Source organism: Lathamus discolor, chromosome 2, assembly GCF_037157495.1.
Source record: "Lathamus discolor isolate bLatDis1 chromosome 2, bLatDis1.hap1, whole genome shotgun sequence".
Taxonomy (NCBI): Eukaryota; Metazoa; Chordata; class Aves; order Psittaciformes; family Psittacidae; genus Lathamus; species Lathamus discolor.
Window position 1 is genome coordinate 49012992 of NC_088885.1, and position 576716 is coordinate 49589707.

Below are 576716 nucleotides of genomic sequence, written 5' to 3' on the forward strand. Positions count from 1 at the left end.
TAAGGCACATGAAAAACAACAAGGTGCTTGGTGACAGCCAGCATGGCTTCACTAAGGGCAAATCCTCTGGACCAATTTGGTGGCCTTCTATGATGGGGCTGCGGAACTGACGGACAGGGGTAGAGCAGTTGATGTCATCTACCTGGATTTGTGCAAAGCGCTTGACACTGTCCCACACAACATCCTTGTCTCTAAATTGGAGAGACATCAATTTGATGGATGGACCACTTGGTGGATAAAGAACTAGCTGGATGGCCGCACACAAAGAGTTGTGGCCAATGGCTCAGTGTCCACCTGGAGACCAGTAACGAGTGGTGTCCCTCAGGGATCGGTGTTGGGACCGGTCTTGTTTAACATCTTCATCGCTGACATGGACAGTGGGATTGAGTGCACCCTCAACAAGTTTGCCAGTGACACCAAGCTGTGTGGTCCGGTTGATATGCTGGAAGGAAGGGATGCCATCCAGAGGGACCTTGACACGCTTGTGAGGTGGGCTGATGCCAACCTCATGAAGTTCAACCATGCCAAGTGCAAGGTCCTACACCTGGGTCGGAGCAATCCCAGGCACAGCTACAGACTGGGCAAAGAAGAGATTCAGAGCGGCCCTGCAGAGAAGGACTTGGGGGTGTTGGCTGATGAGAGAACGAACATGAGCCGGCTTCAGTGTGCACTCACAGCCCAGAAAGCCAACCGTATCCTGGGCTGCATCAAAAGGAGAGTGACCAGCAGGTCGAAAGAGGTGATCCTACCCCTCTACTCTGCTCTTGTGAGACCTCACCTGGAATATTTTGTGCAGTTCTGGTGTCCTCAACATAAAAAGGACATGGAACTGCTGGAACAAGTCCAGAGGAGGGCCACGAGGATGATCAGGGGACTGGAGCACCTCCCATATGAAGATAGGCTGAGAAAGTTGGGGCTGTTCAGCCTGGAGAAGAGAAGGCTGTGTGGAGACCTCATAGCAGCCTTCCAGTATCTGAAGGGGGCCTATAGGGATGCTGGGGAGGGACTCTTCATTAGGGACTGTAGTGACAGGACAAGGGGTAACGGGTTCAAACTTAAACAGGGGAAGTTTAGATTGGATATAAGGAGGAAGTTCTTTCCTGTTAGGGTGGTGAGACACTGGAATGGGTTGCCCAAGGAGGTTGTGAATGCTCCTTCCCTGGCAGTGTTCAAGGCCAGGTTGGACAAAGCCTTGGGTGAGATGGTTTAGTGTGAGGTGTCCCTGCCTATGGCAGGGGGGTTGGAACTGGATGATCTTGAGGTCCTTTCCAACCCTAACTATTCTATGATTCTATGATTCTATCTTAAGGTCCTTTCCAACCCAAACCATTCTGCGATTCTATGGGGCTCACCCAGCTTCTCGTGACTTTCCATACCTCCAAGCAGTATCCAGCCTGCCTTTAGCTGATGCGTTGACATGGTTTTGCATACTGTTAGAATATATTTAACTATAAGGTAAGCTGCTGGAAAGGAACAGTATTTATGCAGGGCTCAGCACCTCTCAGACTTTCTCATTGTTTACATTGTGTTTATATTGCTCAGTGGTGCCAATCAGGGTAAGTATTTATTGCTGCAGGGTGTTTACTGCTTTATATCTGAATATAGCTTCTGCCCTGAAGAGCTTACAATTTAATTAGAAAACATGATGCCAAGAGTTTAAAAGAAATAAAGTTGATGAGCAAAAGAGGTACCAGTACTAGTCACAAAGGCAGGAGAAAAAAAAATATTTTTTATCCCACTCTGTTTATTTTTTAGAATTGCATGTTTTTCAATTAAAACCAAAACAAAACAACAAAACAAATCCTGCATGCTTCGTCTTTTTGCCCTTCCTGGCTCCCAATGCAATTTGTATTTCTCAGTAGAAAGATTGCATTTTAAATAATTTTAACTATCTTCTTAATCCTATTTAAGATTCTTTTTAATAGTTTGTAACTTCCATCTGCTTACATACCATTGGTTCAGGTCTGCCTATGACAAGATTGGGGCTGGATTATCAGCAGGGACATACACGGCCTTTCTTTCCCTGATGGTCTACAAAGCGAGGGAGGTCAAATTCATCCATTTTGCCTCATTCTCTTGGTTTATTTGCCTGCCTGCGATCCAGCCTCCAGGACAGACCACGTACCAACATGCAGGTTTCCTACTGGCCTCTCAGCAAGACTTTATCTGGATTTCCTGGGATCATCTGCTGTGTTGTCTTGGGACATCACCCACCATTATCCCACACACTCCTTCCCAGTGAGATGTAGCTCACCTTTATCTGCCACCCAACTCACTTCATAGGATCCAAGGACACACTTTCTCATACACAGATCACTTTTACCATTCATTTTAAAAGACAGTTTGTGTATTTCTGCAAGATAAACCCACTTACTACTACATGAAAATCAGAAACACGTGACCAAAATACTAGCCATATTACAGCAGACACCAAAATGTGCTACTACTGTGCAACATGTAGAAGAGGTGCTAGAAATGCAAAAGGCATTAAAGAGAGCATTAAGCTGTTTTAAAAATCACCATGTACTGAAAACCAGGGTTTAGTTGTATACTACATGCATCTGCACAGTTCATGTCCTGTTCAAATTTCACAGCCATACTCTCAGAGCTCTTCTCTCTCCAGGCACAGAGGAGGCATGGAAGGCTGGAGGGAAACACTTCGCTCCTGTGCCAGAAAACCACTTGTGAAGAAAACGTCTCTCAGATGTGTAGGTCATATAGCATTTATTTCACCTGGACTCACGTTTTCACTACCAGGCACTGGCCATGGCCAGCCAGCGTGGCAGTAAGGCAGAATATTTTCTGATGCACGTATTTGTCCAGTAAACACTGAACCACGTGCACATTTCACAGAAGCCACTAGATAAGCTGCCAGCCCCACAGACCTAACTCAGAACTGCCTTAACCGAGAGGAAAAACAGCATAAACATGTATTTTTCACTACTGGGTAGTTCTCATGGTGAGTTTATCCACCTTTAGTAATACCGAAAAGGATGTATAATCCGAGCTTTGGTTACAGTCAGTGGAGTCTAGAGATCTGCTTACCTCACCCTGAAGCAGACCTCTCAGCACACGAAACAGCTGTTAAGCATAGATGTCTAGTGCCAGCTTGGCCTGTGATACCCAAGGCATTTACACAGAATTGCCAAATACTAAACACGACCTTCCTCCTTCTGATGTGGGAGTTGAAAGTTGGGGCTTATTACTGGACATCAGAGTAGCTTCAGCTCCGAAGTTAGTCCATTACCACCAAGTGGCTGGCCCTGCTCAACCTGTGGATGATTTAATGGAGTTGGTGTCGATGCTGCTGGAGTTGGTGTCGAAGACAAGAGAATAAACTAACCCCCTGCCTCCTTAGAGATAGTTACTTTAGCAAGAGTTCTCTGAGTCTTGGAGCAGCCAGCAGCTTGAGCTGATCTTCAACTTCCCTGTTGTAGATGGGGAAACAGATGAGTCAGAAATTTTTATGAGAGCAACAGCAATTTATATCAGTAAATGCTTCCTCTGAAAAATATCCTGAGGATCAAGGACCTTTGGTTAGGAACACGTTTCAGATGCCAGGAACACCACCTGAAGCTTAAACTGAGAAGAAAGCATTGTGACTTCTCAAGTAAGATTTAACTGCATATCTTTCTGAGCATTAGAAAACAACTGGTGTGGAAACCTTCCCTCTTACTGGAATCTTTCTGAGGCTGAAAACCAGAAATGAATCTCCAGGTCATGGAAAAGGGCTCTGCAACAGGGAAGAGAGGTCATAAGACTGTACTGAATAAATCATCTTGACAATTTCTCGTATTCAGCAGCATGAAGTGATTTTTTTACAGGCCTCCAGAGAGTCATCGTCTTCTCTGACTGAGGGGGAAGAGGTGTAAAGAACAATCAGACAGGACTTTACAAAGTTTCAACAGCTAACGGTCTTTTCTTGTGGAATCATTGCTTCTTTATCTGAGGGCCTGGTTGCTTTTGCAGAGCATAAGTCAGAGAACCCAATTAGTTAGAGTGTGTATATGTTATACTGTATCTATAAATTATTGACATAAAATATCTGAAGACCAAGAAGCAGAGGTTTCTTTTAAATAGATAAACCCTAAGTAACTATGATGTATGGCAATTTAGAAGTATTTACAAGTAAAACTAGCCAAGTGCAAGACATAAAGCCACTCTGCCCCTCCACCCTGGTGACAAGCGTAGAGATCCTCTTAAGAAGGAGCTCAGAGACAACCGGCTCTGCTCTGACCCTCTTTTCCCCTCCTCTCCTTAGGATTACAGGGAACTTGGAGCTGGTTTGTCAGAGACCAAGCAGAGCCTAGTGAGCATTTCTGGACAAAAGAAGAAAACACCCCATAACATCTATCTCAAAATACATGTGCAAGTGCAGGTAAAACTTATAGTAAAATTATTTAATATAATTAATTAAAAATATTCATGCATGATCTGTAGATTTTTAGGACTGGATGTTATCGATTCCTACCAACTACAGACCCTGTTTTCATGTGATTAATTTTTGTGATGCATAAATTGCCATTATCTGTTCTTATTTACATAGCAGAGTACAGGTGATCTACAACAGAATTAGCTTTTAGACATTTCAGCATGTGAAGAATTACACTTTTTTTTTACTTATCTAATAATCACCTTCATCTCTGCAGCTTCAGGAGCAATAAGCCTATAATTCAAAAGGATGTGTGAAATGAAATAAACCAAAAAGACTTCAAGTCGTGACTGATGAATACAACAAATTGGGTTCGCCTGCCACCTTTCCTGCTATCCTCCATAATCACCTCTTCTAGCTCAAGTACTTTGCATCATTAAGAAAGATGTCACCTCATAATTCAGCCATAAGGTGTAAAGCTCTCAGAAGAATCCCTTTTGTTGGATATAATTAATTATAAGCAGTACAGTGGATCATTTCTTGAAGTTGTAAAAAAAACCCAAGGCCAGGAACAACCACTTTAGGCTGAAATGAAGCGTCAGACACTGTACACCCAGTACTTTGAGAAAGGATACATGGTCTTCTTGCTCAGACTGAGCAGTTTGAGTGTATCTGAGGAAGAGTGAAGCACAGTTGCCTGAAGCCAGCTCTTCTTGGCATGGTCTGAGTAGTCCCTTCCCAACTACACCAGCTACCAATGGTCTCAAAGGACTGTGACAGGAGCTGGGAATCACCAGCACTGAAAGGGTGTCTGGATACACCCCTTTCCATCCAGCGATGCAATGACCCTAGAAAGGACTAGTGTTAAACAGATTACTGCAACCCACTCTGCCCCTAGGAACAAGCTCCTGGTGTAAAAGACTATCCAGCATGCTGACACTAAAGCATCTCTCAGACCCTACAACTAGACCACAGCATTTCAAAGTAATTTTTAAACTTGTAATAGTCACTGGTTTATGACATTTGAAATACTAACCTGTGTCTGAATTTCTTGTATATTTACCACAATCTCCATCAAGTGCTCTTTATTATAAATCTGACACTTTTAGCCACATAATTATAGATGACTTGTCTTGTATCCAATGCACGTGTAACATAGCAGTCTGCAGCAGTCTTCTTCTACGGTGTTAAGAGTAAATTTACACCCTCAGTACCCCACTGTTGTAGGTATTTGGTGGAGAAGGAGATGAAGGAGAAACCCAAAGGTGCCTAGTCGAACGAACATCAATTGCACCATGCAGGTTACACATGAAATCATGACTGAAAAGCAAAGGACAACATACTTCTTCCCTTCCTCTGTCCATACAGTCTTGCCTTTCTGGTCACAAACCAGGCTGCACTGTCATCACGCTGCAAGTACAATCTCTTGAAGTCCAATCCGCACAGCTCTGTTACACAAATCACAATATCCCAGCCTCATAATCCATCCATAGCCCAATTTGATAGGGAAAAAAAATAAAAATCTCCTTCTCCCCTGTACTAATTCAGACACTTGTGTGTAAATACATGTATGAGTAGGACACCCACCCATCACAGATTAACGACACACCTATCATCTGAAAACATCCATTTCTGTAAAAGATAAGGTGAGGACTCCAATCTCCCTGTCCTTTAACACTGCACAGCCATTTACACCATGAGAATGGAGTAGCTCTGTAGCCAAGCAGCAATAGAGTTTCCAAGTTCAAATGAACATTCAAGGGAAGCGAGCAGAGAATCTGCTAATTCTTCATTACTAAGCTTTACCATTTCCAGATGTGCTGCTTTGCTTTATCCACCAAGGAATATACACCCATGAATAAGAGCTAAAGGATCTTCACTATTGCTATAATTGAACAAATACACTTCTGATTGTCTTTAGAACCATCTGCATTGCTGTGTCACAGACAGATATTTGATGCAGAGTTAAAGCAGCTTCTCCAAGTAAATAGAAAATTTAGGAGAGCTCTGTGATTTAAATTGTGTTCTATGTTAATAACACTGCATAATATTTAGTGATATGACTAATGCTAGATTCGGGGAAAAGCGTTGTTTTAGAACCACATTTTTTGTAATGAATGTTTCATTTGGCCTGAATAAACTTAAAAAAGGGACACTTCCTGAATTCTACATTTGGTCTTTTTGTACATCATAATCTGCTGTGACAGGCCATTACAAAGCCTGTCTGATGATAAATTGACTAATGGCCAAATAAAGTGTTGATTTCAGTCAAGGACTACATTTTTCTTGAATAATTGGAAAAAAAGGTGCCACACATATTTCTATAGAGGCTATTTGCTTATGTTTCAAATCTTAAATATTTGTTATTATCTTTCATCTTTTTAACCCAGCTCACTATTGTGCCTTACACAATCTATGCACATCTATGTACAACTAGAAACATTTGATACTGCTATCTTTGCAAATCACTCATCTAGTAGCCTGAAAACTTCCATGCAATTTTCCTCACAGATCTCCAACATATTTGAGAATGAGAGAATCAAAACTGCATCCAAAAGCAAAAACTGGAAACAGAAAATCTTTTTACAATCTATGAGAACAAGAGCAGGAAATACAATCAAAGATACTTGTGGTTGATATGGGAAGCTTGGGGAATTAAAATATATGCATATATATATATTCCACACTGACTCTTAGCATAGGGCTCAAGAGGACAGAAATACAAAATTATTAGAGCATACACAACTTTTGCTCTGTTATAACACCGAGCTCAAACATCTTCATACCTTAGTTTGCTACCTGATAATTGGGCATAAATACATCTATATTTCACACGGTGATTACACTGAGTTGGTTTCAGCTCCCTTCGGAAAATTCTTATTCAGCCACAAAATTTATATAAATTATATGATTCCCATTAATGCCTAGTTAAGATCTTAAAGATGGGTTCATGCTACAGAAACAAATATTCTCACAGACAAACAATAACTAAATTGAAGACAGCATATTGTACAGACCCAGAACATGAAAGATCTGTTTTCAAGTCCTGGCTCTGCTACAGACCTGCTACATACAGACAAAGTAAGGCCTCTATACTAGTGTCCTGGTTTCAGCTGTAACAGTTATTTTGTCCGTTTGATGATAGTGTAAAGTGCATGAAATAGAATGGTTATTTCCAGAGTTGTGATTATGCCCAATTAACAGTAATTATTACTGTTAAACCATCTCCTCAAAGTTTGTAATCAGCTGCAGTTAACAGTGGCTTTAATATTTACAGTACCATCTTCAGCTTAGACTTTCTTACCCCATGTTAATGAAAACCAAGATTTCACAAGGGTTGGCACTCATGCCACAGCTTTATTTTAAAATGGTCCCTATGTCTTAAAGAAATCTGACTAACCTGCTGAAGGAACAAGGCTGGAAGGAACAATCTAGTCCTGTTTCAGTGGAATTTTTATTATGTCACCCAAGTGCTTCACAAACTTTCATGAATTGTTCTCTATGCTCTTTTGAGGAAGGAAATATTATCCTTTGCATTATACTTAAAGGAAATCATAAAGACTGTAAAGTCCAAGCATTGCAATGTATTTAGTGACTTCTAAGGGTCTGAGTTTCTGACTGCTCAATTCTAGGTTTAGCTTCCAGGAATACTGTATTTTTTGCAGTTCCTCTTTGTAAGGAGTCATCTTCTTAAGTATACCAAATACCTCATTCTTTGTTGCTGAACTAGGACTCCCCACTGAAGAAAAAAAAAAACCCAACTTATAAATCACTAATATATTGAGAAGTAACTTACAGACTCTCTTCTACATCTGTTTGACCACAGATCAGGAAAGAACCAACTACATCTTAGTCTCATCTCGCCTGATGTTTATGGACTCACAATCCAGTTGTTCACACACATTGTTCCTTCAGAGACACATTCTCTCTGCAGACTGCTGAGTTTGAGCTGTAGAAGAAACAGGAGTAGTTTGTATTACCACACAGCATCCATTGCTAATTTGTAATCTTTTACTCATATCTGTGCACACATTCCTCAGCTAGCAGCGTACCAAGGAAAATTGTCAAATCTCTTTGATCTCAGCAGCGTGCCTTTAAAAATTGGAAGCATTCAGTGATTAAGTTCTACATCCCCCACACTGAGAAGGGAATTAGAAGTGGCCCAGGCAAGTAGAAAATTTCCATTACTTTCTGGAAAAAGTGCATTATTTTCACTGTTACTCAACCACAACAAAACTTAACAATAGGAAATAAAAATCATAGAAACATTGATACATATTGACATGTTTATCAATATGTAACACCTTTATAACATCGGGCTTTTAAAAAATTTAGTCTCAAGGTATTCCTTTCCTTTAATAACACAGATAAGCTGCTTTGGGGAAAAAATCCAAAACAAACAACAAACTCTGTCCATTAAATAAAACTCTCTCGTACCATTGTGCTGGTCTTTGTACCATTGTGCTCCCTCCATGTGCTGGTCTTTGATGGGAATCCATCATTTTCTCTCTCACACACTCCTTCTGTTACAGAAAGGGAGAAGATGAGCTCTGCAGTCATAAACCCTGAGACAGCAGAGAGAATGATACAGTGCTGTGTTATTAGTCTGAGGGACTTGGTTTTCTGTCCAAGTGTTGCATGGGAGTATGGCTTGGGGGAGAGGTGAAGACTGTATGTCTAAAGGGTATCAGGAACTTGGAGGCTCCTCTAAAACAAGGATACAATGGGACTCATGATGTTTGGCAGCTTAAAATTAGATGTTTCTTCTTCTTTCCAAGGAAAGAACTGTAGTCTGCTGAAAAGCAGTCGGGCATCAAAGAATAAAATCCCTATGCTCAAAGCTAAGTTTCCTCATTCCTCTTCCTCATCAGGCTCTATGCTAGCCATCTTCCTTTGCTCAGCATTTCTTCCTCCAAAACAACTTACTATGGAAAAAAACTCACCACCTGTGTTTGAAGCACTTACTTCCTGAGGCACACTTCCCTCAGATGAATGGTAAAGCTTCATGTCTGATGAGACCTGATTTCATTTCAGGTACTATGGCATACTTTATTTCCTCTGCTAGCTAGGGATTTGGAACAATACAGTAACCTCAAAAACCATTCCAAAGGATACTTGGGTGTGCTTAGAATAGGTCTCCTAAGTTAACTGCAGTATTGTCTCCATGGGGATTTCTAGCACGCAGAACTATGATTCCTTATCAGTAAGGATTAAAAACAGGGTCCAGAAGGCCCCATCTGGATTGATTTCTGAGATGCAAAGATGGGCAGCAACGCATGGTACAGGTAATTATTATTGTAAGGTGATGTAGCTTTGCCATGTTTGAGGTAAAAGGCAAGCTGAGGACTGTGAGTAATCCTGGAAGATGATTCTTTCTAGTGTTTTTGTTCATTTGGGGTTTTTTAAGTCCTTAGTAGAAACCGCATGTTTTCCATTTGCCTAATTAACTGTAGTTATAAACAAATTATGATTTATAATAAATAACTAGAACTGTTTGACAAGAGTTGTCTGTTCTTTGCTCAAACAAAAGAACTCTTGAATTTCTTGGAATTCACCAGTTAATGATAATTAATGATAATTAATTCAATGGTGAATTCAATTAATTCACCAGTTAATGATAATTAATGATAACCAGTTAATGATAACTGATGATATGCTTCAGTGCTCGGTAAAGAGGCTGGTAAGTTAGAAGAGCCCTGCTGACACAATGGTCTCCCACCTGAAACAGAAGGTTCTTCCATGAAACACTCTTCTCGTAAAACCCGTTTACCACTGCCTTTTGAAGCCGCAGCTACTCAGCCTCACTGCACAGACGCTGCTATATTCAGAACTAGGATACTCCGTGGTAGCATACACGATTTTGGACAGACATCTGGATCCTCCCACTGCTGTTGCGACAGCGCTTCAGAAGGCGACAACGCGCCCTGTGTCGGCGCAAAGTCCCGGCACCCTCCCGGGACTCGCGGCCGCGCTGATGGCGAGCACGGCCCAGGCGCGCTGCCTGCCAGCAGGGCGGGCCCACAGGGCCGGTACCGTCCCGCGCGGGAGATCTGTCAGGGCTGCGGGGAACCGCACGGTGCCCGCAGCCGTCACCGGGGAAGCGACAGGCGCGACAGGAGCTATAGGCGCGACAGGAGCTATAGGCGCGACAGGAGCTATAGGCGCGACAGGAGCTATAGGCGCGACAGGCGCGATAGGGCGGGGGGGAGGGGCCCGGGATGAGGCCGGCGCGCGCCCCGCGGCTGGCGCGAGGCGGTAAAACGCCCCAGGGCAGGCGGGCGGCGCCGGCCGGCCTCCGCGCGCTCATTCAGTGGGGGTGACGTCACGCGCGTCACGTGCGGCCGCGCGTCAAGCCGCTCGCGGGCCTCCGCTCCGCCAATCCGCGGTCGCTGGTGCCGGCCGAGAGCGTCGCTCGGCGCGGCGCCGCCGACCAATCCTCTCCCGCCGGGCGGAGGAGGGACTTCCGCCGGGAGCCGGAAGCGGGTCTCTCATGCGAGCGGGTGGTTGAGTCTCGGCTCGGAGACGTTTCGGGCCCCGGAGCCGCCGCCGCCGCCTCCTCCTCCTCCGCGACCCCCCCTCCCCGCTCTGCTGCCGCCGCCCGCTCCTCCTCCCGGCCCCCGTCCCCCTCTCCGCTCTCCTTCTCCTGGCATCCGGCGGCGGCGAGGCCCCGGCGGCGGCGGCGGCGGCGCAGCGAGAGGCCCCGGCGCTAGCGGAAAGCCCGGCAGGAGCGAGAGGCCCCGGCACCAGTGGATACTTCCCCCCCGGCCCGTGCCCGTTTGTCTGCTTCCCGTCGAGGTCCGTCCCGAGAGCGGCGGCTGCTGCTGGTGACAGGTGAGTGCGACGGGCCTCCCGGGGCCCGCGCCCTCCCGGCGGCGGCGCCCGCCTGGGCCTTTCCTCCGCCTTTCCACCTTCATCTCCCTGTATGAGGGGGCATGGCGGGGCTAGACGGGGAGAGACACCCCACCCGTTCCGCCACCCCCCTCTCACCGGGGAGGCGGCCGGAGCCGCCATCTTCCCACCCGAGGCGGTTCCCGGGGGAGCGGTAGGAGGGAGGAGGAGGGATCCCGGCTCGGGGCCTCCATGGTGGCGGGGGGCAGGGCAGGTTGCCTGGCTGGGCCGCCGGGGCCGCTTCCGCAGCGTGGCCTCACCGAGCAGTGCTCGCTGCTCCGGCCCCGATCGGTGCCCGGGGAGGGGCCGAGTGAGCTTTGCCGCCCCGAGCCGGTTTGGTGTTGCCGCGGATCCCCGTGGGCAGGGGCTGCGGCCGCCTTGGTGGCAGCAGGGAAGGCACACGAGGGATGTGAGGGCAGAGCTGGAACACCGGCTGTACAGTGCTTGCCGGGGCGGGGAGCCGCGACCCCTTCGCCGATCGCTCCGGGCAGATGGGGAGCAGCGCTTACTTCCTCTGAGAGCCGTGTCCCGAGTCGGTGAATAGGGTGTGCAGGCGCTAGCGGGCCAGCTGGTTAGGAAGCAAGACTTGGAAAAGCAGCCACCACGCGAATGGTGTTTTGCCCCTAGGATTTTGTTGTTGTTTGGCCTTCGCTGGCTGCTTCAGCCAGTTGTTGTCACTATCAGTTTCAGTTTGTGCAGATGCTCAAAATTACTACGTAGCTTTGTCCACAGTTTAAACAGATGTGCACTTGCCAGGCAATGTTGTACAAGATTCCTGTGTGGCAGATAAGTATAATTATTTTTATTCTGCAGGTAAGGGAATTGAGGCAAAGTGGTTAAGACTTGCCTGTGGCCACAGAGAGAGAGCTGGTTTCAAAACCACTGTTTAAACTTGAGTCACGGTTGGGGTAAAACCATGGGAATTTTGGCTTCCGATCCTGCGTGTTGTCTCTGGCCTAGTTTTGTTGGCCTCAGTCTGAAACCTTAGTAAAATGGGAGTAGGAACCATTCTGAAATACTGCCCCAGGATCGCTACTGAAAAGCTTTAACCTTTCATGTCGTATAAGTTTCCTGTTAAACTTGACCGTTTTTTACAGATTTAATAAATTTTCAAAGGTCAAAGCATGCTGTGTTCTTTTCTTAAACTTCCTGGGATTTCACAACTCCAGGGTTTTGATTCCGATCTGGTAACGATCTGTTTTTATCAGTTGAACTTTCGCTTGTTTCCTGCTAACTTGTAAGCATTTCTTCAAGTTAATTCCTGAGATAGGAAGCTAATCAGCTTAATCACTCTGCCTAGTAGAAGAAAACTGATATTTTCTAATTTTTTTATTACTTTCTATGGAAAATGAAAAGGAGGAGAAAAGTAGTTGTGAGGCCTGATAGCGCACATACAGAAAGCGGTATGTATTTTGTATGCCTATAGGAGATTTTTATTCTTCTAGATGTGTTGTCATTTATATGTGCATGCTATTTATATGGAAGTTACTGCATAAAAATTACTCTTATGTTTTATTGGATTTACTTTCTTTTGGTGAAAAAAAAAGAAAACCAGGACAACAAAACCCAAACCAAAAGCAACTTACTCAAACAGATTTGCATAAATGAATTAATAGAAAACATCTGACCTCTTGAATGTTCCTAAATAAGTGATTGTATGTTTTCATGGTATATAATTGGGTCCTTAGGTGCACACAATGTTCTGGGTTAGATTGATTTGTTTCCCTTGTAATTATTTCTATTTTTTCAAGTGTTTACACACAAATGCCTTAAGGGAGTAAAGGTGTTAGCTCAAGTGTGTTCTGCCTTAGTTGCTTTTTATGCTTGCTCTAATACAAATAAACACATAGAAGGTATGGATGACTGACAGGTGTATACATACATTGTTTAGATGTGTGACTAGAATTTCAGTCTGCTTCCGTACAAAGATAGAAGATCTAGAACTGGAGGCAGTTGTGAGAGCTTTGGGATTTTGGTGGGGTGTTTTTTTAGTTTCTTTTTGAGACATGCAGTAACTGTGTAGGCACTTTCTGGCTCTGATGTTTCACTTGAGTAGTTTGAAATTAACTACTTGGTGTATTTTACTGAAATGTAAACTGCATATAGTCAGGTTTGCCTAATCTACATGTTCTGTGGAGGTCTGCTGTGCCTCTCAAGTCTCATATCTAGCAGTGGCTTTGGCTTTAAATCAGTTGTGAGCTTAATTGACATGGTAATATAAACTCTTTGTTAAATATTTATTACATTACCTCACAAAATGTACAGAACAGACACAGAAAAGGCATGTTTGTGGTCACAGTGCGTGACAAATCTAAAGTGACAGCTGAAAGGTAGCAAGAAAGGGGTTATAAAGAACAAAGTAATGAGGTGTAGATGTGTTTTATCAGTTTATTTTTTTTAAACTAGGTGGTTTTTTGTCCCTTCAGCACTATTAATGTTTAATTCTATGGTGCCTGTAGATATTCATCAGAGATTCATGTTCTTGTAAATTAACAGGTAAGGTAAATGAATAAGTATGTGGAGCACTTGACTTGTCTTTTCTTGTGCCTGTGTTGGACGGAGCAGGTTGTCAGGGGCAGCAGCTTTATTGATTCTCTTCAAGAAGAGCATTCTTGTCTTGAAGATGTTCTGTGAAGGAAGGTGCAAAGGTGGCTGTAGAGCAAGCTAACAAATATGTCATCAAGAGGGCTGTTGCTGGCACAGAGAAAAAGGCAGAAGAGACCAGATGAAGAAAGCATAAAGAGACATAGTTGTAATACTGAAGAATATCAAGCTTTAGGAGTGTGATTTCCACCCCCCATGTGCGTGCACATGTGTACACACACATGTGAGGAGCTGTTATGTGCATTAAGCCATTGTCAGAAATGTGGTTTACATAGTGTTGTGTTCCTTGAAGCATTTATTAGCAAAATAAATTTTTATTCAGCAAGTTTTCATGACTCCTCGGAATAACTATAGAAAATAAGCTTTGGCTGCATTTATTCTTGTAGGCAATAAATGATACTAATCTAACAGGAATATTTCAAGTGTCTTGTATTTGCATTCAGAATGGGCACACAGGTATGAGTAGGAAAGGAAGGATGTTACAAAACAGGACGTTGTAAGGAAGAAAATTAACCCCTCCCCTGCAGTTTTGAAAGAGGCAATAGTCTGTGGAGAACTGAATAGAAGCAGAGAGTAAAAGCTACTGTTGTAGTAAAGTCCCTGGAAAGGTATTTGAGCAACATTGTTCCCAAAGCAAGGGATAGGTATATTGAAACTAATACAGTTGGTTTAGTCCATATAAAACATGATCTAGACAGGTGGATTTTGCCATGTAACCCAGTTATTAAATTAGGGAGGGGAAAGTGATGTAAAAATTAAAGTTTGAAATAATGCGGCTTTTATGTGATACCTTTAAAAAAAGACAAAACACTCACGCATGCACCCTCTTCCCCCCCTGAACTAGTAATACACTTTTTACAACATTTTCAGCTGGTACCTTTGATACACAGTTGTAAACTAATGTTTTGAAGAAGTTCTGTTTTCTTTTCCTATGCATTAATTCCTCTCTGCTAAACTCAAGGCAGGGTAGTGTGTTACAACAGTCAAACACAAAACCAAGAATACTTCTGAAGCACTTTCGCTGAATATAAAAGCTCTGTGATATTTCACTTGGTCAGTAAAAGTAATTTGGTGATGTAAATACTGGATAATTGAAGAAGTGCTATTCTAACAATCTGTTTCTTTCTCTTTAATTGTATGCTGGCTTAGACTGTTGTGTGATAAAAGTGTTATCTAAAACCAGCAAGTTTGAGGAACTTGTTAGAAATGGGAGACGAAAAGCTGATTTCTGTACTACCCATTCATTTAACGCAGCCAAGTTCCACAAAGCAGTGCAAGAGAGAAACAAGTTCTGTTAATTAGTTCATAACTGATATTTCTTAAATTTTGGTCATGCGATGGAGCCAAGGTTTTATAATCCTTTCTTTCATTGGACTTTCATGTTTGTGTGTTCTGTGTGTGTGTTGCTGTTACATACACTTTCTAAATGGGGTGTTACCCTCTCTATTAAGAAGCAGGCTACAGAGTCATACCTACAGACAACAGAGGTACTTCGGAGTACTTAAATTAGGTGTGACTGTAATACAGCCTAATTGTGCCATTAGGATAGCCGTGACAGTGGTCGTTCTGTGATGTGTGCTGCTGCAGATATTTTGTGTCTGGGTATGTGTTTCAGGAACAGCAATTAACTCCAAAATTGGAAGCCTGACAGGGGTTACTAATATGTGGCTAGTTACTTGGCCTAGAACATTGCAGGGAATGGGGGAAACACTGTTTTGACGCCCTGATGAATCACCAATTTCTTTGAGCCTTAATCTTTTCTAACGCTCATTTACCATGGAGGGCTGGGCTATGCATATTCTGGATCCTGTCAGTCCAGCTCCTTAATGGGTAGTTGAATGATGTAATACAAAAGGAATCAGTTGTTCATAAGCTGAATGAATTGCCACCTCTGCACTTCTAGCAGCTCTGTTGTTATTCACAAAAGGCTGTTGGCATGTAAGGAGCTGGTGTCCCCGAGAGTATATCCTACAGTAAAGGTTTATTCTGGATTGTCTTTCTGGCCATCTAGAGTTCATGGGTATTTTGAGTTCAGTGTACATGCATTTAAGGAAGTAACTATACACAGCTTTTAGTTCGGGACTGTTGCACATACAGATAGATAGGAACATAGAAACATACAGACATCTGTCTGCCATGGTAGTTTGTAGTGAATTAGGTCCAGATTTGATTTATCTGTTTGGGATTCCTTCCTAAAATGACTATAATTTTCACTATTAACAATAGCAAACACTGGCAATACAGACTGTGTTTTCTAGTACAAGTTGCACAAGTATAAGAACAGGTATCTGCTTAGATTCTTCCTCATACTGGCCTTTCTCTGCTACCTTCTGGAAATAAATAACAGTGATGAATATTAACACTTTATTGATAGTATTCATAAGGCAGACTTCCGTCTGTCTTGGTAATGGAGTTAGAAACTGCAAAAAAAAAAAAAAAAATTGTAGGTTTCTGTTACTCTACTAAAACGTTTCTGTGTATTTCTAGGAAGACCTAATGTTCTGCAGTCTATTTCCAAGTATTTTATAATTGCAGAATGCCAGTGATCTGACAGAGAACCTTGAGAAACAAAATATTAGTTAAATAGTAATTAAGTTGAGGGAAAACTATTTAACCATTTGATAATTTTTACTTGTCAGAAAGTGAATGAAACGCTTGTGAAGCTCCACAGGGATGTCTTCTGGCAGCTTTATGGTTTCGATTTTGGTCAGTATTGGTATCCATAAGAATATTTTTACAGATTGTGGTGCTGTTGCAGGTTGCTGCACAACCATGTCTGACTCTGACTGTTCAAACAAGGAACTGGTGAAACAACAGGCCAATGTCCAAAGTAGTTTGATTTGCTACCCTGGTGCTGAAGGCTTACGCTCAAATATTTTGATGTATCCTACTGATTTCTGATTCTTGTTCTAGGAATTAGAAAAATAGAGCAAAAGTGAAGAATGCATCAGAGCACAGTTACTTTAAGTGCTGAGCTACCTTTATGGGTGGAATTTGCGATCTTATCTTGGAATTTCAGTCCCATTCAATGTTGTTGCTGCCCGACAGGGACAGAGAATAGTCAACATGTTGCTGTTTAAAGCAGCAAGGCAAACAATTTGGGCAAAATATTGCCTGCACTGGCGTGTCTCCAAGATCTTGGGTTTGTGTCCCTGTTCCTGTTTAAAGCTTGTTGTCTGATTCTTTATAGTAGATGTCTTAAGAGATTTGTATTACAAAGAAGGGAGTGAAATAATTTAATTTGTTACTGAAGACGTTGCAGCTTAGTTTATAATCTGCTTTGTTAGAATTATAACTTTCTGTTTCTTAATTAACGTGTATTTTAACTGCCTGGATTCGAGAAATTTTGTGAAATTTTTAGGAGGGTCTCTGCCCAGTTATTTTTACTTGCAGGGAAGAATTATTGTCATTGAATCCAAGCTGAAATATTGGAACAGTCCATCCTTTAGCAGTGAGTCAAAACCTGAATTACCAGTAGTTTTGATTACAGTGATACTCTGAAAAGGTGGGGTGCTCTAACTGTGAGCAAATGTACACTCAGTAGGTGATAGCCTTTCATACAGTGCTTTAGAAGCAAGCAAGAGTTGCTTCTGATTTCAGTGAAGCTTGTAATGGAGGATGGTGGCTTTTTTCAAAAGAGGAAGTAGTACTAAAATGACTGGATCATTTGGGTTAAATTCTGTTTTTGGCAAAGAAGCTAATGAAATAATCATTGGCAAAAACATTAGCTTCCTTTTTTGTATTACAAAACTTTAAAGTTGAATGATGTTTCTTCTGTAAGTAGTTTAATTTCACTTTAAGTTTTGAAACATGTTCAGGACCAAATCTTAACAAAGAAATTTTAGGTAAATGAATGCCTTTAAAGTAATCTGGGGGGGGGGGAACCCACAACGAAAAAAAACCCACCAAAAAACCCTAAACCCCAAAGCCCGAGGGGAGTTCATCCTAGGCTGTTTGCTTTTCAAACGTCTTGCCTTTGCTGTTTATTACAGTAGTCTTGTCATAGTCCAGAATTATGGTATATGTTTGTGTTGGAAGAAAACTCTTTTTTGTACATTTTTATTTACCATTGTAATTATCAACATCTTACTTGGTTCCATGTATGTCTCTCACCTGGACTTTACATCGCCGTAGACCTTTTTCTCTCTCATTTTCTTTGGACCTGTTCTGACAGAAAATATATTCTTGCAGCACTCCAACAGCTGTCCCATCTGTCTGCATGCAGTAGAATTCTGGAGAAGGTTTCTGCATGCATTTGATTTTGAGATCCTTGGTTTTAAGATTTCTGCTTCACTGCATTAGGAATTTATTATGTGGTTTGAGAATGTGACCATGAAGAACTTAGCAGATCAGCTTTGAAGCTATGTGTGTGTCTTTAGGAGTAGGTCAAAGCACTAAAAATATTAAAATGTCCTAGAAGTTCCTAGTACAGTTTTTGACCTCCTCTTGCTTAAGCACAGCACTGATTGCAGACTTGAAACATGGCATCCAAACAGTAGTAATATTCTAAGATGATAAGCCTATTAAGACTTGTTAAAGAATGTCAGACTTCTAACCTCACCCTTGGAAGTGCCCTAAATATTAACCTTACAGATTCAAGTGTTGTTTTTAGTCTTTATCTTTCATGGTAAAATACTGCATTCTCTTCTGCCAGCTCCTGAATTTTTCTGAAGGCGGTGGTCTCCATAAAATCCTGCCCAGTAGAGCTGGGTTAGTTATTTTCTTTACCGTTGTGAACTGTACTGCCTAGAGTCACAGGCAGCATTGTGAGTGGGCACTGGCCACTTGCTGGTCAGCAGCATAGTAAAGTATGCGGAAAACATAAAGATGGTGTTGGCAAGTTGGGAGGAGGAACGTTCAGTAATTGAAACAAGGAAGTTTGTTGTTCCCAGCACTACTAAATTGACACTCATCATGTACAGTATTTAACTTCTCTCTAAGCAAGTGCTAAAGCTGCTGGTACTTTGTCACCTGTTGTATCTTTGAAGAATTAGTGTTTCTTTGAAGAATTAGGAAAGGCCAAATAGACCATCAGTTGCTGCATCTTAGCTTTAAAAATTCAAAGCCACAGTAAAGTACTGTAGAGCTTGCAATTGTTTTGTGAAAGAAACAGAATTTATAAAATGACAGATCTATTTACTGCGACACCAGCACACTGAGATGCAGTTGAGTCCATTGGCCAGCAAAACTAAGTATCTTTTCTAGTTTTCATTCCCAGTCAGGAATAGGTTTCAGTCTTAGAATGAAAACTCACTCTCATGATCAAAGTGCAACAGTTTCTATCAACTTTACTGCTGTGTGTGAACTTCTAGAATACTTAATTATTGCTTCCTTCAGCAGTGGAAGATGAATCTCTGACTTCCCTTAAATATATAAAGAAAAGCATACCCCAAAAACCCCTTGGTTAAGTGAAAGCAAGACAGCTATGTGGGGAGGGAAGGGAAACAAAACAAGGAAAATATATTGCTATGCAAGATATTTTCTTTGTGTAATAATTCCTCATGTGTGCAGGAGTTCCAAGAAGATATGATAAAACAAGGCAGACTTAGCATCCAGAGTGCCAAAGTAAACTCACCTGCTAGAAATAAGACATGTTAAAATGAAGAATAGGAAGAAATATCTGAGAACTCTTTCACATGTCTTTTCCGATAGCCATGTTAATCTCTTCATGTGGTGTCTTGGTTGGCTATGGGAAGGGAATAATACAGGCTGAAGTTTTCAAAAAGTTACCTTTATTTAAAATATATCAGAGTACAACAGTTCAAGTTGATGGATTAGGTGAGATTTTGCATTTGATGGTGATAAACTTTGGAACCAGATTTCTGTGAGGCTTTCCTAATGTTGCCTTAAGTGAAAAAAACATAATTTCCACATCACTGAACAGTACTTGACATTAAATACTGGTATTACACTGAAAGCCTGAAATAGTCCTCCAGCTAATCTGTAGGTATGAAGATATCTGAAGTTATTGAGGAGCTTTGTCTTTCAGAGTAAAACGCAATTATCCTATCAAAGATCACACCAAAGCGTCTAGAGTTAATATTTGTGTAGTAGGTGAACAATTTTAGCAGTTAAAATGATATATGTTAGTAAAAATACCAACACTTTTGTTTGCATTACCTCAGCTGTGATTTGTATTTGCAGATCGGAATCCCACTGCACTGGACATTGTGCAAGCATAGGCTGTTACCTCATAGCTTAGTCAAGCATAATAGGTAAATGCAGGTGGATTAGAGTGTTACAAGAAATTAATGTGAGCAGTGGGTTAACATAATACATGATGCTTGTACTCCGAAAACCTCGTCAGTTTTTAGAATTTGTTAAAAAAAAAAAAAAACAAAAAAAAACAAAACTGGTGGAAGGAGGGAGCTTCCATCACATTGTACAGTTACTGTTAACCCACATTAGGCATAAACTTGTCTGTTTTTGTACTTGGACATTATTTAGGCTGGTTAGTTTTAGAAGATTATGTGGCAAGTTAGTCTTCCTCTCTGATTAGGCTTATTTGACAAATATGTTTTCTATTATACTGCTTGGAAGCAGAGACAGGTGTGAAATACTGTGTAGTGTGTGTGGTATGGAGCTTTAAGCTTGTCCTTCTATAGGTACTTTGAAGCATTGTTGCCCTGTGTTCAGGCTTAGTTGGTTTTCTGTTTCTTTCAGTGCAGAAGAACAGTGGCTTCCATTGACCTGTTCTTTCACTCTTTAATTCAGTGCAGGAATTCTGCTGGGATTTCTCTTGTGAAAGTCCTGCAGGTATGTTACTGTGTCTTCCCCCCCACCCTGTGGTGCTTTGTAGGCAAGAGCAATAGCAGCAGCAGCAGGGTGATGTGGACTTGACCTATTAAGTTTCACTCAGAACTGCAGTACTTGGTTTGCAGTGCTCTGCTGCTGCTGGATTCCTAGTGAACAGGAAAGGAGGATTTTTGGCATTAGTTGTTCACCTTGGGTCTTCTCTACTGTTGTGGGAGGCCTAGGAGTAAAGCATGTGTGTAAGCAACTACTGTGTATTTTTCTGTTTAGCTGTTTATAGGAAAGGGGGATTGTTCAAATTTATTAAAATTCTGTCCTTGCTGGTCATGTTTTCTGTCCTGAAAAAGTAAGAAGAGACACCAGAGCTGGAAGATAGGGAGGAGGTCAGATGCTCATGAACCTGTTGGAGGGCAAGTGATAGAGTATTTTAGTGGAAAATCATCATATGTTGAGATACTTGCCTAATGCACTTGAGTGGTAAATTCCTGATACCTCTGCTGAGGAAAATCAAAAACCTTTTTGCTCCAGTGTGAGATGTTTTATGCTTTTTGCGTAGGCCTTGGTAATGAATGTAAAATTTGTGATTGTACAGTCAACTAGATAGAACAACTTTTCAAGTTGGAAATTACGGAGAATTATGATCACAGATGCTTTGTATTAAAGTAGCATCCCACCTTTCATTTTAGAACTGTCATGGTTTGGGTGCATGACTAGAATAACTGCCATTTGAGGGGTAGACTGACATAATGCACAAAGGGGAGAGTGAAGGGTTGATTTTAATTAATAGTTTGTTACTTTTTGAAATCATCTGGTAAAAGAATCTTATCTGATATGGTACTTATATAGAAATTAAATATGCATCTTTATGGATAACCTGCCGGGTGGTGGTTGCTATTAGTCCACTTACAGTGAGGGCAACAAGCTTGTGGCTTTGTGATGGATGTGCTACACGAAGCAACCCCTGTTAATGAGCTGGGTTTCTTCATGTTATGTGCTTCAGCTTGCAGTCAGGAGAGTGCTCTTTAGACTTGAAAACTGAGAACAAGCCATAAGCAATTTGAAAACTGCTCATGACACAATCACGCTTGTCTTCAAGGCACTTCATACTCTTACTAGGCACAAAAATTTCTTCCCAATTCCTGCCTTGGTAGGCACTCCTAGTGTTCTTAAATGGTAATGTTTGGGGGTTTTGGTGGTTTTTCTTGTTTGTTTCTTTTTGCTTTCTGTTTGGGTTCTTTTGCAGGAAAGGCTAGATACAAGGAAAATAATCAGGGTTATTTGTTGGTAGAGGTCATTCCATTATCTTCTATGTACTATCAAGATCTTTATTATTGTTGCTTGAGATTAGATGAGTGAATAAGACTATAACTCTTAACAGCTTCCCATTTTTCTTGCTCTTGACTGAAAGAGTTTTTTTGCATACCTCTGTGTAGAGTCCTTATCGCTTACCACTATCATGTTTCTTTGGTATTTTATCACCTTTGTTTAGTAAATTATTGCTTGGTATCTCTTGGACAGCTAATTACTGTAACAGTCTCAATTTCTAGACTTGCAGCATGATTGGTTCTGGTGTGTAGTTCCATCGCACAGGTTTGTGCGTGAGTTAGAAAGCTCAGTAAATGATGGGAGTTGTGAAGCCCAGCGCAGAAATGTTTCATAAATCTTTAAATAAGGAAATGCAGTGTTCCCTTTAAATAGCAAGGTGTACTGTTTCTCTTGAAATCTCAGCCATTCTTAGAGGAGAGACTACATTTGAAGAGACAACTAATAGAACTGCAGAACAGTTTTGAAGGCTATCAACCTTATGAAGAGCAGAAGTTTTTTCAAAACTGTTGTGAACTAGATGCAGCAGCAGCTCAAAACCATTTGGGCTGGTGGGGTTTTATTGTGAAATGTTAAAAACATACTGGATAAAGGTTTAAATGGTCTTCTGACACAATGTATTTCTTGCTAAGACTCAGTTGCCACCTGTGTTTTAAAATGACTTGCACCCATCAAGGGTCCTGTCCTGAGTACTCTCTGGGTGCTTATGTCCATGTTCCTCTTCAGTAACCAAAAAGTTGCAGTTCTGGGTGCTGCCTGGTGGGTGCCTGGGCATGAGTCAGTTTGGTTTTTTTGCAGGAAGGAAAACTGAAACAAATCAGATGGTACTCCTATGCAGTTACTTGAAATCTAACTTTCCAGCCACCATGCTGGCATATGCGTTGGGTGCATGGGCATTTTGAAATCATCATCTGGCACGCTTTGAAAGTCTGGGTTGCATTAAGCTTCAGAGGTGAAATTTTCAACTCTTCCCCCAACTGTTTTGCTAGTTAGCAGTTAAATTCAGAGCCTTGTGGTGATTTTTAACATAGTAGTGTATTCAGTGTTAACTTCTATAGACACCTGGTATGGCTAAATATTTGTCATGTCAGCTTTTTAACTGCTGCTGTGCAATACAGAGTTTACAACTGATGGTAGGTACAGTGGTGATTGCAGAGATTGCCACCAAATAATGTACTTTTTGGTGTTGCTAGTTGTTTTTTTTCTGTTCACAGCTAATTTGTTCACTGTGATAATGTAAACTTCACAGTATATTTTCTTTTAAATAATGCCATCCTTTGAATGATAGATTGCTTGCCACATCTGCTCTGTAAAGAAACTGATTTCATGCTTTGAAAGGAAAATGGAAACCCCTGAGTTCTGTTACAGGCTTTCTGTATCGGAAAGATACAGTTTCATAGGGTTATTCATCTACAGAATGGTAACATATGTCTCATACAGTGGGATGATATTTCAATTCTTACATGAAATCTTTCCTTGAAAAGCTTCTAAAACAGCTGTCTGATTAAAATTACAAGCTCTAGTTTGTAGCAGTGTTCATAATGCTAAACTGAAGGGAAACTTGCAGGCTTTCAGGATTAGGGTTTGTCAGGTTTCCTTGATGATGCTCTATAAGCTTAACTATCCTATGTCTGAGTTAGCAGCTTTACCTGGGCTGAGAGCATGATTAACTCTTGACATATTACATGTTTTGGCTATTCAAAACACTTGTAAAGCTAATGAAGGTAGGTAAACTTTGTTTAAACCGGAGTTAATGTGTGGAATTAATAACATACTTCTGGAAGAGGCATCTGTGATTTCTCATATCAACTATGTAATGTTCTCAGCAGGTGCTAAAACTCTTTTCAAAGTTGAGGTCAGTGGTAGCTCTGATTTCTTCTGCTGAGGTGTAATAATCCTTGTGGATACCAAATGGTGTGAAAGATGGTGAGAAAGTATGTTATCTCTGATAGTAGAAAGGGAGTTGATGGCCTGCAACTGGAAGTTTGTTATGAGGTTTAAGTTAAGCAGTGAGTGCATCCCTGTTTTCAAAACATTTTAGGCTTTCTGATGTTGCTGGAGGTGTATCTCTGTGTTAGCCTTGTGAAAAGTTCATCTTAGTCTGTGTTTAAAGTTTCTAAAATGTTTGCTAGGAAGAGTTCTGCACAAAGCCAAACTCAGATCTATTTTTGTTTGTGCTTACTGGAAGAGCAGTGAAAAGATCTTTTATTCTATGAGCTTTTTTGTTTTATGGTGTTGCTGTTTGCAGCGTGAAAGTTAGTTGTCAGCACTCACATTTGTAAATCTCTTTTTAAGGGCTGATTACTCTGGGCTGAAAGTTGGCAGGCAAGATTTCAGCCCTAGAGCACTGTTTGGGGTTTTGCATGTTTTTAAATAACAGATCTATCTGACTGGCTTGATTGAGAGGAAGCACGCTGCTACTCATATTCTTGTAACTCTAGACAGCAAAACAGACTGCATAAAAGCAAGCTCTGAATATGAATTAGGAAAAATAGAGACTAGTAATAAGTGTAGACCCTGATCCCCCTGCTTTCAAGGGAGGTTTTGGGAGTGTTGATGGGAGCAGTAGTGGTTTTGTTGGCTATATAATATTCTATATAATAGAATGTTGGCTATATATTCTATAGTAGAATGTTGGCTATATAATAATCTAGTAGATATCTCTTCCAAGCTTTTGGATGGGAGTGATCCCAGTTCTGCCTGGCTTGGCACCCAGGTAGAAGTGACCATATGGTTATGTGTACTCTTATCTGTATAGTCTATACAGTATATGCTGTGGAGTATTGCTAGTCTGTATCTGGTATCTTCTAAAATGATGAAATTCTCATAACAAGCTGGATTTGAAAATATTTGCTAGTAAAGAAACATGGTGGTAACTAAAAAAAACCTCAGCAACAAAGACCAAACAGGCAAAACAAAACAAAAAAACCCCATCCACAAACCAGCTTCTTATTTGTGAAAGCGGCTGTGGATATTGCAGAGGGAAACCAGTAGGCTGAAATATGTGTTACCTGTGCTTGGCCAGATGGTCTCGGTCCCTCCTGAGGATAATTCTTGTAACTCCTCAGATTTACCACTGCTGAGTAGGTACACACAGGGACAGATCTGTACAAGTAGAGTACTGTACCTGTTGTCGTACTGAGAAAACAACTGTATTAAGGTGTTGTTCTCCTTCCTGTTGCAATTACCGATCGGTGTATTTCAATTTTTGGGACATTAAGGACTTCATGTTTAAAAGTTGCGTGCTTTCTAAAGAAACAAGTTTTTTACCTGTATTCTAAATTTCTGGGGGATAAGAGTCTTGCCTTCTTGTCAAAAGCAGTTCAAACTTGGTTTCTAAACTTCAGGAAAATCCATGTGATTTCTCTGGGATTAGGTAGTTGTGGAAATAAGTATTTGCATGTCTTGAAAGTAACTTTGCTCTTGACATAATACACCTGAAGTTGACGAACTTGACTAATTACAGTGTGAAGACCAAATGGCAAGCCAGAAGGAAAAATAAAGTTTTACCATATGTGTTTACAGAATTGAAATTATACATAATATTACAAAACTCTGATTGCGGCCTTCTCAATCAGTTCATAAAAGCAGACCATTCTGTAGACTGTGACTAGACATAATTAGTGGAGGATACTGATTTATCAATTTTTTTTCTTCATTACTGTTTGCTGTTGAGTAGAAATACCCTTTAAAAGCATATTTAGGAGATTGTCTGCCCCTGAAGTTTTTTTCTTGGGGGTTTATTTCTTTTTTATAACTTGAATGAAAAAAAATTGCAGTCAACTTCTGACAGCTCAGTGTTCTGCTGTAGGTATTGCTACCTCTGTCCCAAATAGGTCTGCTGACTTGTGTTTTTCCCTTCAATGTCTCCTACTTACTGCAGCAGTGTATGTTTATGCAAAGATAGGGTTTACCAGTCAGCAGTTCAGTGCGTCTTTTAAAATGGTGGGCAAGTTAACTCTTCAGTGGGATGATAATCTTTATTGCTGCTGCATTCAAATGCCACGTTTAACTTGATTGCTAATTTGACTATTAAACTAGCATCAAAAGAGGATAAGCAATCTTCCAAACTATCACTCCTGATCTGTAGCTTCTAGTACTACCACATATTGGTTGTGGTTTCTGTAAACCTGAGTACGGAGATGCATACTAATGAAAAACATGCTAAAACACATCCTGTGAAGAGCCTGTAACACTTAATGATTTTTATTGTTTCTCTCCTTGAAGTAACACTGCCTTTTCAACAAACACTGTGTTCTCTGACATGATAGTTGTGGAAACCTGCAGTCATATAAGTTTTATGCTTTAAAAGACTGGTAAGTGGCAACTGGTAAGTGGAAAAGTTGATGGCACTAACTTTCCAGAACAGCCCTGCACATGAAGTGCTTTGAAGTGCATCACAGCAGATGGGATTTTGCAGCAGAGCACTTGATGTCCTGGAGACTTGGAGCAGTGTGATACACTAAGAGAAGAAAATTACGAAGGAAACTCCTTCTGTGTTTGGGGTCTTCCCATATGGCTTACTCATTGGCAGAAAAGCAATAGTTGATCATTGTTAAAAGAATGGGACTTAGAAGGCAAGTTGAATATCCTTTCAAGCAGATTATTACAGTATCATCTCACTTGTTTTGAGAGCCATTTTGATCCTTAGTGATCAAAATGCAACTTAAAAATATGGGTTTGGCATTGTAGTCATTGGAAATAATTTGTTCACAAGGTAAGTGGCTTTAGTGTGGTGTGTATCACAACAAATCTGTGTAATGAGAATGATTATTAATCTGAGTAATCCAAACAGATTTATCTAGAGCTTTTATCTAGACCTAGCCTGTGATAAGTTTCTTGTATAATCTCATCTAAAGGACTTTGAAAAGCAGTAGGATGATGTGCTATTATTGCTGGTGGCTTGCCTAAGTAATCTGAAGTTGCAATGTGCACATTGCAGTTGTGCATTGTCTGTCAAGTTGTCTAACAACTTGTCTACCCTCAGCTGAAATGAATGATTTAGCTGAATATTTTGTGATTGATGGCCAGTCAGCAAATACTTTAAAGTACGTATGTGCAGTGGAACTTCAGTTTGTTAGACTCACATGATCTTAGCTGTTTGCCTTCCACAATCCATAGATTTACAAAGTACTGGTGCTAATGCTACATAGCAGAGGATGGAAGAGATTGCAGCATGACTGGGGATGATCCTAGGAGGGAATGGGAATGTGTGAAAGAGAAGCAGGCAACAGAAGGATGCAAATAAGTATCTTGGCATTGATTTGAGGATAAAAATGCTGAGTAGGTAACATAATTGCTGATAGAAACATGTTTGTCTTTCTGTAAATTAGGTTTAGCTTGTGAATCTGGGCAAATGTGCATGATCAAATTTAGTATGAACAGCAGTGGAGATTATATACAGCAAAGACAAAGTTTAAGAAGTCTTTTGCTCTTCTTAGTAAAATATTAATCCAGAATTTAAAAGGATAAACCCAATGTCTTTTACAGGATATTAACAGAAGCATTCTCCAAGAAGCTTAGACACCTTCTACAGTGTTAATGTGCATAGAGCGTGGGTTTGAGGAACACAGAGTCTAGCTACGTAGTACTTGCTTTCACCCTGAACATGATTTTCTTATTTTATAAAATACAAACATCCTGAATGAATTCCAGACTTTCTGCCATGTAGACTGTGCATCTGTTCATGTGTGCGTAAGATTGTATGTGAAGGACAGTGTAGTTTCTTTATTGCCTTTTTTTTCATGTAGTGTTTTTTGTCTGTGCCATTATCCCTTGCTTAAATATTTTCTATTCCAAGATGAGAGGCAGGGTGTTAGGAAAAAATACTTCTGGGAACGTAACAGTGATACACAGTGCATGTGTTGCCTTCAAAAATATATTTTTCATCCCGTTCATCTAATCTGAGTATTTTGTCCTGTTGGGAAGGTCTGTATACTGGTTCCTTCAACTGTGCGTGCGAAACATCTTGTCTTCTGCCTATTCCCATAATAGGTGCTTGAATTGGTTTATAAGTGAATGTCATAATTTTATGTGAAAGTTTTGGAATGTATTCCATCCAGTCATTTGGAGCTCAAGTTCTCTAGAAGGAGCTTATCTCCTAAATAATGGAATCATCCATCTGCTCCAAATATTTACCTTTTATTTATTTATTTTGAAAGGAGATTGTAGAGAATCTCACCCTGAAGTTGTCACTGAGTTGAAGGCAATACATTTCTCTTGCATGTTGTTACAGATGTCGTACTGGAACTTCTATGTGAAGAAGTAACTCAAAAAGCATATTAAAACTTGCTCATATTCCTTTTAGAAAAGAAAAATGTAAAAATTACACTGATTTTTAAACCCCAGTGTTTTCTTTGAGACTTCATGCTTCAAATGGGCTTTTCCTGGGTATGTGATTTTTTTTTTGTTGTTGTTGTTTTGCTTTGTTTTATAAGAACGGTTTTTTTTTAATAATAGCATCAAATTTCGAAGTGAAGTCAGTCAGACTTTCAACTCTACTCAGTTTTCTGCTTGTCTAATCAAATAGAATAACATTCAGCGAGACCTGGACAGGCTGGAGAGTTGGGCGGGGAGAAACTTGATGAAATTTAACAAGGGCAAGTGTAGAGTCTTGCATCTGGGGAAGAACAACCCCATGTACCAGTACAGGTTGGGGGTTGACCTGCTGGAAAATAGTGAAGGGGAAAGGGACCTGGGGGTCCTGGTGGATAGGAGGATGACCATGAGCCAGCAATGTGCTCTTGTGGCCAAGAAGGCAAATGGCATCTTAGGGTGCATTAGAAAGGGAGTGGTTAGTAGGTCAAGAGAGGTTCTCCTCCCCCTCTACTCAGCCTTGGTGAGGCCGCATCTGGAATACTGTGTCCAGTTCTGGGCCCCTCAATTCAAGAAGGACAGGGAATTGCTTGAAGGAGTCCAGCGCAGAGCCACAAAGATGATTAAGGGAGTGGAACATCTCCCTTATGAGGAGAGGCTGAGGGAGCTGGGTCTCTTTAGCTTGCAAAAGAGGAGACTGAGGGGTGACCTCATCAATGTTTACAAATATGTAAAGGGTAGGTGTCAGGATGATGGAGCTAGGCTTTTTTCAGTGATATCCAGTGATAGGACAAGGGGCAATGGGTGTAAACTGGAGCATAGGAAGTTCCACGTTAACATCAGGAAGAACTTCTTTACTGTAAGAGTGACAGAGCACTGGAACAGGTTGCCCAGGGGGGTTGTGGAGTCTCCTACACTGGAGATATTCAAGGCCCGCCTGGACAAGTTCCTGTGTGATGTACTGTAGGTTACCCTGCTCTTGCAGGGGGGTTGGACTAGATGATCTTTTTAGGTCCCTTCCAACCCTTGGGATTCTGTGGATTCTGTGGATTCTTTAGGATGATGGAGCAGAAAACTTGCTGAGTGTTACTAATCTAGCAGAACTGTTGTAACATGCTTGAAATTTGCAATGATTAAGTGACTGTGAGAGTATTTGAAGACCAAGGTTGGTTTGTGACTAAATGCTCCTTAATAACTGATGTAAATCTACCAGGTGGTGTGAAGAAGCCATGGTTTGAAAACCAATCTGAATAATTAAGGTGAGAATCAAGTGAAATTTTCCTAGTGGATTTCCCTGCCCATTGCTGTGGCAAGTGTTTGTCTGCACTCCCAAGGCAGCCAGTGACTGAGAACTGAGTATATCTGAGAGATCACTTTATCCTTTTGCCATAACATTTTCTCTGAACACATAATCCTGACTGTGTTGCATGGAAGTTCTTTGGACCTTTGGTCTGAATCAGCACGACAGGTCTGGAATAGCTGTGAGTTCTCAGGAATTTCAACAACCACTTACAGAATCTTTTGTTTTTCTATTTCCGCAGCTTACAAAGGTGACCGGTAAAGTTCTCTCTGAGCAGCCAAAAAGCAGACAGCTCATGACTTCTGATCAGGACACTAAAGTTGTGGCTGAACCGCAGGTGCAGCAAGTACAAGAAGTTAAAGACGGTTCTCATCTAGTAAGTATTTTAATTACATATTCCCCTGGTATAAGTGTTGAATGAAACAGGGTTTTTTTACTATGTCTTAGTCAAAATTGTATCTCAGAACGTTTTAGAGGACAGTTGGCTGATAGCATTACAACATAAAATGCTGGAACAGAGCTGTTGAAGGTGGCTAATTCCCCACACTGAGTAGGAGCCTGGAGTTAAGTTTTCTTTAATCCTGTGGAGGATTAAAATAAACTGCAAGTTACAACAGTTTACAGTTATTTAAGGTACAAGGCTTTTTAAGCTATGCAGGAGTTCTGAGTTAGGTTGTAGCTCACACATTACCATGTGACAAAAATGCAGGAAATGCACTTGGCATGGATCTGTAAGTTGGAAAAAGTACAAACCCGTACAGATAGGAAATTGCATTCTGTAACAGGAATTTTGCTCAGTTAGTTCTGCCAAATGGCACGTGCTGCTGCTTCTGTGCTACTCTGCAGGATCCAGGAAGTTGCTTTATGGGGTGTTTTTGGCGGATCACACGGCAGATAGTACTGTGTGTTTATATGTTGCAGTAAATGTTTTGAAGAAGATTGGATACATAATTCGTATGCTCTACTCATAACACTGTATTTTCATCTTTGAGAGTTAACTGCATATTGGGAGGAATGTTTTCTCTTGGGACATCTTGAAGGGTTTGGTTTTGGTGTGTTCTGCTAGGCACTTAGCCTGTACTATGCTAAGTGGCAGATGCTTATTACTTCAACTTAACCTTGCAGCAGCAGAAAACGCCTGCTGCTTCAACTTACCTTGCAGCATGTACTAAGGAGCATTTTGAAAATGCTCCAAACTTGTGCTCTCCTTTGCTAAGCAAGGTGGTGGGGTTTTTATTTATTTGTTTCTGTGCCCCCCCCCCCTTTTTTTTGTGTGTGTGTTTGTGTGGGGGGGATCTCTTCTGCTCTGTGGTACCTTCTTACATGTGAATTTTGTCTATTTGATAGTAGAGAAAAAATTGAACCTACTTCCGTAGTTTTGTGCCATAGTTTTGTGATTCCCCCCTCCCCACCCCAGTACTTGGGGCACTGTCAAGAAACCAGTGTGTAAGCTTGAGTAAGAGACTTGCAGATCTGCTTCAGAAATCAGCCCAGTTTCAACAGGTGCATTAGCATTAAAGGTGGTTTGATGGGTCTTCACATGGCTAGTTCTTCTAATTTAGCATACTAAAATTTTTGTAAAACTACATGTAAACTTGGACCGAAATCTTAATTTCTGTTCTTTCCTGGGAGAAGGAGAGTAACAGTTTCTTTCAATTTCAGAAAACTTGTCTGCTCTTCTCTTTAGTAGAGAAGACTTACGTCAATTTAGGTATCTTGGAATGTTTCCATAGTGCTATAATGGAGCATTTCAAGTAACTAATTCTTACAAGATTAAAGCTTTTCCTTTGCAGAATATTTTATTCCAAATAGATGAGACCCGTAGCTTATTAAGCTTTTTTTCAGTTACACCATTATCATACTCTGTATGCACAGCATCAAAAGGTCGTTCTGTTGTATGAATCATTACCGATATACTCTATTGAAAATGGTGTTTTCAAGATTGTCCCTGTTCCATAATGGCACACTTGCATGAGTAAATTTTTCCAGTGCTTCATGTCTTCACTTACAAGTTTTGGGTACAAGTCTGTAGTTTGAGAAATCATCATGGACTATAGGAAAAAGTTAGCAAACTAAGATCATTAAGACACTTTCATCTTTCCCAAAACATGATAGGAATGAGAAAAATTGAGATCCTGACTCAATTGCCTTTAGCAAGTACATGCTTCAGACTAACTGAAAATCACCTGCTCTTTCTTGTGTGTCTTCATTATTTTGAGATCAGAGGACTAGACTGCATAAAGGAATGGATTCATGCTTGTGGTATTCCCTGCTTCAGAGTATATTTGATATGGGGCCGTACTGCCATGGTATCTAGTTGGGTTTCTAGGAGTACTTTTTTATAGACTTAAAAAAAGATTGCTGAATTACATTCCCTAGTTCTTTTGGCTATACTGTTCTACTGGGATCTGGTGATACCTATTATGAGTGCTTTTGTGGCAATTAAGGAAGAAAGTTGTGGAATTTCTACTGTAAATTTTAATACACCCCTGTAGATCCTGAAAAAATAATTCCCTCTATGCTAGTCTTAATTCTAAAGATTATATAAAGTATTATTTGTTATGTCTTCAAACATTAACACTATTAAAAAAATTGACAATAATTAGATTTTCCTAGCTGTGTCTTTAGTTTTGTCAGTTTTCTTTGGCAGGAACAAAACTTAACACACGCTCTGCTGCTGGAGATGTTGAATAGATAATAGTGAGTGAATTAAAAGTTTTGATGCTGTGATGGAAAGCCACAGAAATCACTTTCCAGGGTTGTGTATGTTAATGATACTGTGGTCACTTGTTTACTAACAAGTTTTCAAAGGCTTAACCTCATGGTGAGGGAGGCAAAGTAATTTCTTCTGCCTTGAAGTAGCTATGAAATTATATGCTGTTTAATGCCTAATTGTAGATTGATCACAAGCCTAGTATGGTTCATTTCCAACAACAACTCTGCTTGAATGTGGATGATTTCTGGTAGTATTTAACAGCAGAGTTTCAGTAGTTTGCATGCCAGTCTATAGAGGAAAGTTGACAGGTTGAGGATCCTCATAAATATCTCATTAATAGTAGCATACACTTGCAAGTTGGAGGTAGATGATTTCGAGGATATTAGCAAATTCTTAGCATTGATAAATTTGGGAGTGAAATGTACCGGTATTTCTGGCTCTCTAAGCTAGAGGTGGGCTTTGTCCCTTCAGAACACTTTGTCACCTTGTCATTGAGGCTGGTTTGGTATTTTTTGTGTCCTGATTGACAGTTACTCTTTCTGAGAAAGTCCTGGTCAGACTAGACCCAGTCTAGTTTAGTTCCCTAAACATAGGGAAGTCAGTGTTTAAGAAATGCTTCACTCCCTTTTGACTCACTTCTCTGTTCCCTTTTTTATGAGTGATCCTTCACTGCTAGAAATTTGAGGTTACTCTCTGAGGAAGACACCAAGACCCAAATCCCATGGTGGAGAACTTAATTGTACTTCCTAAAATGTTTTTCATAGGACGTAATATGGAAGGATGTCTCAAGCTTAAAGCTGTTAGGTTATGTTACTTAAAAGTCCTTTTGCAACACATTCAAGAATAAGCCTTGTAGAAGGGACTGAGGAAGTAGACTTTACTAGTTTAATATAGGCTCCAGTGAAAATTCAGTGTTTCTATAATCCTGAGATCATTTGACAATACACAATATTACATACAGTATGTGCTAACTAATAGTTAAGTAGCAGTTTGTATAACAGGAGATGACATTTAATAATTCAAGAAATCCTGAATAGATTTAAACAAGAGGTGGGAGCCTTAGGCCTTAAACTGAACATACATGGTGTCAGTGTCATGAAAGATCAGTACTGCTCATTGTTTGTTCTTTCTGTCATGTTATCGTGGGGTTAGACTGTAAGAAAAGTGCTGAATAGTTCTGCACCTGTAGTTGACTTCTAATCCAATGTTTGATTGCTTTAATGTGTAAAATGTGTATTTAAACTCTTAACAGTCCATTTAACCTTGATATATTGGAGGGAAAGTTAAACAATCTGACCAGCTGTTCAAAAAAACCTGCAGTAGTGACATTGTTAAGTCTTTTGTGATGATGTTCTTCTATTTTGCCTTAACTGGAGGTGGGCATGACATCAGGTATGGCCTAGGAGGGCAGGAATATCACTGTTTTGTCAGGACTAGGTACAGCTGCATGACTTTATTGTAGAAAAAGGGTAATTGAAGTTAGATGTCAGAAGATTGGAAGGACTAGTTTCGACTTGTGCTATTGTAACTAAAGCTAGACTGTATTTTAAAACTTAGGTCTCTAAGACTGTGTATGAGATAAACACTTATTCCTTGACAAGGAATCGGTACATGTAGAAATGGAAGTAGATGGGTAGGTATACTTCTGTTAGTGGGTCATGTTGACTTCTTGCCTTCTGCCTAGGTGTGTGCAGCACAGAGGACTAAAGAACTTCTTAAAAAAAGTTGCTCAGGTTATGAAAGTGCTGCTTCAGAGCAGTTCTGTTTCATGGAGAGGGAAAAAAACTATTTAGGCTTTGAGTAGGTGAGAAAATATAGCAGAGCCAAAAATATATATTAAAGAAAAAAAGAAAACAAAGCACCAAAATAAGCAGACCCACTCCTCAGCTGAGCTGGGCTCTGAGGTGGCAGAGCACAAGTTCTGTTGAAGTGCTTTTGAAGTCATGTGGTGGTGTTTAGCTTAGCCAGAAGGATTTTAATGAGTCTTGGGAGTTAAGCAACCAAGCTCAGGTGATGTAGCATAACACCAGTGTCATTTTCTGCTTAAATTTGTTACCCCCACCCCTTTTTTTATGGTTATCCCACAGTAAACAGCATTGAGAAATGTGACTTAATGGGCAATATAGGTGCTTAAAAATAGAAAGCGTCCCTGGAACCCTTAGATAAAACTAAAGGAACAAGTACAAAATGTGCCTTTGCACATCAGGAGAAGGTATGGGAAAACTGGAAGAAGGGTCTGCTTGCCTGAACTGCTTCACTCATTTTCTCCCCATTACTTGATAGGAGAAGTGCTTGTTAAGGCACTAGGAAAGTGGACTTTGACCTGGTCTGTCTTTTAAAGGCACTTAGATCCTCTCTAGAAAGCACGTAGGTAGTAATAGTTAAATCACAGAGGGAAAAACCCTTGCTATTTGTTTACCTGATGAAAGTATTCTGAGTAGTTGTAAACTTTGTCAATATTGCTGCGACTTTATGCTGACATTAAAGCCAGCTCAGTTGTTTGCTTGCGGCATTTCTTCAAAAAAGCTATTGTAAGTAGCACCTTCCCCCTTTCCGTGTTCTTGGTTCCGGGGAATGCTAAAGAAAGGAGTGGCTTGGCATAGTTTTAGGTCTGGATCCAAGCATGTTGAATAACTTTGTCCCACGGGAGAATTAAAAAAAATGCAGCAGATGGCAGCAATGATGCATCAGAGTTCCCATCCTTAAGAACGGTGTATCTGGAGGCACTTTGAGGCTTCACATATTGGATAAGCTGCGGGGGGCAGGGTAGTGTTCCTCTTCCCTTACTTTGCAATTTCAAAGCAGACTTGCTGAGGAGGGGATGTATTCCCTGGCCTATTCAGCAATCTTTTTTTATGATCAGAGGATTAGTGGTGAATAGGTTTCCCCTGGAAGCTAGCCAATATGTTTCTTTCACATATACAAACCTGAGTCTCCCTGTGCCATGTAATTTTATATGGCATCTGAATATAATGTAATCTGTGTTTAAGAATCTAAATCATGTTGGTTTTTGTGATTCATTTGTCCTATGAGTAGAATATTTGGGGAGAAAAAGCTACATTGACAACTATGTTACAGATTTGCACTTTTTTTTTTTTTGTTAAGAGTATGTATCAAGAGAATTAGGATAAGAAATTACTTTTAATACCTTGCTGAAGATTTGGAGAAGAGAAGCATTTCATGTTTTATAAGGAAGAGCGATTCACCTCTAGTCTGTTATGCTGCTAAATGTGGACTCTACTGTTGTTGCTGCAGGAGCACTTCATAGTGTCTGCCCTGTAGACTGAAGTGAAACATTTGAATTTCTGGAGTGCTTCTGCACGTGTTCTTTACTGCCTTGTATACTTGGAGGTTACTATCATCACATTGTGAACAGTTTGGGATAGCAAGTACTGCCTTGTACACTTGCAAGTTACTATCACATTGTGGACAGTTTGGGATAGCAAAAGCTTCTCTTTTGGTTCATTAGTCTAAGCAGATATGCACTTAGTTTACTGACTAGATGTGAATGACTAAAAGAGGAAGTGATGTGTCATTTATTTCTATGTTGACAGTAGTAAATTAGCTGTCAGAAGTAAAGTAAGCAAAGGAGATGGAAAGGAAAAGGTGACTGTGGGCTTGTCTGGTAAAGATGTTTGGGTGGGTTTGGTTTTATTTTCTCTTGGAATTTTGGAAACAAAACAGAAATCTTGCAGTGTGATGGTGACCATACAGACAACACAGATAAAACTAAATCATGTCTCAAGCCTTGTATAGGCTGTGTGACTTGCTTTGAAGGCAGCTGTTAAAGTATAATGACAATCAAAAGAGAAAGTAATGGTAGTGGGCTATTAGAAAATGGATCTGTGTTTAGGCAGCCTTTATGCTGCAAGCATAGGTTGCAGTAGACATCAAAATAGATCTTTTACTAATTAGTTGAAAGGCAACTACTTTAATTAGCCTTAGTTACCCCTATTTACTGCTATATGAACACAAAGAAGGCGAGTTGCCGGGCTAAAACTAGTTCAAGTACATCTTGATTAAATTCAACATAAGGTGGATAACCAACTGAAAAATAACTGGGTTATGTACAGATGAAAGAACAATTGAAATAGAATTTAAGGGTCTATCTTTTCTTACTTTATTCTGTGTTTTCAGTATTTTAAGTAACAGAATAGCATCATTTTGTGGTGGTACAATCTGCAAGGTCTCTGAAGGATAAGGTCCAAATTTCAAATAGCAACAATGGATTTGAGAGGAGGTCTGAGTGATGTAGGGATATGTAAAGGCAAATGAGAACAACTGTTTAGAGCAGAAAAGATTGCTGGGTGTTGTCATCTTTTTACTGGGTTTTTATTTTTGAAGAAACAAGCACTTTATTTGGCAAGTAAAAGGAAGTGACCGTAGTCGCCGTCTTCCAATATGTAAATACATGTGTATAAATATGTTCTAATTGTTCTGAGGTCAGAAAGAAGTTACTTATGTATAACAAAGAAGTTATACTGGGGACAAACTTTTGGAAGAAGTAGTGTTTAGTCAAACTACCTTTTAAATCCACCTGAGATTTTTTGTGAGTACCCAGTGTTTTTGAAGGTTGGGTATAATGAATCCTGCCACGGTAACGTGAGGTGGCTGATGATCTTAAGGCCCCCCAGGGAGTACATATTCCTTTTTTTTTTTTTTTTGTTTTTTTTGTTTGTGCAGATAAGTTTAAGAAAAAAAAAAGGCTTGGAACAGAATTAGCTTCTGATAACGTACAATGACTGTTCAATGGAGTACATGAGGCCTTATCTATCTTTAGCCTGCTTTTCCTAAAGAAGTAATCTTGGTGTAGGTTCAACTCTGGGGGAAGGGAGGGGAAGGAGAAAATGATCCAAAGTATGTTTGATCTAATAGCTTCCACTAGTTTAGTCTTCCAAATGGATTTAAACATGTGAAGCCAGAATGCATTTATCCTTGTATAGGAAGTGGGAGATGTATTAAATATGAAGGTGAGCATGTTTTTTGGCACACATGGACATTGTGAAAGATCTCATTTAAATATTCCAATTATTTGGATTAAGGAAGCTCTTCAGGAAATTAAACAATGGAAGTTCATAGGACTTGGTAATAGTTGTAAATGGACTGTAATCTCTAGAATTATTTGGCTTGAATATTACAGTGCATATGATGAAATACCAAAACATTGCTCAGCAACTGGGATTTTGACTTTGAGTGGCAATGACATATGAACCCCGGCATGGTTCTAAAGTGTGCTATTTTTGGCAGCTGGGTGTTAGCTTGTCTCCTCAGAAGCAGTAGAAAGTTAGTTTAGCGTATAAAGGAAGGTGGTTTGCCATGAAAAGACTCCTCTGACACAACTTATTAAACATGGGCTGCTGCTTCAGTAAAGAGTTGAGTAACAGCACAAATGAAGAGAAAACCAGCTTGTTACAAAAATCCGTGGAAGAGGAAGCACCAAAGTCAAGGATAAGTAAAACTTTATCTTCGATTTTAAGAAATGTGAAAAGCCAGGATCTGCATACAGGGGGAAGGATGGCTAATGGGGCAGCTGCAGTAGTTGTCATTGAACATATTCATAACGATGATTGTACAGCATCAAATTCTAAATTTGGGGTCTGGGATAGAAAAGCAAAATATCCATCATATAAAAGCATGGAGAATACTCCTTGTGAGAGCTCTAGGAGAATGTATGATGGACCTTTTAGCTTCTTTAATTCTTTTAGTCACCTTCTGAAGGTCTCTGGTACGTATGGAAATCTGCAGAAAACTGAAGAAAGCAAAGATACGGTTATTCAAAAAGGAGCATCTAAAAACTCTAATAGTGCTAAAGGTCAGCATATGAACTATGTAGAAAATATTAATATTAATAATGGAAATGTAGCTGCAGAAGAGCATTGCTTGTTCGATCGTATTTGTACTTCGAATGTACCAGACATGGTAGAAAGAGGTTTACAGGGTGAAATTTCCTTAAATAGAAATTTTTTGGGGGATTACACAGTTACATGTGACTATTCAAGGCACAATGAAACAACAGTTAATGTTAAAGACTGCAAGAGTGACTGCTTACAAAAAGTTTCAGCTTCAGATAGAGAGATGTCTCCAACATTTTCCTATCTTGATGTAGAAAACAGACAAAATACAAAAGATAGGGAATTTTACAGTATTTGTGTTGTAGATGCTGAAGATCTGAAAGGGGCTGAGGAGGTGCCAGCTACTGTGCATGAAGAGACTGCAGCAGGCATAGATAACTCAGCTGTTACTGATGAAGGAATGTGCAGCATGGCACGACCTCTAGACAGTGGGGGAGAATTTCCAATGCAGCAATCAACACATGTGGAAGCTAAGTTTAATTCACAGAAAGAACTGTTTGAGTGTAAAAAATTGGATAGGTCAAGCATACAGGAAAAGGAAGCAAAGGAATATTGTAGCATAGACATCCAATCTTCTTATGATAACTTACTGGCTAACAGGAGTCAGGTACATGGGTTATATACTGACAGTACAGTAAAAGATGGATTAATAGTTGAAGTATGTGATGAAGTCAACCCTGAGAATCGACAGGAGGAGGTATATACAGGAGGTAATGCTGTCAGCTGTAATGAATCTCTCCACAGAGCTTGTGATTCTGTAAAATTCGTAAGTGCTGCTGAAGGGGACCAATGCACCCCTAATTCAGAAAACACGAAACATGGTGATTGTACTTCCAGTGTGTCGTTAAACACTGGAGTATGTAATTCAGGAAAAAATGAAGAAAGTCATGATTCTGAGATGGTACCATTTGGTTTAAGTAGGCATTCCTCAAGTGTTGTAAGGGAAATAAATACTAAAGAGGTGGCAGATAACATGAGGGGTAACTTTAAATTATCATTCGAGTTACATGAAACGGACAAAGATTCTTTTTTGGTGAGTCAACATGTAGAAAAACTTGAAGAAGACTACTTCCTAAAGCCAGAAAGTGAAGTAAACTCCAATGTGGAAAAGAAAACATTTCAAAGAACATTTGGTGATGACCAGATGCTTGCATCTGACTCCAGTGAGCATCACAGTGTTTTGGAAGAATGCTTGAAAGGTAAAGAGAAATGCACAAGTACAGTTTTGCATAGCAGTGAAGCTTTGAGTATGATGGAAATACACGAAAACTTGGAAGGAAGTTCTGATTTTCAAACTCAAATTATGGGTTGCACTGAAAACAGGACATCAACAGAAGCTGCAAACCATAGTGGCATGGATGAAGATGTCTCTGTGAGTATCACTGAGCTAAAAGGCAATGTGCTTGAGGAAGCTGGTAGTTTGAGTGGAGCTCGATCATGGGTAAGTGATGGCACTTTGACATCTTGTGAGTTACATAACACAGGCACAGATGAAATGTTCCTAAAGAAAAACAGCCTAGAATCTCAGATTTCACAAGAGTCACCAGGGAACAAAGGTAAACTGTGCGAATATTCAAATTCAGATAGCAAAACCAGTGTCTCTTCTATGGCTGTGGAACATGAGGGTATGAATAAAATGGACATGAACGGTAGACAAGATGAGCAACAGGATACATATTCCTTCCACACAGTGGAGAATCAATGGAATGTGGGGACTGATTTAGGCAAAATAGTTGGGGATGTAGTAGAATCTATGAAAGAGACAAAATCTGAAGCTCACCTAAATGAGACAATTGATAACAAGGCCAAAAATGTAAACCAGAATTTGGATGCTAGTATTATTGATTGTGATAAAACCATCTTAAATTGCAATAAAGGCTTAACTCATGATGAGGATAATTACTCTAACTCCACTGTACCTTCATCTTTGGACAATTTTATGCACAAGAGTGTAAAATTGATAGATGACACTAAAAATCAAGAAGACGCTGGTAATCTCTTGCATAAAGCCCATAATAGTTTACCTTCATTGTGTCAAAATGCATATTGTCATGTGTGTGATAAACCAGTAGAAGAGGCTGAGTTATGTCACTGTATCAGTCCAGAGCCAGAAGCTGGGAACACCCAAGTTCCTTTTGGACCTTTTACTGAAGTAGAATCAGAAACTCATGAAAAAAGTGTGTGTGATGTAAAGGAATGTAGTCTTCAGCATGGTCAAGTAGAACAGTGTGTCAGCATCCGCTCAAAGGAGGAGAACCGCACTGGTTTTAGTACGTCAACTGGGAATCTGGAAGCTGTTACCACAGGGAATTTAGAGCAGTTAGAACTCAAGACTGCTGAACTGAAAAGCACCAGTTACATAATAAATGCTCAAATGAATGACTTGACCACAAGTTGGGAACAGATGAAGTCAGATCACAAGATTTTCTCAAACAAAGAGCTTGGAGTTTTTGTTGACCCGGAGCAGGTAGACAAATATGCTGCTACTCCTTCCTATGAAATACATAGGGCCTCTCCTGGTGCCTCAGGATTTCAGCGAGGCAATGAGCTGTGTGTATTAGATCTGGTGGAAGATACACCAAGCGACCAAGAGCACTCCTATGAACTGGACAGACAAAATCCCCATGTTGAAATATGGTCACATTTCATCAGTCTTCAGACTGGCAGTGCTGATTGGACAAATCAGCTGTTTTCTGATACCATTGTTGGTGGTAATGGTGAATATCTGATGGGCTTTTTATGCAATAATGCAATTTCTAACAATACCATGAAGAATGACAGACTGTCTATAGTTAATGAAAACTTCCAGAATGAACCTGAAGATTTAAGAGGTGCTTCATATGCAGTAGGAAGATACCCATATCAGCTGCTAGCACCAGAAAATGTTGCTACTTGGGGATGGCAAGATAACAATGAATTTGTAAGTATTCTGCAGAATTAATTTGATGTTTAGTTTAAAGCTGAAGCTAGGAATTTGCATAAGTCAAGACAAACTGTGGTTTCATTATAGTTAAATATAACGTTGTTTTGTTCTGAAGCTGCTCTCTCTTCAGCAAAACTGAATTCCACAAGGAATGTAGTATCTCAAAAAGTTGCTGAGTGTGGACATATTTTTTTCTGTTTAACTCTTTACCTTCTGTGAAAGTTTAAGCATTGGGCAAAGTATTTTGATTGCAGATTCTCAGTTCTAGTTGAACTTGATATTAAAACTTCAGTATACGGAAGGGAAAATTTCTACAGCCTAATAGCGCTCTTCTTACAGGAAGAAATGTTAAAGTCATAATATTTGAACACTTCCATTTTTTTTACAAGTCTTTATCATTCAGTAGATGTATTTGATATTCTTTAAATCTTTTTTACCTTCTGGATGTGCTTTCTGTGCACTATGATAATGAATATTTGAGTGTGTGTGTGTTTCAGAATAATTAAGGCATTGTAGAGTTTTGGAGTGCCTGTCTTAAACTCTGTAATATTCCTAGCATCCTTAAATTCGCAAAACAAATTTTAATAAGCTTTTTTTAATGTGTGTTCTTATGAGCAGTACTCTTTCCAGGTATAATAAATATATTAAAATATACCAAAGATATTCTGGGTATGGAATAACTGAGTGTGCTTTGCTCAAACATTAGCAAAACAAGAGAAAACTGTCTCATGTTACTGTCAAAAAAAGTATTGTAGATCTTGGCAGTGCAGAGAGCAATCTCTCTGAAGGACAAATATAACCATTTGTATAATGGTTATCTATAACCATATATGACCATTAAATGTGTCCATTTCAAATCACGGCCTAAGATGAGTTAAGTGGATCTGGTAATTGATCCTATTTGTCCTGCCTAGGGGAAAACTTACCTAAATGTTTGCTAATGTTTTTTGTCTTGAAGTCATGACAGAAGTTGTCACGCACATCTCATTGCTTCCAGTTTTTTATGATTCTGTAGAACTGTGTTACATGTTTATATAGATCCAGGAAGAAAAACCAAACCCTGTGCTTTTACGTTTTCCTAATTATTTTATGTTATTTCACAGAAACGGATACTGTGATAATATAGTAAATATCACATTAACATATCTGTTGGAGAACTGCCTGAAGTCTGGGGCAAGTACAGGTTGAGTTAGTCTGTCAAAGGCAAAGAATGTTTGTTACAGTTTCCTTGGCTGGCCTTTTCTGGCCAGGTTCTTTATCAGGGAAGTGAATTCTGTGCTGCACAATTAAATTGTGTTTGTACCTGAAACGATTATGGGATGGCAATTCAGTTAATATATTCAGGTGTGGAAAAAACCCATAACAATACAATCTTGAGTTGCACATCTGATGCTGTTGTTTGAAACTGTACATGTATTTACATGTGTGTGCTGTGCATCCACAAAGTGCATAATCAAATTTCTTTCTGTAGGAGTCAACCAAGGTTTCTGAGTTAAACCCCAATGCAAAGGTTTGGGGAAATCATATGTTACACTTGGAAGCGAGTGGTGCCACTGATGGTAGTGTGAGTAAAACGTGGGAAGAAATACCTGACCAACCTCCAGATTCTTGTAAAGAAGGTATGAATAGAAGTTTCTAGCTGTTGCTCAAGCAAAATTCAGATTTAGTTTTAACTATGATGATACTGTGATTAAAAGGAATGCCTCTTGAGTGTGTTTGTCATCTCTGCCACAGAACTGGATGCCAGTGGTGATGGAGACAAAAAGTATCAGAATGCAGTGCTGACAGAGCTGCAGGAGCCATCACCAGTTGTTTCAGTGTCAGACCAGACAGATATGAACCCTTTGGCTCTCGATCATTCCGAGTATGAGTCTATGCATGAAACCACCCAGACAGGTAAGAGAAAGCTAATATTTGCTTGTACTTGGTTTTAAAAAAGCAAATGTTGAGGTGAACAGTGAGCATCCATTCAAGCAAACAAACCAATCAAACACCAACAAACACACAGAAAACCCACCATAAAAAAACCTACACCACTTTAGTTGTTGCTCTGTGAATAGACTCCAGAAAATTGTCTCTTGTTCTCAGGCTGAGACATATTTGGAAACCAGTCTCCTCCTGTTTGAGTATAGGCCGTATGATGTACAGCACAGAATTGATTATAAGTTCTGGATGTAAATGAGTATTGTTTTCTGAAATGTTTATTCTGAATGCATATCCCTAGTGTAGGCACTTACATTTAGGTGTCTAAGTTACGTGCATTCTAGTTGGGTCAGTAACTGAGGTGAAATTCTCGTATCATTTGTGTCTCAAGTGGTAATGTTAATATGTTGAAAGATCAGTCTTGTACTTAAAATGCTAAAATTAGCAACAATTTAGTCTAAATTCTTTGCATTGTTTTAATGAACATTCATTATTTTTCTTCAGTGCAACTGTTAGCAGCTGTAGTTTATACCAGTAAAAATTCATATAATTATGGATTTTTGCCAGGTTTTAGGCAAGGAAGAAAGAGGAGATGAAGGGAAACAGTGGTTAGTACATGAGATGTGTATTTCTCAGGTGTTGGCATTATCTACATCAGAATAGAACCCAGGAAGGACAAAATGGTGGGAGGAAATTAGAAGCTGCTATAGGAAGAAGAAAGGCTAAGGAGAGCTGAAGGATGAAAGTTACTGAAGAAGGGAAGAGTATAGAGCATAGCAGTTGGTGTGAAATACTTACACCCAAACCAAACCACAAAGACAACAAAAAACCAAACCTAACTTACATTTATGTAACATGTTACTAAATGTTTTATAAATCCCTAAAAGCCACTCTAAACTTCTGACCTTCAAACACTTCTCCCACTTAGCTTACCCTCAACTTAACTGCAGTCTACTGAGTCTAAAATAAAATGAACCTGAAATAAGTGTTTTCACGTGATGATTTTGAAACTTCCAGGTATAACAAAAAAGTTCATTATTCCTTCTTAACCAAGAAATTAATTGATCACACATCTGTTGTTAAGTGATTGGGTATGAGCTGGCAGGGTGCACTCGCAGTCCAGAACGCCAACCGTATCCTGGGCCGCACCAAAAGGAGCGTGACCAGCAGGTTGAAGGAGGTGATCCTGCCCCTCTACTCTGCTCTTGTGAGACCTCACTTAGAGTATTTGGTGTCCTCCACGTAAGAAAGACATGGAGCTGTTGGAGCAAGTCCAGAGGAGGACCACAAGGGTGATCAGGGGGCTCGAGCACCTCACGGTTGTGTTGGGAATTTAGAGTGAGGCCAGAAACATGAGGTCCTCCATAACATTGCTTGTGTGCTGTATTGGTCAGCTGTGTAGTTAGGGTTTAGTCAGCTAGAAATGGGTTAATTTCCTAAGACTGGAAGACAGATATAATTAGCTCTGTATTTACTTTGAGATGTTTGTAACTGCTCCTCTAAAACTGCTTCAGATTTTTATGTATTTGGAGAGCAAAAGCTAACAAGTGAGGTCAGACATGGTTTTTTTGTTGAATGACAAGTGTTCCCGTGCAGTTTTAGTGGGTGGTAAACTGATATGCAATGAACATTATGGAATTTGAAAACTTGTTATTGGTTATACAGCCAGTAATAGATATGATGGCTTGATTAAAATACATGATGTGTAATATAGCAGCACTAAATTTAATTATTTTAATTATTAGGTGGAAGTGAACAGTTGCAGCCAGAAGGCCAGGAAGATTTACGAGAATTACTGAAAAAAACACTGGAATTCTGCTTATCTAGGTATGTGCATACCTAAATGTAGCAAACTGGAGGATAAGTAACAAGATCAGTACCTAATTTGGGATGTGTGTTAATAGATTCTCAGTTGTCACTTAAAACTGAGTGGAAAGGATGAGAATTTTGGGGGAAGTAACACATAAGTTCCAGAGTATTGTACGATATACCTTTTAAGTCTTACATGAAATTTCTAGGCCTAAAACCTAAATTAGCAAATACATTGTTCTAAAGTGAGATTACTTACAAGCAGTTACAGATTAAGTGAATTTTTATGACTGCTGATGATGTTTTTTGATGCAAATTAAAGCTGCATCAAACTTAAGCCATTTGGTAAGCTTCTTTTTAAGCTATTAATTTTAGAATTTGCATTGATACAAAAGCAGGATTTTTTTTATGTGCATCTATAGATCCCTTTATATTCTAAGTTAAGGATCAATAAAACAAACAACAAAACAACAACAAACAAAACCACCAAAACTCACAAAAACAATAAGTTAAGGGCTCTGAATCATACACATTCCAGTATAGACTGATGCAAGATCATCAAAGTAGTTTACTTGTACGTAATTATTCTCAGTGCTTGTGTCTTGATAAAAGCATCCTAAACACATGTCTTAATAACCTAGAACAATTTCTAATCTGTGTACTCCTGCACAGCCAGTTACTCAGTGGTCATTTAGAGTAATGAACTTTACCTCCACAAGCATGTAATATTGCTATGTGCTGCCTGAACAGGAAGATGTCTGAAGGAAAAGTAAAGACATTTTCATATTTTATGGGAAGTAAACTATATAGGTAGACTGGGGAGTTGTTGAAAATGCTGAATACAAAATTCAGTGTAGGAATCTGTCTTCTACTATGTGAGGTTTTGTTTCGCGTTCATTGGCAAAAGTTACATCTGTGACTTTTCTTTTTTTTTCTTTCCCAACAGAGAAAATCTTGCCAGTGACATGTATCTTATATCACAGATGGACAGTGATCAATATGTGCCAATAATGACAGTTGCAAACCTTGATCATGTCAAGAAACTCAGTACTGATATGGATTTGATTGTCGAAGTGCTGAGATGTAAGTAAAAAGCAATCCCTTGATGCTAGAAAGCATTTTGGTTATTGCCGTAGGACTGTTAATCTGGATTTTCAATCTCTCTTCCTTTTTTAACGTATTGTGATAAAATGCTTTTCTTTTTCTGTGAAGTATTAAATAGGGCAAACAGCTTCCAGTTTAGACCATCACAATTATAGGACTGCAGGTTTATCAAAGCTACTTCACATTTGAGGTATTGAGTAATGACCTATGTAAATGAGAATAATGTGAATTTAAATTGTGGAACGTGGTGGGACAACTCACACTACTGGAGGATCACAGTGGGTGGCTACAGGCGGTTTCATAAAGACAAGGCAGGGAAGAACAGAAGGAGGGGTTGTGCTCTACGGTAAGGAGAATCCTGAATGTTTAGAAGTCGGCTACAGCAATTATGGAAGCCCTACTGAATGCCTCTAGGTCAAGATCAGAGGAGATCTTGGAGTAGGCATCTGCTACTGACCTCCAAACTGAGATAAGTCCAATGAAGCATTATTTAGGTCACTTAAGCAAGCTTTGGTTCATCAGAACCTGGTTCTTATGGATTACTTCAAATACCCGGACATTTGTTGAAAGAACAGTATAGCAGCTCACATGTCATCCATCAAGTCCCTGGAATGTGCAGAGGACTGCTTCCTCATACAGATGTTAGTTGTGCCAGTCAGGAATGAGGCACTGCTCGACTTGCTACTCACAAATCAAGAAAACCTACTGTGTAATATCTCAGTGATAACATTGGCTGTTGTGATCATAACATTCTGGTGATCTGGCTGAGCACACTGCAGGTTAGGACTAAGACAAAGATTTTTGGGTATTAGAAGAACAAATTTTGGCTTGCTCAGAGCTCAGCTGGGAGAGATTCCATGGGAAGCTTCCACAGAGGATAAAGGAGGTAACAAGCGCTGGGGGTTTTTCAAGACCTTTTTCATGGAAGCATGAAAACTGCTCATGCCCTTTAAAGGTAGGAGAACTAGGTGGAGTGAGAGGCTTTCTTGGCTTAACTGTGAGCTTGTGAGTCAGCTCAAAACCAAACCAGAAGCATACCAGAGATGGAAAAGTGGACAAATACCTGTTGAGAACTACAAGGGAAGGGCATTGCCATGGCATGCAGAGATGCAGTTCGGAAAGCAAAAGCTCACTGAAATTGGCCAGAGATTTCAAAAGCTACAAGAAAGGGTTCTTCAGGTATTTAAACAACAAGCAGAAACATAGGAAAATACTGGCCAGCTGTCACATGAGAGAGGTGAATTAGTCGCCATCAGTGCTGAAAAGGCAGATGTTCTCAAGACTTTCTCTGTCTTTACCAGCACTGCTGAGTCTCAAGCTCTGGGAACAAAAATCCAGGTTGCAAACACAGACCCACCACCAATGAAGGAAGAGTTTGTATATGAACTATTACAAGAGCTTGAGCCCTACAAATCAGTAGGCCCTGACAATATCTGCTGAACATGTTAAGAGAGCTGGTGAGTGTCATTGCAGGGCCATTCTCCCTAAACTTAGAAAGGTAATGGAGATTGGGGGATGCCCCAGAAGACTGGAACAAAGCACACATCACCAAAGACTACAAGAACTTGCATCAACAAGGTCATCAACAGCAGAGATAGGGTTATTATCCCACTCTACTTGGCACCTGACAGGCTACAACTAGAATCCGATGTTCAGTTTTAGTCTCCCCTAAACAAGAGAGATGTGGACAGGCTGCAGATGCGGTCAGAGAAGGGCCACAAAGATAATCAAAGGACTTAGAAGCCTGCCGCATGAGGAAAGGCTGAGAGAACCAGGTTTGTTCTGCCTTGAGAAAAGAAGGCTCAGAGGAGACCTTCTCACTGTGTTCTGGTATTTAAGGAGTGGTACAAAGAAGATGGAGACGCCCTTCTTACAAGGAGTCCCACGAAAAAGATGTGAGGTAGTGGGTACCAGTTAACCTTGGGAAGATTCCAGTTGGACACTAGAGGAAAATTTTTCACCATGAGAACAACCAGACTCTGGAGTAATATCTTAGGGAATCGGTGGATTCTCCAGTGTTGGATACATCTAAGATTCAGCTGGACAGTGCGCTGGGGCATCTTGTGCTTTTGCCAAGGAAGGTTGGACCAGATGATCCTTGAAGTCACTTCTGACCTGATACTCTATTAATAAATTGAGATTAAATTCTCAGGAAAGGCTAATGGACATAACCACTAAGGTAGGAATCAAAAAAGAGCATGACTCAGTGTGTGCCTCGGAATAAAAAGCTAGTAAGTTGGGATTTTCAAGGCTGGAAGAGTAGGAAGAGTGTGAAGGTTTTAAGGAACATGACTACTTAGCTTCATATGTCTGAAAGTATCATCAGCCGTCTTCTACTTGTCTCTGGATGTTCAAATATTTTGAACTTTAGCACAAGAAGCTTTGCGTTGTAAAACTGTTCACAGCATCTTTCAGTGTGCAGAGCTATAATTGCTGATAGCTAAAATACAATTTTGTCTTATCTCTCTTAGCATTGCCTTTAGTCCAAGTGGATGAGAAGGGAGAAAAAGTCAGGCCAAATCAGAATCGCTGTATTGTGATTTTACGTGAAGTACCTGAATCTACCCCTATTGAAGTAAGTATTTAATTGTTTAGTAAAGAATGCTTTTCCCTTAGGATTTGGTAGTTAGATTTCCTCCAGATTTCAATAAACATATCACATTTTCTTAATACATTATTACTTAGTTTCTAACAGCATTTCTGAACCTTGGTTTGGTGCATGTGTGTGGATAATAAATGTATTTGATAGAAGCGTGTTGCTTATAGGAAGACTGTGGTAAAACAGGTAGCTCTGCAGAGGGATTAAAAACTGAATGTTGTCATAGGTAGAGATAATTTTCTTAGACTCTGGTTTATCCATATGCACGTAGTGCACAGCTCCTTGGATAAATGGCAAATGAAGATGAGGGAAGATAAGTCTTAGAATGGAAAATGCTGCTGCTGCACCTTGAAGCTTGTTGGGGTAAAGTAGTTAAAGCTTTGCAAACATTTCCATAATGCTGAGGGTAGAGTTGTCAGCAGATCACTGAGGAGCTCCACTGGCTTGTGGAATAAGAGTGTGAGAGTAGGCAACTTAATTCTTTGAAAGATACCCAGTGCAGACTCAGGTGTAGCTGGGACAACGTCTAACTGAAAGACTGGAAAACAGTGGTTGGGACATAGATTAAATCACCTTGAATTTTCAAAAAGGAGAAAAGGCAAAGATTCTTGATGCTGGGTAGGTATTTTAATTTCCCCTCTTTAATTTTACAAGGAAAAATAAAGGTGCTAAGAGTTGTTTCTCTTGATAGTCTTCATACTAAAATAAAAAGTACTGCAGTTCAAAAACTTACAACAAGGAAGTGGCCTTAATAACCAGGAGTATGAAACCAAATGCTGAAAGGAATCGGAGGGAAGAACTTAGTTATGCTAAACAGATGGCTTAAAGATATCAGTTGCTTTTAGCTTTCTGTATAATATGTAACCTTTCAAACACTGCCTAGCTTTTAATAGTATAGGTATAGTTGTTTTTTTGTCATCAATTTGTCAGGTTGGATACATTAGCACTGGGGGGTCACTCTAAAATGCTTAATAACAGGCAAAGTTCTGAGCAGTCTTTATTTTCAGAAGAGGTGGTCTGAAGTGTTTTATACATTGCATGTATAAATTTGCTAGACTGGAAAATCTAAAATCAACTGGCCACACTTAATGGGAAAAGTTTCTGCTTAAATAAAGCCTGAGCATGCTACACTAGAAAATCTGACTGTAAGACCTCCCAGATTGCATTGTTTTGTGATGCTGCCCGCCTCAACTCTGTGACAAAAATAATGTGCAAACAGATTAAAACAAATGAAAAAGTCCAAGACGTGGGTTGTTTTCTGTAGAACCTAGCTGATTGGTTTTGAGTTAACGTAAGCCCTCTTTCAAATCTATTAATCTGTAGACGCTTGAGTTGAAGTGTGTTTCCAGGTTTCTGCTGAAAGGATGGGGGTGGGGGTGGGGTGTTCTACCCCATCCAGCATGCACAGGTTTTTATGTGGTTTTGGGGACAAGGGAGATAGAAATAGATGGGTTTTGGCACTTGATGCCCAATTCAAGTGTTTCTCTATGGCCAAAATAGATTCTCTCCTCTGATTTAAAGGAACAGGCTACTTCTACTTGCAGCATGGCCTTAGACAACACTTGTTTGAATTTCTTCTAGTTAGTGGGGAGTTTGGAGAGAGCTAACACTACTTAACTGCAGGTGTTCTGAAGTGTTCTCAGTTCTGTTTCGTAAGCCTGAAAGCTTTTTATCTTTCTTACTGGAGTTCCAGTGTTCTGTGCTTTAAATTGATGTTTTCCTCTGCCTATTAATTTATTTTTTTCTTCCCATCCTTTTCTCTCCCTTCTTATCAAAACCACTTTTTTGTAGGAGGTTGAAGCACTTTTCAAAGGAGATAATTTGCCTAGGTTTATCAACTGTGAGTTTGCCTATAATGACAATTGGTTTATCACGTTTGAATCGGAAGCCGATGCACAGCAGGTAACGCTGGTTTTTTTGAAGCGTTTAGAATATGAGTAGACGAGGATGGGATAAGGGTGGGCTGACAAGAAAGAAACTGTATTGTAACCATGTAACAATTTAGAGGAAAAATACCTAAACCTCTAAAACCAGTAGTGCTTCCCCTTAGCTAATATCCAGTTATCAGTACTATTAAACACCCTGTAAGAGTTTTATCTTGTTCGCATGTCCTGGTTTCCTGGCCAAAGCTATAATTTTTTTGTACTAAAGACATTGGTATTTTGGATGACAGATTGAAATGTTTCAATGGTAAGAATTAAGATCTTGTTTTAATGTTACTGAAGCACTTCTGCAATGATAACTTAAATCTTACTGAATGCAGATTATATTTGAGGGGTTTCTATAGTCTTAACATTAGCAAGCACTTCAAGAATTATTGTCGGGATTAGCCTGTCAAAACTTAAGTTTCCTTTGTTTAAATTATACTTGACAAATTTTATAATTTTGTAAAGGCTTACAGATACCTGAGAGAAGAAGTGAAAACTTTCCAAGGAAAACCGATTAAGGTAAATAGAGCTTTATGCTTTCTTGGGGGGCATGCATGTATGTGTTCTAGTTTGGGGGTAGGTGGTCTCCCTGTGTTTAACGTAAATTTATGGTCTGATCTCAGCAGCTGTTTGACCTGGAGATCGGTTTTGAAACATAGCACGTGCCATTATACTACTTTTTCCTCCTTTCTGGCAGCGGTATATCCATCCCTGCATCAGGCCAGCATTCAGCTTTTCATACCTTCCATGAAGGCAAAAGCAGCGACTGACAAGTGTCCAGTAAAAGTTTGAGAGATGCTAGTTTGAACTATTCTGATTTAATTTGAAAGGCTGCTGTAATAAATAATCCAATCTGCTTTGCAGGCAAGGATAAAAGCAAAGGCTATAGCTATAAACACTTTTTTGCCAAAGAATGGATATAGACCTCTGGATATGAACCTGTACACGCAGCAGCGTTACGCAACATCCTTTTACTTACCTCCAGTATACAGTCCACATCAGCAGCTGCCATTGTACAGCTTAATTGGTCCACAGGCCTGGTCAGCTACACACAGCTACCTTGACCCTTCATTGGTAAGTCTCTTGATTATGAAACAGTTGCATTCTTTTGAAAGTTTTCTATTTTCTTGTGTAATTCTGAAGTCTTGAGGCGAAGGGAGTGAATGTATCCTGAAGAGAGGAGTTGAAGATACTGATTCTTCTTGAAAAACAGCACTTCAAAGTTCTTCCCATGGTGTACAAGATTAAGTATTTAAAAATTGTATCTGGTCTTGGACTGCATTTGATTTTTTCTTTTTTCTTTTTTTTTTTTTTTAATTTTTTTTTGACCTTTTAGGTTTTGAAGCAGTTTTTTAGTAAAGATTATTAATGAACCATTACCAGTAGAAATCTTCACTACTTAAAGACTTCTTTAAAAGACTACTAAAAGACTTCTTAAAACACTACTAAAAATCTTCTTTACTAAAAAGCTACTTTTAGTAATGGTTAAAAGCCTCTTTAGGAATTATATCTTCAGAATATGTACATGAATACCAGAAAAAGCAATTCTTGTATGTGCTGTGTAAACTTAATGGTATCTGATGAATAAGGATAGCTTAGTATTTTGATTTTCCAGCAGGAAAATGAGTTCTAGGTTGACATGTTGAATTACCCTTTTTGCCATGTTCTTTAAGTAAAACATTTTCTGTGCAAAAGTAATGTCTCTTTTGGCAGTAAAAAAAAAAAATAAAAATTATGCTTAATTTTAAAAACATTTCTTAAAGGGGCTATTGGTAAGCCTTTAGAGCTCAGGTAAGTTTAGAGCTTACTAGCAGTAAGGATTTATATACTCTAATGGGAGGTCAGCTGCCTCCTGCAGTGCTGCTCCCAACACTGTGATATTCCCATCAGAATTGCCTTGGCCCCTTTTAGTCAGCCTTTGTTACCCTACCAAAAACTCATATGAATATAGTTTTCTATAATGACTGGGAGACTAAGGCTGTCCTGTGTAGAACCTCTTTTTCCCCTCTGTAAATGCCTCTTTCCTTGGGGCTAAAAAACTAGGGTAGCAATGTTCAAAATTAGAAGCTTTTTAGAGGTTTTTTTGGCAGAGGATTAAAGTGTCCTTGAACAAACTTCCTGTGTACTGAACAGCAAGCTAATTAAAAAGTTGGTGTGCTAAACACTTCACACACAGGGAAGGTAGCCAGGGCCTTTTCAGAGGAAGGCTTTTAAGGGGAATGAAGAATGTGGGGGAGACAAGGTTGTGTAGTGAACAATGTTCTTCCAGGAGAAAGCAACCTTATTAAGCAGCAATGAATGTGATTCTTCCTTAGGATAAACAAGACTGACTATTGCACAGTCTTGCTATGGGTTAATAAAGTAGTTGGGTGGCACTGATGTAGGTTAATTGTCCACAGGTTCAAGCACAGCTTAGTGTGTATCTGCCTTACATCATCCTAGAACTTTCTGTATTCCAGAAAGGTTACTAGTCTTGGCCCTTAGGGGAAGACATTACAAGTTAGCCAGCATTAAAGGTCTCATGCCTTTCTCAGTAAAATGAGAAAATTAACTAGCAGAGCTTTGCCTCACACTATTTTGCAGCTTATTGTCATTAGTTAGCTGCATTTTGTGTACATTGATGTAATAGGATATTTCTTGAACCTTTATAGGAGGAGCTATATTTGAATAGAAACTACTTGAGAGGAGAACAGGGTCTATGATGAACAATGACACAGGAATAGTTCTCATGAGACAGGGTTGCACTTTGTATGTATACTTGTGTGCAAAGGTCCAAGCTTTTCTTCTGCTTCGACTTAAACACTAGCTGTGCTATGTCTCATGTTTAATTTGAGATTAAATGCACGCAGTAATGTGGGCATACAGTTTTAGTTCTGAAACTAGAATGTGGTAACACATGTCCTCAGTTCTAAAACCTACCTACTTCATCAAGTACTTAATAGTATTTGAGGAAAGATCTAGTTTGTCCTGCTTGTTTTCCTTTAGTATGTTCAGTGTCTTCTCATAAGGTTCAGGAGTTGCTCACTAGCTTTGAATTTTAGTGCTCAAGTTCAAACTATTAAAGCAGAAAGCAGTATTTGGATGAAACTTTGTTCCTACAAATAGCTGTATTAAACTCCTAATAGCTATTTTTTGGAGCCTGAGGTAGCATTTTTGCTAGGTTAGGCTGTCAGTAGCTTTGCATGACAGCTTTGGTGTTAGATTTTATTTTCTATTGTCTAGTGATTTACTTTTGCTTTTGAAAGAAAGGTTAAACAGGCCTAAATGTACCTTTATAGGAAACAGTCTTAATCCCAGCTGTTTCTCATAATTATATAAGTGTAGAAAGGGTGCTACACAGAAGTCTTACTGTTCTGCATTTTAGTTATTTTTCAGGGGGAGAAGACAAGCAAGCATTTGCTGTTGCTAATAAGAACGTTTTCTGGATGAAACTTATTCATACATTAAAGTGGAGAAAAGTGTGTTAGTGAGGTTGGAGAAACATGTACTATGAACATATTTCAAATTTTGATATACCTTGTTAATACAAGACATAGATATGCACCCACCTCAACATCATTTCCTAATGTTGCTTCTTTGTGCAGCAAGGCACTAATTCACATTTCAAATAAGTTGGCAAGATGTGAAAAGAATCAGATGTCCACTTAACATAGACTTACTCTCTAGGCTTTATTAGGTGTCATGTGGAAGGTAAGTAGAATGAGGAACTAAAACGATGTTTTTTGGATTTAGGGAGGGATTCACATACAAGTTATACTTACAGGCTTTGTAGGTTAGACTCTTTGACAAAGCAGGATCTCTGTACTCTGAAGTCATGCGTGGTATGGTGTGAAGTTGCATTACTTACAGCCATGAGGTTTGGCTCAATGTTTTTCAATCCTTTTAACAAATTATCAGGACTTGAATATATGTAGTGGCCGTTTTCTCAAAATTCAGCATTTTGTCAGTTGGTTACACGGCACTGGACAAATTCTCTATAGCTGTTTGAGCCAGTCTTTTAAATACTGCCCTGCAGAGAATATCATAAAATATGTGGATAAGCAAAAAATAGTACTTTGTTCGTAATTATGAGCATGCCATATATTCTTTAGGTAACACCATTTCCAAATGCTGGATTTATCAATGGGTTCACATCTCCAACCTTCAAGCCTGCTGCTTCTCCGTTGACTACACTCAGACAGTATCCTCCCAGGAACAGGCAAGTTCAACCATTTTTTAATAGTATACACAAGATTTTATTATCTTGCATGTGGGGGTTTAATCTGCTTACTTCAGTAACACGTAAAAATACTTGTGAAATTGAACCTAGTGCGAAGCGAGGCCAAAGGGCAGGTGGAGCTGCTCTTGTTAGTAGATGTATTGTTTCTAAATGTAAATGGACTGTCTGTTCCATGATTTAGGGTATTCAGATTAAATATTCTGAATGATGGCATGTGATCAGCAGGATTATTTGTACAGTATTTTTAATTTCAAGTAGTTTTGAATAAAGCCATAGTTGAGAGTAGGCAGTGAAAAGGTTAATTTAGTTAACTCACATGACCTGTTAAAATGAATATTTATCATTCTTATAAACAAAACTTGCAATCAAGGACTAAAGATCTTACTTCTTCTGAATTCTGTGTATGGACTTAGGCCTCAGGAGATCTCATAGTACGTATGTTGAAATGACTTTTGAATTTGTAGGAATCCTAGCAAGTCTCATATACGACATACAATACCCAGTGCAGAGAGGGGACCTGGGCTTCTAGGCAGTCCTACAATATTCGACTTTTCTGCTGATCGTTTAATCAATGGCGTCAGGAGTCCACAGACGCGGCAGCCAGGACAAAACAGGACACGGATGCAGAATGCCACCACGAGTTATACCAAGAGGGAAGTGGGAACTGGACGGATGGAACAGACCAGCGTTGACTCGTCTCCTGGATTAGGTAGAGGAAGGTGAGTGTACTGTTGTTGTCCTCTGAACAACCTGTATACCTGCTTCTAAACGGCTTCTTCTAGTACAAGAGGTATGGTATTAGTACTGTTCTCATTAGTGTTTTAAACTGAGACTGTCTTTCCTCAAAACTAAGATCTTGGAAAGTACTTCAGAGAGTGCTAAACATAGAACAAATGCAAAGTGGACTTGCATACTTTCATACCAAATGAAAATGATTAAGGGCAACCAATGAGCAGTTTACAGCTGTAAGATCTAATTCTCAGTCCTTTCTTTGTGTTGTAAGAAAGTTTTTGCATGTTGTAAGAAAGTTTTTGCATATTAAACTTTAGTGAAGCAGTTCTGCTCATTCCATTGTTCAGCAGTGTAGATTGTGCTAATAGTGCTCATTTTTAGTTTTTTCAGTTTAAAGATCAGTATTTTTCCCAAATTAGACATTTAGAACAGAGAGGATGGATTGGTATGGAGGGAGGGGAAAAAATTATATGCTATTAAGCAGGCTGCTGTTATGCATTTAAAACAAAAACACAGACACCTAAAAAACCTCCTACAAACCAACACCTCCCTCCCACCAAAAAAACCCAACCTGACAAAACAAAAAAAAAAAAGCAAACAGAGAAACAAAAAAACCCACACCAAGGGAGCTGAAAATTGGTGGCACCTATATTATATGTGAGCATTTAGGAGGCTTATCTTGAGTTTTTTCAATACAGTTCTGATAAGTGCTTTAAAAAGTACTGCGCAGCTTCGAATGATGGTCGTGTTTGTGTCTCCAAGTAAATTACATTCAGTGACTTACTAAATTGGAAGGTATCTTGAGTCTTTTGTAGATTATCTATATTAGACTTGTATTGCATCATTACAAAATTAAGTGGGGAATTTGTGCAAGGATTGCAATACTTCTGTAATCTAATTTGACAAATTGTGTTATAACTGGTGAATAAAAGTATGATTAAGAACATAAGAAACAAGTTTCTTCAAACTATAGCCTACAAAAATGTACAGGAGTAGTAAGAACTTAAATTTATACTCTGAAGTTACAGTATTGAATATATTAATAACATTAATAGTCAAACTTAGAAGATACATTGCAGCCAAGTTAAAATGCATTGGCAAATTTTTGAAATGTAGCTTGGATGTGCTTTATCTCAATTGAAAGTGGTTATCTGTATTTCAAAAGTTACATAGATATATAAAAAAAAAAACCTCACAAAAACCCCAACCCAACAACAAAAAAAAAACTTTGCCCATTGAAGGATTTTGTCTAAACCTTGTATGTAATCTGCACTGAGATGTTTTTAACACAGGAATTGTTTGTAACCATTGTATTCTTATGCTGACTTGTATTAAGATCCACACCTCTTTTTTAATGACAGCTTGCTAGAAATTTTTCCCCAAAACACTTTAATAACCTGCCTAGAGTGAAGATGGATGAAATAACAATGTGAATTAACTTCTTCTATTTTCACCAGCTGCCTTAGATTCATTTATAGGCAAGGTTCTAATAACTGCTTTCTTTCCCTTAGGAAAAACTCATATGGCTACCGAAAGAAAAGGGAGGACAAGTTTACAGTGAGTGTTCATGATCATTTTCATCTATCTTAAAAACAGGGTAACAAGTCAATAGTATGGATATTATGTGGAGTAGCAGGTGAGGTAAGTTATTGCACAAGCAATTGTATGTCACAGTTGACTGAAGACAGCAGCTCATTAAAGTCACATCGGTTTACTGCATTTGGGTATCAGAGAGGGTTGTCCATTAATGCAGAAGTCAGAGGAAAAGTTAAAATTACTCTTTTATAGTAGCAAAAAAATTACATCTTGGTGTTACTTTGTCAGGATGCCAGTGTTTTATGTTTAGGGAGAGTTATACAGCTAAGCTGAAGTTCAAAACACTTGATAGTTACTGTTCTGTAAATGTTGAACATGTTATAGATCCATGTGTCGTAATGTGTAGCTAGAATGTTAGTTAAGGGGTCAGTTCTGTTTCTTAAATGCCTTTCCAAGTACCACTTGGTAAGATTATACTAAGATTATAGTTTTGGTAAACTTAAATTCAAGGTGAATACTTAAATAGCTTTGATACTTGAAAAGGCTGGACTAGGCATTGTGTAGAAGGAAAAAAAATACATAATTTTCTGGTAGGACTTAAAGTTTGGTTTGATAAAACCAGGCGCTTCTCTGCAGTTCATTTTTTCCACACATGGCATGTTGATGAAGTTGAACTGTATTATTTCCCTATTCATGTTCAAATGACTAATTCAAATTAAAATAACCCCACTGCATGAGCCATCATAGCACTTTGAAAAAGGTCTGCAATCATCATGTTGTGATTTTTGTGGCTCATGCTCTCGAGTAGCCTTAGGGGTCTTAGGTAAAGGAGCATCAAGTTTTGGAAAGCATAAAATGACAAGTGGTTCCTTTCCTTTAGCTGCTCTTAGTTCTTGTCAAACTTCTCGGAGCCTGATGAGATCAGATTAGGTGTAGGATTCTCCGTACTGCTTTCTTTTGCCTCTTCAAAGCTACTTGAACTTTTAGGTTGATGTTTTCCTATCAACATCTTTTTCTGTCTTTGGAAGAACAAGGAAGTGGTATAGGTTAGGCAAGTCAGTGGCTAGAGTGAAAGAATTGCCTTGGACACTCTTACTGACCAGACAGGCTCTTCTCACTCATCCTACTGTAAAGACTATTAACTTTGAATATAAAACTGGTAGACCTGAGTTCTTTGCAGACCCACAGTTCCGTTCTCTCAGCAGCAGGCCCTAATTGCAGCCTGTGCAGCCAAGTTCTTTCTAGTCACTTCTGGCTCATGAATCTTTAGCCTGTACTATCCAGTGATGTAACTTGAACAGAGGTGAGAGCTGCTAGGAAGGAGTGTACTCTGAAAGATTTAACATTTCACCCCTCTAGACTGTGGAAATAATTGAATCTAGGATCCTATTTCTTGTGTGATTAATGTACATAGGGCAAAACTACAACCAGTTGTATTTGAAAGGAGTGATGACTTATTTGAGGTGTTTTTTTGTTGTGTGGTTGTTTTTTTTTTTTTTGTATAAAGTAAAAAATTACAGAGAGCGTGCATGCTTGTGTGGAGAGCATGACCCTTTCTGATCAGATTGTATCTGAGGCTATAGACATAAGCCAGTTATTCAGTTATCCACTTCTATGCAGTCGGCAGCTCAAAACCCATTGAACTCCCCCCTAGTTTTACTAATTTAAGGGGTTAATGGTATTTGTCTCTCTGTGTTGCATTTTTCAGACTCATCCATATAACTTAAAATGTTTGTAACATACAAAAGTATTATCTATTGTAGGGCTTTAGTCCTCTTTAAGAAAATGGACTGCTGTGATTTAAAGAATGATGCTGGGAGAGGAAAGAAAAAAGCCCCTAAAAAATCAAAACAAAATCCCACAAAACCAAAAAGTTGTTCCTCTTGCAGTTTGAGCTGGATAAGTGTAGTCTCTCTCTGACCCTTTGACAGGTCACCTGACTTCTGGTTTTGGAGGTTTGCAGTCTCCATTGCTGTAGCACTCTTAAATTGTTTTCAGGGGGGTAATTCTGGATGAGTAGCAGTCCTAGGAGTTGCAGTTGTTCTTGTCTCTCTACTGTTTCCTTACTTCCTTCTCAACAAACACTTCTTATGATGTAAACTGGAGTCTGTGGAGAGACCTCAAGGCTAGTTTTGTAGGTATTGCTCTTCATGAGGAAGAAGGGGGAAAAGGTTAAGTAATGCCACAGCTTTCTGTCCAGAAGCATTCTTTTTGCATTCAGACCATCTTGCTGTATACCCATAAATATTTCCCTTTTCAAAATGGGAATTCTCTCAGACTACTTTGCATTTGGTATTCTGCAGCAGAGATCACTTTAGCACAGGCTTGAGCACAGTCATGATACAGATGAAGTTAACTAGTTAATTCACTTATAGCATATTACAAAAGGGATTTTACTTTTCAGTGTAAATAGAATTCAACTTTACAAATACGTACAAATGCTCCTCACAAGTCATCTTGAACTGTGGTACTGTTAACTCTGGAGCTGCTGTCTGTAGTGCAAAATAATTGCATTTAGCCTATTGATGTTCCGTTTTCTACCTGGGGCATTGTTTTTCTTCTTAGATTTAATTAAGAAAAATTCTTCGTGTTTCAGAAATAGTTTTGCCACACTTTCACAAAGATGACCATAGAAGTTAAAAAGGGAAAATGCTGTTGTCTACACTGCATGCAAGGCATGCTGTCCCCGCATTTCTTAATGTATCTGAATGTGGTCAAGGTTCTTGACTCCTGTCCTTCATTCAGAATGTTACCAACTGCATGTAAATGGGCTTTGTATTTCTGCTATATTGTCATGTCTAAACCAGACCATTTTCCTTTCAATGTCAGTGTAAGATCTGTCCTGAAGGAAGGGCTAGTGAGAAGACTTTTTCTTACTATACCAGTGTCAGTAAAGCTTATGCATGTGATATTTTTAATGATGCTTATGTATTCCCGGTTAAATATTTTAAGGGCAACAGTGGAAAATGAAAGCTTCTGTTCCTTTGTACTGTGTGGTTTTCTTGGGAGGTGGGATGAGGGAGGCCTCTCTAGAGCTTCACAGAAATAAATCAAATGCAAAATACAGTTCAGAGTCCCGTGTCTGTCTTTCCTGTCATCCAGTGCAGTAACCTCAACACATTATTTCTATTCCAGAGAGGCCAAACACAGTCTCCACCACCCCCAAAACCTCCATCTCCTAGCTTTGAATTGGGTTTATCTAGCTTTCCTCCATTACCTGGGGCTGCTGGCAATTTAAAGACCGAAGACCTTTTTGAAAACAGACTGTCCAGTGTGGTAATAGGAACGACAAAAGAAAGAGTGAGTAGCCAGTGTTCACTTTTGTTGGGAAAACACATTTCATACTTCTTGTTTTAGAATTTGGTGGCTTATATGTAGAAAAACATGGGGTTTACATGGGTTATAAGAAATGCTTTTAAAAACAGCTGTCAAATGATGTGCTGCTGCCTTCTTCACTTACATCTGAGAACTTGTTTGGTATTCTCTTTGAAATGGTGTGGAATATGGGCACCACTGTAAATAGCAGAGATTAGAAAACACACTCTTTGCTATTCATAATTACCTTAGGCTTTTTGATCAACTCAGGTGAAAAATGTGCTAAATTTTCCTCCTTTTTGAAATTGACTATTTTGAGTTCTATATAAACCACTTGAAAGTGACTAAATTTTAAGCACTGAAATATAAAGAAGCTGCCTACAAAATCTCAGTACACTAGGTATGATAGCTGGAACAAGAACTGTTCCCAAGACCAGCTGGATCCCAGTGTTGTCTTAGCGCTTGGAAATACATCAGAATGAGTTGGTAACCACTGCTTTCTAGATGTAGTAGAGATACAGCTGAAAATTAATGTTCAGTAGCTGTTCATAGATTTCATTCTTAGAACCGTCTCTACCATGCCATTTGTGAGTGACAGTGCGTTCTCCTCCAGCAAGACTTGTATAACTCCGTGCACTATGGAACAGTTTAGGCTGCGGAAGTCAGTATTGGCTTTTTTTTGCTACCTGTAGTTTAAGTCATGTTTTCCTGGGTGTACAACAACTGAAGAAGTTAACCCCTGGATATAGCAGTGGAAAGCAACCTGTTGAAACACCAAAATATGTCATGTCTCATCTCTACAACTAGTCTATTGCAGAAGTGTTTTCTTTGGTGCTCTTGTATCAGACCTGGGTAGGGAGAGTATTTGTTGCTAAAGGAAAGAGGAAGCAGCAGAGCAGCCTGCACCCAAAGCAGTGTTTGAACAGACAAACTATGTATTCTGTCTCTTGCAAGTGGCTGACAGTACTCCAGATTGTAGTCTGGTTTTGGCTGAGATCTGTTTTTAAGTATTTTACCCCTATTATTTCTGAAGTGTTTTTTGACTATGCTATTCCAGGTTTTAAATATAATTCCAGCACTTGCTAGTGATACTGCAGCTGAAAACCCATTGCTCCTCCCATTACAAATCTAGCACTTGCTTTGCACTGTGATTGTAAAGAACTTCTACTTCTCCCCTGTAGAGGCATTCAGTTGGCCACTGAAGTTTTATGATAGTGCAATGTGCTGTCACATTAAAAACCTTCCTTTGATTTTCCAGTATCTTTTTCTGGCTTGTACAAGTTAGTCTGTACCATTGTGTGCAAGAAGGGGATTGTACCATCTTTCCTTGTTTGTGTTAATAAAAAATAACAGCAAACTGACTCCAAAGAGCGATTGTGTTCTTCTGCAAAGGTGTTTGAGTTAATATTAGAATATTACTAATGGACACAGGCTGGTTCTCACCTTGAAATCACAATATTTCCATGTCACCCAATGTAGAGTTACAAAGTGCTGAAGTAGTTACACATGCTACTCTTGCGTTAGAGACGGGCAAGTCCAATGTATGGAAGCTAAGTGAATTTAAGTTGTCTAATTTCCAACAGTTGCTATCTGAGACTCATATCTTTATGCTCTTCAGTATGTGGTGCTCTTCTAGGTGTAGCTCTGGGCAATGGCAATCATTCCGAGTTTTCCAACTGGGAAAGTGCAGCACTGTTAGGTCAGAGGCTGAGTGTTTTGGCCTAGGAACATCACTTGTATATCTGCTTGACTTGAAGCTATTCACGCTTACCATGTACCTACAAGTTTTCATGGTCTTGGGCTAGAGTACTTGGCAATTTGCAATTACAAGCCTTTTGACACCCTATTAGAGTAAAACCATAGAAGCTGTTCTCTTATTTATAAAAATCCACTTTTTATGGCTTTTACATTGAGTAAAACTAGGCTTAGATCTACTGCAATAATCTATGATGCCTGATTTAAAACAGTGTCACCAAACACTGTTTTAATTTGTAGCAGTGACCACAGGAGTGTTGTGTTTTATGATTGAATGGTAGCTGGGCTGGTGGCAAGGGGTGGCTGGTGGCTCTTTTTCTCCTTCTGTGCTTGTATTCTCTTCCACTGCTGTCTCTTCTGCTTTTCAGTATCTGTCCTGGTTCTGGAGTCGGACAGGTCGAAAGTGATACACTTTTAAAACAAAATATTTATAAATATCAGAAATGTTTTTCAGTATACAGAATTTTTTTTCTCATTTTGCAACCATTTAAATTCATGTGTGCATATTGAACCTATTTGGCCTTTATCTGGAAGCATGATATCACTTGGCACCAGCAGAATCCTTTAAGGGCTGTGGAAAAAGCCTCTTTTGCTTGGTAGGAAATCATGTTATAGAATAAGAAAGGGACTTTTAAGTGGTGGTGATATCCTAGTTAGCAAAACCTTACTTTTTTTAAGCTTAAGGGGTTTTAGCACCAGCTATTGGGATGATGCAGAATTAGAGCTTTGAAGAAGACAGTTCTTAGTGCATAAATCTAGGAGACTTGTCTTAATAGCCTAACTATGGTTATGCAGACAGGCACAAAGCCTGTTTTGTCACTAGCAGGTGCAAAATTCCCAGGTTGAAAGAATTAATTTTTGTCACCCAGATACGTCCCAAAGGGAACTAACTTCAGACTTTCTGGGAAAGAGGCATGATGTGCGAGTCATTTGTCTGTGTTTCTAAGTAATCGTAAAGGAGATAACTTACTATTACAATACATGTATTGGATCCTTCTGTATACATCTCCCTATAGTTACTTTACTTTCATAAATCAACTTGTAAACTGTTCCTGATAATGTTAATTTTCAGGCAAACCATATTAATTGGATACTATGAATGTCCTTCTCTGCCTTTTTCTGTATTCTTCTTCAGAACATTAATGTGGATGCAAGTACAAACACTATTCCATCGGGAATTCCTCGAGAGCCCATGTTGCCAGTTTCTTCTACATTGCCCAGGACGTTTGAAAGGTCTCCTTCGCCACCCCAGTCTTCTGAGTAAGCACTTAATTACATGGCTGTAATTATTCTGCTCTGAATCACATTTGCATTTTCTTTCCTCAGATGGCTAGGTAGAACAGTGTACATAGCTATTAAAATCTTAATCAGTGAATGAAATAATATTGTATATTGTAGTAAAGGCAATAAAGCTTAGTTTCTGAACAATATCCTAACAGTGGTTCAGTTAAATAGTCATGCAGCAGGCAGAAGCTTAGAGTTGTGTTTTAGTCTCTGCAAGTAATTAATGAATACCTTACTGCCTTGTATATAGATAGCTGTGAAGTATAGAGAGCAAACACAATCCTGTGGGTAGTACTGTCGTCTATATACTGAAGAAAGTTTTCAGTAAAACTTTATTTGGAACATGCAAATAAAATTGAGGTGTGTGAGTAATGAAAGCAAGATAATTGAATAACCAAATGGTATCAGAATGTCACAAATAACAGGTAGTGTCAAGTTCCACAAGAATATCTTTTAATATTTGATAGCATTTTTAAATGTAATGCTAGTCACAATTTGCTAGGCAAATTATAGCTATAACTTCTTATAATCATACTTGGATACTGTTTTAGACCCATTATTAGATAATTCATCTGTCCTGAAGTTTCACTTTTCATGAGCCTTGCTTCCTGCTGGATGCTTACAGGGACTGCAAGGTTGTGGATAAACCGCAGAAAGAGACACAGAGTACAGAAAGGCTTTCTTCTTCCACACTCAGTACTGCATGTAAATCGGTACAAGTCAATGGGGCTGCCATAGTAAGTGACCTTATTACTTCACTTTCTCTTAATGATCCAGTTTGATGCATTCAACGGAAAATTGCTTACATTGCTACCCAGTGCTGCTTAATCATGTGAGCCCCAGCATCCTTAAATTTGAGTGTTGGTGGCCTCATGATTATTTTCATGTTACTATTATGAAATTAACAGTGCAAAAATGTTCAAGATAACTTGGTGAATCATAGTTTTTTACCTGCATTCTCTTCTTGGTAGAACGAAGTTAGAAGTATTAATAAACATATTAATATTTCAGAGTATTCATCATCTTTCAGCTTTTTACAGTTTGCTAGAATCAGAAGTGTGTTGCATTATCACAGTATCCCATTTTTCTGGCATACTGTTTTGCATTTTACCTTGAACCTTATTGTCTGCACAGCTTCTGTAAACATTACACTCAAGCCCTCATCTGTGTGTTTTAGTGCAGCGGTCTTTGGGGACAAAGACTTTATTTTTTTTTTTTTGTTCATGAAAGTAAATTACATTTTCTCAGGACACTTTAACTCTGCTATCCTGTTTGCTTTTCATTTCACAGGAACTTCGAAAACCTAGTTATGCAGAAATTTGCCAGAGAACAACTAAGGATCCTCCTACGTTGCAACCCCAGAAAGACCAGAAGCCAAACACTGTAGCATGTGGGAAAGAAGAAAGAAAGCCCACAGAAACAGTAGAGAAAAACAGAGAACCTCCTCCTGCAAAGTCACATCCTGGACAACCCAAAGACCAGAGGAGACAGTCAGGACGCAGATCGTCCCCTCCAGCCGTTGGCAAACGCTTAAACAAAGAACAGAGTACCCCTCCAAAATCTCCTCAGTGAAACTAACACCTGGGGGGATTTGAAAAGAGGTCTGCTTCCCACAAATTAAACCCATGTTCCCACTAAGATACCTGAGAATGAGTTGCTGGTTAGGAGCTTGCAGTGATAGTAGGCATCTAACAATGCCTGCAAGTTATTTTTCTGTGAAATACTTTTTCCCCTCTTGAACAAACATTCTATTTTTCTGGATAGTTCTGGGTAGTTGTTCTGAACCTTACATTTAGGTTGGTGCTTAATTGGAGGTGAAGCTTAGTGTGATTATTTCCTTTCAAGATGTAAAATATTTGTCTTTATGAAAATCAACTTTTTATTAAGCCTCTCTGTGGCTGTGTGAGTGCAAGCTCTGTATAGTAAGTTTTTTCTAAACTGTTAAGCAGAAATGTGCTGCTGCAATATTTTTAATAAACTGGTCTGCAAGTACATATCTAAAGTGTCCAAACGAGTGATAACGGCAGCTAGCGTGTGTAGAGTGCAAGGAAGTAGGTACATTTTACAAACTGGTATGTGACCTTGAAGATTTTTTTTTTAATTGGGCTGCTGTACTAAGTGTCAGCAAATGAACTTGCACTTTTAGGTTCAATGAGAGTTGTTTCTAGCATTTTTAAGAATTGACTCTTTTTTTGATGTTTTGCACACACAAAAATGAATCCTATGGAGCACCATAGCAGTCTTTCTAAAATACTTCCTTTTGTGACTTACTGCAAGCAAGTAACCATCTTCTCACTCCAGAGAAAAACTGATGTTATAATTTGCAAATACAAAGCACATTGTGAATAGAAAGAATTAAGTCTGAGCTTCTACGGTGGTGAAGCCTGTTAGTGGATGTTATCAGGAGAAAGCCCTGTAGCCTTCTTGTGATAACCTTAGCTTCCCTGTGCTTGTAAGGGAGTTAACTGAGTCAGCGCTGTATATTCTGGTTACCCCTGTGCTCTGTGTAGGCTTTTTTTTAAACCTCTGCCCCAAGTGCTCTTTGAAAGAGTTCATATCGTAGTCAGCCTTGTGTTGGCATCTTCCTGTAACTACAAGCATTGGCATACGGATTTAAATTTTTCAAGACGTGAGATAATGGTGTTTGTTTTGTGTGGTGGAGGAAGAGATCCCTGATGTTTACCTCTGGGATGAGGTTTCTCACACTTACTTACTTTAGAAGTGATGCGCTTTCTGAAGGACAAGGATGCACTAAATTAGCAAGTTTCTAATAAAGTTGAATATAAATTATTTTTGTTTTAAAATGCCTAAAGTTTTTCTTTAAGTGTTTAAACTGCAGGAAGTTCAGACAAAACTCATTCCTGCTGACTATGACAGTACAGTTTATTCCACAAAAGTGTTTATTTAAACAACTGATTTTTTTAAAGAATTATTTCCATCCAATATTTAAAGACTTGAATTTTATTTAAACTTGAAAATGACTTTGCCTTAACTTTTGTACAAGACAGCTTAGAGTTAATGAGGTCTGACCCCGTGGAGGGTTAGCGTGAGTGGAATACAGAATTACTCAGTTACAGTATGTATCTATTGTCACTGGTCTTACTGGGTAAACATACTGTAGTACAGGAACTAGCAGCAGTTTTTGTAATATACCTTAAAGATCTTAAACAGTTGATCTTTTTCAGATTGTTGAAAAACCTGTAAATGCAAATAGTCAATACTGTATTAAATATGTGCACTTGGAAGTGTGTGCTTTGCTTGTACAGTTGTAAATAATCAGAACATATAAAAAGGTACCCTAAAGAAAAAATCTGATAAAAATTATTGATATTATAAATGTTGCTGTTGAGCTGGATGTAGATAAACTAAATGTTGTGGTTTGAATATTACTTTAATTTGTTGTTTTTTCTTTTTCTTATTTTATTCTGGTGTGCTGAACTGACTCTGCCTCTTCACTGCAAAAGGGAAATGGAATGAAAGTCTTATTTGAAAGCCCTCAAATGTTTTCCTAAGTCCCTATAGAAACAAGTGATTTAACCAATTGAGAAGTGTTCTGCAATGTAAATAGTAAATTTCAGCAGTCAAAATGTAATTTTTTTGTCATTAATAAAATTGGATTTAATTGGGAAAAAACTTTAGACTGCTAAAAAAGTATACACTGAAGCCTACTTGTCTGCTTTCAAGAGTATCAGTGCTTTCCTTAATGTATGATTCATAGAACTGTAAAGTAACTATAGAAGTTGACTCCTGATAAATTTCCTATTACAAGTATCAATTGGTAACTAGTTGACCTTTAAAATCCAGCCTGTTGTATGCTGCAGAATAGGGCATGTTGGAATCTGTTGATTGTTCTTGTTCAAAAAGAGTCAATGCTATGGGAGGAGATAGGACTCTGACTACATCACCAAAACTGCTCAGCTAGTTCTGTCATTGGATTTTTAACATGCTTCTCCTTTCCCCAGTGGCAGTGAAAGTGGTGGCTAGATTTGTGTATGGTTTAGGCCAGCTGTATGATTCATTTTGTTTGTCTGCTGCAAGTGAAAGGCTTACCAGCTGCAAACAATCACAAGTGGTTCCTTACAGAGACTGTGTACAGCTAGTCATGATACTCAACTGGTACCTACGGTGATATTGGAGACCAGGGGGATGTGTTGTGCTGTTCTAATGTATTCTGCTGCCATTTGTGCTAGGTCAATACACTGTAATTATTGCTTGCCCAGCAACAGTCTGTTGCATTGAAAGTTTAAACCTTCCTCTGATGTGGTTTTTATAGCTTTTTTAAAAGAAAAAAAGTGACACACCAAATAGCTGTATAATATACAACTTATCCGTACTGCATTTTACTTTGAGATTTGGGGTTTTTTTCCACTCAGTGACAAAATGGAGTTTCTGGAGTAGAGTTGTGAAGTTGCATGCAGACTGTTGCTACGATACACAGAGATTAAAATGTGGCTTTTAAAATGAGAAACCTCCCAAAAGCAGTAGCTGAGTTCAAGGTACAGGGATACAGGAATTAAAATTGGCATTTTACCTTGTAGGACTGTGTGGTGATGCTATTTTAGTTTTGAAAACGAGTCAAAATGGGATCTGAGACTCCTCTTCCAGGAATTATAGAACCAAAAAACCAAAGGTTGCTTTTAAAACTTAATGTTTCAGATCAATCCCCCACTGCGACGCTGTTGTTTGCCACTTAGAAAGCTGTGAACGGTGGCAAATTTATGTTGCTGCATTATCCTTCATGGGCTTGAGCAGTTGGCATAGAGAGGCCCTTGTTTGAGCATGGTGCAGCGTATCAGGAGCAACAGCTGACTGTAATGGTGCATACCTATCTCTGTATCTCCTCCAGCTAGCTACAGTTAGGGATTCTTCTGTGCTTTGTAACCTATTACACTAATAGCAGCAGACAATCGAAGACTTCTACGGAGACCTAACAGCTGCCAATTCAAGAAATAGAAGTGTAATATGGGAGCCTTCTTGAGGGTTTTTGTTTTTGTTCTTCTTCCATTAAGACTGGAATCAAGCTTACATGTAAACTATCAGTAATTTAAGTTTCCTTTTGTGTCATAAAATGTAAAACTGTCTAATTTGAAAAAATATGTAGGTTAAGAAAAATAAAGATTTAGGCACTGTTGAATTCCTGATTTTTTTAATTAAACCTTTCTTCAGCAGTATTTTTCACTACCTTTTGTCTTTTGCTCCCATTTTTGGAAATGGTGTATTTCTGATTTTGGGAAAACGAGAATCTTTGCTTGCTTTACTGTTCAGCACAGCTGCTGTAACCATCACCTAAGGCTATGCAGCAGCAACAGGAACACCTGTACTGTAACTCCAAAGGCAGCAATATCTATCTCATAGGTAACTATGGTTAACTTTTTTAAAACAAAAAGCTGGTGTCATGCATCGTTTACTAGAGGCTATAATCTTCGCTAGTATTAGAGAGGGTTTTGGCTTGGCTTTAAATGCGGATTTTAACATTTAGTTAGTGCTTTGGTTGCATGGCTGTTGAATCCAGAGATGTCCTGGGATTATTTTTGGCTTTGGCTGGTTTTGGAGATTATCCTGGTCATGCCTCTAGGAAAGAAGAGCTGCTGGGATATCCTCCCTCTGAGGAGAAGATTTATTGTGGAAATACTTTAAAACGTTTTTCCTTTTTTAGGTTTGTTTCTCATTCAGCTGCAGCTGACCAAGTTTAACCATGGACATAAGCACAAAGTACTAACAGTTACTGGTCTTTATAACCATCTTGGGAAGTATTGCAGTATTATTCTTTAGGTTTCTTCTTCCGTAAGCTTCTGGTCAGGTTACATGCAATTGAGTATCCAGAGATTACTTACTGCCACAGAAACTGACTCATTGCTTTTTGATCTTGAAGCTTCCTTAGAAGAAGATCTTAACAGTTTTAAGTTTTCTAATACGCTTGTATTTCACAAACCTCTGGAAATTCAAACGTGTTGATTTTCATGACCAGGCTTTTATGAGTGCAAGCGCTAAAGTCAGGGAGGTGATTGAATTTCAAATTTTGCTGGTTTATAGGCGTAACATTGCCGCCTTCATCTCTGTTTTTGCGAGAATAAGCTGTGTAGTAGAGCACCCTGGTGCCATCCAGTTGCAGTAGCTCAGTTACGTCCACTTGGATATCCATCTTTCACATAATTCCGTGTTCAACTGAAGCTGATCAGGTAGACGTTTGCTCCTGTTGAGGTGGCACATGGAATGCTGTTGCAGAACTGCTGAGTAAGCACAGAAGTGCGGTGAGGAGGCTGGCCTGAGCTGTGCCGTGTCCCTCCTGTCAGCGCCGTCACCGTCAGGCACCCACTGGCACAGGGCAGAGCTGCTGCGCCATCAGCAAGATGGCGGAAGGGACAGGAGTGTGCAGTCGGTGCCCTGAGGAGACTGGTGTGCTAATGCCTTGGGCTGAAGCTAACTGAGTATTTGTACAACCTAGCGTATGTCAAATGGAAGGTAAAAAAAAACTGGCTTAAATGTAGCTTTGCTTGCTCAGGTGAACATGGCTCAGCTCATCACATCTGATCATTTTCAAGCCTTGTTTTCACTGTGGGGAAAAGGGAGGAGAAAGGGTCTGGGGTTTGCTTTAGTCTTCTTGAGTATTATGTACAAGCTGTAAACGTGCTGAATCTTCGATCTATGGTGATAGATTACTAGAAGTCTGCATGTCTTGTCACAAATGGCTTGGGAGCAGTTCACTGTTTTGCAAAATGGAGGGCAAAACATGTATGTGCTGGGGGAAAGGAGTCTAAGATAAAATCACCCCTAATCTCTCCTGCAGTTTGAGGAGCAAATTGCTCTGTGTGCTTGTGTTACGCACATACGGTATGGAAAGCATCCTGCAGTCTGATAGCTTTACGTCCCATTTACTGTAGGCAGATGGTGTCTGCAAGAGTAGTAAATCTACCATAACTAAGGGTGCTCTGAGGAAGGAGGGATAAGTGGATGAATTTAGAGTTGTAAAACATACCAAAGCTTGACAGATGCATGAAATCTGCATGGGTGGAATTATTGATACCTAATGAAATGTGTCTGATGTCTTCCGAAACTGGAGCCAAAGCCGTCTGTGTGCTGCGCGTGCAGCTTGAGGTGTCAGCCCAGGCACAGAGAGAGCTAGTGAGGTTCAGCAGGTATGGCCTATCCAGCAGTCTCATTTCCCAGGCTGTGAGTGTTCTCCAGGAGCTACAGTTCATAGGCTGTTGCACATATGAGAAACATTCATTGCTCTTGCTTTTTCATCTTTGATTTCAGCTTAAGCTTGAGCTTAGGATGTGCAGCAAAGCAGCTGGGTGTGCTGCAGTGGCTAGGGCTCCCACCAGCCAGCCCTGCTGGTGCAGCTGGGTGGCAGGACCTGCTGTGTGGTGGGAGCAGGGGGTTGGAGATGAGCAGTTAAACAAGCCTTGTGGCGTCTATGGCTAGCCTTGCCTACACAAGTCTCTCACTCCTCTGCAAGGAGTGTGATTTCTGTCTTGTTCCCCTCTAGAAATAGGTGTATAACATTGTTTTTCATTTCCCGTCACTTGTGGAAGATGGCAGCTGTTGATCCCTGCTCCTAAGAATTAATGCTTAGTTTCAGAAATACAACAGGCTCAGCATTTTTAAACATTCCAGTTTGCTGAGGTTTTGGGGGGCTTTTTGTCCCATTTGCTAAAGCAACCCTGGTACTCGGAGGGTTGTCTTGATATGTGTTGGTTCTTAGGCTCTAAGTTCACAAACTATATACAATAAATTCAAAACAGTGAGCTCCTTGGATAGGTACAGCTGTTGCTTGGCTTTATGGGTTTTGATACCAGTTTCTTCTGGTATTTTTCTTCTGGTTTTTGATACCAGCTTCTACATACTGGCAAATGCTATCTCCATCTTCTCTAGTGTGACTGCTGATGTCTGCCTTAAAGCTATGGCAAATAAGCACTGGAGAGACCTGTTCATTTAGGCAGTAGAAACTGAAGTGACCAATTAGCTGGAGAGATTTTTCTCAAGGGATTTGATTTTTTTGTTTGATTTACCTGTTCCCATGAAGACCTAAGCTCTGTGTGTTTCAAAGCCATCAAGAAGTGTATGATGGTGAAATCTTGCAAAGAGCATACCTTCAGATATCTTATTTCAACACATCTAAATTGAATGACCAAATCTGAACAAACCCTTAAATTTCTACAGAAAATGTTAACACTTTCCAGCAATATTTCCTCAAGTTCCATGTAGCTGTTCCACTTGCAGGTCAAAATGGAAGGTGAGTTACTTGAGTAGCTAGTCCAATTCTGACTGTTGGCCATTTTACTACGTTTGCCACCTTTGCCCCTCTAGGAACAAAAGTGGCGCAAAGCAATGCCCTGGGTAGGTAGGGCTGAGGACTAACTCAAGATTCTAGCGGTTTATGACAGCACACGGGACCTGCCGCTGTCACTATTGAGAAAAGAAGTCATAAGAGTCCTGATAGTGCAATGTGATGCTTGCATGCAGTTGGGGATCTCCCTGTGCCTTGCAGGTTCTCCAGGCATGTCCTGGGTCAGGGAAGGTTTATCTGTGGGCCCTCAGGCTGTGGGCATTCTTGGTGATTCAGCGGCAATAGTGGTGTGCTCCACAAGCACCTTCAGGTGTTTGGCAGCATTTCCAGGCACATCCAGATGTTTTCTGGCTGGATTCAGGTTCTGTAAGAACTGGTGGCTTAAAAACAAATAAAAGGTACTGTCTAGTAAACAGAAACCAAGCAGAGTGCAGGGGAAACAATGTGCTTTGCACCAGGAAGAGAATGGCAGGCTTAGCCCATAGGGGCTTTGCAAGCTCTATGGATGACAGGAGCACCGTGAGTGCAAGACCCCTCTCCACTGAGATGCATAAAAAGTTTTGTCACCTCTACTCATTACGCTGTCTTCCCATCCTTTATCCACAACTGCCAAGTCAGACTGACCTCAGCATGGTAAAAACTCCTAGGGAAATGACACTAGAATTGCCTTGTAAGCAGTTAAATGGGAGCTGTTGTCTGCTAATACAGCATAAAAGAACACTGAATGTGTATATAATACACAGAAATTAAGTTATAAACTACAAGGCAGTGGTTGGGACTCAGCTTGCAGATGTACGTAAATTGAATTGTCTGCTTAGTCTGTGGAGACGGGATCAATAGGCAATGGAGCCTGGAGAGCTGCTCATCTGCATCTTGATCGGCTGAATTCTGGCCCTGCATCTTGATCAGCTTGGGTAGCTCTTCAGTTCCACTGAAATATGAGGACATGCATATACACACCTTGGGTAGATACCTATAGCTGGATGTCCTGATCTGTGAGCTCAATTTCATACATGAAAATGGACAAGTGGTACAGTTCTTTATTTATGTGAAAGTAGATAGCGCACTTTCTGTGTTTTTCTTTGGAAGTTGCTGCTATCATAGCATGGTTTTGGATTTGCTGTTAAATCTTTTTCTAGATGCAGATTTGGTAAAAACTTCTGGTCTGAAGGGATCCCATGAGGCCTTTGATCCATTTTTCTCCAAGGAGGATCAGTTGGGTCTTGAAAACCTCCAAGGCTGGAAACAACCTGTCTGGGCAATCAGCTCCAATGTTTGACCGTCCTTACAGGGAAAGAGTTCCTCCTTGAACCTGTCTGCATGTTCACTCTCATCTTTCCTCTGCCCTGCTGTGCAGAGTCCAGTTCTGTTTCCTTGGTGGCTTCCCATAGGTATGGGGGCTGCAGATAAGTTTCCCCAAAGCCATCCCATCTCCAGGCTGACCAAGCCCAGCTCCCTCAGCCCACCTGCCCAGGGTGAGTGCTACAGTCCCAGCCACCTTGGGGATCTCCTCTGAGCTGCTGCCAGTTTGCTAGCACTTTTCTTTTATCAGGGACCTAAAACTGGACCCAGTCCTTCAGCAGCAGTCCACCTTCCAGCACTTTTCCACACCAGGGAGAAGAATTCTAGTTGTCTTTTGCCTTTGCATAACTGGAGACTTAGAAAATTTCCGAAGTCCACTCTTTTAAAGAGGTTATGTAGCACTTGCTGAAGTCTGAAGTGAGTCACAGTGGCTGCTTATAACCCCAGTCACCACCTCTTGGAGTTGAAGAGTACTTGTCTGGGTTTTTTCTTGTAGCCTGTATCTGCTATTATAAGACTAAATTTTTGGAAGTATGGATTGCTGCCTCAGTGTAATAGAGGAAAAAAGGTTAGAAGGGCCCTCAGGAAATTGCTATTGCCTCACTTTTGTTCTCTTCACGGCAGACAGATTATTTGGTACATTTATTGTGTTTCTGCAGTGGAACCTATCTTCCCAAGCAGTCTAGTCCAGTATTGTCCTGTTCTCATCCTGCTCCCAGCCTCCTTTCCAAACCCCCATCAGCCAGCCCCCCTCGCTCTTTTCCCTGCTCCTTTGGGACACAGGAAAGGAGCCTGAACCAGGTGTGAGCAGGGGGACGGGAAAGGCTAGACAGGGAAAAGCTGAAAAAAAATTAGTCTTGAAGAATAAAGCTTTTGCTCCTGTTGCTGTGAGTAGGGTTTCTGTGCTCAGTGACAGAGAGAGGTTGCACAGGCTGGCTGGTGATGCTGACCTGCTGCCCCACCACCCCATCCCTGCCATTGATGTAAATGACAGAGCTGGCTCAAGTGAGATGCTTTGCTGACCTTGATGATCATTCCCTGTTGGAGTTTAAAATTCCGGTCTGTAGAAAATAATGCAGCAGTAGTGCTGGTTTGCATTTCAGCTGCTATTTAATCTGGTCAAAGAGAAGAAGCAGAAAACTTGTGCGAAGTGGTTTATGATGTCTTCAGTGTTTTGGCATTTATTCCAGCTGTATGTGTTAGAAAAACTAAAGACTGTATCTCTTTAACCTTAAGAGTGACTCTTAGCCAAAGACACGTTGCAGTAAACTAATGCTTCAAATGCCTTTCTGGCTGCATTTAAGAATACTTTACTAGATGGAGCAGTTGCTTTCTCAGTGTCGTTCTTCAAGGACTAGGAAATTAGCCCTGTCTTCTAAATACACTTCTAGTGCATTAAACCACTGACAAATGCAGCATAGCCATTCTAAACTGATTTGTTTTAAGTGGGCATTTGATGACTCAATTTATCTGAACTTAGTCACTTGGATGTGGCTCGGCTGCTCTGTTCAAAGGAAATAATCTGAATGCATCTGCTGTTTCTTGCTCTCAACACTGGTCTAGGACTGTAGGAAAGAGGGCTGAGCTAACTCGAATAGCTCATGTTTGATAGAGACAAAGCACACACAGGGTCAGTTACTGCACATTGCCTGTTCCCTGTGGTGACTGAGAGTCTAAGCCCAGAGGTACAGAGAGGGAAAGCAGTATTCTTTAAGGAGAGTGTCTTTCAAGAGACATACCCATCAGTGTTGTTAAATCAATTAAGTCAACAGTCAATCACTACTTTACTTATGTTTGTCCTTAAAGAAAGGAACTTGCCAGAGCTAGTAAATTGCCATGCTCTTTAGAGTATCTTGATTCTTCAAATTACTAAAATATGGTACTAAATACCAAATTATCAAAGTCAATTCTCTTTGACCATGTGCAATGTTTCTTTTTACTAGGCAAGAAACCTGCAGATAGAGATTTGTAGGATCCTTGTATATATTCCACGGTATTTAAGATTGTCTAATTACAAGAACATTCTTGGACATAAATTGCATAGCAGCCTGGCACACCAGCCTTCTCCCATCAGCTTGCAGTGGAGAGCTCTACGTGTTGCTTCTCAATGTTCTTCTCTGTGGGAGGCCCAAGTGAACTATCTGCAAGATGTCAGCTTCTACCCGGAGAGATGCTGAAGCTGTTTGTCTTTAGTGGCACAAAAGGCACTTCACAGAGATGCCTGCAGTATGTTCTCGTGTGTAGATATCCAACCAAACACCATTTATCACACTGTATTTGTTAAAGAGATTTAGCTTGTGCTGAGGAAGCATTAGTGATTATTTTAAAAAGAAAGCACCAATTCTTTGACTAAAAGGCTTTATTTACAATTGCAAGGATAATTAATACTTTCATGCACTTTTAAAATGAGTTTACCTCTATTAGTTTTTCTTGCCCTTTATTCAGGGAGACAAGTGGCTCATTTAATCACCCCCTCCAACCCAACCTCAGGCTTTGGAGTACAGGTTAGACCCGTGCTGCTGGGTTTCAGTTTAGGTGTTTCTGATGCTGAGGGGGGAAGTTCCAGACCTCTCCAGGCTAATGCTACTTTTAGTGATTTGGGCTATAATTGGGCTTTCAAGAAGACTTGCAGCGAGATCTGACTTGAGCTGGTAAGAGCTAGCTTATTGCTGGGGCCAAATACGAGTCTACTGGTCACAGCTGTGGGATGCAGAGACTTTAGTCTTTCCTGCATCCGTCTGGCAGTGTTACTGGAATTCAGGATTAAAATGAAGATATGCAGGACACCTAAGCAGAGGTAGTGCTGGGCGAATACCCCTGTGTTGTCATGTACTCCTTGGCTGTGAACAAGGCATATAGCAGAATTCCATCTAGCTTAAGGTTTTTCAGGTTCTTCAGTCACCTGAGGCTAAGGAATGGTGATATGTTTCCAGGTTAGGTGAGCTGAAATGGCAGCTTTTTGGTGGCTGGGAGCAAAGCTGGATCTGTGCTTGTGAGTGTACAGCTGCTCAGGATCACTAGCTGCAGAGTACTCTCAGGGGTAACCTTAATAATGGGGCTTGAAAGGCTTGTGAGCCATGGGCTGCAGGGCAAGGTGGCATTTGCTCCTGCTGTCATGAGTGGTGCTAGGGCTTCTCCCAGCAGTGTTTGGGCTGGCTTGAATGGGTGGTTTCTGTTACACTGCTTCAGGTTTACACACAGCACCAGCTCCTGGATGTTGTACCTCTCCCTCAGGAGATAAGTGTTGTTATTTGCTGGAATGAGACGTTTAGGAATTTCAACATGTTTTATGGGATTATATACATGATCTATATAGCTTAAAATGCTATATATATATGCTTTAAAATGCTTAAAGTGCACATGTACTGAGCAACTGCTGCTCTCCCAAGACTTCACAGTCTTCACATATGTGGCCATTAAGATCTGCAAACCTTAGCTGTCCTCTCCCTGAAAAGTTATACATTTTGATAGTACAAAGATGATGGACTTGCTGTGGGAACTGCTGCCTGGTTGTCTATGGCATTTATTGTGCAGCTGACCTAGATCATGCTGGTTCATTCTGGCCTTCAGTCTACAAATCTCTGCAGAAACACGCCTTGCCCCACGCTCTCTCAAGCAGATGGTCAGGCAGATGAAGAGCAGAGATGTGCTGCTTCACCAAAAGCCTGGCTGGTGCCAGAGATTTTAAAAAGCAAGTTGGAGGAAGGAAAATGTGTGAGAAAAGTGTAACAGAATGGGCTGGAACGCTCTGCTGGAAGGACATGCAGGATGGGGACTGGGAGGAGCGAGGTCTGTGGATCAGTGACTGGACCCGAACTGAAGGAAAAGTGGGAAAAGTGTGACCATGAGGTGTGAAGGACTGGGGTGGTCTCTGCTGTGTTAAGCATGTTGCTTGTCTGTCCCTGCTATGGGGCTGGGGAGTTTGCACTGCTTCCCTGTGTTAGATGAGGATAACAACATCGCTTGAGTCCCATTAAATACTGTGGCACAAAGGACATATAAACATCTCAGGCAAGTGTGAATTTTTTGTCAGATGGGGAAATTAAAATGACAGAAGGCAGCTGAGAAGAGGGATGGTAGCTGGGATCACAGTGATTTTAGCAATGTCTAGCAGAGAGGAAAGGATAATGACAGGTCAGGGGGAAGATCAGGGATACAGAAAATGGTTCATCAGCTGAGACAGAGGAAAGCCCTCTGTAAGCGCTGTAGCTGTGGGATATGTCATGGATTTGGGAGGACAGTGGCTTACAGCTGGTCCTGGAGCTCTGAGGGGCAGGAAGAGGACATTTTGCACAAGCCACCTTCAGCACTTTAAACCAAAGTCCATTAACAGATACCACAGCATTGAATGCATGCTGCTGTCTATTGGCACAGGGAGAGAAGTGACCTTTATGTCTTCTTCCCCTCTCCCCACAGCCTGACGGGTTCTGATAACCCATTTAGCAGGCATGTGGGTGGTGGGTGATGGCGTCAGAGTGACGGGAGGGAAGCGGCTCCTGCCATATCCTCACTGCTACAGCACACTAAAAATAAGCTGTCTCACGTCGGGAGCCTCTGGCTGTGCCTCGGCTCTCCCCGGCTGTTCCTCTCCCTGGCATGTCTGTCAGTGCTGCACTGCACAGCTGATGCACTCTGCTGCCTCGGAAGCATCTGAGTCACTGGGGACCAGGCTGTGGGGATCGGATGTTTCTGCACAGCAGGGGACGTAGGGGAACCATGGAGCTGTCACCTGCTGCTGCAATTTCAGGGGCTAGGGCACCCTTGGCAAGCAGCTCCTCTGGGTGCTAAGCTGGGAAGCAGCGATTTGGCCTCATCCCAGATCTGCACCATGAACTGTAGGGTGGGTTTAATTCAACGCATCTCGCAGACTGGCAGAGGTCACAGAACTGTGCTGGATGAAGGGAACATCTTAGCTGTGTGCCTACCCCAGCTCTAGCCTGCAGGCTAGCTCAGGCAGGAGGGGGCCCCAGGCAGGGCCCGACCAAGGATAGTACCAGTGGGAGGTGGCTACCTCCATGCTGGGTTCCTGCTGTACTTGCCACTCAATGCTTTCAGCATGTGCTAACACAGGATCTGGCAGTCCAGTCCCTGCTGTGTATCTCTAACTGGCGGCACACTGAAGCACCCCACCGTGGGGTGCAGCAGGGAAGGGCACGACACGGGGCTTGGAGGCATCTGGCAGGAAGCAACACTTGGGTAGGTGATTTATTTACCCATGGTAACTGTAAGGTGGTTCCTGCAAACACAAACATGAGACACAAAAGAGAACAAAACAGAAAATAAAACCCAGGAGCACAATGTTGCTGTAAGTAAAACATATATGCTATCGCTGTAAGAAAAGCATGTGCACCATTGTCTCCCTTTCTCCCTTGCTTTCTTTGCACTTCAGTGACAGATCCAGTGCATCAGTCCCAGTGGCTGTGGGTATTGACTAGGGCAGGCTGGGCTGGGAAGAAGCTGCTTTTGGGCTAAGGTGTTTGTGCGATCAGCGAGACCATCAGCTGTTCGGTGGGACCTGCTGCTGAGATCCTCATCACCCTGCCTATAGAGGTGTTGCTAGCTCTTGATCTATACCTATATGGTTCCTCCTGCATCTTTTCTCCAGGCTGAGGATTTAACTGGTAACAGGTCAGAGATTTTAACACTTTTTCAGGCTAAGATAACATTAGAAATACCAACTTGCCGAGGAAAATGACATCAGCCTCGGTTAGAAAACTACTTCTGGCTGCTACAGCACTTGTTTGGCCGAGCAGATTAATGATGGATGGGAACAGGCGGTTCTGAGCTGTGGTGAGTGTGGGCAGGCTGTCTTGCATATGGATCTGGCACAACACTGGTGGAGTTGGGACCCCATCTCATGGGACAGGGAGCAGGGTGACTTAACCCTCTGCATTGTCCAGTGTGCTCTTGTGCCCATTGCGATTCCTGGCAAAGGCAGCAGCACATTGCCCAAACCACATCTCAAGTGTTCTTGGGTGGGTGCAAGTGTTAAGGAACACACATGTGTGGCTACATGTGTTACTCTATGTGACCTGAGAGTTGTCCAACCACCCTGAGAACTTTTTCCATAAAGAAGATAAAATTGCATTCAGGAGGCTCATTTACTATGATGCTACCCTGTCTATTCACAAAAAGCGTGTAACACTTTCCTGCATTCAGGAGTGACTGAAATGAAGCCAAACTTTGACCTCAGACACCTCTTTTGACAGGCAAAGATGAACCTCAGAAATGTTCTTCCTCAGCTTTTCCACCCAAGCTTGTTTGTACAAGAAGCCTTTTCTATGCCTATTCCATTTTTTCCCCCCATGTTTCACAGTGTTCAGAGAGCCACCGCCTGTACCTTGCCTTTGCTATGCTTTGGGTGAGTTCAGGTCTTGGCATCCTGCTGTGACTACTTCCACGACCTGTTACTGTAACAGAAGGCTGGGGCTTCCCAAGTAGCTGGAAAAAAGGTACAATGAGCATGTACCGTGCTTACAGCACAGCTTGTGGGGGCCAGTATTCAAAGGCATCACTAACTTCCCTGAAATGTACCAGCCTGCAGAAGCAGTTGCCACAGGAAGTCCCCATATTTCACAGTTTCTTCCCACAGAGTGTATGTCAGATTGTAAATCCCAGAGAACTGCAGGGAGCAGAAGAAATAGGGACACAAAATGAGTGTTCTCCTGAAACCCCTATTGATGTTGGAGGAAAGACCCCAGCAGACCCTTGACTAAACTGGTAGTTTGTCCTGGAATCTTTTCTCCGCTAGTAGCATCACACCCAACTCCTCGCATTGTAGCTGGAGCTGCCCTGCAATGTCATCTCCTGCAGATCCCCTCCTGCAGATCCCCTATGGATCACAGTTTTAGTGTGGCTACGGGCACCCTGAAGTGGCAGTGGCTTCCCTGAAGAGCTCCTCTGGCACCTTGCAGTGCCTGTGCCCCATGCAGACAGGAGTTCCTGTTTGTAGGAGGATGCGAGGAACTAACTGAACAAATGAACAGGAGAATTAAACCTGAGCTTCTCGCTGTGTGACACCGAACAGCTCGTCACCTTGCAGGGCTTCGAGTCGAGAGGGTAATGCACTGAAAAATTCATGCCAAGGTTTCAAAACATCCTGATTAGGATACACAGGAGAAATAGATCAAGACCAAGAATAAGCATTTTGAAATTGAAATTGAGTAATTAAGCAAAACGAACATAATCACAGCTCGGTTTTTCAAAGAGAGGATGTGGCTTAAAGCTCTTGTTTTGTCAAGCAACAAAGACAAGAGGGAAGACTTGGTTCTGGTCATTCCTAATTGCTTCCTCTGTGACTGCAAGATGTGCACAGAGGAGGAAAGTGGAGAGAACACAGAACTTTTAGGATGCTGTTGGTGCCCCTGACAATTCTAATGGAGCCACCAGTGGCAGCCAGGCCCCTGGGCTGGATGCCATGAGTCAGGGTCTCATCTTGCCGGTCCAGGTGAAAGGCAAAGCAGTAGGAGGGGAAGAGAGGAGAAAACTATTGGGGTATGGAAGAGAAGCAAGGAGGAACAGTTCACACATCCCAGGGCAGTGCCCTTTTGGAGGGATGAGTGAGCAGATGGTCAGGAACCCCCAAGTGGTGTGTTGCCTCGAGCATCAGAAGGACATTAGAGCTTCAAAACTGCAGCCTGACGTGAGTTGAGGCCAAGATGACACTGCTCTGTGGATCAGGGAGTGCTGGCTGTCCTCCTGCTAGCCTCTTGTCCCTTTGATGGCCAAGCTTGCTCAGCCATTTTAGTCCTCATTGGGCTTGCTTGGCAGTAGCCACCTTGGGACAACTGTTTTCCAGCCCTATGCACTGGCTTACCAGGCCTCAGCATCATCCTTGGGCTGTGTCAGTCAGCCCTGTTGCTGAAACTGAGCCAGTCCTTCATGTCCCTTTCACATCTTTTCCTGTTGATGTTTGTACCTGGGATGTCCGGGAGCTTTCACCTACTTTTGGCAGCTGAATATGCAGGTGGAAGCTCTCCTGTTCTGTAGAAGCTGCTGGAATTATAGCAGTGGGGCTTTTCCCTTACACCTTTGCTGAGCAAGAAGATGTCACGTACGGAAGCACGCAGAAGCAAATGCCAGCACTGGGAGTGCTCCCTCAGCTCAGCTGCTTTTCCCACCGCATTTTAGGAAGAGAGCACAGGGTAACAGGTCTGACTCAGCCTGATGAGGTGGTGTTCGGAGGCAGAGATTAAGAATAAGAACGAATTGAATGAAGTTCAAAGTGTTAAACAGCAGGTGCTTCCCTACTGTAAATATTTTGGCACCAAGCTTTGTGAAGGTTTTAATCTAAAGGAAGCAGAGGGACTGGAACAGACCCATCCTTGAGCTGTTATGGAGATAGATACACTTGTCCCAGCCTGTGGCACAAAGCAGTGAGCTCCTGCCTTGTTTGGAGTCTTCAACGCCTTTGGCAGGCATAGGGTCCAGCTCAAAGGCAGGAGCAATCCCACCATGTCCTGTCCCCAGCCCCTTTGCAGTGGTGCAGCTGGCTCCCAAGCAGCGCCATAAACCCTGTCTGACAGTGGCCCTGTGACTTTACTGTTTCTGGCATGTTTCATCTTAACCGGTATCAAAGCATGCAGCTACAAACAGTGCTTTCTTCCTCCTCTTCTATTTATCTAGTGCACTGAGAGAAGGAAATCGCGTTCTTCATTCTTTACATTTAGTTTTCCTATCTGGCACTAGAGGGCAGAAGGAAGGGCGGTGGAGCCTTGCAACCCAGACCTGTCTCTCCCCAGCAGCTATCCAAGAGCACAGAAATAAATCTGGCTTGAAAGGCTTCTCCCTTTGCCCATTACGAATGCGCATCAAGGGTTTCGTGCCCCAGCCTCTTTAGTGCTATTAAAGTTTAATAGTTCAATGTTGCATTTCAGAGGTAACACAATGCAAAGTAACCCTGCGTGCTTCCTCCTCAGCAGGCACCATGCTGAAGCAGCATCCCTGTTTGCTGTGCATGTAAAGTAGGCATTTGCGGTTTGTGCATTTTGGGAAACGACTTTGTGTGATGGAGAACTTGCTTTCTTCCTTGCGGCAAAGCTGCCTGCCTGCCCTTACCATCCCTTTACTTTGAAAGCCTTGTCCCCTCAGCCCAGTGCCTGTGAAAGGGTGTTTCACAGCTCCACAGCAGGCAGGGGGAAGGTAAGAGGGATGTGCAGGGTGCAGTTTGCCAAGGGTGGAGGTGATGGAGCCACATTATGAGCCAGGAAATACCAGTTCTTCACAGGCTGGAGGGATTCCTCATTAAAAACTATGAAGGTAGGGCATTTTCATGATGCACGCAACTGGTTGCCCCATCACATGTTTCTCCTCTCTGGCAGAGAAACGCAGTCTGGGAGCCACCACGGCTGTGGCATGGAGGATTAAACCCCACTGTGATGGCCCAGACTGCCTTTGTCGGGAGGAGAAAAGAGCACGTGAACAAGGGAAGCTGAGCACCGCGTGCCCTGATCAGGAGGGGTGGCTGCTGGTGTGTAGATACGGAGGGGTCGCTGCAGGAAAGCCACAGCAGGTGTAACACTGGTTCTGCTCCAGGGTGAGGAGAAGTAGAAATCAACCAGACCAGCTCCTTCTGCAAGCCCAGCTGCCTCTATGTGATGGCTGAAGCATGAGGGGCAGATGGCAGCAAATAGAAAGTCACTGGTTTTATGCCCCTGTTGAATTCATTCTATTTTTCTTCTGATTTTGCAACATCTGTACTTAGCACACATGATATAAGTGGTTATTTAATCAACAAATAAGACAGAAAATACTCTTCATTTCTCATTCAGCTTGTCTCTTCAGTGTATCACTGACTAGGATGAAATGATCTGACAGTTGTGGGTAGTGGAGAGAAACTAAATTTCTTAAACTCAAATGAAACTGCACTGAAAAGGGTTTTCACAGTCTGGCGCACTTTTTGAGATTATGAATTTTATTCTCTTTACCACAGAGGAACAGGAATCTTTCATACGCTGATAGTAAAAATGACACTAGAAGAGCTAGTAAATGGTGCACTGGTCAGAACACTTAATTTGTGGAAGAGCTGACGTTGGATTTATTGTCTACTCATTTTGACCTCTAATGCAGTTTTTCACAAAAAGCACTATTTTTTTCAAGCAAAATTTTGGTTCCAACTTCTCAGCATTTCCTGAATGGAGAAAATGACTATTGAAACTTCTGACCACATCCTACCACAGGAGTGCTGAATGCTGAGGGAAGCTGGGACCAAATCCAGCACTCCCTTGTCTCTCCACACACTGCAGCAGTACCCATGAAAGAGTGATGTCCTAGGTCCAGGCTGTGCCAAAGCTTTGTCCAGACCCACCAGTACAGTGGTCTTTTTCTGAATTATCTTGCTGTCTGTCCTGAGCTCAGCAGTAGCAGTCATTTTTCTCCTTCTTAGTAGCTGGTGCAGTGGTTTTGACTTTCGGCCTGGGAACAGCGCTGATAACACCAATGTTTTTAGTTACTGCTCAGTAATGTTTACTCTGACCAAGGACTTTGTGAGTCTCATGCTCTGCCAGGGAGGAGGGGATGCCGGGAGGAAGCAGAGACAGGACACCTGACCCAAACTGACCAAAGAGGTATTCCATACCACAGTACATCATGGCCAGGATGTAAGTGGGAGTTACCCGGAAGTGCTAGGGCACTGCTCAGTCAGGCTGGGTATCAACAGGTGGTATCGTATTCTCTTCCCTTGTTATTTCCCTTATCATTATTATTATTGGTGGTAGCAGCAGTGGTTTGTGTTACACCTTAGTTACTGGGCTGTTCTTATCTCAACCTGTGGGAGTTACATCCTCTCTATTCTCCTCCCCATCCCTCCAGGAGCAGGGGAGTGGGGGTTGGGGGGGGGAAAGAAAGGGTGGGGATGTTGTGTGAAAGGGCTGCGTGGCTGACCGACGGCCTGGGCTTAAGCCACAACAGTGTCAGTATGCTGATATTCGCATCCTGAAACTAATTTAGCAGCTCACTTTTGTGCATGGTCTAACCACAGAATCACAGAATGGTTTAAGTTGGAAGGGACATTGAAGCTCACCCCGTTCCAACCCCCCTGCCATAAGCAGGGACACCTTCCACTAGACCAGGTTTCTCAAAGCCCCATCCAACCTGGCATATGCATAATGCATAGTTCCTGGACTGGAAGGGCCCATGCTGCTGGCTCTCAGGGGCCACTGCAATGTCCAGCTCCTTCTCCTGGCTCAAGGGAGATGAACTGAAAGACAGTATCAGTGAAGAGGTATGTGTTGTACCTGAATAATAATGTTTGGAAAATGTCAGGAATATGTGAACATAAACAAGTAGATGTAGCACAGTAGTTCCATTAACCACCAGGGACCCAATGCCCTGAAGGTTTTGCATGTTCCAGGCATGGAAATCGGAACAAACACTGGGGCCGAAGGAGGCGGCGTTGCCTGCAAACAGCATGTGTGTGCCTGATTCTGGCACCACTGCTGTTTGGTTTCTGTTCATTGCGCTGCCTGCTCAGCACCAAGCTGCTGTTCTGCATGTACAGACACAGGGTAGGAGGGGGAAATGTGCTCCCAAGGAAAAACACAGGACAAACGTGCAAGGAGGAGGGAAATTACAAAATTCAGAATCCAAGCATAGAGGCTTCCTCCTCTGATCGTGCACAGCATGTCATGGGGTTTTTTAAGGAAGTAACTCACAATGGCTTACGAGTATCTTGAGACGCAGCAGTTTCAAGACATAACTTCACTTTTTGCTGTTTATCTGTAGTAGCTACCTGTGGTTTTGTATTTCAAAGAGCCTCTTCCAATGGGAACCACTACCCAGTACAGGAGAGTTTCACTGTGGCTGCAGTGTACAAGCAGAATGTTTCCTCACATCATACATCTAATGTGCATATAAAGGTACCTCTTCTGGAGATGGCCACCTGCATGCAGCCATTTTCTACTGCTCCTGCTCATTTTCTTTTCCCCTACCTACTGAGCTGTGAATTCCCTTATGCACCAGTGGAGTTACTGCTCATTAAAACTAATCAGCTGAGCAGATGCTGAAGAAAATAATGGGCTGAGAATAAAAGAGGATGTTGGTCATACATCGCCAAAAATCCCTGCAACAGGCTTTTGTAGTTCACTGAGTTTTCGTTCTATTCCAAATCAACATGCAAACCAGCTCCACTGGGAGGAGAGCAGTCCAGCGAGGAAAGGGAACTTCAGATTATGAAGGATTGGTTGCCAAATGATACAGGAGGAACCCATCATATAAAATATTCTCCACTGAACAAAGCTTGCAATACAGTAATGGATGTAAACACAAGTCAATCTCATCCTGTTGCCACCACAGCCATAACTGGCAAAATGAAAACTCTGTTCCCATGCCCTGAATATGTACCTGTGATATGGGAAGCTAAGAAGGATGCTCTTGCTTTCAGTAAATTGATACACGTCACAGAGAGGAATGAAGCTCAGAAAATGGCCTACATTAAGTTAATATCTGAGTATACAAACAACTTAGGGCCAAAATTAGCCTTCAGTTGCATTAGTGTAAATGCAGGAGAGCATCACTGGGTAGATGGGACTATCTGGATTGTAAGTGGAGGTAAGATTTGGCCCTTAGAAGACTGTAACAGGAAGAAGGGAGAGTGAATCCCATTATCTGGCTTTGCAGGGGAATTGATAGTGGTTTCCATATGAGCATGCTGCTCCAGATGGCATGCTGATGAAAGCCCTAACACGCAACAAAGGCAGGGCTCAGGTATCAGCCTGCAATGCAGAAGCACACCGATGAGACTGGAAAAAATACAGCAGCAAAAGGTGGGGAGATAAAGCTGTGTTTGCTAAGGTCCTTTTTTCTAATGATTCCAATTTAAAGCCAGCATAACAGTAGGCACACTTTTAGCATGTCAAACATACCCACTGTTTTTCTGGCAGGGATGCAGAAGGGGGCTTCATATTTCATCTGTTTACCTTGGTGGTGCAGCCTGACGCTCTCTCGCATCAGATGCCTGGACAAACACATTTTCACTCCTGACAAATCTTGTTTTTGCTTGATAGCTTTAATTTTTGACAGAAAACATGGAGTCTCTTTTCCTTGGGATTCACATCAGCAGCCGTTTGAAATGTATTTCTGATCAGGATTTGATTTGTTACAGAACAGGAATAATTTTTGGTGAGGTTTTATTTGCATACAGCAAAAGTGTCTGGTGACATTTTTATCAAAGCAGCTCAAACAGCTTCAGGAGTGAATTTCCTTTCTTTCTTTTCTTGGTTCTTTGCTTGTTGCATGTTCCTGATTTTTTTATTTCTCTTTGTTCTTTTTTTTTTTCATATTTAAAGAATCATTTTTAAAGCCAAGAACACAAATGATTCACAATCAGAGCTGTGTAAATAGCAAGTTTTCCACTTTAGTGGCCAAGCTGGAAAATGAAGGGTCAGTGAACTGCGTGCATTTGGAGGTGATTTAAAACACAGTATTTCATCAAGAGCTAATTTTTACCCCCATAAGAAACTAGCTTGTCATCAAAGGAACACAAACATTTCATTTTGCAAGGTTATGAACCTGTGTGTCCAGATAGTTTTTGTCTGTTGCTGTCGGAAACACTTTGCTGTCCTTCATTCCCCAAAACTGCACTCCATGGAGGTGCATGCAAGACTGCTGGGAGGAGAGATGATAATAGCACAGGATAAGGAAGAAGGCGCTTTCTTGGAAAGAGATTTCCTGGGGCTGTAAATTAGAAGTGAGGCCAGACTGGAGGATTAAGGTCTGAATGTCCTCGTGCATTTTGTGAGTTCATCCAGGTTTCCACACTGGGGATCCATCCTTCTGTAATTAATGGGCCTGAAGTTCAAGCCTGAGTGGAAAGCTTGTGAGCAACCATTCCTGGAGCCAAACTTTCATAACCCTGGGGCTCAGCTCGGTCTCAGTGTTGCTAAAAGCAAGTTGTTTGTTTTGTGGAGCTGTCAAGAGGAAGGACTCAGGACTGCTGAGAGAATAGAGTCCCCAGTGCAGTCTTAGAACAAAGACTTTGAATCCCCAAATCCCCTGAATTCCAAGTGTCCTCTCCTTCTCACTTCCCCTCTCTCTCTACATGCTCCTCTCTGTGGTTCTTCTGCTTTCCTTCTTTTGCCCATGAGAAGCTTGGTTTATTCCCTCAGACTCGGTATGGATGGAGCAGCTCCTTCCCTCCTCTGTAGCTAGCAACAGGGGGTGACATGAGCTCCCTTTGTTTTTTATGTGAGTAGTACAAGGGTCATATAGGAACATCTGTTTCCCTAATAATTATTATTCCCAACTAGGCTCAAATGTACAAGGTCTTTTTGCATATGTGCCACAGGTCCTAGTGGCTTCCTGGTGGCTTCTGAAGCAGGCCACATTGAGGTCAAATGGCTGGCACATAGATGGCTGAATAAAAGACGACCTGATCCTCATACCCTGCAGGAGTCATGGACTGATCTCCTTCCCTCATTTATAATATTACACCTGGGCTTTTCTTCACCACCGCATTCACTGTCATACCCTGTGTCTACAGCATGTCTTTCTCCCATCAGCAACTCTTTTTTCTAAGACTATTTCTTTCTGTTTACTTCACTCCATCATCACTGCTTCTCTTTACTTGTTTGGTTTTTTTTTAATGTTTTGCCACCTTTTCTCTGTATTTTCAGTAACCTCAATCTTGGGCTGGGGGAGAAGGAATAAAAATAACAACAAAATCCCTTACTCTTTTCATTTTTTAGATCAAAGATGACTGAGCAACCGAGGGGGAGAATTCAGGGCAGCCTTTGATGCACAATATTGATGTTGGCTTAGCATGAAAATCTCCTTGTGCTATATTTGGGCCAATTACCAGAGGTCCACACAATTAACCTGAGACACACAAGCCTCATGTGAAGCAACGAAATTTAAGGCCTAGGGAGGTTAATTCAAATCTTAGATGTTGCTATGATAGGAGATTAGTTACCCTGCTCCTTTGTGTTTGCTAGGAATCTTTGTGCTGAAGATTTTGATATTCCATCGAAGTTGTGCTCTGGCAGCTTGTCTCTTGCTGTGGTATGTGATTGCCTGCCTGTGCTGCCGGCCTGAGCACTGTAACTGGGTTGTTTCTACACTGAAGGTGCTTTTGCTCTCACACCTTCCACATTCCCATGAGAAATGCTTCCCAGACTTCTGAAATGGCATCAAGCTTCTGCTGCCCTCTTCACAGCAATGAAACACCACCTAACCTCTTCAGCATCCTGGTTCTGTTGCATTTTTGGTTTATCTTCTCTGTACAGACCTTCTGCTGACTAAGTTTTGGTCAAGACAGGATGTTACACTGCTGAGATGGGAATCTGTAAGACCCACATGCAGACTGACACAGCTTTTTCTCTGGTGGGTGCTGGGGTTTTCTGACTCAAGCCACTCCTCAGAAAACTCTGTATTGGCGTTAGCTATGAATATAATTCTTCTGTAAATGGAAATGGCCTTTAATTCTCACCTGCACTGTACCAGTCTTGGCACCGCCAGATCTGTATGAAAGGAAGAGCTTCTGGTTCAAGCAGAACTCCTGACTGAGCTCCAAAGCAGCAAGGGACTGCAAAGGTGAAAACAGGGACAGGCTGACATTACTGGGTTGTGTTTGGGTTGCATTACTGGGAGTACAATTAGCAGGTTGAGGAAGGTGGTTTTCACAAGTGCCCCATGCAGGACTCGTGAAAGCGCGCTGGTGTCCAGTTTGGGGCTCCGCAGTACAAGGCAGCAGCAGGCTGGAGTGGAAAGCTACACAGGCAGTCAGGGAGAGCTTTTTCCCATTATTCTCAGGCCTCAGTGTGTAATTTGATTCGGTAGGACATCATGGCTCGGATCCACAAAATAACGTATCCAGCTGCATGGGTCTCTTTGGGACCATTGATTCAGAGCTGCTGCAAGAAAAGACCCCTCTGGGGTTTGCCTCTTTGGAGCTGGCTGGTGTTTCCACAATATCAGGTATATGAATATCTGGAAGATGGCTCCCGGTCCCTCATGCCATCCTCTCTTGGTGCTTCTTTACAGCAGGCTCTTCTTATGCTCAGAGGCAGGTCAGCCAGCCTCTTGCCTCTCCTTCACCTCGTCCTGCAGATCATTGCTGGTCACATTCATCTGTGCTCTGGCACTGGTTCAGTGTTAAAAGTCAGCCTGAAGTACACTAGCCAGTCTCCAGAGGAATGCTTTGGAGTTACAGTACAGCAAGAATACTTTCCTTTGCAGGTGTCCTGAGACTCCTCCTGGAAGAGCATAGAGAAGGTCTGGACTGCATCAGGGCTACATTCTATACACATTCCCCCTCCAAGGGCTGAAGAAACTCCTTTTATTGCTTGAAGCCTGGCATAGAGCCTGCTAGCACACAACTTTCCTCCTCTTTTGCAGGCTCTGAGGCAACTGGCAATGCTTTTATCTGACAGGTCTATGGTCAGACATCACTGGTTGACTGATGTGGTTTCCTAAAAGGACCACAGGCTTCTCAGGACCCGAAGCTTGTTTCTGAATCAGGTTTCTTCTGCTGGAGAAGGTAACATTCCTCTCAAGCCCCTGGGGCATAATCCCATATATCAGTCATGGACATACCTTTTGTGGACTAGAGGCTCCTTATCTCATATTCTTTTCATATGCTACAAGGCTATGATGAGAGCTTTCTCAGCACTTCCACATGTTGTCCTTTTTTCCCATTTGTAGGGTCGGTTGTTTAAAGGGTGGTGTGATCCCAGCCTGGCTTGAACAGAGCAGCATCCCTGTCCATGGCAGGGGGGTTGGAAAGGACCTTAAGGTCACCCAGTTCAAAACCCCCTACATGAGTTTGGATGGTCATGCTGTTGTGTCAAGCAAATCTTGCACCCTAACAATGCTTTGGGATAAGCATCTGGGTTTTGCAAATAAAACTTAAATTGGAGCTTAATCTATAGTACCACAAATCCTATAAAGTACTGACTGCGAGCCTATTTTCTTACTCCACCATGTGCAGACCCTCTTCACCATGTGTAGTCCCTCTTCATGTGCATTCTGTACAGATTCAAGCTGCCAGCCCCAGTACAAAGCTGTGACCAGTTGCTCTGGAGGGTGAGGAGTTATTATAACACAGGTATGTGGGAAAAGGATAAAAGAGGGAAACCTAAATCATTGCAATAAAGAAAGCATAGGAAAATTTTTACCTCTACTTTCAGTTACATCAGTGAAATAGTCTACAAGGCTGATATATCCTCTACATATGTAGCTGAAAGGTGTTTTTTGTTGTTGTTCATTGATATTAATTTTGAAACAGTTTATAATAAGATGTCACTTGCAGTGGTCTGGTCACTGAGTGTGTTAAGGCTCGTTTATCAGGCAGAAAACAGCAGTAAATCATAGCCAGGTAGTTATTACTGGCAGTACAATGTTATCAATGCAGCTCTGAGTTTTTGGAAATTCAGGACACAAACTAAGATGGACTGTCCCGTGAACAGAACCCATTGATTTTTAATGCATTAAATAATCACAGTTTAATCTGCCTGTCTGCTTTTAGCCATGCATGTCAGGGAAGAGATTTGTTTTAAATATGTCTTGAAGTACTTTTCTTTTTGAGTGTTCAGTTCATTCAGGCTGAAGCAGAGCGTCTTCATCCCTTAGAGTGTCACATAGTAATTTCTATCCACACATAGCTAGAACTCAGGGAACCTGAGTGTATATACTGTAGGTTATATAAGCATATTCATCTTAGTATTAGATCTTCCTGAGTAGCAGAATGCAAGTAGCAGTGAAATGTAAGTTAAGTTTCGCACAAAAGTTATTTGTGTTGTCATCGGTGGTTATTCACTGATGCAGCTCAACTGTGGTTTCGAAAGTACAAAGTACTTACTTAACAGAATTAAAGCCTGCTATTTGGATTGAGCTGATTGCATTGCTGACTTAATTCAAAATTTTCAGAGTTTTAAATCACTTTGATATCGACATATGGTTACTTGGTATTTGATCAATACATATAAAAATATGATCAATTTGGTAAGTGAACACCTCCAGAGGAGGGAAAAAAGTTAGTGAAAGGGCTGGAAGGCATGTCCTATGAGAAGCAGCTGAGGACATGGGGTTTTGTGCATGTTGAAGAGAAGGAGAAAGAACTTCTTCCTTATATCTAACCTGAACTTCCCCTGTTTAAGTTTGAACTTGTTACCCCTTGTTCCTAGCACTACAGTCCCTAATGAATAGTCCCTCCCCAGCACCCCTATAGGTCCCCTTCAGATACTGGAAGGCTGCTATGAGGTCTCCACACAGCCTTCTCTTCTCCAGGCTGAACAGCCCCAACTTTCTCAGCCTATCTTCATACGGGAGGTGCTCCAGTCCCCACATCATCCTCGTGGCCCTCCTCTGGACTTGTTCCAGCAGTTCCATGTTCTTTTTATGTTGAGGACACCAGAACTGCACACAATACTCCAGGTGAGGTCTCACAAGAGCAGAGTAGAGGGGCAGGATCACCTCCTTCGACCTGCTGGTCACACTCCTTTTGATGCAGCCCAGGATATGGTTGGCTTTCGGGGCTGCAAGTGCACAATGAAGCCGGCTCATGTTCATTCTCTCATCAACCAACACCCCCAAGTCCTTCTCCACAGAGCTGCTCTGAACCTCTTCTCTGCCCAACCTGTATCTGTAGCTATGCCTGGGATTGCCCTGACCCAGGTGGCAAGCTCTCAGCAGAACATGTAAAGGATGAGCAAGCATCAGCCCTTCTGCCAGAGGAGAGCTGGGTCTCTGCCTTGTTTCTCACAACACATACCGCTTTCATCACACCTTGCAGCAGGAACACCCGGGGCTGTACAGGCAGGGTGGTAAAGCAAACTCATCCCTCTTGTGGCAAAACCTCCAGGTCAGGACACAAGCAGCCTTGGGAACTGCCTCTAAAAGGAGCTTGGTAAATTTATTGCTTTTTATTCCGCGTCAATTTTGCAGATAAAAAGCAGGCTTGAGTCCCAAAGGCTCCCCATCTGGCATCTTTCATGAACACTAAATAATTCAGTAAAGAAAGTCTTTACATGTTCAGTGCTTCCTTCCTATATCTGACATAGCCCACCCAAAGCCTTCTTGAAAACAAAAAGGGCTGAAAATAATGCTTTTTCAAAGTAGTCTGAGCCCTAAATAGTCTTAGAGTTACTGTCTTCTGACCTTTTGTCACTGTTGTTTATTAATCTATATAGTATTAAAACCAGAATTACACCTGTTGTTATAACCTTATCTTTGTTACTTGCCTATGCAGAAATCTGACTGTCTTAGCAGGTACAGTGAAAGCGCTTGATTTCTTTTTATATTCTGCAACTGTTTTAAACATAGTTGCTAACTGCCATTTTTCTATGCAAAAGGGTTTCTTCTCCCCTCCTCCCCCCATTCCTCATGTTTCTCCAGTATTTTATAGAGGAGGAACAGGCTGCCAGAGTTTCCCATCCTAAACGCTCCCAAAACCAATTGGTGTGCCTGGACAGCCAATCTGAGAACAGTTCAGAGAAACCTGATCTGAAAACTGGGAGTGCCCAGTATTTTCTGGGAAAAAAAATGAAAAAGCCCCGAAAACCAGAAAACAAAAGACACGCCACTGTCAAGGTATTGCAAGTGGGGAATCTGTTGCCACCGGTGTTTCTGGAAGCTTTTATCCACATTCCTTATGTCTTCTACAGACACAAAAGATGCAAAGAAAAATAATAATATGACTGCTACTTTTAAACACTCATACATTTCCAGTGTACTCACAACAATGGTGTTTGGACTGTGGGAAGCCCGAGCTTTAGGGCCTGCCAAGAGGTGGAAGGTCGTTCACCCTGGAAGCCTGAGGACAGTCCATTCTCTGCATAAGGAGGTTGCTGCCAAGGATGGATGTGAAGCCCTGCTGAGAGAGGCCTTCCACGGTGAAGTGGACCTTCTCCCAGATAAAAACATGTCTATAGTCAAGGAAAGGATTCATACAGACTTGTATTGAGTTTGTGTGGAGAAAGGGGCAGCACCGACTGCAGGTGTTCCAAGGAGCCATGTGGAAAACCATTTTTAATGAGCCACAAGATGTATTTTTTAAACCTGGAAGAGCTTGTTATTTCTCTGTCCAAGTTTAATCCAAACGTATTTACTCCAGTCAGAAGCCCTGTTTAGCAGGTCCCCATAGTCCATTGAAGTCCATAGGAGTCGAACACATGCTTCAATTCTTTCAAAGTCATAGTCTTCCTTTTTCTTTTTGTTCCGGTTCCTGTGCTCCTCACACACTGGTCTGTGCATGTACCAAAGAAACACAAAGAAGTCGGCAGAGCTGCCTGCAGATCACAGCACTTCATCCCCCACTTGTTTGAAACCTGTGGCCCGTGCCAACTCAAATCTCACCAAGGTCAAGAGGAAATACGCAGTGCAGTTTGCCTGTGAAAGACACACACAACGGGTCCTCAGAGGTTTGATGGTATGTGAAGCCAGCAGGCACTCACTGGAAGTGAACCTGGGGAAGGTGGCAGGCTAGGGGAACCAGGCAGAAAGAGAGCCATGGGAGCACAGGAAAGGCTTCAAGGGGCCACGTGCCCAATTGGTGTGGCTTTATGCAAGGCTGGTGGGAGCAGTCACCTCGCGTGTCATGTGGTCTGACAAGGTCCATATTTTGACCCTGTCAGCTGCCTGCTCTCCTCACAAGTGCTAACTATTCTTCAGGAATTGTCCCCATCCCCAAGGCAACAATTTTAAGGAGGCATCATTTTGTCCCTCCGTCCATCCATTTCGTGGTTATCTACAGCTTAAAGGTTTGGGTCTCTTGGAAATCATCCATCCAGTCTCCCTGATAGGGAATGGGCTGGGTTAAGTCCTGACATGTCCTACTCTGGGTTAGGACACTTTATCTGTCTGGAGCAGGAACTGCTTCTTAATTGAATTCACTGCCCCACCACCAACACTTCCATTTAGAAACAGAGAAGCATGTACGGTGCTGCGGTCATCAGAGCATAATGTGGGTGAACTAAGCTGCAAAGTGAATAAGAGGTAAATTTATACTGCTCGCTTCCCATGGTTCAAATTGCCTCTTGGAAGGAGAAGCTCCAGCTTTCTGGCACACAGACCATTTCAGAGACATTGCTAGAATATTGCGGGCGTACGGGGAGACACCATGCTCCAAGCCCTTCCCAAGCTCATCAGAGAGCAAATGAAAAGCAACAGTTTCTGGAAATGCAACTTTCGGGAGCCAAGGGCAGTGGAGCAGCATAGGTAAAAGGCAGGAGCTTTGCAGGGGTTTGCAGGAGCCTGGGTAAAAGCTGTGACACCACAAGATGGCCTGAAACAGAAGGCTTTTGTAAATTAATGTAATTTAACATAATTGCACCTTTGATCTTGCCCATATTTATAAAGTAGTGAATGTGAAACTCTGAAGGAATTCAGGGAAGAACCAACTTTATATGAACCCTCTCCATAAACCGAGGTCCATTGTAAATCAGCTTTCTTCAGCTGTCAGCACCTCACCAGAAGGGCTGAACTTGCCCTCAGTGCTCTCAGCCCCATTAATGTCAGCTCTGCAATGAGCTGTGTCAGGCTAGTGCTGGACAGCCTACAGTCTGAAAAATCACAGGAAAAGCAGCATAAAAAGACTACTTAGACTGCATGGGTCTGGGGCAGGGGCTGAGTTTTTCCTGTGCCTCAGCCCTCTACAGTGCCATGATACTAATCCCCAACTACCATCTACCTAGGATCCCAGACGGTGCTGTACTAGCTATTCCTGCAATTATAAGAATTAAGAGAAACCCCCACATCATTCAAGTTTTTAAAAATAAGGCCTTTTAATTTTAACCTTCATTTCACTGAGAGCTGGAAGGCTGTGTGTATGCGTTTGTATAAGCCTCTCACTGCAGTGCAAAATGCTTGTTATCCTGATGTATGCTTTGAGAACACCAGGAGTAGTTTTATTACACAAATAAACAAGCAGAGGAATGAATGGAAATACTGTTCAATCAAGAGCTCCTCATTGATAAAATACCTGTCACATACCTCTGCCTAAAGCACACAGACACACTTGTATAGCAACGTGGCAAGTGGCCCACAAATCATGTTCCAAGTAAGTCCTAAAAAGGAAAATTTCCACAATCTTGAAATCTATAGAGGAGCAGATGGATGATGGTAAACTCTTAAGTGCTTTACTGGCTGCCTGCCTGCCATCCTCTGAACAAGGGCTAATAATAATATCACTTAAAAGAGCCGCTGAAAGGTTAGATAAGTTTCACCGCTGCAATCTGCAAATACTCCAATATCTGAGTTTACTACCTCCTTTGCTATGACCGTGGTCAACTAATTCCTGGGTGTGCTATGTTTACTCACTGATACAAGCATGTGCTTACCTTTCATCAGGAAGAAATCAATAGAGCTGATCTGGTTCCTAGTGAAGTCACTGGCAAAATAAAGACAAAGTTTCACCAGCCACTTCTTTTCACAACGACTCCCCATCTCTTCAGTCAGGGAGCAGGGAGGAAAGCTTGCTCCCACTCACCTTCTGGCTTTTTCTGCAGCTTTTTAAGCCTTTCTTGGTGGGATTTTGGAGCCTTTGGTGTTGCATGTGAATCAGGGAAAGCACAGTCTCACCTTGAAATTCTGGGCAGGCATGTGGGTTAATCCTGGAGTGGTTTGCGCAGCTCTGGCATGGTGAGGGGCTATGGAGACCTGTTTTGCAACCTTCCTTGACACATGTGGCTTGCGGCTCCTTGCTGCCACTGGCCTGATATTCTGCATAGCATGGTCAGTGCACGGCCACTTTCATTCCCAGTGGAAAGTCCTGCTCTGAAGGAGGCAAGTGTGGTGCCAGCACTAAACGCAATGAACTTCTCTCTCATCAGAAACCAAGCTGAGACAGGGCTCGTAAGCGCTACTGAAATGAAATAGCTGGCAAATAGCTCTGGATATGTGGGTTCCCAAATTCAGAGGTAGATTCCCCTCTTTTTTCTCCTCCTTCATTTCTTACATAATAAGGTCTGTGAGTGTTTGAGGTCAGAGCCATGAGCAACCACTTTGCCCTCTCTCCTTCCGATAGTTAATAATCTCAGATTTGTATTTTACTGACTGGGTAAAACACAGAAGACCATGTTTTTACATAAAACTTGTAGAAACAAGTGTAGAAATTTATATAAAAATTGTAGAATTTACATCAGGGAATAAAGTTATCTTGGAATGACATAATGTCATTTTATGGTGGTTTAACCCCAGCCAGCAACTAAGCCCCATACAGCTATTTGCTTACTCAACCCTGGTGGGATGGGAGAGAGAATTGGAAGAGTAAAAGTGAGAAAAACAATGCACTGGTTGACATTAAGACAGGTTAACAGATAAAGACAAAGCCATACACACAGGCAAAGCAAAATAAAGGGATTGTTTCACGACTTCCCATGAGCAGGCAGGTGTTCGACCATCTCCAGGAAAGCAGGGCTCCATCATGCATAATGATGACTTGGGAAAATGAATGCCTTCACTCCAAATGTCCCCTGCTTGCTTCTTCTTCCTCAGCTTTATATGCTGAGCATGACACCGTATGGAATGGGATATCCCTTTGCTCAGTTGGCGTCAACTGTCCCGGCTGTGTCCCCTCCCAATAACTTGTTTACCGTCAGCCTCCTCGCTGGTGGGGTCCAGTGAGAGACAGAAAAGGTCTGGGCTCTGCATAAGCACTGCTCAGCAGTAACTAAACCATTGGTCTGTTATTGACACTGTTTTCAGCACAAATCCAAAACATAGCCCCATGCTAGCTACTATTACCTCTATCCCAGCCAAAACCAGCATCCTTCATTCCAAATATCTTCAGAAAACATCTAAACAAAAGAATAAGGAGGGTTGGCACCTAGAAAAATGACTGTGGTTCTTGGATCTGTTCAAATTGACTAATGTAATACAGAAAATACTTGTTCTGTGTTTCCTGAAGCTGAGAGTTGAATGAGGCTAAATGGCTCATTGTGCTCATTCTGTTTATTTCTTTACTTGTGTTCCTCTCTCTAATCCACTATTTTAAAATTGTTTTATTCATTTCAATTATGAATAAACAGGACCCATTGCAGCTGCACCATCCTTATTGGTTCCCTCTTTGACCTCCTTGGTGAGAGGACCAGGTCTGGTCCGTTTGCCAGGAGGTTGGTCACCTTACAACTTCTACAATCCCCTGGGCAGGACAGGCAGGCCATTATGCTCTCATCACTGAATTCTGTTACCAGCAGGTTTTCAATTCTCTAGATCATCTTACTTTTTGATACCGATATGAAAGCTCTGCCTGTTGCCAAGGGATTCAGACAAGACAGGCAGGGTAGGCATTTGCTGTACAAGGTCTTTCTTATACTATTTAATACCAAATGGAGACAAAATAAATCACAAAAAAAACCCCACTTACTGCACTGACCCACAATTTGCAGAGTCAATGAATATTTTGACAACTCCCCCCCCCACAAACAACAAGAGCTGTCAGCACTCCTTAGGGAAAAGCCTCAGACAGACACACCTCACCGCATTCTGGTTTCCACAGCAGACCAGGCTGATTGATGCACAGGAGACTCACACAGAGCAGCATGCAGGCACCGAGTAACACCCGTGCACACAAAGCGCAAGAAACCCCAGCAATCTCATGTTAACCTAGGGACTGATTATAGCAACATCCAGGCTGGCTCAGAACTGTGTTATTACCACTACTGCCAATACTAACCCATGTATTCTGATAATTTGATACTTTCTGTAACTGAGAGGTTCTGCATTGCTAGTGCTTGCAGCCAGCCTTTGAAACACTGCAGAAGGAATCCCTGAAGCTAAGGAAATGCATTTAATTTTTCCATAAAAATGCATGTAGGTTTTGCCAGGGCCTCCAATTTAGCAGAGGAAGGGTGGGTTGGAGTGGCCTTGGCTGCCAAAGCCTGATGACCAGCTCTGGCTGGAAATGGAAAGAAAGAGAGACCGGGGTCCTGCAATTCTCCCCTCTCCTCCTGTCTCCTGGTGGGCCACCCCTCACCCTGTCAGCAGTACTCTGCTTTGTACAAGCACCACCTGGGGTAGCCAAATGCTGGCAGAGGTGTTAGATGTGACAGCAATGCAGGGTAGTCAGCATGCCCTTTTTAGTAATACTGTATAATGAATGCATACAAGAAAGACATAAAATAATTGAGTTTTTACCTCTTTATTTAAAATTACATAGAAAGTGACACTTAGCAATACATTAAAGGAACTCTATTTAGGCTTCAAAGTCAAGCATTAGAGATGAAGGAAAGGGGTGATTAGTGTGCAACCTCAATTCTGTCCCCTATCTGCATTATGTTATAGAATTTAATTGTCAAACCACTTGTGCCTCAGGGAGAGTCCAAAATGGAAGTTCAAGAGGCAGAATCGAGACAATTTTAACGCAGCATTAATATCACAACTGTGCAGTACATGCTTTTGCATCTTGAGTAGCTTTTTTTGAATAGAATTTATAAGACAAAGCAAAATAAAATAATCTGCAGGAAAGGAAGTGCAATTAGTTACGAGGAAACTGAGATGCGGAGCAATTAAGGAACCTATTCAGCAGCACCACACAAAATAAAATGGCTGTAGAGGGGGAATTGAACCTGGTTTCCCCATAGAGTTTTTGATCTCAGGAAGCTGACTCACAGTGGAATACTGCTGTGTAACTGTTGTTTAAATTAAAGCATCCTAATTTTAAAAAGTTTATGAAACTTTTATTTATAATACCTATATTTTTATAGTATCAGACTGCCACATTCACTTTCTCCTGCACCTAAAGAAATCCAAACTAACATGTCCAAATTCACATGTAATGATGACTAGAGTAATATAGGAACCTCCTTTCTTTATTTTCTAGTCTCTGATTTATTGCCCATCCAGGGTTTTCTCTGCATTCTTTTCCTTTACTGAAAGATGAGTTAAGAAAATGGAAGCACTGTGACAAGGTTTTCCTGCAGGCCACCCTTCCCTCCACACGACCCTCATGATTGTGGGGCTCCTGCGTGTTGTGGAAGGCTGTCTGCATTTCTGGTAAATGATGCTCAGCACCATTTTTCAGGAAAAGAAATTCCCCTTTATTTTTCCAACTTTGCATGTGTGCACACAGAAGAGATTTTGGCAGACATAACCTGGCCTTGGTGAAGAACAAGGTGCTGCAATTCAGCTACTTGCAACCTGTACTAGGATCCCACTGGCCCCCCTGCATGGACATGTCCAACAAAACAAGTATGTCTGGAAAGCTGTTGTGAGGTCTGGTTGCCTCAGAAGTCCTGCTCAGTAAAGAAAGGTTTTTGTGGTCTGCTGGGTGTCTTCACTGAGACCTTTCTGGGGCCAGGAGCTGCTGTGAAGGTGCTCTGATCACTGAGCGAGAAGCCTTGGCCTCGTGCAGGAGGACACTCAATAGTGGGGTCTTAGCAGCTCCAGAAGGAATGTTCTTGTGTCTTCATTCATCTTTGCCCTTCTCCTGTTCATTTGCCCCTTTGGCCAACACAGAGCCTGCAGCCTCTGGGGAAGTACAGGGTAGGAGAGACACCGAAATGTGGCTTTTCTCTCTGCCAGTACTGGAGAGAACGTAAGAGGTGTATTGCTCCCGTCGCTCTTACCGCACCCTGTGTTCGCAGCCCGCAGAGGGAGCACAACTGCTTTTCACTGCAGGCATCTGAGTTCAGGAGTTTTTCTCCTTCCCTCCTTCTGCCAGTGCCCAGCCCTGACCTCTTCATGTACGGCATCACCTGGCTAATCCTATCCCTATAGGCGTCTTATACGTGTTCACCCTCCAGTGATCAGACCCCTCATGAACGTATCTGGGAGCCAGGGCAGGGCAGCACTGAGGGGACCCCCTCCAGCAACAGAAACCTCCCTGCCATTAAATCCAACCTCCTCCAGGATCATGGCTCTGTACTTCCTTCCAGCTTTCTCTAGGCTCTGAGCTTTGGGGGGTTTGCTTCACCCTGGGATACAGCTCTGCAGCCCCTGTTTGTTTGCACAGATTAGTTCTGCTGTTAGCTCTGTGCTCTGCACAAACAGCAGGGAAGCACAGCTGACGGCAGACGCAGAGTCTCCTGGTGCTTGGGCAGGGACACCACGCTGCGCTCACGAGGGCTAACGCCATAAGGGGTTAAGATGTATGCCTGAGCCAGCAGGGATAAATCAAAAAAAATCTCTCTTCAGCCTCTCTTTATCTACATATATGGCCTTCAGCTCTGCCTCCCACCACATTACAAATGTATCCCCACAGCTCCCTGCTAAAGAGCCAGGGCTTGACTGAATCTCTCAGAATACTTTAGGTACAAGATCATCCTCCCCTTAGCCTGAACTCTGAATGAAACCATCCCGATGCTTGGAAAGCGTGGCTTAACCAGTGCTTTTATTTTCTGCATGCCTCAGTTCTGCCACTGGGACACCTGGTACACACAAAAGCCTTAATTTACTACGAGGGATTTATGATGCAGCCAGAAATGGGAGGGAAATCCTACTTAATGCCTTGAGTTCACTTTGCAGCTCCCATCCCACACAACCACCTTGGAAACAGCTGCTTTGTGGCCCCTTTTGCAGGAAAAATCCATCCTTCACAGTCTTTCCAGGTCACTCCTTTCTTCCTCAGCCTCCTTAAGGATGCAGCTGTTTCTCCTTTACATGCACAGATGAGGACTATGCAGAAAGCTGGAGACCCTGTTCAGTACTGTTGGAAAAATGAGGAAAGCTGGGCAATCATTTCATGAAGATCTCTGCTGTGGCACAGGTGTCTTCCTGGTACAGTGCAAGCTCACTGAAGTGATCAGGATGCTTGACAGAGAAAGAGGATCAGCTCTTATATTTACTCCTGGAGTTGTTGTGTCTCCCTTTCGGTGAGGTGCTGACCGTGCCTTTTTCTCCATGATGGCCGGTTGGTTAGAAGTCCAATGCAATCTGCAGTGGGGTACCAGACACAAAGCTTTGAAGTTACCAATACCAATAACAGCCTAATTTAGACATATGTTTTGCCTAAAGGTGGTTTCACTCACCCCAATGTGGCTCCCTTTGGGATGCATGGCTGTATAGACCTAAGCGCCATGGCTGCTGACTTAGACATGAGGCAGATGTGGGTTTCAGCTATCTCTGACACTGCGGATGTATGTCCAGATGTTTTCACACTAAAGCAGTAGTAAAGGCACTAGTGAACTTCCTTGTGTCTTTCATGTTGCTGCCTTTTCATGACCAAATGGAAGTTGGACAGTTTGGTCATAAGCTCCTGGGAATGTGTGGAAATTGATGGCAACTTCCAGCCATTTCATAACATAATTAATGAGTGGTTAATTATCTTGGATGGGATAGCCTAGCTACAGGACTGCAGCATGGAGAGACACTGTGCACTGTAAAAACAGACAAAGATAAAACTGTGATATGCTACTTTTCAATGAAATAGATGATAAATTATTACAAATACCCTGACAGACAAAGCAAAGCTACACACTGAAAAGGAATCAAAAAGAGGTTTTGATGCATCTTCTGGACTCTTCACCAATTTTCTTTCCCCTGCAGCAGGGTGTCTGAGTTGGGCTACAGTCTCTCCAAGATGTAGTGCAGCCAGTGATACAGGCAAAATTAATTCCTCCCCAAGACTGAGCCCAAATAGTGTTTCTTGGTTTTGCAACAGTGTCCCACACCAACTGCAGCAGGACACCAGCACAGCCCTGGGCTGGAAACCCATCATCTGCACAGATGTCTGGTAATGCTTCATCTCCGATAAGAACTTAGGGACATCTCTGCCTTCACCCTGGGACCAAATTCAACCCTTGGGCCAAGTCATCTTGGGATTTTTAATGCAGTGCCTGTGTTGGAGGTTGAAGGTCAGAGGGGGTACCCCAAAGCACAGGGTTACCTCCTTCTGGTCATGCTGCCTTGTGGGCACAGCCTGCTGTTCTAATTGCATAACCCCCACAGTAGGGCCCTCTGTGGTTTGCATGTGTGAAATAGCTGCTGAACTACGTCTTGGTCTAATTGCCTGTCTCCTGGGCCTGCCTCAAGGGCTGGGTGTGGTGGCATTCCCCTGTTATCTAAATTAGACCTAACCTCATCAGATCCTGACTGCTTCCAAGAAAGTGCAGTGTCACGTCTGCTTCCCATGATTTCCTGGGCACATGCCACCAGAAGGATTTCTTCTTACCATGGCTTACAAGATCTGGTTCTCACTGTAGTTTATCCAAGGCATGCTTACCGGTTTGTTTTCTCCTGGCTTTACATGTCTCCTCTCTTTACAGTCTGTATTTATGGCTGGGTCACAGGACTGATTGCTGGGTGCGCCATCGCACATCTGCCTCAACAACTGAGATGCAGGTGGCTTCACTCTTCCCACTATTTCATTGCTAAATCACTAATTCATTATACATTAAAATGTCAGACGAGATTTTGAAAGCCTTGCCCACAAACATGAGCATTTACTCATAAAGAAAGCTTCCTTACGTTAAGGCCGTGCTTCTGTGCTCATTGAACGGACAAAAGAGTACGACCTCTCAATCACGCCATTAGGACACAGATCTAGCTCTAATTTTGGTTCTACCCATTCCTTATGGGTATAAGGCATCCAGAAAGTCATGTCTACAAACGTTTTTTCCTGAGACAGGCTGGAGACACTTAGAAACACAGGCAAGGAGATCAGCACCAAGGTACAAACCTCTTGTGCAATCTTGCCAGCACACACATAAGGAAAAAGGGAACATCACGGGTTCTTGGGCCAAATTTGTCCTTTACATCAGCTACAGGATAGATTCAACCATAACCACTTATCACTTTTAAGTCCCTTGCAGAGCACAATTTATGCTGCTTAACTCTAATTTGGAAAGAGGACATTATCTTTTCTTAGGACTTTGAGAAAGTCTACGGAAACTGAGAATAAGTATAAGGTTAAAAACAGGGACAAAGCAATTATGACTAACTTGCAGTCTCATAATTCTATGGAAGATCAAAGTAACCTAGGTATTCCAGGAAAGACTAATTCCCAGTGTAATGTGTCTTTCCATTCCTACAAATGTTACTCTGTCCTTGATTTAAATTAGTTTTTTCTATGGGAATTATTCTTCCAGCATCTTATATTCACACGCAATTCTACCTCCCAGATGAATACATATATTGATTCCAGCTGCATCAGTCCCATCACTTCATTTTTTGGAAGCTGCTCTTGCTTACACAGAAGTAACTGCACCTTTGGGAAACAGTCTTAACTAGGCAGGTATCTTATTAGGAACACGGTGGGGTTTAATAATCTGAAGAGACATTACTGATAATGAAATCTATTGATTTAATTTCAAGATGATTCTGGAGATTTAAGAAGTGAAGAAGCATCATCTTAGAGTTAAAAATATCAAGATTTTAAAGGGTGCTTGATTAGTTTCAAAGATGTGAGGTGTTTTAGTGTGAGATGTCCCTGCCCATGGCAGGGGGGCTGGAAATAGATGATCTTAAGGTCCTTTCCAGCCCTAACTATTCTATGATTCTATGTGATATGTTACCCACAAGATGAGGAAACCAAGTAACCCAAGTAGACGTGCCTGTCCACCTCAGGTGATCTATGAAACATCCCTCCTCCATAGCCAGACAACCAGTATCTATGCCTAAGGCTGAGATGACACACAGTGAAGCAGTGACTAAAGAAATCTATTTTTTGGAGTACAGATGGTGGCTATGGATCCACAGTGTTGAGGAACAAGTCAGTAACACTCTGTATTTAATATTGATCTTCGTTTATGACCTTAGGTAATTTGCAAAAAGACTAGATTTTATAGCTATGAGCTTCTTGTTTAGATCTTAAGGTCAGAAGAAACTAAACTAAAACTTCTTTAAAGGATTGTTTCAGTCATTAAAAAGACGGTACCTCTTTCCACAGAACCTTTTGTTAGCCATGAATTTTAAATATTGCACCAGCATGTATGTCCTATTCAGACTTACTAGTGAGGGATGCTAAACAAGTTTGCTCTAGGAACTAAGCTGGGAAGTGGGGAGACATCAGCCTTACTGCATTTAAACTCTTAAGTCTGTCACTCCCTCTTTTTCCTATGTTTGAGCAACTCGAAGAACTTTATTTTAAGACAGTTTGCATACACAGCACATATTCACATTGTCATTTTAAGTACAGTTACATTTTGGCAGTACAGCGAATGAGATGTAATAAAAATGAGTCCTTGGTTAGGCTCTAAATAACTGACTAATGCTCAGATTTTACATCCCCGTTTAACTTTCACTTGCTGGAAGTAACAAAGTGGGTCAATTAATCCTCATAACAGGAAGTAATTGAATTGCCGTTCCAATCCAGTCTGCAGAGAAAAAATACCATGCTATTTTCTAAGAAAGCAACTGCTGTACCAAGCCAGGGTCCTGGATAATTTATTTAGTGTCAATTTGTGACAGTCTCCAAGATCTGTGCTGCCACATCTATGCATTTAATGTCATGGACCTGGACATAATTGCTTGTCATGAATGTTGCAAAGTCCATTAAAGACTTTATTCCCTCCAGGAGGGAACCAAACCTGCACCTGTGAGCTGTGTGGCAATGACTTTGTCTACACAGACATGCTGCAGCACATCATTTGTTCTGTGGCCCATCAGATATCACAAGATACTCCTATCAGCTTAAGCAGCTGATAGATTTGTCCTGATGACTTGTGGAGGGGCGTGCTCCTACAGTGTGCAGGTATTTTATGACTCATTATCTGTATAGCAAGAATGGTCTTACGCATTATGTACTGTAAACGGTTTATACTCTGCTCTAAAGATTGTTAGATAGGAAATTTCCTCATTACTATTAGGTTCACCACAGTGGTATCTGAGTTCTATAACTAAATGAGGAGCTGTGAACACACTGAATGTGGTGGTGCCTGCCTTCTAGACAGCTAACAGACTGAAGATGTTTCCTACCCGCAGGTTAAAGCTGAGTAACATCTCAGTACCTTGAACAGGAGGTACCAACACTAAGGTGAGATAAAGGCTCATTTTCTTTGCACTTTCCTTAGATTATTGTGCCGTCTGGTTTTGAGTTCCCTCCAGGAAAAAGTGAGGACTAAGCACTGCAAAAAGAAGATTGTTACATATGCTTTTCTTTTTCCAAAGAGGAGGCAGTTCTCGTTATAGCCAGTAATGCAATGTATGGAGCATTTGCCCAGGATGTAGGTGACAGATTAAATTCCTTTCTCTTACTGTGCAAATGTCCCAGTAATTTCACATATATTCTCAGCTATTCTTTTATCCAGTGAATATGCAGAGACATCAAATTCCGTGTGGTCCTTGCAAATTGCCCACATTTGTGGCTTTACCTCCTTCTTGCCATGTAGACTTTGTATGAGGCCTTGCAGTCTCTGAAAGTATTAATAGCGTCTTTGTCATTCCCTTGATACTGGGAACGAGCCGTAGACCCAAACATAGATCTTGCCAGAATTCATTTAGACAATGGCTTGTTTCATTTTCCGTTCTATAATTTAGAATAGAATAGAATAGAATAGAATAGAATAGAATAGAATAGTTAGGATTGGAAAGGACCTTAAGATCATCCAGCTCCAACACTCCCCGCCATGGGCAGGGACACCCCACACTAAACCACCTCACCCAAGGCTATGTCCAGCCTGGCCTTGAACACTGCCAGGGATGGAGCATTCACAACCCCCCTGGGCAACCCATTCCAGTGCCTCACCACCCTCACAGGAAAGAATTTCTTCCTTATATCCAATCTAAACTTCCCCTGTTTAAGTTTTAACCCGTTACCCCTTGTCCTGTCACTACAGTCCCTGATGAAGAGTCCCTCCCCAGAATCCCTATAGGCCCCCTAAATTTAAATAAGCAACCTTTCACATGTCTGTTACTCTGCATGAAACTTTAGATATGTGGACCTGTGAATAATGCCTCAGCACAATATAAGCCCCTGAGATTTGTTTCCCAGCATCTTTCCCTCTTACAGGCCAGAATAGATAGATGGTCATTGAGCAGCATTAGAGAAAGAAGAGAGGAATTCCCATGACAGCTGCCTGCAGGGAGGAAAGACAGGGCCTGTGGCTGATGTTTTATCGATTGCAATGCAGACATGCACTTTCCTGCGAACTGATGTAGTGTCACTACAGAGCAACACGGGAGACTTTTTCTGCAGGGCTCTGATGCAGGCTCAGAAGGTATGATGCCCATCTATGTGCTAGCATCGAGGATCTCGCTGTAGTGTGTATGCAGCTGTAGGTGTAAAGTTTAGGGGATTACTTTTGAGGTATGGCTTAGGAAGGCTTTCCACAATAAAGGTAACAACACACAGTTGAAGGTGTATTTATCATGCATTCATGTCTAAGTCTGCAGTAGGCCAGATTCACATCCCTCACATATGACTGCAGGGTAGCTCCAGCAAAGTGCATGGGGTTACTGCAGGTTAGGCACAGCCCTCCTTCCACAGATTTACCACTTTCATAAACATTTCACCTACATAAAGAGGATTACGTCCCCTGGCAGGGACAAGAGCTTTTGCTTGATACGTGAAGTAGCAGGGAACAAGGCTGCTCCGGATTTGTCTTCATAAGAAGTCTTGGTTTTGCTGCAAATTCAATAGATCGCCAGTTACATCTAATGCACCACGACAGTTACCAACGCTCAGCCAGATGAGACTGAACTGGGGGAAAGCTGGTGTTTCTAACTCATCATCTGCAACCGTATGAGAGAAGATTCAGATGTCCTTTTATGAATGTGACTGACAAAGTTTAATAATTAATGTCTCTAAAAGAAAAAAAGGGAGTTGGAGAGGCAAACAATACCAGTTTCCTTCAGCAATAAATCAGCCTTTCTGGTATGAGCTAATTCATAATCATCTGCCTTGAATTATAACACAACAAAAAATATTTCTTCCAGTTTGCTATGAAAAAAAAGGAAAAGAAATAATTATCATGGGATGACACAACTGCAAAGGGTGTCTATAGTTGAACCATGGAGTCTGCTACACTAGCCACATGTGGAATTCAATATTTCAGTGAGAAATGAGAGCACTTCCTACGTTTCTCATCATGAAAATGATTCTGCAGCCATTGGTAAATAGGGTTACATAAAGGCCTGACTCATGGGATGCTATGTTAAAAAGAACTAATTGATGGGGAACATCCCATGAAAGGCCTCCGCATTTCCGCATATTGAACAAAATTATCAAGGGATCACAATCACAACTTTTGCTAGAATATTTTCCTCTTAATACTGAATGACAGACTCCCTTAAAGTAGCATAAAAGGAGAAAATAAAAGGGAAAAGAGTCTATTATCTTAAATTGAATCTTAAAGCATGAAACTGTTTAGGAAAAAAAAATATGAGGAGGAAAGCGAAAATTGGACTGCTAGGAAAACAATCTTCTCAATTTCCTAACTAGAAATTGTATGAAGAGTGATACACAATAACCTCTCAGTCCGGCTCTCAAAAATTATATATCCAATTCTCATCAAAAGTGGCTCAGAAGAAAAGACTATATGCAAAGCTGATACTGCTACTTGACAAATCCAGGATCTGAATGGGACACATCATTGCTTTCTGAGTACTATGGAATGAAGAAGAAAAGCTACTGTTGGTGTTCCTGCTTCTTCTATTATTTTTTATAATGAAAGAATGATCTCCTACTCAAATATACTTATTTCAATCACTGGTGAATCAGGAGTCCCTCCCATACTCCCATCAAAGATTCTTGAACATCTGCAGAATCAGAGCTTTGATTTTTAAACAAAATAATCTCTAGTCTTTGTGTTTGAAGAGAAGAAACCACAACTTTCAAGTCTGAACTGAGTGCAAACTGGTGCTATTCTCTGCTATGAGCTGAGAGAGTAAATCAATAGCAGTATGAAAGATGAACTCCCTCCCCATCTCCCACCTTTCATCTCAGGAGGCTGAAGAGTCTGAAGGGTGATTTTAGTGTCAATGTTGATATCAATTTATTTTTCTGACTACGAGGAACATGGAAATAGGACTGAGCAATCCTTCTGGATCACTGAATCGACTCTCCTGCCACGGCAGCACTGCAACATACAACTTTCCCCATTAATATATAGTACTAATTTTTTTTTAATCTTGCTCTGGTTTTTGGTCCCCACTATTCTCATTAAAGGCTTCAGTGCCCTGGGGTAGCAGATACTGTCTTCTAAAAATAAGGCCAAATGTATTCACTACCAGTTTATTCCCACCTGATATGCGCCAGTATCAGTTCAGTGTAAATAGCTCTTCTCCTTTCCTGATGTTAACCCCACAATGTATTTTACAGTAATCACACCCCTCTCAGCTTTCATTTGCCAGACTATCCAAGTGAAGCTCTGCGAGTCCCCTCGAAGCTGGCCCCTAATCCCCTCATCCTACTAGAATTGTACAGGCTATTTCCTAGACTCACCAATATGTTGCTTAAGTGGCAATAATATTTATTTACCTTGGGGTTTTTTGAGGGGAAAAGCCTCCTGAGAGCCTTTCTTTTCCTAATTCTGGAAGGTCTGAGAATAAGAAACCGATGAGAATTACCCAGAGTGATGAGGCTGTTTAAAATACACCTGTGGGCACCCGGCTGATGGAGTGGCAACCCTTTCAACTGCTCAGACAAAACTGGTAAGGCTGAGGTCCCCAGGTGTATCAGCCCACACGCAGTCTGGAAAGAAAAAGGGAAACAAGGAACATTAGTTATTATTTCTTAAGCTTTTTAATGTAATTTTTTAAAAAGCCAAATGTTCTTCTATTCTCATATTCCTTCTCCCTGCCCTGGTGCTTGACACTCTCTGCTTCACAACAGAAACCAGAAAGGAAAACAAGGAACCAGGCAGGGCAACGAGGAAGCTGAGGCACAAATGGACCTGGCAAGCCTGGCATGAGGGAGAGGGAACTGGCAGAGAGAGCTTCATCCTGAGGACACTCCTTGTCCCATTGGGGCCACCACAGAGTGCTCCTGTAAGCCCAGCGCTGTATAGCACCTATCCAAATGGTTGCCTTATGCCATCAATGTTAGTTTCCCTGATGTCCCACCAGGATGGGAACTTTCAGCAAAGACACAATAAAATGCAAATAGCATATTGTCTCTGAAAATGCCCATAGGTGAATGCGCAGCATAATGGTATTAATTCAAACTTCTAAACAACACCATTGCTATTGTTATTGATCTGACACCTATAATTGATATTAGTGGGTTGTATATTCAGTTTAGTTACTCCCTTCTAAAATGCCACCTTGAAATTTTCCGCTGCTAATAGTACACAGCAGTGAGTCCCTTTCCAGAAGAGGTACTTGAAATGTGGCCAGAGACAGAGAAATGAAAATCAGCAGAGGTGGAAACAGAGCAGTCATGGAAGAGTGTCCATAGTAAGAGTGGAGTGAAAAAGCAGAGGAGAAAAATGAACTAGTATGGGCCATTCTATAGATTGGCTATACTCATATACAATGGTCTTATCTCTTGCTGGGGGCCTTTCAGTTACACAAATGTAGGATTATAATTTGCTTTTTCTATCAGCTTGGCCAAGGTGAAGAGTGCTGGCCCTCTCACTAAGGTGAAGTTCCAGTACAAGAAGAGAGAATCAAGCACTCTTGGGCCTTGATTCACGAAGATCTGACCACTATCTTTTGTCAGACTGCGGCAACATAAAGGTCGGGATCTTTCTCAAGTGCTGCACTCCTTGGAGCAGAAAGCCACCACCAGAGAGAGCTATTCCAGATCTTTTGGTCAGAGAATAAAAAGCTTGGATTCAAGTACTGAAGTGAGTACTCAAGACTTGCGATCCATGCAGACCTGCTTAAGGAGTGAATAGTTTAAATATAACTGATGTGTAAGGTATGCCCATTCAGTTGGAGTGTGCTCATGGAGATGCAATTCAAACTCCATTATGGCCAAGTCCATAAAGACACCTTAGTCTGATTTTAAAAGCAATTTTAGAAATCTTCTATCCTTATGTATGAATTCTAGATTAGGCTTAAAACATAAGTTGAGTGGTTTTATCTCTGAGAGCGAGCACTCAGGACCTCTTTCCCAACATTTCAGACTGGTCTAAGGGTAGACAGACATATCAAGCCCTGATCTTGGGGAAATGAATGCTGGAAGCCAAGATTAAGTAAAGAAACAGTTCCATTACGAAATCTTCCTCAGCCTTATGATGAAGCAAATTCACAAGCTTGCTTCCACAGGTTTTCCACATTTGTTTTCCTGCCCTGGAAGGGTATTTATTTTTTCCAGAAGTGTTAGTTTGAAACTATAATTGCAAAGCTTATAGTCTTCCAGTGCCTGTTTTCCATAGCTATTGACCCTATTTCCATAAATATTGATCTTGTCATCCTTGAGGACAAGGGAAACCAAGAGTTTGCTGTCCTCCCAGAAGGTCTGATAGAAACAGAAATCTCTGAAATTTCCTGATCATCTCTAATCTTCGAGGATGCCATATAAACAATAGCCCCTATAACCAGAAATAAATAGGAAAAATGCATGTTATCTGAATGTAGTTCCAGTGTCTTCAGAACTAATTGCTTGAAGTGTTTGAAAGAAATATGGAGTATAATAGCTATTGAGATATTTCCTCGTTGCCCAGCACAGAAACAGGTGCTGCTTTTACTGGGATTTGTGTGTTAATTTAGTGCAGTATTACTGATAATACTCAGAAGCTTCTTGCTGTGTGGATAGAATTAATGCAAGATGGTACTGATGCAAATATAGCTTGCTTGCTCAAAGGGATCTGGAAAACTGTTTCACATGTTCGCTAAGCTGTATCCTGTTAGGTACATCTCAAAATGTGTTCAGAAGTTGATGTTATTTCTGTGCCTAAAGAACATAAATTAGAATCCAGATTTCATAAAGACAGGAAAAGATGTATCTACCAGACCGGGAGACAGTGTAGGATAAAACACAGGATTGAGTTTCCCTGGTTTAATGTCACCACAGACCACTTGAGCCACCGCAGCTAACCATGTACATGCCCTTCACGAGTGGGAAATGTGAAGTAAAACACTGTGAAGAACTGACTTACCAGCTGGCAGGAGTGACCATGTGCTCTGTGACAGTGGCTCAGCTGATGCTGAGTAGTGTCCAACCAGGAGCCACATTCTTCCCAGCAAGGTGGACACTTGCCATTTTTCTGGTTTGGACTCAGTGAAAATAAGCTGCTACCAGCAACCCTCAAGCTCCAGCTCTGTGAAAGAAAGGAGCACCTGGTACCGTTCACTGAAGGGCTGCCAGCCTTCGCAGTGGTAGTTCAGTTGCATGCTTGCAACATGGATCTCCAAAGGTCTTTAAAGGTTGCTTTGATCTCTAGTGGTGCTGAATACAGCATCTTGCTCTGGATTTAACGGGAGCCAGAAGAGCTCAGCACTCCTGGAAAACATTCTGCTTGAATCTATTGACATTAAAATTCAAGGGTCTTTTTCTTGCACTAATTGCTTCAGATGCTGAATCAGCATCTTAGCGTCAGAGATGGTAGACAACCTTTCAAAAGCAGTTCTAGCTCTCTCTGTGCTGAACCAGTCACCCTTTACATGAAGTGATTTGGGTTAAGAATAATCACAGTCTGGATACACTGATGCCACTGTTGCTATCTCACAGATGTTACCTTTTTACTAGACAATACAATGAACCTTGTTCTCCAAAGACAGATGTGTAACTTGATAGCTGGATGCTCCTGTGGATTTGGAAATCCCTTGGAGCACCAGCAACCCAGGGTGCTGAAGAGTGCTTAGGTTTCAGGGCTTCCTCTCTGACCTTTTGCACATTACCGAACATGGTTTGATGCTCGTATGAAAAAAAATCATATTAAATAACAGTCTACATCCATTTCTTGTAAGAAACATGGCCAAGTATCAAGTCAATCTACATATCAAACTCTGTGTTAAGGTTTGTGAGGAGCTCCTTTCCATGTTCTCATTTTAACCATTCTCTTATCCTCATTTCCTGATTCTGCACCTCCTATGCTATCTCTCAACATGAACTGCACTGGCTCTGATTTCGTTTCCACTCATTAAAGACAGAAACCATCTTGTTGCATATCTGAAAGATAGTTCTAAATAAAGAACTACATTCCATCCTTCTCTCTGAAGGCATTTCTACTCAATGTATGTAAGTCTTGAGTATTATATGTACATATCTGATCCAAGAGTAGCATCAAATATTATTTACTATGTCCTTTAACAGTATGATGGGCTACAATATGTCTTTGAATATTCAGTATATTTGGAAAACTTTTTTAATGGTTACAGTTTGGGAACATTTTAAACTGATGAGATGATGATTTTTCCACAAACAAATAGCTTTTACATGTGTCAACCTATTCTGGCATTGGATATCATCTTTTAGCTTCTATAAATGATGCACAAAGAAGAAAAATACCGTTAAAGTCCTTTATGTTCCTGTAGACTTCATTGAAATGGATAGCAGGCAGACCCAAATTACTATCTGTCCTAGAGACAGTGGGTCAAGCCCAGGAGTGCTTAGGTGTAGTGCTCCACTCCTTTATTAGGGTAAGAAGGCAGTGAAAAGGTGTCTCTCTCTCAAGCCCTCCCACAGGGAAAGCCAAATGTAACAATTCTGATGTATATTTACCATATAAAAACAATCAGAAGAAAAAAACATTGCCTATTTTTTGTCTTACATTGAAAGAAAAAGGATATAAATCCAAGCCAAACAAAAATCCCAGTAGTCATTTAGTGATAAAAATCCCTAGTAGTCATCATTCCGATATATATATATGTATACATATATATATATATCCAGTTGAAAAATGTAGGTATTAACTCTGTCTCCGAACAAAAAACTCAGGCCCTTAATATACTACCAATTGCAGTTAGAATTATGTATGGATTATTTTAATGCCTTATTGACATACTAATAAACTAAGTACCTGGTTTATTAGTGTCATTTAAGTCTGTACTAGAAAAACATTATAGAATTTCACTCCTAATAACAATAATAATCTAGATTCTTGAAGGAAGGGCAAAACTATTTCCATGATACAGTGACATGACAAGACACAATCCTAAGAGCATATGAAGTTCTGAGTTAATCATAGAGCTCATAGCAGAGTAATTCAGGAGTTTTTAAATGCCACTTTGTTAAAAGTAGCAATTTACCCTTCATGTGATATCTTTGTAATAACCAATCATATCTGCATTGTACAGATCACTTGTTCTGATGCACGCCTTTCCACAAATTCATCCATTGTACTTGAAACCCAGATACCACGTCTTTCCCTAAATTGCACCGCTTCTGAAGTAGTTTCCAATATATAAATAAATAAACAAACATTATTGTCCATGAGTGGATACACTGTAATGTACAAAAAATGCTGTTTCACTGAAGAGTATCCATTACACAAAATGACAATGATTTGTTTTGCAATATCTCTTTTATGCTTTCAAGCTACACGAAAAGCACTCTTGACCCATGGTAATTAAAACCAAGACAACAGAGACAAGGGTTTTTACTCCCCTTTCTACAGCAGAAGTAAGCCTGAAAGGACAAACACTTGGTTCACTCTTTTACATGCCTGGAAAAGTGACAGCTCAAATAACAGGGTAAGTGGTGAGCCATTCAGGTGTCACTAGCAAAGAGTGAGCAGATGCCACCAGATGCTCTCATTAGTATTATCTGGAAAGGTGAGTAAACAGCAGTTCCTAAGAGCAGCAGTATTTGACTTCCCTTTCTTGGTCTGAGCCTGAGAGCCAGCAGCTCTGTCGGCACAGACCTCCTCACCCACCAGCAGCAGCTACTTCAAAGCCAGTCCTGAGGGACAGGCCCCCTCGAAAGTCTAGGCTATTCAGTTGTCGCAGTTTAGGCTGATCCCTCATTCAGGCTGAGCAGAAAGTGCAAAAAAAGCCCCTGAGGCTGGAGATGTGCCCTGCCCAAGGCTTTGAGTTAAAGAGCAGGGTCTTTTCAGAAACAAAGTCACAAAGACTAAACCCTGCATCAGGGCCCCCAGGGCACAAGGGGGCTGTGGGAAGCAGGGATTATGAGTGTCAGCAAAGATGAAGACATCTGGCTAAAGAACTGACTGAAAAATTAAGTTGGGGATCTGGGAGAAACAAAATGGTCCATGAGCTGTCCCTGGTGTGTTCAAAAACAAAGGATTTTCTAAATGAAAACATTACATAGAAGACTATAAAATTCATATAATCTGTATTTTTATCCTGCAAATGCACTCAACCAAGATACTGACTACTCTGGCCTAAGAGGAGATAACATCCTCTTCCTTTATACGTGTGAAATTGGCGCATCAGGATTTTTTTCAGATGAACTCCCTGAAAGCATTATAAAAAATCTGGAATTACCTCACCTGTGCTGAACCAACACCACAGCTCGGACAGAGGTGAAACCTTGGAAAAACTGTGAATCAGATTCTTCCCTGCAATACTAAGTGGCTATTTTTCAAAGGAATTAGTAAAAGAAACCCAAGGACACAATATACCTCCAACAGGAAGAAATTTTTCTTACCAGTAACAAAAGAAGTGAGGAAGCAACAAACCACCTGTGCAAAGAAGGTCGGGGAGAATGAAGAAATTACCTGAAACTTTCCCCTGGGCAGAATTTCATCTGAATGAATTCTTTCAACAGAGCCTGACACTAAGTCTTCTGTATTAGAGACAGTGACACTGATTAAACTTGTGTAACCATTCTTATTTCGGATTAACAGTACTTTCAGTTCATCTTAGTTTTGATTAGCTCCTAACTGATGCAAGCTAACTGATAGGACTCCAGTTTAATTTGGAATAAAAGTTGTTCAGACAGGTTTTAACTAAAACTGCTTAGATGCAGTCTGTAGTTAGACCTGTGTGACCTGGAGACCTCACATCAAAATAAAGGTGTTCATATACACTCTTGCACCAAAAATATCCAAAGGTTTAAGTTTCAGCCTATCTAATAACTTTCCTTCTCATTATCACCCAGACAAACCTGTGGCTGTGTACTCAGTTACTCTCAGTGGTTCAGCACTACATACATCTGATAACGTTGCAAGTCAAGGCAAGAGTGCTCCTGAAGTGATGCAGGAAAGTTTTTTAAAGGTCAGTAAACAGATCAGGTAAAAATCAGACCAGGAAACAGCAGAAATAAAGCAAGAAAAGAGAATGGAGCAAGATCAAAGAGTGTGACTGAAAGATTACCAGTTCTGGGGATGCAGTGTTGCCCTGTTTGGAGAACACTAAGCTCTCCTGCTTCCTCTGAAAGACAGGGTTTAAATCCTAGAAAGTGAAATGCTGTCCCCTTACTTGTGGTGAGAGGACATTTTTTTAAACTCTCAAGGACATTCTTCTTAAAAATGGAAATACTGGAGGCACTTTAACACAAAGAATTGTCTTAGGTATTAAGCAATATTGCTTTCTTATATTGATAATGAAATGTTTATCATTAGATAAAGATGGTATCTGTGGCATTCACGGCATTTCCTAGAGAACTACACAAGTGCTATTAAATAACTGGTCCTCGCAACACCTGATGAGGTAAGTAAATATAATTCTCTTTCTACAGGGCTAGATATTACCCCATTCTGTGGATGATTTCTCCCAGAGAAAAGAAGTGATTTCACTGTCAGCTCCAATGCCCCTGAAAGTCAACAGAACTTAGACAGGTGCCTGTACTTAAAAGCATTAAGAAGATGAAAATAAAAGTAATTTAAAACTTGGGAACTGAAGTTCTCAGCTGTCAATCTTGACCTGAATTTCCAAGACTATTCAAAACATGAATGTAAAGGCTTGTCACTGGATGTTAAACAGTATAGGAATGATTAATCTGAGCCACTGACATGGGGTTGTAGGCCAGCTATGTTGTGTTTGTGGAGTTTCAGTTCTTTTCTGATAAGAATAGCTCCCAGGGCCAGAGAGAAAAAGGGGGCAGGAAGCACTGTCTACTGTTATTAAAATGGTCCACTGATCTCATGCCTTTAAGGAGGCTCAGACGAACAGACAGTCAAACATTAACCTTTTTAGCTGAGAGAGGAAAGAAAAACATTCAAGCACAATGCAAAGCAGTAATGTGGTGAGCCATCTTCCGCAGCTCTGAGTGGAGCTTCCCAGCTGTTTGGTACCCCTCTGCTGCCAGATGTGACTGCTCACAGCAGCACTCGCCATAGGGTGCATTTACCCACGTCAGGGATACTGAGGGCTGTTTTCTTATTTGAAGGGTACACTTTGATGCATTAATTTGCTGCATAAGTGAGGTGAAGACTAAACCAATGACTTCAGCATTAGCAGAGAGCACACAGAAACCAAAATAACTGCTGGTTAATCTTGTTCCAGCACTGACTTCAACTTCCACATAATCATTAAAGAGCAACAAGAAAGATACATCACAAATAAGAAGTTTCTCTTCTGTGCTGCCCTAAATCACACACCTTAAATAAAAACTGGGGATGTGGCTCCATGTTGGAGTCTTTGCCTGCAAAACCATGGTAGTATTTCACCCTGGGTTTTGAACTCCTAAACCAAGTAAGGAAATGGCATCCAAAGAAGAAAACTTCTGGGCTATGTAAACAGCAAACACTTGCCACTTTAGCCCTGGCAGGATATTTTATGCAAAGGGTCAGTGAGAGTAGTTTTTCCAGGGTAAAGTTTACAAGACAGTAGCAAGCCAGCTCTTTCAGGAAAAGTATTTCTATGGAGAAGCTTTACTATAGTTCCCTGCAAATTTCCTCCTGGATTCCACAAGCCTTAAAGGATTTCAGTAAATAGAGAAGCTAATGCTGCATACTTGAATACAGAGAAGTCATTGCCAGAAGTCATCCTTCAGAGATTCATGGTAACATTGGAAGGAAGAAATGGCTCCTACCAAGACAAAAATAAGAATGGGAGTTTCAGAACAGGATCAAATGAGAATCTTTTCTCAAAAACCCCTGTCAGCTTCCCTATGAAAAGAGCTCAGAGGCGAAGAGCCTGGCCAGAATGGGGCAAGAATCTTGGGACAACTAGGAGTATCATGAGTGTAGACTTCCCAGAGGGCATTCCTGAATCTGAACTACATTTGCTAAAGGCTGACCAAAACATGTGCCTGTGTTTTGAAACTTGCATCTAGATCCTGTTGAGCCAGCACCAAGGTGCACAAACTAAAAAGTGATAAAGAGCTAACAGTGAATCTAAGTATTATTTGTTTCTATTTAGCCAAGTTACGTTCTTACATAGAATCATAGACTCATAGAAGAGTTAGGGTTGGAAAGGACCTTAGAATCATAGAATAGTTAGGGTTGGAAAGGACCTCAAGATCATCCAGTTCTAACCCCCCTGCCATGGGCAGGGACACCTCACACTGAGCCATGCCACGCAAGGCTTTGTCCAACCTGGCCTTGAACACCGCCAGGGATGGAGCACTCACAACCTCCTTGGGCATGGACTGTGAAGATGAAAGTGATGATGACAGCAGTATTTTCTCAAAAGTCAAGTTACTTTCTCAGAAAAGAAAAGGCTTTCTAGCTTCCAGAAAGGGAGAAGAAATTACTTTATGCAGCTTAATAGTGAGATGGGTAATTGTCATACCTTTACTGCCATTTGTGCAAAATTGCTAATGGTAGATGTCAGCCGTAAGATAGCATACAATTGGAGCAGATTGTAAAGATAATTATAACACAGCTCCGCAGAACAAAATCCAAGCATTTCTTTTTTGGTTGCTAAGTAAGAAGAAAATGAAAATGTAAAGATGGTGCCATAGACATTGTGAAAGTATTTCAGAATATTCCCACTATTGTTCAGATGGATCATTTCGATGTGGCAGCAAGGAACTATTTTTTGCTTCCAAGAGTCACTGATAATTCAAATTCTACACCTTGGTGGTACAGATGCTCTAAGTGTTACCAGTGATTAACTAACTCCCATGTCAGCTGGGAAAACAATTCAGGGAAGAGTGTGTTTTTTCTGTAACAACTGACACCTCAAGTCACAGAGTTATTATAGTGTCTTGGTATAAATGCCGGTTACTCTGCAGTAACAGAGTAGTCTTTCATCTTGATTATCTCCAAGAAAGCATGAAACTCTGCTAGACTATCTCGAACCATCAAAAACACTCTAAAGTGTTTTAAAATGCATCATTGGTGCAGATGGTAACCTTAGTCCTAACTTTGGGTGAAAACAATAAAGCTGAAATGAATTTAACCTGTCTCAGATACTGCAAACTGAGCAAAATATTCTTTGGTTATAATATTCTTCTATTTGTAATTAAAAAAATAATAAAATTAGTGGGTTTTTTTTTCCATTTCCCAAATAATTTCATATTTGTAAAGGACATTTCATGTTGTTTGCTGTGAATCCATGAAAATATTGAGGCATGCCTGATAAGGAGTTTATCCATGTTGTAGCAGAAAGAATCTTAAGGTGTTTTCCATGTATTAGAAGTCATTTTTGTACATTAATTGAGCATTGACCTGCTGCTATTTTAATGTTCTTTAGGAAAGGTAAAGATGGGCATCATAGAGAGGCGTATTAAGTGTCAGAGTATTACTGACATTGCTTTCACAATGTGCCAGCAGCTTTGTATGACATCTTCTTAAACAGGATCAACAATCTGATTTTTTGTTGCTAAAAATACATATAGCGCATTAACTGGCAGGCAAGCTATGGAAAATTAGTAGTTCCTTTTCCATACATTATGTTTTACTAAAAATAACCAACAACCCAACGTTATCGAAAAGCAGAAAAATGGAAAAGAATTCACTCCAGGAAATCTGCTCTCAAAGACTCAGTTTCACATTTTAATTTCAGTAGGTTGAAAGAGTCGCTAAATCTACTTTAAGAAGTTACGAAAACCCACTGAGTTTTCAGAGAACTGTAAACATCACTGAAGCTTCAACCTTGATGAAAGGGCAGACAACTATTATTCCTGTAAGATTCATAGTGCAGTGAGAGACAAGTTCTGCGTGTGCATGTGCTGGGATCTTGTGGCAGAATGCTGGGACATTTCCTACCTTCAGATGCCAGTTCCGTCAATTTCTCTGAACTTGGGAAATGCGTTATCAATTCCTACCTCAAATGCAGCAGTGGAGAGGATGTTTTTGGTGTGTAAATGGGCTTTGCCAGACTGCAGGAGCCTAATAAACACTTCTTATGTGAGACTAACTTTCAAACCAGAGTCAATTTAAGCTGTGCCAGGAGAGGCTTTTCATTACATTTTTGTTTTTAATAAAAAGAAAAATGTATGAAAATTATTAAAAAGCACAAAACGCCATTGTAAAAAATACTTTAAAATTTATAGTTATAAAATTGTTCCCCTAAGAACAATGGAAATGCAAAGTGGAGAGAGAAATATCTAATATATTAAGGGAAACTATATTTCCCAAGGTTTCCTTTTCCTTCCTTTTCCTGTGCAGCACCTCACTTCTAGCCAAGAAAGTTCCCTTTTATGCATCTTAGCTCAAATCCAGTTTCATCAGCATGTGAACTAGTATGCCAAACTCTGTGCAGAAGGAGCTCAGGCATGAACTTACGCTCCCTTCTGTCAGCTGTGCTATGAGGCCAGTAAGCTCTGGCACAGGGAGAGGCAAAGAAAGGAACTTCTCCGTTTGCTCACCAGCAAAGCTTATCTATAACAATGTTGAGGAAGAAAATGACCAAAGGTCATAGTTCCTCTCAGCAGTCCAGGGTTTTTCTGTACACTGAGGTAGATCAGTCATCTCCAGGATTCATTTGGCTTCCATTCCATAAACCATGGTGAATTAAGAGAGGGCCATCTATATTATTTTAAAATATTAAGGCAGAGAAACAAATGCCAAGATATGCAACAATTCACATCTGTCACATACCCATGGTAATTAAAGGGATCTAAGGTGTTCAAACAGCTTGGAGAAAGGGAACTTGGTGTTTGTCTGAGTAGCATAACAGAATGAAAATCATATGTGAGAAGTGGTGAGCCACTTTCCCTTCCCCTTTTCCTTTCCCTTTCCTTTCTCCTTTCCTTTCCCTTTCCCTTCTACTTTCCTTTGTCCTTTCTCTTTTCCCTTCTCCTTTCCTTTCTGCTTTCTCCTTTCCTTTCTCCTTTCTCCTTTCTCCTTCCCTTCCCTTCCCGTTTCCTTTCTCTTCCCTTCCTTTCTCTCCTCTCCCCTTCCTTTCCCTGCCCTGCCCCAGGAGAAGAAAGATGAGATATGATTTAATTTTTAAGTGTCAGAAGAAATTAGAACCCAACTTGGAAATAATTGCAGAACCATTTGCATGCCATACGGAGGTAACTTGATTAATGCATCTAATCAATTTTTTTTGCTGTTTGCAGTATGGCAGCAGGTAGCCATCCGGCCACATTTGTGATAGATACTGTAAAAATAATAATACACTTCATGACTTGTGTATGAGACGCAAGCAGACAGATGCAAATAGAGGGGGTGGGAGCGGAGAGGTGAAGGGGAAAAACTAAATTGAGTTTAACAGGGAAAAAAAGAAGCAGTACGTCTTCGCATAAGCAACGCCAGACAAGCATGTTCATCCCATCCCACAGTAGGATTATTTCCTACAGCATATTCATGATTGCTTTGTCTACTCAGGTTTTAATGTTTCAAATTATGAGGATTCCATCATTTCCTTTGAGAGCCTCTTCTCTTCTGCAGTCTAATACCGCTCATCCCTTGGAAGCTTTCCCTGATACGTTTTTCAGCTCCCTTTCATATTTCCATCTGATTATCCAAAATTGTTTCCTCTTCTCCCTGATTTCTTCACACAAACCCCCCCCCCCCCCTTCAACTTCCTTGGTGTTTCCACCTTTCAGATAATCGTGGGCAGCTATCTGGGCCATCCCTTTGCTGTTGCTTAGCAAGCCGAGCAAGCGCTCTTCTAATCTCTCCTCCTAACTCAGTCCCTCCAGGCAGCTGATTATTTTCGTTGTTTTTCTGTGACTGTTTCCTGCTTTTGACTTTGTTTTTTGCTACGCTGGCCAAATCCTGACTCCTCACTCTCACAGACAGAAGAGAAGCTGACCTGTTCATTCGGGGACATGGTCCTCTTGCTTTTACTGTGATGTCCAGAAGACACACACATCATTTTAGGTGCTCTAGGTCAAGGTAACAGTATCTACACAAGTGTTTTTTCTTTTTTCTCAATGTCTTTAGTATCTTACCCCTTTCCTGAAGTCTGATGCTGGGAACGTTTTCTGGTATAGACCCATCTTCGGGCTAAATCTCTGCAAAATTGGACACATATTTCGCTGTGAGAGAGCTAGGAAAGAGAATTTTTATCTAGTCAAGGTCAATTCTATCTGGTTCTTCAGAAGTTTCACTCAGCTATTGACCCCATAAGGTGATCTATACAGAAAATAGCCTCTGACAGGATTTGATCATTACAGTAAGTATTGTTAAAATGAAAATACACTTTTTCTTTCTTCCATGAAGATAGACATGCTCAAGTGGGCCGTTGCATGTAAATAATCCAATAATAACAAAAGTATTTGTGTACAAAGACAGTTGTAAGCTGTGTTGACCAGTTCCACTGTAGAAAAGGCACCACTGACTTATTTCTTCTCCTGAAAGCAGGTGAAGCTGCCATGCCTGTCGAAAAACACGTCTTGATAGAAAAGCATTGTACAAATCCTGATGTTGCCAGTTAACTCCTGCATTCAAAATGCAAATAGTACCCTGCTTTTCTTACAGTCAGGAACAGTTCTACGCCTCATTCCAGGGGATGATTAGGATGCAGCCTCTTATCTATAAATCTGAAAGTATCCATGAATTAAAACCAGCTCAGTGAAGTCTCCTGACTTGCTTCTTTTCCACTGGAATTTCAGTGTTTCATCAAAATCATCATGCAAATTTGTATGCTTGGAGATTCATTCCTGGAGTGTGGGCCCTGATACTTTGCATAAGTAAGAAAGAAATCTCTCCTCTTGCGATCAGCTCTAGAGGAGCAAATGGGCTTTCCAAAGGAAGCTCCCATGTTCCCATGTGCATCCCCGTACTGGTGTTTGGCTGGTGGAGCCCCAGGTCAAGGTTCCCACATCCCCTTCCCCTCTCTGTGCCCAGACCCAGGTGTTGGGTTGGCCCTGCCTGCCCGGGGGGCCCCCAAAGCCCCAAAACCTCCCAGAAGCCTCCATCCAAGCTCCACGGGAGCCACCACCCAGCATACTGTCCTTGCAGAGAGTCTACCAAGTTAAGCCACTTCCATTTCTGCTGGATGAGTACCAACCCCAAGTGATTGTTCTCCCTTTAAAAGTGCCTGGTGCCTGAAACACAGGGCTTGTTATGGAAGCATCAAGAAAATTTCAGGCACAATGATGTGAATGTTAAAGTACTTCTCTTTAGGTTCCCTTATGTAACTCCACAAAGGAAAAAATTGGAAAGCAAGGGTGAACACCACTGGCACAGATTCTGTCATGATCAGATAATGACTACAATAATCAGCTCCTATCAGGACTGGGGAAGTAAAGGTGCAACGCAGAGATAGGTATTAGTGAAGGAAGCTGGATCATCACAGAGCATTCCCTTGCCTCCCTCCTGGCTGCCTCCATCATACTTGAAAAAGCCGCTCCTGCAGAAGGCTGATACCTTCAGCCTATTTCATCGCATGTAACACAACAAACAAACCTCAGATTCTCAGGTAGGAACCCTGGAGCATATTTGGATTTAATTGCTTTTCATTGTTTGCGTCTTGATGTAGTGAACAAGAAAGACCTGGATAATATTTTGTGTGTCTGTATTTGAAATACGCAGTGCTCAACAGAAGGTAAAAATCTCGCCCCTGTGTAGCACAGGGCTGGGAGAGAGGTGTTTGCACAGCCCTAAGTGGTGCGTGTGTCGCCATACTGCTGAAAGTAATGACCCTGGTAAAACAGGCAAACCAGATGGCTCTCATCTGGCAGTGCAGTAAAGAGTAGCCCAGGAGTGGTTACTAGAAATCAACATACATGACAACAAAACAAACAGCAGCACCATAAAATACAGGGACTTTGTGCGTTCAAACCTTGTTTATGGTAGGCAACCTCAGTGAGGTACCCCAACCAGTTCTGCCACTGGTCTGGCTGAAGTGATGCTGGTGTTGGCCATGACTGGGGTGTGAACGGCTCTCTTGTGTCTGGGGCTGGTAACCAGCGAAAACAGGGGAAACCACCAGCCCTGCACACGTTGCAGGGATCGCTCCAGTGTTGATGCCAGTTCAGCACAGCTGGTAATATGATGTAATTTATTTTTGTTCCACAATGTATTAAAAAATTACATTGTTTAGTATAGGTGTAGCCTAAACTTCTTTTGAAGAAACACCTACATCCTCGCTTGTCTTCCACGGACTGAAATGGTAAACTGGTGAGCCAGGGTTGGCTGGGGGATGACTGTGCCTTTTTCTTCTTGCTAATGTCGAGCCCTATGGAGATCTGTTCTGCCACTGGGACTCTCACAGAATATTAAAATCAGAGATACTGTGGTAACTTGCTCCATCCTTCTTGTGAGAGATTAAACAACCCATCAAAACCTAACCCAAACAAAAAACTGGAAGAAAACATGTACAGGGAGAAAAACCCAGACAGGAAGATGCTCCTTGTGAATATGTATTTGTTGATCTGAAAGGGAGTTTTATTGAATGTTTTCAAAACAGTTCCTTCTCATGTTGGAGAGCTGTTATTAAGAGCACAGGCGGGTCCCTTTACCACGTTCTCCAGGTATGGGTTCAGCGTCAACTAGCACATGCCGATGCCGAGCATGGACACAGTGACAAAGTTGTTCTTTATTATATTAAGTTTATGATAACCTCTTATGGAAACGGTTTAGTGACGGACATACCAGAATTGCCACGGCTTGTTTGGAATAAGAGTACAGCAGAGTAGAGTAGGGTAGGGTAGAGTAGGGTAGAGTAGAATAAATTTAGGCTGGAAAAGACCCTTAAGACCACCGAGTCCAACTTCACAGCACATCAGAGCACTGCACAGTCCATCACCGGCTGAACGCAGACAATATAGGTAGAAATAAGGGTATGGTGCTAGCTGTTCAGCAAGTGGGGAAGGAAAACAGGATGCAGGGTATTGGGGAGCCAGTCGTCTTTCTCGTGCCACGTTACTGCCTGCCTTGAGCACATCTCTCCTTCCCCTCTTCCTCGGTAGATCGGGGACCTGAAGTCCTACTTCCAGGGAGCGCTGTAGGGTGAATAAACGGTAGCGCACTCGGCCAGCCTCGCTCCGGACCCACGGCCCACGTGCAAAGCACTGCAGCAAGGTCGCTCCTGTTGCGGAAGGGGAGCCCAGGGGACGGGCGCAGCCAGCGAGGGGGCTTCGGCCGGCTGACAGCGCGGAGCAGGCGGGGCGGGGCGGGGCGGCCCCGCTGCGCGGCCGCGGAGCTTTCCTCCGAGCGCGGCCAGCGCTGCGGCGCCCCCTGTGGGCCGGCGGCGGCGTGGCGGGGCGGCGCGGTCACGTGGATGTGACAGCGGCGCTGCTGTGCCTGGCCAGCAGCAGTCGCGGCAGCGGTACCGCAGCGCCGGGCGCCGCCGCCAGCCCGAGCCGGGCGGGGAGCAGCGGGCCGGGGCCAGGGCGCTGCGAGCAGAGCCGGGAGTCGCCGCCGCGGTGCCAAGCGGCGGGGGGTGGGGGGCGGCCCGGGCCGGGCGCGGCTGGGAGCCGATGCGGAGCGATCGCGGGCGGGCGGCGGGAGCAGCCATGGCGGGGCCCCGCTGAAGGAGGCGGCGAAGGAGGAGGAGGAGGAGAGGGGAGGAGAGGCGAAACCTCCGCATTCCCACCCTCCGCGCCCCGTCCCCCCGCGCGGACCGCCCGCCTCCCCCCCGCTGCATGCCCGGCTGAGACCGCGGGGAGGACTCAGCCACCCGCCGCGGCCCCGCCGCCTTCTCTCTCCCCGTTGAACCGCGGACAAAGGGGGGAGAAGCGGGGGCAGCCAAAGGAGGGGAGAGCCCGTCCCCGCCGCGCGAGCATGGCGGACCGCAGCCTGGAGAGCGTGTCCCTGCCCCTGGAGGTGCGGGCCCGCCTGGCCGAGCTGGAGCTGGAGCTCTCCGAAGGTAAAGGGGCGGCGGGGCGGGCCCGGCCCTCGCGCGGGCGGCGGTTGGGGCGGGCGGCGGTTGGCGCGGGCGCGCGGCAGCGAAGCGGCTCGGGGAGCCCCCGGCCCGCTCCGCTCCCCTCACACGGCAGCCCCGGCCCTGCGGGCCTGTGCGCGACCCGGGCCCGGTGTCGCCCGCGGGGTCCCCTGGCGGATCCCCCCCCCCCCCCCGCCCCGCCGGCGGGCTGGCGGACGGCACCGGCGCGGATGTTTTGTTCTACCTGCGAATTCGCCCTCGGCCGTCGGCGGCGGAGGAGGCGGAGGGGTTCTGGCGGCAGCGCTGGCCGCCCCAGGCTCGCGCGGTGCGGTGCCGGAGGTGCAAAAATGCGTGGTGCTGGCGCGGAGGGGCTGCTGCCCCGCCAGGGAAACGCAGCTTCGCGGAAATGTGCCGTGTACCTGTGTGCAAACCCCCTCTCTTTGACCGCGTCGAGAGCCTCGCCACCAGGTCCGTGCAGCGTGTGTGTGTCGGCTGCAACGCAACACCCCGTGAGAAGGTCGTTTTGGACAATGCTAGTTGGGTCGCTGAGAAGAAACCATTTATTTTTTTCGATTGCGGGACATAAATAGATACGTTTAATGTATAAATGAGATCTCGTGGTGATTTCCTTGGCGTGGTCGCTGTCGATGCTCCGCCGGTGCCCGGTTGGAAAGGCTCTCCTGCAGCCCGCATCCTGCTGCCGCCGTGGCTGGAGGACAAGCCGGAGCCCCAGCCCGCCCTCCGCTCCGCTCTTCGGCCGGGCTCCGGCTCCCCGTTTCTATGTGTGTCAGCGCCGGTTCGGGACCCAGAGGCAGGCAGCCTGTCAGGATCCCTCGCCGAGGGCGGGGGCGTGGACTGAGCGCCCACCATCAGTCTTGGAGACGATTTTCGTGTATCAGATGTAACGTGGTCCTCCCAGAGGAAGAGTGGGGAGTATTTATATATACTGATAGTAGGGTTGGCGCTTCCCTGAAATGCAGATCTGCTGTTAGCCGCCCCCTTTTCTTAATAAACCCCACCAAATACCAGGGTTCATTCACAGAGAGGCTGCAGCACTTAACAGAAGGGGCAAATGACCCATAGTGTCCCAAATTAGTTATTGGAAGTGGTCGATATATTGAGCTGTCTTTCTGTCTTTCTGTAACGGTTTGTAAGGGCTCCAAGCCAGAAACTAAAATGCGCTCGAGCCAGTTTCATCAGCAGGGAGGAGCTGATGTTGACACTTTTAACGCTTTGAGGGTGAAGAGAAGAATGAGCTACTGGAATTGCTTGTGGCTCTCATTTCTGTGCCTCCCCCTCCCCGGGGGTGCCCTGAAAACCTGAAATAAGAGGAGTTAGATACAATACAGCCTTTCTGTGGTGCACTGCCAGTCGATTGGCCCTTATCTGTGGTACTCAGGGTGGGAGGAAGGACTGTTTGTATCACGGTATACGTAACGTTCTTGCTTTATGCAGAAAGCGCTTCTTGATGTGTATCAGATCATTGGCTACACACCAATGAGGTACTAATTAAAGCAGCTGTTAGTAAGTGCTTGCAGAAGACCAAAATCAAACTGGCATAGACCTTCAATGGGAAATACGCTAATTCAGTATACTAAAGTTGTAATACAGTTTTACGGTGCAGTTTCTGTTGCTGTAGCATAATCCAAGAAGGCTCTGAGGAAGTGGGATGTGGTTTGCAATTGGACATCTGTATCTGCACTGCCGTAACTTTCCTGCAGCTAGAGCTGGAATGAATCTAGCCCCCTGACAATATCTTCCCTTCTGTGCCACTGATGTTACACCCAGCAGACGGGATGGCTCGAGTTTTCTGACTGTGGCAGCCTAAATGAAGATGAGTTGGAATTGGGATGTGGGTGGAGAAAGGGTCAGAATCCCAGTTCTAGTGTCTTCCCCCAAGCCACTCTTGGTGTGTTCTTAGTCAAGTACATGACGCTCAGTGCTGGAGAAGATAGAATGATTCACTGCTCCTACCTTTAGGCACCCATGCTGTGATTCCTCGCGTGTTCTCAAAACTAATCCCTGCAGATCGTGGGATCAGTAATTTGTACAGTTTTGTTGTGCTGTAGAAGACTGATCATACTCTGGCCATGCCAGCTCTGAGTTAAATGGTTTCCAAGGCAACTTTGTGCGTATTCACGCCCTGAATGTGCAGCACCTTGTGTATATGCTTAACTTGACTGTAATGAGCTGGTCTGTTGACATTCACTGAGATCCGCATGTACACAACAGCTCACAAGACTGAGGTTTTAACACATGTCAAGCTTGTGATGTGTTAAGGTGTCTCTGCTGCCTTTGTGAAGCCGGAAACTGTTGAAGGCGGGAGACAGACAGCTGCATGCTTAAGCCTGTTTTTGGGTCTCATTGATAACATTGGGAGTTGAGTGACTGCTGTAAGTTGTGCCGCTTTTCTAAAGTGCTTTTCTGAGTTAGACTTGTGAGGAAAATGTTTTTTCAAATGCTGGGTGCCCGAATTGGATTGTTGTGCGGTTTGTGAGTGTGAGTTTTTTAGTTCTGGTACTGCTGTAGGTCTTACAGCTGCCACTTATACCCAAGCAACCAAGTTTTCAGATTCCAAAACCTGATACAGTGCAGCTTTAGGAACAGCTTCTGAAAGGAGGCTGCTGCTTTGTGGAAAAGAGGAACATGGGCAGGATTATTGCGTGATTGTTTCTTGGCTGTGAGCTAAAGCTGTCTCCTTCTTCACTCTTGGAAGTGTCTTGTGTAATAGCACAGGTCCTACCCACGCAGTGCATCTTAAAATTGAACATAAAATAGCTGGTGTCCGTGTGACCAGACCGCTAGTTACTGTGTCACTAGCACAGCAGGCTCTGAGCAGATGCTGTAATTACAGTCCACACTGGTAGTCAGCATACATTTAAATTCGGCCATGGTATTTCCCCCCTCCTCGTAGCCACATTCCGAGTTCCTTGTTCAGCTGTGCACTAGGCATGGCCTCACTCGCGGCAGGGCTGCTGGCAGGGGAACCTCAGGAAGTGGCTGCTGGACAGGTAACACGTGCTCTTTACATGATAGGGCAAACTGCCTTTTTTTTTCACTTTTTTTCTATGAGTGTTTTGGCGGCTCTGCGCTGCTTGTTGGTTGAGAGGGAGGAGCACTTCATCCGGAAGGTGTTTACTTGGTGTTCTGCTAAGCACGTCACTGTGGCACTCCTAACCCCTTGGTTATTGTGGGCAAACTACATGCCTTCTACCTCCCCTTTGTTGTGGTCTGAATGGGTTTTTTATTTTAAACATAGCTATTTAAAAGGTACTGGGGATGCAAATGAGAATACTTTAGGTTTTGTTAGTTTCATTCTTACAATTTAGAAGGTGAAGAGCAGTCAGAATCAGAAATGCTTACCAGTATTCTCTGTGCCTGCATGCTGGTTGCCTGCCCCATGCAAGAAGTGAATGACGGGCAGGTAGCTTAGCACAGTGATGAGTGCCAAGAATAACTTTCACGTTGACGTGTTGTCATGTAATTTTACATTCGGCTTAAGGCATCATTAGCACACTTCTTGATGGTGTTTTCACTTCATTTTGGGAAGGGGAAGTTGTTCCAGTGTTTCTCAGAACATACAGGCACAGTAGCAGTTTAAGTTTTATGAAAATTGGAAGTTATGGAATCATCCTTATCCCAGCACATATTCCGAAGACATTTGTTTTGCTGTGTTTGAGGAAATGTTCCCAATAGTAGCATGTTACATATGTGTTCTTTGACACTAGTGGTTCCAACTGAGTGCACTAAAGCTTACAGTGCTCAAAACTATAGCCCTCCTAGGCTGATGCAATCAACATGTCACTCTGCAGTAGTTGTTCTTCGGGGCTGCTTAGAATTTTATGAGGCTTTAGTTTACTAACGACATATAAAATTGTACTGGGTGGAAATAGATGAATCATCTTGTTTTTTGGAATAGCTCGGGGCTAGTTAACTGAAGACTTTTTTTTTTTTTTTTTTTTTTTATAAATCCAGGAATCCAGAAATGTGCAGTCTTATTAAAAAAAAAAAGTAATTCTACAACCCCTCCATTCTTAAAAACACAGAGTTTTAAAGAAAAAAGCCCCCCCCCCCAATATTTTCTCATTTCCCCCTCAGTTTAAGGCTATAGGTTATATTGCCCTTCCAATTACTTCCTGAGCCAAAATTAATTGGGAAAAGATGCTTTATAGTTCTTCCAGTATTTTATCCAAGTGTCAGATAAAATAGCAGAAACACTTAAAGAACCACAGGCGCCACATGGAAAATGTGAAAACCATCCTGCTCAGAAACTGTTCTCCCTATATTCTATGCTATGCATCCAGTCCTCTTCCATTTTAAACATATGAGACATAGCAGTTTTTTTTTTAACGAAGTCTGAACTTCTCTCCAAAGAATGCTTTCAGAAAAGTGTCAGCAGATCTTTAATGAGTGATTACTTACTCCCAAAGGCACTGGATGTGCACTCAGCTAATTAATTTGGTCCTCAGCTTTCCTTGTAACAACTGGCTCGATTATATTCAGTAATATTGGTTGGGTGGATTGGGTCATTGACTGCTCGGGTTTTGTTTTATTAGGTATAAGTTCTGTCTTTTGTTGTCCACATGTAGTCCCTGGGTTGGGGCCAGAGAACTGTAGTTAGCTCCTCTAGTTATTATTTCTCCATAACATTTGCCAGCTGACTCTTCACCCGTGGGGAGGTTTCAAAGTGTGAAAATTTCAATAACTAGCACACCTCTGTGATTTGGGACATGGAATCATCCTTTTAATTCACTCCTTGAGAGACAGTGCTCTGCTTAACAAGTGGATATCACCTGCACAATGACAGAGTGTTAATATTTTCTGAGTTTAGGTGAGAAATGAACTAAGAAATTCAATACTCACATTTGCTTCTTGTTTTTTTTGAACCATGAGTGTGCAGTTGGTTCATGTTTTCACTTCTTTTTCTGTCAAAAAGAGGACTAATTGACCCAAAACACATAAAGCTGAAACTTTCATGTAAGTTATATACAAGATCTAAGGCTTAAAGAAAATATCATAATTCCCATGGTATTTGGTATAAAATCAAGAGCGCTGGCAACAGATTTTCTTTTGTTGTAAGATGAAGCTTCTCTGATCAGCTGTTTTGTTTCTTAGACGGTGCTCAAGTTAAGAGGAACAGTAGCTCGATAAGGTTAAATTCGCTCATGAGTTAATAACTTTGTGTTTTAAAGCACTGGAATTTGAAAGGGGTTTATTTATTTATTTATTATTTACCTGCCTCACTTTACTGTGCTGTTTGGACCTAAGGGCTTTTAATGGGTGGTGGCGTGTTGAAAGGATTCTCCCTCACTCAGTTGAAGCACATTATAATGCCTTGTAAATAGGCTATGCAAAACTCCAGGATGTTCCCAGAACAGCTGTCCCCAAGGCATGCTGTAAATATACCTTTATTGCCAGCTGATGTTGAGCAGTATTGATGCCCAGGGGTTACACTTAATAGATCATTCAGATGATCTTTACTGTATTACACAACAGACATACTTGAAAAACTCCTCCCAAGGATGTGTGAAAATTGCCAACAGGGTGTCAGTTTTATAGGCAAAACAGGCAGTAAGCAGTGTATTCCTAATGAGAACATGCACTGGAAGGAGCTGCCCTTTGCAGCTTCAGGGTACGTCTGCATGATTTCTTCTGCACAGTGCAGGAGCAGAAGCCAGCCACGCTTCCTCTTGCCAAACCAGCTGCGCGATGTACACCTATGGTTGTGAGTCAACAAGCTGCATTTCTCTGGGAGGGTATTGGCCTGCCTTTGTTTCCCCATTATAAGGGGAATGCTGTCATTTTGATGCAAATAGTCTTCATTCTAGCAAACCAAATATCCTTTGCTATTGAAGGAGTTTAACTTTAGCACACCTCTTTCCATTGTGTTTGATTTTTCTCAGGGAGAAATATTTTTGTGCTGGATAGAAGGCAGATGCAATAAACTAATTTTTGTTGCAGGATTTGGATTGGGAGCAGCAGAAAGATCGATGTTTCTCTGAAGGGACATCAATAGACTCCTTTAGGTTTTCATAGCTCAGGATGGATGTTTGTGGTGTGGTACTGAGAATCCTAAATGTACCATAGCTCTTCTATACTTAAAAATGCATTGACTGCATTTTAATTTTTTAAGAGGCTATTTGTATAACGCGTCAAGCAGGACATATAATTTTTTAAAAATAACTGCTTTAATTCCCCGGCAACTGTCAGACAAGATGACTCACTGCAGTACAAGAATTCACCACAGCACATCACAGATTTGACACAAACTCTTAATCCATGTAAAATTATGCATGTACATTCCCCTGCCTTCCCGGTGGGTGAGCTTCATTTTGCCAAACTCCTGATGATCCCATTCTGCCTTCTCTCCTCCCCCGCCTCCTTTTTTTTCCCCTTTCTTCTTGAGCACCTCCTCAGTCAGTAGCCCCAGCTGCAGGGTCTGGATGCAGCAGTCTTTTTCTGGCTTGCTAAGAGCCTTTTCTGATGGCTAACAACAACAGGACCTGACTCTCTCCTTGACTGTGGTGATGTGGAGGGCATTTCCAAAACATGATTGCTCTCTGCAGGGCTCTTTGTGGTCTTTTCTTGTATTACTTGGGTAAGCATACACTAAAAAACGGGAACCGGTTTCATGTAATTCCACTTGGTGGAATGCATCTGGGAATTGCTCGTTTTAGGCCTGTGTAAATCAATTGAGGTTTTTTTCAGTAATCTTAGCTAGGGCTTCTAATTACTAGCCAGTATTATTTATCACTAGGATTAAGGATAACTTTAAAACACGTATAAAACGTATTTGGGGCATCATGATTTTCTGCAATAAAAAACCAAAGATAGGAATAGGAATACTCAAAGCAATTCAGCTTGAGGTGGATGTTGGGAAGACCACTCCGTGGCTGTGGCTGAAGTCTCTGGCTGCAGAAGAGAAAGCTTCTGCCCTACCCTGTGGAGCCCTACCTAAACATCCTTTGCATGGTTCTCAGGGAATGGACAAACGCATTCTTGTAGTCCCTCTTCTGAGGTTAGAGTCAGTTGCTGGTTCTTGGCAGTGTGATATAGTCTTACTTGACACATAACCTGCAGTCCTTAGAGCAGCATTAAGTGCTGGGGTGTGGATGGTTGTCACATTATTTTAGAGCAGAAGTTAACATGGGAAAGTATATGATGTCTGGTCTCAATGACCTTTTTTGAAGAGTATTCTGTGAAACGGTTGAATGACTACAGAAAGAGTTCTTATAAAGTATCCTGATAATGTGGAAGGGAAGGCATTTCCTATGACTGTTGAAGGGGCTGTTTGATTTCCAAAGACTGAGCTGGACCAATAGGCCATCTTGTAGGATGCTTGAGGGGGTGTTTGCTTTTATGTGTACGACTGGGTCTGCAGAATGGTGACAGTTGTGGGGAAGAACGGATTCTTCAAATGTTGCCAGCTTCTGTGGAAGTAAAAATGGATGTTAGGACCTGTGTTTGGTCTCATTTCTCTCTGGATCCAGAAACCATGCCTCCACACTAACCGTGGCATCTGTAGTCTCTTCATTCGAATTTTAGCTTCATCTGTATGTGAGATTAAAATATAAAGAGAAATCTTGTGAGTCTGGTCTGGTAGGAGCTGTTCAGAAGCCAGAAAAATGTTTCATGATGAGCTCTGTGACAAATACTGAGCTGTAAGAAATGGAGCCTGCATTTTCATTGGTAAGCTGGTGGTTGAGAGTCTGCCTACATTAGCAAAAGTCTAGAGACTTTTGATTGGCTTAGAGACCCAAGTGGAGTGTGTTGGCACTTATTTTCTTGGGGTGTGGATGTCCATGTGTCCATAAACAGCCTGGCAAAATAAAGAGAACCTAGCAACAATCTCTTCACAGAAAGCAGGACTGGACTATTCCCTCTGTGTGGGCCCTCCAGATAGAGTTACGCACTATTAGCAGGATGATTACAGGGCTATTGCATCTATTATCATTCCGTGTGAAAATAGACCAAATTAATCTTTGGGATTGTAGTATCTCATTATGGAATGGTTCTGATATTGTGCAGAAAGTTTTCTTCAGAAATCTGTATACCTGTAACTACAGTCTTATAAAGCTACATGTCTCAAGGTTGTAGCAAATAATGAAACTTCACTTTTTCTGAGGGGATACCCTTAGTCATATTAACTCATATTTTTCATTGTAATACTTGCCAAGAGAATGAGCAAGATCAAGCATTTAGTATGCCATGCTTCTCTTATCCTTGTTGGAAAATATTATCCCATTAAAGTAGTAGGGTAATATTTTCGATGAATTCCTGAAGAAATTGAATGATGGTATTGTGTTGACATGTGAACAGTCTGACTTTGGTAAAGAATCTTAAAATGAAAATGGCAGTTTAGATGCTAGACTTCTTTGACAGATGCCTGAGGATGAACAAACAACAGTTACCTAGTGAAACAGCAGGATGCAGAAACATCCCTATTCTTTCCTGAATGATGACTGTGGCAAACCTCTCTGCCGAATTTGCTGGTAGAGTCCAGTTCATGTGCCGTATTTTAGTCTAAAAAAACCCCAAGAATGCCTTGTTTGGAAGATGGTGTGGCTTTTTCTAACTGTTGTGAAATGGGGGTTAACTTTTCTTATTTTAGGAAAAAGTACCATCGGACTTTTAGTTTGAAGGGGAAGTAACAGATTGTCAATACTTTTAATTGGCTTTACTTTTAATCAGCTCTGTGTTGTAATGGAGAAAGTTGGTTTGTTGTGTTGAACAACAAGAATGGGGCCAGCAGGAATTAAAGATTTTTGGTTTTTTCTTGTTTTTTTTTTCTTGTGTTTTTTTTTAATGATGATTAAAAAGAAGTCTTGCATTTTATGTTTATGAATTTTAGGCTGCTAAAGCATTTGACACATTCCAGTCACAAGGTTTTGTCTACATCTGTTCCAAAGTCTGACTTCAGTCATATGAGTATCCATGCCACAGACTCAGGAGAGTTTGACAGAACAGCTCAGAAGAGATCTTAGAAGGGTGACGAAGAGTAGTGATATGAGCACTGGGGATTAAAGCAGTGCTAATAAACATCATAACCACAAGAAAGATGGGGAGTTTATTTTGATTATTTGCAAACCTTGTGTTGGGGAAGGAGGAATACTTTCTCATAGTGCAAAGTTAGTGCAGTGTTAGCAGTCAAAAACACAAGACAATCCCACTCCTAGGAATGGAAATAGGAAAAATTCAGGTTGGAGAAAAGACAAATATTAATAAGGCTAGACAAACACCTGAAACACTTACATAGGAAAGAAGACTCAACGGCTTTACAAAAAAATGTACCCACTAGTAGACTTGATAGAAGGCTCCTTTCTCAAAAGCACTGGTTATAAGAAGTTTGTGTATGTCGATATCCTCCCTTGACTAGAAATACACTGATTTAAGTGCTATAAGTACTTTTGTAATGGCATTTTATAAATGTTTTAGCCCAATATTATGGTACACTTTTTCCTGGTAACTTCAAAGAAACACTGCAACAGTTGAGAATTTCAGTCTTAGTGTGTTTTCAGTGGTTTACTAGTGATGACTTGACATTTACTTGCAGTAGTAATTTGTTTTAAATCAATATTGAACACTGTAAGGATGTGCATACATTGCAGTTTGAGAGGATATCAAATACAGCCGCTCTGATAATACTTGCTTAAATACTGACTACTCATATATTTGCCTGTAGCTCAGGGGAATTTTGTATAATCATGAAGTGGCAGAACAAAAACATTTTTAAAGGCTCCCTTAAAATTTATTATATGTGGCTTGATAATTGGCTTTTACATAAGGGTATTGTCCTTTTAATAATTTGGATAAAGAGTAAGAAAGCATTCACTTCCTCTGAAGATTAATCCTTCCTACATCTTGTTCTCTGATACTTCAGGGCGGTGAGGTCTATACCCAGCAATGAAATGAGTCTTGGTAAGACAGCAAGTGTATTATTTTTTCTGCTTTAGTTTCGTATTTCTGTTTAGCATTAGACATACATGGTGGTGTATATTTTTAGTGAACAGATCTGTGACTATTATTTCTTTTATTACTGTTTAGTGTTTCTTGCATTTTGTATTAGTATTTGTAATTCTGTATGTGATTAAACACACCTCAAATACAGGCTTTTCCAGCATACTAAGTTGCAGCTGAAGGGAAGGCCCTTTTTTGAAAACAAACCCAGTTTTCATTGAAAGGCTTCGTCAGGATAGCTGCTCTTTGCTCTCATGCCTTTGCTTTTGCCTCACTGGCCAGTCATGGTAACTTGGATTTGCTCTTTGCGTCCTGGTGTTAAGTGAAGGGTATAGGAGCAGTGAAAAGTGTCTCTGTGCTTTCGCTGTCATGGGAAGGTCTGTGGAAACTAGTTTATTGGGAGTTTCATAAAGCTGGTATCTTTGACCTCCAGTGGCAACCACTTCTGGAGCACAGTGAAACAGAGAGAGAACGTGTTCCTTTGTCTGCAGTGGGAGAAGTAAGGTATTTCCTTTTGTTTAGCCCAGGCAGTTTTTCTTCTTGAGCACAATGATGCCTTGGCCAGTATTTTCTGCTGATGGTACTTTTGAGGAAGACGAGGACTCCTGGCAATTCAACATTTTGTTTTTCAGCTTCAGAGGGCAGCCCCCTATGTGTGTTTTGTTTCACAAAGGATGCTGTGCGGCCAGGCGAGGTGACTAGGGTCACCTTGTGCAAAAGTGAAGAAGCTGTGTGTGGAATGCCTTCAGCCAGAAAGAGACAGAGTGATGTCAAATTTCATCTTTTGCTGCCGGACCTTTGAGAGGTATCTGGTAACTTCTGGTAACCTAGTCCGTAATAGTTCTCACTCTGTGGTAAACTTTTAGAACAACAGGTGTAGGAAGCCTGGGCTCTTTCTTGTCAATACTAGTTTCTTCCTTCTGGGAGGAATCTAAGCTAGTTCATGCACCAGCACTTTGTACCATTCAAGAAATATGCTGGGCTTTTTTCTGTCCTGAAGATCATGCAAAGACCACAGCATCTCTAAAACTTAGAGAATTTCAATCTGAAGTCTTTACTGTATAATAGTGTTGGTCATTCCTAGGTGGTGGTCTGGCTTTAGTGACCCGCAAAATGCTTTTCTGTGTATTTTGACAGGAAAATATCACCTGCAGTGTTAGGTCTGTTACACATCATTCAAGATGTCACACTGCATATGTATGTTGCTTCAGAGATGCACTTCCGCTGTTCATGATTGTAATTGGTTACTCCTGGTAAATAATAAATGTAGTTGCAGATTTAACTTCCTTTATGAGTTATTCTGCTTGAGGATATACTAGAAATAACTCCAGACCTCATCTGCCAGTTTGTTCCTCTGTACTTCTATGACTGAAGCAAGCTGCATAGCTAGGACTGTATTAGACTGAAATTGGGAAGCAAGAAGCCAGCTCTTCTTTAGAGTTGGCTTTTTTTAACATGAACAGCTTTGTGATCTGACTTTTACACAGGCTTCGTACTTCTGTTGTAAATCTGCTCTAACTGAGATGCCTGAAGAAGTTGCCCCTGAATTCTTAGATACAAGGTTGTTTTGCTAGTTGGGGGCCTTCTGAAAAGTACCAGTTTGAAAATGGCACCTGATAGATGCTACTGAAATGTCTTATTTAAATAATAATAAAACATGTTATGTATGCTGCTTCATCAAAAATTATTCACATGGGTATGTTAGGGTTAAGAGAGAGAAAAGTGTCTTAAGTAACCATACGCTTCTGAAATACTGTGGCATCTGTTTTTCTCCAGGCTCCTCCTGAAAATACTGCATGACTGTTGTGGTGGACTGGGTCAGTTTCTTCGTTCTGCCTCTGAGCGCAGCAAGAATGATAAACCACACATCCCAGAGCTGGGCCCCTACTGGTGTACAGTAGGAATGACGATAAAGTTACAATTGGAATTACAGTGAAGGGGGTGACTGAAGTCTCCCCAAAATAGAAGTCTGGGGGTACTCTCGATATAAAAGCTGAAGCTTCATTTCCAGGGCTCACATAAGGAGGGAGTATAAATCTTGCCAAAATATATTCTTGTATGTATTTTTTTGCTTGGAGTGAAGTCCAGTTCACCTAAAAATAAATGGCAAAAACTATGTTGGCATCAGGACTTCACTACTGGGTGTACTTCCACTTAAAGCTATGTCTGTGAATAGTCAGAAACAATCTGTGATATTTAAGGATCTGTGCCAGGGTGTATGGTAGAAAAAACCCAGATACCTTTTCTCGTCTTCTTTTCGTGAGAGAACGTTTTGCATTTTGGACAGAGCATTTACATACATGGCTCAACAGGCTAAGATGTGCTCCCAGTGGAAAGAAAGGGACCCCCTTCAGGACTGGGAAGCCAGACCATATTTAGAGACGTTGTTACCAATTTGCTGGAAGCAGCTAGTGATTGCAGAAGCTGGGTAGCATTTCTGGTGTTCTGTGAAAGGTAACATTTGGTTGGTATTACCTTTTCCTGTGTGACACAGAAAGAGAAAGACAGTGTATGTTCCTTTTGCTTTGATTTTTTCCGTCTTCTCACCTCTGTCTCTGTTCCCTCTCCCTCCCCCCCGTTTTTCATTGTTAAACTCAGACCTTTGGGGCTTCTCTCCAAAGGCATCTGCCCCTGGTATGGCAGGCCAGTGCTAGTCTGCCATCATGCCCCACTTATTTCTGTGCCTCACTCATTTGTCTTTCCAGGAGTCCTCTTAAACAGCAGACTTGTGTGCAGGATCACACTGTAGATAATTCGTGTGATGCTTCCTTTTGCAGTAGCTTTTTCCACATGTGGAAGAGTGCTCATGAGAAATGGCAGGGCCAACATGCTGAAAATGGAAATCTTTTATTCTTGTGTTGGTTTAAACCAAATTCTTTTCTTGGAGTAACAAACTTGCTAACTACTGAAACCCAGACTGCAGAGACACTAGCAGAGGTATATGTGTTCTGCTAATCATGCTTGATGTTTCCTTTTTTGGTTATTGCTATTTACTTCTACTTTATCATGTTTGCTTAGAGCTCATTAGAATATTCTCCATTCAGTGTGAGGCATTTATGGAGAAACGTGCTGCATCGTAAAATTTTTGAAATCTGATCTGGAGATAAGTCATGACATTTATTTTCCATCTAAAAATGCATTTATGTTAATAATAACCCCATTCATTGTGTTTTTGTTATTCACATGAAACTCACACTAAACAAAAATACAGCTTATAGAGCCTGAAATTATAAGGACTGCTTGCAGAGAGCTGGCAATGCTGTCTACATGATGAAAGGCATTTAAATTGTCCAGGTATAAAGCATGGATTAGAAACTATATCTTCAAATCATCTTTGCATATTTATGACTACACCTGTTTTATAAGCAGTGGAAAGTGCTGAGATTCCTCCTCCCCTGTGCCATGGTTAGCAGGGTGAAGAAAAACAAGATCATTTGTCAGTTTAAGTCTTTTAAATCCAAAGTGGAGCCTTATCTGCCTAATAGCCTAACACCAGAGAAAGATACTGTTTGTGTGCAGCAGGGCTGTATTCATGTGACTGTCAGTGGCTGAATTACTGCTTTCAGTTCTATATAAAGATTCCTGCTCCCACCCAGCCCCTCCCAGGCACTGTCATTTAGCACAACGTGCTGCATGCAGTACAGCTATAACACATCCCCGAAATACTGAACTGTGTCTCCTTTCTCACTTGTATAGGGAAAAAAAGAAACAAATACGAGGCTGCCTTCTTGGCTTATAAGAACTTCCTATCTCTGTCGGGTTCAGCGCCAGCTGAGGCAGAGTCATATTACTTGCACGTGTTTTCAAGCATGGTCTGTATTCAGGGGAAGAGTCGGGGGGTTGTGTGATTGCTATATCCTGCACCTCTTCTCTGTTCAGTGCAAGTGTTATGCTCAGTTTAGACTTTGGTGTTAATTTGAGTACCCACAAAATACAGCTTCCTGAGGAGCCCCACTTCAAACAACAGTATTGAGGGTGCCACATGATGTGGGATGAAGCTGGTTTTTAATAGTCCTATCCAATATCCCTGCTGCTGTGCTATTGTTTGCATGTGGGTTGTGATTTCAGTGATGCATGGGTTTACAGACAAAAAAAACAAAACAAAAAGAATAAAAAAACCAAGAAGAGGAAGAAAATCTTGTGGGTGTTGTTTTTTTTTTTTGTGTTTTTTTTTTTGTGTCTTTTTAAAGTTGGATCAAATCAGCAGGATGCTACATAGGATAGCTTCAAAAATAACTGCACTTTATGGAGAACAGGGATCTGAACAGCATGAATGGAGGAAAAGATGGATGCATTGGGAAGGGACCTGTGTATAGAAATGTCTCAATCCAGTTTTGCTGCTGAATAATACTTTATATAACTACACTATCTCAATATAAGAAATAATTATTTACTGTGAGGTGCTACCGTAGGTTGCAAAGGGGGATTGTGGACTCTGCCCTTGGAGATTCTCAGGAGCTGTCTGGACATGGTTCTGGGCACCCAGTTCTAGGTAGCCCTGCTTGAGAAGGGGCTTGGACAGGATGTCCTCTAAAAGCTTCTTCAAGCCTCAGCCATTCTGTGATACACCTTTAAATTTCAACCTTTTCACTGATAAGTAATTCTGTGCTTCCCAGTACATTTCTCCTGGATTTCACACTCTACATGGTTCTCGGAATGACGTGCTCAGCCTCTCCTGCAGTATGTTCATACCTGCTGTCAGTGGCTCTCCAGCTGGGATCCTGTGTAACAGCAAGTTTTGAAATTTTGGTTTTAATTATGCCATGTGCACATTAGTGATAGTCAACAAAAATATGCAACATGGGAGACAAAGCACAGTGCATAAAACAGATAACTTGATTTTGAAACCATTCCCCTTAAAATAGTGTTGCTGGTTTTTGTATGCAAAACTTGATTATGGCAGAAAATTTACATCTTATGTAAATGATCTAGAATTGAAGCGTGGTAAGGTTGCTTGTAATGATTTTAATACTGTCATTATGATCATTGCTCAGCTATGTGACTGTCAATTAAAGAATTCATAGCTTTGTTTCTGTATGATAGAAGTATATGCCTGTTTATATCTGTGGAAAAGTAATTGCTTTGGTTCTGTGAAGAGCCGGGAAATGAACAGAATGGAATGGCTTTGAAAATCAGTTTGTTTGATTACTTATTAACACCAATTCTAGATATGAATATAGCTTGAATGTTGATGAGATCTTTTATTATTTTTATTGAAACCTGTTTTGAGAGCAATCGTACGCTTAAATATTGCACTTTTTTTGAAGTTTCATGACAATGATAAAATAATGAATCTCCTGACTGAGCTAGAAAGCAGTCACCAGATACCTTGGCATTGCAGAACCACCCACAGTGAGACCTTATGAAAGCTGTTTGGTGGCTGTGGTCCTCAGTTGAATGTTCGGCCTCATGCTATTAATTCTTTCCCAACCACCAGACTTTCTTTTCCTCTCTATAAAAAAAGAAGCTGGACTGTATTTTTTGGGGTATGAACACTGCTTTTAAATATGGAAGAGCCTCCATATCCACATTGTTTCCTGACTGTTCAGGGAGCAGCTGGACATAGCTTTTGCAAGAGAAAGTTATGTAGAGTATGGTCCCAATTCAGCAAAGCATTTTAAGCATGTGCTTCAGTCTCACTGATATTGCCTGTTTAACTTAAACCAAGTTGTCACGCGAGGACTGAGCATATCTGTCCCCTGCATGGAAAAAACAAATCTTTGACATATTCTTTGTATAAAAAAGAGCGTCAGTGTTAAGGGATCAGCAGTCTTTCTTTCAGATTACTGTGTAAAAGGTTAGGGATCTTAAAAGCAATTCTTTTTAAAAATGATGCTCTGCTATATATTTGCCATTGCCATTGTCAAGTCATTAGATGTGGGTCAGCAGAATTGGCCAGATCTGGTTCTCATTCTGTATACTTCCTCTGTGCTTCATTGAATTGTAGATTTTAAAGAGTTTTGGGTGATGATATTCTTAATTTCTACAGTATGAGGTTGGAGGTCCTCAAACTTAGCTTGCTTCTGTACCACAGCCTCAGAAACAGAATAGTATCACCCACGTTCTGTCTGAAGAAGTGTCTTTGGTTTCCTTCAGGGTAAAGATAGTGATTGCTGGTGCCAGGATGGCAGCATCGGATTCCAAGACCTGAAATCAGGTTGATATAAGTAGGTAGAAGCTCTACGCTGCAGGATACGGTGGTAACCCCAGTTCTCTGATAGGCAGGAAGGTGTGAAGTCTTGTAATATTTGAGAATCTGCTTTAAAAATCAGACTAACCAGATAAGGAGAGAACCCACTTTTATTTCCATAAAATAGTGCTTGTCAGCAGAGGAATTTAATGTAAGTTTTTTGGTAAAGGGTGCATTTGATACGCTTGCAGTGAGTTGTCAGAAGCCGCGTGTCTTCGAAAGGGGCATACATCGAAAGGTCTGCATCCATACAGATGCAAACACCTTAAAAGCCCAAGGCAGGTCCTTGTGTTCGATATGCAAACACCTTAAAAGCCCAAGGCAGGTCCTTGTGTTCGATATGCTTGGTGCCTTTGAATGACAGTGAGAAAAAGGGAATTACAGCAATTGCCTTTCCTCCTAAATACAGGGAGATCTAGGCACCCATTTTCTGGAAAACATTTTGAGTCTGTTTCCCTTTACCTTTTGCTGCAGGGCAGGAAGAGGAAGAAGCAAGGAGGAAAGAGCAAGGCTGGAGCCGTTCCTTTTTTTTAGTATTGCCTTAATAAAAGTGGTTCATAGGCCAGTTACTATTGTCACCAGCCGAAGAAAAAATGCCCATCTTCTGTTTTCCAGGGCTGAGTTTGCAGCTCAGGCATATGGAAAATCTAGATCCAGCTGGGCAGTTTTCCAGAGTCTCTGTTCAAGCCATTCTTTTATGGGGAAAAAGAGGCAGTTGAGGGATGGATGAGAAGATTTCTTTTCTTTTCTTTTCTTTTCTTTTCTTTTCTTTTCTTTTCTTTTCTTTTCTTTTCTTTTCTTTTCTTTTCTTTTCTTTTCTTTTCTTTTCTTTTCTTTTCTTTTCTTTTCTTTTCTTTTCTTTTCTTTTCTTTTCTTTTCTTTTCTTTTCTTTTCTTTTCTTTTCTCTTTTCTCTTTCCTTTCCTTTTCTTTTCTCTTTCCTTTTCTTTTCTTTTCTCTTTCCTTTTCTTTTCTTTTCTTTTCTTTTCTTTTCTTTTCTTTTCTTTTCTTTTCTTTTCTTTTCTTTTCTTTTCTTTTCTTTTCTTTTCTTTTCTTTTCTTTTCTTTTCTTTTCTCTTTTCTTTTCTTTTCTTTTCTTTTCTTTTCTTTTCTTTTCTTTTCTTTTCTTTTCTTTTTTCTTTCCTTTCCTTTTCTTTTCTCTTTCCTTTTCTTTTCTTTTCTTTTCTTTTCTTTTCTTTTCTTTTCTTTTCTTTTCTTTTCTTTTCTTTTCTTTTCTTTTCTTTTCTTTTCTTTTCTTTTCTTTTCTTTTCTTTTCTTTTCTTTTCTTTTCTTTTCTTTTCTTTTTTCTTTTCTTTTCTTTATTTTCTTTATTTTCTTTTTTTCTCTTCTTTTCTTTTCTTTTCTTTTCTTGATTTTCAGAATGTCAAAAAAAGAATGTGAGAGGCCAGGTGATAATTATCTCTTTATTAACATTGTATGGAAAAGGTGTAAATTGTATAGGATTTAGGAATTTGGTTGTGCATCACTGTGATCAAGATGTGAAATGAAAGATTCTGTTCAGGATCATGGAATCCGATTATGATTGTTTTGCATTTCTGTTTTCATCTTCCTTTTCCTATCCATGATGGTGTTTTCCTCAGTGTACCTGGGATCTACTGAACTTGGTCTGAAAGATCACTTTTCCCACATTTTGTTTGCTTCATTAGGCTCTATGAAAACATAGTAGCTGCAAGGAGCTTGATCTATCCTGCATTTATGGTGGTTTGGTCCTCTGTTACTGCATTTCATAAGATTTGAATAATGAAAAACTTCTGATTGTTAGTGCAGTAAAAGGAGCCGTCTGAAAGCCTCGTGCAAAATTCTTGTTTGTACCCTCTGCTGTGGGCTGAGGAGGGTAAGAAGTTATTCTCACTTTGATGGAATAACTGAAATCCAGGCATAAAAACGTATTTGGATAGGACAGGAGTATGTATTCCATTAAAGGCTAAATGTGACACATTAGAGAACCTAAGAATTTAGCTGTGAAAACATCTCTTGAGGCACTGGTTTATTTTTGGTGATACTTAAGGAAGTAGCTTTTTAAATTGTAAAAATCAGTACACAGATGTAATATTTTTTTACATGCAGTGTGTGTGTGTAGGCATATTCAAAGACGTAAAGGAATATACATGCAGAGGAGACTGAGAAGGAAAAACCTCACACACTGACTCCTCAAATCTTCCCACTTAAGGGAATGTTATGGGAGGCAGCAGCTCCCATAAGGATAGGCATGCACAAGTTACCCCCATTCTGAGTCACGGATTTTTCCTCAGCTTTGTGGCTCAGATGTGCAAGCCCCTTCCCCACCACACTCCCAGTTCCTCAAATAACAGCTGAGGTCAGGAAGGACAAGGAATAGATCACTGTCACTAGGAGGCCTTCTAAATCACACTAGGGTATGTGGCGTTTCTTGATGCTCAGTCTCAACTATCTGGTGCAAGAAGATAATTTTAATCCCATTTTATTTATCGCTTCTTAGTAGCATTTTGGCTTTTAAACTGACTCACACTCTTTCTAATGAGTCACCAATGCTTTTGCTGTTAAACAGACTTAACAGATACCTTTATTCCAGTTAGTTTTGTGATACGTATGTTTCTGCTCAGTCACATGAAGTGAATTACACGCTGCTGTTGCTGAATTTACAACAATGTCTTTTGGCTTGGAACAATTAACCGTAATGACCTTTGGTACCTCAGAATACACAGTGAATAAAGTAAAACTGTTTTATGTATCTTGAGACTTACTTTAACACATTGTGCCTTTCCAGTTGCAGTATCTGGCCATCTCTGGCTTCCAAATGAACCAAATTTAAAAATGGAGCAAATTCAGACCCGTATAATTGGTTGAGAAAATAATAAGAGAGGCATACATTAAGTCTTTGGATGGAAGCAAAAGAGCTCTGAAATCCAAAGTTGGTTCAAAGACTTTGCAGAAGAAATAGGTAGAATTAAACCGTAGGAGAGGTAAATGCTGTTTCTGAGCAAGAGCCCTTCCTCTGTCCTTGGGGTGGTGGCTGAACGTACGTGCTCAATCCTCCTCATCAAGAAGCAGTGTTTGCTTCTCAGAGCCTTAGCTTAGGCAGGATAGGCAGCAAAGCTGCAGCGGATTCAGCATCTGAAGCAGTGGCTGCACCACCAGCAGCTCAGTTTGCTGATGTCCAGGACCAGTTCTCTTGAAATGTCTCTAGTAGAGGAACACGTGCCCTTCAAGTTATGTCTCTAACCAACATCTAAGTGGGTGCTTCAGCATATAAATAATAGCATATTAGTAGTTCAAGACATGAACAGTGATACTTCCCCCTCTCTTTTCATTTTTTTTTCCCTGTGGTATTTCGGGGACTCATAAGTTGGTAGCTGTTTTGTTTGAGTTTTTCTTCTTCCAGGTCAGAAGAAATTCATATGTCTGCTGATCACACACACACACAGAAAGGTTCTCCCAGTAATTCCTGCCTTGGGTATAATATCCTGTGGATGAACTACAGTTCTTGTTAGCTGTCTGTCCTTTCCTGTGTTGGGGGAAAAATCGTGCTTTGTTTCCAGCTTGAAGTTCTCCAACAGTGATTCATCCTCAGGTCTTAGAAAAGGCTCTTATGTTTAGGAAACTAATACTGTATATGGCTTCTTAAAAAAGTATTAGCTTTGGACATGAAGTTATGTATTATTGACAAATCTGAGGTTGATACAATTTAGTATACTGAAGTTGGACTCCATTATACTTTTAAGAAATGGAATTGCTACTGTGGGAGCACTGTGCTACCACTTAAATTCAAGAGCAAGTACTTACGTCTTTCTTTATGGTCTATTATAAAAGGCTGTGGGGCATTTTATCGTGGACTGTCCTGTGAAAAACTGACTGGACTGGAAATTGCAATATGACATTCACATAGAAGAAATTTATATCAGAATAGTGTTGTGAAGTTGTGCAACTATGGATTGTAGTATTTGTTTATGGAAGTGTATAGGGTTCACATTGTTAAGGAAGCTGCTGTCTAGGTATGGATTACAGAACTGGAGCTAGAAGAAGAAAGCATCCACAGGGGCACGTACAAAGAAAGGATACCTGGAAAATCCTAAATGAGTTCAACTGGTGATGTAAGCGATTCAGTGTGAGGAAGACCAAGACTATATAAGGCATCTCAGACATTTTGTGAGACTACACTGAATCCAGCATTTTTAGTTCCAGTAGTATTGAAGTGAACACAAAACCTGCAACTGTGATTAAGCACCGTGATCTTTCCAGTATTGACATGGTATTGAGTTCTTCAGCGTCAAAGACTTTCACATCTGGAATAAATTCATCTATATTTTTTAACCATCTAAACAATATTTGACTATAATACTGTAATATTGTAATAATGTATTTTATGGTGTAATGCTAATAGTGTATACGGCAAGAGAAGTCCTAAAGATGGAAATAAGCCTGAAGGTCCTTCAGTTTTAAGTGTTCTCACTTTTAAAGCTGGATAAATAGTATTGTGGATATAGCTGTAACTTTTTTTTAATGCTCTTTTAGTAGGCAGGAACTGCAGTCTTGGAAACACATGGTTTTTCTTATTCCCTCTGGCATGGACAATGAAGGAAAAACAGTGTCCATTGGACGACAGGAAAAATACAATGCTGGAACATTTTAGCAATGAAGCAACAAGCATCTGTTCTTCAGCACCAAGGCTTAGTTTACCTTCAGACTTGTTCTGTTATTCAGATGGGAATCTCTCAGGGTGTCATTGTCCCTGGCTGTTTCACTGTGCAGCTGAGGCGGCTGAGGATATATTCTGGTACGCAACTGCTTAGTTCTGTACATTCATTAATATTGTGATTAATATACTGGACTGTAAATTGAAGGACCTGGTGGAACACATTCACTTCTGCCATGTTTTCTGTGCTTTCATGGCTGCATTCACAGGGAAATGGTGGCAGCTGAATCCCAGCAAGAAATGAGAGCATGTGTCTGCGATTAACTTTACTGAAAAAGATGCAGCAGTATTGGAAGTGTTTAGGTTGGTTTTCCAAGAGACTCATTTTATTCTCCCACTATGTGCTTCAGGGGTTTTAAAGCCCATCTCTAGTTCACATATAATTTTTCGGGGTTATCTTTCACGCTGGGTATAAAACTGAAAGATAGTTGATTTTTCAGTTAATCATAGTAGTTTATCACAACTACGATATCTATATATTATATATTATATATTATATAATATATATTATAGTAGTTTATCGTGGCTCAAAACTGTTTAGTGTTCTTGTAGCTTTTAGGGTTTCTGTTAATAAGAAAAACTCATCTGAGTTTGAAGCATACTGAAGAAGATGATGAAGGGTAGTCCAAACCTCTGGAGGCAGCCAATTCAGATAGAATCTCAGAGCACCCTGTTGTGAATTTTTAAATGAGATGTCCACATCATTCCGCTGTGAAAGATTAGTATCCCAAAATTAGGCAACAAATTTACCCAACCAGCGTTTGGTTTCTGTTCTAAAGCTCAGGTTTGCATGAGCTTCATAAATGCAATGTATGCTTGAGTAAGGCATTCCTTAGACCACTTTCTCCACAATTTCTCATAATTAAGGTTTGATATGTAAAATAAGAGTTCAATCAATGTGTTGTCTTTTCTATGTAGATTATTTATTTTTTTCTTTTTTTGAGTGTGTGTTGTAGAAGTAGCACCTGAAACCCTAAGCCCTCATCTGTCCGTACTAGCATTGAAAATCATCCAGGGCCAGGGCCAGTTCTCTGGTCCTGTAATTGAGTGGCTCAGCCTGGCTCCCGTGTAGATGTCTAAACCTTTTTGCAGCATATGGTCATATCCAAACAGCCTACTGTGAACAGTCTGTGATATGTGCTATTCCCTGAACTGTGTCTGGAATTTCTCTGGGACAGTGCTGGCTGTCATGAGCCAGAACTGTGTCAGTGAGAGCACTAACTACCAAACAGTATGGGTCCATGCTTGACCCTGTGCCCTGGCCCAGTTGTATTTCCTGCGTATTTCAGCCATGAATGAAAGCCTTTGTTTTTAAGATGATAACATAACAACAGCCTCAAAAACTGAAGCTCTTCCCAAAGAAAAGAAAATCAATGGAAGAATGCAAGCCAGCCTGAATACTGTCCCACAGCAGCCCTATTAGGAGGTTTTGCCATCACATGCGCCTTGCTTACCCTCAGGGTAAGTAGAGCACTCACATTTCCTAGAAATTATCTATTTAACAGAGGGATAAGGCAGTATTAAAATAACCTTGCCTTGAGTTGTGGAGGTTTCTGGTGTTGGCATTCACACCTTTTGTTGAAAGAGGGAACATCGCTCAAAGGATTATTGCAGTCTCTGCTGAGTGTTGTGTGGTGCCAATTCATAGTTTATGAGCCTGTAGTTAGTGACTTGGCATGAAGGTGGCTGCTTGGCTTTCTTACGAAGAGAGGTCATTAGTGAGAAGCAGGAAGAAGAAAATGGAACTGACAGAAAAATAGTTTCCTAATTGAAAGCATTTGCTTTTAATCAGAGATGCTAATAAATACTTTCTTTGTAAGGTCTGACATCCTGTATTTTGGTCAAATATTTTTTTTTCCGTGTTTTCTCCATGTGCTGATGTCATCACTGGATCCACTATGCAGTTTCAGAACTATTGCTTTAGATTGCATCATAGTGTTAAAGCTTTCCAGTTTTAACCCAGAATTTCTTGTTTACAACAGTAAGCAGATGACCCATTTTAACTTGTCAGTTTTAAGCAACGTAAACTTTAGAACCAAAAGCAAGCTGGATCAAGCTGTGTGTGACTTCAGTGGGTACTTTTCTTGGAAACTGCAATCTTACGCTTTTATTTAGTCCAAAGGCTTGGGAATAGGAGAGGAAAGAGTGGTGTATGGAAGAGTATTGATTAAAAAATGCCACCTCCTCTTCCTGATTTTTATTTCCCATTTCCTCCCCTAGATACATTTCTGAAGATACATAAAATAAGTCCCTTCGCTCCATATTCTTGCATGTTATTCATGCATTTTTCAATCTGATTAGGATTTAGAATATATTATTAAAACACAAGGACAGCTTATAGTAAGAATTAAGATCCAGCCAAATACTTGTGGGTAGTTTGAAATTATCATAGAATCGTTCAGGTTGGGAAAGACCTTTAACATCATCAATGCCATTTCCTGTTGTCCTGTTGCTTGCTACCTGGGAGAAGAGACTGACCCCTATCTCACTACATCCTCCTTTCAGGGAGTTGCAGAGAATGGTATTGTCTGCTCTGAGCCTCCTTTTCTCCAGGCTAAACAACCCCAGTTCTCTCAGCTGCTCCTCATGAGACTTGTGCTCGAGACCCTTCACCAGCTTTGCTGCCCTTCTTTGGATGCACTCCAGCACTTCAGTGTGTTTTGTGTCCAGTCTTAAATTAGAAGTGAAGTTGGCTGCCACTTCACTTCAGAGTAACAGGTCCCCAATTATAGATGGCAAAGAGAATTTGTAGTACCTGAAACTACTCAAGAGCTAGCATTTTGATTTTTGCTGTATTTTCAGTAAGACCAAAAAAGAAAGCAGCAGTGGCAGCCTTAGAAGTCAAGGTATGTTGGGAGACCTCCTGTGAAAGAGGTTATTGGTATTAGCGTGCACCATTTCTTCTGTCTCTGGACTGTGACATGATTCAAGAAAATACTCCATGCTGAGCTGACATTAACCCATAAGAAGGTCAGTATTTAAGCATGTTGAAAAGTTGTCCTGTATACTAATGCTTTTTCTTAATCAAAACATTTCTGTCACATCAAACACAGCTAGGACTCCGTTCTCTGTAGGTCAGTGTTTGTTAGGGGGCCAGGGTGTTGTGAGGAGCGTGGATAAACAGCACAGAGTTGTTCAGTATTGTTGTTTGTGTTTAGCTTCATAGGTCTCTGTTTTAGAAAACGATTTTTTCTGTCATAGCAAAGAAAAAAAAAAAGCAATAGAAAACTGAGCTTGGTTGCCACTCTTAGCCCAGATTTATGTGAATTTGCTGTGTTAATCTAGCTCTATTTGCTCATATTTGATCTCAACATAGAAGACTCTTTTTGGCTCTCTTGCATCTTCTAAATGGTGCCACTTACTGCAACAATGTGCCTAATGGAGTCTAATTCTGTGTTCTGCAGTTTTGGGGTTTTAGTATTATTAATGTGTGGTTTTGGATATTCTGGATGTTTGTTTTAATGAATTGTTATAGTTTGTTTTGTAAAATGATAAATAAAGTTAATAATTAACCACAATCTGCCAAGAATTCATGTGTTTTATTTTTTGGTTGAGTGACAAACCAAGCAGCCCGTATGTATATCCCCGAATTTTCTTTCAATGTTCCTAGCCCTGGATGGGTGAGGTTGCCTGTCATAACTTTCATGGTATCATGCCACATCTGTGGATATCCTTGTGCTATATATATCTATTTGCATGAACTGGCAAAAATTAAGTTCAGGTGTACAAAACTGATGCAGCATTACAATGTATCTTTGAAGCAGTGGCACCTTTAACTAAACAGTGTGTACCCTGACATTTGTTTGGTGTTTCTCATTAATTCTTACCAGGTTGTGTGTGCCTGTCAACCTGGAATAAAAGTTGCAGGCCTAGCTGGGATGCTGGAAATGCAAGTTAGTTAATTTGTCTTAAAGTCCATAGAAACAGCACGGTCAGATGACATAATTGCAGATCTCATTGTTAAATTGCTAATGTCTTGCAGAGGAATGTTCCTACCACATGTTAACTTTCAGAGGACAGTGTTTCTTTTTGTGTATGAAATAGTACATTGTGTTGCCGAAAACAGTGCTATACAGTGTCAGGCCAGAAATATAGATGGAAGAAAAATCTTGCCAGCATTCATGTTTTCTGTACGTGTCCTGGGCAGCATTATCTTCCACTGGGTTAGCTATATAAAGATCTGATGTGACAAGATTTCATGTTATCACCTTCCTATTTCAGTACATCTTCAAAATCATAATGGTGTTATATATACCTTCTACCTCCTATGTTACTATTTCCCCTTCCTATATAGATTACTGCTTAGGGCATATCCACAAAATAAATTTAGCTGTGTCCTAGCTCTGCTGACAGCCACAGGATTAAATGTCTGTGTTCTAACTGGTGATGTTTTGATGCAGAAAGTATCAAAGATAATCTTGAATTCTTTGGAAGAGCATTCTGCCTGCACCTCCAGCACCAGTGTGAGAATTTCCATACCTGCTGCATCTACTCACGTGTGTTTTAACTGTAAGTTTTAAAGGAAAGATCCTTAAAGATATGGGATTAGCTGGCATTCATTGGAGTTTCCTTCAAATTTATATTAGTCAAAGATGATTGACTTGTGGAAAGTGTGAATCTGCTTGTTTATCAAAAAGCCCCATGTTACTGAAATTTTTAACAGCACACATGTCCGTTTTATCAGTTTAATCTTAAAAAACAACCTAGAAACTTGATGCAATTTGAACATTTTGGATGTAGTGTAGACACTGCAAATGAAATATAGGAGGTCCCTAAGGGTCTTAGAGTCACGTGGTTGAGACAAGTCAGATACCCTGGCTGCATGAGTGCACCTCTGAGCATGCCTAACGACATGAGGATGTCGTGATATTAACTCTAGAACGTTTGTTGTGTATTTCACTTGAGTGTCCTTGTTGTGAAAGCCTGCTGCAATAGAAGCACAACTTGGCCATCCACGGAGGGCAGCTGGGTACAGAGGTGTTGGAACACCTATACTTGTGTGCCATCTTAGTGTGGAGTATTGGAAGGGTCTTCAGAAATGGCTGACTGGGGAGCGAAGGTTTGAGATGGAATATTTACATCAGATACTGTAAACCCCTGTTCTGTTATTGTTCCTTGCATCCTTTTCTCCCAAAGAGATATCTTTCATTTTCATTTTATTTGTTTTTACCTAGGAGACAAATGCCAGGGAATACTGAGGAGTTGTTACTGGAAAATTCTGACTCTTACTGTTGTTTCTTGGAGAATATTTCAAGTACACACTTTTTTTCCTAGTCATACATTCTGTTGCTGACTTGTGGTTTTTATCTTTTTTTTTTTTTGAGTACGTGTTTTAACTGGCTTCACAGATGCTTTGTGTGACAACACTACAAATCATTTAATGCCATCCTCAAAGCAGAGCCAGTCAGTTTCCTGCACAAGGTGTTGGGGACCCATGTTTGACATTGCGCATTAGCAGCAAAGAGCTGCTGTTCTTGAACTTGGATAGTGCCTTGTGGAGTTGTCTGCATCCTAAATAACCACTGCAGTTACTGGTAGTATAGAGGTGCAAAACCCCCGTCATAGTGCAAAGGTAAACTGGCTTAAATTGCTCGGAAATTGCTTACAGTGTGAAATGCTATATTTGTGTCACCTAGGCTAAAGATTTGAGGCTTTTTATGAGGTTGCAATCAGCTTTATATGTGTTATTGATTTTATAAGCCTTCTATGACTATGTTGGCTGAAACTGTTTTGTAAAAAATCTATTTGACCTTCAGATATTCCATCTAGTTCACTTTCTTTGATTTTGCCAGAAGAGTAGAGATGCATGGGGGAATTTTGATTGTATTTTTAGGTTATATTTTTATTTTTAATCCAGTTCTGTTGGACAGTAACAAAGTCATATTGCAGAAAAATGGTAACTTCCTGCATACATTATAGCAGTGATGTGCTTTTTATGCAAACTACTTCTGTGTAGATTGAACATCAATGTCTGTTTTCAGTCTTACTGGAAAAATATTACAGTCTGATGAGCTGAGAAATAGAAACTTAAACGTGATTGTGTCCAATATTGTAAATAGCTCGTATCAAGAAGAAGCTTAAGAAGATGTTGGTTTTGTCCGGTGTGAAACAAAGATAGAGGTACACTTGTCATATTCGTAGGTATACCTCTGGGTAAGTTAGGAGATGGTGGAGATGCTCTTTTCTCATTCTTTGGGTGATAGCTCAGTGTGAAGCTTTCGAAGTTTGTGAAATGGAGACTGAACTATTTTTCTGTCATTACTCTTGTTGGGAGTATCTTGCTTTTGGTGAGTGCAAGGCTCAGTCACTAATAGTATGGAATTATGTATATATATACTCTGCCTCCCTTCCAGTCAAGTGTTACAGACCACATTTTTTCCCCAGCTGAACCTTCTGAGTGAGTCTTGACTTGGTCAAAGTCAAGGCAAAGATTTCATCCATGTCTGTGGAGCCAGGGTTTAATCCCAGTGGTTTGGTGGGGAACAGCAGAGAGCAACTGATGCAAGCCTTGTCAGGTTTACTGCTGCTTGCACAGACGTTTCTCACTAGCAGCCGGGGAGGCGTGCAGGGCAGCGTATGCAACAAAATGTATCCAGCAGAAGTGTGGTTCAAATGCAGAAGCATTTTCTCATGCTAAAACGTGAGTATTACTAACTCTCAACTGAATAGTCTAGAAAAAGTGAATGTTCATTTAACAAAATGTCAAAAATTTTTGACAGTTGGCCACTCAGAGGAAGTTGTTACTTTTCCATTAGCAATTTTTTAATCAACTAAAAAAACAGAATCACAAAAGCATATCAATGTGAGACTATCACTGAATGGATTATTATTCTAGAGATGTTTCTTGTGCTGCCTTATCACACAGACAGAATTATAATGCATTTGTTTTTGAGGACGAATACATTAACACCATTGGTATGTCTCTCTCTGCTTGCTCATTCTGTATTTTTACTCCGGTTTGGACTGCAGGGGAGAGTTAAAGAAGCATTGTTACAGGCATTTTGTAGATCTCAGTCTCTAAGCATCAGTTACAGTAAACATCTGTTACTGAGGTTGAAGACCAAGGCTTGCAAATCCGTTTTTCTTTTGTCACTTAAAATTCCTAGATTTATAATAATCTGCCCATCCCTGGACTGGCTGCCTGGTTGCTGGTGTGGCCCTCTCTGTAAGAGAGGACTGGAGCTCTTATCAGCGGGTAGCTTGTGTCCTGGCTGATAAGCAGCTTAACAACTCCTAACAAGTGGCTATTAGTAGGCAGATTGTCTGATGTGAATGAAATGATGCAGAAAGGTACAATAAAAGCACTTGAAATACATAATACAAGTAGTTAAGCTGTGTGTGTTTGATGATGTTATTTGTCTTAAAAATTCCTGTTATGGTGATTTTGGAAAGTGCTAAATAGGTCTATGTGGAAAACAAAAAAAAAAAAAGGCAAACCAGAACTCCAAAGTAGAAGTTCCAGCTGTTGCTTTTTGTTCTAACATGTTTTTTGGCCAGGTGGAGGTTTGTGATCTTACTGTTTGTTAAATATTATATAGCTCTTCCATTTTATATGGAGTTGGACTACTTTTTTTAATATCGTGGGTTTTTAGCAGTAATCTTTGAAGTGGTGGTGGGTATAATGCGCGTGTGTGCTGCATAAATACATACGGTCGATTAATTACTAGTGTAGAATCTTTTGTAGAGAGAAAGGGAGCATTAAGTAAAATTAAAGGTAAATTTATAATTAACACGCCATAAACTTGTATCTGTTACACTGTTTATTTAGGAGGTACGCTGCTTCAGGATAGTATTGTAGGCTGATAGTATTTTCTATCTATAATTGCAAAAGTAAATGGAAATGCTGTATTGCATAGAGCAGTATTTCACATACAAAATACAACACAATATTGTACGATAAGTATAAACAATATCAAATGAGTCATATTAAGATAATTGGAGCAGAGACCTAATGAAAAAGCAGTCTTGTGGAAATAGGCTCTGCTTGAGACTAAAACTGGATCCACAGTCAAAATGGGAATGAGAAACTACTGTTATTACATTGTGCAAAGTTTCCCTCAACACTGAGGTTGTCATGGGAAACTTAAGATATGTTTATAAGGTAGTTTATAGCTTGTATTGCTTTTAAAAGCAGCAGGGGAGCAAAGAGTTAATGTCTTGAGCAGTTTTTTATGGCCTTTTTTTATTTGTTGGTTTCACATGCAAGAAACAAAGCTTTAAACAAAGAAAAGTTGTTTAAGAAACACTCTGTAACCTTGCTGGTAACAGGGGTCTGCTATTGCCACTTAACAAATCAACTAATCCTAACGTCAGAGCATTCTTGCTCTCTTCTTATTGCTTCATTATTGTTGGTGAACTTGACAAAGACTGATTCCTCATTGCAATGGTAAGGTGTGGAGAGCAGCTGCGATCAGGGTCCTGTTGTGCAAGGGTTGCACAAGTATATAACCCATGCTCCGAAGGCTTCCAGAGCAAATGGGCAGACAACAGAGGAGTGCTGTGGTGAGTAATAGAAACCAAAATCAGCGAATGATTTCCTTGATTGAACCTGGTGCTGGGAGTGTTTGTTGGTTGCCAGTTTCTCTACTGATGCATCACTGCAGCTCACAAGCTCTCTTCCAGGCATCACGCTTTTGGGACGCAAAACCCACCTGGCTCCTTCCGTTGTAGCCATTTTCACAGAATTTGGCTAGCGCTGGTAGTCAGCTAACATCCCTCCTTGGCCCACAGTCCTCTTATTTTCCTCTGGCAGCCTGCAGAGGATCACCATTGGTTAGGTGTTGGGAAGGCTCTTAGCAGCAGACCCAGGCCACAGCTGTGAAGAATGAAAAAACTGGTTAGAAATCTCTCTGGGCATCATTTGGTAAGAAATTAAATGCTGCTTCACGCTTACTGCGTATCCTGGAGGGTTTTTCTTCCCAGCGTGTGCCAGTAAGGGTACCCTTTTTTCTTGACTGACCTTCCACACTGAAGTTAGATGCCTGCATATCTTTCACATCAGCTGTCCTGCCTTCGTTTGATGTTAGTTGGAGATCTCCCCCAGGAGATGAGCAGTAATCTGTGTGAGGGTAGTAGATTGAAAGTGTGGGCAAACTACTTCCATGCCTGTAAGTGAGCAGTCATCAGAAGGAAGATTCTGCAGTATCTGTTAAAGTAGAGGGTTTTCTCCGTTTCAGATTAAAGAGCTAAAATATGATTTTGTTGAGAAAATTGTTCAACTCTCATTGAGAGTACAATATATCAAAAATAATTTTGATAGAGATAACTATTTTTCATTAAGGAAAGCACTTTCTGTGCCCTTATTTCCATATTAACCAGATCAGAGAATGCCCTTTCTAGCTCTTGGATGCTGCAGAAATGCTGAAATTCTGAGAGCAAATTTCCAAGCTTGCAGTCATCTGTCTGTTTAAAGTGGTGATAGTATCTGAAAATTATTTCAAAGGAGAAACTCTCAAACTCCGATGGAGTTTTTGTATTCTGGGGTAGACTGTAGTTGTCTTATAGTGTGCTCTGACTCCATATGGTGTGCTCATTTGTTTCCACTCCTGTTTTGAATGTTTCCCAAAATTAGCTTGATTAGAAGATACCATGAATATGCCATTCTTGAATATATTTAAGCAATATAAATACATAGTAATATATTGAAGAAACTTGCTAAATGTTCAGACCAATTATAAGATACTGTCAGGACAAATGAAGGACTTAGATAAAATCCTTTCAGGTCCTACTTCCTACTCTCCCAATACATTTGACTCTGCAAGCTGCAAACCTGTGACTCTTGAGACCTTATCCTGTTTCCAAAGTCACATGCAGATCTGTTGATCCTTATGGTATACTTCTTCGAAATCTTATCTTGTCCTGTTCAGAAGATCTGTTTGTTTTTCAAAAGATACGCGTTCTGCACAAGGACAGTTTTACCCAGTATTCTCGCAAAGTAAAAAGCGTGTTTTGAAAGGCACTGAAATAGTATGCGTTAATAAGAAGGAACCGTATAGATACGCAGTTTCTAACACAGTGCAACCTCTTTTTCCTTACCAAAGCCTGAATTCTTAGAGGAATGCTTTAGGTCACATCGTAATAACGCCTTTGGTAGCTTCATCAGATAGCAACAAGTGAAGGAATAGTGATCTTTTTGACATTATGAAGTGCCTGCATCCAAAATCTAGCAAGCACAATCACTTGTGCTGGCACTGCTATTATTAGTAGTATTATGACAAGAGTGAAATATTAGAGTGATCACAGTATGGGAAATGCTGTGACAGTGTCTTCTTTGCACTTTTACAGTGATGATGTGTATTTAGTTAATGTTAAAAATATAGTACCCTCGCTGTTAAGTGGCAGCATGAAGTTTTGGACACTGTGCTCAGGTATTCTGAGGTCTTATAACTTCATTTTGTGGGTTGCTTTCAAAATGGGCAAGCATCCTGAAAATACTTCATACTGCATGTGTGGCTTCATAATGGGGATGTACTCTTACAAAGTGGCAAAGTGCCTTTTTTATATTCTGTTGATGTAGCTAGCAAACAGTGGCTTACTGTTTAGAAACCCGTGATACTGTAATGTCAAGTGTGCAGGGAGAATTCCATCTCTGAAAGACTGAAAGGTTTTGTGAGCCTTTAATGATCTTTTTTACTGAAGCAAGGAAACCATAGGCTGGGCCTGAAATGCATGGCTGAAAAATTATCTCTTGGAAACTTTCTCCCACCTTAGCTCCCTGCTCTCCAGAGACATCAATAGAAAAGCCCCCTGAGGCTCTGCTCAGGAGCTAAATTTTCAGTTCCATTTGTTCTCCTTCAGAGTGTCCTTGGCGTTTCGGAAACTTGCAGGATGAGGGGAGAGAGATGCATCGGATAAAAGGCAGTAATTCACGTGACATTTAGCCTCTAGCAAAGAAAATCTGCCCAAATTGGCTCCATACCACCCCCCATCCTTACTGAGTGGTGTAGACAATTTTTGATTAGCACATTCCAAATTTAAACTCAGGCAAGCTACATAAAAAGAGAAAACAAATTGAATGTAAATCCACCAAAGGGAAAAGATCAAACTTGGGAGAAAATTAAGTATTCCCGTGTACTAGGGCACATAGAGAGTGTCACACTATGGAAGTGCACTGCATTTGGTTTCCATGACGTCTTATCCTAGCAACACAATTTTCATGTTTTGTTATTTTCTGATCTGCCTTCCTTTAGCTGCAGAAGGTACAGAATGCAGCGTGTCAGTTGAGGTCTCAGGGTGATACTACTGTAGGAGGATTAGATAATTTTAGCGACAAAATATGTAGCTAGGATGGTACCTTCCACTTTGATGTTTAGACTTCTTTCAAGTGAGAGTGCAACAATGTTACTTATATTAACTCTGAAGATACTGCAGTTTATCCCATAGAATAAATTGAATCTCAGTTAAGTAGAGTATTGGTAGAATTTTCATATGCATTTTAGTGATTTTGGGACAAGATCCTGTGATGTTGCCAGGCATCACTGACTTTTGGGAGACATGAGATTTACACAGCTTCTGTGAAGGTGAACTTTGAAAGCGGAATTAGAGTTGTATGGTGGGAGGTATGAATTTGTCTAAGTGTTTTAGTATTTTGTGCCAAAGTGCCTGAAATGAGATGGCAGTACCCTTTCTGTACTTAGTAATTCCAAGTAAGGATTGCAGAAATACATACTTCTTCAACAAAGGAAAGGTCGAATACTCAGTGTCCTATAGCTTGGATGACTAGTTGCTGGGGCCTGAAGCCATGCTATATAATTGAAGTCCTTTGTAGTTCCTTCTTTCTGCTTTCTTTCCCCTGAGACTGTGGTAGGTGATGAGTAGGCTCAGATGGGATCCTGTGTTACATGAGCTCAATCAAAAGCCTTTGGAAGCATTTCTGAGTCTTTCCACTGATTTCAATGGCAGTTGAAACCAGGGCCTATGTTAATATCAGAAATGTGAATGCAAGCCCACTGCCTTGAGGGTAAAGTTTAATTTAAATGAATAATATAAGTTAACCTTATAGGACAGGGATCTACTCTGTTCAGCATGTTGAATCAGTATGTCATGCATTTTGTGTGTGAATAATGACTACCACACTATGATTCATGGCCTATGCAATTCTTAGCATCGCAGTTTTGTCATTAAGCAGCGTGAACGAGACTGGAGAGGTTATAAAAGCAGCTTCCATAGACTGCAGCCACATATTTGAAAGCACCTACTGGGAGACTGTCAGCTTCCTCTCTCTGGAAGAGGCCTTGCTGGGGTCTGGCCCCATTTCAATTGATGTTATATGTGTGAATAAATAAAGAGTTGTAATGGTTGCAAAGATTCGTACACCTTCAAAATACCTCAGAGCAGGCCGAGGTATTTTTGACACCTTTTGACACCAGGATCTCTTGATTTCTTGCTTTCTTACTCTGCAGCTGTAAATTCTGGTGTAAGAGATGTTGGGCCAGTGCATGTGTTAGGGCAGTGGTATGACTGAGGTCAGGTTTAACCTGGTGGAGTTCTTGCTCCCTCTGTTTGGGATGGAATTTGTATTTTTCTGTGTAACTTCATCAGGAAAAGGCAAATAAAATGAGATTTTGGAATTTCCATCCAGGTCTGATTGGTCCCGTTACTTGCATGTTGTGGCACAGCAGTGATCCGTGGTAGCTTTGCATTTGGGATGTGGGTGTAACCAGTGAAGTTGTAGCTGAGGTCCTGGTCATCCTGTTTCACAAAAGGGGCTTTGCTGTTAGTGTCTGGGATCTCTCCAAACTCTGCCCAAATTCAGCAGCACACCAATTTCGACTCTGATGTTGGTATTGAGGCTTTTTTCTTCCCTCTTGTCCCCAAAAGTAATGTTGTAGTGCCTTACAGGTGAAGGGTTTTATTTATAAAATAAAACCTGCAAAGTTCGTTTCGTTAATAAAGTGCTCTATAATGTATTCTGGGATCACCGTGTGGATTATGCTGTGCAGCAAAGAAGTTTTGTTGGCAGTTTGACTAACCGGTACTACTAGATTTCTAGTTCCTTTATTTTCTGTAAATACGTAGTAACATACCAGTTAATTTTAGCTCCAAGTATTATCAATATAGCTCAAAATATTGAGTAAGACTGTATGATGGCTTCTTAAGTTGGGAATTTTTCAGTAGTTGACTTCTTAATAAGAATTGTTTTAACAATGATTAAATTTTTCTCATCCTTCATCAGTTTATATATGCACAGAAATAAGCAATGATTTGGATATATGCTAGTACAAGTAACACACAAGTAAGCCTATCCAGACTCCATCTACTTTCGCTTAATCTCTTTAATGAAGAAAATGTATGAGTTAAAAGCTTTAAATCTGGTGTTTGAGATGCAACAGTCCAAAATAAGTTCTTGGAGCAGAAATTGAAACTGAAATATCCTGTACATGTCACTGCTGAGCAAATCTTATATAGGCCATGGAGAATGAGGAACTCCTGGTGAGAGCTGCCAGGTGGAGGGTGATGGTCAGGGTAGGAATGCTGGGAGGGTGGGAGAAGGGAGGGGCTAGCCTAAGGCTCCAGTTTGATGGCAGGCGTGTTTCCTGCAGTGATTCCTGCTGCTTCCTTTCCCCAGGCATTTGCTGTTGTGCTATTTCTACCTCTCTGTGCCAGGGAGTTGATCTGGCTTGAAAACTTTGCAGGGATGTTTTGTGTCTGGATGAGGTCTTGATCCAGTTGGCAGTATGGCTCCGCAGAGCGCGTGTCAAAGCAATGAAGGGATAGGGTGAGCTGTAGGAGTGTCTGAGGGGGGAAGTCCTTGCTGAACCGTGACTGGCCGCAAGCGCAGAATCACAAGCTACTGGTGAAACCGGGGGCATGTTAACAGCAAGAGGAAGATTAAGGGAAGATAAACAGAAGCTTACAGAGAGTGCTAGACAGAAGTGAAAAGGCAGGTTACCATCTGGGGGAGGTAAATGGGATCATGGGCTCAGGCTGTGAGGTTAATATATGTGGCCAGTTGGTAAGTGGCTAGTAAAATACTTCGCTCCATCTTCCATCACGTACTGGTCTGTGTTGTGTGTCTGGTTGGAATGGAAGTGTGAGAAACACAGAGCCTTCTATTTGTATGTGAAAGTATCCACAGGAGGTGCACAGGAGGTTTACTTTGTTTCAGGAAGCTTTGTTTTACTCTTTGAATTAAGTAATAAAAACCAGAGCACACAAGCAGTAGAGAAACTGGATGTCGGTGCTGGGTTTGGCCTTCAGTGGAGTACACACACATTGATCTGATTCTAACTTCCAACATGCAAAGGTACTCTAAGGTAAATATTGTGTGTTTCTGAGAGTTGTTCCATTTTTTGTCTGAGACTACAGTCTTTTAAAGTAATTATTTTCTTATCTTTACTTCATGTAATGTTATTTACAAATACGTTTATGAGCATAATTTGCAATCTCCAGCTTTGTATTCTCTTGAATTTTCATAATGCCTTATTGCCCTGTGAAAGAACATAAGCTGTAATAGAGCACATACTATTTAATATTCCAGTTTTCTCAACAAAGGTGATTAAAGTTGTTGAGGTAGACTAGTTAACTCCTGAAATGCATTTGGCAGTTGCTTTGTAAGATTAGTATCACATAGTGCAAGTGCTGATTTCTCCATCCCTTGCTGTATTGTCCTTCTGTTTCTTTGGAGATGCATTTCAGTGGGTGTGGAGAGATCTGAATTCATGCACATGTACGTTGTATTGCATTCCTGCCTTAATTTAGAACCTCTTGGAGACCAGCTGCAGTATATTTAAAACGAGGAGAGGGTGGGTGGTTAGCTATGGAAGTGTCCTGCAGAGTAGGTAGGAATAGTCAGTTTCAGTTGTGAATGGAGGTGCTTGTTATCTTGTCTTGAAACTGTGGTGTGTATTATCTTATTGTTTTTCAAGTTTGAACACTCTTTTGATTTTTTGAAAACTAAAGCTACATTTCTGCAAAATTATAGTAAACAGGAAACCTAAAATGGGATAAAGTAGAGAGAGATGGATGCCAGTCACAAGATTTATTGGAATTTCACAACTCTCTATTAAATCAAATAACCTGTTCAGTAGAAGTAGAGATAGTTGTTAAAACACCAGATGTTAACTACGATGTTTGGCTACTGATTCCATTAGAACTGCTATGCCAATATTTAATATGAAGAAACTGTTTCTGAAGTGTACTTGCCTCGGAGAAGTGGAATTTATAGGATGTATTATTTGTGCACTTTCTTCATGAAAACGGTGGCAGAGGGTTTAATGAGGTTGTGCTGGGAACTTGCTCATCCTTGAAAACAACCGTTTAGTCAAAACATGATAAGCATGTGAGGGCAGAACAACAGCCAGGTCACTGTATTTGCCAGTTTGTTTCGAAACAGCCTTTTTGGTTACAGTAAATGAGCCTGGAGCCCATGACTTCAACTGCCGCTTTTACACTGTGAATTCTCCAACTGGCTTCTAGCGCTTAATGAAACTGCCATGATTTATTTAGACTGTTCATTGTGGTTTGTGCCCATTTTTTTTAACCTTCTCCAGTGTTATCTCTCCTGGTGTGTGACCAACCAGTTTGAGTTCTCCATTATTATGCAGAAATCCTTCTCCCAGCAAGAGCGAAATAGAGTTGGGCTTCAGGACTGAAATTAAGATCTGTTGCCACAGGGATGGAGGTGATTTCACTGACAATCTTCAGGTGGTTTAGACTTTTTTAAAGGTGCAGCCTCCTGTAAGGACGGGCTGCCTCTGCCTCCCTGGGTATGGTGGCTTTCTGCAGGGGTTGCTGGGTGACCTGGCCTGGGGCTGCAGCCTGCTTTCTGCTCAGCCTGCTTGAAACACTGCAGTTGTCAACCTCCTGCCACCCTGCAGTCTAGAACAGTCTTGTTGCTGAAGACTGCCCTAGTGCCAAGCAGATCTTCAGGCAAAGATCAAAATTACAGGCCTGTGTATTTCTGCAGCTGAGGCTGCAAACTGGTAGTTAAAAGTGATTTTCCTATCTTTAAGTAATAGGCTTACTTTGCACCTGTCCTCATCCTCAAACTTGTGGCTTGGGAAAGGGTTCTTGTAAGAACAAGTGAAGGCAAAGGATTCAGACTTCCGCAAATGCAGTAGGTAGTTGGGATGTGTTTGAGGAAGCTGATTAGCTGTAGTATGAAGTGACAACTTAGTTAAAATTACAGCATTTCAGATACACTGTCAGGTTCCATACTGTGGTTTGGCTGTAAGCTGCGGCTTAAAAACAATGATGTAATGTTTGACGTTTAACATTTAAACCTGGTGCTTCAGAATTGGTGTCCTTTATAAGCGTGGCATAACTAAAGGACTGTTTGTTGTATTTGAAGTAGGAAGATGGCATGAGACATGATTTGAAGCTGCCATTTACCTTAAAGATTGATAGTTGTTTTGCTGTAGTCAGATCTGAAGGGCCAGATTGTGGCTGCTGTGTAAAAAGGAGGTGAGGACAGAAGATGGATCCTCTCTGGATGCACTACAAAGAGCCAGACACATTCAGGCTGTAATTATGCATTTTTGTTAAAACAAGCTGGGAGGATTTCAGTCAATAATGAACTCTGATCAGCTCCTGTGGCTAGCGTCTTCCATTTTCTCTGCTTTTCTGTCCATTCACTCATTTTAAGTTCTACTGTCTTCCCTTTACTCCTTTGGTTTCTGTTTAGATAACTTTGTTTTGAATGGTAATTTAGTAATTTGATCTATTTAATCTTAAATGAGGTCTTTTGGTCTACTCTTGTGAGGTTTTCCTTTATCTTGATGACTTACTGGCCTTTAATTAGAACCCCATTTAATTTTTAAGGGCTTTAAGGTGAATAGACAGGTGCTTTTTCGTAGGATTCTGTGATTTTTTTGCTACTACTTTAACAAAGGACCTAGAACAATATTTGCATTCATGTAACAATTTCCATCCTAATTCCCAGGCTGCAAGCCTACTGCTTTGCTGAACTGCAGCCACCTCAGAGGACTGTAGCAGCCAAGGACGACGAGGCAGGAATCTGGTTTTTTTCCAAAAAGCCCCAAGCTAACTTCTTTGTCCAAGGCAGGCACACAGGCTATGGATACTTAAGGTCTCATCTGAAAGATGCAAATGAACAGACTGCCATGAGTTAGAGGTAATTAAAACCACATATTGGGATAATCGGCCAATTCAATCCTTGCTTTGTTGCAGTCTATTTTCTAATCTGAGGGATATGTTTTTATGGTGTTAAATTTTCTGTACGCTCACCAATGCACAAACAAGGTAGCTGCGTGTACCCTGCTTGTGCCAGCAGAAAAGAAATGTGTTTGCAAGCACAAATGACTGGCTATCATTTGTAGGGTGCATGTGTGAAGCTATGTATGAACAAATGGGGAGCATGTGAAGATCTGTTCTCAGATACTTTGTTCCTCGTGAAATATGGAGCAGAGCTGAGTCTGTGGAGTCTTTGGTCACTTAGAAATGTCAGGGAGAAGGTTCTTTATACAGAAATTGTAATACCAACTTGTCTTTCTTATGCCCAAGCAAGTGAATAATTTTCAGTGGCTGGTTGTAATGGGTGTAATTATCTCCTTGAGAGGTGAGATATTAACAACCGCCTCTACCAACGCAAGGAAAGCCATGCAAGGCTATATAAAGCAGTTCCTGCAGTGTGCATATTCTTGTTTCTGTGGTGGTTTTAAACTAGTGTTTCTCAAGGTACCTGAGGACATTTTCGTAGGTAGTGTAGGATAGACTCGTTACAATTTTCATCTCTAAAAATTTTGGCCATTTTTTCCTCTTTGAACCTAGTGGCGACCTTCGCATCCTTCTGCACCATACAGATGTCATGGGCTGTGAGCACCTCTTGCTGGGGAAGGAGGACTTGCTGGGGAAGGAGCAGCAGCTCCAGTCCAAACCTTCTCGGTGCTCAGCCACAGACTCTTCCCTCTGCAGCAGCAGCTGCCCAGCTGCATTTGAGGTGAAGGTAGCAAGCTGTGCTTGGCATTTTCTTACACAACTGCTGCCAGGATGAGTCCTTAGCAGTCGTCTGCTGTGCTCCTATTTTTGAAGCTCCTTCTGTTACTTCATTCACTACAGATGATGTGGTCCAAATGCTGGTCTGTGCTTCATTTGTATCTACCTCATGAATAAGTTCCCTTTTGCTTTGTCTGAACTTATCGAATGAATGGCTGCTTTTAAGAAAGCTGGACCTTAGGTTTGAGAGGAATTAACCCAGAAGCAAGAATAGTAGCAATAACTGATGCCACTGTTAATGGCTTAGCCTGTTGTGGGTAGCACTTCAGTACTCCCTCTTCCAGGGCTGAGGAAATGAAGGCGAAGTGAGTTAGAACAGGGTGATTTCAGTCTTCTGAATAATGAAAGATAATGTGATAGCCACACGCACAGGATTAATTTTTGCTTAGTAAGTTTAATTAATAACTTTCAGGAAGTCAGTTTCTGCCTTTAGTCAAATGCTTGAAGGACAGAAGATCAATTTTCCATCTGCATCTAGTTTCTGGCAGGTTTAGGACTGCAGGGGTCCTTTTTCCCCTTGGTGCTTGCTATGTTTGGAGGCAGCTGCTTCTAAATGTGTATTTGAGCCATAGCGGAGCAACAGGTAGAATTGATACTGTAAAATCTTATTTCTAGTCATTAATCTCAGATAGTATTATGCTAAAGTATCTGTATAAAAGCAATTATCATAACCTTCTTCCTAAATCAGTATGCCATGGCTAATGTTTTGGCCTCCTTCCCTCTGATGCTGTCACGCTCTGGTGCTTCCTATGTTTTCGCTTTGTAAGACTTGATCCCAGAAGAAAGTGCTTGAGGGTATTTTGTCTTCTTTTTATCCTGCCCCCCTTGTCTCCCCTGCCCGATATTTATCTGGGTTAATTGATGTCGACTAGAAAACAAATCTGTCCTGGCAAAGGGGTTGAGTTGCAAACTGATCTGTACATCGGTATTTCATAGAGATCCTAACCCTCAGACACCATGATGCAGGAAACTTTGTGTACTATTGTAACAGGTCTCCTTAACAAAGAGGGATCTTCCATAAATTAGCTTGGGCTGCAAAAGCCTCAGGTTGTGTTTCTGTTGCAGGCAGCTCTGACATCGAGTTCCTTGTGTGCAGAGTGGGAATGAGGTACCCCTCTGACCCTTGGCAGTGTTGTCAGGTGTTTGCAGTGTTGGTGTGACTTGTGCATTGGTAAGAGAGGAAGATCTTGGTATACGGGGATCTTGGATAGGAAATGTGTCAGTTATTCACTGAATGCAAGGGAGTATCTTATCTATTGTGAAGCTTATTTGTCCTCCTAACTCTTTGTGAGTCTCAGCTTTCGTGTCTGTACTGTAAGGAAAAATCAGGCATTGCGATTACTGCTCTGTCCTTTTATTATTGTTGCGCTGAACCTGAGTTACTAGTTTACTCTTTAGCACTTCTTGCAGAGATAACAGTTAATATTTAATATTGACTGATTATCTGACAGAATGAAAGCTCTGGGAGTTACATTTCTATGCTTAGAAGTGTTGTTATTGGTGAAGCCTTCTCCAGGTTTGAGCTGCACGAAAGGGCAAAGGACATAATGTGAATTCTTTTCCTGAGAGGCTGTTCTCTACAAATAAGTGAGACTGGCACTATTTTAGTTAATTTTAAGCTTGCCATAAGAATCCTTCACCTTATATTTAGAAAATATATTGCAATTCCCTATTGCCTCATATTTGTGGCCTTGGGTTTGTGTGTGGTGGTACTGTGGACTGTTGATGAAACTTAACAACTTCAGCAGAATTTATATCTAAAGTTTGAGACCAGTGTCTTGAAGGTACCACCCTACAGCTGTATCGCCCTGTATCGCTGGTGACTGTGAAAGTATACTCAGTTTGTTTAAGCACAACACCTTTTGTCAATAAATCAAGAAATCAGTCAATAAATACCAGGTAGATTCTAGGCTGAATTTAATTTTTGTTTGTGGTGAAAAACCACAAGATGCATTTGTAATTTAAAGATGGTAAAATTACTCTCTTCTTGTGCTCTTCCCATTGCTTTTTGTCCTGTTTTACAAGTTCTTAATTTAGTTAACAGCTTTGCTGCTTGTGCAGTCAAGCTGACAAACGACTACTGTGTGAGTACAAAGAGTATGACACTTGAACATAACAAACCTGGTAACCAGTAGAGTATCTCCTGCAAAATATTGTATAGTATAGTTAAGAAATAAGCACCTGTTTACCTGGCCGACTTCCCATAGCACTGTTACCTGCATGGGACCTTCTGTTGTAGGGAAATGCTGGTGTCTGCTTCCCTGATAGACATCGCCTGATGCACAAATCAAAAGAGAAATGTCTGGAGGTCTGTAAGCCTGACAGCACGTCATTTGTGGGTGTTTGACCCCTGCCGCTGGGTGTAGAACAGCAGCTATTGACCCTCACATGCAACTGGGTCATTTATAAGACAAAGTTGCCTTTACATGTGACCTAAAAAGAAACGCAGAAATCCTATATACTGATTACTTGTGTTTTATCTTACCCCACAGGTAGTGTTCTATATTAATTGAATAATAAATAATGTTTGTTTGTTACTGATTAAACAGAGTAGTGTTTCTGAAATTCCAGCTGGTTTCTGCAGTCGTGGGGACACAAAGATGCCTCACTCCTCCCGTATTAGCATCTTAATTCCCTGCTTGAGTTGTCTGCAGCTCTTACTTCCAAGAGCTGTTTGGTCTGTCTCTCTGAAGGTGTACTATAAAAGTAGCAGGTGGTGATGCTCTGTACCTTCTGCATTCACTTTCCTCCACTCTTCAGCTGGCACTGAAGGATTGCACTGCCTTGATAGTTTTGGAGTTCTGGTCTGTGGCTTGATGAATTCCCAGTCTGCCCTAATGTATTCAGGAGTAAAATACTGCACAATGGGCAATATAGAGAAGGTGGGCATGCTGGAATAAAAAGGGCAAAGAACAGGCTTGCAGAGCAGTTAGTTTGCCTCCTTTTATTAACTTCTTCTGTACATTGCATAGTGATGAATTAGGCTAGTATGCACTTCTAGTTTTCTGCCTCCAAATTATCTTACTTGAAACGTAAGTTTAGACCTTGAATGCACTTGTCTTAAAATAAGCTAACTACGAAGTTTAGTATTCCATCGATATTTTGATTTCATGCAGAACAGGAGGAGAAGGCTTGAGAACATATAGTCTTTTTCCAGATACATATGGTGCTATTAGTATGTGTGTAGAATTTCAGTGCCTGCAGCTCAGTGGTGTTGTCTTACTAAAGTTTACTAATGTCCTTTACTAATGTTGTATTTGAAAATTCAGTCCACTCTCTTCTTATCTGAGTGAATATTAAACCAGGAGAAAAATGTAAAGTCTTAATGTAATTTGGATAGTACTCCTTAGAACTGGTGTAGTCCTGTAATTCCCAGCAACAACAGCTGTGCTAATGTGGGGTCAGTCTCTGGCAGTCTGAGTGTCACCGGAGAAAATGGAAATATTCCAAGCCAAATCTGTACATGTAGCTAATAATAAGGGTGGTATGGCTGTTTCACCAGTCTGCAACTCTGAAATAGTTCCCTTTTCTAAACTAGGAGACTGTAATAATAACTTGGGTCTGTAATCTTTTCTTTTTTTCCCCCTAACATCAGTGAGGAACTGTTGCGTATGCTGTTACCTACCATTTTTGCTGATACAAATGCTACCAAAGGATGGATGTTCAATGCCTTTACCCAAATCATTCGGAAAACGGGATTTCCTTGTAGCATAATGTGTAGTAGTTAGGAAAAACTGTAGGAGCATTATTTATGAATAGGCATTAAAGCCATTACCAGTTGCACGTAGATTCCCAGTTACAGGCTTTCTAAAAGGATAATACAATTCTGTAATGGTTCCAGATAGAACTTTCAGGGATTATTCTGTAAAATGTCCTCAGCCCAATGAGGTGTGCAAATTCTTTCACGTTGTTGCCTTAATTAGTCATTAAATACATGCTACATTTTTTTTCTTGCCTTTTTTTTTTTTCCCTATGGAAAATGTTCATGGCTTCAGCTTCAGAAAGACAAACTGCGCTGTATCTTAGGAACTCTAAAGAGGTCAAAACAGAGGCAGAATGAGCTCTTGGATTTCTCTTGCTGTATCTTACCAAAGCTGCCATTTCTTTCTGAAGATGGCATCCTCACTAAATGTAGAGCATAAACTGGAATCACATATTTCATAGAAGAATTACATTCCTGGAAAGGTACATGGATAGAGAGTCTTCATAAACGTGTTTTCAGTTGTTGCCTGCACCATAGACTTCTTCAGAAGTAGGGCTTGTTTTGTTTGTGGTATTTTTTTCCATTTACTAGCTTGATACAATATTGCAAGTGGAGATTCTACTAATGCCTACTTGGATATTGTAGTGGTAAAAATTGGATAAGTAGCTTGTTGGTTAACTATTTATGATACTTTGTGAAGTTCGTAGCAGAATGCTCTAAGAAATGTTTATTCAGGATCATGGTGCAGTAAGAAACTCTGTATGAAAATCTTAAATTTAAGCTTTATCTGTCAGTGGGAAGATCACAGAATCATAGAATGGTTTGGGTAGATAGGGACACCTTCCACTAGACCAGGTTGCTCAAAGCCTGTCCAACTTGGCCTTGAACACTGCCAGGGATGGGGCATCTACAGCTTCTCCGGGCAACCTGTGCCAGTGCCTCAGCACCCTCAGAGTGAAGAATTTCTTCCTAATATCTAACCTAAATCTACCCTCTTTCAGTTTAAAGCCATTTGCCTTTGTCCTGTCACTACATGTGCATACTTCTTGTCTATACTTCTCAGGTGCTCATATATTCACATCCACATGTTCTAAATGAAGGCAAAGTGATTGAAGTAGGATGTGGGAAACATCAACTGCGCATTTCTTTGTCAGGTTGTTAAGATCTGTATCATGATGTGTGTTACTGTCATAAACCTTTCCAGTTTGCAGAAATCAAAAGCCTGAAAAAGCACAGTTTCCGAATCATATAATCCAAATGGTTGGGTTAATGGAACCAAGGTTATTTCAGTTGCTTTGCCTCTTCTGTAGATACAGTGAGATAGTTTCAGTTACTCTAAATCAGACAGTGCTCACAAAACCTCAAGTATTTCTACTTACTGCCCTTATAAAGCTGTCTGTACTAGTCCAAAAAAGTACTTGACGGTATCTATGCTGTCTGCTTGGTAGCACAAGAGGAATCCCAGATCACCGCTTCGTATCAAAACCACCCTGACAAAAGCATGGTCATCTGCACTGCTGAAAGGACTGTTGTGGTTCAGGTGCATACCCATGTGCACTTGGTTGGTAAACTTGCAGTGCCAATGGGATACTCAAACTAGGCTGATAAAGCATTGGAAGCTCCTTGGGGTTTTGTTGAGAGGACATTCACTGATGTTGTGTATTACTTCTTCCACAAAAAGTGGTAAGGTGATAATGTTTCTTTCTCCTCCTCATTTCATTAGTATTAGCAGCCGTAGCTGGTAGCAAATCTGAAGGCAAATGGGAAGAGCAAATCTGGCAATGATTTTCTTATAAAGCAAGATTGATTTCTGTGGAGAATTGATCATATTGCATTCCTTCACCATTTTTAGAACCTGATTGATTAATTATGTTCCACAGTTGAAGTAATGTTTTTCCTGTTTCATCTTTTTTTTTCTTTTTAGAAATGAAAAGGCTGTATTTTTGTCTCCTTACACCTACACTTCAAATACATTTTGGCAGGATGTATGAAATTGAAATGTGAAGCAAAGTTTTCTGAACTGTGTGGCTAGCTAGTAGCAATGCAAGTTGGTTACCTAATGAGAAAAAGGCATCAATACATTTTTGTTGAAGGTTTTACTGAAAGAATTGCATCGTCCTAAATCTCAACAGTGTCTGCCTAAATTCAGCTTATAGCATGTCTGTTCTGTGCAGTCTCTTGGATTATTGTCGTTTGAGAGATGGGGGGAAAACGTTTGAGTTTTTGTTTTTCCTCTCCTGATTGTTTTCTTTATGTACTTGACACCATATTAGGTTTAATTTTATGAATGTCTTGGGAAGGCAGGCCTTATTGATTTGCTCTGGTGCTTGATCTCGTAAAACATTAGGCACTTCAGGAAATCTTCCCTGTTGGTGGGGTGTCTGTAGTGCTTCTGCTGCATGGTTTGCTGGTGCTCTGCCTCTGTGGGGAGACTTACTGTAGCTGGGGACTCCATTTGTGTTTGCTGGTGAGATGCTGCTTTAATTCATGCCCTCCAAGGCATGGCAGGGGACCAGGCTGCAGAGTTGGCAGCTTGCTCTGCTGGATTCTGCCATCGAAACAGTGGTGTGCTGCTACTCTGCTTTCTCCTGAAATGCCTGAGACACAGCTGAAGGAATTAGTACAGCGGTAATAAAGAAGTGTGGTATGGAAAGCAAGTATCTTCCCAAGTTTGTGGAAATGCAGTACCATTCCATCTTAGGTGCATACTAGACAAAAAAGGTACTCTGTAGACTTAATTACATTTATGTTTTAGTTTCTTCCTTAGTAGTGTAAGCTTGGTGCTTTCCTTCTAGAAGTCATCATCATCATCATCAATCACCATCATCATGGCTTGACTTCGCAAATGAAGATTTGGGAAGGGCTTTACCCACGCTTACTACAAGCACGCTGACGACTAAAAAAGCCAATGTGAGCTAGGCAAATCCGGTTTCAAAAAGCACAGCGAAAGGTCTCCTTGGGTGGTAAAGGCGGGGCGTGATTCTTTCTATGTTGTCTTTTCTCCTTGAGACTAGCTCTGCTTGAGTTCTCAAAGGAGTCAATGGCGTTATGTATGGTGTGTCTCCAAGTCTCCCGATTGGAGGCCAAGGTGGACCACTCTGTCCTTTAGCAAGTTGTTTTGCATTCCCTGCTTTAGAGGGAGGAGAGACAGCTTCTAGTCTTGCACCTTTAATCTACCAGTCGAGGAATATATCTCCATTTGTTCCTTAAATACAAACAAATAAGTGTTTATGCATTTGTCTAAAGCTGGTAGCTTCAAGATATTTCCATCCGCTGGCTAAGATAAAACCCATAGTGCACTTGTGGATAAGCTGTGCTGAACAGCCTGAGATGTAAGCCCCTCCACAATACAAACTTCAAGTATTTAATATTTCATCTTGTGTTTACCCTGAAAAACTTACTTGCAAAAGCTTTTTTGAGATGCTTTTAGGCATTTCTAATAGCTTTTTATGTCAGCACTAGCATATGCATATGTGCTAAATATAGAATGCAAATTACCTGTTCCATGCTGCAGTAATTTTTTTAGGTATTGTATTCGTAGAGCTTCATTTATTGTAGTTTCTAGGCAATCAATCAAGTATGGCAAAACAAGAGCTAGAACTTGGAAGAAAAGTGGCTTTCGGTGCCAATTTTTGATGCATTTACATTTGCTCGTTATTTTATGTCTGCATCAAATTTGATGCAAACTTACCCCTTTTATTTTGGTGCATTTGCATTTCTGGTTCTTGTTGGATATTATTAAAAAGGAACGGCTGTTTTAACAGCAGAGCAGGTTTTAATGTATGACTCAAACAAAGTGTGTGAGCCAGAGAAGCCAGTTGCTTCGAAGAAATGCAAATCCCATGTAAAATAGGAAGAAATAGAAATGCAGTATTGGAAATGTGTTATTTTAAAATGAAAATGTGATTAGAGACAGAGTGAAATTGTGTTACTGATGACAGCGGTAGGAATGTTCTAACGAACACAGTCACTGCAGATGGGGGGGCTGCAGGTTTTAAGCTGCCATGATCCTTGCTGCAGGCTTGTTGCTGCTTGTGGCCTTGTTTTTTGTAGCCAAGTGACAAAGTGGTGAGGCTTCCAATACTTAGTCATTCTGCTTCTTTTCCTGCATAAACCAATCTTCCTTCAAAGGCCAGTTGTAGACGTTTGGCTTCGTATGGTTCCAGACTTGGAGACTGGAATTTCATATGGATGTCCTTTGACTTAGCATCCCCTGTAGTAAGTGGACAGTGTTCCTGAGGAAAGGCATAAGCAAGGTTGTCTTTTTCTGAGTCGTGAGTGGTTTTTGTTTGACCCCACAGTGTCCAAGCCCTGTTGGATTAGCAAACTGGAAGAAATCCCACTGGAGTCAGTGTGGTTGGACTAGCTGTGTTTGAGACTTTTGGGACAAAAGGTAGGCATGGCAAGGTAAACAACAGTGAGCTCATGAATAAGTAAAGACAAATACATATTTATAACAAGGATCTGAGTTACCTACCTGGTTTGCTTGCTTTAGTTTTTCAGATAGAGATGAAAAATGTTGCAGTCAGGAATAAGCCAGTTACTTGATCATAACGATGTCAAGCAGCCACAGGTTTGATTCAGCTTATGACAGACTGAATACATTTTACTGAACGAGTTTCTGATGAAAACATGCACTTCTTGTGTTGAACATCCTTGAAGTAACCTCTGTGCTTGAATGATGGTGTTAGTTTATACCCATTTTGCTTTCTGGTGTGAATAAAGTAGAATCTAAGCAGTGTTAGTGGTTCCTTACTGCTGTAATGATGGACTTCTTTTTGGCACAACCTCTTAAAATAAACACATACCTGTTTTGTATCTTTGTAAGATGTAAACAATGAGGTTCATTTCTTAGTCTGCAATAAAGACGTCAACATAAAGATTCATGATGGGATTTTGTGCATTTTTTCAGTTTGCATAATTATCAAAGCCTTAACAGTTAATCTTTTCACTTAGTTAAAATGACTTATGTAGAGAAGTTGTTGCAATGGTTTAAGATGTGTTTATTATATATAAGAATTACATATAAAAGTTATGAAATGTCTTTAAAGAACAGAGGCTCAATTTGGTTTTCTTCCTATTTTCTTCTGACAAATTATTCTTTCAGTTGCAGGCTGAAAATGTTTGTACTTAACAGCAACAAAACAAAACGCTGTAAAATTTGTGTGCCTTTGTTTCTGACTCCTTTTTCCACTTTAGCAATTTATAATGCCAGTGGGTATTTTACTGACTAGAAGAAGTGTTTTGAAAGAGGTAATGACTTAGATCCACACTAAGATTCACACTTTGTTTCTGATGGTTTTGATTTTTTTGTGACCAATAGACTTGGTTATGCAAAGTAACCAAAGGTTAATCCGATGATAGAATTTGTCCAAAGCCTGGTTGTTGCTTCTGGAAGAGGATTCTTTTTACATAAAATGTCTGTAGTTGTTTCTCTCTAAGTTTTCATTTTCCCGTGTGCTTTGAATACCGTGTTTATGGAAAAAACATTGAAAGAACTCAGCTAGTCCCTGTGACTGTTCACTGTACTAGAAACGGGTGAAAGACAGATGGAGGTTAATAGGGAGTCCCAGTACGCGGCACTCCAGTCCTGTATAGCTCCAACAGAATATGAGCCTCACTTATGAGTGACATTAAACCCCAGTGTCTTTAAAACAGGCAAAAACCTCTTGCCTGGCCACTGAACTGCTGGAAGAGTACTGTGTAAGGTAATTTGCTATAAAGATCTCATGAAATAATTTCAGTGTATTCACTGTTCGTTGCTCTTTCTAAACCAATCCTATTACCATAATGCAAATTTGATGTGTGGACAAGGCTTAAATTAGGTTGAGGATTGAATTTTTGCCTCTTTTGCCGCATGGTTTAGGTGTTCAGACAATGCTTTGTTAGTCAAGGTTTTATGAAAGTGAAAATTACTTGATCATTGTTTTCTGTAAGGGTGTTAATTTTTACTGCCTGACCCATCCTCGGCTGGCTGCATCACCCATTAAAATTAATTTCCTTTTTTTAGATGGATCCAGGTAGGTCACCATTTTAGACTCACAAATAGCTCTGCATTAACTTTAATAAATCTGCTGCATTGTCTTTGTAATATAGCGGTATTAGTAACGAAAAAGATTTAGATGTTCATGTTTTCAGGCACTTTCAGAAATTATTTGTTCAAGTAAGGGGATTTAAACTATAGTACAGTCTATCATCTAAAATGGCAAAAGATCATTCAGAGTTAAGGATGTAACATCACTGGATGTGTTTTATGAGCTTCTTTTAATCTGTGGCTATGCCGGTGACTTCCTATGGGTCAGCAGTGATTTTACATCATGACAGGTTTTAGCTCTTAAAATAAATAAGGTTGTTGCCAATCTGCATTACCCTTCTTGCTTTAAAAAACCTGGTGATTCATAATATCCACTCCAAGATACCTCTTAGGATTTGCTGTGACTGTAAGAGAAGTTCAGCTGAGAGCCTTACAGACAAAAGCCACTGAAGCTTGCTACTTTAATCATTATTCCAAGTGCAAGTTACAGGCTTAAGCCTATTATTAGCTTGCATACAAAAAAAAAAAAAAATAATTTGACAACTAACTCCTACAAATTACTCATTATCCCTTTCTTTAAAAACGGTGAGCACTTCTGTATTCAGGCCAGTTTCCATGCTTGCTCTTAGTCACTGTCATGGGGCTCTGTGTTAATTTGACTGGAGCTGGCAGATGCAGGTTGTGCTGCTTAACGTGCCAGCCAGAACCCATTTGGAGGTTAGTTTGCAAAGAAATAATAAATGATTTGTTTCCAGAGGAGCAGACTTTGGGTTTGAGTGTTCTCCTTTCTTCACATTCATCCAGCAGCCAGCTGCACAAGTGTCTCTCCAATTTTAGGGCTGTACTTCTGTCTGAATATCCAGGTTTAAACCTGAGTCTGCAAACTAAAATGCCTGTCTGCTTTCTAAACCCACTGAAAAACAGGAGTAAGTTTTCTCTTTGTTTTTCCTTTTGTAAATACAGCCTATTCTGCCAGTAGTTCATGTGTGGTATGGGGTGGCTGTGTTTTCAGAAAGTGCCTATCTGACAGGATTGAATAGAGACTGAAGACAAAGTGAGTTACTTTCTCTGCACAAGGAAAGCGAAGGAATACTTTCAAGTGTTTTTTTCTTTTGTTTTCGTACATAATGGTATAAAGGCTTTCTTTTACAAACCATGGATTGAATTCAGGGCTTCTCAATAGCATGTCTGGCTCTGGCCTTTCACGTTTTTGAGCACATGTTCAGGAAGGAAAGAAGGGAGCTAGGGATGTTTCCTTCCATAAATCACTCCAAACCTGAAAGCTGGATGCTCAGAATTCAGATGTGAGAGACTCCAGGTGATGAGACTATGCCATTTCATAGCAGGTCACAGTGAAAAGGACCTGTCATGACCATGATTCAGTGATAACTGCTAAAGGGCTAGGTCTCTTCCCATTTAAAGCTCTCCTAGGAGAGGCACTTTTGGGGTCACGGCTAATTCTTTTTCAGCACAGGCTGCCTGGGTGTCACTGATGTGCTGGATGGTGGAGTGAGGCTGAAATCCTGGAGCTATGTTGCTTATCTGCATGGGGAGCGCAAGGTAGGGATCACTGGATGAGCTTTGTGGTCACACGGCAGAGCCTAGCTGAAAAACAAGCGTTAAAAATTCAGGGAAGCATAAAAGGTTCAGGTGTGAAAAAGATGGTCGGATGCCTGTGTTTTAGAGAAAAGAAAGGTATAAACCAGGCTTACTGTGCTGAAAGTAACTGTCTGGTGCGTGATTGAACTGTCCAGAGGTTAGAGAAGAGTGGACAGAGGTCAAGGGGTTGGCGAGCCTTTAGCAAAGGTTGAAGGATATTAAATGTCATGGTAGCACTGCCTTGCTTGAAAGGAGAGTGTGTCCAGAGATTCACACTGGCTGTTTCTGAAGACATTGAACAGGTTCTGAGTGTGTGAATGTGTGCCAATGCCACCCGCTTTAAGAGAGAATTTCTGTGTTACTTACATAGGCAGCGTTGCCGTTTCTTTTAAGGGAAGTGCTGGCTGTAATGGCTGAGAAAAGCCCAAATTTTCGATGGCTAACAGAGCAAATAATTGCATAATAAACAAGCCTGTAATCATTCCAAATAAGAACTGGAACGTTTGAACTTGAAAACACAGATTGCTGTGTGCAAAATCTCTACTTGCTTGATGATCATTGACATTAAAGGCTGCAATGTTTCTCTCTGGTAATTTTTTTGTGCCCTTCTGTGCTGTAGAAGTAATGGATAGAATCAAGTAACTCAAAGAGCAAGAACTGACCAGCAAAAGCCCCTTTTCAGCATGTATTTCAACATGTATGATGGTAAACAGTGGCTTCCAGAACCAGTCAAGGATGATTTCTAGAGATCTGCTTCAGGTTTCCTGTGGATTTGAACCAAATTAAGAAAAAATTTCATTCCAGGTATCGCCACCAAGATTGCAAAGGGAGAATCACATGGAGTTTAATCAAGTGAATGAGCTAGGATTTATTTCTTCCCTGATGGAAAGGCTCTGAGCTTGTGCATTTGGCTTTGGCCATTTCTTTTTTAGTAGAAAAGATAGAGCAGAAGGAAAATTTTAACTTGGAAGTATGGCGGCTGCAGATATTCTGGTGCCCATCCCAGGCTTTGCCAAGCAGCAGCTCTGTGCTTGCTTTCTGTAGCAGGTGTCAATAGTGAGAAATTGCCTTTGGAAGCAGCAAAGTGAGTTAGGTGTAGACTTGCAAAACTTACAATGTGTTTATTTGGAAAGCAGTAATGAGGTGAGAAAGGATAAACAGTAGTGTAGAGGCTGCAGAGATACTGCCTCTTTGTGTTGAATGAGTACAGTGCCATAGTGAGAACTTACCAGTTCTGTTATGCGTACTTCTAGTGCATCATGCTGGTGGCTTTCCCATGCAATGCCCAATGTGGTGGTCTTAGTCGCGGACATTGTGTAGGCAAATAGTATTTGCTGAAGCAATTTTGTAAAAAGAACCTGTTAAAATGATTCACATAACCAAGTTACACTTTATTAAGCAAAAAGTAGCCCAGCACATCATGACATCAAGCGCTCTGTCATCAAAGCCCAAATAAAACTGTTGAGAGGTTTATTTTCTCCATGTACTGTAGTTACTGGCTCTAATTGAAAGAGTGAGAGCTGAAATGAAAAGATTCAGGTATCTTGTTGAGGAGGTATCATACTCTATTTTATGCTGCAAAATGAACTGGTGATGGATTATACTGTATTCGGGGAGGAACTGGGGTTAGATTATATGTCCTTAGACTGAGTCAGTGGAGCCTTGGGCTGTCTTGGAGTGGGTGTCATCAGCTCTGGCACTTCTGTCCCGTCTGAATTTTACTGAAAAGCGGATTGTGGATAAAAGGCGGGGGTCTTCCAGCTTGTTCTCCTTTTTGATCTTTATCTTCAACAGATTCAGAGAAAAAGTGAAAGTGAGACTATAAATTAAAGTGAACCTTGATAATGAGACCTGGTTAATTACTTCGATTTGCATACTGTCAGTGCTGAGGTGAAACTTAGACCCTGAATTCTGCCCTTACGTGGAGGCCCTTCATTTTCTCTTTCATATCCAAAGCCACAGCATGGATCATGGGTTGACATTTTTATAGTTTGTAAAATATATTTTTATTATTTCTGGTATTATCCTAATTTACTTTCACTGGAGAGTCACACTTTCCAGGTTTATGTTGTTTTGTTTAATGCAAAGAAGCTCCAGCATGTCTGATTTTCACAGTTTGTGTGTGAAAATCTGTTTTTTTAGTGCACTATTTACACTGGGTACAAGTTAGAAAATGTGTTTTGGATATTTCCAACCTAGAAGTGTGCTTTCCACCTTATTTGAATAGTGGCGTATCTTATTCAGAAAACTCCAGGCCATTAAAGGATCACATTCAATACTGTTTACTCATATGACTTACATGTCATCAATTGTTTTGCAGCCTCAAGGCCATTTTATACATGGTTGGACAGTTGAGTGTTTAAAATGATTTTGGGAAGGGCCAAGAGCTAGGAATCATTGAATTTCTTACTATTGTGTTTGAAATACTATAAGCAGCAGTTGTGTTCTGTGCATCTAAGAAATGTGGGTAGGTCAGCTAATCCAGCCAAGGGCTCATGCGCAGTTTTGCAGTTGATCTGTGACAAGACTGCATTAGCAGTACATAGTTCAGCCGCTGGTTAAGCCTGGTAGCAAATGCGCCATCTGCTTGCATACAGTCTTGGATCCTGCTAGACCTTCGTTCAAATGCACGCCTTAGATCTGTCTGAGCATCCAAGTCCTGAGAACATGCTCCTAGAGGTGACAGTTGCGATCAGTGGGAGCATCACACAGGAATCACCGAGGTGTGTATGACCTCCACAAAAAAGTAGCAAAAACTGCACCGAAATTACATTGTGAATTCTGTGAAGCTACTCTAAGAAAGTATATGTACTGAACATAGTGGAAATAACAGGTGAAGTCAGCAAAAGGAGGCTTATAGCAAGTAAAGTAACTGGTGGAGATGATGGATATAAACTTTTATGCCCAGAGGCTAAGATTAGTTGTAAATGAATGAGTAGTGTGGAAAAATTTCCACAAGAGCAGATTATTGTGTAGTGGTTTCCTGAACCTTTACTACAGCATTTATAAGTCCCCGTTGTCAGGGATAGAATATTGAACCAAATAGCTGACTGGTCCGATCTGACATTCCAGATCTATTTTAAAGAAAAAAAAAAAAAGGGCTCAGCAGAAAGATGGTGCAATGTGAATTGTGATAGTAGAGAATTGCTTTTAATGGAAAAGTTATTTAGGGCTCATACAGGAAGAACATGGAATGAAGCATTTTTACTGCAGAAGAGAAAATGCGTAAAGCAGAAAAAAGCATTGTCTAACTGTGTGGAAGATTGAAGTTGAGTAATTTGAGATTTTAATGAGTCAGGAATATGGAGCCCAAATACACTGATATTTCAGCTTAAAAGTATTCTGCTGTTTTCCTTTTTTGGCTGAGATGCTGTAGCATATGTGAAGTCTAAAAATACTGCTCTCGAGTCCCGTTGTCAAAATAGATTTCTTTCCCTTTAAAACTGCATGTAACAAAGCTGTATTTTCACTATCCAAAACCATGTTCATGTGTAGCTATGCACATTAAGTTATGCAATTGAACTTACATAAAAACCCAGGAGAAATAGGTTTGCGCAGTGGAATCTGTATGCAGGACGTTGCTTAGGTCTGGTCACCCGCTTTGCCAGTTAGTCAGGGCAGCAACCCTGTGAGGTGGTGTCGTGCTCTGAGCAGTGGTTATTTGTGTAACACTGGGACAGAAATAGGAATGAAGTTGGCAAATGTAGAACTAGTAATATTTTAGGATGGTGGGGGTGTTTTTGTGTGTGTTTCTTTTGCTTACGGTTATTTCATGTGTGGAAACTTTGAAAACTTCCATAGTGTTGCTGCTGATGGTGGTTTGTGGTGTGGATGTAGAAGGTTGGTTGTCCCCCATCCTCCTAATGGGTGCAGAACTGCAACCCTGTGTATAAAAGCCTATGTTTTTCTGCCCTGGGGCTGAGGCATTGTGCACACTTAAATGGTCAGTGATGTGTTGTGGGTTTGCCGGAGTCAGCCAGGTACAACCAGACAGAGGGAGTATTTCCACCCAGTTACTCTCCAGAAGTGATTATTTTACAGAAATATCACAGACATCACTTTTTCCTTACCTGTATATGTGTAAAAAGGGGGAGTGGTTTAAAACTGATCGGTACTAGATTTAGATCAGATATTAGGAGGAGGCTCTTTACTATGAGGGTGGTGAGGCACTGGCAAAGGCTGCCCAGAGAAGCTGTGGCTGTCTCATCTCTGGCAGTGTTCAAGACCAGGTTGGATGGGGCTTGGAGCAACCTGCTCTAGTGGAAAGTGTCCCTGCCCATGCAGGGGGTTTGGAACTGGATGATCCTTAGTGTCCTTTCCAACCCAAACCATTCTATGAATCTGTGATTTGTAAGGAAAAAAATCCCTTTTTGCTCCTGGAGAGTTTTTAGGTGAGAGACTGTAATCCCCCTTTTTTGTTTCAGGTCCAGATCTTTCTTTCTCTTCCTTTTTAAATTGAGTAATGTGCGTTGTCGCTCCTTATTCTGTACAACAATACACGTCCTGTTTCAATCCTGTTCAGAACAATAAGATATCCAATTTACCGCTAAGCAGCTTGACAGGCTGTTTAGTTCTCCATAAACTCCAAGTGAGCCTTGGATATTCCAACATGGTATTCGCATGTCAGCTGCAATTTTACAGATAGTCTTTACTGCTGTAAGTATATAAGGACATTAGATGGCAAAGAGAAAGTGTTTGTTGGTATTGTTTTCTTCAAAGAAAAGCAATTCAGTGTTTACAAAACTCGCATGTCAACCAGAGAGTATTATTAATGTTATATTTTTTGCTAAGAGAGACTTGAAGTTGTTTCAGTTCCAGAATGAAAGAATTACATAATAAAATCCTGACACTAAATTAGGAAAGGATTATGCTGAAGAGAAAGCCCCATTCATTACTCAGAAATCCTATCATAGAGCGAGAGGATCTTTACCACTGACTGAATGGACTAGAGATTTTGTGCATGATGTATTGCACCATTATATGACAGATGCTCATTGTTTAATGACTTTTATACTTCAGCAAAATTTGTACAGCTTACTTGCTACCAAAGACTAATTATTAGAGTTAATATGCCATCAGCAATGCGTATTATATGCTAACTGGATTCGAGAGCTTCTTTAACATTCTTAACAAAACTGAGGCCTTTGACTGAAATAGGTATATTTACTCTTTCCCACCTTCAAAATGATAAGCAAAAAAAAAAATTAATCTCAAAATAGGCAAATTCATCCTTTAAGAAGAAATTGGATTATTTACCACTTGCACAGATACTGTCTAGCACTGTGGCTGACAATTTTAATTGGTCTTTCAAACAATATATACAAATTAATTGACATTTCTATCTGGCTTTCATCTAAGATGTAAATATGGGCTATGATTGCAATTCAGATTAGTCTGAAATTGAATATCTGGTTATAATCAGAATCGCTAAAGATGTCTGGCTAATTTAATTGACATAATTGTTATAACATCTCTAATTTTGTGTTGAAGTCTGAGGTAATGACTGCTGAGTCACCTCTGCTTTAAAGGCTTCTAAAATAAAAATGAGGGATACATAGGACTGCTTTGAAAACCTGTAGAAGAAAAGAATTTGTGTCAGTTTTTCCTCTTTCCTTGGGTACATTGCTGGAGGGGAATGAATGAAATCTGGAGGTGTACAGCAGTATAGCAGCCCTATCATTCCCTAGTAAAGATCAGCATGAAAAAGCAAATGGCTCATTTATTGGACTGAATCATTGTTACTTATTTACAGGACCAAAATAGTTTCCTTCATATAAAAAGCCTTCAGCAAGTTCTCTTCAGATAGGAGGATTTATTTATGAAGTCTCTCTGGGATAATGTAGGATGATTCACTGTTCCTGCTACTTGCCAAAAAATGATTCGAGCAGATTAGTAGAACTTAAGCTGTTGAAATATTGGGTAACTTGTAAAAGTAAGATGGGGACCTAACTCTGCTTCAAGTGTCAAGAGACAGTTAAAAACCTACCTGATATAAGAGCATGCTGGTGGCGGGGTATGCTGGTTGGCCGCTGAAGTCCCAGTGCTGCCATGGCCAGTTCCAGCTAGTTGGTCTGGAGTGACTTTCCAGTGTGGAAACGAGGACACTGACATTCCCCAGCCTTCTGACTGATGCAAAACCTTAAAAACTTTCTTAAGCTAGCTGGAGTAGAGCCAAACATTGGTTTATGAGCTAAAATTATCTTGATTACTTGACCGTGGAGATCAGTCTCCTTGACGTTGACTTCACCCTGTGTCTCCAGCTGAAGACAAATGCATGATTGTGTGTGGAAGATGAGATCCCAAACTGACTGCTTAATTCAGTATGTGCTGACAGACAAACGCTGTTCATAATTTGGGGGAGGAGGGGAGTGAGGGAAGCTGGAAAAGCAATAGGAAGAAGGAAGCTGTTGGAAGTCATTCAGCTGAGCAGCTCTGGGGGATGTGAGCACCATAAGTTGTGCCTGATGGGTGGCGGAGGTGCATGCACCAGCATGGCACTCAGGAGGTGGGTCTCTATCTAAAGCCTGGGAGATCATTGCCTTTAGTTCTGTCAACATATCATGCATTTCCCCTTGAAAAGTAAAGATTCAATACAGAGGTAATGGTTGTCAGGATTTACTTTGTCCGTCCTCTGCACGGAAGGAGGATACGTGTGTCGTGTTCTGTGTGGGTTCCATTTTCAGAAGGTTTCTCATTTATAGAATAACAGAATAGTATAGAATAGAGTAGAATTTCTAATAGACTGCCTGAGTTTAGGCCTTACGTGCTGTTCTCAAAATTCACATGGTCCTTGCCAACATAATGGTTGTCTAACAAACTATCCATCCTGCCGCTCTTGGATTTTCAATAAGCTTTTCAAGTGTCTGAGAAGATCAAGCTCTTCCTAGAACAGAAATTATCTTTCCTTTCTCTAGTCAGGCTTTTGTTTCTTCTTAATTTGGCAAATTCAGCAGATGGTGTCAAACGTGAGATGATGCATCCACTTCCTTGTCAAAATTGAACATTTTTGCAAACAGGAGGATATATCCAGGCTACCCTGCAACAGTGGTTTGGATCACCTGCAGTTGTGTCAGAGGAGACGATTGCAGCACTTGTAGGCATCCTACCTTCATGGTTTTGTAGGTACCATAAAACAGCATGATGCCATGTGTTATTTGAGTGCTTTAAAATGGGAAGTGGAGGTTAATATTCCCTAGGGGACACCAGGCTGGTCTGCTGATGGCCCCATTTGCTCTTGTCCCTCCCTGGGGTGACTGGGAGATGAACTTTCCAAAGAACCTTGTAGTGTTTGGGAGCAGTGTTTGCACAGAGGTATCCGTCATTGCTCTGACATCAAATATCTAATAATAACTTCCTAGCAAGTCATTCGCTCTCTTCTGCTTCACCCACTCATAGTCACTGTATACCAGTTGCTGTAGGCTACAAGTAGTAGGCTATTTATTAAAAACAGTAGCTAGTGAAAAATGGTTTTCTTAATCAAGTTTCTCTTGCCAAGAATGTAAAATCAGTGAGACCAATTTTAGGTGTCTTGAATGCTGTCCAAGTTGGATTACTCTGCAACTTGTGTTACCTCAGCTGCTTCCATACCTTCCATACACATTCCAGTTGCTGATGGCTGAAGCACTATTTGGAAATTCATTGTTATTAAAAATATTGCCTTAAAATTCTTTGTAAGGGAACAAAAGCATTTGGCTCATGTCCTTCCTGCATCCCATCCAAATCTAGCACTGCATTGCGTGATTCAGGGTCTTTGTTTACTCTGAAGGAGAGGATCAAGGTTATCTGAGAATAAATCTCCTGCTTCTGTATCCCTCTCACCTAAGTGTAACCCATGGGGTCATGCCTGGAAATGCCAAGGGGAAGCATGGGACTTTTGAAGGACTGCCTGTAGGTAAGGGTGTTTGTATTTTTCTGACCTTCTTGGCTTTCTGCACCAGTAGCTGTGCTTATGCCAGTTTTCTAGGTGAGCTCTCCTGTCCCCAAGTTCTTGCAGGAATATAACATCTCACTTCTTTTTTGTCATTGAATGACAGGCTCTTTGCATGTGAGAGCTATTCTGATGGTAGGGCAGCAGCAAAGCCAACCACCCACTCCTTTCCATGCAGGCAGAGGCTCATCCTGCTTGCTGGGGAGGATGGAGAACTGGGGATGCCCCTGAGAGTTGCCTTGCATGGGATGCAGAAATTTGGGTTTGTATCAAAAAATAACCTTTCTAATTTCGTCTGCTCAATTTATAGGTCAATATCCTGTGAAGAAAAAAGAAAAAAATATTCTATAGATTGGAAGTTTCCCAGTGGAAGATTATTTCTAAATGAAAGAGCTTAAGCTAGCGTAACTCATTGCTCAGAAGCAACGTACACCTTTGTACATCTGAGATTCAGGGCTGCTCTGGTGCAGAATGGGTGTGTTTGCTGAGCTGGCCAGTTGAAAGAACTTGGTATTAAAAACTGTCTGCACTGAAGCAGCTGGAAAACATCTTTCCTAGTTCAGCCTCATGAAAGAGTCATAGATCTGTTTGACAGCATTGATATTTCACTATCAGTTACAGTTCATCATTAGATTAAAGCAAAAAAAAGGTGCAGGCAAGCACCAGGATGCAAACGGGACTTGATCAAGTGTCCATACAGGAGACAGACATTCCGAGAGAAGGCCTCTGTAAGCAAGAAAAGGTGATGTGTTTGTGGTTGTGTGAGCGCCCTTTGATCATTGATAAAGGACCAGGATGGAGAATCTGGGTCTTCTGTTGTGAGTGCCTGAAGGGGGACCGAGTTGGTTTATATTTTATTTAATTGCTTTTGTGAAAGGGCTGGTGTATTTTTATCTTGTGTGGTATTGTAGGACTACATTATAAATAGTTTATGGGAGGAGTAGAGTATCATAGAGCAGTAATTTAGTCTCTGTGTGTTGAATAGTCTGTCTTCTGGGGATGTTAAAAGTTGTTGCTGGTGTTTGTTTTTTTACCTTAATAGATCGCCTGGAATTTTAAATATCTTATGAGATCTGCTGTATGCTTTCTGCCTGAGGAGTTTGCTGCTGCCGCCTTTCTCCTCTTCAGCTGCACTGCTCTGCACCTCCTCACCCTCACTAGTATTTACTGGTGAATGAGATGGCCATACAAACTGCGGTGATAAGACATCTGAGGCCGGCACCTAAGACCACTGTCTGTTTGGTGCAGGATCAGTCACTGAAGCTGTGTTTTACATTCTTTCAGGTTTTCTGAATTTTGCCTTCCATCTGTGAAATGAGGAAGGTGAGGCTGTATTAAGAAGAGTGTGTCCAGAGCATCCTGGGCTGTGCTAGGGAGAGCATCCAAGTGGCAGAGAGGGTGAGGAATGCTGGTTCCAGCTTTGGGCTCCCCAGTACTAAAAGGACATGGGCATGCATGAAGGACCAGGATGATAATGAAATAACTTGAAGCAGCTGTCATATAAGGAGGGGCTGAAAAAGCTGATGGGCTCAGGGGGAACTGATCAATGTGTATGAATACCTGATGGGAGGAGTAAAGAGGAGCAGGCTCTTCTCAGGGTATCCAGTGGTAGGGCAAGAGCACAAACTGAAATACTGGAAATTCTGCTAAAACACAATAAACAAGGCTGAGCAGCCTGCATCCTTCAGGCTATTCGAAACCTAATCAGTTAGGGCCCTGAGCAGTCTGTTCTAGGTGACCCTGATTTGGCACAGATTTGGACTAAATAGTCCCCAGAGGTCCCTGCTGACCCCAACTGCTTTGTGATTCTGTGAATTAGTAAGGAGAGCTGATATGGAGGGTACTAGACACTGGATATGTGAACGTAGCAGTTGCTTACGTTGTCTGAGCAAATGGTTGCAAGGATATTGGTAAGTCAGTTGGCAACTTCGGTTGATACAGCCTATGTGTATGGACGCCCCTAATAGTATTTTACTTATTGTCCATTAGTTTGAGCGGTGTCCTTACAAGTTTGCTAAAGTCAACTTAAGTGTAGGCAAAACTCTTTCATGTGTTTCAGGATGTGAATTGTCTTTCACTGCCCAAAATTAGGAAGATGCTTCACTCATAGAAATATTTTTTAATATTTATCCATTAGATGGTTTTGTTCTTAAACAAATGGGTTGAATTAAGAGCCTTGTGAAAAACCTATTAGGTCTTTCTAAACCCTTTGGTTGCCCACACATCACCACATAGGCTAACAGTATCTGTCAATCATGGGGTGGAAAATCATGGCCCAGGACTGTAGAAAATGAAATCAGTTTTCAGTCCTTTGAATTGCAAACTCTTTTTTGCTGTTTTCAGTCATAGGAACAGCTATATTGGATGAGACAAGCCCAGTATGTTCCTGGCAAGTAACAGGTAGCATTAGGAAGTGCTAAGCATGGGGCAGCTCTCTCCCTAGTGAATCCCCTGAACTTCCCACAGTTGGCCAGCCAGAGACTTTCCGAACTCTGCTCTTGGTCATCTAGTTCAACAGTCAGTGATGAACTTACTTTCCCTGAATTATTTTCCATAAAACCATTTGTACTTTTGGCTTCTGCAGCAGAGAGTTTCACAATTTAATGATTTTGTTTTTGTGGGAAGGGCCTTCCTTTTCTTTTAGTTTGATTTGGTTTTTTTGTGTTTTTCATTTTTAAACCACTGACTGATAATTTCTGTGAGTCCCCAGGAGTTTTCTGTGTTTACAAGAGAGGAAATAATATTTCCAAAAGTCAGATAAAATATTAAACTGCTAGGGGAAATATTCTCAATCAGATGGACCTTTGGCTTCATCCAGTATGACAGTGCATGCGTTCCTGTAAATGGTTAGGTGAAATTCCTGTAAGCAGTTCTCAAGCTGAGTGATACTCCAGACAACTGGGCAGCTCCAGTGTTCGTGTTGACTTCCTGTCCTTCTGAGAGTATGTTCATATTTTAGTTTTTTGCCCTTAACTGCTCTTCAGCATTCAAATGAAGCATCATTATGGAAAAATCTTGGCATGTCCAGGACAGCTATATGTTTGGAGGAACTTGATATATGTATCTGAAGTATTCAAGCTTCATTTGAACACTAGAGAATTACAGCGTGCCCATTTTTCTGTGTATTGTTTTTCTCTCTCGCTTTCTCAGAGACTTTGAGATGTGAAGAGGTGGAGTGAGAAATCAGTGCAGTTACAAAATATCTCAAAGGTTAAAAAATTGAGATAATTGCTTTCAGCTATTTCTGTTCTGACTCCAGAGTGAGAACAGGAGATTAGGAAATGGTATTTAAGAGCAGATTCATCGAAAAAGGAGAGCTGGGGAATTCTGCAGCTTGCTTTCTCTTCCCTGGATGTGAGAATATGCATTTCTGTTCCACATGCTTTTAACAGTTATTTTATGACTGTATTTTTTACAGTGGCCTTAGACTTTTAAGAACACTGCTGTATGAAAACTGATAAGATTTTTCTAAAGCATGTTCCGAGTGCAATGCTAATAACCAGATACCAGGTGGAGTTCAGCAGTGGTGACAGCAGGAAGGGAATTTGTCTGGGTCCGACCGACTACAACCTGTTTTCAAGCAGATGATTTGTTTTCTTTCAAAAAAATAATAATACCCAGGCTTATGTAGAGAAGGATATTTTGGTGTTAAGGGTTTGAGAAAAAATTGAAAGCCTGTTCACAATCTTCACAAAACAAAGAAACTTCACATTTGATGGAACATCTCTGTTACACAAAGAGTCTTAGTTGATGGGTATCTGATCATAACCAAATATTACTGTCCGAGTTTATGGTTTTGGATTGGGGGTGGAAAAACTGATGAAGTCTGGGAGGGGAAACATAACTTTCCTTTTCCTGCTTGTGATCATCCTGCCACCCACAGCCCCTCAAGCATGATTTTGTCGAGTTTATATGAGTCTGTTGGTTTGTGTAGTACTTGCATTTACCTTATTTAGAACAGTAGGAGAAAGAAATACGCAGTATTTGAACTGTATCTGTTGTCTTTTCAAATTCGGTTATACTTTGACATTTCATTCAGCTAGCCAGCTTTTTAATGAAGACTACATGTGAGGTTATTTACAGCTGTGATACAGATGGATATTTGAAATAGCATTCTCCTGCACTGAAATATTTGAGTTGGTGCTGGGCTTCGTATGGTGCGGCTGTTGCAATGTACACATTTTTAGGGATGTGCACTTTGTCATAGGTATGTTATCCCTGTGGTCACTGGATTTTTTATTATTCAACACTGATGCTGCTCTCTCATAAAGAGTAGCCAATGTTTACGGGGCAGCTTTTTCCGATATAATTAATTGTATTAACTAGTTGTTGTATTGACTCCAGAGAGTCTAAATGGCATGATGGAAGACTAAAAGCGAAAACATGCTTCATAAGGTGATTGCCAGAGGTGGAATTACAGTGTTGTTACTATTAGGGTAAAATAGGGTAAGGAATATTTGATCGTGTTAATATATGAACAAGCAGGAGAACCTCTGGTAAGATAGCTTTGGTTACCGCTTCCATGTCGTATGGAAATACAGTATCTAGAAAATGAGCTGTTATGTTTTCAAGATTGTTTTGAAGCATGGGATAAAGCAGCAAAATTAATTCTGTATAGGATCAGTTTGCAAGGTTAATATAAGCCAACTGGATTTTCTAAACCAGATTTATTTATACATAATATGCAATGTCAGGCTTGCGTATTTTCACAGACCCTTTACATTTAGAGTTTTAACTTCTAATGGCACTGCTTTTCCATACAGCTTGCCACCAAAACTTTAAAATGTGTCACAAGGAAGATTTGAGCTAAATATAGCATGTCATCTTCATCTGAAATGGAGGCACAGGAACAGAAATGTGTAAATGGTTTCTGTGATGTGGAGCTGGAGATTACCGAGTGCCTGCTCTCTCCTCTCCCTTTCGGAACTGTCTTGCTGCCTCTTCAGCTTGTGCGCTGTGAGTCACACTGATGTCATTCCCCGCCTTGGCAAAGCAAAACTCGGCAGATCCGTGACTCCTTCTATTTTGGGATTTACAGATTTGGGGTTTGGTAGCACTGTAAACATCTGAATATAGGAGTAACAGTTTTACTGTTGTGTGGTTTCTTCTCTCCCCATGACTTAATACATCACACATGTAGTCACTTTCCCACTAGGTACCATTTTCTCAAAGTTTTCTCTTTTCCTTACTAACACTTTTAATTAGAGGTATTAAAACTGCATCAATTAAATACTATCAATACGAGAGAGCAGTCTGAAGCCCTGAGGTTGCTGGTCCAGGCTCCTGTGCAGCATGAGAACACTAAGCCCTGCTGTGTTTCTCTCTGCATGGATCGTTCCCATATTGGAGTGGTGATGGTCCTAATGCAACTAAAGATTTCTGTTTCAAGTAACTTTTCTGTGGAGTTTCACCATATTGTGCTGCTTTCTGAAAGTCAAATTTGACATATAAAAAGTATGTTGAAAGTGAGGGTGCAAGTTGCTGAAGCCTAAAATTACTCACCACGATGAAAAAGAGTTTTTATTAAAGGAAAGCAAGGGTTGTCTCTTTTGTGGTGTGCAAGGTTTGGTGACTAATGCATCATCTACCAAATACCTTCCATTTCCAGGTCTACTGGAAAAACTGGCATATTGCAGTTGGCCTAGATGATCAGTTGTAGGTCCCTTCCAACTGACCGCCTCCCTTCCCTCCTCTCTTCTTTTCCTCTCCTCCTCTCCTCTTCTTCTCCTCTTCTTCCTCCTCCATAGCTATAATCAGAGATACTAGTAACTAGTTTTTACATCAAACTAACATCTCATTTTAAACTAGCCCTAGGTTTCCATAGCTTAATTGTTTATTTTTTTCCCAAGTATTAGGAGTGGGGTCTGTACACGCAAGCAAATTCTGCATAGCGTTTCTGGAGGAGGAATGTCTCTGCTTTTCCATCTTGGATTTTGTTGAAGTGCTGCGTGTCTGTCAGGCTCGCTTTTTCTTAATGTCTGGAATTCTTTGAGCCCTGTGCTTTGCTCTATGTAAGCCTGACTCTCACAGGCTGCCTCAGGGGTTAGTTTACTCACAGCACACAATGAAGTAGATTGTGACTACACCTGAATGTTAATGTCAGCTGTAATAAAACAAATGTTATTTCTGCTTTTCATTACCCCTGTACATGTTGCACTCCCACTAGAAAATTATGTTCTAATTCCCTCTGAATGGCATTTCACACTTAATAAAGACCTTTTCAATAGGCTGGGGATGTCAGTAATTTTGTGTGTATGCTATATTAAAAATATTGCTGCCTTCTTGCTTTTTGATCCTATAATAGAAGTCACAAGGCAGAAATCAGAAGCTGCAACCAAAGGTAATATAACTAAGTAGTTCTTGCATTTTAAGGTCATAATTTATGGAGGCATAAACATTTAGTATTTTGAATATTACTTGTTACTGCTCATTGGAAATGGAAAAAATTACTGAAGATAATATGGCTAAAATTGTCCAAGCCATGTGGCAGACACTGCAAAAGAAAAGGAGCCAGAAGACTTCAGCAGGGCCTGAAGAATGGTAGAAGTATTTAGACAGTATTTAAATCATAACCTCTGAACTTTGGATGCTGTTTAGTGTGTGACTTATTCATTCAGTGAAGGTAAAATTCAATGTAGAAAAGCTTATTGCAATAATCTTTTAATAAGAACATAACTTTAGACAGAACCAATCAGTGTTTAAGTACTACACTCCTTTAATGAGTGTTGTAGGTCGAAAGAGTGTTACTGGGTTGGAAAGAGTGAGTCAGTAACTCAGCAAAATGCTTTCTGATTTTTGCCTCCTTTTTGGGGTTAGTTGCACTTTGGAAATTATATTGTGTGTTTATGACAGGAAAACAAGGAAAGGTACATTGTGGTGATTTTAAATTGACCTTGCATGTTGCTCCTCAGGCATGGTAGTGCTGTGGCAGACTGATGGGCAGACTGTCTTGTGTGTGATGCATCGCTGTTGCCAGAGCAGAGCCGCAGTCTGTTCTATGGAGAAATGCAAAATTGTGGCTAGTCTTTCCTTACTTACATATATGTACAGGACCACACGTTTACTTGGGATTATTCAAGTGTAGCTGGTTGTAAAGAGAATTGAGTTCTGTGTTGTGCAAATCAGAGTAATTGGTGCAATGCAGTGTAATGGTATCAAAAGTCTCCTTGTTGTCCAAAGTAAATGAAATGGATTTTCTTGTTAAGAACTTAAATATCAGCATGCGATTAAGAAGTTTCTCAACAAAACTTTTGTTCTTGCTTACTACAAAGTACTTCACGGTGGCTTAATAACATTAAAACTAAGGCTGTATAAAATAGTTTTAATACAAAAATAATTGTTTAAATAGAGTCTTAATTAGAGCAGTTAGTGTAGTTCTTACTGGGTGATAATACATTCCAGCTCAAAATCTTACCTGGGTAACTATGCACTGAAGAGTTTCTTTCTTTACAAACAAAACAAGAACAGTTTGCAGTAAGAAAGTAAAAGCCAAGTTTGATTCAAATGCATCTAGGTTTTTTTGTTTATACAAGTTACCTCAAGAATGGGATGCCCAGGGGTGTTCACAGGGGCACTTCACTGGTGGTCCAGAATTGAAGAAAAAGTGTATTTCCCCTTATTTCAGTTTGCAACTCCTGCTCACTCTGTGTTTTGTAGGGAGAGTTAACGGTTCTGCTTTCCTCAGGACTGGTGGCTTCCAGAATAGGGGGCTTTTAGCTCAGGGTGGGTTTTTTTGCATATTGCATGGCAGTGGGTCAGGGTTTGAGTTAAGTCTTTCCTTACATGAGTTGCATATCTGGTGTTAATGAATGCTGTGGTAGCTGTGCTGGAGCCAGAGGTCTACCTTCAGTCACAAGTGCCAGTGGGTTCCCAGAGGGATGGTATGTTACCCTCCCTCTGTTTTCTGTGCTAGTTTTTAAACACTTCTTAAATTCCTTGGCTGGTCTATCTTGTCTGCTATTTTCTTTCTCAAATTACATTTGTTAACAGAGTGGGTCCATGTAATAAGCCTTAGGAATATGTTCCCGAAAGGGTTTAAGTAAGGTTTGGAAAACGAATGTTGCTTTTATTTTCATGTGACACATTGGAATAATGTGCATCTGGAACAAGTCTTGGGCCCGAAAGCAGTGGTATCTATCCTGCATGGATTAAGCTCAAGGCTGTGGCCAGCAAGCTGCAATGATACCTGATTTTGGCAGAAGTTAAGAAATTGAGCAGGAATTTTTTAGTGTGATTTCATTTATGTTCTATTTACATGTGAACGGCTAAGTCTGCTTAAATTTAAACATGCAAGTATTCGCACTGGCTGAAATGAGGCTGCCCGTGCTGAAGTGAAACATAGGCATTAGAGTTTGCCGGGCTGGAAGACAACGGAAAATTCCCTCCTGCATTTACTGTTCTGTGCTTAAAAGAAGAGTATAGTCTCTCAAAAATGTAACCAGTGTGCTAACAGCTGCAGTGTATTTAATTTTAGAATGAGCTTAAACCATCTTGATCAAGTAATACTGTATATTTAATTAAGTTGATTGCAATAATTTATAACATTAACTATAACATTGCAGACATCAGAGTAAATGCTGCATTTTTAGAATAGAGCATTTGATAATTAGTTGGACTTTGTTGTAAATATTAATGAAGCTTCTGGTTATAGGTATACATCTTTAATGTAGAAGCAGGTATACTTTAATCTCCTGTCTTTACGTTGGCGATAAATGAAATGTTTTGAAGTCTGTGCATCTGCTTGTCCTCCTTTGGTTTCACACTATTTAAAGCAAGAGAATTGCTTTATTGGATTTTGTTCAACTTCAGGAAGAATTCAAAATTTACTAATCACATTTTGGATTCATTCTCAGGGAAATGGTTTCAAAAGAAAGCTTGGAAAACCTTAGTCAAGTAAGGCTCAAATATGAAAGAAGGAGGAGGTCTGGAAAGTTACTGATCTTGGCAATGCTTCTTCTGAGTGTTGCAAAACCTAATTAGTGACCTGGAAAATAGGTGGTAATTAAGACGGGGCCGAATGGTCAGAGCTCCTCAAGCAGGGGCATGAAAATGTGTATTACAGCAACTGAGTCAAACCGAATGGAACCATGGCTGGAGTGGCTGCTCCTTTTCCTGATGAATCTGAAGGAAACAGATGAGCAGCACGGCTCACACCTTCACATGTAGTTTTAGGTTTCCGTAGCTTGGGAAGGAATGTTTTAGCTAAAGGCAAGTCAGAAAATACACCCAGAGATCAGAGCAGCTTTATCTTGATAGAAGGTTTTAGTAGTAGGACCTAGGTATGTCTTTCTCTTTTCTCATGGATCTTGGAGTTGTGAGAGGAAAAAACACTTAACGCTATAAATGGTGGTAAAAGCTCTTCGTGGAATTTCCAATACACTGTTTGCTTGTACTTGTCTTTTATTTCAGTGCACCCAGGAATTGTCATTTTAGATGTTATTATGAAAACCCATTTTATATAAGAACTGTATTTGAGGAGTCCAGACAACCTCACTGTCACGTGAGAGAGATGAGAGATCATGTCCCAGTGTAGATTTTCATACCGTCCAATACCCAGAAAGAAGTATCTCAAAAAACTAATACGCTATTGCCAGTGTGCCTGTGGGGGTAGCAAGCAATGCACGTTGCTCCAGTGTATTAATGTGTATAGCTTAAATTCTTCTAAATGTTAACTTGCCATTTAGCATTTATATATAGCATTAGCCATGGGACAGTCGATTTGCATATTGGCACCAAGGGTATGGTCATGGGCCAGGCTTTACAGCTGAGAAGCTAGTCTGGTCTCTGTGGCATTAGTAATTGAGATGTTACAGATTTTCACACATAAGAGCTGTCTGGAATCTGGAACATGTTTTGTAATGAGTAATTTTTACCTCTTTGATCATGAGGGCAATTAAATCCCTGATTTTACAGTTGCATATACTTAACCGTGCCATTTTTACTGTCTGTATAATGTCCATAGTCCCCAGGGGCCCTTATGTTTTAGCTAGCTTGTTTGACTGTGTCCTTATCGTGAAATACAATGTCTTTTAAATTTAAAGGTGGCTGAGCGGTAGGTCTTGGTGCAAGTGACCTAGACTCTTCTCCCTTCCCTTGGACTACCCTACAAACTTGTCTTGCCCTGCCTACCAGCCCCTACCCCCATGGCAATTGGTTTCAGGACTTTATACCCATGCAGCAGAGGGTGGCCTCAGCTCTCTCCACTCCTCTTTACGTCAGACCAAGGGTCTGCAAGAGCGGAGAAGGTTCAATTCCTTGTGTGTTGTTTGTGTCCCAGTCACCAGTCCTGGCTCCCCTGGGGATGAGGGTGAAGTGTCAAGCAGCTGGTGTCCTTGCACAGGGTGAGCCCTCAGCTCGAAGGTGGGATATGCTTCCTCAACCTGCCCTCCTGCAGTGCTGATTCATGGTTATGGGTTTGTCCTGGCCTTCAAATCCTGTTGTTTATAAAGGTTTACTAAACACTTGAAATTTATTTACTATGTGGTAAGACACATTTTTCTTCTTGCCTGGCTTTCACTGCATAGATTAGTGTTTCACCAGGGGTATTACAACACTTCATTATTTAAGTGGAGCTGTTACTTTTATAATGTATTCAAGCCAGTGCAAGACCTGTTGTTTTAATCTATCAAATCCTGGAGCATGGTGATGGATGTGTTCCTGTCCAACAGAAGAAGTCTTCCTGGATTTCCTGCAGTTATATGTGCAATCTGAGAATTTAAATGGAAAAAAAAAAAAGAAATCATCTGTTGGCTTTCTTTAACATTAAACTGTGTCAGGACTTTTGAAGCAGAGTGTGTTTGTCATCAGTAGTGTCATTAGTTTCCTTCAGGTGACTTTCAGGTCGACTGCCTACTGCACTGGCATCCTCTTTGCTTCCCCCCCAGTCTTCTTGGTGCATCTCTTATTATGGCTGTTTACTGTGTTGGACTGCACTGCCACTTACCAAGGTGTGTAAGACATCTACTCTTGCTGAGGCATCTTGGGCATTTTTCTGGTCTGGAGGTAGTAAATGGTGTAGCTTCATAGTTAGTTACAGTAGCATGTAGTTCAAACCGTGCTGTTGTGTGTTGCGGAGAGTAAGGGAACAAGAGCTGTCATAGATGTTTACTGTATAAATAGACACGAGAAATGAAAGCTGTGTTGTTATCTCCCCCAGGTATGCACAGGTAGGGTAAAAGGTAAAATGATATATCTAGTTTGAGTCGTCTTGGTGGCATTTGAAGTGAGACAGAAGGAGACATTTGGATCCCTGTCATAATATGAATAGTTCAATTAATCTCTTCTGAAGGAGTCATAAGTGTGCAGGTCTGATATTTATTTGTGTTCAGTACAGTCAGCATCAGGTCCAGTTACTCTGGTTTATTATACAAATGTATAAAAAGAAATGATTTTTACCCCAAAGACTTTATATTCCAGCTTCAGAGAAAGCCTTGGCGTGCAGGCATTGCAAGGTGGGAAGCAGAGAAAGGAAGGTGTGTGCACTGCAGTGTTGGCAGATCTCATGGTTGCACAAGAGTCACTTTCAAACCACAGAAGCACTTGGCATCTTGCAGGATAAGGCCTCTTCAGGTCAACAAGCAAAGAATATACTCCACCAAGTGATAAATGACTTTTAAGTGAATTCTGGCTTTGCCGCTGTTGATAAGAAATGCAGATGCTCAGCATCTTTCCACTATTAATTTAGAAAGAATGAAATGGAGAGTTATGCCTGTGGTTCTTGTTGAACTGTTTGGTTTATGTAACCTATGTGCATCCTTTCCTCTGTTTCTTAAAAATGCCTGTAAATGTACCATATACTGACTGTTGTGACATTGCAGAAGCATAATTGCTTAAGTTTCTGGAGAGAGTATTCTCCATATAGGTATGTCCAGAAGCACTGTCTGATAAAAATATCTAGTGCTTCTATATGAAGCTACCTGTGTGAAAGCAAACTGCATCAGTTATGTAAGCACTTTGCATTTAGACTTGAAAGTCAGTAAAAGCTCATGGTAACACTGTATAAAGAACTGATAAGAAAAGTATATAATATAAATATATAACATATATTAATGTTGCTCATTAAATGAACTCAGTGCTTAGGATTCTGCTATCCACAGGTTGGTCCCATTAATCAGTACCATGGTGAATTTGATGCAAGTTCATCACTGTATCCAGTATTTATTTCACTGGCTCTGTCTCATGTCTCTTAGAATCATAAAATCATCAAATTGTTTCGGTTGTAAAAGACCTTTAAGATCACTGAGTCCAACCACTAACCCAGCACTGTCAAGTCCACACTAAATTATGTCCCTAAGTGCCACATCTACGTAACTTTTAGATACCTCCAGGGATGGTGACTCAACCACTTCCCTGGGCAGCCTGTTCCAATGCTTGACAGCCCTTTCAGTGAGGAAGTATTTCCTCATATCCAATCTAAACCTTCATTGGCACAGCTTGAGGCCACTTCCTCTTGTTCTATTGCTTGTTTCTTGGGAGAAGAGACCAACCTTCATCTCACTACAACCTCCTTTCAGGTAGCTGTAGAGAGCAATAAGGGTTCCCCTGAGCCTCCCCTTCTCCAGGCTAAACAACCCCAATTCCCTCAGCTGCTCCTCAGTGTGTGTTCCTGCCTGCAGCAGTAGCGCTGTATTGCCAGGTTTAATCCTGCATGGTTTTGCTCAGGGCCAGTGGTGCAGCTTTATTTCAGAATGAGATGAGAGTACTTAGCTACAGGAGTCTTGCCAACCAAACCGAAGAAGGGTGACTTTTTAGGAACCTATTAAAAACCCAAATCTAAGCAGTAGACCTTGTGTAGGTTCTGATGAGTCTGAGCAAAATTTAAGCGGGCTGCTTTAACTTTGGAGGTAAGCTGCTTGCCTGTGTTGTTGAAGGCAGCCTGCTGGTGTGCAGCTATGCTATGGGATCACGCAGATCACATGAATGAAGAGATGACAGCATTGTTTGTCACAAGCTGGGATTTTCATGTGTTCCTGCTAATTGGCCAGAAATTTTCACAGTTAAGATGTTGGAGCTTGGATTCCATGTAGAATTAAGTTTTAGGAAATGCATTTGAAACAAAATATTTCTGTTTTGGTATATCTCTTCCATATAACAGTTTGAAAAGCTATTTTAATGAAGAACACGACACTTTCTGTAGGGAAAGGGCTGTGGTTCCTGGATGGTTGTGATAGCTCAGCCCCAGAGCAGCAGTAGATCTGAAAGAGATTTAGTTCTTTATTTTACCAGCCAGCAGGGTGGTCAGCCATGATGGGTGGACAATACTGGTGACGGTACTGGGTGGACAATACTGGATTATGTTGGCTAACGGCTGCACAGAGGTCCTGTAAAAGCTACTGAAGGTATGAATCGTCTTGTATGGCATTAGATAGCAGTTCAGGTGTCTGCCTCTGATCAAATCACACTAGGATCCACATGTAATCCAGGGAGAAGTATAGTTTTTTTCTTGGACACAATTCATCTGATCCCTTTTTTAGACATCTGAGGGTCAAGTGAATTGTAGTCCAGAAGTGCCTGTCTCTGCATTGTCAAGGAGTGGAAATCAGATTAATGGGATGGATTCATTTGACAAAACTGAGACATCCTCACCAGAGAAGCTCACTATTGATTTTAACAAGGTTTCTGATCAGACTGCAGATAGGTTGACTCAGTGTCTCTTTGTTTCAAACAATGGAAAAATGGGACATGAATTCTGACTAGAACATTTATGTATTCTAGAAATCCAAGTGACTTGGTAAGTGGATTTTAGTTACGGCTATTTTAAGTACTGTATGTATAACCAGCAAAGTTGAAAAGAAGGGTTTTTTTAAAAAATGCATGGCTTTTAATGCGGAGAAGAATGGATTTCTTTGTTACAGGTGGAATAAGATTTGTTTGTTATGCTTAGGATAAGTCCTTTTACTTCATACTTCAGGGACTTTTCAATTCTAAAAGCTGCTTTGTAGATTTTATAGCTGTCCAGCTTCAGACTGATAGTCTGTGGATAGATGCATCACAGGCACAATTATGATGCAGGGACGCATCATAGCTGATTCTCTTACAAGGCTTGCTTGCTTACTAGAAGGGAAAAAAAAAAAAAAAAGAGTATTTGTTCATGGCTGGCCTGCATCTGGGATCATTTCCAGGTATATTTGTCTATTCCTGGGTTCCTGACATGTCCAGAAAAGAAAAGGGAAGAACCACCTGGGAGCTGTTCTGGTCAACATATGGCTAGAAAGGCCCATTCATCAGGGATGCCACCCAAGGTGCATCAGGTTGGGGGCCTCCCTGCAGGCATCAGTGCTGGCAGCACAAGTGCCATGGACAGGGGTTCCTTCTGCTGGTCACTGCCTCCTTGCCTGCAGTGGGGTGTGTGGGGAACCTTTCCTCTCGTCTTAGAGGGGCTTCAGTCTGATGTCCATTCCACTCCCACATGCAAAGGTCTTTGACCACATACTGATGTTAAGAGGGCAGTCTTGGCTTTAGTGCAATTAATGTTCATTTCACAGCCCTTTGAGCTGGTGGGGTTGTATTTTGTTGTTGTATTTACATACTTGCATGCAGGTCAGAGAAACCATCTTTGCCTGGAACTCAGTAAAATGCCCTGAAACTCAGAAGGCCTGCTCTGGAACTGTTTTGTGTGTTGCCCAGAAATGTATGAAACTTTAGGCACTGAGTTCAACATCCCTGTACATGGGCAAGGTTTGAGATATGGCTGGAGTTCGTTGAAGTGTACAGGTTAACTGGCCTGCCCCTCCACTGTATGAGGGCACACTTGTCCCTTGGAATAAAGGAATTCCTGAATACCCACTTAGTAGCAAAGATTTTGCTTCAGCCCATGGACCACACTGTGCCATCACTACTTTCAGCTGTAACCAGATGTACTATAGGTCAAGAGATCTCAACACGGAAAATTCTGAAAGGAGTGAGAGTGTCACTCAACAAATTAGCAGGTCTCTCACTGGACATCAAGGTTGTTTTCATCGTGGTGCGAACAATATTCTCTGTCTGCTTCAGGCCTGGCACAGGATCACAAGCTTGTAAAGCGGCAATATAATGAGAGCCCACCGACCTTTCTTAGCTGCTGATTTCAGTGGCTGATTTGGGAGAGCAACCCTGTAATCAATACTCTATAAATGCAGCAAAACTTCTTTATCCCTGTCTTACTAAAGGGTGCTGTTGGCCTGTCACTGTGGGGGGTGCATGCAGATGGTGACTGCAAAGGAAAAAGTGGCTACTTGCCCTATAGTAACTGTACTTCCCACAGATCCTGTTTGTTTATTCTGAGAGCTGACGTCTGTCGCTGCTTTTGAGAGACCCCCACAGAGCTGTGTGTGGTGTGGAGCTGAGGGAGGGTCACAGGCATTTCACTTTCCAGCACCTCTTAGAGAGGGATAGGAGGAGATCCAGAGAAAGTGTAAGACTTAATGCTGCTGCTGCCATTGAAAGGAAAGGTACTGTTTTGCATAAGTGCTTCTAAGGATGTTCCTGAATACTGCTATAGCATCTGCACTGCCTACAGCGTCTTGAAGTACCAGTTACTCTTTGGGTAAGTCATGTTGGTACACTGATAATGTATTTTCTCAAATCTGTAAAAGATGTACTGGCTTCTTGGCATTCAAAATGAAATCTGCCTTGGTTCTCTTCATTTAAACTCCATGGCAGGCACCAGCCCACAGCTTAATTTACATTTTGATGTGGTACTTAGAGAAAAAATATTTTTCCCTGGGTGGAGAGAAGTGATCTGTTAATATAGAGCCAAATTATTTTTATTTTATTACAGAAATATTTTTATTGATTTCATTGGGACAATTTTGTATCAATGAGGCACACGGTGCTTGGCTTTGGTAAGCAGCTGAACTTAACATGTTGTGCAGGTTAAAGAAAAATGCATATTCTTAGATCCATTCGTCCTTTTGAGCTCTAGAGTATGCTAATTTAACTAGTGTTCCATCTTGTATTGATTAGAGTGCCTTTAGATTTTAATGAACATTTGCATCTTTAGTGTTTCAGCTTTGGAAAACTAAATGCATTTGCTTACTGGCAAACAAAATCATGTAGGGGTTATTGGTGTATTTGTTTATCAAGATGTTTTTCAGTCAGTCTTTCAACCATTCACAATTGTTCTCTGAGCTGGCATCCCTTGAACACAAGAAATCACTGAAGGCCATCTGTATCTCTTCCTGACTTGAACGGGACTGTTGTAAAATAACTAGATCCTTTTTAAGAGCTTCTGGCCCATCTCCTGAAAACTGAGACAGAAAAGACTGGAAGAGGAGAAATCAAAAAGACCAGATTATAATTGGTACTTTATATTAGCACTTGGGAGGTTTGTGTAAACTCTATAGCCACAGTGGGCCGGGCATGGTCAGGTGGAAAAGGAGTAGAAGAACACAGTTTGGATGAAGAAATGTTACATAATTCCCCACAAAGAAAGGGTTGGAATTGGAGATGGGGCAACAGAGTGAATTGTTTATGCCAGAACTGTAGTGGTTGTATACAGTTTAGACTTTCTGGACTTGAGCTTGTATTTGCCTTGTATATTTGCACTTTCCAACCGTGCTGTTGAAATACTAGTGAAGATGCTGAGTTTAGAATGCCTTTTAGGTTCCAAATTACACTAAAGTTTACCCTAGATGAATCAAACTAAGCTTTTGAAACCAGAGAGGCTTGGGGGATTGCCTTAATTGACAGTACAGAAATGAAATCATCGTGACAGCAGAATTTCTCAAGTTATAATGCTAATTCTGACCTCTTGAAGAAACTATACTGAATTTAACTTAATTATGTAAATTATTTACACACTTGAAAACATCTTAAGGGACAAGTTGAGGGAAGAGCGTATGGGAAGTTCTGGTGTGCCATTATGCACCTTTCAGTGGTCAAAATCAGTTTTAGGTTTTGTGCTGATACTGTTTTGTTTAGAAGGTACCCCCAACTTTTTGTCTGTGGGTTAGGAGGGAGAGAAAAGGGATTCAGTGATTGTGAAATATATTCTCACACTGATAATTGGCTTTGTCCCTTTGGATACCTCTGGGAATTCATTTAAGTGCTTAGTAATTGGTTAATAGCAACCATAAGGTCAGGAGAGGAAGAGTTAGATCCCGTTGGGTTTTCAGATAGGATTCTAGGATGTAGATGCCTAACATTCATGAAGGTGTTCTGATGGAGGAAGGCAGAGATGTATTACAGAGAGATATTGGTGACTTTGGCGTTTGTTGCTTTGGCATGGTGTAAACATAGGCATTATTGAACCTTAGATGCATGCCTTTCCTTGGAGATACCTGTTGTCCTCCCTCTTGGCTGTGTTTCGGCAGCAGGAATTTATAAAGGCAGTGTGTGGGACCTTCATACATGCCTTATTGTCAAAATAGAGACTGCCTTGTGTGTCTGTCCTGGCAGTCAGTTGGAGACCTGAAACTGGTGGTATTTTCTGAGCTGGCAAAGGCTGGGAACATAGCATTGAGCTCAGCTGCTGGAGGAGAGAAACATCTTACTTTATTCAGTAGCAATGGCTCTGCCTAATGATCCAAATTAGATTTTTTGGCCTCAGAGGGAGTTCTGTTTACTCAACCAGAACAAGGGCCATACAATATGGTCTCTCGGTAAAAGCAGGAAAGCCTGCAGAAAGCCTTCTCACATTTTCCCTGTTCCCCTCAGTGCAGGGGCAGGTGATGGGAATGGAGAATCCAGTAAACTTTTCAGGCAAGTTCTCCAAGCTTTATCTGGTGGAGCGTAATGGTAAGCAGCCTTTCATGAAGAAGATCTTGTTGTTGATGTTGGAAGGTACTTTTATTACAGCACACCAGTGCAGCTCATTAGTAGGAATGTTCTTTTGGCCCTCTCTGACTCTTTAAAAGGAACTAATAGAAACTTTCTCTAAAAAAAGCTTGTGTGTTTAGACTGGTCATTTCAATGGTAAAGCTAACCTCTTACTTCCGTGATAAAATTAAAATATGAAGTAAACACAAAGTATGAAGGCCAGAAGAGAGGTTTGTAACAGGGCCAGCAGTGTATCTCTCAGAGTTAGGTTCTGAGCAGCACTTACATGTGAATGTTTGCTATTTTGTGCTGTTTCACTCTTTTTGTTTAGACACAGAAGGGCTTGTATCCGTGGGAAGGGAGTACGTACTGATTCTGGCTTGCTGTCACAAAACTCTTGAAGCAGCAGTAAACTTGTGGTTTCTGCACCTGTCTTTATGGATTAGTGCCTAAACCCTGTAATTAATGTGAGTCCTTGTGTGTCTAATCTGCCTTGACAAATTAAGACTTTCACCCCAGAATGCACTTGGTGCATTGTTCAAAACAACCAGTGCAGGCTACGGTACTGGATAGGGTGGGATGCACGCACTGTGTGAAATGGTGGCACCAACTCCACACTGTTGTGTGGAACAGTACTGGCTCCCTGGATGGCTTCTTGGCCTGTTTTGGCCTGCCTGTAATGCCCTGTCGAACAGCACCAGTTGTATGTCCACTGGGATATCCCAGGTATGTGGCAGGTCCCCATCTCCAAGCTACCCCACACGTGCTTGTGGCGACAGCACGAGGCAGAAACAAAGAATGAAGTGTGTTTTGGCAGTTGTCCTAAAATCCTTCCTAGAAAGAATGTGAAATCACTCCTCAGAGACAGATGGGATTTGCAGGCTGCTGGGCACAGGTACCGCGTGGGCTCGCCCAGAGCATGGTGCCAGGTCCCAGTGATGGCCTGGAGCTGGGAGAGCTCCCAGATGGTGGCAGGTAAATAGTGGGTGTAGTCCACATGCTGCTTCCTGGAAGGTGCTTTGAGGTGCCCGTCAACTTTGAAGATGATGTGTCCTATAAGGCCTCTGAAGAGCAGGTATATATCAACGTCACTCTGAATTGCATCTTTGGCAGCCTGTTCTTGCAAGTGGCTTTGGCCCACCAACCCTCCTCATTCTTTCCTTGGCTCATGCGACAGGTGAGGAATATGGATATGGATAAAGAAGGAATAAGGGATATGGAAGATGCTAAAGACTTAGAGCCTGATTTCCCCATGAGAACTATTGTTGCCACTGATTACACTGTGTAATTGTCATGAATTTATGAATACTGTGAACTTACTCAGCAGCAGATTACCAAATTAAAAAATAATAGGAAGTATGATGCACACAAATCAGAACAAAACGTCGGGACACACGATTAAAAAATACCAGGTTTCAATCTTGTATTTTAGTTCTAAACACAAGACATTTTTTAAGAGCTAAGCAGTGATAGCTGTGCAGTACTGCACAACAGCTTTGTCTCTGCATAGCTGACACTAAATACCAGCGGAACACTATGGATTGTGATTTTATGCTCTCTGGGAAGAGCTCCCAGCCAGCCAGCCCCTGAGGACTACGTTGGTAGGATTTGTTTTCCAGAGCCAATTTCTGGAAACAATAGTCAAGGAAAAACTGTGGCAAATCGTATGTTCTCATCATAATTTTGTAATAAAGGGACTCTGTTTTAACAGGATTTGTGAAACCTTTTTACAAGAACTAAAGGTCACCAGGGCCTCAAGGTAATGAGGGTATTGCTTTTGATAACTTTTCAGTTGGGATTTCACCATGTGAGTTAATTACCGTATATGTTGAGGATGAAGTGGGGCACACAAGTACCAACTACCTTGAGCTTGTTACAATCATATTTTATTTTAACTAGGCGTCATTCCAATGCTTGGTAGTTTTGATTGCCAAACCTGTTTATTCCTTGCCCATAGTGGCTGATGACACTGTTTATGAAGTGTCTGAAGTGGAACTACTGCAGAATAATAGGTCAGGTGATTGTCCTGATTTTTCCCAACATATTTTTCTCTGTCTCTGTGCTACGATGTAGACTACAAAGCAGCACGAATTTGGGTTTTTCTTGTATCACCTGGAGCTGCAAAGTGGAGCTTATGTAAGAGACAGAGGCAGAATAATTGAACCATCAGTACAACTTGCTGAGGTGCTTGGTGTTGTTTGCGATAAATGCAGCTAATTATTTTGCTTTTAGTGGTGAAATTAATATAATCTGTCTGGAGTGTTGATCTAGACAAATGCAGTTGTAGAACTAATGTTTTGTTCAACTCAAACCTTACCGTTAGCAGGCTTCTTTTGCATATTGTTGAGGAGAGAAACCAGCTTCCCTTGTCTAAGGTATAGTGGATTCATACAGCAAGTTTGGGTTGGTCATTGATTCTGCTTAAGCAGGATGTAGACATTTGGGCTGCTAAGAAACCTTTTTCCCTAGTCTGCACACACACAAGTAATATATTAGGTTGCAGAAATGGTAATGTCACTGTTGAACTTAAAAAGTTATCTGAGTGTTAGGGTTGCTGGCATGCACCTAATGCTATTCTCATTTTAATTTTCTAATCTGGGGTGACGCACACATGTATGAGCCCCATAGCAGTGAGAGAAAACGTTCTTGCGTGTTGGCACATTCCTACCTTGGAGGAGGGCTTCAGCATTGCTTCGCAGTAGGTTGGGTGTTGCGCTCTCCTCCACGGCTCCTGGGTTGTCATGGGGATGTGTTTTCAGCTGGTGAGCTGAAGCAGAAGGGGGTTGCACTTGAAATCAGTGAATCAGATCTTACAAATACTGCGACAGTATAGCATAAAGGTTTGGAGGCTTCATAATTTCACTCAACAAGCATCGTTTTGTTACCAGGCACATTATCTAAGACCCCAGGATGGCATTTCCCTTCTGGATGTTGGCTACCTGTAAAAATATTGCCTCCTCTAGCTCACATTTTTCCATTTTCACAGTTACTGATTGTATCTTATTTAAACATGCTTTTGTTTGCATGATGAAGATAGTCTTCTGCCTTTCGCTGCTACTCATTCCAACTCAGAAGCTGATGGCTGCTGTAATTGAAGCTAGTCAGCTGTGTAGGGACAAAAGAAGACCTAATTCTAAATGCGTTTAAAGTCAACATTAATCCATCAGGAAGGAAATCTCAAATCCATGAAACCATTATAGAAGCTGGCCCCCAGTTCTTGGCTGACTTCTGTCCTTCAGTCCCACTGAAATAATTTCTTCAGTGTTTCCTGAATATTCAATCAAACTGAAAATAAATCTCAGTGCTAAGAGAAAAAGAAAAAAGTGCCTTACCCTTTTCACAGATCAGTGCTGTTTTATTGGAACAGAAATCTTACTTTAATTTGGTTTGTTAAAAAAGAGGAACAGGATTTCAATTTTCCACAAATAAAGCCAGAAGAGATTTTCTTGTATGTCATGTGTATATTATAGTATCCAGTTTAATTACAAATGAAATTGAGAAGAAAAGGATTTATAAATGAAACAGCATAGTTTTTATTTACTATAATCTTTTATCTTGAATAACTTAAGCCTTTTTGATGCCTTTGGAAGCATCAGCCAATCCATGTACAAAATACATCTTGATTATTGTCTTTGTCAAGTCATCTTTGCAGAGAAAGAATCTTACTTGATTTCAACTCCGCTCCTGTGACCACTAAACTGATTTCATGTTGCTCACAATATGCTGTGTTATTACTGTACCCTAAAACATAAGTCATGCTATAATAATGATAATCGGTTTCCCAGGATTGTCAGCATTCATGTTTATATTTTGAAGGTAGACGTTTGGTAATACAGTAAAGCTCATTGTTGTTGTCATCTGAGAAGAACACCTGAAAAATGCAGGTAGTTAATTCAGTTGTCTATGTCCATAAAGTGCTAGAACAACACCACATGTAGGTAATTGGTATCACCATAGCTTTATTGATACCTAGGGCAAAAATCCCCAACTTCATACTAACCTCTGGACCAGTCCATTGAAAATGGTAAGAAGCATCTTAAATTATTAAAATCTTAACCTCAGGTTTGACTTCTCTGGGGCAGCATTGAACTAAAAATGCTGTGTATTACATCTCAGCTTTGTAGCTTCTTTTCCAGTCCCCATGGGCAAATGAAAAATGAGGGTGTTGAGCACTTTGAGCATGTGGAGGTTGATAGTTTCCCCCAAACTGCATGAGAGGTGAGGACCAGAACCCTAGAGTTGCCTGAGGCAGAGCTTCCTCCATCTTTCTGGTCGCAAGTGCGGGAATAAGTTTTATTTTAAACCAAGTTTCTTTTCAAAACAAACACAACTGGAATGGTTCTTTATGGCCCTTTGCTGTATTTGTAAAAGTTGTATTTCTGGCTGCTTGAACGTTATAGGAAAACGGCCAAAATTCCTTTACATATTTTCTGGCAGTATCTTTATATAGCTTAGGAACAATTTGTGTTTTCCTGTCAGTGCAGAAACCATAAAATACTGGTTTTGGAATAATTCAGCTTACCTTTTTTACGTGGATACAGGTTTCACAGAGTAGGATTAGGAGTCTTGGAGGGTAGACATAATAACTGAAGGTCATAGTTGATCTGTCCCTGTTTTCTGAAAACAGATGTGTTCTGGGCCAAACCATCTGACTGTGTGGATGCATTGGTTGCTCTTGGTGCTTTATTTTGCAGAGGTTTTTATTCCTTGAAAAAGTATGTTTTGCTTGTGTGATACATCTGGACTGCTCTGCGACTCTGAGATGAACAGGCTTAAATGAACATTTAAAATGTAATTTCATTGAATAAATGACTGTAACTATATGTATTACGGAAAAAGATGAAATCAGTACCCTGAAGTCAGTACCCTTCACTACAACAGAAGGCCAGAAGTCAGCAGGTACTTCAGCATGTGTTTGACTGCAGGAGTAGGGGTACCATCATTAACTGACAAGTTTGTAGGGCTTGACAAGGACCTTGTATGTCAGTGAGAGTTTTTTCGCCTGAGACTGGGGACAGAATGTAAGCAGCTTAGAGAAATGTATCACACTTTTTTCTCATTCCACACTCTAATAACTTCATTGATTTCAGTAACTATAACTTTGCATAAGGCTGATGTGGAATCGTGATTTCCTCTTTTCCTGTGTTTCCTCTAATTGCTCATATTTAACCAAAAACTGGATACTTGCAAAATAGCGATTCAGTGTAGGGAGGAAGTGCAATAGAGATAGTGCTGACATATGTAGAAAGATGTTTTGAAATCTGTAAGTTTTCCAAAGAATTTGATTAAACCCCAGCATTTTCTCTGGGCCAATGGAAAGAGACTTTCCCATACCTTTCTCAGTGACCTAAGCAGTGATTGGAAGTGAGAAAACTGTTCTTTACTATGGATTTCCCCCTCCTTTCTTTCTGGTCTTGTTTTCTAGCCAGTTGAAAAAAAGGTTTTATCAGTGCATGGTACCAATTGGAAACTTCTGAAGCTTTTTATGTCTTGCAAATGTCCTCCCACATTTCTTTCTTCCCCCGCGAGCATACAGGAGGAAGGAGAAAAAAGTGAACAACACTCTTAAATAGAGGATGATTAAACAACCATGTTCCTGAATAAAAGCATCATTTCTTTCACAGCAAATGACTTTAGTATCATTCTCTGAAATAGTATTAAAAGCATAAAATAATGTGCTCCTCATTTAAGCTAGAAGCAGCTCACCACCAGACTGGTTAACAGATCAAGGCAGTCAGCTGACGAGCCACATATGGTAGAAACTGCTGCATATGAATTGTTAATGATCTTCACTGAGGAAAATAACCTTCTTCCTGTTGGTGTGGAGCCCAACTGGAGTGTGGAAAAATCCATTAAATGTATGAAGATTACAGTGAGTCAGACTTTATATCCAATTTCAATAGGCTGTTGTGTGAAACTGATTTAGAAATACTTTATGGTTTTTATTAAATTCCCTGGCATCATCTGACCTTGATATACCACTGGCTGAAAGGCCGTACCAATGGCGAGATGTTCATCTGCTTGAGGCAAAACCTCCAAATGGGATTGTCTAAGGATGAGTGTTTGAACTTCATCATTCCACTTACTGTTGCCAGTGCTGAGAAGAGGATGGGTATTTGATCCCTCTCAGTCAAACGCTGTTCCACCTGAATGCATAAACCAGAAGGGTTTGGGCATACATGTCTTCATTTAGGGTAACTCATGGGAGAGCAGCCTCAAAGTTCTATCTTGTAGGCAAGCAGATCATGGTGGTTTAACAGCATCACTGATGTTTAAATGAGATTTTTTTTATTGAGAGAGAGAATACGAACTGTTTGTAGAATGTATGCTTGGAGCATCCCTCCTCCTCTGCTGGTAACAACTATGGCTTTGCAGGGGGAGTGGCCAGCAAACCCTGTGGGTCCCTACAGAGCTCCCAGGAACAGTCTTGGATCCCGTGGGCTGTTTGCCCCGGTCCCCTGCTGTGGGGCGTAGAAGTAAAGGGAGGATGTTAACGGTGAGGACTCTTGTTTCCGTTTTCCTCTGGCTTTGGATGCGTCCACCTGTGCCATTAACATGTCTTCTGTACTCTTGGGAAACTGTGGGTGAGGAAGAACTTCCCTGTGCTCTGAGAAAAATCAATTATGCCATGGTGTTACTACTGCTGACTTCCTTTCTGCTCTCTTTGGATGTATTCTGCTATGATTATTTTTATGATTATTATTATTATTGCTATTACTGTTGTTGTTGTGTTGCAAAGGAATTGCAGTATGTTTGGTTGTAGGCCTAAAAGCAAGGCCTGGTTTAACTTAAGAATAGAATGTGGTATACAAGAGCAACCTGCTGTGTCGTCGTCAGTGCCACTGACTTTGCTGCACTTGGATAGGCAGGGTAAAGAGTTTCCTTTAGCAGCCTGGGGAGCTGGGAGTGCAGGACCCCAGGCAGGCAGGCAGGACGATGGGCAGAAATGCCTGACCCAGACTGGCTTCGTTTCATCTCGGCACATCACTAACCCATTACACTTACCAAGGGACTTCACGTACTGTTAATCTTTTCAGTGAAATTAACTGACAATGATACAGGTATTTCAGAGAGAGTTTAATTCATCACCTTTGATGAATATCTCAGTTAAACCCACCCTTTTATAATGTTTGGTTGAATTTATAGCAAAACTTTTTTTGTGCATGAGAGGAAAGACTGGCGTAAAGGGGCCGTAAGTGCCAGTTTTCATTCCAACTCATCATCATGAGATAACTAGAGATTTGTGGATACTCTTTGAAGGGAAAAATAACAGTGCAAGCTTACCAATTGAAGAAACCAGGTAAAAGTGGAATGCATAAAAATGGAATATATTATTTCTAAAGCAGTGTTATCAGCCCTGCTCAGGGCCCTGTTTTGCAGTCCTTTCTTACATAACACCACTGAGTAAATTCAGCTCTGCAGAATCTGGCCTTCAGTAAATATTTTTAAATCTATTTATAGTTTGTTAAAATGGCAGCATAAAATTGTTACAACAGAAGTGCTTTTTCTCTGCAGCTTCAAGTATCAGCTACTTAGTTTGGTCACCAAAGGAAGGATATTGACCTCTTGGAGAGGGTCTAGAGGTGAGCCACAGAAATGATCGGAGGGATGGAACATTCTCCCATGAGAAAAGCTGTAGAGAGTTGGGGTTGTTCAGCCTGGAGAAGAAAGGGGAGACCTTATTGTTCCCTTTCAGTACTTAAAAGGGGCCTAATAAGAAAGATGGGGAAGACTTTTTAGCAGGGCCTGTTGCAATAGGACGAGGGGTGATGGTTTTAAACTGAAAGAGGGGAGATTCAGGCTGGAAGTGAGGAAGACATTTTTTACATTGAGGATGGTGAAGCACTGCACAGGTTTCCCAGAGAGGTGGTGGATGCGGCATCTGTCGAGGCATTCAAGGCCAGGCTTGATGCGGTTCTGAGCAACGTGATACAGTTGAAGATGTCCCTGCTCATTGCAGGGGCGTTGGAGTAGATGAACTTTGAAGGTCCCTTCTAACCCAAACTATTCTGTAGTTCTATGATTTTGCTCTGTTAGGATTCCAAAGCTAATATGGGGTTAGCAGTGGTGCTTCCAGTGCTGTATAAACCAGGGAGATTGCAGCTTTGGTGCTGTGATGGGAGGCTTCAGCCCTGGCAGTCAAATTAAATGATAGTTTTATTTTTATCCCTGAGGAGCAATAAATACATCCCTACAACATCATTTTGAAGTTAACTTTCAGAGATCTGCAGTCCCGTTAAAGCATACGGTTATTTGGCCATAATTGTTTTCCCTGCATGGCTTGTTTTTAGAAGGCCTAAGGGCTATTTATGATAAACCTGCCAAATTTTGTATCCTGCATTTTGCAGGTCACCCTTGGCCAGGATGTAATTTTACGTCCTGCCTGTGGGTGTTAGATAGTTGTGCAGCCTCAGGTGAAAAACTGTGGAGGAGTCGTGACTCAGAGAGCTGGCGATTCATCTACCTTCACTCAGACGTCCAGCTCTGAGATACCTCTGTCTGAACCAGTCATTCTGGCTCTATTTATAGTGCCAGGAGGGAAGCAGGAGCCTGCCAAGGGCAACTCGCCTCTGCCTCAGTGAGCACTGTGGGGCAGGGGGTGGCACTGAGGGGGGACCTGGCTCTTCTCAGCCAGCCCTGCTGCAGCGGGCTTACAAGTCTGTTGTGGATGGCCAGCACTGGCCAAGGCAGGTGTGCTTCTGACCTCACAGACATACCAAGACTCACAGTGCATAGAATCACAGATGGTTTGGATTGGAAGGGGCCTTAAAGATTGTCCAGTTCCAACCCCACTGTAATGGGAGGCACACCTTCCACTAGACCAGATTGCTCATAGCCCCATCCAACCTGGCCTTGAACCCTGCCAGGGATGGGGCAGCCACAGCTTCTCTGGGCAACCTGTGCCAGCGCCTCACCACCCTCACAGTAAAAAATTTCTTCATAATGTCTAATCTAAATTTACCCTCTTTCAGTTTAAAGCCATTCCCCCTTGTCCTATCACTGCATGCCCTTGTAAAAGGTGCTTCTCCAGATTTCTTGTTGCCCCCCTTTAGGTATTGGAAGACTCTTATAAGATATCCCCAGCACCTTATCGCCTCCAGGCTGAACAACCCCTCAGCCTGTCTTCATAGGAGAGGTGCTTCAGTCCCCGATCATGTTCATGGCCTCTAGACTTGCTGGAGCAGGTCCACGTCCCTCTTGTGTCGGGGCTGCAGAGCTGGATGCAGGACTGCAGGTGGGGTCTCATGTGAGTGGAGTAGAGGGGGAGAATCACCTCCCTCGACCTGCTGCCCGCACTCATTACGTTTGCACAGAGGACTGCAGAAGAAACTGGCAGCATCACATTGTCACCGATCACCCTTAGGGCTGGAGTCTGACTTCCCTCATTTCCTCTGCCCACTTGTTTGCAGCACACGCTGGAGCCTGCCTTGATCTTTAATCCCCATTTCCTGTGGCTGTAGCTTGGATTTGAGAAGGTTAGAGAGGGAAATACATGCATGTTGTGGGTTGGATTATGTGCCCCTTTAAAACTGTATTAAAGCCATAAAAATGTAACTCTTGAATGGTACTGCTGCCTTCAGAAGAGGGACCATGTATTTTATCCTTGATGCCCTCACGTGTTACACAGTATGTGAGATAGAACTAGCTAGTGGAAACATTGGATGTTAGAAATTGTAATTTCTTTTCATTTTTGTTATGTGGTGATACAGGTATGTGCAGATCTGCTTCCAAGTGTTTAACGCCATAACAGCTTGAGTTGAGTTGTTCTGCCAAGTTGGAAATTGTTTATACTGTTACCTTTATATCCATCATCAAAACTTTAACATCTCTTCATGATACTTTAAAATGTTTTTGTTTCTTATTCTGTATTCTGATATGGTTGCAGTTTATCACACGCTGTATTATTCACGTAATGCTGAAACCAAGGGATTTTTGAGCAGTCAGATGTAAATTTATGGCTAGTTCAGATTGATTTCAAATCTGCTGCTCATAACTAGTTTTTTATTCATTCTTTTTAGATACAGTATTGAACTTGTTATAACAACATGTATTTCGGAGAGTTTCTGCTGTCTCCAAGGCTCTAGCAGAACTTCACAAGTTGTAACACTAAATCCTTAGTTCTGCAAAGAATGGTTACTGCCAAGGAATTACTCCAATGGGGATGTGCAAGTGCTTTGCTTTGTTTTGTTTTTCCCTACTTGGGGATTAATCTTTGTAGTGCATTAGAAGTATCCCGAAGAAGTTGTTCCATAGCGTTTATTATATCATTTCTTCTAAATAAATATTTTTTTGTAATTATCATTTGAACCATTAACACTGAACTTGAGATGAGAGACTGTGTAGAAGTGCCGCAACTGATAATTGCACAATAGCTCGCACATAAAATATGTTAATTAAAAGTCTAAACATTGTTGTGCTCCAGCTTGGTCCCATTAAGGACACTCTTGATGCTGATACCACCCAAAGTCTGAGCAACCCCATTGATAGTTTCAGCCCTGAAATGGGGAGATCTCAAGCGGTGTGTTCTGCGTTGCTCCGTGGCAGGCCTGTTGGATTAAGGCCAGTTGTAGGAAGCCAAGTTGCTACTGAAGTAGCATTTTGTATAGATAATGCTAATTAATGAAGGCACATGGTTCTCTCATGGTGTGAATGCAGCTTCTTCATTTACAGATGAACGCGGCCCACTGTTAACTCTGAGGAAAGCTTTCGCTCTTGGTGTAGGAAGCAGGGAAGGAAATCCTGCCTTTGGATCCGAGTAGAACTTGGAGCAGCCCTGGCATCAAGGTTTGGAGCAGCACAACAAAAGTTTTACAGGAATATTTTTCACTAGGCACTTCTCTGTTCAAAGGGAAATGCTGCGTTGCAGCACTGGCGCAGTTCCCTTTCTTGTGTGTCTTGGGCTCAAGAGGAGAGAGGACTTTCAGTCGGGATTTGCTCTTTAGGGTAATTCCTTGCCTTCTTCTAGGTGTTTGTGCTTCAATATCCCACCGTTTCCCTCCAGGCTCTTCACTCTCACCTTGTTTCGTGGGTTACTGACCCTGAGCCAGGCTGCTTTTGGATTAAAGGCACCTCACTGCTGCTGGGCTTTGTTGCACTCACGTGCTCCAGAGGCTCCTGCTGGTGAAATGCCACCAAAATCTCACCGGTGCTGCTGGAGCTGGTGCGGGAGCAGAGCACTGCCCAGGGATGCTGTGCTCTGGCCTTTTCCAACAGCTGGATTTCTTCTGGGCAGCCCCAGATCAGGTGGGCTGTTGGGGTCTTGGTGTAGTCCCAACTGCTCCAAGTCAGGGTTGGCCTCTGTGCAGGGTGTAACTGTTGGTACACCGAGCATGTTCAGTTAACAGCTGTGCTTCATTATAAAGTTGACTGATTCCTTAACTCGTCAAAGGACATACGAGGTACCATATTGTTAGCTGTTACAGCGACAACTTAAAATACAGGAAACACAGTGCTGTCTATTATGATGTTTGTGTGTGATCTTTATATCTTATTTTAATAGTTACTGCTGTTGGAAATAAACATCTATTTGAATGATTCATTTTTTTTTTTTTCAGGAGACAAGAAGTGATGTGTTGAATGGCTTTTTGTTAAAATGTAATTACTGGTGTTTGAGAGGAAGCCTGAAAAGAGTCAGCCATGTTGGAGCCATGGCTAAGTAATACCTTAAAACATACTTTACATGTGTAGTCTTCTGGTACTAGCAATGTCAGCTCAAGTCAAAGATGTGCTAATTAACCATTGCAGTATCTTAGTGAGCTAAGTTTGTACTTAATGTCTTCATGTTAAAATGAATTGTTCTGGTTTCAGGCTTCACCAGTAATCACATCTGGGATCATTAAATGGGAGCTGTGGGTGACCTTGGTGAAGTCCGCAGAGTGGCTGTGGGATGTTTTTGCATTTTTGTGTGGGCTTCTTTTGCTCTCTAATTATTCTTTGCAAGTTAAATTAAAAGAGATGTGTAATTAAATTGTTCTATTTTTGAGCTTTTATCATCTAGAATTGGTGGGCAGTATTAATGTATCTCCTTTGGTGACTGGTATGCAAAACCAGGGTAACCAAGGGGGCTGTGAGGGAGAGGGCTGGGAGAAGTAATTTTCTGCCATGGAAAAAGAGAATGATTTCTCTATTGTGTGCAGAAGCAATCTGGATCTAAATGGATCTAAGTTGGTGTGCGGATTTTGTTTTTCTAGTTCTAGGGACTAAAACCCCTTCCCTCCAAGTCCTACTGCTCATCGGGATTTCAGGGCAGCTTCTGCAACTGAACATGTTTATTTATTCACTGGAGAAATTAAGTGGAGCGAGTGCTCGTTGTTTTCCCCTGTGCCAGTTCAGCCTGGTGAGATTAAGCAGGGAGGATTGGCTGGGCAGAGATTTCCATCAGCGGGGCTCTGGATTGCCGGTTATTAGATGACCCACATACATCGGGTCCCTGTTGTGACATGTGATTTTTCAGCTCTTCGATGGAAACTGATGGTGTACAAAGCCCCCTTTGAGATGTGGATAGATGAAAGGAGATGAAACAGCTGGTTTGGTTTTATCCCATTCAGGTCAGATTTTTTGTAGTCAATGTGCAGCATTAATAATAATAAAACCAGCTGTTGTATACCAGAAAACTTGCCATGAAAGGGATGTAATTGCTGAGGGGGCCGGTACTGTCATTTAATGTATCCTCACTTCAAAGCAGATATCTTAGTTTTAAGATCAGGAATGATGAATGGCTATGGCATTACTATTAAAGTATTTGCATTGATTATTTTAATATTTGAAAGGGGGAGGCAGAGATCCTCCTTGATCCTGGAGTGTCATACAGACGTACTTCAATGCATACATAAAAACCCCTGATGTCATGGAGATAAATGGTTGTTAATTAACTTTTAGCTCTTGAGGCTTTAGTAGGAGAAGAAGAAGTCAAGAATCAGCAAAAACAGGAAGGTGTGAAGTCCCTAGTGGAGAGAAAAAGGCAGATCTGGTGGGTAAGAGGAGGAGGGATTGGCTGTGGAATAAAATTACAACCCCAAGCCAGCACAATGGCCAAAGCCGTTTTTTTTCTTACAGCTCTTTAGCTAGTCCCTTTCTGCAGCTAGTAGCAAAAATATGAAGGGTCGCTGCCACCACTTGTGCCATTGGTAATTTTTTTTAATGGAAAGCATAATAAATTTGGCAGTTGAGGACAGCTGCTTATAATGCACAGAGGAACCTGGATTGATGTGCGCCAGTTAGCGGAGACTGATGCAAATCAAGATTTGATGGTAGATACTTTTTAAAGCAATATTAGGTATATTTAGCGTAATCCTGGCCTGAGTTGTGTCTGTGCAAGCTTATCAAACGTACTCTTCTGAGTTATGAATAGATGTCATTTCACGGTAGGTCATTAAGGTTAAGTCCATCAACTGAAGCCAGGGAATTTTATGCTGAGAGTCACAAAAATCATTGTATCACTGGCTCTGTGTCTAAGCTTCATAACCATCTGATTCCTTCAAGGTATGTCTAGCTTACAGTCCTCTTGACTTCAGTGGATTTCTGTTACAACTTATGCATTCTTATTTGGGAATTCAGTAAGTATCTAAGATTTCAGGAAGAGACAGCAGGCATTGCTCACAAATGAATACTGAGATCACCTGTGTTGTTTTGTAAGCTAGTTACCTACATGTATACATCCTGCAGGTAAACTTCAGCTTCCACAAATGCTGTCCAGCCATGGAAAATAAAGGAAAAAGAAACAGCTTCAAAAGTACCAGTTAAGGAATGAATTTCATTAGATTTTGACTCTCACACCCACCCAGCCACCCACCTCTCCTATCCCCTTTTCTTTTTCCATGTGAAGAACTGTTGTGTCCTAGTATTTTTCAACTCCTAAAACCTTGGAGTAACTTAATTTTGTATATCCAACCATGGAGACAAAGTTCAACTTTTACCTGAGATAGGAAGTCATAAGGGCAGCCAGAAATCCAGAGTGCTTTTGAGATCCAGCTCTGCTTTAAGGTGATTGTAGGGGCATCTTGAACTCTTGTTCACAGTGTCTGTAATCCCCACCTGCCTTGGGCCAGGTGATGCCAGAGCTCCTGTAAGAAAGGTGTTGGAACTGCTTTTCCTGTCTGACGTGAGTCCAGTGGAATTAAAAACAATGTGATGTTTAAAAAAAGATTATAATCTGCTACCACCTAAACAACACCAGAGGGGTGTTGATGTAGATTTTAAACTTAATTTAAAATGCCACTTGGCCTTGCCTTTGTTTGTGTTTTAGATCACAGGGTAGAGTAGTACTTGCAAGAGATTTAAAAGGCTTTTTAATACAAAACACACAAATGATATATGAAAACTTTTTATTGTCTTTAGTGCATATGACGATTGATATAAGCCACAAACTGATTGATATTATTTGTAACTTACGTTTGTTACCTTACTCATGTGTTAGCTCAGTTGATGTTTTGTGGCTGTCATGAATCTTCTGTGCTTAATTCAGCAGCAGTGCTAATGAAACCCAGGGGGTTTCTTCCACAGCAGCTGGGGGGGTATGTAGCTCGGAGAGGGGGACCCACTGAGCCGCTACAGGGAAGGATGCACATGGCACCAGCAGAACTAGAGGCGTTCTCTGCCTAAATGTCGGAAGTGCTGCTCCCATGTTGATAAATAAACTTGAGATTGTTGATAACCTGTAAATTATTTTGCAGGGCAAGATACTAGCTGAAGGTATGGCTGTTTGCTAGGTAGCTTCAGTGCTAGCTGATATTTCATGTCCTTGGTTCCCTACAACTGCTGATAGGCAGTTGAAGTTGAAAAATCATGGTTAATGTAAGCTGTGTAACTACGTAATAGTCAGAAGGGTGTGTGTGGGGAAGGTATATGTGTGTTTATTGATATAAAGTAAATATTTATGCTGCAACACCAACTCAGTTTCAAGTAAAAGTGTGAAAGTTCAGTGGTGTAGCTCAGTATTGACTGTGAAATTATTGTGGAAAGATGTTTTATTTGTCATTTGTGACCTATGAGCCCTAAATGCAAACCCACCAGCTTGTGACTTATCAAGGGAGGAAAGAGCGGAAGGACAAGTACAGTTAAGTTTCTTGGGCTTCAAGAGGGAAGAAGCAGGATCTTCATCAGCTGGGAAAATGCTGCTCTGAAAATTAAGAGCGATGCTTTCCACCTTTTTCACTCAGGTGTTCCTCCATTTATTGTTTGTAAATCTCCCTCTCCCATTAATCCTTGCTGAGTATAAATTTTCCTCTAATATCAGAACAATGAAAAGATACACTTAGTTTTACCTGAATGTTTTTTTAAATCATATTATTTCTTTCTCCTGCACAACCACTAACATGTATCCCGTTTGGTGACTGAGTGTTTTTAATCACTGCATAGTGCTAAAGAGCTGGTCTAGCCTCTAGAGGGCTTCAGACGAAGTGGTTTAAATACAATATTTTTTAGGAAGGTATTCTTCAAAGAAAAGCCAGCAGTGGCACAGAGTAAGATTAGAAAAGCACGAGGCTTTCTCATCAACTTTATGAAAAATCCAGATTATGAAGTGTTTTCTACTCCCTGGGAATTCTTCTCAGCTGGATAGCTTTCTGAAAATGTTTTTAGGGTGCCCTGGTTTTGGCTGGGTTGAGTTAATTTTCTTGCTAGTAGAGTAGCTGGTACAGTGCTGCGGATAATGCTGAAAACACAGGCATGTTTTAGCTACTGCTGAGCAGTGTGCACAGTGTCAAGGCCCTTTCTGCTGCTCACACCATTGAACCAGCGAGGTGGCTGGGGCTGCACAAGGAGTTCAAGGGGACACAGCCAGGACAGATGACCTCAGCTGACCCAAGGGATATCCCATACCATAAGACATTGTGCTCAGCATAGAGAAGCTGGGGGAAAAGCTGGCCAGGGGCCACTGCTCAGCAACTGGCTGGGCATCAGTCGGCCGGCAGAGAACAGTTGTATTGTGCCTCACTTAATATGTATTTTTATTTCTAATAACAATAATAGTAGTAATAATAATAATAGTAGTAATAATAGTCATCATCGTCCCCTTCCGTTTCTGCCCTATTAAGCTATCACTGTCTCAACCCATGAGTTTTCTTGTTTTTTCCCAATTCTTTCCGTCATCCTACTGAGGGGCAGTGAGCGAGTGGCTGTGTGGTGTTTAGCTACCTGCTGGGTTAAACCATGACAGTCTGTCCAAAACACTAAGTGAGCAGATTGGAATAGAAGAATGATTGATTAAACATACATCTGTAATGCTGCGGGATCAGTAACTGTTAGAAAGTGTGACTACTTTCACTAGTAATAATTCCTTAAAAATAGCACATATTTGCTTTAGGCAGCCATATGACTTCACTTTATTTGTTCTATGGGATCATTAGTAAGGCACACAAGCAAAACTTGTTCATCTGGTCGTTTATTCTACTGTGTATCTGAATCTTTGTGTATTTGCACCTGTGTAGTGAAGTCTGTTGTTTTGATGGAGAAGGCAATGCACTGGTCCGGAGGTCCGGCTGCAGATGTTGATGTTTTTGAAACTTGGAAAACCATGCATTAACTTCTCAGGAGAGTGTATACAGTGGGCATCTGATCCAGTGAAAGCAAAGCTACATGGGTGTAACTATGAAAAGAAAATAGGACTAGTATTTTGTTGTATTGTTGGGTCTGACCACATTTGCTGGACACTGCTTCATTTATGAAAAGGATCTTTCCTTATAGTTCTGCTTGGTTTTTTGCTGTCCATTGATTCTTTTTCTTTATATTGGAAAGTTGCATAGGTAACACCAGTGAGACTCTTTTGTAAGCATCAGCCAGATTCTTGGACTCGTAGCGTACAGAATAACACTGAGCCACACCTTAGCAACAGTTACCTACGTCCCTCTGTGGTTTAATTATGAGAGGGAAGCAGGAAGACTCATATGCTTGGGTACCCAATGCGTGCTGCAGATTCCTGCTGACGTTGGTGTTGTCTGGGGTGATCATGTTACCCTGACAACCAAGAGCATCCCAGTTCTTAGGGCTGGTCCCTCCATCTCTTTGGATTTTATGAACATAAACTATTTTTGTTCAATGCACACCAATTTCATCTTGCACACTCTGCAAGCTGGACATCTACAAATGGCCCCAGCAGAACAACAAAAGAGATCTCCATCTAGAAAGATGGATGACAGCCTGCCTCACCACATACGTATCACATTTGCATGCCAGATCCTGACTCCTCTGTACTTCCCTCTCAGGCAGTTTCTTGTATTATAGACATCCTCCCGTTCTGCAGAATGGAGTGGTCCCAATTAAAGCCAGTTCCTGTGTTCTTTCTTCCTCATTAAATCTTTTGTTATTTATTAATTTTGGTCAGTGTAATGGTGTCACACGGCTGGAGCCGTGAGCAAAGTCACCTGTTTGTTCTCTTGCTGCACTCAAAAATAATAGAAACTAGAGCCAGTGGGAGAAGTAATTTAACATTTCAAGTCCTGAAGGGAATCACAAGCCTTTGTAAGTGCAGTAAGTACAGAAATTTTCCACAGAACTAGGTATTTGAGAACGTCCCTCCAGATGACAGTCTGGATTTGGTTTCTTACTGAGTCTCTTTTTGCTAGCATAGAGGAAGAAGTTTAATTATCTGGTAAAGTATTTCTTTCCTATAATGGATTACTTCAGGTTCAGAGGACTGTATGTGTCTGTGCATATAGTTTCTTATTTTAACAATTACTGGTTTATTTTCAAAATACGGTATTTTTGCCGATGTGATTTCTTGGCTGCCGTCTTCTAGAAATTAAATGTAAGATTGTAAAAAAACCCAACCCAAACCTAAAAGACTTTTGGGGAAATTCTGTTGGTCAAAGGAGTGCTAAAAATGAGACAAAAATCTGGTTCTTTGAAAATAGCATTCCTTATTCAAGGCCATTTAATGACTTCTAGCTGAAATATGCATCATCTATGAACAATTTTCCCTTTCTCCAGATGCCAAAGTGACAACCCTTTAAATTGAATGTCAGGCCATGTTTTTCATGGCTCACACATTCCAACCAGGAATAGCAGCTCTGCAACTGGAGTGTCCAGTGCTCCTCTCTGCTTGATGTCACACAGCAGAGCTGGTTGGTGCTGTTACTGTGAAGCTGGCCATGATTTTGTTAGAAATATTGATCTTTATCTTCATCCTTACATTTTGCTTTAGTTTATGTCAGCGATTCAGAAATTATTGCTTTCCTTTCTGGAGAGCTGGTGCGTGGTGGTAATGGTGCGTGACCTGGGCAGAAGAAAATAGGAGAGTGATCGCTTTAAAACCTCCAGTGACACCAAAGGTTTAATTTGAGATCTCTGTTTCTAAGTACAGTCCTTGTGCTGAAAGCCCGGGAATAAGGAAAGGTGCGGGTTTCCCCTCCTCTCTCTCCCCTGCCGCAAGCCTTAAAAGCATTACATTTTACTTTGATAGCTAACTGTCCCTGCAGTTCTCTCTAAGGAAACAATCGAGCTATTATTGGCAAAGTTACCTGAAAAATGCAAGTATGTGGCTTTTGCTTATTGGGAAGCACTGGCTGCCCAACCTGTGCCAGCTGTCCCTGGAGCACAGGGCAGTGTCCAGCAGCTGCGAGCAGCTGGAACAACTCTGTCTTGGTCCAGCCTTTTCATTGGTGGTGCCCGGCTCTTGCACAGTGAGGCTGAGGCTGCTGAGGAGCATACCTCTGTAAGCCCAAGGAGCTGGAGGGGGCTGTGCCTTTGCTGTCTGCTATCTGGACGGGGTGAATACCCACCATGGCTGAGAATTTTCCTATTTCTCATGGTGTAGGTTTGTTGGCACCTGTGAAGACATTCCCTTGGTACCCAGCGTATTCTTTTGTGGTGTTTATTTGGTTGGTTGCTTTTTTTTCCCCAGCGTGTATGTTAAATTCCTAGGTACTGATGTGGGTAGTGGAGAACAGAGCAGGTATATGCATATATCAGACATGTTTTCTTCCTGTTTTTGACAGTATGTTTTCTCCTGCTGAAGTGTATAGCTCTGTCTGTGTCGCTACCGCTCCAGCTTCTTCCTTTTCTGTACACACCTTTTTAGATTTTGAAGCTGGAAAGCAACCTTAGATCCTCTAGTCTGCTCTCTTGTATCACACAGGTCATAGAGGTTCATCCAATTATTTCTAACTGCATTAAAATGTAACTATTCAAAATGCCTCTGGTCCTTTTTAAAGATTTCTAGGTGCAGCTTTCTGCTTCCCTCTTTCTTCTCATATTCAGTAAGTTTATCTTCTGGTTAAAACTTTTGCTTCACGTCTCCTTTTTTGTTTCATTGTGATTTCCCAATTAATATTAATTTCTCTCTGGTTTTATATACGCTCTCCAGTGGGGTTGTTTATGGATCAGGAGAGAGGTTTTAGCATTGTTCCCTAAAATAAACTCCCAGCTGCTAATGCTGCTGCTCCCAGTAGTTAATGGCTGCTTGGCTGAAATACATGTCTGTAGCTTTGCTCGCTTACCTAATTATGCTTAAAGTAGGAATAAAGGAATTCATATTCAGGGCATGTAAATGTTGCCTTGAATTCCCAGGTAAAAAAAAATTGACCTAAATGGGCAGTTGATGCTTCCAAGCCCTGTTATAAGACTGACTGCAAACAGGGAGTGCTGAGTTAGTCATTCTGAGCTCCTGGAAAAACAAACAAGCAAGCAAACAAAAAGCCAGCTGCCGGGTGGTGCTGAGGTTGTGCATGGGAATGCTGCCTCTGGTTGTGTCCCCAGACATGGTGCATGGTGGTTCTGTGGGATACCATTGCTCAGGCACAATTTCTCAAGTTGCTTGACTTGCAAATGCCATGCAGTTACACAGGTATTCAGTGACAAATATTAGGTGCTTTCTGTATGTGGTACCTCCATTTGCTTCTGAGGGTAATGGGAACCCTGCTACAGAATAAGACTTCTCCTGCCTCTTATTATAAGCAGAGCACTGACAGAGATTTATGGGCTCTACTCACCTGGGTGTGTTCCAGGTGCTCTTCACAGCTCTGACAAATACCAAACTGTGACTAAAGTGTGTTTCCCATTCCGTGCTTTGTATAAGATGACCCAGCACTTAGGAATGTTCATTTGTAGCTGGGCTCTGTACGGAATTGCTAGGAGCCGTTGACACTACTGTACTGGTGAAGGCAGACACGGGAAGGGGAGCCAGGAACTGGGGCAGCCACCAGCCAAGTGGAGCCTCCGGAGAGCAGGTCAGTAGCAGCCTTATATTTTGTGTTGGTGTTAAGGTCATGAGGACTTCCCACAGAATGAAGTCTATAGGACTCAACATGTAAGTCCGACTGTAGGTGAATGCAGTCTGTTGTTGGTTGTGTGCATTAGACCTTCATGTTGTGTATCATGTGAAAGTGTAGATTGTGACTGATAGTAGGATGCAACCCAGAGCCATGGTTTGAATGCTGTTGAAGTTCAGCAGCTCCTGGTATAAAATCATAGCCATTTGTGAAGAAACGTGTTTTGGTCTTCCTTTTCCAAGACAGGAGACTTTAGGCGTGCGATCAATCTTGTCCGGACTGAAAAGTTAGTAATTTTGGCCGAGGTTTTATTTTAATGCTGGGTTTTGTACAGGGAGATTGTGCAAACAGTTGGTTGTTATCAGGGAGTATAATAAATACAACTGAACAGCTGATGGAAACTTTGGGCTTTTTGGTGTTTTGGGGTCTGGACTGGAACCAGTGACCAAGTGGTGGAATGCTCCATATCTGATTAACTGCTCCCCTGCATTATGCAGTCACCTGTGAAAATGTATTTCAGTGTGGCAGATGTTTACAGGGTAGAAAATAGCAAACATGTGACATCAGTTATTTTCATCATTGCTGAGTTTCTCTAGGAGTGAAAGGGATGCCCATGGAATGAATCCAAATGGATATTAGGGGCACTGACTTTTTGTTCTAATATTGCTCAAGTGGGAATGAAAATGTGTTGGTGTTTGTTACTCTGTGTGTAATGATGTAATGCTCTGTTTAGCTGATATGGGGTTTTTTAAAAAGTAATTCTTTTGCCAACTGTTTGATTCTCAATTTGCAGCTCAGGGTATTGATGACCACAGTAGTCAAAGCTGAAGATTTTGCTTCTTATTAATATGCTGTGTGCGCTTAAAAATGATTATATATAAAGCCTTTGCTAAAATGTTTTTTTTCCATTGTAATCAACCATTGCGTGCCCATTGTGTTATTGCACTCAGAGGGGATCAAAAAGATTAATTTCCGTATTGGCCTATAGTCCTGATCCTCAGCTTCAGGCCTGGAAGTAAACCTCCCAGATTTCCTCACCTTGGGTGCTGTTGCAGGTTGCTGTCACCTTTTGGAATGACTGATGAGCATCTGCGGTTTGCAGCCAGGGCCTCAGTCTCTAAGAAAATGTGATACTCCAGATCAAGCACTAAGTTTAGTCTGAGTGACCATAATGCGGCTCAGAGCACATGTAGGTCAGGCTTTTTTCACATGAACTTGAGAGACATAAATAGTGCCATTTCAATAACGTTGTCACGGGTCAGTGCAGGTTTTGAATGTAGTTAAATTCCACATGAAGCTGTTGAGAAGAGTTAACTGTGAAGTTTTGGAATGTTTTTAGAAACACCTGGCCAGCCTGGTAAACTGTGAGATTGCATCTGTTTCCATTAAAACCAAAAGAGAATTATTTTTATGCTAAAAGCTTTTGAAAACGTGACTCAAGTGTGTAGCTGACAGTTCAAAACCGCAAGAGAAATAACCCAATTGTTGTTTTGGGTTTTTTTTAAACCTTCATAATTTGGTGACCTAAACTTCACGATGTTGAGGGTTAGCTTGTAATTCCTGGATTTGCAAACTGGCAAACCCCTCAGGCCAGTAATCTTACTGTTACTCTTTCGATGTGTACCTCAAGTGAGCTCATTCAAGAACAGGCATGTAGAAACATGTAGAGTGATTTGAACTGGGTCTTCCAATGTCTGACTACAACTCAGTATCAATGAAATATCTTAATGTTTTAATGAGATTGCATTTTAGTTTATGGTGCATCTTCAGAGGGAAGCTTATTGTGTGAAAGGCAGGAAGAGGATGTCTCTGATCCCTCAGTTTTTTCATACAGAAGAGTCGTGGGGGAGTTTGCTTTTTCTCTGTGAATCAGTCGCGGTTCTGTTTCAGATACTCGAACATTTACTTTGCAGGATTTTTAGATTTTTGGACTTTTTAATCCCAACCTTGCTTTCCAAAGCCTGCTCTGCAGAGGCTTTAAGTCTAACAGAAAATTTCATTTTAGCTACTATTTATCGCTCCATAGCCTTTGGGGAAAAAATGTCACACCGCTTCCTTGCCAAGTACAGTAGCTTCAGTGAAGAGGAAACACACTCTTGGGATGGTTATGAAATATATTTATTACTCTAGAAAACGAACTTTTAAATATTTCAGAGAGCTGCTGACAGGAATAAGTGTGTTTCTTAGATACCTTGCCATCACCTGGAAAATGTGGCACTCTCAAAGGCCTTCCCAACTTAGAGTGTCTTGTGGGATCCACCACAGCAGAGGACTGGAGTTTTTTGATCTCCATTTTTTGATGGAAGAGTTTGGAGGCTGCTTGGTTCCTTCTTACGGGTTGCCTCAAGCCTTATGTGATAATTATTGCTGATCACTGAAATCTCCAGTACCAGCTTGCCATTGGTATGTCAGCAAGGGAGAGAGTAGGAAAGTATACCTTGCCACTCAGAGCTAGGACACATCTCCCTATTGTGATTATAAAGAAAATAATAGGGCTTGATGTGTAGCATCAGGCCTGTCTTTGCTTTAAAGTAGCAGGCATTCAGCATCCTGATCTGTCTAGTCAGATAGGCAGTGTTTCTCATGGCAGCACTGCTGGGAATGTTCCCATGATGTACCATCTTTTAGCTCCCTCTTTCCAGGGTGGGTTTAAATTAATTGCGTATGCCTGCATGTTCATAATGGATCTGATTCCTTGTAAAACTGAAATCCAGCTTTAGTCTCAGGTGGGGAAGTCTACTGCAGTTGCCATTTGTTTTAACTAAGCCTCTCTTTGGGTGCAGCCCAGGCAGGAAGACCGAGCAGTTTCTGCTGTAACAGAGAAAAATCTTAATTGCTTCTGGTCTTGTGCTAAACAGTCTGTGTTCTGGCAGCAGCTTGGGCCTCTGTGTCAGATAGATACCATGCTCTCTGCTGGACCTCTGTGGCTGGAGCCATATCTCAGGGGAAGGCAAGAAAAATGAGGCTTAAGCAGATGCATTTGTCTGACCCAAGGCATCACAGTGTGGCACATACTTACAGGGCACACTATCTTGATTTAATCTTTTCTGTAGGTATTTGTTTTCTGGTTCTAATAGACATAGCATGTAGTGGCTAGAGGCTTTCACTGAGGCTTTCACTGAGCCCGCATGCAGCTGATTGTCTTCTGAGGATCTGCACGTTAGTAGCAGTAGATAGGAGGACTTCAGGTGCCTCAGCCAGCGTGCATTGATGCTCACCTCCCCATACTCAATTTCATCCACTGTCATTCCCACAACTCATATCTCCCTGGGCACTGAGGCTGGGAAGAAGTACTGCACAATCATTTGCAGTTCCCTTTGTGCATTTCCTTTTCTTGAAGGAGCTCTGTGAGAGTGAGCTGGAAAGTCCCTATCAGAGAAAATAAATACTTTCAAGTGACTTCTGAGCGTATAATCAACCCATGTAATATTATGACTGTATTAATGATGCCTGCTTCTTTCAATTATTTGTGATAATCATTAGTTTCTTTGATTTTCTGGTGTTTCCTAGAATAACTCTCAACCTGATTGAGATCCCTGATGGTTGTTGCATTGCAAATAACCTTAAAATACTGTGTAGACCTGATCTAAGAGAGGGCACCGGAGAGCAGGCGCAAGACTGTGTCTCTGCTGCAAGAGTTTTCAAAGGATCTGTGCTTCCTCCAGACTTCTAAAACTATTATACTGTGTCACACTTATGAATGGGGTGCAAAGGCTTCTGGGGAGGTGGAAGGGGTTTGCTTCTTTAATGAGTACGTTTTCAAAGAAAAATTACATTTCCTTGTCACATGAAAGAAAGTAATGTGTACACAAATGCTAGCCATTGTTTGGGAAATGGCTCAAGCTCAAAAATTCTGGCTGGAAACCATTAGGAAGAAAACGTTCTCCACCATCAATTAATGCATTGTTTTTCTTTTCCTTTCATGTTGCTAAGCAGGCCAAGAGATAAGGGGCCAGCTGTAATCCATCTCATCAGATGAGTTAAGTCACTTCGTGTTACACCGGTCATCTGGAAGATGAAAACTCCATTTCACTCTGAGTTTGGCTTTTAGATCATAGTTTTAAAATTATCTTTGCTTTTACTTAATGTTCTTCTATTGCACTTGTATTGGTTGAGTATTCTGATCCAAAAGTAGATAGTATAGTGCTGCCTTTTACACTGCATAGTGTCGAAGAAAAGGTGTTAATACACATGTGGTGTGATACTCCAAACCAAAATGTTTGGTTTTAAGTAGATTGTGGTAATTAATTACTCTCTCTGTCTTGAGAGCCACTTCATCACCCACTCTAGTTACAGAGGGGAAGTTCAGCAGGAGACACCCAGCCATCCTTATGATGAGCTGGATCAGGCCCTGCCTGCACTGCAGCCCAGGAGGAGGGGAGCTCTGGTGGAATTCATGGGGACAGGCTGAGATACTGGTGCCTCAGCTGAGGCACACACCCTGTGTTTTCGCTCCCTCCAGCAGAAGGGCTGAACAACAGCTTTGGGAGATGATGGTGAGGCTTGGTGATAGCACCTTCAACTTTTACATCTCATCTGTCACAGCCCGCAACACCCCAGTGCTTGTCCCGTGGCCTGAGTTTGCACAGTTACACCACTGCCAGTGCTGGAGCTAGCCAGCTGGAATGCTGGTCTTTTCCTGACCGTTTGTGGTACCACGGGTGCTCAGCTCAACAGGTCCAAAGGGAGGGGAACACAGGCTGAACATGGATTATGCAACCTTCACCTACTGTGTCAGAGGTACATGCGTATGTGGCTTTCCTCTCTGTCCTTCACTTCAGGTGCTAAGGAAAATGGTGCCAGGAGTTAGTGTTAAAACCAGACTTACCGGAAGCTTCTCTGGAATTAGCTCTTGTAGACACCTCTGACCACAGGAGATGGGGTGAGGGACAGGAGTGATACAGGTGTGAATCTTAAGAGCTCTGCAAAATAGAGCATTGCCTGGTAAGGACAGTGACACCCTCAGATCACTTGTCTTGGTCTCTTAATGTTTGTATTCTTGTTGAAACAATAGAATCAAACCCAGCAGCCCATTTAAAGGCATGTGTGACCTTTCCTGTGTACAGCAAAGTATTCTGAGTGCAGGAGGGTACAGAAGGGAGCTTGATTTGTCATTTTAAATAGTTATGACCTAGGCAGTTTTGAATGCCTCTGCTGAAACTGAGGGTTCACCTGCTCGATGCAGCTGTGGAAGGCAGCCATGCTTACAGCCTATGTTCTGCATTCATAAAGTCCCTTTTAAACAATGGATTACTTTTACGTAATTTAGAATTTTATACTGACTAACAGAAATAGAACACATTTCATTGGGTCTTAATACTACCAAGATGATTACAGATAGTTTTACCTAGACCACAGGAGATCACTTGCCAGTGTTAAAGTGCATTGGCTGTGCTGGAAACACCAACAGCAATATGTGTCCATAGACAGGAGAGAAGCTAACTTGTGGGGACCATGTACTGTTGTAACTGGTTCAACTCCCCAGTGGCTGTACATTAGACTGTTAGAGACACCTACACGTGAAACAGTCAGAGATCCAAGGCTGGCTCATCCTGCGTGGTGCTGGTGGTCTGCTGTTGGGATTTGTCAGTGAAGGAAAAAACTGTGGCTGCCCTGGCGGTGGGGCCAGCTGGCATGGAGGAGCCCTGGCCAGCGCTGTTGGATCTATTACACTCCAAAATGGGTTGGTCACATCCCAGCTGGTGGTGGCAGAGCTTACCCGTGAGCTGGGCCAGCAATTGGCCTGGGAGAGCGCTGCTTGGTTTGGGGCCAGGCACTGCCAGGGACCATCTCCCTCTGTGAGAGTGTAGACAATGAGGTTCCTTCTCCTGGGAACATTCCCTAGCACTGCTTAATGTGCTGGGATAGATGGAGCCTGCGATCCTTGAAGAGTGATTTTACTAATATAAATCTTATGTAGGAGGACAGCTCTCATTTATGAAAGAGGTTTGGTCTTGTGTGGGAAGCTGAGGAAAGGAGGAAGATGAGAAGAGGGATTTAACCCGTTGATTACTGATGAGCTTTCTTTATTCAAAGAGGAGGCTGAGTAAGCTATTGCTCGGTAACGTTGGGGTAAAGTTTGCATTGGTCATTGATTGGCTGGGACATGCAGTTACTGTTCTGATGCCTCTGAAGCAAATGTTCTGTAGTTTGGTTCTCTGTAGTCTGGGAAGAAATGCACTTTGTTCTTCTACCTGACCATATTTTTTCAACTGAAATTTCAAGTATTAATTTAAGCATAATTCTTCCCTTTCCGTCAAAGATGATGCTCTTATTTTTATTTGACTTTATTTTCCTACAGCCATAGGGCAGGTACAGGACATAGCCTGCTGCAGTTTCATTGTTTAGACAAAGATGCCTCCATGTTTCTTCAACACTGAAGTTGTGGTATACAACCACTAAGAGCTGTTTGTGTGATTCCTGACTAACTGGAAAAGATAGAGACAATCTACCCTCCCTCTCTGCTCAGCAACTTGGGAGTAGATCTGTATTCCTTTTGCTTTACTTGGGCTTTATAGTATCAGTTTTTAAGAATAAGTTAAATAAGAAGCCTGTTCTGTTTGCTTTTAGACACACGGTCAGAGTGTCTTAAGAGCAAGCTTAGGAGGAAGAGCAGATTTGATTGTCTTGGATCCCATCTGCAGAGTATTTTAGCTATTGCTGTGCTTCATTCCAGTCTAAACAATTACATAATTTTATTAATATCTATGGACTTGGTTGACAGTCCCGACAATATAATATAATATAATGGGAGTAAATTGTTTATTATTGGGTTGTGAAGTGGTGAGCTTTTTCTCAAGCATATATATAAATATATATATATATGAGTCATTTGTTGAATGCCTTCATTCCTCTCTTTATCCCTCTTAACTAAGTGTATAAATTATATCTCAGGTTGTGTAAACCTTTTCTTGTGGTGAACCCGTTTTAGTATGTTTTTTTCTTTGACTTCTGTCTCTTTCAGTTATCTGAAACAAGAGACCACAGCCGGCATGTGTTTGTTACAGAGACTCCATGGATGAGATGCAGGCAAAGCGGAGTCTTCCTTAGCAACTCTTTTTATACAGAAGCTGACTAACTTCTTAGCAGATGCAGTCAATGATGCCATGCATGTTGATTCTGTTTCAGAATAAATACAGTGTGGTTTAATTTGTGGCTGGCAGGTTTCTTCTTTTTTTAAAACACATCTTCTGAGGCTGTCTACATGAGATTTTGGTTTTTTTCTGCTTTTCCCCTCTTGTCCTTTTTTGTTGGCAATCTGAGGATAAAACCTCCATCAAATATATAATGCCTCCCACAGCAGCTTCCAAAAGCTAAATCAAAGAAAAGAAGAATGGAAGGCTCTTAGGAGCTGAAAACCATCAGAACCAGATGAGCCTTGGAAGTTGAGTTTCCTGCCTTGGGGAATACTTCCTTTGCATTCAGCAGTTGTGGATTTCTTATCCTACTTCTTTGCTGTTTTTCCTAAAGATTTGTAATGAGTGAGTGAGTCTAGGAAGAGAAACTGGTAGTACATCCAAGCAACATTATAAAGCTGGCAATGTAAGCTGGATTTCTTAATTTAGTTTTTCTTTCTTAGCTAAGAAAGGAAAAAGATTTCAAACACATTTAATTCAGAGAGCATTATATATCCAGTAGAGATAGTGTAGTTGAATTTCTTATTGTATGATCAGGAGTGTGCCAGGTCCATGTATGTTTCACAGAAAACATCCTTACATCAGTGTTACACGTTTCATCTGAAATTTCTGCCAACATGTTTTAACAAAGCGATTAATAAACATACCCTTCCAATATTAAAAAGTGAACTCAGCCTTGGATGCTCTTGTGTACCAAGCCATCATTTTTAGTGCTATTAACCAATTTGTGCTCCGAGAAAATGGCACTTGTTTTGTTCAGTCTACAAGTGTGAAGGTTAAAAATAATTCTTACCAATTCATGAAATTTGCCATTTTGGGGACAAGTTACAGGCCCTGCGCAACCTGTGGTGGAAGCAGTGTAAAGAGAATTTCTGTTCTTGTGCAGTGTGTGTCAGATTTCCAGATTTTGTAGAACTTGCGATGTAGTGTGTGAATGTTTTAATGGGAGCCCACAACCCCACCTGTCTGTTGGGCATTGCAAGGTCACTAATCCTGAACAGGGTGATTTTTGTGATTGATTATCTCATTTTTGAAGTGAGTTGAAAAGCAAGCGTGTAAGGTAGAAATGTCGGCAAAGCATTCCTCTGAAACTGAGGAGAATAAAAGGAATTGTGTTTGTGGAATTAGCTCATTTCTAATGCATCTGAAAACTATTGGGTTGGCCTTGAAATGGTTTTGTTGTTGGTTTTTTCTGAGAATATAAACTCATTTTGTTTATGACTTGCCTGCTCCATTAAAAATCAGTTTTAGGCATTAGTGTAGAGCAAATTCGTGTGGAGAGATTTCTGTCAAGAAAAGGAAATCATTGTGGTTAATATGTGGTATGTGCTGGCACAGGCTGACTTGTTATTAGCAGCCAGTGTATTTGAAAGGTTTTCCGTTAGTGCATGATGCTGCTTTAATGCAGTCGTTAGGCCTCACAGTAATGACTTTCACAGGTAATAGCAATAACATCTTTTGTGATCTGGTTTCTTTCATGAATGCGTTATGAAATAGTTTCAAAGTTCCAGTAGTACTGCATTTTTGGCATACCGGCAGCATTTTGAAGTGGCGTGTTAGGAACATTATTTGTTAGAAAAGTACCTGTAAAACCTGTATACATATATACAGAGTAGAGCGTGATTCAACAGTAGGGAGAAGTGGCAATACAATTACTTGCTGCTGTTCACAGAGGTGCTAAAGGGCAGCTGTTAGGTTCAGAGTCACTTTGATGTGCAGTTCAAAAAAAGAGGGATTGTATAGAAAAAAACTACAGAGAATAGTTGGATGAGGCCAGACAACAAACAAGTTCTTGTTAATGATTTATGCTGGGAGGAACCAAGAGGTGAAAAATGCTTTTATCTCAAACCAGTTTCAATGGAGGGATAGTGGCAAAGGATAATCCTGTGATACAAGGAGTGTTGTCAAGATGGTGGACCACGTGGAAACACGCTGCTGCTTTCGTGTTTGGGACTGTGGTTTGCTGCGGGATGCGGGGTCGGGGCAGGGAAGCACTGCAAAGTGCAGAATCCTCAAAGGAGGGAGGGTTTAAGGAATGTCATGAAAATACTCCAGTTGAATCTTTCAGTGTTGTTCCTTTAAAGATAACTCCTCTATGATACCTGGAGTTTGAATGTAGCCTTTCAGGCTGACACTGTTGCCCTATGCCTGCAGCAACAAGTCCTCTGTATTGATTCTGAGGCAGCAGGGTGCAACAGGTTTTTGTGCTTCTGGTGCCTAGATGCAGTGCAGAAGGACAGCTCCATGCCTTTAGTAGTTAGTTCTGCAGTGCTTTTCTTTCTGCTGAATTTGGGTATTCTGAGACAGGCAATTACCTTTTCTTGAGATTTATGTGTGCTGCTGGGGGCGGGGGTGTCACAGGAGAAGCTGATTCTTTCCATTTTTTATTTTTCTCTCTCCCAGAATGACAGAAGAAATACAGAATGGTTTTGCTTTTACAGAGGATGGTATTCAGTTACACTTCTAAAGCCTAAGGGAAAAGAGAAAATCAAATGTTTTAGGAACTTGGCAAGCCTAATTTTAACAACGGCTTCCTTTGTCTTGTTTTCATATATGTTGTTTAGGTTTTTTTCACGGAGCTTAGTTCACTTCCCTCTAGTATGTACAGATTTCTCTGGTAATTATGAGAGCCTGTCTGTTTGAATTCATCATGGGCTTGGCAGCCAGTGTTCATCTGCATACACTGTTTCTGTAAAGCATGGAGTGTGAGGGGGGAACTAAGGGTCTTTGCTTTTGAGCAAGCTTCTGTGCCCAGACTCAGACACTGCATGGAGCAGGACAGGCACCTCTCTCTGCTTGGGAACACTGCCCCACGGAGCCACTAATGGCTGTATTAGTGGCATGGTTGTTCTTCAGTATAAATGATAGCCTATATGTATGTGTGTAGATGTAAGGACGAGACAAGGGGGAATGGCTTTAAGCTGAAAGAGGGTAGATTTAGATTAGATATAATAAAAAAAAATCACTATGAGGGGGGTGAGGCACTGGCCCAGGTTGCTCAGAGAAGCTGTGGCTGCCCCATCTCTGGCAGTGTTCAAGCTCAGGTTGGATGGGGCTTTGAGCAACCTGGTCTAGTGGAAGGTGTCCCTGCCCATGGCAGAGGGGTTGGAACAAGGTGATCTTTAAGGTCTCCCTTCCAACCTAAACCATTCTATGATTCTGTGATACACTACTAGCAGACACTGGATGGTCCAGCTGTCAAATCCCATAAGTGTCCTCCTCCCGCAAACCTTTCCCTTCACTCCAGGCTTTGTTCGTGAGACTAAAAGATATTATAACAGAAGCAAAAAGAAAAATAAAAGTATTATAAAGGGAAAACAGAAATTGCTGGGGCTACCAAGAGAAACCTGCATAGAGCTGCCACAGTGGGTACTTCTGTCTCCTCCTTTCCTAACTACCAGGCATCAAATGGAGAGGGAAAGGGACAGCAAGAGGCTCCCTGCCCTCCTCTCAGTACCTATTAGAAGTTCAGTCTCCAGCCCAATGCCGAGCATTCATATTGCTGTGTGAAGTCTGGATAGACTTCTGTTTGCAAGGCATCCCAGGATGCAGTATGGATAAAGGGCAGTGATACCTCTGCCAGAACTTATTTCATCTCTTGCCTCCATTAATTTCAGTTCAGTTTCAATTTTGAAGTTAATTATAAAAATCCCAAAACAATTAATCACCATAGGTTTTCCAGGAGGTTTCTGTTACAGCATGAGAAATGACACAATCACAAGTGTAGTAGCTTGGTGGTCTGAACACCTAACCCTTTGCTCTGCTCTGGTTATGAAAGAAATGGCCTGGCAGGTCAGGTAAAGGTTTGGGTTAGTTTGATTACTTTTTCTTTTTAAAAAGCTGTTTCTCCTCTGTGTCATGCTATGATCTGCCGTGTCAAATTACTCTTGATCTGCTTAGAAAAAGAGTTGGAGCAGAAAAAGATCTTATTCAAGTTATTTTTCAACATGTTAGTTTTATTTCTGTGTTTCATGCAAAATTCTGCTATCTCAGGATGTTGGTTGTATTGCACTTGCCAATTCGAATACATGGCTACATGACAGGAATTACTGCAAAAAGCAGAAGACCAAAGTTATATCCTGAAGTTCTGTGGCAGATTCCATTTCCTTTTTGAAATGCATGTTACTACAGCCATGTGTTCATTTTCTTCATGTGAAGGTTTGCAAACTCTGGTGTTTTTCCAGGGAGATGCTGTTCAGTGAAGCTGAGTGAGGCTGCCAGTGAAGTAAAAGCAATCTGTTGACAACTGCTAATGGATGGAAACAACTCTGGCTGTAGTTATTAAGGTTGGAGTGATCTGAGGCTTGTCTTCTTCTGATAACCATTTGCAAACAAATAACTTTATTTTTAGGTCCTTAGCAGCTCCAGTTACTAACAGTTCAGAAAGCAGTGCGAATTAGGCATAGAAAATGTAAACACGGGTCATCCACAGCTGCGTTGTGTTACATGTAGTTAGAAATATAGAGGGGTTTTGATTTGAAGGCAGACTAAGTGACTGTCAAATTATAATGAGATGTCAAAAATGTCATTTTAGGTAAAGAAATTGATTTTGGTCAATGTTGCATGCTTCCCTAGGCAGAGAAGGGAAAAAAGAGGCATTTTAGTGTTTTCAATAAGTTTCAAGGGCGTGGTGTTAGGTAGAGATAGGGGTAATAAAATTAATGGAAATACCATTGGAAGCTGTAGAAGAGCTTCCTTTAATTTTGGCTACCCTAACATTTCCATTGGTAACAGCTTCCAGTGTGAAAACTGCTTTCAAAACCATTCAAGCTAGTTCTGAAATAAAGAGCAAGGAGGAATTTCTTTTTTCCTGTTAAACCCATGTTTTTTGACACATCAGCAACCCGTAACAGGACTTTTACCTTTATTCTTCTTTTCATGTGAAAGTATACCCCCAATTTTGCCAAGTTTTTATGCCTCTAAAGTGGTACCTTTCTGAGGGGGAATACACAGACAGCTCAAAGCAAGTACTGGGAATGTTTGGATAAGGTAGGATGTGCGGGGCAGGAAGGACAGGTGGAATCTGCCTGGAGAGAAAACTGGGACAGAACACAAGACTGTGACTGCTACCAGGTTTGCAGCTGTGGCAGGCAGTCTTGACTTATACCTTGACTCATGGGAAGCTGTGAATGAATGCAGAGTTAAACCTGGGAAAATTCATGGTCTAAAGTGTCCTGGCCTCTTTCTTCCAGCTCGCTGTAAGACATGGTGTCGCTGAGTTGCTTTTCTGGCCCCTGAATTGAGCCAGGGGAACCTACACCACATCAGGCTCTCCTCTCCCTTCTTCCGCTTGGCAGAAGTCACCTTTGTGATGGATTATGAGAATGCATTTTCAGTGTAATGGGTGGAGGGAGGAAATGCCAGGCAAAGTGTGGGATAGTACTGTTAGCTGGAATATCTATCAGCTCACATTGGGAAACCATTCGTGAGAACGGTGCCGTTGTTTAGGGAAATACTGCAAAGCAGCTGCACACCTTCTTAATGAAAATACTCATATTGAGGCTTTTTCAAGCTGCTTGCATGAGGGTTTCAGTGAAGGGAAAATTTCCATGTGAGAAGAGCACAAGCAAGGCGTTAGGGGTAAAGTGTTTCTGACATTTAGTGTAGGGGTTTTTGCAGTAGCACACCTTTTGACGTGAACTCTTGACTTTTCTAGTTAGCCTCTTACACATGAAATGCTTTGGATCTAATTAAAATACTCTCCCATGAAGAACATCAGTAACTCCTGATTACTTCTCTGCTGCGTTTTCCTCAATTAGAGCCTGTCAGAGCTGCAAGGTCACGCAACCATCTTCCCACTTAGAAATACCCGCTAACTATTTAACCTTGATCTTCACTTTGCGGTGCTCCTGTGAGCGTGTGACTTGTGCTGGAATAACTTAGCATGCTGAACCCCATAGTCATCGCTGCAACTGGCAAAGAGAGGATGGGGTTATTTATAAAGCCGTAGGCCATTACACAGTTTTAGCAGACATTCGTTTCCATTCAGATACTAAAAATACTAATCTCAGCTGCAATATAATCTGATTTTTCGTTAGTAAGAAAAGCTTCCTTTATTTAAGAGGTGAAATTCTGTTTTCTACATAGGTACAAGCTGTGGTTTCCTTGTACTGTGCGTTTTTTGGCATTTGTTCTTTTCTGAAATGGTAAGAGATCATTGGAATAAAATTTTGAGGAGGAAAAAGTGCAAATTTGGAGCATATTTTTCTAAGTTGCTTTCTATACACAGCGTAGTGAAACAGCCTCATGAGGCACCTGCTTCATCAGTGATCTTTCAGTGTCTGCAGCATTAGCCTTGAATTATACTGCATTGTATCACTGCTTTGTTTTTCATGTTTGCATGCTTTATGAAGGAGGTTTAAATTGTACTTATATTAGAGTGTATTTTGTAAAGTTCCGCCTTCCTAGAATGTCATGTCCTTTGGCTTTTTTTTGGATGTGTGTATGTTTAGTTATTCCATGTAAAATAAATGTGTTAGTTGTTTAGAATTTGTGTGCTGCACTGGATGTAGCTGAGCTTCTTTTCCTCTGAACATTGGAGGCAAGTGCTAAAGGAAGCAGGAGTGATGCAGTGAACTTTGGACAGGTGCTGCATAGGAAACCTGAGCCACTGAAATGGTGTTGGAAGGCAGGAGGGACATGCCTGCATGCCTTTGCAGTCATCAAGGGAAAGACATGCTGATAGTTGTTAAGGGGTAAAAAGGGATTTACAGTGACAGTAGTGCTCCAGTGGTGTAAAGCAGCAAGACATGCTGCCCTTTAGATATTTTTTATATGCTGTTCCTTTAAATAGTTTGTTTTTCAGATGTCACTGAGCATCTGTAGCCCTCCTTCAGGTGAAGAGTTGTGTCTTGTGTGTGGACACAACTGTTGTAAAAATCAGACAGACCTTTGGCAAATACTGGTGTTTAGTTCTTAGTAAAGAACTAGGTGTTCTTTAACCTCACAGTCCATATATTCAGTGAACTGCCATTTTGTAATTGAAGATTTTAACCTAGTTTCAGCCACTGCTTTGAAGAGGCCAGCATGCCAAAGTGTCTTTGGACTTGCAGGTGAAGCCCTGCTTTTACTGCCTTTTTCCTATATGACTGTGGATGCCATCATTTCTGAAAACAGCAGTTTGACTGAATATCCAGATGTTTTTTTCTGTGATTTTGTGAGTGACTACTTCTACCATATGGTGGAAACATTTCTTGAAAGCAGGACAGAGTTAGTGGAGTAAAAAGAAATGCTCCAACATCCCCGTCCAAAATAGTATCTTGGCAGAGCATGAAAGGAATAGGATGTTGTTCAAATTCTTTTTTCTTTCCAGGAAGCTATTAATGTTGAGCACTGTAGACACAGAGCCTCACCTGGTGTTTTACGTCCTGCTGGGCTTCCCTCTCTGCTGCCCGTTCCTACTCTCCAACTCTTCTAAACGAAGATAGCGGAAGTGTAACTCACTGTCACTGTCAGTCCTGAATCATACTCAGTTTATCTGTCTCCTTCAAATCTGAGATTAGTTCCGGCTAAACCTGAACTGAATGAATGTATGCTGAGGATTTGCAATGTAAAAGGGTGAAACATACATCCAGTGAAGTGCTAGCCCATTACTAGACAAAAAAAAAAAAAAACAAACATATTTTTTTTCTTGCATTTAGTATTTTCCAGTCAGTTCACCCATTATGGAGTTTCTTATTTGTGCATAATGGAAAACAGTTAACAAGTAGTGGAAATTCCAATAGCCCTTTGGTAACTGACATTTCAGATACCTCTAATGGCAAACCTGAAGTCATGGATGGGTCTGTTGAGAAAGGCTTTTTGCCATGCTCTTTGAAATAGGCTGTAGTACAACAGAAATAATTGCTGCATCTTTCCAGTCCTGGAGAATACCCTGCTGGCACACTGTTCCTGTGCCCAGGATGGAACTACCTTTGTTAATACAATGATTTTATGAAGCAAGGATTCCTTGTCATAGCCCTTGTGGCCTACTGATGGGTTTAGAACTGAATTTTGCTCCTCTAATTTATAAAGGGCTAATATAATTTCTGTGCATCTCTGAATGTGTTATACGCATGATAAGGTCCTTTGTAATAGTTGCAGGTCACTACCCCAGCTTCATCTTCCCCTCTTCGTGGTTGGACTTGATCTTAAACGTCTTTTCCAACTTGGTTGATTCTGTGATTCCAGACAAGCCCAGCTCCCTCCATTTTTTGCTCATGTGCCTCAGGCTGTGATTATCTTTTAGATTCTCTTCCTTTCCTCCTCATGCCTCTTTAACTGTGAGAGGCCTGAAAATGGTCATACTATAGCCCAAGTGGGGTGAGTCAGTGGGGATTGTCCTGTGATCAGCTGGTTGTGCTCCTCCTGGTGCAGCCCAAAGCATCAAGAGCGTGCTGGTGGCCTTGCTTTTGCCAGGGTCTGCGCCAAACAGTGTGCTATTGGCTTGCTTCTGTGTCTTCTCCAGTTGAAAAACATACTTGCATGACTGCAATAGTACTTGGAGTGCTGAGAGATCTAGATCTACTTTAATCTAAACTAGTGATCATAAAAATACTGTGTGTTTCTAGAAGAACAAACCTTTATTGTGCAATATATCTACAAAACTATATAAATATAAGCAATGGCTAGCAAATTCATCTATTTGATGAATCAGTCATATCTTCAATCATATCTTCAATCATATATTAGAATTACCAAAATGTTCAAATACTCCTAATGTTAAATCTTCATTATTTTAAATCCTAATCTGGCCTGAAGTCAGGGTTGTTTTTCCCCGTCTTTGCCGTATGATGATTGTAAGTGAGTCTGTGCTTCAGAAAACTACGTAACTCTGGCTTATATAGAAGTGCTTCTGCTAATGCATTTTTTTTGGGAGGATGAACAGTATCCTTTCAGGATAAAACTCCTTTCTTTTGAGGTGTTCAATTCTGATGCATGGAAAGATTGAAAACATTTGGGAATTAAGCATATCTTTGTTTCATAGCTAGCAGGTCATGAAAAGTACAAGCTGAGGGAAGAAGACGGAGCAGTTTCTAAAATGGACCATGGGCAAAACCTCACTGAAATAAGAGTTATTAGAATTGTAATTTCTCTGTCATTATCAGGTGTTACTTGGAACACTGGTGATATCAAATTGTAATAAACAGAAGTAAAAAGAAAATGTAAAGATTTTGAACACATTTCCAGTACCGTGAAGTATATGTTCTAATTTGCATGCTGCTGATAGCCACTGGTATGGGACATGGAGCTCTACAGTGACTTTGGAGAGCAGTTGCAAAGCATGAAACTTAAACAAATATTTCCCTTTGATCCTTCCTACTTGTGTTTGTGAACCAGACACCAGAAGGTTCAGCCTGGGCTTCTGCTCTCACGAAGGGGGGCTTCTGCTCTACAGCCTGTTTACAGGAATTTTTAATAGGTTTAAAAGTGAGCATGCAGTAATTAAGCCTGATTTTGTTTCCTTGAAGACAGCCAGTATCTGTCTAGGTGTTCATAACTGATATTAAAGATCGTGTGTGTGGGACAGAAAGGGAGTATTTCCATTCCATGATTTCAGATCACCACGAGGCTGGAGGGAAGAGCTGACCTGGTGTCTTTTCAGTGACAGAAAATGTCTGCAGGGCTGCAGAGTAACACTGTTTAAACTGATGACAATTGTCTCTCCTGAAAAGGGGTCACTAGCCCAGGAGCAAAACCTTTCCCGGCCTTCAGTGGCTGTTGCTTCAGGAACCTGTGTTTGGAAGAGGGAAGAGGTTTTCTCCAGCAGTTGGTATTTGTCAGTTTGGGAGGTTGGGGTGACAGGCGAATTTAGGTGTCTGGTGTCTGGGTGAACCCTGAAATATTTCCTTGTGCTATGACCTGTGTGAAATGTGGTATTTGTGTGTCAGCACCCTGTATCTCAATATTCTCTTGTCTTTTATGATGGGTTGCAAGGATCAGCTGGGTGTGTTACAGAAATGCATCTGTCCAGGTTTTGTTAATATGAGGAACTGCTGAGGTGTTTCCATACCATGTACCTTGTAGGGCTTCATTTAGTCAGTTGTTCATCTCCCATGTGCTCTTCTAGAGTTTTAAATCCTTAGTCAGGTCCTGACAGGTTCTGTTTAGAAAAAAGGAGGAAGTTTGCAGTACATGGGTTATTCTCACCATTAACCCTAAGCCCAGACACAAACCAGGAATACTACATGGGCATGGAGGACTTCCATAGAGGTAGCCAGGAATATTGAATGGCCACAACATGCAGCTTGAGGTATGTAGAGGTCAGCTTAGCAGCAACAGAGGAAGAAGAAAAACTCACAAACCAGACATTTTCTAGAGCAGGAAAGCAGTGATCAAAAGCACGCCCATTGCCCTAACAGACACAGCCTGATCATTTTTCACTGTCACAACAATAACTTTGCCCTTCCATCAGTTCTCGTCCCTCCCAGGCACCGAGGCTGGGTGTTCGTCCACTGCTGTCAGGACAGAGAGGGGCCTCCATTTGTGTGCTATGATGACTAGATGACGACTCTGTTTTGTTTTTTCTTTGTACCAAACCCTTCCTTGCAAACCAAAACAGGGTGCAGGAACAGAATGGAAGTCCTCCGGCAGCCAGCCAGAGACCTCATTTTGTTTCTCCCTCTTTCATGGGAGGTACCATTGAAAGGGTCCTCCTTAAAACTCTGCTAGTTCACCTGGGTTCTGCAGTTGTCTAAGTGTCACACTACAGATAGCTGATTTAGTAAGTAACCAGAATTTTAAGTAGGTTGTACAGAGAGTTGAAAAACACCAAAAAGCACAAACCCTCAAAATAGCTGTTTTCAATTTTCACTGCTTGAGTAGAGTTGCAGAAGGATTTAACCTTTGTTCTTTGATCGTGACACAAAAGAATATATGCATGCAAGCGGAGAGGCTGAGGTAATGATTGTATGCAAAAATGCTGCTAAGTATAATTAAAAACTGCCCCATGAGACACCCCCAAATTTTATATCCTGATTTTATTTTATACTGCCATTTGGGGGAGGGATGGATTCACCTCTCCCACGCACTCCTTGCACCTGTTTCTTATAATGGGCAGATTCAAAATCCATCTTTCTAGGAAGTCTGCTCCATATTATTCAGATAATATGATGCAGTATTTGTTAACCTGAATTTTGCCCCAATCAGATACTTCAGTCTCGACTAATTGGCTGCAGTACTTAGCATTTAAATTATCAAGAGACGGGGTCTCTGAAAATTGATCTCCCAGTGTTTGATACTAATTCTTTCTTTTCTTCTACTTCACTGAGAAAATGCAGCAATTGTTCTGCAAAGATTGAAGTGAAGAAAATAAATATACACTTATGGCCATGCTTGCAAACGTCAGGAATAGATATTTATTTCAGGTATTGCTACGTATGTGATGGGATGCTAAAACCTCTATGCTCAGAATTACAAAATACCACATTGTAACACATATCATGTAAGGTTACATGCCAATGAAGTATGTGAAGATGAAAATATTGATGAACCAAGGCAATTCTACAGCAGTTCTTGTAGTTTCTGTCCAGTCACCAATATTTTTGTTCTCCTACTTATAACTTCTACTTTTTTTTTTTCCCCTAACCCGACTTGATGTCTCTTTACGTTTATATGTCCTGTGGAGTAGGGCTTTGATACCAGCTGAGATGTTTGTGGCAGTGCAAAGACTAATAATAGAACTTCAGAATATAATACCAGCAGCTCCACAGACAGTACTGAAATGGAACAGCCAGGTTTTTCTACTGACAAAGGTGGAGAATTTACTTTTGCTGGAATTTTCTTTTTCCTAATCCACAAGTTGCTGTGTTCTTTTGAAATAACTCGCCCTGTAAAATGTATTTTTCCTATAGAATCTGGCCAACAGAAAGCACTTACGTGTGCCTGAGATACTGCAAACATTCATTGCTGTTCTTCCCAGGCAGGAGCATTTCTCAGAGCTGTAAGCAATAGCACTTGTAGTGCATGTGTATCTGGCTTCTCCATCTGATATGCCCATTTCCAGGAAAGGGGGGTAGTGTAGAGGAGTACGCGATAGATTTATTATCAGCAGTGTCCAAGATTATGTCTAGATATCAGGGGGCTTCTGTGTCCCTTGCTGTAGTCGCATAGGTTCCAGTGATGAATGTCTTGACAAAACAGCTATTTGCACTGATAAACTCAGAGAAATAAAACATTTGCCTTCTGTAATTACGGAATTTAGCAAATACGCTGCTGACTGTACTCCGAGCAGATTTCCACATGAGATTCGGTCCGAGATGTGAGCTTTCTGGTTGGGAAGGGGATTCCTCCGAATGTTTTGGAAGCTTTACCACAGAAGCAAAGGGGCTAGATGCTGAGCCAGGAGTTGCAGAAGAGTAGGGACAGGTTATAGTGCCTGCAGGTACCTCAAGTAACTGAAATTATTGCTTTTCAAGTTCAAGTGTTGCCAAGGAGCCATGCTTCTGCACTAGGTACTGTATGTTATAAAAGCCAGTTTTATTTCTACCCCTTTATGGCTGAGTAAATGTTTTCCTTTGTCAGTTCAACACTTGCAGTGTTTTGTGCCTTAAGTTTATCCTTGCATTTCATTCATGCTGTTGGCAATTAATCTAAGTGGAAGAGGTGCGGTTCATCACAGCTACATCTCAGGTATCTGGTCAGAATGCTTCTGTGCTCCTTGATTGCTATATTCTCATCTGGCACAAGATCACTGTGCCTGCAGTACACTGCTGTCATTTGGTTGCCCCATAATAGCGAATGTTTTGTCACTGGATCACTTGAAATAACAGGCTGTGTTCTCACACAGTGCTGGGTTTTCAGGAGCACAGTTTTTGTGAGGAGCCAGCTCTGTGCTGTCCCCATAGCTTTTGCAGAGCATGGGGTTATCTGTGGGGGGGGATGCGTGGATTGGCAAAGAGGCAGGAGCCAAAGCAGGGCATCTTGGCACTGGGCTCCCAAGGCTCTGGGTGCTCTGTCATGTACCCAATGCATTGCTCAGGCTTTGTGGGCTCTGGAGGAAGACTAAAGCTTGCATGACAAGCTTTAGTTTGTAAATGCAGAAAATACAAAGTGAAGGAGCATGAGTATTTCATGCACCGGGTAGCTGTAATTACAGATCTGGATTCCTGGCAGCATTGAATGTACTGGAGGAGCCAGGGCCAGATGGACTGAGTCTTCTGGTGTCTACCAGGAATTGTTCCAGTGCATCTTCCCAATATCAATCATCAATTTGTGCAACTCCTTTTTTTATATATATTTATATGTATATACACACACACATAAGAGCAAATAAATACCAAACTCATTTGCCTCACAGCATCTTCAGTACTGTTGAAAAAGTGGCACATGAACAGGAATTGCAATGTTCTCCTTAATTTATCTGTGACAATCACTGCGACAATTTATTTCTTAAGGGAAGAGGGAACTTCTTCTTTCATAAACATTCCATCAGTCTCCCTAGATGTATTGCTTTTCTTGCCCACATCTCTGTAACGTGTGAGTGTCTTGTAAATGAAAATGTAATTACTGTTGTAATGGAGCTCAGGTAACAGGTAGTGGAAAAATGCCATTATTCAGAGCCAGAGAGTGAAATCCAGAGGAGAGGAGTTGCAGTTTCTTAAGGTTGTAGAGGACGTTCATGCAAGAAAAGGGTTTTGTACCAGCTTTGATAATTTTGTACAAGCCTTTTCTGGATCAGTTGTGAGAAGAAGGCTTAATCCTGTCCATTCTCAAGCAAAGCTTTGCCATGCATTTCAGGATGCAGTAGGGAGTGGCCTTTGTTTAATTCAGTTTTATTTATTATATCTAAGGTTTGGGCACATGCTGTGGAAGGTGAGCTAGGGTGTAGACCATCATTATGCGAATGAACTGCCTGAGAACGTGCTCTGCCCTATGAAAAATGTGAGTTTTCTTGTTCCGTCTGTGTTCTGGTTTCTGCCATGACATGCAGTGGACTCGAGTGTTGCTGAACACATAAATTGGATGCAGCAAATCCTGTGCTAATGTACATGCATTCACTCTTGTACAGAAATATAGTTTTAATAACATTTTAAGTTAAAGTAGAAAAAGTAATTTTTAGAGTATGTTATTTGTGGTTTCTATGGAAGATGCTTCTGCTTTTTGTCATTACAGAAGACCATTTGCTTTTTACACAGCAGGGACTGTAACAGCATTGACTGATGTTTTGGCAAAATTCTCAGCGAGCCACAGCAAATTAATTATTTCCTCTGCTTGGGTAGTATGTACTCACTGCCATTGAACAGTTACTGTAGATCAGTGGGTAACGGAATTGAGTATAGATGTGCACTGGATAGGTAATGGAGGATCTTCGTTGATGAAGGCTGCTTCTGTATTTGACTGTCACATTGGCAACCTTCCTGATGTTGCTTGGAGCGCAGTCCTTGTGGCAAATGACCAGTGACTTCACTAGGTGGGGGGCTGACCCTGTGCCTTTTCCTCTTCGGTTTACTTCCCTGTGCTCTGGTGGGTATGTGAGAATCTCACGTCTCTTGTTGAGCAAATCAGTAACCTTCAAGGTGTGGAGAAAATTACAAAAATAGGAGTTTGGCATATGCTAGAGGTTAAGAAGCAGGGGAGGAGGAACTTGAGCATGTTATGCATCAATCTCACAAGTTATGTATCAGTCTCATAATTTGGAGGTTGAAGCTAAGATTATTTCTTAATGCTGACAGGAGCAGTACTGCAGCACATAAAGCACCTGCTTTCTTATTGCTCATATTAGGGAAACCTTTAATACTAAGTCTTCTCAATGAAAAATGTGTAAATCCTCATTCAGCTTTGGCTATACTGCCTTTGCTTCTGATCCTGGCTGGGTGGCCAAAATAAATAGAGCTGTGCTGTTATATGAATGACCTGTTTATGGCTGAAAGAATTGGCAACAGTGTTATGAATCGATTTGCATGAAGGAATTGCTGGGAGCATATAATTAATAGAATTCAGGCCATTTTAGTGTTCAGAAATAGTATAGGAGCAAAATACTTTCATTGTATTCCTTTCTTGCCTGACACTTGTAATTGCTTTTCACATGTTTACATATGTAGTTTAAATTCTTGGAATAACTTGGGAATAAGTCATTACACCTGTTTCATTGGATGGTTAATCTTTATGATTCAGAGAGACTGGCTATATGGCTGATAACATAATATGTTATTTCTCCTTTCCTGATCACATGATTGTTCTGCAGCACTTCATGGTTCATGACTGGAGAAACCATAGGCATCAGCTCAGCTCCTGGTTTACTCAAATATTTGAATGCTTTTTGAAGAAGTAAATAGAATTGTTGCAGAAATCAAGGCAAAAATGTCTACATTCTGTGAAAGATTTTCCTTAATACTGTCTTGAGCAATCAGTACCAATCTCATTATTTTTTGAATGTTCCATGGAGCTGCCTTCTTTCCCGATGAGGGTCTGTAGGTTGGAATATCATTAAGCGATGCAGCGAAGCTGATCAGATTAAAATACCAGACTCGGCCTACCCTTCTGTGGCACTCCTCTGTATGGTCTTATTCGAGACTGGGCACAATATTCTAGAAACATTGTCAGAAATGCTAGATAGAGGGAAATACTCATTTCTGTGAGCCTGCTGGCTGCACTTGCTAATACAGCCCGTGTGCAGTCATTCTCCTGTCATACAGGGGCATAGGCTGACTCATGTTTCCCACTTTGGTTCGCCAAAACTCTGGTCTTTTGCAGCAAAACTGCTTCCTCACCAGTCAGTCCCCACTCTGTATGTTTACATAGGGTTATTCCGTACAGGGTGCAGGAATTCACGCTTGTCATGAGGGGAGAGCAGGGGTGGCCATGAGAGGTGGGGGGAGATCGTGAGGGGACAGGAGGGACAGCCGTAAGAGGTGAGGGGAGAGCGGGGGTGGCCATGAGAGGTGAGGGGAGATCGTGAGGGGACAGGAGGAACAGCCGTAAGAGGTGAGGGGAGAGCAGGGGTGGCCATGAGAGGTGAGGGGAGATCGTGAGGGGACAGGAGGAACAGCCGTAAGAGGTAAGGGGAGATCATGAGGGGAGAGCGGGGGTGGCCATGAGAGGTGGGGGGAGATCGTGAGGGGACAGGAGGGACAGCCGTAAGAGGTAAGGGGAGATCATGAGGGGAGAGCGGGGGTGGCCATGAGGGGAGTGGTGGCGTGGTTGTGAGATGAGATCGTGAGGGGACTGGAGGGGTGGCCATGAGGGGTAAGGGGAAATCGTGAAGGGAGAGCAGGGGCGGCCACGAGGGAAGATCATGAGGGCACTGGTGGGGCGGTTGTGAGAGGAGGTGAGGTGATGAGATGCAACCATGGGCCATGAAGGGAGATCTTGAGGAGAGATGAGGGGTGGCCATGAGGGGTAGGGGCGGCAGCTGTACAGTGTGGGCCACTATGAGGGGGCAGATGGGGGGTGGCTGTGACTGGAGATCCTGAGGGACAGCCATGAGGGGAGATCAGTTTGACCTGAGTGAGATGGTTTAGTGATAGGGTAACAGTTGGGCTGGATGATCTTAAAGGTTTTTTCCAGCCTCATTGGTTCTGTGTTTATATGATTACCGAAGTTCAGGAGACTCCTGTCAGGCCATTCCTCCAGCCTCTTGAGGTCCTTCTGAGTAACAGCCCTGTCTTCCAGCGTATTGATTGCCAACTTGGTTCTGTCCACTAATGTGCTGTGGGTGTCCTCTGTCCCACTGTTCAGGTTATTCATGAAGACATTCAGCAGTATTGGCCTAGACATTCAGCTAGTCCTTGGCCACTAGTTGGACTTTGTACGCCTTGTCACCATCCTTTATGTCAAGGAGGCAGTCAATTTCCTACCTGCCATGCCCATTTCCTTAGTTCCTGTCTCACCAGTTTGGCCATAAAGAAAGATGTGTGTCTCAAATAAGGAGCTCTTAATTCTCTGCCATTCTCCTCCTACCCTCAAAACCTCCTCCAAAGAGTTAGATAAAGGCCTAGTTCAAATTTCTGATAAAGATAACTAGGGAAATAATTCCTTTTGTAGTCAAGTTACATACTTGATGATGGGTGCTCCAAATACAGAGTGTATATACTGTCTTGGTTTAGAGTCTGATCCAGGATCTTCATCAGAGGTCCCAGCTCTTCAGCTCAGGTATGTGGACACACTCACCCCACTTTGATATCCCTCTTGGTGGGGGAATACTAATTACCATGTAATCTAGCAAATGGAGTCATTATTCGGTAGAACTGATTCGTCACTAACGTAACTTCTGTGAGTTTAAGTGTTCCTCCTGTTGGATGACATCCTGTTGCCATTGCTCCTTCCCTTTAGCAGCTGTTGCCAGGGCTGAGGCTCATCACTGATCTTCTTTGCTAAAATGAATGGGCAGGATTCTAAAAGTAGGTGTAATTGCTCTATTCTGGGGGTGGGGAAGACAGCTTTGAGACCAACACCCACATGGACACGTTTAAGACTATGCTGCGATGATGATTGTATGAATATTTTATGCAGTGTGTATGAATTACAAGTACTGAGCAAGAAATTTTGGCCAAGGAGAGTTAAGAGAAAAACAAGTAATGTGAGTGAGTTCTTTCAGTCTGTTTAAAAAGTATGGCCTGTGATTACCTTTATCTGTTTACATTTAATTTCTTCTGGTCACTTGGACTCCCCTTCACTCCCTTTCTGTTATTCTTTACATTATTTCTGCCATGAGGTTGTATTCCTCCTGTTAGGAACAGGGTATGTGTTTTTAAATACAGATCATTCTGTTAATCTGTGGGTGAAAGGGCTGCAGCTGTTCACTGTTTAGGTATTCAGACCATGGAGAAAATCTGAGGGCAGGTATCTACATTTCTTGTTAATAGTCTACTCAAAACCTAATTTAGGATAACATGAAGACTTTGGTTGAATCATAATGGGTTGCAGATCAGGGCTTGCTTGCTGGAGACATTTCGGTTAGGTGTAGCGGAATGAAAATGCTGCTGCAGTTTATGATATAAAATCTTTCCCGCTTACTGTGGTAACTTGGTAGCTATGTGGCAGAGCTCAAGTTTAAAATAGGTCAAAATCTCTTTGGCATGTTAACAGTCAGAAATAGATACCTCTGGACTCTTGGACATGCCTGTAATTACCCAAATTGTGTTTCATGCTTCAGGAAAGTAACTCCCTGGGTGTGTCACTTCGGGATTTAGCAGAAAGGGGCAAGGAGACATCTGATATATCTTTCTTAATTTTCTTTTTGATATATAAAGTGCGGTGTGTAAAAGTAAAGTATCAAACATTGGACTAGTGACATTTCCTTAAAAAATATGTTTAGATTGTTAAAGTAAGAGCAAAGAATTTACAGAAAAATTAAAGTTGGGTAGCCATGAAGAGCTTTTAGATTAATGATCCATTTGGAAAGTGTTGTATTTGAAAGAAAAGGGAACAAAAAAAAAAAAAAAAAAGAGGAAAAAACCCCAAACAACTATTTTTAAAGACAAGATATTTTAATGCAGTAGAATAAAAACAAATATAGACTAGGCTGTGAATTGGTCCAGTCTGGTGCTTTTCCCTCAGGTGGAGCTGGAGCACTGGACCAGGCTGCTGAGGTGGAGTTTCCCAGCAAGAGTACCCAAGTGGTGCCCCAAACACATTATTCAGGGAGAAAGAAGCTGTGTTTGGGAAGACTGTCATAAATAGTTTTCATTAGTACCTACACATTTGGGTCACATATATTGAAGAGCACAAGTATGTTAAGTATTTAATAAATAGTTAAAGAGATGGGTTTGGACATGCTGCATTTCAGTGCAAATAAAACAAACCTCCCAAAGAATCCTGTACATGCTTTGTCTTTAAATCTAAGCACTGTTCTCTTTGAGTCAAATAATTACAGTTTCCTTGGTGATCTTCATGTGTCAAGCATTGAAGATTTAACTTTTGTTAATCCTTTTCTATTTTAAAGTAAGTATTCTTAACAAGAATCAACAGTGCATGCCAAAGGCCTGTTACTAAATAGTGGGTGGTCCAAGTGCAGTCTTCTGAGTTAGGGTACCCAGAGGTACTTACTGTACAGGTGCTTACTGTATTTACTTACAGATATGAGAAGTGACTATAAATTCTGATACCATTTTATTATGAAAATAAGGAAATTTCCATATACTGCTCTGTGAGATAGATTTTCAAAGTTAAGAATCTGCAGATATTTGCATGTACCTAAAAAATTAGAGTAGCTAAAAATTTGTAAACATGTATGTGTAAAACCCAAATCTTTTTTTATTGAGACGTTTTACTCCTCATAGAATTGCTGCTCATAAATTCTGAATTCTGGTTTGTTTGGGGTTTTTTGTGCATCTGCAAGTAGATTTGAGTCCTCAGCTACTCATGTGTGACTCTTAAAAAAACCCAGGAACATCACAGTAATCCTGTTAAAAACTTCTTAGAGCTGTGTATATGTCCCAGTGCAACTGGTGGGATATTCTGTGCAGGTAGTACTGTTCCTGGCATAAGATGGAGAGGAACAGGTTAAGTTTGAGTCCAGGCATTGGCCTAGGCTCTGACTCTTGGGTGAAAATACATTTTACTTTGCAAAGGAAGCAACCGTAACATGGTAATGTCCAGAATCCTTCAAGTACAAATCCAATAATGTTAATCTCATAAAGTACTTTTTCAATGTGGATACTCCCTTACTTTCACTGTGATATTTGTCCTTATTCCTTACATATAAAAAATCTGTGGCTGGAAGCTGAGTTAATTGAGCTGTTGGCAGTGACTTGTACATGAAGATATGCAAAAAGGAAGAAAGATAAATGAAAATGGAAGGTGGGATATAACTAAGTTTGTGTCCCAGGCATGAAATGACATGCTATGTGGACTGAGAGGTTTGCAAGTTAAATTTAGGTAATGAGAAGCAGCAGTTGAGAGAAAAGAGAGGGCAACACTGCAAGAGTCATGCAGTGTGTTTGTCCATGTAAGCATACACTCACACTTCCATGGGGTATGAAGGTGTGGACTCTGAAGGTAATTTGGAAGATAGATTTTTTTTTTAATTATTATTATTTTTAACTATTTCCCCTTAAATGCAAGAAGTTTGGAGGCAGATCTAGAGCCAGAGCAAGGGAAGTGGAGGTGGAAGGTCCAAGGGTTGGAGGTGGTAGAGGCAGATGGGCAAAGGCTGAGAAGGGTGATCTGTGTTGTCTCCATGGCAGCTGAATCTCCCTGCCAGAGAGGCCAGCTTCCAGACATAACTGGAGGACAGAGCTTGGGGGACCAGCTTGCTGTGCTGCCACCCTTCATGGGAGAGACTGGGAAGCATTTGCCTTGCGCTCTGCCCACAGAATTCATTTTCATCATCCTCATGACTGGGGAAGCCACCCGAAACATTGAATAGATTGAAATATGGGCCTTCTCAAATGGATGCTCATCACATCAAAGCAGAGTGTCAGAAGGAGAAATCAGAGCTCATCTCTGATTTTGTCATCACACACAGTACTGGGATGCATGCCAAAACAGTTCTTAAATACAGTCACATTCGTGTTCCAATATGCTAAAAGCAGATATACTTTTAATGGGTTTGAGGAATCTGTAAGGGTATTCTCACTCCAAAGAAATTTGATCCCATGAATTCAGTTTGAAGATGACTGTTGTATTGTGGCTCTGCTCTGGATGGGGAGGGGGAAGATGCCGAGACCTCCTGCATTTGCTTTTTTTCCCCCTGCTTTTCTTCCTCTGCCATGTTGAACATCTAGATACAGTATCCCGAAGTAACCCACCCCCCTATGATTTTTTCCAGCCACTGAAGAGCACAGACACCAGCTATTCCCCGCTTCCTTCCTTTAGATAGAGCTTGTGAGGAAGTTTCTGCTAGGGACTGGGCGAGTAGTGGAAAAGACGCTGATCAGTTTAATTTTGTGACGCTCATACTAAGAGGTGACGAGGTGACCTATAATTAAGCCACCATTGTCTTGATTAAACAATGTCAGTCGTTAATGGAAACATAGTTAAGTGTAACAGGATTTCTGTTGTTAAGTGTTCTATGCATTTATGTGACTTTGCAAAGACTATAGAACCTGCTGGATATTTTTTTTCTCCATCCTGTGAAGTAAGGCTCACTTAGTTATCTACCATCAGATGACCTGTCTCACAGAACTTACTTTTTTGTTCTGTCAGCCAAGCATAGCTCAGCTTGTAACACTGTCTTGCAGAGTATCTTGTCTTTCCAATTTCCTGTCTCTTTACTAAGCCATCAGATGGCAACAATTCCATCATTAATTATCAGTAATGGGGGAGTAAGTTTGCTTTAATACCTTCTTTGAAGTTCACCCAAGAGGAACAGTGTAAAGGTGGGGGCAGCTCCATGGGTGACCCTTGCTGTCCCAAAGTCCAGAGCCCACTCTGTGCACATGGTCATGCTTGCAGGTTCTTGGCCACAGAAAGGAGGGTGGTTGCTCCCATGTCATTAGTGGATCCCTTTGGAAGTGGCCCTGTGAGGAGGACACCTTCCTAGCAGCCAGACAAGTCACTCCTGGCAGAAGGATGATTTGTGTGTGGCATGGAGAGGTGTGGCGCTTTGCATGCTGTGCCGCTGGTAAAGGTCTCCTGTAATCACCTTTTAATTACATTGCATTTAGCTTCCAATATGTTTCCTTGGGGCCTTTAGCCGGAATTTGACATTTGCTTTCCTATATCCAGCTGACAAATGGCGACATACTTTTTTTGTTAGTCATTGCCTGATTTCCTTCAATCATCTCCTGCTGCAATTACCGATTTCTTACTGATGAAAAATGCTTGACTGACACTCAGTTGTAATTATGAGGTAGCAAGATTATGTTTCCTTAGCATTCACGATCTTTAAAAAAATCTTCTCCCAGTTTTCTTAATTAGAAAAAAAAGTGGAATAATGGCAGGATTGAGTAAAGGTTGTTCCAAAAAGCATTGCCCTGAGGAATGTGGAGGAGCTGCTTTTCTTCTGTCTCCAGTGGTGGCATTCAGAAGCACATAATTTAGGACATTAATATTTTCCTTAGACATATATATTCCATAAAATGGTGGAGACTCTAGCTGAATGCATAACTATCTGCTGCAGTTTTCAAGATCAGTATACAACACCTCATAAAATTTGAGACCTTACAAGTTCCCACATACTGTGATAGTATGTCTAGATAAAATGTGTAGATAGACATGACACCAAATATAGTAGTAGATAAATTGCTCTGAGTTTTCTTTAAGATATCACCCACAATTCCTTAATTCTGCTGTGTGTTTACCACAGCTCTTGCCAGAAGTGCTCTCTACTGCGCTGATAGAGCACCAGTTTCTGCTGGCAGAAGGGAAGTGGTGGCTTGCTGCCTTACCAGGAAAAGTCCCCTCCCCAGCTGCAGGTTTCACAGGCTTCATGAAATAAAACTGCCTAAGGAAGATTGCAGGTCACTTTGCCAGTTATTAACCTAGGCACTTTTTCACCTCTGGCAGCATGGATAATCCTTGCCACAATAAATATGCTTCTCCAAGTCATGTTTTGTAGGAATGCTTGACCTGAGCCTGAAAGAATGGATGTGCCTCTATGGCCATGGACAGTGGCTGGCAGAAAATTATTCTGCTGTTAATATTTAGTTGTCATAACGGACAACGTTTAGTTCCTTTCGTCATTGGAAAACCAAGTTGGTTTTTTTTTTTTTTCAGTTTTTCTCAAGTCATATGCCAGAATAGTATCTGTGGTGACACATCTCAATTCAGAATATCAGACTTCTCTAGCCAGAGACAGGGAATGAGTTACTAGTCTGAAAAATACTTAAAAGCAAAACAGTTTGGAAATGCTCTGCTTCCTTCTAGCAACAAGCTGCTGGAGGAGCTGCCAATGAACTTGAAAGGGGCTTTTCACCTTCAGTGCAGTCCAGAAGCTGGAGCTGGGTGGATGGGAGCAGTACGGCTCACTACTTCCCAACATGGTTTCATTCCCAGTGGAGAACAAATGGTGTAAAGTGTTTCCTCAGTGGTACTGTGGTGCAGGAATATGAAAGAATACCTTATCTAAAAGGTGGTGCAATAGAATGGGGAGGCATTTGCTTTCATCCAGCCTTGATCAATTTAGAGATCATGGATGTAATTGTAAGCATGTTAAATGTAACTGAAATCACATGCAGCTTCACAAAAACTTGATAAGAGTACAACAATACAAAAAAAAAAAAAACAACAAAACCCTTATAAAATGGATTATATTTGTGGATGTTAAGAAAAATTATCCGTACACAATTAAGAACAAATACTGTGCCACAGAAGTATTTGTTTTAACCAGATGGTCTTAAGTAATGCAGTCAGAACTGTGGTCACAGTACATTAGTTTTGTTTCCATAGTAACATAGTTTGGCAGACTGAGTTATTTAGATCTGCACTGCAGTGTTCATGACAGTCTAATCCTTATATATATGCTCTTATTGGAGTTGAAAATGATACTTAGGCCATCGTGCACACTTACAAGTGTGCAGACATCACGAGAAGTCAAATTTCCCCAAAGAATGTGCGCATGTACAAATGGTATTTATTGTTAAATTTTGGTATTAATTTATTAATTTTTATTAACTACAGTGCAAGTAGAAATATGTAAATATTAATTCAAATATAGATGTAGAATGTGTGGAAACAGCACTGGGCTGTGATTTGGGCTAGTGAGTGTGGTGGGGGTAGCTCTTAGTGGTAGGAGATGAAGCTTAACTCAAACTTATCCATTCCTGTGAAACTTTAAGAGAAGTTAAAGGGAAAATAACCATAAGCAGTACAGAAAACATCCTTATCACCTAATCTGAAGTTACGACATGCATACTGAGTTGCGTTAAAGAGCTGAATTGTGCACTGACTTCCAAGATTTCTCAGTGAGATGAATCTAATTTAGATACAGTAAATCATAGTATTAGCTGTGCTAAGTTGTGTGCTTACAGAATATGCCCCAAATAATTAAGAGTGATGGTGATTTATGAAATTTAGACTCAAACAGTTTTGCCAGGTGGCAGCAGCCAGAATGGTAATGTATTGTTTACGGGAGAAATACAGACAGGTACTGCAGCACTTCAGGATGCAGATGGGATGTCTAAGTCCATCTGCAGTTGGAAATCCCAGTTTATAGCACAAAAGAACTAACTTTATGGGTATTTTCTAAGCTAATCAAAGTTTGGACTCTTTCAGATATTTATGAAGGTATAACTTGCTTGAAACATGGATAGCTGCCACCAGAAGGGACCTTGGCTATGGATGCTCTGAACAGGCAATTTTCTTTTTGCCCCTGGGCATACCAGCAGTACCCTAATTACAGAGGGCCTTGAGGCATTCAGAAGCGGGAAAGGATTCAGAATTGGTTTAGCAAGTTTTGACAAAAGCCAATAATATAATAAAAACCAAATGTGCTTTCCTTTTCAGCTACAAGTGAACAAATAAACCATAACCATATCTTGCTGCTTCTTGATCGTTATAAAAAAAGTATCTTAAGATAATCTTATGTGTCTGAAACATATAAGCAGAAAATTCATATTTTTAGCAGTAGCGTGTTTAGCACAGATTTTACTGTATTTATGGGCCTGAGTACTTTTTCTAGGGTCACTGGCTTGCTTTTCACTCAAACTGTAAGTCTCCAGTTGTTTTTAAAGTTGTTTGAGCAAAAAAAAAAAAAAAAGGCTTGTAAGAGGAACAGCTTAATACTTGATGCGTCATTTCCCTCTGCCACAGCAGAGATGCTGGTCCGTATTTAATGTTTGAGAGCCCTGGACTACACATCATGTGCCCTGCGGAAGGAGAGTCATATGGTCTGGATGAACTAAGTTTTCCATTAATCTTTGGAAATGCCGCCAGCACTGAGATTCTGGGCAGGCAAAGGACTTGTCTGAGGAAGGGTAGGGCATGTTTATTTCTGCCGTGTCAAATCTGTTGTACCCAGAAGAGTGGTTTTTCAACCCATTTTGATGGTTTTTCAACCCGTTTTGATTGTTTTCCAGAAAATTAGTGTCTTTCTAAAAACATTAGACTAGTGGTTGACTGTTTGCTTTGCACTTTGAATGTTTCTCCCTGGAGTTTGTGTTGTAAAATTGTGTGGTTGTTGATATTTCTGTGAACAGCATCCTAGAATACAGAAATATATCATAGAATCACATAATGGTTTGGATTGGAAGGGGCCTTAGAGATCATCTGGTTCCATTTCCCCTTTAATGGGCAGGGACACCTTCCATTAGAGCCGACTGCTCAAAGCCCCATACAACCTGGCCTCGAACACTGCCAGGGATAGGGCAGCCACAGCTTCTCTGGGCAACCTGTGCCAGTGCCTCATCACCCTTTTAGTGAAGAGTTTCTTCATAATGTCTAATGTAAATCTCCCCTCTGTCAGTTTAAAGCCATTCCCCCTTGCCCTGTCCCTGCATGCCCTTGTAAAAAGTCCCTCTCCTGATGTCTTGTAGCCCCTTAAGGCACTGCTCTGAGGTCCCCCATGGGCCTTCTCTTCTCCAGGCTGTACAAGCCCAATTGTCTCATCCTTTCTCTGTAGGAGAGGTGCTCCAGCCACCTCATTATCTTCATGGCTTCCTCTGGACTCACTCGAGCAGTCTGTGTAAAGTAACTTGAAATGCAAGTTAAGATGTAATAAAGGAAAGCATACTTACTGTTTTTCATATACCACACTTTACCTGTGTGTTGCGGCATATACAGAAAATACCATGCCACTTTGGAGTTATCTTGAATACATGATAAACAATGAGTTTAAATCGTCGGCGTCATTTTCCAAATGACGCACATAGAAATATTTTTATTTCTGTTAGAAGGAACACCAAAGAAATCAGTGACTGAAGTAGGTTAGAGGAAATAATTTTGTACTGTTTGACATGGGCTTTTTGCTTTGCCTTTGATGTAACATTCAGTAGTGTTTACAGAAATAGCTAGGCTCACTAATAATTTATGTCCTATTGATCTTTTAGGTGATCCCAACTTAAGAATAAATGTCTGTGGTCAGTTTTTCTGCTTCCCAGTATGGTTCTGTTGTTGGGAGTTTGTGTTTTGTATTTTGTTTTTGGGTTTTGTTTTGGTTTGTTTTTTTCTTTTATCTAGAACTTTGCTTAGTAGTGGAAAAGAAGAAATTTTGTTTTCATTTTTGAGTAGGAAGTGTAAGCTAAGGAATGAATTTCCAGTGCTATACCTATTAGTAATAGATTCTAGCTGAGAACTGCTTCAGGGGATATGATTGGGGTGCAGGATGGGACTCTTGCTGACTATACACCCTGCCTGCTGGGCAGCTGGAGGTGTTCTGTGATGGCCACCCCATCTTCAGGTAGAGTTGACTGACATCTTGGTCAGCCCAGGGCAGCAGGCTCAGCCAGCCTGCCTTTGTCTTCAAAAGATCTTGTGGAAGTGCACTACGTGTTTGCAAGTATGAGGTGTTAAGCAGCTTTCATACTTATTCCAGGCAAAAAGCAATCATGAGTTGTAAAAGAGGTATCCATACAAGGACTGCTTTAGAAACATTAGTTAAAGTAGTTCTGGGACAAGGCGCGATTATATTTTATTGGTGTAGCGTGTGACAGTATTACAGCAAAATTCAGTTTCAATAACTCTAAATACAGGTTTTCACTTAAATAAGACTTTTCAGTAAAGAATCTGTTTTCTAGTAAAATTTATCCAATTAAAATATATGGTAACAAAACCAAAAACAGCACACACTTGACTATTCTTTTAACTGAATTGCAAAATCCTATTATAAACTTATATTAATACGCTCTAAGTTAGAAAAACAGGAAATAAATCTTTTATGGTGTTTAGAAAACACCTAAAATGGCCTGAGTATAGGTATGCGCAACCAGGCAGTGCGCAGCCCTAACACAACCAGTTCACCAGCATGCTCTGATCCAATTCCACCTCTGTTCCAATACAGAGCTGTTGTTGCTGGTGCCTTTAAATCCTGTTGTTTAGATTCAGTGTGTTTTGATGAAATTTAGTCAGGGAAATGAAGAACTGCAGGTTTTGATTTGTTGCCCTTTCAGGAAGGAAAGGACCAGGTCTTACATGAGGTTAAACTCAAAGCCTGGGGGTTTTGAGATTGATGGTGTTTCATTCCTGATCCAGTGCTAGCAGCAATCATGAGCTCTAATTTAGACTATAGTTATCTCTCCCTCCAACAGGCATCCGTGTCTTCTGAACTTGCAGGAATAAATTTACACAGGCACTAACAGTAACTTGTAGGAGTTTAAACTGTGCCAAGGTAAAAAGCAGAACTTTAAACCAAGCCACTTTTTAGGCAAGATGGCTTTGCAACAGCGAAGCCAGCAAAAGAGACCACCATGTGATATTTGACAAATGTATTAACTTTTAACACCTTTGAACCTACTGACTTGTCCTATCTAACGGAACAGTGTCGTGGAATACATGCCATCCATAGCAGCATGCAGGAACATTTTCTGTGGTGCCTTGATAACTACTATCAGTTTGGCTGGCAGATACACTCAGGCTCAGTTGACAGCAGCTAGCTGAAATATTGAGAACTGGTAAATACGTCAAAATTGTTCATAATATTTTGGCATTTTAAAGCATCTTCCTGCTATATTTTTTAGGAATAGACGAATGAATTGTGACAGTCATTTAGACTTTCCTCGGTGTTCAGAAGTTCCCATGACCTGAGCAATGTGGTGGGTTTAATTAAACAATGAGACGGGTTATGGAACCAATACCTTGAAGCACTTGAGCGTGAGTAATTTTAAGCATGTGAATATTGTGCTTCTACTTGGCTGTTGTCAGCTGAGTTGGAATGGCAGACTGTCAAACTGATAAACCATAGCTACTAGGATCAGCTGAGGGCTTAAGCATGAGCTTAGGCATCTTGCTCTGCTAGTGGCAATGGTAGAGTGGGAATAGAGTGCTGGAGCTTTATGGCTTCTGTCAGGATGTCTGTCTTGCAGTCCGCGTATACTTTTTTAAAGTATGCAGATTTAACTCTTTTCAATTGTCCTTCTGCTTTGTCATCTCTTACTGTTTTTCCACTATTGTTATTTTATAATGAACTGCAGCCAGGTAGCTGAATGAAGGCATACACCATTTTGCTGCAGATGTAGTAGAATACTTATAAAATCTCTCTTATTTTTATTTTCAAGCATCTTTCCACCTGCAGTGTATATAGAGCATTCTTTGTCTGCTTTTAGCGTTTTGCCAGTAGATAGTCTGAAGTTGCTTCCGGAAGGAAAAGATGCGCTATTGAATAAGTAGGTCATGGGAACAGCCAAATGATGGTTTTTCTGCAAAGAAATGGAGAGTGAAAAGCTGCTCTGAAGAAAGACAGGTATCTCCTGGGATGGAGAGACGTGCACTGCCCTCCATTGGGCTCCGCAGAGTCAGGCTCACTGAAATCACTACATGATTAGTTTACTACAGACATCCAGTTTAGCTATTTACTCCTATTGATTGCCTCTCCTCAAGATTAGGCTTTTTTCTACACGTAAGTGTAAAAAAACTGTTAATGCACAGCAGTGGAGGAAAAGTTATTTGTGAAAATGAGTCTCTCCCACCCAAGAGAATCTCAGTAACTTCTGCAGATCAGTCCTGAGCGTCGAGATAACTCACTTGAATGCTCAAGGTGTAGCTGCTGGAGCTTTCTGGGAGGTGGTGGTGTAGTAAAGGTAATTGCTGTAGTACTCCTTTGTCTGATTTTCTTTTCTTTCCGAACTCAAGATTACAGCTTAGTGCTTTGTTCTCAAAGTCTTTGGACAAGTTCTGTTCTTGATATGAGTCACATTTGGAGTAACATTTTTTTATTTGAATTATTTAAAATCTTTCTAATAAATGTGTACACAGCGATTGTAAAAAAAATTGTGCAAACTCAAGTTATTCTGATGCCAGGCAAATTTTTCTCTTCATTTTTCTTGACATATTCTTCCTTGTTACCCTACTTAGAAAAAGGTTCACTGTGTTCCTAATAAATAAATAATGAAAAAAACCCTAATGATGTTACCTTGGTGGTTCAGGAATGGAAGAACAGAATGGTACTGAGACTAAGTCTGTGTACTTTAAAAAGCACGGATGAATGTTGCAAAGTTTTTAATCAAGTTGGATTTTTTGGTTTTGGAAGCTTTTGTGCTTTATTTCTATGCCCTATACCTGTTACAACCATCATCCCTGTCAGTGGGTTGAGGGAAAGTCTGAACTGCTGACAGTATTTGCAGAAAAGAGCTTTGCAGTTGGCTTAGCTCATACGTTTTTTTAAACGGAGGCTGCAGGAAGACAATACTGTAGGCCAGATGTGGCTGAGTATGTATGTATGGCTAAATGTACTTACATGGTCAATGGATAACTTGCATGGTCATGGATTTCAGTATATTGTATAATTAGTCAGTAGTGTTTAGACAGTCCCCATTATGGGAAAGATTGCTTTAACTTAGCCAGTGAGTTAGATTGATAAATGCAAAATGTTTTACATTTCACTTGAAAACTCCTCAACTGGAAGTCAGCAGTGTGCAGAATTTGTGCCAAGGCTTTCTGCACTGGGCTGGGCTGGCCGCAGGATCCGTAACCCAGAGAGATACAGCTGCAGGGATTTGAAAACCATACCACATTTTGACTTTATTTTAGGAATCAGTTTACCTGATGTTAGGAAAAAGAGTAATCCGTAAAGAGCCTGTGGGGAAGAAAAATGGACTTTTTTCATTGTTATCCCATTTTTCCTCTTGTTTCACATTTAAATTTTAGATGCATTTAACATTTCAACAGTTCATGTCAGATACTTCAAATAATTACTACATTGAGCTAAAAAAGAATTTTTAACCTGTTTTCTTCAGAAGCAAGGGACACATAAATTTACAGTTACTTTCCTGGCCCAGTGCCGAAACATCTCTTTTGTTCTCTTGAAGGAAAATAGAAAGGTTTGATTAAAACCTTGCTTGGTAATTAAATGTCTGTAGTTTTTCTCCTGTAGACATTGTTCCATTTTGGTGGTACTTGTTGTAGTGTTCCATGGAATTTTCATAAATCCCTCAAATGCACCCCCAGACAGTTTTCAGGATTTTTGTACTACATTAGCAATTACAGAAATACACTGCAAAAATAATAAATGCCTGTTAATTGCAAGCATTTAATTGTGCAGTTTATTAATTTAGCATGAAGAGCAAATGATGGGCTATATTCTGCTGTCTGTTGCAGAAGTCTTGCACGTATTTTTAAGTTCTGAAAGTGATTTCATTTGGAGTAATGAATGATGATGCATCTGGTACTTGGATCTTAAACTGAGCACTTGCTGAACAAATTTATTAATACACCCCTGCTCAGCACTACTTACTCAACGCTACTATTGAAAACCTAAAGTCTGAGAAACCTGCAGTAAGTAGGGAAAGCTCACTCTGGAATTTAATGACATTTTAAGCTACATTATGTGTAAAGGTTGTAGAATAACTTGTATTTAATGGGGCATTCAGGAAGTGTGGGGGATGAAGGCTACTTTCATGCAGAGGGATCTGGAAAAAAATGTGAATGCCGGGGGGAAAAGGCTGTAGAGGAGGGTGTGATTGCTTTGCGGTGTAAGTTGACTGGTCAGAGCTGAAATTATCTAGACTTTTGTCAAATTTTGCTTACGCATGGTTACCATGTTAAATATCTGTAGGAGATTTTCTGATGGTGAAAAAGCCATGACCGGTGTCAGTCAAGTTTCCTATATTCAGAGCTTGCAAGCCGCAGTGCTTCAGGCTCAGTTTTTAATTTCCTCTGAAGAAAGCGCCTTACTGCTGGATTGAGAGTGGTCTGGAAAGGGTGGTAGAGATGATGGTCCATGGGACCTGCACCAGGGTCTCTCACGAACTGATGCTTCCTTTTGTGGGCCCTTCCATTCTTTCCAACTTTAGATCATGAGAGAGAATTAGATTTTTAACCCTTTTTTGAATTCATGCCAGGCAGCACCCCAGCGGCTGCCATCTTCTCCCTCAGCTTCCATTCCATCACTGCATGCTGCTGATGACATTTCTGGACCCCTCTTTCCTGCATCTGCCTTTCCTGACATAGGATCATGCTCTTCTTCATTTTCTCTTTCTCTTTTGTATTTTTCTCCTGCTCCCTTGGAGTATTGTGTGCAGTTCTGGTGTTCTCAACACAAAAAGGACATGGAACTGTTGGAACAAGTCCAGAGGAGGGCCACGAGGATGATCAGGGGACTTCAGCACCTCCCGTATGAAGACAGGCTGAGAAATTTGGGGCTGTTCAGCCTGGAGAAGAGAAGGCTGGGTGGAGACCTCATAGCAGCCTTCCAGTATCTGAAGGGGGCCTATAAGGATGCTGGGGAGGGACCCTTCATTAGGGACTGTAGTGATAGGACAAGGGGTAACGGGTTAAAACGTAAACAGGGGCAGTTTAGATTGGATATAAGGAGGAAGTTCTTTACTGTGAGGGTGGTGAGGCACTGGAATGGGTTGTCCAGGGAGGTTGTGAGTGCTCCACCCTTGGCAGTGTTCAAGGCCAGGTTGGACGAAGCCTTGGGTGAGATGGTTTAGTGAGAGGTGTCCCTGCCCATGGCAGGGGGGTTGGAACTAGATGATCTTAAGGTCCTTTCCAACCCTAACTATATGATTCATACAAAGCTGCTGAAGGACTGCATATATTTTTTCATTTTTGTTTTTGTTGTTGTTGTATCCTCCAGCCATTCTGCCACAGACCCGACTCTTGTGGTGAGCTTCTAGTTTTATATACAGGGGTTTCCCTGAGCTTCAGATGGAGAAGAAACCCTTTAGCTTCTCATTTCTCTTTTAAGGAAAGAAATGTAAACTGAATTATTTAAAGCAGAAACCAAGCCCTGGCATGCAGCGTACAGTTTGTGAAGGAGGCTGGAAAACTCAGCAGCGAATAGAGTTGCTGGGCAGGGTGAGCTCTTGCAAAGGCAACAGCGAAGTGGTACATGGCCAGCACACGGAAATGAAGTGTCAGCAAAGTGAGCAGCCACAGGAAATTCATTAATCTGTGAAAGTATACAAATCTCTTCTCTACATTGATTTCTGGTGTGTTTTGCCAAAATACGTTAACTGTGATTATAATACATTTTAACAAAGGGTATGTAATCAACAAGGCTGTTAAGGTTTGGTCAGTTGGTGTAGCTGGATATAACAAGCTGTTCTTCAGGCTACAAAAGTATTTCTGCATAGACATCCCTGTAATTTAATAGAGCAGAGACAAGTGTTTGCTAAATCAAGGCGGTAATTTCTTTTATTTTAGGTAGAATTGCTTCCATGCTAACATTAAAGCATGAATTTCCATTCTGCTTGCAACATTTCCGTTTTAATGTGCATTAATGTACTAAAATCCTTCAGTTTGAGGATTAGCGTTTAAAAAAAGAGAGTGTTTGTTGGATTTTCTATGAGCTGTTTTTAACTTGCATACAAAAAATTAAGGTTGGGAGTTGTTTTTTGGGGTGATGTAACAGCTTGTACTTAACCGAAATACTTGCAAGGAACCAAGAAGTTTTTGGACCCACAAGTCCTTTGTGAAAAAAGCATGCTTTTGGTGATCTCTGCCTCTGAATGGCACCGTTCTTTGACGCTCTTTTTTCCTTCCTTTTTGATGGTGCAAGTAAGAAAACAGGGCTGTGCTGCTTTTTGAATTTCCCTTTCATCTAAGCGTGCTGTCTTCTACGTCATCTGGGAGTTCTTTTTGTGGTTGGGGCGTACGTGACAGGAGGACTTATTTCTCCCTTAATTAGGGACAGGCGGTGGGCGTGAAGGCTCCTTTCCTAGCTTCAAGATTGTCATACACTCCTCCAAACAAATCAGCTAGTCACCTGCTGCAAAACAGCTTCTCTATTTTTATACAAAAATGGATATTTAAGGCTCTGAAGGGGGGAGTTATGGTGTTTATTATCCCACTGGGAGGGGCTGTATTTGACAGTTAGCTGGAGAGGCCTTGGTGGTGGTCAGCAAAGCTGCTGGAGGGGAGAAGGAGCTCTGGCGAGTTGGAGACGGCAAAAGGGTTTTAATTTATGCAGCCTGGACAGTGTATGGTTGCTGTCTGAGAAACCCTCGCGTGGCTGCTGCCCGGCATGGCTGCTCTGCTATTTATGGACAGCCAAACTGCAAGTGCAAGCTGCAGCTCTAATTCAGCAGAATGCTGCCAATCCTTTGCAATGTTATGAGTTGGTTTTCTTTTTTTTTCCCCAAAGCTTTAGCCTTTAGCTATGCATTTTCTGCTTTCTTTTTCTTTTATGGTTTGTATCTCGCAGATAACACTGTTGACTGCAGAGGTGTCAGTGTAGCCCTGGTGAAGCCAGAGCAGGAGCAGCCTGCTGAAAGAGAGGAGGAATGTAAAACTCCTGGTAATAAAGATAGTCTATTTTATATTTTAGGTGTAAACTAAATGTTGGCATTGGTATGGGACTTTGCCAGGTATGCATACCATCTGCTTTGTGACCTCTGTAGAACTAATGCAAATAGCAGTTGACTTTAGATAATTTGACGTTATTTAGCTCATTATTTTATGTCAGTCAAAAGACGGGAGGACTTTTCTGCCAGCAATAAATTAGTTTCTGGTATTGATTTATTGGTAGTGACATGGAAGAATGAGGAATGACGTTTAGTATGGCTATGTCAAAAACTATTATCTTAATATCACAGCAGTCAAATTTTAGTAACAGCTGCCATGTTACTTCCCTGAATAGGGAGTACTTTCCAAAGTGTGGAAAAAATACATGGTATTACAAGGTAATAACGGTGGGAAATGCTGGTTTTATACTCCAGCAGCACCTCTTCTCTCTGGAGCAGTTGGGATTGCTATGTACCTCTCAGAAGAGGTTATTTTTTGGTTCCAGCGGAATTGTTGTATCCTAGACATGCCTTCAAGCCATCTGGCCACATCTCATTGCATTCGAAGAATGCTGCTGGGCATGTTTAACTAGGTCCCCATGCCAGGCTGTTCTGGCTGGGGGTGCTCCTAGGGGGCTCAGGAGGATGGATGCTTCCCTATTGAAGGATACAGCTTTTCCTTAGAAGTGTGTAACTTGCTTCAGTGAGACACATATTTTACTGCTTTGTAATCTTTTTATTGGAGTTGTTTTTTTTTTTTCTTATGTATAGCTGGCTTTCGTTTTGGAGATGGTGAATTTTCAGTACATTTCCAAACGGTTTGTTCCGTGGCATTTTGAAGAAATATGCCAACAGTGTATTCTGTAAAACATTTTATGCATATTAAAACAAAAATCCGTAAAGGTCTTGCCTGCCAGACATTATACAATGGGACCTTTGAGTTTGTATCATGTGTCTTGTTTGTGGAATGAAGATCCTTTGCTGTGATGCTCAGCCTTTGCAGCCGAGAGGTCTGTGCAAGGCCCATTAATTTTCCATTAGTGCAGTGTTAGTAGGTCCCAGGAGTTCTTTTATTGATGGTGGATGTTTACCAGTGCCAGTATCGAGTGGAACGATCTCTCACTTCACAATATGTTTGTTGACTGTTTCTTCTCTTTTTATGATAACACTTCCTTTTATTTTGCTGATACTTCATGCTTCCTTTTGTTTTGCTTAATCTGTTAATCATCAAGTCTTCTTATATTTCGGAAAACATACTGTGGTTGTTATATGCAAAGCTTTTTTTGTTTGTTTGGTTTTTTTTTTTTAAGTGTGTCTGACCTAAAGTTACATAAATAAAGAATAATTGAGAGTTTTGTGTTACTTTGCATGTATGCCTGACTTTTGCGTGAACATCTGAAGGGAAGAAGCCCCCTAAAGTTACACAGTCTGTTATATTCTTTAGTAAATTAATTTTAGTTGCACTGAAGATACGTATTTGTACAAGGTTTATGGCTTTGTTTATAGTTCCATATTCCTAAAAAAGTAATATAGATGCTGTGTTATGAGTGATCTGATTGTGCTACTTATTTTCTTACCTTTCCTATGGCCTTTCACGTAAATTGTGATTAAAGTGTTAGCTTTTCAAGAGGAAGTGAATGCTAATGGTATGTAATAAACCTTCTTAATGAAATGTCCTACCCTGTACATAAAATGAAGAGAGTCATTTCACTGTTGAGTCGGGTATCTGCACTTGAATATAGTCTACTTTTAGTAATACATTTTAGTATTTTTGTTATTTCTTTAGAGATCTATTTATTCTGACACTGTCATTTACTGAAATTTGAAGTAGTAGACTTAAACACAGACATCTTTGCATTTGTGCAGTAGGAGACATAAGGCTTAATGAGCACACATGTTTTGGGCTTTTTTAAGGTTTCCCAAGGAAGAGGGTATCACCCACCAGTATAGTTTCTTCCAAGGTCAGGAACACAACACACACTTGACAGATCAAACTAGATTCGGGAAGAAAAAGTAGTACATAATATGACATCTTCTTTAGGAACTGGTTGCTTTTTGAGAAAGAAAACTAGATATATAGCCAGTTTATCAGAATGAAATTACATGATTGTTCTACATGGAGTGTAGCTGCATGAATCCAAAAATCCTAAATATTAGCAGTTGAAGCATACCCAGAAACATGCTTTTTCACTATACCTCCTTTCCTCAGCTCGCTTTCTTATTCTCTGGTTGGCAGATGTTCTTGTGCTCCTACGGGCAAGTTCGAATGGAATTTGTTTCATTTAAGTTTAGCTGCTAAGTTCAGTCCTAGTCAGTGGATCTGGATTGAATCATCCCTGGAGATTCCTGTTTTATAAACCTATTTTAGGATCCAGTGAATCACCAGCTGAAAGTGGCTGTCTCTTATTGCTTATTCTAGAGGAAGCATCAATCATTGCTGCAGAACAAATGTCAAGCATATATATGGCTAAAATTAAGTATCACGAATCCAATCTCAAGGCCAAATAAAAAAAACCCTTCCACATCTTTGTTTCTGAAGTACAACAGAGGGGAAATGTAGAGTTACTTGAAAAGTAAAATCTGTAAGAGCCAATCTATTCACGCAGGTGTCAGAGAGGCCATGGCTTTGAAGCCTTCACGAGCTTAGGTGGCTTTAGTCTCACTGCACAAAGCACCACCCACCACTCCTTCCAGCAGTGGGACTCTGCTTTTCTCCTTTTGAATACACCTCACTTGGCATTTATGTGTTTATGGTCCACCTAACCATAAACTGGCAAATAATATGGCATTGCTGCTTACTGGTGATCTGCATTCCTTTCATGTTTACAGACAACCTTTGCCTTCCAGAGTTTCAGAAAAGAACTAGCTTAGTTCACTGTCGTTCAATGTACCTACTTGCTTCTTCCCCAAAGTATTTATTTAGGTGTGATTGTAATTTTTATGGTACCTTGTCACCTAATTTTTGATATTGTGTATAACTGAAAAGGCCACTTGAAATGAGTTGCTGTGACTGTTAGCTAACACAGGTTTTTCCACTGTTTTGTTAGATGTCTATTTAAATGCCTTCGGTAGTTTTGTAAACACGACATCTCTTTCTTCTTCCCTGTTGGCTGCTTTTCATTTCCAACGCAGGGTGGTTTTTTTCTGTAAGACACCAAAGCTGTAAGTGCCTCCAGCAGATTGCCACCAGCAGCTCATGCAGAGAGGGTAATCCCAGCAAACATTAAAGTTCAACCTCTTCCATTTACTACTGGTAGACAAATGCCTTCTCTTTTGTCTCTGCTGCTGTGTTGCATTAAACAAACAATGATAGATGGCAGCATCTCCTTCAGACCTTCCTGTTGTCCAGACAAGATGTTCTAGTTTGATGTCCTAAGCATAGGAAAACCAACTTTACTCTGCAAATTCCAAAACTGTTAAATGAAGTCTGTATAAAGAAAGCAAGTCAACAGCCCTTTTACATGAACCTGGGTTAACTTTTTTAATTTTCCTAATGATGGTAACTGGTGTACCAGATAATCTTGACTAAAAACCCACAGTCTGAAAATGACCAAGGCTTGTTAAAATGGCATCTGTGATGTGCCTAGTACGCCTTCCACCGGAAAAATGCATCTATTGGGCAGTGCTTTAGGTTTCTGCATCTCCTCTGGCAGATTTCATTACGGGATAAATAATACAAGAGAGAAAAGCAAAGTGGCACATTAGGACATAGGATTCAAGGAAGTGATATGGCAAAGCACCATTGGGCTGAATTAAAATTCTTATATTAGTACTTACATTTTCTAAGTACCTGCTGGCTTCCTCTGCCAGGAGTCTGCCAGAAGTGAAACCCCCAGCATTTCCTGTGATGTGAAGAGCTCAGTGCGTTGGTTTGAGGCAGCATAGGCTTACAGGAACCTAACTAGGTACCAGAGTTACTCAACAAAAGCTAAAAATCTCTCTGAGGTGGGAATGAAGCCTTTGGAGGTGCATAAAATACCTTGATTCACAGTCTTTAAAATATGCGATTTCATGGTGGATTGTGAATCATTTTGGTAACAGATTTATAAAGAGATTGTAAATTCTGGAGGTTTTTTTAATGTAATAAACCCAGGGTAGGTAAAAATGCATGGATTTTTGTCGCTGTGCTGCAGTCAGAGGTGTTATGAGTGTGGGCCAGTACAGCCATGACTGAGAGCAGTCCCTTGATGTATCAGTTCTGCCTGGAAATACTCTGATCATATATCTTGCAATGGAGAGGTTAAATCCCTTCAGCCCGTAGCAGCAATCTTCTGGCAAGGAAGTGACTTTTCCAAAGGTTTGCATAACGGGACGTTGAACAAGTATGTTTTGAAGCTGGTGATGCAGAAAAACTTTCTGCTTTAGGATTTCTGTCCTTTCAAAGACAAAATGAAAGCCAGGTGAAGCCTGGAAGGTTAAACACCTGCATTGTGAAATGAAACACCAGTATTTCAGTTGAAATCCAAGGGTTTATGCTCCTAATTCCAGTGATTGTGGTGTTTATGTACTAACATCTGGCTTTTGTCTGTGTGTCCGCAATACTGAAGTAAGTTTATAATTTGTTTTCACTGCATAATGCTTTCACTCTCCAACTGATGATAACTTCTTTTTCCTCATCCTGTTGGGGTCATTAGTTATTGCCAGGTTATTCTTGTTGTTGAACTTTTTTTGTGCACATAAGAGAAGCTTACATTTTACTAGTTTTTTGGGGTTTTTTTTTATCAGACTTCACAAATACTTGAACTGTAATTGTTACAGACCAGCAGACAGCTCTCTTTAAATGTGTACATGAACACAGCTGGGTTGAACTGAAGCAATCCAGCAGATAAAATACAGTTCTGTCCAGGGCCTGGCTGCTTCTGGGGCACAGTTTCTTAGAATCAATGCATTAGAGAGGCTTCACAGCTAGTTGGCCTTGCTGAACCACAGGCTCTGTGAGCAGCCTGATTTCCCCAATGGGTTTGCGGTGCCACTGGCCGAAGAGGGGGGGATTTTTCCTGGGTTTCATCCGTTGCTTTACAAGCTCTCGTCCACAGTGGGGATGGAGCTCAGCCTGTCTCTGCTTATGCTTTGTTTCATTCATCTTGTTAATTCAGCACTTTGAGAAGGAAATTCACTGGAAAGAAGGGTCTTACTTGAATGTCCAACACAAAAAAAGATACTGGGATGTGCAGGCTGCTTGTCCCATGTCAGCTCTGTGACTGCCCCAGAGCCAGCTGGCCAGCTGACACTTGTCTCATCAGGTCATCCCACAGTGGCTCCTGATTCTTCGTTCTTTCTAATTCCATACAGACAGATAAAAAATTAAAAGGGGTGTGTCTTTGAACAAATTTTGCTTGGATTTGTGTTATTTTTCACCAGATGTGTTACAAGGAATATACAGAAATACTAATTGCCAAACTTACTGAAAATAAAAAATAAAGTAGGAAAGGGATAAATGAATGTGGAAAACCCAAATGAGATAGGATTACGAAAACGACTAAGAAGAATACTTAGATGGACCATATGATGGCTATAATAGAAAATAATATCAATAGGAAATGCATAATGGAAAGAAATTGTTTTGAAAAGGATATAGATAAATGACAGACTAAATAATACTAGCTTCTTCAGGAAAAAAATACCGAGCTGTCCCAGCAGATAAAGCTGCCCTAGGGGAAATAGTGATGGAAAGAATAAGAGGGATGGGTGTTGGCATTTCAGAGTCCGCTGTCTAAAGTCTACAGTGTGACAAGGACACGTGTCTGATGACTGCTGGCTTTCTGCCACTAGAAAGGGTATTTTGTGTTTCAAACATACATATCTGATACTTTAGCAACGTGAAAATGTAGAAATGCATCCCGTGTTTTGTGAAGAGGGAGAACCCAGGTACCATTCTGCATCAGGAATGATGAAATGAAACTTAGCTGAAAAACTTAGTTTGCCTGCATTTCTTTCACCAAGCTAGGAAAGCTAGTTCTGTAGCTTTAGTTATCAGTGTCACCTTCCACTGTTTAGAGACTGGTAATGGCTTTTGTGGGGAAGATAATCATACAAAGGACTGCTTTTTGCATAAGTACATACACTATAGAGGGAAATGCAGGAATACAGGGGAGCAGGGAGCTGAGGGAGAGCTCTTATTGATTTCCTCTCACAAACTGCTGAATGCTGCATACAGGACTGAGCCCCTGGAGAAACCTGTCCTACTACATATATATCACTGGCTTTGACATCCCAGTGTGGGGTAGGCAAAATCAGGGAGTGCTTGGAAAGGGCAAAGTGTTTGCTCCTCTCCCCTCCCACACACAGGAGCTCCACTCCCCTCCATGCTGTTACATTGCAAAAATGCGAAGAAAAACATAGAAAAACCTTGCAAATGGCTTTATGCTTTTCAAATGTATGTATACTGGGGGAGAAAAAAGTGTTTAAATTTGAGTGTTAAGCTTTAGGTCGAGGCTGGTGGTGAAAGGGATGGGATGGCGGGCCCCAGAGCCTGGAGGAGAAGTCCCTTGGTCAGGTGGATATTGTTCTTGTGGAGGGTCTGGCCCCTAATTGAAGTGTATTCACACCACCCAAAGGGTGAGGGAGAAAAAGTAAATCTCCAACTGAACTCCTCTTCGGGCTTCCCTTCCTATCACAGCTTAGGAGGGAAGGCTGCCTGATGGCTTGCTTCTGGTTTTGAAGGTGGCGATCCCTACTTCGGAGTTGTCTAAGGCTATCATTGCTTCCATGGAGGAGCATTGCAATGACTGGGGACTGGCTCAGGTTGCTTCCGCACAGGGAAACATAGTAGCTTCACACCTTTATGTAGGGCAGACTGCTTCCCTGCTGAAACATCAAGCTGCGTAAGATTTAAAAAAAAAGTTGTTTTTTCTTCCCTTTTCTCCAATTAAACATTTCTTAGGTTTTCTGTTTTTTACTACAAATAAAGGGGTTTGTTTCTGCTTTTCCCAGCTGGCAGAACAGTCTCTGACCAGCTGTACAATTTACACTGGATTGAGTAACGTTAGAGTCTTGCTGAATTGGACAGGGAAAAGAAAAGTGGCTGGCTGTGAAGCACTGTTTGGTGTGACTTTGAAGCACAAGGGTAAATGTAAAGGTTTCTTCAGTGACACCTGTACTGTACTTAAAGAGGTTCATGCAAAAGTTCAGTGCTTTTAAAGCTACTCAAAAACATGAGAGGCTACAATTTTAGGTATTGGTGCACTGGTCAGATGTGGAGCTAAGTGAAAATGTATCTTTCTTTTCAAATTTGGGTGGAAATTGGATGGTGGAAGCAATCTTTGCATAATAAGCCTATATTTTTGCAAATGCGTGAAGAGTTTTGCACTGGGCTTTGTGTGTATTTTGAAGTGGGAATGACATGGGGCGTGGAGGGGGGGAATAGTCCAGAAGACTCTGTAGGCACAACCTGAGTACAGGCCATATCAGAAATCCTCAGCTTGCAAGCATTTGCTCTGGTTGTGGAGAGCTGTCGGACTGTCTGGATCTACACTCCGTTACCATTACCAGTTTTCAGTGAGGAACATGTGGTGCTTGTCTGCACAATTAGTGTGTCTCCATAAAACATGTTTCCTAGCCTTGAGGAAGGTGCTTTTTCTTGCTTTCAAAGCTCATGAATGAAGGGCAGCCTTTTAATTACGCATAGTCTTCTTTTCTTTTATATTCACCCTAATGCCTTTAGTAATAACATCTACTTTTATGTAGCTTAAGGACTGTGTTTACATGGATTTTCTACTGTTGTGTAAGCCCTGTCTCTTCTGTGGTGGAAAATAGCAAAGAAAAAAAGAAGTATTAAGAACGGTCTCTTTATGTTTGAACTATGTTCAAACATAGTTTGAACCATGTGTAAGACATGGTAGTATTGCACAGGTAATGAAGGAAAGATTTGCTTTGACTTAGTGTTCCTCATTTCTGAAGATCCTTTAAGATTTTTTTGAACCACATTTGAAGGGGGTGTTTCTAAATATCCAGAAAGGTTAAAAAGTATAAAGGAGAATGGTGGACAGAGGGGAGTAGAGTAAGTATTTCATAGACTCTTCTGCTTGAACATCTGTTGTGTAGATACTTCAGGCTGTGGGGCACACAGTTGCCTGTATTTTTCAGCCTTTCAGCCCTGGTATATCTCTGGTTTTGATTTTCTGATAAAATAGAAGACTTACTATAATAACTGTGTAATTTCTTATCAGTCATTTGTTTTTAAATGGACAGAAGATTTGGAGCACTAATGTGGTAGTGGGTAGTGGGAAGAGAAACATTAAGTTTCACAAGATGTGCTTGGTAGTAGAATGAATTCAATATTCATGTTACTGTAAATATAACTTTTAATAATACACTTGCTTGCCATATGTACAGACCAAGGCAGACATAAATGGAGCAATGCTGTGCAACACCCGGCATAAATATAAAAGCACGCAGACAAAAAAGTGGCCTGAAAAGAGGGGTAGAAAATTGGGAGAAGTGATATATATGCAAATACAACAGCATTGTCCTGCTGTAATGAAGTATTGTCATATAGAGTGAAGAAATATATTGCTACCACTTTCCCAAGAATCTTCTTTCTTAACCAGTCTAACGACATATATGCAGCTGCCAACTTGATGAAATAAAGATTTGTATTGCTTTTAAATTGTTACTCCAAGGAAAAGCTTTTTATTGCAGTATGGAGAAGGGAGTGCAATAAGTTCTGAGGCACCATTTTAATAACTTTATTTTTCAGCAGAGAAAGCTGTGGATAAATTTTACAATGTTGCTACCTAAAAAATGCAGACTTCTGCTTTTGAGTGTCACCAGCAAAGCAGTAGGGTGAAGAGAACAAAGAAGATCAAAGAGAAGTAGGAGAGTTTATTTTTATTTATAAAAATAGTGGGGTTTTAAAATTTTATCAAGAATGACCTAAATTAAACTTAACTAATTTGGGTCCCGATCCTGAAAATAATTTCATGCATGCTTAGCCTCAGTTGTGTTTCATGTCACTTAATTACCTCTGTTTACAAACTATTAAGCAAGCATAGAATGTTTGCAAAATGAGCACAACAGAAAAAATGATAAAACCCACAGATAGGCTAATGTGAAAAATCAGGCAGATACAAAAAGCATACATGTTATTTCAGCTTGTAGCACTTGGAAATTCAAGAGACGTTCAAAGTCTTTTCAGTACTGTTGAATTTGATGAAACCTCCTTTTCACCTGAAGGAATGAATTAAAAAGAACGAAACAACACCATTGCCAGTTGGTGGAAAAATACAGAACTTAAATGAGCAGTAGATATGGACAGCAAGTACATTTTTGGCTTAAGGCCAAAATTTATTTGGTTTGGCACGAGTTTTACAGGTGCTTGGCTCATCACTGGCTATTTTAATGTATATTGCATTGAAGTCATTAAAATAGTTCAAGTACCCCCCACAAAAATAATAAGTAGCAGCATGACAATTAGCTGTTATAAAGAATTCATAGCAATGCCCAGTAAATCAGAGCAGGCATTTGAAATCAAACACAGAAGTGTTGAGCTCTGACTTCTGAAATAATACTTACTTCAGTCAGGCTTACATAAATAAAGTTTTAAAATCGCAAAGAAGGGTAACCCAAGTGGAAGACAGAACCAAAGGCTGCGATTCTCTTCCATGCATCATCTTCTTGCTAATGGAGAAGAGATATTTTTTCTGGGGTGGGACTGATGGTATATTATATGTAAATGCTATAAAGCAAAACAATAACTGAAGAACAGAGGCACTGTGCATTTTGCCTTTGAGTAATTGACCTCTGTGGAAGTCATGCATGTTAAACTGCAGATGTGAGCGCGTAATGGATGTCAAGGTCACTGCTTGGTGGCTCTGCTGGCACTGCCACGCGGCTTTGACAAACATTGGGTTTTTATTCTCTCCAAATTCATTTCCTGCAAGTTTATTGTTTTCTGTCGGTTTGCTTGCTAGGCAAGATCTGTACTGAAAGGACCTTTAATCTGAAAGTGAGCTGGAGGTACTGTTTTAGGGAGCCTGTGACTCACGCAGGCTGTATTGTGTATTGAGACTTCTGTCATGGTAGTTCCTGAGGGCTTCTGAGCAGGGACAGCCTGAGGGGCCAGCGGCCTTTCTGGGATGTCGGGAAGGGAATAATGTCCACCACATGTATGCTCATATACTGTTTTGCTCTGGAAATGAATGAACACAAATTAAAATTCTCCCCAGTTTGCAGCTTTTGTATGATTTTGGTACAGAATCCAGATGCAGCACAGTTTGAATAAATCAGGTCAAGGTTTGTCAGAAAAGGACTGCAAACCTTTGGTTAGCCTTGCCTCAATTTTTTATCTATCAATATCAATTCAAATGATTTAAGAGGGGTTTTGGATGGTGTGGGTAAGGATTCCTATGAGTTTAATTCTACTGAATTAATGTCTGCTGTATATGAGACCTGAATTAAAGCTATAACCTGTCATTGCTGTGTTGCCACTTCTTTGATGGGCCTGCCTCTTAGGTCACTGATTTTCCCCTGCCTCTGGTAGCTATAAAATAATATGGAGAAATAAAAGGAAGTATAAGATACGCAAATACGAATTATTTGGTAGACAAATGCCAGTTTGGAGTGTTCTTGTTAGTGAAAAGCGCTGAGAAAAGCCAAAGGGCAGAAAAAGCATCAGAGAAGTTCTGTGATGATTCTCTAGTTCCTTTGTCAGCTCGTGGAGAAAGTGGGACTCTTCCAACACAGCTAAATATTATTGGGCTTTGGGTTATTTGATTTAAATATCCGCATAATTCTCCATCATCTCATTTTCCATGGGACATTTCAGGACTTTTTTCCGAGGAGGATTTGGATGGGAAGGTTCTGAGGGTTTTTCCTACTCTTCTGCTTGCCTGGGATCTAAACAATACTTCAGGGAAGCAGCTCCAGTCCTCATTCACTTCATATGCAACTCCTCTGTGCCTGTCTGTGCGCTTCTACTCCATGGTGCAGCTCCCCAGTGCTGGAGAAACCAGCACTGGCCAAATCCCACTGGTGACACCAGGCACTCGCAGTGGCACTGGAGCTGGTGTTTTCCTTGTTTTGCCGTTGCGCTCAGCAAAGGCAGCTGACCCAGAGACTCTGCAAGTTTACTGGACTTCTGTTTTGAAAAGGTCATGCTGACAATGGGCACACTGGGGCTCTGTCTCATGTGATAGGGAGGGAGAAACCTGCGCAGGGTCACAGGGAGCTGTTGGTTTTGGGCGATGAAGGCAGCATTGTTTCCGAGTAGGAGCTGTTGTTTCTCCAGCCTGCGATTCGAGGTTGTCCATCACGCGTGCTAGAGGGAGGTCTGTGTTCCTGCCAGGGCTGTGTGCATCCCCTAGCTATCATGCCCTCAGTTAAATGTAGTCTCTGGAGAAAGGACCATCCTTCTTGGTTGCAGAAAGCTGCAAATTACACCTCGCCTTTGCTAAAAAGGTCCATTGTGTTCTGAGCTGGCAAATCACCCAGCTGAAATAAGCTTTAATTTCTCATAGAACCCTATTGTTACCCTGTGGTAAAAGCTACTGTGGGAAATTTCCATGATAACGGCTGTAAATTTGTACCCACTCCTTTCTGGCCCTGGTGAAGGACAGCAGCAGCAGCTGGCTGTCTCCTGCTGCTTAGCCCTTGGTGCTTGGCCTCCCTTGGTTCTCCCTGGCCCGATATCAGGATAATTTGTGTATGTGTGTTGCTAGTTTTCTTCCCCCAGTTAGAAGGGTTGGAGCATGAGGGCTGTGTTGAAGGATAAAGAAGGAATTTTGTGTATGTGTTTGATAGGCTGGCACAAGGCACGAGGCAGGTGAGGGTCCTGGGTAGTGCTGAATGACAACCTGATGCTTGTCCCCAGTGCCCACTGGAAGTGAGCCCTGTTGCGTGCTGTGATTCCACCTGCCCCTGCCACCGTGCTGAAGCTCGTGCCTGACCCTGCACACACAGCACTGCAAATGCTGCTGAATTTGCCGGAGGCTTCGCAGGCAGAATGCACTAAACTTCTCATTTAATTTAAATTCCCAGCAGGACAACCACGTGTATATGCACAAGCATTACAGCAAAGGCATGCGTCAGTGATTGCCTGGCTTGCTTGAAAGCATTTGTGTTGAGCTCTGGTGTGGGCCTTGGTGAGACCCTGGTTGTTGCTGTGCGGAAGGGAGCCCTGGCCTGCTCCTGGCTCAGTGCTTGAAGGGGGGAAGTAAAACTGCAGGCTTGAAGGTTCTTTGGAGCGATTTTAGAGCTTTAGGTGTTGTGGACAAACATAAACACCGTGCTTTGGTTTTCATTTCAGTGTGTACTAGTTGATTTACAACCCCTGCAGAATTCTTGGGCTTCATTTTGACTCCATGGCCCTCTCTGTCTGCAGAAGTTGCCGGCAGTGTGCCATTCTTTACCATGTAAAATTGCATAATTTGTTGCCATTTTATGGAAGTGAGCCACTTGTAAGAAGGGTTAGTGACTATCTGAAATTCTTTTGCACCTTTTTCTATGTTAGACAAGGGGTCATTTTTATTGCATTGCAAAGAGAAAGCAAAAATTGTGTAGGTAAAATAATGTTTCTGAGACCTTGAGCTTCTATTTCAGTCTGCACAGGAATGGGGGAGTCAAACAATTTCTGATGCATCACTTCATGTTTCTGAAACCATTGACTCAAAAAAGGTTATTTAAAGCATTTATTTTAATTGTTTACTTATCCAAATGTCTTTCACCAATAACTCCCCATTCTTTTTGATTCGGAGTTACAGAGATAGGAGATCCCCTTGGCATGGTTTCTCCTTTTGTATCTTGGTAGGCATTCGTTGCGAGTCACTTTGGATACGTTTTACTGCTTTGTTTCTGAAGTGTAGGCTGGAAATCATGCTTCAGTGTCTGATAAATTCATGCTCTCCAGTTCGAGACAAATATATTTTTAATGCTTTATAGATTTATGTTGCCTGTTTGAAAACTTTCATGTTCCTCACTGTAACATTGTTATTGCTCTCTGGCATGTATTTGTTAAAGTCTTAAATCCAGCGCAGCTTGGAAAATCACTCACTTCCTTAACAAGAACACCCAGCTTTTAGGTTTCTGTCTGTACTTTTCAAAACCAAAATCTCTCGAGCTTGGCAGTAGTTGTAGTTTCCGTTTTACTTCAGTTGCCCACCCTTCAGTGGCTTGTATTTTATGTTTTCAAGTCAGATGTAAAAAGGGTTGGAAAACAGTATGAAACAAAGCTATGTATTGTAGAAATATTCCAAATCCCATGGATTTTAAGTTTGCGAGGTGCACCATTTTAAGTTCCGTAATGCAGGAAAATGTCATCCTGACCCAACACCATCTATCCTACGTGCAGGAAGGAAATACATTGGTTTTTAAGGTTCAGTAGGATGAGTGAAACCAGCTCCACTAGATTTCTAGCTCTTTTTAATTCTAATATTTCCAGTCTTAAATAACTCTGAGCACACATCTATGCTTTCTAAACATTCTCACTCCTAGCTATGCTATGTAATGCTGCCAGGTTATATTCAGTTACTTCCCTTTTCAAATATTTCTGCTCTCAACAACTCACATAATGACTAATGTGGGCACTGGCCCAGGCAGCCAGAGTGATAATTCAACTTGTGCTTCATATGCAGGAATAGAGTATGTTTGCATGTGGGTGTGAAGACTTGTGGATCTCCAGATTAAAAATCCATGTAGTGGATTCTATAAAGCAACAAGGGAAGAACTTGTTTTCCTTGTCAGAGCTTTATTCAAAGTCAGTGGTACCCATGAAGTCCCTTCTGCACACCGTGCAGGGCTCCATACTCCGGTTTAAAACTCTTGGTTTTAGAAACAGCAGGGAGGTTTGATCATGGGATGCCTTCATCTGACACAGGAGCATTTCATAGGTAGCATGGGGTTTATCCTGAGCCATCTTGTAGCTCAGCAGTGAGGGAAAGGGAGACTTTCACACTGGGTGCACCCCATAATTAACCACTTTTTTTTCTTCTTTTCTTCCAACTTTCTGACAAGTTCCTTGGGTGGTTTCCCCTCCAGACAGGTTGCACTCCCTGTCCTGCATGTGTGCTTGCAGAGGTACTGCCGTGGAGGCGTCAGAGACTTCCTCCGCAGACTTCAAAGCGCAAACCTCTATAAGCCTCTTGAATATGGGCACTTGGACTGTTCTCCAGCAGCAGGAAAATCCTTTATAATTGACTCAGCTGATGTTTTTTGTTTTGTTTTGGGGATTTTTGGTTAGTGGGAGGGAAGAAGGGAATGGTCAGAGTAAATACATAGCAGTAAGAAAAGCTGCAAATGATCCAGATTCCATTATTGGCCCATCAGTCTATTTGTGCACTCGGCAGAGATGGTGAAAGTGTTAAAGACACTCATTACATTGAAATCTTTGAGTGTCCTCACAGCTTTGGTCATGCATGAAGAATGCAACCACCTCCATTTCATGCTGATGGAGCCTTCACATCAGCCTGTCTTTTATATGACTGCAAATACCTACAATCCAGCCAATGATATAGAAGTTGCACATTCGACATCCTTTGCGGGGTGACCTGTCACAGCCACCACACTTGGTACCGGCTGATGCTGTCATGTGCTTCCGCAACTGATAGAGTCACATGGGAAACGTTGGGGTTTAATTGAAAACTCATTTCTCAGAATTAGTCCTGCAGTTCAAAAGATTTCTCGTGATTACTGGTGCGTGTGTCTCACCTTCACATGTCTTTGTGCTGCGGATTAAATCAACTTTCCTCTGTTGACAATTGTGTAGGAAGTTTTTTTTTCTTGGAATAACTATTTTTAAATTGGAAACTCAAAATAAGTAGGTCATACACAGCTTATTGTTTAGAATGCTTATATATATATTTAAAATACACTAAATTATTTAGTTATGAGGTAAGATGAAACACAAGATGTCAGGGGAAAAAAAATCTCATTGCATGCAGTGTCAACCAAGGAAGCTTTGAATTGCTTGTCTTTTAAATTAATATTCTGCAGCTTCAAGAATACGTTCATACATAAAATGAACATACCTGCTAGTTTAGATTGCTGATATAATGTGTGATTAATATGTACTTTAATTTATACTCTACCTTGTGTGCCAAAAATACCCATGCTGCTGCTTTACATGCATAACCACAAATCATACAAATGTAGCGGGAATTCCTGTCTCTAATTCATATGATTTGTCTTGCTTAAAGAAACAGTTGTGCCTAAAATTGCATAAATAGCCACACGTCCTTCCAATTCTCCACTTCTTGGAAGACTGAAAGCATGAATTATGTCATCTCCAAGGGAAGGGGAGAAATTGTTCCCTCATGGAGAAAACAGACTGCTGTTTGTTCCTGCTTCTTCTTAAACCGAGTCCTGGCAGTTTGACATCAGTGTCCACGTAGCCATGTGACTCATTTCTGTTCACCATTGACCTCACACACACTGACTGGTAAGGACAGATGATGGAGGAGTCCCCAGGTGATGGCCTTCTCTTACACTCCAAACAGTACCTATGATTCACTAAGCAGGCATTCAGCTCCTATCTGCTAGAGGCTGCGGGCTTCTTGATGAGACTCCCTGGTCAGTGGCAGTTGATCTTTATCAATTTTAAGGAGAAGATGAGCCAGTGCGAAATGCAGCTTCTGTGCTGTGCTCATGGCTGAAGGCAGGTTCAGTAGAGGAGAGGAGCCAGAAGATGTGAGAATTCTGCCACAACAGCTGTACTGCATCACTGAAGTTGTTCATCTCATTTATCAGGCTGTCTCTGCTCCATCACCTACCAGTTTCAGATGATTAGGGGAAAAATATAGCACAAGTCAGGTATAATGTAACTCTCCCCCTCATAGAGCCTCCTAGTTATGGAAGTAAGAGGCACAAGTCATTTTAGGTCTGGTCCAACCTATGTCTGGATCTCCTTTTTCTATAGATCCATTTTTGCAGTTGTCTTTTCCAACATGCTGAAGTAATCAGTTCCATACAGGAGTTATGAGCTATGTAGAAAAGTACTTCTTTCTTCAATTTCTTTTAAATCTACTGCTTGATACTTTCCTTGGGATACCCATTTCTCCAATTTTGTTGAATGGGAAATTACTGCATCACCATGTACCTGCTGTTCATGAACCTCCCAGAGGAAATGTGTCTTCATAGACTTTCAGTGCACATAAATGTTTCCACAGGTCTGTTCACCTTCACTGTTGTCATCTCACTTGCTAAACTGAGGTGACTACCACTAGTTACACTGCAGGATGAGGCTTACCACAAATTTGTATGATGTTGTACAGATGAGATTCTGCATCCTCACCTAATGATTCCTACTGTTTGCTTTTGGCTTCTGGTTATTTCTAATTATATTTCATAGGCTTAATCCCAATAGTTCACACATTTTTCTCTTCCTGAATTGCAATAGGTACCTTGTTATATAAAAGATGAGTAGAGATGATTTTTCATGTTGTTTTAATGTTCTTTTGCCAGACTGTGATGTTTATCATAGCTCAGTATTTAACATTATTCTGAATGGAGGACACATCTGAATGCAACGCCTTGGGATAGGTCATTTCTTCCTTTCTTCAGAGAAGATGTGAATCTCTTGTTAATGGATTTGCTTTTCATCCTATAGCTTTTCTTCAGCAAACCCATGAGTAAGCTAGTGATGCAACTAGCCAATATTACCAAGACTACAGAAGAGCATTGTCAGATATTAATCAAAAAGACCATGTAGGTCTTGAAGAAAATCAGTGGGGCCCAAGCAATTGTCAGCCTCTGTGCTTAAGAGATATGCAATCTCAAGTCCAGCCAAATTCGATACGTATTTTCTGAGATGTCTTTTTTGCTCATATGGAATAAGCTGTTTTCATAGCCTGGTGACCTATGGAAGCAAGAAAGAGGGAATTCAGGATCCATCTAATTATCAGAAAGGAAGGAAAACATCATGTTCTTAGGAATTTTCTACTTTTTAAAAAATAGGATTGTTTAATAATATGGGTAATACACTAGCTAGAGATCTACATTCAGTTCTCTTCACTGGCACAGACTGCCTACATGACTTTGGCAACTCACACTTCCTCATGTACTAAAATAAATATAACAAGAGGATATGATGCTATGATGTTGTTGATAATCACTCACTACTTTACATGGAAACATTTGAAATGGGATATTGCCACTGTCATATGCAGAAAAGCAATAAAAATTATAGTGCACTCTGGCCTCAAACTGAAGGAGACAAGGGCTACTGCATATCAAACACCTCATCTGAATGACAGATGGGTAGATGGATGTGTTGAGCCTGTAATTTCCATGGCTTTTGTAGTATGTGGGTGGTATGTGCTTTGAGAAACAATTTCATAAAACTCCATCCCTGTGCCACTTGGCAGGACCTATGTATGTGCTCAAATACAAGAAAAGGTGAACTGTTTTCTCTGTTAGTTGCTTTAGGAAGGCAAAATCTTAGATACTGTTGCTTCTGTAAAGTCGTCCTTCTGTAGTGTTGCTTTCTGAAGTGAATACGTATCTGTAATTATTTGTAGTGTAGTTCCCTCCTTTAAAGACTTTTTGTTGGTTGGGTTTTTTAGTTGTTTTTTTATTTGGTTGGTTTGGGGCTTTATTTGATTGGTTTGTTGTTCTGAACTTCTCTGTTCTTTCTCTGGAGCAACTAAAGGAAGACTTATGCTAAATGGTGTTTTGCCATCAGTTTGTCTGTGGTTGGGCACCAGAGAGGTAGGAGTTTGAGGGTAAATCATCTTCCTTGTTTTTCTTATGAGATAAAATTGGGATGAGTAACATGTCAGAGACTTCTGCCCCTATGACCAAGAGTTTCAAAAGTACGCGGAAATGTGTTTTCACTGTCTAGTGTTTCATTTACTTTATTTCACTTTTAGTGCATCCATCTTTTTGCAGCCATCTTAAACGCTGGGTGTAATGTGGACAAAAGACTTCTGTTGTTAGTAAAAGTGGGTGGGGAAGTTAGGGGAGTTCTCTTGTGTCATGCTGTGGTAAAGTTTGGAGTATAAATCTCAGTATTCACTCTGGAACTAGAACTAGAATGCAGTAGTAGTTTCTATTTTTTAAAAAGAATAACATACAAATTGCATAGGGAGATTTACATAGGAAAAGTCATTCACATCACAAAATTAAGTCACATTTGTCAGGCACATTAGCATTTATTTCTGTGAGAGCAAATTACAGATGCAAGTGACTACACAATACACAGAAAGCTGAGCTTTCAGAGGCTTTTTTTTTTTTTTTTTTCAAGTCCATACTGGGATTGCTGCTTTGAAGAAACAGAGGCTGTGGCTGAAAGAAGAGGAAATGTAATACTAAATTTGCCCTCCTCCATATCATCCAGTGTAACATTGTTACTGAAGCTTTGCAATCTCTTGAATTTTCATGAACAAAAGTGATGCTTGCTGAGGTTTACAGAGCTGCAATACATCTCCTTTACTCTCCTGAAGTCTCTACCCATGCAGCTCATTTTTCTCAGCAAGATCCAAAGACTTCGTCCTGTGTCTTGCTTTTAGGTTTAAGAAGGGAGCAGCAGCAGAGTTCTGCTCTTAATGTCTTTCACATTGGCCAGCTCAGCAGTGCCTGGAGTGTACTAGGAGTAGACTGAAGGTTGTCTGCCTGTAGCTGAAAGGTTGAAGTTAAAAGGAGAAGCAGTATGTGGTTTAAATGCTATTTGGATCCCAAGGTTAGATCTAGGTTCCTCATAATCCCCCCTTTTCTCACCGTTCTAGAACATAAGGTGGTTTGGTTCTATTTTTAAGTTTACTATAGATTTATATTTTAGCCTTCCTCTGATTAACAACTGTAACAGAGACTTTCCATTATTATTTTGCTGAGTTCCATTATTTATAAATAATCTATTAATGTATTATTATCTATTTAAATACTTTTAATAGAAAATAAGTATATAATGGAATATGTGTATGTATATGCCCGTATTATATTACTTCCCACTTTTATCAGATAGCCAATGCAGCTTTGCAAGAGGCTGCCGCTGAAGTTTTACCAGATTCTGTTAATTCTGCGAGAGTGGGGGATCCAGATAAGTAGCCTGCTTATCTGAGGGCCTTTCTAGGATATACCAGTTAGATTTGCTGGAAACTGTGCGGACACACTGTGTGAATACCTGGTGAATCCATCTCTGAAGATTATCCATAGCCTGCAGTTGCTGCAGGAGGAGAGAGAACTGCCAGGGTTCCTGTTTCAGGAGGACAGATGAAGGGGGAAAGGGGTCACAAGGCAGTCAGGCCACTGAGGTTCAGTTTCGTGTGGAAACCTCCTGGTTGAAAGCAGTGTCTGCCTGCGGATCTGGATGTGGATGTCCAGCTCCTGTGTAATCTGTAGTAATAACATCACTGCGACCTGGGGGAGGCTCCAGTAGTGACTTCTGGGAAAAAAGCAAGCAGTGCCATTTTCTGTAGAACAAAGAGATAGGTCAAGAAGAGAAGAACTCTGTAAAGTTGTGGGTGCATTCTGGTGTAGTCCTGAAGAAATTGCATTGAATTGACTCTTACAGGAAAGAGAGCTCATAAAACTACAAGGAAAGTATTAAACAACGTTTTGTAGGAGGGAAGGCGGTAGTTAGTCTTGGAATAAATATATGATACTCTGTGGTCAGCAAAATTATCAAATTGAATTTCAGGGATGCGTGTTTGGGTTTTACGCATTTTCTCTAAAGCCTGTATCCCACCCTGAAATCTTCACATGTAGCATTAAATATTTTGGCTGCATTAGGGCAGTGATTTCCCATGGGAAATGAAAAATACCTTGCTGTATCTCCTTCTAATCATGCATAGCATCCTTCGTATCTCACCTCTTGCCCTGGCTGGTGTCCTTCCAATCTCCTGTGCTTATAATAGAAAGAAATTAAGTAAGCCTCTTGATATACTCAGAGTGGAAAGAGAGCGAGCGCTACTGCAATACATCTGGTATTCCTTATGTACACAAGCAGAAGTGAACCATGGCCTGGATGTATCTGAAAAAAAGCTTTTCTTTCATTGCATTGAGTCCATGGCAAAGGTGTCATCTGTCTCATGGAGAAAAAATTGAGATTGCACTCCAGTGACTTCACTGATATCGTAAAAATGAATCCAATCACCTTTTTGATTAGGTGACCAAAAGACAAGTAAGCTGAGCTGGTTTCTTTCTGTGCAATCTTCATACATATGTATGCAGAGTGTAACCTCTGAAATAAGTAATTATGCGGTGCCTGACTTTGCAAAAACTTGTCATTTTTAAAGGGGCTGTTTGACATACAGCTTGCAGAGGTTAAAGAGCAAAAATGTATACACAGCCTGATCTATACAACCTGGGGCAGGTGTTTTTTTATAGTGGAGTTACAAATGTGCTGTCTGTTATTATGTATTATTTATATTACGGTGGAACTTTGAAGCTGCAGAGAAAAGTGCTCTTCCAGGCTCTGTGTGCCCGAGTGTGGCTCTGACAGGGCACCTGAAACTACAGAATAGGTGGGCACTAAACCACGATCATTTCTTGGTCTGAAGCAGTCAGAGTCCGGGGTTTGTAAAATGATACAATTTAACAGACAGACATTTCAGTGTTTATTCCCAGGAGCTGTTAGCTTTACAGAAGCTCTTTTGGCAGGAGGGAACTTAACCTAATAGAAACATTGTAGTCTCACTCTCTCTCTCTCTCTATATATATATATATATTTAATTTAGACTTGTACCCTGGTTGGTCATGCTCCTTCCCTTAGTCAGCTCTTACCAGCAGTGTCCAACTGGTAATGAAGATACCTACAGAGTCACTCCTGTATTCAGCCACATTTTCCAGGGCATCAGCCAGTCTTACCTGGACATGAGTGCATATACACATAATCACAGTCCCAGCTGCAGCTTTAGTATTCCCTTGTATTTCAAGCCTTTTCAGCATTTTAAAGTCCAAAGAATTAGTGATTTTACATTGCAGCATATTTTTGTGCAAAAGGAGCCTCAGAAACCTTTACATAAGACAAATACTGAAATACCAGTGTAAATGTAAGTTAAAAAATGAAGGACTTTAGAGATCTGGGGAATTTGTTCCTCCAGTTTACTGAGATGGGCACTAATTTCACAACGGTGCTCACTGATAAAACTTCTGCATTTGGTTTTTTTTTTTTTTTCAGTAATCCTGTATTCATGCAGAACTCTTGTATGGGAGTAGCCACGTCTAAAGATATCAGCAAATATTTTGGGTGTAGAGGCTTGGCTGCATCGCTTTTTAGATTTAAATGGAAACTGTGTTGGGCTTGTGCCTTCCAGCTTCTTAAATAAGAAATAAATTGATAGTCACTGGGGAGAAGATGTGCTGTTGCTCTGTTCTGGTCTGCTACATTGCTCTCTCTAGTTTCAGTTCTTGAGTCTTTCTAGTTTCAGGCGCCCTGTGTTATATACTTATTATATATATGTATATGTATTGCATTTCAGAGAAATAAAGGAAACTCTATGTGCTTAGGAGATTTGAAACCACAGAATATGAAGATACTGAGAAATATTTAAGTATTAACCACTACATTAATCACTTTTTGGAGAGAAATTGGATGCGTTCCTGCATAACCTGCTCTAGGTGGCCCTACCTTGGCAGGGGGTTTGGACTAGATCATCTCCAGAGGTCCCTTCCAACCCTAACAATTCTGTGATTAGTAGGAGTGTTGTGCATGCAATGTTATTTTTTTGTTGAAAGATTTGGAACAGAATCCTAACACAAAACTATTGCCTAAGTGGTGTTTCCGACTTTGAGGAAGCAAAAATATGTCTTTAATTTTTCAGTCTCTTCAACCCTCTTATTCGTCTGGTTTTATGTTTTTTAATGAGATAGGCTTAGACTGAAGTGGATATTCAAACCCTTACGCTTCAATTCAGAGACCGTTTTGGGGTTAGCGTAATGTTTGACTGAAAAGAACCAAAGAAGTTGTGCTGTCCTAAAAAAAAATGGTTTTTTTTCACATCAGAAGCCTTCAAAGTCAGAACCAGCCAGCCAAGGAAAACAGAAGGGGAAGTATGAAGCAGAAAAACCCTAACCAAACAACCAACCGAAAAACTCAGCCCTTATGACAAGATAATGATTGATGGTGTTAAAATCGTGAGCATCATAAGGAAAGTTCTTATATATATAGAAGAATATGTAATATAGAATTAAATAATACATATCATATTATAAATTTTAAAGGATTTTTTTATTTAGATGTATGAAGTACTCCAGACATGTTCTGTGTGGGATCTGTGTATCAGGATTAATATTTTTTATTCTTCTTGTAAACCTCTGGCCCTGTACTGCCACAGTCTTAACGTTACTATAAAATCAGATGTGTCAAGTTTTCTCAGTTAAATGTAGCTAATCCCCACTTTTGGGAGCTGGTATTATATTGTAAAAACTCACTCTAGGATAAGCTTTGTATTCAGAGATTTCTAGATAGAAGCGGATCAGAAGAGAGACGTGAGCAAGGGCATCAGTAGTTGGGGTACACAGCCAGCTCTGTGCAAGGCTCGTGTCTGAGAGCTGTGGACAGGGAGCACTAGGAGACCCTGGGCTGGAGCATGTTGCTGAGTGCTTCTCCCTGCGCTACCCACTGCTTTGCCTTACCCATGGGGGAACTGGCCTGTTGCTGTCGTAGTGGGATGAGAATGATGAACAGCATGGAAAAAAATCTGTATCTGAAGCATGTTGAAAATCTGGAATTAATTACGTTGCAAGGAGCCAGATGAGGAGGAAATGACAAAAGGGTGTCAAATAATGAATGCTGCAGAGAAGGTATGTCATGAACTTCTCATAGCAGAGGGTAGGGGGATATTTAATTAACTCAAAAGTTGGCAAATTCACATTGAGTGTAATTACACTGTGGAATTAATTCTTCATTGAGTGTTTTTGAGTCCAAGACTTCAGCAAGATTCATAATGGGATTCAAGTTTTATTTGAGCGGCAAAAGGTACTTTGAACTGTAGCAGTGAATCGCAGACGGTTTTTGCAGTGTCCTGTTCCGAGGTTTAGGTGAGTCTGTAAAAGCTTTTGATCCTCCACTGTGAGGAGAAGGAGGATAGATTATTTACTTACTCTTTTTCAATTTTTCTACATTACTTTGTCCTCTAAGTGACTCTAAGTGCTAGGACACATGAAGGAGCATTGGAGGGGATCCAGTGTGACCATTTCTCAGTCTCTGATACTGTTTGAGATCCACTGTTACCATTCCTGTGTTTCTTATGCTCTTCCAGCCATAATAACTCCCTCTTCAGATATCCAAAGCTTGCTGTTACTAGGCAAGCGGCAAAAAGCCTTTTTTTTTTTTTTCTGAAGGACACAAAGGTGCTGTGTCTTGTCATGTTAACTACATACAGGCTTTCAGATGCCTCTCACTATTTTAGTTATATAAATATGGTGGGAATCACCTTTTAGTTAATGAAAGCATCTGATTCTGGTTGTGCTGTCCATGTTTGAATTAGAAAGATGAAGATTGCCGTGAAAATGGAGATGTTCAGATGGGGAGATAGATAGGCTTTGCAGTGCTACCATGATAAGAAATCATACAGTGGTGTTGATGTCAAATGAAAGCAGTGAGGCTTTCCTATGGGGTCAGGCAGTGAAAGTTCCAGACTGTGCAGAAGGGAACAGTTCTGAGGTCTGATAGCAGCCTTGGCTGTGGAAAGGCTTAGCAGGACAGCAGCTGATGCCTGAGGATGTTAGGGTGAGCAATATCTGAGCTTGCACACAATTAGTAACAGTAAATTAAAAAAAAAAAAAAAAGATAAGTCTTGTGAGCATTAAACAGGAAAGGGGATGAAAAGACCTTTGCAATGCAGCTCTAGGGTCATCAGTTCTGAGTGTGGCCACCCAGTGCTCAAGTAGTGTGTGGATGTGCATGTGTCCACCTGGATGAAGATGCCCATAACAAGGAAGAAGAGAATGAAGATCCCTGAAAATGTGATTCTGACACAGCCTGACAGCATCAGTGTCCACTGGAAAGAAGAAGAATGGGTAAAATACCAATGAGTATGGAGAATAAAAATCGAGAGGGAAACAAGCATAGCTTTTACCTAGCTAGGGGAGATTTAGTTTAGGTATAGGGAAGGAATTCTTTACAGTGAGGGTGGTGAGGCACTGGCACAGGCTGCCCGGAGAAGTAGCTGCCCTGTGCCAGAAGTGTTCAAGACCAGGTTGAATGGGGCTTGTTGGAACAACCTGGTCTAGTGGAAGGTATTTCTGCCCATGTCAGGGGGGTTGGAACCAGATGATCTTTCAGGTCTCTTCCAACCCAAACTGTTCTATGATTCTGTGGTTCTGTGATTATTGAGTTATTTCTTAAGCATTACTTCTGTTTGGATGTGTCGCTCTGCTTGTGTATAGCAGCAAAGGAGGGTACAACTTCAGCTGATACTTCATCCGTGACTTTGTCAGGTTTAACTGGACAGCTGTCCGCACATGCTGGACACTTGGGTCAGCAGCATTCGGGGGTCGAAAAGATGCTTGAAGACACAAATGCAGGACTGAGGAACTTGGATTTTAGTGTACAAGTTTGAAGGCTGATAGCTGAATTGTGCATGTTGATCCCACTCATTTCTGTCCATTCCTATCTATGGGTATGTGCTATCTGAGTAACGCTGAAAAGTCAGTGTTTTGTGTATATTTACAAGAGGTTGCAATTCTTGAATTCTTAATTTCTTAAAAAATACCTACCTTCCCAGGCACTACTTGTCCTGTTTCCCAGCTAGGGCTTAATAACAGAGTGCTAAATGAAGTCTCTTGTTCCTTTTCTGTGTGTTAGGTAGTCTTTATTGGCACTTCTAAAGTACAGCTGTATTGCAACTGTAAAAACAAATGAACTGATGGCTCGTGTAAGGTATGTTATTGGTGTTCCTTTGGTCCTCAGGCTGGCGTGTTTACTGATTTACCTACTGGTTCACAAAATTCAGTAAGCCACAATGGGAATTCCTGCAAATCAGTGAATTAAGAAACACTTGTGGTAATAATTAGCTACCTTGTCAGCTTGTGACAGTTGAAGAACAAGAACAGAACAGTATCCATTTTGATGTATTGATACAAATATGCATTCATGGACTTTCTTAAAATCTTCTGCTTCCAAATCACCAGCCCTTTCTGTGAAAGCCGAACACAAGGGCTGAACCTTATCCTCATGGGAAACGACCTTTGCCTGCCTCTTAGAAAGGCATTTCTACGTTTGGCTTCTAGTACGGATTAAAATGAGCACTACTCAGTAAAAGCTTGCTTGCTTTTTATTTTATTAGGTACAGCTATGATTTAATACCAGCTTTCTTTTTGAAAGAACTCTGTATTGCATGAAAGAATGTGACAAAGATGTGAAAGCAGTGGCTTCTTTTGGGTTTGAAATACTTTATTATTTTGGAAGTCTGAGGGAACAGGCTGCAGAAATCACAGAATAACTTCATTAACATATGAAATAAATCACGAACTCAGAACTGAGGAAGAAAAGAAGATGTTTGCACATCTGCCTTATTGCAGCAAATTTCTGTATCTTGATCAAGAGTAGTTGTAAGCTGGAAATGGAGAAAAATAAGAAGGATGAGAGTATGGATATTGGATTTTCCAGCTGCACAGAAGTGTATGCCTGGAACCTAGCAGAAACTTGCAGATTTCCAAGTGCCATATTTCACAGCACTGGAGGATAATGCCTCCTATGAGAACAGCTGCTGTGTGCTAACATCAGTATGAGCTGTCACATTAGGTCTATAATAATGGCATGGACCTTTAGGAGCCTTCGGAGGTACTACAGCTGGGAAAAAATGGAATTGTCAAATACTGTGAAAGCTGTGGAGAACAGGGACATTGATTGTGTTTTGAGGTAATTGAAGGTACGCAACGATTTTTCTTTTCAAGTTGTTTTGCAGGCTTAAGAGAGCAGGATCTGAGTCAACCTTTGGGTAATAGAAGTCCTTGACTCAAGGGGTGCATATTTTCAGTGCTTCATAATCACTTTGTCCGCATAACAGAAGAACAGCAAGCTACGTTTGGTCTTTTCTGTTCTTTTAGTAACACGGCTGGAGTCAAGTTGAGTAACCAGATGATGTTAATTCGTCTTGCTGTTTGAGGTCCTTCTGGAACAAAGTAGGAAAATACCATGAATACATTTTAGGTTATTTCTTTTAAGAGTCAAATTCCAGTACTTTGGTTCATGCAGAAATTATGCTCACAACAGTTTTCGAATGTATTTTTTTCCATAGAAAAGGTGAAGTGATCTGGGTACCTTATTAACATGTATTGCAGTGCATGTATTGCAAATGCCTTTAAATAGCTGTTCATTTTATTGTATCTGGCTGTTGGATCAAATAAGCTGTCAGCAAAAGGTATTTTAAAATATCAGCCTAAATTGTGTTTGCAGGCTATAAAATAAGGATTAATTTTTTTGATTTCTTGAGACCAGAGACAGATTGCATCTACTCTTGTGTTACCAGGACAGGCATATTCGAATATTTATAGTTGGAGATAGATCAACCTTTTCAGCGTATATCTTCCTTAGTATTGAAGCCCAGATTTGGATAAAAATCTGAACTGGGTTTTCTTTGAATTGCAGATTAATTGCAGTGAATATTTAGGCATCTCAGGTTAGTAGGAAGATAAGTACTTCCAAGAACTTTGCAGTTTGAGAAGCTTTTATCTTTTTAAAAACAGTTTGGATAGTGGTTATTTTATTTGAATAACAATAGAAGAAAAACTCAGTTTAATTTGCTGAAGTAGGTAACTAGATAATATCAGTGCCAGCATATGAAAAGCAAAAACAGTGGTGTGGGGAAGTCGAGTGGTAAGAATTTGTAATTTTCAAACAATAAGTGGCATTATGAGATTTAAGAGTACTGACTAGTAATGATGATTAGGAATGGGAAGAAAAGGTGATCCGAGACACATGTCTAATTTTAACAGAGTGAGATGCTTCAGGTGCATTATGAAGGAAATATAGTGAAAGAAGGGGAGGTAAGTGGAAAACTTGGTAAAATACAACCTGAGATGCCTTTGGTAAGATAGGTTGTACAAAACAGGGCTGATCTCTTGCTTTGTTAAGGTAGCTCTCAATTTTAGACAATTTAAGTTTGCCTACCTGGAGGCAAGGAAAGCCTGTGGTACAGGGTTAAATAGAAAACAGTTATTTCAAGAAGAGAAATGAAAAGATGCAGATCAGTGGAAAAATTGTAAAATAGGTAAAGTGAATGGTATAACAGCTTGTAATGCAAAGGGGTCCAGCTGAATTTAGTTCCAGATGGAACTAAATCATTTCCTGAAAGGGTTTGTCATGGTTTCCTGCAGTGCAGGGGACTCAGTGACCCAGAAGTTGCCGTGTACCTGTCTGACATATTTCTAAGACCTCCTGAAGGATAAGGCTGGTAAAATGGGAGGTCAGTTTTTCCTCAAGTGAAAGTGAGCAGTGAGGTTTATGCATAAAAGTATCGTCCTTCCCTCTACAACACTTCTTCAGTGAAGGCATCACTTTCAGGTTGCTCTGTTGATTCTGTGTGCAGCCTCCATGTTCTGTCACTCCGGTCAGCAGTTCACCACTGACCTGCAGTGGGACAGAAGGAGTGATTCAAATGATCTGGTTTGGAGCTAGTGTCTAATGCTGTGCTGAAGTGAAGTTCTGAGGCACAAAATTAGGAACTGATTTCTTCAGAAAGATAGTATCAGCGTCTATGTACTATGGTATTACAGTTCAGAAATCCTTGAGTGTGATGTTTTCTGTGCCTAGCAGTCATACCAGAATTACTTTTCAATTGTGTGAGAGATAGGAGAAGGGTAACATAATTTTGTACGTATTTTGGATTGTTTGGATTGTGGGATATGGGTCAGAGCACATAGATCCATAGAATCCATAGTAAAAAAAATCCATAGAGCAGATCTATAGAATGCACCTGAATGCTAAATCTTGCTGTGTTTAAGTTGTAAGTGCTCTTCTGCTTAGTGAAACCTATGTTCCCAGGTAAAATAGCACTCTGGTCCATCACAGCTAACTTAGCAAGAACATAATTGAAAGCCAAGAAGAAATACTGTAGAAAGAGGTGTGGTTTTGGAAATTCAGGTGACTTATCCTATGCTTTGGACCATCTCCAGCCTGTCTCACAAAATATAGCTGGACAAGATGCCTCCCTTTAATGTATGTGTTAGAGCATGTAAAACTAAACTCCCTTTCTCCTCTCTTGAAGCAACATCTCACCTTTCAAGTAAAACCATTGATAACCACCTTTCAGCAGGCATTCTAAGATGGGGATTCTTAATAGTTTCATTTTGCACAGGATAGTTGCAAACCTGTTGAGACAGAAGATGTAAGCAACAGTAGTGTTGCTGGAGGGCTCATCACTCAGAGAAAGGGTTTTCACTGTGGTCTGCTGTGCTTGCATAGCAGGATGTTGGGCTGGGGGTCTGAGGGTCATTCCCCTCTGTATGCTTTTAAAATGGATATATTTCTATACTTTAGATTCTTTTTCAAAAGAAACTTAAGTTACTTTACTGTTGTTTGGAAGCTTGAAAAAAGAAAACTGAGTTACTGGGGACTGCAGTGAAGGTAACAGGGCTGTGGGTTAGGTTGTTGTGAGAATTGTTCATCAGAACTTGTAGATGTCTGGAGGCTTCCTTGAGCATCCCATAACATGGTTCACATTAGTTATGCTTGGGCACTCCAAGGTTTTGATAAGGTTGTGTCTTAACTGTTGGGAATACGAAAGCAGATGGTAGGGTATATCAGGTGTTTATGGGCAGTAGGGGTTTATGGTGCTTGAACGATGGTGACGGAGTTTGTGATTGAGGGGTTGAATTGAAAGTAATAGGAAGCAACGTAGTAACTGGACTTAGTAAACTACACACTATCATTTCCAGAGGAAAACGTGAATATTGTCATGGAAGGCACTTATGTTCCCTTCATAACAGATTCTTCTTTTTCATTCTTCAAAATCATATGTGCCATGTAACAAAACATTGTATACTGAAATGGTACAGTAGATTATTGAGCTTGATGATCTCCCAAGTGATACATTTTTAAAGACATTATGGTCACTCAGCACAGTCAGTACGGTAATTCATGTTCCTGCTCACAACTACTTACGACTCCTCAATATTCTTCCACAACCGTTAGTGGTCTTCTGATTGTGTGAAAAGGAGTATTCCTGCTTCAGTTTCCCCATTCTAGTTAAGAAATCTGGGCTTCTCTATTTGCATGCAGCTGTCGAAATATGTGGAAATTTGCATTTGCATGAAGGGTTTTGTGTTGTTTTGTTTTTTGGTTTGGTGGGGTTTTTTTGCATAGAAGATGTTCTATTTTTGCAAAAACTATGGGAAGAGATTTGGAGATTTGGACATTCTGGTGTTCTAATACTATGGTACGGCTGCTCTAAATACCTATTTTTGAGATCAATGTAGTGCCTTTAACCTACATTAGGGTAAAATAACAGTATTCTAGGTAGTGCTGAAACACTTATATTGTTGACTGGCATAACTCATCTCAAACAAAAGCTTTATGGTGAGCCCAAGCAAGAGGCAGAAAGTTGCAATATATCAGGCAAAAGCCGTGCTTTTATTTATTTTTTTTCCCCAAGATATGAAAACAGCAGTTCCAGATTTCTGTTCTGAATTGAAATTTGGGAAGAGCTCTGTAGTGCGTCAAAATACTGGAAGCAAAATGGTGGATGACAAATTTAGAAATCTCTTGCTTTCTGGAAGATTTGCAGGATTTGTAGGAGTTAAAAAATAATTAAAAGCACAAGGTCACAAGCAGGAGAGTTACTTTCATAGTCTGCTTCCTGGAGAAGTGGCAAAATAAGAAATTTCCTATTAACCAATTTTATCATCTTGCTTAAATGTTGCAGATCTTTTCCTTTTTGAAACCTGAATATATTTGTGTGCCCAGAGGAGTGAATATATTTACAGACCGGTTTTGATAATGTCTTTTTTATTTCATTTCATGCATCTATTATATGTTCCTCCTTTAGGATTTCTCCTCCTCTACTTGTTTGGGGTTTTTTTTCCAAGACATTTTCAGGGCTGGGGAAGAATCAAGACACAAATTTGCAGTACCCAGCACAGCGCAGCATTTATGGAAATAGGTCTGATTCCCTCTGAACTGTAAATTCTAAATAGTGCTAAGTGGAATTACTGCTGTAATTATCTTTCTTTAGGGAGCATTTCTGACTTGTAACATAAAGCCTGTCTATTAAATAACATTCATCAGGAATGTTTCCTTAGGCATACTTATCAGAATTGTATTTTATTTTTATCTTGAGCAAGATCTGACTCTGCACGGTTTGTGTTTGAGACAGGGAGAATAACTAGAATGGGCAAATGCCTTATTGGCAACAGGAAAGTGAGTGGAGAGATGAAAGATGAGCTTCCAGCCGCTGCAAAAAGGATATACACTTCAAGGTTGCCCTATAAGCCTTATAAAGCAAGAAAGAAAGGAAAACAACATTATGAAGGGTTCTAACAGCCATAACATTCCAAAAATGGCAACGATTGCTTTCATTATATAAAGTGTTCGTTAAAGCTTTAAATAATGAAATAAACTCTCGACACTGAGAATGGAAACCTTCACTGTTCAACCAGCCTGTGTTTACTTTACAATAATCCAGGCCATAAAAGTAGTGTCGCACAAATACTCTGTTCTGGGGGAGCGCTGGGATGCCCGAGGACCACACAGTTCTCCAGCTTCAAAGGAGTGGGGTCTCCAGCAGCATGCCTGGCTTCTGGCCTGTCACCATGCCGCCCCTGGTGCTCAGCTCAGCCAAACGGTAGAACGTCTGAGTCAGAAAATCCCCAGGATTGTTTTCATTGGCTTAAATTAGGTGTTTCGGGGTTCTTTGGGGGGAGGTTTTTGTACTTCCTTCCTTCATTTGAAGCCCAAGAGTATTTTGGGTATTGGAAAAATGTGCTGAAGACTTTGGGAGCAGAAAGTAAGTGGGGAAACTCATTAAGGGGTCTTCTGGGATTCAAGATGGAGATACTGAAAAATGTCTTCTGTGTGAAATGATTTACTACTCAGTTGCTTAAAAATGTAGACTTTTAATTAAAATTTAGAACTTCACAGATTATGCAACAGATTCTTAACTTGTCCATGAAAAGAATGGGAAGAAAGTATTTTGAACAGGAATACTTTCAAAATGCAGAAGACCTTGTATCTGTTGATTTAGTAGTGCGAATATTGTTTACCTCATCTGTTAATAGCATAATCTGATAAAATATTTTTTCCTGAATTAGGAGCCATTTAAAAAAAAATAACCTGTAAAATACACATGGAGCACTATTCCTTATCTGTCACTGAAATTCAGCCATTTTCTACTTTGCTTGCAACATACAGGAACAAAATGTATCCTTAGGGAAAAAAAGGATTCAGCTGTATGTGGGTAAAATTATCGTCGAAACCTTTCAGCTACAGTGTACTCCCCTTAAAGGCACTTGAGCAGTACTGTTATTTATGGTACTGTTTGCAGTGAGCATGGGATTCTGTTAATTTTCTGCCCAGTGCCGTACTTTACCATTTGTTTCTTCATCCTGGTTCTGAGTAGTTTTCTAAGCTGCTGATGCAGTTAAACAGCTTTTTTAAAAGGCACTGGGAAAGAAAACAGCTCCCAGTATGTATTTTTGTGTTCATGTACGTGTTACATGAGATATATTTGTGCAGTTTTGATATCTCTGTACTTGCACCCTCCAAAATGAAATCCTTTGTCTCTTGGCGTATTTTGGGAGACCAGACAGGGCGACTGTCTGCATCATGAGTGGGAGAAGTAAATGAGTCACAGTTCTCTTTATGAGGAGCTTTGTTTCATTCAAATCCCTCTTGCCAAGATGCTGACACTGAATTTGAGTCATCAGCAATAAACAAGTTGTACAGAAAATTGAATCTTTAGAGGGCAGAAAATCATGAGAAGGAAAGGCACTCACCAGCAAGCTCTGTGTTAGTCTGTGTTTGAGAAAAGTTATTGGTTGCATTATTTCCCATGGCAGATTTTTCTGTAAGCACCTTAAACTAATTCAAAGTCCCAGGCCGAAATTTCATTTTGAAACATGCATGTGTAGTGAAAACCATCAGTCAGGCTTTGAGATGACTGAACGTGAAATTGAGTTTTCACTGCACCAAACATTTATTGGAGTCCCTAGTTTAATCATTAGCTTTTCACCTGTGCTGTGTCCAGAAGGACTGAGATCAGTGAGAGGTGCTGGCATCCTCCAGGAGAAAGGAAAGATTTGGGGAAATTTATCTTGGGTTTTGTTTAGGTTTTTTGCCCTGTATAATGCAATTATCTTTTGCTTGAATAAGTTTACTTCATATATCATGGTAACAGTCATTAGGACTGGCCATGTTTGTGTTCAGAAAGTGGTAAGAGATCAGCTAATGTATACTTCAGTTGAAAGCGAAGCTTTCTATACTGTATCGACTTCAAGCATTTTACTTTCATGAAAGTAGCACAGCACCTTATTTGTCTGTGGTACCAACATTTCTAACCACTCAGTTTTTAAAGCATAAATGCTTTAAAGAAGGGTGGTAATGTACAGATATTTTTCATGTGGAATTATTTTCACATTCAGTGACACCCCCCCGCCCCCCAACCAAACGCTTGAAGTCAGTATTTTGGTGATAACCTACAGTGTGCCTTTTAATTATTTGTGTTTTAAGGTGTGATTCCATGATCAGTCTAAAACGTGACATGTAAATGAATGGGATGACCCATGGAGGGGCCAGGAAATGGGAATGACTTCAATTTACAGGCATTTCTTACTCCTCAAAATGTCTTGTACAATGCAGAGTATTCCCAAGGGGCTGTCTATTACCTAGAGTTCCCTTCTTGCCTGTGGTGAGCGTATGTGCTGTGTTTATGTTGCTCTGACCTGCCTCCCCCGGCTTTGCCCCGTCGTCTTTGTAAAGAGGAAGAAATCCGACACTGTTGAAGGAAAGAGAAAAATACGGTACATTTTCAGAGAAAATGAAGGGTATAACGCAAACAGTAGCAGTTGTGGTGAGCGTAGTCGAATGAACTGTCACTACAGCACAGCTTTGCTAAATATAGCTACAAAATACTACTTGTCTGTGAGCGCTGATGTAGGAGAGCATTGCCATCTGCAACTCGGGAAGTTGCAGAAACAGGAGCACAAATCACAAGTAAAGAGATGACAATAGGATTACAGAGTACCAGTTCCCTGGTCCTGTACCCTGCTCAAGCAGGCAACCTTCTTCCTTGGAGGGTTGGGTGGTCTTTTCATTTGTGCTGTCCCCTTCATTGCAGAAGTGGTATTTTCCCTCTTGTGCCCAAAGAGACTCTGAAAGACTAGAAATAAGGAATTAAATTGTTTTGTGGAAGGAGGGTCAGTGTACTTCATGCCTCTTGTTCAGCAGTCCTTGACTGTCAGTTTTAAATAAGGATGGGGAAAAAATGAGGTTAAAATTTCTTCACTGTTTGTGAGTTCAGATCTCTCAGGCTTGTGCTTTGCTCTCCCCCGCTGACCCTTGGACACAGTACTCTCCAGGGCATACATCTGTGCCCTTCTGATGGTGGAAACCTTGCAGATCACCAGTGGAGGTGAGGAGGAAAACGGCAACATGTTCAGAGGAAAAAAAACTGGAGAGTGCTGATGATGTAGGCTGAAATCCTTGGGTGCAGTGAAGTGAGTATAGCGTGAGGGGAAAGGAGAGAGGGAGAGGAGGGCCTGGGACCAGCTTTGGGATGAAGCTGAGAAGTAGCGGAGCAGGTCAGAGCACTTGGGAGCAGAGCCAGAACTAGGGGATGGGGTGAGAGCCAAGGAAGGAGATGGAGGAGAGGGCTGCAGGGAGCTGCTAAATGGAGGTGCCTCCTTTCAGCTGATTGACATTATGTGATGGTTTCTTGTCCCAGGAGGCCAATCCCAAAAGATCCCTGCAGCCATGTGCTCTTTCTGCTCCTGCATGTTTATAGTGTTGGACTCTTTACATCCCACTGACAGTCTTGTCCCTGAGCATTGCACCATGGCTCAGAAATGCCACACAAAAGTAGGCAAAGGTGTCATGAGAAGAAAGCTAGAACATGGTGCAACAAGGAGATCCAGATATTCAGCGGCTTTGAAGAGTTTGCTCATGTAGTAAATAAAAAACCCTATTTGCCCTAAAGGCATTGTGGGTGAGACACTTTTTCCTCCTGTCTTCTGGGGTGGACTTTGAATGCATGCAGCACTGAGAGTCTGCTGGCTTTTCAGGAAGGGTTTCAGGAGAAGAAGGGTTAATTAAAAACAGAAAGGGAGCATAACTCCTCTACTGTCGTGGCAAGGAAGTATAGTACATGTAATCCTGTGGATACTCTACCAAAAGTTAAGCCTAAATTCAGTAGTGTAGTGTGGAAGAACATGAGTTAGGTGGGCCTAACTGAAAAGGGATTTGTTCCTCAGATGATACTTGTAAAATTATTGCATTAATGTGGATTAATTAATTAATGCATTCATTGCAGGAATGAAGGACATAGACCAAAGGTCTTCAGACTATGTTCAGAAAACTGAGTGAATGGTAATTCGTAAGAGCAGAGTTTAAGCTCATTTAGCTTTCAGTGAGCTGTGTTTAGTATATATTAGGAGCTTACGTAAGGAGCTCAACGCAGCTTTGAAATGTAGTAGTTTTGCATGTATTGTAATAATATTTTAATGGTTAATCAGTTGTAGTTTATATTCTGCAGTCAGTCTACCTGAAAAAATACAAATTAATACAAATACCATTAATCCTGATAAATAAAGCATAGTACTTTCCCAGACTGTATGATACAGTTGACTCCCACCTCAGAATGGTAATAGTATTACTGCAATGAAAATGTTGGTGATTTTGTATTTCAAAGAATCATAGAATAGTTAGGGTTGGAAAGGACCTTAAGATCATCAAGTTCCAACCCCCCTGCCATGGGCAGGGACACCTCACACTAAACCATCCCACCCAAGGCTCTGTCCAGCCTGGCCTTGACCACTGCCAGGGGTGGAGCATTCACAACCTCCCTGGGCAACCCATTCCAGTGCCTCACCACCCTCACAGTAAAGAACTTCCTCCTTATATCCAGTCTAAACTTCCTCTGTTTATGTTTTAACCCGTTACCCCTTGTCCTATCACTACAGTCCCTAATGAAGAGTCCCTCCTCAGCTTCCTTATAGGCACCTTTCAGATACTGGAAGGCTGCTGTGAGGTCTCCAAACAGCTTCTCTTCTCCAGGCTGAACAGCCCCAACTTTCTCAGCCTGTCTTCATACGGGAGGTGCTCCAGCCCTTTTGCTTTTACATGTTTTTTAGATTTGGTTACCAGGGAAATTATGGGCATAGTTATAAAAGGATTAGTGATAAATCTAAATGAATTTGCTCTTTGCTCCTGAAAGTTGAAATATTTTCATGTGAAATTATCTTAAAAATCATTTTATTGATTTTTTTTGTTGTTGTTGTTTGGTGGAGACCGTGGTCTGGGGGAAGAGTCACCATTGTTTCTTCTCAGAATAATTCCTTTATGTGCTGAACTTCAGTAGAGTGATTCTGGATACCAGTGTGAATGAAAACTTACTATTGACAAGTGGTGACACTTGATACTTACCTTTCCCACTTACGTGTCGAAGAAATTTCTTGTTCTCTGCATTTCTTTCCATTAAGGACAATCTAGATTTAGAAACTAGTGGAAGAAACTTCTGTTGCAGGAATGGATGCAGGTTGCATGAGCACTGTCTAGAATCTCTAGGTGAAGATAGTGATTTGTGTGTGTATGTGCTACCATTTGTGTGGAAGAGTAACCAATAGTTAAGCACCTGTTAATAGTTTCTTGTTTAAAATGGCATTGCCAGCTGACACCACAATGGAGCTGTGGTTCTCCATAAGATATCTGTTCTCCTTAAAGAGCATTAGTAAAATATACTGATCCTTACTAAAATTTGGTATTGACGAACATGGGAAATTAATGGTAATTTGTTTAGCAAAACTTCAAAAGAAAAATTTGTTTGTATTTTGTAGTTTTCAAATAGAAATAAACATTTTTTTTTTCTTTAAAACATTTTGAGGCAGTAACTTTAGGTACTGTCTGGTTCCTGAGAAGCTGGTTATTGCAATGGAGAGAGACCTTTTTCACTAGTTTGAACACATGCCAGAAGTATTCAAAATGGGAAGAAATGTGCTTGAAGAGTCAGTGGGTTTGAACTTTAAAAGCTTAGGTCCTCTTGCCAAGTCTGCCACTTCTTCTCTGGGTAAATAGGGGACGGTTATCATTTGAAGTGCTTCACTCCCACTTTCCTCATTTAAAAACACAGATATTTTAGGTGACTTCTTTTGTGGAGCGGTTCGAGATACGGTAGCGAAGAGGATAGGTGTTATTTTAAGCACTGTTTTTAACCAGCAGTGAGAGGTTGGCTCAGGACACTGGCAAAGAAATTCTGCATCCGTATTCCTTATTGGAACCATCCCCAAGAAAAGGCCTTTTATTGAGGAACGACATTTGAAGATCTTTTCACATAATTACAGATTACAGACAAGCCCACAGGAAGCTCTGTCTACCTTGGTGCTAATGTAGCATCCGTTTACCAGAGTGGCTGGGATTGAAATGAGTGTGTGGTTGTCTTGGCAAATGGTTTCTTAAGGTGAAGATTGAACATGGGGATGGAAGAGCATGAAAAAGCACATGTTGCTGTATCTAGCAGGAAATCACTGCCAAAGCTCCACTTAATTTTGTGGTTTCTTCCTCCTCAGCCCTCAACTGTTCACAAATATACAACTCCAGTAATGCAACTCTAACTGGATGATGTGTCTTACAATAACAGATGTGCTTATTGAAAGGGCAGGGAATATGCTGTTATTTCAAAATTCTTATAGTTGTAAAACCTATCACTCTTCTTAGGATAAAGTACCTTATATTGAATTTAACACATACATATATGTGTGTGCACATGTGTTCACACATTTGGAAAGAAGAATCTGGATATTTGAATTATATCTGAACAAGTATTTTAATTATTAAAGGTAGAGCTAGAGCTCCAAAGCCAGGACTGTGTCACAGCTGTGGTGCCAAACCTCTCCTGAGCAATAATAACAACTAAAAGTATGTATTTGTTCCGCGTATCTAATTATCCATCGCTTCCTTTTAGGAAACTTTTAATCCTTACATTAAAAAAAGTTACCTGAGGACACAATGAAGGGTCATATAAATTGAATATAAAAAATTCAAGCATTTATTTTGAAAGGAGATTTAATTGGAAAGTCAGGCAAAGAGTCCTTATGGTACTGTTTTCTAGTGGAGCTGTGGTAGATTTGGTTTGGTTTTGTTCCTCTCAGTACTGCTTAGAAATCAGCTAAAACGTTTATATTGCAGAAATGATACAGCAGCAATTTCAAGTCTTTTGTGCCTTACATGCTTGATTAGAAAAATCCCATTAATGATAGAAAATGCTAATCAGTGATGTGTTTTGCCAGCCACTGCAGGCCCACGCATTCTGTATAATCCATTGTTTATTAACCTAATGAAGGTCATTGTAGCTTTTGAAAGCTGTGTGACAGCATATCAAAATGGTTTTAAAACTCTGTGCCCTGGACTCTGGTGCTGGAATAAATCAAGGCTGGGTATTTACTTGTCAGAACGGCTCTGGCGTAAATGAGTTTTTTCTGGGTGGAATGATCATACTGTGCTTTTCATTTGTTCATTATAATTGTCAAGACAGACAAACAGAGCAGTGGTGGCTAAGCTGATGGTGCTGCCATTAAGCAGCTAGACATTGTCTTTATCCACATCTTATTGATTTTCCTTTCCTTTTCTTGGCAGGTGACATCACACAGAAGGGATATGAAAAGAAGAGATCAAAATTAATTGGGGCCTACCTGCCACAGCCTCCTGGTACGTATATCTATGCTTGCAATATATGAAGATGTCAAGCATACTGATAGTTGCCGCAGTAAAAATCTGCATCTTTGAAGAAATGTATGTGGCAGAAACAAAGCTATTGTTATGCAGAAGAAGCTTATTCCATCCATTTTATGTGTATTTTTATATATATGTCTGCTTTGATGTGTGTGTACATTTTTTACAACGTTGCTGTGGTTTGGCAGTCATGTCTGCAAAATCAGCCTAGGTTTGTTAGAGAGGCATTGTTTGTTCGAAGTAATGCAAAAATACAGAGGAAAATGTGATCTCAGCCATGTAAAGCTTTCTGAACAGAGGTATACACAAGAGTGGAAGAGAACCTTGGAGCTTTGTACCTTCCTCCATTTCTGGGGTTCCTGTCCAAGTCTCCCATTTGAAAGCATTAGAGAGACCAGCAACATCCCTAGAGCTTGTCCTGTAATGCTTGGGCAACCAGTCCTTTATACATACATGGTCTCAACACTGAAGGATGGGTTGCATGTACTTGCCCAAAAGGTGTAAAAATATCTTCAAACTAGTAACGGATTGTTTCATTGAAATTATTTCATGTATATAAGTAAGAACCTTTCAGAGTTCTTTCACTCTCCCAAGGTGCTGGATCATGAAGTTGAGCATGTAGTTGTAGATACTGATGTAGGACTCCATTTTCTGTTGGCCTCAGAGGACCATGCCCCATGCATTTGCTGCATCTCACTCACCTTACAAAGCCTCCACTTGGACTTGGCTGCCCTGTTTTTGTTGCAGGCCTGGGAACTAGTTTCCTTGTTCTTTTATATAATCCCACCTTTATGGTGGACTTGATAGTTTCTATTTAAATTGCTCATGTGTGGAGCTAGTGACTTTCTATCTTCTTCAGGTATATAGATATAATATCTAACTCCATAGTAGAATGGTATTTTTTGTGCCTTTGGATTTCTCTTGGTCTGCTCCACTGGTGGGAGTTCCCCAAACACTTTCTGAAGTGATACAGCCTGATTTGAGGGTGTCTGTGACATTTCCTAACCATTGGGAGCCATTAGAGAATAAAACAAATAAAATCAACAGAATTACAATACCAGAGGTGCAGTTATTAAATTTCTGGATATTTATTGGTTTGACCAGACTATCAGACATATAATAGTCTTCACAGTGTGTTCTCATGAGACCTACTTAGGTTTACTGAATTACGGAGAAACTGTTGCCTCACAGTAATACTCAATACAGTGGTGCTGTTTGTACCAGTGTTTGTTTATACAATCAGATACACCTTTTTTTGTCTTCACACAAGAAAATACAACTTTTTCTCCAGAACCATCGTAGTCTTCTGGTCAGACTGTATCCATGGCTGAAGCTGCCGGACAGTCATCATATGTATAATAATGAAAGAGAGAAGGTAGAGAACCCTCCGAGGTCATCTTTCAAGGTCTCTGTTGTGACATGTGGAAGGTGTCCCTGCCTGTGGCACAGGGGGGGTGGAGCCAGATGATCTTTAAGGTCCCTTCCAATCCAAACCATTCTGTGATTCTATATTAGTTTTCCAGTGTAAGACACAGCAGAGGAATCTCTGTAAGCCAGTCCTGTAGAGGGGTTCATTCAGTAATTTGAAGAGGTCATGACTGAGGTTGCAACTGATTTAGGGCTGTTTTGAAGATATGATCAAATAGAGTGAACAGTTTCTGCTTTACCCTCTTCCTAACAAATCCTACACTAGGAATGTGGGATATGGATGAGTGAAGGAAGATTATAATAGGATGAAGAGGAAAAGTATTGAAATATTGTCCAGTGTTTTCTTGTACGTACATCGAGCTCAATCATTTAGCTGATGGCTAAATGAATTATTCTGTTATAGTGGAAGGCACTGCTTCTACTGTATTAAAGTACTTTCCTCCAGAAACTGGTAATATTTGTGCTCGGGTCTTTGCTGTCTTTGTACTTTTTGTTTGTTTTGTTGTGTTACCTTTTGAACAAGACTTGAAACACTTCAGCTTGATGTTCTCCTTCTGAGACTTGACTCATCTGAATGGCTCAAGGTCCCTGCTCACTAGGAAAGGGGGATGAATCCTTTCCAAGAAAAAATAGGATAACAAAACAGACACTGCCTTTTGTAGGCCTCTGTTAGTATCTGAACAGCCACATACATGACCAGTTAAGATTTTGGTGGGTTTGGGTTTTGTTTTTTTTTTTTTTTTTGGGGGGGGGTGGTGGTGGTGGTGTTAAATAATTGTTTTGATGAGGAACTGCAAGAATTTAGAAGCTTTGGTGGTCTTGGATCTTACTAATAAAAGGGAATGGATTTTTTAGGGATCTAACAGTATGGAAATGGACATGGCTCTTTCGCTGGGATTTGAGTCGTTGGGGATGGGCAGGGATTTGCATTCTGTGACAGCATTCAACAAACTAAAGGAAATCCAAAGGCAGTTCCCCTCTGTTGGGGCGTCCAGTCCTCTCGCTGCACCTTTGCTAACATTACTAACGCCCATGTTGGCAGAGTGGAACATTGCCCCGCATTGGCTCCGTGAGTGTCCTGTGGTGTCTGTGCGTGCGTGTGCGTGTGTGCTCTACTGCATGGGGGCAGCAGCTCCATTCGTTGCTGTAACAAATGTAAAAAAACTAAACGTGAATTAATTAGTTTTTTTCAACTTGTTACAGCAGCGAATGGAGCTGCCGCGGTACGGTGTAGACTGCAACACAGTGAAGGAGCTGCCAGAAGAATGCTCCGCACTGCCAACATTGGTGTCTGTGACATCCGGGAAGCGGCCGCTAGAGAGAGAGCAGCCAGCACAGCAGGAAACCGGCCTCTCTTTTATTTTCGTTTTGGTGAGCACAATGAATATATCTTTTCCAGTCCGTATCCCTCTGTAACTGCGCCTCATCTGAAAGCCTCTAGTAGACTCCTACATCAATAGGATACACCAGGAGCTGCCAGTTACAAGGCAGGACAACCAAAGGACAACATCTGGAAGGCCGTTACCGACTTTTATCTGCCTAAGAATGAAGTGATGGGAAGGGCGAAGGAATAGTCCTTCTTAGTAACACTTGTTAATGTCTCTCTAGCTTCCATACTGTGGATTCTTCAGAGGAGTTTGCACACAATAAGCTGGTGAAAGACAGGAAGGCATGTGTTTCTAATTCTCTTTTTGGCACTGCCTTTTTACAGAGCACTGGACAGGTCCAAGTCCACCAGAATCTAGAGGAAGCTGTAAAAATCTAAGCACCCCTAATTCTGTGCTGTTTTCAAGTAGAGAGCTCTGTTTGAACTCCTCTCATGTCCAAACCATTCAGAAACAGATTGACTTTTAGGAACAGGCATCAGACTGGTAGAGCAGACTAGAGGAAGAGCAATCTGCGGGGCTACGTGTTTGCAGTGTGGACCAGCAAGGCATGACAGCAGCCGTGCTTGCATAGCCATGCCCTTCAGCAGATACCTGTCCTGCCTTCTGGGGTTGACCTGTGGCTGGTGGCAGGCAGTCTGCTCCTACTCTGTGGATTTGTAGCAAGGCTGCAGAGGATTCACAGCCCCTCAAGACAGCAGATTTTCTCTTGTCAACCATGTGGGCACGTGGAGGACATCACATCTTGCCTGTGTGCTGGTCCACACACCAGAAGGCAGTCTAGACATGGTGTATGAGGTAGTTAGAGGGAAGATAAGATTTGCAGTTCTGTCTGGACAAGACAGCCCTATAAAAAGATTATCCCTTTGAGAAGCCCTTCCTTGCGCATTTTCAAACCAGTTTACTGTAATACTTTGGATGAGGAAGTCCATATTGGATCTTAGTGTTGTCTGTATTTCTCCACTTACATGGGCCTTACAGGTTCCCTCGGACTGGCATGATTAACTTCCTCCACCCAAGATTTTTTGCAAAATAGGAATAATTAAGTTGCAGTTCCAGGTTTCAAAGAATTAATGCTGTAAAATCACCAAAGTGCTAAATGTAGGCAGTAGAAGGGTTGGCTGTATACATTATAAACACACATACGTATATGGTCTTTCTGTTGTGCTCGTTGAAATGCTGTCATTTTAGAAAAGGAGAGCAGTTTCTTTTCAGGAATAGGATTAATGATAAGTGGACCTGGGCAACCAAGTGGTTGATACTCTACCAGGTGATGTGGGAGTTCACTTTTGGGCTCCCTGTTTTTGACAGGACAGTCCCAGAGAGTGTTTTGTCACAGATGCTGTACAGCAAACGTGCAGCAAGTCTGACACACAGAGGACGTGCCGGATCTGCTGCACATCTGCAGGTTGACTCTGCGGTGCACGCACAATAGGTCTGACACATCCAGATGCTGCACAGACTGCACATATGCAAAGGACATTTATACTGTTGCAGACAGGCTGTCGAACATCCAGCAGTCCGTAACGGATATGCCGCGTTTGGCAATGTTAATGGGAGAAAGGACAGGGGGAGCCCCCTTTTTCATTCCCATTAAATCCCCACCTGCTTTAACTTAAAGAGATTAAAGTACAGCTTTATTTCCTCTAAACGCTTTCTCAGGAAGTCAGTTTGTAGCTAGAGATGTTCTGTGCAGAGTAGTTTTTACTTTTCTTAGTGTACCCGTATGTCAGACATCTAAAAATAGTAGTGAATCTGAACCTTTATATCTGCACGTATATCCCAGTCTCTCTTGTGCTGTGACCTTTCTCTTGCTGCCTCTGTAGAGGAGCCATGAGAGTCAGAAACTGAAAGAGTAACCACTGAAACAGGCTTTGATTTCAGAATATCTTTCTGAAGATTATCTTGATTAGATCAGTCAGTTCCTGGGTAAGATAACATGTGGACAGCTGCTTGCATGCTATTAAAAGAAACCCTTCCTAGAAGAAAAGTAACTAAATTACCTGCATCCCCCATAAGCTGTGTTTTTTCCCAATTTGCTTCCAGTCTTTTGCCAGGAAATTTGATTATTCATTCACAGAACAGAGACAATGTTGTTATCAATTAAGCTTTGCTCCTAACAGCTTAGACATGGGTGCTTCTTTCTCTCTTAATCAAGTACTGTGTCTACACTAGATTACTTTCTGTAATTTCCCATCATTGGTACCTCCAGTGCAGCTCTATTTGTAGCATAACCATGTAGACCAGTCACCAGTACTTTATTTATTACGGCTAATAAACTTGTGAGATGTGGTATTTTAGAGCCACCCGCTGCTCCTTTCACAGGCCTAGAGACAGATCACTGCACCTCCTGCTGCTGGAGCCCCGACAGCACCAGCACAGGGAGATTTCAAGCTATGCAGTGCAGAGAAAATAATACCTTGGTACTGAAGATCCCTTTGCCTTACCAAGAAAAAATTTTCTGTAGAATTGCAGGAACCAATTTCCATATCCTCTGTTATTAACATGACATATATATGTGTAATGTATACATACATTTGCATACTTCTCTATGTTTATGCATGCATACATTTGCTTTCAGATGTTCCTGCTGCTACCCCTTTGGGCACTCTAAGTAAACTTGGTGATTACAATTTCATTTTCTCTTCCACAGACATTATTTGGATTGCAAAGATTGCCAGGAAGTGTTTAAGCGAAGCACGATTCTGGAATTAAAAAAAACCCCTCATGTATTCGCTTTATTAATAATGAGTATTCCTATTACATCTGTCTTCCTAATTCTTGAAGATCTTATCAAGGGATAATGATGATGGGGCATTTCAAAGCATATATGTGTGTTGAGAACATTAATCTCATTGAAAGGCATGTGCATTGCGCAACTCAAGGACACATTTCGGAAACCTGTCTGACAGATGTTTCAAAGATGAGAAACTCTGGCACACAGATGAACACTTAGTAAGTGTTGTTTTTTAAAAAGGATTTTGGTTTGAACTGGTGGATGCCTTGCAGAGCCTGGTGTGTTTAAAAAGGAAGGTTCTGAAAGGATCTGTGATCTACCTCCTGAGGCCACCAGTTAAAGCATGATAGTTGCTTCTTTCCTTTTGCAATGCTGAGAGCCCAGCTACCAGCTTATGCATTCTTTGTTTTCTAATGGCACCTCTGTTTCCTATCCAGCAGTAAGACCTCATAATATTAAACTTTGTCCAAACAGAGAGCAAAAACCACCTTCCTTCAAAGACTTTACACCCTAATAGTAAAGCCAGAAAAATGCGTGTAAGGGAAGAAACGAGTACATGATGAAATCAATGTGGTTAGCAGTTTCAGTACTCATAATGATGTTTTTTTTGGGAAGGATATTTTTAGTACCCATCAGAGTCAGGGTGTTTTTCAAAGAATTTGAAAAAAATTGAAAAATCTGTTGATGATCATGAAGACCATCTCTGAAATATAAAAGCATAGAAGGAAACATGAAGATGTTGGTCTAATATTCTGGCACAGAAAAGATGGCTCAGAGGGTAAAAGGAAATATACCATCGATACAAACCTTATCTGGCCTGGAGCAGAGGAGGTGGAGCCAGTGAAGGCACACGAAGAGCTGGGTGCTGCTCTCAAAATGAGAAACTGATGGAATTCACAATAGTGGCCAAATTTGTTTGCAGTGTAAGTTGAGCAGAACATTGATGAATGTGTTTGCTGTGTGGATAGGTAGCCTTTTTCTACGTATGCTTCAAAAAGCATCTTCGGATGGTACACTGAAGCTGTGAGACTGTCTAGAGAAAAATGGGAATCAAACATCACATCAAACAAACATCAAATGTCCACCATCAGAGATAATGGAGAGAAAAAAGAAGCCCACAACAGCCATGCAAAGCTTTATCTGAAAGGTAGAGCTTTGAAGGAAATGCTGCAGGGCAAGATCAAGATTGCAATAAAGAACAATTTGAAGTATGTGCATTTTTTGAAATTAGAACCAAGTGCAGGAGAAAGTGTGAAAGCTCACCTGTGAGGGAAAGATTGTTAAACATATCTAATAAGAAATGCCATTTTCTCCAGACTTACCTATCAGAAAGTGGCTCCACTTTCCTGAACAGCTTTGGTGAGGAGTGTCACATTTTAAATGTCCTTTGGCTTATCCAGTGAATTCATTACTTAGATGTACACTTGATGGGAAGAGTGAAGTGCCACACTAAGTAACAAGTTCCATGGGGACAGTGTGACATTTAACCTGTTTACAAAATGCTTCATCACCTGACTTTGCTTTTAAAGCTGAGCCACCAGCCACTGTGTAGAAGCTCAGGAAATTATTTGAGCGGAAGATAAACAATGTTTCTTCAAACACTGTTTGCCTTCCTTCCCACCAGCGCTGGAGTTGCTGGGTTTATCCTACAGCTCTCTCTCCTGGGGGCACACACTGTGAGTTATTTTAGAAGAATAAATGCAGCCTGTGTCTAAGAATGCCTTCTATTTCTTGTCAAATAGAAATTTTAGCTTTTAAATATTTTTAGATTAAAAAATTTTACACAGACATGGGAACAAGAGATACATCAAAGCAACTTGTCAGCTGTCATTATGAAACAATTGCCCTCTGTTGGAGAGGGCAGTGCAGCTATTGCCACATTATCAGCACATAGCGCTTCAATTTAGCTACAAAAAGAAGTAATAAAGAAGGGAGAAGGAGGATGAACAAAGAGATGGAAGGCAAAAAAAAAAAAGATGGAAGGAGGTGGAGCCTGCTTCCAGCTGGTAGTTTTGCACTTTCTGTGCTCTTAAGATGCAAACACAACTACAGGCTGGGCAGAGAATGGATTGAGAGCAACCCTGCGAAGGACTTGGTGGTGCTGGTTGACAAGAAGTTCAGCATGTCCCGAAGACATACATTTGCAGCCCAGAAACCCAGTTCTGTGTGGGGCTGCCTGAAAAGGAGTGTGGCAGGTCAAGAGAGGTGATTCTCCCCCTATACTCTGTTCTGGTAAGACCCCACCTGCAATACTGCACTCAACCTCTGGTGCCCCCAACATAAGAAGGACATGGACCTACTGGAGCGAGTCCAGAGGAGGCCACAAAGGTGATCAGGAGCACCTCTGCTACGGAGCAGGCTGAGAGTTGGGCTTCTTCAGCCTGGAGAAGAGAAGGCTCCGGGGAGAACTTAAAGCAGCTTCCAGTACCTAAAGTGGCTGGCAAGAAATCTGAAGAGAGACTTCTTACAAGGGCATGTAGTGACAGGACAAGGGCAGTGGTTTTAAACTGACAGAGTGGAGATTTAGATTAGATGCAAAGAAGAAACTCTGCAGTATGAGGGTAGTGAGGCACTGACACAGGTTGCCCAGAGAAGTTCTGGCTGCCCCATCCCTGAAGACTTCAAGGCCAGGTTGCACAGGTCTTTGAGCAACGTGGTCTAGTGAAAGGTGTCCCTGCCAGGGGCAGGGGTTGAAACTGGATGAACTTTAATGTCCCTTCCAACCCAGACCACTCTGTGATTCTGAAAATGAAACTATGCAGCTTGCAGTGGCATTTGCATTTGCAAGGGGGCCTATAAGGATGCTGGGGCGGGACTCTTCATTAGGGAGGGACTGTAGTGATAGGACAGGGGGTAACAGTTTAAAATTTAAACAGGGGCAGTTTAGATTAGATATAAGGTGGAAATTCTTTACTGTGAGGGTGGTGAGGCACTGGAATGGGTTGCCCAGGGAGGCTGTGAATGCTCCATCCCTGGGAGTGGTCCAGGCCAGGCTGGACAGAGCCTTGGGTGACATGGTTTAGTGTGAGGTGTCCCTGCCCATGGCAGGGGATTGGAACTCGTTGATGTTAAGGTCCTTTCCAACCCTAACTATTCTAGGGTTCTATGATTCTATAAATCTACTGAAATTCTTGCATTTTTTAGCTAAATACAATTGAGGCAGGATCTAGCTTGAAGATTAAGATTTGTAGACTGATATATCTGCATTAAGTGGTCTGCCTATTAACCTGGTATTCAAGTTGCTATTCTTACGTGAAGAGACACCATTAATTGAGTTGATGAAACCCATAATGCTTTTCAGCTTATTCCAAAGCAGATACATCCACTGACCACCTCTGTAGCTCTGAAGGCTTTACTGGGCTCATGTTGTTCCCTGAAGTGTCTAATACTGTTGAGTATTTCCTAAGGTATTGGATACATCTGCAGAGAGTGAGCGCATATAAAACAGGATTTAAAGGGGATGTATGCCATTCTGGTCAAGCCTGGTATCATAGTCCACAATATCTGAAAAGACAGTGGACACCTCTGTTTAAACTTGTGAGTCCTGGCGTAAGTCTCTTTTTTGTAATGGGAGCTTAGCTTAAGCATCTTCTTGTACATGCCTAAATATAGGTGTCTTAATCTGCAAGCTGAAGCCCACATTAGCAGCATTAGATAAATGAACTAATGCTTGTGTTAAGAATGTGGCTGTTCATTCCAGTGCACCTGGTAATGCATATGTGTAACATGATGAGCATAAAGCACTGATTTCTCAGCCTTTTACATAAAATAACTGTGGTCCAGGCAGATATACATATATATATTACTAAAATCCTTCATAACTTGTGATAAGTCAATCATTAGTGCTAATTACACTTACCTTTTGAGTTTGTGCTTTAGATGTAAGGTTGGGGTAGACTGGTGCTATTAAGATTGATGCCACTTTGGCAGTGACTGTGATTGTGTCTGTGCACAGGGCACTGGCATGACACTGTTCTTTCTCTTATGAAAGCCATTCATTGTTCTGCTGCCTCCTTAAATTTAGGAATCGATCCAAGTATGAATTCTCAAAGCCCATTATGCCACCACTTCCACTGATTCACAAATACAAAGCTGCACTTGGACAAGCATTAGCACTTAACTCAGGGACCCTGTGTGTTGGCTGTGAAGGCTATCAATTTTGAGGTTTAGTTACGCTCAGAAGTTTAAGTGAAAAAAAAGATGCTTGTTACTGCGCTATGTGGCTAGAGCCTTCATGGAGGTGAACAGTTCTGCTGTTAACACTGCTTTGCTATTTATGGCAACACTTCACTGATTTCACGGTGTTCATTATTCTGTGTGGCTTTTACTCCTACCCGTCACTCATGAATGGCAGCATGTAGGTTCTTGCTATTGTGTACTTTGTCTCACACCATTGTTGATGCTGTGCGAGGGAGCAGGTGCATGGGAAGCGAAGGTGTGAGCCCAGGCAATGCCAGATAATTCCTCCTCCAGAGCCTTCAGTAAGGAACCGTCATTAGGTTTCTTACTGTCTCTCCAAAGTGGGGCTATGCTCTGCGTTTTCTCACATTAAAGGAACTTAGTGTGGAGAGAGGTTTCCCCAAAGATGGCAAACAGAGAGCCATTTTCGTACAGAGTTAACTTCCTCATGTAAATTGGTGCTTTTGGAGAGCCAAGTTCCCATGTTGTGCTCCATACTTGGGTAGAGGTTCACTGTTATATTTATGGGAAAGTGGGAAGTAAAGCCATCAAAGGATCCCCAGACCTCATAAAAGCAGAAGGTATTTTGATATTCTCGTTTAGTTTGCTATGGCCTTAAATGACTGCTAGCACAGGATGTTGGGGCTTTTTCCTAACTGCACAAAGAAACACTGTATTACCTATTGTGTAAGAACAGATGTACTTAAAAGAACAAGTGCACATATACAAAGTAAGAGGGAGGTAAACTATTGAAGTGTCTCAATTTTCAGATTAGAGGAGAGATTTTTGTACCTGTACTAAGAGCAAGTAGCTGCATAAATCTCCGTAGTGAACCAGAGGAGGGAGGAGCCCTTTTCATTGTTAGTTGTACACTGTTAGTGTTAGTTGTACAGTGTTAGTACATTGGGCAGCTGTGCTGCCTTCCTGATGGGGCGTCCTGCTGTCTTCTGCAACAGAGAGTAACTGAGGTTACCTTACATGCACTGTCTTTTGGACACCTTGAAAAGAGCTTTTAGCACTGCCCACAGCTGCAGAAGAGAATGAGACACTTAAGGTGTCTCATAGCCAGGAGAAGGAAACCACAGGCCTGAATGTGTTTTGTCAGTTCTCAACAGCGTTCAGGTCTACCTGAAAGTTCTCCCTCCCCCAGCAGTTGTGCACCTCTGAAACCCATGCTTTTCCTCACAACTTAATTTCCCTTCAGTGTTTCTAAAGCCTACTCCGTGTGGTTTTGTTATTGTAAGAATGCATTTAATCCCCTTTTACTGTGTAATCATGATGTTGTACTTCAGCAGTAACACCTCAATTATTTTTGTTTGTTCTTCTCCACATGCCGTTGCCCTACACAAGTAATTTGCCATGGGAAGTTGTGGCACTGCTTTCTTCACAAGATCTCTGTCACACAGCAGCAGTTGTTTAGGCTCATGTTTCTGGAGTGTGGTTTTTTTGTAAATGGATGTGATTTCCAGAAAGTATTGAAAACTTTCAATCAAAATTAATTTGATTGTTAACGTTCTATTGCTGGTTCTCAGGGTGGCCCCGCAAAGAAGGAAAAATTCTATGCAAATGAGGAGAAAATATTTCTTCCGGTTATTTCAGTGATTCAGAAGTTAGGTTCACCTGCCTTAAAGAATATAAAGGCTTGAGGGCAAGTGAAATTGCACAGTAGTGTAGTGTTGAAACAGAGCAGTAAAATGAAGGCATTTTATTTGATGTAAGAGTGTAAATGATTAGTCACAATCTGAGTAGAAGAAAATGTATGGATTCGCTCTGTCTTTTATGTGTCTATGAGATTTTACTCCAAGTATGTTTTTCAGCCAACCAGCCACTCTTCCACAAAATCAAAGAAGACTTGACGTTGCTAATATTCCAAAGATTCAAGAGAGAAACTGTATTTGGAGTTCAGTTTGTTTTCACAAAGAAATAAGTGTACAAAGTGTACAATGGCTTTTGAATGATGCTTTTTAAAGACTCCACTGAAACATAATTGAGATTGCTTGAAATCGACATAGCATTTTCGTTTGGTCTAGAAGTTTTTGTTTTGATAAACAGAAACTCTTATCCCTATCCAATAAGCAGGCATTTAATAGTTCAAAAATAGTAGTGGAGAGGGTTTACATTATGTTTTAATTGGAAAATATGAATGTATTTCCAAGCATCGCTTTGTTTATTAGTCATCCCTTTGAATACTTAATAGTTTAATAAAGTAACTTTAACAGGTCTTTCCTACTGTCAACCCCATGTGCAAGAGGTCAATTTTATTTCTGTCCTTACAGTTCCACATAGGGGAACTGCTTTTTAAAGGCAAATGTAATAGGGAAGAATTGACTTAATTTCTTCAGGTGCTCCTGGTTTTTTGCTCCTGTGCATCACAATGCCTAAGGCTCTGGGCTTACTGGGCTTGTCTGCTCAGGTTCTTCTGTGGAAGACAGCAGGGTAACATATTATGCCACTATTATACATGCAGATTTGCTTTCTTTTCCTATTGTTTGTTTGAATTTTCATGCATAATTATTTCACCCTTCTCTGGAAGATGTCAAGGAACATTAGTTTCTAGAAGTGTTTATATACAATGCTGCTGTTATAACACTACTGTCATTTAAGGAGCCTTCAAGAAAACACCTATTTTTAAAAAAAGCAAATTCACTATGAGAAGGGGATGAATCTTAAATACTGGATATTTAGAGATACTTACTGAGACACTGCAGGTGTACGTATTTCATAATGCTGAGTTATTTTTGTTGTTTTGCTGGAACAGGTCACTATTTTCAGCCTGGTTTGGTGCAGTTATTGTTTACTCTCTGGCTCTCAGAAGCTAAAAATGCTTATAGATATTAATATAGTTCCCTTCCTACAGGGTATCTAGTTTCTGTAGGTTAGTATGTTGTTGTCACCAGCTGGTGTCATCCAACTGCATGAGGTTTCAGATAATGTACACTGGGAAGACTAAAATATTAGATATTGCATAGACTATAGGTATATATATGTATTATATATATAATACAGATAAACTGTTAGACTTGTATTATCAATGCAAGTCTTCTTAGGAATTGCTTTTAGCCAATTTGCAGGAAAGCTTCAAGATCCTTTGCAATCGTGCCTGCCTTTATTAGCACATCAAAATATTTTCTGAATACTACTTTATGAAAGGTCACGTTTGAGAAAATAAAACAACATCATCAAGCTTGCTGCCTGTATGCTCTTCTTATGTAGCCTATGATCTTGGAAAAAGGTTGTCTTAGAGAGAACCACAAAAATAACCACACCAGAAAAGCTGACCAGAGGCAAGTACTGTCTAACCAATTGACATGGCATGATTTAGCCATTGGATGCTCTTTTTCTGCTTCTAGGGTAGGCTGAACTTTTTCTCCTCCTCACTACTAAGAATGAGCTGTTTGTTTTGTTTTTTAATTAATGCAGGGGTGGACCAGGCATTGCCACAAGAACGTCGAACTCCTGTTACTCCATCCTCTTCGTCTCGATATCACCGACGTAGGTCCTCAGGGTCACGGGATGAGCGCTATAGATCAGGTAAGTAGAACTGAAGTCCACAGAATTGGAATGAAAAGTTAAAATAGCTGGTTCTGTTCTTTGCTTCTTTAAAGGGAATTTTGCTGTAAGCTCATGTAGTAGCTATACAAAGAGAGATATTTGTTCTGTGAATAGAGACACTGCCCAGGAAGGCAGGGGTCGGTTTGCAAATCCAAAGTATATCTGGAATTGAATGGCAACAAACATGAAGGGCAGCAAGAAGGGCTTCTCCAGGCACATCAGCAGCAAAAGGAAGAGTAGGGAAAGTGTGGGCCCAGGAGGGCCCAGTAGGTCAAGGGAGGTGGTTGTTTCCCTCTGCTCAGCACTTGTAAGGTACATCTGGAGTGCTGGGTCCAGTGCTGGGCTCCCCATTACAACATAGATATGGACTGGACATACTGGAGTGAGTCCAACAAAAGACCACAAAGATGATTAGAGGAATCATTAAAGGAATTGATTATGAAAAGAACAGAGCCTTTTCTATGTGAGAAGAGGCTGCTAGGGCTGGAATTATGGAGAAGAGAAGGCTCAGGGGTTCTTATCCATGTATATAAGTAGCTTGGGAAAAGTAAAGAAGATGGAGCCAGACGCTTCTCAGTGGTGCGCAGTGACAGAACAAGAGACAGTAGGTACAAACTGAAATATGAAAAATTCCATTTAAGCATAAGAAAAAACTTTTTTACTCAGCGTGATTAAACAGTGGCACAGGTTGACCAGAGAGGTTGTGGTGTCTTCACCCTTGGATCTATTCAAAACATGTCCCCAAGCAGTCTCCTGTAGGTGATCTTGCTTTGAGCAGGGAGTTGGGCTGAATGATCTCCAGAGGTTCCTGTCGACCTCCACTAGTCTGTGGTTCTGTGGCACAGCTGGATTTTGTTGTAGTGATTCCAGTTTGGTGAATACCATGAAAAAAATATTGAACTTGAAGTATAGCAAGTTGGGCACATCATTATGCCCTAAACAGAAGCACTGATTAAGGGAAGATAAAACTAATTTCAAAGATTAACAAAAGGGTAAAATCTCATTGCCAAATTAATGGGATCCAAGTATCTTCACAATGTTGCTCCAGATACAACAAATGAGGGAAGTGGTTGGTTTATAACTGAAGGAAAAGGGGACTCTGAAACTTCTTTACTCTTACCTTTGAAGGCATAAACTGCATGTACTACATCTTAACTGGATGAAGGGTAGCCATGTTCAGCTGTTGTTTCAACTGCTGCAGTATTAAGCGTGCTTCTCAGATGACAGCCAGAAAGCCAAGGTCTGGTTGTCCAGTGCTACCTCTCTCTTGCAGCAGAATAAGGGAGCTATAGAGAGCAGCACCCATCAACCGCTGTGGCAGAGAAACCCTTGTGAGCTCAGAGTCGGGAGCCAGGGAGTGATGGTTGTGGAAGGCTCCAAGGAGCCAACTGTGGAGGTTCTGGGTTGTGTTTGAGATGCATCTTGCTGGATGCAGTCAGCAAATTTGTGTCATTGTGCTGACACAACTGTGGAAAATTACAGAGAACTCCTTATAAAACCTTTTGTAACATATCTCTGGTTCATTCTATTAGTCAAAGAACTTGCCAGTCCTACTTAAAGGAAAATAAAGTGATAAATGTTGGCAGAGAAAGTTAATTTCTGTCCAGACCATTCTGATAAATTTGAAAAGCTCCCTTCTCCTCTCAGAAACCTTGGGTTCACACTGTAGATGCTACCAGTTTTCCATGGAACAATGGTTGTAGGATCTACATAATAAGTCCTTGATATATAAGCTCCTAGAAGCTTCTCCCTCATTACGCTGATTGATTTCTACCCAGTGTTTTCAAACAAATGAAAATGCCACTCCTGAAATTGTCTAGTTTGTAGGTGTGCAACCCATGGTCTTCAGACCTCCAAGCTGTGATTCTCCAGAGCCATTCCATTCAAAAAATGCGTGTTGGAAGTTGTCTGCTTGAGCTATGCTTGCAATTTGTAAACAAAGATGGTGAGTCAGTTTGGAGATGAGCAAAAGGAGACATCATACACATCTTCCCTGTGTGCCTGTCCTGATACCCCTAGAGTGCTCTTGACTTGGTGTTGCAACTTCTTGGTCACTGCCTGCTGCTTTGAAAGAAAGGCATTTGTTCAGTGAAATGATACATAAGGTCCTGCCTTATGGAGTGGACCGTTATAATCTTATATATAAATAATAAAGACACAAATTTTGCTGCTGAGAGGAAAAGTAAGGAATTGAGTGCAAAGGGTTGCTTGTTAGTGCAGGAGTCTCATCTTAGGAAGGTCAGGAATACACTATAAATCCAGACCTCTCGTGCTGCTCTGAAAATGTCCTTGGTGTTAAACCTGTAAAGCTTGACAGTATTTTGGAGACTTACGGCAGAGCTTTAAATTCCTACCTTGACTGCTGTATAGCATGACTCCTCAGCAAGTCACTGAGCTCTCCAGCAAATTGGTTTGAACACCTACAGCGTCTTCATTCACTTCCAACTGTATGTAGCAAATGTTGATGAAGGTAAATGTAAACTTCTGTTGCAGTTTTGAAGAGTTCTGAGGTCATCTTCTTCAAATTTAAGTTTCAGAAGACCTTTCCTAAGATACAGTACCATGTTCCTATTCTGAATTTTGTTCTCCCTTTCTGTACATTGCCTCTGAGATCAGAAGTCTATTTATTTCTTGGTCTCATGACTCATACTTGCTTATTACTGCAGGTTTCAAACTTCAGATTTCTTTCTTGTTATCTTGTCTACAGATTCAGATTTGCTTCAGGTAGAAGTCTTTGTTTTGCTTGTTGTTTTGTTGTACTTAATACTTTAGTAGCATCTCTGCTCTGATCACACTCTGATTATTCGATCCTAGCTGTTACCCAGTTTCAATGCTTGCTATCATATTTGGCACATCTTCTTGGAAAAGGCGCAAACCAGAATGAATGCACAGTCTTTAACCAATAAGTAATTCACTTCTAGGAAAACATTTCCCTTCCTTAGTTTTTTTGCACCATTTATTTCAACTGACATCTGCAAACAAGTCCTCTACTCCAACTATGATCAAAGTTCTTTTCTGCCCCTTCTTGGTAAGGTTTTTCTAATTGGAAAACTAACATCCTGGAAGGCATCGAACTCTCATTCCATGCCTTTGCTTTTTACATAAATTTAGATGTCAGCAAAGATTGTTTAATGAATTCTCTTTGGAGACTCAAAATCATTGCTGCCACTAATGTCACCTTCAACTTATGCTCTTTTATTATGGAAAATGTCAGACTGTGACATTTTAAATACTTACCTATTTTTTCACTTCGTTCATTATTGTTGTTATTATTATCATCATCATCATTTCATTAATATTGTGATAGAACTTTTCAGCACTATTAGTTTGAAAACCTGGTTTCCATGATTTTTATGTTCTAAATAAAATTGACTCTGAGTTTATGGAAGCTTTTTTTTTCTTTCTCCTAAATATTCCTAATACTCCTTGTGTTTTAAGATAATTTGATTTTAGAATTCAGCCCACATTGGGAATGTAGTCTAATTATTTAAAACCAGAAAGGTTTAAATTTTTCTGGCTGCTTCTGTTTGTATGGGAAGAGATCCTGAACATTGTGTTACAAAATGTCAGCTGCTGTAATAGTTTTTCAGATATCTAAAGAAATGGGTAATGCTCTAAGTGTAGTAACTGCATCATTGCAGGGTTAAACTACATTATTTACTGTATAAAATGTGGCAGCTAGTTTAGCTGATACTAACTCAAAAGCATTTTTTATTTGTTTACTATTGAATATAAAACCTCTCATATTATTTATTCACTTAGAAACAGTATTTGGAAAAGTTTCCCAAATGTAGATTGCGGCAGTGTTTTTCTCGTAGCAGTTGCCATTCTTTAACCAGTGCCTGCAGTATAACATTATCTGGGGGCTTGAGATGACACTGAAGCCAAATGTTGCTGAAGGCTGGACAAGTATTTTGCCAAGAGGTTTTTCTGTCCAGTGACTTTTCAGCAAGTCAAATTAAAACTGGCTTACACTTGTCTTCTGTTCTCCATGCAGAATAGACATCAGCATCTGGTTTGATCTGGTTCAAGTGACACGACTGCGAAATCAGGCACAGACTTGAGTATGAAGTCAATAATGGTCTTGTAGATGTAGCTTCAGCTTTGTTTCCTTAGTGCAGTTGAAAAACTAGAATTCTCAGGTACTTTTGGAAGCTGCAAATCCATGGATTTGGTATAGTGTGTTGAAATAAGGAGATAGGAATTACTTGGTAGAGTAAAGAAGTAGGTAACCTGAATGGCTTAGCTTTCACAGTCTTACCATGCTGTCTAAATGAACTAATTAAGTCAAATAATGAGATGTTGGCCCTATATGTCTTCCATACAGTTACTAGGGACCTGTTTGCTCCCTGATTAGTACTGGCTCATTTTAACACTGAAATCCCTTGTAGAAGGACCTGAAGCTTCTGCCACCATTCGTTAAAATACCATCATATCAGCTGTCTTGCTCTTGGAAGAATGGGCTCACTGGTTTGGTGCTTAAAATAGTGATCTGTAACCTCTCCACAGTGCAGCCCTAGTCTAGCTCTAGCCCTGCTGCTAGAGTTTGGCCCCTTACTTGTGGCTGACTGTCCTGGTGGCCTGAGGCAGAGCTGGGCTCTACTGCCACGTAAAGGCTGCAGCGCAGTACAGCAGTGCCTGCTGCTGTGGCAGTTCCAAACCAAATATGCCACGGGTAAACTGAGCACATCCTCCTGATTATAATTTTTTTCCTTGATTGTGATAAATCTCCCCCACATCTGCATTTCTCAGTCATTCATGGCCTGCAGGGTTCAGAGAGCAACTCTTCTTCAGAGACCTTCAGCACCTCTTTTATCTCCTCTCCAGAGAAAAGTATTATATCCTTCCTCAGCTAGATGTTCAAAACATGGAGAAATGAAACATCAGGACCTTACCAACCTCATTTTTTCAAAGGGACACCTCTGTGGCCTTCAGATTATGCCAAAACAAAAAAGCTTCAGTTCTCCATCCCAGTGCTGAAAACCAGAGCATCTTCTCATGTGCCAGGACCTGCCTTTTAGTGATTCCACACCTGTCAGTAAAAAAAAAAAAAAAAAAAGAAAGGTATGATGGGAATACTAAAGAAAGTATGCACCAGTGAAAATTGAAAACTGAAAAAATCAACATTAAATTCTAGGGAATCTGGTGTAGTATGTTCAAATGCACATGCTTTTGTTAGAAGTCAGCAGTGCTTGGCTCCAGGATTTCTGCTGTAGAATTCTCCTCTGACGAGATGAGGATATGACAGACAGGTTTGGCCAAATAAGTGCCTTGTTTCTCCTGAGGTCTCTGAGAAGCCTTGAAGATGACCAGTTTTCTGCACTGCCTGGAGCAACTGAAGAAAAATGAGGCCGGTGAGTTCTAAAACCTGAGTTTTCCAGATGTCAGAAATGATGTGGGAAATAGCAGCATAAGTGAAATTGCACTGCCTCTATATCTAAGGGTTCACGGTGTCCTAGAGGAAAGACCAGCAAGTGAGAGCACATGTGCTACATGAACTGTTTGGATAGGTTTTAAAAGGCACAGCAGTGGATAAGCATAGAGCTGGGAGCCGAGAAATGGAGTGTTTTGAGAAATGCCATATGTGGAATCAGCATCTCTCAGCTGGTAGCATGGAGGAAGGATACTGCTGGTAGGGTTGTTGTGGTACCTGGACTCTCGGCAAGTAGTACCTCCCTTCTCCCGCTCAGTCTTGCTGATTTTTTCTCCATACATTCTGAAGATGAAAAGGAAGAAGTCAATCTGGTACACCATTCTTGGGGGGCTGCCAACCCCTGCCCCAGAGATCTCAACACTGCAGAGAACAGCTCGTTTTCCAAGCACACTCAGCACTTCTCTTGAAAGATGTTTAAATATAGGAGATTTTTTGAGATTTTTTGCTGAAACAAGTGCATCCTAAGTACAATTCTTCTGGCTCAGGTTCCTGAGCCACCTTTCCCACACTGTGGTTCAATAAAGAGAAGACTGAACAGCTTATGCTGTTTTTGCTTTGAAATCATTAAACTTCCAAACAAATCATCCCAGGCTGGGTTTGAGGGACATTTGAAATAAGGGAGCTAGCAGTGAAATAACGTACCCTGGAGACCCAAATCCTAGAGAGGAAGTTGGCACCAGGCACAAGGTAGCTGAGCAGCTCTGCTCTAGGAGGTTTGATATGTGCTGTACCACGTATTTGTTCTCATTTACCATGAAGTAAGTGTGTGTATGAACTGTAACAAAGGGGGTTGACATTTTGTATGTTTGCAGCTTACCTCATGGTGATTTAAAATATGTGGATAGTTTATATTTTGTGGGTTTGAAAGGGCGTTCAAGATCTCCTTCTGCAATCTTGCCAGAACGAACCAAAAAGAGTTATGAGAATATGAGAGCTGTAGTGCATGGTAGAGGAAAGGATAGAATGGGAAGAGTTGAGAAATCATTTTTATTGAACCCTTATCATTTAGCAATTCTCCAGAGAATAAGGAGGAAAATACCCAAACATGATGAATGTGCTATGTACCAAGATGGGACTGCCTATAAATATTAAGGTAGCTTGTCATAAAACAAAGAATTTGCTAACCCTTCATGTGAGTAAGGGTTACTTAAGGCATAGACACACTTACTCAGAAATCAGTTAATCTCCTATTTGATTTACCTCACTTACAAACTTATTTTCAATCTACAACTCAATCAGGGCAAAGAAGATCTTGAAGAAAAACTTCTGCAAAGATGTGATTTATATGACTGCATCCTTGCTTTGACCCAGCAGAAAAATTTGCAAGGATAATTGCAGAACTCTTGAGGAAAATTACTCAAGGATCTCCAGAGGAAAGAAATAGAAAGTTGATTTACTTCAGATTGCATAATAAAGGGGCCTGAGATGAAGTCACTATGTGAAGCTGACTTCCAGATTGCATTACAAATGAGATAATAAATAAATGGAGGGATGGAAATGATTAGTGGGAGGCCTATATGTTGGTTTTCTATTTCACTTATCAGTAGAGTTAATATAGTTTTAAATTTCAGAGTTTAGAGAAAAACATTTTAAAATCATCTTTATTATAATACTTGAAAAATCCAAAGTAAAGCAAAAACTATGCCTTTCAGCAAAACTAGCAGTGGAGTCATAAAGAGTTCAGTATGCTGTTTTGGCATCCTCTGCGTTGATCACATAACCTGTGTTTCACAGCCTGCCCATACAGCTTTCCCAACCTTTTACCTTCCTTCCACCCAGAATTATGGATTATGGCCACTGCCATCCAAAGTGGGATATGACAGCCATGCTTTTTTTCTTTAGAGTTAAGCTTTTTGACCACATAAGAACATACAAAGCTTTTAGCTTCTTCGTGTGTGCTCAAGGTGGACAGAAGCTGCCCAGGAGGTACTTGGCAGCAACTGAGTGATGGCATGGCACAGCCCTTTGCAGAGTGCATGGAGCGCAGTTTCCTGCACCAGTGGAGTTTGTTGGCTGCAGCATCCTAGAAAAGCCCTGCTTTTTTGGTGGGACATTCATAGGAGTGCAGATGTTTTTTAAAATGCTGACTTTTCATTGTCAGAAAATGTGCAGGTTAACAAAATTTGGCTCTGAATTCATGAAAAGTCAGCAGAATTTTCCCCTGTATATCCATGTATCCCCAGTTCCCAGTAAAACCAAAGGCCTGGTGTATATAGTTTAAACATCCCAAAGACTGAAACTTAGACACTTAAATAGTTTTTTTAAATGTAAGCAACAGTTTATTTCTGTCAGTAACCTCCACAACCCTTGTATAAATGAGTGTCATCTTAGACCAGATGTTCTTGCATTCAGCTGAGTATTCACTATGTTTGTTGGGAATGCCATATTTCAAAATTAATAGCACACCTGCTTGCAGCTGAAGAGAAAGTAGGTGTCACAGTGACCGGGCTATGTGCTTTCTTATTTTAAGGAAAGCACATAGCTCGATCTTTTCTGTCTTAATCTTACCCAGAGAGACTGCAGAAGTATTCTGAGCCTGCTTCATTATAGCATCACCCCCAATAAAGATCCATTATTATATGGGCTCACTTACTTTCACATTCCCAGGGGTGAGATGATTTTCCAAAGACTGATCTTTTTTGGATGAACACAACAATTTTATGAAATCACTTGCCCTGTATCTGCCTGAAAATAAGTCAGTGCTGTCAGCCCAGAATAATCAAAAGACAAAGCCTAACTGTAATCTGTTGTGATGATACCACATTTACTGTGTATCACACTATTTAGTGTGTCCTGATTGCATTTCCAGTAGATGTAGCTACCAAATTATCTCTACTCAGAGTATGTACAGGCTACGTATTAGGAAATGAATTCTCAGTATATCCTTCGTTTCCATGGTAGCTACAACAAAGGTCTGATTAAACTCATAAGCAACTTTAATGCTTTCAACTACTGGTTTCCTGTAAGGCACAATTGACAACCTTTCCTCTTTATAATTAATTAACATACTATTGCTATACTTAGTGTTTCCTTATCTAGAATTTTCAGCCAAAATTCACCTTTGATAGTGCTGGTCTGATAGTGCTGTTTTCCCGTAGTATCAGTTGCCTCCCTGTAACAACTCCAGAGCTGTTAGGATTCTGCTGTTCTTGCTTTGATGTAGCAGTAACTGCCCGTGCTCCTATTGATTCCTGCAAGCCACCTCTGCCTCTTCTTCCAGCTGTTTTTCTTGATGCCGTCCACAGCTGCTGGCTTCCCTGAAGCAAAGACTTACTTGTGGTTTTACTTATTTGTTAAATATCTGACTTCAGAGTTGATCCTCTACTGCAATATAAATAAGACATAAGTATGTTTTCTGTGTGCAAAAATAACCTCTTCTTAAAAATCCTGTGACATTCTCATTAGAGACTCATTCTTGATCTTAATAATCTGCCATTCTGTAAGCAAGTCAGTTGTGTTTGTGAATGATCTCATAAAAAGCAAGGATGCTAAACCTTCTCAGATTCCTCGGGCCTGTCTTGCTCCCAGTTGTATCATCATGTTACCAGGAACTGCTACTAAAGAAAAGGGAGAAAGATTGTTTCCAAAGGCTTAATAAAAAAAAATGGATAAAAATTGCTCAGGAGAGAGGAATTACCTAAGGCAAAAGGAACAAGCACGTGAAATGGATGAATTCAGATCACATCTGGGTATGTCTCCAAGCAGTCTTACTCTTCCAGGAGTAAGTCCCTGAAAGGAGGGATGGAAGTACCATTCCTTAAGAACTGGAAAGCTAGGCTGCAGAAGATGGTAGGGACTCTGTTAGATAATTTTGCATCTGTACAGCAAAATCTAGGCAATAGTTTGTTTTTCATATTTGTGTTTCTTAAACAGTGGGGGATTCAGTATCAAGGCTTTATAATTACTGGGAAACTAAAAACACAAGCAAAACCAACAGAAGGAATGCATTTTATCAGAAACATAGGTAGAAACAGACTTGTGCTATCTTGATTCTAGCTATGCATGACTCCTGTCTACAGCCAGTCTAATTTCTTGTCTTAAAAAGAAACAGGGCCGCGGGATAAATTAGATACAAGAGAACTACGTGACACACAACTGCAAGACCTGATTTAAGTACAAAAGAAAGCACTGTTTTTCTTTTGTGTGCTGAGGCATTCTATGCGAGGGGTGCAAGGAACAGTTTTGTAATGTGGTAACTTTAATGTAGCTGATGCTTATATGGGAGGAGCACCCTGTTTCGTGATCCATGCAGACCTAACACCCAGATTCCTGATCCGTGAGGAGGTATTACTTTGCTTGCAGTATGTTGAGTGCTTGACATGCCTATGGAACAAATGCAGCTAATACTGAATAAAGGAAGCCGCTGAGGCATGTTAAACTTATATTGGAAAAGAATTTTAACAACCTGTCCACACAGAGAAAGAATGCAGCTGTAATGTGTTGAATACGTTTTTGTTTTTTAAAAAAAGAAGAGCTGAACAAAAAGGAGCAAACTCATCCTGCTAAAACTGCAGAAGTCTGTGGGAAGACTAGGAATATGCAGCATATTTCACATGTCTCAGTTACAATTCATAGCTTTCAAGGACCCTGTATCTGGCCCAGCTAATGAATGTGGCATCCCTGGGGTTCATGGAGTGTAAAAGAAAGATCGAGTCAGGATTAAACTCAATGCCAAATGAGAATGTACACTTCAGAAGAGGACTCGTATAGCAGCTGTAGAGAAAGAAGAGATACCGCAGCATGGCTCCATATGTGAACCAGGATATGGCTGACCTTGTTCATCATACGATTGCTTTCATGCTTCAGGAAAGGAAGACTGATTTGCTTGTGGAGCTAATCTGAGTCCAAAAGGGTCATACATATTGTGTTCCCCAAAGTGCTTGGCTAGGAGACGACAGCTTGTCTTAGAGGAAAGTCACCACTAGCTCTAAGTAGCATATGTTTGTGCAAGGAGAGAAAGTGTGTTCTCTAGAAAATACTTCTGTAAAAGTTCAGAAGAAACTTTTTGTACCCCAGAGCCACTACAAACCAGACTAAAACTCCTGGCCAGGCTCTCTTTCTGCTTGCCTGCCCTTCTTCTGCGTAAATAAAAAATTGTTGTGTTCTCCAGAAAATGATCAGTTTCCAGGCCATACACCATGTAAGGAATAAATGTTTAAAGAACACTGTGAACAGGAAGTCAACAGTAAGACCAGTCTGTAATTAACAGTGTTTGCTTGTGTGTTTCTGGGCGTTATTATTTAACCTCTGAACACTGCCTACCTATCCGCAGTTAATACAGTTCTCTCCCTACAGTTATCTCCCTAACATCTTCTGTCACCAAGTTCTTCCTCTTGAGAACAGGCTGCTTCCTCCCACATCATCATGCATTTAAATGAGCACAGGCTCATCCCTCCATCTGGGCTGTGCACGAACCACCAGTCTCCAGCTGGTTTATTGTGCCAGGGGATCCCCTTAGAGCAGCATACCAGCACAGGTAGGATGTTACTTTGTTCCGTAGAAACAGAGAGGTGGCCTTGTTTCTTTTTCTATGGGGAGTCAAATGCCCATGGAAGCATGTTGAACACGCAGCCATTAGATCACACTGAGAGAGAAGGCTGGTGGAGAACCACCATGGAGAACGTGGTGTCCATATCAAGCTGGTGCTATATAGTAATGTGTGTTGGTGGGTTGTTTTTGTTTTTTTCCTAAGCCTTTCAGTTAAACAAGGAGCACAACATTGTGCCAAGTTATGAGATAAACCAGATGAAAAGAGTGACTGCACTAAGCAGAACATCTCCTGGGAAATCTGAGTAACTTTTCCTGCTGATGGAATGAGGGATTTACCTCTTATTTGCAATAGACGAGAGTTTCTGATTTTACAGTGCAGTGGCCAAAACTATGGGTCATTGCTCTGGGAGTCTTAGCTTATGGACCCTTATTCTCTATGCAAATTCTAATTTCTGTGCCTCTTGTTTTGAGGCCTCATCTTTTGTTTAATACATTGTTAGCCATTTGAAGGGGAACTTTCTCTACCATGTGTTTGTTTTTACAGTCCACTTCCTTTGTATTTCACTTACTGACTTTGCTCCCAGAATTATGCTTGCCCTCTATATCCTGTTATAGAAAGTTAAAGGGAGAGAAAAAACAAATAAAAACGCCTGTATGCAACAGAGAAAAGACTGGAGACGGAGCTGCTTTGTCAGAAGTTTGCTAAGTATTATCAGGCAGCCTCTAAGAAATACATGTCAGGTTGAATGCTGAAAACCAGGTTGATAGCAACAGTATGGGTTAAACAGCTTTCCCAAGCATGTTGCTTTACTCTTTCCCATTTATTGATTCCTTAAATACAAACTCACAAATTGGATTCAATATATCATTGGCCAACCTGAAACAGAGGAGGACAATAGAAGATAAGGAACTGCACATTGGTACTGTAGATAGAGGATATTTTATGTTATGCTCTAGATCTTCTGTTGGGACTTTCTTGTGGAAAAGCCAGGTGGGAAGACTATAAAGGTTTTGTTACCTATAGGAGTGCTTTAAAGGGTCAGGACCTAGATTCGTTTTATCAGCTGTAACAGTGTAGTTAGAATGTCACAGACTTCTGCATGAAAGAATATTTCATCTAAAAGCATTTTCTTTCCACTTAGACTTGGGACTTTTTTTCAGAAGGTTTGAGTGCAATTAGATAAAGGTATATCTGTTTGAAACCCTACCAGAAATTTATAGTAGGTGAGAAATTGTCACACTATGAGGAAAGAGAAGAGAGGTGGGGTTTTGCTGATATTTCTTTTTCCTTTTTTACTGAAATCTCCTAATGGTGTTTCAGGACGAAATCTGCATACTTGAACTAATTTTTTCAGGAAAATTTAACCAGAAATATGTGTTTTAAGGCAATGCTTAATCACGATAAGATGAATTCAGTTAGCCTGAGTGTGCCAAAGTAGATTGAGAAGACAGTTCAAACACTTTTGTCAGACCTGCAAGGCAAGAGGCATCACCCTGCCAGAGATGGTTTGAGATTCTAATGTGATGTTCCCTGCTGATGCTCTGTCTGATATGTGGAGAACACAAACTGCTTTGTGCTGATGGGATGTGGGGGGAAAGATAGTTTTCTGCCCCAAAGAAGCTTGGATATGGCTTATTCCCTTCATTTTACTTTGTTCCAGTGTGTGTCACAAATGTGGTTTCCTTTGTTTAGTGAACAAGGAGCTTCCAGTTACTATTGTATAAGTTTCTGTTACAAGTCTCCTTATATTTTTTCAGTAGCTGCTAGGGACAAATTGTGTGCAAGTAGGGGGAGAGGATGGGTCACCTACATGCAATATGGTGGACACCATAGCTTATCTTTCACCGAGATAAAGGCAAAGAGCTACCACACTCTTGCTCAGATTGATGAGAAGCAAATCACCAGGGTCACCTTTTACTGAGGACTGTCCATTTTGATTTAGGTTTAAGTCCATGCTGCATAAAGCTACAAAAAGAGATTATTATTTGTATTTTGATTAACATTCCTTGTGATACATCAGCAAAGTTATCTTGTAGCTCAGAAAAGCAAAGCTAAAACCTAGAAAAAAGCTAAGCATGTGTATGGAAAATGCATACCTGATGCTTAAGTGTCAGTCTGGCTTTCCATCGCCTGTGATTTCTCAGTACTTTGGGACTTAGACTCTAGATATGAATGGCTTGAATGCTGTTCATGAGCTTAACAACTCCAATTCTAGAGAAGACTGCCAAAACAGGTTGAAGAGCATCTTCAGAACTCATCAGTAGGCTTTCATTCAAAAAGAAGCCTATATACAAACTATATAGGCTGCTACTCATTCTTTATCTTAGCCATTTTGTTATGTGCTTAGGAACTCTTCATGTAGCCAAGATTTTCACTCCTGAGAGAGAACATTGTGAAAAAATCTTTCATCCAAGCTTGACTGTTTCTGCAGTCTTCTTTTCCTTCTCCCCATAAAAGCTTGTAAGCTCTCACTGAGTCCCTGGACCACCTTGGGACTGCAGTCATCAGCCTTTTCTAGACACATGTTCTGTTTTCTTTGAAACCTCCATGTTCTGAGTAATGCCTTCAGAATGGTTGACCTTGTAGGCTGGGCTGGGAGCAGGTGTGCATGTTCCTTCTCCTCAGTCAGCTTCCTTCTTGTTTATTCAGTTTCTTATCTTTTCCATTGTTTTTGCTTTCCTGTGGGGGTTTCATGGATTGTATTTTGGGATTTTTTAGGAACCTGTACTTTGGTTTATTCCACAGTAACCCATTACAGATAAACATATCAGGCATGTGCTCTGTTAAGAAAACAGTTAAATTCCTGGACTCCCGTGGACTCATTTGAAAATCAAAACCCTGCAGAATGTTTCTAATTAAACTGATGAGTTTACCTATCAAAAAAGAAACCAAAGAATTCACAAGTGGTGATGATTCAGTGTCCAGCTGTCACAAAGCAATTGAATAATGATTTTCTGTCATCTGTCCTTTAAAATCTTTGAGTTACACCTCATCTCCCTCCTTACACTTACAGTAAAAGCCAATCCTAAGTACAATAACACTCAAAATAAAATGATTCCTCCTGTCTTGATCAGCAAAGTTTATTCTCTTCTAAAAATTGCTGTAGAGTTTTGTTGGTTTGAGTTGTTCTTTTCTGTTGTTTGGGGTTTTTTAAGGGGAAGCTCATTTTTAATGTTTGGAGTATTGTGTGCAGTTCTGGTGTCCTCAACATAAAAAGGACATGGAACTGTTGGAACAAGTCCAGAGGAGGGCCACGAGGATGATCAGGGGACTGGAGCACCTCCAGTATGAAGACAGGCTGAGAAAGTTGGGGCTGTTCAGCCTGGAGAAGAGAAGGCTGCGTGGGGACCTCATAGCAGCCTTCCAGTCCCTGAAGGGGGCCTATAGGGATGCTGGGGAGGGACTGTTCATCAGGGACTGTAGTGACAGGACAAGGGGTAACGGGTTCAAACTTAAACAGGGGAAGTTTAGATTGGATATAAGGAGGAAATTCTTTCCTGTTAGGGTGGTGAGGCACTGGAATGGGTTGCCCAGGGAGGCTGTGAGTGCTCCATCCCTGGCAGTGTTCAAGGCCAGGTTGGACGAAGCCTTGGGTGGGATGGTTTAGTGTGAGGTGTCCCCGCCCATGGCAGGGGGGTTGGAACTAGATGATCTTGAGGTCCTTTCAACCCTAACTATTCTATGATTCTATATCTAATTGTTTTCCTTTGAATTAAAACCAAGAATTTTCCATTTGTTGGGTAAGAAACACAAACTCTTAGTGAGCATGTTCAGGTGTGGGGTGAGCAGGTAGGGATTTATCCTGAGGACATAAAGATCACAAAGATTTCCATTGTTTATTTTGTTCGTCTGATACTTTTCACATAGACTCTACAGAAGATAAAATTGTTTTCTGGTTTGATGTTAGCATTGCAGTCTTCCTCCATGTTGGTCCATCACCTGCATGGCTCTTTTATCTTTTAGGCATGGTTTTCCAGCTTTGCTGTTTGCTTTTCTTGCTTTGCTTTTGCTGACATGCTCATCTTCTTCATGATTTAAAACAAAAGCAGAAAACAACTCACAGAAGCAGCTGATAATGTTTGTTTTCTTAGACCTGTTCTTCTCTGCAGTCTTTCACTGAGAGGTGCTTAAACCCTGGCAGAAGACAGGGAACACCATTATTAAAAATGAGACATTGCAGCTTATAAGAAGAGTGTATCATCTAATGCTTCTAGTCATCCTTCCCCGTTGTTATTTACAAGTTACTTTTACTGATGTGATCGAACCAGGAGCTTTTATGTAAAGATATATATACTCTTCTATTTCCTGTTGATCTTCTTGCAGAACATTGCTCATTCAGAGCTGCCACTACATCGACGCAGGAGTAGGAAACAGGCTACATGCTGCTAACCCAGCCCACAGCGGTGGTCTTCAAGCAGATTCAGCAGCAGCAGAAGTGGGATCACTCTGGATTAAACCTGTTTGCACTGTGCTCATACTTCATAAACAGGAATAGCTAAATTATGCACACAACTTGCTGCATTTTCTACAGCTGATAACGGTGACTGCTTAAAAGGCAACATCTAATGTGCTTGCAGTTGCGTGCCAGAGAGTCAATATGCAGCCAATGGGTCAGAAACCAGAAGTGACTTTTGTTGGCTGCCATGTGTTTTGCACACAGTCTCCTCATGTGTTTCTTGTTCTAAACAGTTGGGGCTGTTCAGCTTGGAGAAGAGAAGGCTGCGTGGAGACCTCATAGCAGCCTTCCAGTACCTGAAGGGGGCCTATAGGGATGCTGGGGAGGGACTCTTTGTCAGGGACTGTAGTGACAGGACAAGGGGTAACGGGTTCAAACTTAAACAGGGGAAGTTTAAATTGGATATAAGGAGGAAATTCTTTCCTGTTAGGGTGGTGAGACACTGGAATGGGTTGCCCAGGGAGGTTGTGAGTGCTCCGTCCCTGGCGGTGTTCAAGGCCAGGTTGGACGAAGCCTTGTGTGGGATGATTTAGTGTGAGGTGTCCCCGTCCATGGCAGGGGGGTTGGAACTAGATGATCTTAAGGTCCTTTCCAACCCTAACTATTCTATGATTCTATGATTCTAAATACACAGACAACAGTGCAAGGTAGTAAACTAAAGGCAGACTTATTTCAATCTATAGTTATGGTAACAATTAAAGAATTTACACAAAAAAAAGTCATTCAAACATGTCATTTGCACCTTTTAGAAATGATAAATGGCATTTTTCAAACTTTTTGAGGCAGACAGCTGTATATACCTGTGAAAGGTAGAGAAGCCCTTCACTGGGGATGTCCCCATGGAGAAGGGATCTGTTGGATGCTTTGGAGTGTGCTGGTGTGGGCTGCGTATAGCACCTGCCTGTGAAGCACCAGGCCTGTGCTCAGGGTGCTTTTTCTTATCATTCCACCTCAGGTGAACCCTACGTAATACTTACTTTTCTGTGAATAATGCTGAGTGATGGAGGCAGGAGGAGGATCCTGCATCAAAAGAGCATGTCCAGCAGGTCTCACTCAAGTGAGACCCCATTGAAACCACACCTGGAACACTGCATTCAGTTCTGGGTCCTTCAACACAAGAGGGATGTGGACCTGCTTCAGTGAGCCCCGAGGAAGCCACAGAGATGATCAGGGACTGGAGCATCTCTGCTCTGGAGACAGGCTGAGAGAGCTGTGGTTATTCAGCCTGGAGAAGAGAAGGTTCAGGAGAGACCTCAGACCAGCTTCCAGTGCCTGAAGGAGGCCTAAAGCAAAGATGGAGAGAAACTTTTTACAAGGCCATGTAGCGATAGGACAAGGGGGAATGGATTTAAACTGAAAGAGAGGACATTTAAATTAGGCATAAGGAAGAAATTCTTTACTGTGAAGGTTGTGAGGCGCTGGCACAGGTTGCCCAGAGAAGCTGGGGCTGCCGCATCCCTGGCAGTGCTCAAGGCCAGGTTGGATGAGGCTTGGAGCAACCTGGTCTAGTGGAAGGTGTCCCTACCCATGGCAGGGGGGTTGGAAATGAATGAGCTTTAACATCCCTTCCAAATCATTCTGTGATTCTGTGATATGGGAATAGGGGAACTGCTGCCATTTCTCTTGTGAGATTTCACATACCTCTCACCTTTCAAGCAAATGTTTCTGTTCACACAGTCTGTGTGACTATTGTATATATTGGAAACCCCATTGATTTAAAAAACAGGCAATGTTAGTACACCATGCTTCCACTGAAAAGAGTGATGACTGCTGAAGTAACAGCTCTTGGTTAAACAGTGGTTTACTCTGGGGAAGCCGTGTTCCTGCTCTGCAAATACTACAGCACTGCTCTGGGAATATCATCCAGCTCAAAGGGCTTGTTTGTTGGTACAGCACTTTTCACTATAGCTGCTTTTTCTACAGTGAGAAGAGCTCCCACAGTTCCTCTGAGATCCCGTAGGTTCCTGGCCTTTCATCATGCAATATGTGTTGTCAGCCGAGCTGGCATTCGAACGAACCTGCATGCAGGTGCACTGACTGCACAAACAAACAGCTCATGTCTGTCTTGAAATCTCTAACTTGAAATATCTCTTTCCTTCCAGATGTCCACACAGAAGCAGTTCAGGCAGCCCTTGCTAAACATAAAGAAAGGAAAATGGCAGTCCCCATGCCCTCAAAGCGGCGTTCATTGGTGGTGCAGACATCAATGGATGCCTATACACCTCCAGGTGAGCATCTCTGTGTTTTAGGAGAATTTTAAAAATGGTTCTTTGTGCTGCTAAAGGCTAATAATCTGCATGCATAGAGAGTAATGGAGATGTCATCTGAAGCACACTGAGCATAACATTGAAGAGTGTTTGAAGAGAAGGTGAACTTAATGGTTGGAAAGTCAATAGGGGTAGTTCTCAAATTGCTTTGCCCTTTATGCTGCCTCAGCTTGCATTGGTCCTTTAGGTCTTACAAGGACCTAACTATGGCCAGATAGTCATATTGTTTATGAGCCAGCCTTTCTTTCAAGTTTCTGGTTTATTCCCTTATGCTGTAATGTTATGTCTTTACAATTATTTGTGCCATTCCTTTCCAAATTTATCTGCTCTTTTATCTACTATACCGTGAAAATGCTCCACATCTCATGCAGTCTGGTACTTGCTTCATCCAGGTGGGACTCCATTTCTCACTGAAGGGTGTACTATCTGCAGTTGGAAAAGTGTTTCACTCTTTGTGGAGTCAGCTGGGGAAACTATTTTGGGTATTCTGTACTGTTAGTACATGGCTGGAGATCTTCAGAAGGTTCTCAAGCCACATTATCAAGGAAGATTGTTTTATTATCCTTATTTTTGTACTGTAATACACAAGCCATGGCCTCAGAGCAGGAAAGCTCTCTCAGTGCAGTGCACAACTGACTCTGTTTCAGGGCTTTTAGTGTTACAGACTTTTCTCATTATGTTTGTCTACCTTCATGAGTTTTGCTTAATGGCAGTTATCTTTAGATCTGTAATATGAACTTGCTGTATTTCTGTTAAGAAAACTTGAAAGCACTGCAAGTTAACAGGCTGTTTTTAATTGCTAGATACTTCTTCTGGTTCAGAAGATGAAGGCTCCGTACAGGGCGACTCCCAGGGAACTCCCACCTCAAGTCAAGGGAGTATAAACATGGAACATTGGATCAGTCAAGCGATCCACGGCTCTACCACGTCAACCACTTCCTCCTCCTCAACACAAAGTGGAGGCAGTGGTGCTGCCCACAGACTAGCTGATGTTATGGCTCAAACGCATATAGGTTAGTATATGCTATATGGCTCCCAAATTCCTTAAAATGTGCAGTTGCAAGACTTCATTACTCAGCACTAAGAAAGGGTCTCCTTTGGATCCATCAGCAAGGAAAATCAGTGCATGCCACATTAGGGACTGCTTCCATAGAAGTTTTTCCCCTATTGATGCACCACCTTAATTACATACTTTGAATTTGATAGTTCTCTTTAACATTATGTCCTCTTAAATAGTTTGGGTTGGTTTTTTTTTTCTGCCCTTAATTGAATCTAGAATACTTAGGCTGGGATATCTCACTATTATAGTCCTTGGGAAAGACTACTGTATACATTCGGAGAAGAGAGCAGTTATTATTAGTAGCTTGTTTATATCCTTTGGAAAGACCCTAGAAAGTCAAAGCTGTCTTTCCATTAGGGTAAGCTTCACAGACATTAATTATTTCTGAGTATTATGCAATTGACATTAGTCTTCATGAAAATGGGGCAGCTATCTGATTAGGTATGTGGAAAGCAAGGCTTGTTTTCCCTTCATTCTCCAAGAACTGCTGTTTATCACTTGAGGCATCTGCTTTGGGTGTATTCTTGGTGGTGCTGTGGAGTTTGGGTTGTCTCACTTGAAAATCTGTTGGAATGTATATTGGAGCAGAGTAAAGCAACTTTGCTACTGTTCTACTACATGTATGAAATGCAGTTTTGTGTGACTGTTCCTAAGCTGATCATTCCTTTTCAAGTATATGTAATGAGGTCCATGAAAGCATCTTAAATGTTCCTGATTTTATGTGCTGAAACAGTAGCCTATATCTCCGCCCCCCCCCCCTTTTTTTTTATTGCTATGAGTATAGCTTGATGTTGAACCTGTATTTTCAGATAAGTAGTCCTCTCACCATGATCTGGAATCACTGAATTGCAGTCAGGGGTAGAATTTATATTGTATTCTTAAAATTCATGCTAAACTAATAGCCTAGAACCTTATTTTAGAGACATATACACTCCTGAACACATTAATCATTGCATTTGGTTATTTTCTGTAACTTCATCTTGAAATGCTAGAGGAAATTATAGCATAGAGAATTAAATTTATCCAAACTCAGAAAGGTTGCATTACTCACACACCAAGTCTTAATGTGTCTTTAAATATAGCTTCTTTATAATGTGACATTTCAGTAATTTTAAATCTGGCACAGTATGTCTTATTTTATAATCACTGAGTTCACAGTAAATAATACAGCATTTATAGAGCTAAATTAAGATGGCAGTATTCTGCGGAAGAAGGAAATTCTGCTTCTTTCACTTGTTTTATTTTGCCTTGTTGTTGACTAGAAAGGTGTCTCCTGTGAAGGAAGCAGTTAAGCTTACCTCAGTATATGCATGTTTTCATTTGTTCTCACAATAAGATATCTTAAATCGCATCTCTATTTGGACAGTAGTTTTGATGTAGTAATGTAAAGGTCATTTTGGATACCAAATATGAACGTTATCTGCTAACAGATTGAGACTGTGATCTTAAGGTTACCATCAGTCATTGCTAAGACCACTGGAAATGTAAGAGAAGCTGCACAGGTGCTAACTGTAAGATGTATTTCTTCATGGGTGAGCTGCTTTCTGCATGGATTTGAAATTAAATAGCTCTTTTGTTTCATTTCAATCCAAGTAGGTGGATTTTGTGTTTAATTGCGTTCTAAGAGGTAATAGATTCAAAGTATTCCCAAAGATAGCCTTGCTATTTCAGAGACAGTATGCCAGTGATCGTAGATGAATAATCCTCTTTGGTAGGAGAGAAGGTGAGGGAGAATAATCCCGTTCTCTGAAGCTCATCAGCTACTGAAGACAATGTCTTCTTGATGGCAAGGAACATATTTTCCCATGGTGTGATGTTTGTGTGGTCCAGGGAGTTGCTTTCCACAGACAGATCAGCCTGCAAGAGAGAAATCATCTGTAAATATGTCAGGATGTACTGCTACACTCTGAAGATGCCATTTTTGATAAATACATATTTAAGGGGCAATAGTAAAGACCTTTAATGACAACAGCAACAAAAATTCTCGCTGTTCTCATATCCACTAGGATTTGACCTCCAAAGTGCCTCACAGAATCAAAGGGAGAATTTTCCAATTTTAAGAACTGTAATGCTGTCCTGAGAAGGGATGTGATAAAAAGCTTTGGCTGTAATAGAATCAAAGTTCAGCTTTATGAATAATTGAGATAATTTGCATAAGCTATTATATGCCTCTAATATTATATTGTGTATTTAATTTGGCTGCTGCTGTTGCTCTGTCATGGCCAAAGTTCTAGTTTAGTATAGATATCCTTTAAATATTTACTCTCACCTTTAGGATGCTCAGGTGTCTGTACTGAGCTACAGGGAGAATCTCTAGTTTGGCAAAAGTATCACAATTGTGTTGGGTAATTCCTAAAGTTAGAATTCAAACCAGTGAAATCTGTAAAAAATACGTAATATTCTGGCCCATCTTTGCGTCAGCACTGTATATATGTCTAAGTTGTTTAAGCTCTGTTTTGTCTGTAATACATGTTTTGGATCTATACATACATAAAAATCAAGCACATCCCAAAGCTCAGAAAGTTTATGTAATGGAAATCACACAGTGCTTACCTATGATTATAAATTTAATATGAAGTTAAGCAGCTCACTGCAAAGTTTTTGTCCTGTAGGTGCGTATAATGTCTTTTATATATGCTTCACATACATTTCTCTTTGAAAATCAGTGACCTCTATCCAAATTAAAGGCTACATAGATTTCTATCAAGTAAATACAAAAACAAGTGCCATAAGGCTTGACTGATAGTTCTCTGACAACCTTAAAATTCTTACGTGTTCTGAGGGGGAGTATTAACTTAAAATATGGGAGCTTAGTTTAAAATACACTCTGTCACCTGGACGTCAATACAGAAAAGCCCAGCTGATGGAGAAAGCTACGACTCTAACTCTGCATTTCCCTGCCCTGACAACCAGAAAAGGTATCTTGTTTGGGAGGAAAAGCTGCATTTCCTTCAAGTATAGTACTGTAGGGATACTTTCTGAGTTCCCAGAGACTTTCCAAATACATGGTACTTACATGTGCTTCCAAACTTCCACTGGAAAGTATTCCTCCACCTCTTTGCTTCTTGTCAGACATGGGCTCTGTCAGTGCACATACTCTGTCCCTGTGTGAATGTGCTCTGCATCATTGGTTCTTTTTGATTTTCATGAAATGGGATAAATTGTATAACTCCAGTGGCAGAAATTAAGAGAGCCTTAACTGGAAACAGATGTTCTGCCTGTGATCTTCTGATGTGAGAATATTGGAAAAGATGGGAAGAGGAGGTGACGCAAATACGTATGTTTGATGGAGGAAATGCTTTGAAGTCGTGCAGCTGTCACAGTTTCTGCTTCTTAGTCAACATATGTGTCAGGACCATTATTGTTAACGAAACCTCAAACAGTGCTTCAAGTTGCTGATACAAGACCAAGCCGCTCTGTACAGACCGTGTCCATAGTCTAAGCCTGAATTGACATTTCTATACAAAAAAGGGTACATTTCACATAACAGTAACAGTTATCTTTTTCTCTGGAAGTCATTCAGACCAAATTTTTGTCTGTATGACTTTAATTCCTCCAAGCCTGACTCTTGAGAAAGGAGCGAACTGAGGATTTGTAAATCTAACGGATGAAACTTGCTGTAGATACTACCATGGGAAGACATCTGTTACGCAGATACTATAAAGCAACATGGCAAGACAAACCTTAATGACACTATTCTGCTGGATAAGACTTCTTCTTAATATAAATGTAAATACCAGATCTGCAGGCAGGGTGCTAAAACCCCAGTCTTTGGCTAGCCAGAGGTGGACACCTTGGGAAAGGAGTAATTAGGTGATTTGAAGTGCCAGTACTGCTTGTTCAAAAGGAAACCCTTTTACAAAAGAGCAGGAAGCTGCTTTCTCATGTTATTTTATCCTACTCAGCACCATGTGTTACAAAGAAGTATTTGGTTTCAAGCGTATAGATCTGAAGAGAGAGCATCTCTGCTCTGTGGTGTTTTGAATCACGTATCTTCTCTCCCATGCATTAAAAAAAATCAGCTTGCTGCTAAGACCTGAAAGAAATACCTTAACTCCAATTCAGTTTGCCTTATAAAATATGAAAGATGGAAGCACTTCACTGAAAAGATGTAAACAATTCTATTTCTTACTTTAGAAGTACTTTATCATGTTACTAATAGCTGACTAACTATTTATTTTCTTCGTCATGATCTCCTCTCCTATTTGCGTGGCAAAACTGCATTATTAGTGAAGGATAAAAGGATAAGCATCAGCATTTTTAAATTGACTTATTGAGTAATTCAATCATGATCTATAAAAAGCTCTTGCCACTTAGCAAGAAAGGGCAAAAATTGTGCTGAGTCTGAAATAGTTGATAATGACAATGAAAAGACATATAAAATGAAGACATTATTCAGATAATTACCAGCATAAACTTCATTGTCCAAGCTATTATACTTCAGTTGGTCACTTACAGCACAATATAAGTTGTTTATTTCAGTAAAAGTATGACAGTGAATGTGACCAGAATCAAAAGGCTTGGCTGGACATTCGTAAGATGCATGAGATTTTCAAGTTGCACGATAAAAGCCATCTTGTGTTATCCTCAGCCAGATATTATGGTTGAGTGACAAAGTTGAGTCCTTATGATGTTCATGAATGTAAAAATTAAATAAGTATAGACATTAATATCATGTCTTAAGTGTTCATTATGATTGTCAATCAAATGCTACATTTAAATAAGAAGTATACCAAATAAGTATCTAATACAGCATCCCGTTAGTGTATGCGTAGGCAGAAAAATTGATTATCTGTTTTGATGGTGCTTTAATTTGGGATTGAATTAACAATAATTACAGTGATCCGAAATTCAAGGCTCATGAAGATTCCTTATAATTTGAGGTGAAATATACTGCAGAAATTGGTGTTGTAGAGTTATGGCACCATAATGCTTATAGGGCAGATTTAATAAAAAGCACATCCTGAAAATAGTATTGGAACAAGATCAAGTTTTTTTTAAAGACTCTTACCCTATTGTAAAATGGAATACATCCCTCTTCACTTCAGCAGCAGCCAAATGAAGACCTGCCTTCTTTTGTATCTCAGAGGCTCCTGGGGATCATTTATGTCAATTGACAGAGAAGTTGGTATTTGCTGATGGTATTTACCTCCATCTACTCTAATGCTGATAAAAACTTGGGGAAAAATTATGAGACAACCCATAAAAAAAGTACAAATATGTAGGTAATACAGACTCAGACTTGAAAACATAGGCAAACAAACTGTGATAGCATGCTGAGTTATCAGGCTATGAAAGAGAAGGATTAGCTCTGTGGAATTGTTTAGGAGTGCTGGCATGAGTCAGATCAAATTTGGTTTGCCTTCTGGAAGGCAAGTCTTTGTTATGCGGAAGAACTGTAATAGCTCTGTCTAAAAATAGTAGACAAGCAAGTGTCCATGCAGAATGCAAAGGTCATGTTTCTTTGCATTTTCTTGGTTTCCCCTGGAGTCCAACCCTGCTATGATTGATTTTTAACTCATACGCTAGCAAGTTCCTTTCTTAACTAAAATTGACATAGTCAAAATACAGAGGTTATAAAAGCAATATGCATTGCCACTTGCAAGTGATTGACAGCATGCTGTGTTCTTTTTATTTAGAAAAAGCAACACAGTAATCTATCAGAAGTATGTTTGCCTGGGTCTTTTCTATTTGAGGCTGTTCACAGGCTTTTAATTAGTATAAAATTAAATGTCAGTGGAGAATCTAAAACCTAATTTTGTAGTTTATGGGGGTCTTTAGCCTATTGCTTATATGATTGCAGATATACACCCTCTGTTTTAATCAGTGCAAACTTTATTTTTTAAAATTTTATTTATTAAAATCATGCTGTACATTATTGTTGTATGCATTCATTTTGTGCACTGACTTAAATGCCTGTTCAGATGTTGGGGTGGGGGGAAATAAAATGGCGTCCTTTCCTCTCCCCTTTGCTTTTCTGCCCTTCACCACTCGAGGTACACAGTTAAACCTTTTAACTTATTTTTCACAGAAAATCATTCTGCCCCTCCAGATGTTACCACTTACACCTCAGAGCATTCAATACAAGTAGAAAGACCACAAGGATCAACGGCACGGGTGGCACCAAAGTATGGAAATGCTGAACTTATGGAGACTGGTGATGGTATGTCACAAAACCAGACTGGGTTGTTTTTTCTGAGTTATCATAATCTTTTTGGTGGTTACTGTATACATTTGCTCATTGTTTTTTCTTTCTGGGCACTTTTCACGTACAAACACCTACAAAGTTGCAGTGTATTTACAAGCCTAAACTAAACTGGTATAAATGAAACTTACATAGAGAAATATTTCTTAATGAGAAGAGCTGGATCCCTGTAGAAATTGTTTGGCAAAAGAAACCAGTGCATCTCTAGATCTTCTTTTGTCATGCTGCCTGGTTACAGTGAATCTGTTTTGTAAATAAATGGCAAAGAAAGTGACATGTTAGGATGGCTACATCTTGAAAAGTGATGTGTTTTAAGTTTTCTGGTTTGGTTTGTTTTTTTTGAAAAACAGTTATTTGTAAACCCTTTCTCATTTACTGCTCCTCTTTTCTAAAACTTATTAAACCATATTTCAGTAGGGTTTGGAATTGTTGACCAAGTGTATCGCATCTAGACTTAGCAGTCTCAGCTCTAAAACAACACGGTAAAAGTTTTGGAGCCAACCTTATGAAAGGGTAGGAAGTTGAAATTCCTGCAGTGTGATGACAGAATGCTCTATTAGCTCTGGAACAGACAACATGAATGTCGCAGATGCTTTGCACTCATGTCGTAGACACTTTGCACTCTACTAGGGAAAAGGAAAAGGGGTGATGGATGGGATTATATTATAAAAGTGCCCCTTGCCACATGCTCCTTTTCAGAATTGTGTTTTTCCAAATGCTGTACGGGCAAGCATGCTCCCTTTGGAGTTTGCTGGTTGGTGGGATCGGCTGTAGGGACATTCAGAGAATACAGGATCATGGCGAAGCAATACAAGGATATAAACCATGTTCAAGATGGATACTGGACAGATGTCCACTACAGGGTAAAGAGCAACCCAGAATAAATGATGAGCTCATGACCTACACTCTTAGGTGAGCTGCATTCTGGTCAGACAATATCGGTATGACCAGTGATCATGGGGAGAGTCAGTGCCTGTCTTCTCAGTTACCATTGCCAATGCCACCGGAAGAGTTCTCTAATGTTACTGATATTTGCTGTAGGGAGGGTTTCTTCACTGTGCTTCTCTCCCTCAGTCTGTGTGCTGTTTACCCTGTAATTTTGCAAGCTCACTCTGACATTGTTGTATTGTTTTTATTTAAACTGGGTGTTGTCATTCCTTTTGCTGAAATGATCTTAATGTCTTGATGTTGAATACTTGAGTCTCAGCATGGCATGAAACTATAGTTGTGATCGTCTTGCAGTCCTAGACTTTTTCTTACCCCACTTAATGTCTGGTGGCATTCAGCATAGCAGTCAACTGATGTCTCCGTTGATCCCTGTCCTGCAGGAGTACCAGTGAGCAGCAGAGTGTCAGCAAAGATTCAGCAGCTGGTCAATACACTAAAACGGCCCAAACGACCACCATTACGAGAGTTCTTTGTAGATGACTTTGAGGAATTGTTAGAAGGTAAAATGACTGTTTTTCAAAAGGTTTGGGGTTCTTTTATTTAAACTCTGTAAAATGTTTGTCTCACACATAAACTTTTTAGAAAGCTTAAGTAAGCCCTCCCAGTAACAAAAAACACCCCTATTCTGCTGAATCTGCTTGCAGGGAGCTTGGATATAATGCTGTAGAGTCAAAAGCCTGTCTTGTTTGCCCAGCTCCTGGTTCTGCTTGCAAAGAAAAGAGAGTGGAGGGAAGCTTTGCTTTGAAAACCTTCAGCTGTGGGTTACAGCCATTGCTTTTAAACACCAGTATGAGAAAAACTGTCAGTGAGGGAGCATGTTAATTTCTTTTGTACATCTTTTGTGTAACAGAGAAGCACTGAAAACATTAACTACATGTAAGGTAGAAACAAGAATAAAGTCAAAAAATGGAATTTTTTTTTAAGGAAGCCAGTGCTTTGAGAATTGAGATTTGCCAAGATCTGGAGATTTAGTCTTCACAGTCGTTTATGAGAACGCGCTGTAACAGAACATGACTTAAATTGGTCTGTTACTGATGACTTGTTAAAGTACATTTTTTCAGTAGTTCTGCAGTTCATCTCATTATTGCATTTTTGCCAGGAAAAAGTAGTCTCCATCTCTCTTCAGGAGTGAAGACATGTGGATTATTTTGAAGATAAATACAGGCATGCTGCCTCAGCAGTTTCTTTCTCTGCTTGTAAAGCTAGTGTAAGGATAAGCACATGCATTCCTGAGATGTTTCAGTTGCTTCATGTCTGTTAAAGTTAAAAGTTAATTATTCTCTTAATATTTCTCTGTTACTTCTCAATACCTCTAATGTTATTATTTTCAGGATAGTTTGCAAAGGTAACTTGTTCTCTTGGTTGCACAGGTGTACCCAAGGTATAGAATTTACATGGTAACTGTATATCTTTTCATAATCATAAGTTCAACAGCCAGATCCAAACCAGCCAAAGCCAGAAGGAGCTCAGATGTTGGCTATGCGTGGGGAGCAATTAGGTGTGGTTACAAATTGGCCACCTTCTCTGGAAGCAGCTTTGCAGCGATGGGGGACCATCTCACCAAAAGCTCCTTGCCTAACCACTATGGATACTAATGGAAAACCACTGTATATTCTCACTTACGGTAAGCACTCTTCAGACTCCTTGTGCTTTTGTATATTTCAGACAGTGCCTCTGTTTATGGTAAAGGCATAAATATCCAGTGAAAAAGAAGCCCTCTAATGATGCATCTGTTCCATTTCTGAGTAGGGTAAGACAACTCTGAAGCTGTTGGTGTCTGATAATGGTTTGCTGATGTGTTATAGAAATACTTATTTCACAAAGAGGAAAAGAGCTGAGTAGATACACCCATGAAATCACAGATTATTAGTTAAAAACACGTTTTAAATGGACATGCATCCTAGGGCAAATTTTCCTGAAGATTCATGTCTAAATCCATTGCCTTTGGATATTGCCCAGGCTTTTTTTTGCAAAAGCAGAACCTGGTATACAATATTCTCCAGCTTCCTGAAGAAGTTAAAATAGGAGTTTTATCATGTTCTACTGACACTGTAGTAAGTGTGATTTGAATTATTCCTCCTGACATGTAGTTTTACAGCTAGCAAATATATATCCCCGAAACAGATTTGCCAGGATATATTTCAGTGTCATCTTCAGTATGTTGATACAGTTCAATGTGTAATGCCTGACATATATTGCAACCAAGAAAGGCCAAATAAAAATAAACATAAGGATATCCCTGACAAAAGTCTCTCATATAGCTTCTAATTTTGAGATGTTCAAGGGGCATTTGGGAGATGTTCAGCGGAATTATTACGAGTAACTGTCAGACTTTGAAAGCAAGTTGGAACACTTCTGTATACTATTGATACAGATATGAAAAATTATTTTCCTTGTTTTATTTCTACCTTCTCAGGGGCCTAGAGTTCTGAGCAAAGAATGATGCTGTGATATAGAGGTCTTTCAGTTTTCTTTAGTGCTGAATGCTCCTTTCCATTCAGGAGTCAGACTGAGTTACGGTCCCTGGCTAAATAGATGTCTGCTGCAAGTTTGGTGTTGCAAATAGAGTTAAAGGCTTTTAAAGCATAACAGAACCTTTGCAACTGAAGGTCATGCATGAAACATTTTCCCTTCAGTTACCCCAGAGTTAAGAAGTTACTTAAATTGGGGGGCAAACATATGATTCACCATTGATCAGTGTTTTACTTCCTCAAGGACATTTAGTTGGAACTAGAGAAGAATTTTAAAGTTTGCAATTGCATGTTTGCAGTAGAGCAATTCATATCATCTACTGAATGCCCTAAATAAATAGGACAGGAAAGGAAATTAAGATGTGTAAGAATCAGGCGATTTTTCTGAATATGGGATTCTGTCCAGAGAGCCTGAGCATATGTCCTGCTTTGCCTGAAGGGCTGGAGGCTGAACAAATAAACCGTAGGAACTCATCCACATGGCTCACAGAGCCACCTAGCCTGCTTCTCTGTTCTAACATTTCCAAACCCCTCTTCTAAGTTGTTGAAATCCTATGAAAAATGGGACTAAAATCCATGTTTTCATTACTTTCATTTATGAGGACTCTAGGATTTGCTGTTGCTTTTCAGTAGTTTCCTGAGGTCAGAAAAAAAAGAATAATTTGATTTTTTTTTCTTTTTTTTTCACTTCTTTTATAGATAAAAGAAATTACAAACCAATCCATTTCATAAGAGATTTAGTGAATTCTTCTCTGCTAGATAGCTTTCAAGCTGACATTCTTCATGGGAAATGTCCAGCATAGAAACACAGAATGGTTTGGATTGGAAGGCACCTTAAAGCTCATCTAAGTCCAACCCCCTGCCATGGGCAGGGACACCTTCCACTAGACCAGGTTGTTTCAAAGCCCCATCCAACCTGGCATTGAACACTGCCAGCGATGGGACAGCCACAGCTTCTCTGAGCAACCTGGGCCAGTGCCTCGCTACCCTCATAGTAAAAAATTTTGTCCTAATATCTAATCTAAATCTAACCTTTTCAGCTTGAAACCATTTTCCCTTGTTCCATCAGTACATGGCCTTGTAAAAAGTTCCTCTCCAGCTCTTTTGTAGGTCCCCTTTAGGCACTGGAAGCTGCTCTAAGTTCTTCCTAGAGCCTTCTCTTCTCCAGGCTGAACAACCCCAACTGTCTCAGCCTGTCTTCATCCAAGGGCTGGAGCACTTAGGATGACAGAGCATCAGAGGTTCTCCAGCCCTCTGATCATCTGTGGCCAAACCTTGCAGGTTATGTTGGGAGCAAAAATTTTCAAATGCAGACCTTGCTGCATTTATGTGGTGAAAGCTCATTCCATCTTCCCCTTAGTCTTGGTTCTTACAGCAGGCGCTCTCTGGCCCTGAAAAATGCAGTGTTGGCCTGTTGCATCTCTCCAGGATGCTTTCTTACTTCCCCTTGCTGGCTTTGCATGCTGAAAAGGAGCTGTGAGGCCACAAAACTCTCCTTCTCCAAAGCCTTCCTCACAATTCTTTTGCTGTCCTGTCCAGAGACAGATGAGAGTGGTCAGACCAGTGGCCAAGCTATGACATGCACTGGCAGACAGCAGTATATTGGTGTGGTAAGACCACCTTATGTGATTCACTGGAATGCATTTCCCTACCTAACAGTGGCTGATGTGGATATGATCCAGTTAGTGTGGATTTAAGTGGTGAGTGCTCTAGATCATGATCTGCTGTTCGGCCATAAAGGCCGAAAAGTTTAAAGAAATAACTCTTTCAGCTGTTGCTTCAAATCATCTCTGCCTCCCCATTCCTCTGCAGGAATTCATTTAATTTGTAATGCTTTCTATCTCCTGTGTCCCTTTCAGCATGTTTTATGAGCTTTTGTCTTCATAGCATGTCAGGACTGTTTTCCTTCATGTGTCTCAGATTACTGCAGATAGAAGAAATAAATAACTGCACTCCTAGGCTTGATGTTTTTTCTTTTCCATGCAAGTTTTTGAAGCTATTTGCCTCAGTTCTTGAAGTTCTTCTCAGTGCCCCAGTTGTAATCTTTATTTAATGTACTCAAAACTCTTAAACTCTTTCTAGTGAATGAACCACTATGAATGTTACTTATTTCTCAAATATTTTGTTCCTCTGGGAACTTGGTTTAGTGGAGAACATCTTAGTTGTAAATCAAATCACTGAATATGCATAAATGGTAATGTCTGAGGTATGGGAATGATGTCTTTATTGGATTTTATGTAAGTCTGAATTCTGACTAAAAACCTAAAATGTGCTTTGAGGAATAGGAAGACAATTTCTGGCTCAAAGTTAATCAGAGTAGTCAGGCATCTGGTCTTGGCATTGGTGGCAGTAATAATGAAGCACTCGGTGATTTCTTAGAGGAGAAACATGAATAAAAGACAATTAAATCCTATATAGTACTTATGCTATCACAGTTACTTTTCTTACTTAAAATAATTATTCTAAGATCAGAAAGTCTGGGGGAAAAAATAAAAAACTGAAAGTAATTTGGGAATGAGCAAGTTTTGAGCTTTCTTACAGTAACCATTATTTAAAATAACAGAACGGGTACCAGTTAACTACATCTGATTCTGATAATCTCCTTTCCTTTATCTAACGCTTTCTGTAATCAGATATTTTGAGGCCAAAGTCATGCTGCCTTAGCAGAAGTGATGTAGCTTATACTGGCGTTACCCTGAGATGGCTGAAACTTAACAACAGACCGAAAATAGCTAACCCCAAGCCATGGCCATGCTGCAGCTGGTGTGTGACCCGCACCCCCCATGTCCTCTTGCTGCAAGAATCTCCTAGGTTAGGGATTGCGCAGTTACCGGGAGGAGAGAGAGGGAATCAAGAATCTTCTAACCAAGTAACTACGTAACCAGACTGTTATCTCAGTGCTTGCTTGCAGATGTGTGGGTAGTCATGGTTTAAGTCCCTAAATAGATATCAATCTTGTGATTGTTTAATACTTTAAACCTTTATTTTCTTAATTAAAAGACATAAAATTGCTTTTAAAAATCTATATTACATTCTATGATTATGAGTGGAGCATTGAGCTCTGTAATGGCAGTTACCTCTATTCTGAGTATGTCTGGAGTTTTTTATTCTCTGCAACAGAACATTTTTATTCTTTTTCTTTGGATTTTTATCCCAAGACAGCTTCATTTACTGCTCAGGATGAATTTAAAGAATGTATGAAGAAAGGGTTAACAGAGCAGCAGAACTGTGACTGTTATTTTGCAAAGCAGAAAAGGTGCCCCTTTACCTGCATAGCATCAGGAAGTTTGCCATTTGCATCAGATTTAGTAAATACCCATTTCTGTTTCGTATAAGAACTGTTGTACCGTGATGTTGAGAAAATGAATATTTGACAAAATTATTTGCAGTTAAACTTCGTCAGTCTCACAGTTGCTGTGCATGGAAATTGGTAAGCAACCACTCGTTTGGCTTTGTTGAGTTAGTGCTGTGTGGTTCTGAAAAGCATCCTGACGATGATAAGGAAGTTGATTGTGGTTTGTTTTCTCTCTGAGTTTTCTCCCTGATACAGCTTTTCTCTTATAACCTTCTTTACATTCAACACAAACAAATAGTCCTTTTACAGACTTGCAAAGGAAGAAGGGAATTTAATTCAGTGCCATGTGGAAAGCTTCTAATTTTTGTTAGCTGATCCCTTTTTGTGTGGGTTTTGAGACCTGGTGGTTTCCTTTACCCTTATAAAGTATTGCTTAATCAGATGGTATCAGCTATTAACTCACTCTGGCTTGCTAAATTTTGGTTGGTAAAAGGTGCTACCCTCTGAATAGACTGTTTAAAAAAGAACAAGATTGAATACAAGTGAAATGTAAAATAGGTGGTTGCTGGTGTAGAGTTGCTACTATTCAACTAAATCAAATTTCCAGCCGCAAAAGAAAAGGGACTTGCCCCAAACAGGTGTTAAGAGTGTTTGTCACAGCTGTCAGAAAGTGAGATACTCTTTTCCATCCTGCCCTACCAAGAATATCTACGAGTGATGTCTCCTGGATATGGCTCAGATTCAGAGGCATAGCAGTACTTACTGATACCTGCTGGGCAGTGGGAACACTCAGCTCAGTTTGCAAGTGTGTGACTAGTGTTAAAGTCCTCCCTGCATAAACACACCGCGGGGCATGCAAGTCTGGCAGCAACTCTCTGGGCAAGTGACAGAAGTGGCTGAGGGAGATGCAATATGGATGGTATTCTGGAGGGTGCCCTTGTGCCTGAAACACCACTGGACACTTGAATCTCTCACTAATGACTTATCTCTGCAGCTGACTTACCAATTCTTCATTTCTGAATGTAAGAAAGTACCTGCTCATGTATGGCTGGTGAGCAGATCAGAGCCTGGCAGTCCTGTCTCTGGTGAGGCAGGAAGGGGCGCTGTTCAAAAGAATCCCGCTGCGATGGGGATGTGAGCAGGAAGGTGAAGAAGAGGAGGGCTCACAGGGTCTCTTCTTTACCTGGGCAAGCAGTGAGGAAGCAGGAGTGCTACTTGAGGTTCCTGCACCCAGCAGCACAGGCTCTGCCAGGCTGCAGACAGAACTGAGGGCAGCTTTCTGCTGTGACAGCATGGCTGGAAGAAAGGAGCACAGAGCTGAAACACTCACTGGCACTGAGATGTTCACTCACCACTAAATGACACTTGCTTTCGTTTCCTACACTGGCTCTCCTGTCTTCAAGCCAACATATTAGAAGATTAATGGCACTGTGTTTATCTGAGGGGGTCTGGTGCTTCATTGCATTCTGGACAATGAGGCGTAACCTCAGCAGCCCCAGACAGCCAGTTTTCCGCTGTAGCCCATGTAACAAAGACAGTTTACCCTGCACAAGAATCGGTGCAGTGGTGCTAAGCCCTGTTTCAGAGCAAAAGCCTTGGATGAAGCACAGCTGGCCTCCTCATCAAGGCCTCCCTCTCCCGCTGAGCAGATGTGGCACCACGTGGAGGTCACGGCAAGGTCACAACATCGGGATTTGTGGGCAACGTTTCAGCAATCAGCTTTTTCCCAGCAATGTCTAATCCCTCAAGTCTGCAAAGTAAGAATTAGACTGAATTGCAACCTAGGCAGAACCAAGGAAGGAAATACTTCAAAGATTTCCTTCTCTATAACATCTTCCGTTACTGAGGGCTTTTATCCTGCAGTTGTCGAGTCCTTTGTGTTTCTCTGTGATGCTGGGAGGGGCTGACAGCCAAGGTGGCAAAATAAACACATGGTGCAGTCCACCCCGGTCAGAAGCTTGTGCCCCATCCAACACCCACAGATCTGTCCCTGATCCTTTGTACATTCCCAGCTCCAGCTTCTGCCTTGATGCTCCTTTTGTAGCCCTTTTTTTTTTATTTCTCCTTTGGAACACGGCTATATACCCTGGAAGAAAAATTGCAGGCTTCCTGTTGAAGAGGATCAAGGTCAAGATCCGCATGGACTTTGCTTTGCCTGCATGGGAGTATCCTCATGGGCTCTGCCCACATTGGAGCAGCAGCAGCTAGGGCAGGCGAGGCCTGTGAGGGGTGAAGTCATGGAGCATTTAGGGACTACAAGAGAGACTGTATATTCCAGCTCCATCCCAGCTGAATGCAAACTAGCCTCTTTGTTCCAGTTTTCCACAGTTTCATACCCATATTCATGTGCAGTTAGCTCAGCTAATTAACATAGTTTGGTGTTGCACCGGTAAATAGAGCAAGAGAAGGCTCTGTGGTGACAGAAGGTTCAAGTCTTTTCTGAACAATAGAAAATATTATAGGAATTTTTTGTGCAGCTCAAAATGTGTTTGAACAGAGAGGTGAGGAATTAGGGAGGCAGCCTTATATGCTCTGTGTTTCAGAAGCTGAAGTAAATTTCAGCAATCAAAGAGCATCATGACAAAATGTATTTAAAGACTTAATTATTTAAAACTTTACTAGAAAGTACCCATTCTAATTTTCTTAGTCTTTGAGAGAACTTAATTTCTCCATTTACTCGGATCTCTTATGTGGAGATGGTTGCACTACATACCTGGGTACTTTTGAAAGAAGACTTCTTAATACTTCAACATGAATAGCCATTAGACTTGGAAGAAGATTTGTAAGATGGCACATTTGATAGACAAAACATTAGTGTGAATATGTCACAAATGCAAATTTAAGACTTGTAACAGATTTAATCTGTGTTGCTCAGAGAGAACTTTTTACAGCAGCCCCTCATGTCTCTCAGAAAAGGAATTAAAATTCAGTGTTCATTTCAAGCTTGAAAGTGTTTTGTGTAAAGACGGTTCTTTCTTGCCATTCAGAACTTTAGCCAGGCTTTTGATTTCCTTTCTCCAATTTTCTGTATCATTACTAATTGCTCGTCTAAGTTTATTGCCATTGAAACTTCAATGTTTGAAATACTGAAGAAAAAGGATTTTCTCTTTTCTAGGGCACTCTTGTTTTTATCCTACTCACTTGTCAAGTTCAAGTTTTGTCTGTAGTAGCTGGGATGCTTTTAAAGACTTTCTTTCCTCAAATGCAGGTAGTTCTGCCATAGTGCTCTGAGGGTTAATCCTGCAGATATACTCCTGTATTCATGCTGAGTTTCCAGTGAAGCAGAATTGAGTCATGTTTATTTCTGAGGACTGAAGCAGTTCAGCATGCAAATACTGGAGGAATTTTAAATAAATTTAAAACTTTACAAAACATAATCTGACCATCCAATATTACAGTTTTCACAAGAAGTCATTGCATTTAGTACTTTCTCAGTAACAAGCAGCAGTGACCCTTCCAACTTTAATTAAGAGGAAGAAAAGAAAAATCTGACCTTCTCATTGTACTTCATATTTACAACAGATTTGCACTTTAAAATAATGTGGTAGTATTGCATTTTATAACCAGGATGCAGAGAAACTTCTTGTAACTGCTTGGCTTACTTATAAATAGCAATATTGTATGTTTGAGAACCTGAACACCATAGGTAATCTGTTGTCAGAACGTATTACTGTTTAGGTTATTGGTGGGCATGAATTAAAGATTTGTTACTGTCAGACTGAATACTGCTTAAAGACAGTACCTAGAGGCCAGCCAAGAATGACGGCTATTATGTTCACTGTTGTTCAAATGGAAGTAACAAGATGTCTAAACAAAGGCCATCTGAAAGGGCTTGCGTAGTTGGAAGATGCCCATCACTTGAAGGATTAATGAAAGGCATGTAACATGGCTAGTGATGTCTTGATGAGGGAGATAATTTTTTCTTTAAAGAGTATTGGGTTGAGGCCTTGGTAAGGATTACCTGAGCATGGAGCTGGAGAGATGTGAAGTAAGGGAGAAGAGAGACAGTAAGATGGAACGGTATATGGGGAAGTGAAATGAAACTGAGAAGAAAAAGCCAAGTTAAATGGAAGAAGGCTGAGAATCAAAAGTGAAACACAGACGTATAGATGTGCTAAAGATTGAAGGGTCCCTGCTGCTTCAGTGTGTCCCTTTGGCTGTGGAGTGTTCTGTATCTGTTGGGGTTTTTTTTCTTTGCTTCCTGGGACTCCTTTCCTGTTTCTCTTGGTGGCTTGGTGTGAGAGAAGTGTCATCATGAAACTTGAGTAACACCCTTGGAGTTCAGTCTGGGCTGATGTGTGACCTGTTGGGCTTGCCTGGACTTGATGATGTTCCGGCCACTTCTAGTGGTTAACTTTTTTGAGTCAAGGTCCAGTTTTCTCCAGCGTAAGAAACTTCTGCCATGAAGAAAACTATACTTACTGGGGTTTTTTACTTTTCTTTATTTCTTTAAATGCTGTTGTCTTGAAAAAAGACGTTCAATGAACGCTTCTGATAAATATTTAAATATTTGCACTAGTCCCAGTAGATGGACAACTAACAGGAATGTTCCGGTTACTGTTTTTCTACTGGTTTTTTTTTTTTTTTTCACTGCTCAGATATTCTTTCTCTTTAAAAATCTTGTAAAACATAAGAGGAATTTTTAAATTAATTTCACATTTTTTATGTTAATAGGCAAACTTTGGACCAGAAGTATGAAGGTTGCTTACAATATACTACATAAATTAGGCACAAAACAAGAACCAATGGTACGACCTGGAGACAGGGTGAGTATCTCAACTGGTTTTAATTACTAGTAATTCAGATCCCACACTGAAGAAGAGAGAATGAAGTATTTGTGGTGCTCAGAGAAAGTTAATGAAGTGGAATGTTGGGGGGGTGAAATGTGCCTTTTACTCAGAAAATGACAGATCATTCAGACAGATGTTTTGAATTGCATAATAAATAACATGGACTGGTACTCGCTGAATAGTAGCATGAAGTTTTGGCAACATCAACAATAAACTTTCCCATGAAAAGTGATTTTTGGACATAGAACAGCAGTCTGTTTAGCAAAGTCTTGCTTATGGAGCCTGAAGGTGTCATGGGGGTAAAAAACTTACTTACTAATGACTTTGTAGTTGTTGAGATGGTAGAAACAAGAGAAGCATTGTGGAGGACATAGGCAAGCATAGTAAGCATATTTTGGCAACCAGTTAAATAAATAAATTATGCTGACTGATAATATAGAAAACATTTCCATTCCTGTTTTGTGACTGATGCAGTTACTGTTAGAGACTGAATCTAGGTGAAAGAATAAAATCTACAGAGAGCAAAGGTTAGAGGTAACACTTGAAGTCGTTAAATGAAGACAAGAACATCCTATGGTTTTGGTAACAATGTACTTATAAACCTAACCCTTTTTCTGTCGAGGTTGACCGAGCCTGCTGCTCTTTTCTCTGCCATCCCATTTAGGTCTCATTCCAGGTTAACTTTACACCATGGAATGGATATTCCAGAAAAAAATCATCAGAAATTCAGATTTTAGTCCTGCCTTAGTGCGTAGAGTTGCGAGGGTGGGATTAAGTCTTGCTTCTCCAGGGTCTGATAGCAATTCTCAAACTGATGGTTCACTTCGTTTTCTTGTGCCACACGTGAGAAACTTGTCTGTCTGCATTACACTTTTCTTAGGGCTTCAAAATGAGAGCATGCAATATTGCTTCTGAGAAGAAGAAAGAAAACAAATTAAATTAAACCTGACACTCCTTCCTATGTTTCTTTTTTGAAATGAATCATAAAGAATTTAACTAAAGGCTCTCTAGATCTTTAATCTGTTTCCTACAATGGCATTCAGCCAGGAATAGGATCTGAAGAATCTCTTTTACTTGACTTGCAAGTGTGTCTCTAAGCAACAGCAGAAGAAAGAAGTTCTTCAAGTGTACACATCAAAACAGTCCACCCAGAAAGCTCCAAAAAGAATAAATTTCACTTATGGACAATGTGCATCTCTCCTTATCTGTTGTGTGCTACCTCCCATCTTTGTATTTGTTTACTGCTTCAGTCACTGGCATCTCCTAACATTAAGAAAGGATTTGTAGATGGTTCAGGCTGAAAGCTGGAAATTCAGCCAGTGCAGGACATGTAAAGAACAAATTGCAGCTCTTCTAAAATAAGTCCACGTAAATTACAGTGAAACAAATGTTTAGAGCTCAGTGCTGAAAGCATAGGCTTTGCATTGTAAAAGCATCTTGCTTAGCATCCCTGTGTAGCAGAAACATGATCATTTGAAGCAACTTCATGTTGAAGATGAGGTGTTGCTGTACTTCTGATGTTCTAGGCTGTTATCCTGGCAGTTATGCCCCTGTTGTAATAACATAAAAGCTCTCTGACCTCTCTGAAGGTGGCTTTTTATTCTAACCAATGTATTCTGTGTGACAACACTTCAAGGTAGTTTTGAAATGAAATACAGGCATATATTTCTGGTCTTTTCTAAATGATGATGTAATTTTTTCCTTATGTTAATGCTATATAACATTTGTAAAGGCCTTTTTCCCTTTCAAAGCATCTTGTATCAATACAATCTCTATTTTTTATGACTACCATTACATCACCTATTAGGTTCTTTTTCTGAGCAAAAAAATTAATGAGTGTGCATGCATTTCATTCCCTGTTTCTAGTATTATTATAGTACATGAGAAACCTCATGTGCCTTCTATAGTAACTTCAGAAATTTAACCTTGTGTCACCGCAGACAGCTGCCTGGAAATTAAGCTTGCCCTCTGAAATATCTACTAGATAACCAGATTCTCATCTGGTAATATGCACCATGTGGTTTGTTTTCCTTCAGCCTTATCCCTTTTTGCTTTTGCACACATTATTTATTTGCTTGCTACAGGTCTGTTAGTGATTGATGTTTTTTGGAGGAGAAGTTAATACCTCATTCCCACTGGACTTCAGTGAGATTTTTTCACCTCTGTCAGCCCCTTTGCAAAGATTCCCAGCCAAATCTTCACTGCCTTTATTTAAGCAGAGACCAACACAAACCCCAACAATCCTTGAAGTATCTTTTGGGATTTTTCAATATCCTTCAGATATTTGCTGGGCTCAGCAAACTCTACCATCCCCACAGTGCTCCTGGCAAAATCCCTTTCTTTCCATTTCCCCTGAGGTTCCTTATGGTATGTGCATGTAGAATGCATACAGTAGGCTCTGCGCAGCTATCTCCAGCAGTTGGATTGTTTTATGTGCAAGTATGATAAAGTAGGATTGTATTTTCTGTGAAGTTCCCTTTAATAGTTGTGAACTTACAGTCTTCAGCTTAAAAGCAGAGGTATTTTGGACCCACTGGGACAAGTTGGTTATATTTCTGCTAGTTTGAAGAAATCAAGGTAATCTATGGAAGATAACTACCTTTGAAGCTCTTTGAAAACTCTGAAAACACAGTCTCCAGTAACTGAATGTTGGAGTGCATATGGAAATGTGATGATTTTTCTTTGAGATATTGAAACACCCATGGATGTCAAAGTAGTCAAAACTCAAGAATTATTAAATAGTTTCAGCAAATTTTAAGGTGTTGTAGTAATACACTTCTGATCCTGTGTACAGTCCCAAAGGAATTAAGTTTGAAATCATTCACCATGCCTTTTACATGCCGCTTCAGTTGACCAGGCAGGATAGTTACCAGCTGTGTTACAGCTGTTTAAGACATGAGCTGAGAACATCCATCTGACTCACACAAAACAAAAACGTAGACAGGATCTAGGCACTGAGGTTATTCACCAGTACATGAGAGCAGTAGTATTCCCTGACCTTGTAGGGAGAGTTGTGGACTCTCTAAGCCCACATTCTCACCTCTCCTTCCCCTTTGCCCAAAGATCTAAGACATAGTTTGCAGTGCTGCAGAAGTAGAGTGCACAGTTCAGCATGGCGGGGGAAGAAGGGCACCTAGTGAACATACAAGTGATTTGCTATGATCTATTTTGGGTATTTTGTTATCAGCGTAAAGCCCTAGCCCTGGCCCTGAAGCTGTGAAGTTCAACAAATCCAGGCCTGGTTGGCATGCTCTGTGGCCAGCTCTGGATGTGGCGTTTGCTTCACTAGGTATCAGTTATTTGTGTTCACGCGGTTCACAGAAACTTCTACACTTAGGACGACAGACCAGTCCTAAAATGAGATTATTGTATGAGGCAAAGCATAATGAGACAAAATAGAACATGTTAATGATTGACATAATGGCACGGTAAGTCTGGGTAATCTGAATTGGTTACAGATCTACTTTGTTTTCAGTGACTTCAAGCAAATTATTAAATTAGAATGTAAAATTCTATTAATTCCATTTACTTTATTATTTAACATCCATAAAGCAATCAGTAAATTGAGAACCAAATGAAAGGTATTGTCAGTGTAGGAAACAATACAGCATGAAAATATTTAAATACATCCTAAGTGAAAATGTTCACAAAAAGAATACCTAACAAAATAAATCCCTTCTCATTCCTCATCTATCTTTCATTAGGTATTTGAATAGTTATCATAGAAATGTTTTGGTAGTCATCTCTCTCCCAAAAGGAGCACAAACCCTCCAATTATTGTTATCTAAAACCTGTGATAAAACATTTTTAACATGTGTCTCTCTGTTTCAGGTAACACTTGTATTTCCTAACAATGATCCTGCTGCTTTCATGGTAGCGTTTTATGGCTGCCTGCTTGCAGAAGTTGTCCCCGTCCCTATTGAAGTGCCACTTACAAGAAAGGTAAGGAACTGAATTTTTTCTCTATGCTGCATTTTAAAACTTGTGTCAGAACAGATCACAACTGAACATAGCTTTTGAGTACATTTTTGTGGTTAGCTCTGAATCTGAGGATACAAAGATAGTGCTGTATGATGGGTTATATATAGTTCCTCCTTTTCTGTGATGGAAAATGTGAAGATGTGCTTGCAATTTCAGCAAATGCAAGTCCATCTGCAACAGGAGTGGAAAATTTTTCAAGAGAACGGCTTTGCCAGTCCTAGATGGATTGTCTTTGTAGCCTCTCAAAGCATTCGGGTGTTGGCCACTGACAAAGAATCATTGGCAACAACTGCTGATTTTCCACCTGTCCATGCAACCCAAGCTATGTTATAATGCCACTAGTGCTGTGTATGCTACTTCAAAGCAGTTATGAAAATGCCTTTTCCTGTGTCTTTACATGTGGATGTATCCCGAAGCTTCCATCACCACAGTCATCTCTGCCAAGGGTGGCACTTGAACAAATTAAGTTTGGGAATTGTTGCCACAGAGCATACATTCGTAGAGAAAACTGACCATTGCTAATCAAAAACCTTTCACGTCCATTGTTGGTTCAATGATTCAACCATGTATCCTAGGGAAGTGTTAGTAGCACTTCAAGCCAGAAAGAGTGCCTGGGGGTAATGAGGGGAGGGGGCTCAGTGGTGTCCATGAGCCACAGCTGGGAAGCTTACACTGATTCTGCTGAACTTGCATTTTCTTCTGAGGATGTATACCTTGAAGGCTGAAAATACAGCAAAATGCATTTATTCATTGCAAGTTCTTTTTGTCATATCCCCTTAATTTTACTATGGCTGGCCACAATGCCTGTTTTAAGTTTCTCCCAAATATCTGCTTATATAATCCCTTTTTCATTAGCTAGCACTAATAATACCTAGTTTTAATTATTTGGCTTGGAGTTGTCCACACAGAATGTGCTCTTTAATCCTCACAAGCTTTCTTTTTTTAAACAAAATTCGTTTGGAACATGTTGACTGAAGCCATTAGGATGCTTCCAGGTAAAGGGCTGGAGAAATGTATTTTGTATTTTTCAATTGTGAAGGGCTTTTCTTTGAAATGCTTTGGTGTCACAGCACCCTGGAGCAGAAGCTCAGTTCTTTGTTTCATGCAGAGGTACCCTGCCTTTCAGATGAAAAGTCATGAAAACAAGTTTTCATAACGACTTTGCAGTTTGCACATCTCACATAGCAGTTTAATAGCTAAAAAATTTGGAGACTCCTTCGTAACTGAGCATGTTTGAAGCTTCCTCATCTCTGAGAATCCTAGTTGATCTCATAATTTCTCCATCATGTTTATACATGCCCTGTCCAACATCTGCCATAGTGAAACCAGAAGATGGCAGGGAGAGAAGGGATGGTGCCGGAGGAGGGTTTGCTGAACTGGTGAAGGAAGAGAGAGGAGTAGAGAGAGTTGAGGGGAAGTGAGTGGATAAGACAACAAAAGACCATGATCCAGCTGAGCAGATGTGAAAGTAGCTGAGCAGAAGGAAGGACACAGGGAACCAAGGAAAAGAGGAGACAGGAGGTGCCCCAGCTTAGCTGGGCTGAGACTGGAGAAAAGGTGCAGCACATTTACATCAGGCCGTCACCATGCTTTCGCATGTGAGTGCAGTACCTGAAGGTAGTATTGAGACAGGTGCAGAATGTGGTGCAATATTTCAGTATAAAGCAGAGATTTTAAATGGATCAGCAAAAAAAGGCAAGCAGACTAGTTACATTTTAAGATCCTACAGAGTGTTCATGTGGGTAAGTCTGCTTTCATTCTATGGAAAAAAAGAAGCATCATGGCTTTGAGGGAAAAAAGTGTAATATCTTTCCCTGTCACTATTTTTCAAGGTTTAGTGGTATTTCAGAGTACATGGATAGGGGTAAATTTTATTTATTTTGGAACATCTGATACACATCCACCCAGTAAACTATAAAATCCAGCTGTCCAAGTAAATACTCTTATGGCAAATTAATAACCTACCCTAATACGGATGAACCTCTTGGGTGTTTGTTTTATTTTTTTTACATTTGTATGTATATATGGGTATAGAAATATACACTTACACATGCATATATATATATTTATATAAAGGAATATCTGCAGACTTAGACTGTTTAACTATTGCCAAGATCATCCCATAATGTTTAAATATCAAATTAATAAAACAATAACAGAAATGTCAGTGGTACAGTTAAAAGAGCAACATGATCTATGATCTATAAATAAAACTATGCAGTCTCACAGCATATACTATTGCAAATATTTTTGCATTTGTTTATATGGAATGGGAACTGGAGTGGAAACAATGAGATGAAAATCGTGTTCAGAGTAGTCCCAGAAGGAATACCTCTGCTTGGTCAAATGGCAGTGGATTGCTTCTGGCATCTGTGGGAAGATGTCATTCATGTCATCACACAATGACCTAGACTGTTCTTTTAAGCTTTTCCATTACTTGTTCTCTTTTCTACATACTTCAGTACATTCTGGCAGTGGACATTTTGGGGTTTGCTTTTTGAAGACAGAGATGTGAAATTACAAACAGACCAACAATTGTATTATTAATACGAATTTAAGAATAATAAGCTGATTCAGGATGAGCTATTTCAGGGACTTTGATTATGAGCACATATTACTCTGCAGACATGCATATCCATATGGAAGTAAAGGCTTTTGCATTGCCAGTGCCTAGATTTTGTGTGCATTCCCTTTTCTTCATAAACACAAAGCATCTGCTTTGTGTTTATTTTTTATTAAGGTCTTTGGTACCTGTGTTTAAATAATAGAGGGTTTCAATGCTGACTTTTCATAGCATGACTTGTGGTTTTTAAAGATTTTGGTGGGGTTCATTTTCTGGTTCATTATTAGGTGAGGGTCCATCCCTCCTTGCTCTTCTCGTTCTGTATCCCACCTTTGTGTTGACAGAATACCTAGAATTAGTTGCCCTTCCCACAGGGATTTCAGGAGACCTGTCTGACATGGCATCTGGGTTGAATTGCCTAAATACCCAGCAGCCACCCAGCATTCTCCAGCTTAGTTTTATTCCCAGAATGCTTCCTGGTGTTCAGCAAAGTCCTGGAAACTGGCATTCACATCAACGTGGTTGTGGCTCTTTAGACTTGTGGCTCTTTAGACTTGGGGAAATAAGATCTAAAATGAAAAACTGAAATCCCAGGCTTTTCTTAAGTACATCAATAATAACTCTTTATTCTAGAAGCATGGTCACTATAGCGAAAGAACCAACAGCATGTTTTATCTCTTCTTTTCCTGCATTAATACCACTGAAATGCCTATTTTATGAACACTTCCCAAAATTTTTATGACTAATCCTTTGGATTATGGGCTGTGTTCTTTCAGAATAGTGTCCCTCTCTCCAAATATTTTATGTTTCCCAAACATTAGCAAATAGTATGTTCTATACAACATCTCTTCCTTCAGAGCTGCCACTTTTATTAATCTCATGTGAAGCTGGAATATTAGGAATTGTTTCTCTGCATATGTGATATGATGTGAATTGCAATCTGTGTATCATAGAATGTGCCATCAAAGTAGATACAGGATTTTTGACATCTCAAGTTCTAGTTCAAATAGCCATTTATTATTCCCCTTATGAAAAGATTTATAAATATGGTTTTGATATCTTTTACTTTAGATCTTTTAGGTCAGTGTTTTTTTTCCGTTTGATGGGTATCATGAAAATTATTATTATTCTGCTCTGATAGAGTCAGGTGAGCTAATCAGTGTTAGTCTTAAAATAACGTTTTTGTCCTCCAAGCACATTCGTTGTTATGCTCAATCACATGCTGTGAACATATGAGGAAAGCAATCCTGCATAGATTTTTACAGGCTCCCTATTACAGGTTGTGAGTATTTGTACCAGGGTATGACATGAAAACATGTAAAAATCTATTTCTCAGTCAAAACACTGTTTCCTAGCCTGTTGGATGTAATGTTTGCTATGTGTGCTTCTATCAGGTGTTTCAGTGCTCTGACAGTGCTCTGATTGGAAGAATGTGTTTGTGTATTCCACAGGAAATCTGGGGATACCCACTCCAGGACACATGGGCTTTTTAGAGCAAGCTTCGTACAGGGTAGAAACTTTTTCAGGATGTCTTTTTGTGAAATCTCTAAAGGTTAGAGTATTAAAGCTTTAACAGTAGCCAGAGAGAGATACCTCTTTAAAGACAGTGAAGTTGTCCCAGTCTTGTCTTTCATTTGAAGGCAGAATTGTGTTCCAAAGGAAATACACCAAGATGACTTTCCTGATGTCTCTGGGACTGAGATTAGTTTTGTTTCCTCTCAGCTGTAGTCATCATTGAGTTGTAGTGTGCCAGAAACACTGGAGCTCTACATTTCAACATCTTTTGACAATGCATCTCTTTCTCCCCTAGGTTGAAAATATGCATCAAATGTTACATATTTTTGGTGACACTGTCTTCCAGTACCTCCAAAAAATACAAGTTCCCTCAGCCCCATATGAGCCCTGTTGCACACCACCGGACCCCTGCAAGCCCTCTGCCCATCCTTTTCTCTTCATACACTTCAGCAGCTGGTGTCTGTGCAGAGGTCTTTGCTCTGCTGGCCACAGTGAAGCTCAGATCCTTTAAAGTCTACTTTTTCACAGTTTTTCAGTTTTGAGTTTAGGAAATGGTAGTTTCCTAGAGAGCATATAACTTTTCATGAAGTGTCCCCTGCCAAAAATAACCATTGTCTTGCTTTCATAAAGACTTTTGGACATAAAGACTTCTCATAATTGCAGATGTCATGTGTAAATCACTGCCAGATACCAAAGTTCTTGTCTGAGAGTACAACAGATTTTTTAATCTTAAAGCTGGTTATGAAGATTGCGTGTGCTTTGTGGTTAATTTTTATTAAAGTCTTTGGTACTTTTGTTTTAAAAACAGAGGGTTTCAATGCTGACATTTCATTTTTAGTTCACACTGGTGATGTCTGGCCTTTACTTCTGGTGGGTGCCCTATTTGTTCTTTACCAGCAAATTTTTGTTAGGGAAAGGGCAAATGGCGCTCGAATAAGCATTGTAACAGAAAACAAGATTAGCTCAGTCTGTGTTGCTTGGCCACATAATTCTCATTCTGAAAACAGTCTGGGGCTTGCAAGTGGACGGGAGTAACCTTTATCAGGCCAACCTTTGCACAGGCTGTCTCTTCCTTCCTTCCTTATTAGATAAGGATATGCACTCTCACTCACAGAGAAAGGATCATAATTGTTTTCCTTCACACAGATAGTCTCACAAAGCATTATAGCAATGACATTAACAGCATGCTGAAATGCAACCACACGTGGGATTTTTTTATTCTGACAATGAATTATGACTCTGCGGCAGGAAGAAGACTATTTGCCTCCAGGTACTGGTGAAAACCTTTAAGGGACCTTTAATAAAAGTCTTTAGAGAACCTTGAATGGCTACCTACAGCAGAGGGGATTTCTGTCTCGCTTCATCTGAAAGATTGATCTCTCTAGGTGTGTGCAGACATAGTCTAAAGCTATGCAGCCCTCATTTTTCATACCTCAGCAAGTGCTGTGCCTTCAAGAAATGTAAAATGATAGTTCCAAAGTCAGCATGTGGTCTCAAACCTCATGCTACAATAGCTCAACTCTATCTTTTGCCTTCCACCTGCATTATGTGTCATTTCAAATTGTGAATTGTGGAGGTTTTGACAATGAGCATCAGTGGCAAGTCTCTCCGCGTCTGCCGTTGGGACTGTGTTGGTTGAGTTGTTTCACCTGGTCTCCACTGGCTCCCTAAGGTTTTTTCTACCCCCACAAAATTCAGGAAAATAAAGTGTTTGTGGCAAATGGAGTGTTGCCAAAGTAGCAAATTAGCATATATTACCAAAATAGCAAATAACACTGCTGACAAAGCAGTAAGTTGTGAAAATCTATTCCCTTTATGAGCAGGAGAGTGATTTTATTTGGGGGGAGGGGGATGAAAGGAGGGGAGGAATTTTTATCTTTTTTTTTTTAGCAACAGATGATTTGGTTTCTTTTTTTCCTACTTAGAAAGCAATTTTCAGCATTGCAGACATTCATTCATTCATTTTACATTAATCAAAAGGGATGCCGATAGTTTGTCTCTGAAACCTGAATTAATCGATGTGTTTAAAGTGAGTAGTCTTTTTCCTGGCCTATATAGAAGCTTTGACTGCTTCATGCAAATGACTGCATTTTTAACTCAAACTTTCACTTTTCAAACTTCCAAATTTAACCCAAGGTCCTCACTGCTCTTGGGCCTCGCATGCTGAGGTATGTGGAACAGCCAAGACTCACGTATGTGCTTGAGCCTGTTGGTAAGGTTGTGGTGTGTCTGTGTGATCTGTAAGGCTCTCAGCTTGTCATGGTTTCAGATCTTCCACTTCCTTGCTGTCAGTCCAGTAGCTCAACGCCACCTGAATAGTTACAAACAGTTGCTTCCATGGGGCAGATATCACAGGGGCACCTGTATGGACCAAGGGATGTCATCCCCTTCTTCATCTCTGTTCTCTGCAGTATTTTTTGCAGTCAGGATGAAGGCACCAGAAGCAGGCAGGAGGTGGTGATAACTAGTTAGGAGGTGTGACACCAAGGGCATGGCATAGGATTTGAAAGTCTGTAAAACACACTGAATATTTTCCATATGTGGTGAAATTCTTCCAATCTCCTGTGTTGTGTCACATAATTGTGCAGTCATGTTGTCCTTTCAAATGAAAGAATTAACTGTGCAGAAAAGAACATGGTGAAGACTTTCATGCTATTGAGATGGGGTTGTCTTGATGAAAAACAACAGTCTGTTATTAGAAACTGTGACATGTGAGTAGATTGTATTAAGTAGTCTATGCGTGAATCTCTCTGCTTGTGTGTGAGCTACTACTAATGGATTAATAATATTCATGTGGACATGCTCCAAACCCGTTGATATAGCACTAAATGGAAGCATAGTAATTATTTCTTGTGTTATCTAAAACCCTCAAACTGTTAATACAAAAATTTCCTTTTCTTGTTTTTTTGTTTTGCTATGAGAAAAGCTTGACAGATGATTTCTTAACTGATGCATCCCCCAGGGCCATGATACGCTGATGCTCTAAGGTCCACACTTCTTACTGGTTTATGTATGTTAGATTTCTTAATGGAATTTATTAGGTTAGTGTCTGCTTATAGAGTCCTGCAATAAATGGATTTTGATTGCTTGAGAATCAGCATTTTCTTGGTATAGTGGTGAAATAGTTTGTTACCAGTCTTTTATAGAGCATACAGTTAAACAACATCTTAATTTTAATTTAAATTTGAGGGGGATGTGGTTGCTGCATTCAATTATGAAATTTATGTGCATTTTTTTTTAATTTGTAGTTAGAAATTCATACATACACATACACTGATAACCGTATTTTAGATTCAGTTTAGTGAGAAATTTGGAGTATTGATCTGATATTTGAAGAAAGTGGTGACTTCCCATGATGATAGAGAGCAGGTCTCGAAGGCTGTGTCTTTCTCAAGGAGTGATGTTCTCCTGGGAGCACTCCAGCCCTCATCTTCCTGCCATTCCTTCTGAGGGACCTCCAAGGAGAGCCATCTCTCTTGCACTGTTCAGGCAGTCAGTTTCCTTCCATTGAGAAGATGCCAAAGGTGGAGATGCCAGGTCTCATCCTAGTGTGGAGCCAGGGTCTGATCAGGCCAAACACTTGGCCCAGGGTTTTGACAACACAGATGTGGACCACCTAACTTGAGACTCAGTGAGGACAGTAATGCTTTAAAAAGCCCTTTTTGTCCTAGAAGATCCTCTGGTGCAGGTACGGTGGGATTGACAACATGCTGCCCAAAATGTGTTCATGGGTACACCAGTACAAAGGGTACTCTGTGTCTGAGTTGTTACTGGAAGAGATGATGCACAAGCTTGATTTTAAAATTTAGAAATTTAAAACTAAGTTTTTAAATTAAAAAAATTTCATAAAATCTTAAAAAAATACCTTGCCGATTTTTCCTGGTTTTATATGCATTCTGGTTATAGCAAGCAAAAGCAAATGCAGTTATTCTGAATGGGAGGTGTTACATAGCTGAGTTTTGACAGATCAGTTTATTGTCCCCAATTGTTTGCTCAGCTATCAACGTTCTGATAATTGGTGCCATAGACATATTTTAAGGTGGTATGGAAAACAAGTAAGCTTTTTTATCTCTGATCTCACTGGTTCCCCATTTTAGATCGCTTTGACTACATAAAAATTGATTTAAAAATTAGTCAGATAAGCTTGAGGGATTTCTTTGTATCATACAGTTTTGCATTGGCTAAATCAATCAAGACTGTTGTTCTGTGTTTCCGGTTGCTTCCATGATTATGTGTGCTTTATGGTTGATTTTAATTTGATCTTTTAAAACTCTGTAGGCTCTTTTCTGTGGAATCATTCTGTGAAGGAAAGGTTGATACTTCTATGTACATTTACATCTAGGGGTTTGCTCAGTTGAAGAACCTAGTGGACAGATGTAAAGCTCATGAAAGAATCATGGCAAGACACTATACATAAAGCAGAAATAATGCTGTAGAAGCACAGCATCTCCTCAGGAACAGCTATGGCCTAGACTTGAAAATCACTACATGACTATTTAGCCTCACTGACTGTATCCCCTTGATGAAAGTAAAATGTAATGTGCTTTCTCTAATGGGCTCTTGACTATCTGTAGTGCTCCTGAAATGTGTCTAACTACTCAATGAAATGGTTATTGGCAAATGAAGTTAGATAGCATAAATAGTGATACTGTCACCACTGCACAGCCATCATAACATCTTAAGAGTTGAAGGCTTTTTCTCCAGGGGGAAGCATCTGATAACCTGTATTATTTCCTAGAATTGTTACAAAATCACGGAATGGTTGAGGTTAACAGAGACCTTTGGAGGTCATCTGGTCCAGCTAATCTGTTCAAGCAGGGCCACTTAGAGCAGGTTGCCTAGGACTATGTCCAGATGGCATTTGAATATCTGCAGAGGTAGAGAATCCACAACCTCTCTGGACAACCTATGCCAGTCATCCTCACAGTAAAAGCATGTTTCCTCATGTTCAGAGGCAACCTCCTGTTTTGTGGTTTGTGGCCATTGCCTCTGGTCCTGTCTCTGGGCACACTGGAAAGAGCCTGGCTCGATCTTCTTTGCACCCTCCTTCAGATGTTTGTACACGTTGATGAGATTCCCACCTAAGGCTTCTCACAGCAGTCCCAGCTCTCTCAGTCTTTGCACATGGGAGAGATGCTCCAATCCGTTAATTATAGTGGCCATTTGCTGGACTCTCTCCAGTACCTCCATGTCTTGTACTTGGGGGCCCAGCAGCTGAGATGTGCCACACTAGCGCTGAGTAGAGGGGAAGGATCACCTCCCTCAACCTGCTGGCAGTACTTTGCCTAACACAACCCAGGTTACCATTTGTCTTCTTAGTGCAATGGCATATTGCTGGCTCACATTCAACTTGGTGTCCACCAGGACCCCCAGGTGCTTTACTGCAAATCTGCTTTCCTGCCAGTCATCCCCAAGCCCATACTGGTGCACTGGGTAGTTCCTTCCTAGGTGCAGTATTTTGCATTTGCCTTTGTGAAGATTCCTGACAACCCATTCTCCCAGGGGTCCCTCTGGATGGCACAGTCTGGCTGGTGCCACTTCTTCCAGCCACTCATCATTTCTGAAGGGATGTGAGGGCAGGCACCCTCTGATGGCTTCGCTTCTCTTTACTTTATGTTATTGCAGACAAGAGGATATCTAGTTTATGGAATATCTTCGTCAGTGTATGAATGAGTTCTGATAATCAGCTAAGTTGCTTAAAGGAAAGAGACTGTTTTCCTCTTGAGGTAATATGCCAAAGGACAACTTTTTCATCCTGTGATCACTTCTAAACAATTCTTTGTATTGCTTTTATTTTGTCATCTCTTAGGATGCAGGAAGTCAACAAATAGGCTTTTTGCTTGGAAGCTGTGGAGTTACTGTGGCCTTGACTAGTGACGCATGCCATAAAGGACTGCCTAAAAGCCCCACAGGGGAGATACCACAGTTTAAAGGTAAGCTAACCCTTGCTTGTTGCGAATATCATGGGTCATTTACTATAAAGCACTTGTTCAGTTGTAGTGAGTAAGGATCATGGCCATGGTGACACTTGCCTCAGGAGCAGCTGTGGCTACTGGGACACAGTTTTCCTGGCTGTGTGTCACTGGCTGGTAAAGAGGCTGCTGAGCAATACGAGTGCTCTTGATATGGTTCTCTGCAGGTTTAGCCAGGCTGCTGAGGTCAACTGTAGCTACAAGTGAAATTAAACCAGGACTCAGGACTGTAGGAAACAAGAAGCATTCATACAAATCAGTCCTATAGTAAAGTGGTAGGGACTGTAACCTCTGTCAGGAGAGTGGTAAAAAACTATTTGGGTCAATAACAGTGTAAACTGTCCAGCATTTCTTCAGGGATTGTCTGAGAAGGCCACGATAACTGTGTTAAGAAAGCAGTTCTGGAAAATCTGCTTTCCTGCACTATGGTGAGGTTTGAAAGAAGCAGTGTTTAAGTAATGGTGACACAGGCACTTCGGAAGAAAATCTCTGGCAGAGAAGAGTTTTGTCTTGTTCTACCTGGCAGAAACTCAATAAAAGCTGACTTTTCTTTGTACCTCAGGCTGGCCAAAGCTCCTGTGGTTTGTCACAGAGTCTAAACACCTCTCCAAGCCACCTCGTGACTGGTTCCCACACATCAAGGATGCAAACAATGACACAGCTTACATTGAGGTGAGTTAATGAAGATGCATCTTCTTGATTCATTGCATATGGCACTTCTGGATTAGGTAAACATCATTATTCATTCACCAGTAACAGAAGCAAAGAACATCCTGTTTTAGCCTGTTAATAAGTAATATTTTCTAATAAATTATACTGGATATTGATTTCAGAGAAGTTAATGAAATGTTAAATTGCATTTTGGGGGTCCTAACAATATTTTTATGTTAGCTATATGGCTGCCACAATATTATATTAAACTTGCCTTGACCAGTCTTGGTCTCATGCACAGTGTGGGCTTGCCCACTAACCTTGAGACAGATAGTTTGCAAGTTTCACAGTGAAGCTTCAGTTCTCGTATCACAACCTTCAGGTCCTTTGAAAGAGAAAAAATTTCTTGTTCAAATACTTGCTTGTCACTTATTGCTTTGTGAGTCACGCTTCTTCAAAAGGCTAGCATCAGGAAGGGAAAATTAGCAGTACTGTTAAGTTTAATCTTTCTCTTTTATTTTTTTCCCTTCTTTTTTTCCTACTTCTGCATAGACTCAAATGCCTTGAATTCAGTGATGTTAATACTGAATCTAAGTGATTATTCAAAGGGAGTAAGTTCAAGTGAATGGAGCAAAGGTATTTCCTATCTTTGTGCAGTCAGAACATTGGGCTAGAGAAGCAGAGATGCCTCCATTCTCAATCTTTGCTAATTATCTTCATCATGGAAAAAGATTAGCATTTAATTTACTTTAATTGCCACTGATAGTTTCCAGACTCTTGCATAAAGTTGCAAAAATTACTGCAATCATCAGCAGTGATCTCCCACCTCTTTTCTATGCTGCTTTCTCGTGACTCTTCCATACTTTCATACTCTTCTGATCAAAGAGCTTGTGTCTTTCCATATGTATACATACAGATTATTATAACAGCACCCAGCAAGGATTCAGCCCATGCCTTGTAAGACATGGAAGGGAGAAGCTCAGGTTTATTGGTTGGCCTGTTAATGTAATGTGAACACTGAGCAGACCGAACTAGGTTATTCTCTGCTAAGTCTAACCAGTCCTTTAGTCATTAGCATGATCAGAATTGTTAGAATTCTTTTTCCGTAATGCCTATATTCAAACAGCAGATGGATTTCTGATATCAAGCCTGGAAAGCTGTAGTCAAAAAAAGAAAGCCTATCTGAAAAAAGTGTCTTTTAACAAAAAAAAAAACAAAAAACCACAAACTCCTCTCAAACTACTTCCTTCTGAAAATGATCATTAGATGTGTCCATCATCCACCTACATAAGAAACACTTTAAACATAGCTATTAAATAATAGGAATAGGACAACTATTGCACATTGACTTTCCCTGCTTATTTCTTTTTAGTACAAAACTTGTAAAGATGGAAGTGTGCTTGGGGTGACTGTGACAAGGATTGCACTGCTGACACACTGCCAAGCTCTGACCCAGGCATGCGGATACACAGAAGGTAGAGAGTGCCCTTCCCTTGCTTCATCCTTAAAATCAAGTATGAATTGTAATTTGTTTCTCATCAGGCTCCTGTCTTATTTTTTATGTAGATCTGTGTCAGCGGCTTCTAGATTTAAAAAATGATTTTTTTTCATTTGTTTTAGAAAATACATACACATCTAAAATATCTTTGTGAGAGGTACAAAAACTTCCTCTGAGTGGGTTTGCCTTGGGTCAATGCCATGTTCTAAAAAATAAACTCTCTTGTGTTTTTCTTGGGCAGCTGAAACAATTGTGAATGTATTAGATTTCAAGAAGGATGTTGGTTTATGGCATGGGATTCTTACAGTAAGTGTGTTTTTGTATTTTCTGTATTTGAAAATAAACTAACCTAATGTACTTATTACTAGCACAAACTGGGATTTCTACATTTTCTACTGAGACCATTTTTTTTTGCTTCAAAAGCAAAAAATATGTAACTTAAACCCCTCATCTTCAGCAGAAGTGCACTTACCCATAATAACCACGGTGAAGATGCCAATGTATTTTTATGCATCATGTCAAGTACTCTGTCCCCATTCTTACTCTGATCTTACTGATTCATGATTTTGGGCTCACACTTTATAGCAGAAACAAATTAAATTAGTACTTGCCTCTGTGAGGATATGTAGCATCCACCGGCATAGCTATATCGCCTCTGACTAGCTTTCTATCAGAACTCCCACGACAGATGGTTTTGCTAACATTAAAAACATTTCTGGTAATTTAAATTACATAAATTGTCTACTTGCTGTTTTAATGTCTTCCTCAGTTGACATCAGAGGTAATTGACATATTTTTAAGGACTGCTTATAAAGGTGTCTTACTGTGGACTGCTTATAAAGATGTCTGACTACAGTCAGACAAACAATTACTATTCACTGGTCATTTTAAGAACAGATATCAAATTCTGAAGTGTTACTGTTTGGGAGTCCCAGGATGTACAGATCCTACATGCTGTAGTTCCTAGGGATCTGATATACTTTTCCCATACAGTGTTATCTTGTTCTTAATATCAAAGGTCAGTAATAACACTACAGTAGCAGAAACAATCTATTAAGCTTAATGCCCATAAGTATTCATGTTAAAAAAACATGTATATCACTAAGTTGAAAGCAAACATCTAACAGAACTTTCCTATGCCTTCCTTTGCTGTTAATCTTGGTATGAACTTCATTTTTTTTCATGACTTGCCCATGCTTTTCATGTACCTACATTTGTGCCAGACTGAAAGGAGCACTATCTTTTGCAGTTCTACAAGAACAAGATGGCTAATCTACTGGGACACTTAACCTTTCTTAAGCCTAAATTTTCCAAAAGAAATGCTATGTTTACCTGAGCTGCTATGACCAGAGATGTGTTGCCCTCAAATGTTTCTAAATGGTAACAGAAATAAAGCAGCAGTTCATTTACATGCTGTTTGGTTAGTAGTGACACTGAGAAATCACTAAAGCAATTCAGTGGCTCAGACTAAGAGATCATTTTTGGATCTGTCATTGTTTTCACTCAGCTGCTTTGTCTAAACTTCCTGCGGCTTTTCATGACCTTGTCGAAAATACTGGAATTAACCCACCTGGAGAAGGATTGAAAACTCCTCAATTTCTTTTCTGTTAAAAGAAATTGATCTCTGCTTAACCTGTGACCCCAATTTCTCTGTCTACTGTCTTTTGAATTATTTGTGCCCTGCTGCCATTAGTAGTTTTTCAGTCTTCACGTGGATGGATTTCTTTAGACAGATATATTTCTGTTTCCTGTCCTTTTTCAGTAAAGTGTCTTCATATATATGGAGATTTAGCAGGTTTAGTGATAATAACCTACATAGCAAATATACAGAATTGTTCATCCAGTGTTTGGTGGGTTTGTTGGTTTTTTTTTCTGTTTAAAGTGAAATGCTTAGATTATAAATAGAAAATTTGTTTTTTTCTGTGCAGCTTCAAAGTTATGATCTGATTAGTCTGACTCTTTAAACCTTAATTAAAACATTAGAAAATGGAGGTCTGATTCATCTTAATATAGGTAACTATATAGGAGAAGATAAATGCCAGCATTGACAATATAGCAAGCATAGAATGATTTGTATAGATGCCCCTGCCCATAACACAATATAAATAATTACCATGATTGTTTACAAAACCCATTTTTCTTATTTGATTTCAGAGTGTCATGAACATGATGCATGTTATAAGTATTCCATACTCCTTAATGAAAGTGAATCCACTGTCATGGATACAAAAAGTCTGTCAATACAAAGGTAAGGAACGGGAATATAGAAAAGTATACTTGATAATTAAAAGTGCAAATTGGTAATAGAGCTGTATAGCATTTGTGTGGTGTATTAGTAATCTTCCCATTCTTATTGCAGCAAAAGTTGCCTGTGTAAAATCCAGAGACATGCACTGGGCGTTGGTGGCACATCGAGATCAGAGAGACATCAACCTTTCCTCGCTGCGTATGCTAATAGTGGCTGATGGTGCAAACCCATGTAAGCTATGCTTCTGCAGTCTGGTAGAGAATAGGAAATGTTTTCTGTCTCGCATTTTAAGTTTCAATCTTCAGTCATCTTAGCTGAAATATTTACAAAGTATAGGGCTTGTCTGCTGCAGACTATGATATTTATGGAAACAATGATTAATTTTGGATTTTTTTAAATGTTTTTTTCTTTAGCTAAACCCGAAGCAAACTCAGTATTCCACATAACCTAAGGTGAAGTAAATGTGGGTTTGTGTAACATGACAGTCATATAGAAACACTGAAATAAATAACCTTGGGCTATAGAAAGGATCACTGAATGATTTTGTTCAGATGCAGAAGTAACTGAGAATTTTAGGGGAATAATTACACTACTCTAGAAAACCACATCTGGATAACTTCATGACGATTAATACCATAAACTGTCTCTCTATGTTATTTAAGACAGCAATGCATAAGTGTTTTACTTGTTTGTAGTAGCTTATTTTCAGTTTCTGAATTAAATCTTTATCTGCCTCATACTAAAACTGTAATAAAATTAGTACTGTAAATCTGGCAGTAATGGCTTTTCTATAGTGACAGGACTTTATGCTCAAAAAATTAGTCTTTATTCCCTGTATGCATACACAACTGTATATATATATAGTTGTAGCAGCTATGACTTCTTTCCCGGTCGACATGGGTCCTTTTTAAATTGTTTCTCCTGAAAAGCCCTCATATTCCATAGTGAGTTTGCAGTTAATAGTGTCTCTTCAGAAATCAGATTCTTTTTCTCCTCTAATTTCTTTCATTTTCTTTACCCCAGGGTCTATATCTTCCTGTGATGCATTTCTCAATGTCTTCCAAAGTAAAGGTCTAAGACAGGAGGTCATTTGTCCCTGCGCTAGTTCACCAGAAGCTCTCACTGTGGCTATACGAAGGTACTGTGTTACACCAGTGGAAATAGACCCGCTGTAGAATATATATGGTAATTTGGGGGAAAAAAAGAAAAATATATTCAATTATCTGCATGCTTAACTTCTGAATGACATTTTTAGTTCTCATTTTGTTTGTCCAAAGAAGACACACAAGAAGAATTTGTAGAATAGTAATTTAACCTCAGAGAGCTTTATAATATAGTTCCTGTTTCTGTAATTTTATCTAATTTTAAATGACGTAGACTGAAATGCAAAAGCTGATTCTGTGAAAAGAAGTGGGAAAAAGCCATCATAAGCATAAGATTAATTAAAATGTGAGAATTTAAGTGGAATTGCTATCGAGGAAAATCATGCTTTAAAATAGTCTGTTTAAAGAGAATTATGACATTCTGCAGATTGATTTTGGCTGGCTGATGCTTATTAACCCTTCGTAGATTCTCATTAATCATCTGGAAATGTCCTTTGAATCTGAGGGATTTGTGCCTAGAAATAGAAATTCTAATAATAAGGCTTATGTATATGAACGCCAGTATGCAGCAGTCATGAGGGCTGTAGCTCACACTAAATGGCATAACCGTTGTCTGTTTTGGAAGAGTTTTCCAAAAGTTGTACCTTAAACAGCAGACACTTTGTCTTTAAGATAAAATTCCACAGTCAGTTATAGTTGTTTCCCATGTTAAAACATACAGTATAAAAGTGTAAAGCACTGTAATAGCAGTAAGTAAAAATACTTCCTGCCACAAAGTTTAAAATATACTGTCCAAGTGAAACTTAACTAGATTTTCAATTAGCTTTCCAACAAAACATAGCAGGAAGAAAGACATGAGGCCAAGTGTGTGGTTTACTTTCAGCCACCTCATTACTAGCTTAAAGCAAGCTATCCATTGGGGACTTATCCTGTCCAGGTTAGTTGTCTTTTCAGTGGGCTACAGGATCTCAGAAAGCCCTTCATTGGGCTCTGCCAGCCTGTTCTTAGCTTTATACCAAGGAGTACACTGGTTTTCCTTGCAGTGCGTTTCCCCAGTGTAGGCAGTGAAGACCTTCACTCCCTTAGAATGAGCTCTTGCTTGTAAGCGCAGAGAAGAGGTGGATGGGCAGCAGACATTGCCTGTATTGAGCACTGATTAATGGGAAGGGGTTTTCATTTCCTATGCTAGCCCTGGAAAATCTGCACGTGATCACCGGTTGTAAAGTGGGAGAACTCACTGTATCTCCACATGCAATGGCTGATGTACGCTTTCTAGACTTGAACTCTATGCCTGTAGCCATCTGAAGCGCTAGAGATTCATTTTCAAATTAACTAGCATTTGAGAGCTTATATTAAAAACAAACACAGAACATTATTAGCACATAAAATAGTGGATAATTAAAAAAAATATGTAAAAAAGGCATTTTTATCTTCAGTGCCTCTCTGTGTAGTAACAGACTAACAGGGCAGTTGTTACTACAGTGAATGTTACTGAACACATATCTCCTTTTTTTGAAGTGTTTAATGGTAGGATAATACTATCTGAACCTGGGGGCTTTAGTACTTCTCATTTTATTCAAGCCATCTCCACAGACAGTAAAGTTATTATCATACAGGTTCCAAACAGTTACAGCTGAAGTATGCATTAAAATCATTCCCTGCAGAGCGCAGATCCAGAGAGCTCCCTGTTAATGCTTCAACTCTTTCAAAATCTGTGGTGTATTTTTACTGATCTTCCTACAAGGAAGAGTAAGAAAACCAGTTCTCAATTGAAATATTTTTCTAGTTTAGAAAAAGACAGTAATAGACTAATAGGTACTTTAGCCTTTGAGCTGGAACATGAAGCCTGATATTTAAAGGAATATGTCATGCAAATAATTCTTTATGGTATTCCCCTTTGGTTTATTGCATATTAGTCTGAACCCACTTGCTTAAGGGAATGCAAAAGTTAAGAATAGGTCTTTTCCTATTTGAATGACCGGCAAAAGATAGCGTTGAAATAGATTGTATCTGAAAATGGTAGTAGTAACTGTTCTCAAAATGCTCTACAGCTACTCAGTATGAACAAATCAGCTTTGAAGCAGATACACGTTGTCCCTCTGTCATGGTTAAGGAAACTAAAGCTGTGGGTTTGTCTGGTGGTTTAGGCTACATTTATTTAGTATATGAAGTAGGTAGGTTTATACCTTTGTCCAGTTGCGCCTACTTTAATCAAAGGCTTTCTCTTTGTCTAGCAAGCAGTCTTACAGAATTCCAAACCCACTATTAGAAATATTGAATTAGTAAAGAAAATTGAAAATGTGAACTTTAAACTAAATTATAAATGCATTGAAATGGGGTTATTTATACCTCATCTTTTTTCCAAGTGATTTCTCTCCTTCTGCTTGGCAGAGACACTTGTTTTAGGGTTGTTCCCATGTGAATATGATACACAGAACAAAATGAGACACCATATATTGAAGAACTGTTACTGACAGGATGCTTTCTAAGAGGATGTATAGGTGCTGTCAGGTGCTTAGGTCCTCACCTCACTTCTCTGTCCTGGTTCTCTGACTGTATTCCCTTGTGGTGTCAGGTAGCTGGTTTCCTGCAAGAGGAGTCTCAAGCATGTTAACTGGTGTCTCCTTCAAGGACCCACCTCAGACTACCAGCATACCAGAAGTACCCTGAAATAGCAGCTCTGAAATGCCTGTGGACCCTGTCAGTCCTTGGCTATGACTCTTCCCTTATGCATACCTACTTCCACTGCACGACGCTTCGATTACACACTAACCTGGGCATAGTGGCTATCTCAGCCCGGGCCACAGCTCTACTGACAAGTCCCCCAGCATGATCCTATCAGGCCATGTGCCTCCAGCTTCCCTCCCTAGCACCCCTATCCTGTACACAGCCAGTGTTTTTCCAAGCTGTGCTGGCTCTTCTTTTTAGCAGTCTTTGAATGTGATAAGAAACAGAAGAAAATGTATGTGCTGAAAGTCTAGATGGCCTCTGCTCCTAGAGGTTGTGAGAAGTTGTGTTTACCTGCAGGAGACCTTGCTTCTCATGGGCAGTAAAATGTGTTTTGGGGAGGAAGAATGAGAGGAAGTTTATCAATAATGTCACTGAAAGTTCCTTTTACATGATGGGAAGTTATTTATCCCAGATGCTTGTTTACTAGCACCATTTGTTATGCTCTAATGTGTTTTCAAGCGTGCCCACATCCTCCTTTGTTGACAGTGTCATTTGAGGAATATGCCTCATAAAACCTATTAATTGAAATTTATAGTGCTGATCACTGCAAGGCTTATATGAGCATGATTGGTTAAAACCATCTAGTATTTCAAGCACAACAGAGGAGAAATGTCATATGAAAGGACATTATCTGTTAAAAAATAGTTGTGCTATGATGGAGTATTGAGGAAAAATGCAGAATCTTGAATTAAATATTGTCTGTTTTATCCATCTTGAAAATAGCTGGAGCCAGGCTGCTCTGCGTAGATGCTTTAGCAACACTCAAATCAGCATCACGTTATCTTCTGGTTTTGCATTTTCAATTGCAGGATAGTATAAGAATCTTTCCACACATGAAAAGCCCTGACATGTTCTTCTGGCTTAGTAACTTGTCTACGTCAACATTCGTTTGCTGAAGCCGCACTCTACATACGAATAATTGTATCCACTGATACAGAAGGTGGTTTTATACTGAAACAAGTTGACAGACAGCTTGTGATGCTGTGAATTACACGTGTTGGCAGTGAATCTGAGCAAACTGAGGTGTTACAAAGAGGCTGCATTGACAACATTTTGACCATGACTGATGAAGGTGTAATGTGTTTTAACTTTCATGTAGTAAATTAGGAAGAATTCAATTCACTAAAATGGTGAAGTCCATTTACGTACATTAAAATGGTGAAGTATTCTTGAGTCCACAGATACTTGGCAGTGAATCTATTATATCCTAATTTCTTCTGTTTAGTAATTTTAAATGCTTAAGTATTGGGAGTAGGAAGTCATATCTGCAATTCAGGCACAGCATACTTATATTCTAATCTTGGCCTTGATACCGGTGTGCTAGAGTTACACTTTTAGTCTAGCAGATGAGTTTGGTTTCCTAGTGCTTCAAAATTGGTCAAGTTGTTTAGTGATTGTTTCCAAATATTTAGAGTGCAGTTTCCCTCCATGTCATCTGCACTGCCTTTCAGTATTTTTAAAATAAGGCAAAAAAATCTTTACTTGAGTAATCAAGCAATCTTTCTAAATCTATCTGAAAATTAAATACAAGCTGTTTGGGGTAAATGTTAGGTGTTACTTATATATGTGGGTGGCTGCTGAATGGGAATGTTGACAGACACAATTACTCAGAAACGACTGAAAACCAGGATTCTGTCAGATCTGGTAGGGGAAAAAAGAAGGTGAAATTTTAAACTCAAATAGAGTATTTGCAACAGTAGTCCCTTAAAAATAAGTAAATGCTTACACCTGCCTCACGGATATAACACATGGTTGCAGGCCAACAGATGACAGCAATCAGCCACCAGGAAGAGGAGTTCTATCCATGCATGGTCTCACTTACGGAGTGATTCGAGTGGACTCTGAAGAAAAGCTTTCTGTTCTGACTGTCCAGGATGTTGGCTTAGTGATGCCAGGAGGTAAGGAACTTCCTTTGAAGCTCACTAGGATTCACCAGTTTACATAATTAGCTGTAGAAAGTCATAGGTTGGCGTACTTTGCTGTAAAATGACAAGCTCTGGGATTAGAACATGCGTACTTGAAAAACATTCTAATCCAAAAGTACTACCTTGTAAAACTTCATAGTTTGGAAATCCCAAGGTTTCTTCTGTTTTACTGCAGTGGTTGTCTCTACTTGTGTTTTAAACAACCTGCCACTGCATCTTAACATCCATTCCTTAACTGTCAGACACTGTCAAAGAAAACAAGAAAGTTAAAGTACAGTGTCTGGAGGCCATAAATAGACTTGGTAGTGAAAGTTTTCATAACCTAGGCTAAGGATCAACAAAATTACTATCTGAAGGCTTGCAGAATGTTTTTCCAAAGATCTTGTGCTGTCACCCAGTTATTAGAAAGGGGAAGCATGACTGAACAGTTCATGTTGATAATTCAGACTTAAACCATGAACATGAACATGAAGATAAGACTTTTTATAAGAGAGCTAGATTTTAAGTGAGATGTTACAAAGACTAGAACAGGATAATACAGTATGAAACTAAAACAGGATAAACAGTGTGAAATACATTTTCATAGGAGAGTATCTGTTATGCACCAGAGGAATAAAACATAATGATGCATCTTATAAAATTTCAGTTGAACAACTTAAAGGAAGATAAGATATGATATAAGGTATTATTACAGAAGTGCCATCTTGAACTTCATACTACATTCTGGTCATTTTAATAAAAGTGCATGCATGCTCCTGTTTGTCCTCAGTGAGAGAAAGGTCATTCAAGATTCTTTACACTTGTACTTAAAAGAGATGCCGAATCATTTCTGGTCTCCCTTGTTCATCATATCCTCTTTCCAACTGCAAAATCTACACATGCTGAATTTAAACTCCAGGGATTATAGCTAAAGCAGCATACATGATTCTTATTCACATGGCTGACACATAAAATAGTACTTCTTCCTCAGACCAGTGCTTTCTAATCCCTCCCGTTTAGCTCCTGCTGCCTCTGCAGTCCCATAAGACTCATGAGAGTGAGTCTGAGCTCTGATAAATTCTTAGTAAAACAACTGTAGTAGTCTGCTAGAATATCTTGATATAGTGTCACTTGCTACTTTGTAAGAGGTGGATTTCCCAATTCCCTGCCTCTCTGGCAGTAGTATTATTATCAAGAACTCCATTAGGGTGTTTCATTTTGCACTGGCTGCAGCAGATCTGATCTTCAGTATGCAATACTGGGAATACAATCACATTTCACAGCAATATTACAGATCAACTGAAATTTTAGAGAGCAAGGCAAATTAGGGGTTTTTATCAATGTAAAGAGTGAATTTACAGAAAGATCTTTGCATTCTTTGTTTAAATACTATTTATAGTGTAAATAACATTTCATAATGTTCAACACCTTAATTTTTGAGAAAGCGGTTCAGTCAGCATGCAATTTATCTGTTTATGTCAAAGTCTTTCCCACTGCATTTATATTATTCTTTAGTTCATTTCATAATGTTTTTTAAAGTCCTTTGCTCTCCCTATAGCTATAATGTGTTCAGTGAAACCAGATGGAATTCCTCAGCTCTGTAAAACAGATGAAATAGGAGAACTTTGTGTATGTGCTATTGCAACCGGTACATCGTATTATGGACTCTCAGGCATGACCAAAAATACTTTTGAGGTAAGCTGACCAAAAAATGCTATATAAAATCTTTCATTTAAAACTTTTTCTGTTTCAGGATAATGTTTAGCAGAAAATATTGATAGTAATAGTATCAGAATACCAGTGATAATCAATGCTTGTGGCTTGGGACCTGTACTATAGCCAGATAATATGCACTGAAGCCTATTTCATTAAGTGCAATAGTAGATCTTTATGTGGGTTTAGTTTTAGCTCTGAAGGGCTTTTACCTTTATTTTGAAAGAAGATACCAGTGGCTGAAACTATCAGAAAGTAGGAAGAAAGAAAAATTTCAAAAGGTAATACTGTACAAATCTACAAGCTAGCTATATGCAGAATTTGATTGTTGCAAACAGTAGGAAGGTTGCTGGGTATCTTTAAAAAGCAGTTTCCAACATTTCCACAATGCAGCCAGGATTGAAGGTTTGCATTTATACAGAATCTTGACAGATGTAGTCTTCAAGAGGTATCTGAATAGAAGAAATACCTTTTCCTCATTAGTCCCCACCTGATTTTGTTTGAATTGCCTTATGCAAAAGACTTTTTGCTTTGTGGAATCTGTTTTCCAGGAGGTTTCAGCTCCAGTGCAGACAGCTGTATTGATAGCTGTGTTGCACCTGCTTACTTGTTACCATTAACTTCTGCTCAAGCCACTATGAAAGGCTGAACAAATCAGAAAAATACTGAAAAAAAATTGAGCTGAGATTTTTACTAAGTTCTGATCCTTTTTTAATATTTGAGGAAAAGTTAAGAAAAATACATCTACATTTCCCTTAACAAATGCTCTGATGTTACCATTTTTCATAGGCCAAACATGGCTACTGTCTCCTGCAAAATGCAAATCTGAATGTTGTAAACACTATACATTAAGGAATTAATGGAGTTTAGTTGATATTACTCTCCTTCCTGCTATTGAAGCCAGGAATCCTACTATGCTATTGTGATCTGAAATTTGTTGATAGGTGATTACTGTGTGACAGGTACAATTGGCAATATCCCGTATGAATGATAATCCTGGATTTGCTGTATTTCAGGGTAGGAAGGTACTTACATTCATTTTCTAGTTACTTGCTCTAATTGCATGATCATTCATAATTCAGAACTGGGTCTGCAGTTTAACAGCATATCTAAGACTGATTTAAACTTATTCCTAATGGTAAGCAGATAAATTGCCATTAGGTGAGTCAGACCATTCACTTTTAAAGTTAAGCATGTTCTTAGGAGCCCCCTCTAAGTGAGCCTCTTTTCTGGTTTACTGTGTAATTCGTGTTGCAGGTATTAGAGAGTCAAAGTTTTGAGTTCCTGAAATCAATTATGGCTGAGGATGTATAAGTATTAAATCTCTTCTAAAGAGTCACCCATGAGCATCTGGCAGCAGAATTTGACCTTTCTTTTTAGATAAGCCTTGAAGGACACTATATAGCCATGGTCTTAAATAACTTGCCTTTAGACTAGCAGTTTAAAGACGACAGAAAGTGGGGTTTTGTCAGAATGCAGCTCAGAGTAGCTCTCATGCCAGAAAGATAATACTGTATTAGTTAGGATAGGAAAAACAGTAGAAATCTCTCCTGTGAAAGTCACATATGCATCTGGTGTTCAAACATTTAGAAAGGCTCCCTACAGGGCTGTGTTTTCATTCTTAGACATGCTACGGAACACATTATCCCTGGTATTGTGAGGACTTAATCGACCTTAGATAAAAACATGATCAGCTGCAAGAGTCATTAATGTGCAGTACCTTAAAATAGCTTCACTTCTACCCTGCATGTTTCTCTATATTGTGCTGGAAATGAGCATGAGGTACTGGAAAGAACCTCAACTGTAATGTTTACCATTTAATCTCTCAGTAACCTATACATAACACCTCAGGTTCGCTGCACTCTGCACAGCATTTTGTTTTATTCAATACTGTTTATGGTAATTTTTTTTTAAGGTCATGAATGATTTGCAGAGCCATGGCTAAGGGAAAATGTGTATAATACACAATGGGATTGAACCTAGAATCATAGAATCATACCATAGTTTGGGTTGTAAGGGACCTTCAAAGGTCATCTAGTCCAATCCCCCTGCAATGAGCAGGGACATCTTAACTAGGTCAGGTTGCCCAGAACCACATCCAGCCTGGCCTTGAATGTCTCCAGGGATGGCATATCCACCACCTCTCTGGGCAGCCTGAAGTCAGGTACTAAAAATTGCACACACTAGTCTAGAAGTTTCCTGACACTCCCTTTATGGTCAGTGAAGAGTAAAGAGCATCACCAGTGACCTATTTACTTCATTCCAGAAGAGCCATCTGAGAGAGCATGCCTGAAATATTTCACAGCATGATCTCTGTGCTGAGAATTGAAGACCTGTGTTTCTCTGTCTTACAGGTGTTTCCTATGACCAGTTCTGGTGGCCCTATCACTGAATATCCTTTTATAAGGACTGGACTACTAGGGTTTATAGGACCAGGTGGACTTGTCTTTGTTATCGGCAAAATGGATGGTTTGATGGTTGTCAGTGGAAGAAGACATAATGCTGATGACATTGTAGCAACAGCACTGGCTGTTGAACCAATGAAATTTGTCTACAGGGGAAGGTTTGATCCTTTATTTTCTTTTATTATGTAGAAATCCCCCTTTTTCTTAGACCAGCTGTAAGTGACCCAAAATGCTTTTACAGAACAGTGCCTAATCTGTACTGTGATTTCCCTCCATTGTTTATATTGCTAGAAAGCAGAGGGAGGCCTTAGAGGGTGTTGAGGCACCCTTTAGATACCAAGGTCTGAAACTATGAGTATTAAAATTTCCAGTTAAATAACTGGTTAATTCTCAAGGTGATGACTCAACAGGATCCTTTCTGTCTGAGTTGAGCATTTCCAATATGTTTAACACTGGAGTTCATGAACATGACAGCAGTTCTTTGTGTGACCTTCCTGATTGTCTGAAACTGAGTGGGGGACTCAGTTCTGAAGAGCCTAACGCAGGAACATGCACTCATACTTGGTCACATGGCAGACCTCTCACAAAATGATGTTGCAATTACTTTCTTCTAAGATGGGGCCAGAGAAGGTGCTTATGCTGGCTGTTAGGTAACAGCTTAACATCAGCCTAGGTGTGACACAAACTTAGTGCTTTTCTTATCCCAAGGAAGTTCACTTCTCCAACTCTGCGGTGATGTTATATCTATACTTACATTATTCTAGAATGAAGTCCCCTATTTCTTCTCCAAAATTTATCCAAAACTCTTCTTGTTGCTTTTCCCCCATAAATAAAATACTTTGATGCAGCAGTTATTTGAGTAATAAATAACAAAATAATGATTAGGGAGGATTAACTTAGAATGTTTTTTTCATCTGTCCTGGCACTAAATACTCTTCTCTCCATCTCTTCTATAGAATAGCAGTATTTTCAGTGAGTGTGCTGCACGATGAAAGGATAGTTATTGTTGCTGAGCAAAGGCCAGATTCCACGGAGGAAGACAGTTTTCAATGGATGAGTAGAGTTCTTCAGGTAACGATCTTTGTGTATGTTTGGGAACTATTTTTTCTTGCTTTATATTTTTTTTATTGATCTTTCAGGCAGACAAAGTAATTAACATTTGTCTTTGTGATTCTAGATGCACTTTCGGTTGCATTTGCACCTAATGAACACAAAATCAGTTTCTTCTGAGTGACAGTTCCTATCTGGGCCACACGTACTCTGAGAGTGAGCCTTTCGCTAATCAAAATGCTATAAAAAAAAACAAGGATGAGTTGAAGTAATAGCAAGAAGAGAGTAGTGTATGGTTTGTAAGGTTATAGTCATTCGTTACTTAAAAAGGATAATGAATTAATGACTGCATCAAAAGTATATGTATCTGAGCTAGATCTCCAGATGCATTTTTTTTAATTATCTGGAGATGACTAAAATCATTCTGGGAGAGAATTATATGTCTCTAGCGCACCATATTGGTAGCTAAAATAAACTGAATGAAACACAGCCTACAAATACTGATTTCTTTCCACTGAAATGAAGTGATTGACTAGCTCAGATCTAGGTTATCTGCATAGAAGACACCTGTTGCAAGTAATCCAATTCCAGCTGTTCGGTGGCTCATGCAAGGCACCTTGTGCTGTGATGAAATACACCTTGGTGGTGGTGTTTCACAGTTTGGTAAGACACAAGCTCCCAAATATTAAAAAATCCAGATCTTGTCCGTACACATGGCAGTCTATGTTAAGGCAGTATCATTACCATACTCAAAGTTTTTTCAACTCTAGTGTCCATATGCAAAAAAAAAAAAAAGATACTTTAGATAGCAGTCATCTTCCATCTCCTCTATCTCCATGGTTAAGCCAATTCTCACTTAAAAGCAATAGGTTTAGTGCAGGTGCAGTCAAATTAAGTCTGTTGCAACCTTGTGAAATGGTCTCAGCTCTGTCTACAGTTGATCACCTGTTACTTGCCTTTCCTACCTTCCTTTCTGTTCTTCCTTAAGGAGTCTTCTCAGGTAAATATATTGCAAACATCTTTTTTGCTTTACCCAAGAGCCAAAGAAAAAAAGATCCCACACAATTCAGGCAAGATGTTTTTATTCATTATTGCTTTGTACTGAATAAGAAAGGAAATCTGTCTATTGTATCCTCGAAGAAAATGGACAAATAAGCTTTCATCATCTCAAGACAGTTTTGCCTTTTCTCTTGATTTAAAAGATAGCCACATTTCATACAGCTAGAGGCATCTCATATTCACAGTTGATCTCAATTATTGCCAAGAAAAGTTAGAAGCTCTAGCTTGTCCTTCACACAGAAAGCCTTTGAAGCACCTTGTAGCACCTAGGGCAACTACTGTAGAAGGAAAGGCTTTTGGATTGCCCATGCTTTGGTAATTTTTATCAGATAGCAAGCTCCTAAAAAAAAGGTTGAAACTCTGGATTTACACTAATCCTGTTTTGTCAGCTGAGCACTTCTGTGGCTTTTAGAGAAATCATGTCTTACACCATTGTAGTAAGTAGAATTCAGTACTGAACACTGTGGAAGTCCTGTGTCAAGTTGCTCCTGCCCAAAGTCAGTCCAGTTATTCTGAGTGTGATCAAGTCAGAGCAGCATCGTAGGCCGTATATCAAAGTATACATATGCGTGGCTGCTTTCATCGCCTATGTGTGAAGTCTACATCTCTGCCATGTCTCACTTTGTGAACAAGAAGTTTCTGGTTCCACTTCAGTTGAGAGCATAGATGGAGTGCAGAAGCCAGGAACATGTGAGATTCTTAGTGCCTCTTTCCCAAACAGAGTTTTAATGACAGATATCAGGAAGTGATAACTAGTTGTATCGTCTGCTAGTGGTGAGCAACATAACAATGTCACACTTGTGTCATGTTTCTCAATGACACTTGTAATAGCAAACTCTACCAAGTTACTACTCATTTCTGGTGATATTTATGAGACTCGCCTGACACCCTGTGTGTGCTGCCTTGTGCCAGCCCTGCCCTACACTGCCTGCTTCTCCTATGCCTTACTGTGCATCTGAATCTCTTCCCAATAGTTGAGCTCATCAGTTTGCAGAACATTCCAGTGGGTTGCACATATTCTGACTTTCCTTGACCCTTTCTGCTCCTCAGGTAGAGCTGCTGTACATACAAGACTATGTTGGACTGCATCTCTGGGTTTTAGCAGAGGCATGATTGGGAGGGCTGATCAGGCTGGGTATGGAGTTTCTGGAGAGTAGTGGAGGAGGAAGGTATTTTAGTGACAGTGTGGGCGAAGATCCTATGTAGCCCAACAGTTCAGTCAGATGGATCCTAGATACTCATTCAGATCTCTTAGGCTGCTGCAAAGTGGTTTGACCCTTCAGGTAGTGTTGTGGTTCCTGTATCTGGCAGACTGGATGTTAGTTTTACCAGTGCCAGCATGCAGGCAGGACTTGACAGAGCTAAGCGATGCTAGGAGATCTGCTGCAGAGCTGTAGAGTGTATGCCTGGATAATTTTATCAGAATGAGATGTTTTCTCAGCTTGAATAACATAACAGTCTGAACTCTACAAGCTCTGGTATCTGTACTCCTTTTTCTCAATGAAACAAGGATAAAAATTCAGATACTTCATTTGCTTCTGGCTAGACAGAGTGATTTCATAAACCAAGCCATCTCATCAAAAGGCATAAATGCCAGTGGTATTAAAATTGACCCAGTGCTCTTCTCTCTCAAAATTTTAAGGCTCAGTTCATCAGTGCTTGTCCTTGTAAAACAAATTTGTATCCTGCTTCAGAAATGTGCCAAGCTCAAAAGTGTGAAAGGTGACAATTTTGGATGACCCATGACATTTTATCAGGCATCGTGCTGAAGGTGTAGCTGTCAAAGGAGACAGTTTGGAAGTCACTGGGGAATCATTATATATAATACCCCCCCATCCCACCCCAGCTGGGTATTGCTTTCCATTCTTCAACACTAGGAGCCACAGTGGTTTACATTTGAATAAGAGTGCTTACTTGCCCTGTAACAGTTTTCCTTCAGGCTGATGTCAGGTGAAGATCCCATGATCTATCATGGATTTTGAGAACCTACAACTAACATTAGGATTAGGAGGTTATGATGGTTTCTGCCAGAAACATGAGACATTGTGTGTTGGCTGTCGTACATATCTCACTACTGCTGATCTTTCAGGTCGCTTGTCTGTAGACCAGCAACAGGGTCTTCCAATACTACCATGAGATCTACCACTACTAAAACTGCCAAGTTTGTAAAATGAATACTGCTTTATTATTTTTTCATATGAAATCTTGCAGTCAAATCAATAAAAAATGAAGCAAAGAGAAGCCAAAAGCAAAGCATTGCTTGTAGTGTCTGTAGAAGGAATTGGTAATTTACTGGTCCTCACTTGAGTACCTATCTACAAATGATTATTTGGTTCTCAGAATATAGATAGTGTCTTCAAGGCAACAGACATACGCATTCAGTCTTCCCACAGTTAAAAATTAAAATGCAAGTGAAGTAAATTACATTTTTGAACACTTAGCTACTCATTAGAAATGCTAGATGTAATTTGTGTCAGTCTGTGTGGATGTCTGAAGTTGTTTTTCTTGCTTGCTGCAACTTTTGCTACCAATGTGAGGAAAATAACTAGTTAAAAAGTATATGGAATTAAACTCTAAGTGCATGGATATTCATGTTTACCAAAGTATATTATGTAGATACTGTACGTTATAGATTTCTTGGAACTGATACTATTTATTCCACTTGTCAGATAGTGAACATAGTTACTATAACATTCAAAGATACTTAATTTTCAGGTTTCATTCAACAGCTTTTTTTCAAGTGGATAGTTTCATAGTTTTTCCTTGTATGTTTTCATTTCCAATTTCTGCCTGATAATCTTTTACACTCTAATCACAGTGAAACAGTTATTATCTTAGAAAATAATTAAAACTTCATAGGCTACATATAACAGTAGGTATATGGTGATAATATTTGAAATTCTTTGCAAGGTAGACTGGAAGTTAAATTGATAGGAATCCTTTTAATTTAATTCTGAGAACTGCACAGGTTAAAATCAGTTTCACACAGGTTGCTAGCCTATCTTAGTAATAAATCTCCAGGATATGTGCTACTAAGATATGCCTAAGACAGATGCCTAGGTAGCATTTCTTAATAGATTTCTGTGTATTTATCATGAGGTTTTTGTTTGCCTTTGTATCTTTTGGAATGAGTGTAATAACATCAGTGTTACATTCCCATCCACCTGTTCTCACTGAAAAGAACCTCCTTATCACTGACATTGCTGAAGTGTCTTTCCATTGCTAGTTAATTATTTGGGTTGTTTTATGCAGTAATTCAGAACATGTGCTTATTAGAATGATGAAAAATTAGCCTTTCATTAAAATCAGCTTCCTGCTTTTTTTAGGCTATTGACAGTATTCATCAAGTGGGTGTCTACTGCTTAGCACTCGTACCAGCAAACACACTTCCCAAGACACCGCTGGGAGGAATACACCTGTCAGAAACCAAACAGCTCTTCTTGGAAGGATCGCTGCATCCTTGTAATGTGCTGATGTGTCCCCACACATGCGTAACAAATCTGCCTAAACCAAGGCAAAAACAACCAGGTGAGTGAAGGCAAAGGGACCATAACTTAATGTTGTGCGTTCATGGTATGGAGAAAAATAACGGAATTCTTAATGCGGGTGAAGATCAGCTTGATCAGCTGTTTCTCTTAAATATTCCAGGTGTATTAAAGACATCATTGGTTTTGGCAGAAGCTAGAAGTACCTTCACAAAGAGTGCAAAGAAAAATACTCCAAAAACCTAAGTTCAGTGAACATGTAAGGCACTGTGAGACCACACCTGGAGTTCTTTGTAAACTCCTTGTTAGTTACATTTAAAGAGGATGGACTGAGACCAAACTAGAGAAAGATAAAATCTGGCTTAGTTGAAGGCTGAGTTTGTGAAGTAGAAATAGAGATAAAGAGGACTGTTGACACTAAGTCAGTGATGGAAGAAGTGCAAATATTTAATAACTGGTCATAAGGGAATTAAGCCCAAGAATGAGGATAAAGGTTTTTACCTGAGTAGGGAGGTTCTGTTTTACAGCAAGTATATTTGAGGTAAAACCCTAGTTTTAAGACAGATCCTCAGAAGTTCTGCCGCACTTTATGAAAAATACTGGATGAAATGGTATAACAAGGCACTGACTCAAGAGGCTGAGAAAACCCTTGTAGCCTGCTGTAGTCCAGTCGCTGATTACTCATGCCCCATAAACATGCAAAATTTAGCAAATTTTTTACTTTTAATCCAATTGCAGATTTTAGTACTCAGATTAATTTCCAGGATCTGGATCTGTAGCCTCAGGCTTAAAACCTGAATTCAGCTACGTTAGACTAAATGTTACTTTCCACTTTGAAAACCAGCTTGGAATATGAAGTGGTTTTACCTTCTAATCTTGAGTATGGGGACTATCCATCATGAATTCATGCAAGTTTGCCAAAAATGTCAGCTTGTTTCTTTATTTAAAACCTTTGGACAAATGTTTCAGAAATAAAGACTATAATTTCAGTTTGTGTTTACTGGGAATGTTAGAGGTTACCAGTGACTTCCACAAACTGAATAAAAGCAATAAAGCCTTTAACTGCAGTGCTCAATTCAGTATTTCTTTATTGCTGCTTTACAAAGCAATAACTGAATTAGGATCAGTGCATTGGAGATACTTATATATGCATTGTATATCACTATAAGGAAAGCAATCCCCGGAACGCAGAAACTAACCTGATTGCATCACATTCTCCCATTTTGTGTAATTGTGACATACTGAGAGAATATTGTTTTCATATTTTTGAAGCAGAGTAGCCTGTAGGTGTTTATTTGAGTTACTTACACATCTTGTATTTTGCCACAAATACCACATACCATCATTGAGGCAAAGCTTGGACATCACAGACTAGAAGTAAAGCAGACAAGATGTGTCTCTGGCTGTAGAGAGACCAGGCTAAATGGGCTTCGCAGTTAGATATGTTTAGACAGGGTAAATCCAGTCCTACGTATCTTCCAGCTACCTGTGGTCCATCAGCCAAAGGCTGTATCAACAGAGATGTGCATAAGGTTTGGTGTGGTGGGGGGCAATAAGGAAAATGTAATGCAAAATAAGTAATAATTCATCCAGAAACAAAGGATTTTTATTGCACATTTCTGCTCTACTCTAGAAATTGGCCCTGCCTCTGTGATGGTGGGGAACTTGGTCTCTGGAAAAAGAATTGCACAGGCCAGTGGTAGAGATTTGGGGCAAATAGAAGATAATGACCAAGCCAGAAAGGTAAGCTGAACTTTTCTGATACAGCTTCTATTTAGCTAGTTAGCACTAAGTTAGGACACTTAGCAGCACATAGATTGTTGTTGTTATTATTATTATTATTGTTGTTGTTGTTGTTGTTGTTGTTGTTATTGCAGAATTTGTTGATGCCTTTTTTAAATTCACACTAAAATATTTCAGAACCCCCATTTACAGCTAAATATAAAATAGACATGAGGGGAAGTCACTGTGTTTTGTTTCAATGGGTTTTTTTTTGTCAGTTTATGTGGGACAACAGAACATGGTAAAAAGTGTTAATGGAGCTTCAACCAGAAATCAGCCTCTTATTATGTATTTTTTACCAAGTTCATGTGGAGTCCAGGGAACTTTGTTTGCATATATGGTCCTGGCCTTATTTGTTGTTATTTTGATCCTGTAAAATTAAGTTAAAATTCATCTCTTTCAGGAGCTTATGTGAAGTAAGTTCTGAGCAGTATAAATATTTCTATGTTTATAGTAAGAAAAAGAGAGGAAGCTAAAGAATTAAAATGGTGCTTAAAATCAGAGAGATCAAAGAACTGTCTTATTGCTTTGAAAGTATATGTAGTAATATAGCCTCAGCAGTGTCTTCACTTCCAGAGAGGCTGCTGCTACTATGCACAAGCATCTCACTATAAATATGTGATGACAAGAGAATTAATTCATGTTTAGTGCTTCTGGGTGTTGATGTAAAATGTAGCATATAAATGAGTAAGACATAGCTAAGCTAGCAAAAATAGTTATCTGTTTTTTAAAGCCAAAAAGTTATTTAGTGTCATGGCTGTCACTCTGCTTTCTTTTAGTTCCTCTTCCTCTCCGAAGTATTGCAGTGGAGAGCTCAGACCACTCCTGACCATGTGCTTTACACTCTACTGAACTGCAGGGTAAGAAGCTCAGATGTTGCTCTGACAGGCTGCGGTATGGGAAATGGCACACCGGTATTTCAGCTGCACCTGTTTCTGCTATGGCTGAACGTGACCTTTCTGTTTCTTTTCCCATTAATACTTAGCTGTTATATTTAATGTTCACTGAAGCAGAAGGGGAAAGAGAATAATCATTGCCAGTTGTCAAAATAGAGATTGCTTTTGTATGAGACAACGTGCCTTACACATTTCTCTTTTCTTTTTCCACCACGTATATGTTGTGGGTGAGCTGACACTGCAAATCTATTTCAGTAGTCATTGTTCCTGTACCAAAGAGTGGTATTTAATACTGCTCACCATCCTGATTTCCAATTAGAAAAGCACAGGCTTGGCAAAATCAGAGTGTTTTCCCTAAATAAAACAATTATAGTTGTTTTGAAACTGGACCATCTGTTGGAGGGGTAAGAATGGGGAAAGGAGGTGAAGAGAAAACGAGGTATGTCCAGACTCTAGCAAGGTCTGCAGCAGATTACTCATCTCTCTGCATATCCTACATTAGGTGCCAGCATGGCACAGGATTTCATTGCTTATAGAAAATTAATTCATGTACATCATACGGTACAGAACTTGGGTTTACTAAGAGTGGGTGATTACAGGCTTCCTAGATGATTGTAAATGACAAGCCAATAATTCCCAAGACCACTGTAGAGGATGAAAGTCTGATTTCAAGCCATCCCGCCTTGGTACATCCAGACGCTTCTGTCAAAACTGGAAAACATATGTAGTATGTCAGGGTTTCCAGGAGAGGAGGGTCCTGGAATAATGCTATTTCGCTGGGCAACCTGGAGTAGCTGGTGTTGTCTCTGCCCATGTGGTCCCTACACAACTTGGATGGGTTCTTAAACCTCCAGTAGTTTGTGAACCTCTGTGAAATAACCACTTACTGTATTTACAGGATATGCTTCCTCAGCCTGTATTACAGTGCTGGTGCCAAAGTTCAGTTAAGGGCTACCAGTAAGTCACTAAATGACCTTATCATTCCATGGAAGCAAAAAATAGTTGAATTTTGAAATTCAACTGAAAGATAGCAGATTTAGATTAGGTGTAAGGAAGAAGGTCTTTACTGTGAGGGTGGTGAGGCACTGGCATGGGTTGCCCAGAGAAGTTGTGTAAGCCCCATCCCTGGAAGTGTTTAGGGCCAGGTTGGGCAGGGCTTGGAGCAGCCTATCTACTGGAAAGAGTCTCTTGCTTGTGGCAGGGCTTTGGAACTGGATGGTCTTTAAGGTGACTTCCAACCCAAACCATTCTGTGATTGTATGATTCAGTTTCTCCCCTACTCTCAAGGTGGAGCATGTTATATGAAATTTGTTTGAAAGACGTAATACTTTATAGAGAGATGTAATGTTTTATGGAAAGGAGTGACAGGTTTGCCTAGGCAAGTTTTATTGCCCATCTAGAATTTTACTTCTGATTTGTAAGTTTTCCTTTTATGTCTTGCTCGTACACTTTGTTCTAAGACATCCAGGCATCTTGCAGTGGATGACTAATAGAAATCCACTGAGATTAGTGTTTTCCTGTAATCCAAGCTTTTTGAGAGTTTGGAATATTTCAAAATTAGTGCAGCACATTACTTCTAGTGTGTGTCATGACAGATTGCAGCACCTTTACACTGTGGGACAGCTCACATAAAAGACCCAAAGGGAGCTGCTGCCTGGTGCTTGCCAATAATTCTTGTCCAACAGCAGGATTGTCCTTCCCTGCACTTCATATAAACAGTGTCTTTCATATAAACACTGCAGCCGGTTCACATGCAGCAAGTGCCAGAAGTCTTAAATGTAAACAAGTTGTGCACAAATTTACATAATTTGCAGCAATTCCTTTTCTGTGTCAGTACGGCCTGTGCACTGATGTATGTGGGGATATAAAGGGTCTTTCTTCCCATGACTATGCAAACAGGCGATTTCTTGAAAGAAGGAAAGAGGATCTTAAGCACATTCATACTGGCAAGTCTACAGTGACAAGGACACCTAGATCACAGGTCATTTTGGCCATATTTAGGGCTGGACAGAAGGAAACTGTCTCTAGACCAGCATCCATATAGTTGCATGTCTTTAGAGGAAGCTTTCATAGTGAAATGTTCTCCGCATTGTTTATAAGACTGATTAAAACTGCTTGAAATGCATTTCAGTAATTGTGGTTGCTGAAGATGTTGAAGAGGAACGCCAAGCCCTGACTTTGTTCTTTTTCTTTTCAATTAGGTTGTCCTCTTTGTTGACAGTTTACAATAAATTCTGTAAATGCCAAGCAGTGCCTGCTGACATGCCACTACTTCTAGTGCTAGACCTTTATCAAATTGCTGTCTTCTCTCTGAAGCTTGTGGTCAATAAATACTGTGGTATTTATTGTGGAATGGTGATGGTGGATAGAAAACAGTAATTAGGGAAAATGCTTATTATTCCTTGCCTTGTTAAAATAGATTATAAAGAATATTTCTTTAAAAAAGTAGACCTTCTTGCTTTCTCTCTTAATGTTTTTGATTGCATTGCATTGCATTTTTTTTCAGAAAAAAATGTTGTTTTGAGTGTATGCATAGTTTTGTCTTTTTTAACCTCCATTTTTTCGATCTCGTTATTTTTAAATGCACTTAGTGCTTGCTAAGCACTCTCTTAGTGCCAGAGACTGAAATCCTCTTTTCCCACACAGCAGTTGCACAAGAAGAGGTGTAGCCCTTTCTATACTACCCTGCACTGCCTTTATCTCAGCACAGACCTGGCCAGCCCAGCTCTAGGCACAGTCAGTCTGTCCTGCACATTCATTTTTAGTCTTCTCTTCTGAGGTGTCAGCTGTGGTAATGAATTCCGTGATACAGATGTGTACATATATATACACACATATAGATACTTAGAAAATGCAAGAACTGTAACACTCATCCAATTTAAAGCACTATATGTGTTTGATAATTTGGGGTTAGCACTGTTTGAAATGCTTCAAAAAGCCAAACTCTGTAGCATATTGTCACTTCCCCTTTTTTCTTCATGCTGACTAGAGTTACTGAAATTCAACAAATGCCTTTCTTCTCTATTTTATTTATATGCGTGTGCTTAGCTTTTGTTCCAAATTCTTTTCCCTGTCACAAAGTATTGTTTTCTCCTGTCTTTTGTCTCTTGTCTGTTGAAGTATTTCTGCTGTGCCATTTGGCTTCACGCCAGCATGCAGACAACGAAGTGCGATTTTCAGGATTGCTCTCCACAGATTTTCCAGATTGCTGCAGAGACCATAAAGGCACTTCCCTGGCTGTAGCAGGGAAAACGCTGCTGATGTAGCGAGGGAGGTACAAGTTACATGGGCAGGATATTAATATACTACTGTACTCCCTTGGTTGGAGTGAAAACACTGTTGGGGGTAGACGGTACAGAGAAAGGAACAGAGACCATTCTTCTGCTTTACAAGCATCTTTTTTCCCTCCAAATACAGTTTGGTATAAGGCTGAAGTTTTCTGTATTTAATTTTATTTCATGACATATTGTGGCTGCACCTCATCCAGTAACTTCTCAAAGTGAAGAGGGAAACAGAGTTTCGGCACGTTGCATTATCTTCTGTGACATTTATCTTTCTTCCTGTGCAGGGAACAATAGCCAACTCACTAACTTGTGTCCAGCTACATAAACGAGCTGAAAAGATAGCTGTCATGTTGATGGAAAGGGGGCATTTACAAGATGGAGACCACGTGGCTTTGGTTTACCCACCAGGTAAAGAACTGTCATGTTTGGTACCTTGGTAGTCCCAAAAGTTTATCAAGATAATTTGGAACAGTGCTGCATTGATGGCATTATCAACCTGTAAACCATGACAATTGGCAAAACATAAAATATTTGCCTTATGTGTATTTCTTTGAACTTTGTCAAACATATTTAAAAGAATTCCACTTTGCATATGTGCATAGATATTATTTCTTTGGGTTCAGATTAAGATTAGCCTGTGTTTTTAAAACCTGTCTCTTAAAAGCAGTCAAATTTAATTACTGCTTTTCTTTTAGTTTGTTGGAAATATACTATTTTATAAGCATCCAGCTCTACTAACATATTCCATCTACTTACTGAGTGTTCTTAGATTCATCTGTTGAATTACCCCTTGGAAATGCTGCTTCATGAGAGTAAAGCAGCAACACCTGGGAGATATTCAGTGGGTTTTTAGAGAGAAATATCATGGATAAATAACAGTTTATTAAGAAATACCAAATTGTAATCACTATTTTATCTATAGATCTCTAATCTTGACAGCTCTTTGGGCTTGGATTTCATCTTCTGACATAAGGGCTTTTAAGCTTGTGTTAACTAGTACCATGTTTGACATTTGCTTGAAATTATTTCTGATCTAGTGCTGCTCTTTTATCTTTAGCATTTCATGTGTGTTGGTGAAATAAACAGTCTGATTTAAGGTCTGTATTGTGATACATAGTTGGTAGGGGCTGCGAGACACTGGTAAACTCTTTATAGGAATAATTTCTCCACAGTTAATATAGGAAAACCTTTTCCACAAAAGAAGGCTAGCATTTTAAACTGAAGGTTTTATTTTCTGTATGTTACTTCCCATGAATAAAGCATTTTTATTGAAGGAACAAGAATTTACCAGTACTGCACATCCTCTTCCACTGAAAGGGTAAAACAGCCCCCGTTGTCATCTTGCCACAGCCTGTGTACAAGACCAGGGATCTATCAAACAACATATTCAAGGGTTCTTTGTGCTGGTGTTTGTTTGGCCTCTTTAGACGGCTTGAAGTGTGCTGTTCACAATCTGTTGCTTGCCGTCAATATTTATATAGAACACCACCTAGTTTTATTTTGAAGCAGGATTTCAAAATTATAACTTTCTTTTTTTACTGTAAAATTTCATGTAGGTAAGTCAAATCTGCATATCTGAGATTAAAAATGACGTGAGAAAGTATGTAATGAAACCTCCAAATGATCTTTCTGCAGCTGATAGGAGCAGGCATCATCCTACCTCATGCTTTTGCTGGGACATCCTTCCTGTAGACTCTTATTTGTCTATAAATGTAAATTTAGGAAGATAATTAATGTGTAAAAATCAGTCTTTTTTTAACAGGTTACTTCCTGATCATATAAGTGGAATTCAGCTAAATGATGGTATCTGGCTATAGCTTTGTGTGTCGCCTTTGGTGTTTCATGCTCAGAAGAACAGTACAATTGAAAGGAGTCAGTGAAGCTGAACAAATACTGACAAGGGGCTGAAAAAGAAGTCTGTTAAAGGGCTTAGTCGCTCATTTAACCTTCTGAGTTGAGTTCCAAGTAATATTTATGCTGACATAGGTGTCTGTGATTAACTGATTTGATTTTCAGGGGAGGATTTTTGTTTTGTTCTTCATGCAGGAATAGACCTGATTGCAGCATTTTATGGATGCCTGTATGCAGGCTGTGTGCCAATAACAGTTCGACCTCCGCATCCCCAGAACATAGCTACCACATTACCTACAGTGAAGATGATTGTGGAGGTGAGCAAACACCTGAAAGTGCACAAGGAGTTTAAATGGTAGATAGGAAATGGTTTTGCAGAGACTTTAGGAACGGAAACTTAAGTGAGTGGTGGTGTAGGTTGACGAGCTCTATTCCTTCCAAAAATTCTTGGCTTCAGTGTGTTGCAGCATCAACAATGCTTGACATGCACCACCTTCTGACTTCTGCTGCCACCATTATGCTACTTCTTTCAAGAAGTATATTTTAAGAAATGCTTTCAGGATTCCTCATGTGGCAAAGCTACACTGACTGTTGAAAAAAAAACCCTAAAATTACACGATGGTGATTTGGCCTTAGTTCCGTACATCTAATTGTTTTGCAGTTTAGAACAATTTCAAAGTTCTGTTGTGAAGATGTTGGTCAGTATTTTGTTTCATCCAGAGAAGTGTTCCTCAGACTTCTTCATTCAGCACTTTCTTTTGGTAGTTTGGATTTATCTAATGGTGTTTAGTCTTTGTTGCACATAAATAACTTCATTGTGGTTGTTACTGAGGAAAATAAAATGGTTACAAAGAGATAGTCTTTTACATCTGGCAGTTTCTAATCTATTGAATGGAATTCTGAGTCTCTGACAAAACAAGTTGAAACAAATGTCTTTTTAACATTTCTAATTAATGTTGATACTTTCAAGTAATAAGTACTAGAGATAGTTATAATTTATGGCTTTCCTTACAGCATCACAAGCCAAATATTAGTAGAGGTAACAGAAATTGTCTTCAGGGTTCTCATTATATAATAGTTTGGCACTCACAGTTTTCAAGCATCAGTTGCTAAAATCATATAAGCTATGTAAAATATGATATTTTGGTTTTCTTTTGATGTTTAATAACCAAATTAGATCTGTTAGGTTTCATGATGAAAAACTAAGTACAGGTCTAAGCTGATTTGTAATCATTGTCCGTTCAATAGATTAACTTTGAATAAAATGTTGAAATGTATTAGCTATAATAATGCCAGTTTGACTTAAAAGCCTCTCAGCTCTGATTTACACAAGATTTTCTTTGATTTTGGAGAGGAATGACCTTGTGGAAAATAAAATATTGAAGCTGTTCCTTCATTGACAAAGCAATCATACAAATTTTCTGGTGTGATGAGGTCAAAACCTTCTCTGACATGCTATATGACTACACAGCACCTTTTGAAGTCAGTAAAAATGACTTCTGGGCAAAATTTGGTCTACATAATTGTGTCTTGGTGATGAACTGGTTGTAGTAAAATATAACTGAACTTTATTGAACCCCATCTCAAGCAGTTGCTAATTTGTAGCTCAGATGTCTTCTTTCTCCTTCCCACCATCCCCTTGTGTTTACCTCTGACTTGCTATTCTCCAGACATGGACATTCTGTATTTTAATGAACCTCCTGATCTCCCAGATAACGTAATTCCTGAGAGAGCTAGTAACTACCAACTCATGAAATTCCTTTTGATTTATGGCTTCACTAGAAGATTAAGAACACCTATGTAAGAATTACCTTGCCTTGACATGACAGTGACATGATTGGAGTGAGGAATGCTACAGTGGCTTCATTTGTCTTTGCTTCTAGCTTGAAATATTTAGATTGTTCATACAGGGAAATCATGGAGTTAGAGGAAGTAAGTAGAGCTAGGGTCAGTGCTTTTATGCTTCTGTTTCCTCATGTGCTCTATAAAGTTGACTTACATGAGATTACTGTTGACAGAAGTGTATCTCTTCTGCTCCAGGGTAAAATTCAATGTACATATTGTTAGTGATTTCCATAAGTTGAACATGAGAAATTCTGTGTGTAACGAAATGTTTCAGATTCCTTAAAGAAAAAAAACAAACCTCTTAGCTTAGTTCCTCAAAGTTTCATAAAAGAAGAATAATGTTGCCTTTTCAGTTTTTCCTCTGTACTATCTTCAGTGAGCAACAGTGTTCATATTAATGTTTGTCTGAATATATCCTTAAATATATTATTTTTTATAATCAGTAAGAAATAGTCTAGTAGTTGCTACTTATTAATTTTAAAAGCAGCAAATCTAAAAGGAGAATAGAGTCAGCACGTCATCTAGAATTCAGTGCAGATGGTATTTGAAGTAAGCTCCACATTTCATTCCTTAGTGCCACTTGCACAATTTGTGGTCTAGAGCTACTTTTGCCAGTAATCAGAAGAGTTCCCAGTGGTTTATCACTAGCATAGGAATTGGAAATACGTGGGTAACAAAATTGACTTAAGATAGTGAAATTATTCATATAAATGTCAGGCTAGGTTTTGGGTTATGTGAAAATACTGTTTATAAACCAAGATATATCGCCATCAAATAGGAAGTGCTCTGGTCACAGCATTCTACACTGGCATTCTGGGTTGATAACTGCTAAAATGTTTTGGAAAAGCCACATTCTCACTATTAAGGTGCCTTTAGTTTCATTACAACACTTCTCAAAGTGTAATTTTCATGTAATTTGTAAAACTCACATGTCTTCGTCTGCTTTGTGAGCTACATTTTTTGTGCATCTCTCTACCTGCTGATTGGAAAACGTAAGACTAATATGCCTGTGTCCTGTTCTGGCAGAAAATAAATCATGGTCTTGCTCATTTTTATGGGAGAATTAATCAGTATCCCATTGTATTCTTATTTATTTCTTAAATTCCTAGGTGAGCCGCTCTGCCTGCTTAATGACTACACAATTAATATGTAAATTGTTACGGTCGCGAGAGGCAGCAGCAGCAGTGGATGTCAGAACATGGCCTCCGGTACTAGATACAGGTGAGTACTAAGGCTAGGAGACCTCTGTGTCTTCTCTTATCGTTGCATTTGTCAAGCCCTCAGAGGTCTATCTGTCATGGGAGTAAGACACGCACACTTTCTTTCTCTGTTTTCACTAGATGATTTGCCAAAGAAGCGACCTGCACAGATCTACAAACCTTCTAACCCCGAAACGCTTGCTTACCTTGACTTCAGTGTCTCCACAACTGGCATGCTAGCAGGGGTAAAGGTAGGGACTTCTTGTTGAAGCTTGCATTGCTGCTGTCAATCACACCTGGCTGGCAGGTGGTACATTGCTCTTGATTTGTAACTCCTCTTGATTTTTGGTAATAGAAATGGAATTGCTTCCTTCCTTGCAGTCATTATTCAATTCCGTTAATATTAAATTAGTTCCATACTTGCTAGGGTACTGTGTGAGGTGAGTTTAGCTCCTCTTCTCCTCAGACTAAAAATTTCATTCCAGTATCCATGCAGATAGCCCACTACTTGTCTGCCTGAAGCATTCTTTAACTGGCACATCTATTATTTCCATTTTATGAAGGAAATGAGATTTACTCATCCTTTTTTTACTCATGCTAATACCCATTCATTGTTTCCTCCTTGTTGCAACTCAGCTACTGGCAATTGCCATTCAATATTCTTTTCTTCATGCAGTTAAGGGAACTGCTGATGTTTCTGGTATATTCACCTGGTACAATACTAGAGTAAGCAGCAAAAAAATCATTGATGTATTTGTTTGATAAGCTTAGGCATCCTGGGCTGTTTTAAATTTCTATTCTGCCATTTTCTCCAACCCTTTACCCACAGTTCATCAAAGCTGATTTATGTAGCTGTTAACTTAAATATTGTTATAGTGTTGGTTTCACCAACACACAGGCAAATGTAAAATCACTGTTATTCTTACCTTCTTATTATTCTTCCTTATTCCTAACTGTTGCATATCCAAGGATTATGATTACTTCAGCAATCTCTGCTGACATATCACACTTATAGCCTGTATTGAATTCGTCATACTTTTGGGCATCACTCATCTATTTTTAGAAGCTGTCAGCATTCTTTATAAGCAAAGAAAGCATTGTTTTCCTAGTTTTTGTGTGGAGAATTAGAAGCAGGAAGCAGTGAACTAGCCAGCCTGAGACTGACTGATGGTTGAATGGTGAGCTGGCTGATGGTCATGTATAGAGCACTCCTGGACGATTCATTTCTTCTAACTTTAAATAGCCGCAATGCCTACAGATGTGGATTACTCATTGGGCTCCTCAGTAATCAAGAGAGAAGCAAGGACTTTTAGGGTCTGACTTGTCTGAAACATCTAGTTTTGAATGGGATGAATGTCACGTAAGTCTTCATTTCTTCTAAAGGGAGCCTTAAATGATTGTTTCAGATGCAGTCATCCAGATTAAATCTGGCATGAATTCCACCTTATCAAGCTTGCAGGAATGACTACTGACAATGCAGAGTCAGTATCTGAAGAGCTTCAAAGATGGCCAAAGGCAGGGCCAGTCAATGAACCTTTTCTTAATGTGGCCAAAGGGAAATCCAGATAAACCCATCAAGGAATTCTCAATTAGCTTCTGAAATCTGGGTCACAGCACTTCCAGGTTGCTAATTCAGCAGGTTTATGTAAACAGTTACCATCTGCTAGATAATCATTAGTGTTCAATTAATTGCAAAAGGATTGTGAGAGGCCACGAGGCTTATATCCGTAATGCAGTGGTGTTAAATTAAAAAAAAAAAGAAAAGAAAATGGCTAAACAACTCACGTGGCTTCTGAAAAGTTGATAAATGTTTTGTAATCACTTTGGAAGTAGTAGATTCCACTGACATTCGCTCTCAGCCTTTTCAATAGCTCGCACCCAGTATTGTGTAAAAATTTACAGAATAATACCAGTTCTGGACCTCTGGAGTTCAGTATAATTATGTGTGTAAAAGTGGTCTTGATTCAGCTACAGTAGAATTAATCTCTGCAGACGGCCAATGATCATTGTGGGGATACCTGTTTTGAGCTGGTCCTTTTGCATCACTTGGAACATGTCCAGCCTCCGTTACAGCTTTCACTGGCAATGGAGGAAAAGTCACTTCTGAAGCTTTATTCCCCTGTTTACCTTAAGATCAAATAAATTTTACCTTCCAAGTGCCTGTTCCCCTCCATTGACTCTTAACAGTACATAAGGCAACTAGCTCAGTATGTGGCAGAGTTCAAGGGTTAGATGAGTTAAATCCTATCCAGGCTGTATTTCTAACACGGGTATCTTTCTTGTTATTAACAGAGAGGACAAAGATTAAAAGATGTAATTCTGTTCCCACTGCAGTTAGAACTTCTAAGCCAGGATGCGTGAGCGTAGGAAATGTCCTAACACTAGGGGAAGGATCAGAAGAACTTCCTTTTAATTGTTGGGTTTTTTTTTTTGTTGTTGTTTCTGCTTTCTGCTTGTTTTATCTCTGAGAGTTTCTTGCCATGATTTTAAAAGCCTGTTTCTCAGTTAGGAGCTGGAGAACCTGAAGACATTTTACAGAAACTTTACTGAGTTTTTGGGGGATCTTTCTCACTGAATGATTAGGTCCTTAGTACTGTTTTGCATGCAAAATGCTCTTCAATTTAAAAAGTCCATCAACTTTTTTTATTTATTGCATTAAGAAATATGTACTTAGAAGCATGTTACTTATTATCTGCAAAATATTTCGTTCAGATCCTGCAGTCATTCATTCCTTTGTTCTTTGAGGAAGCTTAGCTTGTTACCATTAGCTTTGCGTACAGCTTGGAGCACATTTTCAAACCACTCACAGCTTTCTCCCTAAATCACTTCAAACGTACCATTCATTCTGTCTCCCTTACCCTTTCACGATTATTTGGATGCCCTCTTAAAGGAAAATTACGTTTTCTTAGATATAAATTACATGTGTGTTTACTCTGAGCACAAAGTCAATATTTATTTGTTTTCTTTATCCTGTAGCAGATTTAAGCACTTGGCGCGGTTTTGGAATGAGCCTTCCAAATGACATAGTTGATCATTTTAATTACTTTGCTGTTGTCTTTCAGATGTCTCATGCAGCCACTAGTGCCTTTTGTCGTTCTATTAAGCTGCAGTGTGAGCTTTATCCCTCCAGAGAAGTCGCTATTTGCTTGGACCCCTACTGTGGACTTGGGTTTGTCCTCTGGTGCCTCTGCAGGTGAGGTTTCTCCTCAGCCTTTTGAAATACTGTTTCCATTGTACTACGGCACAACAAACTGGATGATGTGAGTGATAAAAGGATGAGAAAAACAGACACTACTTCTGGGACTGACAAAAGCAATTGGAATTGCTGGAAGCTATACCGAGAGCGCTGTACAGAGAATACGCTTTGTCTGAGCAGGGCATGGCTGTAGGTGGTTAGATTTAGGAGTGCAGAACATCAACACAGCTGCTCATTGACTTCCTGCAGGTTTACAGCTGTTTCCACAGAGTCGTTCTAGTTTTATTTGATGAAGGCAGAGCTTTTCCAATATTACCTTAAGGAAGTGGTTTGCTGATGTCCTCTTTTTCATTCTCAGTCTGAAAGTACAAGTAGATATCTGGGACTTCCTCATTTGTGTGACTTACGGATGTGAGTTTTGCAGAGACATGAAGACGTGTCTTCTTGCAGAAGGGTGCTTTTGTGGCAGTAGCAAAGCTATCAGAAAAAAACAGTGAAATGTGAATCAGCTTTTTTGTTCGAAAGTTTAGAAATCTAGCAGTTCTGTCAATCTCTATACTCTAGGGAAGTTACAGTTGCTGTAACTGAAAGCAGTTCCATCGATTCTTTTCTCTCTCTTTTTTTTTTTTCCAAGTTAGCTTGGTTGATGCAGAGGCAAAGGGAGAGAGCTATGGGAGTGTTAATAGAGCACATTTTTATGAAGATACAGTATCTTGTCTCCCTCCATCGAAAGTTCTTTGGTGTTAGCAGTACTGCTATTTTTAGTTACTAAAATGAAGATAATCCAGTAAATATATTGAAGCTTAAAAAAAATAAGAACAACAAAACAAAAAAAACCCAAAAACAACTCAGAAAACCTTTCAGAAATTTTAATTAAATTACTCATTTTAAGTTAAATTCTTAAAATATTGTTTGTGGCTCCCCCATCCTTGGCTGTGTTCAGGCTCAGGTTAGATAGGGCTTTGAGCAACCTGGTTTAGTGGAAGGTGTCCCTGCCAATGGCAGGGGATTGGAACTGGATGATCTTTAAGGTGCCTTCCAACCCAAGCCATTCTATGATTCTGTGATTTCCTATATAGACTTGTGTGTTCCAGCATGCCCTGATGTCAACTGTTAGGCCCGCACTCTGCTGGGGGCTAAGCCAAATCTGCCATGATGCATTCAGTGAGACCATGGAAGGATGGTAGAGCACCATAGGAGAGTTCAGCTAAGGAGTTTATTATTGTATGGGATAATGTTGGGACATGGAGCATCTGAGAATAACTTCTGTGCAGTATCATGATTGAACCATGAAATACAGATAAATGTTAACCTGTCCAAAACCCAAGTAATTTGTGGTGCCCATGACTCTCCTGAATATAGAAATATTTGTTTCTTCCAGAAATGTATTTGCAACAAATAAGTATTTGATGCCCTTAGGTCCCTCCCAATATTTATACTATTCAGCCTTTTAGGAGGAGAAGCTTGTTTATGACTGGCAACTGAATTCAGGCAGCAAGCCTTTGGGAGAAAGCAATCAAGGTCCGTGCCCCTCTGTAGCTTACAGAAGGAATAGAAAACTTTATACCATTTTCAAAGAAGAGAAAGGAAACGAGGGAGTTGAAGGAACTGAGGTCAGGCCAGCAACACTCTAATCTTAGGAACCATTGTGTCAATCTCTTCTTTGCCACTGATTTCCTGTTCATATAAAACAAGAAAAATTGCAGGCTTCTTGAATTGCAACTGTCATTTAGAGAATGCTGATGTCAGATAGAGCTTCATTAATTCCACTTACAAACTTAATTTCCATTTCATTACTATTTTAGAAATGAGTATTATTTCATCTGATAGCAAAAAATACATCCTGGAGGCTATTAGAATCTTCCTAACTTTGCAGCTTTGCATTTTACTCTTTGTAGTTTAGTGTACTCAAATCCTCCCCAACGTTTTACAGTCCATATTTCTACCTCAGAGGATTCTACTGTAAAGTTATGACTGTCTGTCACCACTCCCATTAACTAAATTAATTCTTTTAATGATATATGGAAATGAAGTTAGATCTTCAATTTTTGATCAGCTAGGAGGTTTTGAGAGGTAAAAAGGAACTTTCAGTTTAGGAGCCCACCAGGAAGAGACAGCAACCTCCTGTGCTGCATGCTGTTGAAATGACAAGTACATTTTAATCCGTTTAGTAACTAGACCAAAAGAGGCACTGATTCAGGAATGAAAGAAAAACTAACCTTTTATCCCCATTGTAGGTTCTTAGACGTTGTGCTGGCCTGCTTCACTGCGGTGCCCCAGAATGCCCCATTCTGTAAGGTCAGAGCTACTTAGGAAAGCTGCTGGAGCATGGAGCCAGCCCTTTGGTAAGTTTGGAATATATTGCATAGTTTTGCAAAGTTTTTTATTTTTTTAAATTTATTGTTTTATGCCCTAAAGGGTATAAAATAATAAAGAAAAGAAACCTTGCAAAGCAGAGCAATACATTTTAAAAAAATGGGATTTACCATGTTCTCTCTAAACTGGCTGCATGCTCCAGCAGGGTTTTCTTGGAAGCTTTGCCACTGAACAGCACATCCTGGGTGTGACAGCAGTCATCAGCCCCATGTGAGTTCACAAACTCCAAACTTCCTGATTTTAACAGGTTCCTACTCATGACTCAATAAAATAATACATTTTTTTGTGTTTTTCTCTTTAATGATGTCATTTGTCCATTCTGAGAAGGTGGTCCCAGTATTCTGACTTGCATTGCATTGCATTGCATCTTAAAATGTTTTACATTCTTTAAAAGAAAATAATACTAAAAATGTCCTCCAATATATGTAAAAAAAAAGAATACTAAATCCCATTGTTCAAAAATGCTTCCTAAAATTAAGATAACCCTATCTTAATGCTGCTCAGTGTGGAGAACAGAGCACTCTACAGTTCATTAGTGAGGATTTACTGAATTGATAGTTGCTGAGTGATGCAATAGAATAAGTATTTTCCTTCCATTTTAGCCCAGCTAAGCCAACCACTATTGCAGTTCTCCTTTTGCTACTGAAAGATAGTATTGTCCTTGTCAAATTAAGTACATTAATAATTAAAAAAACACACCATATATTCTCAGAAACTGAGGTTGTAGTAGTGCAAGTCAGTAAGACTCAGACTGGACGAGAGGAACTGAGTTTTCTGGTCCACAGTGGCCACATGATAAATATCATGAGCACTTGAACACTATAAAACGGTCCTGCGAAGGCTTTCCGGGTAAGGTGCAGTGAAGTGACTTTCACCTGTCCCTCTCCTGTTGTCTCTGTTCAACAGCCACAAGCTGAAGTCCCCTGTAGTGCTACGGGGTAGCTTCTGCAGCAAGAGACTGCAAGGTTATTAACCAGCCAGGTGGGACTGTGCTGGAAGTGAGCAAGGAACTGCAGCATTAACATGAGAACTGCATTTTAGAAAACTTTAGTGTGCTAGAACTCATTAATTACTGTTAGGTTTTTTAGGCTAACTTGAAGTTATCTGGCAGGCATGAGCATTTCACCCAGTTTCCAGCCCATTTATAGCAAATTAAAGGCAAGACTGCATAAAGAAGCCTAAATGCCAGATCAGGAAAGGATATTTCCAGCATAGGAAGTGAAGAATGTGAATATAACCCTCTCGTGTATTGCAAAGTGCATAACAGGAGCAGCAGGAATGTACAGGTGCGTCTGCCTACACCCTGCCATGTACCCATTTTGCATAGAGTCTTTAGCCAGTGGCAATTTGTGGAAGAGGCAATTTGCTTCTCTGCCACATTACAATAGGTCTGTTAAACCTGCCTCAAGTCTGGAATGTTCAAGGGCAGTTGAGAGCCCTGAGTTACCTTGATAGGCAATTTCTGGGATGTGTTGACAGGCTAACTCCACTGGCTCTGCAGATCAGCCCATACATGGAGGAGTCACTGGGGCAAACAGAGGGGTTGCTATGGCACCATATGAGTGCTGCTCAAGTCTGAGCAGGGGCTTATAAAGGGACTTTGTGTTGAGCATTGCAAATTCCACCAAGTGTATGATTCCTGCTCCTGGTGCTGCCAAGTGATGTGTTTGTGCTCAGGAGCAGTCAACACCACCCAATGAGAATTACGCATCAGTTCATGAGTGCCCAGTAGCAACCTAGAGCCATTATAGAAAGCTTCCCATGTGAGGATGAGGTTGCTGCAGCATGTCTCTGAAAGGGTGAGGTTAAAGCCTTTGGAAGACACGCCAGTAACAAGAAGTTTGAGTTCACCTCTGTCTCTCATTCTGGGCAGACAGCACACTCCCAACAGGTGATACAGGCGCCACAGGAACAAAATACTGGCGTTTCAGTGTTAATAAAAGACTTACAGGTATCTGATTGAGGTACCAACATCAGAGCTTGAGCTAAAACAAAGTGCTGAGCTATGGCATCATTCTCACCAACTCCCAGTACTCTGATGCGAAAGTTGTGAAGGCTGGACCTATTCTTGGCACCAGAAGCCTATCAAGATTTATGGGTGAGATCTTTTCCTTTCTGGAGAAATCTGCATGCCCTGTGCAATGGTTCCTTTGCTGTACATTAGTTAAGCTTCTTTGTGAGATACCTCTGTCACTCCAGGACTGATTGCTTATCTACTTACCATGTGCAGGCATGCTGCTAGTGCACTGTATGCCAGCTGGGCATCTTTGGACTCTGCAGGTGGTGAGAGGTCCTTTACATGTTCTCCAAAACCCCCTGTTTTGTGTATGTAGTTGGTCTCCAAGAGAACTGAAGATTTAGTTTTGGCCCAAGTCTTGTGAAGCCTGGGACAGGTATAGACCCAAACGCTCTCCTCTGGTGTGTACTGTCCTTCCTACAAGCTCTGGTCCAGATGACTGTGAAGGCTTTTGCTTAGTCCCATTCAGGTTCCCTCAGCATGCAGACTGTTATCACATAGTTTGAATTATGGGCATGGCAACTAAATTATTTCAGGCTCTACCAAATGCCTATTTGTCATACCTGTCCCTCATCACCAAATGCCAAGTATCATCCGTAGAAATCCATGAAACTAAATGCATATGCTTACAAGACTCAGCAGTACGTACCTGCCTCCTGCAGCTAAGTGGGAAAGCAGCTCACATCACCTGAGAAGGACACCTGAAATCATGGCAGTGGCGGGCCAGTACCCTGCCAAAATTCAATTGCAAATTGCAGTTGCCAGTTGTCAACATTTATTGCCCTCCTGAAATTTCTGGAACTATAATAAAACCTCAGACTTTACTGTTAATGTGCCTCAGCACAACATGGGGTAAATCTTCAATTCAAGGGAACAGTTAAGTGGCAAAATATCCTTACAGGCATCTCCGTATGCTGCCAAAACAGCCTGCCAAGCAGTGGAACCGGTGTTGTGATCAGATGGTGCCACCATACCAAAATACATCCTGGTGCATTTAACTGGAGTATTCTTGTCCTTGGGCAGCCCTTGCTTAGTGCAGGCACACAAGGCTCCTCACTTACTGCCAAAATCCAGGGCTTTGTCCACCACATGAATACTTTTTTTTAATCCAGATTGCTTTGCAGTCCCCTGAAGGAAGACAGCATTTCTAAAAGGTGATCTCCCACCTCAGTTATGACTGCACTTCACTTGTGTCTGCATCCCAGAAGTCACTGTAACCAGGTGATGCAGGGATGCTCTGTAATCACTGTCCTTTTTTGACTTCTTTTTTACCTACTCATTTTGCATTTTTTAAAAATGGTAGGGACTGATAAACAGATGTCCAGGTCTGTTAGATCATCTCTGCAGCTCTGCTAGATCATCTCTGCAGCTCTGCACTGTGACTGTCTGCTGCTGTTATATGACTCATATCAGGAGACAGGGTTACTTTTGTGACAACAGGTTTGTACAGCAGTGGAAGAAACAATCTTGGTTCAGTTCTTTCTGGGTATTTATATAACTGAAGTCTTGTACCTACTCCAATATATCAGACATTGTTGCAATTTCAGAATAGTAATTTTAGTGTCTACAATTTATATTTAACCCCAGGTTTTCCTGATACCCTGTCTGATGCCACAGTGTTCACCATGATATTGTTGCTTCCAGTGTGAGAATAGCAAAGCTGACAGGTTAGCCATCTCTTGATGACTATGATGTTTCTAAGTGAGATGGAACTGATCATTTGTTGAGTGCCTCAGTTTCAGGATTAACTCTACCATATCTAGAATGTACCATACCTAGATATACCTACTAAACATATCTGCCATACCTAGAATTACATGAAGGCAGCATTGACAGAACTTCCTACCAGTTCAGGACCATATCTAGCCTTATCCAGCATCTCCAAAGCAGCCTTCCACAGCTGCAGTCTGTCTGTTCAAGCACATGGTCCTCAACTTAGTTGTTGCCATCTATACTAAGCAAACACCTCTAACATCTCACAGTGATTTGAAAGCACCAGAGTGGTAGAAATGTTTCAACCAGCTATACAAGGGAGTATCTTTTTTTCCTCAGCTTCTCCCCCCCAAAACATTGGTGACATACAGCTTCTCATAGGTTAGCATGGAATTATAAAGTCTGCAAATTTGCAAAGATACAGGGATACCAGGAACATTTTGTTGCTTGGAGTGATTCACAAAACCTGCATGTTTCTATGACTGATTCAGGGAAGTGAGCCAAATTATGACTGACAATCATAGTAGCCAGGTGCTTCCCAAGCTGCTTCATCTGTGGGACTGGCACATTCACTCCAGAAATATGTCTTTGTAGTTCTTCACTTAGCTCTACCAACTGCTCTAACAAATCAGATGATATGCATGGGTTATTAAACCACAGCTCGGTAGACAAAGCCTGTGTTGGCCATCAAGTTTTCAGGCACAGTGTCATGTTTCTGTAGGTTTATGTACTATAGACAAGAGCTGCACTCATCTGAGGTTCTGCACCACAGAAAGTTTTGTTCCTGGTGGGTATTTCCTGTTATTTCTGAGAGTATTTCTCAGTAGATGAGGCCCTCAGTATATGGTTTAGTGGTGGTCTTGGCAGTCCTGGGGTAATGGTTGGACTTGATCTTGAAGGTCTTTTGCAACCTAACTTGATTGTATGATTCTATGAAATGCTTTGCTGCATGGCTGTTGGGTGGAGGTTAAGAGTAAACATAAGTGTCTGTCTTACTTGTCCAGTATGATTTGATCAAGAGAGACAGTTCACCCCCACTCATTAGTGTTGCTGAGGGGGGAAAGATTTGTCTTTGGTGTAAATTTGTATTCCCAAATTCCACCATTTTGGACTATTTCCTGGTGGAATGGACTTGGAATAACTTTTTTGTTCTAATACTGAAAACAAGGCACCTTTTTTCTCCCTTATTAGTGTGGAGTTTGTGTGAGCACTTCTCAGTCCAGGGATGAAGTTTGTTCTTTTGATTTTGGTCTTTGGGGGGCATTCTGCTTGGTTGAATAAGTGGCACTTAAGGGATCTTACTCTGATTCTGAGTAATAATTCTCTCACATTTGTCCCCCTGACAGCTTGTTTTAATAAACAGTTCAGAATTTTTGTTTTCTCCTTATATTGGTTACACCAACTAGAGGAGTTCTGGGGCAGAGGGAAGGGTTTGGTGCTGAATCTCTGTATACAGTATTTGTACAGATTGGACCCCCTCCCAGATTCTTACTCGAGTGGTTACAGTTTCCTGATTGTAAGAATTATGTATTTACCAGAGAGATCACACACCTTGATTTTTTGTGGGGCCCTAACCTTACATTTGCAGGGTTTGGGTAACTTAGCCAACATCTCTTTTCACATGTTTATAAAGCACATGCTCAAGGTTCAGTCAGATTTTAGTCTGATTCCATAAATGCAACATAAAAGCATAATGCTTCATTTGACCATCCTGTGCTATAGTTGTTATGTCAGCCATATCCAACAACACATCACTTTGTGGCAGATCACTGGTCATGAATCATCAAGAGTGGCGTAAATGTGGACAAGCAGTCAAAGATAAAATTTTTACTGTATGATAAATGAAATTATTTGAGCTGTAGTTCATACATATTCCGTGATATCCTCTGGCTCATACTCCAGCAGAGACCTAAGCTTAAGATATTAAGATTATTAACTGCCATTGTGTCTGGACTTGTACACCTTTTATGCCTTTATCATACCAAGTAAAGACATACAGGTCACACAAACCTTGTTCTAAACTCTACAGCTTTTGAAAGCATTCTCATATGTGTCTGGGGGTTTGGGGGATGTGGGGGCACTCACTCACCAAGGAGGGAAGCTTTCTGAGCAGCCCATCTTCAAGAATTGCAAAGGTGTGTATCTTCTTCCTAATGTCAGATCTTACAGGGATGCTCACATTCCTGAAAATATAGTTCCATTTTGTGTCTTACCTCAGGCGCTTGGATTTGAAAACGTCAGCTTTATTTTATCAAGCTGGCATTTCAAATTTTCAAGTCATAAATGAATTTCTCTCATGTGCATCGTAAATCTCTGGAGCTTTATGGTCGCTTCTCAGAAGTTCCATGATTTGGGGGTTTTATGCTATGGCCATTCTCATCTAAGGTGTGAGGGGACTGTAAAATTAATGGTAAATCTGCCTGTCTGAGTGAGCAACATAAGACCCATGGGAATTAAAAGACATCGAATTGGGAGTATTTTTCCCCTTGGGAGAATCCTGAGTACCAGAAAAATTAGCTCTGGAATAATCATTTCCTTCAGGGATGCTGGTAAGTGCCTTTACTCAATAATTATGATCACAGGATATCCAGTAAGCAAGAGATGTAGTATATTTGGGTTTTTAAAGGTCATAAAACTTTCACAGGAGAAATCTAAAGCCACAAGGATTGTTAAATCTGGGCCAGATTTATTCCATTGAAAATGATTGCAAACCTCTTGCTTGCCTCAGCAGGGGAGAAGTTAGTTCCATATAAAGCAATCAAGTACTCTTTTAATCAAGGTATCTTAAAATGGTAATTGCTCAATTATTTGTCAGCAACACATAATTTTTGTTGATATTATAATGCTGTTTATTAGAACCATTAATAATGGAGCTATTTTGCTTTCTTCAGTACAGTTCTAACGGCAAAGTCCATGGGTGTTTTGAGTTAATTAGTATTTTAGGAGTGTGTTCTGCCTGTGTTCCTCACGATTCATCATAGACTCTAAAGGTATAGCAAAAACCAGAGTTAAAGTTCATGTTAAACTACTGGACCTGTGGAGAACTGCAAGATACTACATGGTTCATCCAGTTCTGTGATAAACTTTACATTCTAGTGCCCTATAGCTTGTAAACATCTGTGGACACTGGCATTAAGTGTGCATTAACAAATCTTGTTTCTTTACAGCGTTTATTCAGGACACCAGTCTATTTTGATTCCTCCCTCAGAACTGGAGACCAATCCCGCTCTATGGCTTCTTGCCGTGAGTCAGTACAAAGTGAGAGACACTTTTTGTTCCTATTCAGTCATGGAGCTTTGTACTAAGGGACTCGGTTCACAAACAGAGTCACTGAAGGTGAGTGATTTTGTCATCCTGCACAGCCTGTCGTCTGCACGGTGGTGTTTGAGAGCTTTTCCTGCCATGAACAGCTGTGCTAAATGTCTGTAGCGAGGAGAAAATCATCACAGGGCAAGGGCAGCTTCCACAGAACCTCTGTTATTCCTTGCCAAAGGCTATATATGAATATCAATCATTCTTTTTCAGATCACAGGGCTTTTAAACATCAAGAAAAGGCTTATTTACCTAAGCTTTCTGATCTGTGTTGAAGCCTGTGTTGATAGGCAAGTGTTGGAAAACAGAGGTGTTTTCCATCCAAGAGGCCCAAGGAGTATTATACTGTGTATTATGTTTTATCAATTCCCTGATTATATGAAGTACTAGTTTGGTTTTAGCCCCTGTAGTTAAATAATCACATACTTAAAAGTACTGTGTTGTTTTAACTGGATTGACCTCAGAGGGGAGGCATGGGGGGTATATGTTCTTTTTATTTCCCCTCAGAATTAAAAGCCAGGTAGCCAGCTACATTTCTGTAATCATCTAGAATTTCCAGTATGTTACTGAAATAAAGCAGATCTTAGGATACTGTTATTTAAGATGTCTCCAGCCCTTAACATCTTCACTTAATAATTTCCTAATCAGTTTTTGCAAGTCTAGACACTGCTTCCTGTTTGCTATTATTTGCTGGCTTTCTGAATTAATACTGGGAAACAGCATTCTCTCCATTAAGAATTAGCATATCCATCTCTTTCTATGTGCTAACACTGAGATGACAAGCAGGTATGTTTGCTCTTCTATGGCTATTAGTCTGTCATCTGTTCTTCCGGCCTCCAGGAAAGATGGAAATGATACTGGTACCTTATCCTCTATTCTGGTGTTCCTCTGAAATCTAATACCTACCTAACACACTTGAGTACTACTAACTGGTTTTCATTAGATCCACCCATTTGTGGCCTTTGTTACATTTTAACTTCTTTTTAGGCAAGAGGACTGGACCTTTCACGTGTGCGGACATGTGTAGTAGTGGCGGAAGAACGACCTCGGATAGCTCTTACTCAGTCGTTTTCAAAATTGTTTAAAGACCTTGGTCTCCATCCACGGGCTGTCAGCACATCGCTTGGCTGTAGAGTTAACCTGGCAATATGTTTGCAGGTAAGATTTTTCACTCCTTAAGCTCAGAGTTGTTTTGAGAAAATGGTGTTCAGTAAGAAGCATTCATTGTATTTCCTTTGGCTGCTTGGTTGTAGACGTATTAAGAAAATGCATGGGGTACTTAATGTTTTTGCATACACAGGTAGTAAATTTCTGTTACATTATGAACTATTTCATCCCTCCCATGCTCTCATAGCATTTATTCTGCCCATGAATACAGTAATTCAGAAAAGTGCATGGTAGTGGCAGAATGCATACTCTGTACTCCAGAAATAGTATTTAGTCATGTAATGTAAAATCGAGTTTCCAAGGGCTTGCTTTAGTATATTGCAAAACAGATTCCTTCTGTTTATGAAAGAATTCCAACCACTACTCGATTAACTAGATAGATATTTTCTGCTCATAGTTTATTGCTTACAATGGAAAATTATTTTGCTACGTCTCTTTCATTCTGTTTTGATCCACTAATTGGAAGAAAGTACCCAGGGATAATATGGGTTTTAACTTGCATTCTCCAGGAATCTTTATTGCATCATGATTGTAAGGACAGATTGAGCACTGTAGCTGTCTGGTCTGAATTTCTGAATAGCCTCTGCGTTTTCACCCAGTGGTAACTACACCAAGCAAATAGTTTTAGGCAGATCTACAGTATATTATTTTCTCTGCCAGGTCTTCAAGTGAATAAAGTTAACTTGCCTTTTTAGAAGGAAGGTGTTCCATTTTTAATGGATTTTACCTTATTTCTAGTTTAAATTTATCTGGTAGTAGATTCAGCTATTTTAATTTTATTACATTTTTTAATTAGAATAAAGAATCTCATTTTTGTCATGACTCAGTACACATATTGTCTCTGATAAATACATAAAGAATCTTTAGACATGCTCTTCTGATCTGTGTGTCATCTTTATGACTCCTGATCTCTTCCTGTCCTTCCAAATGTGGTATCAGAACTTCACATATTATTCCTGTAATAATGCCACAGGTGTCCTACTCAGATGAAATATGATTTCTGACTTAATTGTCTTTTTTAATAGTACAGGAATCATCTTTTGTGTTGGCAGCTGCATTGGCTGGGAAGTACCATATCCATTTGGTCATCTACCATGTCTCTAACCTCTTCAAAGTCAATGTCTCCCCAGCAGAACTTGCCTGTACTCTATGTGGTGCATCCCACTTCTCATATCTGGCAGTTACCCCTAGTTTACATCAAAGGATTTCTCATGCATATAACATTGATTATTGCTTAGGTGTGGAAGCCAGAACAGATCTTCTCAGTGACACTGCAATCCCAGCATTTGCTGTTATCCTGATTGTAAATGTGAAGATTTTTTATTTCATCAAAGATAAAAAAAAAATGGTCAGCATAGACCAGTATGGCTGTGTGTTGTGCCTTCCTTAGCCTCTTGCCCTGTTCAAAATCACTAAGGAATCCTGGCTTTCATCAGAACTTGTCTAAAAGTGACCTTCTAGGCTAGAAGTAACCTTCATGTTACTAGAATATGAATACAAGAGGTATGCCACATCTCCATTACTGCTTGCTTTCTCCCCGACTACCAGCAGAGTATCCCTTCAGCCCCCGGTGGCTTTGGGTTTTATTATCAAACATATGAGACTGCAAAGCTGAGCAGGGTTAAAAGTCATTCAGTGTCCCAGATGTACAGTTCTTCAGTTTGACATTCTGTAATTGCTGACATAATGTTCTCCAGGAATAAAAGTTTTAAGAAAATTTCCTGTAGTCTCACAAGCAGCACTTGAATCCCTCTGAACAGTTCTACTCTAATAAAACTTAATCAATAGTCTTGAGAGAAAAGTACATCTTGTAGGTTAGAAACATCTATGAACTCAATCAGCATCTTCCTCCATATTTCTGGCACGGATTTGATACAAAAGGTACTGACTGAGGTTTTGAAATCTCTTCTACTGAATGTTTCTTTGCAAGAATATAGGCTTCTTCATTTCTTTATCCATATCTAAAGTCCTGTGTGATGACAACACAGAGAGGACAACTCAGAAAACATCTAGGACATCTTCAGGCACTCCTACCTGGGACAGCACAAATTGAGTGGTATCGGTTCAGGCCAGTTAGCAGATGTGGGTTGGTGTGCTTTCCTAGTCAGCAACTAACCAAGCTTAAACACTTGGCTGGAAGGGGCACAGCAAGCAGCAAGGACACTACTTTCCCTTGATCAGAAAGGGAAAATGGAGGAGAAATAGATGAGCTGGTTACTTGGTAACCATAGCTTTCTTATATGCTCCTGTATCTTTAGCCATTTGGACATGCCAATGTGATGTCTTTTACAGAGGGGGGGAAGGAGGGAAGTGATGACATACCTTCACAGCTGACTGCTCTGACTCTCCTGGTAGATCAGGATGAGGCCTGTCAGCTCGCCCCTGCAGCTGTGGTGTAGCTACTTCTGAAAAATCACTGAACTTAATGTGGCTTCTGGTCCGTGAAGGGAAATGAAGGGTGCTGTAGATAGCAAGGACAAGTTAACTGCAGAAGTTTGCTTGCCACTAATGAAAGTCTCCATTGAAGGCTTGCAGTGATCTCTGGACTGTTCAAGGTGGCTGCTGCACCTACGAGACAAGTCATTTGTTCAGGACAAATAATAAAACCAGGGGCACTAAGCAGCAGTAAGCCAGATTCAATGCCCAAGTATGCCTTGTTGGAAGTAGTATTGTGCTGGATCTGCCTGGTTAACTTTTTAGAGTTAACTTTTTTCTTAGCATCCTGTATGGAGCTATGTTTTGGATTTGTGATGGAAATAGTGTTTATAGCACAATAGTGGTTTACCTATTGCTGAACAGTGCAGCACAGCATCAAGGCTTTCCCCATTTTTTACTCAGCCCACTGCTTTACCACTCCACTGCCCACAGTGAGTATGCTGGGGAAGAGCAAGAGGCTAGGAGGGAACACAGGCAAGAAAGCTGTACCAAGCTGATGTGGGACTTCCCACTCCATATAATGTCATGCTCAGCATTAAAAAAGGAGGCGAGGGGGGACAGGGGCAGGTGTAGTCTTCCTAAGTAGCTATTGCTCAGAGACTGGCTGGGCATCATTCTACTTGTGGGAGGTGATGAGTGATTGCTTTGCATCATTTTTTTCTCTTTATTTCACTCATTAAACTGTCTTTATCTTGACCAATGAGTTTTCTTGGTTTTGCTCTTCCTGTGCTCTCCCCTGTCCTGCTAGGAAGGGAGTGACTGAGCAGCTGAGTGGGTACTTAGCTGCTGTATGGATTAGCCCACTACAGACACGCTGGAAAGCTGAATACACTCAGAGAAACTGGAAGTCCTAACCAGCACGGAGTTAGGCTGCATTTTCAGTTGACTGTGTATATCCACCTTTTGATTAACTTAGCTGAAGTTTGCTTGTTAGATGGTTCTTTATTGAAATTCTTGAGTTATTGAATCAAACTATAAAAGTAGATAACTCTCTGAAGAAATATTATTAATGATAGTGACTCTGAGCTTAAGAACAACAGAGAACCTTGAGCAAGGTGATAAACAGCCCGGCTTAGTGTCAGGCTTCAGTGAGTGTTACTAAGATGCTGCATCTCAGTCCATAGGACAAACTAGAAGCTATACGCTATCTAAGAGTGATGTGGCTGGAATGAAGAAAAGACATTTCATAACAGGCTATGTTTAGTAATGTTACCCTTCCAAGTGGAATGTTTTTTGAAGCATTTAAGCTGAGGGTAGTTTGGCAAGTTTTAAAGAGGTTTGAAAAATTGCTAAAGATGTTACAACGATCACTGTAAAACGTGTCATTTTGATTGAGAATAAGATAAAGATACAGGATTGTGTCCTTTGAAGCATCTGGTAGTAGACACTGCCAAAGACTGGATACTGAATTAGACTGAATGCTCTTTCCAAACTGTCTGGAAGTTTATGGCTAGTGATATTCCAGGATAGCCTGTGGGCTATTCTGGTTTTTTGGGCTGAGGAACAGAATGAATTTTAATCCTTGATCAACAATGTTCCTGAAATTAGCATTGTCTCCAGTATGTTCCAGAAATGCGTAATGATTTCTGAATTCTTCACACTGCATAAAAATACTTCTAAAGATGTTTGAGTCGATAGCATCTTCCAAACTGTGTCATCCAGAAGATTGGCATGTGGTTCCTGGAACACCATCTTTCACAGAAATAACTGGGATCCAGGCTATTCTATGGTCGTTCAAAAATAAGTATCTGCTAATCACCTTTCTAAACATATCTCAGTATTTAGGTACTGACCATTACCAGCAAAAAGCTTATCCTGGCTTTCTTCTCTATGGACTGCCTCTAATGCAACTTGGATGTGCTCTTTGATACCTTCTTCTCTTCATTTCCTGTTTTTTGGACAAATTTAAGACTTGAATGTTTCAAAGGGAAGGTATCACGATTTTTCCAAAAAGCTTGTACTATTGTTCTCCCCCTCTGAAAAGAAGGGGGGGGAGTGTGGGGTGTATACATGTGAGTGTGTGTGTGTGTGTGTTTGTGTATAAAAGCTTCATAGCAGAATATGATCTTTTATTAAAGATTACTTTGAAAAGGAAATCATTGTCATAATCCCTTTCATACAAAAGAGCCTTAGTCTACCAAATGATCCTAATTTCAGGATTAAGATCACTGACAGACTAATGCATTGCAGTTTGTAGTCGTTTCCTCTCAAATTTAGAGCAAATATGCTGTTTCTTTTGATGTAGACATTTTAGACTAGTTTTTTAGAAAATACATAGTTTTAGAAAATAAATATTTTAGAAAATACATAATTTTCTCCATTTTTAGAGATGCCACTAATGCCACTAATTTCTGACCTTTTATGGCTGTATAGTCACAGGTAGGGGTTGTGGGATTTCTGAGATTAAAAGATTGCATCCATCATATTTTAATTCTCATTAACTAGCATCTTAGCATTCTCAAAAGAGAGAGAAAAATAGATCCGAAAAGTAGCCTGTTTTTTACAACAGCACAGATGGCTCTCTAGGATTTTAGCTGATTTCCATTTAAACACTCGAAATAAGTTTTTTCATTTTATTCAACATGTTACTCAGTTTCAGTTGAGGAAAAACTTCTAGAAGTTGTTAGTTTTCCTTAGTTAACCCTGAAAATGTACTAACAAATCTGTCCAAGCTAGGGCAGAAGAGCAGGATTCATCTTGCTGCTTTTATGCCACCTCTTAAGTGAGACAGCAAGGTTGAGTTATCCAATATCCCTCTATAGTCAGTAGAATCAAATAAAGACTTCAAGGGTGAGCTTGAGCTTCATTCAGCCTATCTAGGGAGCCCATCTTGTGATAGGATTCATCACTATAAAGAAATCCTTCCTACCTTATACTGCACCTTTCTTCTTTGATGTTAGAAGTTATATTATATGGATCCTTCCTTCACTAGCAAAGGAAACTTCTATAGTGAATTTAGGGCTCAAAGTTAATGTTTCTTTTTACTTAGTGGTAGGTAAAATGTTCTGAGGATCTTCCATGTCAAAAGTAATAAGGGATAGCTCTGTAAAGAGTGTGATCGGAGACCATGCACTTTGCCAGAGGTATGATTCACGCTTAGCAATGTAGAACAGCTCTGGATGAGCTCCCTCAGATTCTGTTTTCCCACCTTTACTATGAGTCATGCCACAAGGTTCTTTTCACAGCTCCAGCTGCTGTCCTTACTTACGTGAGATTGCTAAGTGTACATCAAAAATTCCATTTCTGAACATCACTGAAAGTAGACTCACAGTAAACATTGAGGCCACATCCTTAGATAGCAAAGCAACACAAAACCCAAAACAATAGATATTTTTTAATTCTTAGGACTTCTCATTGCCTAGTTCCTGGCTTTTAATTCTGGGGAGGGAAGCAGGGGAGCGCATACAGCTTGGCCTTTGACTTCAGTGGAAATCAGGTACAGGCTGAGTGCTGGCACATGGTCATCCCTACTGCTGACTTGGGGCAGTTCTCTGTCCAGTTTTGACCTGTGACATTTTCCCAGAGAATAAAAGCCTGGCGTGTTGCAGAGGTTTGCACAGATGAGGGATGGTTCATTGGTGTCAGCCTATGTGTGGGCAAGAGATTTATTTAGTCCAAGGGATGTGACTTATGATGTACCCAGTTTCAGACAGAAAATTACGTTTGGCCCATTTTATTTCCTTAAACACTACCTCGCATCTCCTTAAGTATCAGATATAACAGAAGTCATGTTGTTTTTTTCCTATTGCCAGCATTACAGATGCTCTCTGTCTCTGTCTCACAAAACAAATGTGCACAGACAAATTGGGTCAGTCACTCTGGTCTTGGCTAAGACTCTTGAAACGCTTTCAGAGTATTTCATTTGCAGCTGGCTGCAGACGGACGCTGCTGAGACTTCAGCTGCTGTTTCTCAAGCCCTTCTTTAGTTAAAAGCCATATGAGGCTCTGGTATTTTCAAAGTCTTCTGTGGACCTGCAGTATAGTCACAAGCAATGAATTATGTAACTGGTGGATTTCAGCAATTCTCCTGCTTTCTTGCAGTTACACTGCAGTGTTAAACCTGGATTATTAGTAATATTTCTATTTGGGGGCAGCAATGTAATAAGCAGATTCATCCTAATTTTTAAAATGCTTCATTTCCCCGTGCATCCAAAATAAACCTGGTTTAAGATGCTCTGTGGCAGCTTCATGTAATCTTTACCTTTGCTGGAATTCAGAAGGTTGATGAGAGGGATGTGGGACACAGTGCTCTCAGCTGTTTATTTTGACAAGATGCGAGGCAAGTCCCACTTCAGCCTGCTCGTGTTTGATGCTCCATGTGACAATAGCAGCTTAGGACTAGTCACCACTGTGTTTTATCTTTGCTGTGTTATTGATTGTGGTGGTGAACTGATGGTTTTTTATCAGCTTTTAATTTTACTGTTCTTTGTATGTGTTACTCTGTTTACCATAGCAAATAGACTAAGAATGAAGAATTACTGAGCTGTGCAGTTTAGTTATGGTCTTCTAGGGATTAGGTTGTGGACGAAGTCTTGATTTTATTTCACTTTAGGAGCAGGTTTATCTATATAAAACAAGGTGTAAGTATCTCTCTCTGTTGTATACTAAATATTGTTTTCCCCAAAAATAGAGCTTAGTTTTCATTTCCAGAGGACATCACTCACAAACTTCTTACTGTAGTGAAATAGCAGACCTGGAACCCCTGTCTCAATGGATGTGCATTAAAGTATCAGGGCCTTAATGTTTATTGACTTCTTCACCAAAACCGAAGAAAAGAATCAGTCTGCTAGGCATGTTTTCCACTAACAATGTTGTCTGTAGTGTCCTAAAACCATTGAAGTCTGTTTGTCTAAGGTTAGCAGTCTACAGCTGTCTCTTCTGTTGCTCTACTAAAATGTTGACACCTCATTTTTTACTTTTTTTAACCTTTAATGGTATAATGGTTAATTTGTAAGATTCCTGTATTTGACATTGTTTTTCTTTTTATTTTACTCCCTGCTTTTTGCATTTTCCTCTTTTTTTTTTTCCTCCCACCCTTCATTCCCATTTCTTTATTATTATTTTTGTCTTGTGTTACCTTCTTTCCTTCTCTCCCTCATCCCTGCTATTCCTGCTGCTATAGCCTCACAGGCTGGGGAAGCTGGCCGAGCAGGTAGGGGATTTTCATGTTCCCTCAATACCCACCTATCAGCTTCCAACAGTGGGACAGACTAGAAATTGAGTCTGGAGATTTGGGGATTTTCAGATCCTTCTATGAAATTATAAGCAAGTCCAGTATAGCTTTACCTGGATGCAGATTTCATCAAAGCTGTCTGTTGTAACTATTTCATTCACACTGAAAATAACAAATACCATAGTGATTGTCTTTGATTTTCAAACTTGACTGTTTCCATCAATTCAGGTTTGGTTTTATTTTTAAAGATAACCAATTTTCCTTGATTTTGGTTTGTTTGGGTCTTTTTTTTTTTTTTTGTTAACATTGCATATATTTCAAATAAGTTCTCCACTCAGCACTAGTCTGTTACACTGCTGAGTTAACTAGTAGACTGAAAATTGTGTCATTAATAGCTAGAGAGGTTATTGTATCTTGTATTGTGTATAACAAGCTAAAGAGGCTAACATGCATGTGCAGCTCTATTACTCTTTTTCTGTTCTGGTGGTGAGTCACTATCAGTAACTGTACTGTAAGTACCAGCTGGAAGTGGTAACTCTTTCCCCCTTTAGATACAGGAACTCCATCACAAATTGTGGAACTACCACCCACTATTGCAGAAATGTAATATTTATCTCTAGCCATTCCTAATGCGAAGAGTTATACTCTGTAATATACCCCAGACAGGACAGAAATCACTAGGAGTTGATGTTGCCTGCTGTTTTGAATAGTAAATATCTAAGTAACTAATAAAGGAGTTCCTGCACCTCTAGATTACCAGGGTTAGGTGAATTTATCTGCTGAAAACAAACATTCCAGTGTTCCAAAATTAAGTTGTGCTTTTCTTCTAGCTTTCTGCTTAGCAGTGACATGAGGTGTGCAGCAGAGAAGAGCCCTAGACTAGAGCATTGAGAATTCACAGGATGTCAGTGATGATGAGTTTGAAGTTTCAGCTAAAGAAGATCACTGCAGGTTACAAAACTGCAGCAAAGCTGTGGGTGGAAAGGCCTGAAAGACTGTATCATCTCCGCATGAAGGGAAACTAAAATTAGCCTACTGCTTTTCAAGTAACTAAATATTGTGACATAAAGCAAGGGTTTAAATTATGCAGTGGAAGACTGAAAAGAAACAGAATTGCTTACAGACCTTCGGTCCGCATTGGTTCATGTCATGCGTGCTACCTTTACTATCTTTAGCTTCAAGTATATTCTCTGTTGCATGTATGGAAGACTCAGTAAACCATGCTTCACATTCCTGACCATGTGCTTCTGCCATTAAACTGTGTCTTCTCAGCAATTTCTGCCTTCCTTTATATGGCAAAACCTGTTTAACATTTTTGGTGTGTACACACGTGCTGATTACTCGGCCTTTTATAGCAAATAAAACCTACGTTGACATGTGTTTGGTTAAGTAGTATGGCTGCTTGATGTTTTTATGAACCCCAAGGTAAAGGTACCTGACGGTAGGTATGTTTTCCAGTGCTCTCTCTGATTCTGTAAAGCTGAGCTTTGTTTGATGAATAGCTTAAATATAACTTATCATTTGATTAGCATAATGAGATGTGAAATTAATGTTCAGTTATTTTGGGGGTAAAACTCTTTTATCCTCCTAGCCTTCAGGTTCTGATTAGCTGATGTTGTTGTTTACAGGGAACATCTGGACCAGATCCCACCACTGTGTATGTTGATATGAGGGCACTGAGGCATGACAGGTCAGAATCACCTTTTTTCTTTTTCTCTAATACACACAATTAACAGTTTCTAGCAAGAAAGCTACTTCAGCACACTTCATAGTCATGAAAACCTGTGTCGTCCTACTAAATAATTTGTGCTGACTCCTACCAGTGAGCAGGCAGACGTTTTTATTGGTTGGTTAATTAATTCTACCACTGATAAAACTGAAGCATCTGACATCACCACTGTGATGACTAACAAGATTTCCCTGCTTTTATTGCCTTCAGGATTTCATGACACTTGTATTCAGGTGGTTGCAGGCCTAGACAGTCCCTAAGAAATGGAGACCTGTTGGGCCTCTTAGCTTCACAGAGCTGTTTCTGCTCGGTTGGCAAACAGCAGGGAGACCGTGGGGGGAATTTGCTGCAATTCTTAATGCTGCAAGACTATGAGGGAATGGATCATTGGCTTCAGCCATTGTGAGCAACCACATTCTGTAGTTGTGGGTACCTTCTAGTTCTGTTTTTCATGTTGGATATATACAAGAAGCAAGAACTAAAATTTGTTACTTGTGTTATTAAGGAGATGTCTGAAATCTTATGGTTGGAATGAAACTTGTGATTTTAGATGTAATTTTAGAAAATTCCCATGCACATGTATTTCAGTTTTTCAATACTTTGGTTAAAAGGCTAACAGGTAGCCTCTTTACAAAATTCTAACAAAACAATAGTTTCGTTAACTCTGGAAGAAAAGGAGGAGGAGGGAGGTTGTTCTTTCTCTTTCATGCTTCTTAAAAGCTTAGCAAAGAATTTGTTGCCCTTAGGTGAATATGAATTTTGGCTATATCAAAGTGACCAGCTCAGCTTGCAGGATGCAGACCTCAGGGCATTGCAGGCCCAAATTATCCTCTGGATAGTTAAGTCAGATACACATACAGATATGTTCTTGTAGTACATGGAGTTTGGCAGATGGATGAAAGGAACTGCAAGACACTTGAGTCTCTCAACATTTCTTTATTCCTTTTGCACATAGTTATCAACAGTAAGGCTTATATTTGATCCATCCTTTGGGATACTACTGTCTGCGTAACCCAAACGTAGGAAATTTGGTCTTGCTGACCCAGCAACTGCAGTACTGTGTAGACACAGTCCATGCTCATACTCAACCCAGTGACAAAAATGTGTTTTTGTAAAAAGGTGTAATTGTTATGTGAGCCTGACACCTCTGCATTGCACTTTTGAAAGGAGATTCCTTGAGAAATCAAAAATTCTGAATTATTTGTGTTGTAAAAAGGAAATTAGAAGTGAGGCATTTCTTTACCTAATAGCAGAGCAAACACTGTGATCAGGGTAGGTCTCGTCCATCCTGTGGATTCTTCTGCACTCTCTGGAAAGGCACACACACCACCATTGTATTGTAGTTACTGCAGACATGCACCAGCGTGGGATGAATTGAACTTTAAGATACTTTTCTTTCTGTCTTGATAAGGAAGGAACCTTTGGAAATCAAATGCTTACTTTTTAATAGACGCAGTAAACTGAAATTTATTTACCCATAGTGTTTGCTTTAATCTCAGAGCTCTGAAATGGTTGCAGTTATGTTGAACACTATGTAGGTAGATCCATGTAAGCATCATTCAAGTGCAGAAGAAAGAGCTGATGAATCATTAAAACTACAGTTGTAGCTATAGAGGGGAAAGAAAAAAGCAAGTGTAGATTAATTCCTTATTTGGAATTATTTTTGCTGAGAGGAGAAGGAAATTTATAGAACATCCATTGGAAATGAAGTACATAGAAACATACATAGAAAGAGAACATAGAATTTACAGTTAGTTAATAAAAATTATAAACAATAGAAATAAATTTGTATGTATTTATATAGAGGAAATAAGATCTACTGTTCGTAAAAGCTGCATAAACCATGGGTATACAATTTCCCTGCCTTTAGCATGTCATTGAGAAGTAGGCATCATTCTTGAGATCAGACTTTGCAGTATATTAATTTATATTTAGTGACTAGTTATACAGAACATGAAATATGGTCTTTAGAGTTGGCTTCTCAGATTGTAGTAATGTAGATTTTAATTTGATGGATTAAAGCTGTGCCTCATTTACTCAGTCCTGTGGAATTCAGAATTAGATTCATGGGTCATAAATTAGGAGAGAAAACAACTTTATTTGAAATAGTCTCTTCACACTTGCTGTTTCTAACCATTTTAGTGGAACTGAATGTCACTATTGCTTAACAGTAACTGAAAGATTGCTGTGCATAGATGTCAGACTGTGTAGTAACAACCCACCAAGTCTTTGCAGGTCAGCCAGTCCCCCAGCAATCTGAAAAGTTTACTCTGTATATTTAATGTGAGAAGTTTTTTCACATTTTCTCATTCAGAGGTTATTTTCCAGAATTTGAAAAAGACTGAACTTCTTTTCTTTTCCTTGGCATGATAACGCTTTCTAGTTCCTGCAAAAAGCAGCTGTTCATCTCTTTGAGGCTATTCAAGTCCTATTCACATCTATAGAAATTAATTATCAGGTTTAATATATTATTTCAGCTCATCTGGTAATTATGTGTTTGCATACTTCAAAGCCTAGGAAAATGTCATTTGATGGGGGTTTAGATCAAAATATGTGTGATTTGGGTAGAGATCTGGGAGTGGTCCATCAACCAAACTAGGTATTTTCTCCCAACACTCGCTGAATTTGGGTGTTTTGCTCCTTAGGTCAGGTTGGAAGTTCTCAAACACTTTATTTGTGCCTCTATGTGGTTTTGACCACCAGTCCGTTGGTATAGCTGCTGGGACTATGCAGCTCTGGCCATAGTTGCCAGCCAAGGGAAATGGCTGGGACTAGGCTCATCTGGAGGGCAGGAAGCTTGTACCAAGGGGTACAACCACTCAGGCAGCGGCTGGCACCAGTTATGTTAGTGGAAAAAGGCTTGATTGCCTAGCTGTGAGCATCTACTGGAGTATGGGAGCTACTCCAGCAGGGTCTCCCATAGAGCTCATATTGTATTTACTAGCAGTAATGAGATGTCCCAGGCACCCCGTGCTGTCCCAAATGGCATTAGAGCCTCTTTTTGGAAGCTGAACACATCCTAATAGCAAGACTGCTTTGGCTTGCTGTTGGTGGCAATACATCAGTATTGTTGTACTCAGCATCTCACTGATTTTCTAAGAATCAGTGTCCTCAGGATGGCCAAGAAAGAGTGAGCAAAGACAGGCAAGTCCCACATGAGCTGTTTAATGAAAAACGAGGAGAAGACTCCTGAGTTAGCTCCAAGTGGCTGATACACCCCTGCGCTGCAGTGTGATGTAGTTTAGAGAGGTTAACTCAGATCCAAAGGGAAAAATACATGGATTAATGCTTCACCACGCATGAGCTGGCCTCGCAGCAGGCTGCAATGGCACAGCACAGCTGCTGACTCACTGTACAGCTCAGGTCACATAAATGTGCCCGCACACATCTGCAGGGAGGGCAGATGCAACAAAACTCCCTGTTGGGTTGTTGGCTGCATCTCTCTGCTGCTGCCTCTGGGAAAAACAACTTGACACACACACACAAAATAAAAAGAAAAATGAGTAGGAGAAATAGGTTATCATTCATATTCTTGTCCCGCTGTCTCAACTGCTGGTTTTCAGATCACTCCATCATCATTTTAGACCAGTCATGTTCTCCTCAGAAAGCTTTTCAGGTGGTTAAGCACAAGATGCCTAAATACGCTAAAACCTGAGAGGTGCTTGGAAGATTAAAAAAGAGAGAGACACTTTTCTCATCATGCCGAAACACCATATACATAAAAGATGTTGACTTTTATAACACTTGCATGCTTTTGTAGCAGTAGAGATGTATATTTAAAGCCCAAGCATCCCTTTTAGCCTGGGTGTTCTAAAACAATATAGACATGTATTTATAATATTAAAAATATCCAACAAAAATTACATCAGTGATATTAACATAAAAATTTCACAGCCTCCTCATCCTTAAGAGCATTATTTCTTGATGCAAAAATAATTTATTGGCAAAGCAAGCTGCCTCATCAAACTGAGAATAGACCTCGTGTATTCAAATTAAATCTGCCGTTCACATAGGGCAAAAATATTTTTTGAGTGTTTGAAGAACAGGTCAGGCTGGATTTTCACACGTTTCAATATATTTGTGAGTATTCTAAAACATGCTTTTTTCTTAGAATCATTCAAAACTGTTTTCAAAATGTTGCTGGTTTAACCTGCTAAACCTTGGAATTACCTTGTAACTATGCTGGTATGAATAAGAAATAAAATACCATGAAAAATGTTGAAATATTCTGACTGCTTTGGATTTGTACTATGTTTGTTGATAGGGACCACCTGAGGGATTGATCCGTCTGGTGATGGTTGAGAGAGATCATTGATCTTCTCTTAAAGTTGAAACTTCCTGCAAATCCTGTAGATAAAACTTCCCTTGTGTCCCAATAGTCTTTTCTGTAGCAAAACCTCATCCCTTGTATCCTAATGTTGTGTTCTATATCAGAACCTTATCCAGAGTTTATTTTAAAAAGACAAAAGGAAACTAATCCATTGCAGTCTGTGTCTACCCTCAAAAGCCAGTAAAATGTCAACAGTCTTCTTGTTCAGTAGCAGATAGTGACAACTTGCAAGCTATGATGGGATAGAGTCTTCGACTTCTAGGGGAGAGAGACACTAATCAAGTCACATATGTATTGATGAAGCTTTTTATAGCATTTTGCAAGCATTTGCAACAGACAGTTTCCTCTTATTTTGACTACAAATTTTATTTAATCTGATTATTGAGCTACATGCATATTTTGTACAAAACTGGGAAAGAATGAAGACTTTGAGCCTCTGCTAGTAAACACTGTTCTCAGTTTTACTTGATAGCATCTCTAGTTTCATATATGCAGGTATCCTTACCCATCATATCCTTCTGATTCTGTCTTTATAAATTCCAGTATTCCCTTTGGTGAAATAATAGGTGCATTAAACGATCATTTAAATTATTCAATTTCATCTAGTTAAGTCTGGTTTGTTGGGTTTTTTTTTTCAGTAGGGATAGAAAAATGGAGAATTTAGTTTATTAAACCCTTTTGCAGCTTACTAAATTTCCTTTTGAGTTACATGTAATGATGAGCTGCTTGGGTGGTTTCTTAGTCACAGACATGGTGAGGCAGCTGGCAGCAAAAAGGGAGCCAAATCCAGATGTGGGATATGACCAAATAGATTAGAAGCATCGTTAGAACCTATGTGGGTTCAAGTGACCGATTGGATAGTCCGGTTATCATTCAATGTGTGGCTTGTACCCATAGTACCTCATTGAAATATGCTCACTCCATCATTAGAACAATTATTTTAATCTGGTTACCCTCCGTGGGGTACAGATAGGTGTCTTCCCTTTATATGTGGTCACTGACATCTTCTTGGAGTGCAGCAAATTAGTGTATCATCTCTTAAAAAATGGTGACCTTTGAACATACTTATGTCATCAGCAGACTTGATTTCTTAGGAAGTCATTTGTATGTTGTGCTAAATCTAATTTTTGGGGTGAGTTTGGGGGTATTCAGAGATCTCTGAACTTCCATTAGACTCGCTCAGACATTGTCTCCTTGACAGAGGTGATTTCAGAGGCTGGAAATTCTGAGTCTCATTCCCCAAGAAAGCAAGGGAACACTTGTAGCATTTCAAAGATGTGAAAACAGTTACTTAGGATTTATTTTTATGGATTTCTTATATGCTGAGCCCAGTCAAAAGGAATCAGTTAAGGCTTTGGCTTCATTTTAATATATTCCAGCATTTCAGACATCATGCAGGAAAAAAAAGTAGCCTTTTATTCTGGCTGTCAATTGTTTATCATTCTCCTCCATATTTTACTGAAACGTTCATGTTGTGTAGACATTGTTTTGGGTAATACCAAGCCACAAAGCCACAGGAGCTTTTTTCCTAATTCTCAAATACTTCTACTCCATCTAGCTTGAAAAATACTCTTATTATAGGGTTACCAGCCAAAAGAACTATTTAGCTAAATTATTACCTAAGCTATAGCCACAGCAGTGCTCCATAGCACAATCACAGCATGGAAGATAACCATTTTGTAGTCACATAGTAGAGAAAAGAGACTGGGGGAGGGGGTGCAAGACATATGTCAGAAGGAGACACACTAATGGCAAGTGACAGTAAAATAGTTACCTTTTGTGAAGCTTTAATTGATTAATCATACTTGAAAGCCATTTTCCAATGGTTGCAAAAGAGAAGCTTTGAAGAGGGCTCCCTGACGCGCTGGGGAGCAATGCTTTTTCCAGCTCTTGTAATAGGTTACAGCATACAGAGCCCAGTTGCAGGTTAAAGAAGACCCCAGTTTTCAATTACTCCCTCTGTGTGGGGTCCAAAGGGGTAATTAAAATCTATTATTGCCCCATTTGACACCCAGCCACCTCTTGCCTTGCAATTAGATTCAGTAGGTAATGTGTGCAGAGTATTTTGAGGTTTAAAGTGCTATACCTGGTAAACTGTTCAAAACATAGACCTCACAAGTCATTGGCCTGAGAAAGCCACCAGTGCTTTATATGCAGTAGGCTCATTTGCAGATTGAATGGTCAAGTAATACCTCCAGCAGTGCCACTCCAGTCATCCTGAGCTTTGAGGATCTCATATGGGTAGCTCCAAGTCCAAGTTTCACACATCACATCTATGATCACCCATGCTTTTATCTTAAGATTGTTGTTTTAGCTCTTCGGGCTTTTTTCTGATGTCACAGAAGGGGATCTTTTCATGGAAAAATTTCACCCCTGTGAAGCCAGTAGAAAAGGTAACTCAGTTGAGAGGAGGAGGGGTTGAGGTCTGTAAAAGAAAACTTAGGTCCTTCAAAGTTTTAAGTAAGTTGAGTAAAGATGCAGTTTGATTTTGAGGAGTCTTTTTAGAGACATTTGGCTTTTAGGCATTTGCCTATTAGTTGACAGACTCTCTTAAACTGACAGAGTTTAAGCTGACTGTCTTGGCACTGGCAGAACCCTCCTTGTTTTTTGTTTTCTTTTTTCTCTCAGAAGAAGATACAGCCTTAGCCTTTTAGTGGCATCACGTCTTGTTTGTGCCATGCAAACACTGCTGTCTTAAAAATCCCCTTGGTACTGTTTCTGATCTATGGGAAACAAATCTCCCAGAGAGAGGAGTTAATTTGGGCTGATGAGCATCATATCAATACTTCCAATTCTGACTTAGAGGAGAAGTCCCAGTGTGGCTAGAATGGAGGAAAGGTTCTTTCTCACTATTCCTGCTTGTGTCAGGGGACAAACCAAGAGACTTACTCAACCTCTGTGCGTTGGATTAGAAATAAAGCTGTTGACCTAGGAAACTGAAGGGGAGCAGACATACTGCTTAAGTATGAGGATCCAGAGTTATAACAAAATTTGTAAATGTACTTATTGTAAGAGCTTTGCAAGATGCTTCATGTTTCCAGTCATAAAGCAAGGGCAGGAGAAAGGGACAAACATCCAGTAACTTTTGATGGAAAGTCACCCCTTCTTGTCCCAATAAGTCTGAGCTGTAAGACTAAACTAGGGGGATGGGAGCCCTACAAAACAATTTCTGTGCTTTCTAAGGCAAGATTGCTAGCTCCTGAAGTATTTCCTCCCTTGAAACAAGTCTATTTCTTCTTTGATAAAGTAATCTTCAGGGGATCAGGATATTATGATTTTAGTAGAACAGGACAATAAGAGTTGGCTTTAAATGTGGTTTTGAAAGAGGATGTGGTGGTTTAGCGTACTTTAGCTACAAATCAAGAAATTCCAGTTATATTTCCCTGGAGGGCTGAGAGCAAAGAGAAAACTCTTGTGTACCAAGTAAGACAAAGACAAACAAAAAGCCGTAGCTTTCCAGGAAAGTAGGTGTACTGCAGTTGTAGGTTTGTGTACAAGTGCAGTCAATGTTTGCAAGTGCCATTTGCATGAGATTTTTCAAACATGAGTAAAGGAACTAGATGGAAAATGGTTCCACTTTTGTTTGTTTTAACAAACCAGTTTTGAATTTCACAATAATATTCCGGGTTTTACACCACCATTTTTATTCCTGAAGGATGTCTTATGCTGTTAAAAATAAAGGGATTCCCCATTTCAGGTTATACTGAGCTTCTTTGCTGTTACAGGTCCTTCTTTTTCAGTCATGCTCCTTACGGGAGACGGGAATTGATAAAACAAGCTGTCCAGTCACATTTCAGAGGAAGATTTAATAAAAATGTTTCTTTTTTTTTTTTCCTACAAGCCATACTTTTTACTTTCTCTCTCCCAGAGTTTACCATGACTTTAATCATTCAGTTACACAAATATCTGAAAAGAACACAACTTTCATTCTTCTGTGGTCTTCACAGATAAAATGCATGATATATTTGATTTTTGCACATGCTGTATTCTGAGGCATAATTTGCTTTGCTTCCTTCATTTTCGTATATATTACTAAGGGAGCACTGAACAGAGATTCTTTAAAAATGCCAACAGTGATCAGCATAGAGTACATTTACTGAATCAGTAGTGGAGGGAAAAGTGCTGCTTTCCCTTAGTGCTATCATAGAGTGCATTTCACAACAGATATCCTCTGGAAAGGAAAATACTGAGTACACAGAATCATAGAATCAACTAGGTTGGAAAAGACCTCTAAGATCATCAAGTCCAACCATTACCCCAGGACAGCCAAGACCACCACTAAACCGTATCACTGAGGGCCTCATCTACACGGTTTTTTAACACTTCCTGGGATGGTGATTCCACCACTTCCCTGAGAAGCCTGTTCCAATGCCTGACTATCCTCTCGGTGAAGGAATTCTTCCTAATACCCAATCTAAAAATTGGATGTTCATAGGAATTTTGGAGTGAGTCTTTGTAGCTTCTGCAGACCCAGCCACAGACTTGAGGTATGCTAGAAGAGATGGGACTTCCTAAGTGTTTTCCATCCCTCTTTTCTTTCCCCTATTCTCTTGCCAACCTTTACTGGAGGACATGGCCTTTCTTGTCCCACATGCTGACAGTTCTTTGTGAGAAATAATTCGGTGGAAGGTGCTGTACTGGTGGTTGCTCCTGCAAAATGGGCTGCCACCTCTGGGGCCCGCTCAGCTTTGCTAGCCTCAGGCTCTCATTTGGCTCTTAGTGGAGTCTCTGGCTGTAGGAATACTGAATGGTTAGGATTGGGAAGGATAGCTGTGAAAAGCAGTAAACGCATCCCATATTTATATAAGGATCCATCACTAACTTGGTTAGAGATGTAATATCTTCTTGAATGGCTCTCTCCAACAATTCTTAATACATTGCTTCAAGCCTCACGTATCCTTCTTAATACTGCATATACTGAATGTGCCTGTTTGCAGAAGATGAAGTTATGTGAAGAGACTTGTGAAGCTCAGCCAGGCTTTGCAATAAGTCTCCTGTGCTGAGGACAGTCCCTTTTCAGTGCCTTCAGGTGTACAAGGTGCTGCTTGTGGCACTGCTGACCTTTTCTTCAGAGTGGTAATCTGCATTTCTAATTCAGCTGAAAAAATAGCTCTGCATATTGAAGTTTTCCATGCACAGGAAACGTCCTTGGTGGTTGTTAAGGAGAGGGAATTTTCTTCAAGTTCTTCCCAAAAAATGCAGGGTGAGTCAGCTGGTGGTGTGAATTTGGAAGGTTGTAGCAAGATAAGGGGGCAGGTGAAAGAGAATTGATTTCAGAAATTCCACCTTCAATTACACTGTGTGAATATAGACTATGAATATTGCATCAGGGAAGCTAAAATTATTTCCATCATTTGTTAACAACAAATAAGCTAATACAATTAGATGAGGATGTTTTCAGATCCCAAGTTTGTTGTAATGAAAGTTTTCATCATGTGTGGAGGCTTTTTCTCAATTAGAACTGGGAAGAGAAAGGGAAAAGCATATTGTATTAAACAGAATCATCAGATCATGATTGCGATTATGAAAAGTGCTATAAAAAGTTAGTGATAAGCATCGTGTCCTGAGAGGTTTGCAATCGATATCAAAAGATAACATCTGAGCACAGCATTATGCCTGGTTTTGCAAATATGCAAAAAAAAACCAGGCACACAGAAAAGTGATGCTCGGCCTGATGGGGCACAGTAGGTGGGAGGTAGGGACAGGAGGGAGACCAGATTCTCCAGAGTCCCAGTCCACTGTTTTCACTTGAAATAGCTGTGTACTGTGCTTTAGAAGTCTGCAAAGTTAATTTAAACAAATTTAATGTAGTTCATGCATAGTGAAAGTAGAACATTTTAAAGTACTCCAAGGTTGAAAACAGACATAAACATGGCTTAGGCCTTTTGCATATTACCAGAGTCTTATGTGATAAAATTGATGTTACTTTTTTAATCTCTGGAACTTTGAATATTCCCTTCCTGAACAAGAGTTCCTCTCTCATTTTGATCCCTTTGCTGCTGTCTTAAATCCTTTTGTAACCTTTTCTGCTTCTTTGTTCAGCCATCTGAAGGACTGCAAGTTCTTTGCTTTTGACTTCAGGGAATTTGGGACATGAAGTGTAATTTAGGTTTATAGTTAAAGTCATTATATTAAAGGAAGTGGTTTAGTGCTAATTCTTCGACTGAACTTGTTGATTATTGAATTAACAGGATTAAAATATGTCCTAGACATACAGAAGATTTAATGGTTGCTCATTTTGTTGGCTAAAGTTTGCCTCAGTCCAGAAGTCCCTTTTTCGTTCTCAGTTGCATTTATCCATTATCTGAATTTGTCATGTGATGGGAGAAAAACTGCTCTGAGGACACCAGAGTGATGCCGGGAAAACTTCTTCATTATCTAGATTTTCCCTTCAGCCTATGTGTTCAGCTATGCAATTTTCCTGCTTTTCTGATCTGGTTATTTGAACTGGGTATATGATTTTGTTCTTTGATCCATATTTCCATTTTGGTTAGAATGAGCTCCTTAACTTGTAAGTTCTGGAATAGTTCATGTAGAAATATTTTATTATTTGAATAAAGAGAAGATGCACTGGAAGTCTTAAGTGTCAGAGTGCAGGATCCCACCATTACCTGCCGTGCCCATCTTTCCTTTACCTGTAGAAAATCCGAACAAGGCTGCATTAGCTCTTTCCCACCACCAGGCACCTTCTTAACATTAGACAGCGATACCTATATGAAAGGTGTTGATGGTGGCAATGCCATTTGAGTCACAACTGTGAAATCACCGTGCTGTGGATATAGCTACACAAAAGCATATGTGATCTCTGTCATTATATGCTTTACAATTAGGTTTTGGTTAAAATTTCTAATGGTTTAGGTGGTTATCTTTTTTCGCCAGAAAAAGACTGCTCTCTTGAAATCAAAAGAGTCAGTTTTGACAGATCTTTTTCAGCTTAAGGAAAATTAAGGTGGAAGACTCAAAGTGGTCGAAATACCCTACTTTAACTTCTGAATTTTTGGTTGTGATGGTGGTTAAAGCATTTTCATTTTGGAGAGTTATGTATCTGAGATTTCAAAACAAACAAACAAACCTGAAATGCTAGACATCAATAGCCTCTCTTTCTGACCTACAGCATTATTTTCAGATTCCATTTACAGCTTCTTTCCATATTTCTCTTCCTTTTTCATGTTTCAGTTCCAATTTAATATAAAAAAATTTTCAGAACATCAGTTTTTTTTGTGGGATAAGAAAATACCCACTTTTCCCCCAAAGCTCAGCTTCTAATGTAAGATGGCAATCAGCAGGAAAACTTAAGAAACCAAAAAGACCATAGGCTGTTTCTTTCTGACACAGAAAAGCTATAGACAAGGAAGGGACTTACATACAATGAATTTTTGATACATACTAGGTTGTATGTGCATCACATCCTATCTGATTTACTCTAGTTTTGCAAGAGTGGCAGCATCCCAAAACAGATACTGAAATCAGTGTACAAATAGCTAGTATTAAAAAAACCCAAACCAAAGCTGGACTTCCAGGCTGGCAAAGTGGCATGGTGTGAGAACAGACCGCTCAAGATGGGAGGAAGGGTTGGCAGAGTGGAAAGGGAAATAAAGAGTTTGAGATGATGGAAGGTGCAGTGCTTCACTGCTGCCCAAGCCTGGATTGCAGGAGCAGGTGCTGTCATACTGGCAAGGAGGAGGGCAGTTGCCGTGGCTCAGCTTGTGAGAATGGCTATAAAGGAAAGAAAAATGTTTCAATATGTGGGTTTCGGCAAGTGTTAGGGTAAAAGGCAGACATTTTAGCTGAGTAATATTTAAAATGAAAGGAGACAGTGGGAAAAACTCCTTTGAATTGGATGTGGAGAGCTAGTTAGAAATAACAAGAGGAAGCTAAGAATGGTTTGTGCCAAGCGTTGCAGAACAAAAACGTTCCTGAATATGAAATACGTTCAGCTGAGAAATAAACTCTGAAGGGAAGTGGAAGAAGCCCCATCATGTGAAATACTATAACCGGAGTAGACAAAGCACTTGAAAGTGCACTGCAGGGAACAGTCTTTCTTTGGCAGGGAGCAAAACTTGGATGACCTCATAGCTTCTTTCCATCTCTATTAGAATCACAGGATCCAAAGTCTTTCTCAAAGCAACAGCACAGCCGGCTTTGAAGGTTTGCCCAGTTTTGGCATCGTAACGTTGGTTAGTACCACTCCACACGCTCCGGCCCCTGCAGATTCCCAAGGCAACAGTTAATAGCTCTGCTGACAAACTCTCTGATTAGTGTGAAATACTGGCACGCTGCGGAATGTATTTTGGAGAAGTTTCATCACCAAATGGACCAGATCTGAAAAGGAGCATAAACAAAATTCGCAGTTTCATGTAAGATAGTTGGTCAGAAAGACATTGTTAGTGTATTTCAGTATCTCCTTTGCTACAGTGATTGCAGTGCCCAGTTAGTTATACCTTGCCAGTTTTCATTCTGAAGTCAGATTTCAATCCTACTTTTCTATAGTGTTCAATTTAAAGGAGATTAAATCAGTCCAGTGTATTAAATTGTAACAAGGAAAGACATTTAGCACATACTGGTGGTGTAGCTGCATTCCTTATTAAATCCCAGTAGCCAGACTTTGAAACATAGGCAGCTTTCTCAACTGTACAGCTCCCGTTAGAGATTTTTTAAGAAAGAAAGACTTAATTCTTAGGAACAAGTGAAAAAGAAAATTGAAAGTTACACTCTCCTATATTATACTATGTAAAGGCTACAGTTTCATTGTGTGTTGTCATTGCTTATAGCTTTGTAACAGTGCAAAGATTCTTAAACATCTGCCTCTCCCCTCCAGTGAGACTTTTTGGTGGGAGGGAAGCTCTGTGACTGCTCTGCATTGGGTCACTCAGATCTGTTCTCCCTCTCAGCTTGGCTGCAAAGCACCAGAAGGTGAAAACGTAGCTTTCCCGCCCCAGGGCAGCATCCATCCACTCCCATCCACTTGATTTGCAGGCTGTTTGCCCAGGCTGGCTCTACCACCATGATCTCCTCTGCCCTTCCCAGCAAGACTTACAGGCAGCAGAAAGCAGTGGGAAGGCTCTGTGCTCACTTTGTGTGGCACTGTTTTCACTACCAACAAAAAAATGGCTGGAGCACTGCAAAGAAACAGGACTTGTCCTTTCTAGACCTCTGCTGTCTGGGAGCATGTTAAGATTATTTGGGAATGTGGAGAAGGTTTACCAGCATTGTCCTAAGAAGGCTTTATTCTGGAAGGGTCAGAAGGGCCCTGTCCTCTGCCTTTTTGCCTTTTCTGCCAGACCACCCTTGATAGTGATGCTGCTCATGTGAGAGGGAAGCAAAGAAGTTTTCAATCATGTCTGTGTTTGTCAGTGGAAAAATGGAAATCTCTTGGGGAAGAGTGGGAACAATTGAATTTATTTTATTCTGAGGCACAGTAAAACTCATTTTAAAAATTATTACCTAATGTCCATAATTTATTCACAGTACTAGTCCCAGTAGAGTTAATAAGACTATTACGCACTTAAAATTAACCATGCACATAGGAGTCGGAAGCATCAGAATGAAATGTTTTACTTCAGTTTTTGTCAGTCTCTTTGTGGCACAATATCTTTTATTATTTCAGCGCTGTTAAGAGGTTTAACAGCATGTTCCCAAATGGATTGTGGGCATAGCAGAAACTTTCTAAAAAGGAGCCCAAGTTCCTGAGCGCTAACAGCGCCCTCGCAGAAAACCTCCATGGAAATGCTGTTTCTATGTTTAGTGCACTGCCATGATAAGTGGAGGAATGTGAGACAGAAAGCACAGAGTGGGAGAGGTTTAACACAATTGGAAACTGAGAAATTGCACCTTCTGGATCATCATGTGCTAAAAAATCAGGCAAGGTTAAAGTAAATAGGTGGAGAAGGGAACTAGAAGAATATGCTAGTGATAATAAGGTTGGAAGCGCAGTTGCTGAAAGCAATGAGGAAAGAGATTTTCAGATTTATGAATGTTGATTCATTTCCAGTAGTCTCTTCATTGACTATTGAATGTATAGCTTTATTATATGTGATTTCTGCTAGACCTGGAGTTCAGCAACACTTCACTGAAGCATGTCTTAATAACGGGATTGAGAAAAGGCCAGCAGTATCTCTGGGCAGCTGGGACAGCTCTGACATACACTTCTCCTGCCCCAGAGGTTTTTACTACTGGTATCCAGATAGATAGAATTCTTTTTAAACCAATCTTAAATTCAGATAAAGTACTTCCTGACCTTTGTTACACCATCACTCTTTGCAATGCTTGTGGCTCCAGTTTTTCCAGTTGTCCCTTTCTAAAGATTTTCTCTATTTGACAAATGTTGGTAAATAGTAAATAAAATCACTGTCTGTTAAAGGAGATACGAAGTGGTTAGAATGATGATTCAGCTACCTGTCTGCAAGTAGTTATCCAAAGATTGGAGATTTCAGTTGTTTGGAAGAACTCAAAAGCATTTTCTAGTTCTGCACTAACATGGGTTTTACAGAACAAAAATTTATATTAAAGGCAGAATACAGGCATTATTAACAACTGCTTTTTGCCATATTTGATTTGTTTCCATATGCAGTCATTTGTAAAGCCTTTGCTGCGTACTCCTAAATACCTATGATTTGTCTTGCCATTTGAACAGCAACGAAGTATGGCTTATGCAGACATACCCCTTATAGACTAGCATTAATTTAGTCTTGCATGTAGACCTTACAGTGAAGCTCCTATGGCCTGGCTTTCTGCTGCCCTGTATCTGTGTCCCTAGTTGAGCAGGTGGATGTTGTAGCTTCACTGCTTTTGCCATGAATACAGTGGTAACCCTACAGGTCTTCAGCTGGTGGGGGGCTCAACAGAAAATGTAGAAAATACAGGTACATGTGCACCCCTGTAAGACAACAGAGGTTTAAGAAGGCAATCCAGTGTAAAATAAGGACAGTATAACATCAAAGGCAGCACACACAGAAGTGGTAATAAATGCTTCAGGCACTGTCTTGGTAGTTTTGTGGCTGTTGAACAAGCGTTGGAAGGTGGTTCCTGTTATGTACCTTGCAGGAGAGCAGGTCAGGCAGCAGCTGCCTAACGGTGAGTGCACCAGGCAGTGCCCCTTGCGGGGCACTTTACATCCTGTCCCTCTCTTGGAAAAGCAGTCTGAAATTGCTGGGTAATTTGGGTTGTATCTCTTTCTGTTAGTGCAAGGAAGTGATGTGCAATGCCTTGGGGCTTAGCCCTGCCCCGTTCATCAGTGCTGAGAGACTTCCTGGAACCACAGATAAAACGCTATTCTCTTTTCCTGCCTTGACCTCGACAGTGCCAGCTTTTATAGAAGACTTTTGGAGCAAAGAAATAGAAAAAAAAAATATAAAAAAAAAAAAAAGCTACCTTTTTCCATCTTCTTTATGTTTAGGGGCTGAACTTGCCAAAGCTTTGTTCTTCTCCAAAGGGACCTCTGGCTGAGGTCTCTGTGTCTCATCCCTCCTTTCCCAAATGGAGCACTGCGGTACTCTGTCTATAAAAAGACCTCAAAACAGTCCCCAAAAGATCTATTGTGACTGCTTCTAACAGAGTGCAGTTTATGATCACTTTAACCAGATCCAGTTCTCCACCCATCTACTCCTAACTATGTCTTCCTCTCTTCCAGTGTTTTACCTTTACCCTTTATGGGTTGGTTTTTAGGCAGCTTGTGATGGGGTTCTTTTCGACCCACAGAGCTGAGGGGAAGAAAGAGGTAAGAACAGCTCCTTTGCCAAAAGTCCAGATTTAGCTTGGTTAAGTGGATTATGAAAACTGTTGAGTAGTGGCAATTTTAAGGTTTTCATGGGCTGTTAAGACTTTTAATTTATCTCACTTAGGATACAGGAATGCCTAGATGTTAGCAAATTTTCCTCAGCAATTACTGGCTGAGATCATCAGCTATTTTAGGTCTTAAAGTGTCTCTCATTCTAATCTGCTGAGTACTTTTCCAAGGTTAAATGAGGGATTTCCTTCCAGACCATCATACCACTGAAGGAGAGCTGCCATTTCTGTGCCTTTAGTGGGAAAGTAGGTTATCTAAGAAAGGAAGAGACTAGAAAGCCACATTCAGAGAAAGGGTCTGACCTCAGCAGTAATAACAATTTTCATTAAATTATTTCTTTTTAATATTAAAATGTTTATCGAACACTGTCCATTGAAAATAATTAAATGATTGCAAATGCAGAGGCCAGGTTATGAGTTGTTCGATATGATTTTGATTTTATCTTCTAGCTACTTGTGGAATGTGGTTGCTCACTCAGCTCACATGCTTTTATGTCTGTGCCCTGGCATTTATGATGTTCCTGTGGGAAATTAATATTTTAGATCCCTCTTATTGTGAGTAAATCTGTGCATGGAATTCCATTTACAGAACTCTATCAAAAACAAATAAAAGGTACCAACTACGTTTGAAGAATTTAATATTTTAGGAAACGTTCACACACATCTTTTTTTCATTATTTTCCCAGCTGTAAGTCTTGATGAAGATTAAATATTGGGCTCAATTATGTTCTACAGGATATAAGCTTTATCTGTTCCAAAAATAACATTAATCTCTGCAATCATTAACCATTCCTTTTAGAAATAAATGTTAATGAAAAGCAAATAAACACAACCATGTATTCTGCGTATTATCTTTGCATGTATTTTACAGAGTTCGTTTAGTAGAAAGAGGATCTCCACATAGTTTGCCCCTCATGGAGTCAGGAAAAGTAAGTACCAAAAGAAGATCTGAATGTACCTTTTAGGATAAATATTTTCAGTAAGTTTCCCTAGTTTTCATCCCTTTTTACATGGATGTATTGAGGAAGGCTTAATCAGCTGTGCAGATTGAAGACCTGTCCTTACTGTTGAGGTTACTGAATGATGATGGTGATTGATGCACTACTGCTCTCTCAGAAGCTGTACCTCCCTCTTGTATGCAAAAAGAATTTCTTTCTTTTATGCAAAAAGAAGGTATTTCATCCTCTGCATCTCACTCTGGAAACAGCCAACAAATGTGCTGCTAGTGAATGCTGCTTTATGGATGTAGACCTACTGGTCTGAGATTACTGTGTCCCATGCTGTACTCATAGGCTACTGACCATTTGTAAAGGGACTATCCTTGCTAGGTGGCATCACTGTGGGGACAGGGTGAGTACACAGGACCAGTACATGGATGTAGAAGGAAAGTCAGCATATGATTGCAAAAGCCACTATGTGCTTTCTTACTGCCTCATGTTTTCTACCAATAGATACTCCCAGGAGTACGTATAATTATTGCTAATCCAGAAACAAAGGGACCTTTAGGAGATTCCCATCTTGGTGAGGTGAGTCATGAAAACTTAAGCTTTGTATGCTCTGAACTGAATTGCAGAGATAAAGCTCATCGTGTATGCCAGTGGTTTCCTGTAATATGTCTTAGCAGATGCCTGGGTAAGAAAATTGTGAATTCTGCAGATCTTTACAGTATATAAAGTATGTAGGATTATATTTGTATCATTAAGGTTATTAGTAACCTACTTGGTAAAAACTAATAATAGCTCAAGTTTGTTAAAAAAATTGAATCTGCATTTCTAACTTTATCTTCTACTTGTTGCTTCACTAATTCTGATGAAAACTTACATGATAAGTTTATTGATTAGTCTAATTTCAGCTAGATGGGTTTCTAGTGCTATTCTCTTTATAATCATTGTGCTTCAACGCACTCAAGTACTCATTAGCTGAGTTGAGCAAGGCTGTATGTTTTTCCAATTTATTTTATGTTCCTAGAGAGAGAAAAAAATGTGATTTTCAATGAGCAAATAAAGATCTAATTAACAAAATTGAGAATTTGCTTAGTCATAATTAAAACCATGATCTGGGAGATTCATCTGTAAGATTTCGTTACTATGAAATGATAAAAATTTCCATGATGCCTTGAGTTAGGTGAAATGAATCCTCATAGGTGAAGGTCCCTGGCCTCACCTGTTAAAATAATCTTGTGTGTCTGGTGTTCGTAGAAGATTTACTTTCTGCTGGAGTAAATAAACTGAACCAGGAGGAGGGGACTGTGGAAAGAGCATTATGGTCTATAGACTCTTTTGAAAATTGCTGTAACCAGGCAGACATCAGAGCTAGCAGAGCCGTTCAAGGAGGCTGTGCAGGTCTTTGGCTAACCTGAGGCCAGAGGGCTGCAAGGCATGAGTCCAGCATCCCTCTGCATCCCTCCCCAGTCCCTGCAGTCATAAGTCCAGCATCCCTCTCCTCCAGGAACAGTTCTACACTCTGACTTCAGCAACGTTAGATTGAGGTCTCTGTGCCTAAAACTGGGTCAGTTACAGGTTCAGAAACAGTGTTAAAACGCATTATAGTATTATCTAGTTATGACTGAAAATATTTGCATCTAGAATTTGCAATAATGCCTCTTTCTGGAAAGCTACGTTAATTAATATCAGTATCATTTCTTTGAACTTAGATATGGGTTCACAGCACTCACAATGCCAGTGGGTATTTTACCATCTATGGAGATGAATCTTTGCAATCAGATCATTTTAATTCAAGACTCAGTTTTGGAGACACACAGACGATTTGGGCTCGAACTGGCTATCTGGGATTCCTGAGACGAACAGAACTCACAGATGCAAATGGAGGTAAGCGTTTTCTTATCATCTAGGTCTGTGCATATGATCTGGATTATTTTGAGGCTGACACTGTGTCTCTTGGCCTGCTCTACCCGATGTGTTTAATTTGTGAAACCCATAGGACTGCAAAAAAGCCTTAGTTAAAGTAATCAGAAACTAAAAAAGAGGGCAAGATTTCCCTGCTGACACAGTTGCTTTTCCTTTGCTGTACCTCAGGTGCTATAAATCCCCTCTACTACTGGCTTTTTGGCACTGTTAGTGTGCCAAGTGCTTTAGCTTTAAAAATATGAAATGCAGCTTAAAATGCCATCATTTGCTCTTGAAGTCCTACCTGCAGGAACACATTTGTGCAGGTAGGAGAAGCTGTGTTATGAGTTGGAGCCCTGTCCCTCCTGTGACAGCCACCTTCTTTGATAATTCTTCTGTTACAAATCTATTTACAGAAGCTGTCCGTTTCTCAGATTTCCCTGTCTTTAAACCTGTGGGGATAATTACTGAAATGTAATGCGAACAGTAGCGTGCAGAAGCTACAGGGTTTTGGGGTTTCTGTTGGGAAGCTACAGGGTCTCCTTGTTTTTATGACATACCTTATCTTGTGTACACATGTAAGCAAACCAGCACCACCAGGCACACAAAACTGCTTGGGAATATGTTACTTTCCTGTGATTTTTGTGGAGCACAGTGCCATGAATGGTGGCAGTCGAGGTCGTTGGCAAAATGTGGTTTCTAGCAACACCGCGAGCACCTCTGGGAGTGATCCCAGGGCCCAGTATCCATACAATTAGAATAGCAGCTACTCAGCCAAAGAGCAAATTCATCAAATCTGAAAGCTTTTTAGTAATCCCCGTGGATTACGACCGCTGCCCATGTCCTTATGTTAGCATCTTCCTGAAGAGATTTGCTTTTGGTTGCGCAGGCTTTTTTCATTTCATAATGATAGCCCAGCCCTGAGAAAATTCAGGATTCTCTGAGGATATTGCAACTTAAGCATTGAAATGGCTTACATCTTCTCCGGGCAAAGAGACACTAAGCCTCTGTTCTCACAGCTTCATCTTCCAGTGCAAAAAATCCTCTGCCTTTTATTACTGGTAGAGGTTATATTGCCGTTACATTACCGCTGTGCAACTATCTAAATTAATGTAAAAAGAGCCAGTTCTTTGAAGTCTGTTAGTGAATGTTATTTCTTTATGGATAACATGCAGTCATTTATTATCAGCTTTATATATTTTTAAGTGTAATTTCAGCTTCTTTTATTTCTTCAATCAATAAAAATTTGTACAAAAAGCATTATGCTCCAGAGTGTGCCATTTGTCTGAATGAGCTTTTTGCTATCAGAGTCCATATTATTAGTTTATTGATAAACACTTTTGCAATACAACTTAAGCATCAGTACTATCTCAAAGCTACTGGAAGAATATCATCCATACTGTTAGGGTTCAATCCATCCTTTCAAAAGAAAGAGAGAAACAATGAGCCTATTGTCTAATTGAGGTGCCTTAGAGCAGAATGAGTCTGTTCTGCATCCACTTGGGAGAAAAACCGGAATTCATGCCAGTCTTTGGATAAAGACTTCCACCTTTCTCTTCTTCAAGTGGGAGCAGTGTTTCTGTCTTCCTTTCTTCTGCTTTCATTGCACTTCAGTAATGGAAAATTCTCATTAGTCTGGAAATCATTTGGTGTTTCAGAAATCTGAGGATAACTTATCAATGTTATACTTATTTTACTTATTTATTAATGTGAGCATTTATATAATTTAATGTGCTGGAGAATAGAATCATTAATTTTTTTTTTTTTCCTTGAAACCAGAACGCCATGATGCACTTTATGTTGTGGGTGCATTAGATGAAGCCATGGAGTTACGAGGGATGAGATACCATCCAATCGATATTGAAACCTCTGTAATTAGAGCACACAAGAGCATCACAGAATGGTAAGGTTTATATAACACCAGGGCCCTTATATCTATAATGTCAGGGTTTTTTTTTCTTGGATATTGCAGTTGAGCCAGGAAATGGCCTGTCAGGATGGTCACAGGATTTATAACCCCGCTGTAAATATGTCCTAAGGATTAAACTTTTCACAGTTTTAATGGGAAAGGACTGTTTTCTGCTAAGATCATTCAAGATATTTCTGGGGTTTTGTGTGTGGTTTTAAGTACAAGTGAAGGATTAGACTTGCAGTTTGAGAGACCCAAACAGCTCAGGTAGGTCAGTAACTATTTCTTGGAGTTTGAGTTTTATATTCTAACCAGGAAGAGCAAACTGGTGGGAGTTCAAGCTTTAGGAGTGCTGTTATTAAAAGGAGTAAGCAAGCAAACATTTCAGATAAATGAACACACTGATAAACTTTATTAGTGAACACACTGTTACTTTTGAATTGGTTATTAATCAATCAAGCCGTGATCAAATCAAGGTCACAATGGAAATGGAAGCAGTAAATCAATGAGTTAGTAATGGTGTTGTCTTAATCAATGTATCACATCATCAAATGCACACAGCAGGTAATCATTTCCTGCGGCCGACATGAGAACAAATTGCTTTTCATTATTTTTGCATCAGAAGACTGAGTCAGGTGGTTGGTTTGTTTTGATATAAGCTCAGCTCAGCTCTTTTTTTTTTTCAACTAAAATGAACCTGTTGCAACAGCCAGAGCAATTCAGCAAGTATAAGACGTGACTCTCCATTTTTCTTTTCAATCCTGGTTGCAAAGGTGCGGCCTGGAGCACTTCTTAATAATGAGAAATGAAGCACAGCGACCGGACTGGTTTCCTTAGTCCAAACACCTTGCTATTTTCTTAAATATCTGTTAAAATTAAGGCAGTTAATTGCTTTGCTGAATGTAACTGAGGGTTTGCCTCATTGCCTCCTCCCTAGAACATCATCACTACTAGTATGGCCTTGTTCCAGCTAGCCATTACACAGGGTGGTGGATTCTGTGTCTTCATATGGACCAGTGTGAACGCTTCAAGGATGCCATGAAATTTTCCATGAAAATGTGTCACATCTCTATCAGCAGTGGATGGAAAGTTTTCTGATCAAGTTATGGCAGTGTTCAAGGCCAGGCTGGTTGGGGCTTTGACCAACCTGGTCTAGTGCAAGTTGTCCCTGCCCATGGCAGGGGGCCTGGAACTGGATGATATTAAAGGTCCCTTCCAACCCAAACCATTCTAAGATTCTATGATTTAGGGCAGCTCTGTTATAAGACAGCCACAAAATCATAAATTGATGTGTTCAGCACTAACTGTTTGTCAGATATTTGTGTGGCCTCAAAGTATGAGCTCATGGGACACCACTTACTAGACCAGGTTGCTCAAAGCCCTGTCCAACCTGGCCTTGAACCCTGCCAGAGGTGGGGCATCTACAGCTTCCTTGGGCAGCCTATTCCAGTGTCTCACCACTCTCACAGTGAAGAATTTCTACCTTATGTCTAACATCAATCTCCCATGTTGAAGTGTGAACTCTCCCCTGTTTAATAGCCAGTTAAATCTTTCTTTTTGTGTATACTTTGTATATGCTTTTCTTTGGATGGGTGCATGAGCCTCCCTTTTTCTTGTTCACTGCTGTTGTTTTGGTTACAATGGCCCATGAAAGATTTAACTGTATCAATACCTATCACAAATGCCAAGTACTAGGTATGTCCAATCTGTAGATTTGAAAAATAGCCTCAGCTTTAAGAAACACGTGGGTTTTTTGTAGCATTCAACGGTACTGAGGAAAACGGTGACTTGTTGACTAACATGTGATCCTGCTGTGCAACTTCTGTCATTGAGGATCAGATCTAAAAGGCCATTTAAGATTATTCTTGTCTCTTAAGAAATTTTAGCACAAAATCAACAGCCTCTAACTCTGGACCGCCTGTGTCTCTATACGTAACAAGCAAAAGAGTAGCCCCATGTGGTTTTATTGTGAGGTATAACTACGCCAGGCATTTTTGACAGTGTTTGTAATACTGCAGAGTACCTTTAGAAATACTGTATGTGTATGTGTTTTAATTAAAGCACATTGTTGACTCATTTGAACTTCAAACCCTTGAAACAGGAGCAGAACGTAGTTTCCCGGGATTTGCTAAGAAGTGGTTTTCTCTCTCTGCATAATGACACATAGGTAAAGCTACAGAAGGTATTTGGAGAAGAAAACCATTATGAGCCTCTTTCTCTGGAGGTGTTTAAGCAATTTTCTTGCTTTTCCTGAAGCATTTGGTGGGATGGAAGCAGTAGGAGGGACCATTCCCATCTCAGTGCACTGGCTGTGTTGCAACTGTTGGGTGTGACTCCATAATTTCCTGAGAAAGTGCAGCCTTCCTGGGACCCTACATTTTTGGCTTGGTTTTTTTTTTACTCATCTGGGCTGCAGAGTTAATGTATTCATGTGTGATACGTGCTGGCCAATTTGTCTTAATCTCAGCTGGTGGGAACATAAAGCGCGGTATTTCTTCTTACTTGCAGTGCTCACCAGTGAGTTACTATCATGACATATGAAATGAGTTTTACATTAATTTGAAATCTTCTAAGGAACGCCAATGGCTCTAGGGCTTAATAGAAGCTTCATGAAGGTTTTGGGAACCAGTCCTGGGAACTCAGAAAAACTAACTCTTCCTAAGGTTCGGGAGCTGCTCCTGAATCTTGCCGGTAATTGCTTTCCCGTGTAAGAAGCTAACAGTAGGTGTAAGGCATGTTTTCAAGTGCTAACTTATTTTTTAATGAAACCTCCCCAGGCTTTTTGGTTACAATATATATAATACTGATTTAGATGTGCATGCAGCAATCCATAAAAATTCTAGAACCACTCTGGAGATGGTCACCTGTGCAGACCAGTTAATGTTAATGCTCACTTTGTTAATGTTCAACATCAAGCAAAACTTTCTAGAATGCCTGTGAAAACATAGCTCCAAATTAAAATTCATTTTGTAGCAGTACCGAGTCAAAAGGAGCCTGCAGAGCTTTGCTTTTTGGCTGCCCATTAGTTTTCCAGATCAATAAGCACGTAAGAATTCAATCAAATAGTACTTCGGCAGGATCTGAGAATGATTTCTTTTTTATTAACACTAGGTACTTTTCTCCTAAAATCCATTCTATTAAACATCAACATAGAGCACATTTTCATAGCTAACTTTGGGGCAAAGTAAGATATTTTACCAGAGTACAGGGTTTTTCAGACCTTGGTAGACTGAAACAGCGCACTTCTGTCTCAATCAAGTGTTGACCTTAGGGTAAGCAGCTCTTCTTGAATTTGGCTTATATACACAATATATTCTAACTTTCAGGTGCTTACACTCAAGACAGTTCTGGGAAATTATCCCCTGATTTTATAAGGTAAAGCAGGGTAAAGTACATGGCTTGATGTATGAGATACATGTGTAGAATATCACTGTTTATGCTATGGAATAAGCTAGAAGAAGAAATAAGCATCATTTGTACAAGGAAGAATGAGATTGCCCTTTGTGGAGCCTCTGTCCTGCTGACCTGTGAGACCTCAGAGGCTTTGGAGATATATGTAAGTAGGGAAGAGGATGGAGGGAAGCATACACCAACTTTCATACCATTCCAGCCTCCATATTTGGAAAGATAAATGCATTTTTCCTTAGCCAGAAAAGATGCCCAGTAGCAGAAACCAGAATTAACCTGCTTCAGCTCAAGGGCTTAACCAAAATTTTGGACTCTTACACAGGTGTTTTTAGTAAAGAGTGACACAGGTGAGAATGGTGTTCCCTTGACCATCTCACCTGTTAATAAGGGATGTAAAAACTGCTGTCCCCTTAAACCCAGCAGGAATAAAACACAGCTGAAATAAAACACAGCTGAAATAAAACAGATGGAGACACCGCTTATTTCTGCATAAACCAACTGGTCCAGAAGAGTCGCAGCTCTTCTGTTCTGAGTTCTGACCTGCCTGGGCAGCAGCCAGCCCAGTCCAGAAGGCATGTACTAGGAAGCCCCCTCTCCAGCCAGCTGGGGACCTCCGTGCAGCCTGCAGTATGCCACATAAATGTTCCCAGGGCTCCACACCCCTTTGCCAGTTAGAGTTTATCCCAAAGGTCTTTCAGCTTGGACTGGGTTCCTGCTGTTCCTTTTGGTACCTCCTCTTTTAACCTCCTTTGCTCTTCTGGGCTGCTCTTCAAAAAACCCCAGAGAAGACACCTCCCTGCACACATCACTCATGCATGCCTCCGTGAGCACAGCAGTGGTGTGACAGTTCTCTGGCTTCAGAGGGAACAGTGTGTTGTCTTACTACCTCCCAACATGACAGGCAAGGATTAGACTCGAGTTTCTGTGAAGTTTAGCCTAATACTTAGTGTTGCAGCAATATTAGAGGGCTAGCGGAGCAGTTCTTCTGCCCTGCCTGCAGACATGTTGTCTCTCACTACCTACGCTTTGTGGTGAGCATACAGAAGGAGCCCAAGGAGCTGAAACAAAAGGTAACCAAGGTGGAGTGAAAAGGGTGAAAAATGGTTTAAAAGAAAAACACCACTAATACCGATTGTTTTTTCGTTTCAGTGCGGTGTTTACTTGGACAAATTTATTGGTCGTTGTAGTTGAGCTGGATGGATCAGAGCAAGAAGCTTTGGACCTGGTTCCTTTGGTCACCAACGTGGTCCTGGAGGAACACTATCTGATTGTAGGGGTGGTGGTGGTTGTGGACATTGGTGTAATTCCTATCAACTCCCGTGGAGAGAAACAACGTATGCACCTACGAGATGGATTTTTGGCAGACCAGCTAGATCCCATCTACGTGGCCTACAACATGTAGTCTTGTACCTTAAAGCTTCCATGGACTTTACTATAGATGTATAAAATTTTTTGGTGTCCACTAAAAAGTGTGCAGATAAGATGCTGACACTCATCAGAATGGAACTGTTTCTATTGCGACTTTTCAAAGCAGTCACGATTGGCAGGAAATCAAATGTGAAATGTTTTCTTTTACCACTAAATTTTAGACAAGAAGGACTCTGGGGTAAGGCCCTTCAGTGTGTTGGAAAAGCCCATTTTAAACTTTTTTTTTTTTTTTGCTTATTGGACAATACTGCTTTTTGAGTAAATGTGGCTTTGTATTTTACATTAAGTAAGCTGAAATAGATTTTTGGTTTTTATTCTGCCCTCCAAATGGATTCTTTTCAAACAATTTGCATACCAATACAAATAATTGTTTTCTTCGTTTGTTTTAATATGTCATAAAGAGCTGATGAATACAGATCCGTTACTAACTTAAGCCATTTTAGATCCCACGTCTTAGGAAACTCTGTAGTGGTACGAGGAGAATACCCAAAGTAGCACCTTTCAATTAGAAATCTTGCAGCTTTCTGTCAGAGATGCTGAAAGCCCAAAGGCCAAAGAGCCTTTGCTGTTAGCATTAGAATGGAAGAAATTTATAAATAAGGTGTATTTCGGCGATGAACTTGCAAATATCTTTGTACTGAACTAAAAAGATAAAATAAGTTAACTACTTCTTCTGTAATTATGTACAAAACGTTTAATTTATTTTGATCTCTTTAGAAGTATAAAAGAGAAAAAACATTCAAGAATATTAAACTCTTGAAATGTTTGCTAATATAAAAACAAAGTGTTGTATTATCTTGAGTGGATAGTATCACATCAAATATATATATATGAAATATAAATTCACTAATGACAAAAGATTTTAAAGTTTAAAATGCAGTACTTGTCACTTGCATGGTGTCTCCCACTGTAGATAATCAAATGTTACTCACAATTTTTTTTGGAAGAAAAAAATGAAAAAAAAGCAATCCTGGATTGCTAAGTATCCCTGTCAAAAAGAATCCTCTAGATACCAGCAAGTGGAATTATTGCTGCCTTTAAGGCAGTGAATGAATTTAAGACTAAAAATGCACTACAGTAATTTTCTTTTCTTTGCCATGGAGGCAACAATAAATATTCGTGCTGGCATGTGCATACACTTGTTAGACTTAGAAAAGGCAGGTTGAGGAATAGCACTGTTGTCTAGCTGCAGAACTTTGTTGCACAATTTTTCTCATTGTTTTAGTTGGTGTTTTTATTGCTATAAGGAAATGTTTTGGGGTTATTTGCACAGAGTATCAGTTTGCCTCTCAGCTAGGACACGTAGCTCAGCGGCCAGTGCATCCAGTTTACATTTACAGGAAACGATTGTTTCGGTGGTCTTTAATTTATTCCTTAGCAGAGAGGAGTGTACAGTCACTACAAGCGAATTGGCACGAACCGTGCATCTGCTAACTAGTCCCTAACAGCATTGAAACATCAGAGGAACCAATCTGCCTGTTGAAAGAACGGAGGAGTCCCACGGTCTCCAGGCTGAGGCCGTCGCGGGAGAAGAGTAGGAAAACATGCATCACAGCTGCCTTCATTTTGCTACCTTTGGATAAGAGAGAGGTTTGATTCCCCAGTTCTGTTGTTTTCCCTGAACCCCATGCCCCTGTTTTTTAAATCCTTCCCCCTCCTTCATGTGGTTGTAACTGAATTGACCTGTTTGTGATCAAGAGTGGGATTTACCAGCTGCAGTCCAAGAATGCTTTTCTTATTGTCCCAAATGACGTTCATGTGCTGGCTCTCATTACCGGATATGCATGACTAAGATTGTGGCAGGGCAAATGTAATCATGTTTATATCACGTGTAAGGGAGTCTCGATGCTGGGTGTTTAAAATCTGTTTAAAAGGTAGGGACGTTTTAGTCTGCATGTACAGTACAGAGCATCTTGCCACGTCAGACGCGTTTTCTTTCTGCCTTCACTGTCCTGTGAATAGCCCCATTCATGCTCTGCAGACCAATCCTATATTTTGTCAACTTCATTTTCTGCTCCCTAAAAAGAATAAAATCTGTTCTTAATGGCAAGTTGTTGTAAGGTTTCAGACAAGATGTTGATTGATTACAAACATAATTGCAGTGTGTGAACTAACTTGTGAAGTCCTGCTATCGCTGATCTCAGTACTGCAAAACAAATCTTGCTGTCGTTCAAAGCATCACTTTAACCTTCACGAAGTCAACTTTGCATTTGTAGAGAATAAAAGAACTGCAATGCAGTTGTGAAACGCAGTTAATAACAGCTCTCTTCTGCAACCTGTCATCCGTGGTTGTTAAATCCTGAGTTAAGAGAAACGATAAACTGAGTTTCTGGTTTTGTTGTGCAAGCAAAAGGAAGGAAACATATAAGCACCATCAGACTGAGCAATAAAGAAGGATTGTTCTGTATTAGAAACTGTACTGTAGATAAACCATTCATGAGAATGTATAAAATGTTTGTCTTGTGACCTTGTGCTTTTGGAGTCAGACAAAACCATGTAATCAACTTGATGCACATGCACAAAAAAAAAGAGGGTACACAATGAACATTTAAACACAAAACTAATCAAACAGGAGCAGATTCCTCATGGTGCTTGTTTATTATATATATTTAATCCTGCTTGACACTTTACCCAAGGGAAGACTGTCCCTTTTATCAGTTGAATGTTAGCAGCGTTATTTCATAGAGTGTGGTGACTGGTTAGAGAAATTCATGTAACTCAGCCAATCACAGTTTCAAACAAAAATTTTTATGTGCAAAGGACAGCAACCTTCTTGTATGTTAAACCACCAGTACGCTTTGTACATCTGTGATAACGCCTGTTTTATATTCAAATGAACAAATAAAAGCTTTTATTTTTGTTGCTCTGAAAATATCGGTTTCTTAATCAGTCATCTAAAACGGAGCTCCCGAGGCCCGCGGGCGCTCGGGGCAGGAGCGTGGAGAGCTATGCTGTAATTTTATTTTGTTTACCTCTCTTGTTGCATAATTTATGAGTACAAATCAGTCTACTTTTAACAATGTTTGAATACCGGCGGGGGCATTTCTTGCTGAGAGACTTTCATATGGCAACAAATGGGTTTTGTGAAATGGTTTTTTAATTCTTTTTAATCTCTTCAAATATACTGTTCACGGTTTTGCTGGAAGTGTAAAGATTATTGTAAAGTTGGTAACATTTTGTGAGAAGCAATAACAAGCATTAGTACTGTAAAACTCCGCAAATTTGTCACTTATGGCTTTTGTTGCAAGGTCTTGCGACCAGCGTCCTGCTAAGCAGCGGCTTAAGGAAGTTACGGATCCAGGTGTTACATCTCTGCTGGAGCTTTCCACCAGTGGGATTATGTGGGCAACTGCTTGGTCACACATGTGGGGCTAGAACCACCTTGTTGGTTTAGAAACCTTAGATGACCAGATGAAACCCCAGGGAAATGTGATATGCCAGTATCGTTTGGCCTTCTCCAAACATGCCGTGATTTCAGAGCTGGCTCTGAGCAGCAGCGGCCCCTGAGAAGAGGCCCTAGCTTGGATTTTCCAAACATGTTTTCAAAGGGTGAAATTTGGAGTGCTTGTGTCTTTCTAGCCCATCTGAGAAGTTCAGGGTATAAAAGCTTGTCTCTGATGGCTCAGATTTCAGGTTGCTCGTCACAAGAGGCAGGTGGAGGTTGGTGGACCTGCAGTTTTCCAGAGCAGAAAGTGCAGCACAAGAAGTGTGGGAGTCAAAGGGCAGGTTAGGGGCAGCAGGAGGAAGAGGATGGCAGAACGGCAGCTGGTTCCTGGTTTGATTTTACAAATGGTTCTACAGAACAAGAGAAAGGGTTTTACTGGTTTGGGCTGATGTGATTCGGGTTTTTAAAAGGTCAAAATATTTCAAGTACACACCTTAAAAATGGTTTTTGCAAGCGGGCTGAAACACCGCAAAGCTGGTGCGGAATCTCAACAACAACAAATGGAGTAAGGTCAGAACAATTTCATGCACAGTACGAGCAGTGTCATGTATCATCAGCAGGTTGATACGAACAAGGTAAAAACTGGAAAGAAGCTTGTTAAAAGACCGTGCAGCTTTGTGTATGTGTGTGTGTGAACACAAAATTGCTTTATTTGCCCCATCACTGCCATCCCAGGCGGGGAGGGGGGATGTGCACAGGCATCAACAGCAAATCCTCACCAGTCACTTGTGAATGGAGTCACAGGAGGACGGGTTTGGGGGAACATCTGACTTTCACCACCAGCTTTCTGCAGTCAGCAAAAATTGTTTGTTGTAATAGGAAAAGATTTTGGTTAAAACTGGCTGAGATCTGAAGAGGAAGAAACAAAACAGAACCAGATTCTACATTGTGAAAGTAGAAATTAATCATTGGGGATAAAACATCAAAGTTTAACCTGAGTTATTTTTTGATATCCAGAGTGCTTCGTTTGGCAGCCCGCCTTCCCAAATGCTGTCATTCATCTTGCCATGATTTAGATCAACAGGCTTTCCTTTCCAGGGTACTTCTGCTCTCTTTTGGAGGATATCACCTTAAAGCTGGTCCCGAAATCCTTTCAAGGCTTGCCCCAGTTGTGCTGTACCTCACTGAAGTCAACATCCTTGAAACAGGAGCTCTCCCTTTCTCACCCGGCAAACCAACATCAGCCCATCTCTGTACATATTTAGCATGCGTCCTGATGCTGGAAACTGCATTAAAGGGCCTCTAAAATCAATCATAGGTTCCCTAAGCAGGTCATGTTGCATCGTGCCAGCCACAATCAGTACCAGGAGTGCTCTTAAACTGCTTTCTGGTCTGCATGGACAAGATTTTTTCAAAGCCAAGGGACCGTTGTATTCTCACAACACACTTAATAATTAAACAAAAAATGATTGTAACATACTGTACAGCCATGGCCAGCTAATGGGCTGGCCCTAAAGGCACGAAGTTGATCTTGGTTTAATTTCATGCTTTGATAGGTTGCATTGACAGGCTTCACAGAAGGGACTGTCCTGTGGAAGGGACCGAAGGAGAGGGTAAACATGATGAAAGCACCACAAGAGGGAAGGGTGTCCACATGTGAGTGGCAGTGGGAAAGGTGTGGAGATGCTGGGGAGAGGCACTGAGAATCGCTGTGCTGAGCCACCGCTGCTGCAGAGGACACCGGTGGCCGAAGCCATAAATGAAGGGCAGGTTTAGGAAGAGCATTTGGTGTAGAAGGGAGGTAAGGCTAGAAAAGAGAAGATCGTGCCTGTGGAGGTGAGGGTCAAGTAACTGGGATTCCCTAACCCAGGGGTTCCAGAAACCTGATTTTAGAGGTTTACATTTTAATTTTCCTACCTAGGTGAGCCCATTTCAGATCGGGGGCTCTCGGTGTGGGTTCAGAGCCCTGCTGCTCTTAGCCCCCTGTTCAGTCTGGCTTGGGTGAGCAACACCTGCTGAATTCAGCCAGGGGGGCTTTGGAATAAGACGCAAGAGTGGAAATGCATAGAGGACAGATGAGCAAGATAAGCACAGAGGTTATGCCAACCCGAAAGGTGCAAGAAACTAGAAAACCAAACAGGTCAGTATGAGGGAAAGGCAGGGCTGAAGCAGAGGAGTGCTGAGGGAGGACCAGGGTAAGGAAAACAGCTGCATGCAAGAAGAAAATAATGTTTCCATGAAGCAAGGTTGGGAGGGGAGTAACGGCTTGGCCAGTATCCATGGAGCAGAGGAAGACAAGAGTTTGAGCCAACAACTGCCCAAAGGAAATCGGTGGCTGAGGAGATACAAAGGGATCAGACTTTCCCTTGCAGGCACATGTGCTCAGTAACAGCCCAGGATGCCTCTCACAAACATTTGGGTTCAGACAGTGCCCTGAAATCCACAGGAAGATGAGTTTTGTGTGTCACCTTCCCCCCCCCACCACACGCAGCTGCTCACCGGGGTGAGGATGCCCACTGGTGTGCATTTGCTGTGCCTGTGGCCTGTGGGGCTGTGCTGCAGCCGCGGCAGCTCAGCCCAGGCTTGTGATGGGGCAGTGATGGAGTGCACAGCCCAGAGATGCCCAGGTGCTGCAGGGGCACACGTGGTCCTGGAAACGCACAGCCCACCCCTCCAAAGCAGAGTGCAGGCCAGCAGAGACTGAATGAGGAGTGTTTAAACCCGTCCCTTCCCTCCTCCTCCAGGTCTTTGGTCAGTAAAGAGAAAGAAAAAAGCAAATGAAGTGTGGCCTCAGCTTAATTATTTGTGTTCGTTCAAAGGATGGAAGCATCTTTTCATCTTGGGGCAAAGCCTTTTAACAGACCAAGGGGCTTTTAACTGTTGTTTTAAGCCATAACAAAATGACTGTTAGAGATCACTCCACGCTGGAGGTTTTCTAACAAAACCCAGATTGTTCTTAAATGAAACCTTTCACTAAAATGTTCCCATTTCCAGCAGAGCACGTAACGGAGCCGTGCCCTCACGGCAACAGCAGCACAACTGCGTTTTTGCTGTGCGTGCATGCAGACGTGCGCTTTCGTTGCACTTCACTTACAACTAACAGCACCCTTTACTTCTCCTGCACAATAAAACCAGTGCATCTGCAGGAGAGAGACAAAGCCGGGATGCATGTGTCAGTCCTGACGTGAGAAAGTGTAATGTTGGAGAAGAAAGCAACCAGAGACGCAGGTTATAACTGGGCTCATTGTCTGTTTGACTTAATTCAGGTAAAGTATATTTGTTCTGTTTTCCCAGTTGTGATTTGGAAATGCTGAGCCATAGGAAAGGCAGTAATTAATCAGGGGGCACGTCGAGAGCGCTTGCTTGGTGCAGAGCTGCACTTCAAGTCATTCTCTTTAAACAAAAAAGAACCAAAAAAACGGGCCCGCATTTGACGTTGGTTTGAGCATGGAGTAACACTGTGTCAGAGGGAGAGTTTTCATGGGGGTCCTTAAGGAGCGGCAAGGGTTGAACAGCTTCCTCTCTGTGCCTGTGTGTTTCCCCTTAGGAAGCGCACCAACACCCTGGAGGGCTCTCCTGGAGTTCAGCGTGGTCAGTCCCTCTCCGCTGACGCAGAGCTCACACCCTGCACCTCAGCTCATGGGGAAAGGCCGGGCTGCAGGCGCACCCCAGTCCCAGTGTGCCCCATGGCGGGTGAGTGAAGCGAGGAGCCCAGTGGGGTTGCACACGGCCTCTGGGGTCAGGGGGATGCGACCAGGCGAGGAGCTTGAGCCCAGTAAATGGGAAGAAATTTGTCTGAAATTCCCTTCAGGGCAGCGTTTGCTCCACGAGTGCCCTCGCACGGGAGCATCCCTGCTCTGAACACGGGATCAGGGCAGCCAAACCGTGGGCTGAAACATCGCTGAGAAGAATACAAGAGTAGAGGATGAGAGGAAGTCAAAACAAAAAAAAGAGAATCCTTTCTCAGCCCCGAGCCCCGTGGTTACTCCCTCGGATCCAGTTCTCCACTTCTATCCAGTGAGCCCTACTGAAGTCATGTTAATAGAGATGATAGAGGCGGCCCATGTAAAAGATGTTCAGGAATGTGCTGATGGGTGCCCCCAGCCCTGCAGCTGAGCTGTGCGTCCTGTGCAAGCAGAGTCCCCGGTGACTGTCACTGTGTTGTAAAGTGACGGTTAAAAAGGGTTGTGGTGCCAGGGTGAGAAAGGGGGGATTTCACCCATGTATCAGATTACCACCTCATCAGCCTCCTCCATCTTCTGGATGGGCAGAAGAGAATGGCCCTCCTCTTCCTTCTCCTCTGCCTCTGCCTCCTTCTCTTGCTCCTCTGCCTCGCCTCCTCCTCTTCCAAATGCTGCTGAAATCACTTTGGATGCCAGCCCTAACAGCTGCCATTGTGCAAAGCTCCTCCAGCCTCCAGGAGCTCTCAAGACTTTGGTCCTCCATCAGTCAAGCTGGAGGACCTCGCATCACCATTAACTGTCACAGTGATTTCTGCCCTGCCGTGCTGAGACTGATGCACAGAGCACAGCTCCTGCGTCGGAATTCAGCCTTCTGAAAACAGACAGCAAACAAAACCCAAGGGCTGCTGCAGGACAGGGGACTCTGGACACCGCTTTGCTGTACCAGATGGTGACTACGGTGAGTGTGAGAGACGGAACCATTCCTTCTGGCCAGGGAGGTCCCGACCGGAGGTCAAGGTGGGGGCTGGCTGTGGTGGCCAAGCTCTCCCCAAGGCCTGTGGGGCAGAGCAGTGAGCAGTGCTTGGGGAAGGATGTGGGTGATGGCGCTGGTTATCGTGGAGGCGCAGGCTCCTTGGGGCTGCCCAGCCAGGCGCCATGCTGGCAGGGCCACACCAGGCAGCGGGCACAGGCGGAGGGCAGCAGACTGGCCTGCGCGGGCGTTCAGGAGGCCTGCAGCTCCTGAGCTTGGCTTTCTGGCTGCTCTTTCCCTGCAGGAGCCTTTCCTGCAGCAGCTGATGCTAATTATTGTCAGTAGCTTTCCAAAGGAGGCTCCTGCACCGGGCCGAGCTCGAGGCGTCCCGGAGCCTCCTCAGCCGGAGCTGGTGGCAGAGCCATCGCAATGGCACGGCACTGCAGGACAGCTCCAGTGCCCCGTGGCAGGGACCAGCTGTGTGTGCTGCCTCCTGCTCCCATTCCAAGCCCTGAAAACCCAGCGTCACCCACTGACTGCAGTGAAATACAGACCCAAGGCCGGGGTCCTTTTTACACCCACCCAAATGCTGCACAGGGGCTCAGCATCCACACTGCTGGTGGGACAGGGTGAGCGGTCCTGGGCTCCGGGTCAGCCTCCAGCACCCACTCCCAATGGCTTGCTCAGCATGGAGCAGCTTCCTCACTGCTGTGATGGCCACTGACATTAGCGAGCCCAGAATTAACATGCTGCTGGGTCCAGTGTCCACAGGAAAAAGTAACAAGCAATTGCATTACTGAGCTGCACGTCTTTCATTTCTTCAGGGGAAAAAGAGGAGGCTTTCTGGCACTGATGGCCATTACAGACTTGTGAAAAGGCTCTGTCGCTCAGTCAAGTGTTGTGTCAGCCAAGGAGGTTCTCTCTCTAGTGCATAAGCTACGCATGGCAGAGTTTCTGGCTGTGCTTTCTCTTAGGGAGGGAGCCAGCGTCGCTCCTTGGCAGGGATGAGCCTGGAGCTCCCTGCCTGCGCCGTGCTGCCTGTGCCACTGGGGCTTGGAGGCCTCGTTTTGCCCCCTCCTGAGAGCACACTAGACCTGCACAGCTCCCGTACGTGGATACGGCTTATTCCTCCTAACGAGGACAGTTACCGGCTGCCCTCATCAGCCCAGGCGCGCAGGCAGAGCCCCGTCTCCTGATGACAGCCACGGTGGCTCCCTTCTCGCTTTCAATGAAGCCATTTCTCACCTGGAAGGCTCTGTTGAAGTACCAAGAGTGCACCGCTGTGCCCAAGCGTGGTGGGACCGTGGCTCAGCACCCACCCGGCACAGAGCTGGCTACACCGTGCTCTTCCCATGGAGCAGAAGTCTAGGAGGCCACGACCTTCCCATGGGAGCAGGAGTGGAGGAGAGGCAGAGACTGAGCCACCTGCAGCGGCTGGCTGCAGGAGACAAACCTTTTCCGTTAACAAAGCGGTTCAAAACAAAGCAGTGCTCTGGCTTCACTAACAAACAGCGCTGTGTGCTGCAGAGGTCCTTCCCCAAGCACTAGGAAAGCATTTCGTATAGCCAGCTTCACAGTGCCTTCTCTAGGCAGAGCCCTAGTTTATTTTTAGGTACCTCTCTGGGGCAAATCCTATTTCCATTGAAGCTTTACGCCAGCTTAGTTTTCACGTCCAGGGAGCTAACAGAAGCTGGCTGGTGGCTTTGTAAACAAACACATTGCTGTGCCTTTTAGCATGGCCCGTTCTCCCTCTCTCGGCCTTTCTTCTGCATTAGCTTCAGTTATCAGACCCCCTCTATGTAAAAATGCTCTGCAAAGCAGACGCCGTGCTTAATTTCAGCCCCTCCATCACTGCTTGCCCAAAGGCATCTTTCCGTACTGCACTACCGGCTCCAGGGCCGTGAGGCTGGAGAGGTCTCTGGGCAGGCACAGCCATGGGGAGCAGGAGCGGCAATCTAGAGTTAACCTTCTCTTGGTTCTTTTCCTGACTTTGCAATTCTGAACCTTTTGCAAGCCAGCATTTCTTTTTTTAAAGAGCATTACCCAGGGTCTAGCATGCTTCTGAGCCTTTTGACATCTGGAAATAGGCTTTATTAAGGTGAAATGTGACAGGTTTCTCAGGGTTCTGGGAGGTTTATGAAAGCATTTGGAAAGCATATGCATGGCTTGCATATGTGCTCTCTCTCAGGGCAGCTAAAATTGGCTGGGTAGCCCCTAACTACCGGTAACAAATCCCAAACATACTTCACATACTCGGTCATTTAAGATCTGGAGTGTCAAATGAGCCCTGAGCTGGGCAGCTCACTCCACCTAAAGGAAGCAGGAGGCAGTAAACCACTGCACCTCCTTAGTAAAATAAATAGAGTAATAATAATAATGATGATGATGACAAAAAAACAGCAACCACAAAAAAAAGCCAAATAACGCTTTTAAGGCCGATGCTCTAAGAGCACTAAGACAGAGGCCTGTTGGCAGTGGAGAAGACGCAGCAGGTCAGAGAAAGCCCTGCTCACCCCAAGGGTCCTAGTGGAAGGAAATTTGCTGGGTTTGGGGCAGTGCAAGGACAAATAGCCTCCTCCCCTTTGCAGAGGTGGTGGTGATGGGGCCCAGCGTGGGACACACAGCAGGTCACAGGGGGCCCACGTTAAGCAATGTTGGTGGGAAGCTGCCGTGGCATTCCCAACGTATTTAACCTGATTGCTTCCGATACTGACCCTATTGGTGACACCTGAACCAGCAACCGCATGAGGGGAGGGGAGCTGGGGTTGCTGGTGAGCAGAGCCGTGCTTGGGGGCTGACTGCAGTTATCAAACGGGGAGAAGAGCTGGGAGAGGGAGCGCAAGGGGGACGATGCTTCTTCCTGATCCCGCTTTGCTGGCTTGAATCAGTGTAACTGAGTCATTTGCAACGCAGGCACGCGCCGTGCTGGCTATTTGTATTTAATCGAGCTTCACCAGGAGCAATGAATAAAATTTGCACGCAGGTAAAATGCTATGACTCGTGTAAGAACAGAAAAGTTTGGAGAGTAAAATGATAACGGAGGCTTTTGAGGGATCTTTAAATATTTAAAAGATTTTTTCCTCCTGGGACTCGCAGGCCTTGCCAGCTCTTAATTCCCTCCGGGAAAGGTTTAATTTCCACAGGGGCGCCAATTCCCAGTGTCCCTCCTGCAGCCCTGAAGTCACAATGGGGCTCCAGGACAACCCGCCCTCTGTGGCTCACCCCAAAATGTCCCTTTCTTGGGGGTGGCTGTGGGACATGCCCTCGGAGCACCAGCAGCAGCCTGAGCCCTTGGCTGCTTCCAGCCTATCACTGGAAGCAAGCTCTGGCTTGGAAGAAAAGCAAGAAAGACAGACTGCTTCTCAGGGCGGCGTTTCCAAGGGAAGCACTGCCGCTGTCCAGGCTGGAGCTGCATCCATGGAGCCCTCTCCGTCCCTTCACATCTGATTATCTCATTAACAAAACATATGAGACGCGGGCTCATGGCTGGTGGCTGAGATAGAGAGGAGGCAGAGTGGGGCCCCTGCTGGGAGGAAGCACAGGGTGAAGGGAGTCTGCGAGCGCAGGACCCAGCATTAAAACCAGAACATGATGGACGTGACCCTCAGAGGCTGCTGGCGCTGAAGGGGCTGGAAAGACTGACTTTTGGTGCCAAGAGCTGTGTTAAGTGCTCAGGCCCTTGCACAGACCCAGCAACTCACCTTGAGCCAGGAGCAAGGTCCCTGTGAGCAGAGGTACAGCTTCCCCCAGGCACAGCCCTGGTCTTTCTAGGTAGGGACAAGTGAAAACAGCAGACACACGTGCACACCCCGGGACATGAGGACAACTGGCCAACATCAACACAGAACTTCCACTGAGGGGCTTTTTTAAATACATTTATTAACCAATGTTAACACATTAAATGACTCTATATATTGCTAGTCAGAGCAGCTTACAAAATGCCAGAATGCATCATAAACTGGACAGCCACAATGAATAATTACAATGTGCATAGTGGCTAAGCTCAACACTTTAATATAGCTTTATGATTTGCAGAAAAATTAATTTTAAATCATGATTCCTAAAACAATCAATTGTAATTTTACCTAAAACTTATACAAAACCAGGCCACAATCTTTTTTTTGTTGTTTTGTTTTTTTTTTTTCTTTAAAACACACAGTTTTCACGCTGTAGTAACTTGGAAATGTGCAACCGTGTCAACAGAGACAAAAAAGCCAAAGTAACACGAATCTTACTTTCATGCAGCTATCAGTTAAATATTACATATTCTGGAATGATTTTACACCAAAAATATTTCCACAATAACTTGCTTTCATAGGGGTGGATCGAAGTTTTGGAACTTGTAAAGTAATCGAACAAGATAGATTGATTTTTAGTTGTGAAGTGTTTTACAGTCACAACACAGAGGCGACAAAAGTTAATTACACATTTATCAGGCAATAATGTAGCTATGGTAAGACGAGTTACCATCTACTTCCTATTGTTTTCCAATCAACTTACCACTTAATTTCTGCAACAGGTTGGGCGTTATTTGGCAGCATCTAGTCAATTAACTTAGATCACCACTGCTACGTAAAGCAGATCAGGATTTCAGTGGTAGTTCACAGAAGTCTTAGTTATATTTTCATCTTTACAATGACCCTGACAAATCCTAGAGAAGACTTTTTGAAAGGCTTTCCTCCTGACTCTTCAGCTTCCATCGTTCCATCATGTAATTGCTTTCAATAAATATCAAAGATCTAAATAAATATTTACAAATTATTCCTCTAACTTCTCAAAAAATAGCTGGATGATTAATGGGCATTATGACTCAGTCTAAAACCAATCTTTGAGAGGAACTAAAATGAGGAGTCACTTGAAAAGAAAAGCTATTTAAGTAAGCTTTACATCTATTTAAAAAATTGTCTCTGAACATGGATGCAATTCATATATCTATATATAAAACAAACAAAAAGAAAATAATTTTTCAACTATCGATCCATTCCTATTGGTAATGCTTCTTAATCCAGACATTCCGCAAAATACAGACTTTTTACAAATCACGGCATCTTTAATACAAGAAAATTAACATGCATTATTCTTCATTCTGAGTACAGTGATGGAGCTCATTATTAGGCAATGACCCATTACTACAAACATAACGGCTTCTGTGAAACGTAAGTGCTTTTTCTCCTTTTATTATCAAGTTACGATGGACCAGGCGACACCAGATCATAGGCAGTCGAATGACGTTGGATTGGGGGGCTGAAGGGGGACGCAATAAACAAATTTGTATGCCTCATCATTCCGTGGATGAATAAAGGTAGTTGGGTTTTTTTGTTGGATTGGGTTATTTTTTGGCTTTTCTTATTCTTGTTACAAGCACTCATGTTAGGACAAAGATGAAATGTGCAAACTTCAAAATTTAAATATTCATTTTTCTCTAAGATCCAGCTCAGTAAAAGATTACCCCAGTTCCCTGTGATTTTAAACTACAAGATCAAAGCTAATATTTTGTTATAAAAGTTATATATTGAAAAGAAATAATGAAAATAAAACACAGTTGGGAAATATTTAAGAAAAAATACGCAGGACTAGCACCTGCTGTGTCAACCCTGTTCCCTAAATTCAATCATGTACCCACTGGTATAACCAATAGATAATGCCTTTAAACAGTAAAATTAAGCTGAACAAAACCAGCTCAACAAGGTTAAGAAATAAATGTTACATCAAGGTAGTATGTTTCGTTTTGCTGAAACAGTTCTATGCTTCTTACATTCAGATCTAGTTTTTAAATGTTCCTTTTGATAAACTTGCGTGATTTTCTTATTTTTAGATCTGCTGTTCTGTTTAAAGATTAAAATCTCTGTAAAACCTAAAAATGTTTTAAAATTTGCCGAAAATGCAACAAATCCTCTAGTTTAAAATTAGTTAAAGTAACCAGCTCCCACAGATGTGAAATTCATTTCGCCGACAAAATTTTTGGAGGAGCATTCAACAGAAGATTGAAATTACTGTGCAAAATTTCTGTTACGAAAAGTGTTTAAAGGCTGGTGCAAAATGGGAAGCAAATTCTAAACAATTTTGGCTTCTTGGAAACAAAAACCGCTGTGTCTGAGAATAGCAATCATCGGGGTGGTTTGCTAGGGGAGGAACAGCTCTTTCATCTTTTTCTGCGGCAGGTACGTTTGTGTTCGGCATGCCAGTGCTCCTGCTGACACTTGATGGAGCAGTAGGAAGTATTCCAGCAGCAGTGGTACATGGCCTCCTCTTCACAGTTGTAGCACTGGAGAGAACAAAGAAGACGAGATTAACACCCTGGTAGGATCCCTCCTTACCAGCGAACGAATGTTCTCACCTGCTCGTGGATGCACCAGCATGTGCAAAGCGACACTTCTTTTTTCTTTATGCTTGGGGCATCCAGAGGCAGGAGGGCATTTTTCACGTGCTGACTAAAGCAGCACTCTTTAGCAAATCTGCACAATGCTTTCATACCTTCCAGTGTCTGGAATATTGCTTTTGAAAAATAATCTCTCACTTAAGAAAACTCGCAGGGCAGTGAACTGACATTTTTCAGCCACACAGTGTGTCTTTTACCCTGAATTTGTATAAGAGCACCCTTATCTATGTCTTAAAAGCTACGATAAATCAGCAGGCACTTCTGGCATGAACAGCTTCTGCGCAAGCTTTAAAATCATCATCTCCGGGGTTTCTTTACAAGCGTGACATGTCCAGAGGTTTCTGGGTAAGATGGTTTTGAGCTAGGAAAATCTCCAAAGTCACAATACCAACATCACTGCAGGAAAGATTAATTTGTTACCAAGCGGTTTGCTACAGCCATTTAGGGCAGGTCTGCAAGGGGGCCGCTGTCACTGGGATTTGCTGACCAACAGAAAGCGCTGCAACCTCGTGGAAAAAAAACCCCAACCCTGTGATGCATCAGTGCTAATAAGCAGATCAAGAAGGTGCCTTTTCCTTCAAGTCTTCCAGAAACCAGAGAAGGCCTGTTGTACACAGGATGGCTACACTGGCTCTTGCTCCATGTCATGCCTGCCAGGAAGGCACAAAACTCCTGAAAGAGATGCTGCTCCGCCGCAGAAATACTTGTTTCTCGGGAGTGCTGTAGCAAAGAGGATTTCTACCATGTCACACACAGAACACCCCCAGTTTCCTGGTAGCTGAAGGAGCTACCTGGAAAATAACCCTGTGGCCTCTGAGGAACTGAAAAAAGGGGATCAACATGCTGGTCAACGCTATGGGTAGTCAATCACAAGGTATGGCACCCAGACGGGCAATGTGCCATGTCTCCAGGTGGGTTTATAAATCTTAAGGGAGTGTTGTAAAAGCATTAACTATCATTCTGACAAAATCCTGTACAGTAGGGTGGCATTGCTGCTAAAGGAACTACCCTTGAGAGCCAGATTCTAATGATCTCAGATTTGTCTTTCTCAATTCAGTCTGCTCAAAATCAGAGAGCATGTTTATGAATACAGTCTGAAATGCTTATTGCGTGACAGGGAACAGAGGGAGGGATATCACAGTCTGCGCAGGCCGCTATCAAACCACAGAGTAACACACGATTTATTTTTTATGTCCTAGCTACAGCATTGTTAATAAAACAGGCACTTACAAAGAAAACAAACCCAACTGCCTTAAAACAAAACAAAAGCACACAAGCCTACACACTACTAAAAGTCAGATCCAAGAAAGCTGACATTTACATTGGCTAAACTGATAACTATTTATTTACATCAGCAATAAAGGGACTGCCCTGGCTGCATGAGAAGGGAACCTCTCCATTTTCCTTTCATAACTCAGCTCCAGGGAAGTTTATTTGTAGAAATGACTGCAAACAAGTGTCCTCTCGAGAGCTGTTCTCCTGGTTTTTCATGTTGCTGGCTGCTCACAAGCCTGTGGGAACCATTAGGATCATCCGCTGGAAAGGTGCAGGGAACAGCTGTCTCTCCATTACATACAGCATGGGCCTCAGCCCAGAGACCAGCTTAACATCTGCTTGCTTGGAGAGATCAAAAAAAGCCAAGATAGGAGAGGACAACTGACGTGTGGGTCCTGCACTTCCCTTTACATATGTCGGCCATAAGTGTGGGATGTAAATCTCCACTTGAAAAAGGAAAACAGTGTCATCTAAGCTGGTACCAGCACATGCGGCAGAAAGGCAAAATGCCAGCTGGCCTGAGGCCTCTTCTTTCCTTTGTATTTTCCTCTTTCTAAATGTTACCAATCAATTGGGGTTTTGTTTCAGACAGTACACATCACAGACAATGCTCATTCACTTAAAATCAACCTGCTGCAACTTACAAAAAATGTACATGTAAATATAATTGAAAGAGAAGTGAAAAATTGTCTGTAAAAATGATTTACGTGCCAATTTAAATGAGGATTATATGCAAATAAAAGAACTGGGAGAAATTAAAAAGGAAACATTGTTAAGACCAGCACTCTAGCCTGTATTCTGGAGGCCATCAAACTGTCTTTACATTTCTTCCCTTCAACTGCTCTTTACTTGAGGTAAATCCAGATCTTCGGGAGGTATTAGAATTAAACTGGGTGAAGACAACTGTGACCAGTTAGAGCAACAGAAAATGTTATTCTATAACTATGTGTTAGGATCCTGAGAACTGGGAGTGCATCTTCTCATGTGCCCATGCACCACCGACAAAAAGATCCCTTGATCCCAAATGGATTTTTTTTAGGCATGAGAAAAAGACAACTATAGCGTGAATAACAGCAGCTGTATTCCCAAACCTAGACATTTGCATTATGCAAAGCCAGAGGTCTCTGCTTCTAATTAAAAAGCAAAGCCACCAAAACTCATTCAGAATGTGTGTTAATTACATGAGATTTTGGTAAGGAGGTATCATAATAGCAGCATACAAGTGCAGTACTACACACCAGGGACAGTCATTAATACCACTGAAGACAAAAACCACTGGGGAGTTCTGTAATTGGACCAACTCCAGCTGCCTGAGGCTGTGTTTCGGCAGGCAGATCCATCAGCTTGAATGCAAAGGTGTTTATCCTTACTCTCCCTACTACCACGTGCAAACTAGCTGCCTGTATGATGCCTTCATTTAAGATGGTGATGGACAGATAGTTTTGGGGCCACATAAATGGGCATGACTGTCAAATACTCTTTGTATCTTTAATCATCTTGCTCAGAAAAAGGGTTTATGCACATGATTATAAGATACAGTAATGTAGTACCAGGGCACTCTGTGATTAAGCTATAGGATATGGTAAAGGCACATTGGAGTAAATGAAACTAAGTTTCAGGGCTCTCATTAATTCTGCCTTCGAAAACACCAAGAAGTAGCTATTGCTTAGTGTCCAGGCTCACAGTCAAGTTACTGTGATTGAGTTACTGCGTGTCAGCTGAATGGTCACAGCAGTTCATATGTGCACTCTTAACTTTTGACAGAAGAGAGCTACTTTGCCATTGCTCTATAGTGGGCAAAGGCAATTCAATTTCCTTCTCAAGTGCCATAGGCAAAAGCATTCATGCAGACACCAGCAGCTGTGATGCATTAAACACAGTAACTTGATCAACTCGGAGACCTAAATCATTTCTCTGGTCTGCAGAGAGGTAGATGGGGAGGAACTTTGTAACTGACAAAGACCCAAGCACTGCGGTATTGTACACCCACAACAAAACCTCTACTAGGAACAGAAACGAAGACCCTACAGGAGCTCTGGCACTTGAAGTACTTCTCTTTACAAAAAAGTCATGACCGTGATAGTCTGCAACCAATTGTCTTGCCTTAGTATTTTTTTCACTCTTCTACAGAGCAGAGTTTTCTCTGCAGGGACCATCATTTAATCTGTAGGAACAAGGACTAATGAGGCTGAACACAAACAAAGAGCCCTTTACAGCAGAAAACAAACAGGAGTTGCAGGACAGAGCCAGAGCTGGCTGTCCTCGGGCTCAGTGGCAGTGGGACGGGTGTCCAGCGCTGCTCAGACCAGCGTGCCACCTTGTGGCAAGGCACCGGCATGCTTCTCAGCTGCATCTGGCAAAATCAAAGCTCAGAAGGAGGCGTACCCAGCCTCCTGTGTGTTATAGATAGCTTGATTACAGTGCACTGTGATTTCCTGAACGATGGCTTTTAATTCCTTGTTCTATGAAAATTAGCAAAGAAATAGCAAAGTTTGTATTGTGTGCCAGGCTCACTGCTCCTCAGCGTAACAGTTCCAACCTGTACTCAAAGACTAGCAGCACAGTATTACACTGCTTCCAGTCGAATAGATGCTGTATAGCCGTGCAAGAGAAGACACTTCTAGGTTGAGAAGAACACAGAAAACCAGAATAACAAAGAAAACTAGGGAAAAGTTTGCAGCATGAAATAGAATAAGTAAGTCAGATGTCTGTTTTCACTTTTCTAAAGGGCATACAAATACATTTTTTATAGGCAATGCTGCAGATTTGGGCTGAACAAGGGAGAGGAATATACTTCAGAAAGTCATGTCTTATATACAGAAGAACATAAAACAGCTGCAGAAAAATCTAAGACAGGAAAAGGCCAAAAGGATATCACTACCAGCATTATTAGTTGGGGAATCCAAATTGATGCAGCCAGATACTGTGTCCTCTGGGGCCTTGAGATCAGAGGAATGTCAAAATAATGTAAAATGTCTCTTATGGAGTAAAACATGTCTCATATGGAGAAAAAAGTATTTTGATACTAACATCTGACTGGACTCACAAAGATGGTGCTGTTAACACTACATAATTAATATTGAAAGCAATCCGAACTTTGAGTCAAAACTTGGAGGTTAAGAAAATTTGAAAGCAGTAATATGAAGGAGAAAAGCTTAATGCTGAAAGACCAGTGAAAGAGTGGTGTAGTTAAAAGCAAGGGAAAAATCAACTTCAATTGCCCTGCAGTATGCATTATACTTTTCCACTTACTCTCTTGTAATAAATTTTTAATGCTTACCCACTGCTTCTTCTTGGTCTGGGAAATCAGTTGCTTGTGCTGGCCTGCTAGCTTCTTAATTTCTTCTAAAAATTCTTCTTTGCACTTCTCCTTTACCTGCTTACATTTTCTGTCCATCTCTCCTTGTGCGTTGGCCACAGCTTTATTTACAGCCTGCCTTTTCTCTTCTTCCATCTCTGTACGCAGCTGCCATACCAAAGCCAGGAAAACAAGTTAGTGGACAGCTATTGGAATAGAAGTATCTTCTTTAAACCTCTACTCTTTAAGCCTCTCTTACTGATGTAGCTGGAGGTCACATAATTAGAGATTTCTCCTATTCAGAAACGTTCAAAATTAAAATGTCACTTTATTTCTGTTCTACTAGGCAACTACAGAAGCAGCTTAACAGCTCCCATGTGTGTTTTGTCAACATTCAGTCTACAAATTTATGAATTTATCTTAGACACAGATTTTGTCTTTTCCAAATCTACAACTACATATAATTCTACAGCAAGGGCACAATGGAAATACAAAATAGAACGTCCCTGAGTTCAGTAAGAGGTACCTTTTAGGATTCATTGTTGATGGGATTCCTTTGCCCTTGCTCAGTTATCTAAAACTTTGGTGTCTTAATCCTGAAGGATCAACAGTTGAACTCCCTAGGTTCATTCTACAGCTCTTCACCCAGAAGGAAATTCATCTTGCATTAAGACATGCACTTAAGAGAGAGGTGAGACAAATCACCCTCTAAATTGTCCTGCTCTCTCTAGCTAAACATGACGAGGTCAGGCTTCGATACTGAATTTTAAACAGGTTATCATTAAATATGAAAATTCAAACAAATTTCAGCAAATCTATTTGTTTAAGTCAGAAGATTGACAAAAGAAGAATTATTTATGAGTTGCATTTAAACAATGCCATTGTGTACAAACACAGCTGACAATGGAGATGGAGGCTTTGGAAATGGATACTCGTGAATGAACAATTAGTTTAATTTTTGGATCTGATTTCACTGGACTCGAATCAAATAAAAGCAGTTTTCTGCTTAAACTAAGATCTGTTGGCATAGAAATGGTCTAAAAAGCAATAACGAAGATTGTTTTTATGTGTTCTCTTTGGGAAACGTTTTTTATTCATTTTCTTAAGGGTAGATGTTACAAAAATAGAGAAGAATGTGAAAAAAATTGACACTCCTCCTCTCCTCAAACCAGAGTGTAGGTGGTGTTTGACAAGTGTTACCTTTTCTACTGCCTCTCGCACAACTCTCTCAGTTTCTCTTTTGTGATCAGCTTTCATCCTGTCCTTGAAATCATTAAAGATTTTGGTGTATTTGTCATGGCACATGTTCTGACACACTCCATCATTACTGGTCTGGGTGCTCCGATGCAGCATTTTTGGAGAAGAGGCACTTAACTTCTTGGTCTGAGTTGAGACTGAAACTTTTTCAATGGGCTGAGGCATTGTGGGAATTTCCTGGCTTGAACTTACTGCTTCAGTTTCAGGTTCTGGCTCCTACAGAGAAAGAACAAACTTGTAATTACCGGTATCAAAATAGAACAAGTTAACTTTCAGCTCTCCCAGGAGAAAAAAATGTTGCAGGACTAATGCCAGTGCAGCTAATGTGAAAGGTGTCTGTTGAAGACCTTTAGGGCTAATGGGATATGGGATCCCTGGGGAAAGATAGCATGACAGTGGGTAAGCATTTTGGTCAGGCTTTCCTCCAGAAGGAAGCACATGTATGGCCCATCAGTACGCCACACTCACCAGCCTCACTTCCCCAAAAGCGTGACAAACATCAGAGGCTACATTGAATCACAGCAGATCCCTTGGGATGACTAAAGTTTTGCTATAGACTTCCCCCCGTACCATTCTGCCTGAAGAGACTGTAGCTGGGTGGTCAAGGTGCCTGAATTGTTTTGGCAAACTCTGGGCTTACTCTGCCCCAACAGAGGCTTCATTGGAGTCTGTAATATTCCACTGATTTCATAGAACTGCTGCAAAGATTGATTAGTACTTCAAAGGTGCTTTGAAGATGAAAGGGTAATGAGTATTCAAGTCTTGCTTCCAGTAATACAGAACTAAACTTGTATGACCACAGAAGCTTTCTGCAATTACACAATTATCAAGAAAGAAGTCATAGTTACAGTAGTGTACTGTACTGAATTTAGCTGCCTATGTTATTACACTGTAACACCAATTGCTCCTCATCTTTAGAACAGATAGAAGTAATATCCCTGCAAAGTCTTACTGACATTTGAAATGTCTGAAGACACAGATGAACATTATTTGGATTTTTTTTAACTTCAAATTTTTTTAAAGCTCAATCAACAGTGTTCAGACTAAGCCCACAGTCCTTGTACACCAGACTTGCTCAGAACTGGACTCTGTGCCTGGCTGTGTGATGGGGCATTGCTCACACCAACCAAAAGGCTGACTGTGCCTTTTGCAACCAATTAATTTCTACTAGGTCACTGTGATTGACTTCTGGATCACTGATCAAATATGAGCAGAGCTAAGAAGGCAAATGTTAAGACATAAATTTATGAAGCAAATTACAGTATCTGCTTGACAGAAAATACAGTAAAAATGACAAGACATCCTAAACAGTTATCTCCCTATCTTGCACTCAAATATAGCTTGTGCCCCAGAGAGCACAACCTGTGTGTCACTGCCTCCATCAATGAAGGTGCCTCCTGCGATATCACATACAATGGGAAGACAGGTGCTCGGGTATTAGGAGCGGCAAAGTCTGTATTTCAGGAACCAGGGCCATCCCACATAACTGTGGTGCTAAAATACCTAAACCGTCCTCTATAACGGAGTCCTAAGTTCTCTTCTGAGGCCTGCATGTACGTGCAACTTTCTCGAACTGTTCAAAATACAGCAGAAACAAGGCCAGGAAAAAGTACTCAAAACTCAGGAAATAACAGATTTATGGCAGTCTCAGTAACTGCCCCCTTGTGTACAAGCATAATAATACAGTCCCTTGGTTACATGATCATTCAGTGCGCAAGCTGGATAAACAAGGAAGGAAATTCCACAAAGATGGATATGACATTTTATAAACATGATCTACTTGATCATGCAAAATACTTTCGATTTTCTGCTGTTTATAGACTTAATAACCAGTCTGATTTTGCCATTAAAAAAAATGTTGTAAGCTGACTGTTAATTTATTCATGATACAGAATATTACCATGATGACACCAGTGGTTTGCATGTGGGAGGTGCAATTATGGTTGTTAGCAAGGAGGACCAATCTATGGGGCTGGAACTTTCAAGATTAACACTGTAAAATCAGTAAAAGGTGACAGAACTTGAAGGAGTGCCTGTGAAAATTTCAGACTTTTTGTACTGTGCTATCTCTACAAACATGGTAATTGAGGTTACTTACTTCTTTCTTGAGTTCCATACTCTGGTTACGTCGTCCCTTCTTTGCTCTTGGTTCCTGAGTAACCTTCAGCTACGAACATTAAGAAAAGCACATTGAATCAGCCAGAAAAACAGTTCATATAAGTTCATTGTAACATAACTAATGTACATTTTTACCTTTTTTTTGTGATTATTTGCAATTATTCTATTTAGCAAATAGAAAGTTGAATACTGTTCTTAAATGAGAAGTACACACAATAAACTTTCCATATTGTCACTGATGACTACGATTGCATAACGTAACAAAATTAACGAACAAGTTCTAACATTCAATATCTATTTGCTAAAATGCACTTAATCATTCTTTTCTTAATTTCACATACCAGTTCAAACACGTGTTTCTGGAATGTTCTCATATCAGTGACCATAATTAGGCAGCAGATCTTGTTGGAAGCCAGAAACCAGCAGTAATTATAAGGAGAATGTAAGTATGTAAGGATGGTATGATAATCCAGACTTGCTATAATTGATTGTAACTGTATGTTTGGAGGGGTATGAAACTTCATGCTTAAGAATAAAAGCCAATCTCCAGAAAAAGAAACAAAGGTGAGATCTAAGTGTGTGGTATATTATCTTACAATGGGTTACAGAAAAGTTCTTTTTCCTGTCTTTGAAGTATCCAGTACTAGCTAGTGTTAGAACAGGCTACTACTGATTACTACAGAGCACTGATTTTGATGGCTAGTCTTATGTTTCTGTATCTGAGAAACCAGTGAAATAGATATAAGCATTAACCAAGTGCAGGATGAACAGCTGGGGTGGAGCAGAAAATATGCAAATGGACACTCCAAACCCTATGACTGAAACTTCTGAAAAACTGGGAAAATGCCACTGTTACCTGTCATAAATATTATTTGCAACCATTTTCCTGTTTCATCATACATTGTTGCATGACAGCATACATCACATTAAATAAAGGGGTTACAGTGGATAAATAAGCAAATCAGGCTAAAAAAATCTAAACCCACTTTGATAAGGAGCATTCTCTTAACACAACATCCAGTTTTATGAGATTTAAGTTTTTAGCTACAAATTGACGATACAATTGATTCCTGTTTGACAAAAGGGCAAAGGAAGAGGGTCAAAACACGCTGACTTTTTATATACAGGCTTAGAGAGAGTATAGCTGTTTTAAATGAGGAAAGAAGATGTTGCCAGGGAAAAGACTGCCAAAAATACAGAGAAGCATCCTTCAAGCTACGAAAATCTTACTGCCAAGTCAGTAATAGCGAATATATAACACCCTCTTGGACAATGAATGACTAGCAAGGTTCAGCTGTGGAAAGGGAATTTCCATATGGCAGTGCAAAGTTTTGTATCTTGGCCCTTTGTACGTTTTACCATTGTTAAAGCAATATATTTTTTTCTGGTTTTGCAGAATTCTTTGTAATTACTTCAATCAGTTGCTGGTCACATGGTTCTCAAGCATTAGTTTGCACCTAACTTTAGCTAGACTTGCTGAAAATGTCATGGTTGGTGTTACTCAGGGATCTGTAACAGTCCAAAGTGAACACAGTCCAGCTGTGAAAAGGCTGAACAGCTACAGCACTGTCCCCTGATGGAAGTCCAAGAAGGCAGTGTTGCAGTCTGATATCCATGACATTTAACTTGAACATTCCTATTTAACTTTAGAAACCTCGGTTTGTCTTATCAAGGTGCTGTAGGTTATAAAAGTTTTGAAACTTCCCAGAGGTCACCCAAGAAACCGAGGAAAGAGGAAAACTCTGTATTCTTGTTATTACCAAACTACAAAACACAAGGAAAATTATCCTTTGAACCTTCTTCCTGTCACCACCGGAAGACAGAGCACAAGGCTAATTTAATAGAAGATTAAACAAAACCATGTCATCCTTGTACCCTTTAATAAATTGCCCTGATTGCTAATATTGTGACAGCACTCACCTGCTCATTGCTTGTGGAAGAGATACTTGACTCTGCCTCCTCTTCCCCTTTATCCTCATTCTTTGATTTCCAGAATCTCCCCTCACGAAGGAAACGCTGGTGCAGTTCCAGCTCATCACAGGCCTTCTTCCACCCCATACTGCGTTTCACGTGCAGCCGATGGATGTTAACTGTGATGTCTTGAATGTTTTCAGAGGGAATCCAGGCCCTTTTGAATACACAGTACAGACAGGTTTGGAAACATTACATACAGGTGACATGAGAAAATTACTTCAGAAGGAGTTTTTCACAGTGGCCAATCACTGACAATTCCTGTTTACCCAGATCTTTTTGTATATTCAACATGAATGACGAAAAAAATCAAAAAACCCTGCACTGTGTTATTATAAGCATTTGTTTGCTGTGGGTGCTAAGGATGAAAGTCTCTTTCATTTTTGGTGAGCCATAAACTGCCCCCAGCCCCAACAGCTGTCATATCTCCTACCTGCTCTCTCGCTAAATGCTCTGAGTCAGACAGAAAACATCTTTACTGAATGTTCATATGCTAACAGAATTTAGCCCTTGACCTCTTTTCTAAAACTGTCAAGGAAAGTACCAAATTATCACCTTGAATAGAGACATTTTGTAGTTTGGGCCCCTGTCTATCAAGACTGAACACATGTGGGGACTCCCCCTCTTTGTGAATGAATTCACGCCAGTGACTTGGTTCCAAAGGTACTTTGTCCTCTTACATATTTTCAAAGAGTTCTCATAGAGTTAGATGGACAGCTCTTGACATTTTGAAAGGTTACACGAAGTAACACTGGACATAGAAGAAAAAGAGTCACTGCCATGTATATCTATGTCACAGAGTAAATACTCAACAAATTAAATGTCCGTGGACATATTCTCAATTCTTGCAATTTAAATATCAGTGAAGTCAAAGAAACAATGCTAATTTATACCAGTCAGGAACAGGGCCTTTCATCTAAGTCCAGCACAGTACCTAAGTAATGGCACCCCAGTAAAATGCATTTTGCCTTTTCTATCAGCACATGTTAAAGAAGTTACAAGCACCTCATCCCACAAATGCATGGTACTTTGCTAAACAGTCTGAAGTTGTGTGAACTTAATGCCAAAACTACTGAGATGAGCTGTATTTGGAAACAGATTCAATGTAAATCATTCTGTGATTGAAACACAAATAAAGATCCTTTATCCACTTTATGCTATTAGAAAATCGTGGTAGCTCATGCAACAAATGGAAACATGTTACACATTGTGCAAGCTACACTAAAAACAATTTAAATAAACAGCCTCATAGAACTCTGTTACTGAACTGCCTAGGTCCTTTTTGGATGCACCAAAATACACTGCCTTCCCAACAGCCATGAATTACTTAAAAATGTCTCCTCTCCTCACATTATAGGCATATAAATCAAGCACCAAAAAAAAAAAAAATGTAGATCCACTCTGGTAACACTACTATAACCTTACCCAGCTGCTGAACAAACAACAGGAGATGGAAGTAAAAGCTGAGCTAAGAGTTAAGTTTGCAGTGTAGAGTTACTCTCTGAAACTGCAAACTGGCTCACAGCAGGAGCTCTGTTCTAGAAATGAGACAGAAAGATTTGTGATGTATATTGTATTACTAAAACACAAAATTGCAATGTGCCTGCTCAGAAGAGAAAATAGAAGAGAGTCAATACTGCTGGAGGTAAGAATACATTTCTGTCCAATTTTCATCTTGGCCTGGATTAGCAGGCTGCTACTGATTTGACGGAGCAGTTGAAGTTCACTTGCTTGCTTTAATTAAAATGGCATTAAGTAACATCCCTTTGGCAAATCTGGAAAGAGAATCTCAGAACCATTTGGCAACTTCAGATGTGTTAGACTGAGCTTTAGATTTTCTGAAACAATTATGGCAAAGTATTCAGTCTTTCTGATGTTGGCAACTAGCAGAGCCAGGACTTACTACATGATAGATGAGATAAATTCTTTTGAGTATTGCTTGTAAAAAGCAGCACATGGAATTCATAAATTACCTTTGGTGGTGATGGCCAAAAAAGCGAACATCAACTTGATTGTCCTCTTTCTGCATGACTTTGGCTGGCCAAAACCCAAAGCCTTTCATTTTGGCCCAAACCAGCTCATGATTAGGTATCTGGAAAAAATGTTGCATTTATTATTGCATATGAAGTTTTATATTGATATCTCCCACAAATATTTTGCTATAATACTATGCTAGCATTTTAAGAATATGGTTGCTGTGTATGTCTAGTGTTATTTTCATTTTTATCTTCTTACAGTGCGTATTTCCCTGTTAGATATATTACTTGGATCAAAGTAAAAAAATACAGTCTGTAAAGGGTGTAACTGTCTACTGAAAACAGAGATCTTAAGCAGCCCCAAAATTAAACTTCTCTTAATAGCTTCATCCAGGAGTAAAGTTTTATTTCTGTCAGCTCCTTATTTTCTTGTGAAACTGTTGTAACTGGCCGATAACCAAGTTTCATAACCTATATTGTTATTTCCTACTTAAATGGAATATTCAATGCATTAATGATACCAAAACTACAAGCTTTTATACCAAAAAGCAAACAAATCAAAATCTGTGTCAGCAACATACACAGGGATAGCAGAACCAATTGTCAGGTCGCGCATTTGACAAATAGAAACAGTTCTTGCAAAGCTGCAGTTCATCCAGCTGAAAAACAACAACAAAAAAAAGGTAAATAAGCCCCAAAAAATCCTTTTTATGCGACTTCAGTAGTATCCCTCTCTCTTGTGTAGTAAAATTTTTCAGCCCTGCTTGCTGATTTAGTGGAGCTACTTCTGTCTGTGCAAACTAGAGGTGTGAAACTGAGGTGAGCTGGGTGAAAGACAATCTGCAGAAATGTTATACATGTTTCAGAGAAATAAAGCAGTGGGAGGAGACCAATTCATATTTTAATGATTTATTATATCTAAAATGCAAACAATAGTTCTTTAAACTCATCAAATATTTAAAGTACATTCTGAAAGAAGTAATTTAACTCTAGAAATGGAGAAAGTGAGACAGCTCCCCAGCTTTATTTTTTGGTCTCCTCTGAACGATGAGAAATGTTTCAATGCCAATAACAGAATTTGGTAGGAATCTCACCTCAGGTTCAATTCATACTAGCAAGTACAATTATTTCTAGCACAACTATATATTACTAGATTACTAGATTATTCTCAAATCTAAGATTTGATTATTAGCATATTCCATCATGATAGTCCAGTCAGAAAAAAAAAAAAAAAAAGAGGAATACTGAATCAGCTGTTAGAAAGTTAAGGGAAAATTTATTATAAACTTCAGAGTATTTTAACTTTTGCAATATGAAGAATAATTTTCTTAAGCTCTGAAAAGAAAAGTATTTTGTCTACATCTTGGTACTACTTACTTCATGACATGTGTCTTTGTAAAGCATCCTTGCTATATCAGCTTGTTCACTATCCGCTATAAATTAAAAATAAAGGGTATGAACAATCACAGTATGATCACAGTGCTCACAAAGATTTGCAGCTGTTATTGCTATGATTTTCATGCTATAATTGTCTGGCTTGAGAATACAAACCATAATTTAGTTACTTGGATAACCCTTCTATTTAAAATTTTGTAACAATCAGTTCTGTATTTGTTTTCTGTTTCATATTTATGTGCAGAAATACCATTGGGAGCTTTTACATTCAACAATACAAGTACACATCTGAGAAGCAGCAGCAGGGACACAGGGTTATTCTTAATACGGATCCAATTTCTCTCTCCTAGCGCCTCAATGACACATTGCCATTGTCCTAAAACATGGCTCTCTCACCACTTGACAGGAACACAGGTACAATCACATAAGCATTTCTGCTCAGATTAACACTTCACAGACTGTTTCCCTTTACACCTGTTTCTTTTCCTATTAGCACATTCCCACCCCTTCCTACAATGACATTGCAGATCTTCTGCTGCTGCAAATAGACTGGTCCCACTCCCCTCCCAGTTTCCTTGACGTGGGCTGTGTCTGCAGGGAAGAACCACATCCTTCCTGAAATGATGGCATCCGTTACATCTGGCTATAGCTTCCAGACATGGTGGAACCGTTTTTCCAGTTCCAACCAGACTTTTCCATCAGCCACTTTTTACCTTCCCAGTAACTAACAGCTTCTCTAATGCCTGTATCTCCACACAATGCACCAGCAGGACACCTCTAGTGTGGAAGTAGCTATTTCCTGTCACAATATGGCAGATATGGCCCACAAGTGAAAAACAGAACCACAGAATCATAGAACAGTTTGGGTTGGAAGGGACCTTAAAGATCACCCAGTTCCAACCCCTGCCACAAGCAGGGATACCTTCCACTAGACTATGTTGCTCAAAGCCCCATCCAACCTGGCCTTGAATACTGCCAGGAATGGAGCATCCACAACTCCTCTGGGCAACCTGTGCCCAGTGCCTCACCATCTTTATAGTGAAGAATTTCTTCCTAATATCCAATATAAACTCACAGATGCATCTCATCAGGTCCCATGGGCCTGTGCACCTTCAGGCTCCTTAGATGCTCTTGAACCTCATCTTTTCCTACAGTTCTTCATTCTCCCAGTCCCTGCCTTTGCCTTCGGCAACTTGGGCAGTGTGGGAGGAGCACTTGCAAGTGAAGACCAAGGCAAAACGGTACCTCAGCCTTCTCCATATCCCAGGTAACCAGATCTCCTGTTTCATTCCAGAGAGGGCCCACATTTTCACTACTTTTCCTTTTATCACTGACATACCTACAGAAGCTTTACTTGTTGCCTCTGATGTCCCTGGCCAGATTTAATTCTATCAGAGCTTCAGCTTTCCTAACCTGATTCTGGGTGGCTCAGATAATTTCTCAGTATTCCTCCCAGATTACCTGTCCTTGTTTCCATCCTCTGTAGGCTTCCTTTTTGTGTCTGAGTTTGTCCAGGAGCCCCTTGTTCATCCACACAGGCCTCAAGGAGTTTTTGCCTGACTTCCTCTTTGTTGAGATGCATCCATCCTGAGCTCAGACGAGGTGATCCTTGCATATTAACCAGCTTTCTTGGGACCCTCTTCCCTCCAGGGTTTTATCCCATGGTACTTTACCACGTAGAGCCTGAAGAGGCCAAGTCTGCTCTCCTGAGGTCCAGGGTAGCAAGCTTGCTGTGAGCCCTCATCACTGCCGTGAGGATCTCACTATAGTGTATCTATAGTGTGTCCATAGCACACATTTCTGCTGACACAGCATATAAGAGTTCAGACCTCTTTCCAGCTTAGAACAATGTAAGTCTGCTGGCAGAAATCTGCAGTATAAACTGACTTACGGCTTAGGCTGAAGAAGAAACAGGATGGCAAAGCTGCAAATTCCCACTAACAGGTTTAGGCAGAGAGTATGAAAATAGTTGCGTAGTGGGTGGGCCAGAAAAGACCCTGCAAAGTCCTCTTGCAGTTGCTCTGATTTTTAAGGGCTCTCAAATTACTTCATCCACACTTATCTAATACCAAATTCAATCCCCAACTTGTAAGTTTCCTACAGATAAAGAAAGATCAAATAAAGTAAGCAGTTAACGTAGTACTTTACCTCCATAGAAAATCACTGTGTTGTGTAGAAGCAGCTGAGCATCTGCTTTGAACTCCTCGTAACTCCTGTACTTTCCTTCATTTACTTTCTACACAAAAGAAAACATAGGACTGTGAAGAAAACTGTTAAAAGTGCTGTACCCATTTTTATGCAGAGAAGCTTTCACAGAAATCTGCATTATGCAACACAGATCAGACATTGCCTTTCCTGCATACAGAAGGAATACTCAGAACTCTCTGACATGGTTTGTTAGTACCTGAACATTGGCTGCATTGGTCCCTTTATGCAATGGCCAGAAGTAAAATAGATGCTCTAATACCTGACTAAGTTTATAAAGCAATGGTTGTAACATGGTGAATCTGGGCTAGCTTGATCATAAGGTGTGGTCCAGAACTCTTCTTCAAATTAAAATATATTCCCTGAGGTGAAGGCTTTCATACCTTAGAATACCAGCTAGTTTCAAAACAAGGCTGACTGCATTTATTCTTCACTTGACAGTCAGCGTTTTCTGATGAAAGCTGATTGTCTTAGTCCTTCAAACTCTTAACAAACTCTTAACAACTCTTAACTCATGCCTACATGGAATCATGCAGTTCATTTTCCTAGTATGTTCCTTCATCTGATAAGGAATGCAGCATTTTCAGTTGTGCTCTGTCAAGAACACCTATGAGAATTCCAATCATCAAACATAACATCATCAGCTTCTAGGATGCTACCAAGGCCAAAAGACCTTCTTTGGAATCAAGTGAAGGTGTCACAGTGAAAAGAAGGCTTGACCTATTTTCAGGCTCACCTAGTGTTGCCTGTACTTTAAGCCAGCCAGTACTGTTGGTCTCCAAAACTGCCAGTGATCCTACTCTTTCTCCATGTGTTTCAATAACAGTAATAAAGCAAAGGCTTTTCACATCTGTGGTTTAAAGGGCAAGATGTACAACAGCACTACATAGTAATCCAGTTGCAGCAGTGAATAAAGATAAATACGCTGTTCATTTTGGTCATGTGTAGTTGATTTACAAGAGTCACGGTCAGACCTTTAGTTCAGAAAAAAGGACAACATATTTACTAGTACTTTATTTTTGGAACAATTAATGCAAAACAGATGTTTTGAGTGAGTCTTGGTCTTTTTGTGATCAACAAAATGATTGTTCTTTATGAATCATGTAGATGTTTATGAAGCTGACACCTACACAAGAGCATAATGACTAAAACTGCAACATGGTCAAAAACACTGGGCCAGATATGCAAACATAGGCACTCAATACTGTATTCAGTGACTTAGATAAAGGGTACTTTTTCTGAAGATTTCAGCTCCCTACAGCTCCTTGTAAAACCGTAGTACGAAAGGAATTGAGGATACCCTATGTTAGAAAACCAGGCACTGCTCAAAATGGTTTTACTTGGTTACCTATTTATGAGGAAAAGTTTGACATTTTAAGCTCCCGTATCCAATGCTGGATACAATACTGAAATACTGATCATAAGGAGAATGAAACAGGACTAGTGCTTTAGTCCTTAAGGTTTATCTTCACTGTTAAAAGACATCATAAACACGTGGAAGTTACAAAGCAAGTCACTCTACCTCCTGTATAGTAGGAACGTCAACAGCTGAGTGCACCAGCCTTCTATACATTGGGTGTTTGTTGTCTTTCCCTTTCTTGTTTAGATCTATAGCCTGAAAGGACCACAAGACAGTGCAAGTTATTGCATTTAAATCTGCCTAGAACAAACAAACAAAAAGATTAAAAAAAATGCAATAGTTTGGAATATTTCAGGTGGGGAATACGCAAGGCCGAACTGTGGATCTACAATCTGACAGATTACATGTGTCTTAAAACCTGAAAAAAACATCAATTTCAGAGGATTCACAGGCCCACGGCACAAACTACTCCAGCCAGAATGATACTAATCTGAGCAACGAGACCTGATAGTTATATGCTGAAATACACAAATGGCCTATGACAGGAGAAATAAAATGACACCCTCTTGTAGCCCTCCTCCCTGCACAGCCATACATAACCAACTGTAACGCATCCTCTACAGTGCAACCCAACCTTCCATAAGCTTCCGTTTCAGACTCACCCGCTCCTTCATACGAGAGACAATGAACCGTAGGTATGTGCTCATCTCTTGTTTACTTGTGTTTTTCTTCTTGATACTCTGTCAAAGAAAAACAGTATCATATTATTATTTTAAACTTTACTACAAAATTCATCCAATAAAAATCTTCTTTGCATCACAACATCATTTGAAAAGCTAACTTTGAATCACATGTCACACAAACTTTTTAGGGAAAATCTTTTCTGGGAAATTAGTAACATTAACATGCCACAACAACTATATTTGTTGCTCTGAATTATGTCTGGGCTGAGGATTTCAGCTACGTAAGAGTTACAGGTTTTATTTCCAGTTGTATCCATACCACATTGCAAAACCTCTCATGTAAAAAAAGTGTCTAATTAGAATAAAACAATGAAGAAAGGCATTTTAGGGAGCAGTTTAAAATTTATTTAACTGTCTTTTGATTAGCAAGGCATTAATATATTCACTAAAATAAGAAATTATTTTCAAAAGAATATCCTGTACCACCTACAAATTATGTGCTTACTAGGCAAAATAACACTGTCTAGGTGGAAGCCAAATAGGCTCTAGGCAGTAAAAACTCAGAGCACTTTTTAGTGCCTGAGAGGTTCTTTCTTAATGAAATCTAATCCAGATTATGGAACACAAACTGCTTCTTTTTAGCCTTGCAGGATCAAGAGTTCTCCCCCCCCACCCCCCCCCCCACCCCCCACCCCCCCCCGCCATTTTGGATCAGTATAGATACTTATCCCTACCCTTCCAAGTCAATCCAGGATAGTGGAAAACACTGCCTACTGAAAACGTGCTGCTAAAGAGAGGGTGTCTCTCTGCAAATGCCTAGCATGCTCTTACAAATCAGCCTTTCCAGCTCCACGTAACAGCAGCTGTGCAGTTATGCATGGCCTTGTTGTAAGGCTGTTGTAGCTACCTGAAAAGTGCTATCTCCTCCTTGCTCTTGCCTACAGTAGCTCTCCAAAACAAAAGCAGAGTGTAACAACAGCATGGGTTCCAGTTTTATCATCCTGAAGTAATTTCTAACTGCTGACATCTCTTGCAAAAACATTTACTCCTTCTTAGACCTCCAAAGGCACAGAGTGCAAAGCTGAGTTCTCCCCCTCTCATGCCTCACATCATGACCTGTATGCTGTGCGGACCAAACTGGCTTATCCCGCATCCTCAAATTTTGACGGTCTTTAGCAAGATCCACGTAACTGTGCAGATGACTGCTGCTTAGCAAACACAAGAAAAAACAGGATCCATGTTCTAACAGGTAGCTAAAAGATGTATGAGGCTTATGAATTACTAATCATTAGAAGAGTGCTATTTTTCACTGAATTACTTATATATGACTCTGAACATATAGAGGGGTCAGACTCATTGAGTACAGAGCAACTACTTCTACATATTTACTCAGCAAAAGTGAATTTACATATTAGCACCTAAAGAAAAATGACAGAACTTGATTGCGTCTCATTTACTTCTATTCCTCCTGCAAGCCACTGAGGACAATAAAAATCAAAGGCTGGCCACTGTGCTACAGCAAGTGTGCAACTTGTATATCTCAGGATGGTACTTACTACCTCCTTCTTAAATCACAAATGTAAAGAGCACTACCAATGAAGCTGTTTATTTGATTGTTTAATGCTATGCACAGAATCATTACAAACTGTGCTGAAGTACCAGTTCAGTCATGAACCTATATAGATATTACAGTATGCATAACAACACTACAGCTTTTTCCTGACAGCACAATAGCACTGTTGGGTAAAACTCACTGTTGTGGAAAGGGCCAGCACCAGCGCTTTCCAATACTTACAGTGCATGTAAATATTATTTTCATCATTATTAATGGTTCCCCTGACCTTCCTTCTAAATTCTGGAAGGAGTCAGAATTTTACCCTGCACTGTATGTCTGAATCACCTTCTGTATATTCGTGTTTTACACTGTCTGCTGTGAGAATGTGCATTCTGCTGGAATTCAGTTCACCCATTTAATTTTGCATAAACCAACACTGCTGCTGCAAATTCAAACCCAAACGTGCATTAAATTATATGCATTACGAAACACTGCTGTCATTTTTAGGCACTGGAGTGCTGTATGCTTGCTAATGACGCAGCATTTTGAAAGACTGAAATTTATTAGGACACAATAAAACTCACTTGCACTGACACCTCTTTTTTTGACAGGGTTCTGAATTTATCATTCTTTGAAAGTATTTCAGCATTCATGTGAACCATTTTTCATGCCCTGCTGGGCAAGACAGTTTGTAAGAGACTGTGTTGAGATAGATGGTTTACAGTCCTATCCTTCAGATCATGAGAAGGACAGATAGCTGGCTTTGTATCGTTATTGACTTCAGCAATTAATATCATCTTAAGCAGCAATGAAAATGATATAATTAACTTACCAATTCAGGCAAATTTGAATTTCTCCCCTTTTCCTGCAATTCCCTACACATACTTATTTAAAGCAAAATTTGATTCCCAGATTCATCTACTAAATACTGAAAGGTAATAAATTTTGGAAATTGGAGCCTATGAGCCAGCAAAAATGTCTTTTTACGGCAAGGTGGCTCACCCTTTGTAGAAAGCAAGTTATTATCCAACTGCTTCATTCACTTTTCAGCAAAGATTACCCCTTTAGGAGGTACCACTCACACGTTCTTTGAAAGTTGTAATGGAAAACGTGCAATTTTTTAATAACTCCCCCTATTTTCTATTTTGAAGACTTATAGTGTCCTCAGAGAAGTCAACCTAGAGCCACTTAAAGCAAGAAAATAGGGGATATGATTTGCATAGTATCTATATTGCTCTGACATATTTTCAGGTCCCTTTATAGCCAGAGTGATATATAAGCAAGTATAAATAAGAATTAGGTCTTTTAATCTCCTACTTTTGGGAAACAAAACCAATGATGGTGGCTCGTGAATCTACAGAAGTGCAAACATCCACTGTGTATCTTTTCCCACAGTCAGATCTACTAACATACACTACTGCAAGCCTTTAACTACAAGTTTCTTTCAAGGAGACTGCTAAGAATCAATCCAGCCCCAAAAGATTTTAAGGATCTTTATACTTGTAGATACCCTATTTATGGGATGTATTATCTTAATATAAGAGTACTAGGCCTGGCTGGGATTAAGTTAATTGTCTTCACAACAGCTCATATGGTGGTATGGTTCAGATTTGTGACCAAAACATTGTTGATAACACACTGATATTTTAGCTCTTCCTGAGCAGTGCTTGCACAGTATCAAGGCCTTTGCTGTTTCTCACTCTGCCTCCACAGTGAATAGATTAGGAGGTTTGCAAGAGGTTGGGAGGAGATACAACCTGGGAGATGACCTGAGCTAACCAAAGTGATATTCCATGCCATATGATGTCATGTTCAGCAACAGAAAGGGAGAAGAGAGGGTTTAAGATGGTTATCCATCTTTTGCTTGGGAATTGGCTGGGCATCAGTCCAGCTATGGAGGGTGGTGAGTGATTGCCTTTGAAGCATGTTTTGTTTTCTTTCTTTCTTTTTCCTTTTCTTAACTTATTAAACAATTTTTATCTTGACCCAGAAGTTATCTCGATTTTACTCTTCCTTTTCTCTTCCTCTGTCCCACTGGGAGTTGGGGAGAAGTGACAGAGCGTCTGTGTTGTGCTTAGCTGCCTACTGGGGTTAACCTAAAACAAGGATGATACCTAAGTTACACCGTTTCAGGTTGGTTTTTTTTAGAGAAATCTGCAGTCTTTCTGCTTTGAACCAAGATAAATTGAAAGGCTTGGTCAGGCATATGCGTTTACATAGGGAATGTAGGAGCGAAGTAATAACCTTACAATAGCAATTCTCCTCCTGTAGAAGATTAATGAGACATGGTAGGTGGAAGGCCAAGGCTGCAACCTAACTCTTTGCTTGTGGGTGCAGGAAATACCTTCTATATGCCTTGTTCTCTGCAGCACATCTATTTCCTAGGAGCTGGTTCCTGAAGGCTGGATTTACATTTCTGTTTATATTCGATATTCCAGATTAATAATACTGCTTAGCTGGTGAAGAGGGTAGCAATATATTGCACTGTGCAGGTGCGACTTATTTAGCAATTCGGACATGTTTATGGTGCAGGAATTCACTGCAAGACTTTACGAACCACACAAGGTTAGCAGCAGCTAGGGACACTGCCAGGAAACACCCCATCCTTCAGTAGCACCTTTTACAGTGGAAGTGACTATCCTTTGCACTCCAAGTTAGCATGTAGCTTTCAACTCCCAGGGCAACAATGGCCACAGTTGCTGCCATCTTTCACTTGAAGAGAAAAAATTAGAGCAACTTTAAGAAATGTAAGGTGTTACAGCCAGCATTCTGTCTAGCTAGAAGCATTTCAATTAAGTTTTCTCCCTGTAAAAAGATTTCTGTTTCCCTATAATCATCCATTAACAAATTTATTTTTTTTCCTCTCTCAACTATCATGTGTAAACACACATCAAAGAGCTTCACTTCAGCTTAGTGATGGATTAGGTGAAGGCTGCTCAATGACAGATACATGTTTCTAAGGTACCAGTTCCATTTTCATAAGCAATTCAGGTTTCCAGGGGTATATCTGCAGAGGGGAACTATGTACATGTCTAACATACATTCACCACCGCTGTTTAGAAACTCCTTGCTTTACCCACTGCTCCTTGGATTTTTTTTAGGGTTTAAATTTCCAGAGGAATTTGGTACTACATATGGAAAGCTTTACTGCTCTGACGCCCTCTGAAACTTCCAACCCTCAGGTCCTCAGGTTTCCTGTACCATTAAGAAAGGTATGCAGGCACACAGGAAGTGTTTCAGATCAACCAGTGCACCGTATGCCTCAAGCAGCGTACATAAAACCATCTGCCTGAGCAGAATACGGCATATGACCCGCCTCTTTCAGGACCATGTAGAGTTAAAAACTAGACTTTACAAAGCATTAGGTGCTTCTCGAAAGGTTACAGCTGAATCCACAAATTGGTTTGTACTGGTATGGTGCATTAAACACCTTCTGAATATGAAGCATCATATGCATTAAATACACTTTTAAGTGTACAGAGAAAGTGGTAGGAGGCTCTAAGTTGAGGTTTCCCAGTTTTGTCATTGCTGTGGACAAACTCCTTTACACTTTTTAAATACACGCTATGCAGTGCCAAGTTCTGATGGCTCCCTGACTTATTCATGGGTGCAAGTGGCTGAAAGGTGAATAGAAGTGACCTGCCAATGACTAACACCTCCTGAGGTATGCGCTCTGCACACTGAGCCATGTGGTGCTAATATTGAGCCTATACTGGAACTTCCCTTCACCCACCAATCCATGGCTTTTATTTGTGAGATTGTGCTAAATCCTGTTTACAGAACATGTTTCATCATAAAGCTATCTAACTCCTACCAAAACACACCATAACAAAAGTCAGTAAAGCTATGTTCTCTCTTCTTTGTATTCTACATTAACCATGCTGACTGACAGCTAGTACGTAAAACCCACCGATCTACGTACTTGAGTTACTTCACTTAAGTAACCTTCATCTTTTTGTGCTTCTAACTTTCTACTATTCGTCATTCTCACTTGTCAAATTATGTCTATAGTTGATTGTGAACTGCATGATGGTGTATTTCTATGTACTCTATGAAATGCTTAGTACAAGTACCAGGACTCAGAAATATCCTATTTATAGAATACTGAGCAGCACAGCATTTAATATCTTGAGTTCTACAGTTTACTTTACTCTCTTATTTACGAAAATCAGAAGTACTGGAATACCCACTATGATAGGTAAATTGGTTATAATTTCTTGCAAAGCACATGCATGAAAGATCAATCTCTGATCAGATGATTGCAAAAACTTTAGGAGTCAAGTGAAACCATATGGATAATTCTTTCTTTTTTGTTTCACGAATCAAAATCTACTCTTCTGGGACAAATGATATGTCACCATGCATAAATTTGCCTTTCTATAAAACTATTTTAAAATCTGATGTTTTTGAAAAAGAAAGAATAATTGTTTACTCCAATATGTGATCAATATTTTCCTATTCAGATTTTTATATGCATCTGTTCCCTGCCTTCCAAATACTAGCATTTTTGCAGTACTTTCTGTAGTGTTTAGGGGTTAAATTAACAGCTGGAGAAAATTAATTTCCTCCTTTTCTCTAACCAAAGAGTAGCAATAAATGTACAAGTCTCCTACATAGATTGAGTTGACTAACCCTATCTTGAACGGACCATTACAGTAGTGGGGAATGTAACCTCTAAGTTAATTCAATATTGAGTCTTTCTCTTGTGACCTGTCTACCAGGAATTTTGCTGATAATACCAATTTATTTCACTTAAGACAATGATTAGTCAGCAGCCAGGGAAAATTTTCAATCACTGCAATGTGGTTTGAATTGAACTTTGTTTGACTCTTGACTCCTGCTGAGAATTATGGGTACAAAATATACAGGTTGGTACAATCAAGTTGAAAAAAAAAAAAAGGCAGGAACTGGACACTCTTACTTATGGATTCAGTGGAGAAAAACCACCAGCAGGGAGGGAGAGTTCAGAGCAAAGTTTGCAAGGGATTGTTATAAACATTAAGGGAGCAAAAATATTTTAAAGTTATTAACAAATCCTTGGCAATGTCCTTTTTAAAATGTTTCTGAGTAGTCAAGTGTGCAAGATAAAGTTGCACAGGTTGATTGAACTAGTACAACCAGCAATTGTGAAATGAATAACCCAAAGGCTTGCTGACCTTGGCAGCATTACAGAAAGCAATCTTTACATAAGAATGATGTGTTCCTACATTATTTCTCCCAATATATTAGGTTTCAAACATACTTTAACTTCACCTTTGCAAAGAGATTTTAAATCCCTAGGTGAAAAGTGCTATGTCCAGTTTTAAGAATAAGTATGAAAATATATGCATCTCTTTGTCCTAGCTGTTACTTTTCTTGAACGTACACATTTACTGCTGATAATGCAAAATAAATTCTATTACCCTTATGCTAGATAGTTAAGCTCCGTTACATCCTCTGGACATCAGCCACAGCTCTTCAAATTACCATAGTTTTGTTGAATATAGGCCTCTCTTGCTTTTAAAATTAAATTAGAGCAGTCCTTTCCTAAGAAGATGGGGAGAAAGTAGTGGAAAAATACTGAAGCCTGACACAGGGATGTTAACTCCCATGCCTCCTTTACTTTCAGGGTCTGTGCAAGCATCCTTAGTCCAAGTTTGCAGAATTAGGGCTTGAAGTGATTTGGATTAATTACAGAGAAAATAAGAGCTTCCAGTACAGTGGAAAAAGAATGCCATGGCATTCAAGATGCCATTATTCACAAAATCAGGTTGATCATCATCTGAGGCACTGAGCAAGACAAAGATCTTGGGGGCTGGAAGCATTTAAGAGCCCCTCCTTTCCCCTCCCCCTCCCCCCCCCGCCCCCCCTAGTCTTTGTGCAACAAGAAGGGGAAGACAGACACAGTGCACGTGGTCTGAGTTTCACAGGATTTTTATCAAGGCAAAAAATTGTTTAATGTCATTGCCGTTGTCATTGTCAAGGATTTTAAGGCTCCAAGATGAAAGTCAAAACTGTTCTCAAAGCTGACCATCCTATGTATCTGTGCATATTTCATGCAATTATTCAGCATTTCTGCTCTGACCAAATCTATAAGATAGACTTTACAAGCTGCCTCATGTACAAGGTGGCTTAAACCATTTGCATTCACTACTCTGACCAGGTGTCATCCAAAATTACTGATAGACTGGATCCAGTTTACCTAATTTTAATTATTTATAACAATTAATAATACTTATTATGAAAACCAACAATTATTAAAGAGATTTATTTAAAATCTGAAACCAATTCCCCTATATATGGTCATTCTTTATTCTCAACAGTGGCAATATTGAGCAGCTAAATTAAATGCTGATAATTCAATACAGACAGATATAGTACATGACCTTATTGTACATGTTCTTACTGTACATGTCCTTATTCTTAACTGGTTTGTTTCCTGCCACTACTTCTTTTTCATTCCTTTACACTTTCTTGGGCAGGTTCAATTTTCTTGCTATTTCCCTAAACCTTGAGAACTCCCAATCTGAGGCAACAGAATTTTTACAATCAGTTCTAAGGTAACATCAGTTAGAAAGTGCTGTTTTGAAACAAAACAATCTATGTGTTTTCAAAAACCACTATTCTGTACTATGAAGTGCCTGAACCCTTACATTTCTTGCAGCACAGATCATCTGAAGGTCAGTCTGCTGCTCTACATCTAGACCAAAGCTTTTAGCAAGGGAATTTCTTCGTCCAGCAATCCAAAGTAGAGTGCAACTGGCAGTTTTACACCATTCTATACCAATAATTTGATCTTAAACATTCATATGCATTATTCCCTCCATTTAAGGAAGCCTAGGAATGTGCTCCACTGGGGGAGGTGATGCGGAGATGACAACTGTAGAGAAAAGTAGTTGGCTGATTCATGGCCAGGTACCAGTAAGCACCATCCTGGCTAGAATGTTTAGTCTTCTAATGACATGTAGGCAACATACCTGCTCATTCTTCAAAACTATAGATAAAAAATACTCTTTGCTGTCTCCCTACCACAGTCATTAGAGTAATAATTTTAAAGAAAATGCAATATAGATAGGATGCTATGACTAAAATCTAGATTGGCCTTTTTGGCACCAATAGAATCCACAAATGTAAATGAGAAGCAGGATTTCACCCCATATTTTTTGATACTGCCCTTATCAGTAACAAGACTGTGACTTTGTAATGTAAAATATAATTCCAATAAAATATTAAAAATGCAGTCATCAAAATACAAAAAAGTTACATTATGATTCATTAAAATGATGTTAAGTAAAAACAGTAGCATCTTATACAGCAATTTGTTTACTCATGTTGAAGATTTCACAATATACTGCATTCACACGTGGCATACATACGTACACACATTCCCACACAGTATACTGTGTGTTCAAATGCATTAGCAAAACTTGCTGGAGTCTTCAAAAATGACCATCTTGCTACATGAACCATATTTTGGTATCTCTGTATAGATGCTCTAGTTATGTACCATCATTTCAATATTCAGTTCTTTATCCATTAACCTGGCCAGACCATCTGGATACCTTAATGTATCTATTAACGAATATCAATCCTCTAAGCAGCACATGAAATCTCATAGGTACTCACCCTGCAAACTGGGCACTGCCAGTGACTACTGCTGTCTCTAAGCCTGAACTCATCAGACAAACACTTGGAATGATACACACGAAAACACAGGTCACATATCAACACCTCTCCAGGCAAATGGCATTCAAAACAATACCAGTCATGATTTTCTGTCTCCCAGTCCTACAAAAAATACAAAATATTTTGGTATGACATTTTGTCAAAATCTGCAGGAACTAAGAACAAAATTGATATGTCTTGAAATCCAGCAGCAATTAGACATTATAAACATTTTAAGAAGTGTATAATGTTTAAAAAACAGGGGAAAACCTACATGCTTAAAGATCATCAATTTAATACACACTAACTCCAATAGAATAAGAATGCCAAGTTTTAGTTTTTTCAAGTGTCTGATTGGTAACAATTTAGAATATGAGGTCTGTCCACAATGAAAAGTGGGTTTGTTTTCTACCTTCATGTAAAACACTTGCTGTCCTCTCTGTATTAAGACTACAAACAAAAGTTTGCGCACCTCAACAGACCATACCTATTTCCTGGGACTATTTCTTCTTGTTTTGATTGTTACATTTTCAACCGTAATTTTCTCAAGGGTGGTCCCTTCCAGTCTTTACTTGCTTAAAACTGACAACCTATCAGCGTCAAAGTATTGAGTTACAAGAAATAAATGAAGTCATGAACCTCTACTGCAAGAAATGCTTCTGCTAAGCAATCCCAATAAAATTAAAAAAATTGAAAATATTTCACTTGCAGTGCCCAATAGCACAAGGCTTATTCCTGAAATGTTCTATAGAGAATAAAGGATATGGTTCTGCTGATGCACAGATGTCTTTAATACACTCTTCCCTGAAAATTCAGCCCCAATGGCCAAATTCTGACCTTTGAAACATGTGCACAAGCTTTGCTGATGTAAATGAGAGCAGCATGAGTATAATTTAGAGGCAGAATTTGCTCTAAGAATCTAGAGCACTAAAACCAAGCAGAATTGCCAGTGGCCATCGTTAAATCTTTATGTTTGTTATCTGAAATGCTACACTTTTCCCTATACTTAGAAGGCAAAATAGCTGTCATATCTCAGATAAAACTCCCAATGCCTTTTCATGTCAAGTGTCACTTTTCAATGGGTTCAGATCTCTGAAAAAATTACTCCTTCAATAAATTATTTTGATAAAAATCTGATGAAGCTATTTTTAACATCATATTGTAAAAGTGGAGTTAGCAATTCCCACCAACTGCCAGAACTGGCATTTGTCCGATTCTCATCTTCCCGTGCCTGGGAACTATGGTCATGTAAGTCCTTGTGTGAGAGGCCTCCTTAACGGAGCAGTGTAAGAAGTGCTACCCGAAAGTGGCACTTCCAGTCCCTTATGCTAAAGAGCAGCTGTGTTGTGTACATAGTTCATCTGACCAGAGATTTAGGGACAGCCACAACCCAGACTGCCTACACTAAAGTTTATACACCATGAATGTTGCACTGCTGGGGCAGTATGTTTAGGTGAAGAAAAAACAAAACCAAAACCCAAATAACCTTTAACCAATGATTTCTGAACTCAGAACTTTGCCCTCCTTTGTTGTTCAGAGTAACAGTGTAACTTGACTCTTCTATCGTTTCTCCTCATTTAATTTTACTGGCCAATTCTGTGTATCTCAGACAGAAATAATAATACCATAAAATTCGGCTATAAAGAACACGTTCTTGTTCCACCAAATCTTTCCCCTTCATTCCCCTTCACTACAGAATCCAGTGACAGTGAACTTTGGCAGTCCTTTCATTACAATATTTTAGAAACAACTAAAGATACTGCATTGTTGATGCACTTGATTTGCTTGTAGACTGAAAAAAAATCAGAATAAAGTATTGCTTTATATTTCTTTCATATTAACTGTAATACTTATCTTCATTGTGAAACAAACAAACTAATAATCAGATGGTAATAAAGGGCCAATTAAGCAAGAAAACCAATCAGTTTTGAGTAAAGATCTGCCCAAATAAAAATCAAACTGAGAGGACCCCAGTAGGTCCCAGCTACTGAGGAGTTTCACCACAGAATCAGGATTCAGGATTCTTAATTTTTATTCATAGTAGTTGCTTATTGGTATATCCCAGATATTCCATTGTTAGGAAATATGCTGGCAAAGAGATGCAGAATTTCATAAACATATGGAAATATATTTGCTGGCAAGAAAAATCATACACTCAAGCCAGAAACCATGACATTAAATAAAACACCAGAAGAAGCTTCCTTTAGTATTCACACTGTAAAGTTTTGAAAACATCATTATTTCTAAATATTATCACCCAGATTTTTCACAGAAAAGATTTTTAGTTTAATGCAGTATATTTAGTGCATGAGTATATAGAAAACATTTATTTCTGCAACAGAATTGAAAAGTTAAAATAAAGACAATAAAAAAGGCACATAGTCCTTGTGAACAACTGCCCTACTGAATTCAAGAGCAAGGTCAGAGGCACTAAATTTGCTCCAACAGTAATGAAATGTTATTACTTCTCTCAGTTTACATAAGTTTGAATGGGAGGAGAATGTGCTCCCAACGCATTTGTTTTTCGTGCAGGAGATCAGATTCATTTAAACAGCTCAGACTCTGACTGTCAGTGCTCGGGGTAGGACAGGTCAAACTCCCCACCAGCTGCAAACACGGTTAAGTCTGCATTTACAGAATACACCACCAGGTGTCATCAGCCACTCCGAAAATGACTGATTAAAGGGCAACCATTGTAACAACATCTTGAACTGTAACATGTGAGTAACCACTTCCAGCCCCCAGGAGAGAGAAAAAAATCATCAAACTACATACATACATAATGCAGACTAAACTCAGAATTGGAAGTGATATGGATGATGGTGGTGGTTAATATAGTAAACTAAGCTATCCTAATGGAAGACAGAAACGTAATAGAAAATATGACAGAGTTCAAAACCACATAGTGCAAAAATTGTTCACCTTGTTTTTTGCTGCTGTCTGGGAAAAAGGCTGCATACCGTAGGCCTTTCAAAATAAAAACAAAACAAACTTTGTATCTATACTGTAAGCCATCCGATTATCAGGATATACACAAGGCTAGAAAGAATTCATGCACAGTGACCAGGAAATCAATTGTTACTTCTAACATCTGGTTGCATACATCTCCTCCTGCATTTCTGGAATGCTAACTAATGCTTTCACCACAATTTTTTTCTTTAAAATATCCCATGTACTTATATCATTAAAAGAACCCAACACCCATCTTCTTCCCCATATACACACCCACCACTAGGCCAACGTAAAAATCAATAAGAATATTAATTATTGTTAATTAATGCATTCTCTTTGATACATAACCTTCTCCGAGCATCTAGAAAAGATCCCTGTAACATAATTTACTGCATAGGGATCAGCCCCACCAAAATGAAAACAACACCGTCTTTGCTGCATATTACCAAAGATTAAGCTACCACTTTACCAGTAACACAGCCCTTATTAGTGTATAAAAGGTGATACATTTTCCTGGGGCCATGCAGAATGGAGGAAGTCCACCACGGGGACTCAATTTGCCAATACCCTTATTTCCTGATGCAGGGTGGGGAAAGCCTCTTGAGTCACTGTGCTGGCAGACAAAGGGAATCCTCTGCCGGCAGCACCCGGCTGCCCAAGTTCAGCAGTTCAGCGGTACCCAGTGACTGGCCACAGCCCTCAAGACGGAGCAGATTTGGCAGCAGTGCTGCATAGCTCGAATGTAACGGGAGGCCTTCCCCCTTCATTCTACTCAGCTGCCCACTGCATTTGTAGATGCATCAGCAGGGCAGCAAATGTCTGTTCGGGGGATTGTATTTAATAGCCAAAGAGCTCTGCTCAGTTAAGCAGAGTGGGATCTTGCAATGATATAGGTCAATTGTGGTCACTTGTTCTTTATATTCAAATCAGTCACACATTATATCATAAAGGTCACTTTGCACTGACATGAACAGTTGAGATTTCTCAGCAACATGAATGAAACAATGCAGCAATTTTAAAAATAAATCTTAATTTCTGACCGACACATAAGCTTACTTTCTTTGTGATTTGTCTAAATTAGGTTGTCTTAAAGCAAATACATAAATTTATTCTGAAAGTACAGAAAAATAACATGGGACAGAAAATGTCAGGCTATCCAGAACATTTGACAATTTAAATACAGATAAACCCAACAGAAAAGAATGAATCACCATGTCATAGCCTTTACTGTAGAATAAAATATATAGTTGTTGTCAAGGAAAGAATAATTTTAGTGCATAAAGAAAATGCCCATTATAATGCAAATGTACATGGAAAAGATGCTTACTCATTAGTAATGGAGATTTACTTAGCTGTAATTGAAATAGGGAATCTGTATGTTGGAGAATGTGACATCCTGCCGTACAATTAGCATACCATTAAGTAGGAGATGTGAAGTACATACTGACAGTAAAATTAACAGTAACTTAGAGGTCACAATTGTAGCTATTAGGTCACTTCCACACCTTAACAAGCTCATAATTATTGTAAAGAAAAGATGTAAAAACAATTAGTAAACTTTTATTTTGCTATAAATTATATGTAGGCATATAGCATATATAGCATATCAAAACAATCTTTCTTTCTTAGACTTCGTCTATAAGGACCACTTTGCCTTTTTATAATGCATATTCCATTAACATAGCTCATTTCTTACCTGTTAATCTGTTTTCTCCAAGTCCCTTAATGGTAGCCCAGATAGGTGGTATAAAGTCACTCTACTACCAGGTGGAGAGAGGAAAAGGGAAGAGGGAAATAGGCAAAACTCTATTCATGAAACTCCCCTTTATGGGGATTTGCTGGTTTCACACTGTTGAACTAGATTTCCCAAACCATCCAAATTATGGGTATCTTTTGTACCCAACCAGTAAGCTAAGAAAAAAAAAAAGGGGTCACATAGATGGAACAAACAATTATAAGTCAGTTACCTCTTTGGAGAAAGCACGTTTATTTATGGATAGTATGCATACAGTTCTGTTGTCCTAAATTCAGTATGACACAAATGAAGGAAAGTGTTTTTTCTATGTTGTCCATGGTTCCCAGCATTTCCTGTGTGACACTTGTCTCATAGCACTCTTTGGACTTTTATTTTCCCCAGGTATTATGTTTCAAATGCTTCTCTAGAGTTTCTTTGCTGCTTATGCAAGCTCTGTTGTGGTGTTTCTCTGTATCTCTCATCTACACTTACGCACACACAGCTCTTTCCAGATCTCTGGCATTTCAATCAGACCCACCTGTGCACAAACTTGGGGTTATCCCTGTGTAGTGTCTATGCTTTAAAAGTCCCTAGAGCTCCAGCTGTCCAGCAGATAAAGAATTTAAGAGTTTCCCACATTTAGTCTAAAGGAAGAGTTTTAGTTGATACACAGTAGATTTCATCCACTTTGTACTGTAACAATACATTTGGTCTGTCACTGTGGTTGAATCTAGAATGACAACAAGGTCCATGCCAGCAGAAAGAAGTAATTTACAGACTATAAGCTATTTTAAAACATAAGTATTTGAACACTACATTTATTTTAAGATGTTTTCGAATCACAAACCAAAACTTTAGTGTAATAGTTTTGTGACTATTTCATAGCCTTTTAAAAAACTGAAAAGGATCTCAATGAATTAAGTCCTATTTCTTTGACATCTGTTGAGATATGCCATGACCAATTGGAGGATATAATTTCTGAGGCATATGTTCTGGATGCTAGCATTTTAGCATTTGGGAACAATGAAAAGGGACACTTCTCTTATCTTCTCACCTTCCTCAGCTTTAACATCAGAGTTCTTTCAATTTTACCACTTTCAGCTAAGAAAGAAGCTTTTAAAATCCTGGATTCTGCTGTTAAAATTTCTTTGTTGGCTTTTAGTAAATCTTCATTGGAACCCAACAAAGTTAACTACCAGTCCACATCAAGCAAACATACATTGAAAGAAAAGCCTCTGACAAGAATTGCACATTACTTCTTTCACATCTTTAATTTTGCTTTAGGTTTTGCTACCTGCATCCATTATCATTATAGGAAGTAATTTCTATCATCTGTACTTAACCTTTCATATTTCAAACTTTCTGCGGTAAATGAAAAGCCTTTATTATAATAATAAGTGTTGATACTGCATTCTTGCATGGGTGTATCTTCCATACCATCCCTCTTCTCTGGTATCCCAGTCCTCATCTTAGGAGGCCTCAGATATGCTGAAGGAAGGAACATATGCACCCATTCACTTTGAACAAAGCACCATCTATTTCTTTCTAAATACATTCTCCATTTTTAATCATTCAGTTCCTTTCTGTCTTTTTCATGCAGCATCTGCTCCCATCAAAGCTTTCCCAATTAGACATGAGCTTTACTATAGATAATTGTTAAAATTTCGCACTGCATTTTGCAGTCTTTGTGACTCGTGAATATAACGTTACCTAGGTACATTCCTGTCCTCCAGTACAAAACCTAATGCTTCTTACTTATACATTTGCTGTAAATAGCTATGGCACATTTAAGTTATTGGTCTGTTCACCAATACTTCTCCCAAAGTGTAAAAATCAGAACCTGTGCCCCATACAAAAGGCAGTCTGAAACAGGCTCAGACAAAAGTAGTTGGAAATGTTCAACCGTGTTCAGCTTTGAAATGTCTCCCCTTGCCACTGCTTTTGCAATAGCGTTAAACTTCGAAGTTAACTGCTCTGTGGTAAGAAAAATGTTACAAAATGTGGCTGTTTAGCTGTAGGGCTGGACAGATTGGAGCCTTACTCTTTTTTTTTTTCTTTTTTTTTTTTTTCAGAGGAAGACTACCATTTGCACCTTGTATGTACACACTGGTCTGATTTTTAAACAGGCTGTATCTCGTTGCGTACAGTAGCTAGGAAGAAATCTGCAGCTTATCATGGATCTCTGGCAGATGTACTGGTTTTCACTTGGCCACTAGCATGTGTCAAGTACTATATGGGTTGAACAAACACTATGTGTCATGGAACACCATTCCCAGTATTTTTTCAAACACAGTGGGGATATTGCGTATGTGTTTTGCTAGAGGTCCCAGCCCACTGTGAGGGCAGCCCTCCTCCTGCCCTGTGGGTCGGCCTTCTCTTCGTGTCACAGCATCCCCGGCTCTGTCTATTCTTTAGCAGGCGTGAATCTTCCAGCAAATTTGTGTTAGCAGCCCACTGAATCTGCCTTTATCCATTCATCAGAACAATAGGTTAGGTTCCAAACTGAAGAAGGCATGCTTGATTCCTTGATGGCTCTGAGGAATTACTCCATCTTTGCAGCAGGCAAATGGTGAGCTAGCTGTTAAATAAAGTATTTTCCTTTCATTATTGCTGTACAGGATCCATATGTGATCAGGATGATTGCTTTACCACGGTCATCCTGTGTTTTACATTTAATGTTGGAGTAATGCATTAAAGAAAATTCAGCATCAAAATAAGCTTATTTTCTCACCCATAGTTTCCTAGTATATATATATTTACTAGATACACCACCTCCTGTTTTGCATCCATTTTTTTTCCCTAGTGCTTCTTCTCATCAAAAGTGCTCAGCAAACAAACAAGCATCCATCCCCCCTTCAAAGTGAAAAAGACTTCAGCAGTTAGAATCCCTTTACTAAAATTGTTTCACTTTATCTTCTTCTTCCTTTCCTAGAAAACTACCACAGCAGGTAGCTACAATGATGCGTGCTTTTACAGACAGGATAATCTGTCCATTGCAAATCAGTTGCCTTTATAGGCCCTTTCCTTTGATGACCTGGACTTCATCTTTATCATGGATTTCATGAACTGACTCTGAAAGATGCTTCATAGGTATTCTTTAATCATATTTTATCACAAAGAAATCCAAAGCAATTATGATTCCACATATCCTCAAAACTATCTAGGTATCTTGCTCTAATTTCAAGTACTATCTATCTATCTATCTATCTATCTATCTATCTATCTATCTATCTATCATGGCCAAGATTTTAATGATCTCAGCAATTAACTGTCAGGTGGCTGTTTGTTTTATCATTATTTTTAACTTCTCTCATTTTAGAAATCCATTTTATTCTAGAAAGAACCAACACAAAACCATCAGTCAGGAGATAGTCCAGAATCTTCTTCTCCATAGGGCATACTAATCACAGGCATATTTATAAGTCTGTGATAATCCATTTTAATTTTCTTCACTGTTTCTTCTTCTCATGCACTGATGCAGGAAGACTCGGGCTCTGCAGTGAATTTCACAGCTTCTCAGAACACTTTTGGATTTCTCTCATTCAGTTTAATCTGCAAGCCTAAATTTGTCTAATTAATTTATGCCAGTTTGTCTTCTGTTTCTGTCAGAAGCACCAATATCTTCTCTGGATTCCTGCCAAGACAGGTAGATTTTTATTCCCTTTCCTACCTTGTAGTTACATTCTTGACAATTCAGGGTGATAGGCTCCAAAGTATAGAGCCAGTCTCCAGCTCCCAGAGCTAAAGAAGTGAAGTTTTTTTCAGGAAGTATAGTAGTATGCCAGCAGGCAAACTGACTGCTAAGCCCCCTGTCACACTTACCTTTTCAGCCTATGAGCTGTGTTCCTAAAGTAATGAATAAGTCTGTTTCCCTCCCAAGAAGATCATGTTTGTGTAGCAGTAGTTTACATTATTTGAGGTGAGACAATACAAGTATTCTCCTCCAGGATATAAAAAAACAGAAAATAGCTTCAAACAAAGCTTGGTGGCTTTTTTTTTTTCTTCACATTCCAAGTGAGTTCAAGTTTAATAGAAACTTTCAACTTATCTCCTGAGAAACTGGATTCACTTCTGCTATTAATGCCACCGTTTTTCACTTGGGTTGAGCCAAGAAGCGGTTTGTAGGCTATTTTCATTAGGGAGATAAATCAGTGATGGAGTGAAGCATTTATTAGGTGTAATGCCTTTTATTTCTACATTATGCATGTGGAGGTTTTGTTCCCCTAGAAAGAGGATGAATCCAGACTAGAAAAAAAACCATCTCTGCTTGCAGTTCCAAGTCTCCTCCCAAGAACTGTGTACAAAAAGGGTCTCCCTCCCCTGTTCTTTCTTAAGATGTGTTTACATTGCTTTTCTAGCATTATTTTCTCCATGGAATTTTGTAGTGTTTTTCTAGGTTGATGTTTCTGAACACAACCTCAAATATTTCTGCACACAGAAATACTTCCTCTGAACCAACAGCAGAACCTTCTACACACTTTGCTTAAATCTCCAACTTCTTGTCCGTGTCCCCTGTGCTGTAGGTGTGGCCGGTATTATTTCAGCTATCGGTAATATAAACTCACAAGGGCTGCATTTATTGTGAATGAAGCATGAATATTAATAAGCCCATCAGTGTCAGTGAAGTTTCATTCAGTGACCAGCATGACATAATAATAAAAGCTCCAAAACAGTTGCCAGAGATGCAGAGAATTTTGAACCCACAATGTTAGTAAAAACATCCCTACTAGGTCAGGGTTGGCACAAAAGAAGTGTTATGCATGTTCTCGGAACAAACTCAAGATGGACTGATCTATGTCATCTAGTCCATCAGAATAATTTAAGTCCCATGATGGAAGCTTTATACACACTATTTTACTTCAAACCCATAAGTAAACTATCATTCTTCAAAACACCTTTTCAATCAGAAAAAAATCCTGTGAAATCTGTGAATAACATCATCAGTATCTCAACTTCACAACAATTAGTGAAAGCCTCAGAGAAGAACAGAGCATTATGCTGACTGGACTTTTAGAAGTTGAGTTGGTAAAGCTGGGAGAGGCAAGTGAAGATGCTGATGATGCTGATGAAGTTGTTTTACCAGTTTAAAAACAGCATCATCTCTTAGGAGTGCAATAAGATGGACTTTACTAGTGTCATCTTTGGTAATACAAAGATCCTCTCAACAGTCTGAGCTCCTTTTTCAGTGGATGAAAACTAAGGATGAGTAAAGGAGAGGGAAGAAATATTCCTGAAAAGGTGGGAACAGAAAAAAAGGATTGGAAAAAGAATACAGAGAATTATTCCTGATTCTTAACCCATGTGGAGACAGGAAGAGCCACTGGAATGAAAGCAAAGCCATTCTCATGAGCTGTGTGCTAATAGCCTGAATGTAAAGACAAAAGAGGGGCTTGCCTTTAATACAGCAAGAATTTCTTGTCCATGAGGTGGGAGCTCAGAATTCTAATTTGCTTCTCAAGGACAAAATTATCTATGCTTTGATTCAGCAATTTAAAAATACTTGCTTTTCTGAACTTTGACAAATCCACAGCAGGATACTACACCAGTGAACACTAATTTCTGGTTCATTAATGAGCAGAATTCTACACTAGTGCACTTTGTGATAACAATTTGCAAGAAAAATCATCATATTTAGCACACAGTGGATTGATACCATGACAGTCTCTTTGCTAAATAAGCTCTGAATGATGGGACATTAGAGGATGGAAAGATAGAAAAGAAAGATTCAGAGAGTTCCAGAAGCTCATTTCCCTTGAGTGCTCTCATGTGAGCAGACTGCTGTGTGCCCTGACCCTCAAAGGCTTCTCATACTCTCCATCGGGTGTGGAATAATAGATGGAAGCCAGTCTGAACTTTTCTCTACTATAGGATCATTCATTAACTCTTTGCATCAGTGAATCACCACATGTGAAGAACACTGGTACTTTCACAATACTTTGGAATCTACCTGGAACATTCCAGTCTGGAAATCCTTGATTTGTTACAATATATGAGAAATAGTAACTACCATGGTCTGTGCTACATTTGGCTTTGGATCAGTGAATTCACACAGGACTTCAGATAAATGCAATACAGATGGATGAGACAAACGGAGAATTTTTTAAACACTGAAGGAGCTTTTTCTTCATTTGGTGTGACATATTTTTCCTCTTTGGGCTTTCTAGCTGTAAGAGCCTTCACGATGAAGGCACCGGCTGTCACTATTGCTGTTTCATAATATCCTCCTGCTTCTAACTGAAATGAATGGGATGCACAGTAAAACCATTCCTCAACCTAGTTAGTTAGTAGCCTCTAGCTTGCTACCAACAACTATTAGCTGTGTAGCTTGGTTTTGGTTTGAAGTTTTCTGAAGCTGTTTGTTTGTATAATTTAAAATGCATTTTATGTACAGAAAAGATTCAAATGCTCACAGCTTTTTATAATTATATTTATGGACACTCAAGATGACATAGCCAGTTTAAACAACAGCTTCTGGCTACCAATACTGACCTAGCATGGAAAAATCAATATAATTACAAAGCAATTAAGCATGGCAAGTAAGTAACCAAGCCTTTGCTTAATCTAAAGCAATTTAGATTAGGGCAAACGTAACAGCCAAAATACTCCTCTCTCATAGATTGATCCTAGCAAAATTGAACCTCCAATATATCAAATCACGATGACTGGGTATGAGCCTAAAGTGACCACGATTAACAAAATCACCTTCAAAACTCACAGCGCTGGCAGTGGGTTACAACAAAAGTCAAAATGATGGCAAAGAAGGCTGAGTGAAGAGATGGATTATTTAGGCAGCCTTTGGACTTGAAAGTATCTGGACTCTGAGCAAGCACCAGTACTTTCTAGATATAATGTATCAGAAAATGCCCAGTAATGGGTTAGCACATTATGACTAGATGTGTGTATTGGGAAAAAAGCACATTCTATTTCTAATGCTTTCTGAAAACAGGAAAGCAAGCAAACTGCCCCTCCAAACAGCGTGCTTTCTACTGAACTAAAACATCTTTAAGGGTAAAAATTGGAGAGCCAGTTATTTAGCTATGGAGAGGACCAAATGCATGGGAAAAGGACTGTAACTAAAAACCTAAGTCAGACTTAACTAGCCAGAAGAGCTGCTGGCTCTTTCTATAAGCAATCAATTAAATGATCAGAAAATAAAACTCTGTAAAAAGAGTAAATTCTTGAAAACATAATTACCTTGTATGTATCTTGTCAGTGAAGAAATAGCTCAAAGTGCCCTAAGCATGAAGCCTCACTCTTCACATCTCATTAGAGAATTGACCACCATGAACCAATTTTAAACCACAGAAGTGCTATGAGATATGTTGCATACAGATGCAAACAATGAACCCATGTTACTAACATATCTCCATTTTAGAAGAGCACAATATTGTCTGGCTTTATGAACACACGTAAAATGAAATTATACATTCATAATGCTTCTCCCTGGGTCAGTGCAATTTTATGACTTTAATCATGAGGAGAAGAATTAGCACATTAAATGCTCAAAATAGCTCCATGCACACTGTCTGTAGAAAAATCACAAAATACATAAATAGAGTAAGACTAAGAACTGTATCTGACCCCCCATAAAACTACATGACATTGGTGCTTTAATTTGATTTCTTTCATTGGGATTAGACTGAGCACTATTTTACACAGATATAAGTACATAAAAACCATGACAAAACTGAAAACAGAAACAAATAGGTAAGGAGATTCATGACTTTTCTTCAAGAACCACATTTCCCTTCTATTTTATCAACTTCATTGAAAACATAGTTAACAACATTGGTTTGCAATTTTTTTTCTGAACATGAAAAGCAAGGAAATAATTTATGTTGATAATAATTAACACTTTCAGATTCCACAAGTTCTGTGAGAAACAGAAATAAAGCTTTTACAAAGAAAAAGTAAATTTCTGTTACCAGATTTCAGGACTGACATTTCCCTTACAAGGCCAGAAGCTGCAGATTTTGTTGAATTGCATAATAATGGCATCAACAAACAATGAAAATTCACAATTCCTAACTAAAATGCTGGATAACAAGGGAAAATAATGGTTTCTCTCATTTATTTTGTATCAAATACATTAATCAACTGCAAGATGAGAAAGCCTGTAAGATAAGAATACATTCTGAAAATGTGCAAAACATCTGTATAGATGGCAAATGAGAAAGCAAAATGAATACCTCACAAGATCCAGAGGTGTAATATTTGCACCAAAGTTCCTGCATGTACACCAGCCCTTAAATATCAGTATGTTTGATAACTGACTCCATATTTTAGATTTAGTAACTTCTATAAAAATATTTTTCCTAATATTTCCTAATATTTGAGAGAAAAATAAAACAATTGTATACTCTTTTAAATCTGATTATTCTTTTTCCCAGTTTTTCAAAATATTCATATTTTTCATATTTTCATATGAACTGTCCCTCTTGGAAGGGCCTCCTGATGCCCTCTAACTATTTTGGTTTTGCACCTCAGCATGTTCTTTTCTATGATATCTCTAAATATATGAGATTTTGCTTCATTTTTTCACCACAGCTTCAACACACTGTCAAACAATGATAGCAAAGTAACGTAATTTTTTTAACACATTCATCTGGAGGCTATTTGACAGGACAAATGTTTGGAAACACGTAAGTAAGCACCACAGATTACCTACTGAATCTTTTCCAAATAGAGCTGTGCTTTCATAATTTGTATATTTTCAGTTATTGCTATCATTTGACAGTCAGCAGTCATCATTAAAACCAGTACTTTCAGGCCACGTAGCAGCCTCTGGTCAGGCACCTACATAAGTAATAGATACAAGGGCTCAAGAGTTCTGCGGCCCAGTCCAATAATATATTTACTGGAATATAGATCTAAAATGCTAGGATTTAGATCCAGATTTTTTTTTTTTTTTTAAGTAAAGAAACATCAAGCAAACACTCAAATAAAAAAGTGCAGGGAGGGATGACAGCAATGTGTCCCTTTGCTAACTTCTTTAAACAGCTGGTCCCTACTGACTTCCACTGTGGTGCCAGAAAACAGCTAAAATCCAAGTGCATTCTTCTCAATAGGTGGTGGATGAGCTCACAAACCTTTCTGTTTCACATTATGAATTCTTCTAGTTCCTACAGTACCAGTCAAACTGAGTTTGACAATTGGGTTAAAGGTCTGTCTATAAGTGCTGAAGTTTGATGAGCCTGAAATCCCTGTTCCAACATTAATAGCCCTATTTCATAGAGTTTTATCTCCTACATGTGGACTTCCAAAAAGACGTTTGTGTGTTTGTCCTCAGTAAAATGTAACTTGAGCTCATGGTTCAATAGTCATTAGTACCAGATCTGAGCAGTACTGAATTACAAAGAAATACAAAATGCATCTTGATCTAGTGCAGACAAAGTATCCATAAAACTATCCAGTGTGTCCAATGTAGAGAACATACCAAACTTTATGGTTTTGTACCTGTTGTTGGAGAATGGAAAATACTTATCTGATGTCAAGTGATGACAATGACACTTTGTTACTCATTAAAATTTTTTGAATAAAAGAATAAAGAGAATGACTTTATACCAAGTCAATGTGGTTTGCTTCATCCTGTCTGCAACATTTTGATTCAGTAACAGAATTGAGAAGTTGGAGGTTGGGTACTGTTGGAAACACAGCCTGGACCAGAAGCTGATTCCTATTTCTGCATAAACTGTTAAGTCAAGTGTGCACTGGTGTTCTGAACAACTGAGATGGCCATCAGACATATGGTCACAGCACAATGCATCAGTGATTAGCAGTCATGCTGAAAATACAGTCAATACTTCTAACCAAAGGGCTATTCATAACGTGACTTAAGCTGCATCTTCAGTCAAGTCAAAGACAGCTCTTTTCACTCTGAGATAAAATAACTGTGTCATTCTAATGACTCACAGGGAATTTACATGCTGGTTATCTTACAAGTTTTGTTAGACAAATGTTGTTAATAAGTCGCAGGAATATTTTTTGAAAGACAATTTAAGAAATGGCTACTGTGAGGCAATTTGAGTCTTCTATTTTTCCTCTCTTAGCAATAGAGGAAACAAACATACTGAACACTTGAGGCAATTACAAATCTCAGATTCTATGTCATGTTGAGTACACACAGTTAAGATCACCTCTAAACAGATAAAACTGACAGAAGAAATATCTAAAAGGGCTAAGCTGAAAATCTGAAATGTTTATTCCCAGGGAGTATAGTAAAAAGAAAGCTACATACCCTTTAAAGGCTCTCGAGAGTTTCTAATGAAATTAGAGTGAGAATCTTAACAGTGACATAATGTACATTAAATACATATTTCAGTACTTTAAATTAGTGTAACTGGAATAACTTTAACTGTAGTGATTTCTGTTACGGATACTGTTTGTTTCCACTTCTAATTCTCTTACTGTAAAACAAAAAATTTGTTGTTTCACTTTCAGGATCTTATTGATGGCTGCAATAATGCAGTAAGTATTTTGGTGGTTTTCAGAATTTATTTTCCTGTAGAGTTTTTCTGTTTTTCCTCAAAATTTATATTATTATCTGTGTCTGGGACAATGCTGTACATTTTATGAGTATTTAATGCAACTTATATTCCAAAACAACAGTTCCTAGTCTAAGTATTTTAAAGCTTTGTCAAACTCTTCTCTTTTTTAATTACAAAAATGTAAAATACAGAGACCAGGCTTATGAAAAAGGCAAAGCAATTGTGCAAGCTTTTTCCTAGTCTTCTCAGTTAACTTTGCGAGTGCATTCCATCTCAGCTGCGGAGGGACAGAGAAAACATGTTTTTTTTCCCTTCACATATTTTTCAATCTCTTTAACTTGATTTACATATTTATTTTACACATCCAGTGGAGTAACACCTGGATGCCTGTAACCAATTTGGTAAAAAAATCCTTCCTAACTGAATGTCCCAGTGTTCACAAGTATCTCTAAAGCACATCTTTTCATGCATGCTTGTATACAAATAAACAACTTCTTGTTGCACTTTTGAAAGGGAAGAGTTCTTAGTTCCTCAGATACAGATTAAAGCATGAGTAATAAAAAATTCTTGTCTCGTGTGTTTTGTTTTTTTTTTTTTCATTTGTTGTTGAGAGGGTTTTTTTTTTTTTTGTTTGTTTGGTTGGTTTTGTTTTTGGTTTGGTTTTTTTGTTCTTGTTTTAAAGGATACCATCTTTGGGGTTTTTTGAGTCTGAGGATTTCAAGTAATACCAATATTTACTACCTTCTTGTACAGCCGTAGAAGAGAATACATAAAAGTAAGGGATTACTGAGCAAAGGACTTTGCAGTGTTTCAGAGCAGAAAACTCAGAATCCATAAAGAAAGAGCTTCTATGGAATAGAAAAGGTTAAAAAAGTTTAAGAGTGCATTACTTCCCTCTTCACAAGCACCAACACAGCATCTATAAATAACTTGAAATAGAAATTAAAACAAGTTTTCATGCTAAGATATCAGAAACTGTGATTTATTTTCTCAAAGACTTTATACTCACAATCTCATCTCCTGGCAACCAATATCCTTCTTGTTCAATACCAGCTTTTGACCCTTTACACCCCACCGTCAGGGTTTCAACAATAAGACCGTCCTTGACTGCTAAACTCAGCTGACGTGTGGTTTCTTTTGGATGCATACCATGGACTCGAGACATATACCTGCACATAAAGCACAAAAGTCTTTCAGTGTTAGTGTTAAACTATAAAATGAAACAGCAGAAAAAACCATTCAAAAATTTCACATCCATTTGTGCCCCTAAAAAGACTTATTTAAATTAACTGAAGCTTGCATTTCTTGTAAACCTTGTAGAACTTCCTACAGTATACATACTACAGAATGAGTCTGGGGATGTCCCAGTGAAACCTATGTGATGCTTGTGAGTGCAACACATTTAAAAAAAATGTGAAATGTATGCATTGTATATGAAAATCCAACAGCTAGAGTACTAGTATGAAGTGGTTTTTCTCCTATTCTTCAGATAGCCACAATAATCACACTATGATGACCTGCACATAATGTTCACATTATGTGAACAAAACACATATAGCCTAAACTGTGTGTATACATGAGATTCAGTTGTGTAACATTGACCCTTACCCAGTATAATTTACTTCTAGACCAATGCCAAACATTAACTGGGAGTTAACAACACAAAATGATCTTCCCTCAAATAGATGACCTCCCTGTTTTAAGATCATTACACTTCAGATTTTTTTTAGCAGAATTCCAGGAACGTATTCATGAGTCACTGCACATGGAGAAGTGAAAAGATCTGCAATCGCATGCAATCAGCAGACCAGTGAATTGACTCAGAACCAAATGTTTTGTGGACATGTTCTTCTAGTTATAGCTCTCTTACAGCACTAACTGAATTTTTCTCCCTTTTGGTTTCTCCAGGTACCCTTTCTTTACCTGTCTCCTGGGAGAGAAATCTGTAATTTGCCATTTTTAAGACAAAGCTGTCAGCTATAGTACCCTCTATTCCATGCTCCATAATGAATTGCAGCAATTATGACTCTTTTATGACTGTCATCACAAATATCTTCACCAAAAAAAAAAAAAAATTATTATCTGGAGCAAGCTTGAGAAGAAGTTATGTTAAAGCAGCAGCACTACATAAAAAAAACGTTACATCAGTTTTGCTTGGGGTTTTGTTCTTGTTGTTCTTGTTGTTCTTTTTTTTTTTAATAACATAGCTGACTGGAAATTTTAATGCTTTAGAAGTTAAAAGGTACAATAAGGGATGAAGATCACTCCAGTGGTCAACCCTCCACACAGCCCTTCTCTGAAGATAAACGCCTTTTAAACTTCTTACTGTTTTGGATGCATAAAAGTCTTTTCCAATCCTGCATTCTCTCTCAAGCTTTTTCTGGAACTGGTTTATGCTAATCTAATATTTTTGTTTTGCTCTAAAGGAAACTAAATGCATACAATCACATAGTAAATTTCTGATTGAATAGAAGTCTGTATTTTTGTAGTAAATTATACAATAATCAGAACAACACAGGACATTTACAATTTCTGCCTGATATCAGAGGCACTTATGTAAATGCAGCATGCTTGCAGGATCTTGGGTTTTGGGAAGTTTTTTAGGGTAAAAGTCTTTGAGGCAGGTGCTACCATTTACTGCATTTTATGATGTCTACCACAACATGGTCCAAGTCTGGTTGGTTTGTGCATGCTACCACTGCAAAAAAAGTAAGTAATAATAAATGAAATTAATAGAGAAAGAACAAAATTTTTTGCAAGTCTGTGATACAATCTGATATAGATGAATCTTATGCTGGCTAACAAGAAGGACTGAGGGCCAAGCAATGACTCAGAAGATGTGCATGTTAGTTCAGTTCTGTATCATTCTACGTGGATGCTCATCTGCCCAACCTGATCACTCTCTGCTTCTGTAGAAACCAAAACTCATCAGGAGAACCTGCTGAAGTGATATTAAACCCTACGAATGAGTTTTCCAAGTTCTCCAAATTCTAAGGAGGTTTTAAACATGTAGAGACTCAAATCTATTACTTCACCTACAGAGCGCAAGTGAACACCATTAGTTTGCTGAGGCATAAAGTGTTGAAGCTTTAAAACTGCCTGAAACAGGTAAAACAACTCATTTGTTTATGTACTCATGTTATATGTATTTCATGTGTGTGTGCACATATGCACATAATTATGCAAACACAATTAGCTTTTAAAAATTATCTCTGTCAACATTTGCTAACTTTGTTGAGTTTTCAGCAAATTTCCATTTTAACTTGGTGCTAACAAACTCCCTGCCAGAGCCATAGCATTCATGCCTACTGTAATTTCTTCAAGTCTTTGATAGATCTCAAAATACACAGCACAGGTACTAACTATCATTCTTCCCATTTTACTGACAGAAAAAATCAGGCACTGAACAAGGAAGTAATTTCCCTACAGTATCACACTAGGCTTCTATAGGTCTGAGAACAGAAATCTAGTATTAACCCAGTGCTGTAATCTTCAGTGCATCCAGCTGAAGAAACCAAGAAACCATCATCCCTAGGTTGCAGAAACACAGCCCAACAAAACTCTTCAATGCAAGTTACATGTTTATTGATTATTTCTCACTCAAATATCTGAACAGAAAATACATATAATGCAAACCAAAAAGCCTTAAACCAGCTCTAATCAGCTGAGGTTTAATCTGCCTATTTCAACTGTGTCAGGGTGTGCACTAGTGAAAAGGAGCACAATGCTAAGAACGGCCCATTTTTCAAATCCAATTTGCTCTCAACCAGAGCGAAAGTGCTGCCACCAACTAAACTATCTCGTCATTTAATAATCATTTAATAATCTGGTAATGAATCCTCAGAGCTTTCTGAAAACTAGTCAATGTTCAGACTGTGCAGTCTGGAGATCCACAGTGTTTTCCATTTTAAAAATAAATTGCTATCAGCTTTCATAGGAAAGCACACACATGTATCAAGAATATTTTTACTCTGGAGAGTAGAACTGCTGGTAGAAAAGTCTCCCCTCCCCCAAATTTTTACGTATATCAAAACCTGTGAATGGCTAGATACTTACAAAGACTAAAAAAAACACTGGCAGGGTCTGGATGAAATCCTGTCTGGCTTGTTTTCAGCCAGAAGGATGGCAGCTAAACTAAGAAGTGATCAAGGCACAGGATTTGAACCAGAAAAGACAGTTGAAGTTCTTTTAATGATGAAATGTCACAACATGTGAAAGATGCTGGAAACACAAAGTAAGCTAAACTCCACCCTAGAAACAGAAAGCATGATGTTTGGAGTTCTAACTACCACATCATACTCATTATCGGATCAGGGAAAACAATACTGAAACATCTTTGTGCAGAAGTGACACTACTAATCCAGGGAGTGCAAGTCTTTTCCTGGCACTGTATGCACTGAAGCATCTGGCACCAAGTTAAAAAACAAGGAAGAGAGACCAATTCCCAATTGCTGTTTTCAACAAAAGCTGATTAGCCTTACCTTGGAAACAGAGAGTTGAAGCAATATCGGTTTGTTATGCTCCTGCCCAGTCATAGAATTATAGAATAGTTAGGGTTGGAAAGGACCTCAAGATCATCTAGTTCCAACCACCCTGCCATGGGCAGGGACACCTCACACTAAACCATCTCACCCAAGGCTTCATCCAACCTGGCCTTGAACACTGTCAGGGATGGAGCATTCACAACCACCCTGGGCAACCCATTCCAGTGCCTCACCACCCTCACAGGTAAAGAACTTCTCCCTTATATCCAATCTAAACTTCCCCTGTTTAAGATTCAACCCATTACCCCTTGTCCTGTCACTACAGTCCCTAAAGAAGAGTCCATCCCCAGCATCCCTATAGGCCCCCTTCAGATACTGGAAGGCTGCTATGAGGTCTCCACGCAGCCTTCTCTTCTCCACGCTGAACAGACCCAACTTTCTCAGCCTATCTTCATATGGGAGGTGCTCCAGTCCCCTGATCATCCTCGTGGCCCTCCTCTGGACTTGTTCCAACAGTTCCATGTCCTTTTTATGTTGAGGACACCAGAACTGCACACAATACTCCAGGTGAGGTCTCACAAGAGCAGAGCAGAGGTGCAGGATCACCTCCTTCAACCTGCTGGTCACGCTCCTTTTGATGCAGCCCAGGATACGGTTGGCTTTCTGGGCTGCAAGCGCACACTGCCGGCTCATGTTCATTTTCTCATTGACCTCATCAGTCCTCCACATCAATAGACTGGGATGTGTAATACAACCCCTATACTGCTATTACGTAGCCAGCCACAAGAAGTAAAGCAAATACACTCAGTTGGGCAAGAATAAGTTATGAAGACAAAGTAAAATCCCCTAAATCAACAAACCAGCCCAAATGAGAAAGGGGGCTAAACCAATGATTTCAAAATACAATTTAATTGTTCTAATCCCTACTACATAAAATCAGGGCCTGTCTGATGAAAAGAGGACGTGTGGCCTCATAATCTGCATGCTAAATTCCAAATCTCACCCAATGAGCCTGCCTGCCTGCAGGATACAGAAGCAACTGAACTGTTGCTCAGTATTAAAGTTATTTGCAGGTCAGTATTTTCTCCATTTATAAACTGGCAACGTAAACCTCCTTGACATTAGCATAGAAGAATCTAGCAAATCTAGCACAATTGGTTTTGTAATCAACTTCCAAGAGCCTTCTAAAGCATGTTTTCAGTTATTGCAACACCACTTCGAAAGTAAAGGGTAAGAATCTCTATCATGTAGGTTGTTCATTACCACCCTTAAACAAACATCAGCACTGTCACACCATCAAATGTATATGTAAATGTGCTGACCTTCAGAAACAAGATACTACCAACAGAGTCAGGTAAATGCACATGTGCACATGGGTAATGTATGTGCACATCTGTCCCACAGCAAACAAAAAAAAAATAGAGAACAATAGGTGATCGTCACAGAATCACTGAATGGTTTGGTTTGAAAGGGACCTTCAGATCATTTAGTTCCAATCCTCCTGCCACAGGCAGGGACACCTTCCACTAGATCAGATTGCTCAATGCTCTGTCCAGCCTGGCCTTGAACACTTCCAGGGATGAGCCATCCACAACTTCTCTGGGCAAGTTGTTCCAGTGTCGTATCATGTTCATAGTGAACAATCATTCACAAATTTATAGACTGGACATGTGTGTATGCTCATCTGTCTTTATTACATGAAATACTAATCAGAAAAATATGAAACAATTTTAAACCTACTTGGGACTGCAAATGCACAGTAGTCAGGTCTTTTCACATTTAGCAGCAATAAAATATCATCATATTCTTCTGTTTATATACATTATTCTTGTTACCCATCCTAAAACCTTGAAAATTCTCAGACACCAGAGCAACAGCCCAAGCGGTCAGCACAGCTGGAAGTAAGGACTCAAGCAGCTCTCACAGGCCTCACGGCATCCAGGAGCCACATAATCATCTGCTGCATACCCCACCTGAGCCATTTTGCAATGACAGGGGAGGAATGATATGCAAGCAAACCTGGTACATACCCTGCCAGAGTTTCTCTCCTTCACAGCAACAAACTATGAAAGCTCCTGTAACTCATGCCACTGCTCACAACTGGATCTTGGCCTCTCCCTTTGCTAAACAAAACTGGACCACAGGAGTACCCTAATTCACCTCGAAACTGCTTGCCTGCCCAATATATACAGGAGACATTATAGAAGCAAGGAAGTCTGTCAGCATATGACAATTCACACCTAAAACTTCAAAAGTATTTTCCCAAACCAGCCAGTGTTCAGCATGTCTTTTTATTCAAAACCTAGGTCTAATACACGTGCTTCATAAGATACCTTAAAACTCAAGAAAACAGTTTGTTTTCGTCTCAGGGGTGTGGAGGAAGCAGTCTCTAAAGCTGCAATCACCATGGGAGCAAAACAGATACAAAAGTAGCTGGCACTTACAGGGGATCAGATGGTGAACTTTTTGCCTACAGCTGTCACATAGCTCACAACTCCTGCTTGGTGCTGCACAAGACACAACACGAAGTCAAACCCTGTCCCAAAGAGCTTAATATATATAGCCACAAAATAATACACGTAAAGCTATGCTCCAAGAGAGTCCTCTTGAAGGCAGCTGTGGTCTCATGAGATGCAGCAAACAGTTTACATGGGAGCAGTTGTGCTATGGCCCAAAAGACCACAGCTGGCCAAGGAACGAAGTAAGGTTACTTAAGATGGAAAATTGACACAGGTACTCAAAAAAGAAATTTTTTTAAAAAAACAGTTTTTCTGGACTCATAAGGAATTGCATTTTCAGCTACCTGAACTCATCAAAAGGAAAATACTGAAAAAATGTTACAAGAAGTATCTCTGTAAATAAAAAGTAAATAAATACACATACAGGAAATAGCTGCCTTATGTAAAGTACAGTGTGACAAGTGTAGGTAGATGCTAATTTTAGTGGCAAACATGGTAATCTTGGTCTGATCAATTATCTCTATCTGTGCTGGATGCCTCCACCCTCCACAATACGAAGGGAAGTAGCAGTCTGCTGGCAGCAACAGACTATCTGCTAAGCAACTCATCCGGGAAGAAACAGCAGTCTTAAGATTCCCTTGTACACCTAACCCATCTTGCATCTGAGATCTGATAAAATATAGCAGATCCCATTAAGCATAGCTGAAAGACTGCCATTAATTTTAAATGTTACCTACAGGTATATAAAAATGTCCTAGATTCAGGGACAGACCTTGAGGAGTAATACATAAAATGGAAGGAAAGCAGCCAAAAATCTGAGTTTTATATTGTCTTCCTACCTCTGGTGAGAAATGATGCCTTTTGCTTTAGATTCAGGGTATGACAGCAGTTTTATACAAGGCCCACACACTTCTTTTAAGACATTTTTTAATTTGCAAAGAACAGATCACTTGGTTATACTGAAAGTAAAAATGGAAGATGGCTGCCATTTTTATTTCTTTCTTTTCTTTTTTTTTTTAAACAAATACAGCTACATGGCATAAGAATTTAAAACACCCAGTCTAAAATCTCAGGAATCCACTAGCTATACTTGTGGGGAGCCAGGTGAAGATTTGTGCTGTTGTATCTCAAGGTCTCAGCTCTGCAGCTTATGGTGCATGCTCCATACACATGCAGCACTGTGGTACGAATCAGCTTTCATGAAATATGGGCTAAACATTATGGATATTTGTATTTCAAAACAATATATTTGAATTATATATTCCTGCTTGCCTGAAACAGGGAGGTGGTCTGAGAGCTGAAGACAATACAGACACACAGAGAAAGAAGAGCTGTTTACAATGGGGATGTACCAGCACACTTTTGTTTTCTAAGACACTTTTCGGTATGTTTACAGTTTCTGAAGTTTTGATTATGATTATGATCTGCCTTATGTTTCTTTTGCTGCTGCTAAAACAAAGCTAAGGAGCAATCTAAAGCATTTTTTGTACATAGATACCCCAAGCACCATGTGGTTTCCTTTAACGTCAATGTCACCTGGGTCATTTCTGTCAAAACTACTATAATTTTAACTCAGATAATTCCTTGTTTCAGTAATTTAAATCCTCACCCATACAACTTCACTATACAATTAAGATTGTGTAACCCACCAATATGACCATAAAAAGCAAGTAATTAAGCTACCAAGCTATTCAATCCTTATCTACAAAAATCTCTTTCAGAATTACTAACCCTTCTTAAGGAGGAGCTTATCTAAAAAAGGGCTCTGCTCCTGTTTTTCCAGCCCAAAAAGCTGTATGTGATACTGCTGGTAATGTACATGGATGTGCACAGAGTACTGCTGGCAAACACGAGCACTAATCGCTCAGGGGCATTGCATGCATATGCACAATTGCTTGTACATGCAGACTCACTGTTCCATCCAGCACTTTTCTATGGAAGTACTGAAGAGACAAACAAGTAATACATGACTCAGAATATAATGATCCAGCTAATCACAGAATCATATAATAGTTAATGTTAGAGTACCTTGCACAAATATTTATTCAGTTCATACTGATCATCTGAATTCAAAGCATGCTTAAAAAATATACATGATTCAGTTTTTTAGATTTTCTATCTAATTTAATTTCCATTCTTATCTGGGTTAAAGGTAACAAAAACTTTTAATACTTTTTTTTTTGTCAGATTCATTTTAGCTTGGCTAAGTTTCAAAATCATCACATTGTCACACAGATGTTCACCTTATTACCAGCTAGGAAACAGCACATCAGGAACAGGCTGGAAAAGCCATCAGGGCAGGGCTGCTGCTTTGGGTGCTGATACTGTTTACATGAATGGTAATATGAAACCACAGCCTGAAATAGATGGTATGAGTAGTGCTTTGGAGATCATTCTTTCTCCACTGATAACACAGAAAGCCTTAATGAGCACTTCAGGTCACCTGTTAAATTGCCATGTCACAGTCATTTTTATCTTTTACTTCCAATAGAAAGCCACATTTATTTACAGAAAAAAAAAAAAAAAACAAACCATACATAAGCTGTAACTTTCGCTTTCCAATATGACAAAGATGTTACGGTTTGAGCAAAAATCAATGCTGGTTGTGACAAAAAAAGTAAATTGGTTTACTTTCCATATTTAGAAATAAAGACAGTCTGTTATGTATTTTTTGTGTAAAATTACACAATTTCAACACAAATATTAATAGAAGTATGAAGTACATAAGAATATTCATTCAAATGAAAATGGGGATAGTTATTTTCAAGTCAGTTACACTTCCACCACTTTCCTTCTCAATTTATGCTGGAGTTCATAGTTTGCATGTATTATCTAAGAAAGTATTAAACATTGAATATTACAGTTTTTATAGTAATGAGTTTGCACTCATTAGCAAACATCAAACAAGGAATATGGCTGTTGTTAATAACCATGTGCTTGTGCTGCTAGTGTGAATCATTTTATTTACCAGTCACACTCATGCTCAGCCCAGAGATAACTTCGCCTACTGAATCAATGAAGAACATTGACCTCTATGATAAAAAACCTGCCTTACTAGCAATACCATAAAAGAACATACTTAAGAGAAGAATTATTAGAGAAGGAAAATTGATCAAACAAAATTTGTTAGAACACCTATTTATTAGAGCATCTACTTTTCAGAGCACCATTTATTTTTTTCAGAATGAAGTGCAGGAACTAGATGTGTGTGGTGTTAATACTTTGTATCAAAGAAAATACACAAGAAATTTAGCCTCACTTCAAGATCTAGTCCTCAGCAAAATATTCTTTCATGCTAAACCCCTATAGGCTACCTCTGCGGTTGCACAGCATCCTTTTCATTCTATGTAATCTCATCAAGGAGGAAAAAAGAGGTGGCAGAGCTGGAGGAATCTCCGTCAGTACCACAGTGAAGTTTTCTATACTAGGCAATGAATTAGTCTTATGGCAGCCAGCACTGAGAAACAGACCCAGCAATTCAGGTAGCAATATTCTTTATCACATAATGGGAAAGTGGCTCAGAACCAATTTGAAGGAGCAATTATTCCTAACAAATCACAAACAACACTTAATATAGCTGGACTTCTTTTTATGTATTCCTTTAACCAGTTAAATTAATGTGCTTAAACAGAAGTGTTACATGAATCAAAAAATTTATTTATAGCAATGAAAGAGGGGAAGAAGTAATTATTAATATGCATTATAAACTCAGGATGACACTAACAAAATCTACAAATTCAGAAATTTTAATTCTGCTACTGCTCAGAACATGTGCAGCTAGATTCTTTATAGCCTTTTTCCAGCAAAAGTTTACAGCCTTTTCCTGTCATCCCTGCTTCTGCCATCCTTAGTCAAGAATATCTAAAAGCAGCTCTTAAAATGGACCATTAATGCCAGTAATATTAAAGTTACATGATATCCCAAACAAAAAATCATTATGAATTCACAGACAAAACTAAGATTAAACACCACAGAATCACAGAATGGTTAGGGTTGGAAAGGACCTTAAGATCATCAAGTTCCAACCCCCCTGCCATGGGCAGGGACACCTCATGCTAGACCATGTCGCGCAAGGCTGTGTCCAGCCTGGTTTTGAACACTGCCAGGGATGGAGCATTCAACATTTCTTCAGGCACCTGTTCCAGGGCCTCACCACCCTCACAGTAAAGAACTTCTTCCTTATATCTAACCTAAACTTCCCCTGCTTAAGTTTAAATCTATTTCCCTTTGTCCTATCACTACAGTCCCTGACAGAGTCCCTTGTAGGCCAGATAAGCAAACAGATAAAACCTTTATGACAAATATAGTTATCTACAAGTAACACAGGTGAAATTTAATGAACATATGCCACTGTGAACATTCCTTGCGCAATCATTGAAAATCTGTCATTCCTTCTTAAGGACTATGTAGCTTAGCTCCTTGTTTCTCTTCAACTTTTTTGTGAATATGGATGCTAAAAGTCCTTATTAGCTTGCTGAGTATTACCTCACTGGTTAGTCTCAGTACAAATATACAAGCAAAACTGTGCACTGATTATGATGCAAAAGCTGGTGAGATTCTCTGTACTTTCCTGCTTATATGCAGTTTTCAGAGCTCTTTTTGTAACTTTTTAGTGTATATCTGAACTTCTGAGAATGTCCAAAAATTTCAGCTTGAATGTGTTATTTAACTTCTCTGTTAAGCCATCAGTATAAAAAATTAATATATCAAACAAGTCAAACATTTTGATGCCCATCTTTTTTCTATGCAAGATATTGCTATGCTTGTAATGCACAGTTATGCACAGATAACACAGGGTTTTTATATATGACCAAAATAATACTTTTACTAAAAATTTTGTCATTAGGGAGTCAAATTCTCAATTTTAGATAGCTTTTTTTAGTAATTTTTTTTTTTTTTTTTTTTTTACCAAATCAATGAAAAATTGATGAAAAAGCAGAGAAGGTATTTTTTTCCCTAGAATAATCTATAACTAAGGATTTACAAGCTTTAAAACTCTAGACTTAGTTCGTTGTCTTGGTTTACTGTAAAAACTGTGTTACGAGAACAGAAAAAGAAACAGTGGTCTGCGGCTAAAAGAAGCAACTGAAGTTTAACATGTGAAAAAGAGAGAAAACGTAAAACAAATGGGAAAGGAAATTGACATAGTGGTCAGACAGCAAGAAGTGCACTGTCCTTGGTTATAACAGAAAACACATGAAGAGATACTTAAAACTGAGAATTTTCTATCCTATCATCACCTGGTGATGTGTTTCTGTTTGTTTTCTGTAATGCACAGATCTATAATCAAGTCAAACCCATACAAACTGAATTCAGTTTTCTCAGAGATGATCACCAATAGACAGGCTGCCACTAAAGGCAGCTATTGGTCTGCTGAGGAAGCAGTAGCATCCTACTTTTTGTAGGACCTTCCACTCTGCACTTTTGCCTACCCTTGCATAATTACAAACTGCTATTACACTGCGTGGCATGGAAAAAAATTCACTGCACTGTCCTTTCTTATCCTTTCCCAACTGGTAAAATGTGACTTTCCTGAGCACCTTCTTCAATATTGACCTGTTCCACAACACAACTAACTGGGGTTTGACTAATATGTCCCAGATTTTGAAGAGTTGGGTTTAATGCTTTGCATGGTCACGTTTAAATCATACACGAGGATGATATAAAGATGTGGAAAAGGAGCCAATAACACTGGTTAAAGCAACCACTGCATTCGTCTGCATGCCAGTAAGATGTTTTACTTTGAACAATTGTTTTCAGATAAGCCTACTCTCTGGTAGCAAAAAGGCAGGTATTTTAAGGGAATGGCTTTACAAAGAGTAAGAAACCAACAGAGCAGAAAAATATTTCTAAGCTTTCATTTCAGTCAAAAAATTACCAGGTGCTACAACACTTCCGCTCATGTAAAGTTAAACAACAGGATTACCTAGTTATAAATCCAGAGTCATCTGCTCTCCTAATCATCCTTATGGCTTACTATTTTTTTTTTTTAATACATGAGTATTTAGTTGCAACATGCACAATACTAGGACAATTTACATTTTCATCAAAGGTACTATAAATAGTGACGGACTTCTTCTAACAAGTTTCTGAGCTTTGAATAAGCAATACTGTAAAAATCGTGCTCTTTCTCATTTTTCTTCTTCCTACTGCATTGCATATTCTTATTTATAGACGTGTGTGATTATTCCCTACCTGTTCAAATTGCTCATTTTCTTATTTATACTCTTATGATTATTCTCTACCTGTTCAAATTGCTCATCGTCATCTTTGCTTTAATCAGTGCTTCTAGAAATTGTTTTTTGTTAAAGAAGACAGCCAAGAAAGAGAACAGCAAAAGAACTAAGGCAACAAACCCAGATTTATGGATGGAAAAGGCCCTTAACTTTAACTACTCTCAGAGATTGACTGGAGAAATTTCACAGTGATACTTGGAGAAGTACCCAAATATCCCCTTCCCAGGACTAAATGTCAAACTGAGAGGGTCACATACTCAATCTACAATTGCTAGCGACTAAACCTCAACTGGGGGACCAGAAAATCTCATCATTCTACAGTAATCTTTCATGCTGAGTAATTCTTTTCTGGCATGCTATCCCATCAATGCTGATTAATGTCAGTCCACACGAAGCTAACAAGGGACTGACAGAGTCTACTCTATATGGGCTTGGGATCTGCTCATTTCTCTTAGATGTTCTGTCTGAGCTGCATTTACATTAAATTAGAATATAACAAAAAAGAGTCCATAGAATAAATAAAGGAAAAATGGTTATGACCATTTAGGGACCTAGTATTGGACCATCCCATTTGAACGCCAATTAAAAAAGATGAGAGTTTTTGTGTTTATGAAAGAAATGCCATTTTCTTTATCACCAGTGTTGTAAAACAGCTTTCTGACTAATGAAACTCAGTTTCAGCTTTGTCCTATCTAAAAATAACACAAATTCTCCAGTTACAGCATATCAGTTTTATCTTAGCTTTGGTCTTTCCATTAGCTTCATTTATCCAAAAGCTGGGCTACCTCTACCTTGTGGACTATGGTCACTCCTGGTTTCACTCCCAAACTAACTCATCTTTCAGGCTCCATTCTGGAGAAAGCCAATTTGTTCCTCTTGGGAAAAAGGCAAAGCATGGCCAAGAGGTTAGCTTGCTCCTGATAGAGAACATGGATGTAAACCATGCCAAGATTGGCACCTTCTGCCAAGGGCACTCCAACACTACTCCAGCATGCTATGTGCCCTCAGATGCCTTCACATCATGCCCAATGGCAAACTATCATGCCTCCAGCTTCATGTTTCCAGGACAGCACTGCTGTGGGCTGTATTACTTTTGGTGCTTAGAACAGAGGAACCACACACACATACAAAACAAAGAGTGTGTCAGGCCCAAAGGAAAATACCATGAGCCAAAGGCTCACTCAAAGGTGTGTGGTCACAGCATATCTGCTCCAGATGATAAAAGGGCCTTCATTCCTTCATTCACAGTACACAAAAACAGTATAGACTTTTGTAAGAGACAGATAGAGAAGCTAATTAACAAAATAAATCTGAAACACATCAAAGGGAGAGAGAAAAAATACAAGGAAGGAAGTATGGAAGAAAATAATTATGTTTTGGTTCTTCACATTAGTCTTCATGAAATAGTTTAGAAACCAGAATAATTATCTGTTTACAGTGACAAAATCTTGAAATAGCCAGTAAAAGTTCAAGAACACTGTATTTACTAATTTACTATTTCAATAACATTAACTTTAAATGAACTCTGAACTAATCATAAGGATCATGAAATGTTCATAAATTGCTACTGAGGAAACTCAATACCTTGTGAGAAAAAGTGTAAATATTTAATTAATAGTTAATTAACTCTTAGGAGTCAAATTACCTGTAAAGGAATTATAAAGGAAACACTGTAAAAAAACCTGGAAGACTGGAGTAGCCAAAGAGAGAGAACTTTAAAAACATGTCTGTGCAGAAATACCAATCTGCTATGCAACTGAATGTCAATAATTTATCCTATTCATTTAAATATGCATGTCTTCTTTCCAGTGTATTTTAAGCCATTTCATTCCATAGAATCAAATTCTGAGGTTTCCCCAAATCCAAAACAGATGGAAGATAATGAGGAAAAAACAGAAAGTCAAAGCATAATTATGATTTTTAGCAGGCTTTTAGGGATGAACAATTTGTCAAGCTGTGCTCTTGATAAAGAATTCACAAAATATGGGAAGCCATTTCTCCGCTAGTGTTTACAGCATAACTAATACCAATAATAATAATCTAAATAATTGACATAGTAAGGTCAAATTATCCCAACATGAAGTCTGGAAAAAAAAAATAAGGCATATTTCTTGATAAATACCTCTTGGAATTATAATTTAGTTATTAAATGATTTCGTAGTGTAGAAATGTTAGATATTTGTAGTACTTAGATTTTAAATCAGTATAATACATTGATTTGAGATACACTATGACAATATACGCCAAGTAAGAATATTTCTTTTGCATACCTTTACAGAGGTATTACCACTGCCTTCAAATGAGCTTTCCCATTAAATAAAAATGCTTTGAACACACTGAAGCCTATGTACAAACACAGGAACACATATATATTTTTAAAGATCTATATTAGGTCTTTATGTCTATATAAAGATATATATCTATAAGATACACAAAAATATATATAAGATATATTTATATATATCTAAAAAATTATATATATAATATCTAAATATGCAATAGATATATAATATATATATTTTTTTATGTATCTTATAGATATATATATCAATAAAGTTATTTATTTTTAAAGATCTTTTCAAATAGCAGTTTGCACTTTTAGTACTAATTCCTTTAAATTCACAACACTTTTACTTCTTGTTAGTATTGGGTTTCAGTCCTTCTCTTAGTTTTCAAGCTACTGAAGAATGCATGCAGTGTGGTCTCTTCCCTACCAATGGTTTAAGTATTTATGTAATACTTCAATTAACAGTGTAATATTCTTGCCATTTTTCCACACACACATTTTTAATTCCTTCAGAAATGGACACCTTTCTTGTGTTTCTTAATACTTCTCTGCATGCAACGAATTTTCTAAAATTATTGCCAAAAGTTCAGTAATCTTACTAACTAATTTCTGAAAGGCTTTAACTCGTGTATTTGAATTTTCCAAGTGACTCTTTCCTCAATGTAAGACAGTTTTCAATCACTTCTAATCATGCATTTTTCTATTCTTGCTTATCCCCCTCAACAATTTAAAAAGCAAAGCGTACTTGATTTAGTCTACTTTTAATTAAAGGGTCTCTTTCCTTATACGTTTTTCCTGATAATATTAGAAGTAACTTCTAGTGCTCTTGGCTTCTCCTACACTATCCTCCTACTCTTATGTTCTCTACAGAAAATGCGTGGCTAGTTCTATAGATTTTTCTTGCATACTTTCCACTGCCAGGATCTTCTGGAAGTCTTTCTTTCCCTGATATTTTTTAATAATTAGACATAAAGTACACAGGTTTCATTTTGCATATTTTTAATGCATTATACGATTTTTTTTCTTTTTTTTTTTTTCTTATATTGCATTGAAACAGTTCATAATCTAAAAACAACAAATCCTCTTTTGATATTATCAACATTTCTCCCCTGGTCATAGAAAGTAAATGCTGCTTGATATGTACAGTGGCTTTTACTCAGCACCAGAAGACTAAGAAAAGCAAGAAGTAAACAAAATAAACAGGAATATATTAGGAAATGGGAGACAGCCATGCTATGCTGCCAGTCAGGAGAAAAGCCAACAAAGAGGTTTGCCTAAAAGTAGCAAACCACCTGATGAAGAAAGCAGCAGTACAGTTTCTGCTATGAAGGTGTCTGGACTAACAGGTCACAAAATACACAGGACAATCAGTCCTTAGCAACAAACGAACCTTCAAACTACATCAAAAAGAAAATAAAATACAAATTCAAATGATGAGTCATCTTTTCAACTACTGAAGTTCTCCGAAAGTACACATTTGTCATCTACTATATGACACGGTAGGATGACTGTCGTTTACCTTAAACATGTATTTATAAAGAAAGATTATCTTGCTGTTTTGCTGTATCCTTACTCAGAAATAAGACATGCTTCCATAAATTTCACTGTCATTATTACTTGTGAATACTTGTAATATGCAAGGCCACTCTTTCAGTCAATCCCAAGAGGTTATAACACTTAAAAAAAAAAAAAAATTACTAATCCAAGTATGAGAATCCTCTCTTTAACTCCAACTATCTACATATGCTCATAATTTTCACTTTTGACCTCTGTTGGATTTTGATCTTTCTTATTATTCATACATTTGCCTATGTGCTCAGACACGGATTGACCTTTTAAGGAATTGCAGCTGTATTTGACCAAATGATCTTTGAGCCAGTAAGAAAGAATATGTCAGCTGCTCAGTTTTCATCAGAAGAGATCTGATGCCATGCTAATTTCAGAACTTTATTTTGAATATTATGTAATATGCATACTTATTTGCTAAGTCATCTGTGTTTCTTCATCAATGATTAGTATCATAAAGCAACTGAAATGTCTTTATCTTTTCCTTCCCAAAAGTTCACTCCTTTAAAATACCATATAACAGAAACCAGAACACTGTCTGTCATTCTTGCCACTGATGTGCATGTGGAACATTTACAATGTCCAAGCGCTGTTTAGATTACTCTCCACTGCTAACACCTTGCATTTCTTTCTCAAAGTACTAAGGCTGCTTGCATCTCTGTTTAGTCACTTATTTTTCTTCTGATTAGAGATGAGTCATACAATCTGGATCTAGACTGTTTTTTAAAAAATCCAAACTACCCTTCAGTTACCAAGAGCAGTACTTCTTTCTCTAGTATCTAATTACTTGTTTTCTCAACATTGTTTGCAATGATAGGATTTGGCTTACCTAACTTTACCCAGCTAAATGTTATTTGCACTTTCTTAAAATAGGCATCTCTCATAAGAGTGGGATGAATCCCCAGCTAGATGTGCCTGTCTCCCCTTATTAGATATAAAAAGAGCATAAACAGCTAACAAACCCAGCTAATATATGGCCTGGAGCAAGTAATTTGAAATGTTAAAATGGAAAGTATATAGCATTAGTTTACCCACTTGTCTCCCTGGAGACATGATGCAAATATACATGCTTTCAAGCATTTTGAAACTCAAGTGCAACCTCAAAAATGAAATTCCCTAAAATACAATCTCCCTCTCAAGCTTCCTTGGAACAATCTGGGTAGGTACTTTTCAGCTTAATGGTGTATTTTTCCTTGTTGTAGGAGCCAGATACACACTAATTCATTTGGGACATTATCTTTCTTCTTTCTCCTGTTTATCATTCACTATATTTGGGGAACGTGGACTCTTAGAGTTCCTCCACTTACGAAGCCAGTTTTGCTTGTCACTTCCACCCCAGAGCTTCCAAACTCTGTCAGTGGACCATGTTATAATGATTTTCACTTCGTTAGTCACCTGCACTGTTTATAATTTTCCCTTTAGTGTTCTCTGGCCTCATTATCACATTGGTTCTGGCAACTGAAGAGTTGCCAACTGGTTACTTTTGCTCTTTTAAATTATTCATATTCATTACTTTGACAAATGTGACGTACACGTTGGCCTGGAAATGCAGACAAAGCAGAGAGAGGCACAAAAACTCCTTTAGTTTTAAGTTATCTTAAAAGGTACTTTAATATTTGTAGACCTTTTTATACACTGCAAGCTTCACACAACAAAGAATACATATTTCTTTGTGTATAAAGAACATAATATATTTTGAAGAATATTTTACTATTAACAATAATATTAGGCATAGGTACTAATCATCTCATGTCTTCTTTAATAGCATCCTATCCATGCCCATCTCAGCAAATATGGCTTTTTATTTCTTTGAGCAACCTAACACTTCAGGTTTTATCTTTGCCTTCTGGAAAAGAGCTCTCCAAAGGTCTATAACGCTGTCCTAAAGAATTAGGTTATTTACAGATTTTATTGCCCTTGTATCTATTTCTTGTATTTTGACCAAACTAGCAAGTGAGTATAACTCTGACACATTAAACTCAGTTCAAGTACTAAAATATTGAGTATTTCCTACAGATGTTTATACAAAACAAATATAGGGTGAGCAAGATCTAAATTCAATGGATTAAATCTGACTTTAGGATCTTTAGATGCTCAGTTCTGTAAGTTTTTTTCTAAAATAATCAGATAGCTAGTAACACAGAAGTGCATGTAACTGTTTCACAGTCTCTCACACTGTTTACTGTCTCTGTTTCCCAGAGCTTTTAATAGCATCAACCTTCCCCCTCATCAAGACTTTTTTTGGAACAGGTCACTTACTTTGTAATACGGTCAATGTTAGCAATTTGCTTCTGGTTCCGGATTATTTCTATAGCTGCCCAAAGATGCTGGATAGCCTTTGTATCTGCCTGTCGCCTCTTCGTTAAGCGTGCCATGACCTGTTTACTTGGTCAGCTGCAGCCGATAAATAAAAAAGATACACCAAAAAGTTAATCATGAATTATGAAATGGATTACATGATGATCATATTGCAATAGATAAGATTACAAGGAAGAATTTTTTAACGTACAGCAATTCAATTTGTATATAGCATGTTTTCTTATGCTTGAAGAGCAGTAAAAAGCAAAAAGTGTAGTTTACAAAAACCCCTTTCACATCACATCATCTATACAGAAGACAAAAGGTGAGCAGTAAAAATTATCAAATCACCAGCAAACAATTTATCAAATTGGCTATAGAAAAGTCAGTTCCCTAAAATTTGGTAAAAAGCACAAGCTGCTCTGGCCTGAAGATTCCACAGCCTCCTTCATTGCCCAGAGCCCTTAAAAAGAGTGAGTGCGCTTGACTACATCACACAGTGTAAGCATGAACTCTGACACACAGAAAAAGTTGGACCCACAGTTTATTATACAATATAGTTCTCAGAGTATTACTTTAACATTTTTATAACTTGCAACTATTTAAAAAATACATTCTAAGAGCAGGAACTATAAGTATATTTTCATGGATGACAAATACCTAAAAAAAAATGTTTTGGAGCAATTCCATATGCTGTAACACGCTAAACCCTAACAGGACCAAAGTGCTTCTGATGGCATTTACCCATCTAACCAACCCTGAACGGGAACATAATGAGCATCTGGCTTTGTTTACAAATTTTCCAAAAGCTTGAGGCAATGAGTACAGATAAGCCATAAATCGCCTACAGCTCTACTACAGGCACAGAATCCCTTTTTAAAAGCTTAACGATGCATTTTGATCACTAAATAACTTTCTTCCAGTGCCACCACTTTCTCAATGAAAAAAATGACTGATTTATGACTGCTACCACAGACTGTAATTTATTTTAGAGCTCTGTCCTCAGGATGAACTACGTGGTATGCACGTGGATATCTGCAGCTAGCAGAATATTAACTTCAGTAACCCAAAATAATATAAAAAATGCAAAAAAAAAAATATACCATCTGTGCAATGCTAAGTATTTAAGTATTAAAAGTCTTCTCTCAAATTCACAAAAATTAAGCAGATTTGACTATTCCATTAGTTGCAGCAATGTAATTTTCAAGTTAATGGGACCTACGGGTGCTTGTCAGAGGGCTGTCAAGTTTCAGAACTGAGATTAGCTCTGCAATGTTCACTTACTCTACAGGTGTAATGAAATGAAGAACAACTTCCTATTGTTAAGGAGAAGAAATGATTTAAGAGCATTATACTTAACATTATGTAGCCCATTAAAAAAAAAAAAAAAGAAAAAGAAAAAAAAAAAGAAAGAAGAAAGAAAAAAGAATTAAAAAAAGAAAAGATGATGTGAAGTGATATGTGCACATCAAGGTGCGTGAGGCACCTCTGACTACTGGAGATAGCAGGGAAGGGCAGAACAGAGCAGCGCTCATGGAGGCAGAGTGTGGCCACACATCGACCCCACATTTCTGCTTTAGAAATCCCTTCCCGCTGGGATTTAAAGCAAGGGCAACTGGATGGATCTCCCAGAAAAGAAAGGCCAAGAGTACATTTTTGAGGGAAGGATAAGAGGGAATATAACAGACATACAGCTAAGAATGACAGCCAGTAGATAGCATCACCTGAGAATGGTTCAGAGAAAGAAAACTTATATTTGGAATAGTGAGAAAAGACACCACATCCCTGTGAGCTCCGCTGCATTCATTTCACAGAACATAAGGCCATTATAAGTAAAAAAAAACAAAACCTCTTAATTTGTAAGAGAAACATAAGATTATTTATAGAATTTAATTCTTAAGGAAAAGACATGTAAAGTACAAAGCCAGGTTAGATACTAATGCAAAAAAGGGCAACCTTTCAGACCTATTATATTAGCATAAAACTCCCTTCTAACACTTAACTGACTGAAAGTGAAATAATTATTTTTGTTCCAGCTCTCTATAAACTATCTGCTTTAAAAGCTGTTAGCTGATCTGGCGGTCCATAGGCCAGACACGGAGCCTCTTACGCAGTATCATGTCCGCATGTGAGGATCAAGGAGGGAACACTCATCTTTCTCAACCCTGTTATCAGTGTGAAACAACAGAGCAGTTCTCAAGTTTAGTCTGCAATGAACAAAGTGGGTCCTGTTATCCCCGCTGCTTCAAAAATAACCGTTATTTTTGGCAGCCTGGCATATGGCTGCCCGTGTGAGAGCCACACTCAGCGTGCCTGGCAGAGGGGAAAGGAGGTGGCTTTCTCTCACACCCCTGCGATGCCTGGGCCTAAGGGCCCCAGCACAAGGCAGGGCCCTGGAGAACCCATCTGCTGCCACGGCATGGCCCCATGTCCCTGTTGCACAGCTGAAGGAAGGGCTGACCTTCAGGGCTAAGGAATTCCCTCTCACGTCTCCAGGGCAGGACAAGAAGCCCACGTCCCAGACAGGGAGAGGGAGTGTGAAGGACTGATGTAATTACAAGTTCCTGAAGCTCTGTGGTTGCAGAGCCGCACCTAAGATGGGTGCCAGCGGGCAGAGGAGGGCCTCTCCCTGCAGAGGTGCTATGGGCTCATTGCTTCCTTTGGAGTGCACTTCTGGAGCCAATTTCCCGACCACCCCTGCCCCATCCTTACCACTCTTTGCTGGCTTGGAGCACACAAAAGCTATGCCCTGTGTCACGGCTAACTCCAACCCACAGCACGAGCATGCACCTCTGAGGCCCCAGCCGCTGCAGGGAGGTCACTCCATGGGACCAGACTGGACCCCAAAGCACAGATGGTGCTAATGCCCCCTCAAACTACTCCCTCCTTGCTCGTCCTGCTCTCCACTGCTCACACAGGCACAGCCATGGCTCTTCCCCCTGTCTGTCTGCAACTAAAAGCAGTAAGAATTCTGACACGTGAGACACAGCAATCACACACGAGTTCTGTTCCATTCCTTTCTTTTTTCTGTAAGATACAGTAATTTCACCAGGCGTTCTGCCTTTAAAAATATACGCTTCATTTTGATAGCTTTGGTTTACTACTTAAGGGCACTTTTGTTAAACTCAGGAGTCAACGCTCCCCTATTGAAATAGTATATAACATACACCACACTCCCCAAAATATAAAAACAGATACATTTTTCCAAAAATCCCAGACCACTTTACCATTATTTTAACCTTTTAATTGCATGGTGCAGAACAAATATACGGCCTTTTTGCATGAAACAAAAAGATTAAAAGATTGTGGCACATTTCTTGTTGTTCACTGCAGTCAATTTTCCTCCACGGTAAAACTAACCACAACAGTCTACCCCACTGCATTCCTCCAAAATTATAAGCAGTTTTCTATATTGTCATAAAATCTTACAGATAACCTGTATCAGACTGTTAATAGATCATTAAATGCTTTGGAGGGCTACTTCCAAGCAATAGAAAATGCTCCCAGTGCTTCAACATGCAGAACTTACTCAAGCAAATAACTGTTTAAAGCTTAATGGGAGACATATTAGATTCTTAAATCTATATTTATCACTCCTGATTATTTGCTTATGTGCGGGTGCACACGCACGCAAACGCAGGAGAACAAGCATAAACAGCCAGTGCATGTGTGTATGTGTAAGAATCTATGGCTTAGAGGTTAAATACCAAAAGAGGCTGATTCACCCATGCAGTATTTAAAGAACTCCAGAGAACCATTAAAACCACAATACTGAAATGTACATTTACATACAAATGCTTAAAGATGTTTCCCATCCCCCTCTTTCATTATAGCATTTATTTCAACATCCTAAAAAAACCCTAAAAGCTGAAGCAAACATTAATTTCCCAGTTGTGATTTGACAGCCATCATGCATGTTAAGCTATGGTATCCCCTGTCCATACAAAATTGTTTGCTTCATGCCATTTCTGTCACGTCCTGCTAGCAAGTTTATGGAAGGATGTGGCTTCTTGAAGAAAGGTTGGCAAACCAAAGATGGCTAAAAATCACAGATTTTATATCCGTAGGACGTGTCTTAGGTTTGTAGACTTCCATGGGACCTGCAGAATGTAAGAAGGGTTCTCCTAACAAGGAGAGGTTTGTGTGGCTGACATGCCAGCTCACACACTTCCACCACACACTCACTTACACTGGGCCCAAAGAAAATAATTTATCTTCTCAATTTTAAACTCTCTAACCATTCCGCACTGCAATCTGAGTGAGGTTTTATTACATTTTATATTTTAAATTTCCCTTGAATTTCCTATGTACAACATTTTGAAAAATATACCACTTTATGGTACACAACTTTCCTCAAGAGCTAAATGTTACCCACATTTATTACAGGCAGGCTCAACAAACTGCCCTTTATCTTGTGAATACACAGAGCACGGCTTATTTTCTCAAAGGCCTTAGCAATGCACACATTGCCATGAGGTGGCAATGCTACAGCAGTGGCAAAACAGACTTACTGTCACAACAGCAAGGCTACTAGTTGACAGACACACACTTGGCCAAATCAAGTTCTGTAAAGCTCTCTATTGCAGTAGAAGTGAATATGGAAATCTGCACTCCAAGTCAAAATAAACAAAAATCACCTTGCAGCATGTCTAGGAATTCAGCCCAAGGAACCTCTTGACCTGCTGCTTACATCCAATTTAGCAGATACTATCAGGTACTAAGTTTAGCTAGAAACTCTCCCTACAGACAGTAACAAGTGAAAGGGAGTCAAATCTTGCCATACTTCAGCTGCTAAATACCATCATCCAAGCAAAATACAATGCTTCTGAAAATTTAACTAATGAATTGGACTTTGCACTGAAGCAGACGGTACTGCAGTTGGGTGCTGCTGCTCTGATGGGAGCTGCTAATTAAGAACTGACAAGTAGTAGCTTGTTAAATCTTCTGTTCGTACTTCACTGTGAGGCTACCTGTGGCGCTCATCCCTTTCAGTGCAAAGTCGAACAGGTTAAACTTCATCCCTGCTATTAGCCACCATTTGGCTGAGATTTGGTATGCAGTTAATTGCAATGGAAAGACAGTTTAAGAAGTTGATCCTTGCCTCTGCTCAGCTGCTAGTTTCTGCCTTTCACCCCTGAATCCCTGGGGCTTGCTATTATTTCTTTCACACTACACCATGAAAACATTTCAGGCTCAACAGGAGGAAGAAGCTAGGCTGAGCCTTAGTTTTTGTGGCTTTCATGCTGTGAGACAGGCTTAGTTTGGGCAGTTAGGAAACTTGGACACAGACTGAGCTTCATATTTATAAACACATTACAATACGGACTCTAGTACTTCTTAAAGTGTAACTTTTTATAGTAAGCATAAAACCGTACATATAATCAGTACAAGCAGTTCCAAATGTTTAATGCTTTGTTCTTATATTAAATAGGAGTTTCCTATTAAAATCCAGATTACAAATTTGCAAGTTGATGTTGAGCTTGGGTGCCTGAACTTTATACAGGTCTTTGTTGTAGTCTGAAGTTCTGCAAGTTTATAGCTTACAATTTAAACTGCTGTTTAAACCTATCTTTCATCACTAGTTTAGTGGGAGGGCAAACTCTTCAGTGCTCCCCTCCTACAACAAATAAGAGCAACAGTGATAACTATCCTATTTTTACATATGGAAGGCGCACGTGCAAATGCTTAGACTGGGCAGCAATAAAGGTCATGCACAGCGGGGGGAAAAGCAAGAGAAAGCTTAACTTCAGGTCTCCCTTCCAGATCTAGTGACCAAAAAATGTGGGAAGTAAATGCTAGGGTGAAGACAAAGATTGTGGCAAGATTTAATCCCACATTTTGCTTATCATTCACTTGTCTTCCTGAGCATACATTATTATGAACATAACCCAGGATTAGCTGGGCACCTGCTAGCAGAAGACCCTCTTTTGCAAGACTGCAGGTTACCAGAAATGAAGATTTGGCATACAAACTCATTTTTGAAAGTTTAAGAATAAGCAAGTATTTCGGTACCATTAGATATTTATTCTGGACTTAATCCCAATCCACTAAAATCAGCAAATGCCTTTCTGCTGACTTTCCAGGGCTCTGGAGTAAACTTTCAGCTGCTGACTGCTCTTTCACATCCTCATAATGAAAAACCTAAGAATGCATCCAACGATGTTGATCTCCCCCTTCCAATATCTGAAGGTGGCTTACAAAGATGCTGGAGAGGGACTCATCAGGGACTGCAGAGATAGGACAAGCAGTAATGGGTTTAAACTTTAACAGGGAAGCTCAGGTTAGCTATAAGGAAGAAGTTCTTTACTGTGAGGGTGGTGAGGCACTGGAACAGGTTCCTCAAGGAAATGACAAATGCTCCATCCCTGGCAGTGTTCAAACCCAGGATGGCTGGAGTCTTGGGTGATACCGTCTAGTGTGAGGTGCCCCTGGCCACGGCATGGGGATTGGAACTAGATGATCATAAGGTCCTTTCCAACCCTAACTATTCTATGATTCCATGTTAATGAAGCTGAAAGATACAACAAAGACTTGTTGCTGAAAAAGGCAAAATTTGTTAATTAAACTAAAGTCATAAAATTAAGACTACAAATTAACAGAAGTCACCAAATACTTCATTGTGCCTTTTTGTATTAAGAGATCAGTTCATGCTGACATGCTGTCGTTATTAAACTACAGAAGATTTTTGGATGCTGAATGCGTGTCATTCCTTAATGAAACTCTTCTCATTACAGTGTTATATTAAGGTGTACAGAGACTATTCAAGAGGTGTTTATTTGCATAATTATCCTAAATATTTTACATGTGCAGGTGAAATAATCGTGCTGTTATACTCAACCCCACCTTTTGCATTTCCTGATTGCTAGGTTTGTAACCTTGACATCATGCAACTTTTTGAGCGAGGTTTTGCACAGCTCCATCAAGCGCAGTACAGACAGAAAACACGACTACATGAATACAAAACTGCAGCATTCTGCTTCTTCCTCTCTGCAATTTAATTTTTTTTTCAACTTCAGTACACAGAATACAAGAAAGCTTTTGCTATTAACTTATGCCATTCCAAAATGGCAATGAGCCACCGTAGAAATCAGAGCCAAGGACAGTACAGAATTAAAGGCCCCAGGAATACTTTTACTACACATCTGTGTAAGCCTTATTTTAATCCCTGACACTGCATTTACTTCATTTGTATTGTATTTCATTCAGAATGATTAAGTAAGTGTCCTTCACTGAGGCTAAGGCATATGATACTTGAATTTCAAGCTTGGTAATTCTGAATCATCAGTATACAAACAGCAGAAATCTCTTTCTTTTTCTTTGGAAACCAAACCTGGATCTTCTTATTTAATGAACTCACATTGCTAGAGAGAACTTGACACAAATGTCGAGGTGCCATCCCAAAACAGAATTTCTAAGAAAGCCTTAAATGTAAGTCAGTGCAAACAGAGTACAACAAAACCTGTGATGAAACACCAACAACAGCTGCTGAGAAAGACACAATAATAGCCATACGCCCCAACAAAGAATTTCAAAGTGGGTTTTTTTTTTTTGCTACCTGATACAAATATATGTACATAAGCATTTATTCTGCTGCCCTTCCAGCTAACCCCAGCCTGGAATTTCACAGACAATAGCAAATGCCACCCTAAAAACTGGAAGGAAATTATCCTTTGTTCCTGTCTGGCAGAAATCACTGAATAAAACTTTATCTAGCAAAGTAAGTTTGGATATGAACACAGCTGCCAAAGAACGTGATATAATCAAAAGGGTTGAAATCAAAGAGCCAAATCTGTTAATAGCAATGTAGCTACACCAACTTCTTTCAGTTCATTACTCTTTTTTTGGTAACCTTCATGTTTTATTCTGGGGAATGTACCTAGCTAACCTGAAGCTCATATTTTCTGCTAAATATTTGTTTCATGTACAGGTACCACATTAATCTGTTAAAATAAGCAGCATTTTCCTTCATATTTCAATTTTATTAGGTATTAAATACATGGAGAATAGTATGGTTTTTATAGCTAGTTGCCAAAATTAAGACTTACAGGAACATCAAGAACCACAAGGTTTTGTTTACATGAGAAAATGGTTCAAAGCTGCACTGGGGCAGTTTGGACTGCACATTAGTAAGCATTTATTTATTGAGAGGGTGGTCAAACACCAGAACACCTTCTAGAGAGGTAGTAGATGCCCCAAGCCTGTCAGTGTTTAAGAGACATTTGGACAATGCCCTTAAAAAAATGTTTTTTGGTCAGGCAGTTGCACTACATGATCACTGTAGGTCACTTCCAACTGAAAGAGGTGATTTTTCTTTCCTACTCTACCCTGCTCTGCTCTACAGTACTGTATTCCATTCCACCCCTGAAAATTCATATACTGTTAATGCATTTAGAAAATTTCTGAATGAACAAAATTTCAATTAAAAAACAATTAAGTGTGGTTTGGCTAATGCTTAGTTAATGCAATTAAGCTGCACTAAACAAAGAGACTCTGCAATGGAGCTTGCACTAGTATAAATTGCTTTAAAAAACCCCACTGCTCTTGTAAAGCGATGCAAGTTTCTCATGAAGATAAGCTTTAGCTGCCATAGTAACAAAGCCCCTTATTTGCAGAATGATGATACACTGGTATTAAACAGCTTTTAAGTTGTTCATCTCCAGAATACTCATCTTTGTTCAAAGAAATTTTCTATCTAATAGATGGTCCAAAACAACAAACTTCTACATTGCTAAATAATAGTGTCTCATTCACAATGTAGATCATCCTACACACTTCTTGTTCCCTATCATGGCTGCAGAATAATGAGTTTTCATCAGATTTGTTTACTTTGGGAGTTATAAAAAAATAATACTAGCACCTAAATTGCTGTCAGCAACACTGGCTTCCTGGTATGAACTCACAGACACACAAACACACAAGCAGGTTACACACACGCCTTGATGAAAGAGGCTTGAACTAACATGTTTTACCTTCCATTTGCCGCAGACTAAGAGCATGAAGAGGGTCAGTTACAGAAGATTAAGTGACACATTGAAACAGGAACATGTTCTGAACCCATGCTGCATGCTAATACAGGCTTTCTGTGGTTTAACTACACCCACTACCAAATTAAGTATTTCCCAAAGCAGCCTAAGGAAAAAACACGGAAAGATGCTCAAGGAGAATCCACTGAAGGAGTTAATGCCTAATGACCAGTCTGAGCCATTTCCCCATGTAGACGAACCCTTAGTAAATAGATGCTTCCTGTCCACTTGCTTGGCTGTAGTGAGCAGAGATGATTAATGCAGCTATGCATCCTGACAGGCTCCAATGCTTACTTGGTTGTAAAAGGGAAAAAAATCATGGCCAAAGAAGGCTCGTAGTGAGGGCTGGAACTTTGGTTTGGATGATAAACAGATGACACTTTGATTTTGCAACTCTCTCTAATAAAAGTGAGAGGTGGAAGACATCTTAGAAAATGCTAAGAAATGTAAATGAGAAGAGTAGCTCTTTCTCCAAAAGTGAGCTTTTCATCATCATCTTCCTTTCTGTTCTGAAAGCTAAGGAGCTTGGTTATTCTGTGAGCCTCAACTGAACTGATGCAACATATTTCTCCATCAGTAAGGTATAATAAATAAGGTATGATGACATAAATAAATAAAATTTTTTTTCATGGTATATTAGCAGGGAATGTAATTCCACGTAAAGCCCGTTTCACAGGAAACAAGATAACTTTTCCAGGTCAAAGAATCAGGATTGTATGGATAAGCACTAACTCATGAAAAAAGGTAAATCATTGCAGATTATCTAAGCTATATGCCATGCGGTAAAACAAAGAGTTGATGTTGACTTTTTGCAATGAAACACAGGATTCCAAATTGCTGGGTTTTTTTCTTTTTTCTGAACTACATGCAACTGACAGTATGTTTCAAGTACAAATAGTGATTCTGGTGGTAGCAACAGGACTTAAACCTCAGCTGTTTGTAAAAACTATTCCTCCGACAGGCTACATTTTTATTGACAAAAGGCAGCTGAATCAATTTTTGTTGCTCCTTAACAAAAATGGAGACTGCCTGAACTTGTTTCTTTCAAAGCTATTCTCTTTGGCCTCTCCCTCTCTATAAATAAAAGCAAAACTACACAACTTCCAAAACTGCTCAGATACTGAATTATTTGAGAGTTGGTTAAGCAGGCATGATCACTTTATTCCAGAAGTCAGGCCACAAGCAATGTTAGCCCAGAGGAGACCTTCTCTTGTCAGTGATTACCTCAGGGAAAGCCGATACTATATAAAGAAAGTGCAACTCTTAGCCAACTAAGGTTTCCAAACTGAAGCTCCTTCAAGCCCCAAATGCCTGGGCTCACCTTTGGAAACCTTCAAAAATATACTCCAAACTTACGGAATTAAAATACATTGATCTGTAATGCAGGTAAGATGAGCAAAAGATAAACACTGCCAAAAAGATAAACACTTACAAACTCTTGCAGCATCCATCAAAGAACACTTTAAGGCAAGGAGAGGATCAAATGGTAAAATCCAAGCTTCAGATCCTGCTTTTGAAATTCAAGGCAAATGTCATAAATAATAGACCTGAAAGTTTCATGCAATGGCCCCCCAGCTGCGGGACAGTTCAGCGAAACAAGAGCAACAGAAGGAATAGTATTTTGCAGAACTGGAAGCCTTTCCCCAAGTCCTCATCTTGTTTGGTTTTCTTCTGTTTTTTAGAGAGTGCATTTCCTAAGCTGGGCACAGACATGTGGCTTAAAAGTACACTCTGAAGTATATCTGGAGCATATGCTCTCTCCTTCACAGGCAATACTCAAACTCACTAATTATACACATTTCAATAAAGCTTTCCTCTCATCCTGCCCCAAACCAAGTCTCTCATCATTTCTCAGTGAAGCCTTAATCCCTATTCATTTCAAAGGTCCATTTTGGTTTGGGTTTTTTTTTACATTAACATTTCACTTTTTTTAATATACCTCAAAAGCAGGTAATTTATATTGTTTGCACTTTCTTACTTCAGATTGCCCTCAACTCTCCCCCTAAAACATTCATGTCTGGACAAGAATGAAGCTTGCCTAGAGGAAAATTAACAGGCATGCGAGAACAGCAGTTTTCATGAAAGCCAATGTACAGTAATAAACAACTGCATTCAGAACTAAACAAATCCTTAAGTGGAAAACAGCTGAGTATAATCATGATTCTTTTCTTTTTATCTTTGCAGCAAAAGTTGGGAAATAAAATGTGGAAAAATGATAAAAAACAGGTTTCAGACCCACAGTTTATAAAGACAAACTTTAAAAGCCAAAAAATCGTTCAAAGAAATAAAGATCTTCCACAGAAACTGTCTGGGTGATGAAATTGCAATGCCATTCTTCAGATAACATCAGTTTCTCAGCAAATCTGGTAACATCTAACATCAAGACAACTATGTCCTACCACTGAGGGTTAGCATTTCCTTCCTTGTTTAAAAGAGACACAAGTGAGGAAAGGAGGAATATACCACTTAATTTTCTGCTGCCAGAGCAGCTTGTGCTTTTTACCAAATTTTCTCATCTTCCTACCTGAAGCCAACTTACAATATGTTTTTATTTTTTAGCGTACAGAATTCTTCTCGAGGCTTTTCCAGGACTACATGTGGGTGAACTGAATTACACACTTTTTTGATACTGAAAATCCATTTCACATCAGCATGATTCTTGTATTTTACATCTGCTCCGTACTACTTCTGTGGGAAATGTTACTTTGACCAATGGTTTGCTATTATATTCATGTGCACATCCTTGGCATATGCTAGAGCAGCAGGTCAGAGAGACAAAAGAGTCCTCTGCAGCTCTGCAGATTTTGGTACTTCTCACTTGCAACATGATGTTCTGCCTCTTCTCTGGCAGGTGCATCTGAAACCTGTTTCTTCAAGCATAGATTATGATGGCGATGACACAGAGCAGATTACAAAGGCACTTTAGGGAGGAAATTACTTCCTGAACACTCAACAGTTCCACCTGCTGTATCATTACCTAGGCTGAGGTTTACTAAAGGCAACAGAACAATATTGTTCTCTTCTCAATCATTTCCTTCAGACACAAAAACATAAGATTAATAATTTTGTCAGCAGAAGTAAAACATCATTTTTCAGATTATTTCAGTTATTCTACTGCCAACATTTGGCTGGGGCTTTATCTTACACCTTTAACCTGAATGCAGATGAATGAGCTAGAGCTCTGACACAGAGCCCTACAGGCTGAGGGAAATTCCTGAAAGTGCAGGACATAACTGAACAGTATGCCATCCCTGTGGCTACCAACAGAAGTTAAAGCCCAGGAAAATTAACTAATCCTACCATCAAGTTAACATAAATTTCAGAAACAGACATTCACAATATACAGCCTCCTGTTGTGATTTGTGCAAAAAATCTTTCCTGTCTAACCAGAAGAAAATGAACAGCAAGAGTATCATAACATCACGGTGTTTCAACAAAGGGCAAGCCTGTTGACTTGAAGCTTGGATTTACACCATAATATTCTGCAGGAAATAAAGGAAATAAAACGCTAACCTTCTGTGAGCCTTTCCAATCAATACCTTATTTTGTCACATGGTGTTCTTTCAACTGAGGCAGAAGACCTGGAGTCCACTCTGGCCAAAACAACTGCCTGGAACAACTCCAGTTGTGACGCCTGATGCTGAATGAGGCATTTAACTCACGGAGCACTAGAAACCACCTGAAGCACAGTCTAACACTTCATCATCCTCTTAAGCTGCTCTCTGCCCTAAAGAACCGAACCCATAGTGGAAATGGAGAGCTTAATTTGTTCATGACGGAGTTTTTGAAGTTGGATTACCAGATTGCTTGATTTCAGCCAGCTACTCCTTACGAAAGTAGTTATTTTCTCGCAGGGGTGTAACTTTAATTCTCAAGTAGAGTTATTTAAGAAAACCAAGTCTAAATTTGAGGAGACTTCATAACAGTAGTGATTTCCTTATAGGTGTATGCACATATTTCTTTTTGAAACACCTGTGTGCTAAAATTCATTCTGAAATGGTTTAGCGTGTACTCAGCCCCTATTTCTATTTCACCTGTTTATGTCTATTTCATAAAGGTTTAATTTAATTTTTCATTTTGCTTTGTAGAGTATGACATGACATGACATGAAGCATGGCTAAGAGAGCCTCTTATTTTTAGGAGCAAGGTTTCTTTGTTTCAGTGACACTGAGACCCTGGTGAGTGCCCACAGTTGAAGTGACCAATGACTTGTTCTACCCTACACCATGAAATCTTGAGATGTTTTTCACTGCTTCCAACTCTATGAAAAGAACACAAAAGGTGTCTGCCCAAGTGATGATATATGCTCAAGGAAAATCCTAGGGAATCCTGAATTTGAAATAAAGAGAGACCACAGTATTGTTTTTAGCTGTTTCACATCTATTCTTCCATGATGAGAGATTCTGATTTTTACCACCTTCTTTCTCCTGTAGATAATCCGCTATTTTATTTTTAGACATGAGATTTCCTACCTAAACCAACTGTGGGTTTACAATCTTCACGTAGCACCAACAGGAAAAAACCCTCCTTTTGGTGAGACTTTTCAGACAGTGGTTGTCTGAGGCTGCTGCCACCACAGTGGTCACCCATGGTTCAAAGCACTAGTTTAAACTGACCGCAAGAAATTTTACTGCCCAGCCTAGCAGCACAGTTGTTAAATTAGACACCATCCTGTCTTTGTTAGGGTTCGTGCTCTTCCTGCAGCCTTTGAGCATAACTGTTTCAGTGTGCTAAAGAAGACACTGACATTCATGTCAGTCTCTGGATTGCAGCTTCTGAGTTTATGACAGATGGGAAACCAACAGAGGAGTTAAAATCCTGTGAATCCACACACAGCTTATAGCCAGTAGCCATCTGGCTGGGGATCTACATAATACCAGGAGAGGACGACAAAAAAAAAAGAAAGAAAAAAAAAAAAAAGGCAGTTTACATTTGCACTTCCATTTCTTCTCCCCTTCTTTGTACTTCCTGGTTTGGATATACTTACTAATCACATTACAAATAGTCTTTCAACTATTTCACACAGATTTAACAACTACAGTATTTTCTTACTAGCAGTTTCCACCCAGAAAAATAAATTCAATATTAGCCAAAAAGTCCAACACATGACAACATGTAATGCTTGTCTATGCTAGGTAACAGACAAACAGGCAGCATTTAACAAATGCATAAGCATTTGAGGAGAGAACAGAGAATGGAAAGCACCAAGGAACCTCATTCAGCAGCACTGCCACTTGGTCTATAAAAACAATTCAAGGCAGAAGTTGTAATATAGGGCCCCTAAAGTATAATTACTTGGGAAAAAAAAATGTGGCCAACAAAAGTTACCTAACCTGTTCAGAGAAGAAAGTGGCTATTTACCCCTAAAATGTGCTGGGAAGGCTGAAAATCTGGTTTTCAAAGGAAAAAGCATAAGCCTCATTAAAATCTCTTTTTGCACAGCAGTGACTCCTGGTAGCTACAACCAGGGAACAAGGAAACATGCAAACCTTCTTTCCAGACAAAAAGCATTTTTCGCCCCAACCTGCTGAAATGCTCAACTAGGCATTTTCAACCCACAACTGCATGCTTGCTGGGGTTTCGTTTTCTGAAAAGAGTGGATTTGTGATATAAAGAGTTGAGTCACTCAACCAAGAATTCTTTTCCCTGCGTGCCGTGTTGCAAAAATGAGAGCGTATTAAGCAACTGAAGAACAGGAAATAACACTGACAAACAAACGAGTATTCTTTCCATAGCATGGCTGCTCAGAAGAGTACATTTGAAACTTCATCTCCCCAAATCAAGAAATGTTTATTCTACTTTCGGCAAGGCTGCCAAATGCTTGTCTACTCCTAGTCCAACTGCTTTATGATCCCTTCAGTGAAGCAGATATTTATGCTAGAGTAAAAATGAACACTGAGCTGAGAATCTTTCTAATAAAGTTCTCTCCTTTGAATAATGTTGTTTTATTGGTACCAAGATGGTTTGTGGAAATACACCAGTTCTAACAGACATGTACGTGGGAACACCCCTTCACCTCATCTGGAGTGTCCAGCACCACAGGTGAGCACTAGAAGCCCCAGCTATATAGCCAGTGTCCTACAGTGAGTCTGCTATTTTGTTAATGCAACCTCCTACACGAGGGAGATTGGAAAAACTGGATTAAATGCAGACATCTATTTCTGAGCTAATCACTCTATGCTCCTTTCACACTTGACATGATCTACTCAGTGGAACAATTCATCTTGTTGTGAAGCAGACATCGCAAATAGGTCAGATGAATTAAGGCCTAAAATTAACCATTTCTCTCCATGGAAGATAAAGTGAGATTAGGACAACTGGTTCGTGTGGCTGGACTTAAATCACAAGCACCTCACTCAGGCCATCTTTTTAAACAAGTGCCTACACTTACCTAGTTTAAAGTCCTGCTGGAAACTGAATTTCTTACATTCCATTTAAGGGCTCTAGCCACCACACTAGTGGCTTTCCTGATATTTTGGCTGTTTTGGATAAAAATTTTCATCAATATGTTTTCAGTTTCCATATGGATAATTTTGTGTAACTGAAGATACCTTATTTACCCCATCTGTTTAAAGTAAAAAAATGCAGTTGTGTTTTTCATTGCGAAAGGCTTAAAAACCGGTATTTATTTCTTCAAAAATAAAAAATAAACAGAGAAATTTCAGTTATAACCCTAGTAACATTGCTGCAATTCTAGTAAAATGGCTGATTAATGACAATGCCTGATATATATTCTGATTTTCAACATGAATAATGTATTTTTTGAATTAATTTTTTCTTGACAGATTGAGATTTTAATTCAGAAAAGACTGCAGTGTAAGACATTTTTTCATTTTTCTTACAAGAAGTGTAATTTTTATAAATGTGGCTATCTAGCCAGACAAAATGAAACTGTGAAAGCGTAACTGTAGAATTTTCCTCAGTGTTTTACGACAATACCTTGATCAAGTAGGAACTGAACTAAGAAAAAAAATGAGTATTATTTATTTCAGGAGGCTAACTTTTACTAACTTGGGCTCCACGGTCACAAGATTATTTATTTCAGATCAGCAGTATCTTCATTTAAGGTAAAGCACAAATTTTTTATCTCTTTATAGTTTTGTAGCCTTTGTCTACACCATATCACTACTGGAACCGTCATCTCACCCTCCTGACTTTATCAGCATGCAGCTAATCAAATTTATTTGGTTAGTGTGAGTTTGATTTCTATATGCTTTGCCTGTAACTACTTCAGAACAGTTTAAGAAGTGCAATAAAAAGATGCTACAAGCATAACTAGTGGAAATTTTCAATGCTGATGCCTCTGTCTTCAACAATTTAAAGTAAATGCCTGCCTTTATCCACAAGGGTTCCTTCAATTTGACCTTGACTTTTATGGCCTTCATGGAAAGTTATGAACTGGAATGTAAAATAAATAAGGGAGATGTTGAAACCACAGGTACAACCTTGCTTCCCAGAGAAGCTGCATGTGTAACTGCATTCCACAGGCCAGTGAGCACCCTGCTCACAAGCAACTCCTCTTTAGAGAAGTGCTGGAAAAGGAGTTCTGGGCATTTAGGATTCATCTGACACTATAATTCAAACCTTCAGCCTCAGAAGCCATCTCTATCTCTCATTGTGATTTATTAAGGGTTAACAGCAGGCTCTTCTACCTGTTAAAACATGTTACTTTTTCCTAATTTGCTAAATAAAAAGGAACAGTATCTAAATTCCTTCCTGTAGGTTTTACTTACAAAGGAGCAACTCATGTATGATTCAACTGTCTTTATACTCCTCACATTACATTTGAAATAAAGTATTTTAACTTCAGCAGTTGCTACTTAAAGCAAACTTCAGAAATAAAAAATTAAAGCCAAAATCAGATATAAAATACACTTTCATTTTTATTTCAAAAGAAATTGTCTAATTCTATACATTCAGTTCTTATCTTGCTACTGCTTATAAATGCAGGGGGGGTTTGCATGAACTAACAATTGATTTACAAAGTAATTGAATTAAATCCCAAAGTAACATGAACAGACCATTCAAGCTCACTTTTATTTGATGGTGGATCGGGCAATTTTGTGGTTTTGCAGCTAGCAGCACCAGCACATCACCAGGTTCTTTTGTTTCAGACCATGCTGGCGTCATTCAACACGGCAGCACAGAAAAGCAGGGCAACATTCCATGCAAGTGTTTGATACAATACAATGACACACAGAAGACTGTATCCTATCCCTAATGATTGCTAGGAGCAATACTTCAAAAAAATTAGACACTACAAATATCCACAATGAACCTTACTAATTGTAGAAGGCTTTGCAGGTGACAGAGAGGAACAAGGTCTTTCCAGATGCTCACAGGTAATGCACTTACGTATTAAATCATGAGATTTGATTACCCTTCTTTAAGCATGCTTTAGTGCCACTGTTATTAGCCTTTATATCATCAAGCCCCTTCTGAAAATTGAACCACTATATTTAACTATATGACCTCCACGGTGGATTCTGCAGGCTGTCTGAAAACACTATTTATACCTTATAAAATTACAAGCTACTTTCAAATATCTGATTTATCTGGCGAAAACAACACAGCACAGTAATCATTTCTCCTCCTATTTCATACTAATATGTATCTCAAACCAATTTTTTTTTTTACTACTTAATTTCCAAAACAAAGAGCGCACACCCCCATCCCACTCCCTGTAATCTCACAGGCAGGACCTGTTACTCCTCTCTACACTATTCAGTAGTCTTACAGTTTATAGGAGTTTGAATATTTTAAAATTCAAACCTCGTTAACTCTTTATCTTGTCTTCAGGTTTTGGGTTCTCTCTTACGGTTGCCAACTGCAGCAAGATGACTTCCTCATACAACATTATAATCCAAACCCCCAAAAGAGGAATGAAAAGGAGTTCCAGAATTGTTTTTTTCCCCTTCAGCTACTCTCATAAAAAGTAAAGATTTTTCTTTACTCTTTGAAGACATTTGTATTAAATTACCCATACAACAGTAATCCTAACAAAACCAAGATTTATTAAAACAAAGAGAAAATTAAATTAAAACAAAATAAATTGTTTGCTTAACATAGCTGAATTTACAGTTCTCATAAGTTAAATTAGATAAGGCATAAAACAGATAAGCTTGACTTCAGATAAAAAAAAGAAGAAATTAATCCTGTTGTTTATCCTTTGAAACTAAATATCCTTTCTGGCCACACCAGTCAGCTTGTCAATGCCACTTGCTGCTTGGAGACCAACAATTCCCTCTTTTGTCTCCCACAGATATGCTTAATAAACCCCAGTTCAGGTTTCCTGAACACTTTTCTGAAGACAAAAAAAATGGGCTTTGGTAAACAGTTTCAGTCTCCATCTCTGAAGAGTTACACCACAAAGGAAAAAAAAAAAAAAACAAACCTTAATTATGATTTATGACTGCTTTTTCAAGGTTTACAACCCAGCTCAAACACTGCCTTTGCTAACCATCCCTCTGGCTCTATGTAGGTTTTGGCTAGACCCATGGGCAAACCTCACCTAATGTCATTCCTTTTCTCTTCCATTTGTCACAAGCGATGAGTTACAGACAAGGGCTAAGGCTTGCTCTTACAATCAGCTACATCTCAAAGTCTGACGGACCTTTGAAAAAAATCAGTCTTGGCTGATGTCTTAAATGATAGATTGTTCTTTGTTTCTGCCTTTATGGGTTTTAGGACTCACATATACATAGTTTTTGCTTGAGTACACTATGTCATTTAGCAGTTGGTATTTCCTGATATAAGGAGAGTATGACTCTCGGACAGCTGTAATAAAAACTGATCTGTAATAGAAACTTTTGCTACTTTGGAAGTATAATGAAAATGGCAAGCTTGTTCCTTCTCATGAGCAACCATGGATGGTAGCAAAATAGCTTAAATAAACAGAACTTATTTCCATTAAGTGAAGACAAGCTGAGAACAGTCCCACTGAACAGCCTCCACAATGGGACATACACCAATACAGATGGATCAGAAGAATGAGGAGAGCAGTGAACAGACTACACCTGTACCCTGTGTTATTAAGCCAGTGTAACTCTTCTCAACCTGGAGCATGTTGTAAGCCTTTGACCCTTTGTTCTTCAGCCTCTCCAACAGATTTGAAATGAGGAAAAAAACCCAAACAACAAACCAATCCCCCAGACAAGAAACCGTGAAGGCATGAAAGTAATGGAGATGTTATGGCAGAGCTAGTTAACAATATCCTCATAGGCCTGTCTGATGTGATATAGTCCAGCGCTGATGTGACATAGTCCAGCACTGATGTGATATAGTCCAGCACTAAACCAGGACTACTGTAGGCAGGCAAGAAAAAGAACTAGTCATGACTCGAAAGCAGATTCCTACAGGAGAAGATTAGCTTGTGACTTCCAGAGCTGGAACTATGTCATATACCATTTTTTGATACAAAAGGATGCTTGGAATAAACCCTTCAAGACCAGGAATTCAGGGCGGAGCTGCAATGAGGTTCCCTAAAGCCAAAAGCCAATGAACTGTGATCTCAGTTCAATAAAACATTATATTCTTTTATTTTTAAATTACGAAATCAAATAGGACAGGCTTTCCAAGCTCCAGATCAAGCTAATTTCACTACAGAGGCACATAAAGATACTCAAACATTCAATTAAAATAACCTTACAGAACTGCGTTTAAATTGTATCATCACTCTGACGAAATCCAAAACAAAACATAAAATAAAGGTCAAACTAAAGAACACTATGGACCAAGCTAATACCCATGAAAAATGAGCACAAGAAAAACAAAACTATTCCCCAGTGAAAAATGGTAGCAGAGGATGTGAGAAGGGATGTTATTCCTCTCCTTTATTGCTGCTCATCTAACAGAAGAAATGCTGGAAAAAAAGAACTTCAACATTTGTAATGGAAAAAGACAACTCTGCCTTGCCATGTAACAAGGAAAGAAAGAGTTAGAAAAGAAGGTGCATGAGCAAAATAGGAGCTCACTGCTTGCACAGCTGTCTAAAGCCCCAGGACACACAAACCCTTCTATAGGTGATCTTTTAGTTTAGTTTGCTTTACAGTTCCCTACAAAAAACCAAAATAAATTTCTAATTGAATTAAGGCAAGGATTTCTTCTAAAACAACCAGAAAAAAATCTTACTGCTTTGGTAACCTCTCTCTCAATCCTCTCTATACATATTATCAGAAAAGACTTCAAAAACTGTTTAATCCAAAGATAATTTTACTCAACTGTTCTCCAAAGAGGAATAAAAATTTATTGGAACTCAGCTAATACACAACATCTTCCTTAAACAAATATATTACGTAAATTTCCTTTCAAAATGCATTCTAATGCATAGATAACATCAATAAGGATTAATGAATCTCACCTAAAAATCTCAAGTATAGGCTGCCTTCTAAAGAAAGCTTTTCTTAATTTAATAGATTTTCTTTACATAATAGAGATGAGTCCAAGAATCTACCAATTAATTTAATATTTCTAATGTAGAAATATTTAGATAGCACGCCTGTATCTAGAAGGAGAAGGGAACAGCTCTCCTTGTTTTTACAGGAAAAATATGTAATACATTAGCCATAAATTAGCAAGATACTTTGAGCAGTAACCATGAAAAATCAACCTTAATATAAAAGTGGAATTATTCAGAAATACATTAGTTTTAGATCCTGTCCTTCTGGCTACCACTGCAGCAGCATACAATTAACACTCTTCTGAGGCTCCCACAATGTATATTCAAAGCGGGGTTTTATGACTAAGTGACATGTGAAACGATGCAAGGGAACTCTTCAAAGTACTGCACACTAACAAAACATTGAAATGTTTGTGTGCCATGTTTGCACACAAATATTCTGCATAAGCAGTGCTGAGCTAAACATCACCAGGCTAGATCTTCTTTAAAGGCGGTGAATTTGGACAAACATTATTGGCCCTGCATTAAAAAGTATAACAGAATGGCAGAAGTCTGCTAGCAAGGTAATGTTTTAGCATCAAGGTTTGTCCTAAGGGAGGACAGAGAGTATTTAAGACTCATAAAATCCCAGTGTCAGAAAGGTAGGTGGAGTTTTGATAGTTATTCATTGCTTGAGGTGGATCTTAGTACAGTGGGAGTTGGGGTCACATTTCAGGGGTATGTATGTACCAGTGCTACTAAACATGCTAAGATTAATTTTTTTTAAAGCCCAAATAATTTTAACTTTAATAACTCAATTACATTATTGCCAAACACCCAACACAAAGCGATTAACAATTGTGAATGCGTATGTAGGTTCTTTTGTACAAGTACTTACGAACCGCTGCAGATATACAACTCAAAACAACTATTTGTAAAGTCACTGGCTTCGTATTTGCAATCTTTATCTGAGTTAAAATAGGACCTTTTGATATTTGTATTACAAAGGTGTGATTCACCAGGGCACTTGACTAATACATGGGTTAGTTAGAGAGCTTATGAACTCTTCAATACTTCAAATATGTTTTTAAAGGCAAAACCATAAATGGTCTTAATTCATAACATTTTGAACTCAAAAGATGACAATTTTTATGATGGCACTTTAAGAAAGCAGTGGAAATAGCATATGGCAGTTTTAAATAACACCAGGACAGAAGGTAGCATGTCCAAACCATTCTGAGAGAGAAGGAGATGGTTGTGAGATGCCCACCACTGCCACACAAGAGCATAACAACAAACGCTCATATTCACATGTGCCTGGTGAAGAAGAGGCCCCACAAGGACAGGGCCTCAGATGGAGAGCGCTCCTTGGGCAGGTCTCCACAAGAGGGGGAGTGCAAAATGCTTTCATTGGTGACAGCATGGCATGACTGTCCTCAAAAAGCAGCATGATGATTGGGATGGTAACACGAGCTGCACGCAGGTAAAAGCTGGCAGATAATATACTCTATGGTACAACTCAGACCAATTCCAAGAGAAAACATTACCCTCCACTGCTGCATCAGGCAGCTTATGTCCACAAGCCAATTCCACTACAAAATCCCACAGTTCAGACCATAAATCTATGTATTTGACCAATATACTCATTACTGGATTTGCCACAGGATACAGGGCTAGCTCTAAGTTACTGAGCACTACCCAAACCCCAGAAAAGTGTTTTATTTCCAAAGCTCATAGATAACCCTTCATGAAAAGATACTAAGACTAGATGACTGAGTAGGTCGTTTTGTCTAGTGTAGTTCCTAGCATCCTAAAGAAGCTGGATTTTTTTGTTAGATCTTTCAAAGATCTTCAAAACCCTGCCCACAGTCTAAAGCAGGGGGAGTTGAGTCTTTCAAAGGTCAAAGAGCTTGCCCAAGATCTGTAAATAGCAAAGACTAATCTCCAGGCTCCATCTCTCTTCCCACTCTTCCTTTACTCCACTGTCATGAATCAAATATAATCCTGCACCAGAGCTTTATTCAAGGGATTACAGAAATTATTTTAAAAGACTTCATGTGGGAAAAATACATGAATCAAAAGTTTTGGCATTAATTCTAAATAATTTAAGAAAAGTAGAGTTTCAGTTCAGTTCTCAGCTCCAGTTATATTCTCTCTCCTAATAATCAACAAACTAATTTCAAAACAACCAAGATGAATAAACACTCTTTTCAGTAGAGCAGCAAAGCAGGTAGGTGGATATCTTAAAGATACATGTTGGACGTTTCACATCTCATCGCTGCCTACAGCCCTCCAGCCTCAATCCCACAACAGTCAATAGCTTTTATGAATAAGCATGTTCTGGAAGAGATGCTGGATTAAGTGGCTGGATAAACAGGCAGATAAAATGGTAGAGAAATACAAAATGCCAAACATCCATTTACCACACGTATCAGTGCAGGAGCTTGCAATAATGTTTATGCAGATAAGAAAAAAATAACAAAAAGAGAGCTATGCAAATAGTTTGGTTCTATTATTTACTGTAGGATTTTGGCTCTGTAAATGTAAATCATATACAAATGTACAGCACTGCCAAACAAATAAATTATATTTGATATCTATACATTAATATATTCGAGTAAACCAGTCTACGGAACAAATCTAGTCATAATTCAGTCAAGAAACTGTATAGAACCATACTATTAAATTTCTGTGGTATGTGAAGAACAAAACAAGTTTAAGCAATAATTTCTTCAAATCATATCAAAAGCAAAATGACTGCAGACTCCTAAAGCAATGCTACTAATTTCTCATTGTTGCAGCTTAAGAATGTAGCCACATCACATAAATTGCTTCTCCCTCATGTAGTATCTTTAATTCGCTCAATTCAAGAAAAAAATAAAAATCTAAAGTGTATTACAAAGAGACTGCACTTTTATAGCAAAGGAGGGAGCAGACGATGAAAAAAGAAATAACATAATGGCATGAAGAATTAATACGCATTTTTCATTGGACTTATTTATATGATAAATACACAACTGTACAAAAAATTGAGACACTCAATTTCTTCTCTTGAAGGAAAAAATTCTGTTTGCCACAGAGTAACTACCTGAAAAACACTAAAAATGGATTTGGGGAATTACTAAAAATGGATTTTTTAGCAATTCTGAAAGGGACTGAAGTAGATGGTAACAGCTAAAATGTAACTCACATTACGAAATGCCTTCCTAACAATTTTGAGATGTTACAAGGTGCAGATCTACTTTAATTACAAATGGGTTGAAGATACTCAAAATCCTACGCAACAGGCGCATTACCACTAGGAAAATTTGCAAACAAAATTCAGCTTTGCCTTTTCTGGATCTCATCCAGGAGGAGGTAGTGGACTTCATGATGTTTTCTCTTCTAATTAAAAATGTCAGACTTGACTTCTAGTCAAGTAGATATTTTTCTGCAAGTCTTGATTTTTAAAAAGAAAGAACAAGGGAAAACATCAAGGGCACTTAATTTCCTTCACGGTGATACAATTTTTGTACTCTCAGTTCTATGATGCCTCCAACATTCATGACCTGCTTGCTGCTGTTCTACTTAGCCACAGTATCTGAGTGCTGCTGTGCTGACTTCAGTTATTCTACTCATTTTCCCACACCGAGAGCCTCTTCAGTTGTCCAGTTGATTTGCTATAAATTTTCATGGATTACAGGCCACCTCCCTAACATCCTCACCACTTCTTGTTATCCTTGTTTCCTGCAGTCGTGGGAAAGGGATACAGGACATTTCATGTGTGCTTGGCCTGATTTTCTTGGTGTTCCTTACTTCCTTTTATTTCCCATTTGCCAGCATATCAAAAAGCCCACTTTTTTCTTAAAAGCAGTACCAATGAATACATTTCAAATGACCTCAAAACTGAAGGTTTAGTGCATAGAGCGAACAGGAAAATGATAATTATAAGGAATAAAAAATAAACTGATTTGTGGTTTTCACTGGCCACAGCTAACACCTATCAAAAAGCAAGCAACAGAAATACATATTGGGAAGAAATTTGATTATTTAAAAATGCAATACTTCTTTTTATTAGGAATGGCTTAGCTGCTGTCTCAAGTAAGCTTCATGAGTAGATGTGGAAAGTAATTATACTGTCTTCATTTATTCATTTTTTTTAATCACTATTTTTAATAACTTAAAATCTTAGACTAGAAAGTTTTCTTCTCAGTCTGCTTTTTCTTACTGTTTTCCTTTAGAAAAGGAAAAGCTTGTGTAAAATCTGTGCAACTATTTTTTGAGAAAGAATTAAAAAAGACTGCTTGACCTGATAAGCACTCTGGAAGAATCTGGTAAAAGTCTAAGAGATAGAAAAGCTAAGCTGCAAGAAGACTGCACTACCTATTTTGGTACTAATTCTCCTGTCTCATGTGCCACTCCTGTTTTAAGCAGAAATGACAATCCATGGCCAGTTGCTGTCAGCCAGCTTCAACAGTATAGCAAATAAATTTGTTTAAGAAGGTCCGTCTTGCAGGTATGTCCAAGTTCAACTCCTGCCAGTGTTACAGACTTCCTGCAACACCGGGAAAGTTTCTTAAACTCAGTTAAAAAAAGATACCATATCTCTATTATTTAGCAGCTCATAAATCGCCTTAATTTTTCTAAAATGGAAAAACCCCACCAATATATACATTCTGATTGAAGTACTGTCCGGTCATTCTTGAAAGATAAGTATTCAGATCCAACTGAAGAAGCCATCCCTTGTTTAATTACACTAAGAAAGAAATCCCAAACGGGTGTTTACAGGTGTAGGGCTCATGTTCTATAGCACAAGCACCCTCTGTGCTGAAGTCTAAAACCTGGCAGTTTCTGGAAGAACAACAATATTCAGTTCTCTAAAAAGTTTTAAGGGCAGTTCCAGATTTTATCACAGCGAATGCCTCAGTTCCTTAACAACAGAATTTCTGATGTCATGACAAAAAGTAAAGAATGAGCAATGAGCAAACATAAATCAACATGTATTTCAGCCTTCCCAGAAAAGTGATATCAACTCTGAGTGAAGGAACAGCAGCAGAGTACTGGCAGAAAATTGCTAGCAAGATTTGCCATCTCTTGGTGAAGATTTTAAGGAAGATTTTTCTCTTGAGGAAACATTCACAATTTCAAAATAACATTAATTTAGTTACTAAGTTCAAAATTTGCCAGTTTAATGTAGTACTTCCTTTAATATGAAAATCATAGTAGCAAGTGTTTTCCATGATTTCTAAGGCTCAAGCACAGTATCATGCTACTACATCAACTTGAAGTTTCATCCATTTTTACAGAACCATTAAACAATACAGTGTATTAAATCTGCTTGCTCTTTACTTTTGCACTTGCCTTCATTTTCATCAAAACCACTTTCTCTCCATCCATTGCTCCAATAAAAATAACAGACATTATTTATTTCTTGCTTCTATTTTTATATTGTTCTAGTACTAGAAGTATTGGCTTATTATCGTTGTCTGCTTCTGGTCTAAGAAGCAGAACTGTCCTCAGAATAAAACCGAAGTGTTTGCTTTAGCAAGTGTTATAATATATATGTATAGAAAACATATAGCAAAGTGCAGTTACTGCTGTTTTACAGGGTGGGAATCATGCCACAGAGTATACTCAAAATCTGTTACAAGCACAAAAGTGAGACACTATGACTTACAAATCATTTTACTGAGCAGCTACTCTCACCTGCTCCACACAGAGCTGCTGAAGCCAGTGGTGGCCAGTGCCCAGCTCCTGAAACACTCCTGCTCAAAGTATTTCAGGTGTGCTTCCCCTGAGGCTGCCAGTCATGTATTTGGCAGCAGGGCCATGCTGATGCAGCAGCGGCTGAACAAATTTGAATTATTGGATTTGGAAGAAACAAGTCAACAAGGGTTGCTGAAGCAAATGTCACCCTAGTACTCAATGCTGAGACAAGTCCCAGGCTGCATTTTAGGAGCCATCAGCTCTCCAAAGCATATAGTATGGAGGTTTTGGCTCTTATTCAGATAGGAATTCTAATGTGTAATCCATAGGGTAATATTTGCCATATAATATGTTTCCATATTTGCCCTATACAGTAAACACTGAAGAGCAGCCATGACATGACATGCATCTAATATAGACTTCATGACAGGTTCTTCTATCTGAAGTGATAATGATTACAAACTACAGCCTAGCTTCCAATCTGCAACGTCATAGAATCATAGAATAGTCAGGGTTGGAAAGGACTTTAAGATCATCGAGTTACACCCCCCCTGCCATGGGCAGGGACACCTCACACTAAACCATGTCACCCAAGGCTCTCTCTAACCTGGCCTGGAACACTGTCAGGGATAGAGCATTTACAGCTTCACTGGGCAACCCATTCCAGTGCCTCACCACCCTCACAGTAAAGAACTTCTTCCTTATAGCCAATCTAAACTTCCCCTGTTTAAGTTTTAAACCATTACCCCTTATCCTATCACTACAGTTCCTAATGAAGAGTCCCTCCCCAGCATCCCTATAGGCCCCCTTCAGATACTGGAAGGCTGCTATGAGGTCTCCACGCAGCCTTCTCTTCTCCATGCTGAACGGCCCCAATTTTCTCAGCCTATCTTCATACAAGAGGTGCCCAAGCCCCCTGATCATGCTCGTGGCCCTCCTCTGGACTTGCTCCATTCACACAGACCAGCTGCATACAATCATCCTCACGCCAAAATTGGCCTGTGGCTTAAGTGGCTTTTTACTCTCTTCCATAGGGATTGATCAAAGACACATTTACTGAATTCCTTGAGTATGACATGAGGCTACTCAAACACATGGAATACTCATGGGTTGAGGATGGAGGAGGTAGCAGCAGTTTCAGCCTCTCTGTTGAACACTAGAGAAATGTCAACATCTAATTCACAACAAATCTAAATCCTAGCTTATTAATATAAGCAGACTGTAAGGAAGAGTAATAAGGGTTATATATTTTTACTGACCCAGCAAACAGGCCTTTATGTTTCAACTAGCTGCCTTCCCATACCTGTAAGGTCCACAAATATCGGTTCTTTCCCTAAATCTTGCTCTGACTAGAAAGACCGAGTGTGCTATGAGGAATCTTGACTATCTTTTACTTTAAGGACAACACGAGGTACCCTGGGTCTTCCCTGGGGAGCCTTTTTGTTATGCCAAAGAGAAGCAATCCTAAGGGGAAACGTGTCCTAAGCCTGAGGGCTCTCAAGGTAGGTGCTGGATAACTGAATCCTTGGAGGAAATGGTCTTTGGAATCAGGAACAAACCTCAGCTGAGCAAGTTACAGGAATTAATTTAAGGGAGACAGATCACATGTCTCTTCTGCTTGAAAAGCTTACAGTAATACACTCTAAGTGAAGAGGTAGAGAAAAACAAATAAGCTTGGCCAAGAGCTCCCGTAGTACCTACAGCATACACATCCAACATGGACCAGTGTCCCTCCTCTACAGTCAGTTTTGGGAAAACAAGGAGAGAAGAGCAGTAAGTACTCCGTGGTGAGTAGCAGCTGGATAAAGTGGCTAGTGTTTTGTCCACAAGCCTTCCTGGCTGAGGACCATGTAGCCTTGAATGTTTTTATGCTCAAAGGATTCTTCAACTTTTTTTTCTTTTTCCATTTTATAGTTGGCGAACCAATACACAAAACGCTGTGCCTGAACAGCCCAGAGGAGGTACCCAACTTCAGCACCACGATTACCAGGGTGTGCAATTCCACAAGTCTGACAAGTGGCTTTTAGCCTCTGCCCCAGTGAAATCAAAATAATTACATCCAGCAACTAACACTAGCCAGGCTATTCTGCAGTGTACAGTCCTGGGCACTTTCAGTCAGCTTACAGCTCAGTGCACTATTTTCGTGACTTTATGCAAAACAGAAATAGCCTCCATCACAAATTTCTACTATAGACAAAAATAACACGAGCACATTAAGCTGCTTTTCCTTGTCACCTCTGATGAACTTCATATGGCAACCAGACCAAAAGCCCCCGCTGAGCCCTCAGAGCTGAATGTGAAATGGAAATATCACAAAAAAATGCTGCCAGCATCCCAGAGCATGACTCACACTGCTTAAGTACCAAATCATTACATTTAGATGATTCTCATCTGGATATTTTGTACGGATAGATCAAGCACTCTGACTACATTTGCTGAAGAAAGCAGACTGAAAGCCAGGGCTCCTAACTTGGTACAGTCTCCTCCTGTGCTGGTTAACTTCAGGCAAGTCACTGCATATCTCTGTATTATGATTTCCAAATGCAAAACTAATTACACTAATCCTCTCTGTGCAGCACTTAAACATCTATGGATGAAAAGAATTATCCTAAGAACCATTTATTAGAGCAAGAACCACTATACTATGTGGAAAGCCAGGGCCAAGTCTCTTCCGTCAGTCTATCCCTCTAGACAGGTATGTACTCTAAGTTCAGAAACTACTACAAGATACTATTTATAATTGATAGACCTTCCTGAGCAGAGTAAAAAGGGGAAATTGGTAATGGAAAATCACTGAAACAATACAGAGAATGCTGTTAATTGTCCAAAGGGTCAGATTTTCAAAGATGTCTGAAGACAGAGAGGAGGTCCATACCTGGTGCGATTTTCAGAACATGCATTCAAAAACCCACTAAAACTGATGGCAGCTAAGTAGTGTAACTTTCCCTGCAACTTCACTGTAATTATTGAAATTCTGACCCCAAATAAACAATGAACAAACTAAAAGGACATTGTTTAATGGTAATTGTATGACCATTGTGGAAAACTTTTTTAGATAGAAATGTGACTTTCAAATTGCAGTTTAGCAATTCATAAATGCTAATGAAATCCTGTGCTGTTTGCCCTGTGATAATTTTTTCCTATTAAAAGTTTGTTCTTTTTTTTAACTTAATAAGCACTTCACTAGTCTAAGCACATTCATTTTCCAAAGTTTAAATTTATAGTTAAAATGAAAGGTTGCTTACCAGTAATCAGAATTGAGACATGAATTCTTCATGTATATTCAAAGCAATAAGCTACATACATTTTGCTTCAGTTAAGACTAGTCTTGTATCTTTACAATCAGTAAATATATAAGGTACAGACTGACTGTGACGGTTTCAGTTTCCTCCCAACCATAGATACAAAATTCAGGGAACTTCCAAAAATTCCAACGGAGGGCAAAGTAATGAAAAAGAAAACATAAAAGTGAACATATATAAAGGCTATTGGCAAATCACCTTCTCTTTCTGAGTGACAGTGCACAAGTAGATTTTATCATACTAAGTACCCAAGGTCCTGGAGTCTTTTGTTCAAACCACTCTAGCACTTCTTTACCAATATATAGGTTTGAGTAATATTACAGCAGATGGTGAAGGTAGGGATGAAGCTCCATATAGCATCATCTCCAGTATCTCAACTATTTCTTAATAAACTTATGTGCTCTGGAGAAGTGCTCTGTGCTAACAGCAGAAGATTCATCTTAGCAGTCTGATAGCACATTTTGACAGAGTCTCCAACTGATTTCAACAGTCTATGTGGAAATGGCTGAACTGTTAAACCCTTCAGAAAACACACGAGTAGCCTGAAGCATTTGAATGTGTGAATACAGAAGCAGACAACCCCCGGCATAAAAGTATAAAAATCGAATTCTGTTAAAGCAGAATACCAGAAATAAAATTTTGATATTAAATAAAACCTGCTGATTAAGAAGTGTAATTCTACCACGACTTGAAGCAGAAAATGAAGGTCATTGTCCTGGTTTCAGCTGTAACAGTTATTTTTCTCCTTCCCAGTAGCTGGTGCAGTGCTGTGTTTTGACTTTAGTCTGAGAACAGTGCTGATCATACATGGATGTTTTAGTTGTTGCCAAGTAGCGCTTACCCTGATCAAGGACCTTTCAGTCTCTCATGTTCTGCCAGTGATGAGGGGCATGGGAAGCCAGGAGGGAGCAGAGAGAGGACACCTGATCCACACTAGCCAAAGGGGTATTCCATACCACAGCATGTCATACCCAGTATATAAACTGGGGGGAGTCACCAGGAAGGCCCAGATCGCTGCTCCGGTTGGGCTGTGCATCGGTTGGGAGCTGGTGAGCAATTGTATTGTGCATCACTTGTGTTTATTGTTTTCTTTTCCTTTCCCCTTTTAGCTTTATATTCTCTCCCCTTGTTATTTCCCTTAGCATTATTATTATTAGCTGTAGTAGTAGTGGTTTTGTATTATACCTTAGTTATTGGACTGTTCTTATCTCAACCCATGGGGTTTACACTCTTGATTCTCCTCCCCATCCTGCCTGGAGGGGGAGAAAAGGGGAGAAGTGAGCACGCAGCTGTGTGGTTCTGAGTTACCAGCTGGGCTTAAACCACAACAGTCATTCATAAGAACATACGTACTTCCTGCAAAAGCCTCTGAAGAAGTGGCCTTGATCAAAGCAGTAGCAGTAAACATCAAGCCCAAGACCTTAATGAGGCTAAGTGAGAGTTCACACTCTTCTAGCCTTAAGCAGATATTTCATAACAACTTTAGTAAATGATACAGAAGGGAGAAAAAAATTGGTGTGAAACAACGTGGATTTTATTCCCAGAATGCATGGCATGTGGGTGATGGATGGCTTTCCTCGTTGAGTATTCCTGCTTTTTTTCCATAAAAAAAAAGAGCCCACACATAACAAGAGCCAACTCGACAGTGCTAAATGGGTAAGCTCCCTGTCTGCCCCACAGCACTGAAAGATGGGTTTTCAACCCTTTCACTTAACAGGCTAGCTGCTACAAGGGTTCATGATGGCATTTTCAGTTGGTTTGATCCAGGAGAAATCAGTAAAATCATTTAAGATGGGTTACACAGGAGCTAAAGGAGGTCAGAATAAGTGATTAGTGTAGTTCTGCCAGATAAGAGCTTAACGATTTGGAACTACTGTGTATCCGTGACCTAAAGTGAAAACTATTTTACTTGAAATTCTTTCAAAAAAAATCAGCGCCAGGACAGATAGCCCCAAAAACATTAAAGGGACCAAAATAAAAAGGACCACAACTTTCAAAAGTACATCACTGTCCTAAATCTCTCTGTTGCGTAAATGCATAGTATGTTATTTATTAGTGTAATTAGCAAATGAAGTCATATAAAAACAACTACAAACAATAGGAAACACCAATGTTAATATGCAAATACCAAGATATTGTCAAAATCATTTTTTCCATTTCCAGAAAAATAAAACAAAAAACCCCAAACCTTCTTCCTGTGAACAATCTGTCCGAGTATGATTTCACCCATAAGTACTATTTAAACATATTTTTCTTGAAAGCATTTCCAAAATGAAAACTGTTTAAAACTTTTATCCATGTGCTTCTAATATCTGTGTCAGACAGGGTACATCTGGGGTGTGCATGAAGCGTCTCTAAGCAGACTTAAGTATTTTTGGAATAACAGTGGGACAGTTCTTGTAAATATTAGACTGCTATGGTTATGCAGTTGTCTAATACTGGATTATTTTGAACTCTCTGGAAATCCATTCCAGGTTAATACTGACTATGAATATCAATCAGTTCTAAGGATAAGCTTGCAGCTTTAAAGCTGATATTTCTATAGAACAACTCTCCACAACAGGATGTGGCTTAGGTTCATTTTTTTCACCTACCTGCTACTCTACAGTAACACACAGCAAGTTCTTCCTACTGTAGTTTAAGCAGAATCCTCAGAGACTGAGTCATAAATGAAAAATGTGCCTTTGTATGTAGAAGAGGAATATTTCTGCACCAGCAGATGATTGCCACATGTAGGTCTGTGTTTGCCTAAGTCCTACTGACATGTATACACACCACCACATAAATTTACCCCCCCTCCCTTCTTGATACACATGTAAAACCCATGCCAAATAACCTTGTAAATATACATACAGTTTTAACTACAATATAAACAGATATTACTTATCCTACCAGTGAATTCTATCCATTCCTGCTGCACAATACATCATATGTTTAACAGTGCACACCACTCAGCAACTTAACCCATGTTGTACCAGCTTTTGCAGGAGTGTTTTCTAGAAAGCATTCTTGAATTTCACTTCATCCCCTATTTCTTTTCTCATCCCTCCCAGATCTATTTAGTTTTCTCACCTCTCTCCTTTGTCTTCATCACCCCTTTGCTGTATTCTTTTACACTTGCACTTCATGGATTGCACTTTCTTTTTCATAAACACTGAAAACCTACCTCTTCTATGAATGCTATTACTAAATCTGCCACTTGATATTTTTTCTGTACTTCATCATACCACACTAGATTTATTCATGCACAAATTCTAAATGCAATTTGGAGCAGGGATTTTTGTAACATTTTATCCTGTGCTGTTATTTTGTAAACTGCCAAGTACATATACATTACTATGCAAATAAACAACAGTAACAAAATCCAGATGAAACTTTAAAGAAATGTAGGTAGTCACAATGTAATTACCCTAACTGGAACTTGGCCAGGACCAGACAGCAAGCAGTCTTACTCTTGTGGAAAGTGCCAACGGATCATATGAATGGCTTGGGTGAGTCAAAATCATAACTACATACATACACTTTAAATGAAATTTCCAAACATAGTACACCATCATCTATCACATTTTAATTATCCAGCATACCTGTCAAGGGTGCTAGAGCCTCATTAGCAAACACCTTCTCAGGGTTACCTCCCATTGCAGCTGCTTGTAGCCCAAGACACAGGAAGTGAAGGTCGTCATTTAAATTCAAGACAAAGCGATTGTAAAGCAGCACATTCTGCCTGAGATGCAGGGTTCTCGCGACAACAGCTAACCAGCAGCCAGCCACCTAGTCCAGCAGCTCAGTTAATTTCATTAATCCAGCGGAACTCAGAAGAAATGCTCAAAAATGGGGCTCTACGTTCAAACTGTCAAAGAGCTCTTTTGTTTCTTACACTTAGTAACCTTCGATGTGAAAAGGTTTGATACCCATTGTAATACTGTACTTCATTTATTTGTTTGACAATCATCTGGCCACCACACCCACCAGGATGGATCAAACTCAACAGACACTTGTTAACTCCCCTGCACAGGAGGGCTTCAGCCTACTTCACCTGCAGTTAAACACCCTTTCCCTTGACAACTCCTAAATTGTACTTCAGCCACCCAAAACCTTTGTCAAGAGGCATCTTCAACTCCTGAAAAAACCAGCATATATGTTGCATTAACACTAACTTACGGCTTTTATTAGCACACAATTCTCATCTCCTTTGCCATGCAGCTGGGTTTCAGCACCATTTTTTCTTTAACCTCGCAGAGTTGCATTCCATGACTGCAATTCCTGTTTACTGGTAAAGAAATACACAGTGTGGACACAGCATATTTGTCTGAGTTTGCAGCCTGTTCAGTGCTCTTCCAAAAGAAAGAGACCAAAAGTATCAGATCCTTATTTAATCTGCCTTTACCCACTGAGGACTTACTCAGCAATGGGACAGCATTCATAAAACCTGTAATAAAATTCCTCCTCTAGAGTTGGACTCCTCATGTATATACACCATGGTGTGTTACTCAAAGAAAGGAATCACAACCCTGAGTGCCCAGATGAAAGTATAAAAAAATAGTCGTAGACTAATATAATAAAGCAGAGGAGCTATTAAAATAGCCCAAGTGAAATGAGTGAATAATTTGCTTATTAAGAAAACACTGCAAGTAAGATGAACAACTGACCCCTACCTCTGTTCAGAGTCTCTCTGCTGAAGGTATAATTCGCACTGAGAAGTACTTAACATGATCATATCCGCTCATTTGACGAAGCTTTCAGTGTACATCAGGAAAGCACAAGGAAATAAGCCAAGGGATCCAGATGCAGACAGAGAGAATTAACATCTCTGGATTCTGAGCTTTCATCTAATGAGAGGGAAATATGGTTCCCATCTCCATATGAAACATGATTTTCTTGTTTCACCTGCATTCAGACAGACTAAAACAATACCTCAGAAAAGCATGAACTTTTTGTCTCTGTCAGGAAATAACTGAAAAGTATGCAATGGGTGACCCTTTAAAAATCACTGCTGCCAACTGCATCACTGCCAAAGAATTTACCATCTCTTTTTATAAAAGATACTTGCCTGTTGCATACTAAGAAGAGGTTTATTTCACTGTGAGTAGCTCCTTCTCAGAAAATACAGGACACTTAAGAGCATCACAACAGCCTTTTCCTCTGCTTTTCACTGCCACACATTAGCTGTTGCCACATTTATTTCTCTTTTTATACATCCAGATGACTGGGCTTTTACTACTGCAGCACTTACAGTCTAGAAAGTTAATTTCCTACTGCTTAAAATCTAAAATACAGACCTTCCTACCTTTTCACATGATTATACTTAAAACTAAAGAATAAGCCATTTTTACAGTATTTTTTTATTTCAGAAAGCTATTTGGGGTTGCAATTTTAAAATGTGGTTTTCATTTTCATGCTCACAAACTACTGTTATGAAAATGTTTAATAACAAGCTGCTGCCTACTTAGATGACTTAATGTTGCAAAACTCTGTATTTAAAAGCAAAAAAACTGCCAAAGTAGATCAAGATCAGATTCTTCCTTTGTTATGATGTGATTTTTTTCCTGAAAGAATAGTAAGACCATGAATTCACATTGTGTTTTCTTTTATACTGTTTGTAAATTAACTGGGGTGTTTACAGCTTTTTTTTTAAGTGACATTTAGTAGCCATTAACCCAAAATATATTACTGAACTCTTTATGTGTCCAATAGGTAGATGACCTAGCTGCAGTGTGATTAAATAATCTAACTGCTAGATCAATGAATGCAGCATGACTTAAAATGGCTGCAAGCTTCTCCAAGCTTAAGATTAGAGATCAAAAAAAAGGTTTATTTTACATTTCAAAGAAAATGTAACCATTAATAAAAAAATAAAAATAAAAACCCCATGTTCTCCTGACAGAAATAATATTGTTCTAATATATGGTGACTACACCATATACCTTTATTGTGAAAGATCTGACTACATTTTGCCATTCTCACACTGAATAACCTCATTCAAGGAAAAAGCAGTCTCTGCTCAAGAAACATAATGGTGCTAGGATCTGGTCCAAAGTGAACTGTTATCTCACGCATGAAGATAATGAATGTTAATTTAAAATAATGTTCTCTCAACTCCTTTTTTTTTTTCCATATAATCAATCAGGCCTGAAAATGTGTGCATGCGCTCTTGCTCTCGCACGCTCCCTCTCTCTCTGTCACTCATCCATAAACACTTCATTACACATTCTCATTCCCACATATTCAGGCGAAAATTTTCTGCAGGTGTAAACTAATATTGCTCCACTGAAGTCAACAGTGCTGCAGCAAATTATGTTAGTAAAGACACTGGTCCTCTCTCACACAGACTGTGACTTGTGTACCTCGACTTTCCCTTAATGCACATTTCATGCCAAACTCTCCCTTTCTTCCTTTCATATGTGCATCTCCCAGCTCTTACTTGCACTCAACAGACAATCGCTATGGCCTTTCATTAACTTGCCCCTCAAGGTCTCTTATCTCCATCAAATATTGTGCGGAGAGGCAGGTATACACGGCCTTTTTCTGCAACTAGAGGAAGGAGCTCTCAATAAAAGCTAGAAGAGAAAGAGCACTGTAGTGGGAGGCTGCAAGGCATTCAGACTGGACGGAACAGGCTTGACCTAAAAAGGAGTAGCTTTTAACATTATTAGCTAAGATGTTCAGTTCTTACAGTAAACAGAATTTTAAACATTCCAAAATGGAATAAATAAAACTTCTATATGTGTAGAACCAAAAACCATGACCTAAATTATTATTGTTTGGGAACTAGTATGGGAAAAATGTATTCTATAGCCTTCTACATCAGAAAATTGGCTGATTTTGGGCACCTTTTAGGACACAATTGAGATTGGCAATGGCTGGAGACAAGACTCTGGATTACACGACATGCTACTTTGATCAAGAAAGGCAGTACTCATGTAAGAAGAGCCAAGAGGAAATTTGGATACCATTTCTTCCCACTGGCCCAGGAAACACTCTAACTGCTTATCCACTAACTTGGCAGAGCAAACCATGTTGTGCTTCTAGGCTCCTTGGTGCACCTGTACTTACAGCATCTGTGCCACCAATTAGCTTTAGCTGGTATTTATCAATTTGTCTGTGCCACTATAAGAGACAAAAATTATTCAAATTAATTGAAAGCTATATGCCTTTAGAAATCAGTGCTACAAATTAGGCTTATACCTTGATGACTTGCAAATGGCTTACTTTTATTAAATTTTTCAAACTACCAGGAAAAAGAATGTGGATTACAAAACCTAGTAAAACTGGAACCTGGACATACATGACTATATACACACCTATATTTCCTAAAATATAGATTTATATAAATACATACGTATTTCCTAAAAGGTGCAAGTTGAATAACAAGAGAAGATCTCATGTCTGGAATCAGAAAGGTTAGGAGTATGCTTCCAATTAGGAAGTTTTAGAAAGAAACCTTCTGGGAGCCTGTGGGGTGGAAAATGCACAGGGAAAGGAAGACTCTCTTTCTTACAACAAGTATTTCCTGTAATTGTATTTACTTCAGGTCAGTGAAAGAAGAAGAGGACAAAACTGAAAAATACAACTACAGATGGAGTGTCCATGTTTATTCCTTACCACTACTGTCTGTTTGAAATGCTTCCTGGTGTGCATGAGCACTCTCCTTCAAAAACATATGTCAGTTAAAGTTTTACATTTATTTTTAACAAACAAGATTTTAATATGGCATCTTTTAAACAACCTGACATCACATGCTAGTATGACCGATCAGAGATCAGACACTGTGAGTTACCAATGAGTAAAGTGTACATCCCCTCCCCACATCTTACCAACACGATGGACAGTTTTCAGAAAGCTATTTGAAAAAAATTTAAAATCTCCTTTTTTGTTGAGAAAATGTTAGTGTCAACACCAAATGACTCAGTGTGCTGTATTATCTTCTAATGTCAGCTTACACCACGACGGCTGACATTGGAACATCCAGCTTCCTGAGAATAGGTTCATGCTGTTGGTTCTTAGGAACATCCTAAAGTCTCAACTATAACTATATGAAGCTAAAAATGGTGCCAGTCTGGTTCCTGTGAAAATGACTAATAACAATTCTTAGCTTTTAATTAATACAGAAAAGAAAAAACAGTTTTACGAGATGTCTGAACTGCATAAAAAAGAATATAAGCACAAGGTGAGAACATCACTCTTTCTGAACTCTTTGCTGCATGAAGCAAAAAGGATTGCCTAGGTTTTGCAGGTAAATACTAATGAACGGGAGACATGCCAAATTTCAGAATTTATGGGCTTTTCATTTATGTTCTGTGATTTAAAAAATACAATAAAATCATGCAATTACTAAACCTGCTTTCACATACATGATTTTTGTCATTTTGAAGCTATATTAAAATCCTCAGTTTCCTGGCATACCAATTTCCTAGCTTCTCTAATGTAAAAATAAACCTTTCTTCTCATAGGCTTTTCTGGTAAGAATTAGTTAAGCATTTCTTCTCTTACCAGTTTTCTTTATTTATACTTAAGACTTCCTATAACATGCAGGATTTCAGATATACAGAAAATGTTAAAAGTCACTAATAGAAAAATGTTATCCATATTTCCTCTGTTCCTGTTCTAGATACTGTAAATTCCTTCGAGGACTAACGTACATGTAGCAAAAGTGCCTTCATTGCAATGGGAACAATCATCAATGTATAATTTAGCATCTGCAGAAATAACAATGGTCATATTGTTGATACTCAAAAGGCATGAAAAATGCCTATTTGCATTGCATACTCCAGTAGAAGAATCAAAAACATAACATTACATAAAATTACATAGGCAAAACAAATTGCAACTGTGTTTTGCCTTGAATACTGGAATTGTATTTAAAGTTTTGATTTTTGAAAATATTCTATGAAAATAAACTTGGTTCACCAGTATGCTCCAAGGCCTATGGATTTTTATGATTGCGGAAAACAAGTGCTTATATGATCAAGGTCTCCATCATTATATTACTATCAATCTATTTTTAACAATGAATTTTCTGCAGTGAACATCATCAATTTTCATCAATGAACAATCAGCGGTCTGTGATTATATTTTATGAACTAGCAATTCTTTTGTTTTGATTTTGCACAATTTTGAGCCTGACTCTTAAATAGTTGGTTGGGGAGAGGGGATTACACATAAATACTAGGTTTAAGCTTGTCTCTAAAGTCAGTGACAGCTCAGGAAATACTGATCAGAAAATTAACAACCAACCCAAAGGAAAACTGAAGAAACAAAACCCCCTCCATTTTGGGATAAAATTTCCACTTTAATTTATGCATGTGAACACACACACTGCAATGTTATGCAAGGCACAGACTATCTCCTCTTCAGAAGTTTTCTTTTACTGGCAGTGACACCAAGAAAATAGTAATAAGGCACAAACAGCCAGCGCAGACTCGGCTGTTACTTGGTTTCTGACTTGAGAAGCATCTGTAATTGTAAACAGGTATCTCTAGTGCAAGATCCTCTCTTACTGAATGCATAGATGCTGTCTGAGACTTAATAGAAAAGGATGATAGCATGCAAAGAAAGATAAAGTCCTCTTATCTCTCAGATCTTGTCAAAGATTTGTTGAGCAATAAACATATCTTAAACCCTTTTCATTTATTTTTCACTGCATATTATTTCTAGCTACTCTGGTATTCTGCTAATCATTTTCTCTCAACTCCATTTTGTTTCACTTCATTGCTTTTCCAAAAGGTTCCAATAAAACCTAACGTTGAAAGATAAGAATCACTCTGCTAAAATTAGTGAACTAAGTACCATATCCCATGAGGCACTGCATGCGACTCCCATCCACCTATCTTTAAAAGACCAGATAATAATGCCATGCTGTAAGTGCACAAGATCAAAGTACAAATACCCACTTTCCAAAACGCTGCTTTTGAGTACTACACCTACTAGCAGACTCCTACGGTCTGTAACCAAAACATTAGTTAAGCCAGCTGCATTAAAATCTTATATTTCAATATAATGCATTGGTTTCATATTCATTTTTAGCATAATAACAAAGCAAACGAAAATGAAGCATAGGAGAAATGAGAGGTGAACAGCAATATGTTTAGCTCATTTTTTTAAAAATGACTAGATCTCAAAATCAATAAAATCCTATCAAGGGCAAAAATGAAGTAGCACACTGAGACGAGTTCTTTGCATGCAAAAAAACACGATTTCCAAAGAAAGGATGAATGGGATGATACCAGTACTTATGTAGGTATGTTTGACTTCATTTTTAACCAGTAAGTGGATTTTTGCACTTCATATTTCACTGTCTCTGGACTAAAAATATTTGTTAAGAATTTGTTTTATATCATACTACAACTGATAGCTGTATGAACAGTCAAAACATTAATTCACAATGTTTTATTATGCAGCTATTTAATCTTGGAATTTAACACTAAATATAGTGTAAAGGCATACAGAAAGACATTCTCACTGTTGGTATACCAGTAACAATTTTTATTTAATCTTTTTGCGATTTTGAAATTAAAAATTTTATGGCCCTGCCATTTTAACTACTAATGCACTTTAAATTTGAATTACATCTCTATATTTTCATAGCAGAAATTTCTGCACTGTAGTGAAATAGAAAATGAGAGACTAGAAAAAATCAAAACCAGTCTTCTCATGCAAAAAACTTTCAGTAACTACACTTCAGATTTATCTATGTGGTACAGCTACAGCATCAGGCTCTGATGGGATATTACCAAAGCTGGCTGACCTAGAATTAGATGCTATGAGTTTTAACTTGGGTTCACGGACATGTCACAGTGTATCATCACTGTGCCTGCTGTTGCATGCCCACAAGACTGAAAGACTCTGTGTCAGGGAGGAAAAAAAACAGAAGAGAGACATAAAAAGTATGAATGAAATCTCACTGAAACATAAGGAAAAAATCGGCCTCTAGCACTGCTTATGATTCAAGTTAGTTCACCCTTTAATAAGTTGTGTATTTGAAGAACTTGATTGCAGCCATCTTACATCAAAAAACATTTCAAGCTAACCATGTGTGTTAGCTCGACTCCAGGCACTCCGTGAAACAGTATAGCTGGAACAAGTAGCGTATTTACTCCTTTTGAAACAAAAATAATGCTGAAAATCCATTACGCAGTTATGTGTCTAGTTTTACCCCTAAAAAATAACATTCTTCATATAATTCAATATTCACAGCTTAGTTAAAAATAAATAAATAATAAGACAAAGCTCAGCCCTGCTCATTTAACTTGATGGCAGACAACAGTTGAAACTGGTGATAAAAGCTATCTCACAAAGGCCAGAATTTAAAATACAGAAAAAAATCTGCTCGACCCAGCCCTGGTGCTGCAGGGAGATGCATAGAGAGAGGCCTCTGAAATTAGGGAGCTCCACGTGCCACAGGAGTTCACCTGTAGAGGCTAGAAGCCACTGTGTTAATTATACTGTATACAGCCACTCTTGTGTCTATCAATCTACTTCCAGTTACCTCCACTAGAGCCAGGAACGAAAGGGTTTTTTGAGAAATGTTATTTTCCACCATTTAAAGACAAATTTGAGCACTTGAAGAAAAAGTTTTCCACGCTTGTTTTGCATTTTGCACAGATGATGAGATACTCTTTTTACCACTACTGAATTTGCATTTTTTAACTGCACTGAAAATCACTGAGAACTTTTTTAGGAATGTAAGAGTTAACTTATTAAAAAATTCCTGCAAGATGGAATCATTACCTCACCTTATAAACCTATTTTGCATGCCATATTCTCCCAACTGGCATATTAAACCTTAGAACAATAACCCAATTATGAGCTAAATTTACATTCAACTGATCAAAAATCATCCAGAACCTGACAAGAACAATCTCTATTTACAACATTTAGCACAAGCAACACTGACAGACTAAAATGTATGAGCTATATAACAGATGACATATGTGGCACTGCCCAGCTACCAAGGCCACCATGCTCCAAGTACTACACAAGCACTACAGGAGTGTTCATCCCATCCCGAGACTAAAAGAATACAACAAAAACTAACAGAAAAAAACACGCTGCAGATAAAGAACATAATCTGACATTAGCTCCCCAACAATCAGTGCAAGAAGGATGGCTAAAGAAAGTTCCATTATATGGAAGTAAAAGCACAACAGCAGTGGTCAGGATTTGAAAGAAATCTGAAAGAATTGCTCCGACAAATCTGACCTAGCTCTTGCCAAAAAAAAAAAAAAAAAAAAAAATCCCCAAACTTAACTTCATTCAGGAAAATAAACTTTTGTATACATCTGGCCAGTATTTTTAAACAACTCAGCATTTTATGAACCAAGTTCATCCCTGGTGTGAGCCACACATACTTTGCATAGATTAATTCTGTTTATAGCTTGACTTAGCATTTCTAACAACCTACATTACAGATAAAGGACTTATTTTACTAACATTTATGCCACTCTAGAGCTAGCTAAATACTCATTTAAGAAGAAAAACAGAATTTTACTGAGGACATCTTCATCACCACCCTGTCCCTCTTTCAGAACTTTTTATCCTGGATAGATTCACTGCCTCAAGCCCTTACTTCCAGAGCTAAATGTTCCTAAAGACTATGGAAGGTAGCAACTATAAAATCCAGTTATACAGGTATGTCCCAGTCTGTGAACTTCAGTTGACTGAATTTGGGTACTCAATTCCAAAACAAGGCTCCTAGTCCCAAATTTTCCCCTGATTCTCAAATCATATGAAATTAGACTATTTTCTAACAAACTAGACAATGCAGATACTTATGGAGAGGTTTAGATGTCTAAAATGAAGGAAAAACATATTAAACTGTTGGGGGTTTTTTTTCTATTTCTAAATACTTAATCTTAATTTAGAGACTGCAGATAGCACAGTTCAGGGGTCCTCAAATTCACCAGTAGAAATGCACAACACTCTAGATGTAGCCTAAGCCACTTCAAAGTGAGTTTGAGGCCAAATTCATTGTCCACCTTATTGTTATCTTCTCCAGGAGCACCACCTAGTAGGTTGCATTCATATGCAAAGCAGAAATGCTGAGCACACTTCACAGCCTTTCACCGTCTCATTTGCTCTTGAGATGATGTCAGGCTGAAAGGATGATCCAAGGTCTTCCCCTGCAGAAGCCTTACCTCTTTCCTAAAGAGTCCCTTCTACCCTCTGCTACAAAGCACATGCGGGAGCCCCAGGCAACCTGAACATTAGCTGCATACAGACTGCCTACTACCCACAAATAAGTATGGTCACACGGCACCAGATTACTGCAAAAGCATAAAAGTAATGGTAGCAGTCATGTATAGCCTGCACAGCAGTTACGCTCATGAAATTCTTGTTACTTGTGTAGTCTTCAATTGCTCCTGAAGAGTTAAGAAGTATCGTTGTGAAAAATGCAGTACCGCAGGAGCAAAACGGCTCCTGGTAAACCCAGGACACTCACATGAGGGCTAAGAAAAACCATTAAGAATTTAAGTTCATGATGAACAAACTTGATTTTTTTAAAGTTTATATTTAAAATTATTAGCTATAAGTGCTTGCTTAGATTTAAAAAAAAATAAAAATACACCTGTTTAACTGGTATGGAGGGCAATTCCCTGTTAAATAAGTGCTACAAAAGCTCCAAAACTTGGAAGAACAGCATATTCTAGCACACCACCAAAGTCTTAAGACCCCCACCCAACATCCACACACTCACAATGCCTCTTAAATAGCTGACATCATTGTTAGGTAATTTCCATCACTCTACTCAGCTCATGAGACGGAGTGGAAGAGTAATTTTTTTTCAATCAGTCCATTGGTGCTGAAAACAGTACCCAAGTATGACTTGCAGATGCTTCTTGACAGCAGAGACCACCATCCATAGCACGATCAACAAAGTCTTAGACACAATAACTTTTTTTCCCCCACTCATTAAAACTAAACTCACCATCAGAAGGATAAATGTTCTCTGTTACACTAGCCCATGAACCATTCACTTCCCCATACAAATATCTGATCAAAGCAGAGAGGGTTTGTTTAGGCATGGAAAAGCTTACATTAAACATAAATCTATGCTGGGAATTATTTTGCGTGTACTTTCATTTTTATACAAAGCAGCAGTCAGCAAATGGCCCTTCCCTAAAGACCTTCTGTAGTGCACTCAGAATGGTTGATAATAAAAAAAAATTAAAAATATGTGGAGAGATGAGGGACTAGAAAACGTCAAGGGACTGCAACGTGAACCACTAACATTGCCACTGACTCTTCCGCCCTTCCGACACCTGTCTCAGTGGTCACCCCTGAAGAATTAAACCATTCCTTACAAAGAATAGCAACACAAGTGCAAAAATATCAGCATATCTAGGACAAGAAAGTATTTTCTACTTTTGGTCCTTTCCACTGCAGTAAGATCTTCTCAAAACTACAACAAATAGTATTACTCCTATAGTACAGAGACTGTGTCAGATGATTCCCAGGTGTTAAAATGCCAAATTATAGTAACAAAATTAGCCAGCACCGAATTGAATCATTTTTCACCCCTTTTCCTGTTCTCAAGCCACCCCTGCTCTAGGCTGTGCAAAGTTGTTTGCCATGCTTGCAGAAGACAAAAACTAAATTCCTAAACAAAGTCTGGTCTTTTCAGGGTAAGCCCCAAAAGACACACAAAGTTTTCCCAGGTCCTTAACAGTTGTATTTGACAGGTGGCCTGTTCTCACGGAACACACACCCAAGGTCGGGAAAGTATACCAAAGCTCCCCATCATCCTTACCATAGGAAACCCCACACCTACGTTTGCATCCTTTCCTCATAAAAGAGGAGACACATAGGCCTCTGGACAACAGGCAAGGTAAGGGAAGAAGGAAAACACCTCACAAAGTGAACCGAGCAGCATGCTGCGGAGACAGGGTTTCAGGGACACACACACACACGCACACCCCTCACAAAACCCACCACAAGCAAACTCCTCCGCAGCTCACATCCTCTCCACATTCAACCGCCGAGGCCGGCGGGGCTTCGGAAAGGCCCCTTCTGCAGGGCGGGCGAGTGAGCTGCTCCCGGAGCGCGCGGGAGGGCCCCGGCCCGCACACCCCGGGGCTCTCCGCACGCCCATCGCCCGCCCCGGGAGGAGGAGAGTGGGGAAATGGGCCCCTTTTCTCCACCGCCCTACCCCGGAGCAGATAGGGAAGGCGAGGAAGCCCCCAGGGCTATGCCGGGGACCAGGCGCTCCGCCAGCAGGGCGATCCGGGAAGCCAGGGGCCCCCGGCTCAAGCTTGCCCCCTCGGCAGAGCCGGGCGGTGAGACCGACCACGCCGCGAAGGTGGCGCAGCCCGCCCGCAGCCGCCCGAGGGGGAGGAGGGCTGGGACTCTTAAGTTCACCCCCTTCTCCGTCCTCTGCTGTGCCCTCCCTCTGGGAAAGGGGAGCCATGGCCTCTCTGCCGCCGCGGCCGGCCTGCGGAGGCCCGCCGTCTCTCTCTGTGGAGGCTCGGCGCTGTCGAGCAGCTGCCATTACTCGAGCCAAGCTCGGTCCTCCAAGCAGGCAACCCCCCACCCCAGCGAAGAAATGGGAGAGGCGGGGGGCTGTGTGAGAGAAACGAAAGCGGGTGGGAGGCAGTGGGGAGCAAAGCAGTCGCCCCGCGTGTGGGTAACGAGCGGGACTGCGGGGGGTGCCGGGGCTGAGGCCGGGCTGCGCCACACCCCGCTCGGCCTCCCTCTCACGCGAGTCCCGGGCTCCCCCACTCCCTGCAGGCCTGCGCGGAGCGCTAGAAACAGCGGTTCTGTTGTGCTCTCCCCTCTCCCCACCCCACCTCCTCCCGCCCCGACCCCGGGGCTAACTGCGACTCGGTGCGGAGGGCGCGGAGGACCCGCCGCCACCTCCCAGCCGAAATCCGGCTGAAGGTGTGGGAAGGTGTAGGGACAAAAATAATCGCCGTTAATAATCACACGCGCTCCGGCGCCGTCCCCTTCTCCTCCTCGGTTTCCAAGCGGGCTGCCAGATAATCCTGCCCACTCCGAAAAATGAAATAATACTAATAATAAAAAATCCCGCCTTCCATATCCCCCCCCCCCCCGCAAACCCCACACATTTTATTATGAAGTATAATTGCTCCCCCCTCCCCATATGGCACCCCGCGGGGCAGGATTGCCCCCTCCCCTGGTGCCCAGCCCTTCTCCTGTCCCCTCTCCCCCATCTCCTTGGAACAGTGTGTACATGATTTTGTAGTTTTTTTAAGGCGCCATGTTTATAATCCTCCATCATATTAAAAAAAAATCCACCCAGCATGAGACACGGCGTCTCTCGCACCCCAAAGCCAGGGAGGCAGACACAGAAATATCCACAGGGCTGTAAATTCATCCCCCCTCCCGCACACACACCCCTCCTCCCCAGACTTAAAAGTCTCTCTCACCTTGTGCTGCTGGCGCTGCTTCTGCTGCTGCAGGGGGGGAGAAGTTAAGCCAGGGGAAACTTTTCAATCCCTTCCCCAGGCCGCTGCTGCCTCCTCCTTCCACATATTTTTCCCCTCAGAGTTTTATTGTGTCTGAATTTTCTCTCTCTCTCTCCTCTTCTGTCTGTCCACAGTTCAGGTTTCTGGGGTAAACAGGGTTTAGGATGGTGCTAGGGATATTTGGGAGAAGGAGAACTCTAGTGGTGTCTTCTGGAGTTGCTGTTTGTTTCTTTTATTATTTTTTTTTAATAATACATCTGAAACGGATCTTTATTTATTATATATGTATTTTATCACACGCTTAGGTCTGGACCTTATCTTGTTGCAGGGGAAAATGGGCAGCTTATCTGGCCCTGATACATGCAAATTCCTCCCATAGTGAAGTCCAACTTGGAGAAATTCTGGATAATGTTTTTGAAAGTAGATACTCACCTTGAGCAACAGAAACTAGAACATACAGAATCAGTGGTGTGTCGCAGAGTTGGCTCTATGTTGCAAGCTGTAGATCAGAGAATCACAGGATCTTTTAGGTTGGAAAAGACCTTTAAGATCCTTGAGTCCAACCATTAACCACACTTTCACTGCAGGATTGGGAGATACATGGTAATATGAAATATGGAACTTTATAGGTGCATGGATATATACGTAAGCAGCAAGAAAACTTGTACATTTTATCCTGGTTTTATATGGACTATGAGATAAATATTATTAATAATACATGTCTAGGCAAATGCATTATAAAGTTTCTGAAATACGTGAGGAATGAAAAAGTAACACACTTCACAATTAATTGATCTTGACTAGAAATATAGCATACTTTATTAAAATACACTGTAAGCTTAATTCTATAAACATTTATGCATGCAAATAATTTTAGTCATATGAGTAGTCATCACTATTACTAAAATAGTTTTGGACTGCTGCTGATGAAAAAGATGCATCCATTGTGCCCAATGAGTCAAAGATGTAACAGAGTTTGCTTATTGAACAGTGAAAGTTTCTCCAGTGTGTTTAGTAAAAAAGATTTGTAGTAGTGTGTAAAGCCACATTTTGTTTGAGACTGCTGTATCAGGGTTTTATGTTCTCTTTTAAAAAACAAAATGCAAATAACAGTTAGTTGCATAGCAATGATGAAGCTTTACTCCTATTATGTATTTAAATATGAAAGAACATTTTACATTATCTAAAATAAATAGGAAAGAAAGTGCTAGTAATTTGCTTTCAAAGGGTGCTTGAGGGGTTGGTCAGATACCAAACAGAGGGACTATAATTTATTGATTGCATTATATTGCTTGTATTAATAAGGAGCAAATTAAATTTGCAGGCAATTCTTTAAGAAGGGATTTACCATCAGTATAACTACAAAAGGGCTACCTTATGTTAAGCACTTAGTTGCGATATTTGGCTCTGATTTTGTTAAGGCATGTAATTTTCAAAAGAAGTTTGATAGAAATATATGCCAAGTTTCCATGGGATATTGCTGCTTGGCTATCTTAGGTTTCTTTGAAACCTCCTTTGTACAAATTGCATCTGAGCTATATTCATGTAAGAAAATAAAAAAATAGAAGATTTTTCAGGTCCTTATCGTTTCCACTGTTTCTACTGTGCAGTCAAGCTAATAGTTATGCTCAGACTGGCATGGTTAAGGAACATTGATTCTTTGCATCCAGGAGCAAGCGGAGGAGAAGCATACATAATCGTTTTTAACTCTTCAGCCAGGTACCCCTACAGCTGGGTCATTAGGGGGGTATGCCCTAACTCCAAAACAGAGCTCCAATTGCAGACTGAGGCTCTTTAGTGAAAAGGTTTGTTACTCTGCTACAGTGCCTTCTCCTTACACGTGAATATTTATTTAAGGCAGAAGTTCAGCTATCTTCAGTATAGAGGTTTTAGCACTTTATCTCTTCAGGACCCACAGAGAGCTGCCAAATAAATATTTAGGCCGCAGTTTCATCAATGCTGAAGCAAATGCAGGGTGGAAGCCTTATATGGTTTGCCTGCCTTACAGGTTTATACCTGGAGTCTATTGCTTGCCAGCAATTTGCTGCACTTAACATATTTGTAAAGGCTACTCTGGAACATCTCCAAATACTTGTTTTCAGGATACAAATATTTGATTTTGGAAAGAACAAGGTATACTAAAGCAAACACATAGGGAGTGTCTGCAACCCCAGCCGCTACCTCCTCTGAGCTGGCAGGCAGTGAATTAAAGCAAGTGTACAGAGGCAGGCATATAGCTTACATATGGAGTTTGTGGGCCTTGTTTGAAAGATTTTGATATCCTCATGAACTCCCAGGAGTGACTGTTTGCATTAAATGGTTTCAGGTTGCACAACGAAGAGTAAAAAGGATGCATTTTTTAGTCGTTTTTATTTTTGTCTGCATTGGAAAGATTTCTTAACGCTCATCAGTATTCAGGTTTGAAACCCAACCAGCGATCTTGGTTAGGCCCGACCCTTGCGTTTCTCTGGTTCAGTTTGATGTCAATCAGAAGCCCTGTCGCGGGTGTCCCGTGTCCGGTACCTCCACGCTGCACTCGGCCCGGGCGCCCTCAGCAGTTGAGGTTGCCGCCGAGCGGGCCGGGCCCAGCAGACAATGGGAAGCAAATCCCACCTCCAGCGGCGCTGGGCAGCAGCGGGCTCCTTATAGGCAGCGCGAAACGTTTGTTACAACAAAAAGCTGGCTCAGGCCCGTCCCCAGCCTCCCCCTCTTCCCTGGGGCGAGAGCTGGGGGCGGTGCGCGGCCGCGGGGCCGGTCCGGCGTTTTCTCCGTCCCTCCCCCCATCCCTCTGTCCCTCCCCGGCTGAGAAGGGCCCTAAGAAGGGACGGCCGGGAGCTGGGCTTCTAGAACGGGGGACACGTCTCGGTCTGAAGTGGGGCACTCGGGAAGCGAGTTTGCGTGTCAAAAACGTCTGTAGAACTGCGGCCCGTGTGATGGTGAGGGGTTCAGCTCCCTGCTTGCTTATGTGGTGTTGAGGAAAGAGTACGTGCTGCTACTGCAATGAGAGAAAACACCATAAAGTTCCTTTTGAGTAGAAAGTACTTACCGTAAGAACACATCAGGCTGCATGTGCACGCTATGCTTTTGCCAGTGCTCCTGCACCGGCGTGTTAAACAGCAGGTTTGTTGGTACTGTCTGCTTCCTGGAGGGCAGGACAGGGAGCTGCACAAGCAGAAGCAGGGTTCTGCCAGAATAAGCAGCATCCAGACTACGAATGTAATCTACTGCCATGAGGTTACACGGGGTATCATGTAGGTTCATGGGAAAGAAGTGGTTTGCAGGCTGGAGACACGCAAACCATGACTCGGGAAAATCCCTGAGCCGAAAGCAATTGGAGGCTGGGACACAAATACCCCAGGTGCCTGGCTGTTAGCATGTTTCTCAAGGTATGGGAGCTACTATGTCCACTACGCTTTTTGTGCGTGAGAAGACTGAGCATTTTTGTAACATGCAGGCTGGTAAATATGCCTCCATTTTCCTTTTAGGTGATACTTCTCTCCTTATTTTAGTTTTAATTGTTTTAGTTTTAATTCTAATGCTGGACAACACAATCCTATGTAGATAAGACTATCCACACTCTTTGCCATTCTCTTGGTTCAGTGGTACAACCATCAAACACACAGGTGAACAAGTACATCATTGAGGGCAGGTTCTAGGCACTGGGCTTGGGACCATGAAAGCATCAGTTGAATACTGCTCATAATACAGGAGGGAGTTGTGTCTCTATGTTGGGACTTGTGCTAGGCTAATGAATGCACAGCACAGCTTTCTTCTCCAGGACTTTCTACCATCTTGCTGGCTGAAACAAACCCACCCACTATGTGCTCAAGGCTTTATCTGGCTTTGTAAGATAGCTGTCTCTTGCTGTTGGTGCCAGCCCACTTCACTGTGTGCTCCGATCACAGCCGCACTGAAACAAAAATAATTTGTGTTTCTTGAGAGGCAGACCTGCTGTGTTGTGATCATAGAAGTATTAATGCAGAAAATTAGTGTAAATTTTTCATCAGAAAGAAGTTTAGCAACATAGTTTTCTTTGCAGTAAAAATCTCAGCAGAGCATTTAATTCAAGAAGGTGGGGGGAAGGGAACAAAGCCTTAATAACAGCACGCTCAGGAAATCCACTGAGCTGAAAGCAGCTGGAGGATGGGAGAGTCTTAGGGAGAAGCTTATTCTGTTCTTTTTTTTTCCCCCAGGCTTTGAAAAGAAAATACCAGGCTTGAGAGTGGGACGCAGAGCAGAGAACCCCTGACAATATCTACTGCTCCACAAAGCTAAGGAATGATCGCATGCCACCCAGAGGTGCTTTTCTTGCAGGCTTGACATGATGAGGATTGAAGTAGACCCTGCAGCACCCAGGATCCTTCCTCCTTTTTTATCTTCCTTCTCCTTGCTATGTCCCTGGCTGTGCAGACTGTCTATCCAGTGGTGGCTAGCCACAATGCTCAGAGGAGCTTGCTGAGGAAATCTGTGACTCTGGGGTTCAGAAAGTAAGGGTATAAATAAAGAGCTGGGAGGAAAAGTACCAGCAGAATTTCTGAAGACATTCTGGAGTGTTTGTTGAAGATGATAGTACATCGTAGGGAGGTGGATTTTTTTGTCTGACTGTCTGTGGCCAGTGCTCACATGTGTGAGTAATTTGTGGGTGTCATAACCAGTAATAACAAAAACAGAAAAGCCTGACAAATATAGATGTAGATTAAGATACAAAATGCATCCTTTTTTTTTCTCACTGTGTTCTCTCTTTACATTTTCATGCACAACTGGGAATAGAGGTTTATCCTAAAAAAAGTTTACCTGTGAGTAAACTGACATATGTTTGTGACATATGACATGACATGTGTTTATGCCAGCATTATGCTTCATGAAAACTGTATGCTTGATTCAGCACAGAGTCTGCCAAAGGAAACTTTGCTCCATATTTTTTAACTAATTCAAAACAACAGAGTGAGTTTGTACCAGTTTCATACTTTGTGTCATCTGGCTACTGTATTTTCAATATAAGAGCAGATGTCACAACATGTAACATGAAAGAAAGCTTTAACATCCACTTCCAAGTGTACATCAAATTATCTCACAGGTTTTTCCAGTTCTGGTGTAATATATAAAATAATTTATGTCTATGCAAAATGAATACACAAAACTTAAATTTTATGTCAGACTAAAATAGGATCTATTGTTATTTTATGAGGATGCAGTGACTGGAAATGTATAATTTACCAGAAAACCAGCTATGACTATGAGGAAATAGGTAGTACCTTTTGATGCTAACATAATTAAAAAAATAGAGTTTTTACATAAGGTGATATTATGAATGTCATAATTGCAGGGAAATATTAATTACATTGTGCATCATATTAAATGACAGCATAGCCAATAATAAGAAAAAATATCTTTAAGTGGAGTCTGTCATCCCAAGACAGTGGAAATATGTAGATAAACAAGGTATTGTATTAGAAGCATGCAGAGATGTCCAAATATCTTTGCACCAAGTCAGTTCTCATGACACACTGGGCTTGAGCTGGTTTGGTCCAGCACTGGCTTTGAGCTGATTATTGCAGAAATACTGTCTCTACCCCATGCTTCAAAGACTTCCATGTTCAAAGTTGGCTTGTTAGCTCCGACACAGTGCTGGACCCAGGCTGGTTCCATGCATTCATGTGACACTTCTCTAGGATTAAAAAGCCCTTCCAGTAAACAGACTTCTGTTGTCTATAGAGCAGAGAGATCCAGATGTTTCTGAAAGAGATAATGTGTTATCACTAGTACTTAACTGAAGCTTATAAGCCTTGTTGGACCCTAGCTGATCATATACAGAGATACCCAGCTGTGGCTCTGTACAGCTTTTTCCCAAGCTCCAGTTTCCAGGACACAGTGTTTTGCATGGCATTAGCTCCAGTCTCACACAGCTTATTATGCCAGTTGTGATGCTGCGCAAAAGAGGTAATTTTGTTTCTGGAGCAGAGCTGCTCTCGAATCTAACACATTGCTGGAGCTAAAGATCCCTACCAGATTGAAGCTGGCCTGGCATGAGGCCATCTTAATGTGCTTGCAGCTTTGATGTATCCTGATGTCATCTGCAGCTTGAATAAACCTCCTAGAGATACCACTGATTGGCTGTCCAGGATAGGAATAATTAATAGCAGCACTTGTGTCAGGTTTTTAACCATTGTAGTCAAGATAAAAGCTAATGTAGGTACAAAACCCCCCACCAAACAGAAGCACATCTGCCATTCTGCGATTCTGACCCTGTATTTGAAACCATCTTCTATTATCCAAAGACAATATGTTGGATAAGATAAATGAGTTTTGATCCAGTATCACCGATTTAATTTTCACTGTATTCTCTAAGGAATCACCTGCTCAAACCCCATTGTAATATTCAAGTCTAATTGTCCTATCACTAACAACCTTCTATCACTGACGGAATTGGAAGAGAATGCTGTGACAGGTTAACCAAAGTGGAACTTACACGCTGGGACTGTTTAAAATGATGGGGTTTGAAAAGAGTGCTGGGACAAGTAGATTGTCTATTGTTTGATCTTACATGTCGTGTAGGATATGTATTCTGTATATTTCACAAGTTATAGGTATTATTTATATATTTGTCCATTTTGGCTAATAGCTGTATTACATTCAGCATATGGCAATGCAATCACTTCAAAGATTTTTTATTAAAAAAAGAATTTATTAACAACCTATTAACTTCAATAAGAATAATACAGGTGTTTTTTTTACATATCTCCTAAAGTTATCTGGCATACTCTTCAGAAGTCATGGTCAATTATTACAGAGTAACCAAAACCAGTTACCATTGAAATAGTAACTTTGAATATCCTAAATCACTGAATTAAAAAAGTTCCACTGAATACAAAAATAAAAAGAATCAGATTTTGACATGCTGAACTGTGTGCATGTGTCACTCAGGGCAGTCTTGGTAATACATTTTGTGTTTGATACATACACAATTTTTCACATAGAGAAATAATCCACATATTTCATTTCTAGTATTTGCATATTTCATAGCCTCTTCTTAGTGCTGGACTAGTGCTAATTTTGTTCATTTGTTGACATGAAAGGAAAGATTTTTCATCCCAATATTTCAGTTCTTATCCGTAGGTCATGCTACTTTCCATCACAGTTATTTATGTGAAAGCTTTCCCTTTTAGATGACAACTAAAAGATGACATTTGCTTTGGAAATAATGTTGCCTGTGAACGGTTTAGCAGAGCACCAAAGTTTTGGGATAGATGTAAAGACATGTTTTTTCCTTCTTTCTCCCATAAGTCTCTAGAGATCTAGGGAATCCTGCTCAAGTATAAAATAAAAAAAACACTGCATATTGTTAGGGAGTATGCACATTCCTTCTCTAAAGACTGTGGCTCAAAAGCAGTTCCACATATTTAAGTTTCCTTGGACCATCTCAGCCATTTAATATTTCCCCAAGCAAATATAGACATCTGAAGGGTACAAGCTACAGCCACCAGTCCTGCAAGCACTCATTCATGTTTGCAGTGTAAAAGTATGGTTGAAACTATTACATTCATAGAATTATAGAATAGTTAGGATTGGAAAGGACCTGGAGAGCAAGTTCCAAACCCCCTGCCATGGGCAGGGACACCTCACACTAAACCATGCCACCCAAGGCTCTGTCCAACCCAGCCTTGAACAATGGCAGGGATGGAGCATTCACAACTTCATTCCATGAGAATAAAGTGCTCCTGTTCCCTTTATTCATCTCTGAAGCTTGTTATTATATGCAAAATTGCAAATGGAGGAGCAGGACCTGGACAAAACCTATGAAGCCCACTGAAGTCCTTGGAAAGACTCCAATGGACTTAAGTAACCCTGGGATCAGAACATAGGAAACCTTCTTTATTCTGGACCAAGTAGGATTTCCAAATCATTTGAACTCCAAATAATTTTTCTGCTGATTCCTTCCTGTCTCCATTCTGTGAGATGTGGTTGCACAGGTCTCAAGACATTTTATGCTTTAGTGCTGATCCTCAGAAAGATGCAGCAACACTAGTTTTGGACTACTAGAAATATTCTGCATTACATAAGATCAAGCTAAACATGAAGTGTTGGTTCCATTTTAGAGTCTAAGCAATTTTGATGTGAACTTTTAAACAAAAATAAAGCATAGTGTTAGTTCTGAAATCTATGGGTGAAGTAATAAAAAAAAATTGTGAAATACCAAAAATTTAAAGAATTGTATTTGGAAAATGAATCAACAGAACTGGTGTTACATAATTATAATATTCTTATATTTAAAACTTTTCTAATGCTATTCAGAAAAGTTGCAAAATGGTAGGTGTACATATGGTAGAGATCAGCACAGTTCTGCTAATAAAAACTCTTCAAGTTGCAAGAGGCTTACAAAAAGTTTCAAAGAGGATTCTGTAAGAAACATTAAGCAGCAAAGCATTATAATAATTAATTATATTCTTACCGGAAAAGTGATTGAAATGCCAAATGGTTTCTCAATTTGAAAGGGGGGCGGAGTCACCTCAGTGCTCTTATTTAATATGCTGCATTTTAGAATTAAATTTGTGGGGCTTGGTAATATAAAACCAGCACTGTATAGAAAATCCTATGTTTGGATTCTTTTCCTGGACTAATTTGTGTCCATAAGAAAATTTTGCAGAGGCTTTAGATAAAACATTGTATAGTTTCCTGAGAAGCTGGCAATTTATTTATGGAGTTGTATTTGCTTCCCAGTCCTGAACTGAGCATACAAGGTGGTAAAGCATACCATACTTATGAGGAGTAAAATAGATAATATATGTCTTCTGGAAGTCAAAGGACTCAAGATTACTCTAACAGACGGTCAAAAATATTAGGAGAGGCAAAAAAGCCGAACGCAAAACCCCTCTAAGACCAAGACAAAAGTAATATTTTAGCAAACAGCAAAAAGACTTAGAACCATCTCAAAGTATTTTATATGCATATAGGGATACATGAGGAAACAAATTAACCCTTTCTATCAAGTTAGAAGTACTGTCCAGTGTGTATGAATATCATGTACAAACAAGGATTATAAGAGTAAAATCTTTCCTCCCCAGGAATTTAGTGTTTAGAGAAAGAACTCAAAGTATCTTTGTGGTAGCAGTATGGCTTTTATGCACCTGAACATAGGTGAATTCTGGGGTCAAGTGTCCCAGATTCATATCCACGTTTATATTTTACTGGTTAGTAAGGCTGCCTAGATGACAGGTGACAGTGCTAGCAGTGAGCTTCTTTTGCTCTTATTATCACAGTGAAAGCATTAACGTTCCCTTTATGGTAAAAAAGACAAAACTACAGATTTACGCAAGCTATTTTAAAACACAGTGCCCATGGGGATTGGGAGGGAAATAATACACAAAACCTTTGCAGAACATTAATTGAATTATTAAATTGCACTGTTTACAAGCATTTTCATTCAGTCCTATGGAATTCCTAGGCTCCGGGAACATGGGGAGGTAAGAGCTATTTGTAAGCAATTATCTTGCCATGAAGTGATGGTGGCAGTTTGAATGTCTTCATGGAAACGAAGTGTGATATGGAGACATACCTTTGGAGGATTGGAGTCTCGATTATTTTTGTCTCAGTTACTAGATATACATGGCACAGCACAGACTGACAAAATTATCCTCTTGAGTTCTAGCTTAGAGTTCCTGGGAGTGTAAAACTCAAACCTGAACTCATTATATATGACAGCAAAGTAATTATACTATCTTTATGGGAATACCTGGTCAAATATGATACTGGAAAATGTAAAAAAGGCTTAAAAAATTGGGAAGCTCACAAGCTGCCAAAAGTTTTAAGAAGAGAAGCTTCCAACCTTTCCCACAGGTGAAAAAAAAGTAAAAATCATTCTTCCTTCTAGAAACATTGAATAAAAACCAGACCTGTAAGGCTAGAGAAGGTATGACATGATTCAGTAGTTTAGTAACTCTGAAAGAAGCTGATGATAATGCTGGATAATTAGTTGGACATGAACTTGTGTAATTAAGGAAAGGATATTGTTGCAATAAGTAAGGTAAAATAGAAGGGATTAGAGGAGGAGTAAGGAATTGAAGACTGAATTACATACAAAAAGCCATTGCTGTATTTGAAGTGGTAAGTCTACAGGAAAGCTGTTATGCCATTGATTTAAGGTTTAGATGGCGTATATGGACACTATTGAGAAGCTAAATTAAGCTGTTGTAGCTGAGGCTTTAAAAAGTGCTGGTAAAGAATAAAATGCCAGAACAAAATGCCCTTTGTAAATTTTTTAATAGCAATTTAGGTTAATATTTTGATCATAAGGAACAGCACTATCTGATTAGTAACTAAAATGTATTCCTGACTATTATCAAGCCCTGTTACCAACCTACACAACCTGGCTTGCATTCAGGTGGCTAAATTTTACTACATCCTAGGGAGGGACTCTTCATTAGGGACTGTAGTGATAGGACAAGGGGTAACGGGTTAAAACGTAAACAGGGGAAGTTTAGATTGGATATAAGGAAGAAATTCTTTACTGGGAAGGTGGTGAGGCACTGGAATGGGTTGCCCAGGGAAGCTGTGAATACTCCATCCCTGGTGGTGCTCAAGGCCGGGCTGGACAGAGCCTTGGGTGACATGGTTTAATAGGAGGTGTTTCTGCCCATGTCAGGGGGGCTGGAACTCAATGATCTTAAGGTCCTTTCCAACCCTAACTATTCTATGAGTCTATGATTCTAAACAGCCTACTGAGAATAGTGTCTGGGTTGTACTACCCTTAAGTCCTACTTGGCCTGGCCTTTTTTATTTTTTTTCTTCAGGAAGCATGTTAACCATTTAACAAAAGGAAGTGCAGGCTTCACAGTCTCCTTAGGACATCCCCCTTCTCCATCATGGGGTCCTCCCCCGGCTGCAGCTGGGTATCTGCTCCACCATGGACCTCCATGTGCTGCAAAGGCACCTCCAGCTTCACCATGGGCTGCACCACGGGCTGCAGAGGAGCCTCTGCTCTGCTGCCCTCCTCATGCGCTGACCTGCGTGTCTGCAGAGCTGTTCCCCTCACGTATTCTCTCTCGTCTCTCTGGATGCAGTTGTTTTTCCCCCCTGTTTTGACTATGTTATCCCAGTTACTGTCACTGATGGGCTTGACCTTGGCCAGTGGTGGGTCTGTCTTGGAGCCGGCTGTCATTGGCACTATCAGACATGGGAGAAACTTCCGTCACCTTCTCACAGAGACCATCCCTGTAGCCCCTCCATCACCAAAATCTTACCGTGCAAACCCGATACAAAGGCCCATGATTTTCAAGTATTCCGGAATTTCTATTTGTTAAACAGCTTTTTTAACTTGTCAAGACATGTTTGGGTTAGGAAGCACAATAATATCTGAATAATTTATTTAAGCATACATGTACAACCTGTCTTAATTAACCACTTTAGAATGTGAAAAATAAATGAATAAAAATAAGCCCCTTAGAAGTCAAGAAAATTTAGCTTGAATGAGGCCTTTATGATTGTTCCATTTTTCTGTTTACATTGAAATCTAGGAAAATAGTCTCATGGTTTTGGAGATTGATTTTAGAGGCATGCATACAAAAGAGAAATAGGACCCAACTTTTAATTATTTTACAAGAGTGATCTAGGAAGGCAGAATAGGAAACTCCACATCAAACTGAATCAATCACTCTTGTTCTACTAAATATCAAAGTTTGCTGAACTTATGAGTTGCAAATGAGCTCGGACCTGCTTTTTACCTTGGAAAGTTTTTGCCAATGCTAAAATGAATCTGAGATGAAATAAACCTCTCTATGTGATAGTAAGAGCTTAATCTGAATTTCAGTGAAACTGCATGAAAGTCCTCTGCCTTACATGACGGGAAAGAAGTCGTAAATCATATACATCACTAGTGCAGCCCATGCTGTACCAGACAGGAGAGTGATTCTTAATGGAGGAACCAAGCATATGCCCACATACTTGGGGATAATTGTATTCATTTTCTCTCTGTTATGGAGTAATGTTGGTGACAGCCAGGAAAAGTGAGGACGGAAAAGTCCTGAGGCCTTGCTCAGCTGGACAGATCAGCAGCTGCAGAGTCACACCAAGGAAAAGAGAGACCAGTAGAGTAATCGTTTTTTTTTTTTCCACCAGCCTTGTTGTCTTGTTTGTTTATTTCTCATTTTATCTCTTTTCCTTACCACTCTGCATATTGCTTCCATAATTTCACTGGCTATGTTGAGTCTTCCATCATAAAGAAGGACTTACATAGGCTTGAAGGGAGGAAGGAAGATAGTGGAGACATAAACTTTCATGTCTGGGTAGACATTGCTCAGAAGTGGGTCAGCATATGCTGGTGTGGCCTTGGTCAAATCTATAGTTTCAAATAGGAATATTTTTCTGCAGCTTGGTCAGTATTTTATTTTCTAAGATTTCCTCTCCCCCCCCCCCCCCCCAAATATTTTGTAAGCTATCAGTTTTGGGGGAGTTTAAGCCTTTGCACAAAACATGCGGCTCTGTACATTTGTTCAAAATGCAAAACAGATGCCTGGCAGGCAAACACAGAGTACATACTGTCACAGTAAACTGGTGATTACGTTCAAACCATCGCTTTCAACTTCATTGCACATCAATATTATTCTCCTAACCCCTTTACCTGAGTTTGACAGGAAGAAAATCACAAGACTTTCATGCAAGAACAGCTAAAAGCAAACTAAGAAGGAGCATCTTAGGGTAGTTCACTGCCATAGCTATAGGCCTTAGAGCACCAGTGCTCCTGGTGTGTATGGTCTAAGGTATTATTCTCATGGCCAGCTCCAAAGTATGATTAAGTGTGACCAGGTCTGCATTTGAAAGAGCTGTTTGCTATGTCCTGATGAGGCACTGAAAATAGAAAGCTGACCTGATTATGCTGTCTGTGAATGGCTGCATGGTTTTCTATCATAATGAGCGATTTTTGTCATTTTGAGATGTTGTGGTTAACCCCATCAAGCAGCTGAGAATCAGATGTGTAAAAGAAAATTTGCAGGTTAAGATAAAGACAATTAAATAGATAAAGCCAAAACTACATGCTCAAGCAGAGCAAAACAAGGAATTCATTCACTGCTTCCCATGGGCAGGCAGGTGTTCACTCATCTCCAGGAAAGCAGGGCTCCATCACATATAATGGTCACTTGGGAAGACAAACACCGTAACTTCAAGCATTCCCTTTTCTCCTTCTTCTCCCAGTTTTTACTGCTGAGCATAACATCATATGGTATGGGATATCAGTTTGGCTAGTTGGGGTCAGTCTCCTAGCTGCCAGGGCAGCATGAGGTGCAGAAAAGGCCTTGATGCTGTGTAAGCACTGGTCAGCAATGGCTAAAACATAGGT

The 576716-nt window shown here is 40.3% G+C and overlaps 3 protein-coding genes and 1 long non-coding RNA gene across 15 annotated transcripts; 2 read left to right on the forward strand and 2 right to left on the reverse strand.

Moving 5' to 3' along the window:
- Positions 1-2313: 2313 nt before the first annotated feature.
- LOC136009198 (uncharacterized) lies at positions 2314-10655 on the reverse strand. Its single transcript, XR_010610390.1, has 4 exons — positions 10092-10655; positions 8810-8937; positions 8169-8321; positions 2314-3428 (listed from the first exon to the last, which is right to left on the reverse strand). It is a non-coding gene; the product is annotated as an uncharacterized LOC136009198 (long non-coding RNA).
- Positions 10656-10740: 85 nt separating this feature from the next.
- Positions 10741-68384, forward strand: LARP4B (La ribonucleoprotein 4B). 4 transcript variants are annotated; one of them, XM_065666767.1, is made up of 17 exons: positions 10744-11203; positions 29797-29931; positions 42518-42665; positions 42781-42942; positions 44715-44796; positions 45725-45861; positions 48354-48457; positions 50273-50383; positions 50875-50928; positions 51274-51483; positions 54501-54607; positions 55093-55347; positions 56872-56917; positions 60032-60196; positions 63102-63226; positions 63876-63987; positions 64541-68384. In XM_065666767.1, the coding sequence occupies exons 2-17, from the start codon at positions 29851-29853 to the stop codon at positions 64820-64822; spliced, it is 2181 nt and encodes a 726-aa protein (XP_065522839.1). In that variant the 5' UTR covers positions 10744-11203; positions 29797-29850; the 3' UTR covers positions 64823-68384. The 4 variants fall into 4 exon arrangements, with proteins under 4 accessions (XP_065522842.1, XP_065522839.1, XP_065522841.1 ...); XM_065666769.1 differs by having other exon boundaries at positions 55210-55347; XM_065666768.1 differs by lacking the exon at positions 10744-11203 and adding an exon at positions 12525-12663.
- Positions 68385-124043: 55659 nt separating this feature from the next.
- Positions 124044-444792, forward strand: DIP2C (disco interacting protein 2 homolog C). Of its 5 annotated transcripts, XM_065666777.1 has the most exons (39): positions 124046-124592; positions 298569-298640; positions 301296-301463; positions 311814-311924; positions 329429-329554; positions 330397-330606; positions 336685-336816; positions 338187-338306; positions 339233-339430; positions 348247-348338; positions 352194-352304; positions 362231-362354; positions 362956-363065; positions 364417-364519; positions 364784-364848; positions 366697-366790; positions 366902-367021; positions 367814-367928; positions 372382-372521; positions 374086-374222; positions 376595-376803; positions 377602-377716; positions 382081-382282; positions 383873-383982; positions 384801-384881; positions 388486-388609; positions 390248-390369; positions 393007-393118; positions 393238-393347; positions 396159-396289; positions 405566-405734; positions 406698-406868; positions 414436-414465; positions 416115-416176; positions 433201-433258; positions 433781-433855; positions 434983-435157; positions 436955-437078; positions 441642-444792. In XM_065666777.1, exons 1-39 carry the CDS (start codon positions 124508-124510, stop codon positions 441892-441894), a joined length of 4866 nt encoding a protein of 1621 aa, XP_065522849.1. In that variant the 5' UTR covers positions 124046-124507; the 3' UTR covers positions 441895-444792. The 5 variants fall into 5 exon arrangements, with proteins under 5 accessions (XP_065522844.1, XP_065522849.1, XP_065522843.1 ...); XM_065666772.1 differs by lacking the exon at positions 414436-414465 and having other exon boundaries at positions 124044-124592; positions 336706-336816; XM_065666771.1 differs by lacking the exon at positions 414436-414465 and having other exon boundaries at positions 124048-124592.
- A 9025-nt stretch (positions 444793-453817) lies between these two features.
- ZMYND11 (zinc finger MYND-type containing 11) lies at positions 453818-563547 on the reverse strand. 5 transcript variants are annotated; one of them, XM_065666778.1, is made up of 16 exons: positions 563348-563547; positions 517540-517674; positions 499258-499417; positions 485997-486041; positions 483036-483197; positions 473855-473932; positions 473355-473447; positions 471776-471863; positions 469610-469665; positions 468814-468891; positions 468230-468348; positions 466206-466413; positions 464266-464334; positions 462111-462383; positions 460893-461078; positions 453818-456223 (listed from the first exon to the last, which is right to left on the reverse strand). In XM_065666778.1, the coding sequence occupies exons 2-16, from the start codon at positions 517653-517655 to the stop codon at positions 456101-456103; spliced, it is 1854 nt and encodes a 617-aa protein (XP_065522850.1). In that variant the 5' UTR covers positions 517656-517674; positions 563348-563547; the 3' UTR covers positions 453818-456100. The 5 variants fall into 5 exon arrangements, with proteins under 5 accessions (XP_065522850.1, XP_065522851.1, XP_065522852.1 ...); XM_065666779.1 differs by lacking the exon at positions 563348-563547 and adding an exon at positions 561894-561986; XM_065666780.1 differs by lacking the exon at positions 485997-486041.
- Between the last annotated feature and the right edge of the window lie 13169 nt (positions 563548-576716).

Bases quoted from the DNA above. Each gene is read 5' to 3' on its own strand.
- LARP4B (XM_065666767.1), top strand. From the start codon at position 29,851: ATGACTTCTGATCAGGACACTAAAGTTGTGGCTGAACCGCAGGTGCAG. The intron at 48,458-50,272 runs GTAAGTATTTAA...ACTTTTTTGTAG, and splicing joins CTGAATCTACCCCTATTGAA to GAGGTTGAAGCACTTTTCAA. The intron at 63,988-64,540 runs GTAAGTGACCTT...TTCATTTCACAG, and splicing joins AAGTCAATGGGGCTGCCATA to GAACTTCGAAAACCTAGTTA.
- DIP2C (XM_065666777.1), top strand. From the start codon at position 124,508: ATGGCGGACCGCAGCCTGGAGAGCGTGTCCCTGCCCCTGGAGGTGCGG. The intron at 352,305-362,230 runs GTAAGGAACTGA...GTCATCTCTTAG, and splicing joins AAGTGCCACTTACAAGAAAG to GATGCAGGAAGTCAACAAAT. The intron at 364,849-366,696 runs GTAAGTGTGTTT...ATTTGATTTCAG, and splicing joins TATGGCATGGGATTCTTACA to AGTGTCATGAACATGATGCA.
- ZMYND11 (XM_065666778.1), bottom strand. From the start codon at position 517,655: ATGGCACGCTTAACGAAGAGGCGACAGGCAGATACAAAGGCTATCCAG. The intron at 483,198-485,996 runs GTGAACAATTTT...TATTTTTTGTAG, and splicing joins AGACAGCAGCAAAAAACAAG to GACTGGGAGACAGAAAATCA. The intron at 469,666-471,775 runs GTAAAGTACTAC...TTTAATTTATAG, and splicing joins CACAGTGATTTTCTATGGAG to CGGATAGTGAACAAGCTGAT.